The sequence below is a fragment of the Python bivittatus genome, unplaced genomic scaffold (assembly GCF_059951505.1).
Source record: "Python bivittatus isolate LINGU-HERP-01145 unplaced genomic scaffold, Pbiv_v1 ctg000680_np1212, whole genome shotgun sequence".
NCBI lineage: Eukaryota > Metazoa > Chordata > Lepidosauria > Squamata > Pythonidae > Python > Python bivittatus.
This window is the reverse complement of record NW_028277095.1, coordinates 822824-1310410: the sequence shown is the minus strand read 5'-3', so window position 1 is coordinate 1310410 and position 487587 is coordinate 822824. Positions and strand designations below refer to the sequence as shown.

At 39.1% G+C, this 487587-nt stretch overlaps 3 protein-coding genes, 1 long non-coding RNA gene and 1 pseudogene across 10 annotated transcripts; 4 read left to right on the top strand and 1 right to left on the bottom strand.

The window, feature by feature from the left end:
* The first annotated feature begins 2010 nt into the window (after window positions 1-2010).
* BNIP3L (BCL2 interacting protein 3 like) lies at window positions 2011-18538 on the top strand. Of its 3 annotated transcripts, none has more exons than XM_015887446.3 (6): window positions 2011-2276; window positions 7776-7992; window positions 10766-10838; window positions 11887-11990; window positions 13469-13618; window positions 15192-18538. In XM_015887446.3, exons 1-6 carry the CDS (start codon window positions 2192-2194, stop codon window positions 15238-15240), a joined length of 678 nt encoding a protein of 225 aa, XP_015742932.1. In that variant the 5' UTR covers window positions 2011-2191; the 3' UTR covers window positions 15241-18538. The 3 variants fall into 3 exon arrangements, with proteins under 3 accessions (XP_015742932.1, XP_007424606.2, XP_025020063.1); XM_007424544.4 differs by having other exon boundaries at window positions 2016-2276; window positions 7806-7992; XM_025164295.2 differs by lacking the exon at window positions 2011-2276 and adding an exon at window positions 2494-2627 and having other exon boundaries at window positions 7806-7992.
* On the top strand, window positions 15709-116351 carry DPYSL2 (dihydropyrimidinase like 2). 3 transcript variants are annotated; one of them, XM_088152140.1, is made up of 16 exons: window positions 15709-15848; window positions 19204-19256; window positions 38395-40493; window positions 73659-73747; window positions 74963-75147; window positions 91503-91667; window positions 92976-93037; window positions 94681-94761; window positions 95484-95552; window positions 98369-98489; window positions 102661-102817; window positions 103692-103833; window positions 104730-104900; window positions 107493-107672; window positions 110412-110577; window positions 112228-116351. In XM_088152140.1, exons 3-16 carry the CDS (start codon window positions 40164-40166, stop codon window positions 112317-112319), a joined length of 2010 nt encoding a protein of 669 aa, XP_088008266.1. In that variant the 5' UTR covers window positions 15709-15848; window positions 19204-19256; window positions 38395-40163; the 3' UTR covers window positions 112320-116351. The 3 variants fall into 3 exon arrangements, with proteins under 3 accessions (XP_088008266.1, XP_088008265.1, XP_007424605.1); XM_088152139.1 differs by having other exon boundaries at window positions 30649-40493; XM_007424543.3 differs by lacking the exons at window positions 15709-15848; window positions 19204-19256; window positions 38395-40493 and adding an exon at window positions 63759-64199.
* Window positions 98002-98204, top strand: LOC112540229 (U2 spliceosomal RNA; annotated as a pseudogene).
* Window positions 116352-118625: 2274 nt separating the features above from the next.
* LOC148214395 (uncharacterized) lies at window positions 118626-323061 on the top strand. Of its 3 annotated transcripts, XR_015798129.1 has the most exons (5): window positions 118626-119455; window positions 159587-159725; window positions 185737-185825; window positions 306015-306104; window positions 306635-306782. It is a non-coding gene; the product is annotated as an uncharacterized LOC148214395 (long non-coding RNA). The 3 variants fall into 3 exon arrangements; XR_015798131.1 differs by lacking the exons at window positions 306015-306104; window positions 306635-306782 and adding an exon at window positions 320718-323061; XR_015798130.1 differs by lacking the exons at window positions 306015-306104; window positions 306635-306782 and adding an exon at window positions 258001-258093.
* On the bottom strand, window positions 181130-218492 carry ADRA1A (adrenoceptor alpha 1A). The gene is made up of 4 exons (XM_007424541.3): window positions 218407-218492; window positions 218229-218312; window positions 213274-214983; window positions 181130-183360 (listed from the first exon to the last, which is right to left on the bottom strand). The coding sequence occupies exons 3-4, from the start codon at window positions 214160-214162 to the stop codon at window positions 182843-182845; spliced, it is 1407 nt and encodes a 468-aa protein (XP_007424603.1). The 5' UTR covers window positions 214163-214983; window positions 218229-218312; window positions 218407-218492; the 3' UTR covers window positions 181130-182842.
* Window positions 323062-487587: the final 164526 nt, after the last annotated feature.

Genomic DNA, 487587 nt, shown 5'->3' with positions numbered 1-487587 from the left:
AAAGCAACTGGGTTTCCAGGGACGTTCGTGGGCTAAGAATATGTGTGCGCCCATGTTCCCTCCCTACTTTAGCTTTATTTATTTTCAGGTGGCTGCCTCCATAGGAGAGCTGTACTACGCCTATTTTCCACTTTCTTATACAGGGTAGTGGAAGGGTGTATTCAGACAGACAGCTCCTACTCTTGCTGGTTAAAGGATACTGTATGTTGCTGCTCTGTCATTCCTCCCAAAGATCCCTAAATGAGGCAGGTCAATTGCACAATAAAATCCTTGGCTGGAAGCATCTGTATCCTGAGAAATATGCCCACAAAAATAACTGGTGAAAGTAAGTCAGTGTTGTCCAAACTTGGCCACTTTAAGATGAGTGGACTTCAACTCCCAGAATTCCCCAGCCAGCATGGCTGGCTGGGGAATTCTGGGAGTTGAAGTCCACTCATCTTAAAGTGGCCAAGTTTGGACAACACTGAAGTAAGTAGAGAAGCCAAGTTGTGGTTAGGCAGTGTTATATATACATTGAAACAGAAAGACTTGAATTACATTTGGAAAAACTGCAGAAGGTGGCAACCAAGCTGATCAAGGGAATTGAGTATCTTCTTTACAAGGAAAGGGTAAAAGCTTTGGGATTCTAGTTCAGAAGAACAGAAACTGAGGGGAGACATGTTCAAGGTGTGTAAAATCAGGAAAAGAGGGGGGTGTTCCCTCAAAATGTTAGGAATAGGGACTTCCAAGCTGGGAAGAGTTAGACGAAAGAGAAGGAAACACTTCACACAGCATGGAATTGCTTATCGAATTCTTTATCGTGAGGCATCATGATGTGGACCACTAACTTGGATAGCTTTCAAGGGAGAATCATGGAGGGCCGGTCTATCAAGGACCATTATTCTTGAAAATTCAGCTTTACCTCCAGGTTGTCTCCAGATGCCAATTGCAGAGGGGACAATGGAAGGACAGAGGAATACATTATCTCTATCTGGTTGTGAGAACCCCAGAGGCATATGTTTGGCAAGGAGAAACAAAATGCTAGACCAGTGTTTCTCAGCCTTGGTGGCGTTAAGATGTGGACTTCAACTCCCAGAGTTGTGCTAGACTACGATGGATCTTGGCTTGATCCCGTATGGCTATTCTTTCCAACTCTGATTTTATTTTGCATTTTAAACATGTAAGGTGCTGAATTATCCAGGTTACTGAAAGTGGTTTATGATCCAGATCTGGATGGGGAGGAGCTCTTAGCAGTAAACTGGCGGACACATGCAGTAACAGAAAGTACATTTGAAGCAGTTTCATCTGAACAGCTAAATTACCTTCAATAAACTTCAGGATAAGTTTAAGGTACTTTCCACTTTTTCCTCTCCCTCTGCTGTAAGATGATGGAGTATCCAGGGGTTAGTATTCATCGAGCATTTTTTAGACAAGTACCATAAAACCAGAGAAAAGGGAAAACATGTTTTTGGCATCACTTTTTATGTATCAGTTTCCCTCTTTGTTATTAACAAAGAGAGGAAAAAAAGCACTCTCCTGGGTCTCTGTCATTTTCTAGGCAACTTTATTTTTAGCGCTTGTAAAGAGTTTGTTACTGTTACCACATCGGGGATGTTTTCCAGCTTCCCTAGTTTGGTTCCAACCTTGGATTTCCTAGTGGTCCCCCAACCAAGCAGGAGCCGGGCGCCACCCTGCTTAGCGCTTCAGAGCAGCCAGAGTCGCTGAGGCGCTGCACCCCCTGATCTCAAGCTAGTCACGAGGAGGGAGAGGTGCATTTTTAGTTCTTGCGTTGATGCCCACCAAGCAAGCTACAACCCCCCGGCTCGGCGCGCGCGCGCAGCAAAGAAACCCGGCACCAGGCAGGACGACGGCGAGCGCAGGCTACGTGCGGGACTCGAGGGCGGGCATGCGCAGTCCCGCCTGGGGGACCGCCCCCTCTCTCCGGCTCCGAATGGCCTACGTGAGGAGCGTCAGGGAGGAAAGGCTCCAGCTGCGTGAGTGGGTGGGGCCTGTGCGCCGGCTAGAGCGTCAGGCTCCCTCTGCGCCTGCGCAGCGGCTCGGCGGAGGCGGGGTTGCTGGGGCTGGCGTTGGGGAGCGTCCAGATAGCCACTCGCGATCCCAGCGTTGCTGCCGCTGCTATCGGGAGCTGCCTCCTTTCCTCCACGCTGCCTCGGACGGACCAGCTCCGCGCTCGCCGTCGTCCCGCGCCGCCATGTCGTCCCCTCAGGACTTGTCTCATCACAACAATAACAACAACCTGCCGCCCGAGGGGACGCCCACCGAGCCAGGCCTCAACAGTGAGTGGGCTGAGGCGGGGCGGTGGCGGCGGCTCTCCCCTCCCCGGGAGAATTGGGGTCCCCTCAAGTGGCGGTTAGCTTCCCCCCTCCGGGCCCGTTGCTTGGCCGGGATTGGTTGGCCCCTAGCCGCACGAGAGCCTTGGGCCAATGGGAGGAAGGGTGGCAGGCCGGGCGGGGGGAGAGGGGAGCGAAGGGACACCTGAGCGAGCGGTGCAACTTTCTCAACCCGGAGTCTTCTGGAAGCGTTGGACTACAATCCCCATAAGGCCTCAGCGTCAGCATGGGGGTCGGTGGGGAAAGGAGGGCGACTGATCAGACTGATTGAGAGCCAGTTGCTTTGGGCGGCTCCAGGTGGGGTAGATTACGCCCCCTCCCCCCCGTTTGATCCGTACAACAACCCTGGGAGGTCGGGTGGGCTGAAAGAAGGTGATTGGCCTGGAGTATCGGGTGGCTTTTTAGTCAGCTGGGGATGTGAGTCTGGATCTCCTCTGCCTTTGCCTGTACCTTTCATTGCCCTGGTTCAAAAAGGGGAGGGAGGGCAGATGAAGAGGAAGGGGATAAGGGACCCTGTCCTTGGGAAGGAGTCCCACTGAAATGAGAAGAGTGGCTGAAAACGAATTTTCCCCAAGCTGGAGTCTTTAGCCTCTGGAAATTGGTAGGGATAACGCACCAGCCTTCATTTTCTGCCAACATTGCTTCCTTACGGCTTCTCACAGTGGCTGATACTTTTTAATAAAATAAAATAAAGTCTTTCTAGATTCAAAACTATGCGTTTTATGGACTTAGCTTTTAAAAAGTCGGTGACTCCTTTTATCCTCCCCGAAAGCTATTGGGTGATGTACTGCCCATTTTAAAATAATAACTCTGAAACTTTTTTAAAACTCTAGGTTAAGGGCATACAGGAACAGCTTTAAGTTTGCATTGTGTTCTGTTTTATTTGCTGTTCTTCCTTTTTGTTTGGAATGATTATGAATCCAGTTTTCTGACGTTTGTTATGTCATGGTATTTGTCTTTTAGTGGTGATGCTTGAAGAAACTTGTTTTTCCTCCTCTCTCCCCCCCCCCCCCCCAATTGCAATATGCCACAGGGAACTTTGTTATTGCACTGGATTAATGCTACTAATCAGGCTGAAAAGTGGCTGCCCTCATGGTAGATTGCTGCCAGGTTAAAAGGAGACAAACATGCATGATTGCTGTGGAACAGTCATCCAAAAGGAGAGTCATTCCTTTTAATAGTGGGAGGTTTATGGATAGAGTTGATGAGGTGATGGCATGTGACTGCCTCAGGGTATTATAAGGCAGAATGGAATGGAGCTTTGTAAAAGAAGTACAAATTGGTGATTTTTTTTTTTCCTGAATAGAAGGAACTGGGAGCTTGAATCCAATTTCTGTAACCTTTTAAATGGTTTGCTGAAGGAAACTTGTATGAACTTGCTTAAAATATATATAAATGGGCTCTAGTTGCTGGGGTTGCAAAAAGGGTTTCACAAACAGATGTGAGGAGTAAATACACCTATAGTAAGTTTTGGAATGAAAGAATTTTGAATGGATGTGTTTCAATAGAGTAACTTGTTTATTTATTTGCTAGTGTGTTTAGATAGAAAAGGAGGAGCTACAGCTGATGGCCTGGGAAGGAGTTAGAGTGTGTGAGAATGTGTTTATTTTAGCTGCCAAGTCCTGTGTGTATAGTATTATTTCCCTTGTATCCAGGTCAGTCAGCTCCTCTATTGTAAACTTTTGTTCAAGTTGTGGGGGAGTATCCAGATAGCTTCAATTTATAGTGTATAACTTCTGGATAACTGTAGGGTTGTTTTTTGTTGTTGTGGTATGAGTTTTTGGTCTTTAACCAGCATTATCTAGTTTATGGTCAGTGTTGTGTTAACACTGGTTAATGTTGTTCTTTCTGAGTTGGATTGTGTTTGTGGCCTCAGGCATTATGGTTTTTGTTAACTTGTTTTTAACCCTTACACATCATCCAGAGCCACGTTTGGGAAATGGGCAGCCTTATAAATTGTCTAAATAAATAAATAAATACTTTTTAGGAAAAACTCTTCCCTTTGGATTTTGTGGTGAAAGGGGGTGAATTAGTATAAGTAATACAACTGTATTTATTTATTGCATTTATTACATTTATATCCTGCCACAATCAGAAGTTACTCTCAGCTGCATTTTTAGGAAATACCTGAACTTGGTGTAAATATTTCTTGACTTGCATTGTTTTATAAAATTCCGTATAATTTTCTCAGTAACATATGCTAGAAAGTAAATATACATAGTTCAATAATTATTTGGGGGAAGTTGTTCCTCATTTTGCTGAGATAGCAATATGAATAAAAAATTTGCAAGAGAGAATAAAATTAAATATTGCATAGTACAGTTGAAGGGAAAAGGTTAAGAGACTGTTATCTTCCTGTGTTCTTTTTCTTCCTGTGTTAGTTCTTAGTCTGTTTAAAGAAAATGCAGTTCCCTACTGGTTCCAAAGGAAAGACACAGAAATTATTCATATACAGACAGCCTTCTTAGTGGAAACTCCCACTATGTGGAATAGCCTCCCCATGGGAGTATGGGTTGGCCCCGATTTTCCTGGCATTTTGCTCTCAGTTTACTTTATTCGTTTTTATCATGCATGTTGACTTTTTGAAGGTATTATTTTAATTGTGTGTACTTTGCTTTGTTTGCTTTGACCTTGTTGTATTCTGCCCAAAGTCTGATAGGAATGGGGCAGGTTACAAATATTGTTAAATAAATACAATATAGTACAGGACTCTAGGGTATACTTAAGTCATATGGTTAGAATATACACACACACACACACGCACACACATAAAGAGAGGGAATGTGTATATTTACAGAGAGGTAAACCACACTGAAATACCTCTGTTAATCCAGCAGGGTTTTACTACATTACCTCTTTGTTAGAGTTTTGTGCGTATGTAACCTCCAAATGTAGGAGCAAATAGCATCCACATGACAGTGAACCATATGGCTAAGTAGTTGTATAAATATCAGGAAGTAGTCATGAAATTACTCTGGAATTATTTGTACATATGATAAAATAGCTGTATATTCAAGAACAGGAGTGGGTAGAAGATACATTTGGATTTACATGAGGTTCTTTAGATAATTTGTAGAAGATAGGGGAAGATTTCTGACTGCCAGTTGTTTAGTAATGACAAATCATTTCTTTCTTGACCTAAATTAGATTGCTGAAATTAAGAAAACTAGAGGTGATAAAGAATGGATTTTTATGTTGAAGGATGTTTAGCTTTATTTAACTGGTTACACAACACAAATTTGGTGGATCAGAATTCTTTTAATTCCCAGTGTATATCTTTGGGGATTTTGCTGTAAGTTGTTAGTGTATTTTAAAACAAGTTGATTACCTCACCCAACAAAAAAAAAGAAGTCATTCCTCGGCAAAGGTATTCTGCAGTAAAATTAAGTGAAAAAGAAATGGGGACAAACAACTAAGTAGTATTGTTCTACAAATTTAGGATTTGAATGGCCAGCAATTGGAAGGATCCTTGATATATGGTATCATTCTCATACCAGAATCTCAGTTCTTTAAAAGTGTCATATGTGCAAATGAACGGTGATTTCACTATTAATACAAAATTATTTTTATAATCTGTTTTTCTGAGCACCAAGATTTAGAATGCTGAAGCAATATCTGACACTTCCATATGTTTAAGCCAAAAAGCTTATAGCATAATAGGTTTATTTTTATATTATGCAGTTTTTCTAGCAAGATTATCCAGATTGTGTCTTTATATTATTTATTATTTATTTATAATATATATTTATATTCTGCATTTGTTATCTGACAGTAAGACAGCCATATGCAAACTAATAAGGAGTTTATTATCTCCAAGTGAGTTGATTTTACGGTGGATTTACCATTTTATTTTGTTACATTTATAGTGTGGATTTTGTTTACAAATTCAAAACATCATACATAGCACTCCTTCCTATATATCCTTTCCTTCTCCTATTTTTCCCCACAACAACAACTCTATTAAGATAGGTTAGGCTGAGAGAGGGACTGGCCCAAAGTTGCTCAGTGAGCTTCCATGGTTGAGGGGGGATGAGAACCTGGGTCTGCCCCCTTAAGAACTCCACCACACTGGCTTTTGATTTCTCTGCATTACTAGGAACGGTTAAACCCCTGTTTTCAGCTAATTAGATCATATACACAACATGAGAATTCTGTCCAAAGCATGGATACACAAGTTTGCCATGACAGACTAATATTTGAAGGAGAGGGTCCTGGAATCCTCTCACCTGCTTTGATGGAATATATTCCTTTTCTTCTGCTGCTGTCTTGTTAGTGTTACTGTGCAGCTCTTAACATTTTTATTATGTGGTGATAATTTATTTTGGGCAAAGGCCACCAATTTAAAATATCCTACAAACATTAAATGTCCAGACACTGTGTTAAAAGGGATATTAACATAATGACGTAAAAGTAGTGGACAATGATTTTTTTCTAGCTGTTATGATCTGGATTACCTATTTTGTTGGTAACTCATTATTTCTTGCCATGCTCTACAGGCTGTTGTACAGGACACCGCTAAGAATACATCTGGCCAGGAAAGCTTGCTAAAGTCAATAGCTTTACTGTGTAGACCCTTAGATTGTTTGCAGTACATCAGAACATGCTTGACATTACCATTCCTGAGCCAAAAGGACAAATGTGTACTCATAGGGAGGCCTACAATATTAAATCTGCCTTCCGACAGAGCAAATGGAAGAACATTAAATCAAACCTAGTAGAAGATTGTGTAATATTTAGGTGATTCCAAAGTGAAAGGATGTTTGACTGGCTGTGAATGCTGCTTGAGTCTCAAATTCCAGAGCAAAGCTATTAGGAACTAAATTCAGTTGATTTTTGCCGTTCTTGGCCAGGTCTCATTGTTTAAGAAGAATCAAGACCCAACCTCTGGAGATAGGCTGTATGACTGCAGTTTAACTAATGGGGTGTGCTTCTAGCCTAAATGGAATTTGTCAGAGATTATTAAGGTTGTCAGGCCCATTGGATAAAAGTTAGGTTTTAACCAAAAATTAAAAATTGCTACCCAAGCATAACACTCTCTACCTTAAGTAGGTTAGCCTCCAGCTGAAAGACAGCATTTGGGGCACATTGAGATCTGAACCACTGCTCTCAAATTTGGACTGAACAGATTATGGAGTATAATGGTTGGGGTATGGACTTAACTGGGCTCCTTATAGAAGCTGAGCCTTAAGTAATGTGGTAGTAACAGACATGAAACAGTTCTAGTCACTTTACAGAACTAAAACACTTCCTTAATAATGTCTAGTTTCTTTAATATGTTGTCTTAAACTATTTCTAAATTACTAATCAGACAAGTAGAAAGTTGTTTGCAGGTAGACTTTGGGGTAAATTAAGCATTATTTGCTCTCTTTCCAGTTATCAAAATTTGGTATGACTGCATATTTCTACAAGTAACTGATAAATGCTCTGTTTGGATTTGGTTCACAGTTTCTGATGAGATATCTGACTGTTCAATAGGTTCCTGGGTAGAGCTGCAGATGAATGGGAATGGCAATGACAACGACAACAGCAATGTAAAAAATGGTGGTCTAGAACATGTTCCTTCTTCATCTTCCATCCACAATGGAGATATGGAGAAGATACTTCTCGATGCTCAGCATGAGTCTGGACAAAGCAGTTCAAGGGGTAGTTCTCATTGTGACAGGTAAGCATTTTTTTTACACTTTAAAAATACTTTGGAATGAGTTTTTTTTTGCAACTGTTACTGTCATTTCATTTCCTAGAATGCAGATTTAGCTGGACTTATGTCTCATATTAAGCCAGGGTCTTAATATATCGGTTGCTGTATAGATAATAGGTAAATTGTCTCATTGCTTTTTAAGGGCTTAAGCTTTTTTCAGTTTTATTAAAGCTTCTTATATTATGTGAGGGAGACCTAGAAGGAAATTCTGAAGGACTGGAAAAATCTTATGCAGTTCGGTGTCTGCCCTGTATATTCAGTTTAAAAAAAAAAAAACCTACTGCTTATTTTTGATGAGCCTTTTGCAGTAGATACTTGCTATTTATTTTTAGACAGGGCAGAAACCTATTTCTTTACTAAAAACAATTATGTGGGCAAGAATCCATAGTGGTGAATTCATTTTGCTATCTTTTATTATAGTGGCGATAACCTAAACAGGACACTAAAACTACAAAATTAAAAAGTCAGCCCTTCATCAGTACACTAGGTCTTTGATGTGTTATATTACATCTGTGCCCTAAAATTGTTTGCTTCTGTTAAAGATGATTGTCTTCATTGCTTGAAAGTTTGAAGCCTCTTTAAGTAAGACACTACCTGTGATCTTGTTTTCAATGTGTTTTGAAGCAAACATTCACCAGATCAGCTAAATTGCATCTATTAGAAATTCATGCTATGTCTTCATGTAATAATTTTATATAAGAAATTATCTACTTATTATTGCTAGTCCCAGAGGTAATAAAGACAATAAAAGCAACACTCTAGTTTTTCAAGTGTTATAAAAATATGCTTCCTTTTTCCAATAATCAGATTGTAGAAATAGAAGTATGTCCTGCAAGTGATTGTTCATCTCTTAATATTCCGTACATCTGGTGATTAATTCTCTTAATCAGATTAAAGATGTCTTAAACTACCAGTTTCAGTCTGTTGCTGGTATGTTGCTTACCGGGGAAGAGAGCTGGGTCAGGAGTTAGATACTGAATGATTTAGTGATGTGGAGGTGGGTGTGACTATATTTCCTCCCAGGAAGTAGCAGAGGAGGAGCTCAGCTCTTATAAAGAGGAATTCTTTATTAAAGGAAGCAGTAAGGGAAAGGCACTTAAGCAGAGACAAGAAAAGTTTTCCAGTCAACAAATGTGAAAGTTTATTATTAAATAGTCAGAATAAACAACCTGACGCTGATCAAGCCCTTACCAAAACAAAAAATAGATAGAAATTGAATCTCCCACCCAAAAAGGAATTGCTTCTTCATGCAGAGTAGACAGAAGAAAAAGACTCAAGAAATGTGAACACTAATTATTTTAAATAGAAGTCACATTTAATACCCAGCAGTTGCTAGAATTTTTTTTCATAGTGGCTTCTTAGCTTTTCTGCAATAAATTATTGATCAGAAATCCCTGAATTCTTGTGCGCCTGGTTAAGTCATTTCAAATCAACTTGGCAAGGACAGTCTAACAGCAAATGACTTTTTCTTTTTCTGCTGCTGTTATCAACTCTGAACATAAATGTTTAACTGCTTTTGCATTCCACTGAGGAAGCACCAGATAAAAATTGTTTGAATTGTAGTTTCTAATTTAGAGGAGTCCAGCATAGCTGCAGCCAACATGTTAGAATCTTTTTTTTTCAAACTGCAGATATATCAATATTGGTTTCTTCCTCAGTGGAATTTATAAGTAGTTTCACATGAATTTATTCAATTTAAGCCCTGTCTTTTTGCTCAGAAGAGAATTAAGGTTGCTCTTTGTTCATCAGGGTTCTCTTAACACCAGTTTCCCCCTGGATAGACAAGGACTGCCTATGAAGGAACAGGCCCATGATTTGGCAGTCCTTCTGGACTCATGATTCCTGCTCAAGAAGCAGGTAGAAGCTGTGGCAAAGATAACTTTTGCCCAGCTTCAGATGGGGCACTAATTGCAGTCTTAACTGCTGCAGGAGGACCTGGCTATAATAACTCTTGCTCTCATTACCACCTGGTTACATTAGCACAATGTATTTTGCAAGGGGATGACTTTAAAGACTACTTGGAAACTACAACTGGTCTAGAACGCAGCAGTCCACATGTTAACTGACACCCGTCACTGGGGGCATATAACACTATTCTCCAGGCCCTGCACTGGGTATAAGTTGGTTTTCAGGTACAATTTAAAGTGTTAGTTTTAACCTATGAAGTCTTTTATGGCTTGACACCAGGTACTTGCAGGACTGCCTGCTCCAACTTGAATCAATCCAACCTACTAGATCTTTAATGAGAAATTCCTTGTAGTCCCACACTTCTGACAGGTAAGGGCAGCCAAAGGTAGGAATAGTCTCCTAGTGGAGATCAGACTGGCCATTTCCTCGATAGCTTTCAGGAAGAAACTGCACTATTCTGCAGAGTGTTTAATGATGCTAGGTATTGTGCCATCTTTTTAATTTATATTGCATTGATTTTATTCCTGTTATTTTAAGGCATTGTTTCTGGCTGGGGAATTCTGGGAGTTGAAGTCCACACATCTTAAGGCTGCCAAGGTTGAGAAACACTGGTCTAAGGGTTTTATGATTTAGTGATTAAGTTGCTATTTTAAAATACTGTAGATATTTTGTTGTGTGCGCCATTGAGAATTGTCAGATTTTTGATAGGATATAAAAGCACTAAATAAATACATCTTTAGTAATAAGTACAAGTGGAAATTTAATAACAATGCTTAATAATCACTTTCTATAGAAATAATAACAGTGATGATATCTTTATTTTCCATAGTCCTTCTCCTCAAGAAGATGGACAAATAATGTTTGATGTGGAAATGCATACAAGTAAAGACAATAGTTCTCAGGTATTTTCCTCATATTTACCTACGGTTCTGTTTTAGAAGGATTAATATGGCACAATTTTAAAACTGTATTCTAGCAGTGAGTTGTTATTCACTGTCTGATCCTGAAAAACAATATAATCTCTTTTTTTGGGGGGGTCAGTGGGGAGGTACTCTTTTTATGTATTCAAAATTAAGTTTTTATGTTCTTAGAGATATTTTAACTTCCATTGTTATAAAATGGCAAGAAGTCTTTGATAACATAATAGTATACCTTTGTGCCTCCCAGAAAAGTTGTCTGTCAGCAGCTGCTCTTTTAAAACAGCTTCAACTATGTTTCAGTTCTTGTGGTAGGGTAACTGAAGTTTTGAACAAAAATATTACTTTTGTGGATTTTGTTGATAGAACATTAATTCTAATTAAGAATGTTGATCTCATCCATAAATATTTTAAGTCATATTTTTGGAAATTGTTCTGTAGTAAATTGCTAGAAACCTATACATGTATTTGTTTAATCTCATGGAGACTTAATCATTACAATGATACTTAACTGCTATCTAGGATTTCAGGATCTTCAGGGTGTTTATTCATTGTAAACTGATTCATATAAGTCTGAGCAATAAGAATATCATTAAACATAGGAAGAGAAGATGACCAGGCAAAGAGATGAATTATTTTTAGACAAATATATAACAAATAGGCTTCTGTTTGTTCAGTTCAGTATCTGTCAAGTAACTGACTTACTTTCCCAGCTGTGTTTTGAGTCCTTCCATAATTTCAGACCGATTTGATGGCTTATATTCTTTGTATTATGATAACTCTTTTTTAAAATAAAGGAATATGTTAGGTATAGCCATGTTGTGGGCTATGTAAGGAAGGCACAGTTTCTTATAAATAGCATAAAACTGGTTCAGATTAAATCTTTTAGTTGTCTTTCCTGCATTGAATTTTTATAAGACTATCAGAATTGCCAGCATGGTCTGCTTATCTCCTGATCAGTGCTCTGCAGTAAATAACAAGAGGAGCAATTGACCTGAAAGAGTTACAGAATTTATTCATTATGTATTTTCAGTCTGAAGAGGAAACAGTAGAAGGCGAAAAGGAAGTGGAAGTTTTGAAGAAAAGTGCTGACTGGGTGTCAGATTGGTCAAGTAGACCTGAAAACATTCCGCCCAAGTGAGTTGAAATCCTTTCTAATAAATGCACTTTCACTGAGAAGCAATTTTGATTGCAACATAATATGAAAACAATTACAAAAAGTATGCTGAAGAACTGTTTTCGTACTAGGAAAAACTAGATCAAATTCTGAGTTTGTAACGGTATAAATTTCTATCACAATTTCCTTCAACCCATCCTTATTAGAGTGCGCATATTGCAGAGTAGCTACTCATTGGAGTCAAAGAAAACCACATCTCTTTATGGAACTTCTAGGTAAGGAAGGAAGATAGAAATTAGGTTGAAAACTCTTTTTACTCTTTCCCTTGCTTTGCATCAGCCTCAGAGTCCGTTACGATATGCTTAAAATTGAAAATGTGTTTCCTTATCCCGCCATAATATTCCAGAAGTTTCTGCCAAATCATTTCAGGTTGGCCATAGTTTGCGCAAAAACAAACTTGTGCATGTTGACCCCTCTTTCCCCCTCTCCCCTCAGGACTTCCCAGAGCAGCATCTCCCACTAGCTTGCCTACCTACCCTCGCTGATGTCTCAGTGTGGCATATCCCGCTGACCTGCAAGAAGGTTTAGCTTTAGGTATGAACTACCCAAAGCCAGTGGTTTTGAAATGTTTTGCACATTTCTAGTCCCTTTCAACCGAGCTGCCAAATTTTAGCTAGGAAGTTCCCTACCATTCTGAGGCAAGAAATCCATGAAAACTGTCAGTCAAGCCCTACAGACATAACAGTTCTTTATCATCTCCACCTTAAAAACAGAAAAAAAAAATCTTCTCCCAATGTATGTGACATAATCTTTCCATAATTCTTCTCATTGCTTTGGCCCGAGGTTGAGTATAGCAGAGCCACCAAAAGTTGTCCACCGCTGCGTTTCAGAGAATTATCCATTAGTTTTGCTATGTTTTGTTGCCTTACTTGTTAACACAAGCAATGCTGTGTTTGGTTTCTAGAGATGATTGAAACTTAGCAGGGGCTCTTTTTGATATAAATTGCCTACCTTCATAAGAATGAAAGGGAGTGCTTTGTTCATCAGCAGCATGAGAAAGTAAGAGTTTCTGCTCCTGTGGACCTCTGCATCCTGAACTTATCACCTATTCACAATGGGAGCAAAATTGTTCCATGCTTGAAAATACCTCTGAAGAAGTAATTTAGCAAGACTTAGTAGTTTAACAGTGGCTCATTAATTTGAACTGTTAGCACTGATCTAATGTTTATTGGATGCCCAAGAATGCTGTGCTGTGATCCTTAAATGTGAGGAGACATTCATAATAAAGTTAAAAGTAAAGTCTGACATGTAATATTTCTGTTATGAAAATGAGGTGTTCTCCTGTTAAATTTCTTTCATCAGCTACTGTTCCATGTTTTCATACCTATTACAAGGGCTTTCCATTACAGTTCTTAAGTCTTGGTTTATTGTTGTTTTCAAGTACCCAGATTCAATATATTCTATACAAACCCATCCTCTTTTTTCCCCCCCATCCCAGGGAGTTTCATTTCAGACATCCTAAGCGAGCAGTGTCTTTAAGTATGAGAAAGAGTGGAGCCATGAAGAAAGGTGGCATTTTCTCAGCTGAATTTCTTAAGGTTTTCATTCCATCTCTGTTCATATCTCATGTTTTGGCTTTGGGACTAGGGTAAGTATGAATACATATTTTGAGGGATCAGAATGATGTGGAGTTATTTTCAACAGTTCTTGAAGCTTTGAGTTCTGGAATTGTTCCCAGCAATTCCTGTTCAAGAATAACACTAGTGGGAATTCCAGTGTTTTTGGAAAGGGATCAAAAGTAAATGTACACACCACTAGGAAAATGTTATATAGCACAGTTAGCACTGGACCGCTTAGAATGAGAGGGGCATTGTAAAATCAGCTGCAGAATGATGGGGAGAAAAGCCCTAAAATGTTTTCCCCATCATTCTAATGTACAGGGAAAATAAACCCCTGCTGTTGCTTTTTTGAAATAGTAACTGTAGCTTCTCCTGGGGTTCTTCGGATCTTTGCAAGCATGTACTTGTTCAGTAACAACTGATCTTGAGTAGGAAGTGCTCCTTTAGCAACGGAACGCAGAACTAAACTGCAAGAAAGGTTTGGTTAAAGGATGGATATACATTATAGATGTTACAACAGCTTTTCTTAATACCCAGTTTGAGTTATCTTGATCAAAAAACTGTTTTGGGACTTTCTGGCGGTAATGAATGGGGGATGCATTAGTAAAGATACATCAAGCTCTGCTTAGCTGCCACTTATAATATCTTACCTTGAGGTATTTTTTCCTTTGGGCTTTGATGAAGGGGCTAGCATAGGAATAAGTAGTAGCAATAGTTATAAATGTGTTTGTCACTTTGGTCAACTTGTATCCATCGCTGATAATCAACAAGCAGAATCCCTAAGCTCTGTTAAGGAACAGTTGTCAGTTTTCAGTATGTTTTAAAAATCTATAGATGTAATGTTCATGTTTCTTAATAATATTATTATGATTACTTTCCTTTAAAAGCCTAATGTGAATGGTCCCAGCAATGCCTTTATGTAGTTTTTTGGTCTTGGAAGGAAATTATAAGTGAGGAGTGGTGCTTGTGGGATCTACTTGGTTTTGTTTTGTTTTAACTGGAATTTTGAGATCTATGCAAAAAACATAAGAGTTAATGACTCTTTAGCTCTGGAATTAGTTTTGAATATCAAAACCAAGGAGCTCATAGTATTTCCATGCAAAAACCTACTCTTGATCTGTTACAGTAACAACAATCTGTCAATGGTTGTATGCTCTAGAGAATTGAACATATTTGGTATTTTCCATATTTAATATAAACAAGTAAGCAAACAAAATACTTCATGAATGCAAAAGAAAAATGTGCATAGTGCCATGTGCTTTTTCAGATACCAGGTACCTACTTCTAATTAAGGAATTGGGAGTAACAGCCTGCCCGCCTACTGAAAATAACACGGACATATAGTAGAGCCATCTCTACTTTTTTGCCTACTGCTTATGCAGATGCTAATGATAATTTTCTTCATGATCCACATGAGGCACACATCATGTTTGCATGTCCTCTTAAAGATCATATGGATGAGTGCCTGATACAATGTTTTGATTTTCTTTGATGGATGTTAGAAATGCAGCATAGATCAGAAGAATAAAGTAAGCTGAAAAGATCTTTGGGGCAGGGAACACATATAAGTACCAATGTACTTTGCTTTGCATTTCATTACAGTATCTACATTGGAAAGCGACTGACCACACCTTCAGCTAGCACTTACTGAAAGAAGCAGTGCACAAATCCTGGAAATCCTTGTGATGATCTGTGAAGGAATTAATGTCACACTAGTACCTTTGGAACTTGAGACAATTCTAAGCATGACCTTCCTCCCCTTCCCCAGCCTTCACCTTGTTTTTACATATCCAGGTTCCACTAACTCTTGGAATGCAGTATTGTGTTGGAACTCTGTGAAGGTGTTTCACTAGTTGTCTTTCCCCAGCCACCTTCCGTATCCTGCAGGACACATCAGAGTTGCCTAACAGAGTTTACAGTTGCCTATATGTCGCAAGGGCTTCGTTCAGTGCAAAACGCCACCAGCAAATTACAATTGTTATCAGTGATGCCTCTGCTGTTTCTTTACTACAATAGCAAATGATCTGCCCAGTGCTTAAATGAAACGTTCAGTATAACAACCCCCATATATAAAAGAGACTGAGAATTAACAGAAGCTGTTTATAAAACAAACTAAAAATAATTGGCAGGTTTGTTTTCTTTCTGCAATTTGTTTTGCAGTTGTCTTGAGTTAATATTTTTTTTAATTTTCAGGCGGCAAACACTTCACAGATATCAAAAAGAATTAGAATTTGATTCCTCAGCAAGTTTGAATACCAAGTAACTATCATTATCTTGTGTTTCCATGAAGTAGTGAGTTTATTTCTGATAGCAAACCTTGGCCAGCATCTAGATTTTTAAAAACTATTTCATTATTTGCATGTGAAGAAACCTCTAGTATTCTTTAGCATTTTATTTAATGGAAGTCTTCCTTTCAGAGTAGTTTGACTTGAAGTATTTTTAAGTGTTTAGACTCTATGTAAAAGGAGATACCTGTATTCTAAAGCCACTTGCAATTTACAAAGAGAATGGGTTGCTTTAATAGATGCTTGAGACATCCTACTTGGGAACAGTCTTGCAGTTCTGTTTTAAAAAAAGGGGGGGGGAAACCCACAACATTTTGAGCTGTCTTCTGTGGTCGAGTTCCATTTCTTCCATCTTCATGGTTGGAATTGCATCTCTCATTGCAATTTCTGAAATCCTAAGGATTTTGCTATCAAATCAAATCTTTATTACAGTCACAGACCAGCAAAAAGGATTTTGGTAATAACTTAGAAATCTCACTAAGGGGAATATTTTGCATTGTTTTTCTTCAGATACACTTTTTCCCAAACTGTGAAGCTCAATTCAAATTTTTAAAGTTTATATAGACCAATATTCCTAAATAAATGTATTTTAGATGTTTAAACCTAAAGTATGATTTTGAAAGTTCTTCAAATTGAGCTCTCCTCTGCATTTCATGGATGTGCCCCTGTAGTTTGTTGGTAGCAGTATAAAAATAGCTTGCTATTGCCTTCTTCCAGAATGTTTTTTGACTTCCCCATTTAGTCAACGGCTGTTTGTGGTCCCCCCCATCCAAGTACTAACCATGTCCAGCGCTTAGCGTTTGACCCCAGACTAGATTATCCAGGTGCTATTTTGTGTGTGTGTGTGTGTATGTATGTGTATGTGTATGTATATGTGTTTGTGGTACCCGCTGAGATATTTTCCTGCTCATGCATGTTAATCATAGCAGGAGGTAGCACCTGGCTGACTGGGCCTGGGCTTGGAAGGTAGGCAAGGTTGGGTCTGATGAGTATCTGGATGGGAAACCAGATTGGCTGGTCAGTACAAAGATTGCAGACTAGACTTAGGAGTCAATAAAAACTGGAAGAACCCACTACAGGTGAGTTCCATATTGTTGCCAAGAAAGCTACAGGGGCCTGTCCAGGAAGTCCATCAGCAAGCGAGCTTAATTTGAAGAAGGCTTCACATGCTACATATTGAGGTAAGCATGACTGATTTTAAAACTAGCAGAAATCAGTAGATTCTGCAATAGAATGTATTAGATTGACAATAAAGCATATATAAAATCTTAAGAGTTGACAGACCTCTGAAGACTTAATAGTGCAAGTAAGTTAGCTAGTACCTCTGAAATAAGTGAAATGTGTGAAGTGGAGAGGATTTTCATGATATCCATTCCTAAATATCTTTGTTTCAACCTTTGATTCTCTGTAACTTACTGGAGATCGATCTCTCTCTCTCTCTCTCTCTCTCTCTCTCTCTCTCCCTCTCTCCCTCTCTCCCTCTCTCCCTCTCCCTCTCTCCCTCTCTCCCTCCTTCCTTCCACCCAGTAAGTTACACATAGTCTTCATAACCTGTGAAGGTTGTTTTGCCCTTTCAGCTTATAATAATAGCACTTGTATTATGTGCAACGATGTATTTATTTCCTGTGTGGATATTGGAATAATTTTGAGGTGATTAAATAGAATGAGAGTTGTTTAAAACAACAATTAAAAACCAAGCATGAGTTGAGTTAGAAGTCCAACAGTACTTTTCAACACCAATTATTTTATTGCATTTTGTAATAGTTGGAACAAGACATTTGTATGACATTTGGACCATAGTTGTTAAAAGGCAAAGAAATCCTGTCCAAAGTACATTATAATTAATCTACAGAATGCTGTTTGATAAGTTAGAAAGCCTATATGCTTGTGAATCAACAATAATAATTTTCAGGCATTTATGAGATTAAAACTGATGGAAAAACATCTTTGGCATTTATGTACCTGATCACTGTTGAGCTTGTTGCCATGCAGTGGTCCAAAGCAGTATTTATTAATAACTGATTAAAAGCTTGAAATACCCTAACTTTTTATATTACAAAATGGACCAGATTGTTATAATTTGAAAGAGATATCAGATGTAAAGCTTTGTTAAGTTAAACATTGTTAAGTAGCTTTATACTTGTTTACAGTTTGAGGGGAAACACAAGCCTCATTTTTCAAATGATGAGTGAAAAACGGGGTGTGACATTTGTACATAGGATCAAGCAGAAATGCATAAGCTCGCACATTAAAAAATGCAGCAGGCTGAACTGCAACACTAAACAAAGCAAACAAATTCAACTATTCACTATTTTTAAAAAGTGAAAACAACTATGAGAGAAGTCACTTTTTTAAAAAACAATTAAAGACATATTGCTGAAATTATTGGAGTTAAATGAGCCAAAGTGATTATGCATTCTTCATCTTTAGTTAGCACTTTGTAACATGATAATATACAGTTTACAGTACATGTATAAAGTGTAGCTATAAAATTTTGTGCCATTAAAGCTGTCACAAAACTGAATTTTCTGCTGGTTGCTTCTTGTCGGTGTTTTACACAATATAGTTAGATGATTGATTTCTATTGCTGCCATGATACATTGACAGGTTTTCTTCATAAGGGCCATGCTTAGATGTACATACTAGGTTTTTTTTTTTTTTTTTATAACATCACTAACTCGTAACATTTTTGTAACAAATGTGTTACGAATGCAGTTGTAGATACATCATGCAAACTTGTAGAGACTCGAAATTGGTTGTTAAATGTCCTGTGCAAATACAAGTTTGTTGCTCCCTCAAGCTTATTCTATTGAGTTAAAGATTACACAAGCTGGTATTTTACCACCATCCATTTGGAACCTAATCATATTAGATGACCTGTCTTTGTATTGTATTTTATTCACTTGGCAAGGACACTGTCAAATCTCCAAACTACATGTGTAGTTTTAAGACTGTGTGTAGGCTGGGATTTGAAGACTGTTAGTTGTTTGAAGATCATTGTGTTCCCAATTTGACTTTTTCCTTGATTACCTAATCCCTACTTCATGTTGCAGACTGTAGTTGGGTTAGCTGTCAATTTTAAGGATGGTGTTAAGGGAGGCTCCTATTTGAAAAACATGCTCCCAATCTTCCCACTTCTATAACTAGAAAATCACTATCAAGAAGGTCCTTGGTTATAGGTGAATGGCATACCATCACGGGAGGAACTTTTAGAGAAAGGCTGTAGCAGAAGAACAAGAAGGGCAGATTTGGTTATAGGAATGCGTGTTCCTTCACATATAGGCTGGCCTCGGAAAGTGGGCACATATTCATAAGAGTTTCTCTTGCAGATTTTACTCTCCAGATGGGTTTATGGAGCCATAAGCTCTTTGGGGCTTTAAAGGTAAGAACCAACACCTATTATTGGAGCTAGAAGAGGCAGCTAATAAAATAATTGTAAAATTAATATGTCTGAAGTGGGATATATGCTTGGCCTTTAGTTTAACTAATGGAACCATATAGAAGCAAGATGCAGCCTGGAATGTAAAATGGGATAAGGGAGGAAGAATCTCAAACAATAGATCTCTGCATAGTGGAGTTACTGTTTTAAGGAATGGCTGTTCATTAATAATTAGGAACACTACTAGTAGAAAATGTTCTTCTACTTGATTTTGTTAGCATCCTTGGTGTGAATATTCTGTCAGTCTGGTGAATGATACCAACATATTATTCTGCTACAGAGTAAGATATTAAGGCTAGTTCTAACGAAGGAGTAGACTATAGAAGTCTCCCTTGAGATAGATATGCATCTTAATATTTGCAACGTAAGGTGGATGCAGGTATGTTTTGAAACTATCTCCAAAATCTGTTCTTCACTTCAGTGAACATCCTGTAGTACATAATTTTGAAGTTTGTATATGTCATCCTAGTTTTCTTCAGCTGTGATCAAATACAGAAGGATGGTTGTATGTGGCAGAATATAACCAGATTTGATTTTTATTTTTGTTTTTGCTTTATTTGTGGAACTGTGGTTAACAAATATTGTCAAGTAATTAAGTGACACAAATCCATGATAATTTTCACTAGCCATGCATTCCTTAGATGTATTTAAAGCCTTTGATTCTCTGGAACCACAATTTTTAAAAGAAGTATTAAAGTATTAAATTTAAATTTGAGGTTGGCTTTTGCAAGATGATTGATCACATTTATGGAGCAACTAAAGCTCAGATAAGTTTCAGTAGTTTTGACTTAGATTCTTTTATGACTTTAAGAAGTTCTAAGCAGGACTGTCCATTATCACCTCTATTATTCAACTGAAGAAGCGATAGCACTTGGATCCAGGTATCAGATTTATAGGATAAAACTGGGCAACAAAACGTCATTCAAACGTATTGGCAAATGATATGGTTCTGACTTGAATGCCTCCCATTCAGCTAACTATATCAAGAAGTTAGAGGAATTCACAGAGTTATCAGGACTATCAGTCAATTTCCACAAATCACATTTGATGCTTTTTTATGCCCACACCCCCAACATTCAAAAGGAAACTTCTATAGATTTGGAAAATCATTGCAAGGCTCAATTTTCTCTTTCAGTGCCTCCCAGTGGAAATTCCAAAATGGGCTTTAAGATTGTATTTATTTAAAAGATTTATATGGTTGCCCACCTTGTGGCACATAACTCTGAGTGACTAACAACAATGATAAAAACACAAAGAAAATGGTCAATCCATCCTCCTCCATCCATCCATCTATGCAAACCCTTGGCTCCAACTTTGCCATCCCAGTGCTGGGGGGAGGGCTAGATTTTTATGGCAAAAAACAAAAAGTTTGCTTTCATGCAAAAACTTAATAATACAGTAGTACAAATCTACAATATTCGATAATAATATTCCCATTTCTAGAGGTTTGATAATCAGAGTGCTTTCCTTTTCATCAATTATTTTGACAGCAGTTACTAAAGTCGAAGGGCAGTATACTAAACATGTATTTGTCAAATTTCATTAGTTTCCTTCTCTCTTTGCCGTTACCAATACTTAGAGACACCCTTGTTTCTGGCTTCACCTTTAAGGGGGATACAGACCTCTTCAAGAAATGTGCAAAATGTGGAGGCACAAAGGCACCATCTGTCTAATCATAATTTCTGTTGGCAGTTGCATTCAAAGATTGATGTTTCCCAACATCTAAACCTTAGATTCTAGGGAGTGAATTAACACACTATAATTGTTAACTCTGTGATAAGATTGACCAGACCCTTTTAAAAAATTTTCTTGAAGGTTATCTCATAAATAACTCCTAAAACTTGACCTTTTTTTTTTTAAATGACTAATTTGGATATTAACAAATAACATATCAACTATACTATACATTTCTGCTAATTAGGTATAGATTAATCCCTTATGTGAAAGGTCCATAATTCTTGATGTTTTGGTACATTGCAAATACTGGAAATATATCCAAGAAGAATGTAAGAATCCCTTACACACAAGTCAGGCCTGAAGTCACAGTGGATGTCAGTCCCAGAATGTCAAATACAGGACAGTGTTCCAACTCTTGAAGACTATAGTAACCAGCAAAAGCCATATACTTTGGTCCAGGATGCTCCAGAAGTTGGATGTTTCCAAGCCTTCTGAATGTGAAATGATTCCCATCAGTGTCGGCTGTGTCATTGTTACCCAAATGCCCCAAATAATACGTTCTTCAGACCTGAATTAAAGTGTAGCTGCCAAAATTTAAAAGCAGGCTTGTTTTAAAAATTCGACAAAGGCAGATGTAAGAACGAATCAACAAATGATGGAAGAAATATGAGTCAAACATACGAATAATGAAATAAATTAGGTACAGCAAACAAAAGAATAAATGAATTAAACTTCTGTTCCTTGCCCAGCTGTAATTGGGAAATGGGACAGACACTTTGGAATTGATTTGGTGTTTGTATAAATCGAACAGTGTAGATGGAAATTCCCCATTGGGGTAGAAGCATTTTGGGTGTGTGTGTAAATCTTGCTTTTCTTGTTAATGTGGATAAGATGAACAGGAAGCACTACTTTTAGCTGACATGATGCAAGAGCTAAAACATGCACTCAATGTGTCTTAAAGGCATTGGAGACGAGGGGGGCTGGATTAATCACCCAAGGAAGCAAGATGTCCCAGAGGCTGCCTGTGTGTTTGCTTGGATCCTTGAGCATAAAGAATTATTTGTATTCCGGCATGGAGTAGGAAACATGATTGTAGCAGAGCTGAGGAGGGAAATCCTTCCATGTAAAATCTCTCAGGATTTCCTGGCGTGAGGGTTTCTCTCATCAAGGAAACCTCCACAATTGGCTGGGATAATGGTGGCCTGATTGATGCACGCAGGCCTTACTTATTCTCCAGATATGTCAAAGCTGGGCTGTTCTTGGCTTCTCTTGAAAGAGACAGCTGAAAGGTAAATCAGTATGCTCGTGTCTGAGCTCCATGGAGACTACTGTGCTGAGACCAGGGACCACTTAAAGGTGTTGCCAAAGCCCAATAGGAGTAATATTCAGACTGAATTGTGATTATGCTGTGCCAGTTTCCTGGTCTGATTACCCAGCTGCTCTAGGAGGCTCTGGTCTGGACCAGGACTTTCAGTTCTTCAATAAAAAAAAATTGTACAATCCTATTGAACATCTGCCTTTGGATTTATTTCCTGCTTAGGACAGAACTCTGGCAAAATTTTTATAAAAAGTTATTAAATATACAATAGTTCTTCACAGTATTATTTGCATTCCGTCCTTTATTTAAGAGTGTTGGGTTGAGGATGAAGATGATGAATTCCTTTGTGGCTAGAATTGGCTCATAGGTTTATAATTCATATAGTCACCCACATGAATACTGGGCCCCTGAATTGGAAACAAGCTTTTTTGCCCCCTCCTTTCATCGCAAATGGAAGATTAGAAAGAAAAAGAGCAGTCTATCTCCATTAACTTTGTTCTCAGCAATTCTAAGGCAGCCTTTCTCTTTAAAGATCAGTGATTTGGTAAGAAACCCAGTCCTTTTTCCAAGTAATAGCAGTGGGTATGAATGAACGTATATATGTATATGTTAAGACTAAATCTTAATTCTAATTGGAATGAGGCTTATATTTGGGTTGTGTTAATCAGAAGTTAAGTACCTTGATGGAAGGGGAGTTTGCAGTAGCAGCAATGACCCTGAGACCAAATGCCAACAGGAGCGTGAACTCCTGGTAGTGTTACTTCTGCTGCTAAGATTGAAAGGGGAGGAGTGAAATTAATTCATTACAGGAGTGAGGACAGGTGTGGCTTGAGAAAACCCATCTAGGACAAGGAGCCCCAGAATCAAATCCAGAAGGTGGCAGTGGCAAACCAGTTCTGTCTAGTTGCCAAGAGATTACTTTGGGTATCAGATGATGGCACCTTCAGCTACTAATGAAGAATATTAGTCTTCATAAGCAGCTCTGGAGTTGATGAAGTGGTGAAAACAAAGCTGTATGGACATCTGTTCACTGATCCTGCTGGTCCTAAAAGAGGAGTCCCTTGTTTTATGAAGACACAGAGTTAGAACTTGGAATGTGAGAAGCGAACCCAAGAAAAGCTGAAATGGTAAAAATGGAAATTAAGTTACTAAATTGAATGTTTCAGGAATATGTCAATTTAGGAGAACCAGAACGGGCCACTTTAAATTACATTATATTCAGGCCATGAGCCCATGCAAAGAATAGAGTGGAATGGAATGGTGATGTTGCTAAGTATGTTCTTGGCTATCACCCAATACATGACAGAAAAATCAGGAGTCTGGTAGCATGTTTTCCAAATTTTATTAAAAGGCAGAAGAATTTGGGAATTGCAGCTCACTTCATCCAATACACAGAGGCTAAACTGATGTAGGATTTGAGGTGGGGGGGGGAGAAAAGGCAGAGGAGATAGATTGGTTATGCAGATGCAGCTTACATGTGACATAGATTACAAATGACAGGATCTGTGAGACAGACAATATCTGAGAATTATTGGCTATCCAGAGCATATCAGTGTTATGCTAGTCTGTACTATGCCACAAATATGATGATGGAAGACACTGAGGAATTCTGGGGCAAGGTGCATGAGTTGCTAAGTGCAACATCTAACACGAATAGTTGGAACACAAGTGTTGGAGAAATTGAGAATCTTGGAGCTACAGGAAGTTCTGGCAAATCTTTGGGCAAATGCAGTCCAAATGCATTTTGCAAAGAGAATTCTTTCTTCATTGCCAACACACACTCCAAACAACATAAAAACAGATTCTACAGCTAGACAACGTTGGAAGTAAATCTACTACACAATAGAAAACAGAAGATGAAGTGCAACATACTTACCCAGGATACTTCCAGGTGCAGACTGTGATCATCAATCATGAATAATTTGTGTCAACTATATGGGCTAAAGTTAAAAAATTAGAGTAGGTGTTCCACCAAGAGTTGACCTAGAAGACATACAGTCAGAATATGACATCAATATAGAGTTCACTGAGCTTATACAAAAGAGAACTTGAGTTGCTGTGGGAAGAGGTAAGAAACATTGTGAAACCATGTTTGATTTGAAAAAGCTATTATAAGACAGTATAGGCCAATTCAATGCAAACATTTAACTTAGGCTAGGGAGGAGATGTAGCTTATTGGCAGAGCACATATTTTATATGCAGAAGGTCACAAGTTGAATTTCTGGTGTCTCCAGGGAGGTCTGGAAAAAATTCTGCAATCCTGAAGAGCTGAATCTGAGATACTATCTCATAGATATGTGACCCGATGCTGTACGAGATAGATTCCTATTCCTCATATAGATTCCATCTGGTATGATTGTGTTTCTGATTGCTGGCTGGAGAATTCTGGGAGTTGAAGTCCACTCATCTTGAAGTGGCCAAGTTTGGACAACACTGCTCTATGTGTTCTGTTGGGGTTTTATTAAAGTAGAGGAAGGCAGAGAGGCTGCATGGCATGAGATAGAGAAAGGCAGGTGGTTTAAATAGACTCCTTGGCCCCCTTGTATCTAAATCAGAACAAAAAGTAAATATGCATGCAATTTTTGAAAAGTATATAGTTGCGTCAGCTTCTGTTCAATTAAGGATTCATTGAAACGTGATTTGACATCCATGGATGTTTAAACTTTTGAGTGCATCTGGGTCTCTCTGATGTAGTCAAAACAAGAAGACTCAAAGAAAAAAGCAAAATGCAGTATAATCAGGAATTGGATAAATGCTTACTGTCGTCGTGGGATATACTAATTATCCCAAATAATATAATTGGGATAACTAATTATTGGATAATTAATTGGGAAAATTAGTACATCTGAAAAGGAAAGGAAAGGATCGTGCAGGCCTCTAAAAGGGCTCAAATCTGTGCCTCGAATCGGTTCCTGAAAATTTCACCCTAATTATTTTCTTTGAAAGCAAATTCTACTTCAGCGAACTGAAAGCCAATAAGAGAGGAAAATGCAGCAGAAATGTTGGGCAGGGCATTGATTGTTCTGAGAGAGGCAGATGGAGCTCTACCTCCACTGAGGATTTCTATCTCAGTGACTGAATATTCAAATATCTGAACAAAATCAGGCTCTAAGGATGCAGCTGATGCATGGTTAGAGATTTCATATCTAAGAAAACCCCTCAGTTAGAAAAACATCATTCCAATATCTCTTAAAGCTATGGTACATTTCCTTTTGGCAGCTTCTCAAAATGGATGTCTCTCCCATAAGTACTGTAAAGGAGGAAGATTTTGGAAACAATAGATCACTGCAACGGCTCCTTCATTTACGTAAAGATGTCTATGGTGTTCTTAAGGGAGGGTAATTACTGGCAGAATGCGTTGACCTCCTATGGTGAACAATGAAAACAGTGGATAGGCCACACAGGGCTAATATTTAATGCAGGAGGGCAGCAAGCCAAAAATCTTAATGATGGTCCTTTGGGGCGCATTCTCTGAGATGAGAAAGCTGTGTAGCGGAATAATTCATGCTTCTATGGGGGGAGCATGGGGTTTCTAAAGTTCCACAGAGTATTTTAACATCCTCTCCCATGAATCAAGACTATAAAGAGAAGTTCCCACGCTCTTATTGCTGGGTGAGAAATTGAATAATAGCCCTGTGTGAAGCAACTCCGCTCCTTCTCAAGCTCTGGTTTCATTCTGGACGATTGCAGTGTCCAAATCAAGGCAGCATCTTAATTTGGAAAATTCAGACATTCTGCCTGAACTGAAATGCTTAATTTTAGGGCCACTTCTATCTTGAACAAAGGAGCCTCTGCATGTTCATCTATAGATCTAAGTAAGGCTCCCACTGTGATCTGGCATTTTGAAAAGGAGCACTGCTTTGATTCAGAGGGGTACTTATTCAGATTTTTGTTAAGTTGAGTCCCTTCCAAGCTCTAAACAGCCTTACTGAATAATAAAAATTGTGTCTGAGTGCACATGTTGGGCTATGTCACAGTGTAGCTTGGTTGTAGCTTCATGTGTTATGTACATCTAAACAGCGTGGTTTAAAACCATTGTTTATGATTTAATGCAGTGTGTGAATACAGCCAATGCTTGCTCATTCAAGAAATCATTATTGAATGGTTCTTCAAGAAGCCATTTTTAAAAACTATCATGGCTTAGTTCATCCTGATGATATGAAGATGTATTTCGGCAGTCGGTAAAGGATGAGGCTTTCAAAATGTCTTTCAACGGGGAAGAGAATTTCAGTATTTCCATTAAGGTTGTACAACATAGCAGCTTTGAGCTCCTTTTCAGGCACTCAGTGCCTTTTCCATGTTGGGTTCATATAATCAAAAATCCTTTCCCTTGGAGTTTTGATTGGCATCCTAACTTTTAGTTTTTGATTTTGTTGCTGTTTTTGTTTTACTTTACCGTTGTTTTTATAAAGTAAGTTATTATATGATGTTATTGTATCATTTTTTTTTTTAATGCTGTACCTCTTCCTGAAAGAAAGAGATGTGGCGGAGTCAAGACATAACTTTGTAATGTGGTAGGGGAGTGCGGGGGGGAGAGAAAAATTTAATTTCCAGAGGGTCAGAGAAGGAAAATCAACTAGATGAATGATGTTCTAACAACTTTAAATGCTGGTGACAGGGTTGACATCATCAGGCATTGTAGAGAGTAAAGAAGATGACCTTGACAGAGATATGCAGAAGCTGTTGCCTAAGCAAAAGGGGCTGAAATATTTTTTAAGTTTAGAACTTCCAGATAACATTTGGAGGGGCTCAAACCAACACCTCTCTAATTCACTGGAGGAGGAGGAGGAGGAGGAGGAGGAGGAGGAGGAGGAGGAGGAGGAACACAATCAGACATGCAAGATTCTGTTGTTATAGCCAATCGCAATAAAAGTAGTTTTAGCTGTCCTGTGGAGTTGGCTTCATGGTTTGGTCAACCAAGTGGGGCTGACAGGCATCTTCCAAGGATCACAACCCAGCCTGGGGGATGCACTGCCAAGCTGCAGAGGCTGCCTGATCCTGCTCTGTCATTTCCTTGCTGTCACTTTCTGTTCATATGCCCAGCTCCAAGTGAATGAACATTGATAGGAACAGCGAAAAGGAAAAGCTGTGGTTGCATCTTGGAGGGTGGTAGGGCAAATCAATCCCGGGGGGACAAGGAAAGCAAAAGGTCAGAAACAATAGCAAGGAGGTGAAGCTACACAGGCAGAAGTTCAAACAATTGTCGGCATTTCTCCCCGCCCCCACCAAAACCTAGAAGCTGTTAATGAGAAACTCTCCCTAACATCTTTTTAACAAGGCATCTCAGACAAAATCAATTCTGTTTTTTCTGTAAACCCCCCAGAGTCACTCAGCAGTGAGATGGGCAGTGACAAATTTGAAATGTAAATAAATAAAAAACAGAGCTTTTTCAAGATTAAATGCCAGAAATGTGAAGCTGCCCTTCGCATTTCTCACTGTAGCATAGAGATCAAGGTGTTGGATTTGTAGGAGGGAGATCCAGGTTCAAGTTCATCCTTAGACCTAGGAAGATCACTGATGGCTTTGGGTCAATCACTGTCTCCTAGCCCAAACTAGAGCTGGGGTGGTAATATAATACTTGATGTACTAACTTGAGTTCCTGGTGAAAAAGTAGGATATATCTAAGTCGAATGAATGAATGAATGAATGAATGAATGAATGAATGAAAGAAAGAAAGAAAGAAAGAAAGAAAGAAAGAAAGAAAGAAAAATCTATTTACCAGTTTAAAAAGTTCTGATTACTGCAAAGGATGCTGAAGTAGTTTAAGGAATCCTAAACATAAAGAAATATAAACATTGCAAGTCAGAATAAAAAGTCAGAATATGCAGTAAAGTTGCTTATTTTTGCCATCAGCATCATAAACCAGCCCAAAGGTCGTTCATAATGTACCTTCTTAGTATTAAGCAGTGATGGCTTCACTCTGTACCACATTATCAATCTTCTTTGCCTCCCTTTCATCCAGGGCTGCTTGGATAAAATCTGAAGGTAGACCAGGCATTACAAAATGCCATTAATTGCACATAACTCATTTCCAGAGTGGTGTGCATACTCCATACTGAATTATTCAGCATAAATCCTTAGACATTCTGGAAATGTGATTCTGATCGTAGAGCCAAGTGATTTTTGAAAAGCTGGGCTTTGGGTGGAAGATTTAGGGCTTTTTTTAGGTATTAGGGTTGCAGCTTAGTCATACAGCCTGTGTTTTTCCATGTAGAAGCTATGTTTGGCCTGTCCAGGTATAACGGAGAAGACACTGCTAGTCATATCAATCATACTAAGTTAGACAGTCCAATCGGCTAACTCACCATAAGGTCTAAACATTGGGAAAGATGGTATCTTAGTGCAGAGCATCTGCTTTGCGTGTTAGAAGACCCAGCTTTGGCCCTCAGCATCTTAAATAACACTTGGAAAATCTCTGTTTGAAAACTTGTACAGTGGTCACCCATCAGGTGCCCTCCAAAAATGCTGAACTTTAACTCCCCCCCTTTTTTTTTGTCGTTAGCCATGCCTGACGGGAAGTGAAATCCCAAAGGCACGGAAGTGCTGCGCTGTGCTGGTGTACAAACAGTCATGCGCTAGATGCCCCCAATTACTGGGTTCCATAATTCAACTTCATGTGTTTTGAAGTCCAAAATGCAGAATCTACCTTTTCAGAAAGGAATAGCTTTCTTCCTATGTTCAGGAGCATATTTCAGGCCAACTAAGCCATGCAGGGCCCATAAAACAGAGGTCTCCTTCCCACTAATAGAGGAGCTGTCTTGTCAATAACAGCCCAACTTGCTGCTGATGGTGTTATCCTATGTTCGCTCTGTTGTAGACCATCTTGCCTTGGGCCTTGGACATTTTGGTCAGGCTTCCTGAGGGGCCAAATTTGGAAAGCACTCATTTCTTCCCTCAGCTTTCTGTCTGGCACAGAAACCTTTCTTTACGATGGAGAAGAGGACAAAAGGAATTCTGATTTTGACAAGACCGCAAAGGCCCTGGTTTGATGACTGGTAACCAAGGCAACCGGGCTTTCCTTGAAATAATTGCTTACTGCACTGACAACTCCCACCTGCCCCCTCCATTTTGTGTAGAAAATGGACTTGCGTTTCATTAGAAGGGGCATTGTGAAAACACAAAACAAAGACAAGAAAAGGAGCTGGCAGTTTCACCACTGAACAAGGGCATCAGTCCGGCACTCTTAGCAAACTGTTGAACAAGACGTTAGAAATGGCTGCATCCATCTTACTCACCCTTGCAGATTCATTCAGATTCCCCGTTATCTCTGGGACTCAGCTAAAAAAGGGGTCGCCTTGCTTATTAGCTTGTGCTTGTCTAGTTAGGCAAATATTTGGGCAGATGGACCAGTTCTCTACTCCGTCTGCATGCCCCCTCCCCAGAGGAGCTCATGAAGATGATTAAAAAAATAAAATTGACGGAAGAAATGTTATGGTGCAGATCGCTTAAAATGAGCCTGGGATCTCTAAATTAGCTATGGTGTGTGCATTCATTTTATTCTGCAAAGGGTGCAGATATAAACACACCCCAATTTCAAGGCACGTCAACAGGTGCCACTGTGTTTCAATATATTTCTCGGAAAAATATTACTGGAAAGCCTTCTTGTAAAGAGGATACTCGAGGGAGGGTAGAGAGGGAGAAAGTTTGATGACACTCCTATGTTTAAAAATAAAATGATTATATCTTGCCTTTATTTTGTACAACCAAAGGCAATGTACATAATACATAATGGTTTCCCCACAACAACCCTGCGAGGTGGGTTGGGCTGAGAGAGAGACTGCCCCAAAGTCACCCAGCTGGCTTTCATGCCTATGAGAGGACTTGAACTCGCAATCCATCAGTTCCTAGTTCAGCACCTTATCATTACATCAAGCTGGCCATCATTCTTCGTCTTTCCTGCCACTTAGTGGTCACTTGGATTTTTGCATCCAAGGTAAGGTAGCCCTTTTTTTTTTTTTTTAAGTTCCTCTTAAATCAGTTTTAACTTATTGGTAATATAAGCCCACGGGAGGACTACTTTAAAGAATCTTGTGGAAAATAGCTATAAGGAAGAAAAATCATATTTTACATAGTTGGGGGTGGGGAGGTAGAAAGGTGAGAAGGGAGAATAAACTTTAAAAAGATGAAAACTCTTCAGATACTTAATGCATAATTACTCATCAAGGATTCTGGTTCTGGTTCCAGAGTATATTTTTTTCCTGACCCGTTTTAAAGATGGAGCTACCTACGACTGTCTAAGTGTTCCTTTCTCTCTCTTTATTTCTTTCAAGACCTTCAACTCAAAATGCAACCTTGTCTTCCTGAAATATCAAAATGCCTATGTCTTGTGATTTTTCTCAGCTCAGCTGTTTCAGTTGACCTGGAAAAGAGGAGGCCAGACCACTTGTGGACCTGAGTGAATAGTTACTGACCGGGAAATGGCTGGAGGTGATCCCTAAACCATGAGATTTCTCTGTAGATTCTGAGGACCCTCCAATGCAACTGTCAACGCCCAACCCTTCCTACTACACTGAGGTTTCAGAATAAATTTGAATGTGAATTATAAATAAGTTTAACATACATATGTGTGTGTGTGTGTGTGTGTGTGTGCATGTGTTAAACATATATAATTTACACACACACACACTAAAAAAAACCCTCCAAAATTCCAGTCCCACCTACATATCATCCAACCCATCCCTGGGCTAACTAATCCACCAGATCAGAATTTTCTTTCCCTTGATATTTTTTCAAAGAACATTGTTGAAATGAATAATTTAGTGCCCACCTTATTCATTTACTTATCACCGAACAGTAGTTGATCAAGCCTCCCCTTCAAACTACAGCAATATATCTAACTCTACAGATCTATACTTTTAGCATCTCATCCTAGTGTTGCACATCTGGATTTTTCCAGCAGGGCCCCAATTTAGAATTCTATTAAGAAAAGCCAAGACTCTTTTAACACATTCAGGCTGTAATTTTATGCCCACTCACTTGGAGGAAACCCAGTGTAACTCAACAGGAATTACTTCTGGGTAGATACAGAGATAAGATAAAGGTTCCTTTATTACTGCAAGCCCCTTGAGACTCCTCCTGGAGAAATTGCTATAGTAACTTCCTGAGCTCTTAGTTTCATGTGAATGGCAATGGTGTCTCTCTGCCCTGCAGAGGAACTATTCAATCCTTACTCCTTGAAACATGCTTAGTGGGTATTTCTCTTTTCAGTCACTGAGAGAACAATGCTTTGAGGAAAGGGGCTGTGCAGAAACTCCTGCTTTGAACTTGCTCAGGTTGCATGTCACAATTTGGAAAGAGAGGAGTGATTTGGAAAAGCTGCAGTCAACCAGCTACAAATATGAGTGATTCTTCATGAGTTTCTGTGGAGCTAAAGAAATTAGTTTCTTTGGGTTCATTTCCATGCTGATCTGAACTTGATATGATATAGAGTATTGGATCAACCATGAATGATAAAGGCTCCTATTTTCTCATCCCATTTTCTCCATGTAATTCCTGTTAAACAGAGAGAGAACTCTTGGCATAGTATCTGTATTAATCAGCGTGACAATTCAAGAAACAGTGCAATTGTTTTTCCAATGGCATTGATTACAAAAGATTGGGATCTTCCCAATCTCCAGAATTCATCAATGGCAAACTGCATTTGCATATGGCCAAAAAAGCTACATCAAAGTGTCCATGAAGAAGACTTGATCTGATAGTCAAAAAGGTAATGAGTATTATCTGCACCTTCTATATTTTTCCCCTCTGGTCTCATTCTTTATTATTCTTCCACAAGCTCTGTGTGTGTGTGTGCGCGCACGCCTATCTCAAGCTAATACTAGGGGTCATAATATTATCCTAAGAGGATTCTATGACATATTACATTTGTTAGTTTTAAGGTGCAGCAAGACTCTTTGTATTCTCCTGGACCTTGTTAAAATTCTATGTGCTAGTTAAGATGAGTGCCTAGGGCAAGGGGAGGCAAATGATGGAAAGTACATTGCAACACCATGATGCAATGTAAGAGTAGACCTTGCACTGTGATGTCATCATGGATGTTTCATCATTTTAATGGAATCTTAGTTTGCTGTGGACATCTCTGGTTGGAAACATGACCAATTCGAGGGATTAGCTTCTTTCCCAGAGACTGAGTCACTGTACCATTACATTTAGTATTGTTTGTTCCAGTTCATGCAGTTCAGTAGCAAAGATATTTCTCATTACCTTGCCTGTTAGCAAATTTGGGAACTTTCTTAAGCAGGGCTTGTGGTTGGTTTCTGCGTTTGTTAATGAGTACCAGGTACATAAAGACACCCTCCATGGAGTATTCAGCCTTCCATTTCACATATTGTTGTTGATGCAATAGATCCAGAGCTGTTTATCATGAAAGAGATGGTTGGGTGGGGAGAGAGAAGAACAAATGCAAACTTGGCTTTAAATCAGCAGATAAATGGCTTCTATCAAATAACTGAATTTGTGTTGGAAAAATGTTCCTTTTTTTCACTACCTGTTCATATTTGATCTGAAAAAGGAAGAAGGAGGAAGAATTGCTTTCAGGATTACTGTTCAAAGAATAGAATTCTGATGACCATTTCATGGGCTGAGTGTACTTGTTTAATGTATTTAATGTAATGTATTTAATGTAATGTGTTTAATGTACATGCACTTGTTTAATGATCAGGTATCCAAGGCTGTGCATGAATCTTGAACGTCTGTTGAATCAACATCGCATGTTCTGTTGAGCTGTCCATTGTCCCATTCTTGGCTCTCTGAATTAATATCCCTCCTCTTTGTAAATCACTCCAGCTGTTCTTTGACAGAAAATACATTTTCCCCAATTAACCAATACATTGTTAGGAACCTCAAAAAAAGTATTAAAGTATTGTTCAGTCATGATCATTGAAAGGAAATTCTGAGTCTAATTAAGTTCTCATAGTTTTTCCCCATGTTATAAAGCAGTTAGAGTAGCGGGCTGGCAGAGAGGGATGGAAAACTAGTGGAAAAGAAATAAAGTGGGGGATGCTGAACAAGAACATTTCTGGCTCACTAGCTCCCTGAACAAATTTATCCCAATCCAATATCTTATTTGTAAACTAAGAAAGAAAAGCATGCCATTACAAGCAACCAACAGAAGCAGTTTAATAGAAAGTCTTTGCCTGGCTCTGAATGGGCATCAAACTCAAATCAAACTGGCTCTATTCAACTTTCAAGGCTATAAATTGAGCCAGTCTGAGTCAGAAAGTTGATTCTGTTTGGAAAGAAAGGTGCTTTTGCACATGTATCAATTCAATCTGAATCATCAATCTGATTGAGGGAGTCGATTGGGGGTTGGGAAGAGCTGTCTTAGTCTGTGGCAACAAAACCAACAGAGTCTGGTAGCACCTTCAAGACTCACCAACTTTATTGGGGTATGAGATGTCTTGAGCAGCAAAATCGTATGCCCCAATAAAGTTGAGTTTTAAAAGTGCGATCAGACTTCATGCCTATTTTGGAATTCTAGTTCAACTGTTTTGAGATCAAATCTCTGAATCTATGTCAATGCTGCCTTATTGCATGAGGGAGTTGCTTTATGTACACTCATGAAAAACAGTAATCCGATTGGTCAAGCCAATCAATTAATTGATCTGCAGGAATGGGGAATTTCTCGTATTAGAGAATTCAGAAATTGCAGCTCCCATCAGCCTCAGCCGCAGGGTTGATTGTAATCCATCAGCTGGAAGGTGATTATTTCTATTTTTTCCCATTCCACAAAACTGACGGGAACTAAATAATTAACAGCAAGTTATAAAAACACCCATCAGTAATTGAAGCAAATTTTGTATTGAGCTATTCGCTATCAACACCTGCTAAAATAATTCAGGCTTATAAAGCATTTCAAAAATTCAGGCATATAAAGCATTTCAAAAATAGCTCACCCTCTTATCAGTCAGAGACAGTAGATAAAGGTAATGTTTCAAAACAGCTCCTTTCATAAACATAATTTAAATCAATAGAGTAGCACAATGATACAGAAGTAATGCTCTATGCATTTGCTCTGTTATGGAACGCTATCAGTTGAGCGTTGGAAAGTCTACAGTGGCACAGTGAAAGGTCATCCCTGGATAGCCAGAGAAGACTAGTTTGACCTGAGTATTAACCTGTATTTTGAGTGGCCCAGCTGGGGAGTTTCAACAAGCAATTTTACTAAAGGCTTTGGTTTCCCAATGCTTGGGCTGGCTGATGGGCTGCCAGGCCTGACATATAAAAGGAGGAAAAAGAAACAAGAAACTGGCAACCCTCAATCATTGAAAAGATGAGTTTCTCCCTGTCTCATCAAGTGGGATAATCTGGATTTGGAAGAGAGAAACAATACTGAGACTTGGCCCTGGTTTTTACCTGGACTGACTACCAAATCAGATGTGGCCTGGGAGATCCATGATCTCTTTAAAATAATTTCTAAGTTATCTCGATTGGAATATCAGGAAAAGAACTATCTAGGTTTTTTTCTGTTCTGGGTTTGAAGAGGAGGAAGAGGAGTATAAGGAGCTTTACATTCTTTCCTCAAGAGGTTTAGCAAATAGAAGAGTAGGATTTTGGGTAGGGTCTGAACTGCCATAGGCATGCAGTGACCAAAAGTCCATTGCAAAATCCAATAGAACAGTGAACTTGCTATCTGAGTGCTAAATCTTATACATGCCTTTCCCATATACAAGATGGAGGTTTTCACAGGTTTTTTTTTTTTTTAAAGTTCAGGCTTGAAACTTTAGAAATTTTTTGGAGGGGACCAGTGACTAAGAGAACATTCCACAAATGTAGAGAGTAAGGAAGATGACCTTGATGGAAACATGCAAGAACCATTACTTAGGTAAAAGGGGCTGAAACATTTTTTAAGTCCAAAACTATGAGATAACATTCGGAAGTGTCCCAGGCAGACATTTTCACTGACCTATAAGGAGAAGGAGGAGGTACAGCACAATCAGACTTGCACCATTTTGTTATTGTAGCCAATCTTAATAAATGTAGGTATAGCCTTCCTATGGAAGTGTTTCCTGGTCTGGTCTACCTAGTATGGCTGACACCAAATGGCCCAAAGCAATTTAGTAGGCTCAGTGGGTAATAATAAATACTGATTGTTGGGGAGAAAAGTGGAGGAAGATAAAATGGAAAAGAACATATAGAGAATAGAAAATACATAGTATTGCAGATTTCATTGGGTTCTGTTTGCCACCATGTTGATGAATACAGAGGAGTTCAACGATATAATTAAAAACTCTAGATACTGTGACCATCTCACCCCACTAATGTTGTTATAAGTAGATAAGTTGCTTGAGTAGATATGTTGGTTGTTTTCATCCATATCTACAGGATATGGTAAAAATGTCAAGATGGTGGCCAACACTGCAGTCAAAACTCCTAATTTATTTTGGCTGCTCTTGAAAAGCAGAGTTGAACCTTTCGAGTACTATGGAAGCCTACTAGGAAACCCAGGACTGTAAATTAAATAGAGATTAAAAAAAAAAAAAAACCTCCTTGAAACCACTTCCACATTGTTGCCAAGAAAACAACATGGATGTGTTACATATGAATTCACCTCCCTAGGAGATGAACTCAACTTGAATGAGACTTACATCACCATTATTTAACATTAATCCCCCTTTGACCACATTAGGCATGTACATACATAATAACACCAAACCTAGCTGCATCAGAAGAAGTGGCCAGGAGATCCTATAGTTTTATGGAGATGTGATTATACCATGAAATGTACAACACTCATATGTACACCTCTTGGTCACCTTAGCAATAAGGTAAGTGAAGAACTTCATGTCTCACCTGTGTTGATTTTGCCATCATCTTTTCCTTTAAATTTCTTTGCAGAAACATGATTAAAAGTTCAAAAAAGCAAAAAGCAAAACAACACCTTGGTAAAAAAGTAATGGTAATACAGATAACATAACTAAAGATGCAGTTCTAAAATTCTGTGTTTGGTATTTAGCACCAATAAAATTTTAAGGTTTGATAAAGTCCTTTAAACCCAAAGATGTGCTTTGGTGCAAGTTCTCCCATTTATATTTGGAATTTTGACCTAAAGGCTGATTGTGAGTTAAATCCTCATACAGCACAATTACATAAGTGCCTAGTCAGAAATAAGCCCATTGAATCCATGGGGACTTGCTCCCACATTGCAATATGAGAGTAAGTGCCATTAAATTCAATGACATATCTGAGGACCATCTGTTAAAGACACAGTAGTTGCACCAACTGTGCTACCTCACCAATGCTCATTTTGCAAGCCCCATCCCCATCCTTAACTGCTGCTCTTGGTGAGTACGATCATCTGAAGTTGTATTCCACTTTATTCCTCATAATATAGTTCAGAATATGAGACTGTAGACTAAATGGTGACTTGCCCTATAGTATGCATTACTTCGTTTAATTCAAAATATGATAAATCAGATTTGGTGGTCTTTTCAACACATTGGGTTAAGTAGGGCTTTGCTTCAAGTGAGGTGAAACTAAAGAAGATGGGATTCTGTGGTCCCACCAAGGATACTGATTTAGTCTCACCAGTACAGCCATCCAATGGACATGAATGATGACGCAGTTGGGTTGAATACCAGAAGGGGAAGAGGAGCCAAAGTATTTGGCTATGAGAGAGCTTTGTATAAATAAATAGAATAAAGATCTACTCAAGAGTTGTTTGATACTTCAGATGGCTTGCAGTCACAGCAGACTTAATGAGCACCAGCTGAATAATGGTGGAGTACCTATAGTCCATGGTATAAAGCTCTCTGTTTGAAAGTAGCTTGCTTCTTGAAGCCATATCAGTTGCTTGTGAGTCTGTGAGATTTACTGCCCTAGTGCTTTGAACTGTGAGTACTTGATAAACCTCTAGGTGTATTATTTCTTTATTTGAGTGCTGCCTTTCACTTTCATTTTTGCTGTCTTGAATTACAACTAGGATGGGCTGATTTTCTATTGACTTCTGGAGTAGTCCACTTATTACTCTTCTGTGTATCCTTTTGACAGAATATTTCCTTTTGGAATTAAACGTTTGATGGTATGACTACAATCTGCCTCTCCCAGTCTTTATGCTTGACCTTGTGTAGAATATCCTTGGCTTCTATCCCCAAATGGCATCATTTATTCTAGACAAGCTTTGTCTCTGGTGATCTATGAAAATTATTCTGTACATTGCAAAAAGTGTTATTTTCAACACTCTTCTCTTGAAATCTCCAGTGGTAGCTTCTACTGACTACTTATCCAGAATAGTGCTATTAATATTTATAAGCTTTCAATAATGCAGACATTTGTGTATCTGGTAGACCATATGCTGCCCTGGGTCTTCTCAAAACAGTTGAACCAACAGAGCTCTCCATTACACCAAGGTGTTATTTTTTAGGAAGGGTGAAAGAAGAGGGTAGGGTGAACAGCTCCCACCCCCACATGTAATCCTCTTCATTAATTACCACAGCACATGTATAGTCATCACCAGCTCAAAATATATTTTAAAAAATCACTTTCCTCTTAAAATATGAGAGGTTTTTTCCTCTCTCTCTGTCTTTGCAGTTATTTTGATTGAACCAGTGTGCCCTACAGGGATGGCAAGCATTTGGGGAATTTTTCTTTTAAGAGAAATGTGTTTCTAAACTTTACCATCCATGTTGTGGGTGATGGGACTGAGAAAGCAGTGGGGAGAGACAGACTGAAAATTTAAATTCACGAATCTAAAATAATGAATAATGCATAGCAATAAATGGCTCAGGGAAAACCATTTGGATAACACTGAATGTAGGTTAAAAGTAATAATATGCCTGAGCAGCATTCAGAATTACCTTATGAGAAGGGCGTGTCCAGAGCTTCAAGCCAATTTATCTTGGAGATTAAAAAAAAAAAAAAATCTACAGATCTATTTAAGTAAATATCCCATATTTATTGCAATCTGCCAAAGGTTCATTAATTGGGAATTTTATAAATGAAAGTTCTGAAGCTGCTTGTCCATAATAGAAAATGAATGGAGGTAAATCATTGTGAAATGACTTCTTTCTTTCTTCATGTGGAGAAAAAGGATGACCGTCTCTCTCTCTCTCTCTCTCTCAATGTGTGTGTGTGTGTGTATTTGTTAAGGCAACCATGGTCATAGCTAACTTCGTTTTAGGGCTCTCTTCCCAAAGAAGCGATTTTTCCCCTCCGCATGGTGCTGAAGGGACAGCGACGGCACGCAAATAGGAAGAGCCTTCTCCTTCCACGAGAGGATCGACTTGTCCACCACCATCTATGGTGCTTAGGCAAGGTTTGAATAGGGCTCCGTCCACAGATGAGGGCAGGGCAGGGAGGGGCCGTGTGATGCACCGTCCTTAATAGGGAAATGCAGCCCTGTTCTGCATAAAGAAGGATGGATCAAAATTCTTTTGTAGGACAATGGTTTTCTTTGATCGGTTCAAATGTCACAAACTTGTGTGCAAGCTTTTGGGTTCTGCAGAGCTCCTGAACTAGGAAGAAAAATGAAAGGGGAGGGGAAAGGCTGCAAAAAGTGGGGAGGGAGCGCACGATTTTGAAACCCTGGTGTTAGCCTTTAGTCCCAGTCTTAAAACAAAATTCAGTATTATAGAGCATGTGTTTTGCACACCGGCAATATTGCGTTGAGGGGTGGGGTGGGATGGAGAAGGATTTCAGGTAGCAATTGAATTGGAAAAGGCACATCACCAAGACTTTAAAGAGCTGCCTGGAAAAATAGATTTGTCTTCCTGGGCCTGGAGTTTTCAGGCATGTTTGATTGGTCATGTTAGGCACGTGGGAGAGTAGGAGTTGGTTCCAACCTATCTGAAGGGCACCAGGTTGGGGAACACTGGAGTGGACAATATACAAGATGGCCATAGGAACACATGCACATTCATGTACCCTCCCAGCAGCTGCTTTCTCTTTAGCATCCGCTCCACACAAACAAGACCCCGTTGGCTGCCTTGTCAAGGTCAAATTTTTGTGTTCTGAAAATTCTCCCTCCCTTCCCCACCCCCGGCAAGAAATTCTCTTCACTTGCTTTGTCAGAGGCGTCTCTTTCCATGGCCGCGAGCAGAGGGTGCGGGTGGGGGGAGCAGTACCTTAAGTCACTGCAGTAGCACCCCATCTTTTTGACTGGGCAATTCCACCCCACTCTTCCTCACCGATCCCTGCCCCTGAAGTGGGTCTCTCTTCCCACTCGTTCCCGGAAAAGGGTTGTCTGCAAAAAAAGAGCTGCTCTGGGCAGAGGGGCGTGGGATCCGAGGATTCCCACGCGCGGCTTGCCCATGAGTTGGGTGTGGCTGAATTAGGAAAGCCTTCTGCCTTCAAGGAACGAGGAGGGGGGATCAGCTTCTGCGACACCCCCACCCCACCCGCTCCTCTTCCCTACCACTTGTAGGAGCTGCAGTGCGCCGGGGCTTCCCCCTCCAAGCTGCTGGTCCAGTCCAATTCGCCCATTTCAATTGTCACCTCACTTCCGGATCAATCCTTAATTTCTGCTGCAGAGTGAGTGGGGCTTTCTCTCCCTTTCCCTTCCTCACCCTTCGCTCTTTTCCTGCCCACTCCCCCTCCCCTTCCTCCTCATCTGGCTGCTGGGAACTTGAACCCAGCCCTCCCGCCGGCTGCGCTGCACCGACCATCTTCGCCCGCCCCTCCACGCCTTTCCCAGCGATCACCTCCCAATTTCGCGTCTCCCAACGCCGGGCTCCCCTTCCAACCTCGCCTGCCTGGTATCTATGAGGGTGAGGAGGGGCAATACAAAAGGCTCGCTTCTGCCCACCCCCGCCTTTGCCAAGGGCCGGAGGCTTGGCCGCTAGCAGGTTGCCTTCTCCTCGCCTCCGGAGGATAACAGAGAGCCAGGCGAGGGCGAGGCGAGACGCGCCCCGGGGCGAGCCATGGCCGAGAAGAAGCAGGCGGCCAAGCCCGGTGGCGAGGAGGAGGAGGAGGTCCCAGCCTTCTTCAAAAACCTGGGCTCCGGCAGCCCCAAGCCCAGACAGAAATTCTGTGGCATGTTCTGCCCGGTGGAAGGCTCCTTGGAGAACAAGACCATCGACTTCGACTCCCTCGCCGGGGGACGTGGCTCTCCTTCGGGCAAGATCGTGGCCAAACAGCGGGACGTGGCTCACCTCGGACCAGAGGCTCCCTCCGTCTCCTCGTGGCAAGGCAGGAAGGTGGAGATCCGGAGAGCCAGCGGCAAGGAGGCTTTGCAGAACCTGAACGACAAGGTGAGTTGGAGGCCGGGAAGGCGGGGAGGGTGCTTCCCTTCCCCCCTCGCCCCCCCGCCCCCCCCGCCCAAATCCAAGGCTTGAGCGTTGCTGAGGCTGACCGAGCAGGTTTAAAAGGCGATCGCCGAGGCGGCGTCTTGGGGAGACAAGCGAGAAACAAGTAGACCCAGCGCCGCCCCCATTTCTTTCTCGCTAAGGGGCGATCGGAGCTCTGAGCTGCAAGCTGGGCTAGAAGAAAGCCCCACCCACCTGATGCAGGGTCCAAAGCTGTAGTAAGCGATTGCTAGACAAAGATGCTCAATGGTAAACAAACAAAAGAGAAAGAATGACATGATCAAATCAACCTATTGCTCACTTTGTTGAAGGTCCTTTGGACCTCTACCTTCTGAATAGTTTCAAGGAGGCCCTGGGACTCCTTTCCAGTATAAATCCCTTTAGAGGAGAACTGTAAGAAGTTCTGAACTGAATAAGGACTATGTTTCGTTGAATCATTGCCAACAAATAGGAGACACTCTTTCTTGTTGTTCATTTTGGCCAGTCTTCTTTGGGATAAGTTGTGCAGAAGATCATTCTAAGTTGAGGCCAATGCTGGTTTGTCTGACCACTTTTGTAGATCACTGAAGCCTGATCTGGTGCTCTGGAGATGCATAGACTAGGTCATATGATTCTCCAAGCTACATTTGTGTCTACATTCACTGAGAGTTAATGGGATTTGTAGTCCAAAACAGTGAGAGTGTCCAAGCTGAGAAAGGCCGGCCTAGATGCATGAATGAACCACGCAAATAGCAAAAACCTAGGCATACATTTTGTAAACTGGAGGTGAAATCTGCTTACATAAGAATGCCAACACCATTAAGAAATAAAATAGCCCAAATATTCTTCCACATGGGGGAAGAGATGCTGCCAGATGCCCCTGTGAAAAAGACCCCGCCTTTGAGCAAGCAAATAGCTTGGTCCAGAAACTCTGTGTATTGCAGTGGGGGTGGAACTGCAGCAAATCCTTAAAGAGAGATTTTTTATAGGAGATGACTTCATCTTGCATTCTGTATGTTGGAGGGAATGTTTCTTCAATATGCCAGTCCTTCCCTCAGCACTGGGCATCTTCATGTACAGTAGGTGTATTTTAAAGGTTCCCTTGAGATGGTTTCCCATTGCCTTCTTCAAGGTTCTTGTTGACTTCCCAGGCTAGTCTACAAGCCTGAGATTTCCTGATGGCTTCCTATCCAAGAACTAACAGATCCAAGTTCCCGCATTTGTTTGAGATCAGCCAAGGTTGCCTGGAGGCTGCCATCTGCTGCTGAAAACAAACAACAGAGCCAGGCTGGCTATATTCACATAGGCTCCATAATCCCCAGAATGTGTGAAATGGCTTTGTACTGGTCCAACTAAGTCACTATTGTCTAAATAGACTCACATCAAAATAGGTTTTCAGAGTTTCAAACAAGAGTCTTTCTCATCCCAATCTGGAAATGCCTTAATTAAGGACTTCTGATATATAAAGGATGAGCTTTGATTTTTTTTTCAATAAACACCCAGTTTCTCTTTGTGTATGTTTGTATACCATATGGTTCATCTTAAAACAAAAGATGCTAGATATAAATCCATTGACTTCTATGGAATTTTGAATCATGTTTTGTGATAGCTGAATGGCTGAATTAAAGAAACTATGGATGCTAAAGGTTTGCTAATTAGCAGTCCCAGAAATGAGATGAGTGGATAGAGATGTTCCGTCTTCTGAAGGTGAAGGATCCTGTGACAGCTTCACATGCAGAGTTTTCTATGTGCAATTCACAGAAACCATAGAAATTGACATAAAACTTTTTTTTCCCAGCAAACTTGGTATTTTTTCTGTGAAGTGTTTACGGTGCTGACCTATGAATGACGTAGCTTAGATGGCAACCTGCATTCATCCTATAATGACCAAGCAGTTCTACCTCCAGCTGGGGCAGGGAAGATTCTGGTGCCAGCCCTACCATTAGGCAGAGGGAAGTGATTATCTCAGAAAGCTGGTTCTGGTTGTCATGAAGGGGCAGTAGATTGTGAGTCATTTGCTTTATTATATATTTACTACCAGGAAAGAGAAGCTTGTGGAGTTTCTTATGCAAAATAACTTGGCCAGCTACAATTACTCTGCATGTGCTCTTCCATGTAGGACATCAATATTTTTCATAGTCTGGCCTTGAGGAAGTGGGAAAAAGAAGGTGCATGGAAAGACTTCTATAGCTTACTTGCCATGAGAACTCAAAGAATCCAGTAAAATTGGGACTGGATTGGGAAAACGGAACATACAGTTGAAATTGACAGACACAAGTTCCATCTACACATTCAGCTTGTTCGTGGTCAGATTTCATGTGGGTAATGCATACTGAAAGTGGGAAGATCTGATTGGGGAATTCAGTTGTAGGGCTACCAGATTTGGGCTGCAACTAAGTGTTTGTTGTCCATATCCCTTGCAGCTCTATTTGTGGTGGTCTGAAACACCCAGAAAATATTGCCCCTGTCCATTTTGCATTCTTGTCCCACCTCCTGTGATTCAGATTAGGCGAGGTCCTCAATTCCCAAGAAGTTGGCCACTGATGTTCAATGAGCTCAGGAATCCTCCTGTGTCAATGGTTCTCAGGAGTAATATAATTACAGGTTATGGTGATTAAAAACCTCCATTTTAGAGGTAAGATATTTCTGTGCTGCAGTTGCTGGGAGAGGCAGACTTTACCTGCCTCCATGTCTCTGCTGCATAGACCTCCTAGATACATCTGACGGGCAACCCTGGAAAAAGAGCGTTAGATCAGGTGGTATTTTTGGAGCAAGCTGTGCATGTTTTCCATATAATTCAGAGGAAGCCCTTTGGACCCTGTGTCAGCACAGCATCTCTCTGTTGTTCATTAAACCACCCTGGCTTTTTCCTGTCTTCTGTACAAGCTTGGGAAAAAGATATAGCTGCTTTAAGAGTTGCAGTGACTTTAACAAATCGATTCCTTAAAGCAGTGGTGTACAGTACACATTACTTTCTCAAGTATACATCTAAAGATGTAATGTACACATGAGAGTAAATAATCTAAATAGACTCTATTCGTGTAATTAGCAATTGTGTGAATTATTTTTTAAATATAAATAGCAAGTATGGTCTCCTAGCTCACATCCATGGAGACCTTTACCCTTTTCCCAACCTATTGCAGTACAAACCTGGATTAGATTTCTGACATAAATCAGAGCATTCCTTCCAGTGAAAAAAAAAAGAAGATGATGATGATGTATAGGCTCCTTGGACCTGATAGAAACTGTGGAGGATGGGTAATCAAAGGAGTGCACACCATGCTAATTACCCAAGAGCTGACACAAATTTGTGATTTGTTTCAAAACATTCATTTAATTTTGCAGATTGATTTGAAAGGGCCATCAAACCTTTGGATGGATTTGAGCACACCATTTTGATGAGGTCTCCAAACTGAAGCTTCCCACAGCCTTATTGATAACCTCCAAATGAATCTGCAATTTGTGTTGAGGAGTTTCATCTGCTGTTTACACTTAAAGTCAAAATAAACTAGGCACACAATTGCTTATTGCTTGGTGCTGTCAAATCTAACTTTGTCCTTGAAGCAAAAGTGTACGTAGAACAAGATGCACGTATGTACCTTTATCAGAGAGTTGCATAGCTACTGTCATGAGACTTTTTTGGGGGTAATAATTTTATTAAAAATTGCATTGTACAGATAAAACTAATACAAAGTATAAAAAAGAAAAAGAAAAAAAAATGAAAAAGAAAAAAAAGTAACTTCCCCCTTTGCCCCAGCATGAAAAAACAACTTTATCACCACATCTTAAAATACAACAATCTCTTCATCCATATGTCACCTCATTCTCTATAAACAAATCTTTAAAACCTCATCATCCATTTTAATCAGCAAAAGTCCATTAAGGGTTGCTAGAAATAACCTATCTATTATAAATCTGATCTAAGAAACCCACTTTAATTCTTTCCTTTTATGTTTATATCTCACTTTCTATCATTAAACAAATCCCCCCAAGCCTCATAATTCAAATCTAGTCAATAAAAATCCAATAAAAGTTACCAGAGATGACAACATTAACTATTTTAACCTTAATCAGATAAATTTAAAATACAACAAATAAACTCTTTCCCATATAACTCTTATCTAGAAACAAAATCTTAAAACATCATTATCCAATCCTGGTCAGAAAAAATCCATTAAAAATTTCTAGAAATAACAACCTATCTATTTTAACTTTGGTCAAATAAACCAACTTTATATTCCTTCCCTTTGCTCCAAACAATTTTAATCATTAGTCCCTTCAAGTAGTATCCAAACACTTGGTTTCTTTTCATTTTCTCTTTGACTCTTCTCACAAAATTGCTGATAACAGTAACAAATCCCTTTTGTAAATCCAATATAGAAAGGTTATCCAAGACACTCTTCTGGTCTATTATTTGTATGTCCTTTTTAGTTTTTAAAACATCAGCTGGTTTCATCTGCATATTCAATATTTCATCATTTTCCATATCCTTGTAGCCTGTCATTTTTAAGTCCACATTTAAATCAATTTCAGTCTTGTCCAGTAAAACTTGTACCTCTTCCGTAGCATCATTTAGTCTATCAATAATGGCAGAGATCTTTAAACTAACTTCTGAGTCCATTGTTCACAAATATCTCTCAGTGCATCCATTGTTAAAAGATTTTGCTCCATTCTGCATTATCAGATTGAGTTTAAATATTCTTCCCCTTTAATTATAACATTTATTTCCTTCTGGTGCCCTCTAGTGTCCAACCTTCAAAGTCCCATCTTATCATGTTGTTTTTCTTCTGAATGCAAAAACATGGATAGTTTCCCCATGGGAAGAATTCTTATATTTAATTTCAGAATGTTATTAAATCCATCTGGACCCTTAGTCCACTTATAACTTCCTAAAATCAACACTCTAATCTCCCTTTTGCTGTTACTCCAATATATATATATATATATATATATCCTTAAACTCATACTTAAACTTCTTTCATAAGGGATTGAAGGAAACTCACCCAGTGAATATCATGAAACTTGCCATTCCAGATGTTATCAATATTTAAAACGCAATAAAATTAATTCCAAAGTGATTAAGAAATGAGGATCAGCCAAACCTTATGTCCTTAGAGGTTATATTACGCCTATGAGCTTTGATGGGATCCCTGACTCCCAGCCGCTCAACTTACAAGCAGATCACAAAAACGTCAGTTCCTGCCACCCACTCACAAGGAGCTACTGTCAGGAATAAGTCTGGGCGATCTCACAATCTCTCCTTTATCTGGAGAGATTTTGCCAGCCCGGATCCCACATCTGGCTGTCAATTTCAGCCATAATGTCATCCCCACTTCTTCAAGGATGTCTTCAGTTCGCCATGACCTCATCGGAAGTTGCTACTGTCATGAGACTGAGAGACTCCCAATGTCAATCCCTGAAAGCCTGATGTCAGACAAATCAATTTACTGTATAGTTCCACTGAGTGGAATTATGCTAGCATAGCCTATGGGATGATCAGAATGGAACTTTAGAAAGCTGGTTTTTGCTGAGTTGGATCATTGGTTCCCTTTGGCTACTATTGTCACTGATTGGATGCACCTCCCTGGAATTTCTGGCAGCTAATCCCCCCCCCCCCAGGAGATTGAACCTGGGACCTTTTATAGAAAGAGAGCCTTCTCTGCCGTGGCCCCCACCCTATGGAATACTCTCCCCCCAGAGGTGAGGCAGGCCCCAACTCTCTTGTCCTTCTGGAAAGCAGTCAAGACCTGGCTCTGCCAACTGGCATGGGGTGAAAAAAGGGGCAACCAACCCTGGGGGTGAAGATGCTCCCATATCTTAACATCTTACTGACCATCAAAATCTTGGAAGATATTATTTGAGTATGTGTTTGGTTTTTATTCTATTTTTATTGTATTTTATATTATTTTTATTGTATTTTAATATTTATTCCTGTTTTATTGTGAACCACCCAGAGTCACTTTTTTGTGAGATGGGCAGTATCTAAATTTGAAATATAAATAAATAAACAAGCAAGCAAGCAATGGAGAAGCTCTATTAATGAGCCAAATCTCCTCCACAAAGATGAAAAAGATCTTAAAGGTTATGCTATTCTGCCATCTCATTCTTACAAACTGTGTGTGGGCAGGGAAATAGAGCCATCTGTTTCAGGGGCAGCTGTATCTGAGATGAGGCCATCACTAGCACTAGGGTTGAACTGATAAACTTGATCAAGCCAAGATGCAGGAATACCAACAGTGAGCATGTTCATCTCTACAACCTTTCTTGGATGACTGCATTTATCTAGTCACCAGCGTTGGTGATCCTGTCCCAGATAAAAGCTTCCATGTCAGACACAGCTCTTATCACTTGAGTGGTATTATGTCAACATTGAGGTTGTCGCTGTTTTCCTTCCTTCATGCTCTTGATTTCTGCTCTGACCAATTGGTACTTCCTCACACAGATGCTTCTAATTTCACTCCTACTCTATCCCCATATATATGTTTGTGATGTAAATGTTCTATAGTCATGGATTTGCTTCTGCCTCCCTTTCTAATGTTCGGCAGAGAACATTCATCATTTTTAGGTGGTGTATGCTGTTCTCCAAAACCTAAGATGTGAAAAAGATGTTGGAAATTATGCACACATACTTGAACTCTAAGATTCCCATGCTATCTGGCCAGAGGGTCATCATACTGGGAGGCTGTGTTAGTTGATGATGGTAAGAGTTGGTTCAATGTGTACAGAGGGCAAATGGGAGAGGAAGACTAGCCTAGATTAACCAGTAGTGAGTCTTTGGGATGGGATGAGCAACAAGGTAACTACAGCAATAATACGTTTGTGTCACTCAAAAAGTTTTACACTCTTCTTCATCATTAATCATTTTAAAATATGCTTTTAATGAAAAATGGAAAAGCTACTTTCTAGTCATTCTTGAATTATGTTGATTTGTACATGTCCATGTAGTTTTCTCAGCTGGGTTACAGAACTGGTCTGTCATCTTCTGAGATACACACACACACACCCACACCTCAGCATAACCAATAGCTTCTGAGAATCCCTGGAAATTTCCTAACCCAGTACCCACCAGCCCTGACCCTTCTTAGCTTCCAGATTCAAACAAGTTTAGTCAGGTGCTTAAACTAAATGAATGGGAAGCTGGTGCACTAGAAAATGAGGTGTCAGCCTCTAGCATTGCTGCTATTTTCAGGAGTGACTTTGGGGCTTCAGGAACCAATTAGTCCTAGAGGCATTCTTGGAAAATAGATGTAAGGGTTGATTCTTAGACTAGTAAGGAGTCAGATGACCACTCCTAACAACCCAATCTACAGTTACCCCCCATTTCTGGTATCCACATAAAGACCAGCCATTGCATTGTCTGGCTGTGTGAAAACCAGTCAAAAACTCCTTGCTCTAATATGCACACACATATTTGGCTTCTAAAGGGAAAATACTGTAGATCACTGGTTGGAATTCTTACAAGATTGCTACTCTCATCTTAATAAAGCTTGCTAATGACGATGCTAAGCTCCATGCTTGGGGAAAATACTTTCACTCACAGCCTGACACTCAACAGGGTGGGTCTGTTGAAGTCCAGTGCTTTGTTGAGAAGTATGGCCAATTTTCTGGGGGTGGTGGGGGAGGGAAGGCAAAGATAGACTGGGAATAGGGGTGGAGTGGGTGAGTTGGAGAGTAACCTAGCTAAATTGCTTTCTGTGACAGAGATGTATGACACGGAGAGCAATCACAATACGTTCCCCTTTTGGGTAATTTAAGGAATCTAAACTTATGACATCCATGAACACCTCACATTGGGGAATGCAAGTCTAGGATTTATATTTGAGAAGATGGCCCTGTAGTGGGTGGTTCCTCTAAACGTGCCATGCAACATAAATCATGAAGAAAAACACAGTGAATGAATTAGTCTGCCTGAGTCAAGTCCATCCTGTAACACAGGGGTAATGTTATAATTGCTTCCTTACTGTGATGGATCAGATTTAACTAAATCCATGTTGTTCTTGATAGTCTTCAAAGTGGTATGTGGTTTCCTTCTGAACCCTATTCTACTTCCTGAAACTGTAAATGACTTGACATGGAAGAACAGGAAAGTTTGAAAGCTGTTTTGCCTACAAATAGGTGAGACACAAGCAATTTATACTGCAGATTTAGTTTTGGCATAGCATTTTACAGCCTATCATTTTTGCAGAAATTTTATTTCAAATCTGGGTTCAAATGATTATTTATGCTGCAATAGATATTAGCTAAGGAACTTCAAGTATTTTGCACTTCTGGCAAAAGTGTAGCTACATTTGTTTGTAAGCCTTGCTCTGAGAGTTTCCTTCCATATAGAATTGCAGACGTCTGGTGCATTGAACTCAGTGGCCTATATAATTGCCACTGTTATTCAAATGTATAAAATTTACATGTGCCCTACAAAAATCTAAACAACAAAAATATCTATCTTGCCTCTATGCTTACAAAATGTGCCATAACTATGTGTTTCATTATTAAAGCAATCTCTGACTCTCCACATATTGTTAACTCTGACTTCCAGAATTCCTGTCCATTCTCTTGGTTGCAAGTTTGTGACCCTTACTTTAGAATCTGGATTTAGATTTACCTCTATTTAATTTAAACAAAGATGGGGGGGGGGCATTTTTTGTTTAAATATCAAGGTGGTGATTGCAACTGTGTGATTGAAGCTCCACCCCTTTTTATGTGTGTTGTGATGCATGTAAAAAAAGGGGAGGGGCTTCCATCATGCAGTTGCCATCACCATTTTTTTTTTTTTTAAACACCCCTGGCAGACACACCTAGATGGTAATATATATTACTTCCTTTACTTATTTAGAATGAGCTTATGGACCTTTCAGTGGCAGCATGCAGTTAGGTGATAACTACTTCAGAAACTTCAAAATGTGATATGTAGATCTTCTGCAGATGGGAACCCTTTTTTTATTATTCTGGATCTCTCCTTCAAAGTTCTACTTCTAGTTGACACAAGGCAGCTGGTGTTGCTGCTGGACTCAGTGGTTGGGTCCATACTTTGAGATAAGCCAGTTTTTAAACTATGGTTTATGAAATAAGTCATAAAAGGCTGGGTCCATGCAACATGTTTGGCCACAAATCAAGGTTTACAGATCATGATAGTTGGTTTTGGCTTTATTCAATATGTAATCCCAATCAATGGACATTATGATTTAATATGTCGCATGAATCACACTGGTATTCATTAGCAAGGTTTTGGACTTCCGGGGGAGGTATGGTGAACTGAAGATGTCTCCACGAAAGCGGAGCTGACGACCACAGCAAAGATCGAGGAACGAGTAAGTAGACTGGTTCCTCAGAACCTCTCTGGATAAGGAGAGGATGGGAGATCACCCACATCTGCTTCAGACAGCTGCTTCTCATGAGGAGACTGCAGGACAGCAGTTTTCTGCAGATCTGAGCACCAGAAAATGACAGGATCTGACATCTTGCTGGCAACTGTGGCAGAGCCTTTTAAAGGACACTGGGTTCACTAACCTTACTTTCTAATCAGTTTCAGAAATTGCCTGTTAACCATCTTAAAGCTATTAGAGACCTTTGGAATGAAAAATTTGAAAAGTCTTCATTGGGTGAACTCTGAACAAAAGAAAAATTAATTATAAGCTTAAGAACTTAAAGAATTTGAAATAAACAGCAAAAAGCTAAAAAAGTTTTGATTTAAGAAAGTTGTAAATGGATTAAGGGTCAAAATAAATTTGGAATATTGACTTTTATGATAAGATTTTGGAATTAACTATAAAAAATAAATAACTTATTGTGGGAAACAGACTTATTTTGGCTATCCTGGCTATTGTATGTCATAACGAAGATAAGTGATGATCTTAGAAACTGGACACTAGATGGGACTAAAGATTCTAAGCAGAAGAGAAAAAAAATAAAAAAAAATACAAGCCTGTTCTTGATGTCAGTTAATACTGGGACTTACAAAATGACACAAAATGTTAGGACATCGGAAACTTTAAAGGAGATCTCTGAAGAATGGAACCAGAAATTAGTAACTACAATATCAACAAAGTCGGTAACGATGTCCGCTTCTATAGATAGACTATGTCCAAAAGATGTTAATGAAGGAATGATAGATGTGGAATGAATTTTATCTGACAAGACAAAGTACTGAAAGTGGAACTACAAACAACCAGCCAACAGAATGATTTGGAAAGGGATGCTTTATTGGATATACAAAAGAAACTGGCTGAAGTTTTAAAAATTAAAAGGGAAGTACAAATGATAAAGCAAGAGAATGACCTGGAAAATGTTTTCTTATTGGATCTACAGAAGAGGCTTGTTAAAGCCTTGAAGAAATCTCTGCAATGAGATAAAGAAGAATTGAAGAGAAATCAAATCCCACAACAATATTTGATTGAATTAAAGATTAAGACTGTTAGAAGTAAAAGGAAGGAATATAAATTCGGTTTATTTCATCAAGTTAAAATAAGACATTTTTTGCAAGGTGCTGGCAATCTTTTAAGGACTTTTTGCTGACACCAGGATTGAAAAGTTGATGTTTTATGGATTTGTTTATAGACAAGGGACAGGATATGGGATGAAGAGATATCTGTTTGTAACCTTACACGGAGTGAAGACTTATTAAATTTGTTTGTACTTGTTATGATGAAGGTTGGAAGTCATCTTATATATTTCTTTTCATTTTCTTTATTATATTTTTTTTCTTTTTCTTTTTTCTTTCATTTTTTATTCTTTTTTTCTATTTTCTTTTCTTTTTCCAAGTTTAGTTTGTGTTAGTTTTCACTATTGTAATTAAAATCTTAATAAAAATTATATTCAGTATTCATTAGCAAGGTTTTATATTTTTTTTGGAAGATGGCAAATTAAAATTATGGGTTCTACAAAACACAATATAAAGAACAAATACTGCACTGAATTATGTACAACACTCAAATTTAATGTCCTAGAAATATTTAATATTTCTGTAAATATTTTGCAGTTTCAAAAATGCTTACTTAATGAATCCAGATTTAGTTGTCAGAATACCTCTTATCTCAACTATATCTCCTTTGAAGCACCACAAGCCTTATGTACACTAGTGTTCCTCAACCTTGGCAACTTTAAGATGTGTGGACTTCAACTCCCAGAACTCCTCAGCCATCTTTGCTAACTGGGGAGTTCTGGGAGTTGAAGTCCACACATCTTAAAGTCGCCAAGGTTGAGGAACACTGATGTACACAATGCTCAGTCTACCTCAGATGTCTCCTTTTTTAAAGTTCTTGCTGCAATAAAAAGCCTGATTCACATGTGGTATAATTTTAGATCCTTAGTGCTATGGTTATACACTTTCCCGTAAACAATTAATGGACATGTCTAATGTTTCTTTTCTGCCGTCCCCTTTCTTCACCATACCATGTTTTATATCTATGCCTACTTTTGGGGAATGTTAACTAAATAAAGTTTGCAGAAATGGAAATTTAGAGGGAAAACATTGTAAAAGGAAAAAAAAAATGAACATCTGTTGTCATGGATCTGCCTATAAAATGTTTAGAAATTGTGGAAAAAATGATGTAGTAGCATGTAGAATCAACCACAGAAGGTCCAGCATTCCCACTGAAGATGGCGAATTCAGGTCTGTTTGCTCTTGTTGCTTTGGGGGCACATGGGACCTGGCTTTCTGGATTTCAAACCAGAGGACCAGCTATGGTTTGTGCCAATCTTTATGCATGCATGTTTATATAGTAATGCTTCCCACATCAAGGGAAAACTTCCAAGTGTGAATAAGCTTTTTACAATAATGTATTGCTAGATTCACTGACCAATGGGTTACCTAGATTAGACCTCAGTAATGTTTGAGGGGATCTTCTCAGATCAAAATAATTACATTTCTGCTCATCTGGCTGGATCTTTCATAGTTCCAGCAACGACACACCTGTGGATCATTTGGCGGGGTAGGGTTAGGTCTTACAGATAATTTTTATGACAGTTCTGATCCTTTCTGGGAATTGTTTCCAAAAGATTAGGCAGGGGAGCTTTATTATGCATCTCTATTTTTCTTAATTTCTCGGCTTTGGCAAAGCAGTTGTTGTTCTGTAGTTGTGGGCTGGCCCAAATGGAGACTAAACAATTGAAGCTCAATCCAGACAAGATACATATGTATTTCTGGTCAGGAAATGAACAGACTCTGCTGTTTACTTTCAGTGCGTAGCCCTCTCTTTGAAGAACTGGCTTCATAAGTTGGAGTTACTTCTGGATTTGGTGATGCATCTTGATGGCCAGATAACTGTCATGGCCAAATTTCACCAGGTTTGACAGCAATGCCTACTTCTCAGAAGATCCAACCCAGCCATGGTGACACATGGTTTAGATCTACCTACACTGGATTGCTGCAAAGTCATGTATGTGGGCTACCTTTCCAGAGTCCCCAGAACTTTCAGTTGATTCAGAATAGCAGCAAAGATTCTACTGGGTTTTTGTCCCGGAAGATTTTGCAAAAGTTGCAGTGATAGCTAGTTTCTTTGTACAATTTCAAGTGTGGAAGATAATCTTTGATTATCTTTAATGCTGGAAAGGATTCAAGACAAGTGAGGGGCGATTTTCTTCCGTATCATGTGTCCTCCTTCCTAAGAATTACAAGGAAGATCCCAGAATGGGTGTCACTGGCAGCCAAGAAAGGATTGGAAACGGACTGGGAGGCACTGGTCAGCCATGCCTACTTTTGGGGACACCTTCTTTGACCTCTTACTGCAGTGTTGTCCAAACTTGGCCACTTTAAGATGAGTGGACTTCAACTCCCAGAATTCCCCAGCCAGCATGGCTGGCTGGGGAATTCTGGGATTGAAGTCCATTCATCTTAAAGTGGCCAAGTTTGGACAACACTGTCTTACTGCTTTCTCTGTGCACTTCAAGCCCCATTTCCCCCTGCACATTGTTGGAAAATGCTGTCAGGTATTTGCTCTGCCATCTTGTAATGTTTATGTTGCACTTCTGTATTTCCTGCTTGCCTGTCTTAATTGCCAATATTTTATTTGTTAAAATCATACACCTCCAATGCACTCAGATTTTTTAGTGTTATGCTAGCGCCCCCCCCCCAAAAAAAACATTGGTGTGTATATGTTACAGGACAAAAGGGAGTAGGCGGGGTGAGTATAAGACATAAACTATGCATTTAATATGCTTGCTGCCTTTGCATTTAATACTTTTCCTCTTCTGACACACTAAAAACAGTGATTCGGCTCTGAGGCCACACCCAAAGCTTTCCTGGCAGCTCAACATCTAAGTTGTGATTTAGTCCACGTCAGCTGCTTTGAGTGATGCCAACACTTTGAAAGGATAGGATAATAAATCACTGAATAAATAATTATATCTTTATCCACAATGCTTTGGGTGGAATCAACTGATAGACCTCTCCCAGTTCTTAAAAACGCACTTCCTTAAGTGCAGGCTGAAATCATGGGACATGTATGCATGTGCAAACCAAGATGGACTGATAAGGAATCCTCTCCACTCATCCCATTAGTTCTATTTTGCAGAATCATCTTCTCGATGTATTGCCTCTCCCCAGAATTTTCATCCTGGCCATGAACTATGAGGTAGGAATATGATACATGGATAGTTCTGGATATCTATTGCCTGTCTCCCATCCATATAGCATTGGAGAGATGGAAAAAATGAGATGAAATAGTGTTAGACAGGGTCAGCACCAGGAGAGGGGCGAGGAGAGATACCAAATGAGCAAGTGTATTTTTGGCAAATATATCTTGCTGCTCGTATTAGATTTCAAATTCACATTCTTGCTTTTATTCTAAGCTGATTGTCTCAATGGCTGAGACAATTTGAACTATGTGCTAACCGGGGTTGTTAAAAGGTTTAGCAGGTACATCAGCCCAACGGGCTAAGCGAGGCTAGGAGCATGTTAATCTTTGGATGTTCAGAGCTGAGTGTTCATTTAGGGTTCAACGTATGGTGCCAATTCAGAAAATGAGTTAATTCAGTCACCTAGCTAAAGCAGTTGCATGAACATGGCTATAAAGTTTCTCCTCTTTGTGCTGTTGCTGGTCTTAGAAAGCATGAAGCAATTCTTGTGGGGTGGGGATGATAACTTGATTATATATCTAGTGATAGGACTTGAATCAAATACAACTGAAAAAGAATAAAGATTATGAGGATGGAGAGTGAATAGTTGAATGACAGCATCAACAGTGTGTGGGGACAGTAGGAAAAAGATACAAATAATGCTGAAAATTTTAAAGATATTCTCAGTAAAGAAGCCAGAATCATGAGAGTGGGTGTTTATGATAAGAGTTTCTTTGAAATATTGTACACCAAGAGTAGGCCCGTAAGGAATTTTAAAAGCATGTTATAGATGAGTGCTCTCATAAAATGGCTGCCAGCCACAAACTGTCCATTTATTAGAAGGCAAACAGATTAAGTTTGTTTAAAATCAAATCAATCGTTATGACCATCATACCCCAACATAGGCTAATTTGTTTATTAAATGTGTATACCACCAAATAGATATAGACATAAAGCAATAAAATGTCTACCATAACTTTATAGAAGATGAAACATCCACATTAAATAAGAAATTGACTTCCACAATGACTTTCCAAACAATCACTGGTTGATCGGAATCCTGCAGCCATGCCTATATCATCTCAACCAAAATCACAAATCATAATGACCAATACACCTACATGGTAACCAACAGCATCCATGGTGTGTGTGTATGAGAGAGAGAGACAGAGACAGAGAGACACCGAGACCGAATGATCCAAGAAGCTTTGCAGGACAAACCCCATCCCTTTTTGATGCATGCCTCAAAGAGGGCAAATCTGCAGACACAGTGCAGCAATAAAAGTGGCAAAAGCTTGCAGATGCCACTGAAGATGCCCTTCAACTATCAAAGGCCTTCTTGAATAGCTTAGTCTTCACTCCTTTCTGGAAGTCCTATATTGCATTTTGTCCAAGAGAAGCTTGTTCCATAATGTTCATGGCCTCCTGGAGAAACATCATCTCCTAACTTTGGTGCTATTCCTCCCCAACCTCTTCAGCATTCACTCTCCCCTCTGCTCCCAAAGAAACTCTATTACCTGAGTTTGCCCTTTTCTTTTTCCTGGGCAAGTGGGCACTCTTCTAAGGAAAAGCTGCAACCATCCATTACAGACTCACCATATGAGGCCCACATGGGAGCCAGAAGCATTTTCTTGTAAATGAAGATGATGCTTTGAAACACGTCAGTGTCGTAGTTTTGTTTTTGTTTTAATAGTCAACTGGGGCAAGAAGTTGACGGTGGTTCTTCTGGGTGCAATTCAAGGTGCTGGGTATTGCTTATAAAGCCCTACATGGCATAGCACCAGGTTATTTGAGGGACTGCCATGGTTTCTACCCATTTGGTAAGAGCTGGAAGAGTTGGCACACTCCAGATCCCTTCCACTAATCAGTGTCATCTATTGGGACCCAGGAAGTGCACCTTGTCTGTCATGGCACCTGCCCTTTGGAATGAGATTCCCCCACCCAGAGATTCATTCAGCTCCCACCCTGATGGAACACCTTGGAAACCTGGTTCCCAGGACTCGCAGTAGGATGGAGTGGTCTTGGTTTTTTTATTTTTTATTTGGTAAATATAGTTGTAGTGTCCGAACTGATGTATATTTTATAATGTATTTGTATAGGGTAATTTTAAATTGTGAGAAGCCCAGAGTTGCTTTAGAGTCAGGCAGCATCTAAATTAATGAAATAAAGAAGTCAGGGAGGCACCAGGGATTTGTAGGCTTATTGGCATCAATAGGTATCACTAGTATATTATATACCATTCTGGGTAGGCTGACTCAAAAAATGGGGGACAACAGAATTAAAGCAGCACGATACTGAAAAAGACCTTGGTGATTATTTAGCCCACCTCTCTTGCTCAGTGGCCTATATAATAGCTATAGCATCACCAAGAGATGGCCATCTAGCTTGAAATGCCTCCCCTGAAGGAGCGTTGGTGGCCCCTTTTTGCTCCCAAACTTAGGTTTGGCAGTTTGTCCTAATATTTAGTTTAAATCTGTTTTCCTCACTATGGTTTCCAGATCTGGTCTCTTCTCTGGAATAACAGACCAAGTCAGCTCCTTACGATAAAGGTAGAAAAGATTTGCATCAGCTTTTCTGGAAGGAGAAACAAATCTTGGAGGGGACTTTTAGCAGTTTTTTTTTTTCCTAAGAGGGATGTCATGACTAAAGGGAAACATGAAGGTGGTTTAGAAAATTATGTGTGAGATGGAGAAGATGGGTTTTCTCACCCTCTTTCTTCCATAATTTTAGAGCATCTTTCCTAAACACTCTGGTCCCCAGTCTTGAGACTATGATTCCCATACTTTCCAGTCAGTTATGTGGCTCTTAATCTTAATAACAAATCAGGTTTGAAATAGGCAGCTTGGAGTCGTCTCAGCAAGGAGATTCTTAGTGAGAAACGTTGCTGAAGCTTTGCCCAGCAGTTCTTCCGACTGGAAGGATCAGAACTGGCTTCAGTCCATCAGCTGCCCGTGCACAGAACCCTCTTCCAGCTGTGGGAACTACTGGAAGCCTCAGAAGCAATGCAAGGGATGCAACACACCCATTTCACTTTGCGTTAAAAGCAGGAGGACCTGTGCGGCTTCGTGAAACAGCTTTGAAGAAGCTCTTCGCTCAAAGCTTTCGAGGGCTGCTGTCTGTGCTGCCAGAAGCCTGAATAATCAGCCCACAGTTTGCATGACGCAGTTTAATTCGTGAATGCCCAATTCCGAGTCATGCTCTGGTTGAGCTAAGACATTCTATGGTCAATCACGATGTCTGCTGCTTCATATTAACAAACTCACATCTTCATTTGCAGTCATTTTGAGAATACCTTGGTTCTGAGTGGTGGGGTGGGGGGAATAAGGAACCTTCCTTTTCTTATGGCTGCATTATTTTTGCCCTATCTTGTCTCTGTTGTGAATTTCTGCTGAACTGCATTGTCTAGAATGATGGGTGGGCCCAATGTTAGAAGCACTTTGTTTTCCTGACCTTTCCCTTTATCACATCACCAACCAGCAGAAAAGTGTTTGGCAATCTAGTCCCTAGAGCAGTGTTTCTCAAACTTGGTAACTTTTAAGACACATGGACTTCAACTCCCAGAATTCCACAGCCAGCATGTTGGCTGAGGAATTCTGGAAGTTGAAGTCCACATGTGTTAAGTTGCCAAGTTTGAGAAACTCTGCACTAGAGGCTGAACCTGGGTGGGTCTAACATTGTTGTACAATTTTCGGATTTTGCCATGGCTTCTTTAGGTCGCTACCTTTTGTCCTCCTCTTAAACCTCATTTGCATATCTTACAAGTTAAAACTTATGGAAGATGGCTTCCATATAAAGGTGTGCCTACACAATTGTTTAAATTAACTGAATAGCACCAAACACACCTTATTTTACACAGTATAATTAAAGGCATAAAATAAACCGGGGGAAAATAATGTCAGAAAGGACGGAGGAAGATCTTCCATCAGAGCGCTACATGGTAGAACTCATGAAATATATGTCAACATTTTTAGGCAATCAGATGTCCTATATCATGGTGAAAAATGACCGGCTGAAACTGACAAATGCAGGGAAACTGGCAATAATTAAGAAAAGTCCAGTCTACCTTTCTTATTTTTAGACTCCAGTAGAGACACCATTTTAGAATTGAGCAAATGTCAAAATTTACCCTTGAAAAAAATAGTGGAACTCTGCTTCTCTTTCGGAAATAGAGAGGTTATTTCAAAGATAAGGAGAAAGGAGGTCAGAAAACGAACCACTAATTAAGAAGACAAATGCTGGCAGAGGAAAGAAGCGTCTTGTGGCAGAAGCTGGGTAGCGACCAGAGGAAGAGGTGTGTCCATTAATCTTAACATGATCAAAACATACCTTTGATCACACCCAGAACAGGGAGCCCGATTTCATCTCAGAAAGAAATGGCAAAGTGTTAACAATTTCATAGCATGAACATGTGGTAGGGTATTATCAGATGAATTTGTGGGGTGAGTGGGTGGGTGGGGTGGGTGTTTTATTCTGGTACATGGACAAGGTGAGACCAATTCCATATGATCAAGGGATAAGACTGGGATGGCCAGGGCGGGGGGGGGGGGTAAGATGCTGCTATAAACTGCAACTAAGAGCAGGTCCTCTCTTCTAGGAGGCTATGGGGTGGTGGCAGTGGGAGAACTTGATATTTGAAGGTGTCTCTTCATTTCCAAAAGATCCTCTCCCCCGCCTTTCTTTGCTACTGGATTGGCTGCTCAACTTTCTTTTCCTCCTTCCTCTTGGAACTCAGGGCTGAGTTCTTGCACGCTCTGGGCACGATTCCTTTGTGTCCCGTTTGTCCCATCGGTACCTTCCTCCTCCTCACTTTGAGGCGCAGATCTCCTGTTGTTTTTAAAGAAAATCAACCCTCTGAATTTGAGGACCGATTCTCCCCCAACATTTTCAATAGGACTAAGAGGGTAAGCAGTATGCTAGTAAAAATTTGAGGTTTGGAGGTTTGAATGGGAAATATTACATGGCCCCAGAAGTGAAGACAATGTGCGCTTACTGCTTAGGCCTCAAAGCTGTCTTCGGTGGCAGACAATACAAGGTTTCTGGCTTGGTTAAGGCTGCAGTGCTATTCAGCAGTATGGAGATCCTCTTGTGGCAGCATCTGGAGGACTACTGATTTGTCTATTTAAGCAAGAGTTTAGTTCTACTGATCTCTAGGGCTTGGTTCACGTTAAAGCTATTCTATAATGTTGCAAAAGCCAGAGGAGTACTAGATGGTAGCAAAGAGTTAGAGTTTGGCTGTCAAGAGGTCGACTGGATCCTTGCAACCCAAATAGAACAGGCTTGGTTCGTGTATCACACTGACTCAGTTTAACTACTGTTTAGTGAATAAACCACCACTCCCTAGGTTCACAGGTAGTCCTTGTTTAGCAACTGCCCTGTTTAGCGACTGTTCGCAGTTATGATGGTGATGGAAAAGTAACTTCGTGACCAATCCTTGCATTTATGACCTTCGCAGATCTGTAAAGCAAAGGAAAGCTGAAGTTAGATTGTAAGCCCAGTCGCAGTTTCACTTAGTGACCGCTTCAATTAACAACTAAGTTGGTGGTCCCAATTGCAGTCGCGAAACAAGGTCTACCTGTGCCAACATACACTATGGCTTACAAATCATAATGGGTGGGTCACTCTAAGCCAAAACCCAGTCATGTTATGGCACAGCATGTTGCAGTTACCCAGCCAATGAGGATTATGTTTTGTACATGTACTAATGTATGCAGAATTGCAAGATCCAGGTTTTGGTGCATTCCCCACAGTAACTGCCCAGTCTCCTGCTGAATTCAGGGATCAAGGTTTTGAAAGTCAAATCAAGTCTTGATTTAAGTCAAATTTAAGTCGTCATATTTATATGGCCACCCCTCTCACAAACAAGTGACTCTGGGTGGCGTACAACGAAGCTAAAAACAATATTTACAAACTATTAAAAACGTTAAGACTATAAAAAGCACAAAGCTGAAAGAGAAAAAAATATTGGGCAAAGAGCAATATTTAGGTCCAGTTGTAACAGAATGCCCTGGTTCTCATATAATCCACAACACAGCAGATGCTCGTATGTTTTGTATTTATTGAAAGGAGGAGGATTCCCCCAAATGGATGCCTAGTGGTGACCGATCCCAGGAATTCATTAGTCCAGATGCTGACTGTCTGCCTGTCCCAGTGAAAAGGAAGATCAATAACCCCCCCACAGCTTGTCCTCTCCCCCAGTAGCTTTTCAGATCAGTAGGGCCTCAGCTTGGAATGACTGGAACTAAGGTTTACATCTGGAGAGCATCAGGCTGGCTGAGAGGGGGCAAACAAGTGGTTTGCAAATGTGAATATATCCGACTAGTTTTTGCACTCAGCTGCCTGGGCCAAGTGGTAAAGAATTAAGGCCACACATCTGGCAAAGCTATGGTTTACCAGGGCCTGCTGAATAAGCTACAATTAGCTGGGCTCCTAGCGCAGCACATTAAGCCTCAAATCCTGCTTCACAAGCCACCGTGGCTGGATTTGCACCACATGCTAAGCTAAAATGAAACACCCTGCAATGGGGCTTAGTATGGTATGTAAGCCAAGCCACTGTGCACTGGCCAGAAACAGATTATAAATTGCAAGACAGAGCTCAGGACTGGCTCTGTATTGGTGGCCTCCTCCTGCGGGAGGCTTTAATGGCCTCCAGAACATTTCCAAAAAATACTGGAGCATTGGATGTAGCAACTTATAAATGTAGTGTCTGGCTCCCAGCTCTGTGCCACTTCATGCAAGCGGAACAAGGCAAGTGTTTGCATTTTGTATATTCTTGCTCCGCTTTGTGGTGGTGTCTCAATTTCACTCTTTTGTACAGCTGTGCAGCGTTTCAGATTTAATCTCCAAAAGATGCTTTGGAGGCCTGGGAATGTAAGTGCATCATCTGCCTGTAACCCTCTGAAACAGCTGGGTCTCTCCGTGGGATGGCCAGTAGCTGCAGACAGTAGTTATACGATCCCAGGAAAAGCCGACGTTGCTTTAAGGTAGTGCTGACAGATGCAATGTTTGCATTCTGGAGGAATGTCCTCAGGGTGCGTGGTCAAAGAGTCAAGAGAGTGGCTGCAACAGTGCGATCAAAGCTCTGCTTCGATTTTACATGCATTCCAGGTGTGCCAAAGCACCTTCTGGAAACTGAATCCGAAACTTTGTTCTCTCTTGTGATCATGGACCTTTATTAGCAGAGATGGGAAAGCTACACCTGTGGGAAGAAGTTCTGCTCTACCTTGGAACAGGCCAATTAGCATGAACCAATGCCCAACGGAGACTTAATCTGGACAATCCAGTTGCACCATCTCAGATGGAAGCATCAAATGGGCCAACTCGATCCAGGTAGCATCAGAACTGGAAACCTGTTAATACCCAGAGCAAAGTGGGACACCTGATCTGTTCCGGCCCTTGGAAAGGGAGTGTCGCTTGGATACAAAGGTTTAATTGCAAGCAGCCCTTGGATCAAAGCCTCATGAAATCCAGGAATGTCTTCAACGCATGCGCAGCCCTAGCGCAAACACCGCTTTGATCCAAGGACTGCAAACGGCCCTTCGGTTGCGTTTCAGAGGGCTGTACGCTCCAGATGGATAAAGGCTAAAACTGTTTCATTAGTAAATGCACCTAACACAGTGTTGTCCAAACTTGGCCACTTTAAGATGAGTGGACTTCAACTCCCAGAATTGGAGGAATTCTGGGAGTTGAAGTCCACTCATCTTAAAGTGGCCAAGTTTGGACAACACTGACCTAACAGGATTGCTCCACACAGATTTAACTATGTTCTGCCTGTGGCTGCATTAAAAATTACAATTTGGTGCTAAGTTTTGGATTGCTGGCTGGGGAGATCTGGGAGTTGAAGTCCTATATCTTAAAGGTGCTAAGGTTGAGAAACACTGGTCTGGTAAATCATAAAGAGTTTTAGGTTTCAGTCCCTTGGAGGGACTGTTTGTGGGGCTGGAAGGTGGGAAAGGAACAATTTGACAAGCCTGGAAGAAATTCCAGCTGGTAATACCATGAATCAATAAAGGAGTGCAGAGATCATTGGAGTGCATGGCAGGAGGACCCCAAAATTTCACCTCAAGTTTTCATAGGTTATTAAGGTCCGCTCCAGAGTTCAGGTTTCCCAGTATTAACCTTGCCTGGTAGTTTAATATTTCCTGATAGCCAGAAAGAGCAAATGGGTTTGGGGATCTCTGGCCAGTTGCCTTGAGGATGGGCGCTGGGAGAGACCTTGGAACAAAACACAGAAATGCAGAGGACTGTAGAGGGAAAGATCTTACTGCACCATTCCTTGCAGATTTTTTTTTTTAAACCTACCTGCATTTCAACACTGGCTAATAAAGCACCCAAGAACTCACTAAGCACCTAATTAAAAAAAAAAAAACAATGGGCAAGCTAGTAACTTTTTCTGGATTTATTTGCACAATTCGTTGAAGTCCTCTGCAGCACGGCAGGGATTAAGGCTTAACTCCCCTGAGGTCCTTCCTCTAAAGATCGCTAATTCTTTTGTGTGCATGGACAGTACAGGTTGAACTGTTTTGTTAGTTAAAACCAATCTGGCTCGTTCACACGTGCAAACCCTTGCTTGATCGTCCAAGGGTGGCCAACCTGCACGTATGAACCCACCTGCCCAGCTGCGAATCCACCAGACTTGGTTTTAAGATGGCAACGCGTCCCCCGGGTTGGTTCTGCTTCGGATTGCTCTGTGCTGTCGACCGAGGCGTCCCCACCGATCCTGCCGCCTGGATTTACAATAACCCGTAATTTCGTTTCTATTTCAGCCGAGAGTCAAAAATATCAATCGGGAAAGGATCCGTATTTTTTTTTTTTTTTAAAGAGCGCAGAGGGAAGAGGGGTGGGCTTTAAAGAAGATGGAGAAATGCCAGGGGCAGACAAAAAAGGGGGGGGCGGCCACTGACTCCACGGAGCCCGACGCCTTTTATTCGCTGTTTTCCTGCCGCAAAACTCAAACAATACCTTTGCTGAGAACGGCTTTCGCTTCCTTGCAAAAGGATTGGGGCGGGGGGAGCGCGCCCAGCAAAGGCGAGGAAGACGCCGCCGCCCCCCCCCCCCGTTCTTTCTCCTGTCTGGCTGGCAAGAACAGGGCGTGGACAGCAGCTTCGCAGCCGCGCTGGCTCCTCTGCAAAGCTGCCCCGCGTCTCGTCTCGCCTCGCCTCGCCTCCAGCGCCCCAGTGCAACGCCCGCGGCTCGCAGCGCGGACCGCGACGGCTGCAGCCGGGGGCCTGGTTGTTCAAGGAAAAGGGGGCACACCAGGAGGGGGGAGGAATCGTCACCCCCGGCCCCCGCGGCCTTATTGCAGAGAGCCTCCGCGATGCCGCCCAGCCCAGCCCAGCCCAGCCCGCTCGCCCGCCCTGACCCTGCAGCGGCGGCCCGCAGCTCCAGCGCGCGCGCGGCGGGAGCCCGGTCAGTCCCCGGCCCGGCGCGCGGCCGCCCCGACCAAGCCCCCCCCCCGCGCCGCCCAGCCTGCAGCCCCGCGTTGCCACTGGCTGCTTCATTGCGCCACTTTACATGTTACCGCTCCGCGCGCTTCCCATTGGGCGGCCTCGGGGGTTCATTTGCATACCGCCGACGGCCGCAGCCAATCGGGTGCGGAGCGGCCTCGGCCCGGTCCGGACGGAGTCAAGGGCGTGGCGGGGCGCGCAGGCGCGGCAGGACCTTCCTTGTGCGGAGGCTTCGCTGTGCTGTCGAAAGCGGTTCTCCTGCGCTGCTCCCCCCCCTTCCGCCTCTCCTCTCCTCCAGCTTTAAGGCTGGGCTGGGCTTGGAGCGGCAGAGGGAAGAAAAGGCGACCGCGGCTTTCCTCTCCTCCTCGCGGGGCTCGCCGAGTTGCTCTGCACGCTCGCCCGCGGCTTGCACGGCCTTCCCCCCTCGCGCAGAAGCCAGGCTCCCTGCTCCCCCGCGGGTCTCGCGCGTGCAGAACGAGGGACGGACGGACGGACGGACGGCTGGGCTCGCGATCCCCCGTCTTTAGAGCGGCGATCGCCGGCTTCGAGTCCGCGGAGGGCAGAACCCCCGGCCGGCGCCTGATCCCCTTTGCTTGCGGCGGGAAAAGCCTGGCGTGGGAGCCGGTTCCTCGGGAGAGAAGCGATGTCTTACCAAGGGAAGAAGAACATTCCACGCATCACGGTGAGTGGCGAAGCGGAGCCGGAGCGCGGGTCTAGGGCGGTGCGGGCGGAGGGAGGGTGGGTCAAGCCCTTTGTGTGTGCATCCGCATGCACGGAGGGGTAAGAGGGAAGGGAAAGGAAAAAGAAAAAGAAAGCAAGCCCCTCCACGGTACCCTGGAGAGAAAGAAGCGCGCCAGACCTGCTCTTCGATGCGCCGCCAAGAGCAATAAAGATTTTTTGTCGTTTAACGCTGGCCGTGGGCAAGCCGGGATGGAACAATGGTTGCCTGGAAGTTGCATGGTGGTGCAGAAAGGAAGCCTGCCCCCCTCCTCGCTTCCCTCCTTGCTCCCCCCGCCTCCCCCTTTTCCTTCGGACGCCCGCTCTTTCGGGGCGCGCGAAGATGCTTCTGCCGGGCAGCCCGGTCTGGCCAGCGGCTGCTGCGGTCGCGGAATAAAGCGGGAGCTTGTCCCGCCGCCGCCGCCGCCGCCGCCGCCGCGCCGGAGCTTTTCTGAAAAAAAGCCAAGCCAAGCCAAGCCAAGCCAAGCAAAACACCCGCCAGTCCTGCTGCTTCTCCCCGTCGGAAGAAAGGATCATCAGGATTTATTTCTGCAAGCCCATCTCCCATAGGGAGGCGGTGGGTTGGGCGGGTGGATCTCCCACGGCCAGGGTGGGGATGGAGGGTTTGGTGGTTGTGGCAGGAGAACTCTGCGTGTGCGTGTGCATGCAGACAGACTGCAACACCAAATGGATGTAATCTGCTTTAAAGCACCCCCCACCCCCAGCTCAGGGAAGATGGGGGAGTGGTGTGCAGGTTCCTTTCCCCTCCCAACCCACCTTTTTTTCTGCCCCCCCCCCCCGCTTTACTCATACAAAGGAGGCAGTGCAAGCAAGACTTGGATGAGAAGCCTGGCTTTCTTCGTGAAACCCCCTTCCCCCCCATAATAATGGCGGTGGGTCTAGTGAAATGAGCCCCCGGGGGAACTGGGTGCATTCTTGCTTTCCTTCCCCAGCAAACAAACAGTTCTGGGGAAGGTGCCCCCTCCCCAGCTGGCTGTGCTTCCCTCCCGCTCCAGCCCTTTTTAGAGAAAATAGGGTGCCTTCCCCCCTTGCATTCTTCTTCCTCTCTGCGGGGAATCTTAAAGTGGGAGAGGAAATGGAACAGTTATATAAAAGTCGGGCGAATGCGAAGGGATGGGCTTGTCGAGCATAGATGCGGCTGGCTGCGAGCATCCACGAGGCTGTCTGTCTGTAGGGCGGTTGATTTATTTGAAATTGGTACTAATCGGATGCTTTTTCAATAGGGAGAGGCTTCATTTTTATTTGACAGCTAGGTGTCCTGGGGGCCCTCCCTTTCCAAGTGAGCTTCTGTCTTGAGCTTCAAAGCTGAGACTTGAACGTGATTTGGAAGAGTCTCTCTGGCTGGAGTCGCACGAGGGCTTTGTGGGTTTTTGAAATGCTGTTTTCGGAGATCTGTTTTTCATTGAATTGATATCCTTGCGGAGTATCCGGATCCTCCTCGTTTTCTGATCTCTTACCAGCGATAATGCATTGTAGGAGGAGAGCCATGTTGATCCGTGGTGCTACCAGACTCCTTTTATGATAAGGCAGGCCTTGGGCAACATGCTTCCTTTCCCTTTTGTTAAGGTGATGAAAACCTTACAGTGCAGGATTGATAATAGCAGTACTCAAAAGGAAAAGGGAAAATCCGTACAGTCTGGTTCCTTTTAGCATGGAAGCCTAGAAGAGCTCTGCAGGGTTAATGGTGTTACAACAATGGAAAAGGACTGAGCACGTGATTTTGCACCGGGGCTGGTTTCCCGCGAAGCAAATGCTTTTTTATCCAACAATTAACAGAAACAAAGCCTGGATCGGGGTGGAAATTAATTTTTTTTTTTTTTACTTTCCAACCCCAGAATTTATCTGCAACGTTAATGTGCAACACAGAACGAGGCTCGCTCTGCTGTTGTTAGTATGTCTTTATATACATTTTCTGAACTTTATATTTTTGGAACTTTATTGGTTTGAATCAGACTTGGCCTCTCTCTGTTCTTCTCTTCCCGACACAAAGTCGTGGTGCTTCTGGTTTTGGGTGTTTTATCTAAGTGTGGCTCAGTTAGAAGTTGTGAGCCATGGGTTGAAGACAATATCTAGTTGGTCTCCTTGGAACATGGCAAATTTCAGTAACCACGACCCTTAAGGGAGGAGTCCCTTAATACAGATTATGTCTTTATGTGTCAGAATGCAGAAATATCCTACTAAACTGGGTTTAGAGTTAAAGTAGAAGAACCTTGATGTTAAATATAATTGTTTTAATTTGGAGAAAAGACCTGAGACAAATGTAATGGGCTTTATTTGCAGAAGGTTTGATTTTTCAAGGGCTAAAGGTCTTCTCTTAGACGGTTCTTGCTATGGATGCCTTTGATCTAAATTTGCTGCAGGTCCAGGTTTCACTATTATACTAAACAGTGATTGATTTAGTGATAGTTCATTGAATAAGCTGCTGTTGGCTAAGTTTACATATTACATAAAGCCATAAACTATGTTTTACAAACCAAAGTAGCTGGGAATCGCACAACAAACTAACTCAAAGCTGGACTACTATATGTGAATCTGGTGTATGAATATGAGTCAGTAACTTTGTGTTTTAAAAAAATCAACTTCAGGTTAATTTGTTTTAGGATTAAAGCCATGAAAATTAGCTGTGGAATAGTCAAGTAAACAAGTCATATTCTGTGTGATAAGAATGTCAGAACTCAAGTCCGAAGTATCAGACTGTCACTGCAGGGCGCATAAACAGCCTGCGTTGATTTGGAGAAAAAGTTACTGTTATATTACTGAAAGAGCAACTTGCAGGTTATAGTAGTGGGCTGAGGAGGGAGCCATGGGGCTGAATCTCCTGAACCTTGGTCATCGACTTCTTGGATTCATCTGCAGGACCTCAGAGACCTGCTTTCTGTGCCACTTGGAGCATCTGTTCCACAGACTGATTATGCATTTCTGGAAGCCAAGTTAAGGAAGCTGTCATCAAACACCTGGTCCTAAACTCATATGATCTACAAATGTTGTTACCAAGTCACCACTAGAAAACATAACTGTTTATTTTGGAATGTAACCTTGGGGCACGAACCTCCATTCTGTAGTCCCTCAAGAAGTAATTGAATCTTCACAATATAATTCTACTATAAATATTTTGCGTATTGTCTTTTTGCTGCAAAGCAAGGTAGCCAACAGGTTAAAAAAAACTTGAAAGGTAAAAAATGATTAAAATCACAATTAAAATTCAGTTGAAATGAAAAGGCCTGGCTGAAGAAGATCTTTATCCTTCTTAGAAGTTGAGAAAGCTGCATTCCATCACTTGGAGCAACATAGGAGAAGGTTTTCTCCCATGTGCCTGGTAAGCAGGTCTCAGAAAATGAGGACTTCTTTAAGAGTATCTCCCCTTCCTGGAAAGGTTCATATTGAAAAAGGGGTCCTTCAGATATCCAAGCCCTAGTCTAGCACTTCTAAGCAATCTGAGGGCTGTGCCTCCTTTTTTTCTTGTAGAAAGATGGCTTGCAGTGGGAGGCTAGCATACTTGGAGTGCCTGGATTGGGTGTGTGGATTCAGTGTCCAGCTCCAGGGTGACGCCGTCCAAGAAGTAGTCCATTAAGAGTGATCCTTGGAAGGTTAGACCAGGCAATTGATTCTGGCTGGGTCACTATGGGTGGTACTGAGGACCAGGTTGAGGTTGCTGTGGGGGCCAATGCGGTGAGAGCACAAGCTGTCAAGTTGGAGTCCTGGGACCTGGATCCTGTGGAAAGCCTAGTCTAGAGCTAGCAACTTGGCAAAGCCAGACAGAGTGGGTGTGACCTTCCTCAATTTATTTGTGGCTCCACAGGGAGTTTTTACCCCCAGTTTGAGAACTCTTGCTTGACAACTCCTAATGTCCCAACTGAACATTTCTGATCCATCTATTAACCTGTCCTAAATTGTGGTCTAGAAGCTGCTAATCAGCCTAGGGACTGGATTTACTCTTCATCGAATCACAACATAATACTGTACTCCCATAGAGATAATCTATATTTTGTCTGTACTAGGGAAACGAAATTATCTTGGCAAGTTTTTAGGCGGATGTGGGGTCTGTGTAAGGTTGCAAGAAAAGTCTCGTATTTCTATAGGATTGGAGCCTAGTGTAGAACGTCCCCATAATCACTCATGGGATCGGGTAGAGGAGCTAGGAGATCCATTAAGATATCACTTCCTTCTGTCCTCTTTCCACAAACTTATTCCCCTCCTTCCTTGCTGCAGTTGAAACATTATGAAGCACTTCCAGATGTGAAGACATGATACCTAAAGTAGTTAAGAGAACTACATACTATCCAGGCTTTATTTTCCTATATGATTTCCAGAATTATTTACAATGATCAGATAATCCCTATGTGTGGGGATGTAAAGACAAGGATATAATTTGCCAAATACAGTCTAAGGAGAAGAATGAACTTCTAGGAGCATTGGGCACTGCTTTTCACCACAAACCTCTTTCGCTGATGGGCTTGTTTTTGCTTGCTGCCTTTTGATCCAGACATCGATCGATCTGTCTTCCACAAGATGTCAAAGCCCTTAAACTTTGTTAGATACCACCCATACTTTTATGAACAAATGTAAATTACACATAATACTTTAGATATCAAGGGACTTTTTACCTGTAATGAGTGCTAAAATGTTAGCGTATTTTTCAGCTTCTCCTAAAATTTCTTGAAAGATAATTTTTTTCCTGTTGCATCATAGTTCCTGAAGATATTACATCTCTAACTGTGATCATTATTATTTAATAAACACATGAACAAGAAAAGCGGGAAGTTCTTTGCTAGAGGTCTTCAGATAGAAGCTGGATAGTCATTTGCGCTACAGAGGTGCTGAGAAAGTAACCCCACACCACTGTGACATCCAGCCAAGGGAACTAGAAGCTGTGGCTGCTGACAGAACCTGTTGGCGAGCCCTGTGCTATGAAGCCTCCAGCAGCTTTGAAGCCAGGTACCACCAAAAACTGATAGAAAACTGAGTGGCGTCACAGAACAATGCCCACAGCTATTACAACAATGGACTTCCAGTGTCCCCATTGTGCTGGACTCTGCGCTTCCAGACTGGGACTGCAGAGCCACCTCCATGTCCATAGATGAACTGCACAACAGTGTGTCTTCTTTGAACCTGAAGGACTACCATATATGTAGTGAATCTTGGAGCAGGGTGGTTGGACTAAAGGATCTGCAAAGTCCTTTCCAACACCATGATTTTAATCCTGGGGTTAAGTTTGAAATAATTTAGCTCATGTATGAATTCATTATCTTATAGTATGAGCTTCTTTATCCCAGGCAAACAGGAAGCCAAAGAACATTCTCTAACAGGATCTCTGAAGCTTCTTCTCACAGATAGAAGTTACGTGTGTGTGTTTGTGTGTAAGAGAGTATATAGCTGTTCAACTAAATACAGGTAGTCCCTGGGTTAAGAATGCCTGGTTTATGGACGACCCGTAGTTAAGAAAGGAGCCTATTGAAGCAAAATTCAAGTTAAATACACAATGGTTTGAATTAATTATACAATACTGTAGGTCTTTTCTTGGGATTCAAATGAGAGGCTGTAACGTACAATAAAGAGCTCAAACAACCTCTGATTCCTTAATCACTTTTGGTGAGACTGTGAGGTTAAAGGAGCTTTTGTACATATCTTAACTAGGGGTAGGTGAATCTGCTATGCTTAATTTTGCCTAGGATCCCTATTTTGCAGCCTCTTGTCAGTTTGTGATTTCCTTTTTATAGGAAAATCTGCATGAGTATTAGTACACATTTTTTTGCATGTCCGGCTTCCTCACGCATATACTTTTTTTTTTTTCTGGATTTTCTTTGGTAACCTCAATTACATCACAAAATTTGGAAAAATGCACATAGAGACATCTGGCTATGGTCAGGTTCAAGAATATATTAAATTTTTCCTCTAACTCTGGTCTCAGCTTGTGTAAAGCTGGTTGGAGGCAAAAGGCAGATGGGGATGAACTTTTCCCATGTTTTTTCTGGGATGTGAGAAAGCAGAGAGATGAATTCAACCTGCTCTAAGATACAGTAGGTAATAAATAAGTAAGGGGGTTGGCATACAACAGTTGTATTTGTATGGCAGACTTTTTTGTGATAAACAAACTAACAATTGCCAGAGCTTCCAGTAGGTGAAGAAGAATTTGATGTGTATCCAGCAATCCTGAATCAATGCCAAAGATGGATAGACATTTTCTATCTTGCTCAGGACAATTGTGTCAATGTAGGAAGGATACCTCCAGATGTTGAAGTAGTTACTCAGCTTGCAGCATGGATCCAGTTAGAAATGAATCACTAAGGAAGGTCTTAAGGACAATGTCCATGTCTTCTTTTAGGAAGGAATTTGATCCTAAGGTTTTGGTTTAGGACAGACGTGTGCCCTGAAGATTAGCATCAGAGATTCTGCTTGCTTAGTTCATCACTTAGACTGATCAGGTTGACAGGTCTTAGAGACATGCCCTTTAAAGTAGTGCCCAGTCCTGGTTCCTTTTTAAAATACTCACATGTAGAGTTGACGGATTTATGCTGGGCAGGGTAATGTGTTAATTTTCCTTCTTGGGCTTTTGATATTTCAGTGTTTGTAGATTGTGTTTTTTGGGGGGGAGGCATTGATTTTATTTCTTACGTATTTGTAACGTGCCTGAAGACAGTGTTGTCCTGCATGGCAGCCTAAAAATAAACAAAAAGTGCAAGTGAAGCTTTCAGTGAATTCAGGATGGAAAGCAAGATGTGCAGATGTTAGCTTGTCTTTGAAAGCTTTAGTTGTTCCTTGCCCAATACAGGCACGATAATGCACTGATCGCATAATTTTGTATTCGAACACACTGAGTTGCCTTTGGCCAGAATTAACCCATAATATTTAGCATTTCCTTTCCTCTATCCAAATCATGAGGCAGATGTTCTGTTTCTTGAGATACGTACAGCTGCAGGTTCCAGAGTTTAAGCTAACATCTGCATGCAAATCATATGCTCTGCACAGGTAACTGACTGCACCCTTTCCATCTTTGTGGCTTCTGAGTCTTACATAGTATAGCAGCCTTCCCCAGCCTGGTGCTCTCCAGATCTTTTGGATCATAACTCCCAGATCTCCTTTCCAGCATGGTGGCTTGTAATTTTGAGGGTTGCTGGAAGACATCCAGAAGGCACCAGATTGGAGAAGTCAGCCTCCTTCTATAGCTAGAATTGGTTTACTTCTCACCTTTCAATTCTTTTCACTTACTGAAAACATTTGTGTTGTACCTGCAGCTCAGCAGATGTTTGGAGGGTGATATGCAAAGGGGTCAATACATCTTTAAATTGAATGCTCCAAAGCCGTGACATTAAAAATCAAATTAGATACGGTATAGTGAAGCCTCCATTTAATGGACCCACATTTCCGTTGTGACATCCCTTCAAATTACAGACGAGACTGTTACATCAAGAGGAGCATGGGTGAGAGAAAAAAGGGAATTATCTAATGGTGTCATTTTGCAAAAAGTGCAGATTGTGTCATTTGTGATTATTTACATCATTTGCATAATGATGTCATTACGCAAAACTTGGGCAACTTGTTACAAATAATGTAATTTGTAACTTAATGGACATTTGCAATTTGATGGAGGTAGGAGAGCAAGAGATCCCATCCCCCTCCCCCCGTTGATCTATTAAATTAAGGTTTTACTTCTGTTATCGTTTAAAGAAGAAATCAAGCCATTAAAATCTGGGGTTTGCTTTATCTTTTTTTAGGAGAATGTTTGGATTTACGACTCCGAGTAAGAAACAAACAGCAGCTGGGCTTTCTCTATTTCTAGAACTCAATAAACTAGGGTGATCAGTTTATATCAGTGCAGATTTATATCTGTGGATTTTAAAAAATCACTCCCATTCAGCTCGGAAGAAAATAAAGTTTCATTTTGTTTTCCAAAAGGAGAATCATGTTTGGAATTACAAGGGTTTTTAAAGGTTGGTGAAGAGCTGTGCTGCTTGCTAGAACGGTGTTTCTCAACCTCAGCGACTTTAAGATGTGTGGACTCCAACTCCCAGAATTCCCCAGCCAGCCATGCTGGCTGGGGAATTCTGGGAGTTGAAGTCCACACATCTTAAAGTCGCCGAGGTTGAGAAACACTGTGCTAGATAAAGGGGCTTGAAATGGGTGGAGTGGGTGTGCATTTCTTTGGGTTCCTATCTTTCATCATACAACCCACAATCCTTTCTCCAGTTGTCTGCAGCGTCCCAGGATGCCTGATCTGAAAAAAGCAGAAAAGGTGCACCAGGGGTCCATAACAAAAAAGCAAACAAGCCCAACTCAGCAAATAGGAGCAGTGCCACCTGCTTCATCTTAATAACAAATAAATCCAAAAGGGTCACCAACATTTTAAAGCATCCTTGAGAACGTCGAAAGCAGGAGTCTTCTTTGTTAGGGAAGAAAACTTGTGGGAGATTGGAGGATCGGCTTCAGCTCAAAGATTCATCCAAGCGCTAAGCTCTTCATAGTAACTATCGTGCTTCCAAAAAACCGCAACCCATTTATGGTCCACCTAAAACACTGAAGCTGATAAAGATGTGATTAGCCCATTTTCTTTTTCTTGTTAAATTGCCAAGCAGTAGAAACCCTTGCTGATGGACTGCATAATATCCAGATATCTTCAATGGATGTTGGTCAACCTTCTTTCTTGGTGCAGAAGGCTCAAACAGACAACCAGAACCTCAGCAAATCCCATCTTCATGTAATGTTTTAAATGGGAGTTTGCTAACTGCATTGCTACAGTTCCTGCAGATCATTTTCATCTGGGAGAAATGCAGTTGTTTAGATTTTTTTCCCTCCCCCCTCTCCAGTTTATCTAATGACCGTGAACAGATTTGTTTCCTCTGGAACATGCAGTAGCTTCATCAGGGGAGAACCAATCTGCTGGATTCAGACTTTGGTAAAATCCAGCTGAAAAGACTTGTTTGTAGTGCCAAATTCCATGGCAACAGACTTTTGGTTAGTTTCCTTGACAGCCGTTAACTTGAAAGAAGCAAGTGATGATTTTAACCTCTGTGGGTTAACTGTGGGTGATTTCAGGAAGTGAACTGACAGCAAAATTAAAAAGGAGGATTTCATAGGAGGACATTCTTCTCCCTTCTTTAAAACGGCGCAGTTGGTTTGCACTTGTGGGATCCTTGAAATATTTTTAACTGGTGGATGTAGTTTAATAAAGTAGGTCAACCAACTCTAATGTGGCTTCTTTTTTCTTGAAAGCGCATTAAGAGGTGGTTTGTTGAAAGGCATTTGTCTGTGATTCTGAAACATCATTTTGTTTTCCTGGCTGAAAGTAGCTGACTTATTTATGTGGAATGCCCTCTGAATAATCCAAAGATACTTTCGGTCTTGGTCTGGGTCTTAAATCTCACCCTAAATTTTTGTTGATGCATCGTTTGATGTCTTTGTGTTTCAGAGTGATCGCCTTTTGATCAAGGGGGGCAAAATAGTCAATGATGACCAGTCCTTCTATGCAGACATTTATATGGAAGATGGGTTGATAAAGTAAGTACACAATAATTTTGTTTCTGTTATGGGACTAACAGGGAAATAAAAAATGTCTTAACATAGGAAGATGCCAGGCTCCATGGAAACATTGAGATAAAGCAGATAATTGATGCTTAGGGATAGAAGAAGTAAAAAAAAAAAAAAGTTTTAAGATTGAGTCCTTGAAAGTCAGGATCATTAAATTCACAGTCTACTACAAAGAAAACACGCATTGAGTTGTAGCCCAGATTTATAAATATAGATTTAAGGTTGACCACAGAGATGGGTTATTGAGAACTTGGCGACAAAAGGAAGACTTTGGTGTTTTGGGACATGGGTACTGGCACATAATTTAGATCCTGGCATCTCTGCCTATTGGGTGGAAGTCTGTTATGAAGATATGAATTGTACAGAGCAGTTGCAGGATTTCTTGCCTGGCTCCTGTGCAGTTACTGAATTAGGGCTGTGTTTGTTATAATTCAAGAGTGCAAAAAATGCACTCCAGGGTCTGCATTTGTTCAAGGCATTTGTTGCAACTCTCATGAGAAGTAACAAAGCTACCTGGTGATCATTAGGAGTGGGAAAAAAAGAAAAGGCTGCAGACTGGACTAGAGCAAATCAAGTTTGGTCTTTTGACTTGGTGGCTCTGCACCTTTGCTCTAAATCTCTCCTTTAATATCTTTGAAGACTTTCCCTTCAGCTCCCTATAGCATCTCAACTTTACTGTCCTGGAGCCCATTCCATGAAAGGCATGATCAGTGAGGGGCTTCACATTTAGTACATCTGGATGGAGGTCAATTTGTTAGATGAAATTTATATACCAGGGGTGAACCTTTAGAGATGGGGAACCAGAGTACTTAAAATATCTACACGATCAGCACACTTAAATTTAACTTATAAAAAGATGAAGAGAATAAACTGTCTTTGCTTGGTTCTGAAAAGACAGCCAGCCAAGATGGTGCCAGGCATGTCTTTCCTGGAAGGGTATTCTAGAACATAAGAGAAACACCATTTTCCACACCATGAGCTTTCTAGTACTTTCAGTTGGGACTAGGAGCAAATTGGAAGGCAATGAAGATCATATCAAACTGTCATATGTTCATAATATCTCAATTCTCTCCATAGCCTTGCTGAAGTGTTTTGTCCTAAAGGTTGATGAAAATGTGTAAATCTGTGCTCCTCTGTGTGGTTATGACATTGATACAAGATTGCCTCTAAATCCTCTTATCTCAGACAAATAGGGGAGAACCTAATTGTGCCAGGAGGAGTAAAAACCATTGAGGCTCATGGACGGATGGTGATCCCTGGAGGAATTGATGTCCATTCTCGTTTCCAAATGCCTGACCAAGGAATGACCTCTTCTGATGACTTCTTCCAAGGAACAAAAGCAGCCCTGGCTGGGGGCACCACTATGATCAGTAAGATCTCTTTATCTAATTTAAACGTAATAGCTAAAAACATGGAGAGCAAAGGATGATGCTTGTAGTGTAAAGAATGGAAGGACAGGAAGGGAAGTGACCCCTGGAACTGATGCATCAGCCTAAAAATGCAATTACATAGTGAGAAAATTAGAGTCAGTGTTTAATTGTTCAGGATGCTTCTATTTTCCCTTTGGGGCACTGTTTTTTAAACTTTTTGCTCTTAGGACCCCTTCCCATTTTTAAAGTTATGAAGGACCCCAAAAGAGCTTTTGTTTGAATGGGTTATATTTATCTATATTTACCATATTAAAAATTAAAATTGATGCATTTGTAAAATACTTATTTATTGAGTCATGTAAAAATAATAATATTAAACCCATTAGCTATTAACATAAATAAAATAATTTCATGAAAAAAACCTACATTTTTAACAAAAAACAATAATGAGAAGAGTGATGTTGTTTTAAAGTTTTGCAAAAGTCTTCAATATCTGGCCAATAATTTTGATTTTGCAGACCTCTGAGAGGGTCTTAAGGGATGCCCTGCCCCTGATACCTAGACTGGTGTTTCTCAACCTTGGCAACGTTAAGATGTGTGGACTTCAACTCCCAGAATTCCCAGCCAGCCATGAGATTTCACAGAGCAGGCTGCCTGGGTTGCTAATTTCTGTGCAAAGTTAATGTAGAGTTGTCAGGGTTTTGAAAGGTAGAATTGCCAGTTGGTTCTCCTTTTCCCATTAAATTTCTTTGGTTCCTTGCACTTTGATAATAAGATGCAGTAAAGCAAACTGGGCAATCTCTATATTTTTGTTTCTATAGCTACTTCTGCAGTGTTTCTTTTTAGCTAATGTAATTTTATCGGCTGCTTCAAGGTTAAGATTCTACTGAAGTTGTTCCCTAGATGAAAGTGTTAATGCACCAAGCCTTGTAAAACAGCTTGGCAATTAGCCCTGGAGGAATTAGATGTGTTCACATTATGTCCAGATTTGTAACGTGTGTGTGTGTGTGTATGATATATATATATCCGCTGGCTGTGTTGATAGGTTGTATTATGTCTTCAGTTTGGAAAAAAATTGCTGGCTACTGGTGTGTGGGCTGGAATGTCTTTTTGTGGGGAATGGAATAAACAAAGATTAGAGTGTCTTCTCAAGCCAGATAAGACTTGTATTTTATTTGAAGGGATCTGAACTAGAGTCTTGACTTCATTTAGGTTGTAGGGTTTTATAGGCAATGCTGAATCCTAAAGATCTTAGCAAATGGTTTGCTAGCAAATCCATCGCTGGCCTGAGAAGAGCCCTTGCACAGATTGGAGAAGATGTCAAAATATGTTCCTCGGGCTGGAAAAAATTGGGTGTCATTGAGGTTTGTATTGATTTAAAAACCAACATGAGATTTGAATGTCAAAGCATTTGAAAAGGACTCTGCTGCTCACCTTTGAGAGATTGATTTTTTTTTTTTTTTTTAAAGAAAAACAAATCAGGGCTGGAAATGTCTTCACTTGTTTCAGTGGAGATGCTGACAAGCCCTCTACAGTCCTTGGATGGTTTCCTGCACCTTTTTTCTGGAGATTTTTATTTTTTAAAATTCTGATCTGAGGGGAGAGGATGGGGGAAGAGGTGAGCTGGATCTCATGTTAAACTAGATGGATGACCCCTGGGGTACAGAAGCTGAATTTGAGCTTCTGCTTCTCCCTTTGGTCACTGCAGTTCATTATATCAGTTGGACAGACACATGATCAGTATCAACTGTTTTTAGTTGTAAACCATACCCAACCCATACCCAGGTAATAGCAAATGATGGTCTATCAAATGCAGAAGCAAATTGTCCAAAAGTGTTCTGGGAGAGAGGGAGCCTGAGGCTAGCTTGGGCTTCTTTATGTGGACACATTATACTAAATGGCTTGTGTGTCTGTGTCAAAGGCTGCAAACAGGTTCCATAGCTTCATGGGCAACATATGAGCAATTTAACATATTGCAGTGCCAATGTTTGTTCAACCATTGGTTGACTAAACCATACTGGAATGAGTTTGTACAATATGCCAAACTACATACTATGATTTACATAACTGGATTTTTTCCGGCTTGCTAATTCTTACAATGGAGGCCTTTGTTGCAAATTCATGTTACCTCTATGAAAGATTGGTTTAGTATGTAAAGTAGAAAATTCACGGGGGTAGACCTAAGCAAGGTCTATATAGCACAGTAAGCCAAAATGTGGTTTCATATTGTTGTGAAATAATGACAAGGATATATCCATAAAGTTTCTATAAGTTGAATTTGATGAAAAGAGACTTTACTATTTTTTTTGAGTTGGGTGAATCCAGCCACAGCTTACTTGTCTTTTGTAAACCCAATCATACTTCATTCAACAAATCATGGTTGAACAGTATGGCATACCATGGTTTGAAGATAGCCCTAGAATTGGCAGAGCAGAGCAAAGTTGAGTGTTCCTTTGTAGGTATAAATTCTTGGGATATTACCATGGCAGGAAGAGTGTCTGTGTAAGGGGAATTTGATTTCCCTTAGTGGATGTTTTCTCATTCTTCTAGGCTAAATAAATTTGGGCAAAGGTTTGCACATCTGTCATTGCAGTCCTTGAAGCTAAATTGGTGCTAATCCTCCACAATGTTTCATCTTGGCTGTCTTACACTACTTCTGTTGCTGATCCTTCTGAGGAGTTATTGGTTCTCAGCCTTAACAGCTGGATTGGATTTTTCAAGAAATGTATGCCTTGTCATCCATCCTCCCCACTCCCAAAGTTCTAGTGCTGGAGAGTAGGTTAGCCCATGTGACTTTCTCATGGTACAGAAATCTCACATGTGGCATTCTGAGTCATGTATAACATCTACAAATAGCCTGGGGAAAAACAAGTGAATAAGGAACACATCAAAGTAGGAGAGAAGGATGCACCATATTTTTAAAAGAAATCACATATTCATAAAATCACATTTAGGTTTTCAGTGGGCTTCCAAAAGCAAGTTTGACTAGGCCCTGATTTTAGAAGGCCGTGCTTTATTCAGTTTTTAATTCCAAACTCTTAATTTCTAACAGGGCCAAAAAAGTTTGCTCAGCCAAGAACTGCTGTGTTGAAATGACATTATTGTCCACCTCCTTTTTTCCCTCGAAACAGAAACTTCTGCATGGTTGGCCTAGATATTTTTCTTCTCTTTCCTGCCTTCCACTTCCCAAATCTGAAAAAGAGGGATTTGGCATCTTTTTCAAGCAAATCAACCACTTTTAAGTACTGTTTGCAATAGTAGATTAATTTACCCAATTCTGTATAATAATCCAGATTATGCAAAGTTATTTCATTGTAGAGAGAGAACAGAAAAAAATGGAATGGCTTCAATACATAACATGGATAACAGGGGAATTTGGTTTGCAATGGGGCACGGCATGGCATTGCATGGTGTGCTTCAAATCACTTTTATTCCAGAACTGCAGGAAAGCAATTTACAAGAAAAGGAGTGATCTGAAGACAGTACTGTAAAACAGTGTGATTGATGATGACATGTTATGGAGACTTTCTGCAGAGTATTTCAGATGTTCATCCACTGATGTTTGGTGTCCTGGTTGGGATCACAGTGACATTAAGAGAAGGACTGACACTTGCTTTGTACTCTGCTAAGCCATGAACCATGCCTGGGTTCAACAAGACTCAATGGGATGTGTAAAGTTTTAACTGTTGTTCATTACCAGCTTACACGTCTGAACTGGAGGATGGTCTGCATCTTCAAAGAGGCTGTTGGAAGAATATGAAGAACAGGCTCACAATGCAAGTTCAAACCGAGTTTAACTCCAGAATCTTTTTTAATAAGAGGACTTAATGATGTATCCCATTGCTCATAGTTCTTTGCAGAATCATAAGGAATTGCTTTGTAAGAAGTCCCACTCTGGTTGGTTCACATATAATGATGAAGCCATGTTTTGTTGAAGAGGAGCCACAGCATCTGGGTTCCTGCAGTATGCTAACTGCAGACCAGACTGTACTGTGGCTTAATGAGATGTGAGCCCAACTTCTTAACCTGTTTATTTGAGTATACTTATAGACTGCCCTAATCTGAATGACTCTGGGCGGAATGCATGAGGAGTTGAAATAGTGACTGTCTCCATACATTAGAATGACCCATGCTTAATATAGTCATAAGCTCTCAAAGCACAAAAAAGAAACAGATGTGCTTCAGTAGTCCCCTAGGGCTGTGATTAAATGTTAGATTTTCTGTGTGCCGATTGCGTGCTGTACTGTTCCCTTGTAGAACATTTGGAGGAAGAGAAGGGTCGAAGTAACTTAGGAGGAGCATGGTACACACACACATACATCATAGACATGCACACCACCATATAGATTCCAAAATATAACTTGGAAACATAGAATTCAGTCTGGCGCAATATGAGAGCTTCAGGAATGTAATGATGCAATATATTTCCAAAGAAAATAAAGCAAAACACCTTTTGTTGCCTAGATACATTACGTGATCCTTTTGGGTTGCTGAGCACCCATGAAATAACTTTTCCTTCCAGCACTGCAAAATAGCTATTGAATGGTTGGACAACCTCTTTCTTAGAAATTCTCCATCCCTGGACACCGTGGTTGTCCGAGACCGTCTTTGACTTCTTTCTCTTGTTCAAGGGTTTATTATGACTTGGCGACACAGTTAAATCCGTCGCCAGTTTTTTATTTCTTTCTCCCAGGACTTCCTTTTGGTTTTCAAACGATACCTGTTTTAAAGAACTACGTTGATTTTTTTTTTCTTTTTTTATGGAGAATAACTGTTGACAGAAAAAATGCTGCTCAATCCCTTGATGGGTTCTTTTTGAAAAAAAGAAGTAAGAGCTTTCTACTTTTATCCAAGTCATCCCACAAGTTACAAAATCTAATTGGAAACATATAAAAATGAAGAATGTGAATGAATCTGTCTTTTCCCCCTCCATTTTTGGCTATTTTTATCATCTGGATGCTAGAAAGAGTAACTGATGGTTGGATATATATGTGTATTTTTGGATACATCTCCTATTTTTCAGTGCCTTTGGATCCAGGTTTAATTATGGGTTTTTTGGCGTTTTGAAATTGAGTGACCAAAGGATAGACATTTTGTGCCTCCCTAACCTTGCTTTCTCTGAATCTCGTCCAGTTCCTTTTAAAAAGGGAGAGATTGACGAATTGAATCCAGCAGACAGAAACAGCACGTAGCGTCATTTGTTGGGCTTCTTAGACCAGAGAGGTAAACAAACTACTGTATGGCAATATCTGCAGTTGATTTAACAACTGTAGTGTATGAGCTGCTGTTTTGTTTTTCTGATCTAAAGCTAGTGCCAATCCTTCTGCTTACTGTTTTTAATTCTCAGAGGATTAATAAAAATATTTGTGGGAGAGGGGACTTTGGTTGTGTTGACTTCTCCGTTGGGGCACATGCATTTTTGTCAGATTTCCCCCCAGCACAATGATAAATCTCTGCTGTCCAGACATTCAGCCCTGCGTGATGCAGCAGCAGAAGCCTCCTAGACGTGGCACAGCTAGATAGGTTGACTTTTGCAGACATACATGCTGAAGGCACGTATGCAGGTCTGCCTGCTGCAGTTCACAGCATTCAAGACCTCCCTCCCTCCCTCCCTCCCTCCCTCCCTTCCTCAGTCAGTACATATATGTATATATATATATATATATGTATGTATGTATGTATGTATGTAAAGTTTTATATATAGAGACATATGTAAATGTATATATGTATGTATGTAAAATTTTATATGTATATATATCTAAATATGTATGTAAAGTTTTATATATAGACATATGTAAAGATATATATATATGTATGTATGTATGTAGTTTTATATGTATATATATCTAAATATGTATGTAAAGTTTTATATATATGTGTGTGTGTGTGTGTACGTGTATATGTGTATATATATGCGTGCGTGTATGTGTGTGTGTGTGTGTGTGTGTATGTGTATGTGTGTGTGTGTGTGTGTATATATATATATATATATATATATATATATATGTATACACCATCAGTTACCCTTTCTAACATTCAGAAGATAAAAATAGCCAAAAATGGAGGGGGGAAAGGCAGATTCATTCTCATTCTTCATTTTTATATGTTTCCAATTATTTGTAACTTGTGGGATTAATATTATGACTTTATCTAGCCCTGGATATCCTCCCTGTGATCTGCAGTCTCTTAGAATCATCACATTTCTGATCTAAAGGTTGCCTCATTCTTGCGTGTACTCACAATAGCATGTGAGATTTCAGACATTTTGAATGTTTTTGACTTATTATTAATTTAATAATATATAGTATATAACATTATCTAGCCCTGGATATCCTCCCCATGGTCTGCAGTCTCTTATAGTCACCACATTTCTGATCTCTCTAAAGGCTGCATCATTCTTGCATGTACTCACAAAAGCATGTGAGATTTCAGACATTTTGAATGTTTTTTAACTTACTAGTTCAAATCAGTGTTTCTCAACCTTGGCCACTTTAAGATTAAAGTCCCAGAATTCCCCAGCCAGCATGGTTGGCTGGAGAATTCTGGGAGTTGAAGTCCACCCATCTTAAAGTGGCCAAGGTTGAGAAACACTGATTTGAATCATGCAAGAGGTTGCTCAAGGCTTTCAGGGATACAACATATTACTTAGCAATAATACAGTGGGACAAAAAAGTATTTAGTCAGCCACCAATTGTGCAAGTTCTCCCACTTAAAAAGAGAGACCTGTAATTTTCATCATAGGTATACCTCAACGATGAGAGACAAAATGAGGAAAAAAATCCAGAAAATCACATTATCTGATTTTTAAAGAATTTATTTGCAAATCATGGTGGAAAATAAGTATTTGGTCACCTACAAACAAGCACGATATCTGGCTCTCACAGATCTGTAACTACTTCTTTAAGAGTCTCCTCTGTCCTCCACTGGTTACCTGTAGTAATGGCACCTGTTTGACCTTGTTATCAGTATAAAAGACACCTGTCCACAACCTCAAATAGTTACACTCCAAACTCAACTATGGCCAAGACCAAAGAGCGGTTGAAGGACACCAGAAACAAAATTGTAGACCTGCACCAGGCTGGGAAGACTGAATCTGCAATAGGCAAGCAGCTTGGTGTGAAGAAATCAACTGTGGGAGCAATAATTAGAAAATGGAAGACATACAAGACCATTGATAATCTCCCTCGATCTGGGGCTCCATGCAAGATCTCACCCTGTGGGGTCAAAATGATCACAAGAATGGTGAGCAAAAATCCCAGAACCACACGGGGGGACCTAGTGAATGACCTGCAGAGAGCTGGGACCAAAGTAACAAAGGCTACCATCAGTAACACACTATGCTGCCAGGGACTCAAATCCTGCAGTGCCAGATGTGTCCCCCTGCTTAAGCCAGTAGATGTCTGGGCCTGTCTGAAGTTTGCTAGAGAGCATTTGGATGATCCAGAAGAGGATTGGGAGAATGTCATATGGTCAGATGAAACCAAAGTAGAATGTTTTGGTCTAAACTCAACTTGTCGTGTTTGGAGGAGAGAGGATGCTGAGTTGCATCCAAAGAACACCATACCTACTGTGAAGCATGGGGGTGGAAACATCATGCTTTGGGGCTGTTTTTCTGCAAAGGGACCAGGACGACTGATCCTTGTAAAGGAAAGAATGAATGGGGCCATGTATTGTGAGATTTTGAGTGAACACCTCCTTCCATCAGCAAGGGCATTGAAGATGAAACATGGCTGGGTCTTTCAGCATGACAATGATCCCAAACACACCGCCCGGGCAACGAAGGAGTGGCTTCGTAAGAAGCATTTCAAGGTCCTGGAGTGGCCTAGCCAGTCTCCAGATCTCAACCCCATGGAAAACCTTTGGAGGGAGTTGAAAGTCCGTGTTGCCCAGCGACAGCCCCAAAACATCACTGCTCTAGAGGAGATCTGCATGGAGGAATGGGCCAAAATACCAGCAACAGTGTGTGAAAACCTTGTGAAGACTTACAGAAAACGTTTGACCTCTGTCATTGCCAACAGAGGATATATAACAAAGTATTGAGATGAACTTTTGATATTGAGCAAATACTTATTTTCCACCATGATTTGCAAATAAATTCTTTAAAAATCAGACAATGTGATTTTCTGGATTTTTCCCCCCATTTTGTCTCTCATAGTTGAGGTATACCTATGATGAAAATTACAGGCCTCTCTCATCTTTTTAAGTGGGAGAACTTGCACAATTGGTGGCTGACTAAATACTTTTTTGCTCCACTGTATGTAACCAGACAACAATGACCTGTTAACAAACCATTAGTTATGGTTTGTTAAAACCATAACTAATGGTTTTAACCATTAAAAAGTACAGGTTTAGCGTGATTTCTGAACCCAGACATTGCGTTCATATCTCAAGGAGGATCCAATTTTGCAGCCTGAAATTGCAAGTTGTGAAGAGATTTTCAGTGTTATACTATATTTATTCCCACAAAACCCATCCTAAATTGGGAAGAATGGCTTAGGGTTTTAAGTAGAACTCCCTGTTCTGCTTTAGAAAAAGCAGTGGTCAATCTTAATGAGGAAATAAGCAGACTGTGAAGAGAATCCATTGAGGAGCCCATCTCACAAAAACATAACTTCAAAATCCACATTCTTATCTTTTGAAAAATGCACCATTCTTTATTTCAGACAAAACCATATATGGGTGTGCATTTCACGTTAAAATCTCCCCCGCTCCCCCGCATCTCAGAATTTAAGCTAATCAAGAAAAGGAGCTTAATTTTCCTAGATTGCTACCCCTGTTAGCTTTTTTGAACTAGTTTTATTTTTTTCAAGTAGAGATTGCACGTAAACGTTTTCATAACTCAGCCTTCTTACTAGCAACGTAAGGCCTGCTTCAGATGTATCTAGATTAAGCTGAGTGTTACTACAGACACTTTCTTGGCTAGACAGTTCTCTTTTGCTCCTGGCTAAGAAAAGCTGATTCTCTCTTAGTTTCTCTGTTGACTCTGTTCTTGGCAGTTCTTCTCTCCTGCTAAAGGTCAGAAGAAGCAGTGAGGAAGGGAAGCAGTTGGACCCGTTGAGCATTATTAGAAAAAAGCCACCACGGGCATTGCTGGAGTGAATTGAGCTAAAATTCATTTTATTAATATATGTAAAATCATTCACATATTTATTATTAGTAGCAGGAGCTTTCTACTTGGGCAGTCACCAAGTATTTTGAATTGATCGTTGCTACTGTAACTTAGAGGCTTCTGTTTCTCAGAGGCTACAGGAAGTGTTGTCTTGCCTTCTACGCTGCACTAAACAAGTTTGGTAAAGTGTGGGATGGTTGAAAGCCCATTCCTAGGAATGTTGCATGTTGGATGCCAAGCACAGCAGTGTGTTGTTGGTCCCAAATGTGCCTGTAGTGGCACCAACTCCAAACTCATACGTTGGGAGGCAACCAGGCAGCTTGCACTTAAATTGGCTTTTAAAGGAAATGGTTGGGAGACAAACATCTCAGTGTCATCTGATGCTGGGATAGTAAATAATGTTAGGCTGAACCATGTTACATTAATGTTCAGACTCTTAAATCTTCTCTGGGGTGGGGTGAGGAGGTAACTGCTAAATATTTGAATTCATTTCTACCCTATAATTTATTATTTCATCATCTGTCTATGTAGCATCAGATGACTCTTCACGATGATCTCTTTGTTTCTCTGCATTGTGAATAAACAAGGTTTTGTTCTGCTTTTTGTTTTTCTAAATGTAGAAAACTTGGACAATCTCTACAGAAAGTTTTTACTTAAACTTAATGTCTACTGACGTTAATCACTTCCCCAGCTATCAGGGCTGACTGCTAATGGACGAAATGAAAAAAAATCCACAATGCTTTTAATGATCAACAAGAGTGTATGTGTGTGCTGGAATGTCTGCAGGAGTGTGTAGGTGTCACAAAAGTCCTGATGGCCAAGATGGTGTGATTGAACCCCCATCCCTTTCTTAGGTGACATTTTGGGGGTATGGTTGTGTATGGCATGTGTGTCAGTAAGGTTAGGAAGAGTCTCCTGTGTTAGAATTATAGAGTGGCTTCTCTAGGGGGCATAGGGAAAAATCCTGAGGCTGGTTGGAGTATGAGTGTTTGTCTCTGGGGAACATACCACAACGTTGTGTGGCCCATTTCATTATTTTTATCCTGCATTTCCATTTACTTAAAAGAAAATGCACACAAAAGCCTTTGGTACATAGGAGATTCAAAGGGCATGCTTGTTCTGCCCGTTAACATCAGCCATGTTATGCTTCTGTTCTCTGCATGGATTTTCCCATCTCCATATTATATCTACAGGGATTGTGGCTTTGCATTGGTGATCAAGTCTTCATGGATTATGTGGAGTCCCAAAGGGTTGGGGTTACAGTGAGACTGAAGAAGCCTTGTCTCATGAGAAGATTCTTGGGCTTTCCCTGATTGTTGAGTCCTCTTGCCCTTTCTTTTCCTGGAAATACAAATGAATGTGCGGGGCGGAATTCTGTGAACTATCTTGGGGGTGGGTTGGGTTTATTTTTTCAGGCATCTTCCGTCAGGCCAAGGTGTCAGGACCAAATTCTTATGTTCCTCAAAAGCTTGCACTCTTTTCTTTCCAAAAGATGTTGGTCCAGTGAAAGAATTCCCTTTATAATTTCTGAATTGGCAACACTCCTGTAAAAATAAATGCACTTCTATAGAAAGTCAGTATCTGTGGGTGTAGCAGGTAAACAAAACACATCTATTCTTAGGGATGCTGGATCTGGGCTGTAAAAAAATTGGATGATCATTGATAAGCAGCAAAGTGATACAAAATGTTCCTGCCAACTAAGGATATTAAATTTTTGTAGCCCAGATCTGAAAGCTGTATTCAGGAACAAATCAAGATGGCTATGATGACCACGTATGAGCAGTGCAGTTGAATTCCTTCTAATCTTTGAAAGATCGTTAGGCTTGTTTAATTGAGTGCTGAGTAATGGTTGCGCTCTTCGTTTTGGGTGGACGGTTGCAAAATGGAACAATAGTGGAGTTATGTAGATTTGACTGTGTTTTGGAAAGGGAAAATGGGTGCTTGAGACTGATACTTTGCTTTGTAACATGCTAGCTTTCCACTTCTAAAAACTGAAGTATGTTTTTGTTTTCATAAAAACTAAGTGGGAAGGGGAGCCTGCTGGACACTGCAAGAAACATCCTTGTACCCACTGTTGATTATGAATGCCAGACTCTTAATAGTTTGCCAACCACAATGGCTGAGTTTCACACAACATACGAAGCCTAAGACAGATAACTTCATTGGGAAACATGTGAACCAGGCCAGTAAACTGTATTCAGAAGTTTTACTCATAGATTCATCAGTGGGCCAGCAAAGCCAAATTTCTAGTCTGTCTCTCTGGGTCTTTAGCATAGGGCAAGTCAGCTTTTGCATGGGCCATTGAACCCATGAAGGCTTCTGCCTTATTTATAAGGGTGTATTGTTGAGAATGAATGGCTGACTAAACACACATAGTTTGTTGTCCCTACCAACTTTGGCAAGATGCTGGCCCTTCAATTCCTGATCATGAATTAGTTTGTTGATTCCCAACGTTGTTTAATAGCATCCTGGCATTCTTGTTGCTTCAAGTGATCCAGAACTAAATCTCTCATCCTTAAAAATCTTTTCAGATCGACTTTCATGTCTTGCTATGCGTTGATAACAAAAATCTTGATGGAGTGGGAGGGGGAAAACACTGGCTAATTGGGAGCCAACCTTTGGGCCAGTCCACGCATCTAGGCATTGTTTTATCAATGGTTGTGCCAGATGCATACAAGACTTGTAGCCTTGTAGCTTATTCAGTCATCCCCAACTTTGTGATCTCCAGATGTGCTGTTGGCACTGTACCTCTCAGGATTCCTTGTTTATATGGGCATGTTCTGGGATTTGTAGTCCATGCATGTCTAAGGATCTTGTATGAGATAAGTTGGAGATAGGTGGTATTGTTCGAATGAAGCTGCAGAGGTTTTTTTCCTCCCTGCATCTGTGATTGTCATTTAGATTTACCATGATTCTGACTGTCATGTGACTAATTTTGGTGCTTCTTAAATCCTTGTGGCTCTGCTGCTTCTGCATAATTATGCTTATTTTAATTAAGGAGCGCTTCCAGCCCTGTAAAACAAAAGCAGAATGTCAGTGTCTCTTTTAAAAAAATAAAGATAGTTGTTCCACAAAAATTTGCCCATTGCTGCCCTTTGCGTTAATGCTCCTGGTGGAATGCTGTTCTTAAATTTCATTTTCTTCCTATGCTGATGCTTCATGAAAGGTTTCTTTTACTTCAGCTCTTCTTCTGTGTGTGTGTGTGTGTGTGTGTGCTTCCAAGAAAGAAAATGAATGTGAATGCACAGTATTTTGTGGAGTTCATGGATATATTAATTGCACTGATCATCTCTAAGGTTGATTATTGTTTTTAAGCGAGCACATAATGTTTCAGGGTGGCTTCTTGCCAACTCTGCACATAAAAACACACAGATAAGCTAACAGTGGGTAGCCTTGTTGTCTCGTTTGCCTAGTGCCTGTTTTGGTTTGGGCTTTTTGAAAAAAACTTGAACGGGTGAATTTCTTCAAGCAAGAGCAAAAAGAAACAAAAAACCAATGCAAGAATTTATCTGTTTATGAGACCTTTAGTTTGTGCCTAACTCACACAGATACGACTCTGAATGGTGTGCATCAGTATAAAACAAAAATCCAAGTACAATTAGGAATAGCAACCATTAATAGATGATTGGGAAGAAGAGTGAATTTTGTATACGTTTGTCAGAGTTTGATCCTTTCATGATGCCTTTTGGGTTGGATTGCTTTGACTCTCTTTTTCAACAGTGGTTGGGAGACATTGCTATACTCATCCTAATTTCAGGATTATTATTCTTGTTTTTGACGGGCTTTTTATGAGCAGGAGACTAGTGAAATCTCAAAGCTACTTTGCTGTGAACTGAATCTAAATTAAGTCTATTCAAGTGATGGCCCAAGAGGGATTTTACAGGGCTGTATAAACTGTCCACATCCTAGCCTTGTGGATTGTTACAGTGGGAAAGAAACAGCAAAGCCAGATCATCAGGATCACATCCTGACATCTGGCAGGGAAGTGATAGTTGAATATTTATCCATTGTCTGTGTTTCCGGAGCTCCATTGGGATTAAGTTAATTGGTTGTTTATTTTATACTAGCAAGTTCTACTAAGAAATAGGACATTCATTGTATATGTATTATATAGGAGATGTTCATACAGAGCTTTGGGTAGGCAAAAGGTAATTCTTCTCTGCTGTTTCCTCCCTGGGCCACAGAAAGCATTTCCTATATATACCAAAGAGAAATGGCCATATCCTATGTCAGATCATTGGAGTATCTGTCTTAGTATTAGTTATTAGGGCTGGGTGATACTGATTTGAATATCTGATTTTAAAACTGTTTGATCATTTCTCTGAATCAACTCTTTGGATCAGGACATCAAATCAAGTTACATGCCTCCAAAATGCTTGGATGAGTTGAAAGTGTTTGATATGGGTGCAAAATCAATGCTGAACTTTGAATTGGTGTTCCAGATATTACACTACACCCACACCGACACACCACACTTGATTTTAGCCAAAAGCAGAGAAGGGGATTTTCCAGATAAATTTGAAACAGTTGACAAATTGACAAATCTGATTTTGGCTGATGAGCACATTCCTGTGAGTAACATCACTGCCAAGGCAGCAGTTTGAAGAAAGAGCTCTTTCTTCAGCCTTACCTGGAGAACCTGGAGATTGAACCCAAGACCTTTTGCAGCAGAAAGCATGCTCTGCCACTGAATTACTTCCCTCCACAAGGCAAGACTCCACTGGGTCTAGAGGGAGCAGTTGTGAACAGGTTGGGATCGTTGTAGAAAGCAGGATAGGAGGACCGTGTGAGAGATCTGCTAGGAACTAATATGTATACTCTGTGTTAAGAGGAATGCACAACAGTTCAAACTTCGATCTAACAGTCCTCTTTGTTGTATCCACCTAGAGCAGAAATGGATAACTTCCATCCCGTGGGTTTAATTCAGTCCAGCAGATTCCTACATACATCCAGGTCCAATTCAGGGTTTTGGTTATCACCTTTAAAGCCCTACATGACATGGGACCGGGTTACCTGAGGGACCGTCTCACCCCCATTATATCTACCTGTCCCACCTGGTCAGGCAGGGAGGGTATGCTGTGGATCCTGTCGATGAAAGAATGTCGACTGGCGGGGTCCAGAAAGAGAGCCTTCTCTGCTGTGGCCCCCGCCCTATGGAATACTCTTCCCCCAGAGGTGAGGCAGGCCCCAACTCTCTTGTCCTTCCAGAAAGCAGTCAAGACCTGGCTCTGCCAAAAGGGCAACCAACCCCGGGGGGGCTAGTACCCTGAAGTTGCTCCCATATGTTAACATCCTACTGACCATCAACAACTTGGAAGATATTATCTGTGTATGTGTTTGGTTTTTATTCTATTTTTATGTGTATTTTTTATTGTTTTTATTGTATTTTAATATTTATTGCTGTTTTATTGTGAACCACCCAGAGTCACTTTTTGTGAGATGGGTGGTATCTGAATTTGAAAAATAAACAAACAAATAAATAAATAAATACACAACCTGCTGCATCAGGCCATCTTGTCCAGGATTCTGTGTTGCACAGTGGCTATCCCAGTGCATCCTGAAAACTCAGAAGCATGGCTGGCAGGTTAATAGTCTTCTACATTACTCCTTCCTAAAAGCTGAAATTCAAAGCATGCTGCTTGTGAATCGAGGTAGTAAACGGCCATCAAGCCTACTCGCTATGGATTACCCAGTCCTCCATGAACTTGTCCAGTCTCCTTTTAAGACCAATAGAATGAATGATGGTGGTCATAATCACTTTGGAAATAAACTCCATAATTTATTGCATAAGGTAAAAACAAGTTCATCCTTGAGTCCTCTAGTGAGATCTCTCCCCTTCTCCAAGGACCATCTTCTACCACTGATGGTGAGAACCAACTCTTACAGGAAATTAACTTGCAGTGCCTGCAATAGTAATATAGGGTTGAGATTTTAGGAGGGAAGAGCTTCTCACCTTCAAATTGAAGAGCTGTAGAGCAATTAGTCCATCCCTGGAGCTGGATTGAGTTCCCACCCCTAGTCCTGATTTTAAATATGCCAGTTTGCTATTGTTGATGCTGCTGTGAAGCTACAAAAGACCTGCAGGGCTTTAATGTCTGCTTTTCTCATGGAATTTGATTTGTGTAGCACTTAAATGTGTTTTCCAAACAGTAAATTATTTTTCATCAATAGCTGGCATCTGGCTGATCAGATTTAATGCATGGTGCTGGTCTTGGCTTAATGCAGCCTTGAATGGTCAAAGGAGCTCAGTGTTGTGCCTGAGTCTTCTCCTTCTCTTCTTCTGAATGGGTCTCTTGCTCTTTCTAGTACTTATTGTTCTGATGTTTTGTTTATTTTTATGATCTTTTGAAGGGACAGCTGCTTTAAACATTATTAATAAGATTGAGAAACAGTTTTCTAAATTAAAAGCCATATGTTTAGCTTGGAAAAGAGAAGGCGGATGGTATGTTACAAAAACTTGGATTTCACATGGTCTTGGTAAGCAGGACAATTTCCAATGAGTTTAAGCTAAAGGTGGGTATATTTAAGGTAAATGTTTGTAGAAATGTCTTGATGGCCAGTGATAGGAATTAAATGGTATGGATGGCTTTCCCTCCTTGATAGCCATCTACTTTTCTCTGCAATTGGTACAGGCAGTCCTCAGCTTACAACAGCAATTGGGACTGGAATTGCTGTCATTGAGCAATGTGGTTATAAATCATGATATCACATGACCACATTGCTTAGCAACAGCAATAATGGCAGTCCCAGTTGCCATCGTTAAATGAGCACCTCACATCACCCCGACTTCCGACTTCCTACCAGTGTCCCCGTTGATTTTATTTGTGGGAAGCCAGCAGGCAATGTAAGAAATTGCAATCACGTGACTGCAGGGACACTGCAACGGCTGGAACAATGAGGACCCATCATAAGTACCGCTCATTCAGTGCTGTCGTAACTTTGAATGGTTGCTGAACAAATGGTCATAACCCAAGGACTCCCTCTACATGAAGCAGGATGTTGGCTTCTCTGTCTTCTGCAATCTGGTGCCCTGTCCTCTGAATGTGTTGGACTTCAGTTCCCAGAATCCTTGAACCATGGTGCCTGTTCTGTGTTGGTTGCAGAATTCTTGGAGTTTGTTCCCGACACATCTAGCAGGCAGGATTAGATGTTCTACAGTACTCACCTTCCACATTTAGAATCCTGTGACTCTAGACCTTGTGAGTGTGAGTTAACGGTTGGACATGTCTCACTTTTCTTTCTTCAGTTGATCACGTTGTTCCTGAGCCAGGCACCAGTTTGATCTCTGCATTCGATCAGTGGCGAGAATGGGCAGACAGCAAGTCCTGCTGTGATTACTCTTTGCATGTGGATATCACAGAGTGGCATAAAGGGGTTCAGGAGGAGATGGAGGCCTTGGTTAAGGATCATGGTAAGTCCTGAGAATTTTTGAGTACCTGTACAATAGTCATATTCTAAGCTAGTACCAAGCCAGCTGTGTCCTAATTTTGTTGTCTAAAAATGTACTTTCCAATTTCTCCTGGTAGGAGTATTCCCCCTTGCTCAAAACTGGATGAACAGACCTGCTGACCAATAAAGCAATAAAACATTGAAGAGCTTTCAGGCTGAATGGCCTCGGTTTTTTTTGTTCTGACCTTTCGCCAGCAGCTGTGGCTGGCATCTTCAGAGGCAGGGTGAGTTGCTTTGTGGTATACCTCTCGGCAGCTCACGGGCCGAGCACAGCTGCTGGCGAAAGGTCAGAACAAAAGAAAATGAGACCACGGCCATTCAGCCTGAAAGCTCATCACGACTTCTCTGATGCCAGCCGTGCAAACCTGCACCGGTAAATAAAGCAATAATTGAGATTATATCAAGCCTAAAGCTGATGATAGTAGTTAATGCTTCTTGCAACAAAACATTGCAGGGTGCAATTTATAAGAGCTCCAAATAATCTGTTCCACTCTCCCCCTACCTTTTTTTTTTTCACAAATCCCCCTGACACTTCCTGTGCCTTCTGAAAATGCTAGTCTCCCGTGCATTGCTGGGAAGGTAGCCTTTGAATTTTGTTCGAGTCTGTGTTTTTCCCTTGTATTTAAGCCTGAGGCTCTGTTGATCTCTCCCTTTTGACCATGGATGAAGGCTTTGGTTATGTGAGGACCAGCATGCAGATCATTTATCTTGCTGTCAGGAGTGGGATGTGGCAACAGCTGTTAGACTCTGCAGAATGTAGCTGTAGCAACTGCAAATGAGTCAGCAGTTGAATGTCATCTGAAAAGAATGGCTTTGCACTTTCTTTTCTTTGCTACTTCTGGTCTTGCTTTATAATTGTCACTGGTTTGGGGCAATTAGGACTCCCATCATGAGCTTTTGTTAGGGATCATGGGCAAAAAGTAAATCAGCTCCATCAGTTGATGACAACTTTATTAGGTGATGCCTACCTGTGAAAAACGATCTGATGGTTTCCTTCACGCCTTGGACACTGCTTTCTCTAGCATTCTGAACTGGTGCATATTAGAACTATTATGGGATAGGATTTGCCCAGACTGCAGCAACTGACTGGTGCTCTCCACACTTGTTGGAGGTCAGTTTGCACAAATCTACATCCAGTGGAAGTTGCATTTGAACATGACTGATGGGCATCAGGTCTAGGCAAGACATACACCCCAGCACTGCTATTCTTACACGTAGATTCCTCTGTATATGGAATGGTGATTCACTTCTCAGTCTCTCTTTCTAATAGGAGTCAATTCCTTCTTGGTGTATATGGCTTTCAAGGACCATTTTCAGCTAACAGATTCTCAGGTAAGGCAGCTGAGCGGCTTCTGAACATTGCACTTCCACCTTACCTGAAGGCTGGGCCTGGTCATATTGCACAGTATAACTGGCTCTGTGAGACCTGGATGAACAGGAATATCCTATTCCCAAATTAAGAAGTAGGCAAATTGGTTGGCTGCCTCTTGAACAAACTTGTGCCAAGGAATTTGGCAGATCCCTGCAGCTGAGTTGGAAGTTTCTTGAGTAGCAAGCACAACTTTTTGAGTTTTGCTAGTATGTGGAGTTTTTTAAGCCTTCCCAACCCCATTCCTTTTCCTTTTCTCCAGTATTGTCAATTGGATGATAAGTGGAACTCTGGCAGGAAAAAACACACAACAGTCTTTGCTCCTATCAGCCAGGATTAATGCATGCAACACATTTGGACAAAAGTTCTGGAAGTGATTTCTTCATCTGTCTACAAAATTGATTGAAAATCAATCAATCTCTCTCTCTCTCTCTCTCTCTCTCTCTCTCTCTCCTTCCTTCCTTCCTTCCTTCCCTCCCTCCCTCCCTCCCTCCCTCCCTCCCTCCTGTTTCTCTCCTTGTAAAGACAACAATTTATGTTTTTCCCCCTTTCTTCTCCTCCTAGAGTCATTAAGAGTTGGCCGGCATGCAAGTTTAATAATAAATAAACAAATAGCCTTCTAAAAACTTCCTCTGTTTTTTTTTCTCGCACATATATACATTCGCTCACTCTTTTATTCTAGATCAGCCTTCCCAACCCAGCCTGTTTCAGTTATGGATGGGAGTATATTTCCCAAAATTATGCTGGAATTGTAGGGATTGTGGTCAACCATTTGGGTGGATCTCAGTTTTCATGCAAATGCCCTTGCACTGCTTGAGGGCAACAGGAGGAGCACATTGTTTATGCATTACATCTTTGATCCATCCATTAACCAAAGTTTTCCAGATTGTTTTGCTTGCAGGCATGTGTATGAAACAGGATGACCTTTGGGTCACTTTAGCGGGGTTCATTTATGCTTTATTTAATTAGCTATTAGATTAGAGCCTTTGCTGTAGAATGCCATCAGATTTAGTTTCAAATCCTTCCTTGCTTTTGATACTTGATGGCCAGCCTTGGGAGGACCATTTCTTTCCAGCTTAACCTGCTATGTTCTTATCCAACAGTATTTTAAAGTGGAATAATGTCTTGCCAGTCCATGGAAGAACTGTGGAACAATTGAAAATATTCGTACTAGGCCCTGTCTTTATATAATTTTGATATTGTTCAAAACTGATTTGACCACTGCAGGATTGGTGAATGGGCTTGCAGAGCTCCAGTATAGGGTCTTTGATGCTGGTGCTGAAGAAGATCATCAACATGTAAATCATGGGGACTGATTTATATAAACAACAATAATTTAAGTAGTTTATAAGACACTTCCCAGCAATTTTCAGCTGATTGCAATGGGGAGAAAATAATGGAGAGCTAGACAGCATCTCATTTGTTTTAGTCATAAGGAATTTTTGCCCTAAGTCTGAAAATTCCTGGACGGTGTCCAAATAAACATAGAACTGAGCTCAGTGACTTTAAAGAGACTTTGAACTTTGAGTAGGAATATGAGCTTTTAAAGTAACATAAAATAGATTGGGAAGTAGCTCGGGAAAATGCGTGTTTTCTTTTTCTCCAGATTTATGAGGTCCTGAGTGTAATCCGTGACATTGGTGCAATAGCTCAAGTCCATGCTGAGAATGGTGACATCATTGCAGAGGTAACTCCTGTTTGTAGTGCTGTTAGTAGTGTTTCCAAATGGGCTTATTACACCTGTGATTCTGAATTTGGCCATACAATTTGCAACTTAAAAAAGGAGGTTAAAAAAGGTGTATTAGAAGGAGAAAATATGCCCAGAATGCATTTTATCAGAGAAACTTGCTTGCAGAAATGTGTATGTTGTGAGAATTACATTGAAAAATCCAGATAGTAGGGGAAATGTGCAGTTAAAAGTAAACTAATTTTAAACTAATATTACAATAAATTGCAAATTCAATGAGAAATGGCAGAGAACAAGACTAGACAAATGAGAAACTAAATGATACCAAACATGAGAGATCACACGTTACACGTTGTGTCCGCGTAATGCAAGGACACAAAAATTTGATGCTTGCACTTTTTAGTCCTGATAACTAGAGAACACCTAGTATAGGTTAAAACAGGGTTGATTGGGTAGTTTGTGATTCAGTGTATGGATCAGATCACACATTAAGCCATGTTATGGTTTACTTGTTTGAGGTAGAATGTTTCTTAGTACAGGAATTGTGTTCTGTCATCTAGGGTTTAAGATTTAGGATGTTATGTGAAGCCCACCTAGAAACTGGCCAGGCCGATAGAAGATCTTACTCTAGAGTGGAGCTAGAGGACTTAGTTCAGAATTGGAAGATCTGACGTTAGCTAGTAAAATATGTTTGATCTCTGCCCTTTCTCCTTATCCTTTAGGAGCAACAAAGGATCTTGGAACTGGGAATCACTGGCCCTGAAGGGCATGTGCTGAGCAGGCCTGAAGAAGTGAGTGCATTAAAATGTTTACCTTGTTCCTTGGTTTTGACTGCACTTCAGAGGACCAGCAACAGTGATGGAACACTGCATCCTAAAGTCAACTATTTGTATTATGTATTTAGTGGTCTGTAGGTAGAGAAGTGACTTGTACTTTACATGCAAAAGGTTTGTGGGTCCGTCTCTTGCATCTTCAAGCTTTTTTTTTTTTTTTAAATAGTACTGACAGGTAAATTACTTGCATTTTTTCCTACAGGGTCTCACTGAATGTGTTAAAAGAGAATTAACTTTAGAAACTCTTTCACCGTGGAATTCTTTCAAAAGTGAATGAGCAAAGTATTATTTCACTTATTTAGTGCTAGATATACTTTTTCACTGTACAAACCTTCCTCCAGCCATCTCCACCCTCTATAACTTCTCATTAAACCCCAAGGAAACCTGGCCCAGTCTGGCCCTTAAAAAGTGGTTGGATAGATTCCCTTCCCTTGGAGAAATACAGAGAAGTAAACCACCCAATTTCTTTGGTGATAGGTAAAGAATTTCAGAAGGTCATTTTATGTCCAAAAAGGAGGAGAAGGGGAAGAAAGCGCTGAAAGATTGTTGAATACCTCCTCTGAGTGTAGATGTTTCTAGTTTTAGTTCTCTGTATCTCCAGAATGATTGAGAAAGAATTTAATGTGAAACCTGGAAGAGTTGCTGCTGGGCGTTGCAGATAGTACTGACTAAGGACGTGTAAACCATTGTGTTCCAGAGGCAGAACATTCCAGTGAATTCCATTCTTCCCCTGGATCACACTGATCCAGCTGTTTAGGGAATGATCCAGCAGTTTATTAGAAGTAAATCCTCTGAAACAGAAAGTGCTCTGTGTGGGCTGAATGTGGTTAATTCGAGAATGTTCCATATCTGGAATAGAACATCTACATTTAGTACTGACCTAGGTAGGCTAAGAAGCTGATGACCTGGTGTAAGGTCGCTCCCTGTGGGTGTTCGTTTGAAGGATTTTCTAAAGGATGGAGCACCAACGGTGTCAGTGGTGGAAAGTGACACACCAGAGTCTTCTGCCAGGAGATGGAGGAAGGAAGCATTCCAGGATGTTGAATTTGAGTGGGTGAAAAGCAGTCCTGAAAACACTGGAGATCAAAAGCTTGCGTTGGAGGTCAGGGGAGGGAAAGGAGGAGGAAAGCAGACAGCCATGCTGAGAGGAAGAAAATAGGACTCCTCACACCCATATTTCCCCAAGAAATTGTTGCAGAGTTCCCATACTTACTTGCATTGCTCCCAAATCGACATCCTTGGCTTTGCATCACAAAAATTGAGACAGCCAGGGTGCTGTGGTGACCAGGTTGTCAGACTAGGACTTGCCAAAAGCTCACTAGATGACCATGGGTCCATCACGGCTCTTCGGTCCAAGCAATTTCATTGAGTTGTTTGGGGGATAAAAGTGGAAGAGGGAATCTTGAAGTAGCCACTTTTAATCCCAGAAAATTAGTTATTTGACTAAGGAACTGTCCTGGTACCAAGGGGGTTAACCTTTTTTTTTGGCAACGTTGGAGTTGTGATTAAGTTCATCCGGGCTGGGACTGCCACATGCATTACCCAGAAACTTGAAAAGTGACATTTTATAACCGTGTCTCCCCGCCCGCACGGAAAAGACTGCAGTGATATTTAATGTGGCTTTACCCATGGGGCTTGGGTTTTTTTCCCACAAATAGTAATTAGCATAAGGCTGCAGAAATTTTGTGATTTAAAAATAATAAAGTACGAGTAAAGGAGAACTCCAGAAAGTTACGCATGGGGCGGATAAGCAGACCAGAAGGAAATTTAAGAGTGGGAAATTTAGAACAGATGAAGCAATAATGAAAAAGCAGCCAGCTATGTATGGAACACACTGCCACAGGATGGGCCTTGACTTGGTTTGGAAAAGGGCTTAGAGAAATGCACTCATAAAGCTGTTAGTGGCTCCAAGTCCAAATTAGTAGACATCCCCACTAATTTGCCATACCCACTCATTTTTTAATGCCAGTCTCTGGTGAAGAATGAGAAAAGAGTATGGATTTTATGCTCTCAGAGATACCCCGTTGGTTCTTGTAAAATAGAGGATGCTGTTTGTCATGGCAACCTGGACACACCCATGTACATTTCTTGACAACAGTATGGAAACGGTTGACCAGTGCGGCCTTCCAGGTTTTTATTTTTTTAAGCCAGTCTAGCCAATAGCCTTGGGATCTTTTGGTAGCCTCCCCTCCAGAGGCTAAGCACATCCTCCTTTGCTTAGCAGCAAAAATTAGGATGCTGACCTGAAACCCTTTGTGGAAGTTTGACCAGCTAAAAAGAGAGGCTGAACTGTATGGGTTTTAGACTGTATTTATTTTAGAAATGCATAAGGCTGCTCCGTTCTACAATGACGCTTTGTATGCAGTTGCTCGCGCGCGAGCACACACACACACCCCAATTTATTCAAGCAGTGATCTCAGCCTCTTGGCTAAGACCAAGTGTAGTATCTGTTCTTACCAGTTTAATATGCAGTACCTTGTTTAATCCCAGAAGTGTCTGAGAATTGGGTGCAACTGGATTTTTCCTTTTCCCCTTATTCTTTGTAAATGTGTCCTCTTATAAATTTTAAGTGTATATGTATTTATTGTTTTAATATGTTGTAAGCCACCCATTGGGATGAGATGGGCGGGGACAAGTTTAATAATAAATAAATTAAAAAAAAATAAACTGCTTGCAGTTTTGCAAAAGTAAAGTCTCTGAAAGTTGGGGAACATCTGTAGATGTTATTGAGTTGGATCTCTGCTTCTTTCTCCTTCTCTCTTCCTGCCAAACAGGTGGAGGCCGAAGCTGTGAACCGGGCTATAACCATTGCTAACCAAACAAACTGCCCCTTATACATCACCAAAGTGATGAGCAAAAGTGCCGCTGAAGTGATTGCCATGGCCAGGAAGAAGGGTGAGCTCTGTTAATAGAAGCTTGACGGGGAACGAACGGCTAATTCTTCCACTCGTTTCATTGCAAGCGTCCTGGGTCTCCCTGGTGGGAAGTCTAGCTGGAGCTTAACTTTCAAAGCAGTTGAGTTTTTTGCAGGGAGCTTGTTCTACATGACAAGTGGCCTGTTAGGACGTGGGCCTTTTAAATCCATTTCCTCTCCGTATTCCACCAGCTGGCTCAGTAGCTTTGCTAATGCTAGTTTGCAAATAGGAAAGTGACCTCATTTTTTTTAGCCCCACTCGCTAACACTGCCGTTTTTTTAATATTCCCTCCACGGTCTCCACCCCGCCCTGCTAAGCAGGATTCCCTCCAACAACTTCTTCCGTCTTTTATTTACACAAAACATAAACCTGCTTTTCCATATGTGAGTGCAGCCAGCCAGACAAACAGGACTTGGATTTCTCTGTACCGGCTCCTCCCTGCAAATCCGGAAGTGGATTAAAGGTGGTGCTTCAAGATTAGTAGGGGGTTGAACCCCGATGAAATTGGGGTCATTTGGGAGTCCCAAACATTAAGTGGATAACAGGTGGCTTCATTTATATGTTCAGCTGCATACAGCTTGAAACTGGACCGAGCCCCATAATCTGAGCTAAGCCATTAGCCCCATAGATTAAGGTCTGGTAGTTGCTCTTTGCTTTTCTCAGAACTGCTTGTGGAGTGCTGAAAAGTGACCCCTATACCTGGCAGTTGGGAGTGCATCACTTGTGGGTGTCATAGCCCCTGGAGCACCCCTCATCCTGACGTGGGCAACCCCATTTTTTCTCTGAAGACAGTCTTCTGTGCTTTGAGATGGAGCCACTGAAGTAGGACAGTAATATAGTCCACTTTTGCTACTGCAATTTTGATTGTTGCCTGTTTCCTTGTAATACAGGTGAGAATGGGAGCAGGAGGGCCCTGGGACACAAAGTGGTCCCATTGCCATCCTTTACCTATCCCCCCCCCCCCAAAAAAAAAAAGAATATAACATTTCACAGTGTTGAAATTCTGGCTTGATCTGATGGCAAACATGGCTAGTCCATGACACAGATTTATCTAAAGGCAAATACGGTAGGGGATCAGAGGTAAGTGGGATTTAGGGAGCTGGAATGGGACAAGGAAGAAAATATTTTGTAAGAAGCTGATCTGGACAAAATCCACCCATTGTTGCATTTCTTCTCTGACTAGATGGGTGGGAGGCCCAAGATCTGCTTAGCCTTCTGCCTCTTGCTGCCAAAATGCATCTTTAAAGACGTGCAGATTCCAGGGGTGACAGCAAACTGTTATTGTCCCCAGTATGTAGTGGACTAAGAGCTGGCTTTTCTGAATAGCAAACACATTGGTAACGCAATCTTTGCCATTTTCATGCTTTACACTTTGAGGTATGTGTTTAAAAATAACCCTAAGGTGTGAAGCAGTCTTAAAACTAATACTCACTTCTGCTGCTCATCAGCTGGTTCCTTTATTACTCCCAAGCAAAAACCTTTTCCCAGAATTCCACCGTTCTTGAATTGCTGGTTGAATAGTATCAAGAACACCTGTGCCCTTTATTTTTGTCTTTTATTGTTTAAGCCTTATTCATTTTTATATAAAGCTTTGTTCCATGTGGTTGTCTTAGGATGAAGGGTTTTTCTTCTCCCCCTCCTTCCCTCCCTTTACGCAGGAAGAATTTGAAAGGAGCTCAGTGCAGTCTAAATAAACCCAGATTAATGAGATAACCTTTCCGTCTCTGGAGGTTTTACAGCGCTTATAAACATTTATCTGTGCTCGTCAGCTTAATGTGTGTTTCTGCAGAGCGCAATTACTGAATTATGGCATGCTGGGGCCCTCCTTTCTTTTAGTTTATCAGCAGCTGCTTTCCTCCACTGCATGAAGGGGAAAAAAAGCTTGCATAGTTAAATGGCTGGGAAGGGGGTTAAGAATCAAAAGATAACAATAGTAAGTGTGATCACTTACAAAAAGATTTCTTATTGCATCCAAACTGGGCTAAGGTCAATACTCAAACTGTGTTGGGACTGCCTGCCTGGAGTTGTTGAGCGTTGAGTGGCATACAGGTCTTCTCCTTCTCCTCCTTCTCCTTCTCCTTCTCCTTCTCCTTCTCCTTCTCCTTCTCCTTCTCCTTCTCCTTCTCCTTCTCCTTCTCCTTCTCCTTCTCCTTCTCCTTCTCCTTCTCCTTCTCCTTCTCCTTCTCCTTCTCCTCCTCCTCCTCCTCCTCCTCCTCCTCCTCCTCCTCCATCATCTTTTGACAATTATCTTGTCAAGAGAATATATGTAGCTCAGGGTTGAACTGTGAAGTCCTTGGTGCTCCCTGAGCTTGGCTGCTTGTAGAAGTTTCATCACCGACTAACATCAACAGTGTGAGTGAATGTGGGGTTTTCTCCCTGTTTATATACAGGGAGGCTAGCAAGGAATTACCAAGGAGAAAACCACACACCCCACCAACACTGGCAGGGCAAGCTACCGATGATGTTACCTAGTCGGGTAATGAAACGTCTGCAAGCAAACGGCCAAGCTCAGAGAGTATCAAGGGCTCCACAGATCTTGTTTTCCTCCGGTTGCATTAAGTTCGAGAAAAGTAGCCCTTGATGAATCTTGCCTTCAAAAGCAGCTGTCTTTCCTTGCACCTGTTTATTTATTTTCAAAAGCATCTGCCTTTGTTTTCACCCATTTATTTTCACTGAGCTTTGCAGTATGAAAAAAGGAGTCACAGTCAAGATCGCATAGCCAGTGTCTGATATGTCAGGAATGTCATGATGCCAAAATTCTGCAGATCTGCTGCATGTCTATTTCGAACTCTGCATGCTGAATTTTTGCTGTGGTGTCTTTTCTGTTTATCTGTGTCTTTCAGTAGTGACAGCATTCATTTTTAGTTGCATAATGATAACTGGTTAGTCATGGATACTGCATACGGAGTTAAGGGATTTGTAGATCCTGCTCCATAAAGCTATTTCTTGGGTTGCCACAGAAATGATTATTACTGCAACTATATTTTTAACTCATCTTCTGTTTAGGGAGGTTCCAGTGCATGTTGTATTCTCACGACCTGTGAGGTGGACTGGGCTAGAAAACGATAACCTTTCCAAGATCATTTAGTAGGCTTCTTGGTTAAGTGGACATTTGAACTCCAATCTCTCTTGAAACTCTTGTTGGGACTGACGGACGTTGCTTGCTAAAATATCTGCAGTGGCTCCTGTTGGGGAATGTTTGCTTGAGCCTTCAGATTTTGTCTCCTAGGCCTAAATCTCTTTCAAAGAAAATTGAAAAGAAAACCAGGAAGGAGGAAGGTGAACTGTTCAAACCTCTCTGTTTTCTTTCATGAAGTGGAGCCGAGAGTCAGTACTTCAGTGCATTGGGGGATCACACTGTCTGTGTCCCCCCTCAGTGGCATTCACAGAATTAGAGAATTAAAAAACAGTTGCTGAACTCTTAAAAAAAAATCAGGTTTACATCACCAAAATCTTATGAAGTTTAACCATCCAGTTTTCCTAACCATTCAATCAGTCAATCATTTATTTTCAGTTTCTGTACCATTTCAGAATGCTTCGTGCAGTGTTTCTCAACCTTGGCAACTTTAAGACCTGTGGACTTCAACTCCCAGAATTCCCCAGCCAATTCTAGGAGTTGAAATCCACAGGTCTTAAAGTTGCCAAGGTTGAGAAACACTGGCTTAGTGCATCATTGTCTCTCAATAAGCAGCCTTCTTATTGAGAATGAACTATGTATCTTCCCATGGATCTTTCATTCCATTTCTTCACTGGCACTAGAACAATGCAGAAAGTTCCCAGTTGTTTTCCTAAAATCTTTTCAGTGTTCTTAACTAGCAGTCCTGGGAAATTACCTTGGCTAGAGTCCTCCCAAGGGCTACATTAAACAATATCATGCTTGAGCGATGGAGTATCTGTGTTGAATTCCAGTTCAGCTTCCAATGTTTATTTGTTTGCCTGTGGATTTATTAACCAAGTATTATTGAATGCACTTCATATCGACTCCTGGTGGATAGCAAAGGCTGAGATCTAACATCCATTAAAATGATGGCCTCACCCTATAGGCTGGCCTTGTTCTGCTCTCCGATTCTTCTTTCGTAGTAGGCCAAGAGTAAAGTTGAGTTGTTTGAGTCTGACGGTAATTCTCCTGTTCATCCTATCCTGATTAACAGGCACTGTGGTGTATGGTGAGCCCATTGCAGCCAGCTTGGGCACCGATGGATCTCATTACTGGAGTAAAAACTGGGCCAAAGCAGCTGCTTTTGTCACTTCTCCACCACTGAGTCCTGACCCAACTACTCCGGACTTCCTCAATTCTCTGCTCTCTTGGTGAGTTGGGGGTGGTGGCAATCCTTATGTGAGCAGGCTCTGAATTTGACACAGAAAATTATGCCATAGCAGGAGAGAGAATTCTCCTGATCTGTGCAGACAGCTTGGATTTGCACCAAATCGACTATGCCTGTTCTGTGAAAAGGCTGTTTTCACACCTTCTCTTCCACTCTGGTTCATTGACACCCTCAGCAGTAGTTTGAGAACATGGACCACTTTTTACCAAGGGCAGGAAGTGTTGCCGGTCCTCTGATTTGGCTTTGCAGTTTTGTTAAAAGCCAGATCTAATCAGGCTATAGGTTGTGTGGCTTTATCTACTAGTTATTTAACATAGGAAGCCTGAGAAAAATAGTCTTTAAAAAAGCACACGTTACTGCCAAGAATAAAACAGATTTGGTTGAATGCGTCTTTCAGATAGTTTTTTCAGCCCTTATCAACTCTTTGCAACCAGACAAAACATTCAGGTGCAAAAACTTTAATATTTCCTAAAAATGATACAAAAGAAAACAGGTTAGGGATATTTGTTGCCCCACTTTCTCCTAGTTATTCATTTTTACTTTTTGTATTAACTCTTTCTACTTTTTCTTTATTAATTGGTCGAGTAGGGGCAGGTTATTATACAAATATATCCTCTTGGCACCACCTGTGATTAAACCTGGGAACCTTTGCAAAATGTGTACCTCAGAACTCCAGTCCTTGCCCCCAAATTAAGATTTAAGACTATAAATCACCATGAGAGGTGATTTATAGAGAGGAATAATCTGAAGACTGGCATAAGGTTTGCTTCATGCAGTAAGCAGTGATTAAGTGCAGTTTTGCTTTTGCTGTCATTCTGACTTTGTTAAACAGAGCAACTCTTGTCTTCTTCTTCCAGTGGAGATCTCCAGGTTACTGGCAGTGGCCACTGTACTTTCAATACTGCCCAGAAAGCTGTTGGGAAGGACAATTTTACTTTGATCCCACAAGGAACCAATGGAACTGAGGAAAGGATGTCCATCATCTGGGATAAAGCCGTGGTGAGTTTTTTGGGGGGGATTAAGTCTACCATTGCTAAATATGTCAACCATCTGTAACCAAATCCCTTGCAGGTCACAGGTTGGCAGAAACTTTCCAATGCCAACTTGGTATAGTTGCTGAACATTGATACAGGTGAGATGAAGCCATGGCATCTAGAGAATAAACTTGGGCATTCAGATCAGGCTCAGTATCAAAACATTTAGGGATTCTCCCTTGATAGGACAATGTCTTTTGAGATCATGTTGTACATTAGCATTCATCTACCTCTGTAGTTGTAACGGTCTGTGGGAAATGGCCATTGACTGATGTCAGACCTTCAAGGTAGACTAACAAGAAGCACAAACCATGAGTACTAACACTGTTGTAAGATTACAAATAACAGAATCTTGCAAGTCTGAAAGCATTTCCCTCCTCCTGTCCTTTTACTCTCTGGAAAACTAGGGAGAGTCCCTTCTGAAACACTTCCCACACTTTTCCTTCTGTGGGCTGAGATACCTTTCACATGACGGTGGTCTAGGCTGCGGCTCTTCCTCCTGTCTCCCAAGATCATTCCCACAGACCTTTATAGTAGTCCAGTCTTCCCAGTTTAGTAGCCTCTGTCTGCTTAGGCCCATTTTGTACCTGGGCAATAGAGTTCAAGTGCAAATAAAGTCAAAGAGTCAGGCATAGCCCAACAAGATAATTCTTCTTGCAGGCAAGTTGAAACCTTCCACATATATTGGATTATAGCTGCTGTAAAATCCACCAATATGGTCGTATGCAGGTGGCACGCAATGAGACTAAAAGAGTAGTGCGGGCAAGGATGAGCACAAGCCATTTCTTTGATGACCCCATTGGGTTTTTTTCTACTGCTGGCTTTATTTTTCCAGTGCTACCATTCTTTGCTTTGATTTAGGTTACTGGCAAAATGGATGAGAACCAGTTCGTTGCTGTAACTAGCACCACAGCAGCCAAGATCTTCAACCTGTATCCACGGAAGGGCCGCATTGCAGTGGGATCTGATGCTGACCTGGTGATCTGGGATCCCGACAGTGTCAAGACAATCTCAGCCAAGACACATAACATAGTAAGTTTGCAGATTAGGAACTAGGGCAGTGTAGCGGTGAAGGTATTGGGCTAGGAGTGGGGAAGCCTAGGAGTTGGCCCGCTGTTAGTCACAGAACTGCCTTGGTGCCATGCGGCCAGTTATTCTCTCTCAGCCCAACCTACCTTGGTGGTGGTTGTGGGCAAAGTTCTTTGGATGCCATCTCGTGTTGCTGAACGAAAGGTGAATACCCACTCCTCTGGTCCAGTCAAGATCACAACCGAAACGCTGCCTTATCTTGACAGATACTGAAACCCTGCCAGCCAGTTTGGCAAACATTTTTTGTAACATCAGTTAACCAGTGGGAAAAAAGCTACAGAAAAAAATGGCTGACAGATTATCAGCTATAGGTTGCTCTGGGGTGTTAAATGAATTCTGTACCAACTCTTCCATTTTTGGAGGATTGAAAATGTGGATTTTTTCCCCACATTTGGTAATCCCCAGTATAGGATGCACATGGAACCCTTCCTGAATGTCTGCAAGATTGCAGTAGTGAAACTCAGTAGGCTTAGAAGTGTATTAATGCATTTGAATGTACATACAGTTACTTTTAAATTGCGCATTCATCATTATTTATAGTTAATAAATCCAGAGGTGTCTTGGTATGCATAAATGTATTGTATTTATCAGTTTACTGGAATACTAATCAAATTAAAATGAATTTTGGAGATCTGGTTTATGATTCCACTGTATTATGTTTATTTCAACCCTCAGTAGAAGTGGAGCAGAGCATTCTCTGAGCATCTACAGTAGAAGTCTGAAAAGAAATGTTGGAGCTGACCTTTTAGACAATTTGATATGAGCATTTTCTGATCCTTTGGCCTTGGGAAAAAAAAACAAGGAAAAAGAACAAGCACTTTGTTGTCTTATTTACATCTCTAGCTCCTGGCAGAAAGCCCAGGGAATTTTTAGAAACCAAGTTTTCTGTGTGTTTTCCGCTCATGAATCTTCTTTCTTTTTATTACAAAGATGCAGTTATTTCCTCTGGGCAAGGATGGGGTGAAGGCAGTGTTGCCCATCTCTCTAAATCTCTCTTTTCCCAAGGAGATCCCATGATGCAGTTGGATACCTCTGTGTGATCAATGTATTGTTGCAAAACTTGAAAGAATGCAGAGTATATTGAAACTAAAAGGTGTATTCAGCGGTAGGGCTAAACAACAGGTGCTGGTTTTCAGGCTGGCTTCCAGAAATACCTTAGCCAACTTAGAAAGATGTTGTTGTTTTTTACTCATCCATGGCAGGCTTCTTCGTGGGGAAAAGGTTTTACTTACCATGACCAACTTTTGTTTGAAGTTTGCTTTGTAAAAAAATTGAGGTGTTTTGGAGATAGTGAGATATAATAAGTCTACCTTACCCAAACTTCCTTAGAAAGAAATCCAGTCAATCAGTCTTCTCCAAATGTCTTGCTGGCTGGAGACTTGGGGGTTGGCAAATGTAACTTACTCTGGAGAACACCAGCTGGAGTGGGGAAAGCTGCAGTGCAAGATGGAGAACTAGTTGGGTTCTCTGTGATGTGTCCCAACCTTTTTTGCAATGTGTAGGAGGCAAGTTTCAACAAGGAGAGTGCCTGAGGGAAGACTGCAGATGTATCGTGAATGATAAGCTGCTTCCCTTGCAGACTGAACTCTAAGCCCAGCCTGTCCTGGGGAGGAATTACTTCTGATTTTCTAATACAAACAGTATCTTATTTGAGTTCTGTTTCTGCCCGTCTGATAAGAGCTGGTAGGCTTGGCTTGCTCCAGGTCCTGTTGCTGAAGCAGGGTCATTTTGACCAATCTGGGAGGGGGGCCTTCCCCATGGCTGCACCTGCCCTGTGGAATAGCATGTCCCCTGAAGTCTGTGCAGCACTCTGTTCTGGTGCAGAGCTTTGAAGTCCTCGCTAGTTCAGCAGATCCTGGGCCAGGCTGCTTTGTGATTCCCCAATAGATGCCTTTTACGATTCTCTAGTTGGTTTTGCTTGCTGTTTATGACCTTCCCAGCTGGCTTCTGGCAAGCAAAATCAATGGGGAAGCACATGATTTGCTTAACGACTGCGTGATTCGCTTAATGACCATGTGATTTGCTTCACCACCACCACAAAAAATGTAAAATTGGGTATGGTTTCGTGATGCCTTGCTTAACGACTGCCCTGCTTAATGATGAATTTTCCAGTCCCAATTGTGGTCGGTAAGTGAGGATTACATGTAGAAACAGGTTGAGATAGGAAGCTTTGGTCCAAACAGCTTCCAGGAGTCAATCCTGACCCAGTGGTATTTAATTGAGTAGTATCCGGCACATAGTAAGTAATCATTGTATTTCATTCTTTATTCATTTGTCTTTTCCTGAAGTACTGCATCAGTCCAGCATGAACCAAGTTTAAAAACAAAATGTCATTAAGATACAATAAATACCAGCACTGCTAAAGTAGCAAAGCAAAGAACTTCTCTGGGCACAGGAAAGCTAGCAGTGTTCATGACAAACAATGCAGTTTCAGGTATGAAATACCAAGGTTGGATTACTTTGAGTAGTAGCTCCTCAATTTTCCTTAAGCCTGGATTCTGATAAACCATGGCCCTGTCTTCTTTTGTCTTCTAGAATGTGGAGTATAATATCTTTGAAGGTATGGAGTGTCGTGGGTCTCCCTTAGTGGTCATCAGCCAAGGAAAAATTGTGCTGGAGGATGGCAACCTCCATGTAACTGAGGGGTCCGGCCGATACGTTGCCAGGAAACCCTTCCCTGACTTCGTTTACAAGCGTATCAAAGCAAGAAGCAGGGTAAGTAGGTTGAGTCATCATCACCTTCCTGATCTGGTTTTGCCAACTGAGGGCTACCCAGTTAAAACAGGTCTGTTAAAAGGAAAAGCTAACAAAGTTTGGGTACACCTTGAAGATTAGCAGATTTGCTTTGTTGGAAACTTTCGTGGATCCTTTCGATCAGGTATTTGAAACTGTATGGGCATACAGAGAAGAATTATGCACTTGGACTGATCTCAAATCTCAAATCTGGAGTCTGGCTGAGATTCTTGGCAAAATATTTGTTAGTACCTCAAGATATGCAGCCTGCTTCTCTGTACCCATATAGTCATATTTATTGGGATAGAGGGGAGAAATTATTAAATCAGGAATAAACGTATTAATAATATTTAGGTAATTACATGTAAATGTACATTTATTTTAATTTATCTTCCTGGGTGTGCCTGCCTTTTTAAGCTAGTTTCCCCCCGCCCCTTTGGACTCCTAGCTTTTTCAGTGGGCAGGCTATTTCAGAGATCATGTTCTGCCCATGCTATGAAAATAGGTACACTTTCCCACTAAATTGCAACTGCTGATAAGGATGGTAATTTGGAAACAGGAGCAGGGGACCTTTGGGCGCTGATAAGCATGTTCGAAATTCTGAGAGCATGTTGTCTGTCCACACAATGGTTGCTTTGATGGGCATGGTCAGCCACAAAACACTCAGTTATCAGAAAATAAAATAGATTTCTCTTGCCATCTTGAATTGTTCAGGTTGCTGTCTGTTAGCTTAGACTGATCTCTTTGGAGACACTTGGACACTGGGTTGAAGCTACTCATCATTTTAGTTCCTAACAATACTCTCGGCCTAGGTATTTGGACTCCTGATTTACTGTCCTAATGAGGAAACCTCAAATGGAATGAATATTTTCCTCCCCCTTCAAATAAAATTATATTTTGTCAAGGGATAAAATGATGATTTGATCAGCCGTCCCTAATTTGCAATTCTGGTCAAATTACCGGAACTGACTTTTGCTAGAAGCATGTTCCTTTGTAAAGAAAGCACAGCCAGAAACAATTATCAACAGATGGAAAACCAAATCAAAATCAGGTATGGTGTCCTTCTATTGGAACCAGATCCTTCTGTAATTCTTAATGCCTATCCTGAAATCGTTGGCATGCCAACGTAGCTCAATGCGATAATCATTCTGGACTTGTTCTCTTTAAGAAATCTAGGAAGAGAATAATTTTGAAAGCCAAAATAGACCTCTTTCAGATACTGTTCTCTACTAGTTTAATTTCATGATTTAATTTGTGAATATAGCAGGGAAAATAATAGGCTTACTAACTGGGATGTGGGTTTACTAAGTGGGACATGACAGAGTGAAAACCTGGGATTGTGAGTTTAGTCCCATATAAAGAAGAAACCTTTTTTTTCCCCAACACACAGGGACTTAGGTTAGGATCAGTTTATATAGAAGAGATAGGTATACTTTCAGTCTAATTTCCAGCAACTTTCTAGATTATTTTTAAAAGTTTAATTTCATTTATTAAACTTGTATGTCGCCCAACTCCCAATGACTCTGGGCAGCTCACAACAATCAAAAGATGAAATTACAATAAAACCAATGAAAGATGGCAAGTGTGACAGACCAAATGGAATGAAGCAACGGGTCTCAGTCTCCCTTGCCAAAGGCTTGGATGAAGAGGCAGATCTTCACAACCCTTCTAAACCAGTGTTCCTCAACCTTGGCAACTTTAAGATGTGTGGACTTCAACTTCTAGAATGGCTGGGGAATTCTGGGCATTGAAGTCCACGCATTTTAAAGTTGCTAAGGTTGAGGAACACTGTTCTAAACAACAGCAGAGTGAGGGCCACCTGGATCTTGGGGGAAACCTTATTCCAGAGGTTCTCTACAAGTATTTCCAACTTCTGGCAAGGATCTTCCCATTTGGCAGCCCACCAAATGGAGAGAAAAGGAAGGATGGATAAAAAACAGGCAGCCCCAAGGCAATCCCACCTGTGGTTGCACACACGCCATTACTGAGAGCATCCCCCAATGATGCAGTTCTTGGTAGAAAAAAGTTTCTTCTGTCCTGTGATCCAGGACTGCAGTTAGCCTTCAGTGGATCCTTTGATGCTTCTGATTCGGAATCTGTCAGCAAATGTGCGTACTGCAAAGTCCCACATTGGCCCTGGTCCACACCCTACTAGAATACTTGGAGTTTCATGAAATTTCATCAGTGTGCAAGGCTGCCTCTCTGTTTTGCACAAATGCCAATGTTTTGCATGAGATCTTGTAAATTTTTGATGTTCTTCCACCATCTGTTGGTAGCCTCACAAGCACATGTGTTGAGGCAGCTTGGCATGGTCTGGTGAAGACCTTGCATTAACTATGTTAAGGAGATCATAACTGAAATACAGGTAGTCCCCAGTTTAAGAACGAGTTCCGTTCCCAAGGCCTGTCCTTAAGTCACATTTGTGTGTAAGATGGAACAGTATAATACTGTATAATTAACTCAAACCATTCTGTATTTAACTTGAATCATTGTGTATTTAACTTGAATTTTGCTACAATAGGCTCTGTTCTTAGCTACGGGTGGTCCTTAAACCGGATGTTCTTAACCCGGGGACTACCTGTTTTTTAAATCTTAGAGAAGGCAGGAGTGTGTATATCTTCCAAACAAAAGTAACTGGATTAATTGGCACTGTCTTGCCAGGCATTTCTCATTCTTTCCTTTCTTTTCTTCCCCTCTGCCTCGACATTGTCTTCTTCCAAGCTGGCTGAATTGAGAGGTGTCCCACGCGGTTTGTACGATGGCCCTGTTTGTGAAGTATCGGTGACACCAAAAACGGTCACGCCAGCTTCCTCGGCCAAGACTTCTCCAGCGAAACAGCAGGCTCCACCTGTGAGGAACTTGCACCAGTCTGGATTTAGCTTGTCGGGTACATACTTTTGTGAGGATAAACTATTTTAGTGGAATCTTGCCTTATTTGGCTAGCATTCTGGGAGGAAGGAGAGAGGGAAGGATGTAAGAGAGTTCTGCTTACTAGCTTAGAGGGTTCTGTTTGCCACTTGTGTTTCCGTGTTGTTGAAGAAAGTATTCCACTGTGTTAGTGTTACATTTCAGCTTTGCTTTCCAACCAGATGGAAAGACAAGGAAGGCTTATTCCCAGACCTGTGCTACATCCTCTCGCTACCCATCAAAAAGAGTTTGTTTGATTTTGTTGCACATTTCAGCAGAGCTTTGAAACAGGTGGTTGCCTAAACTGTTGGGTAGGGGTTGGCCCATTAGAGAGACTAATTCAAAAATCTAGCGGGATCATAACCCCTTGCTTAATTTAAACCAATAAATCTTCAGTTCCTCTAGTAAGAGGGACAGACTAGGGCAACCTGACCTCAGGGTGGACAGAATTCCGTAGCTAATGATGGAAAGGTCCCACCAGTACCAAATTAACTGATGGAAGTTGGACTAGATGATTTAATTTTACTGTCAGAAAAAAGTGAACATGGTAGTGCTGCTTGAAATATTCAGGCTCTTTATGAATGATGCTAAGGGACATACCTCACTGATAGAGCACCAGTTTTAAATCCAAAAGGTCTCAGTTACCCTGGTATCTCCTGTTTGTCCCTACCAGGGTTTCAGTCAATGACGGCATTGCTGAAATAGATGGGCCAGTGGAATTACTTGGCATAAGATTATTTTCCTCTTAGTCATGCTCATATAACCAAGTAAAGCTGCATTCTTACTTAGCTGGTTTATCACCCCGGGACACCTTTTGGGTTGGTGGGATGGAGATCTCAGTGAGACATCTCAGCATCTTCCAATTGCAGTTTCCAGAATTCCTGATTGAAATGATCATAGTTCATAGTAATGGAATGACATTGGGCTTATATTGTTTAGTTCTCTCTTAAGTTAATTAAAAAAGAAGAAGAAAGATGTTCCTAAGGGCATTTTTGTTTTCTCCTGCATATCAAGGTGTGCCTCTTCAAAGATGGCACAGATCTTTTCCTTTGGAAGTAGAGTTTCATTTATATGCAGATTGGTGTACATTTTATTAAATCATCTAGTCCAGCAGAGTTCAAGCCCTGTGTTACTGTATTAAAGACCAAAAATATAAGAACACAGAATTGATAAAATTACCAAAAATGAGCCACAGTAAAGAAAAAATTAGTACTGAGCAGTCTTCTCAATACAGATTCTATGGCCAGAGTAATAATCTTCAACGACGTTTAATGAGATTACATCACCCTCCTCTCTGATAGTAGATACTGAAGACAGAATGAGTCGAAATGCCAGAATGAGTCTATTAAGGGGGATATATGTTATACTTGGGTCTTTTAAAAAATGCAAGATAAGAAGAAATGAATTAGGGTTCATATGGGATTTTCCATTTCACCCTTCCAATACAAAGCAAGTCAAGATGAATTTACGATATTGATTGATCAGATTCACCAGATTGCAATCAGCCAAATGGAAACACTTTAGATTTAGTTTGGAATCACCATTCAGTGACTCATTTTATGTATGTGTACATGTTCAGTTTCTCACTATGCTTCTCTCTCTCTCTCTCCCCCTCCCCTCCAACTCCTAGGTGCACAAATCGATGATAATATCCCACGGCGTACTACGCAGCGTATAGTTGCACCACCTGGTGGCCGCGCCAACATCACCAGCTTGGGTTAAAAACAACATGGGGGGAGAAAAAGTCCACTTAGCAGATGGTGGGAGAGGGTGGGGCACTTGAAAAGACCTTTTTTTTAAAATAATTCTTTTAGAGCCTGTGATGGTTACTGCGGGCAAGCAGTGGATAAGGCCTAATTGAGGCCATAGTCTCCCCCCCCCTTCCTTTTATTGTTAATGATTTCCCACCCCATCTCTTCACAAAACCTGCTCACTTCTCCCTTCCTCCACATTTGGGAACAGACACCCCCCCCACTTTTCCATTTTTGAAAGAGATAAACATTGACGTGTAGAACTTGTAGTTGACGTGACCATGAACATCATCGTTTCTTTGCTTTGCCTCTTTTTTTTTTTTTTTAATCTTTTAAAGGAAGGATAAAGTGAATTTCCTGTGAGCTGCCTCTTTTTTTCCTCATCTATTAAGGTTTGTTTTTTGCTTTCGTGAAAGAGAAATAAAGGGTCTAAACTGGACTTTTCCAAAACTGGACTTACCAATCATGCGACTTAGAACATGGGAGTAATTATCCAAGACCAAACCCATTTATGGCCTTCTTTCCCTTTAGAGGAAGGAAGATTTTGTGCTGCTGAGTCGAGGGGTAATTGGGAAGTGGAGAATGTATCCCATCTTATTTTGATATTTAATATTCTTATCCCACTCTTGCAGCAATTGAAGGATTCTTCATTTTCTTCTAAATATATATATATGTATGTATATGCATATGATTGTGGACTTGTTCCTGCACGTTGCATTGTTTGAGATGCCTTATTTTAGGATGGAGAGAATCTTTCCTTTTTCCTGTTCTCTTGAGTTTTTTTCCTGTTCTCTTGAGTTTTAGGGTCCCCATAGCTTCACCATATTCTGGTCATTTCTTGCATCAACTCAGCCTTGATTTTTGGCATCCAAATGATAACCTTTCAGAGGTTCTCCAATATGTTCTTCTGAGTTTTGGAATCTAAACCATACCTTCTAAAAGAGATCCTCCATTGTACTATCCCTAAAGTTACCTGATTCTATATAGAGTGGCTTGTTGTTTGAACTGTTCCACCTCTATTCATTGCCAATAGGTTCTTAGGAAATTCAAGCCACAGACTCTTTGTTTGAGGGGTTGAGCGCTCAGAGCAAGGGACCTGGCCAGGGAGCATCTTGTAAATTACTTCCTGCATTTAAAAAAAAAAAATTGCGTGGCTTTTAGAGAAATTAAAAAAAAATCAGTTGCATTAGAAAAAGAGGGCATCAGTCCATTCTTACCACTGTTCCAAAATAAGAGGGCCAGCTGCATAACTTAAAATCACCATGACTTGCTTCTTACATTCCAACAACACATGAGCTCTTTCATAGCTGGGAATCTGAATGCCCTATCTTCCTCCTTCAGCTCAATCTTCATCTTTCTGTACCATTATATAGTGTAGTCTTGGAGAGCCGGTCCTTGGCTGAGTGAAAACTGAGATATAGGAGAGACATGTAGGACTGATTCCCAGAATTCTTTGATGCAAGAAAAAGAGAATGGATGGAAACTTGTGGCAAATAGAAGTCCTTTTAGTTCTTTGGTCACATTATATCTGGATTAGCCTTGGAGTTGAGGTTGGGCAATCTCTTCTGTACAACAGCTGTTTTGGGCTTGGAATTGAAGGTTTTGGGTTGAAGTCATTGCCTGAATCAAACCTTGCACCTTTTGGGTGTTTTGGTCCATGCATGGAATTAAATAGGGCTGTTCTGATCTGTGTACAGAACAAATGGTAGTTGTTTTGATCTGGATGCAAGTGGTTTGGGTGGCCTGGGGAAAAAGCCAAGGACTTTGCCTGCTTAGGGTAGGAAGGGAAGACACTAAGGATAATGAGGGAGCTGATGGGATGTGTCTTGCTAGGACATGGGTGGCAGCTGAGGAGAGCGAGAGAAGTCTCTGGAAATGCTATGGGGTGGGCTAGTGGAATATGCTACTTGGAGCTGCTGAGGGGAGGAGGAGAGAGAATAGGTAACATTCATCAACTTTACCCTACTTGTCCATCCAGTGTTTGCTTGGCCAAAACTCATAATAGCTAAAGCGTCTGGCTTTAGGTTTTCCTGACCTGAAATAGTTCAGCAGAACATGGAGACCTCTTAATTAATATTTATTAGCTAACTTGGTCCAATGAAGTAGGTGATCCTCTTAGCTCACTCCCATCCCATGATAGAATCTTAATGTGTATAACTTAAGAGATTCATCTATCTCAAATGTAGCCCACACAAGAATTGGCTTAATTCACAGATCCTAGATGATCAGAGCATATAGAAATGTGACAACTTCCATTAAACCTACTAAGAGGTTAACTTGCAAAGTCTCTATAATCTCCCTTTTCTTTCCCATCCGTGTTGTGTTGGTTTAGTCAGTATTTTGCCACTTCCTTCCTTTATTGTTTACTGCTTCCTTTTTTTAATACCAGTCTTCACATACATGTATTTGATTAATCTGTGCCTTTACTTACCTTGGATGCAAGTCTTGGATAGGTGACCTTGGAAGGGTTTTATAGCTTCATTCTTAAATCAGATTGACTGTGCTAAAGCAAGATTTAAGTATCTACTTTCCATAAACTAGACCAGATGCCCCGTGAAAAATAGGATTGCATTCAAGGCCAGAGGTTCTAAGGACTTTACACAGCACAATGACATATTAAGATTCCCAAATTACTAATACATGAATAAGTCATGAATGTTTATTCCTCTCTTTCCTCTAACTTAAGGTCAGAAGTGATGCAGTCCAACATGCCATTGCTTCTGTCACTTCTTCCATCCATAAACCAAGCATAGCGTGGTATTACTTCCCCAAGTTCTCCAGAGTTGATATCTACAGGTTATAGTCAACTTTACTGGTCCCTCCTGGATCCTTGGAGTGTCCATACCTTTTCAGCTTGCCCTGTACAGGGCCTACCTTTCACCTCTACACCACAGCATTTACTGGAACTTGTGTGAAGCCTACATATGTTTGTAGATTTCCTTTTAACCAGTGTTCTTGATAGCCATGGAGCAATGGGTGACATGCATAATCCAATGTGTTCCTCCTTCCATGGATTTGGCCACGTGAAGGTATTCCTTAGGACACGTCCTGTCTTTGGTCTAAATTCTCCAGTGCTCAGACCGGAGTGTAAAAAACCCTGCCAATTGGATGCTGAAACGTGTGGCATGAATGGTGTGAAATTTGAAAGTAACTCGCCCTTTTTCTTTTTTTTCCACCTTCATGCTGGTAAGGGCAATTCATTCCAGACCCTTTCAAATGGGTTTCTTAATTTTTATTTACTTAAGAGATTGCACTTTTATTAAGAAAATATTTAGTAAGTGTAATATATATATTTTCAGCTATTTTTAATGTTATTTTTTCCATTTGTGCTTTAATAATGAATTTAAGTTTTTTTTTTTTTAAATGGGAGGACAATTCTTTTGTAAAAAAACAAAAAAACAAAAACCCAAGCAACCGTATTTGTTTCAGTTGTGCGAAATACATGCAGCTCTTTGCTATTCACTTGAGTCTTCCTTCCCCTCCCCCCCCGCCCCATGTTCATAATTGTTGTTTTGCATTGTGCTTTGAGGTGGGGAATAGAAAAAGTTTCGAAAAAAAATTGCAGGCTATGTAAGCATGTTGTTTCCTGTGGGAGCTTGCTCGCTCTGTGTGTCTGTTTTTAATGACTGTCCTATGTAAATGCATAAAAAAATGACACTGAACATGGAATTAATTTACCGCAGTGACTTGATGCTCTAAAGGAAAAGGAAAATCATCATTAAAAATAATTAAACTCTGTAGAATTTAATACTAGCTGGATTTTACCCCTTGGATTTGTGCTTGTGAACATGAGTGAAGGAGCTGTAAGTGCTAAGATGATCATGTGTGTAGAAAAAAAAAACAAAAAAACCCCCAAAAAACAACCCCCCCCCCAACCCTGATATTTGACCATTCTCTTGATGGTGCAAATAATGGCATAAAACAAGTCGTGTGTTTTTCCTTTCTTAAAAATTCTGTGTTACATTACCATGGGAATTCCTTAATAAAGATAAAATGTTGTTGTTTCAGTTGCTGAGCTGGGGTGTCCAAGAGGTTGATGTTATGTGTGAGTCTGCTGTGTTTGTCCAAGCCAAGATTGCGGTCTGAGCCAACCTTCCACAACCTGGGGACTTCCAAAGGCCTGGACTTCAACATCTGTAATCCCTAGCCAGTTGTGGAAGGAAAGGCCAGTGTCACTATGTCTCAATGAACTTCGAGTTTTTTCTCCCTGTCCAGCTGAAAAGGTATACTTGGAAACTTTTGTTGTGCTGAAGCTGAACTACAACAAGAAGAACCGAGCTTCAAATTATAGGTAGTGTTGCTGACTTTAAAACTAAGGATCCAAATGATAATGCCAAACCATAGTTAATAAAATGTGGAAGCTTCCAAAACATGCAGATTTGCAACATCTGTTTAGTGTCAACTGTGGAGCACTGGATATTGAACTGTAGTGACAAGGCCAAATTGGGCGTGTGTTTTTTTTTTTTAAATGTGCAAAGCATCACACTGAGACACCAAGCATGCACAACTTCATGCATTTATTTTGTGTAATTTATGCTCAAAGCTCCCTTACACCATTGTTCCACTTAATTAAAAATGCAATCCTTGAGTGGTGCCTACTCAAAGTAATTTCAGCTGAGTGAAGTGAAATTTCCACCGAGGTAGGACTGCACTCTGGAACATAGGTTTGCATGTTATGCTAAACTATAAAGTAGTTTGATCTTGGCTTACAGTGTTAACTTAGCCATTGTGTATAAATTGGTTTATGACTTAACATTTCAATTTTCCAGTATTTGAAATGATTCAAGATAATTTTCATTCCGTTTTTGTCTTTTTTTATAGTAATTTTATTAAAGACTAAATTACAACAGTAAAAACTAATACAAACTTTAAAAAAAGAATAAAAAATGGAAGGTGCAGAAAAGAAAGAATAAAAGAAAAATAGAAAAGAAAGAAAAAATAATATAGTAAAGAAAAAAGAAATACATAAAGAAGTGACTTTCCCCCTTCATTACAACAAGTATAAACAATTTTAGTAACTTACCACCTTGTCTTAAAATACAGCAAATCATCTTTTTTCCATATCCCATCTCTTATCTATAAACAAATCCATAAAGCCGCATCATTTCAGTCCTGATGTCAGCAAAAGTCCATTAGGGATTACCAGAGATAACAACATACTTATTTTAACCTTGATCAAATAAATCAACTTCATATTCCTTCCTTTTACTTCTAACAACCTTGATCTTTAGTCCCTTCAAATAATGTCCTAGAACTTGGTTTCTTTTCATTTTTTCTTTGTCCCTTCTCACAAAATTCTTGAAAATTTTAACAATTTGTAAATCCAATATAGGAAAATTATCCAGCTCACTCTCGGTTTGTTATTTTTATATCCCATTTAATTATTAAGATATCAGCTGGTTTCTTTTGTATGTCCAGTGTAACCCTTTTCCCATGTCATTCTTGTAGCTTGTCATTTTTAAATCCACTTTCAAATCAGTCTCAATTTTGTCAGGTAAAACTTGTTCCTGTTCCATAACATCTTCTAAACACAGTCTATCTATAGAGGCAGACTCTCTTAAAATTAACTTCTGGGTCCATTGTTAAAAAATATCCTTCAGTATGTCCAGTGTTAAAATACTTTGCTTCATTCTGTAATTGTAAGTTGCGTTTGATGGTTATTCCCTCATCTCCCGGAGTTCTAAACCTGGCGGAGTCTGCTGTCTTGTCTTCTTGTGAGAAGCTGCTGTCTGGAGCACTTGTGGGTAATCTCAAGTCCTCTCCTTGTCTGGAGAGGAATTATTGAAGAGCCGGTCTTCTCTTCATTCCACCATCGTCATGGGCTCCTCTCTTTGCACGGCCATCTTCAGTCTGCTTTTTTTCCCCGGAAGTCCAATAATTTTCATTCCATTTTCATTCAAAGTAATAAACCTGGCCCATTAACCATAATCACAAAAGTTGTTTCCAGATTCTTAGGGTTTCTCACATCTTTCATTGAGACCCCCCCCAAAAGCCAAGACTAGATAATAGGGTGCATTAAGAAGAAAACGGGTTGTCAAAGGTTCAACAATCGTAATGAAAACAAACTGCTCCAGAATAAAAGTGAAAATTCGTTCACTGTGACTTAACCCGTGCAGCTTTAGCTATCTAATTTTGATTGACATAACTATGCCTGATGAGCTTGTTTGTTCAGCATGTTTTCTGGATTGTCTACTAGGAGTTACTGAATGAAGAATTGTTTAGTCCAATGCAGGTGCATTAACTAGAACAGAAGTAGTAAGTTTTCTTTGAGTTTCCCTTTACTAACACCATAATACCTTTCATTATTGGATTTGATGCAGTCTGCCTTCCTGTGACTGGGATGAGTGAGTTGAAATGATAAATCATTTGCAATCATCTTTGGAGACATTCTGGGTCTCCAAAAATGGCATAGGATACCTTTCTGGACAACAATCAAATCAGACCAGGGCTTTGTGTAATTACCACTTTCACTTTATGAAATTTTATAACAAATAGGTGAATCCTAAGATGGAATTTTAATTTCCAGGATCTCCTTCCAAGTTCTACTCCTAGGTTCATAAACTTTACAAAGGCCCTTTTTAGTTTTATTTGTGAACCAGGCAACAAAAGCTTATTCAGCCAGTCATTTCCACTTCTCAGACCTACTGCTGAGATTTATTCAGTAGCCTCTTCATAGGACCAGATCTGTCCCGATGCTATATGCCTGGCTTCAAAGAAACATACCGTATTTTTCCGACTATAAGACGATATTTTTTTCTAAAATCCTTACCCTAAAAATTGAAGGGCGTCTTATTCAAGGAAGTCAGCCGAGGAGAGAACCGGGCAGTTGCAAAACTGCCCATACTTTGTTTCTGCAAAGAGGCTTCCTCCTATTGCTAGCCTCCAATCACGAATGAAATAGCTTGTCTCCCAAACAGACTTCCTCCAATCACGAGCCTTATGTAACTGATGTCAGCTGATGCTGAACAAACCAATTAGAGGAAGGCTGTTTGCAGAGACAAGCTATAGGCAGTTTCACTCGTGATTGAATGTAATCAGTTATGCAAAAGAGCCTGGAAATAGAGCTGCAGAGAGACGGTCTGGACCTCCTCCCACTGAGTGTATCAGGTAAATTTTAACTAATTACTAAATAAAAATGTGTTCTGTACTATCTTTAAAATACTGATTTTTTAATTTTGGGCTGAAAAATTTTGGGCTTGTACATGGGGGCGCCTTATTGACGGAAAAATATGGTACTCTGCCCACTCCAAATGGAAGAAAGTAGCATCCATGTTACAAGTTATAATTGATCTACAGGTAGTCCCTGGGTTAAGAATGCCCGGTTTAAGGACAACCCATAGTTATGAACAGAGCCTATTGTAGCAAAATTCGAGTTACATACAAGTTTGACTTAAGGATAGACCTTGGGAACAGAACTCATTCTTAAACTCTATTAAACTGAAGTGTAGCCAGTTCGGGACAAAAAGACCCTCTTCACAAATTAGGCAGGGAACTAAGATAAATGAACTCAGGGTCACAAGATGGGGTGGTCATCAACAGATCAGGACTGCATGTATCCAGGCAGGGCAAGGCTGTTCACCAGTTCTCAACAGCTCTATCCAGCTTCAGCTTCTTCAGTACCACACACCGAAGAGCAGCTATTATGAATGGGTGATGGCCTTGTTGATTTCTTGATTGTCCATGTAGAGAGATGATGATGATGATGATGATTAATTTGACTTGTCCCCGCCCATCTCCCCACAACGGGGGATTCTGGGCGGCTTACAACAAACTAAAATTGGCAATACATAATTAAAACATCATAAAACCAAAGTTACAAAGAGAAAGAGATGCTCAACAGGAAGAACTTGAGCCTGATCTAGCAGGGTGATTTTTAAAAACTTTGGTTCTGTCAGAACTGGTCTGAAAGATACACATGATGTGAGACCTATGCATGGTTGCTCAGAAAGAAATTCTATTATATTCAATGGATCTTGGGTAAATGTGCAAGGAATAGTAATTGGTCTGCAGTTCTATATGTACCTGGCTCGAGTAAGATGCTCAACCGGGCCTGATTAGTGCCTAGCGGTGCATTCCTAAAGTATGTTAAACTTGTTAACATACTTTAGTGTTACTCTTGGCTAGACTTTGGTTGCTTACCATGTTTTACAAGACTAGCCTGTTTTGATAATTTGTGGTTGAATGAATTATGTTAATTCAGGAACTGAGTCAAGTATGTTCTGAGCTGTCCATCTTTTATTGGAGGAGCCTCAGGTGGGTATTTGGCATATTCAGGGAGAGCTAAAAATGGGGAGGAAAAGTAAGGGCAGCATATGCAGAGCATTTCTAACTTCACATTTTTGCATTTAAAGCAGCTGTTCCAACCTCTGCAAAAGGTATTTCAATGCTGTTCTCACCATTCTGAGTTTCAAACATTCCAGTTTTGGCTATCCAACTTGACTGTTCATTTGGAACACTTCCCAGAAAGGTTGGAATAGCATCAAGCCATTTCTTCTAGCATTGGAACAACCAACTTGAAAGCTGAAACAATTATTTTGAGCTTGACTTGGAGTGCTCAAATCAATTCAAATTTGCAAAATCTGCTCTCAGGTGTCCCTTCTGATTCTTCCAAAGGGGTTTTGAGCAGGAGTGCTGCTACTTGGGAACAAAACGTCAAGATGCGCTCATCAGATCTCTCCACTAAATGATGTCCTAAGGACTGAGAAATTGGGAATGATGGCTGGCTGTTGGAGGCTTACATATTCCCTATTCTATCTCCATCCACCCAATATAGGAGGAAGGCGTGTGCCCGCAGAGGAATACTGAAGATACTTTGCCAGCATAGCCTTCGTGATATATGCAATAGGATTGAAAAATATATCAAGTAATTTCATTGAGTAGATTTTTTCACAGGTTATTTTGTAACTCTACAGCTAAAATTGTAGAATTCTCAACTGTTGAATTGTGAATTACCCAGCTTTTGATCACATGCCACTCATTTGGTCACTGGTCACATCTGTTTGCTTTTTCTCTCTCTACATCTGATCCTCTTTTGCTGAGAATTTTACTTCTAATTAACATTCATTAAATAAACCATGGGAGGGGGAAAAAACCTGACATTTGACAACACTAGATGGCAGCAAAGCTCACACAAAAACAACTGGCAAATAAGGATATACTGTAATTTTGTTCGTAAAACCACTTTTTGATCCTCAGCAGGATCTCGAAAAATACAGTGATAATTGAGTCTGTGACCAGTAATAAAATTTAAGTACAAGGATTATAGCATTTTACACATCTGTTAAAAACAGAGCCATAAAAACATTCCAAGTACAGAGCATTTTACTTTCAGATTTTTTTTTTTAAATCTATTGATAGAAATTTCTAATATACTCACACACATCTGCAATTACTAATTAACTGATGGAACCTAATATGCAGTAATGGCTGATATCAAAGATGGCTTTAAAATTTAGGAAGAATATTGTATATTCTTTTACAAGAGATGGAAGCCACCAAATTTTATCTCCTGATCAGGATTCTATTATAAAACATGCTTTATTATACAATTATTACATACAAAACATAGTGAAGCTCACATTATTAAGGGTGAATGATATGGCACTTGTGTCACTTCTAAGTTTCTCCATCTAAATTTCTTGGTAAAAACTTTTATTAAGGTATATAAAAAACATAGTTAAAATACAAATCGGAAAGTATAGCAAAGAAAGAAAATAGAACTAAAAGAAAAAGACAAAATAGAACAGATAGAAAAATGAAATGGAAAGTGACTTCTGACTATCTCCAATACAGATACAAATACAAATTTAAAAAAAGGTTAATCTCTTACCACTAATTAATCCAAATTCACATTATTTCTATCAGCACAAACCATCTAATCATTAAACCCCACAATCAAAGCTTCATTTTTTTCCCACCCAAGCACGTAATCTAAGAAGGGTTGCCACGAGGAGACAAATTTTGAGACAGTATTGTCTTTTATTAACGCTGTTAACTTTGCCATTTGAACCAAGTCTGTTAATTTAATAATCCATTCTTCCACTCTAGGTATTTGTGAATCCTTTCTTCCTCTAAATTTCTAAAGGTTCTTTTTCTATCTTAATTTCCCATTGTCTTCTGCAGGAGAGTTCAGTTTTTAACCTTGAAATTCTCTGCATGTCAGTTGTCTAAACACTAAGATCTTCCCTTCTCCTGATACTCTTGATGAATTCTTTTTTTAACACTTTATTTTTATTGTTTTACAGCTTAGCTCTGACACTCATTAATTCTCTCTCTCCCCTCCATTCTCCCTGGAGTCACTTACTTTGCTTCGCTCAGCTTCAAGAATCTGGACCTGAAGCTGGATGCTCTCAGTAGAACAGGAGACAGTAGCTTGTCTTCTGTTGATGCCAGACTATTCCTCCATCTAACCCAGTTTTTCTCAACCTTGGGAACTTTAAGACATGTGGACTTCAACTTCCAGAATTCTCCAGCCAGACATGCTGGCTGAGGAATTCTGGGAGTTGAAGTTCACACGTTTTAAAGTCCCCAAGATTGAGGAACACTGCTCTAACCCCAACCCTTCTCTCAACAGCCTCTGTGGGGATCTTCTCTTCCTGCCTGTCTGGCACCTTCTCCTGGTCCTCATAGATTCTACTTAGCTGCTTTCCCTCTTTTATTTTCTGTAGCTTCATCTCCAGTTTTTACTCTGCATAACAAAGTGGTTATGGAAATGACAAGATTGTTCTCCCTTTCCAATCCTCTTCTTTCCCTGGCCAGCTTTGCCTGGAACCTCTGAGGCTTTTGGTCTGTGGGATTGTTGACTGTAGCTTCTTCTCCCCTCATTTTACCTACACACATCCACCCTTTGGAAGGCAATCTCCCTTCCACAAGTCACCTCTGTCCTCTTTTTCCTTGGGAGGACTTCTGAGGCCAAAGTTGCCTGTTTTCTATGGGCCTTGTGACTTTTCTTTTTCCTCTCTAGCCATTGCTAGCTTACCATTTTAATGTTCTCACCTCCCCTTTTCCAGAATGGTGCTTGTTTCCATGACAAACTCTCCTGGTGGAAGATGCTCCCAGGTGACCTTGGTGAGAACCTGGAAGAGACTGCCCTCCATAAATATATTTTTAGCTTCTATTACTACTATTGATCAAATATATATTCTGCCTTTCTTCCGGGTGCAAAACGTGGCAAACATGGAGATGTCTCTTCATTTTGCCATCATATGAACCTTGTGAAGTAGATTGAGCCAAGTGTGTAGCTCACTCAAAGTGATCTGTTGAGTTTCATGGTCATATGGGGAGTTGAACTTGGGGCTTTCTCCAGTCCTGTCCAACACTTCAGCTACTACCCTACAGTGTCCCTAGTCAAATGGCTGATGCTCATGGTGGCTATATGTCAAGCTTAGAGACAATGTGCTTCTGAAGACTCCTACTGGTGGCCTTCACAGAGTCATCTAATTGGCCACTGTGAAAGTGGAGCAAAGCACTCTTTTTCAAGTCAAGGAGCATATTCAGCTTTTGTGTGGGCTGCATTTTGAAAGCCAACAAAGCCAGAGCAAAGAAAAGTAAGGTGAGGCCAGGGCAAAACTAAAATTGATTTGATTCCATTTAAAGAAAATAGAGTTAGTATAATTAGATACGTGAAGCAACCACATCTCCCATCTATCACATTACAAATTACAATTCAGTTACAACTTCCAAGGTGGTTCTGGGGGTCATCCAAGTTTTGGGGATCACTTGTATCAATTGATCCATTGGTTGTGCAAGTGGAGTTGAGAGAGATCAAGTTTGAAGATCTCCCCACAGCCTCTACAATTTCTTGGCCACCCAAAAGCTTGAGGCTGTAGAAAGAGACAAGTGCCCTTTAACTTCAGTCTCAATAGTGATGGGGGGGGGGGGGCTAAAGAATCACCTGATCCTTCTATGCTATTAAGGCTTTCTTTGATCACAAACAGATGTGGAATAGTAGCTTTTCTATTAATAGTTAAGTTAGCCTTCAAACTGCATTGAGCTCTCCTGGGCATGTTTATGTGTCTTCATTTTTTTGTGAGTAATCCACACTTTACTGGCTTCTTCAGGTTCTTCACTCTGGGCAGGACATTTACCTGGTGTTACCCAGAAAGTTTTTTTTCACATGGCAAGTGGTTGGATTGCTTTTAATAAATATCCCCTGTGCTGCCTGTAAGGCACTCAGGACAACTCACATTCAAAAATAAAATATAATTAATTGAAAACCAGTAGAAGTTGCTAAAATGAACATTAATCCAATTCAACCCTGACTGAACAGGAAAATCTCTTGTTTCCTGAAAGTAGAACCAAGTGTAATTGATGTATTTTGTAAGGTCTGTCTGATAGCAATCAGTCACGTTTCACTTGATGGGAAAGTTATTGTTTGTTTCATTGTTCTACTGGTTCAACACATAGCGGCAGTGGTGAACCTTCAGCTGTCTTTGTCTGTGTACTTCCCCAGAAGTTTCCACCCTCCCCCAGCTTTCTCCATGATATGGGACTACTGTACTTAGAATAAGCAAGATAGAGTGGGAGAAGCACCACCCAAGGGATGTGGACAATCGGAAAGGCAGATTGGTTTGGGCATATTTGCTAAGCTGGAGATGGCTTTCTAGGAGCAAAAAAGTTGAGAGAAGCTTGGCTGGTTGTTGCTGGACTGGTGGTGGAAGTTACAAGAAGGGGAAGGAAAAATGGCTTTTTGAAGGAAAGGAGGAAGGCTCAGTGAAAGAAGAAAAGGAGGTTCTTGGATGGAAGAGATGGGAAACCAGGGCCCCAGGATGGAGAGGAAAGGTGGCTGAAGATAGCGTGGTCCAAGCCTTGGTAAGAAGACCTGAATTAGCCTCATGAAAGTGACAAAATGGATTAAACAAGCAGCAGGAGACACTTTCCAGGCTTAGGAAGTGCAGAGAGAAGACCCACTTTGGAATGCAACATGCAGAGAAAATTAGAAAGTTGACACTCTGAGAAAGGTGAAGGTTGTGTGTCATTTGCTGAGATTCATAATGAAAAAGAAAAAGGTAACTATGAGAGTTCTGTTAGATGTCTCTGAAGCTCATATAAAATTGTCCTTGGAGGAAGACAAGGCAATCACAAATAAAGGGTGGTTGGATTGGAGAAATGGAGAGTGGGCTCCCTCCATTACTGAGCAATTTACTATTAAGGGTTGTAGATAAGCAGGTCTCTAGGAGGCAAACTGCTTACACTTCCACCCTTAACGTCCAGCCCCTCCATCATGACACTAAATTCAATGCCCATGTGAGCAGAAGCTAGTAAGGCTTCACACAGGATTGTGATCAGAAGATGGTGCAAGGTGCCCTCCACATCCAAGGCTGAGAAATGAGCAGACTGTGGCCACTTAAAGGCAGGAGAAATAGATGTAATAATAAAACTGCAGGGCTGTTGTAAATAGAGATCTTGATTGCTGAGTTTTGCAATAGTTTCCTTTGTTATTAGGCTTCCGATACCTGCAATAAAAACAGCTTAACTGTCCAGCCATTTCATTGACTGTTAGCTCCTGAGCTTCTAGAGTCAAAGATTTATTGCTAGGCCCTGGTGAAGCTCTGACAACCAGTATGTTTTTTTTTTGTTTGTTGTAAGAGGGAGAAAGATGAAAATAGGAGCTTCTCCAATTTTGGGGAAGGAGCTAAGGAAGGAAATAGAGATATTGGATTAGGAGGGGGAGACTTTGCTTTTAGTATAGCCTCAGCCCCAGAAGCTGGTTCTGGATCAGTCTCAGCCCAACTTACTCTATAGGGTTGTTGTGGGGAAAACAAGAGGAGAGAGCGCTTTGGAATGAGAGGCAGGAGCTAATAAATAAAATTGCCCTGCTGAAAACCATTTGTCCCCAGATTTCAATGGTGCAAGCTTAGAGTCTTAAGGCCTGCAACTGGGGTACTGGGGAATGATCTGTAACATCTGGGCTATAAGTCATCTCTCCCCATTTATCACAGAATAACTGGACCAGAAACCACCACTTCCTTAGAAACATTGGACAGATGTATGCTTAATTGATTGATTTTGTGGCGGCTTCAACCAGTTTCCACCAGCACCTCTCCCTTAGGTCCTTCAGCTTCACGTAGCTCATTAGATTTGTTACCTGTAAGAATGTAGATTGGATGTGGGGCTGTGTCTCCAACCAAATGATTCATTTAGCTTGATGCAAATAACTCATTTAGCTACTCTCTAAAAATCATTATTCTTCTCAGTTGGTCTATTCCCATTCCGTGATTTGGAACAACTCAACAGATTTTTTTTTTTTTTTGGACCAGCATTCCTACCTTGAGTAAATGTATTTTTGTCATTACCATCTTTCCTTATGAAAGCAATGGCTCTTCTCACTTCTGTTTTGGGCTAACCTGTGCATGTAATGTCTTATAAATGCTGTTGTGCTTCTGTCAGGCTATTTTTATATTGTTAGGAGCATATGTCGCCTTCCGTTCTGCAAGGAAGACATAGGATTTCTTGACTTTTACTGGGATAAGAAGTGGCCAGTGAAACATGAAATTGGGACAGCTTGTAAAAAGTCCACTAAAAAAACCCACACACACAACTGAGTTTTTTTTTCCACCTCAGGTCAACAACTAAAATAGAGAAGAATTCCTATTGATTCCTTCAAACACTCTATGTTCTCTGTCACCCTCCAGCAACAACAGAAGAAGGGAAGAGTAAACCAAACAAAGCATAATATAATCCCACAATTGTTTCAATATTTGGGATTTATTTAAAAGATTTATATGGGCACACAACTCCAGGTTCCAACCTTACTTTCCCAGTGCCTGGGGGAAAAGCCAGCTCTTCACAGCTTTCTGGAAGGTTAAGAGGGTGGGGGCCTGATGGCTCTCAAAGGGGAGGGTCTTCCATATATTTCCCAATGTATAATCTCATCAGCAAGGTCAATGGGAAAAAGTTGAATGTCCATAGCTGCACTGTTGCCTCTGGCTGTTGTAGAAACTAGACTTAAAAATACTGTGTGCTCAGGTTCTATGACCTGGTTGGTGTAATGCCAACCATCATGTGATTATTTGATTTTGGCTTTGGGTCTTTTGTGGTTTGTAAACTATGGTTTATAGTTTAGCAAGATCTTGAAAATCCAGCCCACACATGTGTATTTGTCTGTATAAATTAGCTCTCCCAATCCACCCAACAAGACTCATTTGGAATAAACCCTTTGAATGAGGCAACATCTGTTTTGGATCAGCCCATTTGTAGTAAAATGCCAAATGTTCTCAGTAATTGATGGTAAATATAAATGTATTTAAGAAATGTATACATCCCACAGCAGTTGGACTCTAGACAGTGTACATGAATTTATTATTTTATTTAAAAGATATGGTCATAGATGGAAAAAAAGGCAAACATCTAAAAAAGGAATACAGAATACAAACACCTGATTAACCAAAAAAACCTAACTGTCTTTGCTATGCACAAAATGTGACCACCATGAACACCATTCTGGAGACTTCCTTGTTCTGATTGTTTAGAAGATAGTGCCTACTCGCCATTGTCAGATTGATCTGGGTGGTTTATAATGAGAGGAGATTAACTCTACCCTCCGAGGGTGGTAGATAGGACATTTCAGAAGTCCATGCACAACTGTCTCAATTTCAGAATCTGAACAGATATATTTGGAAGGTCTTTGGAAGGAATGCAATTGAATCTTCCCAATGACGCCACTGATGAGGAGAACATCCAAACCTGCCAGTAGGAATAGCCTCTGATGTGATGGGACAAGTAGACGATAAAACATTTGAGGATGGTGTGTGAGTTCATTTTGTCAGAGATGTAAAATATTAGTACTGTCTGTATATTGAAGTCAAAAGTTCTCTGTTTGAAGATCTCCCCAGGCTTTGTCCAGGCTTAGCGTAGATATGAAATACGTAATAAAAAGAGAATACAATAATAACGACTATACAAAACAATAGATCAACATTTTATTACAATCTTTGACCAACATTAGATAGAAATAGCACAACCAGAGAGGAGGAGAAGAAGGTTTAGAATAGAATATAAAAAAACTTGGTTTAATAGAAAGTCTTCATATAAAAAAAAAGAAACTCTATAACTATCAACAGCTGTACAACAACAAAAAGAATGTTTTAACAGCAGCTAAACAAATGGAGTTGAGTTTAATATCTCTATCCCAACAGGGAGATTATCTGATAGTGCTCTGCAAATCTTCCATGTGCTGCACAAAATTTTGCAATGCTATATGTTATAGAGCAGTTGCTGTCAGAAAGTACGAAAAACAAGTATAATTGGGTTGAGGCATTTTCATCAAAACTGGGAGAATAAAAGCACGGCGAATATTTCTATAGAACTGCTAGAGTGGAAGCATATTTCCAGTTGCCTCAATCCGTCTACCACAAGTGCTCCAAGAGGGGAGTTTTGTTATATCTTCTCTTTAATAGAACCCACAGCAAACAAGAGGAAAGCTTATTCTCTGGGCAGGGAGTATTGGATTTCTAAAGTACATAGGAGGCATTAATCTATATGTTATCCTTCTGGATAAGGGAAGATTAGGGTGCCTGCTTATTCTACATTCATAGTATAGACATATATTACAGTCATTCAGTGAACTGCCATGGCTGAAGACTTCACCACCACCCCACATTGGTTCTCAACACACTTATGTAGAGGTATGGTGACCCTGTTTCCTTGGAAAAAATAAGAGACAAACCTGGAAAGGGGGCAAATCTGAAAGAGGTTCTTAAGGATGAAAACAGTTGTGTATAACTTTGCTTTACAAAGTGAAAGGGGTTCTTTAGGATAAAAACAACTTTGCTTTACAAAGGAGAATTCAAGAGCGAAACAAAGAAAAACTTTACAGAAATGCATATTCTAATAAAAATATCCCCAAAGCAAACAGTATATGTAAATGTATTTAAAAAAGACAAGTCAGTTTCCATATTTTCCACATGAATGTGAAAGCCTGTGCCTTAAGTGGTACCGTTTGTATGGTAAACGTTATAGGGCCAAAAGAAAGGATCAAAGTGAGTTTTTTGAAAAATAAATACATTTAAAGGACAGCTTTCTGAAATAAAGGACATGGTATATGCAAGTCAAAGAACCTGCTGGACCCTCTAAGCCAGTGTTTCTCAACCTCAGCAACTTGTAGATGTTGTAGGAGTCTTCAACTCCCAGAATTCCCCAGCCAGCATTCAGGGCAAAGAGAGAGACCCTCCCACCACCAGTGCTGCAATAAGACACAAGGAGCAATTGGTCAATCCAACAGCAGCTGATTTCTATAGAAATGAGATGGGGTATATGCGTCTGTGCATGAGCACACCTACACACTGTAGAGGAAACATTTCGGAAGACTTTTTGTATCGAGACAGGACTGGTGTGTCACAATTATCTTTCATACTCCTGGGTCTTTAGGCCCTTATAGATATTAAGCTGTATTAAGAGTTAAAATTTTTAGAACACAAGGTTATTTTCCAGTTATTCTGCACCAGTTACCAGATAAGGATGTATCAACCTTGGAATGTAAGGAGGATACCAGGCACGATGGGGTTGGCTGCTGTCCACTCGTTTCAGGTTTAGCTTATCAAGGGGAGGAATTTGGAAAATCATCAGATATGGAACACCAGGTGCAATTAATCAGGATGCTGCCATCCTTGGTGGCACATATCACTCCTCTCAGCTAAGCATAAAAAGCTTCAACGTTTTGATCTGGAGAGCTTCAATGCAGACCTGGTCTGCAGTGGTGCTGCATACTGGCTGTGTTGGGGTATCATCGTTATCGTCCTGGGGCTCCCCGTAACAGATAGACAAATTGCTTGTTTGGTAATGTATGCCTGCTTTCTTAATAAAGATCATTTAACTTCTTCACTTCCCTTGTGGTTTTTCATTGCTTCTGAATCTTCTAAAAAGAACCCTTGCCTTTGGCAAGACACACACCCACACCATCTTGTCCTTCTTTTTAACCCTCAAACTGTTTTATGCCATTGCAAATTGTAGAGGAGGACAGAGATGGCCTTGGGGAAAATATGTGATAACTGTTGGTGAAAGAAGAAGATGATTCTCTTATGACACCTTACTGATAGAGTTGTAGTATTTCTAGTGATGTCTGTTTCCTGCCCTTGAAGGATTGACCCAATACACTTTTTAAAAAGAGTTATGCCAATTTGGTATTAGGGTTCTTCTTGCCAGTGAAGTACAAGCGGTTGTGCTCAGAAGGCTGTGTGTATTGCCTAAATGAGTTACAATAACAAGAAATTTCAGATCAGAGAAGCTACAGAACAGTAGGCTTTAGAGCAGTGTTCAACCTCAGTAACTTTAAGACGTGTGAACTTCAACTCCCAGAATTCCCCCAGCCAGCATGAATTCTAGGAGTTGAAGTCCACACATCTTAAAGTTGCTGAGGTTGAGAAACACTGCTTTAGAGACAACACACACACGCTTTACTTGACCAGGTTTACTGAACTCAACAGAATGACCCCTCCCTGAAGGAAAAAAGAATTGCCCCCCAAGGGGTACCTTAGTAGTTGAAAGCAATGAAACTGGCAATAAATGAAAATAACATTAATTCCATAAATAAACAACGATTAATAGAAGCTCATGGATTTTAAAGCAAGGGTGCAGTAGAAGGTTCACTCACAAGAGGGCTCCAGAGCACACAGATTTACAAGTACTGGGCTGAGATTCAAAAGGATAGATCTGTTGCCTTGTTAAGCAAAGACTGGATGAAACTGGAGAACTTGGGTTAGGTATTTATACATGTTTAAGTGTAACTGTTACCACAAATAAAGGAGGTTAGAGCAGAGGGGGCTATTTGCCTGTTCTGAACAGCTCTTCCAGCTGCTTTCCTGTGCATGAGACTTCAGTTGAACCTTGTCTAGCATGGTAGCCTTCTGATATTTTGGAGGACTATTGTAGTTTTTGATCTTTGGCCGATCCATCAGTTTTATTGTTGTCTGTTTCTTATTTTTCCAGTTATGTTTGAAAAACATCCATTTCAGATGGAGAGTATTTTCAGAGAAATTTTGCCAGCAATAGCCATTCCTTTAAACCATTTTTGGCAAGTTAACATTTTGTGCCATTCTGTGATGAGAGGACTATGTTACAAAATTTAGGAGTGCTGATTTCTAAGAATGAACATTTCTGGTTTAAGCATTGGTTCAAAAGTATCAAATTAGGTAAACGTGAAGCAAGTTAACTTCTTCCTGAAGTGGGGATGGATGTGCAAACTTCAGTTCCTCTAGATTTTTTGCTCCAGCCACAGACGAATCTGCCATATTTGGACCACAAAAATCCAGATGACTGCTAGATGGCAAAATTGTGATACAGAAAACTCTAATTTGGTAGTCAACTAGATTTTTCTAGCTTGAATATGGTAGGCCTACCTAGAGGAAAAATTCAAACTAAAATCATCTGAGTGAGTTACATAGAGAGCTGTCTTAGATAGTTGGAGAAGTAATATATCATATAGCCATTAGCCTGTATCACCTGATTCTTGTTAGCAATCTATCATACCAACATTTCATCAGCCATATTGACTTTTGGTCTGTTTCTGAGTTCAGTTCAATGTTGTGTTTAATCTTTAAAATTCTTTTTCTTTGGGACTACCTATAAATCACTTCTGCCTCTCTGAATATTACATTCCCAAAGGAATCAGAGTTTCTTTGGGCTATGTTGCAATCTGAAGGATCTTCTCTGTGGAAAGTAGTTGTGGACTTGCCTGAGGATGGTAATGATAATGGCTGATTTTTATTGTTGTTGTTGTTGTTTAGTCGTTAAGTCGTGTCCGACTCTTCGTGACCCCATGAACCATATTGCGCCAGGCCTTCCTGTCCTTCACTGCCTCCCTGAGTTTGCTCAGTTTCATGCTCATTGCTTCAGTGATGCTATCTAACCATCTCATCCTCTGCCGTCCTCTTCTCCTTTTGCCTTCAATCTTTCCCAGCATCAGGGTCTTCTCCAAAGAGATCTCTCTTCGCATTAGGTGACCAAAGTATCTGAGCTTGAGCTTCATTATCAGTCCTTCCAATGAACAATCAGGGTTAATTTCCTTTAAGATTGACTGGTTTGACCTCCTAGCAGTCCAGGGGACTCTCAAGAGTCTTCTCCAGCACCACAGTTCAAAGGCATCAATTCTTCGGCGCTCGGCCTTTTTTATGGTCCAGCTCTCACAGCCATACATTAGTAGACTTCTGAACATTTTTGTGTGCTGTTTTAAATACAGGTAGTCCCCAGTTTAAGAACAAGTTCCGTTCCCAAGGTCTGTCCATAAGTCGAATTTGTATGTAAGCTGGAACAGTATTATTGTATAATACTGTACAAGTAGTATTGTGTAATTAACTCAAACCACTGTGTATTTAACTCAAACCACTGTGTATTTAATTCGAATCATGGTGTATTTAACTCGAATTTTGTTACAATAGGCTCCTTTCTTAACTATGGGTTGTCTGTAACCCAGGCGTTGTTAACCTGGGGACTACCTGTAAAATGGTAAGTGCAGGAGTGGGGGTGAACCTGTAAGGTGAAAGGTTTGAGATCTCAAGCCTGGTCTCCCAGAAGCTCTCTGGTCTACACACCTAGTTCTGACTCCGTCCTTGATGTAAGGTTTGATCATTTTTGCTGCTATCATATATTTCCTGAGGAGTTGTGACCTGATGTCTTCTACCCAATTCTGGCATGTGTGAGAGAGACAACTTATATATCCTGTGTAACTTTCTGGGAAATTAAAAGGGGGGGCAGTGATAAAAATTAAAAATTTCTAAAGTGCCTCCTCCTGATCCTGTAGCACTGAGATGTGTGGCTAGGGAAATTGCCTGCCCCCTTCGCTTTTGTGGGTAGACCCATCTCAGAAGAGATAAATAAAATCAAAGCTTATTTTTTAATATAAAAAAGTAAGGAAAAGAAAGAATGTAAAAATCCCTTTTTTGGCTTTAGGTAGTCACAAGCAAAACAGAGGCAAAGGAGATAAAAATACGGAGCTATTAAAATCACAGACCATGACTTATCCCATAGAAAAATATGAAGGAAAACTTACGGTGTGAGGCAGATCACAAGATGATATCTTTAATTCATAAGCAACTCCACTGTAAAGAGCTTCCAAGTTGCATTAAAACACACAGTACTGAGCTTGTATAGAGAACATAAACACCAGAGACAAAATATTAGACCTTAAAAAGAATCAAAATAACAATAAGCTCTGGTTAAGCATTTTTATCTATCCTTTTAATGATAGCCATTTTCCTGAAACAGATCTCCCACCGTTTCCATTCTTTATGGATCTCTCCTCTAGATCCCTGAAGATTCCAGTCAATTAATTCTGAGGCTGCTGGGAAATACTTCCCAACTTCTTCTTCTTCTTTTTTTTAAAGGACAATCTCTTTTTCTCTGTAGCAGAAATGGATGGGGTTGAGGGAGCATTAATCTCCATGCATGTGAGTTCTAAAGCCAGTTTCAGCCTGAGATAGAGGGATATGTATTGAAACTCAGATGTTACCTGCAGTTAGTGAATGTGGGGTGGGGGCTTACCTTTTAATTAGAGTAAGCCTGGGGATTTTATTGAAAGATTGAGTATCAAATCCTCCAATCATAGAACAATTATTTTTCTGTTTGAGGAGAAAGGAGACAGAGGAAAGGCTGTTGGTTACCTACTTCTATATCACATGCCAACCTTGTTTAACCAAGCAGCACCAGCCATGGAAGAACTGCAACTCCCAGAAATCAGAGCATTCCTTTTGGCCTTTCAAGGAATTCTGGGAGTTGTCCCAGAATCCAGATAGCACCAGGTTAGGAAGGCTGCATAGAAGCATGTGCTGCAGGTAGAATGATGGGGGGTGACTATTATTCTCTTGCAAAATGAATTTGGTTTGAAAGATGGATTGTTTAATGTCAAAAAGATGGTTGACTAGCATTTTGGATAATTCCTGTGGCACGTTTATGGGCAGATTTATTTACAGAGATCTAAGTGGAGCTGGTCTTCTGTGGGTCCTGAAATCACTGGGTAATTGAGCTGTTTGGGAAGGAGAGCGCTTTCTTGATTAATGGGGCAGAGAGTTAAAGATGTCAGCCAATCCTCCTAGAATGGCTCTTATGCTTTTGTTTGTCATAACTTATATCTTCTGTACCACATCACTTTGATGAGAAACTCCTTGTCACAGTAACTCAAGTGTGCCTCAATGAAAAATGGGAAATTTTTCATCTACCTGCTTTCACAGCTGGAGATACACCTTCTCCTGCTTTCTATTTTGCATATTCAAATTCTATGCAGGCTATGCAAATAAGGATTGCTGGAAATATTTAAAATAATACAGATAGTAGAAGAAGGCTGCAGGAAGACTTGATCATTCTTAGTATAATTGGCCTACTGTAATTAAAGAGACTTAAAACTAGCTCATCTTTTTGCTAGCTATTGCCATATTAAGAATTATAATCATTTTAATATTATAATTAAGTCTTTCATAATTACAAATTTCAGTGGGACTTGCTCGCATATAATCTACAAAAGCCCAAAGCATATACAACACTCACTCTTCCCAGGTGGAAAATTTGGGCAAAATGTAGTTCTTTTTTTACTTTCTTAACTCGGGAGAGTTGGAAGTATTTTTAGATGAGGTCAGGAAAGGCTTCCATAGTTGCAAAGCTGGTGACTTTTTGGATTTTGCATCCATTCATCTGAAACTGGAAACAGAGTGCTTTTTTTTTTTTTTTTGTAATGCTGAGGGTTATGGGTTGTCTGTAAGCTTTGCTCCTGTCTCTCCATGCTGCTTACTCCCTGGTACAAACAGTGCCACAAATATTTCCCTGTTACCCAGCCTTTGGATAATGTGGGAATGAGGTCTTTGTGTATATGGTGATTGGACATCCAAACCTGCTTGTATAGAGCTATGGAGGAATGTTCTCCCTTAGCAAATGATGTTGCTATAGATTGCAAGTTATTCTGGAGTAAGAAAACAACACTCAGAAAGTCTAAGTTTGATTTAAAAAGTAGTACAGTGGTACCTCGGGTCACGAATGCTTCTGTTCATGAACAATTCGGTTCACGAACAGCATCGTTCGCAAAATTTTGCTTCCGTTCGCGAACTCCGCATCAGGTGACGAACAGGATCCGTGGCCATTTTCCCTGCTGTGACACATGGTCGTGGCTTCCTGTATGGAGGAGGACTTTCCCTCCAAACAATAACCACCTCCCCACCCGCCTTCCTGTCCTCCACGCCAGAAGTCGCGTCGAGCAAGGTTAGCGTTCTCTCTCTTCGTACTGTACTTTGTGTCATATTTTTGTGGTTTTAAAAAAAATACATATGGTTCAGAATGGATTAACCGTAATTACATTGAACCTTATGGGAAAATTTGATTCGGTTTGCGACCAATTCAGTTCGCGACCAGAGTCGCGGAACGAATTAAGTTCGTGAACCGAGGTACCACTGTATTTATATACTATGCAGGCTGCTATTTCTGTCTCTTTCTGATTCTAACTGAACCAATTTCTTTGCAGCTTCTGGATTAGAGAATTGTGTCAGGGAAAAAACCTCGTTAAACACGGGAGACAGACACACCAGAACATAGGCCACTTCAAAGTTCTAAAAGCTTTATTAAATGTGAGTTCAATAAGCAATAAACATACAGTAAATTCAATCAATAGCATACAAGGTACTTACTTAGATTCACATTGCAATGAGGTCCAGCACGGGCAAGCGGTCAGGTAGACAGCTTAGCCAGTGTGGCCCTGACCCCCTCCCAGCAATCCTTTTTATTCCTCAAAACCACAAACCACAATCACAGGTCATGCTACCATCCTTTGGTGCTACTTTTAACACACTTCCCTGTTCCATTTCTCTGGTCACACTCTTTCTATCAGGACTTTACTTTGTCCATCTATTTTCTGGCTTCCTGTCCATGACTGCAAACTTTAGTTCCCATAGCAATGTTATTTATTGCTCTGTCATTTTATTTATTTATTTTATTTATTGCTCTTTTTCCCCCTCACAATTGCTTTGCACCGGAATCCAGGACCAACTCCAAAAAGACCTGCATGAAGGGGGAAAAAAATCCTTTTTCTCTAGCAACTACTTGTGCTTGGTTGAACAGCTTGTACTGTTTGACTACTTGAGAAGGTAGTTGTGGAAAATCATTACCTTTACTATAGCAGAGATAGAGCATGGTCTAGACAGTGTACAATATTGTCACCAGTTATGGTGCTGAGACGTTGAGCTAGAACTGGGCTAAGTCTCTGTAATAAACAAAAACAAATTCCAAAATCCGTAGGCTGATCTGCATGACCAGTTTGATTCAGTATGAATACAGACCACTACCATTTCCTCTCCCCAGCCCATGGGGAAGGCAGTCTTTGAGTTATTTCCTAACTTGGGTTGACTCCTGTCTGGTTCGCTCGCTCCATGTCAGTTCATCTCAAGCAAACATCCCTATCTCATTGTGTTACAAGTTCAGTGATAGGACAGTGAAATAATACACCCTCCTCCTTTTCTCCCTCTTCTCCCCTCCTCTCTTCTCCTTCTCCTCCTTCCTTCCTAATCCAAGAGGTTGAAGAAGATCGGGGACCATGATAAATGTGGTCTGGACAGAACATCAGGCCATTATTGTAGTCAAAGCAGCAAAAAGGGTTGAAATCTGGGAAGGGATCTTTGAGGCTGGTTTTATTTCCACTGTATTTATGCATGAGCACCAAGTAGCTCAAATGTTTTTCATCCACCAACTTGATTCAGTATTCTAGGAAATATTCAGAAAGTGTAAATTTATTTCTATATAACAACCTCTGTAAATGAGTCAGTTCCTCCTGAGTTTCTTTATTCCAATTCAGCACCGAGAGAATCATTACCTTCTCACATCTCAGCAGACTCAGGCTGATTTATCCTCTCTTCATTAGAATGACTGTAGAAGCTAGCTTTAAGCATCTTCATGCTCTTTGAAATTTTAGGCAAAACTTTTTCAGATTTCTCAGAGATCAGAGGAATTGTTTTGGCTGATTTGAATTCAGTTGCTTATACTTCTATCTCACTGGAGAAGAAGAAATAAAAAACCCATAATGCTTAGCAGCCAGATCATGTTCAAAAACCAACAGATAACACTTGTTTCAAGATACTAATATTATATTTGTTTGCCAATGAAGATTTAAGTGAGAATTTCCAAAGATGGAGGGAGAATTGGGATTGTGGGTCAGGCAGCCACTGTAATAAACTAGAACTGTGGTTTTCTATAATGCAGCTGTCCACCTCTCTGAAGCTTCCTGGTCAGCCAACACTTCCCGGTCTCAAAAAGTCCTAGGAAGTCAGTTTCTTCGTGATGTCTCTCCTTGAGATTTAATGGCAGCATGGCAAACTGGATAGGAGCTGCAGGCCACAAGAGAGATGCTTGTCCAGTAAAACTTTACTGTGATCTAAGTTCAGTAAAAGAAAACATATCCACATTACTCTATATAACATGCATTTAATTGTGCTTTAAGAGGTATATATTCCTGTTACCGCCATTGCCTTGCAGAAGCTTTCATGCAGAACTTTAATTCAACTTTGGTTCTCTTTGAGCTTCCTCAGGTTTGCTGACGTTTCCTTCTTTGAAGACCAATTCAAAATGAGTATCTTTTCTTTCAAATGTTTTCAAAGGTAGAAAAAATGTTGGGTTGAATAGCGTGCTGAAGTTCTAGGTCTACAATCCTAGGTGAAGGTTTACTCAACCAAGCATGGAAATCCTAACAAGCTAATCAGAGTTGGAAGGAGCCTTTTAGATCAACTTCAAACTTCAGCTAAAACATTTGTGATAGGTTGTTATCCAGCCTCTGCTTGAAATTATCCAGTAAATATGAATTTATCACTTCCCTTGATATTTGGTTCCACTGTCTAACTTCTTGCCATCAGGACTTTTCACTAACATTCTGGGTTCTACACTTTGGACATGGATTTTATTTTAGGGGTAAGTGTCAAGTCCACGATGTCCAACTCTCAGTTCTGAAGCATTCTCACACAACCAGGCTTGGGTCAGATAAATACTTCTTTATTAAGAGGTACATGTAGCTTGTAAACAGAACATTGCTAAAACTAACGCCTTGGGTAAACCTCCCTCTATTTATCCCCCCTCCCCTTATTGCCTGGCGTCGTGATTCCTCTTCACCTGTTGTTGACCTCTCTCCTTCCTCCCCGAGCTTCTTCCTGGTTCTTTGGGCCCCAGCTGCCTGGCCGGCAATCAAGCCAGTCTAAATTGCCCATATGTGGTTAAGCTGCTTCCCAACTCCCCTTACAACCATTAACAGCCATCCCCCCCTCCTTATTTACAAGTGGCAGAAACAAATCAATCCAACTCCCAACGAATGCAATACAGTGGAAAACAACAACAGTTGGGTGATGCAGGTTCTGACAGTAAGGTTTTTAGCTTGTCCCTAAAAAGGTAGGCAATAAATAAATAAATACATATCTTTCATTTGCATCTTCATTCATGGAACTGGGCTGGGAAAGCAGGGGGCAGAAACCGAGAAGCCAATCAGGAGAAGAGAACCTGAATGTAATAGGACTAGTTTATTGCATTTTGAAGGAACACTTGTTCTCTTCTCAACTGTGGTTTTATAACACCTTTAGGTCCAGATCCTAAAATTATGTAGGTACATCACTCTGGGCAATATTTCCTTCAGTGAGCTTAGAAATCGGTTATCTTCAGCCAACAATATCAGTCTTCAGAGACTGTTAGTCTGGCTTAGTAGGAGAGTTTCACATGTTCCACCGAAGGCTTGCTTTACAAAATTGAATAATGTTAACAGGGTAGTTTAAAAGGCTCATGTTCTAGAAACAGGTTAATTATCCAATTATCTGCTTTATTCCAGGCTTCTCCAGCTGGATGCCTTTTAAATATGTTGGCCTTTGTTATTTTATCATTTCCTTTCCCTCCACTGTGAGAATTGGATTTTTGAAGGGGATCCAATAACTCTTCTTCAGGGGCAGCCAGTTGGATTTCTTGAACTTTCAGCAAAGTTTATTATTTACTGATAGTAATGCATTTTTAATGTTTCTCCTGGTTTGAAAAAGCTCCCAGAATGTCAAATGTCACAACGGTTGGAACCAGCTGATTAGAATGCAGAAGGATGGAGATCTTTTCAAGAAGTAACTCGTACCATAGCGTTAGTTTTATGAATGAGGAATAGATAGATGAAACAAATACATTAGATACTGTTGCACGGCCTTGCAATAGAGTAGCTCATTTATATCAGTCTGTTCCACTGATCATAAGCTGATTTGATCAAATATGGAAATAGCAGAACAAAACAGGAGCTGTGAGCTGGAAATAGATCAATAATTTAGTGATGATCAGGTTTAACCAGTCAATTTTTTCTTTTATGAATGGATTTCTCTGCTACTCTCCAACATCAGTTTCCAGAACAGCTTGCAGATATACACTGCGTATAGATACTACAATGCAAAAAAAAAAGGAAAAAAAATCCAAAACAACAATAAAAGAAAAATTAAACGCATGTTTTTATTCCATTTAATTCAACCAATTTATTGTACTCACATCTGAATCAAATGCACATGGAAAAAGTCTGGGAAATTTCATTTTCCTTGGTTTTTTTTCTTCTTTTTTAAGTGTGGTGAGGTTTTTGGGTTTTGCTTTAAATTTAAAATCTTTTTCAATCTACTTTAGAGCTCACCCTATGGACGTTGTAAAATTCGAAATCATACTGAATGGAAAATAGATTACTGGTTTTTGGCATTGGTGGCCAGTTCAGCAACTCAGCTGAAGAAAGTTACAGGAGTTTATAATCTTGGATTAAATTGCCCATTTCCACGATGAATTTTGCTTTCATTTTTTCCTCCTCTACGAGGTTATATCTTGCAATAAGTACAACTCACCAGTAGAGAGCACACCGATTCATTCTTCGGACGTCACCTTGACCATTATAGCTTTCTGCCCATTCTTCTTACAAGATGCGGTCTCATTGACCACACTCGGCTTATTCGTACAGTTCTTTAATGCAAAAACTTGCACAAAAAACTCTGCTCTGCTGCGTGTAAATTTAGAACTTAGGTTTTTCTTCTTTGTAAACAGAAAGGATTTGAAATGTATACAAAGAAAGCTTAGCTGCACCATGTCTCTTGATTTTTTTAAAGTGCTTGTCAGATGAAATGTTTGGAACACAACTTTTTTTTTTTTTTGCTAAGGTCAAGCCATAAGAAATTACTGCCATAACCTACAACTGATTTTTGAGTTTGTTTAAATAGCGGATATGAAAAAGTCTGCTCCATTTTTTCTTTTTCTTTTTGGTTCTCCTTTGTAGTAAAGGGTCTAGTTCAAAGTGGAACGGAATCAGAGGACCCTGTAGCTAATGGGTCATCTGGCAACACAGTTTGTGGTTGAGTTGTTTTGACCACTGGAAACTTCAGTAAGCTAAGGAAATATGGTGCCTCTGTGATTGCCTTAAATGCTATATCAGAGATGTAGATAAATTGAGGACTGAATGCTGGGTGAAAGTTCCAAAGACTAAAAGCTCTTAAAGTAAACCATATATGTATTTCTTATATTTTTGGGAAGATGGGGGTATTAATGCAAGGTTGGTTTGCTTTAAAAGAACAGCCCAGGGATCCTTCCAAACTGGACATTAACTGTGCAATGACTCCAAGTTATTGAATTTTATGGGTGTGTATCTAGATGGGATCATTTTCAAATCATTGTTTACTGCCATCACCTTTTCCTCCTGCCCATGCCACCTCCATCAAACTGGAAAAGGTGATAGAGAATGCCCAATATTTTGTGATTGCCTGTGTTCAGAATTCTCCATCCAAGACCCATGGAGAAAACGTCAACAGAAAGCCACTGACAAGCTATTAGACAAGCCTTGCTGCTTAAGATATATGGAGAGGGTCATGAGAAAAGAAACCCAAAAGAGATGCATGATTTGGAATTTTGCAAAGGAGAAGTGATGAGAATTCCATTATGGCGGTTTTTTTCTCCTTGGTCAGGCATTTTATTTTGAATGTTCTTGGCTTCTAAAGCTCTGAAAGGTCTGTTTTTGTTTTCAACTCTGTTCCTGAATGCTCAAGGGATTGGGGAAAATAAATTTCATCAGGTTCTCTACATCTTTGGTGAATCCACTGTTTGCTTTCAGCTCCCCACCTCTCGGTCTACATCTTTGGTGAATCCACTGTTTGCTTTCAGCTCCCCACCTCTCGGTCTACAAGGGCCTCTGTCACAAATACTGGTGTGGCTGCATTCCATATTAGCAAGTTCCTAGTATGGTCAGAAGATTAATTCTGGATCAATCTCTTGAATTTACTGCTGTTTTTAAAAGTCATTTAAACTTGGCCCAAAGTGGTGCTTACAAGATTTATTTTGCTAGAGGTAAATACCCCTTCTGTCTCTCTCTCCCCCTCTCATTGCTGTTGCCTTCCTTCTGCTGAGTGGGGTCTGCATTCCACTTTTTCATTCCAGTTTATGAAAAAACGACTAAGTTTAAAACTGGAATTAAAGCATGGCCTGTTGATTACAGAATTCAGTTTATCTGCCTGTTCCTCTCCCTTTGTGTCAAGGATGGGCAACATCTGGCTCCAGATTTGAATTTTAGCTCATAATCCTGGCTATTCCACCCACCCACCCACCCCTCCATTATACCATAAAAACTTCAGGGGCAACCTTACCATTAGTTGGAGTAATGCACCAACTCTGGCAGCTGATTTTGGGAATTACAAAAAACAGCAAAATGTTAGTTGCTTAAAAACAACCTTTATTTGTAAATTTTTGGAAAAAAATGTTTAGAAGACTGTGGATAGAAACTGACCAGGTCTGATTGCCAGGAGCATATGTCTCCTGTTGCAACAACTTCATTGGATACTAATTAAAGGCAACTTCAAAGAGTTGGATGTAACCTACAACTTGTGACCACACTAATTGAAAGAGCGTATTTTCCATTTGAGCTGTGTAGTATTTTACAGTACTTTGGAAACATTCTTCTCTTGCTCCCACCACTGTCTCTGGATTATATGAAGTGCTTCATATAAGGTCAGATCACTGTTCCATCTAGCCAATATTGCTGTCCTTGATAGCTAATTATTCCTCAGAGTTCAAGAGAGGAGATCTTCCAGCTGTATCTGGAGATGTCAGGGATTGAACTAGGCATGTGTTCTAGTTTTCCTAAACATTTCTTGGGAATGTTTAGGAAGAAACTGAAGAAAGATCCTACTCAGTGGCTTCTCTGGGGAACCCCCTGCCCCAGGATGTTTCAGAAGGAGCCATTGGAGAGCAGTTGAACATCCAAATTCAAAATGGAAGGTTGCAGGGAACTCTCACATTCCATCTGAAAACTAAGTTGTGGGAAGGAACTCTTCCTCCCACCATTCAGTCTTCCTCCTCCTGCCATGTGGTCTTCCCACCGTAATCAAAGCAAAAGGTGGGAAACTACAATTAGAATGGGCCCAATACAGAGATTAAAATGCAGCGAGAGACACCAATTTAATAACCTGCCTTCTTGGGTGAAGTTTAACCGGAGGACTCTTTGATCAGATAAGAAAAGATCCTTTCCCCGAAGAGTTTACCATTTCAATCAACAAATGCTGAACAAACAGAAAACCACAACTCAGCAGGGTGCCTGATGCCAGAACTCTCCCTCTCAGAATACCGGCTAGGTGCACTTTCTGGGAATTCCTAAAGGGGGCGCTTTCAAGGAACAATAGCAGGCTTTCCTTACATAAAGGGCTTACACACTGTGGCCGCCCTGACAGCTGACTCTGTGCCTTGCGCTCTTGGAAACAAATTTCACCTCCGATTCAAGCAACTGCCTGTGCATTTTATTCCCAGCTTGGAAACAAACCTGGTAGGATTTCTTTCTAACAAAATGAACAACCAACAATGGCTTGAACTTCAACAAAGGGTTGCGGGGAGGGGTTGCCCCCCCAATTTTATTTCTTTGTTTACACTCTTGCCCAATGAGAGTTGCTTTTGTTTTTTTGACCTGAGTCAGTTTAAAAAAGGTATTGCTTTAGTTATTGCAGATTTTTGAACTGTTCTACAGAGGAGGTATTTATCAGAGGCACTGTAGTTCTCCAAAGAATAGTAACTGAAGCGTATTTGTTTGTCATGTATAGTTCAATGCAACCCTATTTTTAAACACTGAAATGCCACTCAAAGGGTATTTTAACAGAGCCCTGAAGCTCCTTACTTCATCCTGAGTAATAGGTTTGTTTTGTTTTCCCTAGAAATACTTGGGTATGTATGAGAAGTGTGCAGTTCCCATATACTGTATGCTCTTTAAATAACCTCCCTGGGCTAAAAGGAATTTTATGTATCCTAAGTATTTAGCTTCAGAAGAAGTAAGTCTTAAACAGATGAGATGAAGGAGCAAGCATTAATCTGCACATACACAGTATTTGCAATTTTTGAACCTGTTTAGAGCGTTTTTGAGCAAAAAGTACTTTGCACAGGGACAAAGAGGTGTCTTTCGGAGAGCCAGTTTGGTGTAGCAGTTAAGGCACTGGGCTAGACACTGGGAGATCATGAGTTCCAGTCTTGCCTTCGGCTTGAAGCTAGCTGGTTGACTTTGGGCCAGTCTCTTTCTTTCAGCCCTAGGAAGAAGGCAATGGCAAACCACTTCTGAAATATGTTGCCAAGATAGGTAGGTAGGTAGATTAGATAGATAGATAGATAGATAGATAGATAGATAGATAGATAGATAGATAGATAGATAGATAATATTTGATAGATGATAGATGATATTTATTTTGGTCAATGACCAGATAAAACTGAACATATATTTAGGTTACTAAATACAGCAAAGAAAAAGAAAAACAAACAAGCAAACAAACAAAAGTGAAACAAATCACCCACATAACCATCAGAATTTGGAAAGGTGTATATTTGTATGAATGTACTCTGAGTTCTAATAGTCCAAAGTATTAAAGTAATTATTCAATGAAGTATTAGAGTAATGGGAGCCAGTCTTTCAATCCTACATAACAGAAAATAAGTGAGTCAGGTATGAGGATGTCAGTCATGCGCGATAGTCAGTTGGTGCGCATTCGCAGCAGCCATCTAGAACTTCGTGATGGGTATAACACTTTTCTTGTCTGATAAGAGGAAACTGACATGACGTTCCTCAGGATCATTTGGTGCACGTAGCAAGAACGTTGCCAAGAAAAGTACATGGACATGTCCAGGCAGTTGACAGGCGTGGAGACTGACTGGAAGGCAATAAATAAATAATAATAAAAAAAACCCTTAGCACATTTTTTCTTTTAGTGTGCTACTACTTTTTGGAGACTTACTATGAAAAAATGTGAATGTAAACATGGGAACTTCACTGGCCACCAAAATAACATTTAAAAGCTGTATTTTGCCTAAGGAGGACCCTACTTTGCTTACCTGGTGCACTGATGCTAATGCTCTTTTGCTTAAGCCGAAACAAGTATATCTGATCACTTGCTAAGTGTGATTTATTCCCAGACCTAAGTGGGCTATCATGCATGGCTGGTATGTTGGGTTTGGTTTGGTGGGTCTGATGTTGATTTTGACTGGAGCACTCAAGAGTCATTGGTGACGACATTGATGCTTGGAAAAACCAAAGGCAATAAAAATGGAGACTGACAGAAGAAAAGGTAGGTAGATACTTCAGTGATGACACAAGAAGGAGCTTAAAAAAACTCAAAGAACAAGTAACTAAAACAATCTTGGCAAAATGATGTCCATTGGGTCATGAAGAGAGAAGTGACTGAAGAACAAAAGTCAGTCTGTGGCTACAAGGTTAATTTTAAATAATCCATGCTATCTGCCTGTTTCAACAGCCTACTTCATAAGGAGAAAAGGCAGAAGATGAGGGTCAAGAAATGAAAGCAGTATGAAGCTCTGGGCTCATCCACAAATTGCTTCAGCCCCACTCATCAATCACTATTGAGGAAGTTAACAGTCCTTAGAAAAGAAATATTTGTCATCTCTGATTTAGAAGAAGGGTGGGGATCTCCAAAATCTTTGCAAAAGTTGCTCCCCACTACCACTGTAGCCATATTCTAGATCAGAATTTTTCAGTCTTGGAAACTTTAAGATATGTGTGGACTTCATCTCTGAGAATTCCCCAGCCCGCATGCTTGAAATCCATGCATCTTAAAGTTGCCAACCTGGAAAAACATCTAGATTAATGCTTCTATTTATTGGGTCTTGCTCTGCCTCTTGCTACAGAAATGAAGCAAACAAAATTCTTTTTGTTTGTTATTCTTTGATGATTAAAAACAAATAATAATAAATGTTAGCACAACTCAGTCAGATTTATTAACTCCTTTACGGTAGTTTATGAAAAGCATCATTCTGTTTACTTTAAGACCAAGAGTAGTTCACAATTGAAAGGGTGCCCAGTCAGGCTTCCTAATGCAGCAAAAAACATTACTAGTATTCACTTTGATTCCATCATCTGTTTAACAGGATGACCAGATGATCATAATTTCCTATTAGCAGCCTACATTAGCTGAGATTCTACATCAATGATCTTTTCTAAGAGCCCCATGTTATGTTTTCCCCACTCTCGGTATGTGGCAATTTGGCCCATGGAGCTGAGCTGAGAACTTGTTTATTCCTACGAAGGTTTGAAATAAATTCCCTAATGGTTTTTGGAGCATATTTTGAACTTACTGTTGTGTGTCTATGTGGCGTGTGCAATGCTGTGTGCATGAGTCACTCCTGGGAAGATCTGACACAGCATCCAAAGATGGGCCAGATACATCTCTATTTTTCATCTCGCTTGTTTCTGCTTAATTTCTCTGGTCTAATCTGGAGTCATGTTTTGCAAAAAAAAAAAAAAGTTATTCAATATTGGATGTAAAAAACCTTTATCTTTTGTCTTATGCGATTAATTACCTCAGCCCTATATACTTATAGGATTGCTTTCCCTAGCTTGATTCAACCAGTCCTGAGAAGTAGTACTAAGAGTCAGCACCCTACATGAAATGAAGTAGGGGACCAGACATGCTCTCCTCCATGCCTGTCCCCTCTCCTTAGCATGCTCCTTAATGAGAATCAGTTTGGTCTAATGTTTAAGGCACCGGCCTAGAATCCAGGAGACCATGAGTTCTAGTCCCACCTTAGGCATGAAAGCTGGCTGGGTGACTTTGGGCCAGTCCCTCTCTCTCAGCCCAACTCACCTCACAGGGTTGTTGTGGGGAAAATGGGAGGAGGAAGGAGTACTAGGTTTGTTCGCCACCTTGAGTTATTTATAAAATATAATAAAGGTGGGATTAATAAATCTAAAAAAAAGTGCATGGAGCATCCAACCATATGTCTTTTCAGAAGGCTGTGAAGACCACCCTATTCCAACAAGCTTTAAGCAAATAAGGGTGTGACTCTGGGTTGTCTTTATAATGGGATTCATTTTTAATTAGATTTGATTTACATGTTTTTAGTGGATTCTTGATAGTTTATGTGGGGATCGTTTTATCATACTGTATATGGTTTTATATTATAAATGGTTTGAATTTTGGAAGTGGAGGGGATATGGACTACTGTGTAAAGACGGATAATGTAAAATAAAGCAGTTTGTATATTAGTATATCTAACTTCATTAAGAGGATGCCTCCTAGCTGATGAGCTCATTTAATTCAGTCCACTTGACACAATCCAGTGGCTCTAAAATATATGTTAAAAAAAAAACCCTTCAAATTAAAGAGAAGAACATTAGAAGATAATATTAGTGCCTCTCCCAGTTTGGAAGTGAAGTCTGATGTCTAATGTTAAGGAATGGGAACTCCTATTTTGAGACAAGCTGATTGGCTGTTTGCCTAGACTATGGGTTTGATTTAGAAATAAGGAAAACTCCAGATGCTGCAGCGGTTCATCCTGTTACCCCCTAGCCTGGCATTTATCCATATAATGCTTAGTCTGTCTTCTCTAGCCTATGAACGTTCTTGCTCCCAGAATATGGTTTGTTAGGCTTGAAGAGTCACAAGACTCTTGGAGAGGATTTCTTGCCTTGCAGAAAGCTGAACAGTCCAGAGCAGCTGAACGTGGCAATCTGGCATTTTTTGGATCTTCCTTGTGTTCTCTGGAAATGCTGTTTTACATGTTATTTTCTTTGTGGCCCGTTGTATTAAAGAAAAGACACGTTATAATTTGTAGGAAGAAAAAAAAAAAAAAAAGGCCAAGCCAGGCCAGATAGATGCCTACATTTTAATCAAAAATAGATAATTTGCTACTCATGATGAATACAGTTCTCCAGGGGCTTGGTGGTACTGATGGAAGGAGGAGGGAAAAAAAACACTTTCTGTTTCAAAAAGTCCTATCTAGATTGGTATGAATGGAAAATTGTATAGCTTAAGAAATTAAATCAGATATGGCTGCCATCCAGGGAATAATTTGGATAGTCTTCTTATGTTAATCTATGTTGCATTTTAAATCACGTCATTTGTATTAGGTTGACTCCGACTTGCCATTTACTAAAGGACAGCTTTCATTTAAATTCAGGTCAGCTGGTCTGTAGCTGTATCAAAAAGTATTCATAACTCTAAGCATGAAAGTAATTATCCATTGACCTCAGTGCCTGGAAGATCATTGGAAATGATCCTCTGCTATTTAATATATGAAAGCCATCTTGGAAGAGAGCGTTGGTTTAGGGATGGGGCAGTTTTAAATAAATGCCATTTGCGACATGGGATTAGCAGTTAGAGTCCTCAAAGCTACAGCTAAGCTAAGAAGAAAGAGAAAGGTCAAGTCCTGGGCATGTATGAGAGCAGCAATATCTTTTATGAACTTTCCCATATTCTGTAACCTGTATTGTAACTTTTTATTTTGGAGATGTATTGTTTATTAGTGAACCATGGCCGATCTTGAGGAGGTTAAGCAGGGTTGGAGGTGGTCAGGACTTAATGGGAGACCAACTGGAAATCACCAGATTGTAGGCTAGACTGGGAAGTTGAGAAACCATCCTGCAGCGGTGAAGATTGTTGCCATCGAAACTATGTAGGCGTGTGATTTAATCACCAGGAATCCACCTGGACAAGAGGAAGACTTTATTATTTCAGTTTTAAATTCTCCAAAAGTTAGCAAAAACAGGAAAGAAAAGAATCATAAAGGCAGCAGATTAGATAACAGGAAACTGAAAAATAAACAGCGTTAGCCAATTATTGATTTTTATTTAATCCATTTATTGATTGTCTCAAAGGCAAACACAACTGTAGGTGGCACGGAAAATAACAATTAAAACAACAATAAAATTTATCTATCCATCCATCCATCCGTCCATCCGTCCCCTCTGACGAGGAACAAACAGTACCCGATATTTAAATATTTAAATTATCTTGACCCCATTCTTTGGTCACAAATAAATAAATACCTAAAAATCTCCCAAGCTGCTTACAGATTAATTGAAAATAAAGCATTTGTAAACTTCAGGCTTCAGATATAAAAAACGTGGTCCCCCAGGGAAAAAGGATTAAGGACAGGGAGAAAAAAAAAAAGAAAGCTTGCCTCACCAGAGAAGTAAATTAAGGAGTGCTAAGTTATCCTCGGATAACTTAGGTGTGAATATTCTGAATGCGGATAAAAGGGAGAGATTAATTGAGCGCTGGCTGCTGAGTCAAGTGTACCTTGTCCTCTTTCGGAAGGGACACTTGGCTTTCTCAGACTGTCTTTCAGCCCCGTTTCCTACGTCAACAACAAGAATAGCTGAGCTGGTCAGGCAGTTGCTGATGGATGGCAAACTTGTGCTGCATTGCAACAATATGACTCCAAGTTTGTAGCGTGGCAGCGTTGATTCAGATAAGACAGCAGCATTGATTTTTATCCAGGCTGGCAACGATCTTTTAAACAATTGACTCGGACTAAGACGATATTAGGAACTTAAATGTCATTCGATTTTCTGCTATTCAAAGCAGATTCTAGGAAAATGCTGTATCCACGGAATACACCAATCAGTAGTATTTGCACTTGTTCTAATGTCAGTGTGACTGTGGTCGTGTTTTCACAGTGTAGATTTTCCGGCAGATTTTTTTTTTTTTAATCCATAGAAAAAGGTAATTGCATCGCTACACATGGAAAGGGTCATCTCTGATACTTGCAATAGCCCATGAACGAAACCCCGGTTTGAGGATCGGCCAAAAAACTAATAGGACTTGCTTGCTTGAGCCAATCTGGGCCAGTCCATTTAATCAGGAAAACTAGAGGGTAAGGAAATTTAGGGGGAACCTGCCTCACAGCCCCCATCTCCAAGTTATGGTCCTGCCATAAACTATTGAAAAGTACCAATCTCCCTGCCAGATACATCAATGCCCCTACTGCAAGCTTCTTTAAAACCCAGATTGCTTTAATGTAAGTCCTTTTTGAAAATCAAAATCCTAATACTGCTGTTTGTACACAACTTTCAATAGTATACTTTCTTTTCACGCCTGTCTTTGTTCATTTCTGATCGTGGAAAGATGAATACTAGCTACTTGCGCTGACTTAGGAAAGAGGCATTTCCACTGACATTTTTGGCTTCAGAGAATTCAAAAAGTGTGTGGAGGTGATGCAGGGATATCACTGGTGGGACCACAGCCTATATTTTAGCTACTTCTTACTGATTTTTGGGTGGGGGTGGGGGGTGCTTGGTGGTAAGCTTACTGCAATTACTTCCCAGACCCTCAACACACCAACTACGCATATTTCCTAGTTAAAGTGCAAAACATAAAAAGGAATCACATCACTGAAAATGGCCAATTGGTAGCAAATCGTTTTTTGGCCACAAAAATGGGCCTGAATTGCTCACTGCTGTCCTGGCTTAAGGCTGTAGGGTGGAAAGCAAATTATTTATTCACTGATAGAGGAGTATAGAAAGGTGACTAATAGATTTCATGTACGTCAAAGGAATGACATGGTTGTATCTTCCTTGGTATGCAAATTAATTGCTCATGAGCATTGCTTCCTGAAAACTGAGGAGGCCAAAATAGCTTTGTGATTCAAACATTGCTCCTGAATCTATTTATATTTTGCTATGCGGTTTCGTTAACTGCCTTTAGTGCCTGCTAGAGCAGAAAGTTATACATCGAAGAAATAATGATGAAATTAATAAATAAAAAGGCTGAGAAATGTAACTTGGAGGGAGAGCCCATGTGTGGAAACAGATGTTCCCAGGTTCAGTTCTCTGTATCTTTAGGTGATCTTGCCTGAGGTCCTGGAGGGTTATTACCAAATTCTCAGCCTCCTTTGGGATGAAGAAAATTTCAAGCTATTCCTTTTCCATCAAAATGAAAATGCAGAAGAAATGCTTGAGGTGAAACAGAAGAGTAAGAAGCTTGGTGAATTTTGCATTTCTCTTGGGGTAAATGTTGAACAATATGGATATAGTGAAATACAACACTGTTTAATACAGCAGATTTCCATTCTTCAATCACAGGGAAGTATCAGGATTTAGAATGTGATTCTTATGAGGCTTTGGAATCCAATTAATGCTCCCTAGGGCATCCATAACAATACATTTTCAAGAGATTTATAGCTAAGTATTCCCTTGATAGTGTCTGAAGGCATACTATAAATGAAAGAACATATGTTTAAGCATTACGCTTCCTTTTAAGTGCATGAATTCTGAGTTGTATGTCAGGTAAATATGCTGTGTCATACTCTCAGGTAGTAAACTGTGAGTTGCAAAATTGTAGAAAAATTATAAAGTAGCACTACTAATAAAATGTCCCTGGCAAAGGCCCCTTTTTTGCATCTTTTTTTTTTTTTTGCATACTCTCCCCCCAGAGGTGAGGTGGGCCCCTACCCTCCCAATTTTTTGGACGGAATTGAAGACTTGGTTCTGCCAACTTGCCTGGGGTGAAGAAAGATACAATTGACTCTGGGGATGGGTGGCACCTTGACGATGCTCCCGGAGTTTATTAACACCTAACTAACATCTGCCTCTTGGAAGTATTATAAAGGAAGTGTTTTTTTAACATATTTTAATTAATTAATATTTATCCATTTTAATCAATATTTATTCGATTTTTACTGTAAACCGCCCGGAGTCACCCCACAATGAGATGGGCGGTGACAAATTTGAAGTATAAATAAATATAAATAAATAAAAATCTTGAAGTAATGTTATACGCTATGCCATCATTTCTTGGGTTCTTTTTAGCTGGCACATTTGGGGCTTTCATAAGCTTCCCATGAAGTTTATGAGCTGTTAAGTAACTGTTCTGATTGCTTCCCCACTATTCATGCATATATTGTTTCTTCAGATAGTTTATGAGATCTTCATTGGCTTCTTTGCTTTCTCGATTATCCGCCTAATAAAATTCTTTGCGATGAGCTTGGCACATAGCAGGACAATGTGAAGAGGGAGCTATTTATTTATTTATTTATTTATTTATTTATTTATTTATATTTCAAATTTAGATACCACCCATCTCACAAAAAGTGACTCTGGGCGGTTCACAATAAAACAGCAATAAATATTAAAATACAATAAAATAATATAAAATACAATAAAATTAGAATAAAAACCAAACACATACACGAATCATATCTTCCAAGATGTTGATGGTCAGTAAAATGTTAACATATGGGAGCATCTTCAAGGTGCTAGCCCCCCCCAGGGTTAATTGCCCCCTTTTTTCACCCCATGCCAGTTATCCTTTCCCTTGTCCAGTGATAGCAGGACTAGACAACTAGGTGCCCTCTAAATATTTTGGATTTCAAACATCAGCTCCAGCTGGGATAGCCAACGGTAAGGGATTATGGGAGATGCAGTCCCATCTGGAGAGAACCCCTTCCCTGAATAACAGCATAGGGATTGAGGAAGACGGTCAAGTCATTGCTGCTGAACAGAAGGATATTGACTTGAGCCAAAGGCATATATCATATAGAAGTAGATCTTATTCCACTTCCATCTTCTTTATCTGGACTTTTGTAGAAAAAGGAGATTTCAGGTCCTTGCAGGTAAAATCCAAAGTGTAAAATGTGTTCTTGATTTGTTTGTGTGCTTCATGCTGGCTTCTTTTCTAAGAGTACCAATTATTTTCATTTCATTTCTACCTTTGCATTTGCTCTAGCTGAATGTTCTCTTGTTTCCATATGTATTTCATTTTTGTATCAATTACAGCAGAGACCCAGCAGATTTTTTCGGATGCCTGTAATGGCACCTAAATGCTTAGCTAGCCCTAATAAAGCCACAGAGCAGGGAAGTTTCAGACAGGCCTGACAAAAGAGGTTCTCTCTGCTTTATGATTTGAGTTAAATAGTATCCATCTATCCATTTTAGTAATGTTTTTGGTTGCACTACTATGTAATTTCAAAAGAGGGCTACCTATTCCAGTCACTGCATTTGAAGCTTAAATAAGCAAATCAATCAGTGAAATGGAAGTTGCAAAGAATGCCAATACTGAGAAGAGCTACAGAAATTATGAAGAAGCACCTTATGCTCAGCAGGCGGGAAAATCTATCATGATTTTGAAAATTGCTCTAGAAATGTCAAACGCCTGCCAGGCATAAATCGCTTTTATGAAGTCCCAAAGGTTTCAGCAAAAAAGCCAAACAGGTGACCAAAAAACGCACACACATATGGAGAATTGGAAAGTTGTCTTATGTATACCCAAAGGGAAGACAACCCTGAATTCCATATGATCTCCCACCCATCCAGTACAAAGAGTAGGAAGTAAAAAAGTTATAAACACAGACACATTTTGTATAATGCCCACATTTCTCACTTCGTCAACCTAGAGTTGCCATCTCCAGCTGAAATCACTCCTGGACATTTCCTCCCCTAATACAGGTGTGCAAGTGACACAGGTGTGAATAAGTGTGTGTATACAGTATGCATTTATACCAAGTCATACAAGAAGCAGGTTTTGGATGCCCCCCTCCAAGATTGCTGTCAGGCCTAGCCCAAGGAACTCCAAGAGACAATGCAAAATCAGTTCAGCTATGTTTATTAGCTACAACCTTTAGCAAGAATCTTCCTAGACTGAAACCCCAGGTCCCAAGTCAGCCAGCTATAACAGTGTGAATTCCTCAGGGAGGTGCCAGTCTCATCCTCTTGTAGTTCCCGCGCTCCTGCGGCAAGCTAAGAAAATGCTTATCTCCCTGAGCCTGGCCTTCATAATTCCATTCTATCACATCCCTGGCCCCTGGTATGAGGTCCTGCCTAAGATCTATGTGGGTCCCTCCCTGATAGCATTCTGGAAAGCCTTAAAGACCTGGCTGTTGTCCCAGGCCTTGGGCCAAGGTGGTTGAGGCCCCTGTTGGATCGGTGTGGGTGAGTGTTGAGGTTGGATTCACCATCTTGCTCTCCATTTTTTCCACCTATTTTTTAAAAATCTATATTGTGTTTTTTACTTTGTCTTGTTTTTATTGTGAGCCGGGCAGTGCCTAAATTGAATAAAATAAAATATATAAATTTAGGAGGAGAGCTGTGTTAGTCATAGCCAAAATCAGAAGTCTGACAGCACATTTCAGAATAACAAATGTTATTAAAAGACATTAGCTTTCATGTGCTACAGCCATAACCAGATTCTTCCTACTTTCCTTATCTTTCAATTACATGCCCTTACTCACTAATTTTAAAGTCCCAAATTCTGTAAAGTTGGGGGAATAATTCCTTCACTATTTTGGAAAGATTTAATCATCCTACCTTTTAATTTGACCTACTGTGACTAGTAGATCTACTCTTTCATTGACATATTTAAGAGAAATTTCTCTTAAGCCAAAGGGGATTATGCTGGATTTCCTTAACAATTTTCCATTTCCATACAACTTACTTTAATAGCACTATGATAACTTTCCAGCAGCATTAACACATCATAGGCGTCATTAGACGTAGGCATCATTTAGGACTATGTCCAGAGTTTGTTTGTTTGCTTATCACATTTGAATAGCTGCCCATCTCACATTCTAGGTGGTGTACATAATATATTGCCTTCAATAAACTTGGCTCCATGATGGATTGCTCTAGAGGTCCTCTAACCTGGACTGGTTGGTGATGACTACATTTCTACAGCCCCATTTTAAATTATAAGAAGCAAGAAAAAAAAATCTTTATTTGACAGCCACTTTGTTCTTCTTACAATTAACTGCCCCAACTATTTGTCTGATGCATTATAGAAACAACTGGAATGGCAATGGCTGATCAACCTGTAGCCAAAAAATCCTCGTCTCCCAGAACAAAACAGCGGAAGATTCAGTAGAAACCTGATGATGCTGGATGGATCTGTTGACAAGTTTCTTAATACAGTCTTACATTACACAAAGCTTTGATTCCTATTTCTGTTTTTATTCTAGTGTGCAATTATTGGTCTGAAAGTTGTTTTGTGCTGTTGGCAAAAAAAAAAAAAAAAAAAGGAAAGAAACAATCAGCATGGAGATCTAAACAAAAAGATATTGCAAAATGAAAAAGCTCTGTAAACTTGTTCAACCATGGAAAAGAATCTATATTCTTTCACGTCACGTTCCTGAATTTCTGCACAGATGCTATATACAATATCTGACGTTCTTCTCCTGAATTCATTGTATATGTTTCTTTCTTCTTTAGTAGCTTTTATTACCTTGAGACTATGCAGTGTGGTCCTGGGATTAAATATTATTGCTTTTATTACTGAGTGTAAATCAGGAATAAATATCCTTAAAATAGTTCAGTGAAATCGGACCAATATGATAATTAAGTATGACTGCTAAATGAATATATATTCAAAACTGTGAGTTCTAGTCCTGCCTTAGGCATGAAAATAACTGGCTGGGTGACTTTGGGCCAGTCCCTCTCTCTTGGCCCAACTCACCTCACAGGGTTGTTGTTGTAGGGAAAATAGGAGGAGGAAGGAGTATTGGGTATGTTTGCTGACTTCTTTATATATTAAAAAAATGCGGGATAAAAAATCTAAAAAAAATGCATGAAATTTCCCATATACTCCCACTTCACAGAGAGTAGAAGCTAATATGGCTTGAGTATATGGAAACTGGCTTGAATCATCCATGCCAATATATTTGAATCTGCAGCTGAGTAAACCTTTTCCCACATGAATCTGCACACAGATCATTGTTGGGTTGCATTATATGTTATACTACTAAAAGAACTTGATGAGAAGATGGCAGTGAATTCTCTTTATCTAAAGATGAAGATATATCTACCCTTAATGGGTTTAAATAGGGGAAAAATGTATAATTATAGAATTGAAGGTTTTGGTTGAGTTCCTTATTTATTTTAAGACCGTTTGTTGTTGAGTTTGATGATAATTCAATTGGCTTGTTCTGTTCCATAATCAGCTTCACAGGGGGAAATTTATAGCTAAAAATACCATTAAAAATAATTAAGTAACATGAAATAAATGCTGTTTGATCCTTTATACTTTCAAAGGCGTTACATCTTTACAAAATGAGAAATAATATTGGGAAGACTAGAGGTGGTGGTCACAGAGATTCGAAAGAGTTGACTTGTTCTATTTCTCTAGAAGACACAGAAAACGAACCTTTTGACTCACATCGTGCTAAATTCAAGAAATGGGGACCTATCTTCTGCCTCTCACACATATCCTATAAGGAGGATAAAAAGAGACAGAACCACTATTCTCTCCACTAATCTGGTGGCTTTGGCTCTTACAGGAGGGAAAAGATAGTATTTCAAAATACTGAAATAAGTCACATTTTAAGTGCCCGTTTCACTTAATGCATGCTGTTCAAAGTGACTGAAATCAGGAGCAACGTGGTACATTTGTAAAAATGGGTGGGGCTAAGTTTGTATAGTTGTGGCTCCCATCTTGCTTTTTTGTGCATATATATTGTGTCACGGCCTTACAGTGCTGAGGGAGGAATGGAGCAGAGCATTGGATTGTAGAGTTAATTCTAAGTCCATTGAAGGTTGGGCTGTGCTAAAATCTATTTTCTGGAACAGGACTTCAGGCATATTTTAAAGGGAGAAATATCCAGCAATCAATGACATATTGATGAATTCTGACCTAGTCTCATAATTAGTATAGGGACGTTGCTGACCTGTTGTTCACACTGAATTCTCTTCCTTGTTTTACGGCCTTTAACTGCCCAACGGCCAACTGCCATCACCCAACTGATAGGGTGCCAGTTCTTTCTGCTTTGGCAAGCCAGCCTACTTGTGTTGTTTATTTGGTTTTCAAGAGTGTTCCTCATAATCCTGGTGGCTAGCCCATATTTCTAAAATTGTTCTTTTTTGCAATCACGTTGTTGCTGTGTGTTTTTCCCCTTTAACTGAGTAGTGGAAAAGAGGGGAAGGAAGTAAAACAAGCTGAACAAAATAGTTGAATTCTGAACCCTGGCTTTGTATGTGTTATGATGAAACTTATAGTTTTGTGCTATCATTTTCGGTGCAACACAGTAGCACTAGGTAGCTGGTTTGGAGCCAAAATGTCCAATCTAGAGACTCTGAGAATCTGGGCTGGGGAAAGCTGCTACCAGAAGTCCTACATTATCATAATTATTTGGCCATACAAGTTGAGAGTAACCTTTTAATGAGTTTATCTTCCTTACCTTTATCCCTGTGCCTTAATTAATTAATTAATTAATTAATTAATTGTCTGGGCCAGAAGTCAAATACCTTTTTGTCTCCCCACTTTGAATTTATAACCCAAACTTGAGAGACAATATGGAAAGGTATGCCCATTTTATTGTCATATGTGACTGTCATTAACCCAGAAACAAAATCCTTAGCATTCTCTAACAGGAATATGATGATGATGATGATAATGATGATTTATATTCCATTCCATTTCTTTCCTTTCCTCACTCAAAGTTTTAGTGCAATTTCTATAAGTGAGAAGGTATATCGATATAGTTTTAATAAAATAATAAATAATAGGATTGTGTACTCTGCCAGTTTCATCAGCATATAGGTTTGCCGGGTTTATGACAACCGCTGCTTTGCCTTTTCCCTGATAATCATGCTTCCTATCTGGTAAATGGTAAATGTAGCAGTGCCCTAACCATTACACTGTTTGGTATAGTGGTTAGGGCATCAGGCTAAAACCCCGGAAATCTGAGTTCTAGTTCTGCCTTAAGCGTGAAAGTCAACCGATGACCTTTTCATAGCCCTAGAAAGAAGGCAGTGGCAAACCACTTCCAAAAACAATGTCAAGAAAATGGCAGGGACATGTCCAGGCAGTCATCAAGGGTAACATACAACAAAGAAATGCTGTTACTTTGGATTCAAAGGGTTGCTTGAGTTATCATTCCCCACTTATCTGTAGAATATTGCACAGAACTGCTCTATACGTGGTACTTCTCTGAAGATGCTCTCTGTATTTCCAAGTCTGTCTTAAGTCTGTATAAAGAAGACTTCATGTGGATGGAGGCTGCCTGATGACCCAAAATCCTTCAAGATGATAAGTATTACTGCTGATCCCAGTTCAAGGGTGCCTGACTTTTGAATCTCAGCTCCACTGAATTGTTCCTTTGAATTGCTTCCTTTCAGAGAAACTCTGAATAAAAGGAGAAATGGATCCCCATTGGCAGCTTGCCTTTTAAGAGGAATTTATCGCATGCTGTGGAGTAAACAATTCATGCAATTTATTTAGCGAAATAGCTTTGTTAATGCTTCCCAAGGCACTTTAAATGATAGGAAGAAGAATGGCAAATGCTTGGCACTTATGATAAAGCAGAGGCCCATTTCGTTACCCATCTTAGAAATCAAGATCAACTAGAAATATTAGCAGAAAAGTAATCCTCCAAAAGAAAGACAAAATTTGGTTTGGGCTGAATTCAAGGTATTCACTTCTCTGTGATTTGTCTATTGAACTAGGCAAACTGATGCTGTGTTTGTTTCAGGAGACTGAAGCAGATCAAATGGGCTCTTATGTAATGTGCAAATGTGAAGAGTTCCAGTAGAAGAGAATATATGTAGCTCAGAGTTGAACTGTGGAGTCCTTGACTCAGAGTCCTCTCTGAGCTTGGTTGTTTGATTGCAATTGTTTCCTTACCTGACTAGGTAACATCATCAGTGCAAGTGGGTGGGGGGTTTGCTACCTGTTTATATACAGTAGTTTGCCCTGCCAGTGTTGGTGAGGTAGTGGTTTTCTCCTTGGTAGTTCCTTGATTAGGGTGTTGTTTTCTGTTTGATTATTTGCCTGCTTGATTGGTTGTCTTCTTGGTAGTTCGTTAATTATTGTTTATTTCCTTGATTGGTTGTCTGGTGTTAATCCCTGCTTATCAGGGTGTAGGCTGCTGAAGAGGATATGTTCTGGTCTTTTAGTTTCCTTCTTAGCTTTTATATTGTCTCTTTTGAATTGTGTCAATGTGGTTTATCTCTATTGATGGCTGATTGTCTGAATGCCAAGCTTCCAGGAAATCCCTAGCGTTTTTGGATTTAGCTTGGTCTAGGATGCTCACAGTTTCCCAGTTGAAACTATGGTTGAGTCTGTCCATGTTGTGAGATTAAGGAGTCTTCCCTGTGTCTTCTGACTGCTGGTTGATGTTCATGGATGTGCTCTGCTAGTCTTCTGCCTGCCTGTCCAACACAGTGGTTGTTACAGTCCTTACACTATAAGTTGTAGATGACTGGTTACCCCTCCCTGCCGCCCTTGGGCTACTGGGTCTTTTGGTTTACTTAAGATGTTTTGGAGAGCTTTAGTTGATTTGTGTGCTACAGTGATGCTGTGTGGTTGTAACAGTCTGTTGGTTGTTTCTGAAATGTTTCTGATGTATGGCAGTGTGATCCTTTTCATAGCTTGTGTTGGCTGTGCTGTAGTGGGTTGAGTGGTTAGCCACTTTTTGTTAAAGTTGCTTGGGTATCTGTTTTTGTTGGAAGATGTTGTATAGGCAGTCTGTTCCTTTTTCTGGTGTACTTGTGCTCTCCTTGTGGGAGGTTGTGTTGTTACTTTGGTAATGGAGTACTTGGTTAGTGTGGGATGTTTTTTGATAGACTTGTGTTTCTAATTTGCCATTGTTTCTTCTGCTGATAAGGATATCCAGGAAGGGTAGTGTGTTGTTATTTTCTTCTTCCCTTGTGAATTTTATTCCTTTGAAGATGCTGTTGATTCATATGTCTTCTCTAGTTGTTCCTTTTTTATTATGATGGTGTCATCTACATACTGGATCCATACTTTTGGTTGTGTGTGTGGGAGTGCTATAGTTTCTAGACGCTGCATTACAGTCTCTGCTATGAGTCCTCAGAGTGGTGATCCCATAGGTGTTCCTCTGATTTGTTGGTATATTTAACAACTATATAAACTGAAAGTAGGTAGTGAAGCAGAGGTTGATGAGATCCATGATTCTGGGTATTTCGATCTTACTGTGTTTGGTTAGGTTGGGTGTGTTGTGTAGCACAGCTGCCATGGATTCTTTCGCTAGCTGTGGGTCTATGGATGTAAAGCGTGCTGTGGCATTGAATGAAACCATAATTTCATCTTCATCTATTTTTAGGTCTTTGATTTTCTGGAGGCACTGTATTGAGAAGTTCAAAAGAGAACCATTCAAAAGAGACAACAAAAAAGCTAAGAAGGAAACAAAAAGACCAGAACACATCCTGTCCAGCAGCCTACACCCACATAAGCAAGAAAAGGTGGGTCTGCCTTTTCTATATAGTGATTGAGGGGGACGATACTTCCCCCATCTTTTCTGGCAGATATATTTACAAGGCTAACCATGCAAACATTAAATTAGTTAAATGCAGTTAATATGGTCACTCCTCTGGAACTTAGTCTTTTCCCCTTCCCTTCAGTTGCAGTGACATGAGGGTTTCCATTTTTGGAATGACACTGAGGACCACACAGATGCAACACTGTCAGGGGTATAGTGAATCTGGGACCTCAGTTTGCCTATATCTGATGTAATCCACTTGATTAATGTACTCACCTGCACTGTTCTGAATGTAAGAGAACTGCTGTGATGAAGAACAAGCTTTTACAGACAAGGACTGTATACTTGTACACAAACTGAAGAAGCTGGAAACAACTGAGAACATGTATGGGTCACAGTAGTTCATATCTATCTAGAGAAAACACATTGCAACCCAAGTCTTTTAAGGAGGGAGCTATTGCTCTATAACCTTATCTCAACTGATTCCATAGCTACCCTTGTGTCAATGAATGCAATGAGCCAGTTACAGCACAGTTCCCACTGCGTATAAAAATATCTCTAATCCCTTTGATTTGGCAGAAGATCTAAATATTGCAAAATCCCATTCCACCAAATTATTTGTGCCTGTTTTTATGCATATTATTCACTTAATTTCGGTGGTGAAGGTCAGTTCAGTGTGCATAATGTAACGGCAATAAAATGAAATGTGGAAGCATTCAGTTTTCTTCTTGAAGAACAACAACAACAGTTTTAAATAAGGGTGGCCAAATTCCCACAGGGTCAAATTTTGATTGACTCCAGAGAAACATGATCAGGAAGATCCAAAAATAGGGCCAAGAAAAGTGGGCTTTGCAGATGTTATTGTATATCTACACACCCAAAGATTTCTCCAGATAGTTGGGAGGAAGAATCATATCATTCAGTTTAGATATCTTATTTGTGAGTTTCAGGAATGGGGTGGAAATAAAAGAGTTTTTTTCCCCTCCTTTAAAGCACTCATTTTACCTCTTTGCCATCATCCAGATCTCAAAAAATTGGCCTATGCTGTACAAAGTTTAAAGCATTAATTTTGCCTCTTAGCTCAACCTTCATGAGCCACTCTAAAAAGAAGCCTCATAAATTTTGCCTTGTCCATTCCAGCAATGCCACAACATTACTGGCCACATTGCCCTCCACCCCATGGCCATTGGAGCCAATTTATTTTCTAAAAAAATGGAGCTCCAAATAAAGTGCCAACCCTCCGCTATTCCTGGAGCTGAGGTACTTGAGTATTTACAGCTGAGCTATAATCCAGTGGTAAAGTCCCAGGTTCATTTCTTACCAACTGCAGATAGTGCTTGAAGAACGTCTTCCTGAACTCCTGGAGAACATGACAACATTGGGTTAAAGGAACCAATAATCTACCTTTTGTCTAATCCAACTTCCTAAATTCCCTTCTTGACTAAATTATTAGAGATTTAAGTAGGGGTATCTGCAGAGTGTGGTAAAAAAAAAGTCAAGATGGTGTCCATGATGGTATTTTTCTTGTGCATTGCACACACAATTATACCCTTTGATTGCACTGTCATGGCTGCCATTTTGATTTTTTGACCACACTTGAGGACACCCCTGGGTTTAAAGGGGTTATTTCCATTGTAGACTACATGGGTGTTGATCAGACAACCCTGCCTGACATGACTTTACTTTTTAAAGTTTTTTTAAATGGAAGAAAAATAATTAAATGAGACATTAACATTGCTGCAAAGTAAGGAGCCAGTCTCTAGTATCAACTTCATATCCAAAAACATTTATAGGATTTCTTGGAAAATACAAACAGTGGGAAAATTGGGGCTTTGCTAAGAAATAAACTCACTTACCAAGTGGTAGAAGGGAAAGAGAAGGTAAGCTGAAGTGATAGAGAACATCCTTGAGGGTTAAAGGAAATGGCTGTGAGGAAGCTGTTTGCTTTCTGGGTGTTTTGGGACTAGCCATGCCCATCATGGCAGCCATTTTACAGGAGTGACCACAACCTGCCCTCAGAATTTCAAGTGTGGTACTGGTCCCCACCAGACTTGTTAAGTCTTGTTCTACACCCTTCATTTCACAACTTTTGTTAGGGATGAACAAATATTTTCTTTCTAATTTCTCCCATATTCCATAAAATTATTTACCACCACCACTCCTGGCTTATCCTGTGGATTGTGATCAAAACTTGAAGGAAACTTCAAATTCCTTGGAAGTTGAATTTGATATAGAATAGCTTCTTCAAAGAAAAACCATTTGCTTATATAGGCTAAGTTTAACTCAGAGTGGCAGGCTGGGAAGAAAAATGCTAACCATGAGTTTGACAGAAATCAAGCAACATTCCTCTGTTCCAGGGTTCCTAAACTCTGAGTGTACCTTCATTTGCGTTCATTTTGGGATTTTTAGGAAGGAGTGTACATTAAGGTTACACTAAAGAGAGGTGTTATGGCAAAAAGTTTAGGAACCCCTGCTCTATTCCTTTTCCCTGGCACCTGATAGTACTATGTCGGTATCCACAGAGCGTGGGGAAAAAAGTCAAAATGGTGGCCACATTGGTATGAATGAAGCTCCACCTGTTTTTTATGTGTTTCATCTCAATCATACTCTTGGGGCTGCCATCTTGAATATTTTTTATCATATTCTCCAGACCCTCTTGACCAGCTCAATAGAAAAGGAAAGAGTAATAGACTCTCAGAGTCATAAAATCATTGTATGATTTTATGAGCTGGCGTGACCTTCAGAGAGTGACAGTGGGAAGTTTCTGCATAGATATTCCAGGCTTTGGGAGTCTAATGTTGCTTATGTAACTTTTATTTCCCAAAATGCTAAAGATGCTTGGCAGAAAGATATTTCATATTTTAGAAGGAAAAATGTGTGATCTTAAGTTATGGGTTCATAAATTTCGGTCAAAGTTGGTATATTAATTGGTAAGCAAACGAGGTAGAAAATACAAAAATAGCACATGGGTGCATGTTATCTCAGCTCTCTGAAAAGGAGAATTCAGTTTCTTTCTTAACCATCGTTTTATGAGCCCTGAGGTAAAAATATATCAGTGATGTGTGACTGTGTGAATATAAGATCACGTTACATCAACCACATTTCACTGGTTACATTTTCGTTTTACGAAAATGAAATAGAATTTTTGACTCAAAGAATGGTTTAAGAAAAAGTACTGTTTATTTTAGACCATAAGAGACTGGTTTCAAGGGAATATATATATGTGTGCGTGTGTGTGTGTGTGTATTGAAATTGAAGGAGCTTTACAAACAGATGAGCTAATGGCTGAACTAAAACAGAGACATTCATGGGGTTTCTTTAAATACAGAACACTCCCTCACATAACCCTTCCTAATTCCTTTATTTTGCTTTCAATTAACACCTTGGCATTCTGTGTCTTAAACTGCTCTCAGCTAAAGACTTGAGTGACAGATTCATGCAGCTAGATAGTACAATTAACTTGCAGAGTTAAAGATTCTTAGCTTCTAATAGGGGCTTTTATTTTTTTCTGACAGCCCATAATTACCTATATTGTACTAGTTTGGAATATCTGCGTAGCTCTCATCTGGGTGCTGTTGAGGTTTCAAACCCTCTCCTGCTCCCTCACCCACCCACATGCCAGATCTTTTTTTTTTTTCTCTAGGAACAAATAACCTGGTAATATAATCAACAACATGGAAGCTTCATTAACAGCAAATAAAGTTAATATAAAGGTTAAACAACCTTTCCTTTGAATCCCCCCTTCCTTTCTTATACTTAATGTCTTCTTTCAAAAAAAAAAAAATGGCTGGATTCTTTCTAAACTTCAGGGGATTTTCAGGCAATTGTGAACCTGTTCAGAAAGGATATTACAATATCTATTTTTTTTTTACTATTGTAATCAAAATTCTTAATAAAAATGACATTCAAAAAAAGAAAAAGGAGAAAGTCATTCTGACTCAAAATGGACAGCTTTAAACCATTTTTATTTACAGTTAGATTTCTCTGAAATTCCTATGGTTTCACAGGATTGGGCATATCAGGGTCAAAGTCCCTTAGTGATAAAAATGAAGTGCCCTGAATCACAGCCAGCAGCGACATCTAAGAAACCACCAAAATAATTATGGATGCATTGAATAGTTTTCCAAAAACACATTTCTGTAGTTTATTAGTCAGATCATTGGCATTCCATATGTAAAATCTTTTGCTCCAAGTAATGACCAACTTGATTCAGTTCAAGAAATGTCAGATACAGCAAACTGTTAAAAATGGTGACCAAGAGAAAATGCAGCAACACTTACATATCATGCACTCAGACATTCCTTCTTTAGGTGCAACCGTTTGAAATAGGAGTTGCACAAACAGGTTTTTGGTGTTGATTTGTTTTAGGACTCTAAGGCTGGATCTAGAAAATACCTAGGATTCCCAAACCACCACGGTATTGCTTCATGAATATAGAGTGGAAGAATTATTGAGAAGAAAAGGCTTTTTCTACCTTCTCACCACAATGTTTCCTATGTCATTTTTTAAATAATTCCCTTGAGATGTTTAAACCTACCTTGGATGAGGATTGAATAGAAAGGAAGAATTGAAGGAAGGAAGTGAACAGGATGGGATGAAAAACAAGAATGTACAGATCAGAGAGTTGCTACTCCATCAGGTTAACGTTTAGACTTTGAAAGAAATAATGAGATGTTTGCTAGCTGGTTTAGGGGCAAAGGGAGAATTTATTTCTCTTTGAGAATGAATGAGATAACCAGAGGTCACCTGTCCTTCTTTCTTTTTCACTATTTTCAAATATGATTTTTTTTTTCTGGGAAAGATTAAAAACTACCTGCTGTTTAATTCACAGCCAAGTTAAAGCCTACCAGTTCTTGAGCCAGCAGAAAACTATATTGGCAAACAAATTGAAAAAAGCTAAGGAAAAAAAAATGTACTAGTGAAATTAAAAACAGCAATGGCCAAACTGTGACCAAAACCAAAGGTAAAAGTGAACAATATAATTTTTTTCAAGAATCATATTCTTCAAATAATCCATCACCAATACGAATTAATAAATTTTTAAATAGATTGACATTCCCAGAATTGGCTCCAGAAGATGTCTAATTTATGGAATCTCCTTTTTCTATTTCAGAAAACTTTGAAGTTTTCAAGAACTATTCAGAATGGAAAATCTCCTGGCCCTGATGGATTGTCAGGGGAATTTTATAAGGAATTTAAAGAGGTTTTAATCCCTGAATTTTTATTTTTATGCAATATTTTGCACCAAGGGGACCCTTTACCAGACTCTTGGAAACAGTCTAAGATAACTTTGATCCTTAAATTGGGTAAACATTCCCAGGATTTGGCATCTTATAGTCCCATTTCATTTCTCAATACAGACTATAAACTGTACACTAGACTGTTAGCTAATCGACTAAAAGTGATTATAGGTAAAATTATACATATGGATCAATCAGGCTTTATTCCAAATTGAAATATATCTACCCCATCAGAAAATTATTAAATATTATACAATTTAGTAAAATTAATACATTTCCCCTAACCATTTGTTCTTTAGATATATTTAAAGTTTTTGATTGGAAATACAATTTTTAAAACAAATATTAATTGAATTTAAATTTGGGCTGGTTTTTGTAAGATGAACATATTTATGGACCAACTATAGCCCAGATAAGACTGAACAGTTATGATTCAAATCCCATCATGATTTTAAGAGGTACCAAACAGGGTTGCCTTTTATCACCTTGACTATTCAACCTAGCCATGGAAATGTTGGCAATAGCACTTAGATCCAATAATCAGATTTGTGGGTTGAAAATGGGAGATGAGACGTATTTTTTAAATCTATTTGCAGATGATCTTGACTCTCTCCAATGCTTCTTATTCAGCTAGCTATATGAAGATCCAATTAGAGGAAGTTGCAGAGGTGTCAGGTCTGTCAGTTAATTTTCACAAATCACATCTGATGCTTTTTCATATTCCCCCAAAAACTCAAAAGGAAATTTCCACAGTTTTAGGGATCCCCATCATGTATAAACCTTTAAAATATTTAGGTATTGCTATTACTAAAATATTAATAAAATCTTTACCTATAACTATAAACTGACATGGAAGAAATTAAATAAGGAAATGGAAAACTGGGCTTCAAAATATTTTAATATTTTAGGGCGAATTGCAGCAGTAAACATGAAAATTCTTGCACGGCTTAACTTGTTATTTCAATGCCTCCCAGTGGTAATTCCAGAACAGGCTTTAAGACATTGGCTAAATAAATAAATAAATAAATGAATAAATAGAAAGCTTCTGTTTTCATGCAAAAAAAAATTGAGAGTAAATAAAAGGATTTTATATAGACTTCAGAAACAGGGAGGCTGGGGCATATTCAATTTGTTAATATATTATCAAGCAGCACAGTTACGGCATATGATCCCATTTATTATGGAAGACTCTTCTGAACAAGGGATTCAAACTGAAATTATGTTAGAGTCAAATAAGTTTATAAGTCAGTGTTCTTTTTTCACCCAAAATATTTTTCTAGAATAAAACAGATTGAAAATGTTTTTACTAAAACAGTGCTTCAAATTTGGAAGAATAAATACACAGTTTTGATAAAGAGTATTTCTCCTTTAGCTCCTTTGATAACATATTTCAGTCGGGATAACTTACAGTTTGGCTAAAATGAAATCTTTGAGAGCGTATAATCTTGACAGATTAAAGATTTTTATAGTAATAGTGAACCTCTCAATAAAGATCAGATAGAGCAACGAATAGGTGATAAGCTACCATAGCTTTTTTGGTATCAACTCAAATCTCTTTTGGGCAATAGAAATATTAGAGCTTTAGCAATGTAGCCTTATACTAATTTTGAGAATTTAATACTTCATTATTTAGAACAACCAAAAGACAATCTAAAAAATTTATAGGTTATTACTGCAATCAGAAATAAGATAGCCACCACAGGAATCTTGGGATACTGATCTTGGTATTTCCATACAGGAGACAAATTCTCAGCAGTCATGGAAACCAGCTGGATTCACTTCAGCTTCAGTGCAAGAATTGCAATGGAAGATTATACAACGTTGGCACTCGACTCCTGTTAGATTGTCTAGACAGTGTTGTCCAAACTTGGCCACTTTAAGATGAGTGGACTTCAACTCCCAGAATTCCCCAGCCAGCCATGCTGGCTGGGGAATTCTGGGAGTTGAAGTCCACTCATCTTAAAGTGGCCAAGTTTGGACAACACTGGTCTAGATGATCCAGATCTCCTAGCTGAGGAGACCTCATAGACCTGGCAGGTACAGAGTAAGAATCTAGTCTGACAGAATTATTTTCTTGCTCAAAGACAGTGCTTAAGGACTGGAGAGGAGGAAGCATGCCCACCCCTGCCTAGAATGGTCAATAGGTGCTGGGCTGATCCAACCTGTCCCTAGGGGTCACCCGATTGTACCACTGAGAGAATGGTTGGTGAAGCAAATGTGTCAAATTGCACTTGCAGCAAAACTGCTATGGCTTGTTACCTGCTTAAAAGGGGCATGTGCTATGTTGATTCCAGTACAGTGAAGGCTCTGCTTGCACTGTCTCAACTATGGGTTGGGGATGAGATGAATGCAATGTCAAGAGGTTGCTATGGTATGCTTGTGCTGTTTTTAGGTGCAGTGGGAGAACACCCTTCATTTGTGCCAATGCCCATCCTAACATGGATTTGCCGGGAGTGAAATTCCAAAATTTGCCCCCAACAAGATCGATCCTGTAACTCGTTTACTTCTGTAGTTGTGAGAGATTGTACAGAAGGAATGGAAAAAATAGTAGGTGAGTCAGTTGACAGCTTACCTTGTCAATGACAACTCAACCCAGATAGAGAGAAGTCTGGGAAAAAGCATTTCAAAGTATTCAAAATGCCTTAATGAATCCTATGTAGTTACCGTTTCTTTGGCCTTGCCCTTTTTTTTTTTTTTTGGTCTGCGCTCAGTCATTGCTGACCCTGCAGTGACTGCTTGGACGAGTCCTTGCAGTTTTCAAGGCAACTGTTTTTTTCGGAAGTGGTTTGCCAGAGCCTCCTTCCTAGGGCAGAGCCCAGCTGGCGAGCGCAGGAGGCGGGGTTTCCGTTGCTTCGTGCCCTTTTCGGGCGCGCGCGGTTTTTTTGCGCTTACCGGCAACTGCTCCCAACTCCTTTTTGCAAGGCGCCACCAGCATTTTTCCTCCCACCGGAGTGAGAATACCCATTTATCTACTCACGTAAGTTTTCGAACTGTTGGGTTGACAGGAACTGGGGAGGAAACAGGAGCTCACCCTGTTTAACGCGAAGGCTGGACTCGAACCGCTGAAGCGTCGACCATTTCTGGCCGGCAACTTTCTAAGATCCCTGCCTAGTCCAATGCTTTTTCCTTGCAAATATCCTTGGCCTATACGCATACTGGCAACAAATAGAGACTTATATTGAGCCTTGATCCAGTTTCATCTATTTCCATGGGAACCTCACTGCTTCCCATGGATGTGCCTCATCCTCAAGCAAATTAATACTTATGCCGATGAAACATTTTTTTCTAAACTATAGACTCTACATTTATATTCTGCAAGAAGAGTTTGCACCTTGATTTTCAGAGCAAGGAAATCACATGTTTTGGCAACAGGGCAAAGCATGGAAAGAATGAATGTCTGCTTGTATTCAATTTTTAACAAACTCATCGTATGCAAGGCCATAGGCTTAATGACTTGGGATGAAAACCAGAGACACGCTCAGCAATTGTGATCTCTTGAAATCAGCTGAGTTAGTCCCAGAAAAGCAAAGACTTGCTGGTTGGATTTGTGAACATAACACAGATGGCTCCTTGGCAAAAAATTAATGGCTGTATCTAAATCTAACACTGGATCAATAGCAGAACATTTTGACATTCAGCTCAAGATGCCACGGCTATGGAAAATTCTGTGCCAAATGGACAAGTCTGTCTGCATTTGCAGTCAGAAAACCTGGCTTCCTTTGCTCCGGCATTTAACAGATAAAAATATGGATATTCCTGTTAGATATATACAAGAACACAGGAAAAAGAAAAAGAAATAGTTACCCGAACGAAACATGTTTCTTCTCAGATCAAGTATTAGCTGAAAGCAAGCTTTTCCCTCTGCCATTATGACACACAGTGAAACCTTTTCTTCTGTCCTCTGGTTTAATAGCTCCACCATAGCCTGTTCTATGCTGCATTAATAGGAAGTTAGCTCTTTTCTTTAACTCAAGAGAGAGAGAGGCTTTTAAAAACCCAGAAAATATTCAGAACTATAATTAGCAGCTGAGTGAAATTACCCTCATCAGCATGTAAAACGATTGTCTTATTTTCACATCAATTTAGACCCAACTGAGTTAAATGGACCAACGTTGTAACTCAAGATAAGAGAGCATCCTATAAGAATCTGGGAAAGGAAAATGCCAGCTCTCTCACCTGGTTTTAGACTCCAGGTAGCAGAGGGTGGAGGAAGGAAGTAGGGAGTGTTCCCTGTAGACATCTTCCTGATTATGTCAGATTGGAAGTAGCATTGATCTTCTTGTTTATAATGAACTATAAATTTAGTCACTGATTGTACTGTAAAGTGCCACCAAAAAAGATGATTGTGCACCTCGGACATTTTATAGCACTGTCCGTTCTTCAGCAATGCCTCTTTCTCCTTTTCCAACACAAAGCATTTGCAATGTAGCCTTGCAGGTAATTCCTTCCTTCCAACTTCTAATGTCTTAGGAAGTACTGCAGTGATTTAATTACATTTGGAAATCTATGGGCATAGTTGTCCCAATGAAGACAAAACTATTCAGCCAAAGTCTAGGACTTCGCCTCTGTGTTCTTTTGCTAATAAGATACTTAAGATGCTTGTGCTGAGAGGGGAGATCCATTTATTTAATGTGTCTGGGGTAGAGGAGGAAGGGGGTGTATATGTATGTATGTATGCTTAGCCATATACACACTATAAATCCACCCACCCACCCATCAAATCTATCCATTCATCCACCCAATGGAAAATGGTTTTGATTGCTTCAAAAAGGTACTTTGCATCTGAAAGGCAACATGATGCATCTCATTGATGCAAAGACGTGACATGACTTGGCTTAACAAGGTATTTTCCATTACTTCACAGCCTTGACCAGTACCTGCAAAGGCCTCTTGCAGCCTTTATCAGTGCTGGGTGATGCAAACAGAACACATAGAATGAAGCAACATAGCCACTTAACTTTGCTGGCCAATGTGAAGTGCTGCCCTGATGATCTGTGTATCTCCAAAATCCAGTACTTAATTTTAATTGGGACTACAGTGGAAGAGAAAGATCAGAACTCTGGCCTGGTGTAGTGGAATTGCCCATCAATAGTTTGGCCCCAGTTTAAGGAATCTGAGTTTTCTGAATTTCTGAATCTGCAAGATAGGCACATCTGCTTGACTGTTTTAATTGGTCCCTCTAATCTCTACTTTGCGCCATTTTTTCTTTGTATGTTTTTCTCACATATTTTGAGGAAAAAAATGCATTCAGAAATGTATATGGTTGGGAATAACTGCTTAAGAATATGTGCTGAAACAGACTTTCGTGAAAAGCATTTTTACACATATCCCCGCCTAAAATTATGCAAAACTACCGTGGAACCAACTTAGGAGCAAAGATAAAAATTAGCAGGAGCCTCCAACAGATAGATTTGTCTTGCTAGGTTTAGACCAGCTTGTTTTGCTTCTGAAAAGGGTAGTTACAAATTACTAATTTTCCTGTTGATGCCGCACCCAGCTTGGAGTTGTAGTATTTACTGGAAATGCAAGGAAATATTTTTGGGCCTATATTACACCTGAGATGGGCTGCTTCAGGTATACCATAATACTGTAGTTTGACACCTTAAGCACCCTTGAATGGGTCTGCTCCCAAACCATTATTTTTTCTTCTCTTTCCGGCTTAAAACAAAACAAACACTTTGCCTTTTCAGTCATTATGGAAAATTGCATTTCTGCCAAGATGGGTTGGAAATAACACACAGATTCCAGTTTTTGGTTCTGGTTTGTCTGTATAAGCTATTCTTTGATGAGCAAACCATAGCTTACACAAACCAAGAAGAGGGCATTTGAGCCACCCAGAGTCACCCTTTGGGGGAGATGGATGGCATATAAATTTAATAAATAAATAAATTTGCATCTCATGGTAAGAGAAGAGGAGAGTAGGAAGGTAGGAGAGACTGAACCTAGGGATCCATCTCTTAGTACATCTAGTGGACAGATAGAAAATATAGGTCATATTGGACAAAGATAGCATGTGGCTTAAGCGACTGAAATTCCTTGTTTAAGGCAGAATGAAGAACTGTTTTCAGCCCAAGCCCGAGCCTTGGAGTAGATGTCAGAAACCACAATACAAACATTCCAGAAAGTAAGTTAGGATGGGACAGGACAGGACAAAGATGAATCTATGGTTGATTGACTCTTCAACTGAAATTAAATTGAATACAGTTGAGAAGATTATTTCTCCCATACTTCATCATTAATGAATTTTATCACATTGCAACTTATAATGAGGTGGTACTATTTGTAAGGACTCCAGGCAATCTTCAAGTCTTTCAGAAGACTCACTTGCAACAATATCCCTGAAAAAAAATCTTGTGCTTTTAGTATTTCTGATAATGGTTCAGTAGGATTTATAAGCAATGCTCTGCAAATTAGAGATGACCTTCCTTAAGGTTAGATTGTTAAGTCAATCCAATTTGTAAAGAGTGTTTATCCTAAAGATACTCAGCTCACAAAACTTAGTGCTTGGAGAGTATGAAAGGGTAGGATTATTCTTCTGTTTATTTGCTAAAACTGCTGATTGGGTCATGAAAGGTTATCAGAAATCACAAATGGAAGCCATGTTGTCCTGCTCTGAGAACCTCTTGTTGGTTCTTATGAAAACATTTGGACAGGAAATAGAGATGAACAATGTTCCTTTTGGCTCTAATGCAAAGATTACAGACACAGATTCTTAATATAGCTTCTTGGGGGAATGGTATGTGATCCCATTTTTTTAAAAAAACTTGTTCAAGTATAAATTTAGGAGGAATAAAAGAACTTTGGGGTGCACAGAGAACAGTACACTGGAGAAATTCCTTGTATTTGATATATTACCTATGGCATGGCAGGGATTTTTCTAAAATCATCCTTGTACTTTTCTGCAGAATGTTACAGAGCCTGAAAAGATTATAACATTTGGGGTATTTTGGGTGGTAGAAGAAATTTCAAGAGTGGGCAATGCACCATATTCATCTATATCCCACCCAGCTGATTATAATAATTGTCATTAATTTTTTCTTCTTCTTTCTCCTTTTTCCTTCCTTGTGACAAAATTAGGGAGAGGTATTATGATTAGTCAAAAGTGACATAGTGAATTTCATGACTGAGTGATTAGTCCAACTCTCTAAGTGGGATAGGAGCAGGTCAAGAAAAGTCAGGATGGTAACTATGACTATGTGATTGAAGCTGTGCCCTTTGTTACATTGATGGTCATTTCTATCATGATTTTTTTGACACTACTCTGAACACTCTGAACTGGGTTTGCATAAATTGTCTCATATTAGGGTTCTGAAAATCTTTGCTACCTGAATTCAAATTTGACAGTTCTTCAATAATTTAATGTACTAAATTGATTCATTTCAGGAAATCAAACCAATCTGAAACAGATCTAATCATATATACCTCACTCAATCCCCAAACCAGCCCCCCAGGTCAGTTTCCAAAGTGGTTGCAAAATTGAAATTTATACAATACTTATGATAACATAAGTCTTTAATTAAATTGAATGTATGTTTAATTAAAATTCAAATTAATTTAAATGTTTCATCTTGGGACACTTCTTTTGGGGAATGTGCCTTTTGAAGGACAAATATTACCCTTATCCCATAAATAGTTTGCATGTCCTCATTATAGATTCATGTGAGAGTTTTTAAGCCTTCCATGTCTCCAACTAATGTCATGCAGCAAAATTCTCTTGCATTTTTTAATCCAGTCTCATTCAATCTGCAAAAGAGAATTTGCTTTTGAAATTTCTTTCAAAATAGAAGAGAAATTCTCACAGCAGGAATGTGGGATTCTTGCACCCATTTATGTAGCCCTTTTAATTGTACAGTCTTTTTGACTTCCTGTGCTTCCATTAAGTCCCAAAGAAAACTTCATGGGAGAATTCCTCTCAGAGCGTTTTCCAGGCTGGAAAAATGTGGGTAGGCCAGAGGTACAGAGAGATGGAAAGATTTAGAACAAGAAACCACAATCCCATTTCCAACAATAAAGTCAATTCAAAAACTCCATCCCCCCAAAAGTTGAAATTAGTTCTGAAGCACCCTGAAAATAAGATAGAAAAAGGAAGCCTTTTTTTGTAATGGAAGAATACTTCTGAGAAATTGGAGGCAGATTTTAGCACATTCATTGACATGCTTCCTGAAAGGAATGAACTATAAGATCATGAAATTTGTTGTATCAATTTGTAATGTTTCTTTTTCTTACTGGGTTACCTAGGAATGTATTTCTCTCGTCCTCCATTTTAGCTTCTTGGTCACCATCATCTGCTCGATGGTTCCTGATAATTGGGAAAATAAAGATTTCCTTGAGTTGAACTCAACTCCTGATGACTAAGTAGACACATTTATGTAGTTTTCTTGGCAGCAGCATGGAAGGGGCTTGACATTGCCTTCTCCTGGGATCTCTGGTTATAGTAAATAATTACCACCACCCCCATCTTACATTTGATAAATTGAAACTGTACAAAGCTGTTTCTTATTCTCCAATCAGATAGTAAAATTAAAGAACAGGAGCTGGCTCTTTAATTTTATAGACATCACAGCAACTTGGACTTTTTTTCTTTCCCTCACACAGTCCCTGAAATAGCTCTTTGTAAACATTGATCCAGATGTCTATCAACTTGATTAGCATATTTTGTCCACTGCACACAGCCAAGGTCAAAGCAATTTATAGGCTGTTCCGCCTACATGGAGTATGAAACAAGGAATACATTTTGTAGGTATGAATGTAAATGGTTGATTGCCAAGGTTTGCCACTAGATGCCTCCTGATGGACTAAGTTGAGGACAGATCCTCCTGAAGAAAATCAATCTGTGTCATTGCTAAGGGTTGACATTAACTTGCGGGCACATAATCATTAATCAAGGTAGCTTGAGAAGCAGATGTCTCTATGTGGTTTGCTTAACTAGCTGTAAGGATTCTTTTCTTCCTAAAAGAATATTGTCATCTTTTTCTTTACTTTGCTTGATAGTGGCTCCAGGATTCTGAGACAGAAGGAAAAAACCACCTACCTAAACTTGGAAACTTGAAGCCTTCTGCATGCAAAGCATGTCTTTTACACTGATCTATCATCAGATACCTATCTTTTTGCAGAGAGTTAATTTAACAGCTTGATCATAGCCACACATTTTTCTGGGAACATGGAGGAATAGCTATTGCTACCCAAAGTGAACCTAAACATCAAGCAACTATTGAGATCTTTGGGCATCAACTATATCCTTGCCTCCTCTGATTTGCCAGCATTTATCCTATGCTTCCTGCAGAAATTCATCTTAGGGGTGCACTGGTCTTTAAGTGATGTGCTTGGCTACAATCTGAAAATTGGGTAGTGTAGGCTAAAAAAGTAATTTTGATTTCATTTAATGTAAATGATAAGCTAATTAAAATTGAGTCAGATTAATTCAATTCAGGTAAGATAGTGAACTCCTACTGGTGGTGGCATCTAGCCAAGCATGGCTGATCTTGAAATAGCTAATTAGGACCATATCTGGTGAAACCCGGATAAGAGACTGGATAAGGGTGTTCCTGGATTGAGAAAAAAAAAAAATAACACTGGGAGAAGGCAACAGCAAATCTCCTCCATAGGGCTGCCAAGAAAACTATACAAACACATCCATGTAATCGCCACGAGGTGAACTTGAGGGAGTCTGGACCGTAAGACGATAACTTCTCATATACTTTATAACTGTATTCATCTCACATTACAGCTGAGCTGCAGATGGAGAGTCTCTGAGTCCCTTAGCTGAAGATATAGGTATCAAATCTTAGAGCTTGTCCACTGAACAGAGTAGCCAGACTGACTGTTACAAGCTCTTGGATGCATCTGCAACTTTTTAGCTGTCACAACAAAGCTGCAATCTCAGCTTCTTAAGCTGATCTTCTCTCCCAGAAAACTGCTCTCTGCTACTCAGATTTATTTTTAATTCAGAGTCTCCATGCTTCAACTGGAGATTTTTTGCCTATTACATTATGCTATGATGATATTATATAATTGATTTAGGAACCTATGTTTTAATCACTCAGAAATGCTTTTTGCAGACAATGCTGCATTAGGAGCTGGGCCTGTTTTCCCCATCCACAATCTTAGCAGCTTCTTTGAATTTTTGGCACTGAACTTACGTGGACAATGCAATTTCACAGGTATATAGTTTATGTGGGATCATGAACGCGTATTACTTTTATGAGTATATGAGTGTTGTTCAAACAGATTAATATGCTGAGATCAAGGGTGGCGCCTTGGATTTATGCCCAGTGTTCTTCTCAGAATTCATCTGATCACTGAAAATAGTCTCCAAATGAACTGGTAGGTGCCGTTCCACAATGCCTTGGATTATATGGATTAAATAATGATTTCCAACTTGGAAAAGCCTTTGATTGCAAATCTCTTTTTGTGAGGCTGTTTGGCAGCCTGAGCATCAGCAAAAATGTTCTTCCCACACCAGAACCTCAAATTAATCTGACCTTGAATTTCACACTCCGACAATAGTGCAGGCAAGACTTTTTCTATTTTTAGCCCATTCAAACATACTGTCATGTCTTTGATAACATTTTACTTTAGGGAAAAGATCTTCAGTTTAAGATTAACTTCTGATGTGCTGAACTGTGTGATGGAGTCTTGATAGGGTTCAATTTTTTTTTTTTTAAACTACTTGCTCTCTTATTCTCTATAGGTCAGTGTTGTCCAAACTTGGCCACTTTAAGATTTCTGGGAGTTGAAGTCCACTCATCTTAAAGTGGCCAAGTTTGGACAACACTGCTATAGGTGATAGGATAGGCACAATAGAAAAAAAACAACAGGATATAGGACATCTAAAGCAGTTCAAGTGACCTTCAGTTATGTTTTGAATATATCATACTAGATAGCACCACCTAGTCAACTGGTGCTGGTTTACAAAAAACTGGTTAGTGCTTAGATGGGGCACTGCTTGGAAAACTAGGGTAGGCTAGACTGAGCAATGGGGGGGGGGTGAGGGTTCCTGGAAGAAGGCAATGGAAACCTACTTGCCAAGGGGAGGAAACATGGACATGCAGTCACCAGGAGCTGAGCTTCTTAAGCAAGTCTTTACTATTATTAATAGTTATTCCACATTGCCTGTCTCTGTGTGTGTGTTTGAATATGACAACCTGGCCCCTGCAGCAGTGTTGAACTTCATCTTCCATTGTCCTCCACCATTAAGGGCAATGGCAAGGAACTGTGAGAGTCCAAATATCTCCAGAGGATCAGATGGCCTATTCATGTTGTGCATACACAGACGCACACCCCCTGGCTCCTGTGTTTAATAGAATAATGATAGGGAACTGTATTGAGAGTTCCCTTGGGATGACATGTCTGGAGGCTGCATATTTTTATTCAGCTAGACTGAACCAAGCCACGGGAGGGTGCAAAGTCAAAGCAGGACCATCTATTTCCTCTTTCTTTATGTGCTGCCCCCTTTTCCAGCGCTGGCCCTACTATTAGGTAGAATGAAATAAACCCCCTTGGGTAACAGTTCATAACAAGCAGCAAATGGGAGTCACCAAGTACCGACCTTCACTCAGACTAGTCACTAGACTAGTGGTTGTCTGCTAAATAATTTGCTGCTCCAGTAGCTGCCTTCTGTGCATTGTCCTAAATGATCCTTCAATAAATACTCTAGAAAGATGTTGGGGTATTGCCTTCTCAGGCAACTGCTTTGATCTCAGAATGCAGTACTCTAATTCCCAGCTCCATGTCGTTCTGGATGTAGCTTGAAAGAACTTGAAAAGAAACCAGTTCATGCTTTATTTCTGCTTTTAGAAAAATCCATTACAGGAGAAGTGAGTTCTAGTTGTGAAAGGCAATTTTGATTCCATCTCGTCCCCCTCCCCCCATAGTTTTATTTCTGCAGGTTTGTTTAATTTATTGCAATATATAATCATGAGGCCCTTGGACCATTGGAAATGGGTATTCCATTATGGGTAGTCGACCTCGAACATCACTACCTTTCAGTCCCTAATTACAAACAGTTTGTGTAAGGTCAACCAAGATCAGCGTGATAGTGTTTCTGAACACTAAAAATATTGCAGAGATGCTAAATAAAGCCAGAGGACTGCAAGAGATTCCATGGTATAAAAATAAATAAGCTAAATTATACATGGGAAAGGCATAGGAAATGGACTTATACTGGGTTAGGCCACCGGACTGTTTAGTCCAGCACCGTCTATGCTGACAGGCAGCAGTTTTTCGGGATTTCTGGTAGAAAAGTTTCTAGCCTAATCTGGAGATGCCAAAGGTAGAATTTGAGCCCTTTTTCATGCAAAATTTGCGTTTTGATACTAAGCTAGTAGCCATTTTTATATTTACTACAGTTATGCTGTCATAAAAGGTCTACCTAAGTAAATTATTTCCTTCTTTTCTCATTTGAAGATTCCCAGAATTTTGAGATTTTTGGTAGGTGATTTCCTTCCATGCTATAACATTGTAGATGGGGAACATGTGTCCCTCCAGATGTAGCTGAGCTACAGCTAACAGTAATCCTCAACCATGGTCACAAGGAGTTGTCATTCAGTAACATCTGAAGACTATGGGTTTTTCACCTGTTTTAACCTGTCATGAACTAAGGGGATCATATGTGTTAGTTTTACCATATCTGTGCTGCAAGAATCTGGATGACCACTAGACAGCTATAAGGAGAGATGAAAAATCACACTGGGCCATCATCATCTGGATTTTTTTAGCACAGATGTGGTAGCCAGATGTATCTTCTCACAGTCCTCTGGATAGTTGATCTTCAGATCCCATTGAACCCTATCAGAATGACTAATGGTAAAGAATTATTAGAAGATATCTAGTAAACACAATAATTTATATTCCATCTTCATCAGATGATGGAAAGAGTAACTGTATACTGCATCAAATTACTGGTTCATCTAGCATAGCATTAGCTCCACCAGCAGCAGTGGCCCAGGCTTTCTTTCCAATCTTACATGGAAATGCTGAGAATTAAACCAAGGAATTTCTCCACGAAAAATATACTGTACCATTACATCACAGTTCCTTCAAAATAAATAGTTCTTAGTCAAGCACTGAAGTTTCTCACAGTTTTTTTTACTGTACCCACAACATAATAACTTCCATCATGAAAATGCCAGCCAGGAAAAAATACAAACGTTCAACCTCTATTGCAGTATTTTGAGTAGAGATCCATTTCTATTTTCAATGCACTGTTACATACACAGCCACAGGACATTCTAAAAACAAGAATAGTAGACTCTGGTTCCCAATTCAGGTTCTGGAGAGAAATTAGCATTTGGATTATCTGTGCTACTAAATGTTTGCAAGCAGAGGTAAGGTGATCAGGCCATACCTACTGTCTTATAAGATGCAGAAGCATTTCCACCCCACTTTCTGACAAATTAGCACTGCAGGCAGGCAAGAAAGATGTGCAAGAAGATTTTATACCAAATCCTTTCAGCATGAAAATAGTAGCACCAGATGATTTTGTAATGACCTGAGTGGAAAAAAATAAAACGGAAAATCTAGGATCCAGAAGAAAGCAGCAGCTTTTAACCCATGTTCTGAGTATTTTTTGCTTGCTTTGCAGGACATCAATATAAACAGAAGAACTATTAAAGGAAAAAAATGGGGAAAAAAGGAATGTATCATTCCATGCGGAAACATCCCATGTGAACATTACCACTCAGTCAATTCCAGTTTGGTCCTGGGAAATTTCTACAATAGCTACTTCCTGAGAGCTACTTAGGATATGATCTCTCCCCTTTTTATTTGATACTACTGGTTGACAGAATGTCTCCTTTTTTAAATTGTACTATGCATCCCATCTCTTCTAGAGAATTTGTGCATATGCTGGAGCAGAACTGGAGCATGGGGCCGTAACAGAAAGGGTCATAGGACAACTCCTATTATACTTGTGAAAAGTTTGGGTAACTCCATTTAACCCCTTTGAGGCTATAGCAATAGAAAATTGCTGAGAAATGAGAATGCTCTTTGATTTCCCAGGCTCTTTGACTGACATTGACCAATAATAAATTGATGTGACCAAAAAAAAAATAATGATTTGGCAACCCCGAATAATAGGCCTTTAAATGGACACAACAGCCTTAATTCTGCATGTACACCGATAATATACACAGGACCATTTATATATGCACTATTTTTGCTTGAATAATTCTGGCAGTTGAATAAACACGTGAATGATTTCAATTAAAAAGAGTTGGCTGGATTCAGATTAATTTAGATTGCAATCCCCAATCCTGTGTCACTTGTGACACCGTCCTAAAGTTCTAGGAATTCAGAAATATCCCCTTCTGAGATTAGAAAAGGGGCTCTAACTTTGGAAAGAGAAATCCAACATTCGATTTCCTACTAGCTTTTGAGGTCAGCTCATCTCTGACATCAGGATACTTGGATCTTTGGAAGCTCCAAAGCAGAGGAAATGTTGGGCAAAAGGAAATGAAATTAACCAAAGGATCTCAAGGTTTTCTTCATCTTCCCCAGGATTCCATACATGGGAAATGTTTAGATTAGCTCCAGAGCTGGTGTAAATTAATTACTTCCCATTGTTTGCAGTGGGGAGAAAATAGATGTGTGGCTTGTTTAAACCTAATGGGAAAGGGACAGAAAAACCCACATATCTATCTGTCCTCACTTCTGCCCTGCTGCTCCATTATTGGCAAAGCATAAATTCAGGGCTTCCAACAATGGAAAAATTATGTATATATTATTCCTTTAGACTGCTGGTCAGAACTGCTATGTTAGTCTTGCTTTCTTCCCATCAAACCCTGTGGCACTCAAATTAGTAATGGTTAAAATAAATCCCCTTATTTTTTATGAATTTGTGTGATTAGGCCCCTACATTGCCCTAAACCATGGTTGGGGTTGCACAACACATTAAGCCGAAGCCAAGATACCACATCATGGCTTAATATAGTATCTGCATATAGTCTGTCACTAAATTTGCCTAGATCCAATCCACTCTATTTAAGATTTCTAATGGCTTCATTACCTGCTGGCTCATCAGTAGATTTTCCAGGGAGACAAAGTGTGAAAAATAAATACACGGACCTGTCAAGAGTTCCACATAAACTGAGGATTTTTCATTAATCCCAGTGTTTAGGAATAGTCTGTACAACTCTTTATGAATGAGGATACTTTCCCAATGCTGAAACAAATAGAAGACAGTTGAGTTTTATTGTACTGAGCTTAGTTCATACATTGACTTTCAGAACTTTGCATTGGTGTGATTTCCCATTTGTATAGAACTATAAACAAAATTCAAATAATCTGGATTAATGAGAAAGTACTGTGTTTCATTTTTTAAAATACACTCATGAGGGAAACGTCTCATTGACATAAGTAACTGACAGATGAATGATTTTGTCCAATTTGTAGGGGATTGATTTACGGTTTGGTGATCTCAAGGAAAGCAGTTTAATTTAACCAAAGTCAATTGAAAGAAAGCTCTGTGGCCTAACTACGCTACCAATTTTTAAAAAAATGAATAGCAATCCTCTTTTCCCAAAGATACCCTATTGAGTCTAAGGTGGAGAAAGACAATTTTGAACACTCATAGAATTATAATTCTCAGCATTCTTGGTGGGAAGTCATAAATTAAATTGGCATCAAGTCAATAAAACCCAGTAGAGTAGCTGCACCTGGTGGGAAAAGACAGTCATACTTCAGATTTTAAAAAGTAAGTAAAAGCCTCAAAAGCTTATGCAATGATCCAAGTATTTGTCTTTAAGATGCCACAAAATTCTTAGTTGCTATACTTTTTAAAAAAATCAACCTGTTAATAAATATCAGCTTGATTTAGGCTGATTTTACAGACAATGAAAATGACCATGTTTCCGTAGAAATGTTCTGAGCACCTGATTGTCAATCTGTTGGGGAAATTCACTGTTGCCTGAGTCACAGAAACCTGAAGATCTGCTCTGCTTGATAGCTTCTGAAAATGGTGAGGGTAACCTGTTAGTAGGGGTCTGTAAGATTTCCGGTGCAAGGCACCGGTCCTTCTGTGCCCTAGTGCAGGGTTGTTCAACCTCAGCAACTTCAAGATGGGTGGACTTCAACTCCCAGAATTCCCCAGCCAGCATGGGGAATGGGGAATTCTGGAAGTTGAAGTCCACCCATCTTAAAGTTCCTGAGGTTGAGCAACCCTGCCCTAGTGGTAAGCATTTCAAATGAAGAGTTATATATTTCAGGAAGGGGGAGTTAAATCATTTGAATTATGTGAGGGCAGAGAGCAGCAGGGATATAGCCCATCAAGGGCAACAGTGTCCCATTTTTAGCAAGATGCATGATTGTGTATAATGTTCTACAGAGTCCATGGGGAGTTACATGCTATCCTTATCCTTCTCTATAAACCTGATTTTCCTGCAAGACAGCTGCCCAGATCTCAGAACTACACCGAGATGTCTTTGTTTCTTAGTTCTTCTTTCATTGTAAGGAACCAGTTCTTAAAAATGCATAGAGGGCTGGGTTGGAGACTGACTGTATGGCACCAGAAAGTGGAAAGTGGCTTTTCTTGATGATATCTGTATGACTTTTATAACAACAACAGCTGGGCTGATTGTGAGATTTGCTGCCTGTATGACATTTCCACATGCAGCCATGACAGTTCCACTGTCTTAATCTAGAGCAGTGTTCCTCAAACTTGTCAACTTTAAGATGGGTGGACCAACTGGGAATTGAAGTCCACCCATCTTAAAGTTGACAAGGTTGAGGAACACTGATCTAGAGAGCGGTGGCATTCACATCACTACATAATGGTTATACAAGAGATGCCAATTCACTACAGAGATGGTATTTCTGCTTTTTCTTCTCTGACAAGAGCTTGAGATTCAAAATGATTTGTGATAAGCTCTAGAACAGAGAATAAGCTCTAGAACAGAAGCCCTGGGGTTTCCTACTGCCTGGATGTCCCCCCCCCGCTTTTCTTTTCAGCCCTTGGAATCTGATCATACTTGCCAAAAATTGGTGGCATGCTTTCTGGACATTTTGGGATGGAAACAAACACGCACACAGTTAATCCATAAAAGGCTTAATTTATAAAATAAAAATCTCCCAACTCCTCTGGATACAAAACAAGAAAAATAAAAAAATTCTGGCTCTGCCTTCTTGCATCATCGTCCACCCACAGTGCCTCTCATCCCCCCATAAGACATTGTGTGCCCCTGGATCTCAAAGGTTTGCTCACCCCACCCCACCCCAACAGACTGGAGTTGTGGCTTAGATGTGAGCCTCCTATTGTATTCGTTGAGTCTTTATGGTACTCACAATTTCACAGGACCACAACGATTCCGTTAATAAAAAGATGAGAGTCAAGTTTAAAACCTTCATGCCCTATCCCGCCCCCCTCCCAAATTTCTCCATTAGCTTACACTGCAGCCTTGTTGAATTTATCTTCACAATGCAGAGTTATCCTGCAGTAAAAAGCTGACGGCTAAAAAAAAGTACTTGCAATGAAAGCTGGAACATATATTAACGGTCTCTATTGTAGGATATATTACAAGGATGTTTTTACTCCACTGATCGTTACGAAATGAAGGGCTAGATAATTTGAATTGAAATAACATGATACAACAAAACCTTTAAAAGAGTAAGAAATCAAATCAGAATAACGTGAAGGAGTCCAGCCCCACATGGACCCCATTTCTACTTCCCACAGAATCCAACGGGACAACAATCCCCTTGGATGGAAATCTTCCCATGGTTTCTATTTCTACAGAGGCTCACCTGCTTTGCCCTTCTGCCTTGACCCATTAAAAACCCGGACCTTTTGTGATCAAACTGCCAGCACAGAAAACTGTGAAAACACGCTGGAAAACGGGAGCACTCCCATCAGAATGAAGAAAGGTCTTTAAACCTCCTCTCCATTTTCATTGATGGAGACAGTATGTATTTTAATAGTGGGTACTTGGTGGTCCTTTGGCTTTTTCCCTAATGCGTTTGCACAGCAGCACTCTCTCAGGAACCCTTTGCTCTTCACTTTGGCTGTAGAACAGCTGGACCTCTCTTTCAGAGCACTGCTCTTGGTCGACATGCTTTGCACGGCTGAAAAAAGTTTCCATTCACACACACCATCCGATTTGGAAATCCTATAGAAGTTTTCTCCAGAACCAACAGGTATACGGACAATATCTTTTGGAGCTTCAGCAACGTGGTTGCTTGGGTGACTGAGGGTGAAGCTAAGGGAATATTTGTTGGATGAATACCTCCTTGGGAGACACTGGGCTCTTAGAACATTTTGGAATGCTTTTTTAAACTCTTGACTCGAACAAGGATAAATGATAGGGTTGATGCAGCTGTTGAGATATCCAAGCCAAAAAGCAATTTTAAAAATGGTGTCTGAGGCCTTGCTGTCAGGAAAGAACGAACCTGAAATGGAAACAAAGCAAAAAGAATTTTAATGGATTTATAAAAACACAACTTCAGAGGGTCAATGGGTAAGGAATCAGAGGAACTGAAGGTGGTGGTGGTGGGGAGGATTTCGAAGTTTATTTTTTTGTATAATTTCATTAAAGATGTTTTTAAAAAGAAGATAAAAATTAATACAAATGAATATAAAGTGAGGAAATAGAAAAGAAATCAAAGAGAAAGCTAAAAGTGGAAGAAAGGAAAAAAGTACAAGAAAAATAGAAAGAAAAGATACAAAGAAGTAGCCTCCAATGGATTTCAAAGTTTCTAAATAAGCCATCATCTCATAATTCAATTAATCCCAGGGCAAAAAATGTATTTCAGAACCTAATGTAAAAAAAAAAAAAATCAGCTAAATGTATCTGTGTTTTCAGTCCCTATTTATTTTGTCGGGAGAGGTTGAAACAGTTAAATCCATAAGACACTGAAATGCTTAAGTCTGCCTGAATCTTTTAAAATTCTTTTTATTTATTTAGAAGCATTACCAATTAACCATGTAGTGGCCTGAATATAGAAGCAACATACATATAACCTTATCCAATGAGATCATCTAGGAACCGGGAACTAGATATGGACAATAATGATGCCTTTCTTGTGCATAATTAAGCTTAAACCAGGTGAAGTAAAAAGCCATCTTCTGTGTTGTAACTTTGCCAACTTTGGCTGTAGAACCTCCGGACCTCTCTATGTCTGAATTGAACGCTACAAGTATTACAAAGTGAACAGTCATTCTACTTCTGTTAGCCAAAGCACTAAGATGCTAAGCAGAACTACTTGGAAGTAAGCCCTTGGATCTATGGGAATAATTTCTGAGCAAACCTCCACAGTATTGCATTGTAGAGACAACCCCTATTGCAAGGGATCGCTTTCCCTTTAAAATCTACCCAGTGCGACCCTCCCTGTGCAATGAGTCAACACCCCTATCAGCAGGATGTCCAAGAGATCTGAGAGGAGAGAGTGAATACAAGTTCAGAAGAAGCTGAATTGGCTAGAAGTAATTTTATGCCAAGTCCATGGTACATGACCTGCTTATCAGCTCCTACCCATCACGGGCAGGTGGTGCTTCTGAGCCCCTGCCCACTGCATGAATCATGTGCAACATCTGGTCTATGAGATTGGGGTGACAGTGATGGTGGATCAGGCTCTGCAGGTGATCCATTTGGTTGCTGGTGGGAGGGAGAGCATGAAGCAATATGGCACTATCAACCTGGCTTATGTTGGGACACCAGTGGGAGGGGAAACATAGCCACCAATCCCCACATCTTAACTTGTCCTGCAGTAAATGGTTAGTACCATCTAGAACTTTGTTACTGAAGCTATTAAGGTGAAGCACATATTTCAGAAATGCCTCACAGACTGGAGGAAAACATGTTAAAATGGCCTTCTAGATCATTCAGACTACAGTAAATGTGGACTTAAAAAACATTTACCAAACGTAATATACAAGCACAGCAATATACTTGCAGAGCACAGCAATAGTGGCCAGATAGATACAGTACTGTAAGTATTTTGCTCAGCCCTGAGTTTTACTGGCTCTTTGTATCTCAAATGCACAGGGCTGATATTGAAATCAATAGCTGAATTATTGTATCTTTTATTAGTTTAAAGCTAGATCAAAAAGTGAGATGGGGAAAACAGAATTGCTAGGTTCTAGATAGGTCAGATGGTCTGAACTTGTTAAAGGGAGAGCATCTTCAGGACTCGGAAACGAGATAATAGCTATTTACAGCTGTTTCTGCAAGAGAAGTGGCTAATGCTTATAATTAATTTAATTAAATACAAAGTTAAGAGGCATTTTGTAGTGTGGCCTTTAAAAGGTTTTGGTTTCAGTGCAGGTTAATTGACTATGCAGTTTGAGCATCAACGGTAAAATTCAGTATGATGGTGTTCCCAAAGCCTCTTTGCTTCAAGTTTAAATCAGCATATATGACACTTTACAGGGCAGCTAATGGAATTCAGTAATCATTCCTAATTTCAGTCCCTTTTCCTTTTTAAAAGACTGTAAGGAACATCCGTGTAGTTACTCAAACCCATTTTCATCTTCCAGTTCTGTGCTGTACAAAGTGGGCTTCCTAATCAGTTTCTTTCTATGAAACTCACGGAAATTCGTTGCTGGTAAATTGCTAAGATAATAGAAAAATGATAAATTAATTTAATCTAGGACTTAAACTGCTGAATTGCTTTCCTTTATTAAACAAGCCAACAGGTAATATTTCAACTAGAACTTGGGCAGTGACAGTGGGATTTAGGGAGCTGGTGTTCAGCAACATCTGGAGAAGCTCAGGTGGCTGAATTAGGGATTTAAAGAGTAAAATTACCATTCTTAATTGTGTCCAGAAACAGATGGGAAACCGATGAAGATATTTTGGAGAACTCATCCCCTACTGTGTTGAAGTCATCAACTGGATGTTATATTTTGTATCAGAGTAAGTTTTCATTTTTTTTCAAATCCCACAAATTATGTTATGTATGTCTCCAAGGTATTCTTATCCAGCTTTATGCAAAAGCCTTCAGGCAACCTCTTTAATAACTCAATTAAATAAGACTAGAACAGAAAAATACAACTAAAAAAAATAGTGGAATCATAACTGGGATGATTCCCAGTAATCCATTAATGGTTTAATGATATGCTTAAACAGGTCAGTCAAAGACCTAGTGGGTGCATTTGGGCAACATATTGGCTTCATTTTAACCTTGATAAGTTTTTTGTGGCTTAGTATGGTGTGTGAACCCAAACTGTTTGGTTAATTTATGATTTAATGTTGTTTGTAAAGTCAGAAAAGTGTGTTAATTCAGTAACCAAGTTAAGTGTGTTGCATTAACCCACCAATTGCACAAAACATGGTTTATGCATGAGGAGGACTAATTCCAAAGCAGACAAACCATATTATAGTTTTACATGAGGCTGTGTTCTCAGTGGCATATGAGCTTTAAAGGACTATTATAAGTGGTGTGTGTGGGCATATGAGAGAGAGAGGAACTGAAAATTCAGAAACCAGATATGAAATGTTAGAAACTAGAAATGCTATAGAAGATAGTTTTATACTGAACCAGCATTTTGCATGAACTAATTCATCAAGGTCAACACCAAGATATTAGGGAAATGTGCAATCTGGAAACTTTTTAGCTATTGATGCTAAGAGCAAAACTGGGGTCTTCACCTAAGCAAAGTATGGTCTTCTCCATGCTGGATTTATCCTCCCCCGCACCTTCAAAATGCTGTTATATTATCCTAGTTTCTGCCTGAGTTGGCAATGAACGCTCATGGGAAGCTTCTAACTTCGGCACTGAATGAAGTCGAAGGCATTCTCTTGTTGGGGTAATTATAATGGGGAAAGCAAAATGGCACAGAGCCAAGGGAGTCTTTCAAGTTCTCAAGCAGTGGGTGGGATAGGAAAGATAGCTAGAGGTAAAGTAACTTCAGTGAGAAAAATGGTTGCAGCTTGTTCTTGATGCAGAATTAGCAAAGCTGCCATCCCCTCCCTTAATAACATTCTACCAGCCTGCAAGTAAAGACTAAGCTGACAGATGTATCAAACATTTTGATTACACCTTTGAAAAATAGGGAGAGCACTTTGGATGATTTGCATCTTCTAAAACAAGATTAATCATAGCATTCTCCAAATTGGGATCTTTCATATGCTATAGACTAAAACTCTCACCATCCTTGAATGTCTTCCAGGAGGCAGAGGCAAGTAATGACATACAGTATGTGTGCTAATAATGTCACACCTATCCATGACTTACATACCTGTGTCAAATATGAAGTATGTGCATAATTATGGTGTTTGCATTATGATGTCAACATACATGTGTGCCATTTGGACATCATTATGGCTTGTTCCAGATGTCATTGTCGCCATCATCAGCAAGAGATGGTGGTTATTGTATCCTGGAGGACATTACATCAAGGAAAGATGGCGTTTGCTTACAGATAAAGCAGGCAGGATATATGGACTTCTTAGTGTTTTCCTATTTCAGATGATCAGCTGTTTAATTATTATAACTGGATTATATTTGGGAAGCATCATCTAATCAATATTTCCCTTTTTAAAAATCTGTTTAGTTGCTACCCCAGTTATACTTTGTACAATCCCTCTGTTTCTGTCTTGGCTTTTCCTGTCACATTTTGATCAATTTGCCAGATGGTTCCTCTTATTCAGGAGTATCTCTTAGTCCTGTGTGAATCAGACCAAAAAATCTGATTTGAATCAATTCAGAAGACTAACCCAGTTTCATCTGGACATTCCAATTGGGTAGATTTCCAAATCAATTTGGAAACAGATGGTTCTGTACACATACAGTCCCATCCAAATTGTCCAATTCAATGTAAAAGGATCTGATTCAACATTTGAATCAACTTCATTTTCAGATTAAATCTCTGAATTGAATATTTATAAAACTGTAGTGTATCTTCAACAGGAATTACTTAATATAATTATTCATGGAATTAATCTGTAATCCTTGGGGCACAGCTATGTGCCATATTATTTATCCATTTTTTTTCAGCACTGTGTACTCTGACTACCAGACATTTTACAAAGAAGTCTAGGCCTGCTATTTAGGCAGAATATTTTGCATGCAGAAGTGTAGGAGGTAAAATGTTCTTCAGCTCAGATAGCATGAGCTAGCCCTGTTTTCAAGGACTCAGGCAAAGCTTTTGTCATATCACCTGCACTGAAGATACCAGCAGGTGAACCTAGGATTTAAAAAATGCAAGCATGCAGTCTAGCACTTCCTGATTGAATGGATACTAATACTGATAATCAGAAACCTTAATTATCATATTGTTCAATAAGAAATGAACTTCTCCTGAACAGCCAATAAGCAGTTGAAGGTCCAGAAAAATCCATGCATTTTCCATTCTTCGTATCAACCCCCACTTTCAAAAAGTTGTTGGGAAGTTATCCATGACACTTGTTTGTGTCTGCTGTGCTGCTTCCCTTTTTAATATTGATACTTAAAAAAAAAAAGTGGGAGAAACCTGCATATTGCAAACTGAACCACTAGCCTCCAATGTTGTCTTCCCTTAAAAAAAAAAAAGTTAGATGCCACATGGGGGCATCCTTAGAAAAAAATAAAAACCACGGGTGGGTACCTGCTGGCTTGTTTGGCTAGGCTAACCTGCCTAAGAAAAAAATATAAAGTAAAGTTGGAGAGTTAAAGAACTTTGGAAGGAGGGGATGGGCTAGAGAAAGTGATTGGGAGGAATCTCAACCGGTTGTCTTCTGAAAAATGGATGATTTATGACCAGCAATGCTTACCACAGGAGCTATTTTGTCAATCAGTAAGTTTTTCTCCTAGGGGCCAATTTTTGACACACCTCTGATATGCTCAAAAAGGCTTGACACTCCCCCCACCCCAATAGTTAAATCAATGTTCTTATTTTAAGCAGAAACCTACAGATTAGAATATAAAGTTTTCCATGGACAGATAAGGCTCCAAACTACAGATGGTGTTCTATGAAAAGAAATGAATAGCTCCTCACACATGGAAAGCAAGAAGATAGTTTCACTCAATAACAAATGTCTCGATGGATTACTTAAAAAGAACAACAGAACATCCAAGACAGAAATACATACTGCTTTTCTATGGACAGAGATATTTTTGTTTTTCCTAGGGGGAACATTTTAGTATGGTAATTGCCTCTGCCCCCACAATCTGCGGTTTAGGAATAAGATAATCCTGGGAAAGTTTATCATTTGATTTTTGTGGATTGTGTAATCTGGCCCTTGAATCTTGGGCATTTGTAAAATCAGAGAGGGCGGGGGGTGATTAACTAGTTCTCTCCTTCAAAGTTGAGAAAATTCTTGGTCAGAAAAGGAAGATGAATGTGAATTTTAAAAACACAACTATAAAATGACATAAATCATTTGGGGCATATCCTAATGGGTTTCCTATGAGTTGGCAGAATCTGCTTTGAGGAAACTCAATATTGTTTTCATTTTCCCTGTTGGTGGGTCAACAGATGGCCCTGACTTCTTTAATAAAATGACACCTTGCCAGATATTTGGTCTTCCAGGAACTAAGGACCTTTATCCCTATTATAATGAGTGAATATGTAGGCATTCTGACCTCTGAAAAATTATACTCTTCAAACAGTTGGATTAGGCCCAGGGGATCAGTTGGAGATCAGGTGTCAACTTCAAAGCTTGTAGTCAGTCATTAAAAAGACAATGCTTCCTGACTTCACAAAGCAGAATGAGGTTCACTTGTAATAACCTTTCCTTATGCCTACCAGATATATTGGGTTCCCACAATCTCTGAATAAGCATTCTCATTGGCCAAGATCATAAGTAATTATGGCAGTTAAATTTAACATATGTGAAATGCATTATGTTGGAGAAAGATGTATAATGATGTTTGGTGACACTCTGTTCCATTATGTCCAAGGCTTCATTTTCCATTTCATAGTTTCCAGTTAGAACTCTGGGATAAACCAATCTTCCCCAGCAAATTTATTAAGTAATGGCTGGGGAAGTAAGTAAGTAAGTAATCTTTATTGTCATTGTACTACTTGTACAACGAAATTAAATGCCACCCCAGTGCAGCTTTAAAAATATAAAAACCATAGAACACATTACACACATAACACACATAACACACAACCTTCACATTCCATATTGCACAACCCCTGAGTCTGTCCAGATTTCAAACTATCTCTTTAGCATTCCTACTTGTAGAGAGCCATGGAGATGACCTTGGAGAAATGATGGAGAAATGGTTACAAAACAGAAGCATGCTTTAAGGACAGGAAGCAGAGAAAGTACCAGAAATAAGCTCAAATTGGCTCCACCCTAATACCCTGGCGTACTGTATAAGAGGGAGGGAAGGGAAGACACAGCCAGGCTTTCAGGTTTCTGTTACTATAGCCTTTATCAATTAAATTCAATCAAATTGTGTAATTGTTCCAATTGCTTAATTCAAACTGAATTTGAAAAAAAAATTCAAATTGTTCCAATCAAACTGTGTAATCTGTTTCCCCACCTGACCTATCTTGAAGGGCTGATATTACCCATGGCCCATGCTGGTGAAGGTCGTTAGCTAGGTAGTCAGTTCAGCATCATTTGGAAGGCCGTCGGTTTCCCCCTTCCTTGTTATACCTTTCAACAAGTGACCATTTTTGTTTAGTTATAAAACAGCTGGAGTAATTTTCATGTTATCTTGTTTTCTAAGTGAAAAAAAGAAAGCATCTGTCAACACCTCTCTTTATGTTGAAATATATTCACTAAACTGACTTAAGCAAGAAATCCTATGGGAAAGAAGACTTGGGCAAGGATTCAGCTGTAAACACCCCCTTCTTGTTTTCTTGCGATGTTGTAATCTAGTAAGGAGAGAGATGGATGATATAAATGGTGTCCAAAGATTTTAATATCCCAGTGAATTCTGGGGGCAGCTGTTTGGTCTATAAAAACTCAGCCTCACCCTAAGCCTATCCTTTTGCTGATAATTTATCTTTGGTACTCAGGGTAGCTGACTTTGAATATTTGCCTATTATATAGATGTTGTCATTTTTTTATGTATTACAGGGATCCATTGTGCTAACATGGGAAATACAGTTACTGTACTGGGTTTCAAGTGGTGATGTCGAATTTATTTCAGCCGTTTTATTACAGCTTTGTTATCATCATACGTGATAAGACTTTTTCTCCTAGGATTGTTATCACATATTGGCAAACTTGTCAATTTTACTTTGGTTGGTGGTGGTGGTTGTTGTTGACTGCATATTTGTTTGCTCTAATTTCTCATCAATTTATAAAGCCCAGATGAAAGTTTGTGCAGATTCTTGAATGCGCTTCCCTAGAGTGCATTCTATATACTTTTGCTAACATGCACTTTTTCCTAATATACTGTATTTTGGTTGCATACTTTGCCTTCGAATCTCACATTATTCAACGTTTCAGTGGGGTGATTTTACACAAATTGATATGTTGAATCACCCCATTGAAGCAGAGAAGCCAAGCAGTTTGATAGCTTTGTCTACTGGATTGGAGCAGCTCTGTTGCTTCAGTTTGTCACTTCACTGGTTTTTCAGTGGTTTTCCACGCGTGCGCATGGCCAACTGAGGCAGATCAGCCTGGCTTAACATTTTATGTATTTATTTACTGGGTGTATGGGTCATTGCAGTCACTAACAACACTGAGGGGTCTACATCTTGATATCTGTAAATCAAGTTAAAAACATAAATGTATATCAACATAATATACCAAATGAGAAAATCCACTACCAGAGTGAACAACATTGGAAGACCCCAAAGCTGGTTTTAATAACCAGGATTAAACAGGCTTTCTGAAAACTAGTAGGGTAGAAGCCATGTCAATTTCTGGAGGAATGCTGTTCCATAGGAGGAGGACAGTGATGAAAAAGGACAGTCCTAGTCTTTGAGTGAGAGGACACAAAAGTTGCACAGTTTACAGATCTTATTGGATGGGCTGATACTACTTGACGTAGAAGGTCTCAGGATCACAAAGTCATTTTTCCCCTCATATTTTGCTGTGAGCACCAAGACAGTTCATTTCAGTTGCTCACAGTGAAGCACCCTTGCTACTAAAGACCTACTTGGGGGGCGTGTTTTTCCTGAATACATTTTTGTGTCTATTTTTTATCTGGCTCATGGACAAAATCTCAAAAAATGTAGGTTCCACTTTGTCAGTAAGCTCAGAAAGAGCAGAACTTAAGTAAAGCTGTATATAAATTCACACAGAACAAATTTCTCACCCATTTTATCTCTAATAAGCAGTATATATGTATATGTTTGCCTGAGTCCATTAAAAAGATTAAACCTGCCCAGTTTGGTATGTTCAACAATGTTAACCAACTAGGTACTTTAAGGTAGATAAAGTGTGTTTATCAATTAGTGCACCAAGCTTCAAACAACCTCCGTCCTAGGTAGTGGGTGTCCTTTATTTAAATAGCTCCATTCATGCCAGCTTCTCTTATGAGAATGGCCCAATGGTCCTGCCATGGCTTGCGGATTGCTTCATGGTGCCAACTTGGAACTGGGCCTTCTCTGTCTCTATTAGTCTTCCCTTGGAAGTGGTTTGGACACTGATGGGGCCTTGATTAGGTGCTTTCTAAAAAAACAACAACCCCCCCCCCAATTTTTATGTTGACCTTCTACAGCTTCTAACAGCTGCTGGTTAGGTTCAAACACTTGCTTCATTTGCTTATGGAATGGACCCCTTTTCTGGATTTGTCCAATACATTGAATCATAAGCTAACTAGATGGACTGACTTTATGTAGTGCAGTATGTTAAGTTGCAAAAATAACATAACATAATGTAAATTGAGATTAAAACCAGCCAGGATTAGCTTGTGGTTGAATGCAGCTCTAAACATTTAAGTAGGTTTTATTGGAGGATTCTAGGGGAAGGGCCTGGCGTTGTCAAGAAAGGGGAGGGCAATAATTTCTCACTGTTTTTTGTCTGGGGGAGGCTTTTATGGGGGAAAAAGAGGTATGCTGATCCACAAAGAGCCTTAGTACATCCATTCCCCACTTTTTAGCAATGGAAAGGGAAGATTGTTCCACTAGTGATGTTTCCATCAAATTTTTAATGTCATAATAGGTATCCTTTGTGAGCTACAAATTGGGGTGGGAAGGTCATGTGGACAATGGATCATGGAAAATCTGCCACTTCTCTAAAATCTGTAATCTGAGGGAGAAGGAGATGTGTTTTATCTTCTCACTCAACAGTTGCTAGTCTCCCAGTTCTTGCTTTTGTATTTTCTGGGTTCAAGCAAGAAGACTCAACAGTTTGATACTTTGGGACTGGGGTGGAAAGAGGGGCACAGACCACTGATGAAGAACATAGAGATCTTGCAGACAGTGTTGCAGATAACATATGTTCTATTTTTCTTAGAACATATATAAACAAATTTGGTTCAACCTCTAGTCTTTCTGGTGTGTTGAGGAACTGACAGGAGATATCAAAACAGGACAAAAGGTTATCTCTCACTTTATGTAAATAATACACATTTATGCCAGTCCATGATGTCTGTATATCAATATTTTTTTAATTAAAAACAGCTGTGGATATATTTATATGTGCAGTCTCTGTAGATCTCCCCCCTCCCGCCTCAAATCTCTTTATACATTCAGAAGATTTATCATGTAAGAGTATTCATTTTACAAGCTGTTAATTTCAGTGTAATAGTTAAAGAAAGTTACCATATTTTGGCTTGGTATTATGCAAAAATCCATTTCTGTAGAACTACATGGAATTGTCACTTTTAGAAGGCAGGTTAGTCAAGGCTCAGCTGTTCACTCTAGAACTATGTAGAAATGATGTTCTTCTGTAGTATTAAAAAATGTTCCATGTGGATAATAAACTATAACCCAGTTAGTAGAAAAAATGTTTTTGTCATTTAGAGCAAACTTTACACACACACACACACGCACGCACACACACATGCGCACGCGCACGCGCGCACACACACACACAGGATTTTGTACTCATATTCTCTCTACTCCCTTTTCTTTCACTTCCTTGTTTTCTGATTCTACTTAGCTGTGTGATCCAAATGATCTGGACAATGATCTTCATAAACTATTATTTGCTACAAACCAGAACTACATAGCCAGCTCTCATGGAGCACAGTGGCCACCACATCTTTAGGCCACCATCTCTTCCTTGAAATAGAAATTAAAACCCCCCAGAAGTCTCATAATCTTATGGATCACAAACAGTAAATTAACAGTTCTTAAGTTCACAATGAAAGCCAGTTTGCTGTAGTGGTTAAAGCACCAAGCTAGAAACTGGGAGACCATGAGTTCTAGTCCTGCCTTGTGCATGAAGTCAGCTGGGTGACCTCGGGCCAGTCACTCTCTCCCAGCCCTAGGAAGGAGGCAATGGCAAACCACTTCTGAAAAACCTTGCCAAGAAAATTGCAGGAACTTGTGCAGGCAGCCGCCAGGCGTCAACACCGACTTGAAGGCAGGAAAAAAAAAAGTTCAAGATATTGCAAAATCTAATAAGGAGAAATTGCTTCCTAAAAAGTGGTGTCCATCATAGTTTCCATCACTTGTTTTTAGGGATGTGGAAATGTTTTGAATTTGTGGCTACAGTATTATCTTATTGCTTATATGCTTTTGACTTTTGCTGTTACATTATTTAAAAACCAGTGTCCACCATCAACGAAACAGTTATCTATTTAATATGGCTTCTTTTCACCATGCCCGAAGCTTACAGACTAAAGATTTCAAAGTAGGTTGGTCAATTTTTTTTGGCCACTGGACATTGCATTTGTGGCTAAGCCCAGATAGATTTACCTATTACTGTATTTGCTTTCTCTTCTTTATCTGTGTGAGGGAAATGCTCGATAATATGATTTGTTCTTCATGAGCTGAATTCTCCAAGGAAAAAAAATTTTTTTTTCTTGTTATGAGATCATGAAACTAGGATTTCTCAATGGATAGTTGCCCAAAAGATTTAGGCTAACTACTTGAAAACAATAGCTCATGATTGTTAGGGAATTGTCCCACTTTGAATTATGGGATTTTGTATTCCTCTCTTGTTGGTCACATGGAGTGTGTTATTATAGTTTGATCTGAGTAATTTCAGTTTAAGGCCTGTGATTCTGAATACTGTATTTAAATTACTGATTACTGGTGAAATTAGCTATGTTGAATTGACCACATTTATGGGGGAAAAAAATTAGAAGTAAGCAAAAGTGTTGTGCTCATTGGCACTATGGTAATTCTGAACTCCATTATGCCTTAGTCCTACATGTATACACGTGTTGCAGAAATTCAGATCAATATATATCATTCTCTGCATCAATAATCCATTAAATTTAGTCAGTTCAATGGGGTTACTTTCATTGTTATTTTTTACTGTACACAAGGTTTTGATGGTTGTTATTGGGTAACTGTACAATTCTCTGTTTCTTTCTCTCTCTTTCTTCATGATAGAACTTCACTAGAATTACAGAGTTTCTCACCTCAAGAAAGACTTTGTCTTTAATCATGACCACAGTAGAACAGCAGCAATGCAAATCCTGCTGATTACAATAGCTCTATCTGAAATATGACTAAAACTGGATCCAAGCCAACAAAAATAATAATGGCTAAAGGTGATGTATCAATCATGTGTAGGGTTTGTGTTTGGTGTGTGGAAGATTAAGATAACCAGAAGGGTGATGTTAAAGAAAAAACAATAGAAGATGATGGACAGCTAGATTGGGCCAGTACTAAAAAGCATCTTTTAACACATCAGGGTTAATTCTCTGTAGCAACAAAGTACACTTAATATAGATTAAGTACACTTAATATAGACTTAATTGAGTTCAGATGGTTTGTATCCTTATAAGCATTGTTTGAAAACAAAATTTGTTGAGCAATGTTTTCGCCCTGGCTTTCCTTCTTCAACTGTCTTACACTGGAGATAAACACGAGAAAACTCAGGAAATGATTTATTAAACCATACAGAGTTAGGGGTGGGGGAAATTTTCCCCAGTAATTCAACTTTGCTGCGACTTCTGGCAAAGCTTAAGTGGAATCCTGAGATAATGCCAAGTTTGTTAAAAATAGTAATGGCACATCTCCCACTCTTGGGGTGCAATAGTGGAAGTAAGTTTAAAATGCTTGCATACTGGTATAAGCTCTTGGGTTGTTCACTGAGTGTTGACTTTTCCAATTCTGTAGGTGCACACTTTCAGTGGAAAAAAAAGAAGTAGTGAACATGTAAAGAATTCTACCTCCCATTTGTAATCTGGCTTTTCCCATTCTTTTTTTAATTGTCTGTCTGTCTGTCTGTCTGTCTGTCTGTCTGTCTGTCTGTCTGTCTGTCTGTCTATCTATCTATCTATCTATCTATCTATCTATCTATCTATCTATCTATCTATTTATCTATCTATGAATGAGATGTACCAGGGCCTGAAGGAGCAACTGGAGAGGATGTGGAAAGTAAAGGCCAAAGCGATCCCAGTGGTGGTAGGAGCACTCGGGGCTGTGACTCCTAAGCTGAGTCCAACAGATCCCAGGAACAACCTCAGAGCTCTCTGTCCAGAAAAGTGCAGTGCTAGGAACAGCTAAGATACTGCACAGGACCCTCAAACTCCCAGGCCTCTGGTAGAGGACCTGAGATTGAGGAAAACACATACCATGCATAGGGGTGAGAGGGGATTTTTATCTCAACTATCTAGAGCAGTGGGGAATTCTATAAAATATACCAAAAGTGCTATGGTTTTCTGCATTCTGATTCCAGATTTTGTCACTGGTTTGAATGTGTTAATAAATCACCATCAATTATTCACAGCAAATGAATTTTTTACATTAATCAACATTAGCTTATACCTACCATAAGTTGTTTTCCAAGTTGATAATTTAGATCCAAAGTGCTCCTCCTCCTCCTACAACTTCTACTAACTTAAACCATGTCCAGTGATGAAGGATGCCATGAGTTGTAGTTTAACAATATCTTGACCATCACGAGTTCCTAACTGCTTTTTAATATATTTAACTCAAGGCCTATTTCCTACAAGTAGCAAACCCATACTTATCCTGGAGAAGAGCATTTATATGTGTAAAAAGAATGTTGACTTTTGCCTCCTCTTCAGAGACAAGAGAAATGGTAATAGAGCCTCCAAACCATGGAGAAGCAAAATCTGGGCAGGGTTGATAATAGAATGAAAAAGGGGATGGGAAAATGGTACATTTCTAAGGATAATTAGGTCTTTAGCATGTATTCTGTATTTCATGCACATCCTGGTTACTAGATCCATTTTCTAGGTTTGCACAATACACTGAACCTGAAAGTCACCAAAATGGATAGCTTCATACCAACACACTCAATATGAACACTAATCAAGCTTGACCTATTGCATGAATACATCTATCAGGTTGAGAGTGTGGGTGAAGTCAACCAATATATATTTCTAAATATATCTGCTGCCCCATATCAGAACGCCTAAATTTTCTTGTCTCAGATGTGCCATTCTGAACATAATGTCTGGTGTTCAATATGTATTTTAAACTTTTTTGGGGGGGGGGTCTGTTGTAAGTTTCCAAAAGCTAAAGTTAGTAAGGAGCTAAATTCCTTCATATATATCAGTCCATTTTATACTGAGATCTCCCAAGATCTTACTCCTCAAGCATCTTTTTTCTTCTGACCACATGCTTCTGCCTCCCTGTAGGAAAATATCCTCAAGAGGCAGGAGAATTTCTTTTTTTCTAATGTGCTCAGGACTAATTTGCTGCTTCCGATATTTCTTTTATCCCAATTTACCAGGCATATAGCTTATAATATTGACCAGAAATATAGCTCCTCCTCATTAAAGATTGTAATGAGATAGCATATATCACCATACTGGAGGCAACAACTAATTCAGGGGCTTTAAAGCATATCATGTCTCATATAACTTTGCCATGTCCTACAACAGGTGGAAATAGGTAGAAAATTCACAAGAACAGCTGAGAAATGGTGTCCCCTGGCCACCGGAGATGACTGTCTCATTTTGCCTAATGGTGGGGTTGGGAATTCTAATCAAGGATCTATGTATCAATCTTTATAAGGTATCTTTGCTGAAAAGCAAGCATCAGTCATTGATCTCACTAGCTTATTCCTGCAGTTGACAAATGATTAGTAAAATTACTGTATGTGTTGCATCTAACCCTTAAATTTTAGGAAAAGTCATCAGCGCAATTCAATAGACTTTTGTTCAAAATGAAATCAGCCAGGGTGTGCACGCTTACTTGTTACTGGCATACCCTGATTGTCACAGTTTATTTTAGGGATTCAGTATTGGCTTGAAGCTGTCTTCTTTCTAAGGGGTGGGAAAGATTCCTCTCTCCCCATTCTCCTCCAACTCAGTTAAAGGCTTTTGTTTTTGTGTGTATGGATTTTCCTGCTCTATATTGATGGCTGTAACATTTTCATCTGCTTCCTGCTGATTAAGAGCCAATTTGGGGGCAGAGGCATCTCTTGATTGTGCTTGATTTGGTTTCTGTCTCTTCATTTGTGCAAATCTGTATTTTGGACTATATTTCTCCAAATGGATTGGCAGTTTTGCCTAATGACTACTTTTTTTTTTTTTTTGCAAATAATTTTCCCCAATGCAGTAATTTTTGTACATTATTTTCATGAAAATGGGAATTTCTGAACAGAGATTTCCCTTATAAAAATGTGACAACCTACATTGAGGAATAGTGAATATTAGATAAAAATGGAACATAAAGATTTTATCCATCATCTCTGGGGGTGGTGGCTGTTTTGTCATTGTGTTAACCCCTTTCTCCTTGGCCAATGACGTAGATCCCCTTTACTTCCTTTCTTCTAACACTATAATTTTGATGAGACGGAGGGAATGAGAAGACCACAGAGTTATTAATGCATTTTTGTAATCTCATAGGTTTTGTCCTTCCTTCATGATGTGTTTTAATGTGTATTTAAATACAGGACTCCCCGATCATTTGTTACTTGCTTAATGAATTGCTATTAGCATTTCTTGCTTTTGATCCTGATTTTGTTGACTGCTGCTATTATGATGGCTATTAACTACTTGGAAGATCCTTCAGTGAAAGGAAAAGCAGGAGAGAGAGTGGTAAATTGAGGTGGGGAAAACTGCACTTGAATTAATGTACTTAATTTTATAGTTTTGAACCAACCTACATGGAAATGTAGCACTGCTTTGAAGTTTGCACATCAGTGAATTTTGCAATGAAGTCCATGTATATCTGTATGAAATGTCTGTATAAAATGTGCACATTCATTACAGTAATATTTAAAGTGCTTTGGGAAAATTATTTGCAAAAACAATGTACGTTGGGTAAAATTGCAAGTATTTGAGGATGTATATTTGGAGAAATGTGCATATCAATATATATATATACATTATAGAGTGAATAGTCTTCTCCAGCATCAGTGGGGGGCCCATCACAAAAGGCAAGGTGGCAATTGCATCGGTGCAATTTAATCCCTGTCCTTTTTATATTCAACACATTTTAAAAGGGGTGGGCTTTGATCATGCAGTTGTGATCACTATCTTGACTTTTTTGACCCCCACTGGTCACCCCAATTCCTAGAATGGGGGAAAAGAGTCCATGGTGTGCAGGCTACCTGTGGTCCTTAGTCCCCAGAACATCTTGAGATTCAGCAGCAAGATTTTTTTCAGGAGGGTCATATTTGCTATTTTTAACCAAAACAAGGATGGGAATGGATGCCACTCTGATGCAAAACGCATCACTTTCCATCTTTTATTCCCTAACATAAAACAGGGCTGAAAATGTTCAGCCTCATTCAGCTTGTTGATATCTTTATGTCATAAGACTTAAAAGAATCTTTATTGCTCCCCTAGGAGCAATTATAATAATAATCAAGTACATTCTTGGATGCAGGAAAGCTGGCTACCTTGAATCAGAGGGTCAGAGAGATATTTATCATTACATGCTTTTTGATCCATTTTATCTGGAAAACACAGATTTGATCCCAAATCCTTCTGCATACAAAATATATTTCTTTCTTACAACAGAACTGATTATTTCAGTTAATGTTTTGCTTTGGGCACATTGCAATCCCATTTTTCATGCTAATTTATTAGTGTAAAAAGCTGAGATGCAAACATACCTTTTTTTTTCTGTATGCACAGGGCCTCTGCCACTCCTATCTTAATGCCACATGTGCTTCAATAAGCCAGGAACCCTTCAATTAACTATCATTCCCAATTTGGTCTGAAATGGAATACAGGCAGTCCTCGGTTAATGACAGTAATTTCCATCACTAAGCGATGCTGTCATAAAGCATGATGACTTGTGACCACATTGCTTAGCAACAGCAGTGCTGGCACTCCCCATTGCTGTTGTTAAGTGAGGATTGCAGGTCACTAAGCGAGTCCCAGGTGGCTCACAAGCAGGCCAGCAGGAAGGTAAGGCACGGTGCGCAGTGTGAGCATGGCGGGGCTGGGGGTGGCTGCTGCTGGGTGGGGGAGGGTGTGAGCAACTTACTGGAGCAACTTGTGACCTTCCCTGCTGGCTTCCCCATTGACTGCTTGTGGGGAGCCAGCACGGAAGGTTGCAAATGGCAATCTTGTGACTGGGGAACACCGCAACCATTGTAAGTGCAAACCAGTTGCCAAATGCCTAGATTGTGATCATGTGACCAGTGCTGTGATGGCCAAAACTGCAAGGACTGGTCATAAATCTCCTTTTTCAGCACTGTCATAACTTCGAACAAATGGTCGTAAGCAAGGACTCCCTGTAAGCTTTGGCTATGTTGATGAGGAGCTAGGAGGAGCCGTACTTCAAGTTGGGAAATATCTTAAATTTGGTAGCATGATTGTTTGAATCTGTTCTTTAACGCCACCCCACCCATTTATCTGTTTGCTGTTGCAATGATCTGTGAAGTATCAGCTCTTCAAAAGCCCGAATAATGGCATTTTCTAAACAAAGAAAATTATATATGACAGAAAAACATGGAAGTCTCATTTACCAAAAGAAGTGCAATTCTTATCATCTTGTTTTCAAACAATGTTCTTATAGACCATTCTGAAATTGTTTGAGCTTGTGAGGCTCAAATGAAAACTTGGTTGAAAATTTGTTGCTCTTTCTCTTTAAAAAGAAAAAAAAAGATTGAGATGAATACAGTGTCAGCCTAACAAGTAACTGTATTACTGAGATATCCCAAAGTTCAATGGTCAGGCCAGTCCAGTATGGACATTGCAAGTCATCCCATCTCCAGACAACCAATTTTAGCACTAACACAATTGATTCCCATGCCTATTTGAAATCTGAGAATCAGGCAACATATCTGGAAGTAAAATAATGATGTTGTGCCAAGACCTTCTATGGGTTGCTGTAAGTGGTTGCCACTGAATGCCAAGTTAAAAGAACCTTGTCTGAACTGTATACGTTGATTTAACTTCATGCACAATTAGTCTGTCCTGTTGCTTTATCTTTTGGCTGCTTCCACAGTGCGCCATACAAGAAAAATGAAAACTAGCCAACTCTAACTGCTCTGTGATGGAGATAAAAGGGATATATGAGAGAGAGAGAGAGCCTCTCCATGGATATTTTGGAGGATTCCTGCTTGGATTTGGAATCTCCAAAATCTCTTTAAAAGCCTTTCCCCACCCCTGAGCTGGAATACTCGCTGCCTATCTGTGTATCAGCAAAAAACTGTACTGGCTTGAAATTTACTGTCCTTGTGGACAATGCTTATCCTTCCTACCTCGGTTTTAAGTGACTGGAGTCCTCTGATTTCCCTCCAAGGTAATAGGTAAGAAAGCCTAGAGGCTTTAACACTGGTACACTCACCCATGGATTTTGGACAAGATAAAGGCAATGTCATGGATCAAAGGTGGAAAAAGATATGTAGCCAGGATATGCTTGTGCCATGATTAGGTACCAGTAGGGAAAGGTGTTAAGTCAAGTTTGGGTAGAGATTCCAGATTCATCCAAAACCGTGGTTATAACCTTAGCTGGAATCCATCGGATTAGTTGAATTAGGTTGTCATAACTTTTTCTCACATGTTTAACAGCTCACAAGGGAAGCTGGTAAGGACATAAATGGTGCCTTGCTGGATTGGACCCCTGGCCCATCTAGTCCAGCAGTCTGTTCTCACTGTAGCCAATTAACTGCACAAGGAAGCCCACTAGTTTCCCAGCAAATGGCCTTCAGAGGCAGTCCCACTGCCATCAAGGCTAACAGCCATTGATCCCCATGACTTGATCCAACCCTCTTTTGAAGCCAGCAAAGTTGGTGGCCAACACCACATTTCCTAGTAGCAAATTCCAAAGCTGAATTATGTGCTGTGTAATCAGGTTGTACAACTTGATCCTCTCCATGCTGGGAAAAGTTGGGCGGGGGGGGAGAGAAAAAAATATTGGGCTAGTGAAGATAGGTGAGGTCATTTGATTTGGAATTGGTAAGAGCTTAATAGTATTTATAATTCTTTTTCATGAGCAAGGTGAGATTTAACAACTTGAGGAATGCAATGGCTTGGCTGGAAATCTGGAAAAAAAATGCTGCAGAATCTTGTGTATTCTGTCTGTCTTCTCTGCTGATTTGGGTATTGTAGTCAAAATGGCATGACTGAAAGGAAGTAGCAGCAGCTTTGGAAGGCAATGGAGGCTGTTTGTACCATACTACTACTACTGCTACTACTATTTAATAATAGAATAAGCAAACCACAATGGTAACAAAGAATAATGAAGGCCTGTTGGGGAAAAAAGTGGTAAAGTGGGAGTGAAGATAGAGAGTGGATTGGCACATCCTGAAAAAGATCATCTGTGGGTGGCTGGCAAGATCAATGAATGGAAGCATTCTGGCTGCAAGGTTATATTGCAGTCCTCCTTTCAGAGAAATGAAGGCAAATCACATATTTATTAATATTTGCAATAGTATGGAGAGTTTCGTCTCACAGTCATTTTGTATCCTTTCATTTCTGATGCAAGCTGTTCAGCGTAGTTCTTGCCGTTTTCCCCACCCTTTAGCTACGTTCAACGGCTGCATCACTACACTTCTTTTCCTAAATCGTCTCTTAGCTCACTGCTTGCTAAAAATTGCTTGCCCTAATACAGTTTAGACAAATGATGCAATTAGTGGAACCAGCAAGATGTTCATAGTTTAAAATGAACAATTGCACAGTCGTATTCACAAAGCTGGCGAGCTCCTTAGCAGTTGTCTTATACCCTTTCACGAACCAATTGCCGTAATAGATTCCTGGCTTCTTAAAATAGTATTGTTTATGTGGTAGCTATAGCAAGAAATGGGAACTTCCATGTGTGAATCAAACATCATAGATAGAACATTCAGATCATGTGGCAACACTTCCAATTAGTCTGGAGTCTTATAAGTCTCCCTAGAGAACAAGATCTGCATGATAAGATATTCTCTTGATTCCACATGGTTACCAGAGGTCAATGTGGTGTGAACATGAAGGTGGACCTTCTCAGTGGCTACTCACAGGATTTGGAACTTTCTGTCATGGAAGATCAAGTAGTCTCCCTTTTACTCTTCTACCAACAGGTAAAAACACTTTTCTACACAGGGATTTGGTTAACAAATATATAGGCATGTTGAAGTTCTTTTCTATCAGTCTTCCTGACTTCCTGCATCTCAGTTCAGTCCAGGGGGGACTCATCTGTGAAGCTTTCTCAGATCAGGGAGAGGGCAATTGGCAAAAAAAAAAAAAAAAGTATAAAAGCAAACAGAACTGAACAAAACCACAGCACAGCATTCTCCACTACCCTGCAAGCAAGCTCAGAACAACAGCAAAATGGTATCTTAAAGCATCCAGAGTTGGAAGAATAGAAACCACTTTCTCTGGAGAAGAAAACTTACAGGAAATTGGAATGGATTTTGTGGAATATTTGCATTCATACTTATGCTGAATGCAATAGATAGATACAATACTATAGATACAATGCATCTATATGCATTGATGGAAGGGGATCAGGTGGGTAATAGGCCAGTGGGTCCATCTAGTTTTCCATTAAATTACAGCATCATTGGGGAGAAAAATATATCACTAGTGTAGATATTGTACACTAGTGTAGTACTAGTGATGTCCACTGAGGGTGAAGAAAGTCAAGATGGTGGCTGCAACTATGCAATCAAAGCCCCACTCCTTGGCATGTGTATAGACAAAAAGTCAGGGGTGTCAACATACAATTATAACTGCCATCTTTTTGACACCCCTCTCCCCACCTGTGGTTGCCCTGGTAAACCCATTATTATGATAAACTAAAACAGCCTTCTCCAACTTGGGCTTCCTCCAGAGGTGTAGAATCTGGAGCTACCAAAATTCAAAACATCTGGAGGGTGTCCAAATTAGCAGCTTTTAATTCAATCTTCTCCAAATGGCTAGTTTTTCCATACCTACTTTCCATACCTACTAAGAGAAACTTCTCTCTCTCTCTCTCTGCATTATATATAGCTTTATCAATTATGAGAGGATCTGAAAGAAAAAGGTACATAGTAGGCAATGCACATGTTTGCATACTGAATTTAATTTTTTAAAGTCTCAACCTTATGAAGAGTCACAAATGTTTTGGCACTTTCTTCTTTCAAGCTGTGGAAAATAAGGCAACTAAATCAAAATGTTCCCATAACAGCCTTCCCCAACCTGTACGAATGTATTGTGGTTCAGCACATCTGGATGACCAGATTAGAGAAGTCTGTTTGACAAGACAGGACAGGACTGGCTGAACTAGAAGGTTATTATGCTGTCCTAAAATTGCTCACTCACATCATTATAATGTTATCCCTTCTTCCATACTGTCCCTGCCCTCTATGGTCCACCATATCTAACAATAATCAAGATGCTGATGGCATTCATGTTTATGGTGTATCCAAAGTTGGCAAGAAGAAGCAAAAAGAAAGAATGCAGTTGAATGATCACTACACCTATCAGGAGCATTTAGACATGATACACCAATTGGAATATGTGATTTTCTGTCTAGAATAGCAAATAGTCCTTTTTTCTGGTCTGGAGGTTAAAAAGACTCAGAAAACACAAGTTGGATGCAATGGATCTCAAAAACAAAACAAAACCTAAATAAAATGACTGTGAATCTCTGAGATTTATGTTATTGCATTCCTCCCCTTTCCCCCACAAACTACTTTGGGTTTTTCTATAAGAACGATGGATTCAGTTTGCTCCCAAAGCAAGATATCTTCACTGTCGTGGGGCAGCTCCTCTATTTTTATTTCATTTCAATTTACTTTTGCAAATGAACCTTGTCATAAATCTTCATGAAAATGGATGGAAGAATGATTAGAATCCAGATGTCGGCAGAAGTAGAGAATTCCAGAGACAGCATCTTGAGAGGCATGATGAAGCTACATACCAACATCTGCCTGTCATGACTTCCTCCCATGAAATCTTGGGAAACTTGGCAGAAAAATCCTAAGTAAGATGGAGGGAACAGAACTGTCAACTTCTTAAGCCCTGGTCTAGATAGAAGATGTGGGATGGCAAGGTCTTTAGAAGCACTGGGTGATGCTGGCAAAGACAAAGGCGGATGAGGTTTCTAGGCTTTTTAAAGGATAAGATATTTGTACTTTGGAATCTCTCCCCTTCCTGTTGAATCCTGCGGAAGAGCATAATTATTAGGGGAGTATAAACTAGCCAGCTTCCTATATGAATTTGTGATTTTATCTGTAGAGCCAATTCACTTTGAATCTGGATTGATTCAAAGAGTCAAGCTGCTTCAAATTTACAGTTTGTGCCATTAAATCAAAAAGAGTTGAAGACTTTATTTATTTATTTATTTTTTATTACAAAAGGGAAAAAACATAACTGTGCTTTAACATAAAAGTGAAAAAGTTCAACAAAAAAAAGTTAATATATCATTATAATGATATAAAAAGGATTTGAAGACTTGATAAAAGCATGGAGGCTTATATGCTCAGTAGTCCATCAGATCTCTGAACTGATTCAAAGGCATCTGATTCAATACAGCATGCCAGATGGCTTTGATGGTGGAATATTTTAAATTGATTCTTTGCATAGAATAAATAAACCTGATAGAATTGATCCAGAACCCTCACTGGAGAATGAAAGGAGTTCAAGTCTGTCTTCAACTAAGGAAGCTTAGTGGGTGATGTGGGACCAGTCATTCAATCTCAGCCCAATCTATCCTATAGGATGGTGTTTTGGGAAAAAAAATGGGAGGAGGAAGTACTATGTATGGTGCCTTGAGGTGGGATATAAATGTACACAGAGGTAAGTCATCTTTTCAACATGAATAATCAGTCCCAAGTTTCATATCAATGGAATAGATAGATCTGTCCTTAGTTTTAAGGAAGACCGCCCTCCTAGGTTGCTATGTAACCAATAGCAATAATCCTAATAAAAAATCCATTCTGCCACCATATAATGGACTCTTCCAAATTCCATATGAATCACTTCAGAAGATGCCAGCACAGGCATATCCGCAGTGACAGTCACTGGCTTCATAATGGTGGGTGTGACTAGGTGATCAAAACTCTGCCCTTTTTAATGTGCATCATACACATTGCATGCATGTAAAAAAGTATGGGGCTTTGATTGCCTGGCTGAGCCTGCCATTTTGAAGTCAGTGATGGTGGTCGTGGATGTCCCTGTGCCGGTATGTACATGATCTGGTCAATGTTAAACAAGCTTCAATCAGATTGTAAAATGCTATCAAACTATTTAAAATATCCACCTCACTGTGAACTTATGGTCAAAGACATTTCATTTTCCTTACTGTAGTACTGTTCAAACTGTTATCTTGCAGTTCTCATCCATGAATTGAGTTCGGTAACTTATAGAGGGTTGGGACTGTCACTGTCCTGTAATGGCTAAATTGTTAGACCAGGCTGGAGGACATTCAGGGTCAAGTCTAACCTCAGGTGGCTCTGAGCCAATGACTATTCCTCAGTTTAGTCTTCCCTAAAATACTGCTAGGTGAAGAGAAAAAGGAAGCAATCCTGTGTATATCATCTTCAGGTCCTGAAGAAAAGTTAGGATGAAAACTAGTAAATATGAATAAATAAATAGATGAACACACAAATTAATATTCCCATTTTTAAAGGTGAGAGAATAGTCTGAGGCCCCCACAGATGGAGGACATTCCATCCAAAATATGATTTACTGGGTGAAATGATAAAATGGATCACTTTCTCTCATTCAACGTGGTGAAACTAATGAATTCAGATTGAATGCAAGAGTTATTTCAGAAATTTGGATTTTATCATATAGCTGTGTTTATTGAGCTATTGGACACAATGCAGCGTAGACAGGAAAGTACATTTGACATGGTAGGCAGAGAGAAGAAAGTGTCTCTGTGGGAGAATCTGTGTATGTTGGTGTCTTCATTTGAATTATCTACTCCTAAATTTATCAGAGCTTTAACAATCAGCTTAATGCCTTATTATTTAATAAATAAGGCTGTAATGCTGGGAAAGGTGGAAGGAAAGAGAAGATGAGGATGATCAGCAGCAAGGTGGATAAACTTAGTTACAATGGTGCTTGGATGCATCATTGGAAGACCTAAAAGACTAGGTTAGGGACAGATTGCCATGGAGAACATCTATGTGATTGCTAAGAGTCGACAATGACTTGATAGCACATAATCAATATTTGTAGCCCACCTTTCCTCCAAGGTTAGGGTTAGGGCTCTTCTCATCACCTTATCACTCCAGTTTATCATCATAACAACCTGTGAGATCAGTTTGGCTGAGAATCCTTCACTCTAACCACTGGGCAAAGCTGATTTTCCATTGCTTGCATTTCTATCCTCCTTTTCTGCCCCTCCCCTTATGCCTCCTTTCCATTCATAACTCAGAAGGCAATTTGCATCCCGATGACCCGAGAAGTTAAAAAAAAAAAAAGAATATGCTAATTATTCATTTGCAGAAGCCAAAACAAATACAGTAGGAGCAAAAGAATCGAGTCATCCATGTATTTAACTTTGGCCTACATTAGCCTTCTTAAATAGAAAGTAGCATTTTGAATTAACACCTACAGTACTAAGAAGCCAGGAAGGAACAGATGTGTGAGTATAGGACATTTCTGGGTTAAAAAGTTAAAAAAGTTCTAGTTCCTAATGTTGGTCCTAATAATGTTGAGAGATCCTGATCTGCTGAGACAGTTAAAACAAGAAGGGAGACAAATAGGGTCCATCCTATTATGATATACCATGAAAAATCTGAGCCTCCAGAATTGTGCATTGTCCCCAGGGTGAATGTTGGAAACAGCTTTCCTAGCCTTTTCAAAATTGGTCACTGAATTTTTTTTTTTTTTTTACATAACTGAGTAGGGAAAATGATTTAATACATGGGGACTGATCATATTCCCTGTATTTATTTACTAATTTATTTTAAAAGTAAATACAATTCAGCCCTGTAGTGGATGAGATCACATAAGATGCTTAAACTGGCTACTGAATTAACCAATTTTTGGAATCATACAATACTCTGAATCATAAGCAGTTTGTGCCACATGCTAAGCCACAAAAACATTAACCAAGATTAAGCAAGTTTAGCATTTTGTGTAAATGGCAACTGATAGATCTGTCACTGACCTGGGTAAGTCTTGGCTCTACCACTTCCTGCCCCAACCCTTTCACATTTTGGAAGGGGGTTCCTGGCGTGCTACTCCAAAGCTGATGTGGCTCTCAGCTCAAAAATAAAAAAATCCTGCATATCGCTGTAGAGAGATCTTAGAAAATCAGTCAGTTTATTCCAAAATAGGGCATTGGAGGAATGCAGTTTAGTTTTATCCCTCTTGTAAATATCTCTGAACTTTACTTAATGAGAAACCTATGGGATCTCCTTAAGGGAATCATGTCATTAGTTCGTGTCTCAAATCAACATGAACCAGCGGTGGTTTCTAATGAGAGACTGCCTTCTAATAGTCTACTGCCTTTGTAGAACTGTTACATATGATCATCTTTAATATGCAAGGACCAGACTTGTGAAGACAAACAATGTGATTCTAAAGTAATGCAGATTATGCAAAGATACAGATACATTCTGTAGGCAAGTATCCTTATAAGGGCTCCTAGATATGAGGGTTTAAGTTTTAAGATGAGAAGCATTTCTCTTAAGAACTTGTATAGCAAGAGTTTTTACTCAGGTCCCTATTAACAGAGGGTGAAGGGGAACACTATGTCTCTAATCCTTTTTGAGTATGTTTATGATTTCTTGGCAACCAGCATTCCAATATTATGACAGCTAGGGCATGTAGAATTAGACTTGTGAAGACTTCCTTTTGTTGAAGCTTAGCCATGTTACCCTCAGGATATCTGCCAGACCCCACTGATTGCTCTAAAGGGAGAGTGAAATTTGATTATGGCTCTTGGACTCAGCGGTTTAAATAGAGTCTCTTTGGAAGCTTCCTAGAATTTGAAAGAAAAATGAAAATTGAAGGCTAGTTTTCATACCAAAAGAAGAGAGAGCCCCACGTCAAGGTTAAGTTATGGAAATCCCTGGATATCCTTATGGTTATCTTCTACTTATCTGCATCAACCACCCTAGTTAGTTGTCTGACTGGAAAGAAAGTACATAGAAACATCTCTAACGTAAGCACCATTGAAGTGAACTCCATGCCTGGACAAAGTGGTGGTTTTCAACATAATCTGTTTAATAAACAACTATTGGGTAGGTTCACACAACATGTTGTGCCAAATTCAAAACCACAACATGAAAGCAAATTTAGTCAATGCCTTGAAGACTTAAGTCAAATAGAAAAATCATCAGTAAAAGGATTAACAGTGGGCTCCTATCAATTTTATAACTATAAATAATGCAATTACATTTTAGGAGTAAATGTACATGGGTGCTACTAAAGCAGAAATTGTAAATTTACTAGCAAGGACATCTTACTGAACATAAACAGGGTGTCCTTTTAAATAAATTTAAATAGAGCTGCTTTAAAGAACAATCTGTCCATGTTAGTATACTTTTTTAGAGTAACAGGTTCACTGGCAGTATTTTCTTCATTGTTAACTTTAATTATTATTTGCCTTTAATGATGAAAAAGCAATCACTTTAAAAGAAAACAAATGAAACCCAGCTCACAATTGTTACTAAGGTACATATCAACCATAACATTTATTTGTGCCAGCTGTTCACACAATCCCAAATTGTGGTTATTAAGATGCTACTCTTTGGATTTAATAATTCCACTATTTGATGATTTTAAGGAAGATTTTAAGATAAGTTAATGGATTTTGTAGGAAGAGAAAAATGCAATAATGTTCCTTTGTTGAACTGAATTACAGGCTTTTCAAAGGTGTTAAAATGAAACACTGACATAAAAGCTACTGGTGAACTGATAACCTACAGAAAGGAATTCCCTGAGGATGCTGTACAAGTGAATATTAATTAAAACAAAGAATGATCTTGAGAATCCATCCTGTCCTTTGAAAAGAATGAATGAATAAATGTAATTACAAATTGAAGGACATACCTGAAGTTAAATAATATCTTAATTACTAACCTAGTGCACTTTACTGAACACAAGTCCTTGAAATCAAATGAAAGTTAGAAATGATAATCTAGCATTTTTTACCAAAGCTTGCTTTTTCCAAATTGAGTTTGCTATTTGAGAAGTAATGAAACAATAAAATAATATGGATTACAAAACATATTGTTCATAATGAATGGAATCCTGCCATTCCAACCAACCCTTTCTTCTAAAAGTATTTTCCTCATTCATTACTGTCCACTCTCTCAGTATTTCAACCCCAAACTAGGTAAGATGTATTTAGTAAAGTTAAGCAAAAGTGAGTCGATTAACCTCTTTTTTAAATTAATTGAGTCAGGCTGCTTCTGACTAACTTTGTTAAATCACTCTTGGCATTTGCACTGCCCAGAATAAGATGCCAGCATTTCAAAACTGTTTAATCCATCCACCCTTTCCGGGCATGCTTGACCACACCTCAGGATTTAACATGCTGGCAATTTGAAAGCTCTAACGAGTTTCAACTAGAACTAATTTAATATCCGGGATTTGTAAAGGATTCTTCATTCAAAGTATTTCCAAAATAGGAAGAAGAATTGTACGTAGTTCTTGGCCAAACTTTTGGTTTGTAGAAATCTGTATTTTATAGGTCTGAGTTATAATTGATGTACCAGAAATTGTTTAAAAGAGGGAGAAAGTAGTTCACAGAGTTTTGCTTAGGAAAAATTAAAACATGACTAATAATTATGTGAATCAGAAAGATTTGATATGACTTGTTCAACACACTTATTTTGCCTCCAGGATATAAAGCATTGTTAGGGTTGTCCATCCTAGTTGTGTGTGTGTGATTTGTTGAATTCATAAAGCTGCTTCCATCCACTTCAGGCTGCAGCATCCTTGAGAAACATCACTATTCATATTTCTTATGAAATGCAGACACTATATGTCTGTCAACACAAAGTTTCATAATTCCAAGTGGCACTTCATGAAGGAAGAACTTCAAATAATCACAAAGAGTAAAGCATCACTAACCCATACAGCCTACCAAATGACATGGTCACAGTCTCTTGCTTTTATAGTGAAATTTGTTCCCAAAAGTGACTTGGGTGTTATTGGAACTGATTTTCATACCAATTTAAAAAAACTGATCTAGTGAAGATTACAAAGAAATGGGGTATTTTTTTTTTTAAAAAAAAAAGCAGAAAATCTGGCCATAGAGGTAGGCTTCAATATATAAATTACCTCTTCTGTATCTATGAATTATAATAAAGATTCCACTTATTCAGAAATTATAAGCCCTAATCAATAGATCTATGAGTTGAGAAGCAATCTGCACCTCTGTCACTTTGCTGCGGGAGACTCACATGGCTAATTGTTATTCTCCATGGTTGTTGTTATTGTTCTGCTCTCTCTCATCCCCATAAGCTTTGATAATAATCAAGCAGTTGAAGACTAACTGGCCCCAAACCACCAATTTTTAGAATGATGCTCCTTTTACTTGAATCCAATGTGATGCGTTCTCAGTAGAATCCATTCCTACATTTAGCTTTTTTCCTCAACTGCTTAGCAATTAAGTCAGCAAACATGCACTTGTGAATGTACCCTAAACTAAGCTGTACCCAACCAGTATGATTGTCATCCAAATGACTAAATTATGGAAGAGGGAACACACACGAGTTGTTTGAGGGAGACCAAGCAGGACACATCAAACCTACCATTTCCAGCATTAAAAAAAATAAATAAAAATCAACAATCCTCCTAAGCTGGGAATAACATCTATTAAAGCAGGTCTCCAATTGTTTCCAGATGAATCTTTTGTCGTGCAATTGCCCACCTTTTTTTATGAGACGCACACATTATGATCTTTCACTGGTAGCTCTCTCATGTTTTTTTATCACTCTTTTTCCTTAAAACCCAAAATCCATAAAGGGGGGAATAATTTAAATGCCTGCCTTTAGCTAGTCTTGCATTGGATTGGATTGTCTGTGACCTTTTCCCCAATGGTCTCCAGCAACAAGTGCTAAAATAGTTTTGATAACCTTTGATAAATAGGTTTAATAAATTTGATAGAAGGATAAACTTTTGAAAATTACAGAAATGATAACCTCCTACAAATGACAGTAAGACAGCTTCACTGAAATCCAAAGGTCTATCTTGAGAGTAAATGTACTGAGGATTAGTTCTTTGTGTGTTTATTAAATATAACCCTGGACTTTGTGAAACATTAACTCCAAACAGATGTGGAGATAGTTGTGTATATCAGTGTTTGAAGATAAATCTGGATGTTTGGGTGATTTGCAGGAGACGGGAAGTCAAAAACTCTTGCCACTTACTTAACCATCAAAACAGCTGATTTGTTCTTCCCTGCCTATAAAGTGAGTTGCTGAAAAAAATGTTTGAGGAGAAGCAAGGGGAGGATTTTTGGGTGAAAGGTACTGTGAGCTTGGCTCTGGGGCTGATCACAAATTCCTACCCTGATTATGTCCTCAGATGCATTCTGTTTATTAATTAAGACCATATATCCACACAAGCTCTGGATGATTGGCCTCAATATTCTAGTTTAAAAAAAGTAGATGCCACAAAGCCGAAGATTTGGCAGAATGATGACCCGTGAGCCACATTCGTTTGATCATCTCTCTTTCTCATTATGCTTCAAAAGGGGGCTGATATCTGATTTTCCTTTCAAAAAAATACCAAGGTGAGTGCAGCAGAACTATCCTCTGCCCCCTTCTTAGGACCAGTGCCCCAAATCTCTTCTTCTTTTAGCCAGTCCCAGTAATCAGCTAGCTGCTGAAATCAGTATCTCTATATCCTCAACAGAACAGGAATAGGAGTACAAAAATGGCATCACTCTTACTTCATAAATTACTCAATCACGATATATTACTCAGACATTCCTTATTTACATCAGATGAAGAACTCATCCAGAATCTCAGATATTCAGAGAAGTACCCAGATCACATAACCCCACATTCTCATTGGCCAGTGTATTTACGTTTTACTTACCAATTGGCATGATTAAAAAGAAAGGAAGCCAACAGAGGATGAAACATCCCACAACGATTCCCAAGCTCTTAGCTGCTTTCTTCTCCCGAGAGAACTTTAGAAGCCTCACAGAGAAATTGGATTTGTGCTTAGTGCTAGGAGTAGCTCTCGCAGCTTCAGTGTTGTTCTTATGGTGAATGCGGAGAGTCACTTCTTCTGAATGGGACTTCTCAGTCTTCAGGCCACATGACAATCCTTTGCTTTCCCTTTTGGCTACCACATACACCCGGCAATACATCACCAGTATGATGATCAGGGGGAGATAGAAGGACCCAAGGGCAGAAAACAATACATAACTTGGGTCAGTGTTGATCTTACAGATATTTTCATCTTCTGGATCTGGCTGTCTCCAGCCAAAGAGGGGACCTATGGATATCATGAGCGATAATGCCCACACACACAGCAGAGCCAAGAGACCTCTCTTTTCTGTCACTATGGCTGGATATCTCAGTGGGTAACTCACTCCAATATATCGGTCTATAGAGATGACACAAAGGCTCATGATGGAAGCTGTGCAGCATAGAACATCAACAGCTGCCCAGATGTTGCAGAAGATCCTCCCAAAAACCCAGTAGCCCAGGATCTCAAAAATAGCAGAAAAGGGGAGGACAATAGAAGTCAAGAGGAGATCGGCCACAGCCAAGTTGATAATGTAATAATGGGTTACACTTTGCAGATGTTTGTGACATGCTACTGAAAGGATAACCACAATGTTGCCCAGGACGCCAAAAACAATCAGCCCTCCAAAGATGACTCCTAATAATATGGCCTTGGAAATATTTACTTGCTCCACAGTCTGGGTGCAATTTAAGCAGTCAGGGGCAGAGATGTTCTCAGAGGTCAGTCCCATTATCAAAACTGGTTAATGTTCATCCAGTGTGTTTGTGATTCTCTCTGCCCTTTCTTTGAAAGAGCCAAGAGCAAATATTTGATAATGTTGGGAGAAGCTTTATTTCCACATTGTAGATAGAAACTAATTGGAAATACTAGTCTTGCTTTATAAATGCAGAGGAGGGAGCAAAACACTAGACTAAGGAACATATTCAAAAATCCACATTTCTTCTTTCATGTTTGCTCCAGGTAAAAACATAGGCATTTCTTGTTCTCATAAATGATGCCAAAGCAATTCTAAAGCCTCTCTTTAGGACAGTCTTTTGAAGTTTACCATACCTTGCTGGATGTTTGATGATGAAACCATATTAAACAGTGAGCTAAAGACCTTTTTCTTAATTTCTGTTTAGTTTTTAAGATCATAGCCATGGAGCCACAAGATGCTTTTTGCTACTAAGCAAGGAAAATTGGATTTGTAGAAGGGTCATCAAATTCCAAACTCTGTTTCTTTAAGAATTCTTACTGGAAAGATGTAGCACAAATAAGAGCAGTATATTCTTTGCTCTTACTCACTTGTGTCTCCTTCATATATGACTTTGAAAATCTTCCCAGGTGAAAGAAAAGTTCTGTCTGTCACTCTGGCTGACTCTTCTCAACATCTAGTCTTTTCATCCATGACTAGCATTATGATCTTGAGTTGCTGAAGAAGCTGTAAGAACTGTAGAATTGTGACACCTTGATCCAGCGTATGATCCTTTTAACAAACGTTGGTTATAGACCCGCCAGGAACTCTGAGGAGGTCACGATCTGTGCTCTTTTGCTAGATAGATGGGCTGTCTCCTAAAGAAGTCAAAAGGAGAAAAAAAGGTCAAAAACCAGGCTTTTTGTTGGCAAATATCCTGATGACAACAATTTTCCAAAATTAGGAATCAAATTTTACTGAGTTTTCATTGTCACCTACCGACTGCTGTTTACTGGAATGTTGCTTGCTCATTGGGTGATGCTTCTCAACCCCGTGTAAACCAGATTGCTTCTTACTGTTTTTCATCAGATCATACCTCTGAACCTTGGGCAGTAACAATTTTGCTCCCTGACAAATTGATCATTGAATACCTTGCAGCAGCCCCAGGGAAAAAAAAAAAAAGACAATATTGTGCCTTTTTGAACAAGCGGGTGTATGCATGCTTTCTTTCTGTTCCATCTGTTGCAAGCAAAACTGTCTGCGGCTTTATGCCAAGAAGAAATTGTGGACATTTTCATGCTAGGCTCACAGTAGTTTGCAACATACAGAACTGATATTGCAGTGATTCCTCTTCCACTTCCTCCTCTGCATTACGAATGAGCCTTATTTTAACTTAAAGGGTAACTGAGAAAGCTCCGATTGTGATTTAAGATGCACAGCTGAGGATATGATGCTTACGATGCAGGGAATTCTCCTTACAGACTAGTTTTTATTTGGCCTGATCAAGACAGCTTGATTGGTGTCATGGAATGTTCTGTTTGCGATACCTGAATTTAGCTCTGAACTCAGTAAAAAAATACCTTCAGCATAAATGAACCTTACCTCTATAGTAATACACACGCAGGAGATCCCAGGGCCAATTCCTGGGGATCTCTAATTAAAAGGAACAAGTAACAGATGACCATAAAGATCAACTCCCTGTCTAAGACTTCAGAAAGTGGCTGTGAGTTAGAAGAAACAATATTGGACTGGATGGACAAATGGTCTGATCTGGCAAAATAAAGCTTGTCATGTTCCAAGATTAGAAAGCTGGGCATTCAAAGATCTGGCCGTAGGCTTACCACCCATCTTTCAAGAAATTAAAGTCATGAATATGAGAAATTGTTTTGAGCAAATGCATGTTTTCAAACAAGTGATCGCACGTCATTCCCAGCGTCCCCGCGCAGTAACCCTCAATGGGAAATGTGTTCTTGATGAAATCAGTGCGTGCATTTCTCTCTACAGAGGATGGACCGGTATTTCCACAGACTCAGTTTTGGATGCTCCAAATAAGCAAGCAAAGGAGCTGGTTGCATAATTCACTCATTTAGTTCCCACAGATTTTAAATGTCTTCCAAGGCATTCTAAGCCCGAGCACTCATCCCATTCTGTAACCAGAAATGTCCTTCCCAGTTTCTCAGAGTTTTTCCTAGCCTCAGTTTCTTTATCCCAGGGTTCAGTTAATCCTCCTCTAGGATTCCAGACATTGTTGGAGTCCAACTTCCATTAGTGCTAGTCAGAATGGTTAGAGGTGTTGGGAATTACAGTACAACAGCACCTGGAAGTCACTCAGTTTGTTCTCCATCTTTTATTTTAAGTGTGGGCAAATGGGTGAAAAGGACATACTTGTTATTCATTATTAGATTAAATTTATTATATTATAGATTATTTTATTATTCTTTGGCAGTTGAGTGTTTCTGGAGTCTGACAATGATGCCATCAGAGACACCGGGACCAACATTTTCAAGCTCTGGTTTTTGGGTTGTGATTTTGAGGGGTTAATTCTTAATATTAATAGACGTATTAAGCCTCTTATGGTTTTCTTTTCATTTCACAGAAAAAAAGTCAGTAAGAAATCATACCAATGTAGCTGGGTGGTTTCCTGCCAAATTTCAGTGCAGTTATCTGGGGAAATTCCAGGGACTAGAAAAAGTTTAGGGTCCACTGATAGACAAGAAGTTGGCAATCCAAATTTATTAGGCAGAAAACAAAGATGGTTGAAAATGCAAAGAAGGCTAAATAAGGTTGCTCTAGCAAAACAAAACAAAAGTTATAGGAATATCCCAGACCGTTGGTCTATTAACATGACATTGGCAAAGGGTCTTTCCAGCTACATCTGGAGAGTCCAAGAACTGCACCAAGGATTTTAAACATGTGCCGTGTTCCTGAGCTACGATTTCCCCAAAGGGCTGTTCCCAGTTAAGAATAGCAAAGATAGTAACATCATAAAACAGGAACTCTTTCCTATAGGATTAATAATGGCAGAAAAAGAAGAAATCAGACATTAGTCTGACCATATCTCCCATAAGTAGAATATGAACACACACACACACACACACACACACACACTAATCCATGAGATGCTGCTGTAGAAGTGATATTTTAAACTCTTAGATTCTGTTCCTTTAGGGTTCAGGGGTTTCTCTCCTGCGACAGGGGTCAAATTAAACAGCAAAGCTCAGAACATTGTGTTACTGCCAATTGCTTATGGTTTTGAAGGGTCATTGCTCTTATCTCTTTGGATACAAATGGGTTTTGCATACAAATGGTATAGAGTGCAGATCTGTTGGACGCCTTGCATTTTCTGGCCTTTTGGACCCACTATTTACAACTGTTATCTATGTGTGCATGTTTGTGTGTGGAAGGTTGGTCAACTAAGGACGACAATCCATGCATCGGATGAAGTAAACTCCATGCATTAAAAAAGCAAAACACCCTCTTAGTCTTTAATAGGACCCATATTTCCTGGAGGTAGAAACTCTGCTGGATTTCTCCATGATAATAGGGTAACAATTTTAGATTTTAACTGCAAATTAAAAAAAAAAAACTTTGTCCAGTTATTTTTCTTTTTTTTAAAAAGAACGAAAGGTATTCATTCCTTAAAAAGCTGACTTATATTGCAGTGGTGAAAATAGGTGAAAATTCAGACATACCTTTAGTGGGAGAACATTTCATAGCCAATGGGAAATTGAAGCAATAAATGTGGCTCCACCATCACCAAAAATAGGGCTGGGGGGAATGCAAGCCAGTATAAAATACTAGGAAATGAGGGATATTAATAAGCAGACATACAAATATAAACATTACAACCCATTTCTAGGTAGTTTTTCTTCATTCTTTCTTCTCTGCTGTTTGTTGTAAACCCCGGGGAATTAATTAAATATGAGAAATCCATAAAATATATGATGGAGACATATCCCAAGCAGGGAAAGAAATCTTACCAACATTACTCAGAGGGAAGGAAGGAAGGAAGGAAGGAAGGAAGGAAGGAAGGAAGGAAGGAAGGAAGGAAGGAAGGAAGGTTATATTGTCACCAGATAAGGACTTCTTTCAAACAGATATCCCAAGATCTCCCTTCACTTACCTCCTTCAAGCTGAAAGCCTCCTGTTGCAGGCGGGTTGAAAGAGGACGAATCACAGGCAGTCATCTGAATAGCACAGTGGGACACTGCTTGCAAATAACAATAATAATGAAATAAATAAATCAAAAATAAATCAGCATCCTCCTCCCCTCCCCCCCCCGTAGTATTTTGATGACTCACAATTACATTAATTCCCTCTTTCCCAGTGGCTAAGAGAGGCTGGGTGCCGGCTTCGTGACACCACCCCCTTCCTGGGTGAATAACGCTCCGCTGCTTTACTGTCAAGGAGAAGCAGTAACTTTACTGTGCGGTGTGAGCTGATGCAGGCAGCACTAGAGTCCCTGTTGTGATTTACCGTAATCTCTTGCTGGTTACCGTATTTCAGCACAAGAAAGGGCACTTCTGACAGTTGTCAACATTTTCTTCTGTTGACTCCTCTCTCTCTCTCTCTCTCTCTCTCTCTCTCTCTCTCTCTCTGTCCCTCCCTCCCTCTATCTCTGTGTATGTAAGTCTGACTGTCAGATGTGAGCAAATGCTGGTTGCTCAATCTGCTTTTAAGAAGGGAAAAAAAGAGAATGAAGTGGCAAAAGAATACTACACCAAGCTGGTGAGGAGCTAGTTAGCATTTACCCATCATATATTCACCAGATATTCATGCTAGAATGTCTGGATGTTTGCACATTCTGAATTACAAATAAATGCACTTAAGAGTGTGGGGAAGAAAGGAGTAACAAGATCTTGAAGGAAAGCATGTATATTTGGTGTGTGCATGTATGTATGTATGTATGTATGTATGTGTGTGTGTGTGTGTGTGTATATATATATATATATATATATATATATATATATATATTGAATGTCAACCTTCATTTACTTTGATAGCGAGATTCACACCAAGAGGCAACCCAATTGTTCTTGTTGAAACTAAGAGGCAACAACATGCTTTAATCTGGCAAAGCACCAAGGTTGTGTGGAACCTTCTCCCAATCTTCTACCTATCCGAAACTTCTGTCCAAGCCTTTGCCCAGACTGAGGTCTCCTTGGGCTTACAGGAAGGCATGCCAGAGAAGGTAGAGGTATGTTCTCTGGAATAGCTTGCCAAAGTTTGGGGTAAGCCAGGTTGGAGGAGGTGAGTGATACCCTCTTCCCTCCATGGAGCATGCCAAAGCATTTGATGAGTGACCAGCACCTTCTCCAGAGAGAAGCAAAGCAGAGCACCACGGTCACTTCAGTTTGCTTTTGGATGAGCAGGACAACATTATTAATGGGACAGTTTTGAGGGAGAGCTTTATCTGAACCTTATCAGAGTGACACACCCCTTTGAAAATGTGTACAGTCCTACTAACGTGCATCTCTCTCTGCAGCCAAATCTTTAGTTTTTTTGATCAGACATTTATTTTGAAAAAAGGGAGTTTGTATGGCTTCCTTCAGTGTGATTGTTACTGTTCTGATTAGATGGTGCTGTAGTGGGATAATTTAAAAAGATACATATGCTGTCTTTCAAACACTTTTGGAGCAGCATGCACCGAAGATCACAAGACATTTGAATTTGGCACTGAAAAAAATCTGAAACTGATAGGGTTACCGTGCAATGTATGGTATCTAAGTGCCCCTCTCCTACAATGTTGGACACCTATGGAGCCCTTGAATAGGGAAAGCATTCAGCTTCCTTCCCAGATCACTTCTTCTGCAAAATTCCTTTTCCCCAGTGTGTAGAAATAAAAACTCCATGAAAAACCCTTTCCTTCTCTGTTTGGTGGTTTTATGATTTATTAAACAAATTTATAGGGCCACCCATATAACTCTAGGTGGCCAATGGAGATAAAAACAGAATATAGTTATTCAAATCAATTAAGCCCTCCCCCAAACCCCAAGTTGAAGCCTCTATAAAAATCTCATTATCAATATATGGCCCATACCACATCAGACCTCCATTAACATTTGGGCCCCAAGGCCTGCTGGAAAAAACCAGGTCCTTGGGGCCATCCATATCACTAGGATAGTGTTGTCCAAACTTGGCCACTTTAAGATGAGTGGACTTCAACTCCCAGAATTCCCCAGCCAGCCATGCTGGCTGGGGAATTCTGGGAGTTGAAGTCCACTCATCTTAAAGTGGCCAAGTTTGGACAACACTGCACTAGGGGGAGGTAGTTCCATAAAGTAGATACTATGACAAAGGATACAGATACACTTCCTAGGACCCATCAGATGACATTTCTTCACTGAAAATACACTAAATACAGAGTCTAAAATTATGTAACTGGCCACTGTAGGCAAAATGCATTCAGTAAGTGTATCAATGCATCCCAGGAAAGAATATACATTATATAAATATTTATTTATATAAGACAACAGTTTTTAAACATTTTGACATTTAAAGAAATATTCTTGCTTTGAATCATTTTTTTTTTTGGTTTAAAACCAGTTTAGTGGCAGCTGGTGTTCCCCAAAAGTGGGAGTGCTCCCTGTATCTTCCATCTGATTCTGTCAATTATGCCCACTCAACATTTCCTCTGGTGGCCTAAAAAAAAAAGAAAAGAAGAAAAGGGGGAAAACAAAAAAGTCTGATACAAATACAGATATTCTCCCATTTGAATGACTGTGATTCTGAGTGTGGCAGAATGCTTAAAGAGGATTAAAGATAAAGCAGTCATTATAGATTTCAAGGAGGTTTTTTTTAAAGAAAACTATAAGTTAAGTCCATTTATATAGTTCTAATGCTTATAAAACTTACCATTAACCTGTATTCATTTGCCCTCCAAAGGAATTCCTACTGCGTTCAAGGGGGCTTATTCCTCATGTAGCACTGAAGCCATAGATACGGTGGGTGGGGGGAACCAGGAATGAAAAAGCGCCATTAGCCCCCCTTTGGAGTCCTCCCTAACCTCTAGGGATGGTACAGCCAAAACATGGGCCTTTCCTTTTATTTTGAAGTGCTGGAGGAAGCTTAGGGGCAGAAGCTTAAATCAGCATTTCACCTCTTAAAAAGTCTGAACTCAACACAACATTGGAATCATAAACTCCACCCACTTTTGGAGTGTAGCTCTTGGTTCTTTGTGCAAATCCTAGTGTGGCCCTCAAGCCACAAGAACATGGGGTCCCCTGTGCTAAGGCATACAAAAATGATTTACACATGCTTATGAGAATTGTGCATGTAGAACTCATTTTTTTATTCCCAAGACACAATACTGGAATCTCTCCACTAGTGATCTCATGTAGTAAAGGAACTTGGATAGGGGTGTGGCACAAAATATTGCATGGATCAGGTTTCTGGGCACCAGTGGGAAGGTTGGAAATTTCTTCCCCATCTATCTATCTATCTATCTATCTATCTATCTATCTATCTATCTATCTATCTATCAATTTAATTTATAAAGCCACCCATCTTGCACAAAGTGATTCTGGGCAGTATACCACAATAAAATAAAACAACAAATATATACAAAAAAATATTAACAAATATAAAATAGTCATTTGAAAAATACAATCCATCAGATACAGGGGAGACTAAATTAATGAAAGAGCCATCTAAGAATATCCCTGGTCCCCTAGAGGTGCTATGGAGAAAGCCAACCTAAGGAGTTAGCCTTTTGGGTTTCCCCTAAATATTCTAATTTTCAATGATCTGTTAAATATTTTACTTTATGAGTTATACTGTGCTGATCATTGTCATTAATATTTATATGCCAACTGGATTTTTTTTTTAACAATAACCTGCAAGTTTTTAAAATAATGTAAGATATTCAGTTACGTCAAACCAACTAATGAAATATAAGTATGATCAATCAATCAATAAAAATAAAAATACTGAAAATTGTTATCTAAGTAATTTAATTTTATGCTTGTAAATTCTCTGTTGATTTGCTTGGTGTTTTTTCTTTTTTTCTTTTTTCCTCTGTTTTTTCCCCTCCTTTCTGAAAAAGTTGAATAAAAATGGCAATAACTATAGCAGCAGGAGCAGTAGGAAAGCAAGAAGATGAAGAAAAAATAATAATTTTGGAATGCAGGTTGCTTAGAGCATAAGATTACCTGTGCTTAGTTACTGTTAGAGTTTTTTAAAAAAATTTGGTACAGAGCACAGGCACAAAGACTGTATTTATTCTTCCTACACAAAGCTGTTTCGTTGTACAAAATTAAACTCCTATCTTATTCTACTATCTTCCTATTCTACAAGTTTACAACTGTTCTATTTTTATCCTTATTTAATCTATAAATTTCTATCTTGATATTTCTATGCTCCTATTCCTTAGGGTAGCACTCTGTTTTCTTAACTCTTTCTTCTTTAAATTTTTCCTTTTCCCCCAGGTCTTCAGCTCTTGTAGCCAATCTCAGTCCATCTGCATGTGAAAACCCTTTTTGCTCCTTTATTGACTTACCATAGGCTTTTCTCTCTCCCCAGCACTCACAGTCCTGTTTCTGAAGCTGGTTTGTGAAGCTCCACACCCGAGTTGCTGCATGCAGTCGGCTTGATTTCGTTTCCCGCATCTCTGCTGTCCTCTTTTCCTAGACACATCCACACCCATGCTCGTTTTCGGTTTCTTTTTTATAAAGCAAACTCTCCAGTGAAGGAGCGAGTGGGGCTATTTTAACCCCCTTTGCCAGGTAGCACCAAAACTCTGAATTCCAGGAAGAAAAAAATGCCTGCTTGCTCCAGGGGGTGAGTTCACTCTTCCACAGTTACCATGCCAGAGACGGGTACTGGATTTGTCTTTAAGATGTTTTGTTTCCTCTATTAAAAACAAGTTTTGGAGACTTGTAGTTGATTGCCTTCTCATACCTTGTCTCCCCTCAAGCAGTTTATTCTTTCTCCTCCTTTTCCTCCCAATATACAGGGAACTTGGCTTTAAATAAAAAAAAGGTCAGCTGAAATGAAATCTGAATGGGCTGTTGGTGCTCATAAATGTTAAGAAAGCATTCCAGAATGGTTTGGAGAGAAGCAGTTATGCGCATCCTCCCCCATCTTGCTCCATGCATCAGATGGCATTGTCTTGGAAGAGTACTGAATTTAGCCGGAAAACGGCCTATATCAGAAAAGCTGGAGTGAAACAGTTTAATAAATGGATTATCTGGGGAACCAGCCTGATGAATTGGGGACAGCCTGTGCTGCCAAAAATGCCTTCACAAATTTCAAGGGACATGGGTCATTAATAAAAGAGAAGCTAAAACACAGATAACCAAACTTCTTTGCTCTCGGAAGCCATCGTTCTCCTTCTCCTTCTCCTTCTCCTCCTTCTCCTTCTCCTTCTCCTTCTCCTTCTCCTTCTCCTTCTCCTTCTCCTTCTCCTTCTCCTTCTCCTTCTCCTTCTCCTTCTCCTTCTCCTTCTCCTTCTCCTTCTCCTTCTCCTTCTCCTTCCCCTTCCCCTTCCCCTTCCCCTTCCCCTTCTTGGGGTATAGGTGATGTGGAGACATTATTGAAGGAAGCAGGGTAAAGTCATACCAACTCAGAATGTAAGAGTGGGAAGGGATCTTGGAGATATGTAGTCCAACCTTCCGCCCAGGGCAGGAATCTGGGCTTCTCATTTTCTTCTTGGTGATTTGGGTTTTATAAAAAGGGAAACAGGTATACTAATCAGAACTTAACACTAAATCATGTTTAACCAGATCAGTTGAAGACTTAGTGGCTTAGTTAGATCGTCTCCCCTTCTTCTGGTCATTTAATGTGCTTAATTTATCTCATTTGGTCACCTCTGGCCGTTGAATCAACCATCCATGTTCTTTTCCACTGACCTTTTTATTCATTATAGCACAATGACTGTGACCGCTCCTTTCTTGCCAGTGTGTTTTCTAAATCTAGAAGATAATGACCTTGTTTTCTGCCTTTCAGCTGATAATTCAATGATGGTATCTAGGAGCATCACAAACTTTTGTGCAACTGCTACTTCAATTTGTCTAAGGTTCCTATAATTCACTGTGTAGTACAACTTCTCATACTTGAAATACTGGGTAGAATTATAACTATTTTCATGCATAGCTTCATGCATCCATCCATCCATCCATTCATTTTTAAGGGTTATTGCTCAACCATCTTAATGGTTTAGCCATATTAAACATCATTGTAATGTATCAGTATCTCAGCATTCAGGACAATACAATACAATCTTGGATTGTATTTATTTAATAGTTCAGTAATATTCTAATTTTAGCTTTTCTAAGTTTCTTCAATTTTCTCCTGCATCCTAACTTTCTACCCTTATAGTCTTTATTCTGTATTTTGCCTAATTAAAAAAAAAAACAAAACTTTTTTTCCTCCATGCTCTGTAATTCTTGTCATGGAAGTGGATTTAATCTTGGTCACTGACTTAAATAAAAGAATCCTCCTCCTCCTCCTCCTCCTCCTCCTCCTCCTCCTCCTCCTCCTCCTCCTCCTCCTCCTCCTCCTCCTCCTCCTCATCTCATTTGGTTAGTTTGTAATTCAGTGCTTCATGCAAACTCAGAAAATTCAGCACCTGCATTAAGTAGGTTGCACGCACCCAACCAATTTGCTCCTTTCTGCAAAAAGATTGGAAAAATCTTAGTGCACATTTTTTGGCAAGGTAATCTGAGGATTCGAGTGCATATATCTGGTCATGGGCTGTGGGCTGCTGTTTATGCCTACATGGAAGTTGCCTCTCCCTTCAGTCAATTTTTGATTGCATGAGAAGGAGGTAAAGATGAACCATGTTAGTGATTATACTGAGGCAGACGATAGGGTGATTTGAGCAGAAAACAAAAAGTTCACTCATTCTCAGTGCAGTACAACAGCCAGGACAAAATAAACGGAGTGCTAGATAAACAAGGAAGTTAGTCTGATAGCACTAGCTATACATTGCAACCACAAATACAGCTGAATGTGGGAATGTGGATTCTTTTCCTCCATTCCACTTCAGCACAGCAGGCACAGCAGTGGGTTTGTAAGAAGTAACCCCTAGACAGATCTTTGTGTGGAACGTGTTCTAGGCAGATACCTTGAAATAATTCTTCTTATGCTAGAAGTACATATTCTGCCACTTGGTATGGCTGGAAGGTTGGTGGCCTTGTCATCGCTAAGGGATCCATATGTAGGGGCTTGTGTGTGGGTATAGCAGCTAATCCTGTGGCTTTCATTGCTGGGACCCCATGTGCATCTGACTCCATTCAAAATGCCGGTTTGGGCCTATGAAGCCCTATGTAGCTCAGAACCCCTGCAGACCTAGAATTGTGTCTCCTGCCCAGATTTAGATCTTCCAGGTGTCCATCCCCACAGCAGTGTCAAAAAAATCAAGACAGCAGTTGCAGCAGCATGATTGAAGCCCCACCACTTTTGCACAATGCCTCCACCAAGATTAGGATTGATAATGAAGCTCAAGCTCAGATACTTTGCTCACCTAATGCAAAGAGAGGACTCTTTGGAAAAGACCCTGATGCTGGGAAAGACTGAAGGCAAAAGGAGAAGAGGATGGCAGAGGATGAGATGGTTAGATAGCATCACATGGTTAGATAGCATATTAAAAAGCAGAGACATCACCTTGCCGACAAAGATCTGCATAGTCAAAGCTATGGTTTTCCCAGTAGTAATGTATGGCTGTGAGAGCTGGACCATAAAGAAGGCTGAGCGCTGAAGAATTGATGCCTTTGAACTGTGGTGCTGGAGAAGACTCTTAAGAGTCCCCTGGACTGCTAGGAGGTCAAACCAGCCAATCTTAAAGGAAATCAACCCTGATTGTTCATTGGAAGGATTGATAATGAAGCTCAAGCTCAGATACTTTGGTCACCTAATGCGAAGAGAGGACTCTTTGGAAAAGACCCTGATGCTGGGAAAGATTGAAGGCAAAAGGAGAAGAAGACGGCAGAGGATGAGATGGTTAGATAGCATCACTGAAGCAATGAGCATGAAACTGAGCAAACTCAGGGAGGCAGTGAAGGACAGGAAGGCCTGGCGCAATATGGTTCATGGGGTCACGAAGAGTTGGACACGACTTAACGACTTAACGACTGAACAACAACAACCATCAAGATTGCATGCATGTGCAAAGGGGCGTAGCTGCAGCCATGTTGCTGCAATTGATATTTTTGACCACTCCTTGCAGATACCAATCCCAAGAAGGATGTAGGGAGTCCCTGTCCTCCACAAGGTGAAACTAAGGGTCCTGGGGGCATTCCTGTTTAGTGGTGGCCCACTTCCATCCTCTCAAAAGTCAGTTAAGGTCATCTTGTTCCAATGACTTTGTGGAAATGGACTGCCTTTATGAGCTGACATTTTTAAGGTTACGTTTTAGGGTTCTTTTATGGGGCTTGATTGGTGATGGGCTTTTATTTGTTTTTGTTCTCTGTCTTGCAAACTGCCCAATGTCTCTGGAGAAGGCGGTAGATAAATCTGCATTAAAATAAACAATTATTTGAACTGGATGCACCGCAGGAATACATGACTCAGAATGGAGCTCGTGATCTGCATTTTCCATTTTCAACTGCATCAGTGCCATTTTCTGTATGCCTCAGGGAAGGAGGTGTGTAGACGCAGCTGCAGATGATGTTTTGTTTTACAAAAGTGTGACATCCTTGCCTTCTAAAGGCAGTCCAAGTTTGCAGTGTGGAATCTTAGCTCTGCCAGCTCATTACTCTGTGACTCGGGAGCGGTCCCTTTTGCCCACCCATGTTCAACCACATATAAAATGAAGGTAAATTCGGAGTGATGCCAAATGGCAAACTGTATGAGGAACAGTGAAGGGAAGATGGGAAGGAATTATGATTAGTGTTTCAGCTGCGCATTGCTTTCCATCTGCAAACCCACCTCACAATTTAAATGTGACCAGGCAGATCTGGAGAGAGGGAGAGAGAGAGAATCAGTATTCCATTGATCAGCCTTCTAAATTACTAGATTTCTTTCCCTGAATTCACTTTTTGAAGTAATTGTAGGAACTGCAATATAATGTTATGTTGAAAATCACATTTATCAGTAAGATGGTAGGGGGAAGGAGAAAAAAAAAAGCAAAGGCAATAGATTAATGAGATATTATTTTATATAATCAGTTGCTGGAGTACTGAATGTAGTCTTCACTGTCTGGAACATTTATAATGTACCTTACTTTTAATTTGCTCAAGAATTGAGCTTCATGCCAAGAAAGCCAAGAACATGGATAAAGGATGGCTGGATGTTGGGTTGGATCCAAGCTAAGTTAATTAAACTTACTCACTTACTCCCACTGAAATCATTTTGTCAAGTTAGCCAAGATTTAAATCTTAGTGATTTTAATGGCAACTAATTTCAGCTAACTTAGTCCAAATCTAATTTACTATCATCTTACATATTGCATGCAATGTTAGCATGTTTGAAGTAACATGATAAGTAAGTCAGTAAGTAGAGTCAGAAGTAACTCTATCAGCCATACCATTTCTTTTCATGAATACATTTAATAATGAATACAGGCAAAAATAACATTGATATTTTAAGCCCTAAATAGCTGAGGTCCAATGCACCCAAGAAACCACCTGCATCTCTTCTCTTCTCTTCTCTTCTCTTCTCTTCTCTTCTCTTCTCTTCTCTTCTCTTCTCTTCTCTTCTCTTCTCTTCTCTTCTCTTCTCTTCTCTTCTCTTCTCTTCTCTCTTCTCTTCTCTTCTCTTCTCTCTTCTCTTCTCTTCTCTTCTCTTCTCTTCTCTTCTCTTCATGCAATTTTTCTACTTTCAGAATCCTGATGGACTCCAGTGTATAGCTGTTTTACAGATATTAACAATACATAAAACAATAATAAATAATGCAAATTACCTGAATTTACTAAAAGTGATGTAACTAATATCAACTCCAAAGGTAGTTCCCAAAGTTTTTACTAGTCTCTGGAAGGTTCCATTATTATCCTGCTCCAGACAGGGACTTGGGCTGAATCTTTTGAGGGTCAGGCAGGCAGCCTGTCTTGTTCCTGGCTTGTACATTTCATGAAGAAGAAGAAGAAGAAGAAGAAGAAGAAGAAGAAGAAGAAGAAGAAGAAGAAGAAGAAGAAGAAGAAGAAGAAGAAGAAGAAGAAAAGTTTGAAGCCATACATCTATTCCTCACAGTTTATGGTCTCTCTCTGGTGGGGAGATAGGTGTCAAACTTCATATATTTCTCTGCTTTATTGGATTTATGGGCCCCAGCATCCCTATGAGGACAGATTCAGATTCTTTTCTTTCTTCTAGACTGTACCACAGGGAGGGGACCAGAGATGGTGAGGCTGGTCACAAGTGAGGAGCTTGTTTCAGGAGCTGCTAGCTGGTTGTCATCTTTGCTCCTCCACCTGGAAGGCTATGAAAGTATATGTCATCTCTACTTCTAAGAAAACAAGAGGGGTATTCTTAACTTTTCCCCAAGGATGTTTTCCAACAGAGAAACAGTCCTGGGGACAGCAGAGTTTTGAGAAGTTTGGCTTGAGTCCTTTGGCCAATTCAAGGCAGGTAAGGCAAGGGAGAGGGAAGAATCTCAAAATGTTCCCTCCATCATATTTAACTGAATGTATTCATTGCTGATCCCAGGACTGACTTCAGTGAAAGAGACAAATATAAGATTTTTCTTTTGTTCATTTTTCATTTTCCATGAAAGATGGTTGAAATACTTCAGCAGAGTCTCTCCTGAATACTGAAGATGGCGTAACAAAATCCAGAGAAACAAAGATGAGGAGAGAAGGTTTTTATTTGCTTTTCAAGAAATGTTTTGCACAATAATTTCCCAGGAGGGTCAAAAGCCCAGCCAATATTTTTTCTTTCTTTCTTTCAAAAGAAGTGTAAAAAGTAGTGATGTACCAAGTTATAGATGGAGGGGTGATATTGGAGTTTTATGACCTTAATACTCAGTTCATACAAAATGTTCTATCTGATCTAATAGGAAGCTCTTGAGAGAATAATTTGCAATTGCTGACAGAATTGCTATTTCACAACCTCTGGAGTATATTGAGACTGACATCTGTCAGAACTCCATTAGAATTTCTATTGTTGTTAAAAATGTTACCATTAGCAACCTGTATAATAGTTCCAAACAGGGATAAGCTAACCTTTCTCTTTTTCAGATGTTTAGTCTATTATGAAATTTTCCTGCATTTTCCCCACTAATTGTAATTCAATTTTTTTAAAAATTTCATTTTAAAAATGTGCATGCCTTCTTTCAAAACTGAATTTTCCCAGAGCTGCTTACAATGTATCTGCAATTTAAATTTGGTTTAGAAATTCGTTCAAAGGGGAAGATCATTTGGGAGAGGTTCTCATGGATAGAATGCAAGAACATTTGTAACTTCTTTAGTTATGAGGTGTGTGAATGCCCATACAATCCTTTCCCTGGGCATCTGCAACCTTCCAGGCTTCCCACTTTTCCATTAAATCTGAAGGGAAGACTTCAGAGGAAATTCTTCCCAAGGATCTTTGTTGGCTATGGTGCCAGTGTCAACATTAAGATTCTTACCTTTGACAAAAGGTTGGAGAATTTCTTCTTCCCTGTAAGAAATAGAGAGACTGCCCATGATTTTTCTGCTCGTAAATTTGATGAAGGATTTTGAAAGACCATTTGCGTTGAGCTGTAGTTATTGCTCTTTCTTCTTGCTCCGTTCACTCGGCTCGCACAGAAAAGGCAGTCCAACAACCAGCTAACTAGTTGGAAGAGCAGGAAGGTCAGAAATAGTGAGAAGATTCCCTCTTTTGTCTTAACAAGCACCTTATAGTCCTGACCCTCCTCCATAGGTCACAGACTACAGCTGCACACATCCTGTTTTCCATTTTTTTTTTTTTTTTTTGCACAGGTTAAAGGACAAAATGGGTGCCTTCAGGGGTTCAGCTGCTCATTTTGCCTTTTAAATTCCCCCAAATTTAAATATATTTCCCTATATACAAATGGCTTATGGCCTTGCCCACTTTGGGACTGTTGCCATAGAATGCGGCCAATTTGTTACAAGGGGCTGCCCAGTTGTGGACAGCTGGGGTGGGGAGGAAAGTGAGGAGAGATTTTACTTAGCGGTCCAGAAAACAAAGGTACTCTCTTTCTCTTGCTGTCTTTTTTTTGCTCTTTGTCTGGAACCAAGTTAGAACCAAAAGAGACAAGAGTGATTAATGTTGCCAGGTAATAATGCACAAGCTCACTTTTTCCTCCTTAAGGGTTCTTCTACTTGGCATCCTTACATGAGACTGAGGTCCTGCCCTGCTGCTGCCTCCCTTACTTTCTTCGCTCCCATGACTAGGCTGCCATAGGTAGATTCTTTCTCGATGTATCTCTTTGTGGTGACTCTTGATGGTCACACTAAATTTGATCCAATTATTTAGGGGGGGGGGACGTGGACCTCTGATCATTCCATTAAATTGTACAAAGCCCCCCTCGGCACACTCCTGAGTGTGACCTTGACTCAAGGCACAAAGCCTGAAAAGCTGAAAGAAGTTGCCCAACTGGAAATGTGAGCTGTGCCCATACATGGCCTTTCTCCTCCTTCTCCTTCTCCTTCTCCTTCTCCTTCTCCTTCTCCTTCTCCTTCTCCTTCTCCTTCTCCTGCTCCTGCTCCTGCTCCTGCTCCTGCTCTCTTTCCTCCATTTTTAATCACCTGTTCTCCAATCTGATGCTTCCTAGTATGTTGGGACTAAAATTTCCAATAGCCACATGGCTAGGATTTGAAGGAGAATTGGTTTATTGGCTTAGAGGAGGATGAGCAACCCATGGGCTACCTATGGCCACATTTTGCAGCCCTCAGGTTATCACTGGATCATACTGTTGGTCCTCCCCCTACCTTTTTTCCCCTTGGACATTGTCTACTCTGATCTTACTTAAAACGTAGCATGCAGAAGTAACTATATTGTTATAGTTACTTTCATGTCTTCTCCCGAATATAACTGGACAGCATTTGTTAGGATGAGACCTGATTTTGCTAAATTGTAATTCCCATCACCTCTGCCCACTGGCTGGGTTTTCTTGAGCAGATGGGAATTTGAATCAAACACCATCAAGATGGCTGCAGGTTCCTGCTGGAGGTACTTAATTCTGACTGCAAGGCTTTGAGTGTTGGCTTCTAAAATGCTGAGATGATGACCTTATCTGAGCAAGGGGTAATCTTGGGAATCTCCTGGACCACAATGTTTTGAGAATACCTTTAGTTGAAGGATACAGATGTTGCATCACAGATGAAGCACTTCTTGTTTTTATTTTTTTGATTACTGATAGGATTCATCACACACCAGGCAGGTTCTCTATTCTCATCTATCTTGGTCAAAAAGTGAATATGTAGTCAGACTTCCTCCACAAGTTTCTTTTCTGCTTGATGCAGCTGGGGGTAGGACAAATTATGGAGGATCCCCACAGAGAGAACTCCACAGGGTGGTTCTCATTGTAGATTGTGTAGGAGGAAAGCCATGTTGGTCTGTGGTAGCAAAAAAATCAGCTCACAAAAGCTTATGCCCTTTAATAAAATGTGCTAGTTGGAAAAGGTGCTACCAGACTCCTGATTTCTTGCTCCAAGGGATGGGAGTTGATTATATCTGCTTGCACAGCAGGGTTAGTTGACTGTGGTGGAAAACATGGCCACAGTTGGCCAAGATTTATGCTTTGCTGATCTGTCTTGAAATAGGGTTGCTGATCTTTTTTTTGAAAAAGGTGTGTGTGTGAATACTATCTGGCTGAAAAGATCTGCTAAGGGCCCTTAGGAAACACCAGACAAACAATCAAGCAGAAAACAATACCCTAATCAAGGAACTATCAAAGAAAAAATCACACCCCCACCAACACTAGCTGAGCATATAAACAGGGAGCAAACCCCACACTCATTAGCACTGATGACATTACCTAGGTGGGTAATGAAACGTCTGCAAGCAAACAACCAAGCTCAGAGAGCACCAAGGTTCAACCCTGAGCTACATATTGTACATTCTCTTCTATTGGATGAATGGCATCATCAACATTTAATTGACAAACATGACAGTATATGTGATTAAACAAAGTTTAATCAAAGTGACTTAATAGTAAGTTAAGTCTCCTTTGACTTCAGCTTGACTCCAGATGTCTTCAGGGACACCTTCACATAGTTTTCTTGGCAACAATATGCAAGTGGTTTGCTTTTACCTTTCCCCAGGCTGCTTATTTTAACTTTGTCTTACATGCCTTGGATTATCTGGTGGTCTCCCATCTGACCATTAACCATTTCAGAATCAGCGAACTTCAGCCAGCTACTGCCTTCTAGGAAATTAAGGCATGGGAGGAATTGAGGAATGATACTTTGAAGACACAGGAATATGATAGACTTTGCAGACAGGTGTGAATCCTCATAACTATATGAGAATGTTGGGGGACAGTGAATGAGAATGAGGTTTTTTTTAATATATATTTTTATAATTTATATAAAAAAATACATGTCTGTCAAATCTGTAGAAATTTAGGATTGTCCAATGAAACAGCTTTGATTTAGTTAGAAGCTACCTTGAATACGAAAGAGAATATTTGGAGGTATATGTTAGTCATGCTGCTAGTTCTCTTGAATAAAATGAGATTTGCATCTGAATGAAAATGCTCCTCTTACACCTCCACTATTTACAGGTAACGCTGCCCACTACTGAATAATGTATGCATGATTGTGACAAAAGTCTGTCTTCAAGTAGCATTTGCCTTTTCCAGGACCTTGATATTTAGCTTCTAAACTCTGCAAAAGAAGTAATTATCCATAGTACATCATGAATCAAGTTTTTAAATGGATCCCCAACACTACCCTAAATAGAGATGAATCAGAATATTTTATGAGCATACTGGAAACAAATAGCGTAGGTTAAGACAATAAAGACAATTATGGGCTCTGGGTGAATGTTTTTAAATTTATTTCCATGCTGAAGGACAACTTTGGTGAATTGACTATTATAGTTGAGACCGTATCTATTCTAACTTTGCATAGAAAAGCTTAGATGTTCAAATTAGTTTGGGGGGCTTTGGACTATAATTCATGAATGTTATCTTCAGGAATGTTGGGGGGCAAAACAGTCAAAATGGCAGCCATACTCTCGTGATCAAACTCTGCTCCTTTTTTACATGCATCACGATGAACGTATAAAAAAGGGGGGGGCATGGCTATGATTTCCTAGTTGTAGCCACCATCTTGCAAACACCCCTGTTTAACTTGAAAGACTACCCCACTAATCACAATGCTTGTTAAGATTACATAGGATGCTCATAATCCGGAAGCCTTTCCCAAATCTGTAATTCTGCAAAGAATTTTTTGTGCATGTACCTAGGTAAGAGGAACTTTGAATAAGGGAAGCAGGACTAAACAAAAGCTTTGCATGGAAGCTACAAGAAAAACTACTTTTAAGTGAGGGGACAGTTGAGAATGGGGCAAATATTTTGCTCTTCTAGAGTAGTGGCAGAAGACATTGCCTTCACTCGCAGGTGGCTTATTAAGGTTACATCGTGAGATATGAATACCAGGTCCATATACTGAGGAAGCAATTGAATTAAAACAGGTAAATATGGCAAAGGGGCTGAAAATCAGGCAATGAACTCTCCTCAAAGAAGAGCAAAGTCAAGGAGACTTGTGAAAATGTCAAAGTAATTCACACACCCATCAAAAACCCTCCCCTCAACTCATCAGCATGTATATATTTGGCACAGTCTTATTTAACATCTGAAATCAGCAATGCTGTTTTGATAACAAAGTCCAGTCATATTCCCAGACTCTGTTTTCAGAGAGTGAAAGATAGGAAGCAATTATTCCCTACCCTTTTGAATTAAAGTTTCTTTAATAATTCTTGTGAGCTAGTAAGGCTTGTCTAGAGGTTCACATAACATTGTTATTCATTTCTAAGCCTCCCGTGTCTTCTCAGCAATTCTCACACAATCTTTATTAACTAGGAAGGACATTTTCTTTAAAAGTAGAAGAGAAACAAAATGTCCACAATTTTTGTTTTTTAAAGAGGAGTTAGTTTTATATGAGCAATAGTTGTCTGTGTGTGTGTGTGTGTGTGTGTGTGTGTGAGAGAGAGAGAGAGAGAGAGAGAGAGAGAGAGAGAGAGCCATATCCATCCATACCATGCCCCGCTAGTGACCATCTAGTTCTCTGGGTCCTGCGTTTGATCTGTTCAATGCTATCTTTTGGTGCCATTTCAATAACTTGCTTAAAAATATTCTATGAATTCTGTATATTCTATAAATAAAGGTTAGGAGATGTGAAAAATAATAATTTTTAAAAAATTACCGAGATTGCTAAATAAAATAGAGGGATAGAAAATTGGCATACTGTTTAGATTCAAGTCAATTGGTTTTCATGCTTAGCTTCAGTGGACTGATCAGAAGAAGGGAAAACGGGACTTTTTTCAAATAGAGGAGGGAAAAAGACGAAAGGAAGGAAGGAAGGAAGGAAGGAAGGAAGGAAGGAAGGAAGGAAGGAAGGAAGGAAGGAAGGAAGGAGGAAAATGTGGAGCCCACCAATTCAAATGGAGATACTGTTCTTGCGGTTCCTTCTTTCACCTCTCTATACATTTGAGCAGAGATATTGAATGTTGAATTTGCTGGCTGCATGCAAACTAAGAACATGTTGCCTGTGCTTCCTTTCAGCAGCATCAGAGGAATGACAAAAGAGCATATAGAATGAATCATTGGTGTCTTCCTCTAAGCTCAGCTGGCAGGTGTCTGTGGGCCATCCTGGTCCTCAACAATGTAACTAGTTCCATAACTGCACTAGGGATGTTCAAGGGGTCTTTTTTTTTTTTTTTCTAGGAAAACATAGTTGATTTATTTTTTGCAAAAGTCAATGCTTTCAGCTTGAGGTTAATACTTATCCTTTAGTGTTGCTATGGCAGCAAAGTTTATTGTTCTTTACTTGCAACTTCACAACTTTGCCATCCAGTATTTCTGCCATCCAGATATAAGTATCATCTTGCCATTCCTTTAACTGTTCAACTCCCAGTAGAGTCTGGGTAGTCATTTTGGACTGGCCATTTTCTTTTCTAAATTGTTTCTTTCCTAAATCAGATCTCACTGTTCATGTAAAAAGTTCATTTTAACCTCTTTCCAAATCTCTGTGTCAGCAACATTATTCCATATAACATTTTAGAAGAGGAACAAGAAAAAGCTGTCTAAGTCTGGGCAATTTATTGGAGTTGGACAAGAGATACCGTTTTCCATTACTTACTGACCATATATTTTGTTTAAATCTTTCTAAAGCGGCAAAGTCTACAAGATCTGTGGTCCACTCCTTGAAATGCCTGTGAAGAAAGCAATCTCCTGTGTTGGCATGAAAGAGATAAACTTGTGTCAATCAAGCCTTCTTAAGGAAGGTATTCAATAGATGTCATGCTACAATTAACAATGTCCTTACTTTTGTGACCATTTTTTGTGATCAGTTCATTTTGTGATCAGTCCATTCAGTAGGAATACAGGGAAAAGACCTCAGATAGAAACCTAAGATAAGATAAGATAAGATAGAAACCTAAGATAAGATAAGATAAATGTTCCTTGAGATACTCTGGTCCCAGCTTACATTATTATTTATTGCATTTATATAGCCGCCCATCTCACGTAAACTGACATATATGAAGCAAGCATGCATAACCTGTGGCTTTCTAAATGTTGGTGAATGATACCTCCCATTATTAGTCATGCTGAATGGGGGCTCCTGGCTATTGCACTACAACAAATGTAATCCCATCTCTGATTTAGGACTTTTGAAGGGCATCATTGAATAGGGGCTGGAAATGGAATGGAATCCATAAAGGCATAGGGGTTAAACTTTTAAACTCCAACTTATGGTTGGTTGCACAGTCAGCCAGATTTTTAGACTGAATTTGACATTTTTATCCACCTATCAAGTCCTTCCCAAGTATCTGGGATAGGCAGATGTTGTTGTTTGATGGTGTTAAAGGTATTGGTGCAGAATATAAGCTATTATTATTAGTATTATTATTCTGAAGAATGCTCTGCTAATGCTGGTAATTTAGGGTCAATTCAACTTTATCTCAAAGTCTAAGAATTCCCCTTGTGGTTCTGAGTGAATCTGTTTTTTGTTTCCTTTCTTTCTTTTTTCTTTTTTTGCAAACTGAAAGTTAAAAATTCCATTTTTTTTCAACTGTTTTGACAATTCTATTGTTATAGTTCATAATGCTTCAAAAATTATATGGGAAAATTTGCAAGTTAATTCCATGATCTCTGCATTTTAATTGTTAAGTCAACCCCTGATATTTCACAATACTTCCAGATGATGACAATGGTTCCTTCCCCTTCCCCCTCTATAACTGTTTCCAAGACTGCTTTTGTCTTTGGCCATTAGGCCAACCATAAGTCTCTGTCTATGTTGAATCCCTTGTGAAAATTAGAGAAGTAGGATGAAGAAATGGGATTTATCGTAGTAGTCCATATTTATGGAACAGTTTGTTGCCCGTGGTTTGGATAACCCCTCTTCTTGCCTTTAAGAAGGCAGAGAAGATCATACTTATTTTGGTCTTATCTTTAGGACATACTGTTTAAACTGGACTTTTTGTTGTACTTTTGATTCCTTTAATCTGTTTTTTTTTTAGTTTTTTATGATGCTATAAGTTGTCTTGAATCATTATGTTTGACGGGGAGGTTTTAGATAGTGTTTGGAAGGATCTTAGGCATAGATTTCACACCAATGTATTGCCCATCTCAATCTGCCATTTGAAACATCTACATTATTGTGCCTATTAAGAGGATAAGCCCTGATCATTTGGTTGGTTGGCCATACTTAAGTTATTTTTATCTACAGCTGAAATGTTAGAGTTTTTGGTTCATCCATTAACTCACCTGGGGATTCATGTCAGCTCCTTTCTGCTTGTTGGAATAATGTTACCATTACAGCATTGTAGTAAGAGTTCCTCAAAGATGATTCAGGTGAGGAATATAAACCATTGGAATACACTATAGAAAACAAATCTGTCCAGTTCCAAACTGAAAAATCAAATATCACGTGTGCACGTGCATGACGGAATTGCCATAATGTCCTCTCTTCTATCCATCATTCTAACATAATAATAGTTTTCGGAAAAATATGGATGGTTAAGGGATATTATGGCATTTCAGCCAAGCAGAGTCGTGGCGTCTGTGTTTAAATGGGACATTTGATTCAACAGAAAGAGGATGAATGAATCATTGGCTTTTTTTTCACAAATGGCGCTTTGCAAAAGATCCTTTTGATTTAATGACAGCAGGGGACAGAAATGGCAAAACTACTTTTCCTCTTTCTTCACTGTCAAAATTTAAATCAGCCAGTAGATCGATGGGGTTGCATTTTGGCATAGGTGATGCTAAATTATTCTGTGGAATTACAGTTCACTCTTTTTTACTTCAACAAGGGGATTGCCCTGTACATCAACCCTGTCAATACAATTATCTATTATTTATTCCCTAACCTGGAAGCAGCTTATAGTTCAATAGAAACAAGACAGACTTTAAACTTCAGACATTCAGTTGAAAAATATGCAGCATGAAAGGAAAATTAAGGAAAATTTAAAAAAAACATGAAGAGGGGAAATTTAACCACCTAGATTACAAACTTAAACAAGCTTTGTCATTTCTCAGTGATCTATAAAAATTAGTGCTGTTTAATTAAATAAATTCTCTCCTTCTCCTTCTCCTTCTCCTTCTCCTTCTCCTTCTCCTTCTCCTTCTCCTTCTCCTTCTCCTTCTCCTTCTCCTTCTCCTTCTCCTTCTCCACTTGAATAATTAAGCAACTATCTGCCATTGTAATCCCTAGTCAGGTTGCTGAAGAACCATATTTTCCAAAGAAAATGAGAAAAAGCTCAGTTTCAAATGTCCATGGAATGATATTACTTTAACCTTTTTGTTTACCAAAGGAAACCTTTTTTTCTGAAAAAACAAGTCAATTTTTTTTTTTTTAAGAAGTTTGGATTGAAAGCAATATAACACCTGCTTACTACTATTGTTAAAAAAAAAAGCATGTGTGTTAAAACAGAAAACTATGTCATCATGACACAAATAAGAACAGAAGCGACCTGGATTTAATTAGTGGCCTGTCAAATCCACCATTCTGTTTCACACCACGGTCAAGCAGATAGTCAATCAAGAAGTGCCTTCAAGTCAGTTTTTGACTCCTGGTGACTGCCTGCACAAGTTCCTGCAGTTTTCTTGGTAAGGTTTTTTGGAAGTGGTTTCCCATGGCCCATATACTGTCCATCATTCCAATGTTAATATACAGCCATCAAGGCAAACAGCCACTGATTGGCTGGTTCTCTGTAATGTTCAAAGTCCTCTTTTCAAAGCAGATAAAGTGGTGACAATTACCCCCTCTGATGACTGTGAATTTCATCACCTGAAGGTTAGAGAAAGAAATATTTTAATTTTAACAGTGATCAACATTGTAGGGGAGGGGGAAACAGTAACTCAGTATAGAGCAGTGTTTCTCACCCTTGGCAAGTTGAAGATGTGTGGACTTCAACTCCCAGAATTCCCCAGCCAGCAGGAATTCTGGGAGTTGAAGTCCACACATCTTCAACTTGCCAAGGTTGAGAAACACTGGTATAGGGACATGTTTGTGTAGTTTTCTAGGCCATAAGACCAAAGTGGCTGGCTAATGTTTTCTCTTTTTTTCATTTCCCGGGTCTAGCCTACAACACTGGGGTTTCCTGGTTTTGCAGACTTAGGTGTTGGTAAAGTAACATCATTGCCAAGTCTTGGAGTACTATTTTACCAAAGGGGGAGTTATATGAAAACATGTGAATTAAAAAAAAATGCAGACCATGCATAGTTATTGATTTCACACTTTGAAAGGGAGTATTTAACTTGAACACTGACTACAAAATGGACATATTAGGAAATGTTGCATATGCATTTACACATATTGGGGGAGATAGAGTACATAGAACAATAGATGCACATTTTTTTCTGGTTAATTTCATGGATGGATGGAATAGATTTATGACTGAATATGTGCAAAACTGACACAGACCGGATTTTTATAACTTGGGCTGTGCTGTGTTCTTAGAGCCATGCTGTTCTCTATTGATTGCATTTTTTTTTTTTTGTCTGCGCTCAGTCGTTACCGGCTCTGCAGTGACTGCTTGGACGAGTCCTTGCAGTTTTCAAGGCAACTGTTCTTCGGAAGTGGTTTGCCAGAGCCTCCTTCCTAGGGCAGAGCCCAGCTGGCGAGCGCAGGAGGCGGGGTTTCCATTGCTTCGGGCCCTTTTCAGGTGCGCACGGTTTTTCGCGCTTACCAGCAACTGCTCCCGACTCCTTTTTGCAAGGCGCCGCCAGCATTTTTCCTCCCACCGGAGTGAGAGTACCCATTTATCTACTCACGTGAGTTTTTGACCTGTTGGGTTGACAGGAACTGGGGAGGAAACAGGAGCTCACCCTGTTTAACGCGAAGGCTGGACTCGAACCGCTGAAGCGTCGACCATTTCTGGCCAGCAACTTTCAGCGTCATTAAGCTGCTGCGCCACCGTGTCCCCCTACTGATTGCATAGGACCAATGAAAAGCATTGGCCCAAATCCAGCAAAGGTGAAACTAATGCCATACTGGGGCCTGCCTTGAATTTCTCAACCTTTTCCCCCCTGTGAAAGAGGCATCTGTTTTTCTCTTTATTTTCAGGCTGCTTGAGATTTTCTGTTGAATTTCCCTTGGTGGTATTTTTGAGCTTCCTTTATCACCAAAAAGTGGTGGAGGATGTTAGTGGTGGACTTTTCTGTTTTACATCTTTCCATCATTCTGAAGCTTGTCACTCTTTACAGACTAAAAATTCCCATAAGAGAAGTTCATTCATGATACCAGTGTTTGGATTTTGTTGAAGTGGGGGGACCCAAATCAGGGGAAAAAAGAATAAAGACTTTTTAAAAAGACTGGAAGGCTTATATACTTTTGCTGAAAGTAGAAAAGACTGAACTGATGATCTATGGATTTGGGGATAAGAAGGAAAAGAGGGAAGAGAAAGAGTAAAATGGCAATTACTTGATGAAAGAAGGTTGAAAGTTATAATTCAATGTCTTTCTTTCTTTCTTTCTTTCTTTCTTTCTTTCTTTCTTTCTTTCTTTCTTTCTTTCTTTCCTTCCTTCCTTCCTTCCTTCCTTCCTTCCTTCCTTCCTTCCTTCCTTCCTTCCTTCCTTCCTTCCTTTCTTTCTTTCTTTCTTTCTTTCTTTCTTTCTTTCTTTCTTTCTTTCTTTCTTTCTTTCTTTCCTTTTTTCTTATTTTCTATATTTTTTTCTTATTTTTCTTTTAACTCTTTAGACTTTTATTCTATTGAAAAATTCTATATATATTAAGAAGTGCGGGGATCGAAGGAGGCTGCAACCTTCAGTCATCTCATAACTGAATAAATGCAAGACCACCACACTCCACCCAAGATAATTTCACAGTTTCTCTTCTCCTTTGAATGAAAATTTAAAAGAAAATACTCTTTCCTGAAACTGATTCAGATTTTGTTTTTTGATTTTTTTAAATGCTAGGTGAAACATGTGGCTTATAGTCATTTTTGTTTCTAATATAATATGCAAACACACACAAGTGCTTTAATCTTCTACTGATGTTCTGTAACTGATTTTGCTTAGAGAAACACCATTTTTGTTTATCTCATGATCACAGTCTTTTGGCTATCACACATGAATTTTTCCTGGTCCTTACAGCCAAGTATTGCAACATCCTCATGAAGATCTGAGCTTTGTAGTGACTTGTTGCTCTGTCTCTTCTTCTCCTCTCTTCTCCTCTGTTTATTTGTTTGGCTGATTTCTTTTTCTAATTGTTCCTGGACCATCCTTTCTCTTCTTTAATCATTGTACATTATTATTTCATGAAAAGCACAACCACAAAAACAGCCTTTCCCATCTGAGCAGCTTTCAAATACCCCTCTTAAAATGCCAGCAGGGAGAGGAAATGCTCATTAAATTTACAACGGCCACATTCTTTTTTTTTTACTTATTAAGAGCTTCAGTATTACAGTATGAGGTATTTTTTCGGTTGCATTTCAGAGAATTTCCCCCAAGAGTCTTACGAAGTAGAAATACTTTCTCCATTAAATCACACAAGTAACTGCACTTTTGGGTTTGCAAGGAAAATGGCCCTAATCCAGATGAGAGGGAAGAAATCATTAACTTCCTCAACATTTTTTTCTGACCCCTGCCACCTGCTTCCTTACCAGCATAGCCATCTTTTAGAACACTCCCTTAAGTCTGCTATCTTACCTCAGGGTAAGTCCCACTGGATGTCATGAGTCTTACTTATGAATAAAGATGCATGAGAGAAGAAATTATGGAAATGAAGAGGTATGAATGTTCACAGTCTTTCCACTTCACGTTGATATGCTTGCATTAATCATTCTTAGCTCTTTATTTAGCACATTAAGAATGGTTTTATGTACTAATTTACAGCAGGAAAAAAATAAGAATCGGCAGTGGGAGGGTTTATTCCCATCATTCTTCTATGATCAATATTTCTGTTGAACATGCCCCAGCTGATCAGATCTCTCCTGCTTGAGGTTGCTCAGGTTTAAACATGATGAATTGTACATTAGAATAAGAAAGAATTGTGCTACCTCAAACAGTGCATCAAATAAAAGAAAAAAGTATTAACCTTTCTTTTTTAAAAATCTTATGCACTGTCAGTTTAAAAATATCACCCTGAAACATAAAAGAGATTTATCATGTGAGATATATATATATATATATATATATATATATATATATATATATATTCAAATTAAACAATAAAAGAAGCTAGATGGATATATTGGTACCCCTCATGAAACTGCATTTGGGTAAATGTGATTGCAGTGCTCTGTGAAATAAGGTCTAGCTAATGGAATTTTAGGAATGGAAAGAGATAGCGTTGAGGAATCAGTCTTGACATTTTTCAGCTATGTGTTCTGAAAAACTCCAGAATTTTGTTTTTGAGGGAGAACCCCAAAAATATTTTATTTTGGGGAGAACTGACCCCCCAAGCTATTCTCCTTCCAAGAATGCTCATCTATTTTTTTCAGACTTGATTTTAAACTGTTGTGGAAGTTTCCCAGAAGAACCTTGCAACCACAGTTGCTAGCTATAAAACTGTCATATCTGGATCCCTGTGTGCATTCTTGAAACATATTTTTAGCATTATCATTTCTATTTAAAATCCTCTGAAAATAAATGTGAATGGACAGGAGACTGAAAAATGAATTTCACCAGAAATACATTGACTTGGGAGTCATATATACTTCCTCTGAGGAAGGGCTACAGGTCAGTTACAGAGCACATGTTTGCTATGACAAAGGTCTGGGTTCAATGCCTAGCATTACCAGATAGGCTCCAAGGATCACTGAATTCCTCAACAGCTGCTGTTAGTCAGTGTAGAAAATTGCCCAACAGATGGCCTGTAAGTGCTAGAAAACACGCAGAACGTTATGAGTTTAGAGTAGTTCCCGAAGAAGGAAAGACTGGCACACTTGTGGACCTTTAAAAGCTTTTAGCAGAGTCAGGTAAGAGGAGGCATGATAGAGATTTAAAGCATTCTGCATGGAGTACAACATATACAGAGATAAGTTTCGTCTAATATTTTTTTCAATGTTAGAACTCAGGCTGATCCATAGAAACAAAAAATAGGAAAAATGAAAGGAAGGAGTATTCATTTTTACATAATACATAATTAAAATAATGGCATTTGCTATGTTGGAATTGTTGATGATCACCAGTGTATTTAAAAGGGGGTTAGACAAACTCATAGAAAATTGGGCTATCAGTGACTATAATCTTAAACACAGACAGCATATACCTGCTGCTAGGAAGTGATCATGGATCACCATCATGTTTAAGATTGTCTCAGATGCATCTGGTTGGCCACTGTGTGATGCTGAATGTTAGCTTAGATGACATTCTGACATGATCTAGTGGTGCTTTTATGACTAATTCAGTTTGTATGCTCATTTTATCTGGAATAACCTTCTTAACCTAGTTGACACTGATTTTGCTTCCCATAATTCCCAACCATCCACCAGGAGGTTTATAAGAACTTGCAGGTAGAAGATGTTCATAGGAAACTTCAAAGATTTGCAAGTCCCCATTTGCAAATGATATCCTATGACTGAAAGATCAGTTGTGATTATTCACTGAACCAGTGTGTTCAAGTATGACAAGTTCTTCATAGAACAGATTTGTGGGAGTTGGAAGGAAACCTGAAAGTCTTCAGTCTTCTTGGAGCCTCTAGAATTAAACACACAAGATAATTAGCCAAGTGTTTGCTATGTCACGCAACTGAACCCTATGTTCAGTACAAACAAGTTTGTTTTCCTAATGTAATAGGTACAGAAATAGATACATCAGTCATTAAACTATTCTAGGTTCAGGCCAAATCCCTTTCACTGTTTCCTCTATATCAAACTACATCTCCCAGGGACCAGTGGTTTCTCTTTCTCTGTTGTTTCCAGAGATGGCTACATGTAAGAATATCATCAGTGGAAAGGAATGATCATGGAACCCAGATGGTAGAGATTGGGGTTGGTGTAGAGAACCAAAAATGGATGAACCCTTTCAGACACAATGCTCAATTATGGCATTGTTTCAGTGAAAATAAATCAGCCATTAGCATTGTAATCCCAGCTAAAATTATTATAAGTTGCTTTACTTTAACTAAGTTTCAAGCTTCAGCCTTGCTTATGAAAATGCAGTTTCAGAGCCACTAAATCAGGAACAGAAATGTTTGGGTGGTTGATCACAGGGATTGCCATAATGACCTCCTGATAATAAATGGGTGGTTTGGAGGTGTCTCTCCCCCCCCCCCCCCAGTGAGGGTTTTAAAAACATTTACTTCTAGTAAATCCACCTGAGGAGTTCTATGTAGCTTTTCTTTGGATAAAAAACAGTGAGAAATTGCACTTTGATAAATTGGCAGTTTGCCAGTCCAGTTTGCTGGATAATATGGAATGGGAGGGCCAAATGCCACAAATTTCCCTCCCTTGTCTTAGATCCTGCATTTTAATTTCCATGTGATGGAAAGACTGCAGTGCTCTTCACTGCACAGCAGTTTCTATGTTTCTCCCGGATCTTGTTGTTTCTAGTGCTTGCTCCAAGAACCTGGAGCTACTTAACAGGAGGAATAGGGTAATGTAATGATTGGAATGGGAGAGCTTTTGATGTATCTGTTATTCTGGCCAAGCACAAGACAGTTTTCACTTCCTGTATAATGTGTGTATTCTCTCCCAGCTTTTCCCAATGAAGGCATGAGGGGAGAAGTGGAAAAAAAGAAAAAAGAAACATACTTGAAGATTTAAGAGCAAGGATCATTTTGTGTCCTCCACTCACTCTTGTACATGTTGCTGAAAGCTCCTCATTTATTCTGCCCCCCCCCAGTTGTCTCTGATGTATGGAAAAGTAGAAGGAGGAAGAACCTCCTTTCAAACTAAGCAGTTGCCTTTCCTTATAATATTTTTTAAGACAGCTGAGCCTTGAAAATTGTCCATAGGTACACCAAACACTGATAAAATATTGAGGCCCACAGATCAGTGATCTCTACATTATACATATAAATAAGTAGTTTAATTTGAAATGTTAGGTGATACCTTGGTAAAAGTTTTTCCCTTGTGCCATTGCTCTGTTAAACACTACATGACTTGATATGTGCTGGACAGTGGCTTCTTCCTTTGAAAAGGTTATTTTACTGGGCAGTGTTATTGTTTATTATTTTTCTGTTGCTATCCAAACGCACAGTTGATCTTGCTGTTCATCACCGAAGACAAATTCCTTGTATATATTTTATATTTGGTCATTAAAGTATTTTGTATTTTGTATTTGTAACAGACTATTTAAGCTTGATGAAAAATGGTGCATATCATGAAGGGAGAAAGGCCGTTCACTTAATTTTGGCTTCCTTTGTAACTATAGATTGTTTTACATTGGAAAGACCAAAAGCTTGTTTAGAAGATATAAGGACTCATTTATTTTATCTAAAAGCAAAGTGGCTGATTTATTTCTAGTGAAGGTTGTTGACGGAACTGTTAACGCGCCCACAAATTCCTTCTTAAAGAAAATCCTAGGGTGAAAACTGCTGTCAGGCCTGCCTAGAAACACCACATGAAGAAAATGTACTATCTCAAAAAGATCAAACACTGGACTAGTTGCTGAAAACAAAGAAAAAAAAAATCCAGTGATTGAAATTCTGCATGACTTGCTTTCAGCTAATTACATTTTAACCTGGCAGTATCTATGGACCTGTATTCTATTTCCAGCAATCAAACCCATCTGGAGTATGGCTAGGATTTGGCTCAGAGGCATAGCTATCAATCCAGTCCATAGCCAAGTCCTGAGAAGAGACTAAAGAAAATCAGATTCAACTTGATTTGTAAACAAAAATCACCAAGCTCCCTGCTTTTTGCTATAACACCAATTTTCAGCAGGCAAACTGGTAATTGAAAAGATAAAAGACTTGGCTAAGAAACCAAGTTCAAAGCCGAAGTGGGATCTGAGTTTCAAATGCCAAATCATATATCTGTTCCCAATCTGGCAGAATAAAAGCTATTTCGAAGAATCAGTTAATCGCTAGGAGGATCTCTACTCACTATTAGCACATAATATTCACCAACTTGAAAAATAATTGAGATTAGAACTGGGTATGAATGACCTTTCAAACGGCTTCATCTGATTTGTGGGCAGCCAATTTTTTAGGAGGAGGAACTATGGGAAGATTTAATTGAAGTGGGGGAAGTCAGAGAAGCAGCAGATCACAGGAGAGAGACTTGTACAGTGTAAGTCAGACCATCTGAACATGCACACAAGTCATTTTATAACTAAGTGATTTCAAGAATACCACAGTTTGCTGGAATTTACTTCTGATTTAAAAGAAAAAAAAAGCTATTTTTTCTATCAATTTGAATAAATATATTTTGGATACAACGTGCAAAGATCCAGTTCCCTGGAGAAAGCCATGAAGCTAGGAAAGATGGAAGGAAAGAGAAGAAGACAATCAGCAGCAAGGTGGATGGATTTAATTACTGTGCTTATGGATGCACCTGAAGGGCTAGGTTGGGAACAGATCATCTTGGAGACAGTCTAACTTTTAAAGTTAACCCCAACTTGATGGCAAACAACCAGCAAAGAAGTATAATGTCCATTGGGTCACAAAATCATTCCTTTTCTGGCTACTGAATTAAAGTGCTATCTGCCCATCACCAAGTTGACAGAAAAATGAAAATTAAAATGTAATTTCTAGGGTACTTTTAAATGGTTGCTCCAGTACTTCAACTTTCTGTTAGCAGCAGGATGAGATGGTTATCTCTGGATTATTCTGGACTAAAATGAACCCTTGGTAATTCACTACTAACGAATAATAGTGTATGCACAACATACTAACCCCAATGAACTAGTTAAACATTTGCAAACAAAGCCTCTAAATCAGTGTTTCTCAACCTTGGCAACTTTAAGATGAGTGGACTTCAACTCCCAGAATTCCCCAGCCAGCCATGCTGGCTGGGGAATTCTGGGAGTTGAAGTCCACTCATCTTAAAGTTGCCAAGGTTGAGAAACACTGCTCTAAATCACACCACTGAGTCAATTACATTACTGTTCCAAGGCAGATTATAGAGGTTTGGTTTCCTTAAGCATAAAACCCAGTAAGTGAAAGCATTCAATAATCCAAGCTGTGATTTTCAGGGAAGAAACCATAAAGTCTATTGCTAAGCCATAGCCCTTCATAAAATGTAGCCCTGGTTTGTCCAACAGTAAGAAAGGGACCAAAGATTTGAATTTAACCAAGAGAGTAATTGTGGTTTGGATTTTGACTGAAGAAGAGATTTGCTGCCTACGTCCTGGATCCAAGTTGATGCATTACATTGCTTGTTGTTTTGTGTATTTTCAACTATAAGGCCATGTGCTGAGTTTTAATGTTAATTAAGTTTAAATCATTCAGTCACATTCAGAGAATGTTATCTATATTTGGAATCAGGATACAAAGCATCCTTCTAATTCTTGTGTGTTGTGTATGTATCAAATCCCTTGGATATTATGAAATTGAAGTGCATGACCATTTAAGACTATTTCACATAAACAAATGTTTCCTCCTTGGAATATTTCTCAGTAGTATGAGAAGAGACCATAGTTGAGTGACAAAGCTCATATTTGTAGGCTTCAGGTTCCACTTAAATAATGGCCATTTTCCATTGGCTTTCCACTTAATAGGAAATATTTCTGATCATGCAGTGATGGCCCCCATCCTATGGAATACTCTCCCCCCAGAGGTGAGGCAGGCCCCAACTCTCTTGTCCTTCCGGAAAGCAGTCAAGACCTGGCTCTGCCAACTGGCATGGGGCAAAAAAAAAGGGCAACCAACTCTTGCGGGGGGCTAGCACCTTGAAGACGCTCCTATATGTTAACATCTTACTGACCATCAACATCTTGGAAGATATTATTTGTGTATGTTTGGTTTTTATTCTATTTTTATTGTATTTTATATTGTTTTTATTGTATTTTAATATTTATTGCTATTCTGTTGTGAACTGCCCAGAGTCACTTTTTGTGAGATGGGTGGTATCTGAATTTGAAATACGAATGAATGAATGAATGAATGAATGAATGAATGAATGGGTACTAGATGAACCAATGATCTTCAGTGATATAGCAGCATATATCCAACAGATACTAGGAACAGATCTATATGAAATGTTTAACTTGAAGACTTGATCTTCCATATACAAAAGCCACCAAGCAGTAGCAATGGGACAATTTCAGGAGAACCTTTTTGTTCTGATTTATTTTCATAGAGTTGAAACTGTTTCCATAGAACCCTAAGTCACACTGTGGTTCAGGCTATTGTGTTTATTCTATATTTTCAATGCCAGTCTTAGTTGTCATCTTTCCCATCCTTTATCTCTTTCTCCATATTGAGGACACTTGAGGGCACTGAGTGAAAAAGTGATCAGAAATATGCTTTATTATTATTGTATTAACTTACTGTTTTACTCTGAATTTTCTAAAGTATTTTAAATAATTGTTCGGAATGGTTTCTAATAATTAAATAGTACATGACAGATTGTTCTGTTGTTCTTGCTATGCTAAAATTTTTGAGAATCAGAAAGAAACTTCTTAGTATCTTTCTTCTTTTTTGCCCTTGCTGTCAGTGACTTAATTTCCCTATTAGTTCTACAGGCATTGAAAACCAAAGTAATTTTATACAGCATAACACAGGACTTTCTTTGGAAGCAATCACTGAAAACTTATGAACTGATGTGGATATTATAATTGTTAAGTGCTGATTAGAACTTGAGGAAATCTAGATTTAGCTAGTCTTATTTAAACAATGTGGAATAACTGCTATTACAATATATGGAATAATAGTTATTTAGAAGAACTGGGTCTTGAACTCCATACAGAGGATATAAAATGCAAATATAATAAATACACTCTGTCACTAAGCATATCAATCTACTACATGGGTAGATGAAACCTCAGTTTTCTCTCTGAAATGGGATATGTTTATGAAGAAATAACATTCATGAAGAAATCTTGGTGGAGGGAGAATATATCCTGTTTCTTGAGGGTCACGATAGCTTTTATGACCTTTCTGTAAAGTTTGATATATTTATGGCCTGGAAGGCACACTTTAAATCAATGTCATATCTCTTTTCAGTACAAATGGGTCTGACCCTTGTACTGAAGAACATGACATCCAAGATCACTGTATTTTGTCTAGCTAAATCTTCTTCCTAGAGCTACAGTACTTTGCCTGAGTTTTCCAGGGAAACTTTCAGCTATATCTGTTGTCCTTGCAGTCTAAGACACAATTTTATTTAACTTTCCATTAATTCTTTTTTCTAACCTCCCACTGCTTTGTTAAAAAAAAAAAAAACTAGCCCATTTTAGCTAATGAAGACGTGGAAGAAGAATAATGAGAGCCATATAATAATTTATTTTCTGTCAAACCAGCCGATAAAGGCATCCTGATGTGATTTTCTTAGTTGGCTTCTTTATAAAACCAAAGAGGGGAGAAAAATGGAGAAACAATGCCTTTTTTTTTTTGCCTGCAACAGCATTCAAGAAAAACTTTAATGGCTATGCTATAACATTTCATTTTATTATATACATTTAAAAATTATTTAATATTAAATAATTTAATATTTCCAAGACATTAAATTCCTTGGTTCAACTGTCTTCAAAGATCTGAAGGATGATTATGGAGTATTGTCTTTTGTGCTAGACAATAGATCTAGAAGAAGGAAACAGCTTCTCTTAACTCAGAGGTCATTTAGCAGACTTCCACATTCCAAAAGTGGTTAGGCTATGATGCATTTTTGGTGCAGATTAAGTGTTCTTTAGGCCTTAAGCCACTACAAAGCTTAAAGTACTAATTTTGTTCATTAAAGCTTACCCTCTCCCCCCCCTCCCTAGGCCACTTTTTAAAATCCCAATCCATTCAGGGGGAATTGGTTAGCCATATAGCTACAGTCATTGCACTCCTGGTCTAGAACCAGTGGGTGGAACTATCAGGTAAGGAGATGTTAACCTCCTTAGGAGAAATTTCCAAACTTCCTTGTAAAATAGATTTTTTTTAAATATACAGAGAAAAATGGGACATTCGCATACATCTCTTGACCTCCTTGTAACTAACTGGGCAGGTTCACGAAACACATTTAACCCTAAACCTAGCTTAACGAAACAATAGTTGTACTCATATAGCATGTTACTCTTTGCTCAAACAAATAAATTGTGTTATAGCTTAACATGCTGGCATGGTTCAGAGAAAACACTAAGACAGTTGTTGGGTTTGTACAATATACTGATGAACTACCCAGTCCTGTTTCAGCCCAGCTCAACCATTAAATACTAAGAAATAAACTTTGAAAATTCTCATTAGTTAAAACATCAGGTACCTTCATGGAATGCCAATTCCAATCAGTATTGGTCTGTCCAATTAGATCTACCAAGGAGAAACTGCTTAAATCCCACAATTTGGAACATCCTTTTGATGGAGATAAGAGTGACTCCCTCTTATTGATCTTTCAGAAGAAGACCAAACTGTTTTGGTGCGCTTCCCCCCAATGTGTCTGTGGCCATCTTTATTTTTATCGATCTTATCTGTAGTTTACATGGCGTGCTTTTTCTTTTTGTATTGTTTTAGTGGTTGTTCTATTCTTAGTGTGGATGTTTTAACTTCTATTTGTTCTATGTGAACCTCCAAGAATCTTTATTGACTACAGCGGCACAGGAATATGTTCAATAAATAAACAAATAAGTGAGCAGTGATAGAAGAAAACTGCAGGAGAATTCTTCTGCCTGACCCCAATTAAAGACAACAAGATCCTTGAAGTGGTTTGGCACTGCCTTCTTTCAGAATGTTTTTCTCAGTTCCCAGCCCAACCTACAGCTCTGGAATGTCCTGATGTTATCCCCTGCCTGGACCTGCTGAACCTACAGACATGGTAGATTTCCATACTGTAGCCTGTTCATAACATTTTACTTTTGAATGCAGACCGAATAATACAAATGGAAAAAGAAATAGTCTTCCTTCTCTCCACTGTGGTACTGGTGCTTGGCTATATTGGAAAGGCAGGTTACCACTATGTTATTGGTACTCTTAGAGGGACTAAACCTGAATGTTTTGAAGGTATCATGATAACCATCATGCTGGTTCCTGAAGCTTGAACTGAAGCTGTCCCTAAATTTTATGTGGGTGAGAGACCAAAGTGGGATCATGTGTGCATAGTCTTGACTTTTGCAATAAAAACAAAAAAATAGGTCTATAACAAACAAAGAGATCTTTGGTAGAGGATTCGGTGTGCAAGAGAAACCACAAGGATTATGATTTAAACAAGCTGGGAATTGCTATCAAGCTTTTGGAGATGCCTGTCTAAAATGTCAATGCCTGCAAACGTTGCTGTTATTGCATCTATAACATAGTTCTGTCCATATTTACTCAGCTCTCCCATGTTCCAAAGTTTTAAATTTGATATGAACATCTATACGTCTGCAGCTGTAACTTGAAGTTGCTCTCCAGATTTGAATCTAGAGTGTGTACATTCACTTTGGCTATGAAACCTTATCTTCTAGAGAGTAAAATATCCTACCAGGGATCCAGTTTATGCAGTCATTTTGCCCAGCTCTCATTTTCTGTATATCCTAATGTGCTTTTCATAGGGACAAGTACACTATCCAGCAGATTTGTAAGCTAATTCCAAGCAGATGGCCCTGATTGTTAGTTCTCCCTGTTTGTGCCAACTCCTCCATGCTCCTTGCCATTAAAAAGCTAGACATGCTGGAAAATATCCCCCTTTTCTACCCAAAGCCATCCAAAGTGCTCTTGTTTGGCACACATCCTCAAGGATCCCTGCAGCTTAAAAAGATGCTTTGTAACAACTGGGTCCCATCATCGCTGCTTCATAAGCAGGGCCAGATGAAGGTGGGCGAATTAAAGGTGGCTTTCACCGCTCCCTTTGCAGACTCCTTTTCAGGTTACTTTTCATGTTTGTTTGTTTTGAATTCTGCTTATGTACATACCAGTTTGTTGAAAATGAGCAAATATCCAGGAGAGGACATAACTCCCTCCCCAAGCTGTTTGCAGTAACTCATCCCTTTTCTCACCCATGGACTGCTCTTCTGAACCAGCCTCAAAATGCAGTCTTTTCATTCTGGGCTGGATATATTCCAAATATCCAACCCTTTTCTCTTTAGCAAAAAAGTGTAATAAGGAAGTAGTAGCCATCAGCCAGCAATGGCTGTTAATACCCCTTTAAAAACACGATCTACCTTTCAGAACAGTTAGAAGAACTTTTTAAAGGAACCCTCAGTTGGCTCCTTTAATGGCTATCCATTTCTGCCTCCCTGTTTAGATTCTGGGCTAGAGAAACTTAGCAATTCACTTGACACAACACAAGAGTATTGTGTTGTACTTCCCTTTGTCATCTTTGTCTTACTTGGAGATGTAAGCAATGGAGAATGACAATATATTGGCAAGGGAATCTTTTTAAAATATAAACCTGCTTAAGTCAATTATTACTGATTTCTTGCGATAGATAGATGGTCAGATTTAGACTGGGAAGAGATAGTTATCTGCTGAGTCCCCTTGTCTCTTTTAAAACCACGAAAAAGCTTTTTTCTCCCCAGAACAATCCCACTGCTGCAAGCTGAAATCCTTCTGTGGGTGGGGAAGGAGGAAGCATTCAAGAGTCTGTTTTTAAAAGTTGCTTTGGCAACTGAGCTGGACTACCGCTGTTTCTGTATTGGAGTTTTAATTTCACTTTTAATTATGTTTTTCATGAATTCGGTTTTTATTATTTTAGCTCTGTTGTTAGCTGCTGGGAGAACAGTTCTTTGGCAAATGGGAAGGCTGGAGAGATAAAAAATAATATTACAATTATAACAACATCTCTTGTGATTTCAGCTCGTAAATAGCCAAAGGGAATGTATATGTTATTTACAAGTAGCATTGAACTGACATTCCTCTTTCTGTTCTTTCATTTCTATCTGGGTGCTCTCTGTGTTCCATTCTCCTTAAATGTTGGATTTCCAGATGTGAAGTTAGCCCTTTGTTTTTAGCTCAGAAGCACCCTGTTTTTCTGCCATACATCACTGATGTATGTTGATAACACCCTATGTGGGAAGTAAACTTAATGTGACTCTGTGTAGAACTGATCAATATTCTATTTGGCAATTCTTTAGTTCATTGTTCTAGTAACACCAATATTCATTGGCTGTGTTCGTGTAAAAGGCTTAGCCAGGTCTGGTCAGGACTTAGCACATGTATGCACATGACAATACTGAGTTTGGGTAGAATTAATGTTTGTTAGGTTTTCTGTGGCCTACGGTGCACTCTGAACCAAGCCTGTTTCCTTATTATGTGGTTCAAGGGATTGTTTGAATCCAAAATGGACAACATTCAGCAAACAGGTTAAATGTGTAATGAGAAAGTAGTTGTAGATAAAATAACACTCCCCAAAGACCTTTCACCATTTCTTATAGGTTTGTCCTTACATATTTAGTGTGGATGTAAGAGATAGACAGGGAAAGCAAACAAGAGAGGAATTAAAAATGTGATGGAAGGACGAAGCTGTTTCCTATTTAAATAAGCGGATTTAAATAGATTGTGATGCATTCTAATGTAAACACATCAAAACTGAGAGAGAAATTCAAACTTAGGGCCAGCCATATCTTCAAGAAGAGGCAGTAGATTTTGTGTTTTGTGAAATAGCAATCTTCTTAGATATGGAATTTACTGTTATTATAATAAATAATTATTTTACCGTGTGTGAAAAGGGATGGTTCTTACAGGATGTTCTGCCTTAGACACTGAAATAACTTGACTCAGGAATAGGATACAATATTTTGTAACATATTTATATAATTTTAATATGACCTTTCCTCTTCAAAGAGTCTAAAGCAGCGTACAGAACAATAAATATACTGTATGAGGGCGCAGCAACTGAAACAATAAAACTGAAGAAATATAAATTCATCTAAATATACTGATAACAGCATACTGTTTAAAGGAGGATTTTACTTCAGAGGCATCCCGCTAAACTAAGAAGTTTTAAATCTCTTGTTTAAAATTGGAAAACTTGGGGACCAATCACATGTCCCCAATTTCTGGGAGAGAATTCTGTAATAAGAGTGCTGTGGCTGAAGAGGTCCTACCTTGAATCACTAAAGTATGTGACCAGAAGCAAGCTATCTCGGGCCAATCTCAGTTGCATAACTGATCCTGAGGGAGACTTTTCTTTGGCATATTTTGGGAGTATCTTGCATCGCTTCATTTTAACTTTCTTTTAGCTTGCATTGACTCTACAATGTTTTGGGTACTCATTCAAGACAGCTTAATTGCTTCCCAAATGAAGAAGAGCATCATATTTTTATGGCAGGTGAAAAAAGGCTGTATTTAGCATACTACAAAACTTCCAATCCACTATTAGCATATGGCAGGACAGATGTTACATGTTCTGTGGATATTATCATGATTTTGCATTGCACATAATATAATATTGTAATGTGTAGGACAATATGATGACAGACTAAAGAGGTTTCCATTGATAAGGTGCTTAATAGGCTTTAACAGAATAGCAACATGGTTTTCTTACGCCCTGATAAAGACCAGTTATGCATATTGTATTGGAAAATCCTGGATTTCAGTCACATCAACAATCGAAGCGCTGCTCAAGAGTAGACAGGGTTGACCATCCTGTATTTATTTACTTACTTTCACCAACCTTTTTCTGTTCAGTGCAGTTGGTATGAAGAATAACCTTGTTCTTTACAACATAGAAATGGTGTGGCAGTCATATTTTTGGAAAGCATTCAGCCAAATAGTAGAGTTTTATTTTTAAAGTGAAAAACTGAATTCTCAGACAATCATATATAGCAGTTTCTAATTAATCTTGCCTTGCATCCTGAGAATTTGTTTCTCCCTCCCACACTTTTATTTGAAAAAGAAGTTTCAAGACAGAGTTGTATAAGGAATTTTGTGGAACCATGATATGATATGTCTAATGGTAAGATTATGGCATTTTTCATTCTAGCAATTTACATTGCCATATAGGATGACCCAGTCATTGCTATGGTGATATAAAGTCTCTTTTTTTATTTTGATTACTATACTGTCACATATGAGCCTTTCCTCACTTGCAGCACAGATTGTGTCATAAATGTGTTCTGGGAACTTTTTTTCTCTGTGTCCCCAAAACACTGCCTTTATCTGAAGCTGATCTGAGGCAGCCTTAAGTCATCCTTAGTTGTAGTAGTATTAAAGTAGTATTTTCCCTTTTATCCTGGTACAATTTTGCCATGGAGACTATCTCTTCCTTTTCATTGATCATTCATTTAGTAGTGCAGTCAGTGACCAATCAGGGAAATGGAATCAGCCCAGCTCCTCTTGGTCCCTTTAGGTTAAGTGCCATCCTCCAGAGGTGTTTTGAATTGGGCAAGGAGAGAGTCTGGTTCTTTCAAACTGGCTCCCCCCTTCCTCCATATTTGCCAAGCTTCTGCACTGATCTCTGGTTTGGAGACTTGAATTAGCCCTGAGCAGCATCTACAGTTCCACCATAGTGGAATGGTGCACACTGAAGTCATATCTCTCTTTATGCTACTTTATGATACACAATTCTCCCCGCATCCATCCAATATTGTTTGGGATGCTTCTGAAAATTGGGTTCAGTGTACTTCTGGAACATTTACAAACAACTGATAGGTGTGGGGAGAACTGTGCAAAGACAAACCAAGAAATAATTAATCTGGCAGAAAACCAAAGCAGGCTTTGGTAGGCAGTTAAAACTTGCTTTTCTGGCCAACTGTCAAAACTGTGGCCTCTCCAACCCAACCTAACCCTCAGCCACCCAAATTAAGGAGAATGACTGGTAAATATTTTCTTGTCAGATGCTAATTTTTGGTGGGAAACAAGCTAGGGGAATTCAATGATCCCTATTCTTAATGTACAAGGATTGCACACTGAATAAGGACAATATCATTTGTCAACCTCATGTTTATGGCAGGATAGAGATTCCCAGTGGGGAAAGCAGATTTAATGCTGTGGCTTTTGGAGCCCCAACAGTACTGTCCATACATAGATGGAGGTGATTAGGGTAAACACTTAGAAGTAGAAAATTCCCTAAATGAATGTAAAAACTGAGAGTGTTTACTCACAATGGTATACTATTGTGGTGGCAGGAAGTTACAAGTATTTGTTAGAACCCTCTTGATGACAGAGGGCCAGAGTTAATATTTTTAAAAGAAAACTGGGGACACACAGAGTGAAGCCATGGTGCAAAGAAGGCAGGGCCATGCCGTTACATAGCAGGACTGGGATTTTTTTTTTTGGATTAGTCTATTTTTTTTCCCTTAACCTACTTGAAACCTATTTTGGAGCTTCCACTACATTTTACTGTGTTTATACTTCATCATTTAAGACACTGAAACCTTGCTACTAATTTTTAGCAAATGTAGCTGGAATGGAATCTGAGGGCTGCAAAACAGAATTTGAAGAACTTAGATGGGCCAGTCCTAGTTTAGATCTATCCCTTTTGCATACCTGCAAGGCTCATAGGCCCCTTCATGGATCACTGCCTTGTCGTGGCAAAGGGGCTTGCGTAACTCAGTGAAGCCATGAGCTATACCGTGCAGGGCCACCCAAGACGGACAGGTCATGACAGAGAGTTCTGACAAAATGTGGTCCACTGGAGAAGGAAATGGCAACCCACTCCAGTATCATTGGAAGGATCGATAATGAAGCTCAAGCTCAGATACTTTGGTCACCTAATGCGAAGAGAGATCTCTTTGGAAAAGACCCTGATGCTGGGAAAGATTGAAGGCAAAAGGAGAAGAGGACGGCAGAGGATGACATGGTTAGATAGCATCACTGAAGCAATGAGCATGAAACTGAGTCAACTCAGGGAGGCAGTGAAGGACAGGAAGGCCTGGTGCGATATGGTTCATGGGGTCATGAAGAGTCGGACACGACTTAACGACTAAACAACAACAAGGCTCATAGGATTGTTTTGTGCACTGAAGTACATTTCCCACAGCCTAACTGAATGCCCCTCTTGCTTAGTCAGTCTCTGCTATGTCCTATATGCTAAGTAGAAGATGGAGAAAAATCTGGGTGACAGAAGATGACACTTCCTTGCTGTTCCATTCACAAATTAATAAAAGTAAATATTGCCACTGCCTAATGCTACTAAGAAGGAAAGTCCCTTTTGTTGTTGTTGTTCAGTCGTTAATCGTGTCTGACTCTTCGTGACCCCATGAACCATATTGTGCCAGGCCTTCCTGTCCTTCACTGCCTCCCTGAGTTTGCTCAGTTTCATGCTCATCGCTTCAGTGATGCTATCTAACCATCTCATCCTCTGCCATCCTCTTCTCCTTTTGCCTTCAATCTTTCCCAGCATCAGGGTCTTCTCCAAAGAGTCCGCTCTTCGCATTAGGTGACCAAAGTATCTGAGTTTGAGCTTCATTATCAATCCTTCCAATGAGCAATCAGGGTTGATTTCCTTTAAGATTGACTGGTTTGACCTCCTAGCAGTCCAGGGGACTCTTAAGAGTCTTCTCCAGCACCACAGTCCCTTACACTAGCTTAAAATTGTCCATCTCATCTCAAGATATGATTAAGAAGCATAAAATCATGAATGTTCCATGGGGGGGGGGGGAAAAGATAGATAGATAGATATGATAGATAGATACGTGTGCACACACACACACACACATTGATTGATTTGCCTTTTAATGATAGAATTGGGGTTAAGCTTATGGAAAGCAAACCCACAATAAAATTCTTTCACCCGCAAAACCCTTAGGTTAGGAAATTAACTGTCTAAGATGGGATGGTGATACCACGGTTGGAGACATACATGGAATGTTAATGAACGTGTATGCCTATCTACAAGAGGTTAATGAACATCAGCTACTGAGATAAGAATGGTTGACCTTGTGGTATGTTTATTTTAAGGATGCTCTTGAACATATTACTGATTATTAAACTGACTTGCTTGGTTGTTAAAAAGAGCATGCTAAGATTTTCATGCTTCATTGACAACTGATGTCTTTTAAATGTGGTCAGTTCCAGATATATACATATAGACACACACACACCTGTTACAGTGGTGTGTTTAGGATAATTAGGTTTGAATGCTTTAGCTGGCATACCCTGTATTTTGTGGAAAAGAGTTTTTTTACCACATGGTTCTCACACAACATCCATTGAATATACATCTGGCATGTTACTGCTTTTGTCGTTCTCATTTTTTATCTTGTTCTAACTTGCACCAGCTGCAAATAGCATTTTTGTTCAAAAATCTGAGTTCTAATCTGTGAATGATGACCTCAGCCTGGTACTGTGAATGCTGAAACTGGAGGGAAAAAATCCACCATGTATTCAGGGAATACACTGAATACCATCCTCATCGAGCAGCTGCCCCTTGCAAACTTGTTTTCTGGGTTTTTTTTTCAGCTTTGCTGGTTGGCCTCCTTCCTTCCTGAGATTGTGAAGCATCTGGAACAAATCAACATTTCAGAAACTGTCATCCAACAAAAGGAAATTATTGTAAGTGTCAGGGGGCTGTATGATTCAGAGAAGTAGTGATGGGGTACAAGATTTCCCACAAATGGTTACACTCTGGTGAACTTCATTTCTATTAAGAACTTTTTTCCCCCCAAAAGTGGACTGAAGTTGTGCTTTGAAGCAAAAAACAGCTGGGGTGGTTTCAGTACTTCTACCCAACATTTGATATTCCATTAATATTTTATGGATAATGCTTTGCGCATACTTTTCTAGAAATGAGTTTTGCTGTACACTGAGATTTACTTCCAAATAATCAGTGTAAGACTAGTTTTTCCTCTAATTACATTGTGCTTATTTTAGAAGATCACCAAAGATTTTTAAAGTGTACATCTAGTTAGGCAAAGTATGAGATTTTTTTTTCTTTACTTCCCTAGCGTTGTGGGAGACAATTGTCTGAGAGACCATAACTAGGATGATGATAAAATGACTCATACTGTGGGACTCCACATGAGTTTTTTTTTTCTCTCCTCAGAATTGGTGTCATCTTTATGGAAGGATGTGGGAATATTTCTTTGGGGAAGAGGACAAATTGTTTATGAAGAAGATCGTGTATACATGGCGATTGAAAGCTCTCCTGAAAAAAGAAAGTCTTCACTGACTTTCAGAACATTATTAGTGAGGAAAGTAAGGCTTGTTCCACACTCAAGGGATCAGAATATGGTGCTAGTTTTGTGTGTTCCCATGATACTTATGATTGTCCTGGAAAGCTAAAATGGTTGATTCTACAAGTTAATCAACTCAGCTCATGCAGACATGGTGACCAATTTGTTTTCTAATTTCCCTCTGTTGCTGTAAAAAATTAATGAGGTGAGATTAAAAGTGAGGATGAGTTGGGGCATTTTACCTTCCATTTTTGGTGCTATTCTGTTGGCTGGATGGAATAATGGCTGGACAGCAGGAAGATAGAAGGGTGGGGACTGTTGTGAGAGCTGTGAATGGTACAAAAATCATTATCTCTGTGTCTGTATGAAGCTGGCAGTCATTTGGAAGGGAACTTAGACTCATTCCATTTGTGAATACATCAGTTATTCTGTGGTTGGGAGAACTTTTTTGATGAACCCTGTGAAGCTGTTTTATAGGGAAGAAGGAATACAAGTAGTGTGGTAAGCTGTGACAGATTTTGGTGGCCTGCCTGCCTGCCTGCCTGCCTGCCTTCCTTCCTTCCTTCCTTCCTTCCTTCCTTCCTTCCTTCCTTCCTTCCTTCCTTCCTTCCCCCCCCCCCTTCCAAAATGTATATAGCCACATCTCAGCCTTGTGATTCTAGGAATCTCACAATACAAAAAACATAGGATATCATAAAAATAACATCACAGTGTAGTCAAGCCCTCTAAAAAACCTCTCATAAACAAAACCCCATACATATTAGGCTCCACTAACAGCCTGGCCCCAACCCTTGAGGGAAAACTCAGGTTTTCAAATCATTCCAAAAGCTAACAATGACAGAGCCCTACAGATCTCGGGGAAGGGTGGGCGGTGGGGATGCTGTTCCATTGGGCAAGCACTGCAACAGAGAAGGCATGTTTCCTGGGTCCCACTAGATAGCAATGTTTCACAGAAGGGACCTAGAGAACACACACCCTGAAGTTTTTCTGAAGAACCATCTTGCCCTGTGGGGAAAAAGGTGTGCAAACATTCTGTTGAGCTGTTATCATCCTGCTTCTAATAGTGGCCTCTCCCTCTCAAACAACTAGAGGAAAAGAAATAAATCAAGCTTGTTCTTAAGGATAGATGGTAGGTGGTGCCAGGTGCAAGTTAAAAAAAAAAATCAGGAGCCACATGGCATAGTTACACAGAAAGCGACTGAGAAAGAGGAGATTTTTAATATTAAAACATTGCTAGGGGGTGGGGTGTAATAGAAATTCTGCCACGGGCACCTTGTATGCCAGTAGTGGCCCTGATGAGAGCAATGAAAAGAGCACTGGCCCCAAAAACATTCTGACTTGAGAACTAACCTAGTGCAAATCTGAGTACAATCTGGCCAGAATGTACCCATTTTCATCCATCCGTCCCCTTCCTAGTGTCTTTTAGATAGGGGGTCTGGGAAAAGTCCATCTACTCATTGATTTTTATAAATCTGGGACTCTTTTAGCTGAAGAATAGGGCAAAATACAGATTCCTGGTTGGCAAATTGTCAATGGTGCAATTAAATGCACTGTCAGATTTGTCATCATTGAAATTTCTCCTCAGTGTTTAATTCACCTGGCCTTATTCCCAAAATGGAGCCAACACATTAGCTGCTTTCTGTTGTTTTATTTGGCTGTTTTTCAGTTTCATGCAGCTGCTGCCTAGGTGAATTTCAAAGATGTTTCATCCTACCTCATTGTTTTAATGAGGAGTCTAGGGGTAAATTTGGGATCCACGTGCAACATATTGTCCTGCAATATTATACTATAATTCCTTACCTTGTGGTCACAGTAGGGTTCCTGACACACACACCCTCCCAGAGAAGAAATAAGATGCCACTTTGCTATGTTCTTTTGTGACCCATACTAGCAAGTTATGGGAAAACCATGGAAAGGTTTGGTGACATCCCTGTGGTTAAGATAAACTGGTTATCTTAAAGTGTATCTTAATAAATGTATCTTGAATTCAGAAAGGATTCTTATACATTACAGAGAGCCATATGCTCTAATAATATGGTGGTGATTTGTTGGCCTAGAGGACAACTAATGAAAGGAGGTGAAAGTTACAGTGAAAAAAATAAATTAGAATTCATGATTGAAACTCTCCTAGTTACTTGGAATTCCCAAATAGTGACAGTCAAGGAAAAGCAACAGAATCAGGACCCTCTTTCCCTTGTTCTTATGGATAAGGATGAGTCTCTGATTCAATAGAAGGTAGGCTTTGCATAATATCCCTGTCTCAATTCCAAGGAACTCCAAGAGTTGGAAAAATTCCTCCTTGAGATCATGCTGAGCCAGAGCCAGGTCAGATTTAATTTACTGGGCTAGATTGGCTAATTATCTGATTTGGTATAAATTCCAAGCCATTCATGAGATGTCCACATTAAATCCATTCTGCTCCTTTTCATATTAATCTGCACAAAAGAGACTATTCTAGATGGATTCTTGGTCCAAATATATTTTATCCATATATATACCTAGAGAGAATGGACCTCTGGTTAATGGACTTCAGATGCAATAGACCAAATTTGAGTCCTGGCATCTCCTTGCAATGGTGGAGAAATCAGTTCAATGGAGTTTTTACAGTACTAATGTTTCTGGAAAGGTGTTGTAGAATGGGTGTGCTGGTAGGAAGACTTGGGGCAGCATCAAGATTAAGTGGATGGGCAGGCCAGCGTTGGAAAGATTGGGGGCCTGGTGAAGAAGAAAAGGGGCAGGTTGAACCCCTTGGGGACAGTGAATTTCTAGCACAGGGCTAGGAGGTGACAAAGAAGGTAGGTAAGTGTTCTTGGCTAGGAGTGGCTGCAAGGAAGTGGGCCTCTGGGAACATATGATTCCCAGTGTAATGTGTGAGAGATATTAACAGGACCAGATGGGAGGTATAGTGCTGAACCCTGGTGGCTTGGAAAAATCATGCACACTTTTGTGCATAAATGTTATGGCAGATGGGCTGTTTATACATGTGCCTTTTAAACCTTTTGGATTTAACAGATCTTCAGTAATGATGGACATGTCTTCTTACATCAAGTTTTATGTTTGTATTCATACACCCCTATATCGGTATCAGCTGCATTGTAAAAATCAGGATTGTAGGAAAGACAAAGGGTAACTTTTCTGATCCATACACTTATCCTACAAAGATGGATACAGTGAGCTTAACTCAGAAATCACAGCCTGAATTTCTAAAATGTCCATAGTAATGTACAGAACCAGTGGGGAGTATCTGAAACCTCTTAGTGATGTATCAAAAGAAAGGAAGGAGTTTTCTTGTGACATGACTGTATGTCTATCCCTCTACCCATTCATCTAGCTTTTTCAGCCTGCAGGTATGCCTTGTATCTGGTAGACTTATAAAGATGGTGTGATAGCTAAAGCCTTGTGAAATCTTACTGGAAAGACATAGCAAGTGATAGTAAATGCAGTTTTCTGCTGAGTAGTAAATTATAGCCCATATATTTGTCCTCCTTATTCTCACATGGGTTTAATGTGAGACTGTGATGGGAGTTGTAATTTGCAGCCAAGAAAGAAATTATAGCAATGCTTTCTTTTTGGTTTTGGTAAAAAAAAATGGTGGCATCTTTTTTTCCCCCAATATATAATCATTGGGGGTTTAGAAATGCAGCTGAACATTGCTTTTCCTCCCCTTTGCAATACTGAAATACTCAAAAGTACAATGCAAAACTGTAGGTTGGTGGGACTTCTGCCCGGCTCTTTCTACCCTATGTTAAAATGATTGCACCACAAGAGGGAGAGACAAGATATTGTTTAAAGCTAACAAATGATAAAATTAGCTTAAATCTCAAGCTTTCCTCATTTCCTGCTATGCTGTGTTCTTTTAGTCTTGGTCACTCAATGTTATGCATCAATGGAAATGCATTATGATTCTCTACAAAGTTCTTCCTTGAATTCTGACATATTGCCAGTGGTGAAAGTTCACATCCTGGTCTGAAATGTCCACTCAAGGACAGATCCCACAGCTCAAATACCTACTCTTTATTTTCCCATGTCCTTTCTAAAGGAAAATACTACCATAGAATTTCAAATCACAACAAAGTTTCTTCCCCTAATCATTTTCCTGTGTGATACATGCTCTGTCTCCTTGCAACCCAGTTTCTAACTTTAGTGCTGAATGCAGGAAGAACTATATAACAGCCAGTGTCCCTTTCCTTAATCTATCTTAGCCATAGGAGGCAACCCATGACTCACAAGAAGCCCCCAAGTGCCCCTTTTGGGGGGGCAGTTTCTGGAGTACAGGTTTGTGCCACAAAAGTTCAGTAGCACACCACCAAGTAACAATCGTGCACTTTCTGTCCATGTTTGGGTGGGAATCAAGTCAAATAATTATGTTAAATATTTAAAGAGCTTAATATGATGGTCAACATTTAAGCAATGTATAGTGGTTAAAGTATTCATGGAGTTATTTTCTCATTCAATTCAATTTGTTGTGGGGAAAAAGTGAGAAGAGGGATATTCTATCTATGGGATGAATGGGTTATTTATTTAATGAAAGGATATTAAAAACATCCTCAAATCCCAGAAAATTTGGGGGACGGAAGTTCTAGTTTCCCTTGGCATGATATGGTCATGTTATTCCTATGTGCCTTGAGGCTTTCAGCCCTCATTTTTCTTTAAAGGTGGGGCAAAAAAGCTCCCCCCCCCCCCAATCTATTCCTGTTTATTCAGGATACAATATTGTGTATTGGCCTCATGCAGATAGAATGGATGGCTTTAACAGAGACTAAATCTGGTAAGAAAGTATTTTGTAGCTGTAGTGCAAGTTCCTTGTAATCCTGGTTCTGTTTCAGTCGTCTAAAATTATTTCCCACATTCCCCCCCAAAACACGATTTCTGTCACCTGGAATTCTCCATCCTCAACACTGTTGAAAATGCAACAATCCATTGGCTCTAATTACAGCTTTAAGCTTCCTGATCTTGTTTGCTCTTTGTGATTCAAAGTTAGAATAAGAATCCCTTAATAGTTATCCTTACTCTAATTACACACTGTATACCTTTTTGATAAGGACGTTGGGCTGCCAGAAACCTTTGCCAAATTCCTGTAGAACATTTCTGCAAAAAAGGAGCAGAGGAAGCACAGCAAACTCACCGATTTAGCAATACGCTGAGCCGTTGAACAACTTGATACCAGCCATGCCCAACATCGCTAAAAGGTAAAATGAATAAAAAGGCCTAAACTGGACTTTTATATCATATGCCACAGATTGCTTTCCCAAGGTGTTGGATGGGTGAGCCCAGGAGGAAAACTAAGTTTTATTTCATTGCATTTGAATTTAATTAAAAATTAAATATCATTAACACAGGTCCTCTCCAGTCATTATCTCTTTCACACTAAAATTATGATTTTGAGGAAATTTATGGGGATCCCACCTGAGGCTCTCAGAGGCTATAGGGGTTCTGCACCTTCAACTGATGCACTTACAAGAGCATCCACACATAAAAATGGGGTCTTTGATTACATTATTATATGGTCATAGCTGCCATCTTGACTTTTTTGAAACACGTCTCCCCTCCCCATGGAAGCCCCTGCTTCTGCCTTATAATAAGGATGCAATCCTGTACATATTGAATCACTTCATTGTTTCCTTCCTTCTTATTCCTCTACTCCTGCATTTCCCTCCCTGCTTTTCCATCGTTACTAAGACCAATCTTTATTAAACAAAGCTGCACCTTGTTTAAAATTCTTCTGGTTGACACTCTGCAAGACTTTTGTTAAGTGCCTATATCTCAATAAGTACTGTGAATCGGCTTACCTAGCCCTGTTCCTGGTTGCTGTTAATAGCTCAGCTTCTTGACAGCTAAATTTCATCAGGATGTTCCCTCTCTCATTGTTTCTATGATTTCTTCCCCTTTGTTTGTATTGTCTTGTTGATTTAAAGTTTACCAATGTATAAGAAATATATAAAAAGCTGTAGGGAGGGAGGGTAAGCAAGGTAAAGAGAGAAGGGCTTGTGCTACGCTTCTCTCAATTCCAGAATTTAGAATAAAATCCCAGAATTTAAAACAAAATATTATTGCTTTTTGTCCTCTCTGAAATGCTGCAAATTTCCTTACCACCCCCAAACCCTTTGATACTGCCAAAAATTAAGCAAGAACTTGCTGGAATTAAGAAGGGTCATTTTCCAATATTTTCCAGGGAGGAGCAGGAAGCAAAAAACCCCCCAAAAAACAGCATGGGGAATGGGGAGGAATAAAAACAAGCCCCACATTCCACCCCTATCCCCACTTACATGGAACAGTAAAACATGGCACGCCTTTCCCACCTTCTTGGGCACTCAAGCAGACTCGGGTTCAAATTCAATTTTTAATTGCAATCGAAGATCAGTCGGTCAAAATGAAGTAGAATAAGACAAAACCCAAAAGGTAAAATGAATAAAGTAGAATCAACGACCTAAGTCCAAACTAACAGGTTTGTCACATTGGTATCAGTTGTTGCCAATTTTCACTGCAGCCACACAAAATTTGGATACAGTGTTGATGAAAGCATGATTGGAGTCTGAAAGAAGAGGAGTGTAATATATTTCTGCCCTTCCCTATGCAAGCCCCTGAAAACAGTGAAGCAGTACACATTAAATTGTCTCTATGTCCCCAGGTGTGTTCTGTTAATGGGGTTTTGCTGAGTCTGCCCTGTAATAAAGCCAATGGAAGCATGTTGAGCCTAACTGTAAAAAACTCCTTCCATAACCTTGGGAAGATTAATGTGTGTAAATAGTTTGCAGGTTGCCAGGTGTCTTTTGTCATCAGGGCTCTGCTAATCCAGGATATTTACTAATTTCAATCTGGTATTCCATATTATTCAACCTTTGAAGGACTATCTTTTTTGCCTGATCAAAACTGGATGATAGAAGTGAATCGATGCTGATCCTAGAGCATCTTGGTTTCCAATTTAGTGCTAATATCCATGGTGAGAGGTGGTCATCCTTTGGAATTGGAATTAGGCCATTAAGAAAGAATGTCATCTTCAACCAATAAGTTAAAGTAACTGCTACGCTCTTACTTCTATTTTGGCCATTCCAATCTTGAGCCTAAGTGCTCTGTTGGGGCACACCTGGGAGCCACCAGTATGGACCTTAGAAATACTGTTTCTAGGTTCGAGAATATTTTTCTTCATATACTGTAAAGCTCTGCCTGTGCACTATATAAAATTTGAGCAAGGGTTTTAGCCTCAAACATTTTACAGCTGCTGCTATTAATTCCCTTGATTTGATATAAAAGAACCTCCTAATAGCAATGGAGGATTTTGAAGCTATTTGGGCAATGTGTTCCTAGTGGGCTTTCCAAATTCCCTGGCCTTGGAAAACCACTCCCAAATATTTAAAGGAAAGGACCTGTTTGGTTTTATTTCCATTTATTATCCAAATGTACTGCTTTGGTTTTCTTGCAAATACAAGAACTACTGATTTTTGGTAATTTATAGTCAGTTTATTCACTTTATTGAATTGAATGATGGCTTTCAAGGCCCTTTTGAGTCCAATGGGAATGCATTAGATGACTGCTGCATTTTCTGCATAAAGGAGGAGAGGGATTCTGTATCCAGCAATTTTGGAGGCATAGAAGTTGAGATCATTTAGGCAATTAGGCAAAGAGCTGATGTTGTGGTTGAACAGGGCTGGAACTAATATACAGTCTTGCTATAAGGATCTAAAGAGCCTTCCATGTGGGTTACACCTCACTCTTGAGAGTGGTGGATTAAAAAAAGTGGGTGTTTGTATTTGTATTTTGAAGACTTTCCCATAGGATTCTTCATGAGATAGAGTCAACTGCAATCTTGAAGTTGAGAAAGAACACATGAAGATTTTAATTTGTGCAAATGCTTATATATAAGTTGATGGAATACCAGTATATGATCTATGGTGGAGTGTCCTCCTTGGAATCCAGCTTGTTCTAATTATACTTTCAGATCCCATTAATCTAGAAGCTTCTGGTTCAGGTTCTTAGAGCAGTATTTCTCAACCTTGGCAACTTGCAATTATTCCACTGGTCAATAACTAATATTACATGTGAGGTTATATAATCCCCCACCTCTTGATGGAAGGCAGTCTTGAGGCCTCTGGCATGAGGCCCAGACCAAAAAAAATCACAAAATTCCCCAGTATGAGAGCATATACTAAAAAAGAAAGGCATACCTGTGTATCTTCTGTAGGACATGAGTTTATAAGGACTGGGTTTACACTGTGACATCACTATGAGCACGCCATTTTCCCATCATTGTGGCTAGCTGCAGTCTCCCATGCCCTAAAGTCTTCCCCATCTTATCCAGACTCTCTTCCTCCAAACTGGCACCCCATATTTGAATATGGTGTGGCATCTCTCACTGTTGATGCTGGCTAGGAATTTTGAGATTTGAGTCCTCATAAACATAAGGATGCTAATGGTTCATTTAGACTCTTTTCTGTCCTTTAAATTCATATAGACATGGCAATTCTGTTTCATAGGAACTTTCTTTTGGAAGTGTGGAAGATGATGATCCAGGTGATAACTGTACATTCATTCGGAAAATAAATTTAAAACTAAATAAATGTTAATTATTATTGAATGAATTTGGACATTTAACATTTTGTCCAAAGTGTTTGAAATTCGGTAGGTCTGATGTTCATTAGAGGGGTGATGAAAGGCCAGAAATAATCATGGGATTTGATATAAAACATGATCATTACAAGCATGAGAATTATAGATAATATCATGAAAGAAATAAAACTCTTGAAGAATAGACATTTTCTACTCATTTGGTTAAAGAAATCTTAAGTTACAAAACTAGGAGATTCTCAAGTTTTAAACTGAAGCACTTTTTTTTCAGTAGCATCTGATTAGGATCCCATTCAGGGCAAATAACAAAAATACAATCATTTTATATTTTACAATTTTTTAAAAAAAATCAATTCATTAATGATTTGATAAATTTATTAATACCACCATATGTTTCATGGATGCCATATCACCAGCCTTCGGTGGCCAGTTTCATCATGGAACAGATCCTATTGTCAATAAATTTGTCCCAATGTCCGTTGAAATTTACTTTCTTGTAATCAAAGCCCATGGCTTGTTGTCACATTTTCTGAAACAATACTGAGAAATTCTGCCCTGTCACCTTCATGACATCCTTTCAGATACTTAAGGACAGTTATCATGCCTCCATAGTGTCTTATCTTCTCCATACCCAATGCCACTTCTCTTCCTCACAAGACAGCTGGTTTAAAAGCACCAAGTTCACTCAGTAACATTACGTGCAGCACCCAGGAGGAAATGCAAAATCTAATTGCAATAAATCAATAAATATCCAATTTATTTCCCTTCAGGCAGATATGGATAAGAAAGGGCTAATAGTTTACAACAAGCAAAGTAGCTTTGATACTACCAAGAAAACTCCTTGGAGTGCAAAAGTAGGAAGTGAAAGGACTGCTCAGAACCGAAAAACTGAAGTGATCCATATTTAAAACTTAAATATTGTCCTTCCGCACTTTTAGATGTTTATATTGAAAAGTTGGGATCTAATCTCTGGGCTAGCATATTAAAAAGCAGAGACGTCACCTTGCCAACAAAGATCCGCATAGTCAAAGCTATGGTTTTTCCAGTAGTAATGTATGGCTGTGAGAGCTGGACCATAAAGAAGGCTGAGCGCCGAAGAATTGATGCCTTTGAACTGTGGTGCTGGAGAAGACTCTTGAGAGTCCCCTGGACTGCTAGGAGGTCAAACCAGTCAATCTTAAAGGAAATCAACCCTGATTGCTCATTGGAAGGACTGATAATGAAGCTCAAGCTCAGATACTTTGGTCACCTAATGCGAAGAGAGGAGTCTTTGGAAAAGACCCTGATGCTGGGAAAGATTGAAGGCAAAAGGAGAAGGGGAAGGCAGAGGATGAGATGGTTAGATAGCATCACTGAAGCAATGAGCATGAAACTGAGCCAACTCAGGGAGACAGTGAAGGACAGGGAGGCCTGGCGCAATATGGTTCATGGGGTCACGAAGAGTCAGACACGACTTAACGACTGAACAACAACAACAACAAATCTCTGGGCTTTGATTTTTAAAAAATGGTTTGGAAGGGGAATGATATGAAAGTCAGAAACATCCACCTGGAAATTAATGTATGGAAGCAGCTCAAACGTGGAATAAAGCATTGCGTATATCTCTTTGAGCTCCCCATCTGATCTGCAGCAAAACCAGACACATAAACCGGCATTTCCTAATCCAGTCACCTTGTCCTGCTGTCGTGAACATCCTAAAAGTAACAGCAATGAGAAATAGTAACTGTTTTACTAGAGAATTTTAGTGTGTATAATTACGGTGCCAATGCCTTGAGAGATGAAGTAGATATGCCGAATGTAAGTAGAAAAACATTTCTCTGCTGGAATTCTCTTGGTCTGCTTTGCAGCAGCTGAACCCTTCACTCTCATGCCCTAAAGGGGAAGGGGGAAAAGAAAAAAAGGAATTTAAGCAGGGAATTAGAACACATTGCTTCCAATAATCAACTCCCTCACCCTTGTCACACTTCCCCAACCCTGATAATTGCAAAATTGCAGGGACAGTGATGAGTCCATTTACTTGGCACTGCTAATTTCTTAGGCTTTTTGAATGCGGGGAAACGATATATCCACAGGGCATGGACGGGATGGCAGCAGGAATCAATTTTGTGGCTCTGGATGCAAAGCACAATTGTTTCCAGTGACATTAATACTTCCTAAGAGCTGGGGCTGGCTTAACTGCTCAGTATTCTGATGTAGCCCTTTGCAAACAACGTGCTTGTCTTTGCATGTGAGATTGTTCATTGTGGCAGTGGAAGCATTCGTGCAGACTTAGGGCATATCCACGTCTACTGTTTCAACTGCTCCTGCCTGCTGACCTGACGCTCAGCCGTCTTTGGAAAATCTTGTCTGGACTGAAAAACATTGGTAGTATCTGACAAGATATTCCACCTGGGACTGCAGGCTGCTAGATTTTCCCATTGGATACTTCTTTTGCTCAATTTTTTTTTTTTATCCCAGGAAAGCGATTGCCAATCTTCCCATTCTGCAGGCATGTTTATCGTTCTATGTTTGTGGGTACATACATACACGCAGACCTAGACAAGGTTAAATTGAACTTATATGTACAAAGTAAAAGTATAGATGAAGCCACGATGAGCACCTTAAAAATGCTTTCTTACTGCCCTGTTTCTTTTTAATACCTTCTAGATATACTCTTTTTTTTTTTTTAATTTATATATCAATACTCAGAAAAACATCATGTCAACTGGTTCCCTTTTCAGGTACATAAATCATTCATCCTGTTTTAACAATAATAATAATAATAATATGTCAGAGTATTGCTCCTAATATTGATTTATCTCACATCATAACAGTTCATCTTTTACTTACAATATTTAAAGTGTCAAAGTAGTTCTTCGTATAAATCATTGACCAACTCATAACAATAATAATAAGATTAATATAGTCTAGTAATGCTTCTATAATTAATAATCCTACCAGCTCATCTATCAATATAGATCGTTTACCATCTTTTAACCACAATAATAATAATACTTAAGCTATCAGGATAGTTCATGTATTACTCATGTATAATAGTCATCTTCTAACTTCTACCTTCCACCTCTTTTATCAAGCCATTGATAAAATCTATCCCATAGATATACTTTTATTATGGATGCTAACACAATGGCTGTAACTCTTGCCCTGTAAGTAGAAATTACTGGCTTGAAAACTGGCAGAACTATATATTTTTAACTTTTTCTTTTCCTGAACTTCCTACTCTTCCCTGTGCTTTTCTTTTCTTAAAAAATAAACATCATTCCAGTGACACACCATTTTACGTTCCACCAGTGATCTGAGATAACTTCCTAGTTCCCCAATAGCCCATAGTGATACTGTAGGTGTTTTTGTCTCATATGAAGACCACTCACTTAACCATAAACAGGAGTCTCTAGGATCAAAGAACTGGTATACACTGCTAACAGAAGTGTAAAGATGGCACCTACTGATACTTAAAAAGCAAAGTTTAGGTACCCAAAGTGCAGTTTTATGGAGGGCAGTAAAATAGTTCTTCACTAGCAATTCTTAATTTCCTATGAAGAATTGCGTATTAGGCAACCCACATTTTGATATGTCTGCAGACTAATCTTATATGAATTATTACATTCTAATAATTCAAAACTACTGCTCATGTCCTGCTATACTGTACCCTCTATAAGGATTCAAGGACCCACCTTATAACTCCTTAACTGGTAAAACACCTGGGAAATTCTGATCTTTTTAATGTACAGTTTTTGTTATGAAATCAGTATGATTCTGTCTCCTTGAATATAGCTAGATTTTGTTATACTGCCTGTAAAATCCTCCTCCTCCTCCTCCTCCTCCTGCTCCTCCTCCTCCCCGCTAGAAAATGAACTCTTAAAAAGAGTTTTGAACAAATATGGTTTTGAACACCTGACAGTTTCTTTCTAAGTAGCACACCAATCCAGACTGGTAGTACTATGTGATGTGTGTGTTGCAGCTAAATCTTTCCTTGGGGCCACCTTCACTTTAAAAGCCTTAGGAAATAAGTCAAGTGAGTCTGCAGGTTTTGGCAAGAAAGTCACAGTGGTGTGATGGAGGTGCTCCTTGTTTTTTATCCGCTATGTACATCAAAAAGAAGAGAGGCTTTGATTGCACCATCTTAACTTCTTTTTAACCTGTGACACCCTTGGAATGGGTGGCATAGAAATGTTCCCTTATCTGTGTGGCTATTTAACACAGTCTTCAGTGCTAAATAACAGCTTTTGGCTTGTGGGGGGAACCTCAAAAGGGAAAAAAGTTAATCTTTCATGCTTTAGTGTTAATATACTGTAGAACATTCTACATCCAAGTTCAAAGGAGAAGTTAAAAATGAAACAAAACAACAACGATAGAGAAAGTGTAGGCTAAACAATAGTGTGGTCTGGTGCATTTGCCCTTGGTTGAACAACTGTTTGTAAATGGGTTGTAGGGATGCTTGTAAATGGCTCTGCATCATCCTGGAAGGCATTATCACATAGAGTCCCCTGTGAATTGGTATGTGGGAATGACCTTGGGAGACAGGAGGAAGAGCTGCAGACTAGGCAATGGTCAGATAAGAGGCAGCTGAGCCTGCACAAGGAATGGAGATGTGGCAAACATCTCCAAAGGGGCCCTCCCTAGTTTCTTGGGTTGTAAAGTCAAAGGGAGAGAGATGTACTTTCAGACTTGCAAGATTCTGTTAATGTAACCTTACAATAATGTTACAGCTAGTACTTCTGGGTGTACTTCTTGTTTGGACTACCCCACAAGGCTGATACCTGGGACTCCATTCTTGGATTATTACTATTGAACATCTTCATAAATGATCTAGAAAATACTGTAGAAAGGAAAGGTTGCTTATCAGATCTGCAGATGATCCCTAGCCATGGGGATCAACTAATAACTTACAGGTATGTACGTGTGGGTGTGTGTATGCACACACATGTACACATAATGGTCTTTGTTATAGTGCTTTTTTCTGGCTCTGCTTCTTTGAACAAAATACCTTTCCAACTCTATATGCCTCTCTACTTTGAGAGAGGAATTTCATCCTAAAATGGTTTTCCTTCCTTCCTTCCTTCCTTCCTTCCTTCCTTCCTTCCTTCCTTCCTTCCTTCCTTCCTTCCTTCCTTCCTTCCTTCCTTCCTTCCTTCCTTCCTTCTTTCCCAAGTGATACAATTATAATGTCATGTTGTGTTGTGTCTTGTCTTTTTTTTTTTTAACAACAATTGTACTGATATTTTTTGCATGCTCTTCTAAATTCTTTTAGTTGATAGAATAGCATAATCAATACTGTAACTCAGAAACCTAGTCACATATTGAGTTTTAATCTTATTTGAAAGTTATTTTTGACTAAAAACTGATAACTGTAATATAAATGTAATATAATGATGTAAATGGGAAAAAAAGCTTTACCATATCACACATGGACACAGAAAGAGAGATGTTGGCTTGGAAATACTCCCTCAAGTAATACAGAAGTAATTCAGTTGCTGATAAATGTTCAGCTTGACATTTAACTCTACCAAGGCTGAAATTTCATTCTATAGTTGGCATTTAAATCTCATTCTGTTTATATCATCAGTGTTTGGCTTCCACAAATTTATTTAATTTAAAGACCTAAACAATATTGTCTGTAGTAAGGATTTTAAAATGTTAATTCTGTATAGGGCAATTTGTTTATAAAGTAACAATAAACAGGTATATCTCTGTATATGCTCAGCAAGTTGTCTTTTGATTATACAAGTGTTTTAAAGCTATTAAGAAAAGATGCTGGATCAGAGCAAGCTGCAAAAGCTGCTTCTGCTCCATAAAATTTACAATTTTTGTGCAAAATCCTTGGCAATCACTATTAAAATCTAGCGACAGGAGACAAGATTTCACCTAGCTCAGGATCAGCTTGCAAATTTGAGTGGCCTGGGAATGAAATTCGATGTAAAACACACATTTTGTGTACAAAAGGTCTACAGTTTGATCTCCAGCATCTTCAGCTGGAGCTGGAACAATTTTAGATGGACTATAAGTTTGATTCAGTCTAAGACTGATATTCCTATGCTCTTTGCTGGGATGCAACAGTCCACCTTGGATCACATGTGTGGTCAGAAGCAAGCACCTTTGTGGACTGCATAGCAAGCTGAACAAATGGAGAAAAGACTAGGATTAAAAGGACATTGATTCAGAGAAACCATGGACTCCCACCACATGAAGAACTTACGGTGCAGCTCGCCTAGTTCTTATAACTTATCTGCAAAGTGGTTGCTGTCCAAGGGAGTAACCTGATCTTGTGACTCACTTAAGTTTTCCATGTAATATCATGTCCTCCTTGCCAGCTTGTCTGCTTCCCAGCTATTCTTAGGGCAGGAAAAATGATCCTGAAAACAGTGAAAAAGAAATTAAAGGCAGGCAAACAAATACTAAAGTTGGGTTCCCCAAAGTGGTCAATATTGACCCCCAAGGATTGATGGGACTATTTAAGGTGTTGTTGTTAGTTAAAGTATTATATGAAAATAATTTAATAAATATTAAGTGTTTGAGGTCAACGAAGAATCTGAAACTTCATGAAGGGGTCAATGAGCTGAAGAATTTGGGGACTTGTGCACTAAAGAAACCTCTGAAACCTCAAAAAATGGAAAATAGATTTTTGAAATCTGTTATTATTCTGCTTTTTAAATTAACGGAATTGTATTGGAATTTTGCAGGCCCCTGAATTATAGCAATCTCCCAATGCTTCTATGGGAAAATTAATTGAGGAAGAAAGCCTCACCCCTACCTGGAAATAAATCCATTTGACTTCAGTGAGTTAATGTTTCTTATCCTTTTTTTAAAGAATCACAAAGTTTCTTCCATGGTATAAAACAGATTCCAAATGGAATCTTTTTTTTTATTTTTTGGTCTGCGCTCAGTCATTACTGACCCTGCAGTGACTGCTTGGACGAGTCCTTGCAGTTTTCAAGGCAATTGTTTCGGAAGTGATTTGCCAGAGCCTCCTTCCTAGGGCAGAGCCCAGCTGGCGAGCGCAGGAGGCGGGGTTTCCGTTGCTTCGCGCCCTTTTCGGGCGCGCACGGTTTTTTCGCGCTTACCGGCAACTGCTCCCGACTCCTTTTGCAAGGCGCCGCCAGCATTTTTCCTCCCACCAGAGTGAGAGTACCCATTTATCTACTCACGTGAGTTTTCGACCTGTTGGGTTGACAGGAACCGGGGAGGAAACAGGAGCTCACCCTGTTTAACGCGAAGGCTGGACTCGAACCGCCAAAGCGTCGACCATTTCTGGCCGGCAACTTTCAGCGTCATTAAGCCGCTGCGCCACCACGTCCCCCTTAAATGGAATCTACAGGCAAATTAATAAAGCCTCTTCAGTTTACAAGTCCTAATACCTTCCTGAATAGATAACATTTGAAATTTCAATTCTAAAATTATTCACAGTGGAACTTACTTCTAATTTTAACATGTTTACGATTTCATGTTCAGTTAGTTTAGTACCTCACATGGGCAAACTCAATGCCTTGTCAAATCCCTACTTTGGCTCAGGAGGCACATTCAAAATAGAAGCTTGCTTGGCTTACAAACTAAATCTTTTCCTCTCACCACCTTCCTGTCCCCTTCCTCCTACACGCACTTTCTGGAACATCTATAAGTAATCTACTGATCTTTGCCTCTTCAGTACCTCCTCCTATATACTTTATCTTGGCACAAAGCACTCCCTCAAAGTGGCTTCAAGAAGTGACACTTCTAAGAGTGACACAAAGGAGTTGCATTAGTTCCCTTGGCCTAAATTCACATGCTTCTTGCGTTCCAATGGTCAGAAGAGGATTCTTTGCAGGTGCTGTGTCTGCATGGAAGTATCCTCTGAATTTTCCCTTCAGTTCCTGGACGTATCAGACAAAATCTTCTGCCTGCATAAACTCTTCTGGATTCTGCAAGCCCCAGAGGAGGCTACAAGGAGGGAAGCAGGGTGGCATCTTCATGTCAGTGAGACAAATCAAGATAGCTGGTGCTTATGTTTGGCCTCCAGTCTTGACTACTATAATGCATTCTTTACAGGACTGGCTTGAAAGACAGTTTGGAATCTCAGCTGGGACAAAATGCTGCTACCATACTCTTGTGAGAAGTTGGTTATTTGCACCATATTTATTTATTCATTAAATGTATGTGCTGCCCGTCTCCCTCATGTGATGAAGACACTGAATGGGCTATCAACTAATATCCAGCCCCAGTTCAAGGACTTGATTCTTAACTTTCAAGATTGGGGTCTAGCTGTTTTCTGAAAGCCTTCTACATAAGAAGGTGATTTCAGTGGAGTTCTACCCCACCCCAAGATTTTGGGGGCTACATGCAACCAATGGACTACCTGAAACAATGCTGTCTTTTCTACATTTCTAATTACTACCAAACAGGAAATTCCTTTTGCACAAGATCTACAATCATAGGAGGAGCATCCATGATTTTCAACAGATCTTGCTTATGTCCTTTCTTTGAACAATAACCACTGGTACAAACGCACACAACATTACACGTGCTGCTTTTTGGAATTAACAAAATTGCAGTGAATTGCTGCAGTGACTAAGAGATTATAAGGTCAAATGTATAAACATAATATATGGTGCTTTGACTAAAATACTCCCGCTGCCCTCCAGACATTTTATCTGATGTTTTTGCTAGTCTTGCTTCTTCAAGAGGGTGTTGGAAAATATTACTCAATCCAAAATTGTGGTTTTCTGAAAATACATTGGAGTATGTCTGGGATATTCTGAGACTTAAGAACACAAACACAACTGCTATCTGATTTTAAATGAAAAAGAGGGTACTGTATTAGTCCTCTGGGACATTAATAGATAAAACCCCATCTACAATTCCAAACACAAAAAAGTGATTTCATCTTTCTGTTCTTTATACCATGATTCCATATGATGATGAAGAAGATGATGATGCTCGTCAGTGGAATGGAAACTGAAAAAATAGCTCCAGCTCTCATAGTTTAGGACAGATTTAGGTAAGCCATGCACTTCCAAACATTTCTGAATTACAACTCTCAGGATCCCTCACCATTGGACATATTTGCTATGGTTTTTGGGAACTGAATTTCAAGAACTGGAGGGGTGTGTGTTGTGTGTGTGTGATTGATAAGAGCGTTCGGTGTGTGTGTGTATGTTTATATAGATAATTACCAACAATGTGATATAATTAAAGAGGATTTTTTTAAAAAAAAGTTGGCATAAAAATTTGCCTTAAGGTGCACATTTCCTCAGTCTTGTTAATTTTGTTAGCACTTTTCATAGAGTGAGAATTATTTTGCAAATATACTTTCCACTCACTTAACACACATTCCATGATTTTTGTGAATGTATACATTTTTGTAGACTCCTTCTTAATATCATTTTTATTATTCTTAGTGGTCACTACTGGCAAATTGAGAGACTGGTGCAATGACTTCTGATACGTCTACTTTCAAAGGCAAAGCATTTAATTGCGCTTCCCACCTATCCCTAATTCTGCAGAAAGGGTGTGTTTGCACAGATCAGAGTAATCCTGCTCCAAAGAGCATGTGGAAATCATTTTTGCCAAATGAATTGGGGTCAGTACTCTGTCTTTAGGGCATCATTTATGTGAAGCATTCCTTTGAAACCCTAGAAAAGGGCATGGCAAATCTGAATGGGAGAATCCATATAAAACCACTTTCTCTTCCCACTTTAAAATTCCTACTTGTAATAACAACATGCCAGAAGAGATGGGGGGAAAAAAGCTTTCTATTGCTTTGTTTTGATCTTCAAGTTTTGCTTGGTCATGTTATTTCTTTCAGTTCTGCAAAGTGTGATATCATTGTTGGGGCTCCAGAAACTCATGCTGGGGGGCTGAATGTTATCAAATAAAGAGCCATAAATGTGATACCCCTTTTCAGTAAAGAGGACAGATAACAGTTTTGAAATGTGGGATGTGCTACATAATTTAAGAAAGAATGCAGTGAATCCTGTATCAATCAAGATGCGTTTCCCATTCTCATGTTGAAATTGGTCCTCTGATTTCCCAGAGATCTTTCCTCAAAACATGCTTCTGTTCTGTGGACTTCAACTCCCAAAATTCCCCAACCAGAATCCACACATCTTAAAGTTGCTGAGGTGGAGAAACATCATTCTAGTGAATTCTAAGGGTACTTTCAATCTCTTCTAAACCTAGTTTATTGTTTCCAGGTGGCTGTAAAAAAACAAATCACATTTTTCTCCATTACTCTGCACTCTCATTGGCTGCCAGTAATCTCCCCCCCCCCCCCCGCCCCAAAGCAAGGTGTTCCCACTTGGTGTATTTTCTTGGGTCACTCACATTTCTTAAAAAAAAAAAGAATCAAAAATCTGCATTATGTTCATTAGAATTTCAACTCCCTCCCCCCACTTTGAAAAAAGGATTCCTGAAGTAACTTTGCTTTTATCAAATTGAATAAACATGGAATAAAGAAAATGAGGAATTTTGACACAACCCTAATTGAAAACAATGCCTTCGTTACCAGCTCTTCTACTTTGATTCATCCACACTAGTTTGTGTTCGCTGGGGAAGTTTCTCAGTTTCAGTTTCATTTAGATTTCTGAAACTAATTAGGCCACTAAAATTGCCTGTAGCATCTGATCGGATTATAGATCCTGCCTCACCCCTCACATATCCAATAGCTGATGCTTGCTTTTGCTGGTAGGAAAAGCTGACAAAGTCTATTCAGCTGGTGTGGGTGATTCTTCTGCCAGCTCAGTTAAATGAGATGGGCTCTTCGTGATCATCAGGGAAGCATGAAATTATTTTTTAATACAGCTTGCAGAGTGGCTGCGTGTGACTTTTCCTTTCTGGCTGAAATTTTGCCTTGTTTCTAGACTTTTTAGACATATTAGGAAATAGATACTTTTTGGCATGTTTAACAGACCATGATTAAAACCATGGTGTGGGGTGATACATAAAGAAACCAGAATTACCTTAAGTGTGATAGTCATAACAATGGCCCTGTGATCTTGAGAAATTAAGGGAGGCGATGTGTGAGCTGACTACAAGTCTTTATTGATACAATCAATGATCCATATTTATTTCATTAAAATAAAGTGAAATAGAATAGAATAAAGATAAAAATGGCACAAAGACAGAATAAATGAAATAAATGAAATAAATAAATAACTGATGGTGTGTTTTAACTGCAGCCACCCAGAATTTAGTGATGATGCAACTGTCAAAAGAAATATTACTTTGTTTGCATAAGTAAATCAAAACCATCTTTTTCACTAAAAAACAACCAAACCAACAATTAAGAAGAACCTCCAGGAAATTAGTAGAACATTTGACAAGAGACAGCTAGCTGTGGTCAACTTTTTTTTTTTTTTAATGCTTTGGAAAACGTAGCGAGATTTTTCTTGAACATGAAGAATTATGAAGAGTGGACAGAGAACAAGAATGCAGAGTCCTTGTAACTTGGATAATTTGGCTTCAGGCTTCGGCAAAGTTTGAAACTCCTCCAGCTACAGAATGTTAAATGGAAGAAGCTTTATTCCCACCCCACCCCCGACTTTCTCCTCCACTATACGAAGCGTTGCCCTAGGATAGATTAAGCTGTCTGCCCATGTTTATGTAAAACTGATTGCAAACCAATGGCTGAAGCCAATCAGGAGAAGACTTTTGAGCTTCCATCCTACAGTGTTTCACAATCACTAGCACAACATGGCCTATTAATAGAACTTCCCTCCCTTCCCAGCTCCCATGAAAAGAAGCTTGTTTGAATTCTTCAAGCTGTTTGATACGTATCTGCCCTATGAAGTGGGACCCCAATGAGATGTAAAGAGTCTTGGGAAGTTATAACGTGTATTCCAAGTACAGAGTTTCTCCAGCTCAATTTTTACTTTTCCTGCTTTATGACATTTCTACCATCCTCTTTTGGGGAGCTGTAACATACAATGTACTTCCTCCTTCATTTGGGTGGCAATGCCTGCTCACCCAGGAAGTTTCAATGGTTTAGAACGGGCTTGATTTTTGGTCTCCCCAACCATAACACCTTAACCACTATACTACTGACGGAATTTGAAGCAAAAGCAATACATTTCCTCAATGTTCTGGAGACAGAAAATTATGTGGGTGGGTTTTTGGTTTTTTTGGCCTAGTATTGTATTAGGATTGCTACTTGATATTAAAGTTGAATGAAACTCTTTTGCAGTAGCTATAAAATTAGCTAAAGATTCTGGAGTGACAATTTGGCTTTCAAAATCAGTTTTGGAATCTTCATTGGGAGAAGCAGAAACATATTCCAAATATATTATTTATACTCAAACTTTCCAAAATGCACACAGTGCTTCTTTCTACAAGGTAAGGTTGGCATGTACATCTTTCAGTGAGCAGAAAAAGCTCATTTCTTGTGAGGCAATTTCATTTAATAATATTTAGCAATCTAATGCTAGGACAAGTAGATTCCTATTTAAGCCTCTAAGCTGGGTGATTTCTAACTTCAAGTAAAGTCTCCTTCAGCTCAGTATTAATTCCTTCATGGACCTAGCCATTCTCATTTTTTCTTTGCAATAATCTAGAACTAGTTTGCTATTGCAGCTTTCTGCATTTTTTAAAAAACTTCCCACTCTAGCCTTCAGACTTTGCTTTTTCTGGTGATGTCCTGCACAACAACTAACCTGATCTGATCTTGATTTAGCCTTTTTGTGGTCAGCAAAAGTTAGCTAGGTACTGCCACTTAGTTTTGGCTATTTTTTTTTTAAGAATTAGTACTAAAAAGGGTATTTCTGCTGCTTTGAGAATGTTTCCTCAGTGTTTGAAAATTCACTATCAAGCTTTCCTGATGAGAAAGGTTTAAAATATGAGGGACTTTTGAACTTGGAAAGACAGGCAATTGGGAGGCATCTATAATCATGCATGGCATGGAGAAAGGAAACCAGAAGTTTTTCTCCCTCTCTCAAAATATGAAGTCCGGGAGTCATCAACTGAAGCTGGCTGGAAGGAGATTTAGAACAGACAAAAGAAAATATTTCTTTATCTGGCAGCGGAATTGGGTGTCTAATAAATTCAAACAAACAAACAAACAAATAAAGATGATGTGATGGCCACTAGCTTGGATGGCTTTAAAGGGGGGATTAGATAAATTCATGGAGGATGGGAATATTAAGGCTATTAGTCTTGAAACTCAATATTACATTTGCATTGAGGGGAACATGCCTCCAAATGCCAGTTGCTGGGAAAATGGGATGCGAGAGGGATGTGTCTCCATTTCCTTCTTATGAACATTTATGCATTTGTTCATATTTCAAATGTCTAGGCCACCCAGCTGTAAAACCTCTGGGTAACTTAACATAGAAAACAATCAAAAGGTTGCAATAGTGTCATCTGGAGGGAGCAGCAGCCAACTCTCTCCCTCATCCACAGACCAAAGGCTCCCTCACTGCCTAACTCAAGGTCTGGGGAAAAAGCCATGTTTTCAATGCTCTTTTAAAGGCCCATATGGTGAGGACCACATGAGTCTTCAGCGGATGTTCAGAGACATCCAGTTGATTGCTGCGAGAAACAAAATGCTGGGCTAAGATGGGCCTTGGCTTAATCAAGCAGGACTATTCTTATATTTTTATTAAGCTGAAAAATATTAGCCAAAAAAAAAAAAAAAGTACTCTAGTGGAATTTATACCACCACCTATATCACTATGGATCTCATGGAAAATGGACTTCTTGGAAATTGTGGTATTAACCAGTGCAATTGGCAGATTGAACCTCATGTATTTCTCTGCTGTTTACAGTGGTCTGTCTATACCCATAACTCCTGTTCAAAGCAATTTCCTTTCCAACATTAGGAGGACCATAGTTCTGGTGTTATCTAAACATGGTTTTAATTATATCCTTTCAACATAATTTTTTTTTTTTAAAAGAAGCTTGTTTTGATTTGAGAAATGCAAAAGAGTCAAACTGCACGCATGCAAGAAATAACTGGAATAATATATCTCTTGTCATGCTTGTTTTTAATGTTTGTAGAAAGCCACCTGGAACCGTAACTCAGAATATGACAGTGGAGCTAAAGAAGGAACTTTTTAACCCATTCCCTCTATTGTATGTTGAACTTTCCCACTGAAATCCCTTCTCCCAAAGATTCTAATTTTCCCTGAGGAACAGCAAAATAATAGCGATATGCTTTGCCATATGAGGCAAGTAGAAGCTCTGGGAATTTTTTTAATGGGGTAACAATGCAGATAAAAACAGGGCTGTGCTGCAAATGGGTTTTTCTTTTTTTAAGCCATTCCCCAAATAGATAAGGAAGAAACTGCTTTTGAAGGGAAAAAAATCAGTGAAATTCTCATGGGTAGGGCACTGAATTCTTGCATATGCCTTAGTTACAAGGTGATCAAGAAGTATTAGCGTGCCTTCTCCCGTGGTCTGTGACTTACCTGGATTCTGAGTCCTAAGTTAATGTTTAAGGGAATTTAAGGGAAATTCTACAGAATTGTTTCTGACCAGGAAATGGGAACAGCCAAGGGGGCTGCTGTTTTTGTTGTTACTGCTGTTGGCAACAGGGAAAGCAAACTGGGAAACTGAATATTGTTCTTTGCAAGATATTCAAGGGAAAGCTGGCATCTTGTTCTGTTTCTTTCTCCCTCTTTGTTCCTGGATGTAATGCCTTTTAAGGAAGGAATAATAGAATGTGATGATCCACAAAAGACAATACACTTGGTTTTATATATACCTGTTTGTACATCAAGACTATGAGCTAGAAGAGAATTTTGAAAAACGTTAGAGTACCAGGAAAGTGAATAAACACCAAGGGATCCTGAATCCAGTCCAAAGGAAGTTCATCTGTCATTAGCGCAGACCTCTGCTTGGCTTAAAAACCAATGTTAGATTCATATAAGCCACTATAAGCTTCCTGAAAGGATAACTGTGATAGAAGAATTATAAATAAATGAACAAACTCAAGGATTAATAACATCTTAACTAAATATCCTCAGTGGAGCTAAAATTAGATATCCACCACATCTACCTCTATTGTACCAACAAATATTATTTTCTTCGTTTAGGGAAGCTATGAAAACAGTTTTGTCTTGATCTGCGAGCAGAGATGCGGCATTACTGTTAGCAATCAATTTCTGACAGGGCTTATCTCTTGGATTATTGCAAATGCAGGACTTTTGCTTTCTCCTGAAGTATTTACTGAGATGAACAAGCACAAATCTGCTTAGGATGACGTTAAAGGCAAAACTGCGTAGAATGGGTACTTCATATGGGTTTCTTGGTGTTTTAATTTAAAGGAAAACACATTTTGCCTGGGAAGCTGAAAGCAAGAGAGTCTCTTCTTTTCTCTTTATCAGCTCAGATTCACCACTCTATCAGAGCTTTTTCCTTCATCCATGGGGGCAAAGTAATTGTGATTAATCTCACTTCATCTGAGGGCCATTTCCCACTCACGCTACTAAGCATCTTCCAGTGTGCTCTGAATGGGCAGAAGGCAGAAAATGTGATAGAAGGTCACATGGAAATAGGGGCAGAATTCAACCCCTCACTCCTGAATACATTCTTTCAACACTGGGAGATAGATTATGTTTGAAACCCCCTTACAAACTTTTTTTTTTTTTTTTAAGCAAAAGACACCTGTTGATTCACGGTCTATAAACCTACCTGAAACTTCAGTTGAAGTTTTTCTCTGCTATCCCATTTTTATGGTGTGTTCCTTTCATACTCTCTTTTTATTGTAACATTAAACTGAATCCTATTTTCAGTAAATCTTGCTGTAAGAAAGACAGGATGGTGATGAAGAGTTGAATCTGACATTTTGAAGTTTTGAAGTCTAAAAGGTACATTGGCATGGATAGGAATGTACCCATCTATAACTCCTTAAACCAAACATGTCTTCTCCTGGGATCATGCCATACATGCAGAGGACAGCCAGTTGATCCCAGGAAAAGGAGTTGTGTGCTCACTGCTGTTCATCCCAAAGCACCTTCTTGTGTACTCTGAAGCATCTCTTTGCCTTCAAATCTCTATAACCAGACCGCTCTAACAAGCACTTAGTTTTCTTGGCAACACCATAGAAGGGGTTAGTTATGGCCTTCTTGGGGATTTATTTATTTATTTTAATTTTCCTGTTACTTTCCTAGGTGGTCTCCCATCCAAGTAATAACTGGGTCTGACCTGCTTAGCTTCCAAGATGCTGCCAGTTGCTGAAAGGAATAAGAAAGGTGGGCTTTCAATGGGAGAACTATATGCTTGAGCTTCATGCAAAAACTAAATGGAGAAATGAGAGATAGATGGAAGTAGGATGCTAAAGCGTTTAGCCTTTGGGCTTGTTGTAGTTCCATAGACAAAAAGATAAAACCCATAATACTCCCTGACTCCTAGTCTTCTCTCTCTCCCTGCACTCACCTGTATTCTCTTCATGCTGTCCACTACATTTTTCTCTACTGCTTCTCTTCTTTTTCTTCCTTTTCTTGACCCTTCCCAGTACTCCCCAATCACCTTCCCCAACTCACATCTGATTCTTCTTCTGCCCTATCTTTAGCCAGAGCATGAAGTCGGCCCCCTCCCCAAACAAACAGAGGTTCTTTCCAAGTAAGGGTGCACCCAATTACAATACTGAACAGGGGGTGAAGAATACATATTATTGTTATATACTCCCTTAGTCCTCTATCTAGTGCACCTAATGGATCAACTCTCCTTGTAAAGGTTAGCCCTGTGCAATGATTTATAAGCTCCTGAGTGATGCGCACACTTAGATTTCATAGATACATGTTTGCAAAAGCCCAATGACGTCTTTTTGTGTTTCAAAAACCTTCTTCACAGGAGGCTGGGGGGGAAAAAATCTCCTGCCAAACTGGCAAACAATCACCAAAGCAAAACCTAGAGCAAATGTTTCTAAATGTTTGCATATAATCATGTACTTGTTCCGTGTTGACACCCAGAGTGGGAATAAAAAGAACTGCAGTGTAAGCATTTATCAGGAATCAGAAGGGCAGAGGACATGCCTCACTCTTCTGTGAGTTTGCAAATGTATAAGCACAAGGTACAAATGGCTGGACAATAGCACATGGAAAGGATGGTCCTGTGTTCCTTTCTGCTCCTCATATATGCAGATCAGGGGCAAGGCTGTATTTCTGTGGTTTCCCTCTTGCCAAAAGGGTATATCAGCCACTGCATGTAGTATCTGCTTGAAAGGGGATAGAAATGTGAGGGAAGAAAACAAAACCAGGGACATAATTTAGGAGAGTTGTGCTGAAATGTCTTAGTGAAACATTTTTACTTCGATTATGGGACTGGGGAATTTGCAAAAGGGGGACAAAACCCTTGCAATTTTATTTTGTGGGAGGAGAAGATGCTCCCTTGTAGTTGGGGTGACAACTTTACTTGCTAACAAGACGGTCTTTTTATCTTAAGCATGTCATAAGTAATAAAAACTAACAAATTTGATGCTGGACTAGGTAAACCTTGATTATGATGAAGAATATACCAGTTGTCCAATGTATCAAAGAAGCAAAGTCCTGATGAAAACCCCACTTTTGACTTTTTTCTGAAAATGAAGTGCATCTGGGCACACTTCCTACGGAGGAGGGCTTTCTTAATTGAGTTTATCCAAAGGAATGGTGAGAATGAAGGCAAAAGCCTTTTGCATATTGACACTGAAGTGCTGTGCAAAAGAAAGACTTTGCAGAGGCTGTGCTTATATAAGAACAATGTTTTCTTCCCTCTGCAAAAGAAGTTTCTGCTTTTTTTAAATGTTATTCTTAAATCTATGTCCAATCCTTGATATCCCATTTCCCAATTTGAAAAATCCTTGGAAGACTTTCCTTCTGATGTCTTCCTTCGGGATTTAATGGACATAATGTGTGGTAGAGAAAGACTGGGGACATACACCCATCTTTCAGCTACCTTCTGAACCCAAGAACTCTGTTCCCCACTGAGAACTTTGCTGAAATTTTCTTCTTCAGTAAAAAAGGTGACAAACTACAAGTCTTTGCTTTTCATCAGATTGAATGAGATTGGTAAAATCCTGCAGAATAGAATTTCACATATTAGAATAGTTTTTCCTTCATTTCTTACATAACTCACCAAACTTTTTTCTTCCAAACTTCAAACTGATGTATCTTTTTAGATCCTGCTTCCACCCTTAGCTGGGAGTGGGATCTGATCCAGTTGCAAAAAAAAAAAAAAATCAGGTTATGCAGGTGATAACTAAGGATGACACAATTCTGTGGGGCTTTTCTTTAGCCCTAAAAAATATGAGAGCATCTTGAATATATTTAAATGGATTTTTCAGATGGAAACCCTGCTTTCATCCAAAAAGACTTAGCACATTCATGAATGACCTATGCAGTGAAAGCAGGTTCACTAATCACAGTGATTTGACTGTGCTTTTTTCTTCTGTTTGCTAAATCTCTCACTTACATTAGAATCTGCAGCGTCCTGTATCCATAGATTCTAAGGGTTGTTTGAAAAGTTGGACTAAATATTAGCCAGCAGTCCCAGCACTATGTAAATATTGGATTGCATCTCAGTTTGAAGCCTTTGCAGGACACAAAGACATTACCACTAAGGAAAGCTACTCAGCCTGTAGCTCTCACACTTATTTTATATTGCTTCATTCGAATCTGATTCATCAGAGTTTATATATAAAGAGATGCTTTAACAAGGACTAATCTGTAACTGACCCTGGAGGAAAATATATCAGGATGCAAAAATTAAACAGAATCCTAAATCAGCGTTGGAGTGTTTATAATCTCCTTAGACATAGTGATTGGTGCCAGATAAGGAATCAGGAAATCTCTAGGAAGGGTTTCTTAATAATCCGGCCCCTAATCAACACTCCTTTCAAAAACCCATGAAAAGGAATGGTAGCTTTCTAGTCTTGTCATTGCAAATAATACTGAAAAATAAGGATACGATCTAAGTAGGAGAATATAAAGGGGTTGAACTATCCGTGGGGTGTAATTTAAATATGGGTATAAAGAAAACAATTGTAGAAGTTATGTTGGAATTTTTGACTCGATTCTCCTGGCCTGTTCAAGTTGGGATATCACATATGACAGGGATGGCCAGTGTTTTTCAGCTATACCATTTTTATATATGCATTGATGCATGAGAGCCACTGGAGGCATTTCCATGGATGCCGTATCATTACTAGTGGGGAACATTTTGGACTGTTTGTTAGGAGTTTTAAGGATGGAGCTGGGTGCATTTGCCCTTGAAGTGGTGTAAAATATTCATTTCCACCCTTATTTTACCAATATATCCCTAAACAAACCCTTAAACATTAAAATTATGCCATCAGAACATTGCCATTTTCGCATCAAATGTCACAAGCACAATTCCAGGAGGTGGAAAACTTTTGCATTTTTGTTTTAATCTTTTGAAAATAAATAATTAGGACCCAAATTTCAGTCGCATCATCTCTATGTTCTCTGAGCTTCTTGGTGGCCAACTTCCTCCAATGGTTCACCCGACTTGTGGCTTTCCAACCCAGCCTACAAAGACTCCAGCTGAGCCCTCCTGCCTTCCAGATCATAATAGGGTTTCCATTTCTAGTACTGGGTATATATGTGAAGATCAGGAATTTGAACATGTGTAAATGGGGATATGTGTTGTTTGAGCAGAGGAATATGGGTGTGAATCCATGTAGTCCTTCTATACAGTTTATCATGATTACCAGTGTGACTTACTTTATTTTATATTTTTTATGTTTTTATTTTATTTCTTTCCCCTCAGTTTTTACTGCTGTTAATATATATGGATATATATTTAATTATATTAAATTGTGTGTGTTTGTGTATATATAAATAAATAAAATGATTCCAGAACTCATTCCATTCTTCTTAGGAACTTGTTGTAGTTCCATGAAAGTTTATGCCATAATAAATGTATTTGTCTTTAAGATGTCAGAAAACTTTCTGCTGTTTTCTCCACAAATACTAAAAGAACTGTTGAACTGTGTTAAGAATTTTATTATCTCCTTCAATAATATTATTTAATTGTCTACATCCTTAAATAAGAATAGAACAGAGAACTTTGGTAGAAATGTTGCTAAATTCTTCTAGAATATGTTTTGGCCAAAGACTGGGCTTAGGAATAATTGCCAATAACAGAGAAGAAAAATTGTAATATTTTAAATATAATAAAAAATGTTAAAGTGACAGAATTAAGCTATGCAGTCCACTTTTAACGTGAAACTCACTGAAATGGTTTATTTTACAGTATATTTGAGATTATATGTTTTATAGTTTAACCTGGGTCATATATAATGGTATATATTATAGAGTTACATTGTTTCTTATATATTATTTATTGTTGTATACACTGTTTTATTCTGGGGTGTACACCATCCAGAGTTTGGTTTTAAGATGGACAGCTATATAAATGCTTTAAAACAAACAAATAATTTGATGATTATAGTTTACTGTAACCTTGATCTTTATTTATTAAAAATACATTTTAAAAGAGGAAGCGGAAGAGATGTCCAAATCATCCAACTCTTAATAGAAGACTTTAAGACATTTTCAATTTATTATATCAAATAAGGCATTCAGTTGTCAGTTCACTTACCTACATGACATTGATATGGATGTGCCCTTGAATTTAATGGGCCTTACTCAGATAAACAAGTATACGACTGTAACTTTAGGTTATTTATTCTAAAACAATTTAAAATACATTGGCAACTAGAGCTGGATGAAAATTCTGAATCCCTAAGCAGATTTCAGATATCCAAAATTTACCAAACTTTTAACCTTTGCATTAAAGACATGGGATGCTAGTTCAAGCCAATCGTTGTTTTGTTTTTGTTTGGCATCAATACTCACAACCAGTCATTTCTGTTTGATGTTACAGTGATGGGGATCACTCATAGATATCTCCTTATTTCGGAATGGTTTACAGTATGCTGTCCTTGTCAACAGAAATTTGTCTTGCCCAAGCTTTAAAATGTATCTCTCCCTCTTCAGGAAAATCCGCCAGGTCCTATATATCCACCAGCTAATTGAAAATTCTGGAACATCTGAATGTCAGGTCAAAGTGTTTTTTAAATTTTTGGGGGCCACTCTTCTTCATCCCAATACAAGTGTTAATGCATAATGCATCAGAAACATTCTGTATTCCAGCCTGAATCCTTCCTTTGCTGCATAAATGATGGATACTTTGATGTTACAAAGTGCTGGTGCTTAGTGTGAAATTGACTGGGAACCATGGTGATGCAAAATGACTGAAATGAATTTGATGTGCTTAGGTTTCCCATGCTGTGTGTGCGCGCGTGTGTGTTTTGATTGATTAAATAATATTGGCTTTAAGCAGTGAGATAGTTCAATCGTTATTTAAAGTTTTGCATTTTAGTTGTTCCAATATTTTGCTGAGATGCAGTCCAAGGAATATTAAACCCCTCTCAGTCATGCTAGAATGAAGGTATCATTTAACTATCCTCTAATTATTTTTAGAACCAAAGCAGGAACAGTGCCAGCCTTATTCTAGATTATGATTATGAACATGATTATTGAATTGAGCTTTTATTAAATCATACTGTATAGAAGAAGTAGTTCACCATTCTGTTTCGAAAAAGAGTCAAGTCAGATAAGTAAATCTCATCAAAACTATAAAGTTCAGTGTGGTCCAGTTTTAATGCCTATGTAGCTATTTCTAATGCATTGGCCTTAGAAATCTATGGAGCAATTCATGACTTCTCCTGAATGCAAATTACATCACTGTATTTTAGTAATTTTGATGCAAATGTTGTGAACATGATTTGTATCCATTTTTTTTTTTTTTATGGGAGTGGGGAGAGTTAAGTCTGGGAATGGATACATCTCAGAGGTAATTAAAATCTCCCACTTGGGTGGGGAGGGATTCAGCTGTCTTCAAAATGTCAGCCTCATCCTGTTGTATAATGTTATCATGGCCTCTTATGGTCCTTTCTTTTTTTTATAATATTTTTTATTAAATTGTTTTCTCAGTTTTCTCTGTTGTTGCTGTTATTAGTAGTATTAGCTAATTTTATAACCTACCTCCTCTAGGAGCTTAAGGTGGGTTACATGGAGTCTTCAATTTTTTTATCCCTACGACTGCTCTGTAAGGTAGGATGGGCTGCAAACGGAAGAGAGACTGGCCCTAAATCATTCAGTGAGTCCCCACGGCTGTTGCTGTAACTGAACCTGTGTTTCCTTGGATATCCATTAACAGCGTAACAACTATGCCACATTGGATCAGAGAAATGTATAAAGGGATGTGCCAGAATTAGACACATTGACCACAGCCATTTCGATATACTTATTTTAAGGTGGATACCTTCTTGTCCAGTGATGGCAAATCCTCCTTGAAGTCCTTCTCTCTGCTCATAGGTACCCAAGTACCTATGATTCCATTTCTGATTCAAAGCACGATTGTGTTTTGAACAGAGTTTGGGAACACAGAATTTGCTGTGCATTCTGATATTGCAAAAAATCAATCTTAGTTAAGCAGTCTTTTCTTGTCCACAATCAAGAAAATCAAGCACCATTATCTGAAACACTTTCTATTGAATATTGTTTAGCTCTAAGGTAACTTTGTTTTACTTAACTTTGTTGTAGCATAGCTTTATGATTCATTGCATCTAGTCCAGGAGATATAAATCATCCTTGGCAGTTATTTCACTAGGAATGAATAATAGTAATAAAAAAAAAAACCCTTTTCTCCATTTACTGTAATGAACATGAATGCTTGGAAGTGATTAAAACCAATGTAAGGAACAGCTGCTGTGGATAGATATTTAGATATAAATTCATTAAAATGTTGGTAAGAAATCACTGTCCCATTATTTGGGCTTATCCATGGCCTGAGTTCCATCAAGCCACCAAACAGGCCCGTTCCTAAATGGAAGTTCCATCTCTCTATATGAAGGAATACATGGCAATAAAATGAATTTTACGTCCCTTTATGCACAATAAAGAGGAACATCCGACAGCTGATTAATACAGCTGCTCCATTTATTTCAAGAATTTCATTCTGCATTTAATTTGCTCGCATAGCTTTCCCTAACCTGATGCCCTCCCAATGTGATGACAATTCCCAGAATCCCTTGCCTTTCACAGGAAAATCTGGAAATTGAAATCCCACTACATCTGACAGGCCGAAGCTGAGACAGGTTATAGCAGAATGTATTAGTTTTCCTCTGTTTCTTTTTCCTATAGAGAGATATACGTTAGAAATACTGTTCACTGTTCAAATTCACACTGAAAAGTGAATGTTTCCAACATGTATGAAACGACGTGTATCTTATCAGTGCATTTATTTATTTATTTTATTTTACTGGATTTCTCCGCCGCCCATCTCCCCCAAAATAGGGGACGCTGGGCGACTTACAAAAAACATTAAAACTATAAATACATCTAAAACACATAAGACATCCAAAATTTAAAACAATACTAAAGAAAGGAAGATCCAAGCAGATGGAAAATCAGGCTGGGGAGAGCTGGCCACTACGGGGCTAGCCATCCCCCTGCTTGAAGTATTCCCTCCCCACCCCAGGCCAAGTGGCAGAACCAGGTCTTCAAGGCCCTTCGGAAGGCCGGGAACGAAGGGGCCAATCGCACCTCCAGGGGCAGAATGTTCCAAAGAGCAGGGGCTACCGCAGAGAAGGCCCGCCTTCTGGACCCCACTAGATGGAATTCTTTTACTGAGGGGGTCCGAAGCATGCCCTCTCTGTGCGATCGGGTGGGATGGGTTGAAGACATGGGTCCTTAGGTAATTTGGACACCCACCAAGTGTTATTGCAAGGTGCGCAGAGCATGGGGTTCTGGGATTCTTTTCAATCCTATTTTTCAGAGTGGCCCTAGGAGGTGTCTGTATTTCTTGAGTGTGACAAAATAATGAGACACATCCCTCTCAGTATTTCTGCTCTCTCCTGGTGTTATGCCTATATGCGCTTGTGTGTGTGATGCACTAGGAAGCGTGGGGAAGGCTCTGAGTGTTGTGACTGGGAGGACACTAGAATGGAGCAGTTGGTAACATTCTGAGACTCTGCCTGATGCATTGGCGGAATTTTTCTGGATTGTTTTCCCTTGCATCTCCTAGCCTGATCTGGCTCATTTGCTAACTTGGTTTTTCTTTTACTGGGTTCTCCCCATACATTATTTGAATTAATTCTGTTCAGTTTTTAGAGAGTTATCACACTGATGACCAGAGTCCCAAACCCCTTAACATTTCTGTTGGATTGGAAATAATGAAAGTATAAAATTGTCTTTTGGCGATTTGATGGATTTGTCTAGGCAATTTTTCCAGGAGGAATATGGAAGTGGTTTTCCGTAGCCGCCTTCTGGGATCTTTTCCCCAACTTCCCAGTCTAATCTACAGCCCATCTAATTCATAGTGATGACACTACATCTTCTTTTAAGAGTGTCCTTTGTATGCTTAGTGAAACACTTAATTCAAGGGCTTATTTCAGTGTTGTCCAAACTTGGCCACTTTAAGATGAGTGGACTTCAACTCCCAGAATTCCCCAGCCAGCATGGCTGGCTGAGGAATTCTGGGAGTTGAAGTCCACTCATCTTAAAGTGGCCAAGTTTGGACAACACTGGATTAGTGCAACACTTAATTGTGTATCACTAATTGATTGCTCTAACCCATGTTTTCCAACCTTGGGAACCTCTAGATATGGATATTTCAACTTCCAGAATTCTTAGCACAGGCTGTGCAGTCTGTGAAATTCTGGGACTTGAAGTGTACACATCAGATGAGCTTTAAGCTGGAAGTGAAACACTAACCAACTGTGGTCATATGGATTGGCAGTGCCTCCCAGCTGGGATCTTTCCAAGCCTTTCTACTGGAGAACCCAGGAATTGGATTCGAGATCTGCAAAGCCAGGGCTCTGCCCCTAACAAGTGATAACAAAAGCTATCCAGTCAGTGAGATCCATTTTGGGATAGAAGCTGGTTAATGTTTGAAAGGGGGAGTGTATTGAATTAAAAATAAAAAGTGAAGTTATCTCCCTGAATGTTGGCTCTCAGGGGTATGAGCATGAGTCATACATCATAACAAGTGAGTGGAGTTAAAATAGAATCTACCACGGCTTTGATTCATTGGACACTGAGATGATAGAATGACGGGGTAAACAAACCAACTTCATCCAGCTAGAATGTGGGCCTTTTGCCAAGGTTCCTCCATCTGTCCAAAGGAGGTCCCTGATTGACAGTTTATCAGTCTGGCAAAGAACATTCACGAAGTGCCATTTTATCTCTTAGGTTTTCTAATCTCTCTTGTACAGCAGACAAAAGTCCTCCTTCCTTAGAATGGTTCTTACAAGGCATGACCATTACTTTTTCCCTGTTGAAGTAGCTTTTCAGATACAGTTGTGCCCAGAGTTGTTTTCCTTCTATAGGCGGTGGGTTGGCTGAACATTTCAAAGGATAACTCAGGCACTTAAGCATCTCATTCTTCAGAAGAAGACAAGATCCGATAACCACTTCAGCTGTCCAAAGATGGAATGCAGCCAGGTTGTCTCTTGGAAGAGAAAAATCAAATACAAAAGATCAGCTGAACTTTGGGTACAGCACAAAAAGAATATCCTTTCTGAGTAATCGGTATAAGAGACTTACCTGTTAATGTGAATGGCCCCACAGAGCTAAATAAATACATTAAAAAAAAAATCAGACTCTAACTGTACTACTTTTTTAAAGATTTAAATGCTACTTACTGCCCACCAGCTCTGAGCTTTAATAAAAATTTCCATAAAAACAACACCAAAGCCCAAGAGATATAAAATACAAAAGACAATATAGTGTTAAAAGGCCAGGATAAATACATACACAGTGACCCTTCTCCTCCAGTGTTGAATGCAGAGGTTTTGGTTCAACTCCACTGGTAGTGGTTTCACACACCAGCCTTGCCACAGAGAATGTCAAACCTACAAGAGTGATCATACTGTTGATTTTGTAGGACACACTCTCCTTAAAGTAGTTTTGATCCTAACCTGTTTCAACTGTTAAGGCATTTTGTAGGGATAAAAAATTAAATGTTGCATTATTCTACTTATAGCATTTCAGCATGGTCTGAATTGTCTGATAAGCTATTGTGGGAACTCAGCCATTGCCTTAGCAAGCTAAGTGAACACAACAATTGTGTTCTTGAGTTATGATCATCTGAGTATAAGGTTTAGACTATGGAGTGAACCAAGCTAAGTCTCTAAGGCTCCTATTTTCAGCTGAGAACTCCAGAAACAGATAGGGGAGAGTTAAAGTTTCCCTCCTGAACAACTAGATTTACAATTTTCCCTCCTTGTTGGGGGGAAAACTCCTTCCCTCTTGATTAACAAGAAAAAGAAAAGCCATTTATTGACATTATTGATTTTGTTTTTGTGGAATGGACAAGAATTTTGCAATTGAATTTGTTGGGGAAGGAAGCTCAACCATATGCTTGGGAATGTCTTGATCAGGACTGAGCTTCTCTGAACTTACAGTAAAGTTGAGCTTCCTTCTAAAAGGAGATCATGTAGTATGGCCCTTTGAGCAGTCCAGGGCACCCTTCAGACATGAGATCGCCTTTGTTTTTTAATTAGAAGTGAGAGATCTACCAAGTTAAAAAAAATGGTATACAAGTTAATTATAGAATTAAAGAATTCTAAGCCTGTTTGTGATTATACCCAGAAATAAAGAAGCAGAAATAAAGTGCTGGGATTAAGCTAGGACCAAAACTTGACTTAATGCAAAGGAGTTACTTAGCAGAAGCTTTGAGCATCATGGGTTAGATGTAAAACATTTCATTTTAGGAAATTAATCCCCGGTGATGGCCTTTTTTTGTGAAGAATTGTGTGGGAAAGATTTTTGAGAGCATTTTCAAACAAATATTTCCCCTACTTTATCCACTTCCTGTCACAAGATGGTCTGGGGATCATTACATCTGGAATTAGTTTGCTTCCCATGGTGTAATGATATGTGGGAAAGACCTTGGGAGACAGGACAAAGAGATGCTGCCTAGGGAATGGTCAGAGAAAAGAAGGCATAGCCCGCAGCTGCATAGTGAGTGGAGCAAGATGGTCAGAAGGGACCCTCCCTAACTTCTCAGGCTGTAAAGGAGACAGGTTGGGGGTGTGGGGTGTGGGGTGTGGTGTGGTGGGATGGAGAATTGCACTTTCAGACTTGCAAGGTTCTGTTAATGTAGCCTTACAATAAAGTAGAATTAGCTCATCTGGTTGTGTTTCCTGTTTGGCCTACCTGGGAAGGCTGACTCATGGTTAAGTTATAATATTACTTTTGTTTCAAATAGCAACAGTTTATCACAAAATGAGGCTATTCATTCTACAATTTCCTAACTTTTCTATTTTACTCTAGACTGACTTATGAAGGCTCATTGAGATATTTCATTCACTATACCCTATAATTAACTGAACCAAGGAAGTTCATCAATGACTATCAGAGAGAAAGAAGTGCTCTCTTTATTTTATTTATTTATTAGATTTATATCCTGTACTTCATTCAGCAGCAAAGAAAAGTAGATAACTTTCCTTCCTCCTCCTTTTCCCCACAATAACCACTCTGTGGGGTAGGTTCGGTTGAGAGAGAGTGGATGGCCCAAAGTCAGTGAAGGTGAACCTGATTCTCCCCACTCCTAGTCTAACTCCTTAAGCACTCTTTCATATAGGCTATCTTTAAGAATAATTGAGAATACAATGGTCTTGTGTTGAGGGACAAAATGGAGACTGAAACTAGAAGGAGATGACCCTATATGAAGGCACGATGGTAAGATGATTGCAGAATCAGCCCCAATTTCCTTGTAGCCCACTGTCTTCTACTGTGAGTACTTCCTTTGCTTTTACACAAATTCACTCATTTCTATTTCATAGAGCTATGTCTAAAACAGCTGAATGGCAAAACTACACACTTTTCAGAATTTTGCAAAGTGATTTGCATCTCAGAAAATATATAGAACAATACATTACAGTAAAACTATTTTTGAAAAGTGTCCGTATTAGGAAAGGTTCATACAAAAATATGTATATTAGGAGAAAGGTGCGCACACACACCTTTTTATACAAATACAAGTATAAATATTTTTTTACAAACTTACACTGAAGTCGAAATGGACCCCAGTCATTTACATTTGGGAGAATGGAAACAGAGTGAAATAAACAGAAGTTTCACAATCAGATCTAAATGCTTTTGTACATAAAGAAAACAGAGCTTGCATATTTGAGGCATGGGTTCACTTGTGGTACGTTCAAAGAAAGAGTAGGCTTCAGAGCGTGTTGGTTACAACTGTAATTTTATTTCACTGCATCAAAGTCTGCACCATGTTGCCCAATTTATTCAAATTCAGGAAGAGTCCTTTTACTTTTTAAGGAAATTATATGCTCTTATTTGCTTTCCAATTGTTTGCAGAATGACTCCAAATATCTCTAGAATGATATGCTTTTTGGAAAACCTCTCAGGAGTTGGCTTCCAGCACACTGGGGTTCTTACACACATTCTGGACAACATGGAGGCAGGCAAAGCCAAAATTATGTACACACAGAAAAACAAAGTACTTCATTTGGCAATACCCTGGTGAAACTGAAATAGAAATTTCCCCATAAATTCATGTGATGAACTCTACATTTGGAATTTCTTGTTCCAAACTGAAGAAGCATATCTTCTTTAAGTATTTAAATCTTTAAGTATTGCTCAGAAATACTTAGTTGATTGATAGTTAAAGTATTATATTCTGCAACCTGAAGAAAGGGAAGACATATACAAACAAATCAAATATGTGCATTCATTCCACGGTACCTGAATTGTTGATCTTAGGTCATGCATTCCTCTAACAAATTAAACACTAATACTAGAGATAACATATTTGTATTTAGTCATTATTGGTATGGCTTCCATTGCAATAAACATCAAGGTTGTTGATTCTGTCAAATGACTTTTAAAATGTAACTATGTTTTCTTCAGAGGCATTTGATTTATGAAGCTTATTCAGCTGATAAATGGAATTGTGTAATGTGGCTGTTAGCTATCTACTGTATATACTAAACTACTAGCGTTGTGGTTTGCAATTGAAATTATGGAAAAGTTTGATTGCTTCCTATTTTTATCCAGTGATTACGAATCAAAATATACACTGAAGTGCAATATTCCTACACATTCTTCCTGCTCTGGTTTTTGCAATGCATACAATTGTGTGGATAATGGAAAAAAATGTATATGAAATGTGTCCATCCCCTGTGTGTGAACTTTTAGAAATAATTCTCAAACTAACACAGAATGGGGCAAACTAAATTAATTGGAGAAATGAGAAATGGAGTGAGATAAAAAATGGATGCATTCATCCGTCCCAGTCTTGTTTCTTCCAGACAGTAAAGAATCCTCTGTCTTTGTATTAAAATTATCTCTTCTGGCTGACCATTGATAGTTTGGGACAGGAAGATCTGTAAAGGACTTCCTGTTTAGCAATGCTTGAGAAACAGTGGCCTTCATAGCTGAAAAAGGCTATGATAGTATTCACCTTGTAACTACTATGAAGACTAGAAACATGTTGGGTCATGGATACTTAGGAGTGCACATCTCTTTTCTTCTTTAAACTGGGATGTTCTTTTTCTTCTTCTCAAGAACTGTCATTCTTCAGAACTGTATTACCTTTTGGGCAATCTAAGACAGTGTTTTCCAACCAGAGTGTTTTTCAGATACATGTCAATGTTCATGAGACCACCACCAGGAGAACACTGAACAACAATGATGTGCATGGCAGGATTGCAAGGAGAAAGCTACTACTCTCCAAAAAGAACATTGCTGCCAGTCTACAGTTTGCAAAGACTGCTTAGATAAGTGAGAAGGCTATTGGAAAGATTTCTATGGATGGATGAGACCAAAATAAAACTTTTTGGCTTGAATGAAAAATTTTATGTTTATCATTGATGGAACTATGAATATTGAATTTTATTAGTAAAATATACAGGAAAGTGTCAGGGTATCTACCCATGAACTGAAGCTCAAGAGAAAGGGGGTCATGCAGCAAGAGAATGACCCAAAACACACAAAGAATAGTTAAAGCAGAAGAAAGTTAATGTTCTGGAATGGCCAAATCAAAGTCCTGACCTTAATCCTATAGAAATGTTTTGGAAGGACCTGAAGTTGACAGTTCATGTGAGGAAACTTACTAATATCCTTGAGTTGTTCTGTAAGGAGGAATGGGCTAAAATCCCCCCCCCCCCCCGCTGATGTGCAGGACTGATCAACAGTTATCAGAAATGTTTGGTTGCAATTATTGCTATCCAAGGGGGGCACCTCAGTGACTGAAAGCAAGGGTTTATTTTACTAATAAAATTCAATATTCATAGTTCCATCAATGATGGCAAGCCACCCTGGTCCAGAGGCAGCAAAGCAGGCCCAAACCATGATACTGCCACCACCATGTCATACAAATGAGATAAGGTTCTCATGCTAGAAAGCAGTGTTTGCCTTTCACAACAGTTATCAGAAATGTTTGGTTGCAGTTATTGCTGTCCAAGGGGGGCACCCCAGTTACTGAAAGCAAAGGTTCACATACTTTTGCCACACACAATTATGTAGCTTTCAATCATTTCCCCCAATAAATAAATAAGTATAATTGTGATGGAAGGCATGAGCAGGGAGGATTCTGGAATGGAGCTTCAAGGTTACAGGGAGGGGGGAGAGGCATTCCAAGGACAGCGTCTCCTCAACCCCCAGATGGACTGTGTGAACGTCAAGAGAAAGAGACTGGCCCCTCCCTAAGGTCATGATGGTTATAGTTGCTCTTGTTGAGGGATTAGAGTTAGTCTGGCGAGATTCTGTCTATTAGGTGCAAGCTAATAAAGAAGCTGAGCTGATTTCTGGACTGTCATGTGGTGATTCTTGGGCTGAACCTGACAATAATATTTTTTTTACTCACTTGCTTAATTGGGTTCTCTTTATCTAGATTTAGGACTTATGTAGGAAGCAGATCACGTTTTAGGTTACATTTATGGAGAAATATTAAACATTCAAAAGGATTCACAAACTTTTAAGCACCACTGTGTGTGTGTGTGTGTGTGTGTGTGTGAGTGTGATATTTTGGAAGGGTGATAGTGTTATTCCTTGGCAGCAAAGCAACAAGAAATCTTTAGGCACCGTAAGGATTTGGTTTATGGCATACATGTTTGTGGAGTATAATCTGAACTGTATCCATAAATCCTTATGTCATAATAAATATGCTACTTTTAAAGGCCTTGGGGGCTTTTTATTGATTTTTTTCAAATTTTTCTCCAAAGTAAAGACATTAATGGAACTAGAAAGAATTTGAAGGCACAACAAGAAGAATAGAAATACTAATATTAGTAATAGTAATAGTTTTGTAGCACAGTTCCACACCTGTCTAGTTCTGCTGATATTAAAACTACTGTCTTGTTATATATCCTTCAATCTAATTATAGCTTCTCAGGCAAGATTATGCTCGGAGAGGATCATACATACTCTGAAGCTAATTTCATATCTGACAGACAGCTTCCATATTGTTCAGCTGGTTTGAAATGGGGCTTAACTGCTAATTATTATTTATTGCATAACAGCAACTTTTGAACCACATGCCTCGTTGCAGTCTATAGTTGCAAAATGATTAGCATCCAGAACTATAGAGATCTATACTTATGGCTAGCTGATCAACACAATCAACTTCCCATCAGGGATTCTTAGTTTCCTGTTGCTAGCAGGAGATCACCAATCTAGTCCCAGTGCTCAGCTAAATAGCATTCCACTTTTCAGATTGGCTGAAGGGGCCCAGTCCGTGGTTTTCTGTTTCTAATGAAAACAAACCATCTGCAGAGAGTTTTGGGGGGAGGACATCTGATTGTTTTCATCTTCATCCCAGTAGCAAGCTTCAGAAGAATCAATGGAAAGAAGGAAGAGCAGACTTCCATCTTCCTCTTAGCTACCCTGCTCAGAGTTGATACTTCCTGCTGCAGGAAATCAATGATCTATGAGCAGAACCTAAAATAACCTGCCAGGAGTGGACGCTGTAGGTCCAGAGCCAATTCATACAGTATCATTCAACCCATGTATTAACCCATTATTAAGATAATCTGGGAAGGCCATCTTCATGGTTCCAATGGTGGACTTGGCTTCCTCCAGAGGGAAGTCCAGCTGGCCTCCATTTACCCTTATTTTAGAAAGTTGAAGTTACTTAGGCATTTAAGAAATAGCAACTTTATTTTAAGCATATAGGATAATACCACCCACAGTCATTGAAAAACTAAGTTGGGAGGCTTTATGAAAGTGAATTATAAATAAATAATACAGTGACAAACAAACCAATAAATAATTGCAGTTGGTTTATCAGTGGCCTGTTTCTTTTTTTCCACTGTTTCTTTTTTTTGGGGAGGGAGAGGGAGGATTCATGCTTTTGTGGGAGCTACTGAAATGAAAACACCAGAAGTGTCCTAGATAGCACATGGCATGAGGAGAAATGACTAAAAGAGCTTAAAAAGCATGTCAGTATAATTCATGATTGCGATGCATGGACAATTATGTCAAAAATAGGACCAGTAGGGGTAGAAATTCCTTAATATTAATCTGTAGTCTGATTTTAAATATTTGATTTATTACTTGTTAGTTAGGCCTGTATCTTGCCTTTCCTCTACGAGCACAAGGTGATGGATATTTCATTCCTTCCTCCTATTTTTTCCCCACCACAAAAGCTCTGTGCTCTAGTAGGAATTTGAGCCTCAGTCTCGCTGATCCTAGTCCAACACCTCAGTCATAATACTGTGCTGACTTCCTGTGGTATCTCCCATCCAAGAAAAGTGAGTTGTTCAAATGAAATTCCCATTCATTTCCCCCCATTTTCTTCCAGGTTTTACAAGGTTACTTACATCTTTTTTTCACTTCCTCTTTTTCACACACCTATTGCTAAAATTAACTACATAATCTATCCAAAATAAAGAATGGATCTGAATTTGAATATAAATTAACCTCTAAAAAAATCTACTCAGAATCCCTTGGATAGTTTGTGGCCATTCTTACTGCTTTCCGTTCTTGGGAAAAGCAGAGAAAAATGTAATCAATTATTTTTCAAAGGAGGATTAAATTTAAAATTTCTTCTAAGAGAAAACAGCAGGATAGAATTCCTTCCCTTGGATGTTTTCAGATCAGGAAGTGTGGTCAGCCAAGGATATTTTAAAGTGATAGAAATGTATAATTTGGGGGAGTGGGGTTGGGAGGGGAGGCATCCTCTACTGCCTTTCAACAATATAAGATTGACTCCTCCCCAAAAAACCAGAAATTTTTTTTTAAAGATAATCCAAATAATTCTAGGAGGAAGATAGGAAAATGGAGCTGGAGAAAAAAAAATCAGGAAACTGGAAGATTTGAACAGAATATTAACACTGAATCAGATCAATTAATAAAAAGTAAAGTCTCTTTCAAATCAGTATCAATTTCTGGTGATTTCACAGACATGTCTATATAGTTTTCTTGAGAACAATATGAAAGTATTTTATTATTGCTTTCCTCTGGGATATTTTTTTTTACTTCCCAATCTTGTCTGTAACTGGTATTTCTTAACTGTCTCTCATCCAATGATTCTGCTTAACTTTCTGAGATTAGCCAAGAACAGCTAGGAACTGCCACCAAAATGGGTAATCAAGTGATACAATCAAATGGGATTATTCATTCAGTTATTTTTGATTTAACTCACTATGCCACTGACTACCAACTTTTCTCAGCAGTTTATAATTAAAAATATAATTGACTGGTGGATAGAAACTTCTGAGGAATAATGTGATAGATGAGTATAATCTCTTCCAATCCTTGTGCTGAATTTCTTTCAGTTTCAATGGGATTATGTGAGTTTTTCATTGCTACTGTTTTTCTAGTCTTTCTCAGTTGTTCTTTTCCTACAGACTCTTAGAACATTAAAGTCAGTCACAGGTATTTGGGCTGTTCAACACTGAATCCTAAGATTTGCTAATAAAGCTTTAAATCCATGGATTTATTTCAGTGGTCCTAACATTTTAAGAAAGGCTAAAAGTTCAAATGCCATAAAGTTGTGTTATCTTGAATCCTCCTTAGGAAGGATTTGGGAGATCAGTGATGCAACACCATGAATGGTAGACAAAAATCCAGCATAAGAGATTACATTTTTTAAATATATGAAGATTAAATTGCAGCTACACCATCTGTACTAAGGGAGACAAAACGGTGAAAGTAAATGAGAGGATGGATAAATATTCAATCCAAATCTCAATTTGGATTGAGGCAAAAGAATTTAGCTTGTATGTACTTTGGAGGAGATAGTAGGGCTTTATTCAGTTTAATTTTGATAGAACAATTTATGTGTGCATGGGCTGATTAGTTTTTGCTACAACCTCAGGATTGAAAAGTGTTGAAGAACACAAATGCACAGTCCTTATAGATTTCTACCACTTAGTTATGACGGCAGTTCAGACAAAGAAGTTGAAGATTTTCAACACTGAATAACAAAGCTGAATATTTTTTGGATGTGTGTGTGTCAAGATTTTCAGAGGAAGATCCTTCCTTCCTTCCTTCCTTCCTTCCTTCCTTCCTTCCTTCCTTCCTTCCTTCCTTCCTTCCTTCCTTCCTTCCTTCCTTCCTTCCTTCCTTCCTTCCTCCCTCCCTCCCCTTCCCTTCCCTTCCCTTCCCTTCCCTTCCCTTCCCTTCCCTTCCCTTCCCTTCCCTTCCCTTCCCTTCCCTTCCCTTCCCTCCTTTCTTTCTTTCTTTCTTTCTTTCTTTCTTTCTTTCTTTCTTTCTTTCTTTCTTTCTTTCTTTCTTTCTTTCTTTTTCTTCCCTTTTTAGATATTTATCATCAATACCACTTCCTGATTTGGAAAAAAAACAAAAAACAGTCCTCCATCACAGGTATTCCATTATAATGTCTTTTCTTGGGATATGGTGGAAATGGAAGCCAGAGAATCAGCAGAACATCAGACAGGATTGTACAATTAAAGACAAGGTACTAGTAGATGTCTCCTTGGTCAGGTTCAGCCAAGCAAAACTCTTTGACTGTGAAAGCATGTTATTCATGGCTTGTGTTCTCAGAGCAATTACAATCACATTTTCTAGACACCAAAGAAGACACAGGTGTTTGCATGAGATTACTAAGACAGATGTGACATTTATGCTCCTGTTAAGATTCCCGCTGATGAAATACTGACATTTTGAAGCAAGATCTATAAGGCTTTAGGCCTCAGTGGCAGAAAGATTTCAAAAAACCAAAGTTTCTCGCTTTGTTTTTGTGATAATAGAAGCAGTAACTGAGAAATAGAAAGGCCAAATCATGCATACATACAACATGCATAATACATACAGTGATTTAGACTGGATCAGGACCAATCTGCTCATGTATATTTTCCCCAGTGACTAGATTTTATTAGACTATTGAGAGCTTACATCTTTCTTTGGGCAATAAACAATTATAAGCCTCTGATAAACATGTAACATCCTTTGGGCTGAACCATAGTCAGCTTTGGGTCTTTTGCTCACACCCAACAACTAGATCTGGGAATTGCAATTGCTAAACTTGATAGCTTGGGCAGATAAACTTGATAGCATGGGCACAATCAGAAAATTGATGAGATAGGCAGAAGTAGCCTAGAATATTCATTGCTTGACAGGGGAGAAAGGCCCACTTATCCTCCCTGAACCAGTAGTAGAATTGTCTCTATATGTTCTCGGATATCACTTAACCAATGTAGTCATCTCACCATGCATAACTTTAGAGTGATCTGTATAGAATAGTCTTGGGATGGGATGAAAGATGCTTTAGAAAGCAGTGCACCTTGGGTGCAATGAAGTGGTTGCTTCACATAATGAGTGAGAAGATCAGTAAGTACGGGCTTGGCTTCAACTGGCTTCTTTCTTGGTTCTCCACCTGAAACAACTCTTTATTGCCTCCAATTATAGGACAACTGTACAAGAAAACCTAAATGCACACACACAGTACATTGAGTTCTGGCCACATGCATTTTTAGCAGGCTTCTTCCAAACATGTACTCTGGTTTCTCTTCAGATCACATAAACATGTACTGAATCCGTGCAAACCTCAGAAGAAAGGCTAGAGATGACACGTTCATTATAATATGTGTATAGTTCTCCTAGTTGAGTTCATAAAATGATAAATAACTAATAATTTTAATCCAATTAGGAGTTAAGTCAGAGAATGACTTAATACAGAGTTTATTGCCTCTTACCTACATAGTCAGACATAAATAGTATTAAAGCTTTCTATAAAATTGCTTCTAAACCTCTTCTCTTCTTCTGTATGAACAACTTTATTGGAATGATCCATAATTGTCTGTGGTGGAAAAAAAATTGCAAATGAATCCTAAAATTTTCAAAAACCTGAGAGGGAGGGTGGGTTGGGGAAGTAAATAGACAGAATTATATATCTAACTTATTGTTCAGGTATGATATTATATAAGGAAAATGTCAGAGGAAAAAAGGGGGTAGAATCAAGTGATTTGAAAGGATATACTGAGACTTGCATTTTCCCAGGAAATACAAAAATGAGACCATTATTCTGAAATAGTGTTCCTATCTGAAAGCTGGGTGAAGAGAGTGGGGGGAGACTGACCCTCCAACTCACTATAGCAAACTAGGTCCATTATTTAAATTTCCCACAATCATAGTGGGAATTTAATTCATTAAAGTAATAATTCCCATTGAAATGTTCCTCTGAGGGCATTAGGAAAAATTAGCATGGAAGTTTACCAGGCTGGTTTCCCGAAAAGAAAACCCTGAAAAAGTCAAGCATGAACCCTGGCAGGCTCATCTGGAATCATGACCCCCCAGGAACAGCTTTGAGATGTCATTTTGGGTGCCAGGCCAATTTTTAGGAATGATGTGGTTCCCTTGCTGGACCAAACTGTTACATCTAGATAGATCAAGTGCTTTCCACCCCATCAAAAGAACACCAAACGATCTAATGACCCATTAAAGCAGGAGGAACGTCCCCAGAATTCAAATCCAGAGATCTATATAATGGCTTTTATTCCTACATAATGCAGTGGACAAGTGTTCCAGAGAGTGCATGGCGTTAATCTTGTCCTCAGGAAAGAAATTAAACTTGCTAAGTCATGCCTGAGTAATACATTTCCTGAGCTAAGCAGTTTATATCCGGAGAACTGAGCAATGACTATGCAAAATCTGGCATTCTCTAATAGAGCAATAAAGTAAAATTAAGGGAGACCCTCATCAAAGATGCCTTGAGATCACTGAGGAAGGGCAGAGTATAAATGCAATAAATAATAGTAATAATAACATTGTACTGAATTTTGTTAAGGAAGTTCTCATCACTTTCTTCCACTGGGAAAGACTTCTCTGTTTTTCTATCAAATTTTTCTTGATAGGATTTTTAAGCTGGGGGTGGGCAGAGAGAGCTACTGATCCCCCCCCCCTTGCATGTGTCTCCATTCTTTTGCAGTCTTGTGAAATTTTTCATATGGGGAAATGCAAGCATCTGGGGAGACTATAGAGCAATGGACTGAAGTGGTCCCTCACAGAGTTTTCTTTAGGGTTTAAAGAGGCCAGGATACCAGCAGGAAAATTATACCAAAAGACAGGACACATTCATTCAACCCTTGGTCACCTTAATATGTAAGGACATAAGCTGCAGCATTTGCCTCATGGGAGCATCATGTATGTATTGTCACTGCCCTTCCCTTGCCCCCTTCCAGCATCCACAGGGGGGTCAAAAAAAGCCAAGTTGTACGTTTTGTGGCACTGTGACTGAAGTCCTGCCTTTTTTGCATACTCATCCATTTGTATGCAAATACAAAGTGGCAAGACTTCAGTTGGGCTGTCCTGATTGCCATCTTGCCTTTTTTGACCCCCTCTCCACCATGGAACCCATGAACCTCATAGCAAGTGCAACAATACCACACTCAACCCAGGAGTGCAACACTACCACAAGTGCAACAATACCACACTCAATCCAGGAATATTTCTCTGTAATTGTCTAGTTCAGAAGAAGCAAGTTCAGAAACCCAACAATATTTCAATATTTCATTAATCTGAGAAAACGTGCAGGAGAATTTTTTTTCTGCCCAGCACTAAGACTGAAGCATGTGACTATTTGATCCTTATTACCCGATTCATATTTAATTCTGAGGCCTTTCTCTCACCCTAAAAAGAAAAATAATAGCATGAAGACGTGCTTTGCTTCCTTTTGCCTCTGCAAAGACGTTAGCTAAGCATCAGGCATGGTCATTTAAGATCTTATCATCTGCTTCCTCTTGAACTATGTCTCATTAATATAGCTTTGTGCAGCATTATTACCTGACAGATATGCATGCTTCTATAATACAGGTTCCAAGATTAAATTAAGACAAATGAAAATAGATAATCATTCCCAAGGACGGTTTAAAGAGGCATCATTTGGCCAAATGCCCACAAACAGCTTTGAAAGATGGATATGTATGTACAGCTTCCTTAATACAGTTCAAAAGTTGTCTGCTGTTTTACTTGTAAATACCTTGGACATTTGGGTGGGATCTGGAAGCAACTCCTTCTCCTTCTCCTTCTCCTTCTCCTTCTCCTTCTCCTTCTCCTTCTCCTTCTCCTTCTCCTTCTCCTTCTCCTTCTCCTTCTCCTTCTCCTTCTCCTTCTCCTAGAAATTCAGAAGCTTCCATAAGACTGATTAATATTTTCCATAACTACCATAACTAAAGGTATTGCTTAATGATTTCAGTTTTCTTGTATGTGGAATCCTTCATATCTTCATATCGTCAATCAAATTCAACTGTAGGATCACATTTTGTGTTAAACTATAAGGAAGCTAAACACATAATGACTTAATGCAACATGTGATGCTAACCAGGTCTCTGACTTCTAGGAAGATTTCTACAGCAGTCTTTTTCAGAGAAGAGCTCTCTAGAAGGATTTAACTACAACTCCAAATATTCAAGCCAGACCCATGTGAAAGGTATGTGGTTCAAGATGATTGTTCTAAAGAATGGAAATGTGGACTATCCAGCCAAGGAGAAATCAATGTCTTTACCCCTGATTGTGGATTGTTCTGTTTCATAAGCTAGTGGTCCAAATCTACTGTTCTAGATAAAGAAACTGGGAACAACTCAAGATACTCTCTGAAGCACACATTGTCTTAATTATTAAGTCCTTCAGCCTTGACTACTTTAGGAAACAGAAATAGCAACTCATTTACTATATAGAATGCTATTGCCCATAAATAAATATCTGCTTTTATTCAGCAAAAACCTCCATTCTAAGAGACAGGGCAGGTAAATGATGGCCAACATTGACCAGGAGACAATTCTATTTATTTCCCAGGCTAAAGAAAGCTCAGCTAACTTTTCTGTTTCTTTTCAGAATGGCTGAGAATGAAATTATCCATTTCCAGTCCACTGTAAATATGTGATTTACTTATAAGATTATCTATGTGCTGGAGTCTGACAAGTGAATTGATGCACGTATCTCCTCTGGTTTATCCCTCAGCATTCTTTTGTCAGCACTGAAGATCACCAACCTAGCTTATTTTGTTTAAAAAATAAGCACGCACTCATAGCACACAGGCTGTGCTCTTCTAAACTGGGCCAGGTCCACACATGAGAAAAGGCTCAGTCACTCTCCTAAGCTGAACAAAACCAGGCAAGTGTTGAGATTTATTTATTTTTTACAGTTTTTTTTTTGACCCCTCCTTCCACCTGAACTTTAAGTAGCTGGGTGGCATACACATTTTCCTCCTCCTCCTCCTCCTCCTCCTCCTCCTCCTCCTCCATCATATGAAAACTCTGGACAGTGTACAACAGAGTAAAAATCTAAAATACATTAAACGAAAGGCTCCCCCCAGGCCTCAAATCAATTAGCTAAAGTGAAAAGCTCAGGAGAATAAAGTTGTTTTGATCACTTTAAAAAAAACTAGGAGGAAGGAAGATGCATGAATCTCTGGGAGTAGAGGATTCTATAGCATGAGGGCTATGACAGAAATTTTGCTGCCTGGTTCATATTCACCTGACCTCATAAGGTGGAGGCTTTCAGCAGATCCTATGCGACAGACAAGGTGGTGACTTATGTGACCTGGTGCTATTCTGTAAAGACAGGTAGGTCATAACTAGCCCTTTGAATTGGACCTGGAAGCTACCAATTGCCAAAGCATCAAAGAAGTAATACATGAGTATTATTCTGTAAGGATTTTAAATTTCAGGGGAAACCGTTGACTGTAGAATGTAGAATTGATATTAGAGAAGAAATGATTAGTGCATTTAATACCTAGAATTAAATTGTTCTATAGAGGTTTTAATCTAACTGTTTTAAGCCTCAGATTTTAGAATATTATGCTTGATTTGTGGTCACTGACCATAAGTATCTGAGCTATCCAGATAGAGTTTCTATGCATCCTTAGGAAATAGATGCATCGATGTGTATCCTGAAGTCATCTTGGAATGTATCATGGGGGAAAAAAGGTGATCCATCTCTTTGGTAACAGGGTCCACCGAAGCATTCCAAAAGCTGCTTTGCCCAATTAAAATGTTGTAAACATAACCCTCGCAGACATATACACAAAGCTTAGGTAAGAAATGTTGAATTATCAGTGTCATTCTATAAGAATGGAGTAGGGAGCGAGAAGAAAGGGAGAAAATAGCAATTTCTATCCTGCATTGTCTTCTGCAGAATGGCCAGTTTTGGCTCTCTAGGAGGAAAATTCCAGATGCTGGAAGTAGGCATGTCGGTCTCAAAATAAGTTCAACCTGAATGCAAAAACGGAGGGCGGGGTGAGATTTGGGATGTAATTTTAAGCTTAGAACCAGTCATGGATTCTTTTTTGTGGAACAGACAATTTTGGCTCCCTGGGATGAAATTTCGTGATGCCAGTGGTAGGGGTGTGGTGGGGAGGGAAGGTCAAAAAAATTTCATTCTGAATCCAAAAAAGAAAAAGGGGGGGAGGGTCAAGATTAGATTTGGAATTTTATGCTTAGAATCTTTCCTTGATTCTATTTTGTGGAATGGCCGATTTTGATTTCCTGGCAGGAAATTACCTTATGCCAGTGTAGGTGTGCGAGGCAAGGGAGGTGAAAGAAAGTTCAACCCAAATGCAAAAATGAATCACAGGATGAGATTCGGGTTGAATTTTATCTTAAGAACTGGTCCCATTTTCTCTTTTGTGAAACGGCCAATTTTGGCTCCCTGGGAAGAAATTTCCTGGTGCCAGTGGTAGGCATGTGGGATGGGGGGTTCTAAAAAAATTCAACCTGAATTAAAAAACAGAGCTTGGGATGAGATTTGGGGTGGAATTTTGTGCTCAGAACCAGTTTAGGATACACTTTTGGGGAATGGCCAAATTTCGCTCCCTGAGAGGAAAATTTATGATGCCAGCAGTAGGCGCTCAGGTCAGAGGGCTAAAAACAAAACAAAATGAAACGAAACGAAAAAATGAAAAAATGAATTAAAAAATGGATGGCAGGAAGAGATTCAGGATGGAACTTTTTGCTTAGAACTGCTATTGGAAACACTTTTGCGGAACTGCTGATTTTGTCTCTCCAGGACGAAGATTCTTGATGCTGGCAGTAGGCATGCCGGCTGGGGGATTAAAGCGTCTTCAACCCAAACTGAAAAAAATTGGGTGGGATGAGATTCGTGAGGGAAAATTATGCTTAGGACTGCACTTGGATACAGTTTTGCAGAACAGCCAATTTTTGCTGCCCAGGAGGAATATTCTTGATTCTGGCAGTAGGAGTGCGTGTGAGAGGCTCAAAACAACTTCACCCGAATTCAGAAATGGAGGGCAGGATGAGATTCCAGGTGGAATTTTTTGCTTAGAACTGGTATTGGATACACTTTTTCGGGAACAGCTGATTTTCTTTCCTTGGGAAGAAATTTCCTGATGCTGGCGGTTGCGTCGTGAGGTGTGTGGGTCAAATAAAGTTCAACCCAAGTGCAATATTTGTAATCCAAAAATAGTTCAACCCAAATGTAAAAACAGTGGGCCGGGTGACATCTTTCCATTGCTCTGAAGTCTCTTGGGTTGCTTAACCTTCCCAGTCTAAACAACTGCTACAAGAATAATCCTGCTTTAGGCTTTAAAGGGAACTTGGAAAGCCAAAGAAGGGTCACTAATGTGGCAACTGCAAAGAAGTTTTAAGTCGTGCACTGCTCCCATGGAGATGTATATTTTAAAGAAAATCCAAACATGTCTTGGGATTCTGAGCAGCTGAAAAACTGTTTTTTGGATACCTTTTTTAAAGAAATCACACCTGCCTTAATTCTACCTTGAACTTCAGAATTTATGATTCCTTGTGAAGCAATTTAATATTCTGTGGAAAGGGGAAGGAAAGACTATACATGAAGATAACACTGTTTTGTTGTCATAAGTGTGGAAACCAGTGGACGCTAAAGGGTGGAAGTGAGGAGGATTTAGCACAAAAGAAAATGTCAATGAAACACCCCTTCTAAACTTTCTCACAGTGGGAACAATTTTAGAATCTGTGGTTTTGCCATAATTGTTGAATAAATCTCCTTAGTGTATGGTAAGTTCTGTTTGTTTAGATATACTGTAGATATTGTAGGGTTGGAAAAAGGGGGATGTTCCACATTTAGAAAGCAAATTAAATGTAAGTTGCTTGACAAGGGTGCTGCTCAGATTGTCAGGGGGTATATATGCAGAATGCAGAAGTGGTTTTAATTAAGCTTGACCAAAAGGGGGGAAAAGAAATGGCTGTCAGTTTGGCTGCTTACAATGCTTCCTTTCCTCAATCCTTACACCTTGGTTTGAGTCGGTCTATTTAAAATAGACCCTGCAAGAAAGCAGAACATATTTTAAAGTATTGTTTTAATGCTCAGGATGATCCTGGATCTTCAAGGAGAGAGGCATGTACCCCTTCTTTTTGAAGTGTAATGCAAAGCTGCATGAGAAATGGTGATGAATGGATTCTATGTGCTTGCATATGTTGACAACTGAGAGTCTGCATATGTTGACTGGCAACTGAGAGCCAGTTTGGTCTAGGGGTGAAAGCACCAGGCCAGAAAGCAGGAGATGGTGAGTTCTAGTCCCGCCTTAGTCACGAAAGCCAGCTGGGTGATTTTGGGCCAGTCACTTTCAGCCCAGCTCATCTCACAGGATTGTTGTTGCAAGGAAAATAGAAGGAGGAAGGAGTATTAGGTATGTTCGCTGCCTGGAGTTATTTATATAAAAAAAGTATATATATAAGAAAGGCAGGATAAAAAAAACCCCTAACAAATATGTTTCAATAAAAACCCTTTATGAATGTTTATGAAGCTTTGTAACAGTATTAGATCCATTTGGATTACCAGTGAGTAATCTCTGACTTTCCAAATGTTCTTGGCCTCCAACCTTCCTCAACTTAATTAGAATAGCTCTTTGTCAAGGACCAATAACTGACATCTTGAGAGCATAGGTTCCTCTTCCAGGTCCGGTTCTGCCATTACCTGGAATGAGGCAGTTGCTGTAAAGCCCCAAACAGGTGGGCAAGATCAAAGAAGCACAAATTATATCTTTCCAGCAAGATGTTTTAAATGTTAGAACTGGGAGTAAATACAGAATCTTGGAAAGTGCAGGTGGAATTTTACAACCCATATGTATTGGTGACTTCCTTGGAATGTTTTGAACCACTTCTGCTCAGGGTTCTTGCCACCTGGGCTGAATTGCCATTTATGGATGAACTAGCAATGGATTCTCCTCCTATTTCTTGATTCTTTTATGCCTAATGCTCCTTCTAGGACTCTCACTGTCTGCCCACAATCTCCCCCAGTTGCTTCAAGTGGCAGATGCTAAGTGGACCACAGGGAAAGATCAATCTAGCAGCAGCTTGTCCTTCACCTATAAAGTTTGCCTTTCCCTTCAAATCCAGCCTAGAGTGGTGACACACCAATGAAAAATGGCACTGACAGTCTCCATTTGATCTTAGCCAAAGGCCACTCCTCTTGGAAGTTGGAAGCACAGCTGGACATTATGACAGGGTCTCTGCTTCAGGTAGAAAAAACTTTTTCTTTCTTTCTTTCTTTCTTTCTTTCTTTCTTTCTTTCTTTCTTTCTTTCTTTCTTTCTTTCATCTACATTTACACATGTGAGACACCATTATAAATTAATGAGATCCAGACTTAATAATGACACAGTTATTAATACATTTAAGTGTCATTAATTTCAATAGGAGACAGCCAGTTTGGTGTAGTGGTGAAGGCATCCGACTAGAAACTGGGAGACTGTGAATTCTAGTCCCGCCTTAGGCATGAAAGCCAGCTGGGTGATCTTAGGCCAGTCCCTCTCCCTTAGCCCTAGGAAGGAGGCAATGGCAAACCACTTCTGAAATCTTGCCAAGAAAACTGCAGGGACTTGTCCAGGCAGTTGCCAGGAGTGAACACTGACTTGAAGGCACATGTGCGCGCACACACACACACGCACACAATTTCAGTGGGACCTTCCTAAGAATGAGTAAGTCTGGACCTCTCTCATTATGAAGATTGTCCCAGAATAGTACAGTAGAGTATCTGTTTTGCAAGTGTTTCCCAGGTTCAGTCTCAGTTAAGGCTAAAATAACTAATATTTGGAACCTGGGAGAGATACTGTTAGTTTGTGTCAAGAATTTTGGGCTAGCTGGACCAAAGATTTAATGTCAGTTTTTTAATAGTGTTTCCCAAGAAAATGTGATGGAATTACATCCTATGATGCCCAACTTAGCATTAATAGGAAAGCAATGCAAAAGAAAACATGGGGCTAGACTTGTGTCTCTTGTTTAGTTCAAGAAGGTCTGAACAGTTTAAAAGAAACATAGAGATGCTTGAGTTTCCATACAACATACCAGGAGATGTGTGGATTACAGTTTACAAGTTCACAGTGCCTTTATTTTAATGATATTTGTGTCAGAGGAGGTTTTTATCCTGGGGTGGCATTAGGACTTGGCAATTCTGAGCAACTGCTAAGACTCCATCTAGCATTTGCTGGATGCCTGAGCGTACCTGCTATTTTAATTTTCAATGTCACAAATACAAATTAACCTACAGACATTGTGGGAGATTAACCTAGTGGTTGTTTTTCAACTGCCTGGCACTGTCTAGAATGCTGTGCAAAGCTCTGCTTATGTTTCTTCTTCCCAAGATAAGGTAAGCTCTCCATACCCATCAATAAAGATTTTCCCAAGGGCATTTAAATTAAATTTAAATTCCCTTCAACCTGGGCTGACCATCTATTCATTATAGGATGTCCCGGTTAATGTGTTCTTCCACAGCAGTGTGGCTCATTCGTTTGTAATTGTTAAAGAGAAGGGAGACTCATCTTCCACAAAGAGTGAATTCTATTTGCATAATTTGTATATAAAAATATACTATATATATATAAAAAAGCTTTGCATATCACAAACAGTACATGCTGAGAAGGCAATTATAGGTTTTCTCCCAGAAAAAAAAAAAATGCCTTAACTGTAGGCAGATGGCTTGAAAGATAGAAATCTCAATGATTGTAAAATTTATTTATTTATTTAGGCAATAATGCTTCTCTTTTTAAAAATCTGTACACAATGACTGCAATATTTTACTCTTTGGAAACACTTCATCTTTCCTTTGCAAGCAGATCTTATTGGTAAGCCAGTATTTGCTTTTATTTACATCTGTGGGCAACTTCTCTTCTTTCTGCATTCTATGAAGAGGACTTAGATTTTCAGTCTAAACCTTATGGGAGAGCCAGTTTGGGGTAGTGGTTAAGGCATCAGACTAGAAACTGGGAGATGTGAGTTCTAGTCCTGCCTAGGCACAAATCCAGCTGGGTGACCTTGGGCCAGTCCCTCTCTCTCAGCCCTAGGAAGAAGGAAATGGTAAGCCCTTCTGAAAAACCTTGCCAAGAAAACTGCAGGTGCTTGTCCAGCCTGTCTCCAAGAATTGGACACAATTTAATGGATTAAAAAAAAAACATCTTAGGGAACATTCAGAATAGAAAGTGCATATTGCTAATGGTTGCATGAATTAAACTAATTCATCTAATTCACTAATTCATTAGACCTGTGTGTTTATATGGATATGGGGAAGTATTTCAAACTTCCACATGTTTTGCAAAAACTGAGGCTGAGGAATTCTACAAAAGAAAAAAAGAATGAATTTAGAGGGTGAGTCTAAAATAAAATATAAAAGCAGCACCAACATCTTGAACAATCTCAAATGCTGATGTTCATAGTGTAACAGCATTATGTCCTACATAGTGGCTGTTACAGTACTTACATTGTAAGTTGTAGATGACTCCTGCTTTTTCTTCTTGGGCTACTGGGTCTTTTGGTTTATTTAAGATGTTTTGGGGGGCTTTAGTTGGTTTGTGTGCTATGGTGATGTTGTGTGGCTGCAATAGTCTGTTGGTCTATCAAAAAACAACCCACACTAACCAAGTGCTCCACTACCAAAGTAACAACCCAGCCTCCCACAAGGGGAGCTGTGTAAGAACATTATTCAGACAAGTACAAACACACTGCAGCAACCCAGAACACCAGAAAAAGGAATCAGACCGCCTATATAACATCCTCCAACAAAATGGATACCCACACAACTTTCTCAAAAATGCCTGGCCACTCAACCCACTACAGCACAACCAACACAAACTATGAAAAGGATAACACTACCCATACATCAAAAACATCTCAGAAACAACCAACAGAGAGCACCAAATACTCCACAGTTCAACCCTGAGCTACATATATACTCTATAATAAATTGCTCTTATCACAGTTAACAGAATGGATATGGAACGGATACACTCAAACACATTTCCTTAATTTGCTTTACATGAAGGCAAATGTAAAATGATAGATTTCTAATTATCTTCATCAATAAATAATTTTATAATTAATAGCTTAATTCATTGTTCCTATCTATAGGTTATAACATTTTTTTCTGTTAAGTTGGTGTTTTGCTTTTTTTTTCAGGAAAAAAGCTTAATTGTAATAGCTATGGTAATGGATCTTTTTTTAAAAAAAACACAAAACTATATATATATTCTAAATAACTAGAGGAATACTTTCTTCTGTTTCTTTTAATTCTATGACATAAAATGGAAGAAGGGAGTAAAATGCTTCAATGATAAGGTTTATGTTATTATATTTACATGGCAAATGCACTTTCAGCATGTATTGACTAATCCCTTCTATTGAACATAAAATGTACAACCCCACAAACCCACATACTAATTAAAAACAGTCATCATTGCCCTCATAAACTAATTAGATCTCTCTGATGCTTTAGCTCCTTCCCCCTTCTGCCCCTCCCCCCACCCCAAGCTTGGCTCTAATTTTATTTTTGCCCGAGCTGAGCAAAATATTTTCCAAACCAAAGCAGGTCTGGGTGAGAGGTTTCACGCCTCCTTTTTGCTTGGCTCCCATGGATCTTCGTTATCTGCAAAAAAAGGCTTGGAAAGTGCATGGCTAGTGAAGAAGAACAAGGAGAGACCTCCAAGAGCAACAGAAATTGCAGATGCATGTCGTACAAGCAAAACTGTGGCTATGTGCTTGAAGGGAGCTGACCTCTACAGGGTAATTGCATTCAGAAAGAAATTCTGCTTCATCACATATCTGGTTTATATTTCTGACATATGGAAGTTTGGGTACACCTCTTGAAATGGATAAATTTATTTGTTCATTTATTTATTTGTTCATATTGTTGATTGCATTTATATTCCACCTGGATTCAACAGAAAATACTCCTGTGGTGTGAAACACAGAAACAAAGTAGGAACTTAATCAAGCCAAGAAAGGGATGGATAGCTACAAAGCAGTAAGTGTAACACTGGCCATTCATTTCCCAAAGGCCCTCCAGAACAATTCTATCTTTAATAGGTTTCAGAAGATGCCAATCTGATCTCGAGGAGCAGGGGGACTGTTCCTTAACACAGGAGCTGCTAGAGAGAAGCACAGCCTGTCAGCTCTGTCCCCCGACCTCTCCCCTATGTGGAGAACTATTAAAAGATGTCACTGGGACATCCACACTGGATAAGTTGGGTTAACTACCTCTATGCAGAGGAGGCAGCCTTGTAGGCCATACAAGGCTGCCTCCTCTGCATAGCCCAAGCACATAGCAGAAAGCGCTATATGGCTTGTGATGCCAAGCCATATAGCGCTTTGTCAGTCAAAACCAGGACTTTGAATTGCCCTTGGAAGCTTATTGGTAACCCACACAGTGACTGTAGAATAGATGTTATGTGACCATAGGGACTTTGATTTATTAATACATGGGCTGCTGCATTTTGTATCAGTTGCAGTTTCTATGTGGTCTTTAGATGCAGCCCATGTAGAATACATTGCAGTAGTCTAAACAGGCAATGATGAGAGCATGAGTTACCATGGAAAGGTTCCCCTGCTCTGGGAAGGGTTGGAACTAGTATAGCAGTCAGTGCTGGTTGAAAGTCCTCCTAGCCATGGCTTCCATCCCTCTATCAAGCAATAGCTATGACTTAGAAGGACCCCAAATCATGGACCTGCTCTGTTAGGGGGTGTGTGACCCTTTCAAGAAATCACCAGCTATGATAGAGATCCCTTCTACACAAACTGCAACTCCATCTTGCTTGAGTTCAATTTTAGCCTATTTCATCCGATCAGGATCTGAACAGCCTCCAGACACTGGTTCAAGATTTTGACTGCATCTCTAGCTCAGTCTGAGATAGACATGTATAGCTAGATAGACATGTATAGCATACTGATGGATCTCACCCCAAACTGGATAACCTCTCCCACAAGCTTCATTTAGATATTAAACAGGAGGAGTAAGAGAGTTGAACTCTGTGAGACCCCACAAATGAAGGCTCACAAGGCAGAGTCCTCCGACCCCACTGCCAATGACTGGTACTGTCTACTCAGGTAGGAGCAAAATCACTGCCTCTGACCCCCAACCCTTGTAGTGGGTCCAAGAGGATACCATGATTTATAGTATTAAAAGCCACTGAGAAGTTTAAAAGGACCAGGAAGGGTGCCCTTCCTCCATTCAGACCCTGATGGTGGTCAGGTACAAGAGCGACCAATGTCATTTCCATCCCATGACCAGGTTTGAATGTAGACTGAAATGGCCTGATAATTTGTTTCCAGGAGAGTGCTCTGGAGCTGACAACACACTTCTTTCTCAACAACTTTTGCAGGAAAAGAAAGATGGAAAGCTAGCCAATAGTTGTCTAGAAATGTTGGTTCTGGGGATAATCAACATTGATCCACCATAAACCAACATTTATGCACTATCACCACTTTCAGGCTGATAGGAATGTCCCCTCTCCCAAGGAAGTATTGACAATCCACTGGACCCAACTTAACATTTTCCCCCGGCTCCTTGAAGAAGCCATGAGGGACATGGTCCAAGCACTCAATTGACAGAAATCATTCTAGTGTAGAGAACACCTTCTCCTCTTCATCAGAATCTGCAGGTTAAAAAAAAAAAAAATCCCACAGATAATATTGCAAGATGTTGCTTCTGGCACCACATCAGATTCTATTCATAAAGCATCAACATTACAATGGATCTGAGTTACTTTATCAACAATAGAATGGGCTAACTAGCCGCAGTGTCCAGGCAGAAATTGATTGGTGCCCCGGGGATATACCCCTCTATTGCAATTATGACTACTGTTATCTAGTTTAAAACATTGATATTGTCTGTCAAATGCACCAATAGGTATAAAGAATATACAATATATGGTTAAATACAGTAAAATATAATAATATGAACAAGTCTAAATGGCAGTTATAAACACATATGATATAGCAATGGTATAACAGCTCAAGTAATGAGCTGTTAAATGCCACGATGATGAAAGAACATTTTCAGTATCTCAATTATAGCAAAGTCAGTATATGATTTTGTTTTAAGGGAAAAGACCATCGTTTCCCATTCCAGCTTGCTTTCACCCAAACACAGGGTAGCAAAGGTTTGGTGGCTGAGAGTCACATTTATTTATTTGTTTGTTTGAGAGAGCAAGATTCAAAGAGGACAGGACTTGGTCTCACACATGGGTGGAGCAAGGATTCCATCCCACCGCCTCAGGTTTTCTTTCCTAAGGTTAATATAGAGCTTACTGTACATTTTCATTGTATTTTGTACCTTAAATTGATCTCCGATTTTCAGCAAGCATGTTTGGTGGTAGCCCAGAGGATTGCAAAACTTGGCCCAGGTATTGTATATGATCCTGGGAGATCAAGTTCCTCTTCTTCACTATGGCTGTTGACCCACCAAAACTAATAACTCTCCAGCTACCAAAAAATGCCCCATCCCTCCCACAAAAGTACTACATGTACAAGGAGTGGAGCACCCAATGTAGACATCTGAGGAGAAAGGTCATACATGATACATGTTCATTAAAGATGCATCATATTGCACTCTTCTACAATATGGGATTCTGTAGACTTTAGCCCAGATCACTGGTGGTACTAAGCAAGCTGAAAAATGTTTTGTATGAGAAATATAATATTTGCTTATTTTTTCTAGCTCCGTTTAGCTTGGTTCTACATACTATCACCATAGAGTGGTTCTGGTAAGTGGTAAGGAACTCTAACTTGAAGAGGGAATAGAAAAAACCTTTTCTGAAGGAGAACTTCACTCTCAGAAATGTTGAGCAAAGCCATGCAGAAATTCAGAGCAAAAAGGCCATTTGCTAAGGTTACCTAGGAGTCAACGTTTCATACTTGGTGCTTTATATTTACTATTTATAAAAGTTGAAAGCCCTTTACTTTGTCCTTTAAATAAAAGTGGAAGATGATGCAGAGGTTGTTTTTCTCCCCAAATTCTTGAATGCTTGTTAATAAAGAGAAATATGAACTGCTGATCAGTGAAAATAAATTACTTAGAATTAAATTGATTTATAACCTATAAAAGCCAAGCATAGATGTAAGAGGTGTCTGGGAAGAGGTGGAGGAATTACAGCTTATGTTATTAAATTGGCATCCCTGATCTGCACTTTTGCCACTGGTGATGTTACACACATTAGCAAAAGGAGAAACAACAGCTGTCATTCATATTTGTCTGTGTCAGTAGCATGCCTGAATGGTGGGCTCTCATTTCTGATGCTTCCTTTCTTCTTCCTGGGATTTGTGGAGGGAATTAAAAGATTCTGCCACTGAAATGTATTTGTTTGTTGCTAGATTCCAGTAGTGCAATGAGGACTACAGGTTGCCAACTCCAATTGTATACTTTCTAACATTTGCCTCCAAGCGTAGACATCTGAGAGGAGCCACAAGGACATCACAGGTGTCATGCCACATTGGCTCAAATTACATAATTTGAGCAATGATGTCATGACATGCCTTGCCACACCTGTGGATATCCATGTCTCCAAGGTTTTTGACATGACAATGTTTAAAATGTTGTGGTCCCAGTGCAGTGCCTCTGATTCATAGGTTATGGTCCACTGAGCACAAGGGGGCAGTAGGGTATAGATAGAGGGTTAAGGATTTACTTCAGGTCCTCCCTTTGTCAGTTTGTCTGCTCTTAAGGGAGTGTTAAGCTCAGCTCACTTCCTTCTACCTGCCTTCCCAGGTGCACAAACACAGAGCACATCTCTTCCTTGTAGGATGTAGTTTTACAGATGCTAGCAAACAAATGAGTTTATTATGGTTTTAGAACAGTGTATAGACATAAGATGCAAGGCCTTGCCTATCCCTTCTAATTAGATACCTGGATTTGTCCAACCCTGTAATATAATTTGTGCAGCCAAGTAATCTTTCTGTTACAATTATAAAACCTGCTTGACTAATCCTTGCTTAGGTTAGATTCCTGCTGTTAGGAATCTTAGATAGAAGACTTCAATAATCCTTTTGTATGCAAACTATGTCCTGAACCACTGAAGAGTAACTTCAGTTCTTCTTCACTTCTTGGGTGAATAATCTGTATTAACAGCAGTCATCTTTGTCAGATGGAAACAGCAGAGAAGGTGGTGAAGGTCCATTACGAGGTTAGTGAAGATAGTTGGCTGGCTGTTGTGACAGCCAGAGAAGTATAACCTAATTGTTTTATTTGATGGCTAGATGAAGAAGATCAGCATTCCCCAATCTGGTACCCCCAGATATATTGGGACAGCAAACCCAAGAATTCCTAGCTAGCAAAGGCAAGCTGGCTAGGATTTTTGAATATTGCGAGTAAAACAAACATCAGGAGCATGTCAGGTTAGGAAAGAACTAAGAAAATGCTGTTTTTATGTGGCTTGTTTTATGCAAAAAGGATATTTTTAAGGTTCACAAAAAGTATCTGCGCAGACATGACCACTATGAACACTTGCAATTTCCTTTGCTGTACAACAGCAGAGAAAAGAATCTATAAACATCAGTTGGGACTGGAATTTTCCAGCATCTCCATATCTAATTAGGAAGTATCCATTTTAGGATGCGTCAGAAGAGAGCTTTCTATTTGTAGATCAATCTGTCTGATCTGAATTCTGAAAGTTCCAAATGTAGACCAGTGACAAGCATAAGATGTTGCACAGCATGGAAAAAGTAATATCACTGAAAGAAAAAAATGCTCTCCAAGTGTTCTGCCTCTTGAGCCAAGGAATTTCACTTAAAACCTCCCATCATCTAAATTGGTCATGCCATTTAGCAAATTGTATTGGGTTTGAAGGCATATATAAAGGTTTCTGCTCTTTCACTTTGCCATGAAAACCATTATTGCTATTATTTTTGTTAACATTGTTTGATTGTCGTGAGTCTAGTAAAATCAACAAGATGTCTTTCTGATCAATCAAAGGAAATGAGTCACAAACCTTGGAGGAGGATGAACTGAAAATAGCATCATTTTCTTTCTTCTACATACATTTTCCTAACAAGTTCCAGGAAGGAGACTCTTCAAAATCTTTTTGAACTCTGGCCCTGTGGTGGGATCATGGTAGCTGAAGGAGAAAAAACAATAACAAACCTAGGTGTTTGGTGGTACTGAAAACAATGGGATTAAGCTGTGCAAATCATGGCTTGGAGATGAGATGTGGACAGCATTATGGAGTTGTCAGGCTACTCAGTAAAGCAAAGCTTTAAAATGTTTGAGGCTTAGAGTGAAAATCGTTATGGGAAGCATGAGAGAGCTATAGAAAAATCAAGCACAGTATGACGGATGTACCCAGAGAGAATTTCTTCCAACTCTCATAAGATTAGAAATTGCAACCCCCCCCCCCCCGGAAACTTAATAAGGGGAAATTCAAGATTAGTGAAAGGAATTACTTCTTTACAGAAGGCATGGAATTCACTGCTAACCATCAGGTTCCAGGAAAAAAAATAAAGTAGGTTCAGCAAGTCTAGATTAAGTTCACCCTTCCCTAGATCTGCTGATCATGAAACCAACCCAGAGGGCGGCAACATGTGATGAACTCTCTGTCTTGTGAGGACAGAGCAGAACTTGATGTGGAAATTAAGTGCCATTTAAACAGATGGAGATGGGGATCACAAAGCTATCAAACTCATTATATGTAACTAGACAATTGCCCAGAATATCCAACAAAATCGTATTTGACTTTAGATTAATGCTGTTCTGAAATCTGCATTACAGTTTCTCAAGCACATTTTCCCCCATGTTTCTGTCTTATTTTTCAGGTACTTGAGATTTTTTTAAAAAAAAATCTCCCTTTTTTTCAGATGATCTTATTAATGGGGAGAGCTACTGTTGGTGTTGCTGTTCTCTGCTACACGTCTTTCCATCACTCTGAACCTCCCTGGCTGTCTCTCAATCTTGTAAAGTCCCACGAAACATCACACTTGGTGTCTTTCCTTGGGCTTTAATTAAGAAGCAGAAAGTCAAAGTGGGTATAGACCACAGAAGAGAAAATTGTACAATGAAAGATGTAAAATAAGATACATCCTTTGGCCACCTCATCACTAAATAAGCTCAAGAATACATTGCTCCATCAATGTTTCACAAAAAACAGTCTTCATTGAAATAAATTTTGAAACCAAATATTTTTCATCAACTGGCACAAGAAAATGCAGGAAATTTTGGTTTTGTACTACATTACTTTAAATAAATCTTTTCCAACTGGATAGGCAATAAAATGGCCAGTGTGATACAGTATAATTAAAGACAAAGCAAGGTGTAATAAGTTCAATAAAATAAAAGGAAAAGAAAAAAAACTTCACTGATTGAGTTTGAGCTGAAAGAGACTTATTAGAAAAGTGACAAATGATAGACAGTTCAATGACAACGTTGATCCAGTGTGCGAAAACCGTGACAGAAAAGCAAATTTCATTTTAGTACCAACCATAAAGGGATTAAAAAGAAAACTGCCATTATATAATGTTGCCTTTAATAAGCTACAATGCAACCATGCTTGGAATTTTGGGCACATTTTGGATCATTCTGTACTGTGTCAGATAAGAAACTTTTGATGAAAAAGTGAAGCAGAGGCGAACCAAGGTACTCAGGGACAGGATTAACTTCCTAATGAGGAAATGCTATTATGCTGGGATCTTTGTTTTAGTATGAGAGGGAAGAATGAGTGAGGATGGATGTGATAATGGTTTGTTTGAGTCAAATGTAAGCAGAAGCTGAGAGTAAGTTGGTGAGGAGGAAGTGGATAGTGAGAAAGTCTGACTTGCATAATATTAGAACCTAAGGCAATTTGGTAAAGCTGAGACATTGGAGAGCTTGTAAAGACAAAATATATGAGTACTTTTTCACATGACATACGGTTGGAACTATGGAAGCCATTGCTGTACGATGTCAGATGCTCTCCAGTATAGAAGCCTTTGGAAGGAACTAATCAAATTCTGCTCCCTGAGATAACATCTGCTGTCTGAGGTGGTTGTATCCCTTTGCCTAATATTAAGATCAGCGTTCATTATATGATTGATGATCTACACCAGTGTTGTATCGCCTTTTCCAGGCCAAGGGGTACCCTTGATTTTTGAAAGAGATGCTGGGAGAAAGTCATACCAGCACAAAATCTAAATCTGACTCTGTGTGTGTGTGTGTGTGTGTGTGTGTGTGTACACATGCACGAGCCTTTAAGTCAGTGTTGACTCCTGGCAACTGCCTGGACTAGTCCCTGCAGTTTTCTTGGCAAGATTTTCGGAAGTAGTTTGCCATTGCTTCCTTCCTAGGGCTGAGAGAGAAGGACTGGCCCAAGGGCACCCAGCTGGCTCTGTGCTTCATGCAGGACTACAGTAGATCTCACCATCTCCTGGGTTCTAGCCTGGTGTCTTAACCAAGTGGCTCTGAAATCTGGTTAGATTTAATTATTAATTTATCAGTTAGATACAATTAATGATGCTCTTCCCCATGAGTTTAAAATTTCCCTCCTATCATATATAAGACTCTTGTCTGCCAGCAATGATAGGGGCCACACTCAAAGCTTTTGGGGCTATTCATGCCCGTGGTATCACAGGCTTTCATCTATGCTGTTCATGTTGTCTGCATAAGGCTAATGTTCAGCAGGTTCATCTATCTGAGGATGCTAGCAATTGCATTAGTATATATACAATCAGCAACTCTATTCTGGCTTGGGGAGCAGGGAAGGTCCTGAGAGAGGTCACACAAGTTAGCTGTGTCTTGCCTTCCCTGCACACAAACCCAAATAATAGTTCTTCAGTGGACATGATTTATGACTAATGGAAGCATAAGATATAAATCATTTTAATGGGATTTCTTATGTTAAATCCTATTTGAGCTTTCCGGTTTGAAACACTCTCTTGGAGTCTGGCTCATGGCAACTGGATCAGGCAAGACGCTCAGACACTTCAAGTGGCAGTAATGGAAAACTACTAAGTTGCTTGCCCAGAACTCTTTGCAGTTTGCATATAAATGGGCTGCTTTACCATCTGTTAGTGATTTTTGAACATCCAAGGAAGGCTTTGAGTCATTTCATGTAAAATTTCTCAGCATCTCTGACTGTCTTCCAACTCCTTACCATTATTACATCTGCACCTCACGGACACATTCTGATTTGTATAGGACATGAAGAATTTTGTAAATAAAAATCAGATATCTGCATAATTGATCTTGAACTGTTTGGTATTTCCATTTGAAACATAGCATAGATTCCAAGTGAGAGTTGATGTTGCTTCATGTATTCATTTATGAGTATCATTGAGAGTAGAGGTGTGCGAAGCTTCATAGAAATGTTTCTCTTCAACAAAGCTTCAAGCCAAAAAGTCCCTCAAAGGCTACTTGCCAGACTATAGTTGTCTCATCACTTTGTACACCAAAGTGATATGACATAGTCACTTTGTTTCAATCTCCTTTGGAGCCCACCTCTTTCTCACCCTACAGGGCTTCTATAAGGAAAAGCAGAGAGAGGTTTTTTTTTTTTTTGGTAGCACTAGCTGAAAGGTCTCTCAGACTATTTTGTTCCAACATGGCTACAGGGAATCCCATGGTGTACATGGGAGAACAACCCAAAGTCCCATCAACCTAAGCATGGGAGGTAGCCATCCTGAAAAACCCTTGGTGTGCTTGAGATTGGGTGTCTCTATCCCAAATTGCAGGGAATCCAATAGCCGTCCATGGAGGTGGCCAGCCCAAAGTACTCTCAGCTCTAGTGAGGGGTCTACAAATCTGGAAATCTACACTAGCAAGGGCTGTCACTGATCCTGGTTGAGGTATCCAAAGCCAGTTGGGGGCAAAATGCTTGCTGGGGACAGCTTGCTCAAATCCCCCTTGGTGTTGAGCAGCTCTTCAGGCACATTGTGTTTGATGCCTCACACTGTCCTGCCTCAGAGTCCCAACAGCATCTCCAGGGGCTTGAGGGAACACCTCTGAAGCAACACAGTCTCAGAAGTGAGGGGGCCATTGAACTGGCTTTGAGGAGCTTCATTCAAAGCATCACTAAAGCAGAGCATTCCCTTAAAAGCACAGCCCTTAATTGCTATAATTTGGCCTCATAGTTAAAAAAAAAAATGAGTGAGTTTGCTGATAATTATGTTAGTGGAGGAAATATTGCGGAGTCCTCTGTGACTTTGTCAGTGAAGGTCTATATAAACTGATCACAACAACCAAATGGGAGATCTTCATGTTGAAGTAGGCCATCCTAAACAAGATTGCTGGGCAACATCCTGTTGACACTATAAGAAAGGAGATGTAAGAAGATTTCACAACTCTTACTGCCGTGGTATAGGCCTGAACATGGGTACCTGCCTCTGCTTGGTCAGTTTCACTTCTTGTCTTCCTCCACTGGTGCTTTGGGTGGTGTTTACAGCACTTCATTTCCTGAAAGGAAAAGGAAGGCATCAGTCAGGATTGGCCACCAGAAAGGAGCTGCTCAGAGGCAATGTTTTCCAATGCCTGGTGTACCTTCTGCTGCCAGTTGGTATCAGACAATGGACATAACTGCCCTCCAGAGAGTGGGAATCTCCCCATGTCACTGGAAGCCAATTGGATCTATTTGGCATCTGGGGTGGATCATCTGAATGGGTCCCACTACCTTCCAGAGATCACAGGTGGCCCTAAATCATAACTGGATCAAGGAATGCTCTGGCCATAGCAATAGGGTGATAGAACTCCCCTCCCTCTCCAGACCACCAACTAGCTGCTCAGAGATAATGACAAGATCCAAGCATGACTACCAGCATGGGTCTGGCCCATGTTTACTTGAGACAAGCCCATGATCCCCATGGAAGTCATGAACTCCCAGCTGCCCGTAGCCCCCCAGGTTGGCAGGCAGGAATTCTCCAGCACATATTCAGAAACCACCTCCAGCAGCTCACGGAGGGATCCTGCCAGACAGAAAGGTGGCCAGTACACCAGGAAGATCCCAATCTTGTCTCTACAGGACCTCATGTAAAGGTACTCACACCCATTATCTCACAAGCTGTATCCATGGTTACCAATCTCTAATGATCAAAACCACCCTTCCTCCCTGGCCCTGGTGTTGAGGTTGCTGAGGGACCTGAAACTCATTTGGGTAAATCTGTGACAAGGTGAGATTGTTGTCCTCACCCAACCAGGGTGTGGTAATACAAGCGAGGTCTGCTGCCTCATCTAACACCAAGTTATAGATGATGGCTGTCTTATTGTAGACAAAGCTGGCGTTAGCCACTACAGATGTTTACTCATATTGTATGAAAGACCAGGAAATGGAAGCTATGCTACCAACACTCCTTATGCTGAGCTCTGAATAATTCTTTCTCTCCGAGAAATTCAATAAAATGCCCACAAAGAAAATGGAGAAATTCAAGAGCTTTAGAACTATGCAAGTGTTGTTCATTCCAGGAAATGATCCACGAGCTCCCTCTGGTGCAAGATAAAGAGGTAGCATATAACAAAATCATGTTTATATTTCCTCAGGATCATTTCAGCCCATTAAATGTGATTTTTAGGTTCTGCAGGATAATGCTCTTGCACGCTTATTTTCCATTATTCTCCTGAGCTGATTCTGTAACGCTGACATTCATGTTAACATTTGTTTTCCCCCCTAGATCACTTATATTAATTAAACTCTACTTAAATAAAAATAAAGACACGGATTCTGATCTTAGGCATATGAACTAAAATATGAACTCAAGGGGAATTGAAATGAAGTTACTCCAGCAGGGGAGTGTCATATGTTTATAACTCTAACTCATCCTATTGAAGATTTCCCACTTACAGCACCAGAAGCCTAGCCATAATTTGTAACTTTTCCATTTAAAGAATAAAAGCAAATATATAGGGTGGAAACTGGCTGAAGGTGAAAAGGGAAATATCACAAAATCAACCTTCTGAGCACCACATTTAAATATTCTTTGTTACTTTTTCATGCATCAGTGGAGTAGTGGAGGCATCTGGATGGAGGATGAGAAAAACTAGGTTTACTGTATGTTGCTCATTTAAAAAAAACAAAATCTCCCTCCCTCTCTCCCCCCATCATCTCCATATATAAAGCAAGTAGAGTAAGAGTGGATTTGAAAATTTCATCAGAAGAATCCCTGATAGAAAATACTACGCATTGGTCAACATTTGGCTAGTGCTTGACCCTCACCCCCCTCTATCTCTAACATACACACTCACAAACGCACGGACACATGGGCTGGAATTGCACTTACATTTTTAAAAACATGATTGAGGAATCCACATTAGTTCACTGGTTAAAAGGACTAGAAGTTCTTCAGAGATTAGCAGCACACATCAGACTCTAAGCCATGTGAAGAAAGGTATTTTTGGTTTGTTTTTGACATTTACACCTGAGTAAGTTAGTGCAAATATTCAAAACTATGAATCTATTTGACTCATTTTGGGGTCCTGAAATGACTGGAATGAATGGACTGGTTTAATTTGTTGAATCCACTGAAACATATCCAACTGGGTTTGGATCAATATGGTTTTAATGGTCTGATTTAGCCCAAAGGAAATTAAGTCAGTTAGGAAAGTCAGTCCAAATCAATTCAGATCAATTTTCTAATTTGACTCAAGCATTCAAATCAAATCCATTCCGGATCATTTGAGTCATTTTACTAGTGTAAAACATTAAAATAAAAGTTGGCCATATATTGAAAGTGTGGTGTATTCTCTCACGTCTCAAAGTTTAGGCATTAACTAGCAATTTCCAGCTGCCTTCCTTAATCATTATCAGCAATATAAGACTTCTGCTTCAGCATAACATTTCCAGCTTCCTTTTCAATCTAATGAACTACAACTTAGTAGAAAAAATCCTGCCTGCAATAGATCTTATTCCGTAGAATATCTTTGCACAAAATCACTCAACAAACCTCATACATGCCATTCAAAAATAAAATGAAGATGGCACATTTGTTTGAAAATGTGTACTCTGTGTGTGTACGTGTATGAGACAGGGAATAATAGAACAAGAACTAAGGTGGCTTATGTTTTACTGTCCTGGGGTTTTATTAATGAGCAACATTTCATTAGAAGCTAATTGAAATCTCTAGGTGGTTATTATTACTTGGAAATAGAGATGTTAGATAAGAAGACAGAAAGCAGGTGAGCAGAAAGCATAATAACAGTAATTATTTCATTGGGGAAGGGAAAGAAAAACTCAGGAGGGAACCACACGTTATGTTAGTTTCAAGGCATAAAACCGAAATGCATTTAACTCCAGAACACTGCTGAATATTTGGACCAGCCTGACTGAAGCATTCACCCCTTCTTCGCTTAGAGGCCGATTACAACACATGTGGGAGAACTGAAGTAGGGCCAGGACCAACGACTGGCATCTCCAGGTGCTTGGTGAGGGCCACATTCCAACAGGGGCCCACTGCTAATCTATGAATGTGTCTGGTCCTCTATTTGTTTCTCTACTGTCATCCTTCTCTGCTCTGTTCCTGTCCTCAAGCATAAAGGCAGGGATGGAAATGAGGTGAAAAGAAAGATGAGAACTTTCTCAACTTGCCTCCTCCTTCCAGATGTCTGTAAGGATATGGAAAATGCAACTCCAGAAATGATATTTTATTTATTCACACGGCTTATAGTCTGATCCAATCAACTGCCTCTGAGCGGCGTACAATTCCCCAACTCGGTAATTTGGGTTAAGGAAAAAAAAAAATCAGTGGCACTAATACAAGGATTTTAAAAAGTGCATCTTTATTTCTTGCCAATATTTACTCAACTTTTAAAATATTAATTTGCTTATAATTTCAACTTTTATGGCTATCCACTGGTAGATGACTCAGGATGACTAATAAGAATTAAAACAGCATAACAGTTAAAACAAAAATTCAGTGGCCATACTGAAGGGAAAAACAGGCAGTTCTACAACATTCATCTTGACTAGTAGGTATCCCAAATGCTCTTAGCCCCACACCTGTGGAAAAAGCCAGGTCTTCAGTGCTTTCTTGAAGGCAGTCAAGGCCAGGATGTGAAGATCTCAGGGGGGAATGTTGTTCCAGAGGGTGGTGCAATGATAGAGAAGGCATGTTTCCTGGGTCCCATGTGATGACATTACCTAAGAGCTTTAACTCCAAGCAGGCCACCACTGTTGGAACTTATTTGATGAGCACAACCAATAGTTTCACAAATATCCAAGTCCTATACCATGCAAAGTTTTGTAGTTGGCACCCAGCAGCTTGAATTGCTCCTGGAAGCATATTGCCCACCAGTACAGATCCGCATAGTCAAAGCTATGGTTTTTCCAGTAGTAATGTATGGCTATGAGACCTGGACCATAAAGAAGGCTGAGCGCCGAAGAATTGATGCCTTTCGACTGTGGTGCTGGAGAAGACTCTTAAGAGTCCCCTGGACTGCTAGGAGGTCAAACCAGTCAATCTTAAAGGAAATCAACCCTGATTGCTCATTGGAAGGATTGATAATGAAGCTCAAGCTCAGATACTTTGGTCACCTAATGCGAAGAGAGGACTCTTTGGAAAAGACCCTGACGCTGGGAAAGATTGAAGGCCAAAGGAGAAGAAGACGGCAGAGGATGAGATGGTTAGATAGCATCACTGAAGCAATGAGCATGAAACTGAGCAAACTCAGGGAGGCAGTGAAGGACAGGAAGGCCTGGTGCGATATGGTTCATGGGGTCATGAAGAGTCGGACACAACTTAACAACTGAATAACAACAAACAAAAGCCATCACTACTTGTGTTGCCAGCTGTAGCTCCCAAGTGATCTTCAAGGGCAGCCCCACGTGGAGTGCATTACTGTAATCCAAACACAAGGTGGCTAAAGCATCAGTGGCCATGAGTAGGGCATCCTGATCCAGGAAAGGGCACAACTGAAATGGCAATCATTTTGTTTTGTTTGCATTCTGATCTGGACACACCCAATTCACACTTCCTGAAAACTCATCAGAACATAGCAAAACAGATTAGACCTTTTCCTGAATTTGGTGATGCACCCTATGACCCAAAGATATATGAAAAATAGGCCCCAAAATAAGGGGACATGTTTGCAAATAATACATAAGTTAGGAAAAGCATGTACAAAAATGTGTATATTGGAGAAATGAGCACATTAAACCACTATCTTAGAAAAATATGCTTGAAAGTATATACACAATATCCAAGCAGGCCAAGCCAATCAAAGCTTGTACCAACGAGGCAAGTGAGCCCAGTCAAGCTCATCTCTTCTCTTCAACACTCTTCACCTTCTTCAGTTCTGGATGATGATGGTGGGAAATAAGAGCCATGATGTAAAGGTCATTGGAGGAACTCCAGAAACATCACTGATATCCACTGGCCATTCTGAGGGGCAGAAATGGGGAGAGAGAACTCCCTGCAGACTTTTAAACTAGCCTCATTCGGAAGCTGGCTGAATACTGTCTAGAACCAAAGTAACTTAAGTGTTACTTTGCCAAAAAATTGATGTAAACCAGCAAAATGTTGGTGCCTCGGCCTGGGGCCCCAAGTGTGTGAAGGGACCCATCTCCTGGTTGTGTTAACAACTGATGGTTGTGATACTTTCCTTGGCGGCTATGTATTTTAATTTTTGTACTTCTTGTTGTACTTGTTTTTAGTTTTATTTTAATAGCATTCGCCACCCAGAGTCCCTTGTTTGAGACGGTTGGCTATACAAATTGAGTAAATATATAAATAAATAAATAGATATAAATAAATAGATATTACATCTATGCACCAGATGTTCCACAACAGATGTTTTCATAATGGGGTGTGATAAAGTCAGTTGCCTTAGGAGTATTTGGAAGTAATATCTCAAGCTCTAGCCTTCCCTTCTACACGTCCACAACTAGGGGAAATGCATTTCTTCTAGATAATTATGGGGAGAGAAATGGAGGGGGGAATCTCCCCTGCTTTGTCAGAAGCAACATGCTAATACAACAGATGTTGTATGGGATTTTCTCAGTCAGAAACTGCAGTTCTGTATAAGAGAGGAAGAAGCAGATTGATTGATTACTGTGGCAGAGCAGCACTGTTCTGTATGTATTAACTGGAGATCCAGTTTCTTTGAATTTGGTAAAACCTACCTCTGAATAAGTAGACTTATAGCACAACCCTGTATTGCCTGCTTAGAAATAATTCCTGTTCGAGTCAGTGGAATTTGCTCCCAGATATCTTTAGGATACAGCCACATGGGCTAACATAGAAACAATGACTGTCATCAAAATAGGAAAAAGAACTCATCACTTATGGCAGACTGAGATCAAGTTGGTCATTCTCTGCTACCAAAGTATTTCCTTCTTATGAGGAACTTCAACATCTGTTTCATTATTAAGTCAGACTTACTGTATACTGGGCACCCTTTCAGGTAGATATCTAAAGACAGAAAATTCTCTTCTAGAAACATAAAAGCTCCAAGGAAAAAATAAAATAATAATAAAATGGGGGGGAAATCTGAATGGCTCTGCTTTTCTCTAACTTCCTCCCTTATGATGATTTTATACCTCGGTTCTTTTTCAACAGCCTTCACATAAAGGATTGTCTTCTTTAAAAAAGGACACATGATCCCTGATCATTTTCCCCCTTGCGTTATCACTTACCCCGAACCTTTGTGTTAGGATACAGTTAAACATACTCAATAGGTGGGTCTTGTATTCCTACATCAGGACCAGGGGGCACAAATTTGTTTTTTGGCATCTCTGAATAACTGAAAAGATTTTTAAATTGCAGGTCTAATCAAAGCCTTGATAGATCCAACTCGGGCTGCATACAATGCAAAGAGTTATTGAATGATGTAACTAAGAAGGTTTCCTTTTCCCTTTTTAAAGTAAAGGTTATAACATTAGTATCCCATGACATCTACAAGCCTCTAGTACCCAAATGCGTAAGAAAAATGGTTCTTTTTAATTTTTGCTGTTGCATTATATTATTCAATAAAGATAAAATAAGTTGTGTTGGCTTTGTACACAAATTGTTAGTTCCCAGGCACAAGTGAAAATGTTACCGTGATTGTGATTAAGAGCAGTATTATTTGTTTAAATTTAGTGGCCACCAGGCTCCAGATGACTTTGGGCAGCTAACATGATAAGATAAAATTAGTAAAATACTTTATTTCATTTACTTTTGTTAATGCCAGGGCATCCAATGTTACTGAATTGTCTAACCTAACTAAAGACTAAGGTTTTTTTTCCCCTTTCACTTAAAGACAGAAAATTATTAAAATTAATAATTTAAAATTATTCTTAAACTACATTTTTTCTTAAAATCCATTCATCTTTTCCCTTATAACTTGACCCTTTAGATCCACTCTTATTCAACTTACCCCGTCTCGGACCCATGTAAGTTTATTTACCCTGTGCAACCCAATGGGATGTTGGAAATAAGTTATGAAAGGCGACTAGGAACCCTGTCTTTTCGTCTGTCTCCAAAAACAAATGGAATGGAACCAAATGTGGTATAGCAGGACAGGCCTGCAAGAGAAAATGGGCTGGATCTGGCAATAAGCTACAGAGGAAACAATTTCTACAGAGAAAAAAAAACCCCATGGATCCCTATGGGAGAAACAGCTGAGCAACCTCTTGGAACATTAATGACTGTTCCATTGTAAATCTTCCTCTGTTCTCCCTCCAGGTCACATGACCTAGTGGAACATATACAGCTTATCATGTGGTTCCCAGTGCACACGAACACACACAGGCTGAATATGGGACGGTAGCAGAAACACGCTCCCTCCCACTCAGTGCTGCATTATTCACTGCACACATGAAACTCCAGATGCCTCCTATGGCCACCACTGGTAAAGTGATTAGAAATAATTCAAGGAGCAAGGCTCTACTTGCTTCCCCTTCTTTGTTTTATGTGGAAATCACCCCCAGCAGCTGTAATTCTTGCTGAAGCCTGAATTCATCACTGAAGACTAATCATCTGTAAGGCCCTGGTTGCACACATGCTTACACAATCAGTTAAAGATATAGTGCCTGCATTCACAGAAGATGTTAAACTCGAGTGAATTTTTTGGCAGCAGGGCGGGGGGGTAGTTTGTTGTAGAAATGCAGTGATTCGGTTAGTTTATGGTAGAATCATATTATAAAAGCCCAGAAAATGAGTTAGTTCAGAAACCAAACAAAAAATGTTGTGTTAATACAGTCCTAGATTGCTCTAAGTACAGAAGATTCATTCAATAGAGGCAAATATGAACAGGGACTGTCAATCTAAGTCCATGTTAGCCATGCCAGTCATCACCTTCATTTCCAAGCTTCCTCTTGCTATTAACTTCCTGGATGTTTTAAGACATCTGTCTTTGCCTAGTCTGTATTGTTGCCCTCCTTCTCCTAAAAGCATTGTGTCCTAGAAGAATCCAAACTATTTTCTATTCCTGCTCCTTATCAGCAAAGCATAGCATGGAGACTTACTACAGACTTATTTAAGTGTCTATAGGGATGCAGGGATACATCAAGAGCCAGTGAGACATTATAGCTGAGAGGGGCTTTATCATAAGAACCGCAGAGAAAAATAGTTGTTTCAAGATAATTCTATGGCCATGATGTTCTACTCATGTGTGTTCATGAGAAGAGACTGTACTTAATGTAAAGAATACCCCAAATATCCCAGCTTTGGCTTCTCATATCTCTAGTTAAAGGGGCTTTTGAAGGATGTGGAAAATAGTGAAACAAGCAACAATTCCTAATGTATTGTTTCCATGGTAGAAACAAACCCAAATAAACTTCTACACCTGGTGTAGTGGATAAATATATCCTTAAATCTGATATCAGACTTCTGACATAAAGTGGTAAATCCCTCCCAAGAGAACCAACATCTCCTCCTCCTTTTTTCCTGCTTCACAAAGCATATTGTCACATATCACTACCATCGGCCATCATTTTATATGCTTGGTGTCACGGTTCTTGGCTCGATTGATTATAATGAATTTGCAGTCCCATCTCCCTTCAATGGGTTCATTTCTTAGAAATTCATCTTTCTAATTTCCTCCACTCTGAAGCACTGCTGAGTTATGAAGAATTTAAGTGTCCATCAATTAATGTCAAAACACAATGAAATACCTAACCAATTGTATTTGACATCCAGGAGAACACTGAATGAATTGCTTAATAGCCTGTGCTTCTCCTTTGAGGATCCCAGGAATGTATGGGGATGTAGATAGAAGTTCTATTCATGAAATATCCATTGACCATTTATGGTCTTTCTTGTTTCTCAAACCATATGGGAAAATATGATTTGTTTGGCTATTGACATTGAAGGGAACCAACTGGGAAGTTTTACAGGTTTAATATTAGTGGTTGCATAACCATTTACCCAGTAGTAAAGGGAAACCTTGGGGGGAGGGGGGGAATGGGATAAAATTGCACATGTTAATTTATATGTATAGACACAAATGTAAAAATAATGACTAGACATTTTAATAGAAATATGAGATATAAACATAGTGGGCAAGAAAGACATTGAGCAGTAAATCTTTGTATCTGCTCTCCAGGTATGAAACTCTGTGAATTTGCTATATTTTATCTTTAAACCAAATTCAAGTAGAGCTATAGCACAGCACTTAACTAGAGGGCTGTCTCATAAAAATGGCTCCCTATGGTAACCCAATATAGATTTTTTTTCCCCAAATGCAGGTCATTAACAGATAACCAATTGCTATTAGTGTTTCTTCCCCCAAAATACGCTCTGAACAGAGCTTTTATATATAAAGGCCACACAATGGCACGAACACTCCTGGTTTATAGTCACCATGGTTTGTCAAACAAGTCAAAATGATCTTGTTCAGGTACGAGGCTAAAATATATACACCATGTTTTGCAAATCAGAGTGGGGTTCATATACTGTATCATGCTAAGCCAAAAGTAAACAAGCCTCCACATGTTCAGGGTGATATGTGAATTTAGCCTTAAAGTGATGAACCCAACTGAATAGGATTGATCCATATCAAGCCAAGCCACCCACATTATGCCTCAGTGCAAAGCAAGAACCTTTGAAAGAAGAACATAGCAAATTTCAGGGGTCAGCCCACCACCTTTGTACTCCATGCTTTTGATATTTTTAAGTGGAGACCCTGAGGTTTCCAACCTGGAAAATGTACGTGTGCTTTATCACTCTACTCTTCAGGATTCATCCACTAGGTTTGACATACAAGATATTTCACTAGCTACATCATCAATCTCTGTGTTTCGGTGGTTTAATTTCTTTTGCTCTGTGATGCCTGTTGATTAGTTTGCAATAACACAGAAGAGAAACCATGTCAAAGTGAGGAATACTAAATATTGCTATTCATGTACAAATGCTAACGATCCCGAGTGAATTTTGTGAGTGTCCAAAAACAAGCCTCAGAAATACCCAAGAATGCCAATAATCATTTAAATCTGGATTTCAGAATGCAGGGAAATAAATGATATTTACTTAAACAAATGCATAATATTTATTTCCAAGCATACACAGACTGCATCTGAGATCATCAGTATTTTTTCAAGAACATGCCAACCATCAGCGTGGTTTGGATATTCACAGGAACAAATATGTCCTGATAGCCATAATGCTACACTTCAAAAAGATAACTTAAATGACCCAAACATCTGTCGGATCATTTAAAAATATTTTAATAGTAATAATATTTTCCCTTGGAATGCATGGATATGTATACTGTCATTTTTTTTACATCTCCACTAGATGGCACTTATACACCACGGCAGCTCAAGGAAGTGATCTCTGTGGTCAGCGTGGGACAGCAGCAGGACATAAATCTAACTGAAATGCTGCGGGAGTGTTGTAAGTTGATGAAGGAAAGAGAATGGAACTTGCCATTATTACAGTGTCTCTGGAACAACAAAAGAGAGAGGAAGAAAAAGAAGAAAAGGGTCCCATCGTGTAGGTATAGATCTCTGTGTGAGAGACAGAAAGATACTTCACTAGGCAAGCATTCATCTCTCTGGCTCAAAGAACCATGCCATAATGTCTTTCTGAATTTGCATGGGTTCAACAAGGGACAATCTGGGACAAAGCACGTCATGGAATAAAGGTCCAGAATGAGATTAAAAAACAAATAATGACCAAGGAAATGAAAGCATGCTTTATGAGAGTATGAATCAGGAGAGGACTTTTATAGAAACTGTGATTTTTCTATTCCTTACCACTTGGCCAAGGTAGGACTACCCATCAAAAGATTTCGACAGGCTTACCTGCTTCCAGTTATTGTAAGATACCTACTTGCTCTTGTGCTTTAGGTAGATGGCCAGGTAAGGCGTACATGTGCTAGCTGGTCACTGGAAGTGAGGAAAGTATCAATGGCAAGCTGTCCCTGAAAAGGTCTTGTAGATGATTCAGTTTTCCAAGAGTTCTTAGATAAAACATAGAAACCAAACTAGAACATCTGTGTCTTTTCTAAGGAAGGTCAAAGGAGAAGGACAAAGGATGGTAATAAAAATAACTCTCAGATATGCTAGGAAATCACTAATTGCTGACAAGAAATCTGGGAAACAAGTTTCCAGACATTATTTGACTCTATTGGGTCAAATAATTGAGTCTGGGATGTACGGAGGAAGGTATTTGCCAGGATGAGGAAGAATCTTCCAGTCTCAACATTTTAAATATGAAGAGTTTGATGCAAATGGAAGGAAGCATTTTGCTGCTGTCCTTCCATTGAGGATATGGAAAAGTGGTAAAATAAATGTGAATTACTGCTTTTTGTTGCTGTTGTTGTTAGTTACATATAACAAAACATATTCAAAACTGAAACAGATGGATCAGGTTGATCTGATTTGGAAGTAAATGCCATTTAACTCAAACATTATATGCCAAAACTATGTACTCATAGGTAAGCTTATCCCTGATTCATTCTAAGCAAGTTTAAACATAAACCAAAAATAAATTAGAAATAAATTATAGCTTATTTTCTGACAGAAACAGAGACTTAAACAGTAGTCTTCTCCATCAGCCCAACACTGTAGGAAAACACTGCATTGCATATCAACATATCCTTATGCTCCATGACCTTGGGTCATGGAATTCTCCACGTGACTACCGTAGCAGCAATACATCTTCAGCCTTCAAGCTGAACAATGAGATCTTAAGTGGATTGCGTTCATTAAAAAGCAAGCAGACCCCTTTGCATAAAGTAAGGCAAAATACACACATCAGTATTCCTGATTTCATGAACCTGTCTATTTATCTATTTTATTTGCTCAATTTACAGTATACCTCTCCTTAGTAAGTATTCAATAATTGGTTCAAGTGCAAAATGTTAAGACACACAATGGCTGAGTTACCTTGTTTTCCTTGTTCTTTGTCATCCCTATTTTCTTTTGTGTTGACATTTTTTTACACTGTAAGGCTGAGGACTGGAACTGCCTTCTTTTTATTACCTTGCAAGCCACTGTTGTGAATGTTCCTTCTTTGCCAATAGACAGGGACATTCACGGAGGCTCTGACATCTCTAAGAAATGCTCACAAGGGAGAGATTCTTTATCATGTCAGCACAGAATGAACCCTCTGTCTCTGCTGGAGATGGAAAGACTTTGCTTATTTTATTTTACTATTTTATTTTATTTAGAAAGCATAGTTGGACTAGGGAGTAGCCTGGGTAGAAAAGACAAATCATTAAGGTTTCTTGATAGTAGACCAGTATTATCTTGTCATCTGCCTAGAACATTGCATGCACTTTTGTAAATTAACCTGTTCAGACATACCTTTTATATGTTGAAAACTCACTATCATTTCTGCAAGCTGGTTCTCTAGGGGATATTGTTCAATACAAAATGGTACAATGTGCACATACTGTATGTAGACTACTATAAACAGTCTACATGGGACTATCCTACTTGGAAACCGCAACTAGTACCAAATGCAGCTGTCCACATATTAACCAGGAAAACCTGATACTGTCAAATAACACCAATATTGTAGGAACCACATTGTTTGACAGTTTGTTTTGGGTTCAGTTCAAGATGCTAATGATCACCTTTAAAGTCCTACATAGGTTGGAACCTGGCTATCTTTGAGACCACCTATGCCAGTGTTGTCCAAACTTGACCACTGGCTAGCTGGGGAATTCTGGGAGTTGAAGTCCACTCATCTTAAAGTGGCCAAGTTTGGACAACACTGACCTATGCCAAAGAAATATGCCCACCTAAAAGATGCCAGTGGACCGTGCTTGCTGTGAGTCTCCAGTCCTTGTGATAAGAGAAGACTCAGAGATGAGCATTTTCTGCAGAAGTTTCATTCTGTAGATTGCCCACCCACTGGAATGCCCACAGCACCTTCATTTCTAGGATTCAGTATTTTAGTTTTTAATTTTTTTTAAAAAAATGTGTGTTTGGAACCTGAGGTGACAATGGAAGATGTTTCTGAGGTGGGAAGTATCTGACTGCTTTGGTGTTACGACAATATTATGATTATGTTGAATGGATGCTTTGGTTATTATTATTGCTTGACATATTGAATATACATGATCCAATGAGTCAGATGATTGAAGTGATATAAAACTATTCCTAATAAATAAATAAGTACATAATTAGTTCAACAGATGGGGAGGGAACAACCTTTAATGAAAAGGCAGAAATTTTGTAGATGTTCCATGGGCCAAAATCTATGGCAGACAGACAGACAGACAGACAGATTTTATTTATTTATTTATTTATTTACTTACTTACTTACTTACTTATTTATTTATCAGATTTATATGCCACCCATCTCCCCCCGAGGGTGACTCTGAGATAGAGATAGATAGAGAAAATGGCTTTGTTGCTGCTTTTTACCTTTGTTTTCTCAATAAAATTTTGACCTGACACAGATTCTCTAGTGAGAATCAGCAAGATTGCTAGGTCTGGCTCAGATACAGTGAAATGTTTTTCCTTAATGCAATTTATTTGTACCGACCACTCCCCACATGTCAATTGTTGTAAAATGAAAGGGAATGGGAAAGGGAAGGGTACATTTCTAGATCAGCACTTCAGTGAAAAACAAACAAAATCCTTTATTCCCTGCAAAGAAAAACAGTTTTAATATCCCGATAAAAATGTTAATTTTAAAAGCCACTGGTCCATTTTAAGCAGGCCAGCACACAATATCTATACTTGTAGAAGGATGGTTCACAATAACATGTTTTCTTGATTAATGTCTCTGATATCTCTATGCTACAAAAATAATCCATTTGCTTCAGTGATCTGGTCCTGATGTCCTTTTTCATGGATTTTATTCTTGACTAACATCTGCACAAAAGGTGGCTCACCAAGTAAGCAGATAACCATTTGCCTTGATTCCACCCCATTTTACCATTTTGCCAATTCACTCCCAACTCAAAGTGAACACCTTTATTGGCTTTAAAAAGTCTCTGTTCAAGGTAGCAAGGAAAATACAATCTTATTTGAGAAAAGGCTACAACAGGCTACATTTGGCCTTTCAGTGGTGAGTTGTCAGCTCACTCCAAAAAGCTGGTGAGAACAAGAAAAAAATGTGAATGAATTTAAGTGCAAATGGAAATAAGGTAAGTTAATTAAAAGACAAATAATTACTTTGTCAAATTAAAGATTACATTCAGCAGCAACTTCTGAAGAGTTTGGGAAGCCCTTGTGAATAGCTCTTTACTGGGGCTAGTGCACATGTGAAAAAACATAAGTGAAATATAATAATGGCGTTTTCTCAGTTTGGAAGAGGAGAAGAAGACATATTGAGGAGAAGAGATGCTTTCATCATAATAGTTCATTCAAGGTTTTTTAACTTGGGACCCATAAAAATAAGCCCACACTCTATGCAAGACAGTCAACCTTGTAAGAAGGGACTGAAAATATGGTGGTTTGGAAGAGTTTGTGACACCATCAGCAAGCTGGATATAGCAGGCATCCATATTCCACTTGATTGGTTTCAAGTTGTGCTTTGCTGCTCAATCTGTGTAATCTTCTTTTCTTATTTCTGTGCTAAAACTCAGTCTTTGGTCAACCTTGACTGCTGATACGAAGGTATAATTTTGCAGCAGGTCTAGGAATTCATCTTTCAGAGGCTGTCAACTCAAATGCACAATGCCGAGGAAAAACTGCCTGAAGGCAATAGCTGTGTCTAAATTTTCCAGCTTCCTTATGTTTGAAAATGAATGGATTAGAACAGCAAACCAGGAATGAACCAGAAAAGGAAGAAAGAAAAATCCCCAAATGGGGGCACATAAAGTTTTCCTTTTCATCTCTCTCTCTCTCTCTCTCTCTCTCTCTCTCTCTCCCTCTCCCTCTCCCTCTCCCTCTCCCTCTCCCTCTCCCTCTCCCTCTCTATCTCTATCTCTATCTCCATCCATATACATTTCTATGTATCTACCTACCTACCTACTTACCTACCTATAGTGTTATGACTCTCCTTGAGAAATCTCTCTCCCTTTCCAAGATGCTGCAATCAGGTTATTAAATAGACTCTGATGTATCAATGGGGACTGTATTAAATTTTAACTGATGTGTATGCAAATGTACTGCAAGCCACATGCCTATAGCAGAGGAAGTCTCCCCACTTCAGAGATTACTGCCCACTTACTGTCATACAGCCCCAAACACTTTTACCTGGAATTAATGTGGTTGGCTAAATCAAACTCTCCAGGGCTGTTCTTGAACAAAAGAAAAATAACAGGTGAGCCAGCTTCTTAAAGAGTTACTTTGCATTCTGAGTCAGGCACAGAGATTGTTTCAGCAACATTATCACAGGACAACTATTCCTGGACTACACATTCTGGGCAATCACTAGATGGCAGCAGAGACTACTTAAAGCTCTATTCTAATCCAAACCCCAGTGGTCATCTAGATTTTTGCAGCCCATATATGATAGCCTTACTTATCTTCTCCTCCATGAGCTCACTGCCTGAATAGAAAAGGGAGTTGAATTTTACTGCTAGATTCATCCCTATGTTGCTACAGCCCCTGCCTTTTCAGTATATCTGAAGAGGGGTGTCTATCTGCATATAATTGTACAGATATGGGAGTAGCAAGCAATCATAAATCCCTATCATCCTTGGTGCTCATCGTCTGAGGAAAGTGAGAACATCACAAGTGAGGAATTACCAAAGTACCCACCACCACAATTCCATAAGGTCCTAAAACACGTAAAAGTTCAAACTCAGGTTCTTGGCAAAGCATCAAAGAGAAATCCAGATTCAAAACCCAGGGATCAGTGTACAAGAATCACAAGGTGTACATCAAAATCCAAGACCTGCACAGAAAAGTTAGTCCAAGACTGCTAAAAACAGAAGGTTTGTATAGTCCTGTTTGCAAAATCTCACCCAGGTTTCACTATTAATTTTATGAGTAAAGACTTGCTCTCAAGTAAACCTATTTTTCTTGGGGAGGTTTACTGTGTGCTCTAGGTGGTTAAATAGTCACCTCCACCTCTGAGTCAAAGCTAGCTACTGCATGCTCTGGTAAGGAACCCAGATGGAGATTGGGGGCAGGGAGTAGGCATTTTACTTAACATTCTCCTGTTGAGTTGACTCAACAGTTTGGTGAAGGTTTGAAATAGCTGAACAGGCATGGTAGCTATCAAGCCCAAATCTGAAATCTGTGATTTCAGCCAAATTTTCTTCCATAGCAAAAGAAGGTTCTGCTTTTCTACCTCACTTTCTGGTGCATTAGTGGCATCGTTGAGGATATTTTATTGTTGGGAAGTGGCCATGGGTACCACTAGACCTCTACAACCTGGTTGTCTCATTTCTTGACCTGAAAAACACGTGTGGGAGGAGTTCTCCCTTGAGGTCTTCCTGTGTGAGTTAACAGAAATGCAGGAAGCCAGAAAGGTGGTGCAGCACATACAAAGTGGCACATCAGCCATCCAGGAACATTTCGCCCAGAGATTATCCTTTGAAAAATGTTCAAAAAGCCACTTATTTTCAGTTAAACTGAATGACAAATGGTTAACACAATGCAGAATAATTTCAGCACAATGTGAAAGAGAGTTTTCTATGTAATGAATATGGTTACCTATGGATAGGCCACCTATTTCTGGATGGAAGAAATGACAGCTATATGGAAATTAGCCCAACCAGACTGCTTTGAAACGAAGAAGATCAAATATATGATCAAAGGTTCAAACAGCCTCTTAAAAAAATCTCAATATCCTTTGTAGTAGGTATAAAATTTTGCACTATAGGAGAGATTCCACCACCCTTCTTTTTCTCTTTCTCGTTCTGTCTGACATTAAGAATTAAAGGGGTGACTAAAAAAAAAGAAAAGAAAAGAATTCAAGGAGATGATAAAAATGGGAAAGAATTTTACTCATTTTATAAGACTGTGTAACATAGGAATTATTTTATAAATGATTTTATAATGAAGTCTCTATTTTTATAATTTTATTATGCTGAACTAATTAACAAAAGAAAACTATACCAACATACAGCACTATTAATAAAATAATGTCATCACCATCACCACACCATCATCATGAAAATGGCCTGGCAAATGGATATTTTCATGTTGCTCAAAGCCTTCTTTCTTGACTCTTCACTGAGTTGTGAATTAATTAATAATTATTTAACTAATTAATGATTTATTGTTTGGAAACAGCATTTAGGAATGCACGTTGGGTACAAATATCCCCAAATTCATGTCACAGCAATACTTTTATTAGATCAAGTCAACTATTCAGATTCAAACAGGTAACCTTTCAGTTACCTTCTCAAATCTTTTAATTAGGACGATTGCGGTTGGAGGAAGAGGAATGGGAAAAGATAAGCAATGGAAGACTTAAGAAACCTGCATGGTCACACACTTAAGGCCGAAGATTCCAGTCAAAACCTACAACAGGACTGTGGGAATGAAGATAAGATACAAAAAACCCCACAACTTTTGAAATGACACTGTCAACTGCTTCTCAGAATGATCTCTGATACAGGTTACCACATCCGTGGGTATACTTAGTCATACTTGGCAAGTTTTTCAGTCACCAAAAGAGAATTCCACAGTGTTATCTGATAGATATAAAGAAAAACGATGACGTAGAGCTCACAAGATTTCATCTCTCTTGCCCCTGTGTTTGAAAAGGCCCAAATTTCATATGATCATGCACAAGAATCCTAAAATCTCATTAGATTTTGCCATACTTGGTGGAAACCTCATTGTGTTTGCATGAGCTCGTGTAAGATTTTGATAGCTTTGCAAGATCTAATAATTTCCCCATTATTATTTTTAAAAAACAATTCATTTTCACTTAATTTTGAGTGTTCAAAGACTCCATTTAGAAGTATCGTGGATGTCCTAGTGCCCATAAGAGGTACAGTATTATTTAGATGAGATTATTCCCCAAATCAAGCTACATGATCAAGTACACTCTGCAAGATCATTAGAAGACAATAATAAGGCAAAACAGATAACAGACCAATACCAGATTTAACACTGTTTTAACAAGACAGATAGAAAGTTCCCTAAGATGAAAGATTAATTAGCATGAATGCGATATTAATGTTCCCTGTTCATACTTACTATTATAAGACGGATCTACTACTTCAGCTATTACTGATATTCCTGTTTCATTCACACACTTACAACCAAGATGGCTTTTAAGAAAAGGGGGAGGTGGGAAGTCCAGATGCTGTTTCACTATCTCTTTATTATCAGCTCCCAGATGTTTGTTGTTTAAATTGCCTCTTATAAGTTTTCACACATGGAACAAAATTCTGTTCTGTTCTTACTAGTTGCATACCTGAAAGGATGTCAGTCTATATCAGACCATTTGCAGTGAGTTGTGAAGATGATGATGATGATGCAAAATGCCACCATGTTGTGGGCAAATCTCTTGTGTCTTCTCATAGCACTCTAAGCAAGCTCTTTGTGTACATTCTCCAACCAGATCTGGTATTTGTTCCTTCTGTTGGCTAGCATCTGAAAATCATGATGTATATTTGCTTATTAGCTTTACACCCCATAAATTAGTCAGCATCTTTCCAGGAACTGGACATTTGCCTCAGTAGGATTTCCATGGTTCTCGACATTCCAGGTCTCAATTCTCATTGCCCTCTCTTCTTATCTATTATCTTTGTTTTTGGGTGATTTTAGCTTTTCCCAGCCTTTTTCTGACCTTGTTTCAGCCTGTTTCAAGCTTCCTACTCATTCTTCCATTCTATGCAATGCCAGAGTTAACTACAGTTAGCTATAATATAGATAAAAGATCTGTTTGCCTAGTTTGACCTAAATTTGCAACAATGACATGTTGCCAACATTTAGCAAGGTCCCACTGAAAACAATAGAACTGAAGTAGGTCATGGATGATTTAAGTTCCATTGTTTCCAACTCTTCTTTATCTGGAAATGAAAAGCTGTGCATTTAAGAGTAGACTGTCACAGAACGTAGGAATTAAAAGTTTCTTGAAGCTAAGGAGAAATTTATTCCTTTACCTTGTTTCTAGCAATGGTTGATCACTTACCCCTGGAAAATGGTTTCTTATTTCTGGCATTTTGAAATTATATATTGCCTCTATATGTGCAGTGAATATGTGTGTATGGATTCAACATTATATTACTGATAAATCTCAACTATCCATGAAATTATCTCCTTTTTTTTTAAAGCGAGAAATAGTAAATAACCTTTTTTAGCATGGAAGCAAAAACCCTAAACATAACTTCCTTATTCCAGGGTTGCTTATTTACTACATATATTTACCCCTAAGAAATTTAATGCCATCTAGATGAGGTCAGCATACATTGTTATCCTTCCAGCACAGCCCTATGAGATAAGTTGGTCTGAGACAACTGGCCAAAGTCTTTCAGGGAACCTGGTGGCCAACTGGCGACTTCAACTGAGATAGACAATCTTGTCCTCTGAAGAGGTTTTGGACTTCAGTTCCTATCAGAATGAAAAGGACAAAGATTGTAGGAACTGTGATCAAAAATACTTGAGGGAGACTCGAATGTCCATCTCTGCTTTTGGCCCAATAGTGTAGACCGAAACTTAACTAATGCTGTCATTAAGGACCTTAGAATCGATGCAAAAGGGGGGGGGGGAAGTTGAAGAAGCAGCCTACCTGGTTCACAGTTAATAACATTGGCATTTTCAAATGTGTATGAACGTCTAGATTAGGGTTTTCCTCCTGCATGATTAGTTTCTCAATAAATTGTGGCATGCCATCCAGTGACCTTATTAGCCAATTCAAATATGTATTTGAATATGCAGGGTTCAATTTGTTTGAGAATTAATTGGAGACTTTCATTTAGGATCAGACAAGACAAGATGGGGATCTGGGATTGGAGCTTCTATCTCTTTTAGTTTGTAAAAAGCAAACAAAAAAGGTGTGTTGTTTGAATTGCTGGAGAAGCAAGATGGACCTAACTTTTCATTCCTTCATTGTTTTTCTAGTGTTGCTGTTGTTTATAAATCTCTCCAGGATGACATGTGTTCCACTAAGGAAAATTGATTTGCATTAATATGCATTTTACAATGGAGAACCATGATTTTATTTTTACAATGAGAACCAAGAGAACCACTTCCCCTTTCAAGGGGGATGGATGGATGGATGGATGGATGGATGGATGGATGGATGGATGGATGGATGGATGGATAGATAGGACAGAGACAGACAGACAGACAGAAAAGTGGATTGATGGCTTTAGGAAGATTCTTCTTGTATTTTTAACTCTGTTAAACCTCTCTTAGGGTTTTCCATGCAGTACTTGTACCACCAATTTATAGCCATTATGCTGTCGAAATTTGGCAGCACAGTGAAGGAAGGTTTGAGGGTATAAAAAGTTTTCTAGAGGCTCTGCATGTAGTTGACCTCTGAATTAGATATCAGTTTAGGCAGACTTCAGCGTGCAAGATGCAAGGTCATCAAAATGGAACCATCCTCCCTGCAAAGCACATTGTAGGGATGCATATATGTGGATAAAGATGAACAGATAACAGATCTGAGGCAGGATTCAAGAAATTAGCAATTAACAATCTCTTGTATTTATGTTATTATTATTATGGTTGGTTGCACAGTCAGCCTGATGTTTAGACTGGATTTGGCAGTTTTATCCACCTATTGAATCTTTCCCAAGGACCTGGGTTGTTGTTGCTGTTGTTATTATTATTATTTAGCATATAACAACCACTGAAGTGGTACATAAATTGGGAGTTATTTATTGCATTCATCACCTTTATTTTCTGAGTGCTTAAGACAGCTTACTTTTATCTTCTGCACAACAGCAATCTTGTCATATAGGCTGAGCTGAGAGAGAGTGACAAGTCAGGTCTTTCAGGTTGGTGGTCAACAGGGGTCTTCCTGGTTCCAGTCTGAAAGCTTAATTACTATATGTAATACATTGGTTCTCACTGGACTTGAGCTTTGTGTGTGACTGCATGTATGAACTTTTCTGTGAGTATATGGCTATGTGTAAGAGAGAGAGAGAGAGAGAGAGAGAGAGAGAGAGAGAGAGAGAGAGAGAGAGAGAGAGAGAGATTAACCCTTCCTCATACACTATTTCCCCAAGGAATATCTTTCCTTCAAAAGGGCTATTTGTGCTGGGACTTGTATAACAAAAATGCTCCGTTGCACGTAAGAAGGAATTTTAATCTGTCTCAGAGGACCCCCAAACCTGGAAAAGTAAGGGGAAAAAAAAAAGAACCTCTAGAAGAAATAGAAAACATTAAAATTGATCATGGGAAATTTTGACAGCTTACCTCTGCAGCCATGGAATACTAACTGACTTCTGGGAGAACATGGAATAGAAAATTGAGTGTGAAGAAAAATAGAATAAACTGTGGAAAAGAGAACAGTATGGGTGGCTGGCTGGAATACAGGATCACTCTATGCTATGTTTTGTTGCAATTCCCATTAGTTGCTTATTAACTGAATATCTCACCTTTCTTCCATGGGTGGAATTTAAGGCCTTTCACAGTGTTCACACAGTTACCAGCCCAACCATGCATGGACTAACTCCAGCCTCAGATATCTTTGGTTTCTGTGAGTTTGTTAGATCATATATCTTCTTACCAGATTTTTACTACCTTGTATTACAACCTTTCCCCTTCTTGTTTTTGACTGTCATGTAAAATTACAGATAGCCTTGTCTTGCACTGCAGCCATCTGAAATTAGTTTTTTTTTTTTTTTAAAGAATCCATTGGGAAAAGAAAGTGAGATTTTCTTTTCTGGTGTCAGGATTAGCTGCCTTTTTATTGCATACATACACCCCCCTCTTTGTTGTTGTTGCTGCTGCTATGTGTGGGTAATCTACAATTAGATTCACAGTCTAAGACTGGTGGAAATGTAAGAATTCAAAACCTAACCAGGGACCTAAGAATCATTAAGGTAGAGTATGAGAATATAGGCAGTTCCAAGCAGGAAGGGTTTTTTTTATTGTTGTTACTGATAGCCAGCAAGTCTGTATCAACTCCTGGTGACTACATAGATAGATTTTTCTCCATCACGATCTGTTCCTAACCTGGTCCTTCAGGTCTTCCAACAGTGCACTCATTGCCACAATTTGTTTATTATTAAAATTACACTGCTCCCTTTCTGTTTATATGAGCACTCAAAGCAGCTCATAGCAATAAACAAAATGCAAACTATAAAACTCAACAATGAAATCAATACAGTTAAAATCACTACCACTGAAACTGAATTTTTAAGGACAGATATGGGAAGCCTCTGCAAGACAAACTGTGATGGAATGGAATTATGAAGGCCAGGCTCAGGGAGATAAACATTTTCTTAGCTCCCCAGAAGAGCATGGGAGGAACAAGAGGATGAGACTGGCGCCTCCCTGAGGAATTCACACTGTTGTGGCTGGCTGACTTTGGGAGCTGGGGTTTCAGTCTGGGAAGATTGATGTCAGGCCTAGCCCAAGGAACTCCAAGAGACAATGCCAATTCAGTCCAGCTATGTTTATTAGCTACAACCTCTAGCAAGAATCTTCCCAGACTGAAACCCCAGTTCCCAAAGTCCTCCAGCCACAACAGTGTGAATTCCTCAGGGAGGTGCCAGTCTCATCCTCTTGTTCCTCACACGTGGTTCTGGGGAGCTAAGAAAATGTTTATCTCCCTGAGCCTGGCCTTCATAATTCCATTCCATCACACAAACACTCCCATTTACTCTTCCATGGTCCCAAATCTACAGATTAATTAGCATGTTTTGTTCTACGTTACAGTGAGATTACTTGTTATAACCATGGATTATGCAATCCCAAAACAGCCTGTATTATTAATTGTACACATTAATTGTGTATTATTCATCTTACCCATATATACAAATAAGCGGAATTTTAATAGCTTTAATCTAGGAAATGCTGTACAACAAAAAACAGAAGCTTTTTTTATTTTATTCCAATTTTATTTTGTTAAGACATTTTATACATACATTCTGGCTATAATATTTTATTTAAAGCCAGGGTTGGCAGCCTGTTCCCTACAGTTACATATATCCCAGTCCCATTTGAGGTCAGGAAGAGTATCTTATAGGCATCAATCAGAGTTTGAGTTTGATTTTAATTCTGTCCTTTGTGTTCTTTTCAAGTTCTTGTTACTTTGAATTGCATGTGACATTTTTTGTATGTGATTTTCAACTGCTGGTGGTTCTTTTTTTTTTTTTTTTCTAATTTAAATGTGTCTATGAGTGAGTAAGAGGGAGAGAGAGGAAGATGGGGGAGAGACAGTGGGAAAACACAGTTTTACTCCCCAGGAAATGAAACTTCCTTTCCATATTGTCAAAGGAAAGGCCACTATCAATATACTTCCTCCTGATTTTTTTTAAAGCAGTGGAAGAACGAGGGAGAAAGCGTGAGAAACACAGCCCTTATCATTCAATATCAATTGTCTCCAATGCAGACTTTCTCTCTGTGTGCATCTCAGTTCATTTTAGATCTCACTGCTTTCCTTATTGACTTGGCTATTTGCCTTTTGTTTTCCTTCCACCTGGCATAGCCTGTTGTCTCCCTCTTTACTGGAAGTCCAGCATACTTTGTTGCAATGCCAGCAACTGAAATGCAAGACATTTCACTTGTGATTTTTTTTTTTTTAGGACAGGCTTCATACCAGAGATTGTTAAGGTTGGGCACTTACTGAGAACTCAACCAGAACAATCAATTTGTATTGCCAAATGATGAACCTCTTTTTCCTGTGTTCCTTGCTATGGCTGTCTCTTTAGCCAAAGTATCCAAATGAATGAGGTGTGTCATGGTGAAAGAGTTGGATAACCATCCAGGTTTGAGTAGTCTTTCAGCTATGGAAGCTCACTGAAGGTTGGACTTCAGGGCTATTTATAACCACTGAATTTATCCAACTCACAGATCTTTGAAAACAATTCATCTTGACTACTGGACAAATCTTGACATAATAATCACACTCCTGGGACTGAATTAAAACAAAAACAAGAGACTAACAACACTGTTCCACAGTGTTAAAAGTTCCAAAATGTTAAAAGAAAGATTTTAAAAGTGTGTCACCAATTTCAACCATATAATGAGGAAAGATCTCCTGGAGCTACAAAGAAGCAGGACAAAAGTTGTAGGCAGGCCTCAGTCTACTGGTTTCTGTTATGTCTTGAGTAAACATGGATGAATTTTGGGAGACAGCTTTTAGGTAGACATAAATGCCTCTGGAATAACTATGTCCAGATGCTTCTCATGGTACCTGACAAAGTCGATAAATAGAGAATTGGCATGCTCATCTCCTAAGTGGCTGTCTCCCCTATGTCCCATAGACATTCTTAGAAAATAAAAAGGATGTGTGGCCACAACACATGGCTTCATCTGGGTAATTTATTTATGCATTTAAAGGATTTAAATACCACAAGACGTGGTGCTGGTTGCCAGCTTGGCTGGCTTCAAAAAAGGGTTGGACCAATTCATGGAAGACATGGAGATTAATAGCTACTAGCCTTGATGGCAGTGGGACTGCCTCTGAAGGCCATCGGCTGGGAGTCTGGTGGACTTCCCTGTGCAGTTGGTTGGCCACTGTGAGACAGACTACTGGACTAGATGGGCCAGGGGTCTGATCAAGTAGAGCACTGCTTATGTTCTTATATGTTATGATTTCTATGGCTACCCAATTCACAAAAATGCAATTCTAACAATAAAAACAGAATTACACAATAGAGAGATGATCAAAAATCACATCAGCAAGATGCACAGTTGGGGCACACCAACATATATTGCCCTTTACAGGGCAAGCTCATTTGACAACCTGGCCCCAATGCCTGAGGGAGCAGCTAGGCCTTCAAAGACTTTCTAAAGACTGACAGAGTTAGGGCCAGGGGAGATCATTCCAGAGGACAGGTACCATAATGGAGAAGGTTCCTTTCTATCTAGGGTATCCACTCCCCTGGAACAGAACAAAGATATCCTGGGATTCAGAGAGACTCTGGAAATCAAAATGTTGGAGTGGAATCTCATCAGTTTGCTTTCTGTGAAAATAATGTTTTGTAGGACTTCCAGATCTGAGCTGCAAATATCAAGATGGCCACTAGAATGACAGCAAAGAGATACTGAAACTGTCATTCTTTCCTGCTCTCACAGCATACTTTCAAAATGCCCAAAGCAGCCCTAGATCAAAAAGACCACCATCATCAATTTTGTAGCTCAAATAAGTGACAGGGCCAAGTTCATGAATCTTCAGAATTCAATCATTTGTGCACTGCCTCCTTCCAGATTTTATCAATGAGCAGCCATAACGTGATTTGATAGAATGATATCCTTCCCATATCTTGCCTTATTCAATTGTCCTAGGACTTTTCTCTCTCTGATTCTAAGAGCAGCAGCCAGCCACTCTGTGTCACATAACAGCAAAAAGGATCCCTTTCTTTAACCTATGTCAACCTCCTTCTTTTTAGGGATATTTGAGAAATTCAATATTTCAACAAGCTTTTATGAAATGACCTGCTTCTCACCTCCCAGACTAATGGGCAGATTGCAACTTAGCTAGCCTTCATATTTCACACTTCTCTGAAGGTTACAATGCAGCTCCTGGCGACTGAAAGACATATATTCACACAAGCACATATTTAAATAAGCATTAGAAAACGTTGTTTAATATGCATAAGGATGACTTTTCCTTTAAAAAAAAGTCCTGCATTTCAATAAGGAAAAGGAACAGGATATTATTATAGGTAAAACCATGAGGACACTGGATGCATCCAGTAAGGGCAGGCAACCTTTTCGGACTGAAACACAAATGGCATTTTAGGAGCGCAGTCACAAAAGGGTTGTCATGGGAGACTTGCACTGAAGGATCACGCTGGGGACAGATTGTTCAGGAGAAAGTCTATATGGTCACTAAGAGTCAGCACTGACTTGATGGCACATAATCAATCAAATACGAATGCTGTGGATGTTCAAACTTTTTCAAGCTACAAAATTTTTTAGTTAAAAAAAGAATTCCCAGAACCTTGGAACAAGAGCCATGTAGTGGTAGAAAAATGGCAAAAAACAAAACTGGTGCTTGTTGCAATTTGTTTATGCAAATACATATATTACAATTATTTTATTTTATTTTTCCCCCTACTTAATCTCTTTTGAAACCTCATCAAGTTCTCATGGCATGAAATCCAATTTGGGAAAAACCTGTTGTAGACTATAGTTTCTTCTTCCTACTTTGCACATCATTTCTAATGGTTTCAGTGGAACCATCTAACCAATCTGGGCTGATCTTGAATAAAACAAGCACCAATAGAACTGGTTGCCACTCAGTTGGGAAACCACTGGGACTTAAATTCTAGAAAAATTCTAAATTCTTTTTTTTTTGGGGGGGAGGGGGAATAAACAACAAAAGGGTGATTAGACTGTCATTTTTTGAAAGTTATAAACTAAGGGTCCAGATGGATTTCCTGTGGAAAATGCCTGTTGTTTAGAATTTGGGAGAAAAAAAAAAGGATGGGACTTTGATGTTTGGACACTAGAGAGAGCCAGAAGGAACTAAAGATTACAGTTAAAGGAGAACACTTAAATTCGACTTGCTAACACAGAATGGAGCAAAATACTTTAACACTGGATATATTGAAGGATATTTGTGAACAACGGACTCAGGAGTTAATTTTAAGAATGTCTGCCATAAAACACATCTTATAAATTATAAGCACTGGGTTCACGCAAGGTATTAAAAACCAGCAAGCCATGTAATGGCTTAGATGTGCAGTAGGAACCCAGTCAATGGATGGGCTTATATATTGCCTCAACTCACAGCTTGTCACAGGCCGTACTGAGCCACAAATTGATTTACAAACTATGATAACTGGGTTTTCATGTCACAGTAAGCCAAGCAAAGAAAGCCACCTAGCTACTCTTTCTGCTTGTAGTGGGAGAATAGAAAAAGGGCCCTCAACCCTTTCAATATCACATGGTGCAACTACATAGACCAGCGTTTCTCATCCTCAGCAAGTTTAAGATGTGTAGACTTCATGCTGGTTGGGAAACTCTGGGAGCTGGAATCCACACATCTTAAAGCTGCTGAGGTTGAGAAACACTGACATAAGCAGCAGAACAGCACAATCTCATTCCAAGTACACAGTCGGGTTCCTCAGCAAGATTAGGATCACAGGGGTCCTTCTTAGTTCTGGGATGAGAGGAAACCCTGGCACAGGTAGCTGTGTTGATGATGAGCCCTAATACTGTCCGACCTTGAAGACTGAGTTTGAAAAAAAGCTGCCTTTTGCTGGTGTTTATTTATTACATTTATTTATTCATCAAATTTATATGGCTGCCCAGCTCACAAAAAGTGACTCTTGATGGCTTACAAGAAGATTATAAAAGAGTTAATATATAAAAACAGTTATTATTACACATTTTGAAAAACACAAGCCTAAGAGAGAACAGCAGATGTTTCTAACAAGGGAGTCACCTTAGTATCTCACTGGTCCCCTGGGGCCCTCAGCCTGATGGCATAACCAGGTTCTGAGGGACTTCCGGAAAATCAACATGGATGGAGTCAGCCTCACTGCTACACCATATGTTACCACAGCTAACAGACAAATCCTGCACTACCTATTTACCCCTGTATCTTACAACTGTATTAACTAAAATTTCTGGAAAACGAAGGGCAATAAAGTAACACAACTTCTTTGAACAACTCTGAAAGTTTATTTACTCTTTTTAAAAACCAAGCTTTTCTAAAGAGGCATCAAACTCAGTGTCACAAAATGGGAATGTAATCACTCTCGACTTTCCTAAGAACCGCAGCCTAAGACAGTTCCTAAAACAGCTTTTAGAAAGCATGGGAAGACGTAATCCATTAAATGGTTCATTACATCAGCTCTCAATGACAGAAAGGAGCAAAGGATCAGAAATGATTAATTAAAAAAAAGAGAGAAACAAACCTGCACTGCAGCACAGGAGGTTAAAAGCAAAATTAAAACAATGGCGTTAAAAGGAATGTTGAGGTCATGCGTCTTTATTTTGGTGCAACACTGCCAAATTTGACACACTCAATCACAGCCCCTCCTGATGGGACACCTTGGATATTAGCCTGAATATAAAAAAGGATAAAAACCCTGTGTTCCAGCTGAACCTCTTTCTGCCTTCCTCTCTGTCTCTTTTTAATGGAAAGAAGGCAGCTAGCTCAAATAAACACAAGATTGCAGGCAAAGCTAAGACCCACCGTGGCTGTTTTTCTAGAGATGGTCAATCTGGCTTGTCAGTTCCCATTACAATGGAAGGGTCTTGACTCCGAGTCATCAAGAAAATAACATCTAGCTTTCTGAGATGCAGAGAGTGTGTGTTTTGATTAGACTGTCCATATGTTCAGTTGGAGCACTAAAAGGCACACTGACACATTTGTCTGCTGGTGGAAGGTAGTGAGGTGCTGGGCCAGAAGGGTTTGTACTGCAATTTCAGCCCTCTCTGACCCCTCTCTCAGGAATGAGACAGATGCTGGTTCTTTGCTCAACTTTCGTGTGACATGGAAGATAAACTGCAATGATGTGTCCTGTGGAGATATAGACCTGTGGAGACCTATGCTCCATCTCATTAGTAAACAAGCCCATTTGCAGTGGGTAGATGAGATGTGGGGAGTGAAAACCCAGCCAAGCAACATCCTGTGTCTGTTAAAGCCAAGCTCCTCATGGGGGACAATAAGCAAATACTGGCCAAGACAGAAAACAAAAAACACACAAGCGTTATTACAAATATGCTAAAGTCATAATTTCTGTAAATTTTCTCTCAGATGAAATTGTTTCAGAATACAAAGGAACTTGTTCTTATTCAGCGCTGGCAAGCATTTAGCTTTCAGACAATACATTTTCACTGCTAGGCGTACTTGACAAAATAGAGGAGAAGAAAGAAAATCAAGAATTTTAGAAATGTTTAATGAGATTTTATCCAGAGAGATCTTTATTGTAGTCTTGGTAAGTGGAAGTCCTACAGACATGTGTTTAAACCTTAGCTGTTCTCTTTGATGTTTATTGTAGCCTTATAATGCTTGATCATTTATATCATTATATCATTTATATCTAGGTCTATGGTCCAGCAATATTATTAAGCAAGCCAGCTAGTGCTTCAGCAGGAGATACTAGTTTACGAGGAGAAGCTGTGTAGTATTGTGGAGGACCAGGGCTGACCATAGATAATCCATTTTCTGAGATGAAGAAGAAGAAGAAGAAGAAGAAGAAGAAGAAGAAGAAGAAGAAGAAGAAGAAGAAGAAGAAGAAGAAGAAGAAGAAGAAGAAGAAGAAGAAGAAGAAGAAGAAGAGGGTACCTCATCCAGCTGGGCAGATTTTTGAATCTTCAGCTCTGTAAAGGGACATAACCTCCAGTACATGTGAAGACAGTGTTTTATAGCTCTTTGAGATGTTGTACAGTGAAGAGGCAATGCAATTCGCTTTGCAAGGCAATTTGTGTCACTTCACAGTCTCCTCATAATATCCTTCAGCACTTGTTAAAGCCAGAGGAAGCTTCTGAACATACACTGTACCTGCACAGAAGCTATTTCCAGAAATTACAAGTGCTGAAGGAGCAAGGGAAGCAAGAGAAAAGAACAACATGACTGCTTTTCTTCATGAGGGAAGCAAGGGAACAATGTTGCTTAGGGAACATTGATGCAGGCATGATGCTGAACATCTGGACAGGCTTAGTGGTTTGGATTATTGGGTACAGGACACATAGCATGGCACAGAACTCCATACTTATCTGCTGTCCTCAGCATCTGCCTCCTGAGGTGACCATTTCACTTTGTTCACTCCATTCCTATGGAGGACAGAGTTGCATGCATTTATTTTATTTTTATTTTATATTTCAAATTTGGACACCACCCATCTCACGAGGAAGTGACTCTGGGTGGTTTACAATAAAAACAACAAATAATGTATTATATGGCCAGTCCTGTGCCCCCTAAATTAGCCTTTGTTTCCATGTTAATATCAGTCTAGGTGACTTCAGTTACAGGTGACTTCTGTACATGTATAAAATGGATATCCCTACTTCTCAGGCCACAAAAGATCTTGGGACATCCCCTATCATTTGAAGTAAACTTTCCCATTTGCAGGATTGTACATCATGTAGCATCTCATGGTGTGAGAACAAATTACAAGAATTGTTAATCTCAGCATGAAATGTTCAAAACTCATTTACCAAGACCTGGGGATTTCTAATCATGGAAACAGGAATGAGCTGAAAGAGAGGATTACTGGACCTCAGGTTTTCCATGATACTTCAACATTCAAGAGGAAAAAGTTAAAGCGATGCCAAGATAATTTGAGTAAAACAGCTCTTTATCAGTAAACCACTAATTTCCTTACTTGATATATTTCTATTTCCTGCTCAGAGACTTCAAACAATATTTACATAGTTCTTTCTGTGACCCTTATTTACTAAGGCATGTAATGTGCCAGATAATTATGTTATTTATATTTGACCATCAAAAGATTTTTTAAAAAGCAACCCAAAACATTTGATTTGATGAGAACTCCACCACTGCGTTGGCTTGGCCCCGGAATATCTATCACTGTCAGCTTATTTTAGAGACATAAGGAGGAAAGGAACAATTTGTGATTTAGGAATATCATTTCTAGAAAGAGTGAACTCCCCTGCTATTGCCTTAAAATAAAAACAAAAAATAATACATTCATTCATTTAGGACCTCATGTTCCTCTTCACAATGTGTCTGCAGTAAGTTTCATTCCATACACCCACCCACCCAGGCCAGAAGCCATTTTACCAATTAATATTTACAAATTAATTTCTCGCAGTCAAAGAATGTGAATTGATTGTGTATAAGCAGAACAGTGGTATAAATATGTGTGTGTGTGTTTGTTTTGTGTGTGTGTGTGGCAGGCATCCGTCCAATTGCAGGTAACGAGCATACACAGATTGGGGACAAAATCTGTCATGCTGATGCTGTAATTTCCATCCCTATGTGCAGACACTGAATGCATAGGAACATTATAGGGGAATATTTGTGGGGTCCTCTTGCCAGTGGAATGGTCTATAGGCCAGTGTTACTTTTTAATTTCTGCATTTTGACAGAGGTGTCCAAATTATTATGTAGGATGGATTACACAACAGGAAAAAAAAAAATCCCAACAGCTTTATGTGCACAAGTTTTGCAATTTATGCAGAATGTAAGGATATGTTGTATCTCCAACCTGGCAACGTCTATAAAGGCAAATGATGGAAGTATTCAATTCAGATGCATCAAAAATAATGTTGTCCAACCCTCAATTGATGCATGGAATTTGCTTCTATAGCTCTGTTGATCTGTGGTCACCCTGACTCTACTTCAAAGGCTCTTGTGAAGAATGGTCTGTTGCATTTTAAGGAAGTATGTTCTTCTACACTTTGTATATCCAGTGAATTTTCCATAGCATTTAATCTAAAACTTTTTAAATAATTTGAGCCTGTTTATTTGTGATATACAGTCTACAATATCAGAGAGAAAAACAAATCTTTATTACGGTCTTGGGCCAGCATAAGGTTGTGCAAAATTTATTGGGGTGGCTACAACAGTGTAGAACAAATTCATCCCTTTCTTGCTGTGAAGAAGATCACTGTTCTGCTTTCAGTTTGTTCTTCTGAACGTATATTTAACCTTACTGTGAATATAAAACATACATAAAACTCAGAATTGCCTAGTTCTTGAATGTTTCACTCAGGTTCCCACAACTTCATCATAATCTTTTCATCCCTTAGATCAGGGTAGATTAAGTACAAACATTGTTTCTGTTCTTCTTCTTCTTTTACCCACCTCTACATCTGTTTGATTTACATCTGAAGAATAAACTGCTCCATTCATGACACTAGAACTATAAAGTAGAGTATTATCTTCACAACCTGCATTTCCTATCATGATCACCTTGCCAGGTATATCAAAGGAATGGGGAATAATGAAAAAGAGAAAAGAGGTACATGGGAATGTTCTCAGAGATACTTCCAGCTTTTGAGAACAGTGATTTAATTGGTCCTGGTCATCAGTAAAACTGTGTAAGCCTAACTGGAAGTAGTTTGCAAGATAAAAGAAAGAAAACAAGATTTGTCTTAATAAGATTGTTGACTTATTGTCTTCTAACTGGAATGGTGGAAAATTGGCTTTAAAATCATAAAAGAGAATTAAAACACACCAAAATGTTACAATGGCATAGAAATACATATGGAAACTGATGGAAAATATATGGGAAAATTCCCTAAACGGCATATAAAAGCAGTCTTGCAACCAAGGAGTACAATGTGTTACCAGCACTTTCCAAGAATTTCATAGTTGATGCTGTCCAGATATGACAACTTTATGGACAGCCAATTCATAGAGAATTAGACACACAAAAATTAGAAGCCTTGATTGCTGTTTTCTGTTTGCACTTATAGATGGTGTGGCTAGGCAGCATAAGCAAAGGTATCAGGCTGAAAACCAATATATTTGGAAGACACCAGTTTGGGAAAAGTCTCTTATATTATATATAGAAGTGCGGGAGCCTATGGATAGTACTGCAATATATATTGTACTTCTGTCCTTGCAGACCTCCATCTGGGTCTAGAAGCATCAGCCATTGGTCTCATGCACTATGACTTCTACAATCCTTGTATAAAAGTAGCCATGATAGGCAGTTGTGGAGTGCATTGGAATATGGGTCATATGAAATGGCCCCCCAAAAATGAACATGTTAATTTTACTGTTAAATCAACCGTGAATCCTTCATCTAGGCAGGTCATGATTTGGTGCTCAAGCCATTAGATAATGAATATCCATTAGCATCACTGTAAACATCTAAAAGTGTTAAATGAACATAGAGTTAAGGATGAAACAATGAATCAAACAACGTGGATGTTTTGTTTTTGCTTTAAATGGCTAACCAGCTGTAACTGCAGCAACCCATAATGATACAAAAGGACGTCGGACATGCAATGACATCATCACCCAACCTCTACATTACATACCTGTATCCTGACATCATATATAAGTGTGCCATTTATGCAATAACATCATTAAAGACAACTTATCAATTGCCCCCCTTCTCTCCTCCCTATCCCCCATGTAAATACTAACAAAATAAAAACTTTCTGCTCCCAAGTGAGCAAAAGTCAGAAAGGTTAATCAATGAATGATGTGAATACAAGGATAAATCTGGTAATTAAGTACTTTGTTTTCCAAAAGTAACATATTTTCTCCTTGTGCCTTTGATTATAGGTGATTCTGTGTTCTTAGCTGTTACTGTCTTGAAGAACTACTTGAAGGAAGTTGTTGTGTTCAGCAATTGATTTCTGTTTTCAGTCTGGCCTAATTTTGCAGACATTGGTTGATATATAATGAGGTTATAGTGATGCTTACAGAGAAGACTGATCCTTTCAGAAAGTAAAGATAAATTAGCTAAACATCAAAACAGCAATGCCCTATAAAAGTTAAAAAAAACAAACAGAAACAAAAACAAAAACTGGATTAAGGAAAGAAAGAAGGGAAGAAATAACAAAGGCCTGTTCCAGCTTCTGGGATCTGTTCCCACAACACTCTTAACTGCATCAGTGAGGGACAAGGTGTTTTGGGAACACCAAAAAGGGGCTAATTGACCTAATCAATAGCCCCAGGATGCAAAATTATTAAATTAAATTAAATTAAATTAAATTAAATTAAATTAAATTAAATTAAATTAAATTAAATTAAATTAAATTAAATTAAATTAAATTAAATTTGTAGCACCTGCCCTTTGGAACAAGGTTCCCCCTGAGAACTAGATGCCCCCCCATCCTGCTGTTGTTCAGAAGAGCCATGAAGGTCTGGCTCTTCACCCAGGCCTTTGGCCAGGGAGAGGGAGAACCCTCATTTTGTCACGCTTACCATCTTCTATCTTTAACCTTTATGTTTTATTGATTGTATTGTAATTTGTTTGTTTGTTGTGAGCTGCCCAGATTCAGGCAGCATACAAGTTTAATGTATCATCATCATCATCATCATCATCATCATCATCATCATCATCATCATCCCTAAATAGATTCAACCATGGCCATTGCTATGCCAACTCTATCTAGTCAATCATGTAGTGGGGAACTCATTCAAATGACCCATTTTGCATCTCTAGGTCTCTTAGGAAAACAAGTTGAAGAAAAAATGTGGTGAAAACACAAGGGTCTCAATTACAGAACTCACTGTTAAGGCTTGGTAAAACAGAACAGTTTACCAACATTGACTAGCTGTGATGCCAAAGCTTAACCACTATTGCTACCTGACAAATAATAAAAAAAAAGCTAAGTGATTCTCATGGAAGCTAACTAGTACCTTGTAGCATAGGGACTCACAGTATATTAGGCACTTCCTGGAGAACATGGGTCAGGAAGCCTGCATTCCCAAAATTGTGATTTTTGACCCAGTTGGTGTGATTGTGTACTGTAAGTATCATCAGTAAGCAGATTTGACTGGGCTGGTGGCTGATTAGGTTGAATTTGTCCTGAGGAACTAGGTTGAAATGTAAATGTGGCAAATGACTTCCAGGAAGAGATCTCTTTGGAAGCATTTTTGTAAGCAGGAGTTCATGCAGGTCTACTGTATATGGGCTGCAAAAATATGGATGACCACTATGGCTGCCCAGAGATATAGACAATTCTGTTTGCTTCTATGTAGTGATCACCTACATAGGATTTTTTATAGCCCATATATGATAGCCCTAGCTAAAGATGTACAGTATAAGAAGGCCAAGAAATTAATAGCCTGTTGAGTAATCAAGAATAACGTTTAATTAAAATATATTTCTGTCTTATCAATCCTTGGAGTGGGGGTGGAATCAGAATACAAGCATTACCAGGATCACTGATAAAATGAAACTTAAGAGGATGAGAGTGATTTGGCTGCTCCATGCCCTTATCTGCATGCATCTTTCTTCAAGATAAAAGCTCTCATTTCAAGATGTGTACCGCAACATCAGATACACAATGAGCAGATTCCATCACTCAAGATAATTTCCACTAGTCTCCACCTTCATTGGGTTTGCTTGCCTTTATGGGAGATATTAATCATTTCCGTTACTATGAGGGATATATATATATATAAGAGAAGAACATCCAAAGTATCACCAAATTCAGTTTGAGGAAACTGAAGTGCCTCTCTCTCATCACAATGATCTTCAACTATTTGATCTTTCTTTGCATTGGCACTTATGTCAGCTGCTTGCCAATACAGACACTGAGGAATGCTCTTTTTGAAGCTGACCGTTATGTGAGCTCCAGCTTGGATCAGGTATGTAAACGGACAGTGGAGAAAATCTGTCTATATGTGCCTAACTCTCTTCTGTTGCAAATATTCTCTATTTGAGGAGAACTTGAAGGAAAAGTCCAAATTGTAGCTTGATATTAAAGTGAAATCTTTGAATTTTCTGGATGAACAATTGACACAATTTCAGGGGTGGGGCATGGCAAGTTATACAAAGAAAGAAATCAATGCAATCTTGTATTATTTGGATCAACTTTCAAAATGTTCAGCCACACCATGAAGGTAGAACATTAAGGATGGGCAACCTTTTGTTCTGCTGTTCATGACTTCAAGTATAATCACTTGGGGGACTACCTAATGGGCAGGGCTGAAGTAAAAAGTGAGGAGGACCAAAGCTCAGGGAGGATAGGGATCCACATTTTCTCTTTTCTCTTTTTTGAAAGCCTCAGGTTGTATAGAAAAGGCCAACCATTCTTAGCAGGGTTGGACTGCTGTCTTGCAGACAGGCTTTGAAATTAAGCCAAATGCTGTGTAAAAGAAGCCCAAGGCCTTCATGTGGCTTGAGAGCAAGGACTGTCCACCTGGGCATTAGAGTATCAATTTTAAAATGTTCAGTGATACTTTAACACACAGGAAGAAGTATCTGAAAAAAAATTCAGGGAAATCCCTCGGATTTCTGAATAGCTTTGTTGGGCAAATGTTAGGAGGTAGCAATGAACTGTTGAAGGAGAAAGTTATGTTACACACAGCCTACTCTGCAGTCCCCTAAATCAAATTGCTGCCTGTAATATACAGGGGAGGATCATATTTCTTCACCGGTATTAGCTAGAAGGTAATGCCATCTTGTTCTTTGTCTCAGATAGCAAAACCTTTTGGCCAGCCCTGAAGCTGGACTTCACTGGCCATAACCTACCTGATAAAAAGGCTCCTTTAAATATTAGCAAGTAAAATAATGATTTGATAAACCCGCTCAAATTTGGGGTTCTGATATACTCAGAAGAAAGCATGCATGTATGAGAGTTTCTAATGAATCTTTGCTTTTACTGCTGATACCTAACCATGATCTGTCATTTGTTATTTTCAGATGGAAAACGATGTCCAAAACCCATTGGTAGATATTCCAGAAACATTAACGGTAAGCAATGAAAGGGAGCCAACCAGAAAAATGGGGTGAAGCAGTTCCAAACACAACATTGACTATTTGGGGAGGGAGGTTGTGCTATGCAAAGCATTTCCAGCCTCACTGTTTGCAAGGGGAGCGTGGACACCTTGGATGTTCTTCCAGGTATCTCTGCAGGGGTGTGCATGCACAATCCCTTTGCTTCACAGCTCTTATTGTAACTTCAGTGGCAATACCCCACAAGAGGAACATTGAGCTGGCATTAGGAGAGACTGAAAGAAGAAATGTGCATTATGAAAAGGTGACCATTTAGGAGAAAGGCTTAAAAACACAGCTCTGACCTAAAACATAACAGTTTTCCTTTAAAATATAAATGTTACTCAACCAAAGCTGTGTTGATGATAAATGCATTTTCTTAACATCCCCTGCCAACTATTCTCATTCAGCATGATAGAATAGATATTGCTTTCGTTTTTTAGAAGAACGTGATGGTGAATATTCTCATTTCTCATAGATGGGAAACAGAGTCCCTGGACTTATCTTACTTATGATTTAGTGAAGAGTGCATGTGAGCTCTTCTTATACAAAAATCTCCATCCATCTGCAGCCTCCCTAGCCCCCCATTTTTCACTTCAATCCCATATTGTGGAGCTCCTTCCGTGGGATGGGAGGGTGGACAACGAGAAGGGCAAGATAAAAAAAGAGTGAAAGAAAGAGTGACAGCCACTTCAAAACAAATAACCCTCCATATCCCTCAACTTTCTAAAGACAACTTCATTTTATTTTTATTTCTATTGGTGCTACTTGTAGATTTTCAAGTCCAACATTCATCTGGACATTCTAGAAGTAAATTACTCTTCAAGGTCAATGCAAGATTTAGTTTAAAGCAACTGTAAGGCATATTATTGAAATAATATGATCAATGAGGGATTCACATGGGCAGTATCAGAATTTAATTAGTGAACTGCACTTGAGAGACTACCCTTGGTAATGACTATCTAATCCAACTATTGGAAATGTATAAGCCCGAAGCAGAAATGAATGTCTAGGATTACAATGGAATAATGTTGTGTTTAATGTTGTTATAGACTATCTTATTTAGCAATTGCATCATATTTTCAGTGACTCATGTAACATATGCAGGTGCTTTGTACCTATGTCAGAATCATACCCGTTCTAAGGATGTCCTAGATGGTGCTTGTATAAATCCCTAATGTAAATCATAGCAAGATTGTGGACTTTTTCTGTTACTCCTTAAAAATATAGGGCTTAATAATTCTATTTAGTTACGACTACTCAGCAACGTGGAGAAGAGGGTGGGCGGTGGAGGGGGGGGGGAAGAGAAGTGATTTTACCTTTTGGTGACAGAGTTTTCAAGAGCTCAATTGTTCTTTATGCAAAGTAAAGACGGAAACAAAGACTTTATTGTCAAATGATCCCTCCGAGGGTGAATAAATGAATTCCCATCAGCCTTTGGAATCTAATATTTTAACACATCATGTATCATGATAAGCCACAGTCCTCCATAAATGGAAGCATTAAGTATGATTTTCATTTGATCAGCCCTCATTCCTGAAGGATCCTATTGCAGCATTTAGAAAGAAATTATCATTTCAAACTCGTGACGCAACCATGAAAAATTGAAAAACCACTTTATGGGCCACTTGCGAACATGCCTTAACATTAACATGAAAACATGCATAAGGAGATGCTCATCCATTTCTACTCCAAATCTAAGTCTCCAAGGTCATTCTCTAAGCCGTTCTCTCACTTAGTAACATATAACATCTTCATAGCATCAACCAGGTATTGTTGAACCCCTCTAAAGCCACAATAGCAGGATGACTGTAGAAGATATTATAAGTTGCTGGTGGGGAAATGACCCTAACCCTTTAAGTTCTGCCTGGAAACAGCTTATAAAGGTTTCCCCTCTTTTAGGAGGGTATGGTAGAGTCCTCATTGTCTATCATGTGTACTCTAAATCCAAATTGCTCTAAATTATTCTAAATCCAAACACACTAAATTGGGAAGCTTTGGATGGTGCTTAAAACATTCTTGTAAAAGTATTTGTTGGAAGGAATGAGTAAGTGAAACATATGGAATACAGGCAATGAGGTTTTTTTAATGTAATCTTGGATGATTTTAAAAATCTGTCATCTGTGTCTGTTGGAAAGTGAGGCCAGTAATTTGCGATGTGCACAATAAGAATTACAGGTACTTTAAAAGGAGATCAGATCATAGAGAGACAGACAGACAAATACTTATTCTGTATGGTAATGCAAAGGAGTACAACTTTTTGAGCTTCTCAAAAATTTGCCACTAAATCCTTAATGTGTCAGAAGAGAAAACAGTAAATACATGCTCATATTTTTTATATTCCCCTTCATGGATCACTGCCTTGTCGTGGCGAAGGGGCTTGCGTAACTCAGTGAAGCCATGAGCTATACCGTGCAGGGCCACCCAAGACGGACAGGTCATGACAGAGAGTTCTGACAAAATGTGGTCCACTGGAGAAGGAAATGGCAACCCACTCCAGTATCCTTGCCAAGAAAACCCCATGGACAATGTTAAAAGGCTAAAAGATATGATGCCGGAAGATGAGCCCCTCAGGTCGGAAGGTGTCCAATATGCTACTGGGGAAGAGCGGAGGGCATTTCCAAGTAGCTCCAGAAAGAGTGAAGCGGCTGGGCCAAAGCCGAAAGGACGTTCAGCTGTGGATGTATCTGGAAGCGAAAAGAAGGTCCGATGCTGTAAAGAACAATATTGTATAGGTACCTGGAATGTAAGATCTATGAACCAAGGCAAGCTGGATGTGGTCAAACATGAGATGACAAGATTGAACGTCGACATCTTGGGAATCAGCGAACTGAAATGGACGGGAATGGGTGAATTTAATTCGGGTGACCATTATATCTACTACTGTGGGCAAGAAACCCTTAGAAGAAATGGAGTTGCACTCATAGTCAATAAGAGAGTGGGAAAGGCAGTAATGGGGTACAACCTCAAAAACGACAGAATGATCTCAGTGCGTATCCAAGGCAAACCATTCAATATCACAGTCATCCAAGTCTATGCCCCAACCACTGATGCTGAAGAAGCTGAAGTTGACCGCTTCTATGAAGACCTACAACACCTTCTAGAACTAGCACCAAAAAAGATGTCCTTTTCATCATAGGGGATTGGAATGCTAAAGTAGGAAGTCAAGGAGTAATCGGAATAACAGGCAAATTTGGCCTTGGAGTACAAAATGAAGCAGGGCAAAGGCTAATAGAGTTCTGTCAAGAGAACAAGCTAGTCATAGCAAACACTCTTTTCCAACAACACAAGAGACGACTCTACACATGGACATCACCAGATGGTCAATACCGAAACCAGATTGATTATATAGTTTGCAGCCAAAGATGGAGAAGCTCTATACAGACAGCAAAAACAAGACCAGGAGCTGACTGTGGCTCAGATCATGAGCTTCTTACTGCAAAATTTAGGCTTAAATTGAAGAATGTAGGGAAAACCACTAGACCACTCAGGTATGACTTAGATCATATTCCTTGTGAGTACACAGTGAAGGTGATGAATAGATTTAGAGGATTAGATTTGGTAGACAGAGTGCCTGAAGAACTATGGACGGAGGTCCGTAACATTGTACAGGGAGGCAGCAACTAAAACCATCCCAAAGAAAAAGAAATGCAAGAAAGCAAAATGGCTGTCTGATGAGGCTTTACAAATAGCTGTGGAAAGAAGGAATGCGAAAAGCAAGGGTGAAAGGGAAAGATATAAGCAACTGAATGCAGATTTCCAGAGAATAGCAAGGAGAGATAAGAAGGCCTTCTTAAATGAACAATGCAAAGAAATTGAGGAAAACAATAGAATGGGGAAGACTAGAGATCTCTTCAAGAAAATTGGAGATATGAAAGGAACGTTTAGTGCAAAGATGGGCATGATAAAGGACAAAAAAGGCAGGGACCTAACAGAAGCAGAAGAGATTAAGAAGAGGTGGCAAGAATACACAGAAGAACTATACAAGAAAGATCTTAATGTCCCTGATGTCCACGCTGGTGTGATCACTGACCTTGAGCCAGACATCCTAGAGAGTGAAGTCAAGTGGGCCTTAGGAAGCATTGCTAACAACAAAGCTAGTGGAGATGACAGGATTCCAGCTGAGTTATTTAAAATACTAAAAGATGATGGTGTTAAAGTGCTGCACTCAATATGCCAGCAAGTTTGGAAAACGCAACAGTGGCCACGGGATTGGAAAAGGTCAGTTTACGTTCCCAATTCCAAAGAAGGGCAACGCCAAAGAATGCTCAAACTATCGCACAATTGCACTCATTTCACATGCTAGCAAGGTTATGCTCAAAATCCTACAAGCTAGGCTTCAGCAATATATGAACCGAGAACTACCGGATGTACAAGCTGGGTTTCGAAGAGGCAGAGGAACTAGAGATCAAATCGCCAACATTCGCTGGATCATGGAGAAAGCACGAGAGTTCCAGAAAAATATCTACTTCTGCTTCATTGACTATGCAAAAGCCTTTGATTGTGTGGATCACAACAAACTGTGGCAAATTCTTAAAGAGATGGGAATACCAGACCACCTTACCTGTCTCCTGAGAAATCTGTATGCGGGCCAAGAAGCAACAGTTAGAACCGGTCATGGAACAACCGATTGGTTCAAAATAGGGAAAGGTGTACGACAAGGCTGTATACTGTCACCCTGCTTATTTAACCTATATGCAGAGTACATCATGAGAAATGCCAGGCTGGAAGAATCACAAGCCGGAATTAAGATTGCAGGGAGAATCATCAACAACCTCAGATATGCAGACGATACCACCCTAATGGCAGAAAGTGAAGAAGAACTAAAGAGCCTCTTGATGAGGGTGAAAGAGGAGAGTGCAAAAGCTGGCTTGAAACTCAACATTAAAAAAACTAAGATCATGGCATCTGGACCCATCAATTCCTGGCAGATAGAAGGGGTAGAAATGGAAGCAGTAACAGACTTCATTTATTTGGGCTCCAAGATCACCGCAGACGGAGACTGCAGCCATGAAATTAAAAGACGCTTGCTCCTTGGGAGGAAAGCTATGGCAAGCCTAGATAGCATATTAAAAAGCAGAGACGTCACCTTGCCGACAAAGATCCGCATAGTCAAAGCTATGGTTTTTCCAGTAGTAATGTATGGCTGTGAGAGCTGGACCATAAAAAAGGCCGAGCGCCGAAGAATTGATGCCTTTGAACTGTGGTGCTGGAGAAGACTCTTAAGAGTTCCCTGGACTGCTAGGAGGTCAAACCAGTCAATCTTAAAGGAAATCAACCCTGATTGCTCATTGGAAGGATCGATAATGAAGCTCAAGCTCAGATATTTTGGCCACCTAATGCGAAGAGAGATCTCTTTGGAGAAGACCCTGATGCTGGGAAAGATTGAAGGCAAAAGGAGAAGAGGACGGCAGAGGATGAGATGGTTAGATAGCATCACTGAAGCAATGAGCATGAAACTGAGCAAACTCAGGGAGGCAGTGAAGGACAGGAAGGCCTGGCGCAATATGGTTCATGGGGTCACGAAGAGTCGGACACGACTTAACGACTAAACAACAACATTTTTTATATTTGAATTGCATCCAATTTAGCTTTAGTTCTGGCTTTGCCCACTTTTAGAACATCCCCTAAACATGTTTGTGATGGGGGGAGTGCAGCTAGAATAAAACTCTGTGTGTGCTTTGATTGCAACATCACTCCAGAATCCCTTATCTGGATAGCAGTAGCATATTTACAAATGTGTTGTGACCTTGAATTCATTCTCTCATTTCAGGATGACTGTCTAAAATATAATCTGGAGATTTTTGTCAACTCATTGAAACAAATGAATCAATTCATTCCAAATCACAAATACGCAGTTATTATTATGCGTCTTAATGAGGTGTGGCATAAGCAGGAAAAAGTAAGCAACAATTTTCCAATTTGTTTTTAAGTGACAATCTAAAATGTTTTAACAATGATAGAGCTGTTGTCAATTTTTGCCTTAGTAGCAGAGATGAGTAAATCATGGTAGATCATGGCAGAAATCCAGAATTGCTCATATGTTCCACTGATATTCTGTTAACTTGTGTGAAAGCATTGTGATATCCTGGGGAGTTTAATCATCAAGAATCTGTATAATTGCAGTGATCCAAAATATACTTTACCCACTTTCTTGTAATGCAACAAGGAAGGAAAATCAGAAATGAACCATTATAATTTATTCCTTCATTCATTAAACCTATTTCCTACCCTTAGGTTTAGATCAGGTTAGACTAGAATGCACCTTTCTGAGAATGTACTTTTTGGCCTATGGTATATGGTTAGTGGTAAAGAAATAATATCTGCATCTCTTCACGAAAAGATGAAGGAGAGAGAAATAAAGAAATATTAGTTAACTTTGACTGGTAGCAATTATAGTGGGATGTCAAAGCACTGAAAACATGCATTTTAAATGTGTGATTTCCTTATCAGTGGAAGTTAATTACCACATCTAAATGAACTGATTGTATAGATTGCGTTCAAGGAAAGCAATGCCTGCAATACTCTTACAACGATGGTAACAGCCTATGAGTTCAGACTAAGCCAAAATGGTGTTTGGTTGGTCTGTAGTTCAGCCTCTTGGAGAAATCCACCCATTGTCTCAGCAGGTTGTGTGAGTTAGGCCCTCACTTATGTTATGACAGGTTTATTTATTTGTGACTAGAGCAACTGTGTTTTGTCAGCTTGTGTATTTGTTTGTTTAAAGGTATATAATTACAAGTGAGTGTAATTATATACCTTTAAACGTGTGCATGCGTGTCTTCAGTGTGCATGTCTTAATTTCTTGATAATGCTGATCCAAGGTATAGCAGGAGTTATACAATTTGATTAGATCATATAAGGCTAGATTATATATTAAAGAGGTAGATTATATCAGAGGATCCATATCCTGTTCAATTAAGAAACTTTAGGTGTCAAACTTCGTATTTCCTCATCTGGTAAGTGGCATCCTTAAAGGTCTTTAAATTGTTTGATGTTCCACTACAAACGTCCTCTTTTTTTTAATTAACAGAAGGGTCAGAATTGTACAACCTTTCAAGGAGGACCCAAGAAGCTTTTAGAAACCCTCAAACGCCAACTGGAAGAATGGTATGACAACTTGGGCATGAGGAAGGCAATGTAAGGACTTTGTTCTTGTCTCCTGAAAGCTTCCTTTGGGGAAGAAGAATCCCAAAAAGAAACTTTGCATCTTAGTTTATGTCACTCCCACTTGGATGAAGAAGCCATGGTGCTCCTTAATGCTCATCAGTGATGTTACCCAACGGAAACATAATCTGAGTGTATTTATTAACTGATCAATCTGCGAATTTATCTTATTTATTTATTTATTTATTTAATTTATTTTTATTTCAAATTTTTCCCTGCCCATCTCACTACAGAGCAACTCTGGGTGGTTTACCGTAAAAACAGAATAAATATTAATTAAAATAAATAAATAAATATTAATCAATTAATATTTGATTAATAGTTTGTTAAAATATACAACAAACTTCCTATATATATATATATATATATATTCCTTTATTTATTTACTTATTTATTTATTTGTCCCATGTCTGCTATTTATAATGATCTACTATTGTTGATTTTTATTTTTCACGCTGCAAACTTTGTTAGGGAATCGTCCCTTTTTCTGTGTTTGTGTAGTAAGCTAAGCCTTAAACTAACCAATTGGGCTAAATTTATGCCACACAAACACATACCCACACAGTTAAGCTGAACTCTAATAAAACTTAGCATGTTATAGAAATGGAGCTGGAAAGTTTTTAAAGAATCTGTTTAGGGGTGGTATGCAAAATCAGGCACATCCTTTCCTAAAGGATGTGTCCTTTCCTAACCTTGGTGATGCCAAAGTGATGACACCTCTGTTAAGCTCTGCCCTACCATTAAGATATCACATGCAACATCGTAAGAAGCAGAATGTGATTATGATGTTGTAATACGCATTTTATCACTTGCCCCTTTTCTCTTTCTCCCACTGCACTCCTGTGGATGCCTCAGAGCCACATAAACTGGGCACGTGGCTATGTGTGTTTATTGGGAAGCTAATCCCACTGAAGAAATTCCTACTTATTGGTTTGGTTCAGATAAACCAAATCCAATGGGAATAATAATATATTGCCGGGGAGGGGGGCAGGGGGAGGAAGGAAGGAAGAGCTAACACAATCTATACTTGTTAATATTAGTACAGAATGCTTATTCCTTTCTTATGGGTTCCATCAAGAAGTTTGGGTCATCTGAAAAGGCTGATCCCTATATTATACAATTCCACAATGGGAGGAATTGAGCCTCCCCCTTGAACAGGATCTTGGGGCTACATTCCAAAATATGGGTGAGGCTAGGACAAACATACAATTTAATTAATTTCTATTCAAATTACATTAAACGAACTGAATTGAGTTAATAAGATTATTACTATGTATTTCATACTTTCTTCCTGATATCTCAGTAAAAATTACAATTGTATGTAAGGATGCTTTTTATAATGACTCTGAAGTCTTCAACCAAATTCTGGAGAGGCCCCTTGTGGCTCTAAATCTTATTTCTCTAACTCTGTTGTATAAAATCAGGCTGCACATTGTGAAATTTTGTTCAAATGGAACCATTTGTTCTTCAGAAGCATTTATGTATTTTATACTTTTTAAATATTAGATAGCATAATTGAAATAATGGGTGGTTCACTTATTTTCCTAATCTATTCTTATGTCATTTAATTTTCATTTTTGAAACTTTGTAATTTTGGAGCTGCTGAAAGAATACAGAAGATATTTATGCAAGGTATTACTTGCATTCATATTATTCCACTGGAGTAAAGACACATAAATATATTTTTTAATTTTAAAAGTAGCTCATGTTGAGATTTGAACATTAACATTTCAATGTCTATATATGAATGAAAAAGAAATATTATTATTAAGTTATATATTTTATTTATATAGTATAATTTATATTGCATCCAAGGATTTTTTTATACTAGGAGGTATATAATGTTACATACAAATAATGAATTATCAAGGATTTATAGACCACTAATGATATGCATATGGTATAGCTGAATAAATTATTCTGAATAAATTTTCTGTTCAGTCTTCATTGTGAAATAGTGGGATTATGCAAATTAACCAGGATTATGCACAATTCATTTCAAGAAGTCAGTTTGATTTGATTCAGATTTCCAGTTCAACAGCAGTATTTAATAAGGTTCACTTTAACCCTGGGATAAAAGGAATCATACTGAATCAATTTGATTACAGTATTCAATAAAAAGCAAATGCAGGCGTCCACTGAATCTTCAAATTGATTCAAAAGCACCCGATGTCATTCAATCCTCTGAACTGATTCAGCGATGTGCTTTGAAACTTTGTTTCAAAGGGGTGATCCAATTGAGCCACCTTTGACTTAGATCAGTGTTCCTCAACCTTGGCCGCTTGAAGATGTGTAGACTTCAACTCCCAGAATTCCCCAGACAGCCATGTTGGCTGGGGAATTCTGGGAGTTGAAGTCCACACATCTTAAAGTGGCCAAGTTTGAAAAATGCTGATTTAGATGAATGGTTCTCACAGCTTGATGAGATATATAATTAATGATTATTAACATACCTGCTATTCAAAATATAACTGTTCTCCTCTTTTATAAACTTGCCTCTTTCACTAATAAAAATAGCAACTTGAAAATCCACAATCGACCATCAGGTAAGATTTTATGGGACCACCCAAAATTACCCTAATTTGTAAGTCCTACAAAACAAAACAAAACAAAACAAAACAAGGAATGGAGGAGAGAACTTGAAGAATTAAGCCACAAGGTTTGCAATGTTAAATCAGTCTTAGTAATGAGATTGCAAATGTCCAGTATTGAATTATTGAATTCCAGATAGCATAATGCTATCATAACGCTTCTTACTATCCAAGTTCTAAAAAATATAGAAAAGACAAGAAATTATATATATATATATATACACACACATACACACACACATACACACACACACACATATATATATATATATATATATATATATATATATATACACATAGTGGCACCTCGGTTTATGAACTTAATTCGTTCCGTGACTCTGGTCGCACCCCGAATTCGTTGCAACCCGAAGCAAATTTCCCCATAAGGTTCAATGTAATTACCGTTAATCCGTTCTGGCGTGGAGGACAGGGAGGTGGCTATTGCTTGAAGGGAGAGTCCCCCTCCCTACGACCGGGAAAATGGGGTGGGAAAATGGCCACGGACCACGTGTCAGGGGCGGAAAAATGGCCGCGGACCATGTGTCAGGGGCGGAAAAATAGCCGCGGACCATGTGTCAGGGGCGGAAAAATGGCCGCGGACTGTGTCACGGGAGGGAAAATGGCCGCGGATCCGGTTCGTAACCCAAGGCGGAGTTCGCAAACCGAGGTACGTTTTTGCAGCCGGAGCTGGTCGTAACCCAAAAAGTTCGTTAACAGAGGCGTTCGTAACCCGAGGTACCACTGTATGTATGTATGTATGTATGTGTGTATATATATATATATATATATATATATATAATTTCTTGTCTTTTCTATATTTTTTAGAACTTGGAGTTCTAAATAGATATAGATATAGATATAGATATAGATATAGATATAGATATAGATATAGATATAGATATAGATATAGATATAGATATAGATATAGATAATATATAGATATAGATACAGATATACTGTAGATGATATATAATTTTAGTTAGGACTAATTATCTTTCTTTTTTTTACCCAAACACCCCCATGCTGCACCCCCAGTTCTGCAGTAGTTTCATCCTTATCTGGTGCCTCTGCGGCTTTTATGTTATATGATGGCCATGATGGATGTTTTTTGGCTAGCATAACACTGATAACAAAAGAAACAATTTCCCCATCCTGGCTTGTACTGCCATATTTTTGTTTTAAGTCCAATCCTGAAACATCTGGCAGATAGTTAAAATGATTTTGTGATTATCTTCCAAGAGAAGAAAATGTATGTGTGTGTGTGTATGTGTGTATAAAAGAAAGTTAGGGTAAGGTAATCTATAGGATCACTGAGACATATATTTCATCCAATATTTTTATCAACCTGAACATTTTTTTAAAAAAAGCCCTGCATGAAAATTAGCATCATTGTGATTATTTTCCCCCAAACACACATTCTGATTGTCCAGATTCTAGCTGCTCTCAGCCAGTTGTGGTTGAGTCATCCAACCATTCTTCATGACTTAACAGAGATCAGTACCCAGGACTATTGATCAGTAATGGCTACTTGGAGACAGCCAGTTTAGTATAGTGGTTAAAAGCACTGGGCTAGAAATTGAGAGAACATGAGTTTTAGTCCTGTCTTAGACATGAAGACAGATGGTGACTTTGGGCCAGCTGTTGTGTCTCAGCCCCAGGAGGAAGAAGGCAACAGCAAACTACTTCTGAAAATGGTGCCAAGAAAATGGCAGGGATTTGTCCAAGCAGTTGCCAGGATCAAGACTGACTTGAAGCCCCCCCCCCTCCGCCCCCCAAACACATACACTGGCTGCTTTGAACTGGTCTTTTTTGATAGAATCTGATCTGGGACCTCTATTTAAAAAGGAAACAAGATCTCTGTCTATCTCTGCTTAAGGAATTTATGATTTTTAAAGTCTCCAGCAGACACATTTCACTAGTTATGTGGTCCACAAATGTGACATAACCCCCCCGCCCCCCAAAAAACAGCAAGAAAATAGCTAAATTACTTTTCGGGTAGACAAATGTCACTCTGAGAACCCGATTCTCTTTTGTTTTGTGAAGAATATGATGAAAAGGATACCCAAAATGCAGCTCCACTGCTCTTCTCAAAGGTGGGAAGGTATTCAAACAGAAGAGGATCTTGAAGAATGCTTCTAGTTTAGTAAAATCTGGAACTGATTGTGAACCAATGAATTTTATCTGATGCTTTGTTCCTTGTGTGTATTTATAATTACTAATGCTATCACATGTTTTCTACCACTATGTGGTTTTTACCACATTTACTCTGCCTCTTTCCTGTCACATCACAAACTAAGGCTGTCATCATGGTTAAAGGAACTTAATCACCTTTTTTTTTTAACCTATAACCACAGATTCTTTTCTTCACTCCCTTTTTCTTCACTCCCTATTATTGTGTATTGTGTTTTATTGTGTTTACCAAGTCAGGAATTTAATTTTGTCATCAAAACACATGGAATTGTTTAGTTAGATCCAGAAGACGCTTTTAAAAAGAACTTGGTCTTGAATTGGAGTGAATCCCAATTCACTGAGATTCCAGGGGGTTTAAGAGTGAGAGAATAAGAGTGGAGAGAAATTCTGAATAAGAGTGGAGAGAAATTAAGCTTGATGAAACTGATAACTTCCACCTCAGTCTAAGAAAGAACCTTTTGGCGCAGCAATTCTAGTTTTTCAGCTGTAAGCTGATAATATTGGTACCCCGCTTGATAAATGAAGAAATTGATCAACTAACTAGGGTTGTTTATACATACAGTATGTGTGTTTTCCTTTTTGACTGGAACCATATCCATTTTTAAGATGATGGGAAAAGGTTCGTTTTAGTGCTGTGCCAAAAAGTGATTCTGCATTTTTTCAACCCTCTTTCTGTAGTGTTTTTTTTTTTAATAGCATCATTTTTTAAAAGGAAAACAATATGTAAGCCACATCCTTAGGGAAGGGGTACAGCAACGCTTTATGGTTATAGTGATAAGATAGCTGTAAGGCTTATAACAATTCTGGAAGGGAAAATGTAAACAAGACTTCTAGGACTGTTGATATAATTGTTTATCAGCATTTTTTTTTTCAAATAAAAGGGCAAGAAAGAAGATTTTTGAGCAACATAGACAAGAGGTTTGGTGCGTTGGTTTGCCCCATTTTATTTTTTCACCATAATGATGGTTATTTTGATGTTACATTATATCAATAATACTGCTTTTCTTCTTGCAGCGTGCTTAATATAATACAATCATTCTAAACCAGTGTTGTCCAAACTTGGCCACTTTAAGATGAGTGGACTTCAACTCCCAGAATTCCCCAGCCAGCATGGCTGGCTGGGGAATTCTGGGAGTTGAAGTCCAGTCATCTTAAAGTGGCCACGTTTGGACAACACTGTTCTAAACAAATAGCTCAAAGGCATGTATGGAAGTAGTCATGGTAGAGAATATGTAAAGCTCAGGGTCAGAGTGTTGAACTATAGAAATATTCTGAGCTTGGTATGTTCATGTGCACTCTGGTAAAATTTTCACTGCTGTGATCTTGGAGAAATGAGGCTGACGGCTAGTTGTGGATTATACAGTTGCCTCTCTTACTAGTTTTGTATGTGACTGGGTGCACTGAATGTTGCTTTTTCTATGGGACTGATGCTTGTCTGGTTCTTATTATGCTGATATATGGAACAACTTCTGGCTTAACTGGGTGTTGATGAATAGTTCTTTGATACAGGAGGATGTTGCTGTGATCTCCACTTTTCTCACCTGTTTGTCCTTTGGCTATTTCTTTTGAGTGATCCATGGGTGGAGTCTAAATTCATGGATCTGCTGATTGCTAATGTCAGTGCAACCCATGTACAAGTTTCTGCTTGTGGGGAAAATAGGAGGAAGGAACATGAAGTACACCACCACCTTGTGTTGTACAAAATAAAGCTAAGTAAACAAAGAAATAAATACATTCCTAGCACTCTTTAGGTTATTTATTTGTTTAATCAATTTAGGGGCCACCCAATATCCAACAACTCTGGCTGGCTACAATTAAAAGAGTAAGAAGAATGCGACAAATGAAAAAGAATTTATGAGTGATCGGAAGACATATAAACAAACAAAGAAACAAAAAATTGTAGATGTTGCAGGAGGAAAGCCACAGTAGTCTACCAGACTCCTTCTGAGCCAGTGTCTCCAACTGAAAGTTTTTCCTTTCGACCCCTTTTGTATCAGAGAAATGACCAAATGCATGCTGATAAAGAAAAGCCATTAGTACGTGTGTGCCAAAAAGGAAGGAACAGAGAGAAGATTTGAATTGCATGGTGTTGTACACTCAGAATAAGTCTTCCCGCTTCCCTCTTTAGCCATTCTAGAGAAGTATCTGTTAATTTTAACTGATAGTAATTAAATTTTGATGCTAATTCAGTGAAATGTCTTTTCTGTGAGTGATTTCCTTATCAGCGAGAGTCAGCTTCCACTTTAAAATGAATTTCTGCTTCGGGAGATCATATTCGGTATTACTGTATACAGTATATTATTGCATAGTGATATAAGTCAGCATATACTTGACTACAAACAAGTATATTTTAAAATCCATACGTCCTTGTGTTCAGTGACAAGATGCATCATGCTGATCTATTAATAATACACTTATTAATTTATATGACTTGTAACAGCTTTCCCAAAACTTTGTTGTTCAACGTTATTGAACAAGATATATTTTACTGCTTTAAATTTGACAAACATTGCAGGAATAAAGCTGTATTAGTTTATGGTAGCCAAGAATCAGGAGGAATCTAGTAACACCTTTTCAGTCTAACAAATTCTATTAAAAGGCATAAACTTTCACGAACTACAGCTAACTTCCTCAGATGCACAGACTCAGAAAAAGGAGAAGGTAATATCAGAGCATTTTAATCTCCTAGGACATTCCATTACAGATTTCAAACTAAAGTGTTTTGGACTGGGAAAAAAAAAAATTTCCAGCACAGTTGAGCAAAGATTTCTGAAGGTACATGCATCGAATGGTTTGGGGACATGTCAGAAGGTCTAAACAAACACATCTTTTTAACACATTACAATTGCTAGTTGGTAAGGTACTTATCTGGCTCACATGTAAACTGCATCTGAATAATAACCTTGCTTACTCTCCTTCCCTACCCTCATCCCAACTGAAATGTTAGATCGAATTACCCACTCCATACATCTGAAGAAATGAGCTTCAATTCACAAAAGCTTTTTAATAACATTGGTTAATCCAAAAGATGCTACCAGATTCCTTCAAATCTGGCCAAAAAAAAAAAAAACAACCCAAATGTTCAGAGGCCCCAAATAAGTCATCTTTTCTTTTCTTTTCTTTTCTTTTCTTTTCTTTTCTTTTCTTTTCTTTTCTTTTCTTTTCTTTTCTTTTCTTTTCTTTTCTTTTCTTTTCTTTTCTTTTCTTTTCTTCTTTGGGGTGTGTGCATTTTTTAAAATTTACCCAGCATCATATATTTGTATATTTCTTTAGTAGACTAACATTACAATCTTATAAATAGCAGCGAAGCAATAAATGCCACTGAGTTCAATGAAATATATTTCAAGCATGTGAACAGAATATTGTGGCCTACTTGGGTATACTAAAAAGCTCCCTTGAATATATTGTTTTCACACACTCAGAAATTGGGGGAAAAGCCTTATTCTAAGGCAAAGCTGTCATATATTTGGAAGAAAGGCTGCATATTTATCTACAGCACTCAATATATGAAGTATTGAACATACATCCATGTAAACCCCAAGGATTTTTTAAATTTAATGTGCTAGATTTATTGCTCCAGCTAAATGTTTGATTTCATCATTTCAATTGATCTGTTTGTTACACTCTCAGATCCATCCGTGTTTCTGTAATAAAAGACACAAGGAGTACAAAAAGAAAATCCAGAAATATTTTTTAAAAACATTAAAATAATGCAGTAATAAATATTTCAGATAACCTAGGGTATCACTTACTTTCTTATAGATTGCTTACAGGAGCTTTCATGGCCAAAACCAGACTCTTAGCTGTTGCAATTTCCTATAAGATGGGTTACAAATCTTGCCTGCTCCTCTCTATAAAAGTCACAGAAGAAAAAGACATGAATTAATGATCTGACTTTTCCAGCTTCACGTGGCTATGACTGCCCTGCTTGCGGTATATCTCCAAAATAGCCCTGCAGGGAGCAGGACCTGCCATCTAACTCTGCTAAAGAGTATCTTACATTTGGGAATGGTTGGATTGGATCACTGGGGATCACTTTATTTGTGGAAGATTCCATGTGTTGATTGGAATACACAGAACATCTAGATCAGGTCAAAGGCTTCAGTCTGCTAAAGTGCGTCATCAGTTATTTATGGAACATCAATAAATCCAATATGTTTGCTGTTTAGAATCTCTATCTGTATCTATCTATCTATCTATCTATCTATCTATCTATCTATCTATCTATCTATCTATCAAGCACCTCTTGGATTCAACATAGATAAATTCTGCATAAATAAAATACATAAAGTCCATGCATAAAAGCCTATCATCCATATCTATCTATCTATCTATCTATCTATCTATCTATCTATCTATCTATCTATCTATCTATCTATCTATCTTCCATCCCCCAAATTAATAACCATTAAGCAACCAATCAAAAAGCAATAAAATAGGTGGTGACATCTATAAAAGGCTTTCTTAAACAGTTTGGTTTTTCAATAATTACTTCTGTGTTTGTGTTTGTGTATGGGTAGACACACACACAAAGAGTTTGGTCTAGTATAGATAAGGAGCTAACCTAGGGAGCAGGGAAACCTGAGACCTTTGAGATTTTCTTTCACCCTTTGTGGAAGAAGGGAATGACTAACCACTTCTGAAAATGTTGCCAAGAAAATTTCAGGACTTGTTTGACTTGAAGGAGATGATAGATAGATAGATAGATAGATAGATAGATAGATAGATAGATAGATAGATAGATAGATAGATAGATATTAAATTTATATAGCTGCCTATCTCAAACTAGTGACTCTGGGTGGATAACAATAAAAACAGCCAGCAATACAAAAAATTAAATATAAATATAAATGCAGCCAAGAGATCTTAAAAAACCATCGGTATCAGCACAACCATGAAACGGGGCCCTTTGCACGCTCAGGGCCCCAGGCCTGGGCATAAAGCCAGGTCTTCAAGTCCTTCAAAAAAGTTAAAAGGGTTGGGGCCATCCCAAGTCAGTCCACTGTATAATGAAAACCTCTTCACATTATTCATGGAATTATATGGATATGGATCATCCCCATGAAGAATTATTTTTACTTATCCTTGAGAAAAAAAGGTTTCTGAAAATGGTAAAAATACCATTATAGAAATACAGTGCTGCTAACTTTGTAAAAGAACTGAGGTTGCCTATGCCCTGAATATCTAGAAAAGGAAAAGCTTTCTTGGGTGAATCATTTTATGAGATCAGGAAAAAGAACCCTCGCCTTCTTTGGTGTCAAAGGAAATACTTAGTTAAAGAACAAGGGTGATGAGTTAAACAGATGTACAGTCTGTCTTGGCAGTTTCAAACCTATTATGAGTTTGAATTTATTTTTTAATTTAAGATTGTAAAACCTCAAGGGATTTTTACCTTCTTCTTTGGGTCTTTTTTCTAAAGTCTAAATGTGCAGATGCTGTTTTTAAAAGAATCTCAGTAGGATGCCTGCAGATGGATGAAGGTTATAAAATCTACCATTTATATCACAAAGTTTCACCAGCATTTAAATGTCACTTGCTCTTTCATAACTTAGATGAAGCTGGGCCTAAAATTTGTATTAACTCTGGGCAGAGAACATTCCCAGCATCTTCCCCCCTTAGGTTTCATCCATTTTATGAAATGAATGAATAGTTTCATCCATTTTATGAAAAGGAGTTTGTTTTTGAATTTGCGCTCAAAGGATGGAGTGCAATGTTTCTGCAAGTGTTTAGTGGTGAGGTTATCATGGGGTAAGTATGAACACACAGATTTCATTGTACAATCCTTTTTTCAGTGGGCTGCAGCCTCCTTGGCTTCCACACTTCCATTCAGTCATGAAGGAAGTACTTTGTCGATACTTCTTTTTCCAGTACTAGTATACCAATCACAGAAAAAGGAATCCCCAGATACCAATTCTTAATGTTATCTGCATTTTATTCATTCCTTCTTTCATAGCTTCATAGAATGGTGGTTAGATTACCGTTATGGAATAGGGAAGCTGACAACACAAGCTTCTCTTATGGACTGGTGATTCTGTTTCCTTTAGTTTTGTCAAAAGTTGTGGTTACTAACAGCCTCACTTCATCTTCTTGCAACCTCCTTCTAGGCATGGTGCAAAGTTGACCCTAGGTAAGTTGTGAGTTGCAGTCTTGCTTGCTTGCACTTGGCAAAACTTCTTTGTAATACTTTTCCTTACTCAGCCAACTATTGGCCACTGTAAAAACTTTACAGTAAACAAAATAATAAATAGTTACTGCCACTTCTCCATCAAAAAATGCTAAACTCTTATTTGGAAGGCAGAGCTATAAACAACAGGAAACAATTCCCCTGCTGCATTGGAGTAGGAATATATTCTGAATTTCCTGATTAGTGTTTTCACTGATTAGGTGGCAGATAGGACTCTGATTAAAGTGCTCTTGGCTATTTCAGAGTGTCACATAAATATACATGAGTGCATTAGGTGGGAAAAATAGTAAACATGCAACAAAAATCAGATCAAAAGCAAAAATAGCTGGGGTGGTCATTATTTTTAAATTCAAAATTCACATTAAGCTAACACTAGCTAACAGTCACAAAATGTGCATCCCTTCAAAAACTCTGGTTGAGAAAAGGGGCAGAAGAGACAGATCGTGCTATAGGAGTTAACCTCTTGATCTAAAAAAGCATGCAAGTAATAAAGCTGAAATTAAATTTTACAACAATTTCACAGATTTTCAGATTTGATTTTGTAGTCAAAATCTGTTAGAAATGTTTGTCAGTAGAAGGTCAAGATTGAAAGGCAATACAGTATCAACAATCAACCTTTTTTTTCATTTGGGGAGATTTTTTGCAAATTCAAATGGATTTTTCCTGACTGAGTGAACTCATACCGTTAATGCAAGACTTAACCTTGCATGTCGTTTATCTGTTATATACAACCAACTGCTACCAGTATTATCCAGAGTTGATTGCTGCAGGTCACAGACTTCCAGCTACTGACTGCATTTGCACAATATCGAGATGCTAAATCCTGGCCCTAAATAACATATCCATGCAATGTTTGTCATCAATGTTGTGACATAATTTGCTATTCATTTCAGTTCTATAACTTCCCATGCACTTCCAAAACTGCCTTGGCTATAAGATGAAGTTATATTGGAAAAATATATTGGGAAGCGCACAGAATGGGCAACAGTAGTCTATTTTCCTCCAATCACACATCCCATACTCACAGTTGCCTTGAGTATTGCAAGATGTCATGATCTATAATGTTGGTCTTCCACATTTTCAAATGATGTGTTAGTAAGATCCAGGTGCTACTATGAGTTTGGGAGTTTAAAAAGCAAAAAGCCATTCCAACTGAGCAGTCAAACAATACTTCGACCATCTTGAAGAATTTAAGCAATAATCTTGTTTGAAAACTTTGGGGAAATTTCTCCTTTGACTGTGATCTTCACAGGTTTGTTTTTCTCCTCCCACATTCACCCAGACTGAGAACTTAAACCCAAACCAACTTCTATTGGCCTAAAGTTGCCCACAAGAGAAGCTAACAATAAACTGCTGTTGAATCTATATATATCTCCATTTATATTTCTTCCATTGTGCAAGCTCTGGTTATATTTCAGGTAGCTTGTATGTAAATGAACAGGAAATGAATACTCTGCTAAACCACTTTTTCTCACATACTTTTAGACAGAAGAGAGCATATTATTTTGAAGTTCACTTGATTTCAAGACAAAGATAGGGGAAAAAAGATTCACCTGTGGTGTTGATAACATTCCAGTCTTTGCATAGTTCCTTTTTCTTCTTGCTTCAATACTCAGAGTCTCTGTGGATTGTCATCCCAAATCATTCATTCAGGACAAGTTTCTGGTTACCTCTCTGTGATCCACATTTTTGTCAAGGATTAATTTTTATCCCATATTTCTCCTTAGATGCTGCACATTTCTGTCAAGATAAAACAAGAACCACTTTAAACCTAGGTCCTGCTGGATTTAATTTGATACATGGCAGGTTAAAAATAAAATAAAGCTTTTGGCATAACAGAAGGGAAACATTGTGCTAAGTGCTTAGGTCTCAGTTGGATGACAGCTTGCTGAATAGGGATGAAAAGTCAAGCCTCTAGCTTCGATTTCTGGAGTTTGAAATCAAAAATTTGAATATTTGAATAAATGAACAAATGATTGAATGCATCTCTAGCTGTTCAAAAGCCAAGAAAGTTTAAGAAACGGTTTAAAAAATAAATTGTAAGTATTGTGATCCTGGATGAGACCAATATATAAATTGGAGTAGACCCAAAAGGTACAGATGGCCAGGACAAGTTAATAGATGGCCAGGACAAGCTCATAGTTAACAACCTATTTGGGTTGTTTGGGTCTACTAAAACCGAAATTTTAATATAATTTGATCTAATTAATTAAATGTAGTTAATACATTTTCTCTTCATGTATTTTGTAATTTCTGATGTACGCTTCATAAAAAGTTACAAATTAGTGGCAAGTTTTGGAGCAGCTTTAAGGGTTGAACTGAGAGCATTTTGGGGTATCCTGTGGTGTAAATAAACAGCAACACTAACAATGGTCACCCAGTTGAACGTTAGCCACTGGCTTAAGCATCTCTACAATGGTATTTGGCACAAAGGACTAGTTTTCCAGAGAAGTTTTTATTATTAAATTAAATTAAATTAAATTAAATTAAATTAAATTAAAATAAATTAAATTTGGGGGAGTAGAAAATATGTTTGCTTTGCTTCTTGCTGGCTACTGTGGTACAGTGATTTCTGATATAATCCAGAAGAGGATTCTTTTGTTCCTAAATTCTATAGATAAGGAATGGGATCTGGCCTGCAGATTTAGTCTCTCCTAGTGAGTTGCACAATGCCATTGGGGAAAGGAATAACACTTGCCCTCCCTGGACTCAAAGCCATTATGCAGGAAAAATAGATTTTACTAGTTGCCACCTTTAGGGTGTCATTCACCCTGCACTTTCCCCCCAGTGCTGGGAAAACTGGAAAATGTGGTTTCAAATACTGCCTACTGGAAAGCATCACCATGGACCAAATGGATTGATGGTTCTCTATTCCTATTGTACTAATGTTCTACGGAGAAGAAAAAAAAATACTGTTTTCTTGCATAAAAACAAATCAAAGCAGCCCTGCTGATAGCATGTCCTAGTTTCTTTTAGAAAAAGTAATGAGTAGCATGAAACAAAGGTCTTTATAGCTTTCTCCTATTGTCATGGAACTGATGAGCTATCATCTACGCATCATCAGACTAACTCAATTGCTGGGGTGCTTTCTCATGCTTTACTCTTAGTTTAAGCTATAGGTTTGTACCAATGTTGCTGGTTATAGGGTCATGGCGGGGGATAAGGAAGTGAGTTGCATCTGTTATCTGTGACTCTATGAAGTCTGATACTGGGGAATGATTTTTTTAATCATTCTCAGCTGGTAGACTATTAGAGAAGGACTTTGCTTTACAACCCCTTCATAATCAGTGAAACCAACAGTGGTTTTATTGGAATTAGCTACAGAACATAAATAAACAGTACATTGACAGGTATTGTACAAATATCCAGATTCTGGAACATCACATGGACAGGAAGATCATATCCTTCTCTACTTCTGAAACAATAGGCCATTGGCAAATAATAATAATTACATTTACATTAAACCTCTCTGACTGGCAAATGTATCTGGACATGAGGATGTTCATGAGGCAGTTTTTAGTGGCAATACCTAGATATTGGTCAGATATCCAGGGACTATGATATGGCTTGATTTTTTTTTATGGCGCAGGAAATACTTCCAGGTCAATGGCTGATAGATACTTGAGAAATGCATAGCAAAGACTTTAGGGGTGGTTTTTTTTTTTTTGCCTTGAAAGTGATAAGTGAATGGTAATATCAAGGTTGTAAAGTGCAAAACGACAGAGTCATGCCACCATTAGAACTTGATTTGTGTTTGATAAGCTGTTCAAAAACAAAAGGGACCTTCATTTGCAGCCGCTTGAGCTATACTGTGTAAACAAAGCTTTGACTTTGAAATAATCCTTCACTTTCTCTCTCCCTCTTTATATTAAGTGAAGAAAGTTTCTGAGCATCTAAAATCAAATCAAGCCAAACTTTGCTTTGCTGTCCAATATTATAGTTGAAACTTGTCTAATCTGAAACCGGGTAGAGAGCCAGAAACTGTAATGCAACAAATAGACGTAGCCAAGAAGATAAAGAAGGGCAGAACTGCAGAAGAGAACAGCAAAAATATTAAAGCTTATGCACATTCAACTGTCCAGTAGTAATGTTTGGCTGGATATTGAGAGAGAGTGAAAAGAAGATAGATGCCTTTGAATTATACTTTGGAGACAGCTATTAAGGTATCATGGACTGCAAAACAAACCAATGAATTTGCCCTAGATCACATAAAGGCCAACTGCTCCCTTAAGGCAAGCAGAAACTTATGCACTTTGGTCCTATGATAAAAACAGAGTAGAGAAAACAGCTATCTTGCCTTGACTGAGGAAGGGGGAAGAAGGGGAAGACAACAAATAAGTAAATCAAAGCAAAGGCCCTCTGTTAAAAAGGGCAAAAAGGAACAGGACCCTGGAGAGCTCCAGCTAAGTTCTATTAGCTAAAGTTGAGGCTTGCTAAGAAAATATTAAGAAGCTCTCCCAGGAAAATAAGTAAAGGCACCTTAAGCTTTATGAAGGTTACCATGGTCTGTAATGTTCTGGAAGGACAAGTACAGAATTAAAGGATCCTTTAACGAGAGAGAGAGAGAGGAAGAGAAAGAGACAGAGAGCGCGAGACAGCAATAGTCTAGTGTGCATTTTGCTGAGATATATTTGACAGGCTTTGGGGCATTAAAGCTATTTTTTGCAAAGTAAAACAAATATATCTATTGGGAGCAAAGGTTAGCTCATATCCCCATATAAATGGAAGGAGAAAACAAAGTAGCTGTCTGAAGAAGTGTTACTGTACAAAACAAACAGGTAAATGGACTGGTAAAACCTAGTTAGGGAAACCAAGTCTGAGAGAGAGATGGAAGATTCATCTTTTGATGTATGATCAGCTGCTGACATCCTACCACAGGCCACACAGAGGGACAATGATGCTGCTTTAATCTGAACTGGGGAGCACAATGAAATATATGCCTCAACTGAATTGTGGTCTAGATTTTGCAGTTCTGTATTCCTAGAATTAGAAGAGCTCTGGAGGGGACTTTGGGGCTCATAAGGGGCCTTGTTAAATTGGGAGGGATTATCAGAATCCTTGTTTTGAAAAAAGAATGAGGAGACTATATCATCATATTTATTTCGGTCATTGACCAATAAAAATAGATACAATAAAACAGACAACAATATTACCCCTTTCATCAATAACTACTAGCAACCATTTGTGGGCGAAGCTTACACATTATGTAACAAAATTTTGCAACTTTTAAAGAAATAGATCTGTCTTGATTATTTAACAAATAATGCAAGTAAAAATTATCGGAATGCCCGGGGAATTTAAATAAAAGAGGGGTAATCAGCTGAAAGCAAATGTCCCTATAATACTGTCAATACAAAAGAACATGGACTGTGGTTTCAATGGCACCTGTACCACAGGGCCAGTATCAAATATCAGAAGGGATTTTCCTGTATTTTCCTTCTAAAACAGCTGTAGGGAGAGCGTTAAATCGAGCTACGGATAAAGCTCTCCTGAATTTTGGGACTGTAATATGATACAAGTATGAGACTGGTTTGCTCACTAGAATTTGGTTATTTGCAATTATATTGTGGGTAAAAACAGCAGTTTCTGCTTGGCCTTCTGTATCTAAGATCCTTTGCCTTAGTAGTGACCTGGCTCGGTCAAACTCTAGGAGACTATATAGAAAGGAGTGCTAAGGAAGTGTCTTCTCACAATGGCCTGGTTGTACCTGCAGGGGTGAAGGAACCAAGGGAAGCCAAGGACTGTGACCCAGTCTTGCATAAGAGATTCTGGGTGGGAGACCACTTGAGGAAAAACAGAGAGGAGATAGCCTTATACATTATTACTTGATGATTTTAACCACTCTTCTCTTTCTCAACTAACTTGGTTCCAGACAAACAGCAGGAAAAAATAAGGTGATTGAGACAGGATACCTTTGCTTTTCTTGTTCCCCTTCTGTCTAACTCTAACCCCTTGTTAACAAACTGGCAGTACAACCCTTTCCTAGATTGGCTTCCAGGTCATAATTTGACAAAGTGAGATGTGCTTGCAGAGGGTCCCAATGAAAAAGAAGCCAAACCAAAGAGGCAGCTGGAACAGCTGCATTTCACAGCTGCTCCAGCCTTATGTCACTTTGTCCAGAGGGCAGAACGAAGGGTTAATTAGAATAAATCTTTCCTTCTGGATCAAGAATAACCCTGTTTACAATGAGTACATTTACCAATCCTCTCAAACCTAGGTTAAAGCTTTTCAACTTAATCATGGTTTGACCTAGTCCAGGTCTGGATGTTGTATTGAATTTGTTTAAAAGAACCCACACAGCCTCCGAATCATGTCCAGCCCTCCAGGATCCCACTGGTGAACCTCAAATATCTTGAGATCACCATGAAATTTCACAGTAAAATGAAGCATTTAAGAGGCATACATGTTAAAGGTGGTAATGGGAAGAGGGAGGCTCATGTAAAGCATTCTAATTTCCAATGTGACCCCCAAGTCAGTGGCCTAAAATTGTATTGTTATGTATTTCCATGGTTCAGCAATTTTGTGTATAGATTAGAGGAGCATAGCTTTAAATCATTTGGGGATGATTATGGGTTTTAAGAGTGAAAACAGGAGCCGTTTGCTTTCCAGCAATCTCCCCTCTCCCATTTCTGCCCTTAACTCCCCATAACAATCTAATAAGTTCCAAAAATGTTCACAACATTTCAGTGATATTATACCCACTCTGGTAGATAATCTATTTTAGTACACCATGCAAATATGAACCCTACTTCCTTGCATAAGATACGGGAAATTAGATCTGACTAATTATGTCTAAATTCCACTGAAAACAGTGGGGCTTATATAAGTTATGACTCATTAATTTCATCAAGTCATGGCTTAATTTCATTAAGTCATGGCTAAAATCTTAAATCATGGCTAAAACCTAATCCCACTATACTCAGATGATACCACAGAATTCAATTAAAATTCAAATTGAATTTATTCCGGATAAATGATCTCTGAAAAAGGCAGATTCAGTTGTGGTATCTTGCAGATATCTGACAAGGTAATATGTTTCTTCTTTAGCATATTTTCTATTTTCATTCATCTGAGAGGTTCATAAACCAATTCATTTTGAAGTATTGCCAATATTTTGTGCCATAGATCTAGTATCAACATTCATAGGGTTATATTTAGCCTGAGGATTATAATCTTTTTACCTTCTAATGAACATGAATCTTTGGTGAGAATCATGCTGCAGTTCGCTCATCAGACCAAAATGTCAGATTTCAACCTAGCTGAAAAGAAAAGAAAAGAAAATTTATACAAGGTGAAGAAGAAAGAAATTCCACCTGGTTCCCAAATGAGGATGCAGAATGGTGGTAAAAGAGAGATTGGATGTTTCGATTATTAGACTGCACAAAGATTGCATTCATTTGCAATTTGATTTCTGTTACTGACAAGGCGGTTGAGGAAAACACACAGGCACACACAAGAGCAGAGCTGTCTGAGGCATAATATTAATAGAGACTAATTAGGAGAAGATTAGCATTGGAAAAAGAAAAGCATCTTAATTCGTCTTCCGTGTGCCTGCCAATGCATCTCTTGATGCTGATTATTATTTTCAAGGGGTTGATGTTTACAGAGGTTTGATTAGAACGAGAAATGCATATTAAGATGGAGCACACAGGTGCTAATTCTCAAAGCACTAACCACAAACTACTCCCCAAGGACACAACATCATTTCAAAGGGTAGACTACTTTGAAAGTCTCTGGTACATTTTGCACATGGATCTCCTTCTTCGTTGTCAAAGTGACAGATGTAAATGACACGCTATTTGTGACTAAAAGCACATGGTCTCTTCACTGGGCACATCTGTCCAAGAGTTTTGTGATGCTGTATATACATCTCTTGCCACAAACCTGGAAAGGAGCCAGGATGGGTTGTGAAAATCTGTGTTCTGATATCATAGTTTGTGAGGACTCTAAGGAGAAGAACACATCTTTTACATGTCAGAGTTCCAAGATTCAATTTTTCATCTCTCTATAGATAAAGTTGGAAAAGTGTTCATTTTAAAACAGTTGCAGTTAGTAATTGCTGCTTCCCCCAACCTGATGTTCTTGTGATATTGTGGCATATATATATATATATATATATATATATATATATATATATATGCCACAACTCGCAGAATTCCCAACAGCAAACCCAACTGAGGAAGACTGTGTGTACAGTACCAAAGTAAAATAGCCAGTTCTTTGTCTCCATGTACATTGGTTTTCAATAAGCATCTATCTATTTATCTATTTATCTGTTTATCTGTTTATCTGTTTATCTATTTATCTATTTATCTATTTATCTATTTATCTATTTATCTATTTATCTATCTATCTATCTATCTATCTATCTATCTATCTATCTAATTTATATGGCTGCTCATCTCACAAAAAGTGACTCTTGGTGGCATACAACACTTAAACTGTATATTTTGATATACGGACACTGGCATTAAAACTTAACCTGGTATCACTTCTGTCTAATCTTATGCATTATTGGGAGCTCATTTCAGATCAATGCATGAGGAGTTAGAAACTGGATTTTACTAAGTAACTCAGCCAACCTGGTGGAACTATTGATGTCAGGAGGGAATGTCAGACATCAGCTTAGCCCTTCCCATGGATGGTGCCCAGTTGTAGAAGACATGATGGGGATGGGGCTTTGAAAAAGGAAAGAGAGTTTTGGTAGGCCCCTGCAACACATGACTGGCCAAAGTGCTAAAACCTAACTAATGAAGTAGGAATTAGCCCCCAAAGGGCACATGTTTGCAAACTTTTCATAAAAGGTGAAGTTCCTTCGCAGCCAGCATAGGCAGTTCTAATTAAAAACCTTGACATCTCTTTTTTAATGATTGCACGCTAAGAAAAAAAATAAAGAACCTTCTTTAGCAGGCACAAAGCTCATGTCTCTGCTATTAATTCTGTTTGATATTTTCATTGTTAAATAAAGAACCATAGCAATAAGGAAAACACTTTGAACAGAAATGAAACAGATTGGTTCTTCAGTTGCACAGTGGGATGGAAAATTTCCTGTTCTCAATTTAGCCCATGAAATGTTTTCTCCACAAGAGAAAGCATACTGCAGTATGATCTATGTCCAGACTGCAATCAGCAATTATATTTCCCCTTCTCCTTTTAATGAATATAGAGAAACAACTCGCAACGCTAAAATAGTAATCTGATTTAAACATGGATCAACATATTTGAGTTTACGGACATTTGCAACGTTTAGTTTTTGTTTCATTTTTTTTTAAAGAAATAAAATAGGAAAACAACTGTAAGGTTAAAACAAACAAGGATGGCAATCCTGAAGATTTAAAGGATGACATTTTTAATGCACACATGTAAGAAAACTTTTTAAGTTCAATGGGGCTTTTAGGGTTATGATGTGAGCCTGGGTGAATTACACAAAAACAGGGAATGGCTTACTACCAAAAAAAATAAATAAAAAAATAGGCACTGAGAGAAAAAAAACACCTTTACTGAGGACTTTCCATGGTATAATGGTTGTAGCAGAACTGAAGACATCCAACCCGCCTTCAGCTATGGAACTATCTGATTTGGGGCCAGTCATTGTGCCTTAGCTGAGAATACTTTCAGGAAAATTTCATGGAAAAAATAATGCAGGAGGAAGTATTATGTGTATTGCTTTGAGGTCCTGGGGAGAAGGGAAATATCAGTCTCATGATTAAATAAATAAATCTAACCTAGAGAATTTAAGAAACAATAAAGTCCCAGTGGGTCCAGGCATCAGACTTCTACTTGCAGATCTGAAACAGGACACATCTTAGGCTTTTCCTCCCCCCCTTCCAGTCAATCCCTTGAAACTATTAAAAATATTGGAAGATTTCAAAACCAGGTATAGGAAAAATGGAGGGCAAAACTCTCCTTTGGAAGCATTTCTATTAGAAGAAGAAATATTTACTGGGGCCACTGGCCAGTAGTATAAGAACATAAACATAGAAATAGATTGCAATCATTCCAGCAATTCCAGGAAATTTAGTAGCCTGTCTTCATATGTATCTATTGCTCAGCTAATAAAATCATATTTTGTTGTTCCTTACTTGCTGTTTGACAAAAGTAGTAATATTTAATGCTACTGTATCATTCATATCTGATAAAGGAGAGTTTACATAAAATTTATATGACTTTTGTGGGTAATCCTTTAGGACTGTTAAATAATGAGAGGGGGTGCCTTTACATAAATTGCTTTATAGCAACAATATATGGGCAGCATTTATTATAAAAAATATGTCCTTCAACTAGGGCTGGGTAAATCTGTCGGTTTTATTTTGTTCCCTCTTTTTTTTTTTTTTAGTTTGAAGTTCTATTTCTGTTTTGGAAGATATTGGCAACTAAGAAATCAGGCAGAGCAATATTTTTTCCTGGTGTCAACCCTAAAAATTTGGGTAATCTGTATCTTCCCCTTCAGAACTCATTTCTTTTGTCTAGCACTGTTTTTTTGTTTAATTTACATATTTCACAAAACCTTTTTATGTAGTCACCTTGGCTGCTTCTGCTCTCTGCTGTTTCTCCTCTTCATAGAGACTGTGTGCCATTAATAAACTACCATATTTTAAGTGGCTCTTAAAGCAGAGAGGTATTAAGCTCCCTTCACTGGATTTCCAAGCAGAACCACATAGATCTTTCATTTGAATTCCTGATCTGAGCAGAGGTTTGGATTTGATGGTCTAGCTGGCTCTTTCCAACTGTATTGAGTTGAGTCAGGTTGAGTTGATGAAATCATTGCAATGTCAGCATCACTGATAACATCAACATCCCTTTCTCCCATTGGTTCCAGTTGTGAAGGGCTGAGATCCTCCTCCTCCTCCTCCTCCTCCTCCTCCTCCTCCTCCTCCTCCTCCTCCTCCTCCTCCTCCTCCAAAATAGATTATGTTTTCCTATCTATACTTATGAGGAAAGCTAAAGAAGAGCAAGAGAAAAAGGCAAGTCTGCCTTTAGTCTGTAGAATTGCACCTGACAAGAAGGGATGAAGGTGTTTTGGACTTCTGCACAAGAGTACAGGTTGAATGGTGTCTCTCAGACATGATGCTATATAACAGGTTTTTCTGGAAAGCTTTCTTTATATTTCTAGCCTCTTTATCCCCCCCCCCCCCCAACAATCTTTTCCTGTTCAACACCCAATTCTTTATCCTTTGATGGATTCCACAAAAACCTTCAAGGATATAAAAGGAAGACAAAAGGACATTTTGCTTCAGAGACCATCCTTCTTCTTTTGTTAGATCATAAAAGCACATTATCTTTTTTTTTAAAAAAAAAAAACCTATCCAACTGAGCCTGTGTATTCTACACCAGCAATTCCAAGAGCTTTGTAAGAGATATATTTGACATTTTATTCATATGTCAGTGTTTTTTTTTTAATAGTATCGTACAAAGGGTTGTGGGTTTTTTGTTTTTGTTTTTTGAGCTTTCACACAGTATATAATCAGAACCTTCTAAGAGTCAAAATGTGAAGCCTTTCTAAGTTTTCCAAAATATAACCAATAGCAAAACTAAAACAATAGAAACAAAATATTTGCTTACCTTTAAACCCTGCACTTTACTGACTCTGTGTGTGTGTGTGTGTGTGTGTATAAATATATCTACCTATATCTATAGCTATAGCTATAGCTATAGCTATCTATCTATATCTTTATTTTTTAGATTTACATTTACTAAGGATGGACATAAAACTATCTTGGACAAGAACACAAACACACACCAAAAGGAAAAAGAAGAAAGAAAGAAAGAAAGAAAGAAAGAAAGAAAGAAAGAAAGAAAGAAAGAAAGAAAGAAAGAAAGAAGAGAAAAGCCATGCTATCTGAATCAATTTTAGGTCATATAAAGCTATTTAACATTTGAAAAATAATAAGGGCAAGTTTCCACCTCACACTTACACTCATAATGGCATAGGATACAAGGAAATGGAATAAGGAAGGATGAGGAAAGCATGTGCTTTTTCTGGAATTTTTCTGAATTCCAATTGTCACATAGCTTTTCCCTCTCAATTCTGATTTTCACACAGTTTTTCCCTTGCTTGCGCTGGCATGTTATCTGTCAGCCTACCTTTCTTTTCTTTCCTCCATCCATGCCTATTGTTTTGCTTTTTTGGCTTTCTCTTTATGAGTTCAAACTTAATTTATACCTGCCCACCATCCTTCAATTTCACTGCCTGCTGTATGAAAGCAAGAAACAGGGGTGTTTAAAAAGGCCCTTAATGGAATTTCAGGTTGTTTCATTATTGTTGGTCGCACCGTCAGCCAGATGTTTAGACTAGATTTGGCATTTTTATCCACCTGTTGAGTCCTTCCTGAGGACCTGGGATAGGCAGATGTTGTTTGATGGGGTTAAAGGTATCGTTGCAGGATGTAAGCTGTTCCAAGTAAAGCTGCCTTTTGCTATTGACTGATGGTGATTTTGGTGTTCCAGTGGTGCTCCAGATGTTTTGGGATTGCACCCAAGGCACCGATTACTATTGGTACTATCTTTGCTTTCTTTTGCCACAGTCATTCTATTTGTATTTGCAGGTCTTTATATTTTGTGATTTTCTCCAGTTCTTTCTCTTCTATTCTGCTGTCTCCAAGTATTGCAATGTCCACTATCCAGACTTTTTTGCCCTTCTTATTAACAATGGTTAAGTCTGGGGTGTTATGTGGCAGGTGCTTGTCTGTTTGAATTCCAAAGTCCCAGAGCACTTTAGCTTCTTCATTTTCTATTACATTGTCTTTTTTGTAGTCCCACCAGTTCTTGCTTCCAGGCAAACGGTATTTCTTTCAGATATTCCAATTGCACCGTTGTTTCTACTTTGTCATGTTGTTGTTTGTAGTCAGTCTGTGCAATCTTCTTGCAGCAGCTTACAAGGTGGCCCATTGTTTCTTCAGTTGCTTTGCAGAAGCGGCACTATTATTATTAATTATTATTATCATTATTATTCAGTTACAACTGTTCTCATAATATTTTTATTCCTTCTGGTTTGATGGTCTTATTGCAAACTTTGTTGAGGCCACACAAAAAGTCAATTGATCAATTAAAATAGTCTGGTTCTTTCTTTTTCCACTTAGGCCAAGGTGGTTCCTCAGAAATTATTTTAGCATAGTTGGGACAGAGGCTTGAATGGTGATAACTGATCAGACACTTAGACCTTCTCTTTTGGCTGCAAAGACTACACTCTTCCACTGGGCTGCAGATCTTCCCCATGGAATTTTTTTTTTCCTAGAGAGGAAATGTCGTTTCAAGATTAAACTCGTGCCCTAGGAGCAGGGAGACCCATGTGCAAATCCACCTAACCCAGAGAAGTTTTCTGAGTACAGTGGTACCTCGGGTTACGAATTTAATTCGTTCTGTGACTCTGGTCACAGCCCAAATTGGTCGCAACCCGAAGCAAATTTCCCCATAAGGTTCAGTGTAATTACCGTTAATCAGTTCTGGCGTGGAGGACAGGGAGGCGGCTATTGCTTGGAGGGAGAGTCCCCCTCCCTACGACCACATGTCAGGGGCGGAAAATGGCCGCGGACCACGTGTCAGGGGCAGAAAAATGGCTGCGGACCACGTGTCAGGGGCAGAAAAATGGCCGTGGACCACGTGTCAGGGGTGGAAAATGGCCGCGGACCATGTTACGGGAGGGAAAATGGCCGCGAATCCGGTTCGTAACCCGAGGCGGAGTTCGCAAACCGAGGTAAATTTTTGCGGCCGGAGCTGGTCGTAACCTGAAAAGTTCGTTAACAGAGGCGTTTGTAATCCGAGGTACCACTGTATCTTTGAGCCTTTCACTGTCACTCAACTCAGCTTACCTCCACCAGGGCTGATCTGGGTGATAATGTTACATATGCCATCCTGAGCTTTTGGACAAAAGGTAGGAGAGAAATCTGATAGATAAACAGAGGTAAGCTTCTGGTGAAATGCATTCCTTCAGGGCATTAGATACAGCACCACCTCAAAACATTTATTCCTCAGCATTATCTGAAATTATCTTTGGTAATAATCAAGCACCGCATCTGTGTTATCCATATAAGATTTGATAAACGAGGTCACCTTTCTGTGAACCACATTTCCAGTGGCTCAGTTGAACGAGGAATATGGCTCACTTGACTTATTTGCTTCTGCTTCTAGTTCTGACACTGTATATTTAGACACAGGCTACACTTAACTCACACACTAGCTTTAAGTACAGGTGCAACAGGTGGAAATAGCAGTTTTCTACTGCAGGAATATAAAGCCTTTCAGTTGGTGCTTTATATGATTCACGCATGAGGGAGGAAAAAAATGCAAATTCCAAATTGGTTTTAATGGCATTGGATACAGCTATTGGTATCCAATATGCTGCCCATACAAGATTAATTTTAGTTCCTTTAGAACAGGGTGTTCAACTTAAGGATCCAAGACGCAGAACCTTGACCTACCCAGACCCCAAAGCTTGTAAAGAATTGCCATTTTTCTTGGGTTATTATTATTAATGCTGTATTGAAATCTGCTTTGCAACTTTCAAAAGTTGTCCTCCCCTGTAAAACAGGCTTTGATTTTTCTACCTTATTCTCAAGGTTCTTGAATATTTCTTTCCAATTTTCATTAGGGCTGTTTTTGAACTGACTTCTCTTCAATCAAAGAGAATGAGATACGGTAGGGAATGAATGGAAAATGTGGGAGAAAATATATTATGTGCATCTAAATGATTGGACCTCATCTTAGATATATTTACATTGCATTCAAAGCCTCATGCTGAAGCCCTTCTCAGTCCTAGAAACAAAGGGACATGGATAGTTGGGCTAAATTGTAGAAGAATGTGCAATTTTGATTCCAGTTTGAAATTTGGGTTCCCTCTATGATTCTTCTCAGAATAACATACCTTTGCTGATATGTATCCTACATGTTTGCCCAAAAATAAGTTCCATTGTGTAAGATAAATTATAGTTTAATTATTTTAAAAAAACCTGGAAGACTTTATTTTGAATAATAAAAACATAATTACATATAAATGCAATTTGCTTGCTTTTAATTTTTAAATGAATTAATGCCACCAAGAAGAAACATTCTGAATGAACAGCCAGTTCATTTTCAACATTACGCAGCATCACATATAAATCTCTCATAGCTCTATATTTTTAATAGCAATTAATACATGTTTTAATCAATAAACCAGCTAAAAAGATCAGTAAATAGTGGTTTCTTATGGCTTACTTTACTTGTGAAGAAATGTATAGATGCAGAAAATGGATTCTAAGCCTTCTTCAAGGATCCAAAAAAATCTAACCATGCAGAGCAAATAAGGAGTGTTCTACCCTTCTGTGACTTTCTCATATCGGAAAGTTGGAGATGAAATTTCAACTGCATGTTCTGGAAAGTTTTGCTGATGGTGTGAAGAATGGGAACTGGTGTAAGAGCTATTTGCACAAGATCAAAAGCAAACAGGCCAGAAACAGATTATCCCATTATAATAACAAAATACAAATCCCGCCCCCCGCTCCCCCCAGTTAGAAGAAGGAAACTTCCAGTCTATTGCACCATGCAGGCAGGAAAAAGAGCACAAAGGATGATCCTGGAATTTAGTATAAAGAAGCTTAGATTTTGTACTTGGCAGTTCTTGAAATTCTTTCATAATGGCTTTCTCAATTATTGCAATAAACTTTCTTAAGAGAGATCTGTGTCCTTGAATCCAGTTCTAGTATGAGTGAAGAGAAGCCAGACAACTGAATGCAGTTGAGTAGAAGTAATTGTTTTCTTATAGAACTCTAGCCAGTAATTTGTAGTTGGTTGTTGTAGTCCAGATTTCAGGGTTCTTAGGACAATATTCACCATGGGTCAGATGAAATGAAGCAGTTATAAATGACCAAAAGTTCAGGGCATGTGGTTCTGAAGTCATAGCAGAAGATTCGCAATGCATTGGACAAGACCTTCAACTATTTCCATTATGGAAGATGTAACGTTCAGTTCTTCCCACAATGTGATTTCTCTGCAACCTTGATTCCTGGCATGCTGAGAACTACACTTAAAAAGTTAATGAGACCAGAACCCTAGTTGAAGGGGACAGGGAAGGTAAGAGTTTTAAGGGGTGAAGGATCCCCTTAAAGCTCCTTAAAGGCAGTATTTTGCCACCTTAAATTGTTCTTAAGATTCACTGTTTCTCTTCCCCATGAAAAAAAGGACTAAACCTTGAGGGCCTGCTCATTCTAGGGGGACCATAAAAGGGGTGGTGGAGAGCTGATTCTTTTTTTTCTAAAGTTTGGTAGTTGCAAACTTAACATTCAGGGATGGGGATGAACTGTCTGCAGAAACTATTGAAAGCCTCCCTGGAAAAAAGAAAATGAAGAGAAACCCATTATGAAGTCCCAATTAATCTCAACAATCTCTGCTATTGATTTCCCTTTGCTTTTATCAATTTGAACTCCTTGTTTGAGAATAACTCATTGCAGGTAATAGACTGAAATAGCGAAGTCCTACAAGGTTATAATTGACATTATTTCCTAAAACATGTCCATCAGAAGTTATTGGCCTAATAATGATTTTCCAGATACCATAGATAATCTGGTGGTGTTCAGCACAGTCCAGGAGAAGGTAGGGGAGGGAGTCAAATCTAAGATGTTGAGTTCTGAATCCAAAACTCTCCTGTTTCAAAAACCATCCTTTGCCTGGGTTTAGGGCAGGGTTCTCCAAAGTGGTCAACATTGACCACTAAGGATTGATGGGACTCTCCATCCATGAAGAGTTTGGGGATCCCTGCGTTAGACAATCTAATCTTCACCTTCACTGTGATAGCAAAGGCACATCATTCTTTCAGACCAAATGAGTCCAGGAGTTCCATTAGGACCTGGGAGCTACCCTTCAAAACCAGGCAGGGCCAGTAGAGTTGGTGGGGCAACTCAATGAGATTTAATTTAAATTCACTGGAAATTAAATGAATTAAACATAGTTAAAATGAATGTTTCCTGAGCATTTCATTTCATGCAGCCCAGTGCCCTTAAACTGTGCCCCTCCATTCCATAATGCAGGGGTAATCATGCTTCTCTGTATTGCTTCCCTCCCAGACAAAGGTAATTTTTTATTTGCTATTCAGATACATATAACAATGCCTCCAGTTTCTCTCTTTTCCCCTAAATTAGGAGATGCTATGTTGCTGGCTTGTATTTTGTGCTGAAGTAAAAAGGTAACAACACCCTCAAATCAAGCTCAGCTCCTGGAAGTGTAGCCATTCAGTCTGGCGTTCTTTCTGTAACATTTCAGAAAAGGCTTGTCTCTGCCTTGTTCCAAGTTTTTTTTTTTTTTACTCCACAATCTAGAAATTCCCAGGGAAATGCTAGCTACCGTTGATCCTGCCTAGCTTCTGGGATCAAATAAGGTTAGTTAGCCACTGAGTAAGTGAGCTATATATAATTCAGTTAATTAGTGATAACTATCATTATAAATCTCTCCTCTGGACCATGAATTATGTTCAGCAGAAGGACACATTTTACAAAGGTGTCAATTCATACTTGATGTAACTATACAAAAGTTTTTATATAGTTCTTGCTTGGGTCAGCAACAAACCTGCTGTAGATCTTACTGAACATCCTGTGATTTTATAGAACTTTATAGAATTCACTATTCCATCATAAGCAGTAACTGTGTGAAGCTCTTATGACTAGCCAAGTTCAACCAACAGAAAGCAAAAATTAGGAAGTTGCTCCTTAATTTCCCCTCTTACCCTGAAGGAATTTTCCACCAATTTAGCTTATTGTAGCTTTTTTTCCTGGCCAAGTGGCCACATTGCCAAGCAAAGCATGGAGCTACAGCTAGCGCCTCTGTTATTTTCTCAAATCCCTATGGTGCTCAGGGACATTCTTGAAATTAAAAATTATAATGAAGACTGATACTTTGCTTTGCAGTATTTCATATTTCATGCCTTTTAATCAAAAGTATCCCCCCCCCCAAAAAAAGATAAGTAAATCAGGAAGCCTGGGAAGCACCATGGAGGTGTCAGGAGGGAACAAGTGTACCCATGGTCTACCCTGTTACAGGTGAAAGTGCTATCAGTATTCAAAAGCACTATATATTTTTGAGAATTTTCTCAGAGTATGACAATATACAAAACCTGTAAATACACACACACACGCACACACACACACCTGATCATTGTTAAATACATTCATATGAATGGTCAAGGACATCGCCAAGTAATGGAACACAAGTTTGCCTGATGAAGATCTAAGGTTCAGTGTCTGAATTCTAGAATTTTAAGAAGTTCCAGGCAGATACATTTCTCTCTCTCTTTCTGATTCTCTATTAGTTATCATTCAGTTGATGAAAAATCTTCTGCTTCTGAAATCTCTTTTGAAAAAGAAGATGATTTTAGCGACATTCTCATAGTTTGATGCCCTTGCATTTATTTAGATATGAGGAAGACATGCATGGGGGTGGTGGAATATGTGACTCTTATCCTGCCTTTCACTGGGCATTCAGTGCTCTTGTTATCTGAAGGCTTCCTGGCTTCTGAGTCTCAAGGGAAAACAACTTCTGTGCCAAGAAGATATGGCCAAAATCAATGAAAAATTCATTTGGTTTCCTGAAGCTGAAAAGATGGAATGTACAATGGGATTGTTCAGTGCTGGATTAACCTTGATAGGGGATTGATTTGCAGTTGGTTCCATTGATTCCGATTTTCTATCAGGCATCTTCAGTCGGGACAGTACAACTGAAGTAGCCTTTAGATGGATTGGATATTACAACAGGGAATATACTAAATAATTAATTATGAAAGAAAGACCTCCAACAAGCACCACTGTCCCAGGTAGTGGAATGTCAGGAACATTTCTACCACACCAAAAGTGTTGAAAGAATTGGGAATTTTTGCTGGAATTTGCCAATCCCAGTTCAGTAATGACAAGAAGCCCTCTTGCAAATCCCATCCAAATTTTATTTCCCCCAGTTCTTAAATTTGTATGCTTTTTGGCCTTTAACATCTCCTCCATAAAGTGCTCTGGCCCAAGAGAAAGAGTTGTTTGGTAAGCCTGAATGGCATTTAATCATTTTCCCCTTTCCATTCCAGAGAGGTACATGGATTTAATGAATAAAATCTCATTTTCAGCGTTCAATCTATTTTTCAGAATATTGAACAGAGCACTTGGAATTTATTACATGGGTTTAAAACAGTGTTTCTGCAAACCCACCCCCATTTCTATATTCACAGGAACCAAGGCTGCCAATTTCAAATTAGCTACAAATTCAGACTGTTTGCATTAGGTGAAGCAGGTGGTCAGGCCTATAATTAATCCATATACTTTTCTCCCACTGGAAAAGGGCCAGCCATTTGAGAGAAACGTTGAACAGAGTTATGCTGGCAACTGTCAAACAGCAGAACTAGGGAATGCTTAAATTTCAGCAGCCTCTCCATGAGATTTTCAATGTCATCTGGCCAAAGGTGAAAATCCAGACTTTATTGTTACTAAAAAGCAGCAAAACTAGGATACTGGTAAAACTTTTTGTCATTTGGAACCAGTCTACATAAAAAACAACCGACATCGGTGTTCATGGGCACCGATGTTCCTACAAAATCTCCTTCAGTGCCCGTCATATTTCTTTTGCCACTTGACTTCTTAAAAGAATGGGATGTTATTATGCAACAAAGCAGTTAGTTAGTTTCCAACTCTATTTATAAGAATGTTCCAGACCATTTATTTTAGGAAAATAAAATTTAGAAGTTTAGAAAATAAAAAATGGAGTGTGGCCACTGCAAATGGAGCCCTATGCTCAGAATCTGCCTTTCTACCCCCTCTTCTTACACAAAGGAAGCTGAGATGGTACAAAAAAAAATTCCTGAAGGAGAATTAGAGGAAGTGGGTTGGAGATATCTCATAAATTTATTGGTCATGCTCACCTTAGCAAGCTTTTGAGGCAGCTAAATTATGACACCACCTACAACAAGTTTGCAACTTTCATCATCCTTCACTATTAAGCATGCTGGCTAAAGATTAGTTGGATGCAGAGTTGGTTGAACAATCATGTCAACTGAGTGTACTTCAGTGGTTCTGCATCAAGCTAGAAGGAAACATGAAGTGATGTACCCAGGGCTCCATTTGAGGTCCTGTACTGTTCAATGTATTATAAATGACTTGGATGAAGGATTATAAATTATGATCGCCAGATCTGCTGGTGACAGAATGATAGACAGGATAGCAAACAACCTATAGGGCAGTGTCAGTGGGCAGAAATCAACCAGATGAATGTCAACAGACACAGATACAAAATCCTGTGTTTGAATAGAAAAAATCAAAGAGATTGGTAAAGAATGGGAGAGGGAGGAACACCATATTGGCAGCAACATATGTTGTATATATGTGGTATCCCTATATTTATATATATTTCACAATATATGTGAAAAGTAACTGAGTGTCTTGATGAATCACAAGCTGAACACGAGCTAACCCTTTAACAGTGCACTCTGATCTGCATTGATCCGGTCACACCAGGGCACTGCCAAACAGAAACATGTCCAGAGGAGAGTAACCAAGAATTTAAACTATCTAAAGGGGGGAGGGGGAGTTATAAGGAATGGTTAGAGACACTGAGTATGTTTATCCTACAGAACAGAAGACTATGGAGAACATCTGAAAGGATGTCACCTAAATGACTGTGAAAAATTGCTCAGAGTTGTTCCAAATGACAATGGGTTTAAAAGATAAGGATGTAGATGCTGGTTGGATATCAGGACAAATGTCTTCAACAATCCAATAGGTTGACTCAGGAGGTGCTTGACTCTTGAGTAAGCTGAGGCTGGATGACCTTTGATGTTGTAGTAATGGATTCCTGCACTGGGGAGAAGATTGAATGACATCAACTCCAAGGTCCCTCTCCTCCCCTTCATTCTATGGTTCTATCAAGGAATAAGCGCATCAAACATTAAGCATCCCCATCTAATAAGGGAGAGTCTCATGCAAAGAAAACATGTTTTGCATCTGTAATGAATATGAATCCACATATAAATACAGAATTCAAATTTGCAGCCTGAATTCAGATACAAGGTCCTTTCTAACCCTTACAATTCTATGATTCTTTGAAGTTGGTGTTCAACAATATCTGAAGGCCAAATATTCCCCACCCATCCTATGACATGGCATCTGAAATCCAGGCAACCTTCAGCAGCAGCTTTCCTTTCAAAATTTTATCCTTAAGGGATTATGCCCACTGGTTTATTATCGATCTTTCAGAACATTCCGGTACATTCTAAGTTTTGTTGCTGGACACATATTTTGTGCAAAGGCCCCACTAATATAACTGGGTGACCTACTGTGTTATTTTACATTTAGCTTACATTTTCACATTGCAGGTGAAACTTCCTAACCATTTGGCAAACGTGTCTATTGTTTATCTCTTCTTCAAGGAATCATTGATGAAACTTCAAGGAATTCCCCAAAGGTTCAAAACTGCTGATCTACAGCAGAGTTTGATCGGCTCAGGTATTGGAATGCTACTGTTCCCACAAAGCAACCAGCCAAACAACTTGTATTTTGTTACTATGTTATTTTCTATAATCCGAAGCTTCAGGAAAGCTCTCCTTTGCTTTTTCATTATACCAAACTTGTTGATCTAATCATAGTCTTATTTACACTGTTCAAATTTCAAATGGAAATGTTCAAACTGTTCAGATGGAAATCCAAGCCATCTCTGTGTTGCATGCAAATATTGTCATAGTGGAAATTTGAGAATTCATCCAACATGCACACTCACACCAAAATGCAAATGTGAAAAACCCTATTAATTTTAGTTTTGGAATGAAGCTACTATCATTAACTCCCTCTCTGAAAACTTAGGAAGTGAAAAGACTTTCTTGTTAGCTTTATACTAAACACAGAGATAATTAATGATGGGGTTGGCAGAGTGAAAGAAAAGAGCTATACTCTGATTCACTTCCTTCTTTTTCTCTGTTCTTCTGCAATGTTTGCCTTTGCAACTAATTTAGGTCTTTGATATCACACTGTCATTGTTTTTTAATTTATTTATTTACAAAGGTAGCTTGGGCAGAGGGCAAATGAGAAGAGATAATGAATTAATGATGGATGGAAATGTGTCACTGATTACCTTGGTGATATGAAATGCTTTTGTTGAAATACTGTGAGCTATCAATTGAAGTGTAATAAGGTATGCATTGACAGGGCACCCAGCAGTGATTTAAAGGCCATTTAGTGAATGACAAGGCATGAATGCATAATTTGTATTTCGTCTTCCTTTGGCAGATCAGTTAGTTCAATACTATACAATTGTAACGTTTCAGATTTCATAATTCTGCCTCTTTCACTTTAGGTGGAAAAACAGATTTTTCCCTTCAGTTGAATTGGCTGGAATAGTATTCTCCACCATTTTTAACTTCAGACTTTTTAAAAATTTAGATATTTCATTGCAATTACAAAAGTTTTAGCAACACCAAAAACGACTATGAAAAACACAAACATAGCTACAGGATTCAACTCTCCATCACTAGGATGGACAAAATTGCAAATACCCTGAAGTCTGCAAGATAGGAACTACTTTTTTCCTGTTTAAACACAGCATTTGCATCTCCTCTTTCCTCTGAATCTTTCTTGAGGATGAAAGGATTCATTGAGGGATGACTTCCAATGCTAACACATACTCCAGTGAGATGGCTCTTGTTAGTTATGCCACCCTCCGAACTATAGACGATACCAGAATATTAAGACCTATCAGGGACATAAGAATGTGGAACCTGCATTACGCTGATCCAGTAAATCATTGTTGACTCATTTGGTCCAATATTGTCAGAACACTTATTGGCAGTGGCTCCACAGGATTCAAGAACAATTTTTCTGGCCCTGAATCAGAGACCTTCTGCATGGAAAGCAGGAATTCAACCACAGATTTATGGCTCCTCCAAATAGATTGGGTAACAGCATAGAACCACAGGAAGTCTTCCTCCCTTTTTATAATAAACTATACAAAGCATGATTTATTGTTTGTGTGGTTAATCTGGATTAGAAGAACACCAAAATCTCATTAGAGGTTGGCATTCTTGTTGAGGTCTTTTCGCCTGGTGAGACTTTCCACAAAGTGATCTTACTAAGTATACGAAATAATTATTTTAGTTTATTTTGGTGATGGCCACAAAAGCCTCTTAGAGGTGCTTTTGTTCCCAAGGATATTGCATTGGTCCCTCTCACTGACTAGATATGTAAGTGAGAGGGACTTACTAATTTCTAGTACGTTGACCGAGAGACCTGAGATACAGCTACCAAATTAGAGCTGCCGAAGTTCCAGATGTTCAGAATTATACTTCTCTATGTCTCTGTGCCTTACTTAGCCTTATCTGAGTCATGACTGTGTGGTGACATTGTTCCAACATCTAACAACAGCAGATGTTATCCATTATGGGTTGCAGGAATGGTAGCATCCAAAATCAACAATCTAGCTATCTTCCTGGTGAATGGATCCTATGGGAAATTATTTGGGAGGAAAGGAAAAAAAAAACAAAAAACTCCTCTTCCTTTCAGATGGCACCAGAGAAGAATTTTAAAGATAAATAGAAGGAAAGGAAAGGGTAACTTTCCACCTGCTATGGGTCAATGATCAAGACTGAAATCTCATTCTTTTTCACAATCCACAAAGAGATTTTCTTCTATACAAAATCATATCTTTTAAAAGCTTTTGAAATAATGCCTATAATAATAGATGAATATTTCTTCGATGAAGCTTCTTTTACATTCATGTCTTAGAAACTTGTTAGAAGAATGTGCCTGAAATTTACCTCTGAAAAACAGATTTGCATTGGATGCTTGATATATCTCCACTGTTGAGCAAACGAGGTAAGTGGAAGAAACCCTGGATGATTTTATCATGCAGAAGGAACAGTTCTGTCAGGAGAAGAGATAATGATCTGGGGGTCAGGCAAAGAAGCTTGCTTTTCAGCTGAAATAAGGGTGGTCGTGCTTTCTTGGTTTGCCCTTATAGAGGGAATGAGTAAATAGTTCCCCACCAATACCATCAGCTATAACTCATTTGTTAGGCACGAGATCAAGGATCCCTGAGGATGACCTCAGTATCTAAATAGATCGATTGTGAGTTCAACCATTCAGCACTTTAAAATTTTACATATAACGGAATGAAAGACAGTAAGTTGGGATAACATGATTGAATTATCCAGTCCCTGTTAATAACCTTGTAGCCTATTCTTGGCTAAACTATTGCTTCTGAACTGTTTTATCATTTCAAAGGTGATGCTTGTCTCCATCATATCTTCAATTTAGGAACCATATTTGTGAGCATATTGTTGGAAATATCTTCACTTAATGGCGTACCTACGCTGATGTATGTTATGCACTTACAGCCCCACATCCCATTAAGTGAATAGGTTGCTGACAGTGTGATCACAATAAAATTAATTATCCAGAAAAGGATGGAAAATTCTACTTTTGTCTCATTTTTCATAAATGACATTACTTAATGAAGTGGATAAGTGATTAATTAGGAAAAAATATTTTTATAGGAACTAACCTTTGGGAGAAAAAAAAATTACATTCACTTGATGTCATGATTCACTTCATTGACAATCTTTCTTTTGTACATGTGGGAGAAAAATTGAAAGGTTATCTGAGTAAATATAGACAGCAATTCTCAATACATTTCTTTGGGAGAAAGCCCATTGCAGCCAAACTCCAAACAAATGTATCTGAAATGTGTCAGCCTAATTTTTGGCATTCTTTGCTTTTTCTCTAATTTGCTTTTTTGGAATATCTTATAACATCATCCCTCTTCTATTTCACTGTATATTCTTTCAGTGTGTTGCCTTTAAGCTTGCAAGTTATGAGCTACTACAGTGTTGTCCAAACTTGGCCACTTTAAGATGAGTGGACTTCAACTCCCAGAATTCCCCAGCCAGCCAACACTGAGCTAGTACCACAAACTCTGCATGTCCCAGTGTTAAGTCTTTCCTGTGTTAAGATAAAAGTGAACGAACCTCTCAAACTTTCTTCCCCAATTCATTTAGAAGTCCCTGAATTAAATTTCAAACAAATGGCATGTTTTTTTTTTAACTGAGAATTCTTTAGCCACTTCAGATACCATTAAAAAAAGAAATTAAAAAAGAGAGTCTAAACAGACTTTAGTCCTTACATATGCTCTTCATATACTTCAATTAAACAGCCAGAGAAGATGCTTTGATAAATCAGGAAATGGAAACAGAGAAGCTACAGAGAGATGTGTAACAGTGAGAAGAACAAAACAATTCTCTGTCACTTTGCACTATTACAGGAGTTCTGAAAAGTACACATATACTCAAGTAGGCTAATAAAAGAAGCTTCTTTTGCAAAAATGTTATTTCAAGAAATTGGAGGACAGATTTTGGCACCGTGTTAATTGTGAGTCAGGCTATACTGAGAGTTAGAGCAATTAACTTGTAACATATTCATTTTAAAACTAGATTCTTACTTTAGAGGTACATCAGAATGGGGAGGAGCAGAAAAAAAAGTTGTATTTCCAAGCAGAGTTCAAATCCCTTAAATAATCTCTAGTGGGATCCCCTGAAAAATAAACTGTAGGGATCAGCATTTCCATTGATTTATATTGCTGCTCGGATATGCAAAGGTATCTTTAAAAAACCTGATTATTTAATATAGGATTACTTTATAGCCTCTCTTTTCCCATATATGAATTCCACAGCAATTTTGGATTGTTGGAGCTGCTCCTGATCCTGACTGCAGATAACTACAGGATAAATACATTGGGGTGGTGGAGGTGGTGTTAGTATTTCCTGAGCATGCCTTATCTTGGAGAACACATATCCCATAATGCACCAGGATAGCACAAGGTGGGCAATCTATGAGGCTGTTTTTTCATTCATGGAGGAAAATTCAAATTGAGCAATGTCTTGATTGGATCAACTGAGGTTTTAAAAAAAATTGTTTGTAAAGTGTGTAAAAATAACTTGCATCCCATGTGTCAACATCAGACAAGGAGTTTAAATATTAAAGGAAAAATTGGACAGGGAAGAAAATTGTGGCTGGGGTTTAACCCAAACCTGGACCAAGATCTAATACTAACTGAAATGTGACAACAATCTTCAGCCATGTCAGCTGGATCCTAGACACCAGTGAAAGGCTTGGTGGGAACAAAAGCAACTTGCAAATAATTACTGGTGCCCTATTTGTAGAAATAGAAAATTTAGCTGTTAGTTTGTTTCCAGCCTTAGTAAGAATGACAGGTGGAAAATATATCGCTGAGGATGTCTTTTATTAGGAGGGAGATAATTTAAAATACTTTGTAAAGTGCAAGATTTTTTAAATTTAAATTGAAAGTAAAGATAAAACAAAGCTCATTTGATTAACAAATAGTGGACTGTATTTTCAGAAAATAGTGTTGTAGGAAGAACAGGTAGCTTTGGATATAACCCTCTGACCTTCAAAAACATGGGGCTTTATTTATTTATTAAAAAAAAAAAGCTAGTGAGCTTCCACTCCAGAGTCAGTCCTGATATTTCTCTCCTCCACTAGATCTTCTCTGGTCTTGTTTCTCTGACCCAGATTACCAGGATCTGATCCTTCCTTCCTTCCTTCCTTCCTTCCTTCCTTCCTTCCTTCCTTCCTTCCTTCCTTCCTTCCTTCCTTCCTTCCTTCCTTCCTTCCTTCCTTCCTTCCTTCCTTCCTTTTGTGATGTAATAGGACTTAGATAGTATTTATCATTCCGTTTTTTCCCTCTTGGCCACATTATATAACCATAACTGCTCAGACTTTATTTACTGATTTACTTAAATGACTTTTTACTGCAAATCTTGTAGGCTTTTTTGATTTGAAATGCATATTTGTTTTACATCCCTACCTCTTGCTGTCTCCCTCCCTCTCTCTTATTAATGTATATAAATGTGTAGTTGGGGGATGAAAGAAAAATGTTGTTTCTCATTTCCCGTAACTTCCTTATGTGTATATTTTGAGATCAACTCAAGCAAACTGCAGGAGCAAAATATTGTCCTGTCAATTAACATGCTTACCTTTCTTTACGTGCCACAGCTTTTTAGCAAAAATATTGGTTATTTACTTTCACAGAAACACAGATCTGTTACAAACAGCTTCCTTAGCCTTGGGATAAAAGTGACAATGTTGCCATTTGTCACACCACTGCATACAGCGGTGGGGGGGGGGGGGGGAGAATCCACAATTATTAAATATCAGATCTCATTCTATTTGATAAAAAAAAGAAATGCACCTTAACCAGGCTTGCAAAAGTGAAGAAAATGTCTGGGAAATTCTCATAGATGGCATTTGGTATTTTTGTGTTTCTTTGATGGCAAGGTGGCCAAGGATTGTGTGTGAATGTCCATCATTCACTCTAGAACACTCTTTCTAGAAGTTTGCAGCCTCTCTAGCTTCTTCCAATGGAATTCCAATGAAAAACATTAGGAATGACCTTTTTCTATGGGAAATGTAGCCAATCTGCCTATGTCACAGCAAACAAGACTTTCAGAAGAACAATCCTCCATGATCACCAAGCAAGTAAGATCAAAAACATCCCCAACACAACCCTTTTCTCCAATGTTAAGGAGCTGGAAAAGTGACATTATTACAGATATTAAGGATTGGATTTTGGATATGTAAATTATCTATTTTTGAAAAGGCAGTTTTCCCCCACTAATCAGAAAATGAAGCAATGCATTTTTCTTTAGCACAGAGTTCATTTTATTCTACAACAATATAGTAGTAGCATCATGTTACTTTTTTCTCTTTGATAATTATAAGGTTTTTTTCTGTAAATCAATGATTTTTATACAACATCTAATGTATGATACCTAAGTAATATATTTAGATGCAATAGCGTTTTTTGTTTCTTTCGTATCTTTTGTTCTATTTAGTTTTTCTATTGTTTATTGCTTGTTTTAATGTATTTCATTGTTTACTTTTGGTAATCTTGTAATCTTGTTACAAAATAAAATGGTGGAAAGGAGAAAAAGAAAAACACGAGCCTCTTTTAAGCAGAAGAAAACTTCTGAAAAATTACATCTGCATTTCACTCAGCTGTGTGTGTGTGAATAGTGTGGAATAATTCACATGTATTTCTCTCTTTTGGGGGGAGAAGTGATAGTGAATGAACAAGGGCTCAGTCCAACCTCTGCCTCTTAAAACATCCACCTTTTACGTTTTTAAAACAACTCACACATCCAGAGATGCAGAGGGAAATAAATGGCTTTTAATTTGTTCCTACTTATATGAACAAAGGTGATGAATAGGATGAAGCAAGAAAGTTGTTGGTTTGTTGGACCATGGAGAAAATATTTCTATTGGCTATAGTTGCAGTTTGCAGAGCTGATGATATTTCCTCTCCATCCTTTAGCGTAACAGTTCAGCATGTAGGTTAAACAGTAAAGCATTAAAAAAAAACCTGGTTCAAACTGGGTTTCAAGGAGAAAAACTACACATTCAGGAACTGATAAGATCCCCATGTTCCTCTGGTATCTGTAGTAAAAGTTTCTTTGGCGTTCATTGGCTGCATCTGTATGCTGCTCAGTATACGTATGTGTTTTAGCTGTGAGCACATCCAATATTAAAAGACTCCATAGCTATAAGATTTCACTTCACTCCTGCAGTGCTGCCCAGTGAACACTGTTTGAAAAAAAAAAAAAGTCGTTTTGACCCTCTCCAATATGATGGTGTTTCTTGGTGAGGGTTCTTCTACAGGACCTTAATCCTTTCGCTCCCCAGGAGACCATCCACTGATTTCATATGGGAACTGTCCTTCAGGATATTAACAATGTCTTAAAGAAGTGGCTTCCAGGATTTTGGCCTTGGTTTTCCCAGATAGAAAAGTAAAGGATGAGCAATGTCTAAGATGCATCATTTCAAGGGGAGGGACCTCTGGAAAGAGAGAGGGATGTCTTTTAGGACCCTATGGTCCAGATGGAAATTCTAAGAAGGTGGCCATCCCTCATCTATCACAAATAAACTCACACAACAGATTCACCTTGGCCTGATCAGAGTAAAACTGCTGCCATAAAGGGGGAGACAAAATGTAGAAAGGCCATTTTAAATGTGACATTCTCCAAAATGAAATGTGTTGTCAAATGTATCTGAAGATTGGTTGCAGGTAATTAAAGCTGTCTCATGAGCATACCGGCAAAAACATCATCCCAACGCATATTGACACTTGATATTTGTTATTATACACTTGCAATATGTAAAGCTTAAACCTAAAATAATAATGCGTGAAAGGACCAATTCGTACAAATTAATGTGCAGCTTACTGGAAAGATTATATTTATGTCACATAGAAAACAAAATTATTTTCTATAATTGGAAAACTGGTTCTTATGAGATGGAAAAATATATGCCTCCTTCACTTATATTATCTTAGTGTTGTTTGTCTCATTAAAGATATAAAATATTTTTTATCATATTAAAAACATAAAACATTTACATTACCTATAAGAAGTATGATTCTCAGAAGCAATCTTCTTAGGGTGCAATAGGGATAATCTCAGCCTAGTGGCACTCCAGATACCATAAAATAAACTAATATTTAATTAAAAAGTTGCACTGTTTCTTCCCAATCTAAAGAATATGCATGAGCACCTACAGGTCTTGGATTCCATCTGCATATTCAATGTTCTGTTGCCTTGCAGATTCACAACCAATGCTATATATTTCTCATCATTCTGAACAGGGTTCGATGCTCCCAGTGATAAGTAATCATGAGGCATCTTTACTGATTATCCTCCACTCATATAGGCCTCTTAAAGCAAATATTTAGCTATTTATTGATCTTTTAAGTTGCCCTGAGAATATTGCTATTGGGGGCACCTATCTACCTCCCTACTTACCAACTTAAAATAATAATTAAAAATAATTATAATATTTATCATTATTATAATAATTATAATAATTAAAAATAATTATTCCAAAGACCAAATAATCTCCACACTGGATAGCCATAACATGGCAGTATTTTGTAGAACTGCTTATAAAAACATGTCCCTTTCCTCCTCTTCCTCTGGATCATGGGGCACATTTTAAAAAAAACAAACCAACATTCCTGAATGCCTTAAGGAATATATATTTTACCTGAGGAGCAATAGGAAGATTGTACATCCTAGCCTGTGACAAGAGTGCCAATGACAAGAGATATGGAAGAAATGGTGCCTTGCTCAAACAAAGAGACATGAAGCTGGATAAGCAATAGAGGGAGAAATGAAAGAGCTGGAAGTTAATCTTAACATGGAATTGCCTAGAGTGGTTCAATGGGGGAATAGACCCCTTTTCTTCAAGCCCTAGTAACTGGCTTCTTTTTAACTCTGCTTAGTTGTAGCTGAGATCTTGCCCTGGTTTGATTTTTGCACTGCCCCCTCTCCCTTTGACATTGAAAGCATTGCATGCAACCCTTCTCTCCTCATACTAAAAAGGAGAGTTAGCTTTATCAAAGATAATAATGAAACCAAATGGTCACTGTTATCCTTCCTTCCTCAACTTCCAATACTCAGGAGGTCTACCATATCTGAGCTACAGAAATCTGTCTTGCCCTTCTTTTCTTCTTTGAGGAAGTTCCTTGTTTGTTATGTTTTCCCTTCCTAGTCTAGGCTACATCTCTAGTACTTCCTTGAAGATCTTCCATCCAAGTAGGCATCAGGCTCTCCCTGCTTAGCTTCCTAGCAAGTCTGTGAGATGCTCCCACTTTCCATCCCATTCTAAAAGTATAAAACTTATTTGGGTGTGGATCATTATTTAAGCAAAAGATACCATTCATGAACCAGTGGGCAACATCAGCTTATAGGAGTGAAAAACACCTGAAGAAATAGAAACTTTAGAAGTTCCACCCCACTGAAAATAGACTAGACCAGTGTTTCTCAGTCTTGGTAGCTTGAAGATGTGTGGACTTCAACTCCCAAAATTCCCCAGCCAGCCATTGAGAAACAGTAGGGCAGACTCAGAAAATGCCAGATGCTGCTTCCTGGACAGGAAATCAAAACTGAAAACTGAGACAAGGGGAAGAAATGAAATGGAAGAGAGATCCAAAGAGAACATGGAAGGAATCCCTCACTACCATATATTTTGGCAAGTTCCACCAATATTTGCAAATACAAATCAGGCAGATAAATCATATCAGACCTTTTTTGAAAGGTTACGTGGGAGAGCAGGATTCTACATATTGATTCTGACTACCAGTGAAGGTTTCTTTGCTAGTGTCATCCCTTATTTTGCCCAAATTAATGGAAGGATTGAAAAAGGAAGTCTCTAGGCACATGGAAAACTGTCACGTCAGCCATTTGCTCCTATTTTCCAGATTCACCCTGACCGCTATTAATATTGTTGTAAGCTATTACTTAATTGCTGTGGAGTGTCTGTTTTTACTCTGCTGTAATCCAGTATTCCACTGTCAAAAAGCCATAATGGGAGTTTAGATCAATATGACAGAAAACGTTGCCCTATCCTATGTTGTCATCAGATGGCTTTAGTATGACGTCCTCTGAGGATGTACAGATCACCTGGGGTAAAATCCTTTACCCTGCAATAAATTATTTTTTCCATTTGTGTCTATTTATGCAGGGTGCTGCATGTACCTATTTCTTTGAGATCTCCCAGCATACAAGTCTTCTCACAAATGAAAGCTGTGATTGAATATGAAGGTGTTCCTTAGCAAATAGATAGTGGTTTATGAGAACAGAAGATAATGGACAAGAGATAATGGGTCCACATATGAAACTTGCATATTGTTCACAGAACATAAAGTGATATATTTGGACACAGGCAAATAGCTTCTTGGTTCCACAATTTTGTGTTTTTATGGTTTACTGACAATCCTCTAAGTGAGTTGCATATCCCTGCATATCCATTTTGCTAGGTACTGGACATTAATTTTTATTTCAGTTATTCAGATTTTTTTTCCCTAGTCATTGACAAAATTGTAGGCTGAAATTAGTAGATGTGAACCCAGCTACATCAAAATGGTAAAGAGAATGTTCTTTTATTCAGTCCATTGACTTCACTATTTCTGTATCATTGGCAAGTGCCCAATGATGTCAACTCTCCATGCCAATCCTGATATTTGCATAAATAAAGATTGGGTCCCTCAACTCACCTGATCTATGTTCCTTGTGTGATCTATATGTAAAGAAGAGAAACAGAAATGTGCTCCATGTTTTGCCTCTTTCTCATCACCCTCTACATCTGGCGTAATTGCCCTTAGAGGAAGGTTTCTTCTGTCTTCTGAGGTTCTCTCCAATGTTTTAGAACCTTGGAAAATGACAGAAATGGAACGACTGAAGAGAGATACGTTTGGACTAATATTCAAAAGTTCATAGGGCAATGCTGAATGCATAAGGGGTGGTGGTGCTCCACATAGTTGAAGATCTGTTTCTCAAGCCTTCAGGGACATCTATAGGAATGGAAAGTTTTCTAAAGCAGATGCACGTACAGTAACCTTTTGTCTCCTGCGGTGGTGAAGTCAGTACGGCCAATCTCTCTATCCTTGAGGGGCCATTCTGCCACCCCAGCTTAATTTGTCTTTTCACTGAATAGGTGGTTGAATGTCTAAACAAAATGAGTGCCAGCTTTGCCTCTTGTTCCTCTTTGGCTTGCCAAAAGGTTTTTGCCCATTGGTGACTTGGGAGCACCAACTGATTACGGCCATTTCTTTTGGTTGTCTTGCACTTTTTTCCCCCCAAATGGTTAGGGTTAGGCTTACCGATGGATGGTTTGCAGTTATTTCTGCTGATTTTGTGCCCATGCTATACATTGCCCGTTGTAGTGGTCAAGGCACCCGGCTAGAAATGGGGAGACTGTGAATTCTAGTCCCATCTTAGACACAAAGCCAGCTGGGTGACCTTGGGCCAGTCACACTTTCTCAGCTGTAGGAAGAAGACAATGACAAACTACTTCCAAAGAAGACTGCAGGGATTTATCCAGTCGGTTGCCAGGAGTCAACATTGACTTGAAGGTACCAAAAAACAAAAACAAAAAACCCAACCACCACAACATATAGACACACATATACACACCCTCAACTGATACAGGAAGTTTTCTAAGTACTATTTATGTCCACATCAATGCTCCCAGATGCCAAGTTACCTCCCCTCAGCTCAAAGCATCAATCATCTTTACTCTGAGATGTCACTCATGTTATAAATTTGGGCAAAGCAACTCCATTTTAACCTTTCCTGGTACCAGTGATGCTTAAACTAATCACCACTTGGGAACAGAAGAATGGGGTCTGCAGCTAGGTACATGCTAAGGTCATGCCCTGTTCCATGGAATTGGGAAGTCATTCATCAAGATCAGATCAGACAGGAACTAGAAAACAGCAACCAGAGATAAGAACTTTAGCAGCTAGTTGTCATGCAGTGAGTCCTACTTGACCCAACAGCCTAGCAGGTTAATGAAAGGCTGAAGTGATGTGAAAAAGACACTGCTGGTAGAAGAGGAAAACAACAAACTATACGGGTCCCTTCACCTATGTTATGTAGTTGCCTTCCTGAACTCAACTAACTCAGCTGTGGGCAGGAGGTATGTAAGTGAGTAGGAGTGAATGTGTTTGATTTTTCCCAAAAACAGTGAAATCAATAAAGCTTTATTGTTGCTGAATCCCAGTGTTTTGTTGTTACCTCTCTGGAGGCTGGCGGCCACCTCCCTCATATCAGCAAGGTGCAAAGCTTCAATGCAATTGTCAAGGACAGCAAGGGCTGTCTCCTTGAAGCTAAATTCCCATGTAACAACCCACTGGTTGTGTTTACAGGAGATGCTTATGCTTGTTGATTAAATTAATCTATTTCCTAGGCTCACATAACATCAGGAATCATGTGCTAACCAAATGGTTGAGCACACTAAGCCATGCATGCTGGCCCTTACAGGTATGCAAACACAGTTAAGCAGACAAACTAGGTTAAAGCTAAACAAGCTTAACATAGTGAGCCAATGCAGAGGTTAGATCCTAACTGGCAAGCTGTGTCATTCACATCCCAGCCACAAAGGTTGTGAATATGGCCAGATACTTCCTAGTCCTGTCATATCACAAAGCAAGAGTTGTGTCCTCATTTACTCTTTTCTTCTTTCACTGGAAGCAGACCTGGCTGAATGATGAAAATGGCCCATTTGATCTTCCTTTATGTCACATTCCAACAAATTTGTTTGCTGCTGAAGCCAGTTATTAGCCAATTCGTATTTCTATGGGAATTCTTCTCCCCCTTCCACTTCCACCATCTCAGATATAGCCAGTTTCAAATTATCCAAGGCTGTGCTGCAAATTCAGTGCTATGCACCTGAGACATTATTTACAATCTAGAATTTAATAAGAATGGATTTCATGCAGAGATTTGTGTTTATTCTGATTAAAGAAAAGAATAAAAGGTCTCCAGCTCACTTCGTCGAGCACTCCTTTATTTATGCACATATTACATTTAATTAAATATAGTAAAGAATATGACATTCACATATTTGTTTGCCCTTAATTATATTCAGAGGGACGCCCATCATTTTTGATTATTGGTGCCAGAAGAATCCTGAAGACACGTAAGTGGAAAGTCCCAAGGAAATTGATAGAGCCTCATTTCCAGGTAGGATTAGACTATACGTAAGGTTTTGTGTTTCTGCTTTTCTGCTCTTGTGTTCCTAGAGTTTAGCTATTTATGTAAAGTGTGTGGTGCGAGAATGTGTAATCTGGATGACCAGCAGATGGCAGGGAAGAGATATAGAAAACTCTGACTTCTTGGTACCATCTAATGATTGCCTGGACTTTAGCAGCTCAGATCTAGTACCCTAGAATACTGGTAGTCCTCGGTTAACAATAGCAATTGGAAATGGAATTGCTGTCCCTAAGCAATGCGGTCATAAAGCGCAAGATCAAATGACCATACTGCTTAGCGATGACAATTCCAGTAGGTCATTAAGTGAGGACATCTGTGGTCACCATTTGTCACCTCCTGTCAGCTTCCCCATTGACTTTGCTTGTGGGAAAGAAGCTGGCAAAGAAGGTTGCAAATGGCAGTCATGTGACTGCAGAGATGCTGCGACAGCCGGAACTCTGAGGACTGGTTCTAAGTTCCCCTCATTCAGTGCCATCATAATTTCAAATGGTTGCTGAACAAGTGGCTGTTAAACAAGGACCACCTCTAAATTCAAGGAACTAATTGTTGCAGTGAAGTAGCCCAGTTGCAGGTTCTAGTCTGCCAGCAAACAGATAAACCCTATTCCAGGATACACCACTACATTTCCCTTCCCTTGTCCTCAGACACATTTATTGCCCCCACATTCAGTCTTTGTTTCACTGTTTTGGCTCCCACTTCCTTCATCTGTACTTTGAGAAAAGGTTTGCATTCCCCAAACCTGCTGGTACTCATTTCTCCCTCCCATGCTTGGCTAGCAAAAGGTTACTGAGAAAATTATTTCCCTATTACTATACAAATCTGCAAAGATTTTATGGAACAATACAAAACTGGAAGCTGATAGATGAGGATGAGAGAGAGAGAGAGAGAGAGAGAGAGAGAGAGATGGAAAGGAGTGCTTTTTTCTTTTATGATAACATGTCTATTCAATACCACATATAAAGCAGGTACAAATATATAATATACCTCTGTACAGAGCGGAGTGGGAAGCCTATGTATATATTGCCAAACTACAACTATCCTGGCAAGGGATGGTGTGAGTATCTTTGGCATTCCAAACACTGGGTTCCAGAACGTCCCACAGCTCATATCGGACAAACCATACAAAAGCTGAAGTTACTCATTCCCACCCAACAGGGAAAAAAAGAAAACCAAAATCATGATAGATATGCAGAGTATGGAGAGGAAGAATTTTAAGATTGTCTTTTAAGATTTGAAATTGGCTTAATTATTCTCAAATAAGCATATGGTGATCCTTTACCTATATTGAGACTTCTCTGGTGGAAGTCAATCTGCAACAGAATCAAGGGTGAGCAATAGCCTATTCTTATTGTCACACAAAGTTTTTCCAGGAAATTCTTTTAACTCTGGGTCTCGTATGGTTGGTCTGGCTTTGAATTAGTGTCGTTCCCCCCCTTTTTTTTAAAATCTGATCTGCAAGCCAATTATACTCCATCCTGTCCCCCAGTAGACAGAACAGGATATAGAACAGGTTTAGCTGTCGCTTATTAACCACAGGTCTTACAGCTACAGGTACTGGGAATTTAAGAGGGGGAGGAAAAACTTCATTACTACTCAGAAGGTGGGAAAACCGGGCAGGAAAATTCTGAGGGTGATTTTCTTAGTTGCAATATCAGGCTTAACTGAGTTAAAAATGGAAACAGGGCCCCCATCAGCAATATACAGAGGGGGAGAAAGAGAAAGACAAAGGACTGCTGAGATGTCAGCAACACTTTGCCTTCCAGCAATAGCTGGCTTACATTGTACTTTTTTGGGGGGGTTAAAAAAGTTGAAATTTAAAAAAAAAACAGACTCTTCCACCACATCAGGAATCCGAATGTACAGCATTTCCAGTGATGTGTACAAGTTTATGTGAATAGAGCCCTATTTATATCTTCCAGTGAGCTTTCAAAGGCTTGGAAGAAGTCAGTAGGAGATAAGATTCCAGTCCCCCACCCCTTGCATTCAGTCCCAAACTACCTGCTATTTTAATTACATAGACGACAGCTGACTCACTTGTGCTTAATTATTCTCAAATAAGTATATGGTGATCCTTTACCTATACTGAGACTATAATGGGTGACTTAAACCTTTCATCGTTGAAATGCTTCCCGCATAGAATAGAAGAAAGGTACGCAGGCAGGAACTCTACTGGCATCAGCTGAAATTGGCAGAGGGAATGTAGACCCTCCTCGCCAATATCCAAAAGACCCAGCTCAGACTGGCTTCCTAGTCTTGAAAATAAATAAAAATGAGAGAATTGGCTGCACACAGTTAAATCAGTATAACATGTAGCTCAACCTACAGTGAAGATGAGCATACGTTTGATGAAAGCAGCGTTAACACTCATGCACAGGTACACACACAGAGACAGACGTGTGTTAGCTTGGAGCACATTCTTTCTAAAAAGAGAAATTATAAACACTTCTATACTTTGCCAGTTATTCTTTTCCTGTCATCATGCTTTGCCGAAGTAGGTATGAACTGCTGAAGGGCCTGCTTTCTTTTTCATTCAAGAAAATGACTAGGGAGTATGAAAATCAGACCCAGCAGAAGCAGGCCTTTTGCTTCTCCCTAACAAAGGACATATTTTTCAAGGAAACTAGAAGACCCCCCTCCCACTTCCAAATAAGTTTGAGTGTTCCTAAATAAACCTGAGCTATGTCAGAAAACCCATAGTGTTCTGCCTTAAATCTTGCTCTTTGACATTGGATTAAGCAGGAAAAGAGTTACGTCTCTCAAAACCATATAAATGCATTTCCCATGCTGCAGAAACAGAATGACAAATAGCTTCTGATATAAGAAAAAAAAGGGGGTAGGGGGCTAGATCTGAGGTCTGTGAATACATGTGTGCACAGATCTGCTATGAAAATTCTCTGGCATTCCACTGGGGAAAAATGAATGAATAAATGCATGCTGAATTATATGATTATGAAAAATTATAAAAAACCTTGTTTATAATACCACAAATGTGGAACGTAGCCAAGGGTCATATGCTAAACTCTTGTCTAATCAGAGAACAATTATATACGTATGTGGTCCCCTTAATTGTCCCTAAATTCATTTGCTTCACTTGAGTAATTCAATATAATTTCAATTGTAAGTTTTTTTTAAGTTGTCATTGATGTCTGTCTAAAAAGTGACTACAAATGTAATGAATAAATGTTATAAAGGTTTCGCCATTTTTTCAATGATTGTCATGGATTTTGATGAAAGCAAAATGTCCCCCCGCCCACAAGGCGAACATGTGTCTGTGTGTCTGTGTGTCTATTATTCTGCAACCTCCCTATGCATGTATGTGTATACAGCATGTATACTGTATGTGTTTGTGTGTATACATACAGGCTGCAGAGTAATAGATAAACTGGGGGGGGGCATGACATGCTGGCCATTGCACAACAGTAAAAGCCAAAATATCACTGAAATAAACTTTAAAACTGCCTAAAATTAAGATAGAAAATGGAAGTCTACTGTGCAAAGGAGGAAAGCATTAGGGAAAATGGAGATTTTGGCACAACTGTTTTGAAAATCATACTGTCTGTTAACTAAATAACTAAAGTTTTTCTAGCAAATCATTAAGAATGCAGTCAATGTAGCTGACTGAATTTTCATGATTCCTGATTCTATCAGCCAGTCCCAGTTAGGAATCTTACATTCTATTTCAGACTGATTGTAGTTCAAATCTACAATGATAAATTACCAGAGGATCCATATGTGCTCTTAGCTATTTCTATTGAAATAGACCACAACAAATGGTTGTAGAAGCAGTCCAAGCAAAGGTATCTTTCAAGAAGAGTACAAACTTCTCCAAATTATATCACCCAGGCCATTGCTGTACTCAGGTACCAATTCACAATACTGTACATCTCTTGGTTTAGAGAAAAGGGAAAAGTAAAGCTGGGTTCTGCACTTCTGATTCACCAAGTAACAGTCTTATGGTAGGATGAAAGTGTAAATATACTGTCCCAAAATATCTATATCTGTAGACTAGTAGAATGTCAATGCTAACATGGGCTTTAGAACTTTGAGCTATGCAACCTATGTCATTAGAATTAAGGAAGGTGAACCATTGGGATGACTTGGGAATTCTGAGTCACCAGAAGCTTCACAAAGTCTTAAAGAAACAGCTTCAGTGACCAGGTGGGTCTGCATGGTGGTACTCTAGTGATAGAACTCCTTTTAAACTTTAGAAAGACCCTTGTTCACGAATTTAATAACTCCATTCTTGACCTGATGGCAAGCATTGTATGTTTTGCTTCATAAGACTTCTGACAACTCTTTATTTCTTGTATCTCATCCTTTATGTCAGTGTTGTCCAAACTTGGTCACTTTAAGATGAGTGGACTCATGGCTGGCTGGGGAATTCTGGGAGTTGAAGTCCACTCATCTTAAAGTGGCCAAGTTTGGACAACACTGCTTTATGTAGTCTGGATTTCTACCAGCAGGTTTGCATCTTCTTGGAAATGAACTATGATGATTTTCTCTATTGCAGCAAGCCACTCTCGAAACCCTTTCCTTTCCAATTCACCATCATTGTGCTCTTCCAAATAATATTTGGCAGGTGCTAGGCAAACCAAGCAGAAAGGTAATAGCCCAAGGTGAAGCATTTTCTTGTAAGAGTGATCTTTCACAAAGAATATATTCACAGCTTCTTGGTGGTGTGACATTTCTGACTTTCATTCTCCTGTTGCTACATTCATGGTTCTATACTTTTCAAACAGTATTTTGAAACCACCATTTACTCTGCTGGATACATCCAACCCATACTAGCTGAATACTTACATTACAAATATGAGTTGGAATGAATTAAAAACTTAGAGCTCAGAATACAGATCTGTTAAGAATCCTCTGGGACCAAATGCTACTCAGGACTTTCTACAGAGTATTACGTGCTTAGTAGGATTAGGTTTTATTCTCCTGGGAGAAAAGGATATTACACAAAAACACAGTCTTGCTTCATTAATACATTTTAACACATCCAACTAATGTGTTAGTTAATTTTCTATATTTGGTATTGCTGTGCATCATGATTAAATATATAAATGTCTTCTGAATTCTAAACCTAAAGTCTCTCCCTTCAGGGACTGATTTTTTAAAAAAATATTTAATTAAAAGTAGGATAGAGAGTGAGAGTCTTTCTTTGTTTTTGATTTGCTCGTGAAGATAGAATACTAACTGAACAACCAATTTTGGTTTGTTCAGACTGAAAAAGAGAAGCCTTGAGCATTATTTGTACAGTTTTGCCTGTGTTGAAAGTGATCATCTTTAGCATTATTCCATCTGGCACTAAATGGAAACATCCAAGTGATTAGTATGTCAAACAGGACAGTGGCCTTGTAAACAACATGATGGACCAAACCCCCATCATAACATGTTCTTGTTATCTGACTGGCATGGTCGACAAACATTATTATTTTTACTGATTTGGCAATATGAATTTGACATGTCTCATCTTTAACAGATATCCTTCTCCCAATGTCTTCTTCTAACAAAAGCTCCAAGGATGGCTACACAAAAGAAGAACTTCTCTGTTGTGCATCCCACTTATGGTATGGTCTCCATGGTGGCATCTATATTGCCTTCTTTCCATGACAAAGCAGACTCTTTCTTCTCACTGACCTTTAGCAGTTTTGCAATATTAATTCTTGAATTATTGGATTCAGTTGATATTTATACTTCAAAAAATTCCTTGGTTTATATCAATGTTCTATCTCTATAGGATTTGCCAAGTTGCATTAACTGGCATTTGTGTTTGCTGGTTTGTGTTGTTTTTCACCTGCTGGAAAATGAACAGATGTCCAACACCAATAACAAGTTCACACACAAACACTCAAACACATACATACATGCATACTTCTATTTACTTTTTGTCTCTCTGAGAACATATTTGAATACACGACAGTCTAACCTCCTCCCCTTTGCCATCTGTTATGTGATTAATTGAATAAATAGTAATGCAGTATCAAAAGCGGAAGTGGGAGAAGGATGGTGAGGGATGGTATGGGATCGCTTTGGAGAAAAAATAAAAGCTAACTGATTCAACCATTTTATTTTAACTTAAAGAGGATGCTGTCATGGTGATGGTAAAATGTTTAGTATGCAGAATACCCACAGAAGCTGCAATACCTAAAAATTTTGGTTGATATGGTGGGGCGGGGGAAGGGAGGCAGAGTTGGATCTGGTTAATACAGTGGTACCTCGGTTCACGAACTTAATTCGTTCCGCGACTCTGGTCGCGAACCGAATTGGTCACCAACCGAATCAAATTTTCCCATAAGGTTCAATGTAAATACGGTTAATCCGTTCTGACCCCTACGAGTGTGGTCGCCAACCGATTTTGGTCGCGACCCGAATCAAATTTTCCCATAAGGTTCAATGTAAATATGGTTAATCCGTTCTGAACCATATGTATTTTTTTTTAAACCACAAAAATATGAAGCAAAGTACAGTACAGTACAGTATGAAGAGAGAGAACACTAACCTTGCTTGAGGCGACTTCTGGCGTGGAGGACAGGAAGGTGGGTGGGGAGGCGGTTATTGTTTGGAGGGAGAGTCCCCCTCCCTACAGGAAGCCACGACCATGTGTCAGAGCAGGGAAGATGGCCACGGGTCATGTTCATCACCCGATGTGAAGTTCGTGAACAGAAGCAAAATTTTGCGAACGGTGCTGTTCATGAACCGAATTGTTCGTGAACAGAAGCGTTCGTGAACCTAGGTATGACTGTATTTGAATAGGAGGCTGCTAGGAAATTTCAGGACTGTAGATTGGACTGTGATGTCAGAAACTATCTTGAAGGAAGGCAGTGCTAAACCATATTCTTGCTAAGAAAAGTCCATATTCATACAGATAATAGGAGTCAGGGTTAATTTGAGAGAATCTTCACCTTTACCTTCATTCAGCACAGATTGTAAAATGGAAATTGGGAACTATAAAAAGTGGACATGGTCCTTGCTCAAAAGTTGAACTCCCATCTCTCTCCTAGTCATAAAATTAGCAGACTGTTCATGCAACATTAAAGTTAAATAATTAATTAGTAATAGACATTGCAATATACTTCATGAAAAGCATTGGCTTGATATCTATAGGTAGAAATTGAACAATTCCATTTGCCATGATAAATTCTTTCCCAAATCTATTATCAGATGTCAGGCAGCCAGGTGACTTTTAAAATATTTTAGTGTTCATGATTACTTTGCTGTTGTTATTAACTTTACCTTCTCCACGTGGCATTCTCTCATTTTTTTTGGTATAGAAGTAGTCTAATAAATGATTATGCTGTTTCTTCTGTTCTTTTTTAAACTCAAGGACTCTATTCCCCACTTTCTTTCTCCATTCAAAAATAAGAAAGCAGAATAGATTTGGAACTGTTCTGTTTTTAAATGACAAATTAAAATACCTTTTTCAGGAGGAGGAGGAGGAGGAGGAGGAGGAAGAAACAAATAGAGGAAAGGGACAGAAGTAAAAGGAGAAGAAGGAAATGGAGAAGAATGTATGGGGAAAACTGCTTGCATAAATGCATACATACAGTCGTGTGAAAAAGAAAGTACACCCTCTTTGAGTCCTATGGTTTTACGTATCAGGACATAATAAAAATCATCTGGTCCTTAGCAGTTCTCAAAAGTAGGTAAATACAACCTCAGATGAACATGACATATTACACCATGTCATCATTTATTTTACAAAAAGAAAGCCGAAATGGAGAAGCCATGTGTGAAAAACTAAGTACACCTTATGATTCAATAGCTTGTAGAACCACCTTTAGTAGCAATAACCTGAAGTAATCATTTTCTGTATGATTTTATCAGTCTCTCACGTCATTGTGGAGGAATTTTGGCCCACTCTTCTTTACAACATTGCTTCAGTTCATTGAGGCTTGTGGGCACAGCTTTCTTGAGGTTCCACCACAGCATTTCAATCAGGTTGAGGTCTGGACTCTGACTGGGCCATTGAAATACCTTGATTCTTTTCTTTTTCAGCCATTTTGCTGTAGATTTGGTGGTGTGCTTGGGATCATTGTCCCAAGTAAGGTAAGTACACCCCAAGTAACGGTGTACTTAGTTTTTCACACATGGCTTCTCCATTTTTCACTTGACTGTACATATATATTTAAGTATATAAGTAATACATTACAAAGCATGTAACTTGAAGCAGATATCATAACAGCATTTTAATAGGATCATCTCAAAGGGTAAGCTTCTTCCATCAGACATGACCAATTCAAGATATTGAGTGAGTAATTGGCACTTCAAAAACTCTCCAATCCAGTCTTCTTAAACCTGGGGTTTTCCAGAAGGGTTGGATTGCCATGGTCACCCCATTCTGCCTGGAGGAATTATAACTGAGATACATCACTTCTGAAAGTACCTGGTTAGGAATGCTGCTTTAATTATTTCAGAGCAGAGGAGTTAGAAAAAACAAAAACCTTCAAAATTGGAGATTACTTGTATAGTTCTTACTCCACAGAGTTTTAAATATCTTAGTTGTTGAAAGTCAGATCAGGAAAAGAACTATCCAACAGCATGTGTGCCTTGCTGAATATGGATGTATTTATACCATCACAGAAATCCTTTTCAAGTAAGCCATGATCTTTATCATTTGTGTCAATCAGTTTAGTCAGAGCAGACATGGCATTTGAATGTGACCTCACCACATTTTTCCCTCAAATATTTTTCACCCATAGCTAAGCTCTGAACTTTTCCAGCAAAAGTCACCTGCAGAAAAGCACTGGTTGGTTAGTGCTCAAAATGGCAATCAGCGTTCCTCCCCTTCCCAAAATCTCAGTGGGACTGCAGCTACCTAAACTAAAACAGCATCTAGATGAATGAAGTACATGTGTTGCATTAAACATTGTTAATACTATGCTTTTCATGTCTCATCTGATTGTTATGAACTCCACTGTTTTTCAGATCTTTCCTGAGATGGACTGATTGGGCAATCAGTAGTGCATGCTGTGGTCATGTTAGACTCTGTTAGACTCTGGAAACCTATATTGGGTAACGTCTCCTTCAAGTCAAGCTTCAGTTCTAGTGATCTCACAGATACAACCATGTAGTTTTCTCAGTAACAATATGCAAGTGGTTTGCCATTGCTTTCTTCCAGGATTTCTTTTAACTCCTCGCTACATTTTTAAAAAACTTATATTTGATGTTATTTTGATTTCTACAGCCACTCTCTCGTATGTGACTCTGGCTGACTTGCAAGAGTTAAAAACAATTAACAGGAAGCAACTCAAATCCAATAATGGATTCATACACTGTCCTAACCCAGAGACAGATCTTCAAGAGTCTAAGGACAACAATTTTGGGGCTGTATAGATCTTTGGGAGAATGTTGTTCTAGAGGGCAGATGCAATGACAGAGAAGACATATAGCCTTCAGCACTTGGATTTCCTAATTTTCTTTTACTCCTGAGCCCAGAAAGGTCAGCCAGATGCTACCACCTCCTGAGAGACTATGCAGGCAGGTCTATGCAGGCAGAGACTATGCAGGGAAGGAGTGAATGTTCATTCGAGCATTTCTTCTCCTATGTTATTAAATGCTGATCTATGAGCAAAATAAACATTATACATAGATCCATTTTTGAGGTCCTTCAAAGTCAATCACCCTGGAAATGGTAATGTATGGAGATACTTTGATATTATATTTTAGATGACTGGTTTTAAATGTCTGGTCTTTTCAAATACTAAACATCCTTTGGATGGGGCTGTCTCCATTAGGGACATGGGGCAATTCCATCTTCTCCAAAAGCCTTATCTATAAGCCTGTTCTTGAAGAAAATAAGGACATTTTAGTCAATATGAAATGTAGCAGCTAACTGGTATACAATAGCAACATCATATGATTAGGGTAATCAAATCTGGGTTGCAAAAACCTAGACTACTACTGGGTAAAGCAAGAGAATACAGAAAACTCAATATAGTGGTCAGCTGGACTTTTGCAGATAAGAAACAGCAATCCTTATATCATCCCAATACTAATAATACTAACTTGCTTTTCAGTGCAATTCAAGAACCTGGCTTAGCACTTAAAAGCCTAAATGGTTCATTCTGCTATGAGAATATCTGGATCACTGAGAGCTGCCCTGAGAAAATATCACAGCAATCTTTACTCTTTCAGATTTTCAAATTGGATTTTGATGATTTTTGATGACTTTTTTTTTAAAGTTGGATATGTTGTAATAGTTGAGTTTGATGTTTGCATACATGATCATTTTTTATCTGATTGGAACATTCAACATTACTACAGATAAATGAAGAGCAATTCCCATATTTTTTCCAGTCATGACAGCTGACTCCTTTAAGTTCATCTCTCTTTCTTAATATTTAATTTAATTTGTTATTATGTCCCTTCCTAAATCATAGAAAAGTTCATTTAAAATTACCTATTTGAACTTCCTAAATCCATTGTCACTTCTTTTCAACACTGAAGATGAGCTTTTCATGAGACTTTAGCCAAGGGTATTGAGAGTCTGATGTTATTAAATTTGCTGTAATAGTGAGAACATTAGCAGAAGCCAAGTTTATGTCCTGTTAATTGTCTATTACTATTTTAAAGAGACAGAGGGAGGGAGGGTGGGGGAGGAAGAGAGAGAGAGGGAGGAATCAAAGTGAGCTTCCTTGCAATCATTGTTTTAATTGTGGATTTAATTCCTTCTGTACTTTTACAGCTACTTAAATTTCCACATCATTTGCAGTTGAGAAGATCCTTAGTGACTGTGTAATATATTTGAAGTGGGCGGGGGGGAGATCCCTTTATCTTTTTATTATGCCTCACTAAGGGTGAACTTGCACATGAAAGAAATCCTACATGAGGTGGGGAAAACATATAATAAATTAAACATGATAACTGATCACCAGAGTGCCACAGTGGTGTAGTAAATAGCATGCTTGTTTGGTTTGGAAGAGCTGGGTTTAAATCACCATTCAACTACAATATTCCCTGGGTGATCTTGGGCTCAGTACCTTCTCTCACCCCAGCCCACCTCACAGGCTGGAAGTGGGGAAACATAGGAGGAGGAAATGCTATGTACAACATCCTAAACTCTTGAGTGAAAGATAAAATATATATCAAATAAATGGGGAGGTAACAGGGATAAAAGTTACCCATTTTGAATTCCTTAGAAAAGGAGGGAAATACATAAAATATTTTCACCTTGCCTTCCATTAAAAAGATTCTGAGACATGTCTGTGCCATGACTGACAAGGTAGACCTTGGTTACATATACATGATTTTAAAATATGCAATAAAAAAGGAAAGAAACATAAGGAAGAAGAGAAAAAGTCTAAAGTAATATTCTCATTAAGTGAGCAGTTTTTTGCAATGATAGGCTTGAATGAAACAGGTGAAGGAGAAGTGAAAGGACTGATCAAGAAAAAGTAGCCATGAGCCAATATTGCAGTTCATCCTGTCTTGAAAAGAAAGGTAGTTTTCTTCCACAGAAATGCATTTAGTTCTTAAGATCAGAAGAATTTACTCCAATATTAAGGTCCTCACCATCATGGAAAAAGTGGCCCATGTGACATGCTGAGCTCTGTGCTCTTAACTTCCTAACCAGCATGCATCCAAATTAGGACAGGGATGATGAAACTTCTTTCTAAATAGAATTGGTAAATTACAGGAGCTGGGGTGAAAACAGAGTTGGATTCACACTGAAGAGACTGAATAGTGCAGTGGCTAAGGTGCCAGGTTTAAATCTGGAAGGTCAAAGTTCAAATTCCTACTCAACCGTGGAGCTCAGCAGATGACTTAGAATTAGTCACGCTCTCTGTGCCCACCCTACCTTACAGGTTGTTCTTGTGAGAATAAAATTAGGGGTGGCACCATTGGTTCTCAAAGAAAAGGCAAGATATAAATGAAAGGCATTTTGAAGACCTCTTAATGGTATAGTAACCATGTGGACCTGAATTTGGCTCAGTTGTACATTCTTCATATAAAACATACTTCAGTGGCATACCCTTTGATTTCGCTAACTTTTTGTCCTTCTAATAAAATGAATTAAAGTGATCATGAATTAATTACATCTTTGTTTCACAGCCACCTAGAAACCTAGCACCAACCATTGCTGAAACATTTGTTCTAAAACCAGTTATTTCTCAAGGTAACTAGTTTCTGGTACAGTTTCTACTTCGGAGGGTTGCAGCTTGTGTGTTTACCTTCAATTCAGAATTCAACTTCCTGCATGAATGTTGGCCATTATATTTATTTTTGCAGGGCACTTTCCCTAGCATAAAACATTCTTGTCAGTTGTTCTATCAGCGCACAGATTTTTATGTGCGCTCCTTGTTCCCGTATATACTTTTTTTTTTTAAAAAAATGGAGAATTGCATAAAAGCATTGAAAAGGATAACTTTTTGAAATATATCTGTGCTTTCACTTCGTGCATTTGTTCCTACATAGGAAATTAGATAAATTTGCATTACAAAGGTCATGGCATTGCACTGAAAGCCAAACAAATTTCTCAGTCTTTAATGTTTACCGCGTTTCTTTTCTGAATACTAAATATGATAGAATCTGTCGCTCTGCCTGCCCCAGGTAAACAAATGTTTTTACAGACCCCACTTGGAAGCTAAAAGCTGCCTTGTCCCACGACAAAAGGCAGATCATTGGTCCATCTAGTTCAATATTGTTTATATTAGTCAACATCACAAAGCATACAAAAGATAGTTTAATTAACTAGGTTTTCTGAATAAATCCAACTGTCTAGGGTCACACAGCACAATCAGGTACACTACTGGGGTTCGCAAAAGCAAACAACTTCTTGGTCTAGGATGTTGCGCAAACGTGCTTATCAACGCCAATAGAAGAGAATATAAGTAGCTCCAGGTTGAACTGTGGAGTCTTTCATCCCTGCTCATGTTTTCTGGTATTTTCGTTTCCTTCTTAGCTTTTTTATTGTCTCCTTTAAATGATGTATAAATATGGTTTATCTCTATGGGTCTACTGATGGCTGATTTGTCTGAATGCCAAGCTTCCAGGAATTCCCTAACAGGATAAGCAGGGATTAACACCAGACAAACAATATAGCAGAAAACAATACCCTAATAAAGGAACCACCAAGGAGAAAACCACCCCTCCACCAACACTGGCAGGGTAAGTTACTGTATATAAACAGGTCCACCCTCAGCTTTGGAAACTCCTGGAGTGACTTTGGGCCAGTCACACTAATCCAACTTATCTCTCAGGGTTCTTTCTATGGGGAAAAATGATAAAGAATTAACCATGATGAAGTCCTGGAAGAAAGGCAGGATATCTTACAAAAATATAAATAACAAATAATTCTGTAGTAACAATAGAAACTGGATGTTCTTATCATCTCTTTCTTTGTAATTTGCTTTATCTGGGGTTGCATGTGAAAGCAATTCAGAACTTGCAACTGGTACATGTTGCGTGCTGACAGGTTGTTCCTGAAGGTCGGGATACTCCTTTCATATTCTCATTTGGAAAAATGTTAAGAGGGTTCACTTGCAAAGCTCCTTCATGGCAAGGAGTACCACATGACTGGAAGCATCTGCACTGACATAGGGTTGGTTTCCTGGGGTTGAGATGATGTTCTATGTTTGAGGATATTTTAATTGCATTTGCAGCGCTGCTAAATGTAAGTCATCTAAAATCTAAGATGTATTTGATAGTAGCCAAGTCTCTGAGATAGATAGATAGATAGATAGATAGATAGATAGATAGATAGATAGATAGATAGATAGATAGATAATAGATAAATTAGTTTGCCATTGAGCTATGATTGAGCTCTATTGATCTATTAATCTATGAGTGCTCCTGCACTCAATAGAGAAATACAAGTGCAAAATTGGGCATAGCTATTCTAAATGCCTATTAACACAAATGAAGCAAACTCTAACTCAGTACTCATGGCTTAATTCTGCAAGGTAACTGCTCAGCTAAAAATTAAGAGAAAATATCCTCCTTTATTGGCTTAGCTAAAGGGGACATCAAAAATTAAATGAACTGAGGTAAGAGTTGTGGAAGATTCAAGAAATAAAATTATAATTGAGGCAAGGAGGAATTAAGCATTTACATAGTTATGCCTTTAGAAAAAGTAAGAGTCAACATCAGGTCCTCAGATGGTCTCTTCTCCACAAACTGACCAAACTTTGGATTTGTTTAGTACAATTGATATGCTATATGCCTTCAAGCTAGAAATGCATATTGGACTCAGGAAAACACCAGAATCTGCCTGATCTGGACAGATTCAGGATAAAAGCCAACTACCTCTCCTGAGAGCTTGCTAAGATTTTCTGAAGCACATCTGGATCCTCCTGGAGCTTCTGGGACAAACAGGATGGGTGCAGAGACCCAAAAAGATCCTGGCAGAGAAAGAACATTATAGTATTCCTCTAATAGCTTTCCATAAATAGCTATTGGCAGGATGTGAAGAGAAAAAGACCATGTGGTTTGGCTATTGACTTTTTTGGCAACCAAGCAGGGGTATACTTTTCTCTGAATTTTCCCTTCTGCTGGCAACTTAACAGGAGGGACAGTCTTGCTAAGCTGGAAATATCTGCCTGAGTTAGCAAAATCAGAGTAAGGACAGCAGTAAATCAAAACAGAGGTGTCAGCTGGGGAGGGGGGAACCACAGGAGGGAAGGAGAAAAGCAGCTTGGCATCATCTTGGTGCGGCTTTTATCCAGAAAGCAGTACTGGTGAAGGGGGCACTTACATTAGGAACTATCGCAAGCCAGCCTGCGCAAAGAAGCAAAAGAGGAGCAACAACTCCCCAAAGATCTCATAAGCATCATAAAATATATGCAGCCTTCCTGCTCCTATTTTGAGCAGATTTTAATTGGGGAACACAGTTTTTCCCTTTTCAGAAAGGATGTCAGGGTATATTATTTTAACATGGTTGCTTGAACTGTTGTTTTTATGAGTACTGATATACACTTTTTATACATGTTTTCTTGAGTTACATTTGCTTAGTTCCATTTGTAGCCTGGCTTTCCTCCAGAAGCTCATTGTTGTGCATGTAAGACTCTTTTCTCCAATTCCCCCCCGCCATTTCCCCCCATTCCAATAGCCGTATGAAATAACGTATGGGCTGAGATCATACATGGGCTGATTTTCCCTTAATCCTTACCAGAGTAGAATACTTATTATCAGAGCTGAGAGAACAAAGGGACAAATAAGAAATCTCAGTATATTCTGCTGTCCAGAAGCATGTGTGAAATGGCATAAGGAGACAGTTGGCATTAGCAAGGCTTCTTTGTCAAAGGGTACAACTAACACAATAATTTGTGAGGCCTGTTCACAGCTTGCTGGCTATTACTTGAAGTCACAAATCACAATAACTGTTCAACTGAAATTGCAAAAGAGAAATCAGAAATGCTCCTAAAGCCAATGAGCCATTAAATAGTTGACAGTAATCTGCTTGGGAGTTTAGAATTGTTAATTAGCCCCAAAATACAAATGGTGCTGATTGCCATAGGCTCTCATGGGCCAGCTTCCATGGTAATACAAACGAGCACATTTCGTTCATTATAAGTCTAAAGTTAGAACCCACACCCTGAATGCAGGCTACCATGTAGAATTCCCCAAGTTTTAATATGAGCCTACTAAAAAGCCCACAGGATGGCTTGGAATATTCTGCTGTGGTCTTTTCTCATCAGTAAAGCAAGTGTAAAACATGTATCTCTCTGCCTGCTGGAGGTTTCACAAAGCTTCATTAATTAATATTTGCAAATTATTTTAGTGTGTTTGAATGAAACAAAAAATGACAGCTAGCACTCTTGTTAATAATATCCCAGAGGAGATTATGTCAGGGAAACACCGGTGTGAATGTTACACAAACATTCAGGTTACTTTCTGATCTGATGTTTTTCCTGCCAAGCAGGGAATTCTCCTGCATTTTTCCCCCTACTAACTGTTCCCATTTAATTTAATGAAACATAATTGGTTTTAGATACTACTTCCAAAAAGAAGAAATTTGGATACAATTCTCATGAGTACAATGCGGTGAGGTAGCCTAGAATTGTGTATGTAAGTTTTGTCTTTCATTGTACAATGATTTGTTGAGAAGCCTACATTTCCCCAGGGTTCTCTATGCTTTTATTAAACCCTGAGGGAAGGCATAGTGGGAGAACTTCTTCTATTGGTCTTTTTTTCTTTTTCCTTTAGTAGTGTTGCCATTGTAACTGCAAAGGGGGTGCTCTGCCCCTGAGAAATGATTGGAGCATTTCTCTTTTCCTGGAGGAGTTCTGAGAAATTGTCCCTGCAAATTGGGTGGATAATTCTGAAAGGCCATCTGTGCCAAGCTCTACTACTGAGTGTGTGATTGCTATCCTACCTACTCCCAGAAGCTTCTGACAGAGCCATTGTATACTTAGGGAGTGCTGACACATTTAGCACACCCTTAGCTTCACACAGGCAGGGTGGAAGTCAGGATGGAGGACAAAACATTCATGTCTCTCCAGCTTTCTTGCAAGCTTCCTTTTGATTAACGTTATTATATTTTTACTATAATAGTGTTGGTAATAATAGCATTAAATTTGATTAGCATTAAATTTAAAAACATCATTAACATTAACACGATTGTTATCTGTACTGGTGATGTTAATAATAATTAATATGAATAACATTATTATTAATAGTCTGAAAGAACTCAGGATCTTCAGCCAAAGAAAGAAAGTCTTAGGAGAGACATAACAGGTCGGTTCAGGTTCACAAAGGGAAGCTACAAGGAAGATGGTCATGAACTATTTTCTGTGGCTACAGAAATGAGGACCAGACATAATGAATGTAACTTGTATCTACCTAGATTTCGTTTATATGTAAGGAGAAACTTCCTAATGGTAAGATATGTGCAATAGTGGAACAGTCTACCTACAGAAAATGTGTGTTTTCCATCTCTGGAGGCTTTTAAGCAGTGATTGACAACCACATCTCCTGGATGGTTCAGTTGGTCCTCCTACATATTCCAGAGAGTTGGACTAGATAGTCCTCATAATCACTTCCAATTCTACAGTTCTATGATTAATATAAATATTGCAACCGCAACTGGAATGTAATGAATAGAATTAAGTTTTGAGTACTTCTTGAACTGGACTAGATTTCTGCTATCATTTAGGGGCAAGGTAAAAGCCTGGGTACTACTGAATATTCTGGCTGAATTCTCACCATGGCTGTCCTTGAGGACCTACTGACATCTGAATTTTTGACTGTGGGAAAACTAGCTGATGGAGAAGTATTCCAATATCTGTTCCTCTTCACTCTGAGTTTGGAATGTCTCATCTCAGGGAAATAGATACATGTCCTATGACTCCAAGGATACTTTCCCAAAGGTTATTGGATTATAGGTTTTGTGAAACCTTATTATATAGGAAATATTTATGCTTTCTTAACATAAAGGTTGACTATGAGTTTTAGTAGGAGATGTGCAATCCACAAGAGATTAAGAACAGAAACCTCTTATTGAGTCCCTATTCAGATTCTTAACTGGGGGAAGGGGGAAATCCAGAAATTTCCCAAACTTTAGAATTTACCCTCTTCACTTGCTTGACATAGATATGGTATGGCAGTGTTCATGTGATCCAGGAAAGATGAAGTGAAGTACATCTTCAAATGACCCATCATTAATTTGTAGAATTTGCTAGGAGCAGACAGGGTGATGCCCTCTTACTTAGATCCCTTTAAAACGGAATTAAATAAATTCAGATAGGAATAATCTATCAATGGCTTGTGGTCATGATGGCTATGTTGGGAATTCAATGCTTTCAAATTCTGAATGGATTTACTCTTCCTAGACTAATGTGCTGACTGGAACTTATTTCTCCATTGGCTTATACATTTCCCAAATTTGAGATAAAATGTCTTTAGAATTATTTTAGTACAGATTTATATGAAAATGTTCACACAATTTTTACATATCTAATCAATGCAGAAATGGAACAGTACAGACATATGGGTCAACATATGTGAGAGTCAAACAGACTGGAAATTAATAGCAGTGCTGAAGCCTATCTTTCAATCTCCTATGTTTTTCTCCTACGACTGAGGCTTCTGTTTTATTTTTCGCTTTTCCTCGGGGAGTCCCAAATTTATTTATCTGCATTTGAGCATACTTTATTTGTGTGATACTTCTTTTGAGTTTTCTGATTTGAGAAAGCCATATGGAGGAGAATCGAAAGCTATCAGATCTGAGCATCTAACTCAGTGGATTTCTAATGGTTGTTTTAAAGTTTCTGAAAAATTGTATGTTGAGTATGATGCAGCTTAGAATATGCACCTGGCAAAGTATACAATTGAAATGTGTACTAATGAAATAATATGGCCTGGATGCTCTGAGATACCTACGATTTTAGGTTCCTTAAAAGATGTACCTCTTTGAACAGAAACCAACAATTATATTTTATAAGGTATTAAAAAAAGAAAATGAAAGTTAGTTACAGGTAGTCCTCTTTTAGCAACCACAATTGGGACCGGCAACTCAGTTGCAAAGCAAAGTGCTTGTTAAGTGAAACCACAACTGTGCTTAAGATCTTAGTTCATCTTTCCTTTGCTTTACAGATCTGCAAAGGTCGTAAATGTGAAGATTGGTCATAAAGTTACTTTTTCATCGCCATTGTAACTGCGAATGATCACTGTATGAGGCAGTTGCTAAACAAGGACTACCTGTATATACTGTATATCTGAATTGTGGAATGAAGAATTGAAATATCCAATAGTTCTATTGAAAAGTGGCAGTGACCATCTCTGAGGGGCATCAGATGGCATTCCATTTCATAGTCTGGGACACTGATTAAAAGATAATAAAACATTCACAGGTAACTTTGGCTACCTAGTAAAAACTACAACATGTGAAAATGAAAAAACATGTTATGACATCATAGCTCGCAACCTTACTTTTCATACGTACATCCCAATGTTGGGTACATGGATATAGGTCATGTGGTTTGTATTGCAATGCATGTTTTATCCTTTTCCCTTTCTTGGTTCCCAGTGCATGGCTCAAGCATAACCCCAAAATATATCACTTCCTCCCCCAAAATGTGCAAACCATAGATACCTATGTTTTTGCCCTTTGTAGGTAGAATAAATGGCAGAGTCCTGCAGTTGATATATAACAATGTCACAAATATGGTCTTCCTTGAGAAGGGGAAGGGGGAGAAGAAAGTAATGTCTTTATCACCAAACTGAACACAAAGGATAGAAATGCATGTCTTAATTCACAAGACACTTTAAAAAGGAGTGGGCAGATCAGGAAAATCAGATTCAAATTTGCAATCTTAGTTGACTTTGAAGTCCAAGTCTAATTTATAATTTGAATAATCAAATTGAGTAGATTCAAAGTTTCAGTTGGATAAAGATGTGTCCAGATATGGACAAAAGTCAATGGAATCTTAAAATCATTTCAAAGGAGCTTGATTCAATTCAGTTATGAGAGACAGTTCTCACAAGGTCAGAAGCAAACAGATTTGTCTGTTACCACAGTATGGGAAAGTAGAGATTGTCCTTTCCAGTCACCTTAAATCTAGTGTACTGAATGAGTGGGAGAAAGAGACAGCAGAACTTTAAACTTTGTGTTTGCTATAAAAGAGCTTGAATTTAACACATAGCAGCCATTGGAATTCTTTTACAATAAACCTGCTTATTAAAGATTTGCATCCTTGAATGCAAATGCCTGCTTGCATCTGCCTCCAGTTCTAGAGTTCTCGATGCCTGACATCAATGTCTTGAATGGATTTGAATCAAAGCTTCCCATAGCTCTTTTTTCCCTTCTCTACTGTCTGATCACTTCATGTACCAGCTGCTAGAATTCAATCATACAAAAGGGCAATTTTCTTCATGCTCTGCCATGAACTTTCCCAAACCATCTGATTGTCTGCTGGATTTCTTCTTCCATGTGCTATAGGTGTATATACCAGAAAAATTCATCTCATTTTATTATAGCTTATCACAGAAATACTAGCAATCTGCACTGTTTTATATGACAAGTTAATTTATCATCTTGCTAAGTTGGGGATGCATGACGTAGGGTTACAATTCTTATTCAATGCATGATATTGATTCTCCTTATTCTGTTGCTTGGAATCTTCCCCCCACCTAAAAAACAAACAAATGAACAACAAAACAAAACACAATTCATGGAGAATGAATTTCTTGAATGAAGTTAAAATCTCCCTCAAGTCAAGGACATGATGAATTCACTGACAAGTAATTTTCCTGGAAGAAATCTGGAAGGGGTTTGCCGTTGTTTTATTCCAGGGTATTTTTCAACTTCTTAGCTTAGACTACAGGGCTGGGACTCCCTACATTCTTCTATCCAAGTTGTAAGAGGTCTCATCTTGCTTGAGTTTTTAAGATCAGCCATGGTTGGTTATGTGCTGCCATCTGGTATAAACCCGTTACCATTAGGGTTTTCTTTTTTTTAATAACTGTGGCTAAACTGAAATTCTCAAGTGAAATTTTGAATGATCAGATTGGATTGGGAACATGGAACATGGCAGGAAAGATTGAACTCTTTGTTCCCATGCTGACACTTTAGTCTAAGCTGACCCTCCAGAAGATTGAGATATATGTGCAAGACATGGGCCCAGTCCCTGGAGATTTAAAAAAAAAAAAAAGCCTTCAGATTATACAATTTAATGTGACAGAAGCAGCTGATTATCAAGAACACAAAGTGTTATCATATTAACGGTGTTTAATTTAATTATATTAAATTGAAATTAGATCAGATTTAGTTTTGTCTTGTCTCTGTACAATCTCTTGGCACATGGTTCCCCCAGGATGCAATTTAAAGGTCACATTACACAATTGGTTCATCCTAGATCACTCTAGCTAGAAAAGTCCTCACTTAGCATTAGTGGCGATACTCAGTGAACCTTTTACATATGTGTCTGCATGGAGGTGATAAGGGGGTGGCAGCTAAATCTCTGCAGGAACTGAAGATGTACAGTCTTGGACTATAAATCAATAAAGCAAGATATACAGGATGGTGTGGTGGTGGGGGATCTGTCTTTACTTGGAGGGGCACATTTATTGACATATTGCTTGTCATTGGGGGCATGGCAGTGTGGCAGTGAATGGAGGAGACAGGGCCAATACGTTCAGCCTTTTAGGACTGAACATCTCCATTTTGGGATGGGAAGGAAGGAAGGAAGGAAGGAAGGAAGGAAGGAAGGAAGGAAGGAAGGAAGGAAGGACAGACCACTTTGCTACTGACTTTTGGTGTCATGATCTTAGGGTGCTCTGCATCTAGCTTGTCCACTCATGGTGAATAGTAATTGCTTTGATGGAAAGGGGAAGCTTTCCTGAAAAGCAATGCTGGAGTTGCAGTAGGTGGGAATAGTCTGCAACATGATTAGAGCTTGTCTTACCTGGACTGGGCACTGTATGGGCTGGCTCAGGCCTGTTGCTATCTGCTGGGCAGAAGGGACTCTTTATAAGCTCAAATTCATGGAACAACTTCAAGAAACTTTGGAAAGTACAATTAAGGATTATATACTACAGGTTTAGTGATACCAAAGCTAATGATTTCAGCTTTCTGCTTTGAAATGCTTCTCATAGCAAAACATCCCTTATTTTCAAAGGCTGTTTTTCCTCTAAAGACTTCTGATTTCCAAAGGACTAATACTAGGGTTATGCAAATATTTCCTTATTTAGGTTCTATCCTGCTTTTCATGCAGGAGTTCAAGGCAGCATACATTGCATAGATCCAATATATAGAACATATATCCTATATTCAATGATTAGATTAAAAGATTTGTGTCTAGCAGATTTGATGAAATGTAGGAATTGATCTGCCTTTCCAAACTGAATCAGGAAATCAGTTTAAGTCTCTGAACTGAAAGAGATAACCTTGAAATCTATGCAGGCGATTTGGAATCTTCTGCACATGGCCAGAAATGGCTTTTCCTGAATCACCTCAGAGATCTGAATCAAACTGACCTGATTCAACAATCAGTCTGATTATTCAGATCAAGTCTGATTGATTTCCAAATTGAAATAAAATTGGATTGAATTTTCCAAATCAAAGTGATTTGAATTGTCTGTAATCTGATTTACACTGGCCCTGATTTTATTCTGCTTATTTTCAAAAGTTCCATGGCAAAGTCCTTTTAGCCTCTTGAGAATAGTTATGGGGCTTATATTACTGCTCCTTATCAGGGAACACAGCCAAGAAAAGATACATAGCACCATTTTTATGCTGGTCTTTGACTGTAATAAAGATTTGATTTGATTTGATAACACCACTGTTTCTTTGGGGAGCTATTTTGTTTCAGGGATAAAGAGAACTCCAAACAAGGAAAAGCCTACGGGGGTTGTAGATACCCAGATTAGAGTTGATTCCCATATGTATTCACCTTTACCCCTTAAAAAAAGCAGAAGATAAGCAATTATATTTTTCAACATGATCTAATCCAATTTGGGCTGAATTTCCAGAGTTGCAAAAATTCTTCCAGCTCCTTCTATACTCTCTTTCTCTTTCATTGTGATTGTGTGTGTTTGTGTGTGTGTGTGTGTGCATGTGTATGAGTGAGTGTGCGTGCCTGTGCATGAGAGAGAAACAAAGAGAGAGAGAGAAACTAATTCAGAAAAAGCATGGAATCTTATAATAATTTCACTCTAATAAAAGTCTGTCCAACCCAGAATCCCAATGCCTGATATGAAAAATTCAGCAAGAGAGAATTAACACCTTAAGCATGTCCTCAAACAAAGCAACTATTCCCTCAATGAAAAGCCCTCTGCAGATACCCTCAACTCAGGTCTCAGTGTGAATGCAGCAACCATACACTTCTCTAACCCTGAGTAACAGGCTGCTTCCTTCCACTGTGGCTGGTGTTGACTTCAGAAACATTTCCCTGCTCACCCCTGCCAACCTAAACATTGGATAATTTAGCTGCCAGACACCATAAGCAGGAGAAAGGATTCCAGACAAAGCAAGGCCGAAAAGAGGTGGGAGTGAGCCAGTCAGGGGAAGAAAAACAACAACCAAGACATCTTAGCACCTCTGTGATATTTGCCAAGCCACAGAAATAGTCTTATTACTTGGATGTCGAGTCATGTTATCCGTCTAACAGTGAATGTGCTTGAGGTCGACAGAACAGATAAAAAAAGGAAACGAGGGAGAATTCAGCATAAGCAGCCACTGCGCACCAACTGTTACTAAACTGATAGTCAGCGATAAAAGCCTGTGGAAGAGAAATAGAAACCATGATGGAACATTGAATTAAATGAAGTATGAAGTAAACTGTAGATCCCCTGGCATGAAGACACAAATAAACCCTGATTGAAGGAAAGGATTAGAAAGGAGGAAAAAACAGCTTTAGGTTCACTGTAGCTAAGGTGCTGTACACGAGATTAACCTCATGAGTCTTTGCATTTATAATTGTCAAGGGGTGGCAGGTCACCTGAGGAAAATAAAGCAGATATTGGGCACAAGGTAAGTGTTGGTTCAGCTTGAATTTAGCTTCATTTGGGATGGAAATCCCTTCAGATCATCTCCGGTTGAAGTTGTAATGTTTTTGGGTAGGTTTATCCAGCACTTTTTTTGGGATGAGTTCAGTTTTTGCTCCCAAAGGAAAGAAATCCCTCTATTCACAGCCGATTGGCCAGGCCAGGCCAAGCCAATCAAATTAATGGGTTACAGAATAAACTCCTAAATGCTATAAAGCAAATGGAAGTAGCAATAACCAGAATATTCAACAGTACAAGGGTAACTGGCAGTGTATTTCTGCCACAGTCACTGGAGAAATTGACCTTAGTCCTTCATAGCCTTGGAGTGAATTTTTAATGTGCAAACTTACTTATATCCCTGTAAAAAAGCTCTATTCCAGTGTGGGCCATATTGAGAGAACAGCCTTAAATCCTTTTCTACAGGACTGGTGGGGAGATCTGTTCTAGCTTTCTCAGGCAATTAAGGATGTGTGTACACGTGCACATAAGTCTGTGCATGCATATTTTGAATTCTTTCTTCAGACACACAACTATTTGGGAAAGTTTCATCTCTAAAAAGTATTCTGTAAAGGTTATATATTGTTGGGTAGCAAAATTAAAAGGTAAAGGTTCAGGTGATAATCAATGAGATAATGAACATCTAAACTGTGAAAATAAGCTGTTTCCATATCACTAAACATCTTATATCCACACATACTGTACATCACAAATGATTGTAATATGGAAGTCATGTATGTATCACGCTTTCAACATTTCTGCTTCTACGGAAGTTAATATGCATAGAATTGGCAACTCCCTTTGGTTGCTGCCCAAGTGATATTGGGGAAGAGATTATCTCCATGGCTCATTATTAAAAATCTAGTTTAATAATTCTGAATAGGCACTAGACTTTTATTCTGTCTTTATGAGATGGAAGACTTTAGCCCGTTTCTGGACCATTTTTTACTTGAGGTCAGTCAAGTAAAGGTGAAGGCAAAGTCTCCTTTCAGTTACTCTTCATTCCTGGAGACTTCATGGAGACATCCATATTGTTCTCTTGAAAACAATACTTATTTATTTATATTTCAAATTTGTCACCGTCCTTCTCACTGTGGGGTGACTCTGGGCGGTTTACAGTAAAAATAGAATAAATATTGATTAAAATAGGTAATATTAATTAATTAACTAATTAATTGATTAATTAAAATGTGTTAAAACACACTTCCTTTATAACTCTTCCAAGAGGCAGATGTTAATTAGGTGTTAATAAACTCAGGGAGCATCATCAAGGTGCCAGCCATCCCCGGACTCGATTGTATCTTTCCTCACCCCAGGCAAGGAAAGATACAATATGTAGTTTGCTGCTACTTCCTTCTGTGATATCTTTTTGGCTTCCCAATTTAGACTACTGCACTGGTATTTCTTGGTGATCTTTCATCCAGCCACCAACCAGTTACGTTTTTGACATCAGCCAAGTGCTCATTTTAAGTTGTTCTCACAATTAAAACCATTAAGTATTCATAATAGCCACATATACTTTGAGGAAGCAAATGCCCATCTCTTTCCAATATATCATTTATTCCAATCAAAAACTGCCCCTTCAAGCAAGAAATGTGTATAATTAAATGGCATTAATACTTCAAACACTGATTGTTATAATCTCAAGAGCTATCCATTTTTTTTTAATGAAAAGTTTGTACCAATTCAAAATAAAAATGTCAGTAAATGTAGAACTCAGCATTTGAGCTTCCTAAAATATTTTGGAAATCATCAGCCTAGAATGGAGAACCACATATTTATGTAACTGTTCTTTGGGGTGAACCACTGAGATTACACATCAGATAGTGATGTGGACAGTGATGTTTTCCTGACTTTAAGAGCAGCTCAAATCACCCAGACTGGTCATTGATTTCCCTTGACCAGAGTAGAATATTTCAGGAGTTGCTGAACTTTGTAGTTAGCTGCTCTGTGTTATGAGACATAAACTGCAGATCAGAATTTCTAGATTACCTTCAAACCCTAGACTAATTCAATTCACCCAACTGACTTTCGGAACAGAAAAGTGTTTTAGAGAACTTCCTGTGCCACTTGAACTTATTTAGACAAGTTTTCCTGATCTTGTTAAGTCCAGAGTGCTGGCTGACTCTTCTACTTTACCTCCTTTTTTTCTTTGGTCATTACTTCTGGCTTGTCCACTTGCTTCCAGTTCTAGACTTAGATCAGACATCTGCTCATGGCCCATCTCACTCTTAATTTAAATCACAACTCAGCCCCAGAATCTTACTCAATCACTACTTTTCAATCTACTCTCTCATGTGGATGTTTGAAAAAGACAGGGAATAAATATAAACAGCCTGGAGCCTTTTAGAAGAAGAATTGGATAAAAATATTAAAAAATTGAGAGTGGCTCACTTACTGCTGGATGAAGCTAATTCTGTCTCTAGAAGTTCTGTCTATCCTATAAGCACTATAAGAAAAGGAAAAGATAGATTTTTACCATTGTTGTATAAAAACCAGAATAGATGGAGAAGTTCTATATTAATATGGTTATGCTCTGACTGGCAACCTAAATAGGATCTGCCTCAGAATGAGATACACAATTTAGCCCCATCTCTCTTCAGAGACATCAGCATGACTTGTTTTTCTGGGCTTTAAAGCAGGATAGACAGTTTATGGAAGACATATATATGCTTCACTGCCAAGGAATAATGCTTGATTGTAAAAGTTTAAAGTTCATCAGATTGAAAGAAACTAAAGAGAAATAAAATGTTGTTGATTCCCAAATGACGAAGGAAATAACCAGGAGCATGCAGATATCTAATAAATAAAGGCATATTGTTTCCCCAGATTTATTTAAATGTCAGAAACATTGCCATAGGATGAGGTGATATCTCAATATATCCATCACCCCCTATTGAAATGTACAAAAGTCTAATAGAAATATAAATCCAAATATATAATGTATTCTGAAAATGATTAATTTTAAAAGCTATATATATATATATATATATATATATATATATATATATATATATATTTGTCTGCGCTCAGTCATTGCTGACCCTGCAGTGACTGCTTGGACGAGTCCTTGCAGTTTTCAAGGCAATTGTTTCGGAAGTGGTTTGCCAGAGCCTCCTTCCTAGGGCAGAGCCCAGCTGGCGAGCGCAGGAGGCGGGGTTTCCGTTGCTTTGCGCCCTTTTCGGGTGCGCGCAGTTTTTCGCGCTTACTGGCAACTGCTCCCAATTCCTTTTTGCAAGGCGCCGCCAGCATTTTTCCTCCCACCGGAGTGAGAGTACCCATTTGTCTACTCACGTAAGTTTTCAACCTGTTGGGTTGACAGGAACCGGGGAGGAAACAGGAGCTCACCCTGTTTAACGCAAAGGCTGGACTTGAACCGCTGAAGCGTAGACCATTTCTGGCCGGCAACTTTCAGCGTCATTAAGCCGCTGCGCCACCGCATCCCTCATATATATATATATATATTTGGGATTAATTTGAATTGAATTGAATATATATATATTCAAATTAATCCTTCAGATTTCACATTTGTCCAAATATATATATATATTTCAGCTGAGAATGGTATCACAGAATTTGGACAAATGTGAAATCTGAAGGATAGCTATGTTCCTATACTCCCATTAATCCACAAGGGAGGAACTCATTAGTTTACACCAAAATTTGCAAAGCCAGCATCCTCAAGAATCTTTATTATACAAGAATTTTGGTCCAGATTCTAATCTATAGGAGTTTTAAATGGGAACCTAATGGCCTATGGCAGATAGAGGCAAAATGATGTGGCCATGATTTCAAAACACCCAGTTACAAGACAGCCACACTCAGAATACTTCTTATGACCCTACAGCTTATTTCATCTTTGATACCTTTTCTGGACCAGTGGCCATATTTTCAAACAACTACTACTTTTCTGTTCTAACAATAGCTATGGGGCTATTTTGGTGCCCTATGTAGAGAGTTAGGAATATGACTTTGATGGAAATATGCAAGAACTGTTACCTAGGCAAAAGGGGCAGAAACATTTTTTTAAGTCCTGATCAATAAGAAGACATTTAGAAGCAGGTCAGGCAGATGTCTCCTCATATACTGGAGTATAAGAAAGGGGAGGAGGCACAGTACAAGCAGACTTGTAAGATTCTCTTACTGTAGCCAACCTCAAAAAAAGTAGTTTTAGCCTTCCCGTGGAGGTGATTTCCTAATCTGGTCTACCTAATGGGACTGTCACCCAGAAACGTTGTTAGAAATGAAGGTGATCCTAGAAACTGAAACACAATTAAACTATTAACTTGTGAATTAAATGAATTTCTCTCTGAACACTATTCTAAAATAATTCACTATTTGAACATATAAATTAGAGTGATCCCCAGGTGAGGACACTTGCTATTGTCAGTATCTGACAATAATAATATGAAAAATGTCTGCTCATTTCCTCAACATTTTTTGTCCTTGCCATATGCCTAGATTGATTTAGAGTGAGGAAGCGAATCTTTGGATCATAAGGTAAATTCAGCCTGGAAAACATTCAGATCTGTGCTGCAAAAGCCATGCTTTTTTTCCTCAGTGAAGTTTGTCACCCCAAGTCCTTTATTCAGAAGACAGGCAGACTTAGTGTCTTTAATTCTACTCCATTCGGTGTCACTAAATTTGACTTTGCAAGAGCCTAGTAATGTAACCAGTTAGGATAATCATAATATGGCAGGGAAGTGGGCATGAGGAAGATAGATATAGATAACTGGTAATCACCTGGAAGATCTAAGAAGATGAAAAGAGATTTTGTTTATTTAAAGAATGGCTGCCCAGCTCGAACAGTGCAACTCTGAGCATCTTACAACAAAAAACGAACCAAGATAAAAACAAGCAATCAATAATAGGCGACCTGCGGTACAACATACATAACAGAAGTTTAACTAAATTCAAGAAGGAATTGCTTCTTCGCATATGATACATTACACAGCAAGCCAGGTTTAGACATTTGGAATATGGTTTTTCAGAAAAAAAAGTTGAGAGGTTAATTAAAAATATCAGATGAAGCTATTTAAATAATTGTAAGCAACACTCTCCAATATTTCAACAAAATAAAGTAGATACTAAAGAAGGGATTAGTGTCTAGGGACTATAGAAGGGAAAGGAAAACTGAGCTATTGAAAATGTCTCCTTTAACTTTTTTTAATGTTGTATTTTTTATTCTGTTTTGGTATTTCACTTTGCTGTATCTATACTAATTTTTCCTGTCAGCTTGCAGAATGTAAAGTGACATGATCATAATAAAGTTTCATATTCAAATCACCATCCTCATCCTGGCTCACATTCATAGGTCCCTTCCAGTGGGAACTCTATTCTTCTGAGCCCAAACACCCAGGGGAATTGACAAGTTTTTAAAGCCTTCATGAAGGCGAACAGGGTTAGGGCTAACCAAATATTGGCAGGAAAGGAAATCACTCCAAAGGCAGGCACCACTATGGAAAATGATGTTGTGATAACTCAAATTATAAGAACTGGGGAAGAGAAGTTAATTTACTTTGGTCTAAATGGAGCATGCACACCAAATCCTAGATGGGGTTTAAGAGGACATCTTCTCATAACAAAACCATGCCCATAAATAGATTTGAGTGTGCTCTGTGTGCCCAGGGCCTGGGGGGCTCATCTTCATGCTTGCATGCACATGTAGAAGAGCATAGAGATGACTCTGAGGAAAATATCATCATGTCAGCCCTTCGAGGCCAGGTGAAGAAACAGACACTGTAAGAAATATTAGAAATCTACTTTATTGATGTAAGCTATAATAATATAATCTTGAAAGCCTGACAGTGTTTCCCCTTCTCTCCCTCATATATCAAAGAGAGTCAAGGCAAGACAATTTTAAGTTTCATTCTCACACTTCTTATTTTCCTGGACTGAGCTCATGTTTTGCTGATGGTCTCCACATATCTTCTCCAAGGTCATCTCTGTGTTCCCCTACAGCAAGCGACCGACCGCTGCCAAACTGATGTCCTTAGCTGTAAATTAAAGATGGACAAACTGAGCCCCCAACTCCCCCCCTTCTGTGGTGACCTTTGGTGTCTACAACCACAATTGCTATACATCGTCAGCACATTTTCCCACTCAAGGGATGCAGGCAACGCATAAAAATGTAGAGTGAGCCATAAAATAGAATGATTATAGTTTAAAATACAAAGAAGACTTTCACAAAAATCTGGGATGGGGGAAAAGATAGAAAATATTTCCTCAATATATTTTGTACTGCTGTCCTACTCATTATGGCCCTCTGGCTCCCCCAAAATGTATAGGATGACAGTAATTCACCCAATACATTGGGTGTCCTTCCATTATTTTAGGGTGAGAGATAACTTGGTACGATGACAAAATTAATAGTTCTGTGTCTGTGGGTTTGCTTTTAATCCCATAACACATGGCCACATTCTGTTGTGTAGCATTTACAGAGTACAGGAAAAAAATGTCTTTAAAAGCATTTATTCTGGATGGCAGGATGTCTTAAGCTGTTATATTCCTTGATTCTGCTGTAAACTTTATGTGGGAAAAATGGAAAGGCATTAAAAGGTACGCATAATAATTGACCATTTGGCCCCAGTTCAGAGCACCATGCTGAAAATGTGGTGCCCTTCCACATCTTAGAGGTCAAAATTAGGCTTCTTGTAAAACAGCAGTTTCACAACAGGAACGCATAAGGCTGCAAAGCTGAGCCAAGATTCACCTGCTCATTGCAAGGTTGATTAAAGAAACTGCCACAAATGTGAGTGTGCAGACCACACAGAACCTTATAGCTCAGAACAACACAAGCAATATTTTCCCCTCTCATGAGAACAGGGTTCTTTCTTGGTCTTACTGTCCAGCTTACCAAGTGTATATCAATTTTGATTTCTCTCTCATGCTCACAGTTAAAATGTTTTGCTAAGATATGAGGGGTGAGGAAAAATATAATTAACCCTTTGCAAGCAGCTTCGTCTCCCCCCCCCCTTAAAATAACAGAATATAAGAATTGTACAAATTCAAAAGAAGCCAAAACATTTCATCATCCTGAAGACATGAGCAGCTAATTTGTCATCTATTTTGTAGTCTTACTGGATAGGTAACATCACGGGAGGGAGGGAGGGAGATGTCTGATGCTCCCTACCAGCTTCCCACAAGCAAAGTCAATGGGGAAGCTGTCAGCAAATCATAAGTCGCTCACACTCCCACTGCTCTTTTTGCCCTTGGTCATCCTGTTTCTCTGTTTAGGTAAGGAAATATCTCTGAAACAATAACCCAAAAGGTCATGGATTGTCTAGTAGTCTCTAATGGGCTGAGTCATAGACCCCACAAGGAACCACTTCTTTTTTAGGAGGGGAAAAAATATTCCAGAGCAGTACATTAAAGGGCATTCCATAGCATAGCATAGTAATAACTTCTTGTGGAAAGTATTTCTTCAATGTGTCTTTTTCTTTGCACGGGAAATTCGTGTCTACTAATATTGAGTTCACTAGATGTAGCACTAAAATCACTTGAATTTTAAGGACAAGTCAGTATGCTATTTCTTAACAGCTTATTAAATGGGAAAAAAAGGCTTAACTTTAAGCTCACATATTTAGATGAGATTCTTATAGGAAGAAAAAAGGGTTCTTAGTATGGGAATTCATAGCACTCCTCATCAAAAGGCACTCTACATTTCTTTATTTTTGGAAAGAAAATAAGGCAGAAGAATTGACAGAAAAAGCCAAATACGTCCCAAATTCCCTGTAAAACCTGTGAATGGGGTAGAGTGATTGCACTATTAAGAGTTCACCCAGCAGGATATTCTCTCTCCATGACTAGATCATTTCTTCTAGGGTCAGAACTTTGACTCACATGCTGAAACTTTGGAACCCCTAGACAGTTTGAAGATACGTTTTCAGGTTGGCTGTTTGTGATTCTTGATATAGCCTGACAATTAATGATCTTTCATTTCAGAGGCTGTGCCTTGACTGATGTATTGTCTGTTTAGATAATTCAGAGATTTTCAAGCTGATCTTCTATCAGCAGAGATTTAATACTGAATACTACATGGAAATCCAGCAAATATTAGGCACTAAAGGCCAGAAAAAAAGAATTAAAATTAAAGCAGCAACAATACTTCCCAAAAATATTGTGTGGTCAGGTGATAATTCTAATAATTATCAGGTTCATTTCTAATAAGAAATGAACCTGAACAGAAGAGCTAGGCACTCACGACAAAAACTCTGATGTAATTCCAGGTGTTTCAAAACTATGCAGAAAACGGAAACTCGGGTGGTACAGCTATATTTATTGAAATCCTCTCATCATTTTTATTTTTTAAGAGGTCATCCTACTTGTAGCAGAGGTAACACTAAGACAGATTAAGTTCCCACATCACAATGTGGGTTAACGAGGGCTAGAGGCAATTCACCATTTCTGTTGTGAGAATTAGCATTTCTAGCTACTTGCCTTAATCTATTTAATAATTGGCATAATAACCTTTATTTCATTATGCATACAAACTGTCAGCATGTTTGAATATATATCAAGTATTGGAATGTATCTGATCTATTTCAGACGACCCAGTAATATTCCATTTATATGGGATTTAGAGTTCAGGACCTAGCTAGTATGAACTATTCTCTACCGCTCACCCAATCAAATGTTTGGCTATAAAACTACCCAGTTAGAAATATATGGGAGTTTTGCTCTTGATACAAGTAAAACCAGAGCTGAATTTAAGTGAATGCACATGAATAAACACAAATAAAAGAACTTTGGCCTATTAGATAATGGAAATGTGATGTAGCAACTTCAATACAGCTCTTTCTTGGAGCTTGTATTGTGCTTCTCTGAACAGATAGTAGTTCCAATGTATAGTCAGACTTACTGTATTTTTAATAAACTTGGCTAAAGTTATAGTGCACTGAAAAATGTTCCAGTTCTATTTACTGACCAACCAATTTCTGTGGTTCTAAGTTCTCTTATAGAGAAGTAGATTGAGATGGGCAGGATATCGCTCGAGCAAAATCGTCTCTCTATTTCTGATAGAGGATATTAACTTTACCTTCTAAATAGACGTTCTGGTGGTAGATGTCATTGGGCTGATTCTTACTTGAAACTCCTTTGCCTGACAACCTGGATATTTACTTATGTGTATATCCTCTACATTTATATCTATTCCTTCCCCCCCCCCCCGCCATTTTCTGCTCAATAATCTGTGACAATTCTGTCACAGAACAATAATTAGAAATAAAGGAATTTACCTAACCAGAAGATAGGTGTGTGTATCCATCCAGTGGAGTATTTTCCACTCTAAGTAACAGCTATGTTACACATTTTCCCTTAATTTATGTGACCCTTAACATAAGTGGTCAAATAATCTCTTTTTCAAAATTGAAATAATCCTCTTTTTATTATTTGACTGGGCAATATCCTTGATGCAAACTTTTCAAATGCCAGTTCCTCCTCCCCAGGTCGGCAACCTTTGCAAATGTAAGAATCACTCTTTGTATACAACTTTCCTTAGCCTTTCACTGCAGATGTGTTTTTAAGGGATTTTTGATCAAGAGTGATAGTTGATTTAGCATGCACCCCCCACTAGAAAGACTGCTAACGTTAATCTTCCTTCAGAATTACTAACAGAATACCTCGATATTTCTATGATGATATGGGTAGCTATCAGAACATCAGTTTGAATGAACAGCACAGCATGGACTTGAGATAGCAGTTCCATGCCATATGGTTACAGTCAGCATTTAAAGGACATGTACAAGGAAGAAAAAGCAGTCACTGCTATAGAATCTGTTAATTCTCCTTATTAAACAATGAGAGAAGGCGAGAATATTGCTAACCTCCCATTCCATGCACCTGTGCACCTAGGAAATGGCTCCATATGCTTAATCAAAAAGAAATCCAATTACTTTAATTTACTTAATCTGAAACTAAGAGAATAAACTATATGTTTAATTATAAACTTTCCACCTTAGACAGCTATAACTAATGAGTCAAGAAATTGTGCAATATGCTTTGAGCAATTCAACATTACTCCAGAGGTACATATATGCCTCTAGTGGCTGAGAGCCAGTCACTTCTTATAGTGTTAAGAACCGAAATACCTACCTGAAGCATTAATCATGACTTTCTTCGGCACAGAGGGATGTTTACTTATGTAGAGCAGGTACTGTATATACAGGATTATACACATGGCATGATTTTAATAATGATTTCATTTTAATAAATGTTATGCCTGCAGCAGGCAAGATGTATAACTGTGGGTTTTCCTAATCTCTCTCTCTGTCTCTCTCTGTAACTTTCACAAAGGCTTGCAAAAGGCTGTGACGTTGTTCGTCAAATGGGACTAAAGAAGTTATGGGTTGGCAAGTTGCCCTTTCTTTCTCTTGCAGAATCAAACTCAACTTCAACTTTGAAAAGAGTGTTTGTATTCACATACCATGGTAATTTGTAATATGTATGGTGTAATGTGAATTATTATTATTGTTGTTATTTATTAATTTGATTTGTACAGCCACCCATCTCATCTAAGTGATGCTGGGCGGCTCACCACAGGTTATTAATTGTGACTTATTCAAGATATCATGGCCATGCTGTTCCAAAAGGCAGGCTTCCTTGGTGCCACAAGATGACAACATTTAATAGAGAGGACCTGAAGCACACCCACTCTGCCCTAACATCCCAGGCAGGCAAAAACGATTGAGATAAGTGGTCCCTCAGATAATAGGCCCTATGCCATGAAGGCCTTTGTGGGTAACAATCAGTACCTTGAATTGTACCTGGAAGCCAACTGGCAGCCAATGCAGATGTAGAGCTGGATATCATCAGCATACTGATGATCTGAAACCCTGAATTGATGCATGACCTCATCCAATATTTCATGTAGATGTAAACAGGAGGCAGAGAGCTTCAAGCCTTTAGGCATCCCACAGGTGAGGGGCCACGGGTGCAATATCTCCCTTCTCATCAACACCAACTAGAAACAATCATTGAGGAAGGAGGTGAAGCACTGTAACACAGTGCATCCCACTCCCAACCCTTGCAGCTAGTCCAGAAGGATACCATGGTCAATGGTATCAAAAGCCACCGAGAGATGAAGGAACACAAGGATGGACACATCAGCCTCACCCCGGCTCCACCAAAGGTCATTGACCAGCGTGTCAAATGCTTTTTCCTACTATATCCTGATCTGAAATCCAACTGAAACAGGTCCATAATCTTTTTCTTTTTCCTGTTGTGTTTAATTTAATAAATAAAAGCAAAGCAAACAGACAAACAAAAGAACAGCCACATTTACCAGGTCTGGGCACAAAAATCTAGAGGACCATTATATAGCAGCAATGAGATAGAAATAACTTTGATCAAAACAAACAAAAAATTAGAAAACATATATAACCTGAATATTTCTATAAAGAAGATGATACTACAGTACATGACCTCAGTTTCAGTTTTCCCCTCACCACATGCACAGAGATGCTGTTCTTCAGGAATGTTGGAAAAGAGCAGAAAGGAGGACATTATACTTGGACAATGTAAAAGCTCTTCTGGTATTTGTGGGGGAGTTGGGCGGTGATATAAATTTGATATATGAAGATAAATAAAATACATTTGTGGATGTGATATTAAAGAAATAATGGACAGGTATGTTATTTTCTGATCTTTATTTTCTAGTCTCACTGGAATACGGTGGAATGTGGTTGTAATCATTTTGGAGGTCAATATCTCTGGCACGTTGTTTAACAAATCATTTGGCTTGTTCAAAACCCATTGAGATCAGTTCAATAAGTGAAAGTTCACAATGCAACTAAGTGATTTCCACCAAGAAGACTAGAGTTTATCTTGGAGAATCAAAGCAGCCAAATTACTTGGGTTGAAAAATTAATTTAAGTCATTAGCTCATACACGCTTGAGTTTTAGTTGTTCCCTTTCTAGCTGCAACCTGAAGGACTGAATTTGGAACACATCACAGAACCAGAAATGCTGATTAAGCAACCTCTAGCTACTCTATGTCCTTATAGGCACATATTTGAAAGCCATAAGATATCTAATGTTGTGGCTTTGTGACTTTTACCACCTTACTTTTGATATAAGAATTAAATAGTAAATAGGCTCTTACTTTGGCCTCAAACACTTTTAGTTCACCTGGAATATAATTACCTCCTTTTGTATAGGCGGATAAAAAAACTTAAGATGGAATACTGTATACATTCCTTTTAGCTTCCTTTTAAAATACTGAATTTAGGCCCTGAAACTGCCTTTAGCATGGAAAACACTTCTGAGATATTCAAAGGTCTTAAACCTCTTCAATGACATTCCCATTAATTTGCCATCTGTGTTTCTATCTAGGGGGAATTGTTGGAAAAGATTATAATTTTGTTTAGGATTCTTAAGAACTAGGCCATTATCTGTGCAGTAGGAGGCAGTTACTTTCCTTAATCCAACAGGTAAAGTTGAGATAATGGCTACACTATCTGCATATAAAAGTAATGGTCTACCAGTCAGGCTTGGCGGGCAATGTTGTGGCTTTGTGACTTTTACCACCTTACCTTTGATATAAGAATTAAATAGTAAAGAGGCTAAAATAAAACCTTGTTGAACCTCCCCCCCCCCCCCGAAATAGGTACCACAGGAGAAAAGTAACGTTGTTTGTCAAGCCTTATTTGGATATAGGTACTATTGTATAACATTTAGTAGCACCAGCAGGTCCTGTTAAGGGATGATGTCTCCAATGTGTTCCACAATTGTTCTCTAGAAACAGAGTCAATAGCTGTTTTGGAGTCATGCCACATACAGGCCTCCTCTGGGGACTGATGAGTATTTTTCAGTAAGACATTGTAAAACCAAGCACTAATATCTCTATCCTAAATTCAGCAAGTACACATTCCTGTTCCCTCTAGTTCACTAATTTCAAAAATAAGTATCCAGCAGAGCTTACTAGTAACACTATCAACTAATTAGACAATAAATAGAGGGGTCAGGCCTGTCTTCTTTCATAAGTATAGGGAAAAATATCAGATATTTTCAGTGTGCGGTTTATGGCTTTGAACAAAACTGCTTAATGTGTGCCCACCAGTCAATATTTCATTTTAACAGCTCAGATGGAGTATTGTCCTCTCCTGCAGCTTTCCTATTTTTCAGCTGTAATCTTAGTTTAATAATTTCAGTTGGGTTAACAGGGGGCCAATATGGAAAGTCCTCCTGGGCTTCTCTGAGAGTTCTAGACCTGCAACTTTCTGATGTACTGTATAACTAGACTGATAATGAATTTCCCATGAAATGGCAGAGAGGGAGATTTCTGATTTTGATCCAGCATCTCTCATGTGCTCAGATATGTACTCAATATTGTTCATGTATGAATGTCACCCACAATGAAAGAAGATTCAGGATTTGGGAGGTTTTACCTAGCCAGGTAATGAAACGTTTGCAAGAAAACAACCAAGCTCAGAGAACCCCAAGGACCCCACAGACTGTAACAAAGGTGGTAGCCCAACAGTTTCAGGGCCTTATGACATTTCTGGAGGAGGAGAAGAATGATCACAGAGGTCCTGGCATCACTTTTTAGTACCACTGTTTACATTCTGCTTCTCTTCACATACACACCTTCCAAATCTCATCCATGTTTCATCAGGGCAATTGGTTAAGTACAAGATTTATGCAAGTTTGCCTTTATAATATTTATAGCACCACTTCTTCTAGTCTGCACGCTCCTATTGAATTTTTAATCCAAAGGTGATATGGGGAAATATCCTTATTGAATTCTTGGCTGGGAGATATTCATCAAAGAGGAGGAGGAAGAGAAGAAAGAGTAAAACTTCCTGCTTTTCTTGATTGCCACCAAAAGTTATAGCTGCAGACATTATTTCTCAATTCTTCTTTCTCTGCACTTCATGGTGAGCCAAGTCATTCAACCTCAAATTTATCTATGGATTGTCCTGTGAGAATGAATCTTTCCTTTGAAATATCTGCAAGATAACACACTATATTCCTCAAGTGCATCATGCATTATTCCTCAATTCATGACAAAGCTACTAAAAACTTCTTTTCTTGTTTCCTCACCCCCATATACCCTAGATGTGTTTTACATTGTTAGTGCTAGCAATCATACTGGGTATTCTCTCCAGAGCACTTAAAGTATACATCCAGCACTGAGAAGCATTTTCTACCTAGCCATTTCTTGTCTCTGGCTTCATGCCAGACTCTCAGTTTCCAACACATTAAGAGGCTCTTTTTTGTGTCAATATAGCTTATGTCAGTTCTTTTGACTTTCATTTACTATTTCTGACATTTTTGGAACTCTGGGCATTGTGGGGTTGCTGTCTTTCCTGTAGTTAGTTTTCAGGCAATTGGGAAAGGTAGCAATATTTTCCTAAATAAGCACTAATTCAGCATGCCTACATCAAGAATTTTTCACTGGGGACATGGCTCATGAATAGAAGAAAAGCTCTTTAGTTTCACTGCTTTTATTTGGGATGCTTTTATATTTTTGGTATTAGTATAAAAGACTTTGTGTGGTTTAGTAGCTAGACCCCAGGAAAACCCAAATCCTTCCTTCTCCATGAAGCTGGCTGAGTGATCTTGTGCCAGACCCAGACTCTCCATCTAAGCTATATCTCATCCTCCCGGGAATGCAACTAAGACAAACTGAACAGGATTTCTTTTCCAAGAGTGTTAATACAGAAAAAAATATGGATAAATAGTATCCTGCCTTCTTTTTCTCCAAAGCCGTTTTGGATATACAGTGTCTATGTGCCTAGGAACATGGAGCATCAATAATGTCTTTAGTAAAATGCAAACATGAACATGGATCTTAAATACAATGCATCAAGGGGTGTAGAAGTTAAGATGTTAGGATGGTGTGGAGATCCATGTTCAAGTCCCCATTCATCCATGGAAACTCACCAGTTGACTCTCTTAGCTCAGCTTACCTTTTTCAAATAAAATGAGAAAAAGCGATCATGTATGTTGCCTTGAAATCTCAAAAGAACAGTAAATACAAATGCAAAAATAAATAAAAACCTAGTTAGACATTTAGCAATTTTCTGTCTATCCTCTAACAGTACAGTTGTAAGGATCATGCCTAGCCTTGGCTTAATATTTAACATGTCCCAATATCCCATTCAAACAATCCAGTGGAGCAAACGGGATCACCCTGCTTTGTTCTTGGGGGGGGGCGGGGGGGACAACTCAGTGGAGGCTGAGCACATTTTCCACAGCTTTGTGATCTGTACCCTGCAGTAGTGCTGCCTGGAATAAAGGAGACATGAACAGCCCATCATCTACCCCTTCAAAATAGTTCCCACATCTCTCCACAATTTGCCATCAGGTTGTAGTCTTGAATGTGAAAAAAGGACAAGAGTGTCAAAGATGAAAGCAGGAATCTTATTAAGAAAATTTAATTAATCAAAATGGTGGTCTAGTTTCCATTTCAGTTATGTTTATTTTATGTACTTTCCCTACCCACGTTGTTGTTTTGGCTTCATCCACTTTTGGGAGTGTGATGATGAGATTAGATAGATAAATAGATAGATAGATAGATAGATAGATAGATAGATAGATAGATAGATAGATAGATAGATAGAACACCAACTACACATAACCACTCTACAGTCAACCTGTAAAGGTTGCTTAATGAACTGAAACATTTTACAGTATTAAAATAAAAATCATCAACTCTTATATACATACAGTACTATAAAATTAGATAAAACTGCCAAGTTCCAAAGTTTGTTTTCTAGTAACACAAGTTCTAAAACAACATTTGGCAACTTTTAAAGTGACATCATCATTAAAATCTATGAGGGGAAATTATATATATAAAAAATCTAATCTACCAGGAAACTTATTTGGAAGTGCAGTTATATAAAGGTGATGGATATCATTATAAAATTGGTGGTATAACAGCACATTTCTCACACTTTCAAATGATTCTGAAGGCCAGGGGCAACACAGCTCTGCAGAGGCATCTATGAGGGCAGGTGTCAAAAATGCAAGAAGACATCAATGACCAATCAAAGCCCTGTGCCTTTTTTTTAATGTGACACATAAAAAAGTGTAGGGCTTCAATCATATGTCATAGCTGCCATCTTGACTTTTCACCATTCCTGACATTGTCTTTGCTGTTCTGAAAGGGGGGGGAAAGTCCATAACTTCCTTCCAGTGCATCTGGAATAAAGAGAGTGAGTCATAACTGATCTGAAATTCTTAGATGATATATATGTAATTCAGAGTTGGTTTGGAGTTGGTTGGTTTCTAAAATGGATGAAACAAGTAAACGAACAAATAAATAATAATACATGTAATTACTTGGACAATCCTACAAGCAATCTTTCACAGACTTACAGTAAAACAGCACAATGTTGATCAAAGCTTTGAAGATCTACAAGGTTATCACAGACTGCATTCACTATCAGACCACATCCTATTTCAAACCATTGTGAATCAATGAATAGAAAGATTCCTGCTGAATTAGATGAAAAACCCATCTATTCTGATTAATTTGCTTCCAACAACAACTAACAAGCTATTTCTGGGGAGCTCCCGAGCAGGTGGTTATGTGGACACAACCTTCTGATGCTGTTCCTCTAAGTAGAAACACTGCAGAAAATTGAGTTTTGAGTTTCTGATCCTGAAAATATCTGCAAATTGAAATATTGGCCTGCTTTGGAATTGTATGTTTTTTTTCAAATATTCGAGAGAAGATATATTTTTTTCCCCATTTTAGCTTATATTTGGAATAGCTAGAACAGGGAGAGTCAGTGCAATGTTTAGATACCAGTGTATCCAGAAGTATCTCCCTTTGGGCCTACCTGACTATATTTTACTGTTCAATAAAGTCTTAATTAAAAAAAGGAAAGAAGAAGGGAAGAAAAATGGCATTGCTGCACAGCAAAGCTTCTACTGTTACCTTTATTTGCAAGAATGCCCTGTAGCCTATATGGGGAAATAAAAATGGTGTCCAATGCGAGTAGTTCAAAAATGGCAGAGGGGAGAGTTTAAAAGGAACTCTTAGATCAATTGTAAAAGAGAATTATGTGTAGATAATTGCTGCTAAGCAAACAAAGAAACAAACAAAAACAGGTATAGATGGGACAGAACAGTTTTGTTTTTGTGCCTTCAAGTCAGGGTTGACTCCTGGCCACTGCCTGGACGAGTCCCTGCAAGATTTTTTCTTGGCAAGATTTTCTGAAGTGGTTGGCCTTAGCCTTCTTATTTCTATGGCTGAGAGAGAGGGACTGGCCCAAAGTCACTCAGCTGGCTTCATGCCTAAGGTGGGACTAGAACTCATGGTCTCCTGGTTTCTAGCTTGGTACCTTAACTACTAGACCAAACTGGTTCTCAGATGTTGTCTTGGTTATATGCAAAACTGCCACAATCTGTGTGACTTCTCCATTCATTCTTACTTCCCAGTAACTTTCCTTAAATGGCAAGAAAAATCCTCAATGAATTTGTATGACTTCTTTTTTTTTTTTTAAGCCAGTTATCACAGTTCTTTTTCTCTGCATCATTTATGACTGCCTCTTGACCAGTTTTAAGCATGCACGGTACTCTTCTATGTTCCTAAGAGGTATCAGGGACAAAGCCACAAATCTGTTCCTGGATTTTACTTTGCCCTTTCATCCTGAAGGTAAGAGTGGGACAATAACCAAGATGGTTTTGCATGGCCCAATTTGATTTGTTAAAATTAGATAATTGCAAGCATTCATCCTTCTATAAAGAGATTTAAGAAAGATTCCTCCATAACTATGCCATTGAAATATAATTTGTTCTATTATTGCATTCAAATATATGATTATATCTTTGTTCCTCTGGACGAGAGAGACATGAATATGTTTTTTGTCTGCCTTACGCCGTTCACAATTGCTGAAATTACTATGTGTTTCAGATAAGGTGGGGCTGAAGAGAATGAATGCTGCTATATGGTGGCTGATGATTTATTTGTGCTTTCCTCATGATTAAAAATGCTACAGCCATATGGGCAGATGGAAAATAGGAAGGAAAAAGATGGGACCTGAATTGCAGAACATATAATTTGCAGTGTAAAAATTTACAGGTGCAATCCCTGGCATTTTCAGCTAGGTTGGGGGGGAAAAAAACCCTTCTGTCCCAAACCTTGGAAAGATGCTTCTTCTTGGTTAGGGTTACCAGATATCTGAATAGGCAAAGGAGACCATTGGAAAGGAGGACAGATGGGGGGTGGGGGGGAGGAGGACACACTGTTTAACTTTTTAGCATCCATGACAAAAATTACAGTGAATAATTGCAAAAAAAAAAAAAGAGAGAGAGAGAGAGAGAGAGAAAAGTACTTAGCCCTTACCTATATAGGAAATTACTTTTTCCAGCATCAGAAAGACTTGCCTACCACAGCTAATGTTTATTAAAAGACTGCCCAGGCCTGTGCTGAATGCTGTAATGCTCAGAATACTGAACAGCTCTTAGGATAAAGGAACCGAAATGAGGAAAGGAAGTGTATCCTGAATGCCTAAACCTCGGATTTAATGTGCCAGTCAATAAAACCTTTATCCAATTTGAGTTTATGAAGACCTGCTCTTTCTACTCATCCTACTCTGGCCAAACAATACCCAGAAGATAGAAGAACTCTTGGTTTTTAGGCCCTGCTTGCCTCCATGATGGTGCTTGATCATCTGTCTTCTGGACCGTGGATTCTGTGGATTTAGTCTGTGGCAGTTTCTCAAGATCCATTCTGAACCCCAAGCCTGCTTACATTAATCCATCTTCCTCAAATGGCCTTTAATACATTTTTTCAAGGATAGCGATCTCTTGTTGGTGACAGAACAAGCCTGTTGTTGAAAAAGTCAGATGAAGGATTTCTGGCCAGATATCTTCCTTGGGATTTAACTGAATGGGGGAAGTTGCAGACTGAGATAGCCAGGAGATTTACACATACATTATATTTAAATAAGACCAGAACTTGTAAAAAGGAAGGTTTTTTTTTTTTTGCTTGTAACTTTGTTCATTTCCCCTTTTGAATGTTAAGAAACTACTTAGGACTTGATCTGACAGGAAGTAACAAAAATGTACTGAAAAAAAATGAACACATCATGAAAGAAATAAAACAAGATATCAAAAGATGGAAAAAGTAACACTCTCTGGGCTGTGACTTATTGCAACAATAAAAATGAATATACTACCTAAAATGAACTTTTTATATCAAATGGAACCAACTGCAATTTTAGATAAATGTTTGCAAGACTGGCAAAGAACAATTAACAGATTCATATGGAGGAAGAAAAAGCCAAGAGTGAGATTCAGAAGAAAGAGACAGACTTGCTTTTCCTAATCTGAAATTATAGTCTGAAGCAAATTGTCAATTATAGAAGGAGCTGGCTTAGCTAATGGACTCCATAGGTATTTATGGTATAAAGCAGAGTTTCTTAACCTTGGCAACTTTAAGATGTGTGGACTACAACTCCCAGAATTCCCCACCCAGCCATTCAAAGAAAAGTACAAATTCTAAAGTAGCAGTTAGTGGGAACAATGGAAGTGAAGGAGAAAATGTACTATCAAAACATCCCCCCCCCCTTATGATGTTTTCATGTTTTTTTCTTTTTTTTTTAAACTTTGCTTTTAACATTTCAGTCTTTCATATCTATATTCTTTATTTTTTATCCTCCGCATGAAGAATATAAAGTAACGATAAGCTTATAATAACGTTTTTCTTCAACAACAACAACAAAATCAGGCCTGAGTCAGATAATTTGGGTCTATCAACTGATGACCATTAAGATGTCACTTGCAATACTTACTTTTGGTCATCTGCAAAGGTGGTGCCCTGGTATAAAAGAAGGAATATCAGCTCTTACCACCACAACATATTGTTGCAGCTTGGAGTATAAAAACTCTGATTCTTCTCTGATGCTATATATCCAAAGCCTTTCCACTAATGCTAAAATTGTAGGTTATTTAACAAGATGAGCATGGTTGCTTTTTTAAAAAAACATATGAGCTTTCTCTCCTTCGTACCCTTTTCATTCTGCTTGCATTCATTTAACCTGGCCCCAAGAGATTAATTTCCTTTTCATTATCATTGTAGCAGTGACCTGCAATAAATGCTGAGTTACAGCTTGATTTATCAGGAGCTGCCATGGCTATTTACCATATTGAGCAATAATCTTCTTTCCTCAGCAGAGAGAGAGAGAGAGAGAGAGAGAGAAAATGAGCTACCTTGAGATTTTTGCAGTAAATCTCAAAAGATAAGAGTGTCTGTTCACAAAAAGGGGTACACAATTTCTGTCCACTCAAGTGTTGCACCAGCTTTTACTCTGTTTGTCGGGGGTCATGCAAAACCAGATAACCAGGTAGACCTGATTTTCTTTCTTTCTTTCTTTCTTTCTTTCTTTCTTTCTTTCTTTCTTTCTTTCTTTCTTTCTTTCCCTCTTTCTTTCCCTCTTTCTTTCCTTTATTTATTTTTAATGCACTAAATAATCCTCATAAGAATACAAGCGAACCGAATCTTGACATTAGGAGAATAATGTTCTGAACCATCAGAATCCCAGTGTGATGGAATGTATCTATGAAGAGGAGGGTGATGTGGTGGATGGCAACAGAGAGCAAGGCTATCAAGAAGGAGGAGGTGCATTCCAGGAAGGGAAAGGGGACAAGAGACAACACAGTCCACAGGGGGACCGTGGGAAGCATAAGAAGTTCAGGATAGCCACTCCCTAGAATCTCCCAGGGTATACCCACTAGTTGCAGTAGTATAGCTTTAGTCTGGCAAGATTCTGTCTATAAGGTGTAAGCAAATAAAGGAACTTAACTCAACTGGACTGTTTCACCCTTGTTCTTGGGCTGGGCCTGACACCCAGGGACAGCTGATACTTTACCAGTGGCCAATTCATTTGCGAAAATAAGTACCTGCATAATCAACAATACCTATCTTGCTAGGCAGAGCTGCTTGCCTGTATTTAATTAGAACCTTTTCTTTATACATCTCCAACCACAGTATGTCCAAAGCTAACTAAGTCTTCAAATGGTTTTTATATTCTCTACGCTGCCTATATTTGCCTTGTGCAATAATATTCATGGTATATTGCCATACATTGTAATGAAACTTTTACAACCTTTCTGCAACAGCTGTAATTTTTAATGACTTTTCCCAGAATAATGATAGTGTAACATGTACTGCTGAAATAGGCCTGAATAAAAAGTTCTTTATGTTCACCTAGAACGAAGCTGCTGTTATCAGCTAGGCGAGCCTGTAGATTCTACAGGGCTGACTGGACACAGAGAAGGAAGACATTTTCGAAGAACAAATATTCAAAATTGCTATGATGATGGTACCTAATTGCAAAGACAGATACACAGTGTAATAAGGTAGGTGGAAGTGGTTTAAAAAGAACGCCCTATTTACCTTTCCAACAAACAATGAATGTGGAAGAACTTTGATTGTGTTCATGCTTCAATGCAAAACATCCACTTCCTGCTTCTAAAATTGTAGATACATTGGAATACAGTTTTAGGCCACAATTTGTGCTTGAATTTGCATTCTACTTTGTAATTAAAAAAGCATATAATAATCATACTGTAGGAGGAAAAACGTGCACACAATGAATGTATTAGGGAAATGGGCACACAAAATGCATTGCATTAGTGAAAATTGCTTACAAAAGTGCCTAAAATGCATCCATTGTGAAAAAGTGTGCACCTGTATTAAGCATCCATATGCAATCCATTAGAGTTGAGACATGAATGCACTTATAAGCTTTTGTAGACCATTCCTTCTAAATATGTTACAGTCTACTGGATTTGCACAGGAGTCTGGCCCTTTATAATTGAGCCAATTCCATGAAAAGAAAAGCTCAGTCAGTACTCATTCAGTTTGCTGAAATATAATCTGCTTTTGAGATCCCTTTCAAAGGAGAAGAAGCTTGTCAAACTCTCATTGGTGGAAAGTAGTGTTTTTCATTGTATAATCATCTCTAAATCTGTCTGCTTCCTTTGACTCAATTGAATCTTAAAGAAAGTTGTCACGGTGGAACTCCTCCCACTGGGCTTTTTCAGGTAGGGAAAATGTGGAGACTCTGATAAGATCCAGGGATAAAAAGCACCAATTCTTTCCAGCTGCCAGAGTGTTCTTTTCTACTTCCAACAAGAGAAATTCAAAAGAAAATTTCAAGCACCTGGAAGATAAATAGAAAAACAGGAGTTCACAGGAGAAGAAAATTTCCAGATAAATTTCAGCATGGAATTGATTTTCATCCATATCTACCATGGGTTAAACTCAGTTACACAGCTAGAACTGTGAAGCTGCAGCAGAAGAATTGGCTCAGAAAGGACTTCCCGCTAACTGGGAATGGGGAAACCAGGTGTCAGCACCCCACCAAATAGCATAATAGCTGGAGCACTTAGTGTTAGGTTCACTCAGACTGTGACCCTAGGGTGTCCATTGGCACTGATTACATTTTCTCATTGCTGGAAAGCAGATTGCATGTAATTTTACAATTTTCCCCAAAACATTTTTTTTTCAAATGTCAAGGCTTGGACTTAATTCTGTCTTCTCCAGTTTAAAAAACAATTGCTTACAGATAGTCCTCATTTAGTGACCACAATTGGGAACAGCAACTTGGTCGTTAAGTGAAGTGGTCGCTAAGTGAAATTGCAGCTGTGCTTATGATCTCACTTCAGCTTTCCTTTGCTTTACAGACCTGCAAAGGTTGTAAATGTGAGCACTGGTTGTAAAGTTATTTTTTTCATCACTGTGGTAACTGCAAACAGTCACTAAACAAGGCAGTCGCTAAATGAGGACTACCTGTAGTAGCATCCTTGGCAACATAAGGAACTTATATCAATCTCTGTTGTAGTTTTGAAATGTTTTAAACCATTTCCAGAAGAGTAGCCATCTTCATACAGCAAATTAATGAAAGCATATCCTGGCTCCTAAAAGATTTATTATTGTGGAAGTTTTCCTGCTTAAAATGACATCTGTTTTTCCTTGAAAAAGAAGTTTGTGGATTTCGTTGCACACATGCATAGGTAGACAGATACCGTCAAGCACAAATTGTGTGGGTAGCACAGAAGTAAAAGGGCAAGAGTTAGAGGCCAATCCTTTATTTATTTTAGCAATAAATAGATGTGAAAAACATGTTTGGAAAGGTGGACTTACTCTGCTGGTGAAGAATGCTCCCTGAAAACAGTTTCCATCTTCCCAACTGAAAACAGTTTCCCATACTTCTGGTTGATGAGATATGTCCTGTTTAATTTTACTGAGAGGCTCCAAATCACCAAGGTTGCTGTCAGATATATGCTGACAAAGTGAGCATCCATCTTAACCCATGACCAGGATAAACAGGAAAATATGGCTGGATTCCCAGAAGACACTAAACTAGGCTAAAATTAAGTTAGGTGTTCAAAGGTCAGCTTGTTGTAGGAACCAGATCATCATTTAAAGTGTGTCTATCTGTGTGTATGCACACAGAAACAAACACATACATCAACAACAATAACAACAACTGTGTTTTGTTATTTTAGGCTAAGGGTTTAGTATGTTGTATGAATCTATCATTTTACTGTGAACACCATTGGATCACCAATGTCTAAGAGCAGGAAGGCATAGAAAAATAGCTACAAACGTTACTTAAATTCTCTGAGATATTCAGATCCTGAAGAGGCTTAGCCACCATTGTGTGCAGTGATGGAAACTGTATTTCCTAGAAGATAAATTATTATAGCTCCATCTTTTATAACTTGGAAATAAGAAAATAATCATAGGGTTTCATGGGATTTCTGTTTGTGATTAGTAATCATGGAGATGAATAGAATAGCAGACCATAAAAGGGGACATAACGGAATGACAACTATTGCAGATCCCCATATACCCTGATATGTTACTAGAATTGTGAATATCTAGATGAGCGATGAAGGTCTATATTCATGTCACACTAGAACAACAAACGGAACCAAACCGATGGAAAGAAAAAGACAACTTTAAAAGAATGTGAGCGATGCAAATAAATAAATAAATAAATGCAAAGCATATTAAGTTTGAGATTCCCAACACTATTCAGCACTTTCAAATTCATGACAGCTCTCCTCTCTACATCCAACGAAGCCTGATCACGGACTGCATACACTGCTACCCATATATGATTCCATGTGGAAGCTTAGTGCAAAGGTGACCACACAGAAGCATAAAAAATCACTACACATGGGGTCCCACCATGTGAATGAACAATATTGATAGACCATACGAAAGAAGGCTAACAGCTACACCTATTCCTATTCCATCACCAGTGGAGCTACATCAGGTGCTAACTTTTGCTTGACCGCTGTCCACTAGAGTTTCAGAATAAACTTTTTTTATGCAAAATACAATCCAGGCACATTCAGGAGTAGCAGGGCCACCAACAGAAAATGGAATTCACTCTTATTCTCCCTTTGTGGCAGGAAATATTTATGCACAACTGTATTTCTTTGAGAAAACTGCATAAAATGGTATGTATTTGAGACAGGTAAAAAAGATGCAGTAGATTTCTTTTATTACCACCGTAGTTTGCATATATATTGCAAAGGCAACTGATGCTGCTTTAGATTTGCAAAAGGGGGAGGGGAGGAGATATCTTTCTTGAAAATCTAAATATCGAACAATTTAGCAGCCCACTATTTATTACTATGATTCAGGATTTTCCTCTACATGGTCACTAAGAGTTGACATAGGTTTAGTGGCACACAAACAATCAATTTATTTTTCTTATCTTTTATCTATCTGTGGTTCAGTGCAACAGCACCTAGTAAAATGAAATCACCTTCAGTTTATGAACTAGAAAGTCTTTTTCTGATAAAGGCAGTGAACAGATATCAACTGTGCCACTTCAGACATTAAGAAGCTGGGGACTTTAAAAGCTGCTGTAATACCTAATAAGGGAAAGATTGCTTTTAACAATTCATATAAACAGGATGGGAAGAACTTGAGATTTATAATATTTGCAAAAGAGCAACAAATCTCATAGATTTGTCCATCTCTACTAGAAGACAAGGCTGATCAATCGTCAGGAGTTCCTCTGTGGTTTAGATTCTCATCGACAATCAGAGAATATTTTCAGGCCCTCTCATTTAAAGGAAGTAGGGTGTTTCGTTTATATTTGTCTTAACTTTTATTTCCAAGCCTGACTCAGGGGAACATTAATGTAAGATCTCCCTGGTCCATTCTACCATCTCATTCTGCCACAGATTTGGGCAGAAGCTTGAGATAATATATATTAAATGCCACCACCATTTTAAAGAGACAGTGACCTACGTTTTCCTGCAATAGTAAACTTTATTTGTCCTTGCACAGAAAAGTATATTTTGCATCTGGGAAGGTTATTAGATGACAATAATCAGCAAATAAGTGCCTTAGCATTCTGCCTGAAAGTCACTGATGCCAAACGCATAATAGTCCATTACAGCTTTATTTGTATTTGCATATTTTGTAGACCATTTTCAGAAGCCCCAGATATTGTTCACTTGCGATATCTGTGGCACATCAACTTGGAAAATGATTTGGGGAGGAAATTGGGTTTCTCCGCTCTGTTAGGATTAAAGTCAGAAAAACAATGTTCCTCCTGGTTATAGTGAAATGTACAAATTGAAGCCTCAGTCATAGACTACTCTCTAAATACATATTTAAAAGGGTAGAAGGGAGTCATATTAAATAACAGGAGTTAGAATTAAGTTTCCATCCTAGGGTATAATTCTTGCACAGGAACACTGGTGTGGTTGCCAGGAATAATATTTTGTGTTTTTAGAGTATAGGATTTAAACAATATATTAATCTCTGCGGGAAATGTAAGAGCCAATTTATCTTCATTGTGGTTCTGGAAAAGTAAGTTTCTATTCTCTGTATTAGTACTTTGGCCTCCATTAGGTCCTTCAGTTTTTAATTGCATGACATCCATCCTACTGTATATGCCCCAAAGACTCATATTTGCTATACAGCCACTGAATGACAATAGATCTACAGAAAGGAGGACTGACTCCAAGAGCTGGAGTAGGAAAACAGAACAAACAACGAGCAAAGAAACAAAAAGATTGAGACTAAAAATCATTGTGATCTTTGGTTATTCCAAACTTCTCTGTGCCAGCAGGATTACATCATAAATAATCAAATATCTTTATTTTCAAGGAAGCACTGATCAATCCTTTGGACTATATAAAGTGGCTCATGAATTGCATATAATGTCTCAGGACATATATCTTTCTAATTTATCACAGTGAAGGGAACTGATTGGGATAGGAGATGGATGCAAGAGAGAAAGGCAGATTGACTTTTCCCCCTGGATCCTGATCATGGAAACTCCTGTTGGCCTTGGGAACTGTATCTTTCTATCCATGGCAGATAGCAGTTGATGCATCCCACCAAAGTGGTTATCTTAATACATGAAGGTCAATCATACATTTTATAGCTTGAACTGATTCACACAACACGTTAAGCCATGCTGTGGTTTAACTTAGCATAGCATCTGAATTCAGAAAATTTACTTAAGAAGGAGTGCCTTAGCCACAATTTATACCCATGGCTTGTTTAATAGTTGCATGGAAAACAACATGGCCCATTCCCCCCACCCCATGGAATGGGCTAATCCAAGCATTCTGAAGATGGTTCGCTTGAAAGACTGATTCCAGGGCTGGGATGCACTTTCTCTCAAGTGACAATCCTCCTTTTCTGAACGGAAGGGTGCTGGAGCTAGAACTTGTCAGGGTATATGGTTTTAGTACTTGCGAACCCACTTGGGTTTCTTTTCAAGGGGTACTGTATTTTCTATTCCAAGCATGCCTTCCTTGCCCTCTTGCCACTGGTTAATTAGGCAGATGGGAGTCTTGGCAATGTCCTTCTCCTGTGTTCATTTTCCCCAGCAGTCCAGAACATGTTGAAGGAGGTAATTCATTTGAGCACCTGTAATTTGTGTTTGTTATAGCCAAGGCAAAGGACTCGCTTTAATATACTGCTAATAAGAAAGCTTTAATTACAAAGCTCTACAGAACACTTTGCCAATAATTTAGGCAGCTTCAGAATGGAGATATTCAGCAGATAATGGTAATTTATCTGCTGACCTTATATTGCTTCGGTAGATCTTATGTCCTTATTACTTGTCATATCTGCACCATCTAATCTGCTAAACACTGGTTTCAAAGCTGAAGAGAAGTGAATTGGGCCACAAGGTTGGAAACCCATATACTAACTGGCTTGCTAATGGCTGCATTCATATGAGGTGTTTAACTGGATTACTGAAATAACCTATATTCCAACTGTTCACAATACCCTGAACTTTAATATATCCAAATGGGATGGATATGCACAACATACCAACTACAGGAAAACTCCTAGCCGAATGTAATACTAAGGAAGCTTAGCATAGTTGCTAATGCATCAGCTAAGTCTTCATCAGACTTGGTAAGGTATGAGGTGAAATCACAGCATATATATATATATATATATATATATATATATATACACATACATACACATACATACATACACACACACACACACACACACACACACATATATATATATACACACACACACACATATATATACACACACACACACACACATATATATATATATATACACATACATACACACACACACACACATACATATATATATACACACACACATACACACACATACATACACATACACACATACATATATATATATACATACACACACACCCACATACACACTCATGCATGGACACAGAGAGAGAGAGAGAGAGAGAGAGATTCTTGCAACTCACCATTAAAGACACTGTGAAAATCTGCAGTTTGCGCTGTCTGGTAATCTTCAATGGTTTCTCTAAATCATGTAAATCAGGTCTAGGCTTTCAGGTTGTGAAAAATATAGATTTGCACCCTTTCATTTATCATCTTTTCACATTTTGTGTGCAAATAATATATTAATGGATGTGTGAAGCCTTCACTGCTTAAGGATGACTGTTTGACTATTATGTATCCATGTCCATATCTGTATCTATTTCTTATATGTGTATGTATGTGTTTGTGTGGGTATGTGTGTATCCCTCTATTAATAGTTTTTAAAGTGTCCTTGCCTCCTTCCTAGGGCTAAGAGAAAGTGACTGGCCCAAGGTCACCCACCTGGCTTTGTGGCTAAGGGGGGATTAGAACTCACCATCTCTCGGTTTCCAGCCTGGTGCCTTAATCACAATACCAAACTAATACATATACATTATAATATTATTACTTTTTCTTTATATATATATAGAGAGAGGACTGGATACGATACAAGTTCAAGAGTGGAACTACCATCAGCCACCTTATCTACATGGATGACCTCAAGCTGTACACTAAGAGTGAACGAGACATTGACTTGCTGATCCACCTGACACGGATCTACAGTAAGGACATTGGGATGTCATTTGGACTGGAGAAGTGTGGCCAGATGGTAGTAAAGAGAGGGAAGGTAGTTAAAACTAATGGGGTGGAACTACTAGCGGCCACATAGCACACATAGAGACCAGCTACAAGTACCTTGGTATCCCAGAGTCACATGGGAACCACGATGAGGAGCCAAGGAAGACAGCAACATCCAAGTACCACCAAAGGATAAGACAGGTCCTGAAAAGCCAGCTCAATGGGAAGAACAAGATCCACGTCATCAACACATACGCCCTGCCAGTCGTGAGATACTCTGCCGGTATAGTGAGATGGCCAAAGGAGGACATGGAGGCTGCCAATATGAAGACCTGGAAGCTCCTCCCAATGTATGGAGGTTTCCGCCCCAAGTCCAATACCTGGAGATGGTACACCAGCTGGAAAGAGGGTGGGCTGAATATTGAACTGGATGGATATTTAGATCTGATGTAGCAGGGCTTTTCTTCAGTTCTTATGTTGACTGGGCTACTAGCCTGAAGTATAGTGACTTTTGAAAATATAGATTGGCATTTTCTGGAGGACTACTTCCATAATCCCTACTCATTGGTTATGGTGGATTAGGTTTATTTGAGCAATCCAATGCTTCAACTCTTGAGGCACTCTTGCTAGAATTTTGCTAAATGCATTTTATTAGTCTAATATTTAGAGAGTACAGTCCAGAACCTCTTGCCAGCACAGCCAACATGTTTTTTCAGATTTTTTATCCTAACATATCTGAAGCAAGAGCCTAGTAAGTATTAGACTATGACACCTTATAACTATTTTTCAGCTTTTTCAAAGCTCAATGTGAATTTAGAACAAATTAATAATCATTATGAGCATGGTTGTTTAAAACATTTAAAACAAAGATTAAAATCAGCTCTGTAAATAAAAACTCTGTCAGATGATTTGTATTGGCAGTTCAATGCTTGACTAAATATGGTTTGGGAAGTCCATTTTTCATTTCTATCATGGATTGTCATTTAGTTGATCCAAACATCAATAGAATGGAAATTAGTGCCTTTTCTTTTTATTATTTTGAAGACACAATGATTCTTCACACATTGTAGATCAGTTACTTGTTTCATCTGCATATATTGCAGCATTTTGAACCTAGCTTGATAATATTTTTAAAGGAAAAAACAGATAATTACTGCTATCGCTTTATGAACACAAAAAGTTGTTTCATGATGAGTCCACATCTTTGGTCCTTCTAAACCAGTTTAGCCTATAGTGAGTGGTAAGAACTTCTCAAGACTTAGAAAAAAAAAAAGTATTTCTTACTTGATTACCCTAAATATTCCAGATTACATATTGTTTAAATGAAATGGGAACCTTCTATACACACAAAGCAAGTTATTGGCCTAGTTCACATAGCATACTTAACTTGGTTAACCCTGGAGTGATAGGAGGATAGTTTGAACCCAAACCAGTTTTTAAGCAATTGGGAATACTGTCCTTTCCCACCCACTCTATGGGTAAGGCCTGTTTGTCCTTGAAGGAAAGGAGACAGAGCTGTAAGATACCTGAACTCAAGACATTCAACTACAGAACTCATTTCCTAGATCAGGCAGCCTTTGGATATGCCTCTCATGCCTCCTAAACCCTGATTGGTTGCCATGCCCAAGCCATGCCCACTGCTGCTTGGCTGACCAATGGGGAAGAGGCCATAGATGTCTTTAGCTGTTCTTTCCTGCTTATAGGATACCGGGGAGGACTGGAGAAATGGATGGGATTTCTTTATTCTTCAGAATGGTGACCCTTGCCTTGATTAGTGTAACTGCAGACTGCCAATGGAGCTATGACTGGGTTAGTAGCTGATAGGACTCTGAACTGTGGCAAATAGACCATTGTGTCAGTTATAAAAAAGCCCTTCTCTTAAACCACTTCAGATTGAAAGTTGGAGTGTTACTATTATGACCTATTTGTTTCTGTGGGGGAGGACTGTAGATACAACAAAGTAGCAAGCCAGGGGTATAGCTAACTCTGAAAATGTACAATAAATCTTATAAGGGTTGTTAGTGCCCAGCAGCATTATAAACACCACTGGTCAACAGATTAGGACTTAGTTCCCCCCACCCAAAAAAAAAATCACAGTTAAGTACTAGCCCTGGATAATCTCTTTGAAACTCATGCAATCCTCAGACTGTCCTTTTTCCAGTAAAAAAAAATACTATAATACAAAACAGCAAGATAGCATTCCCTTCCTTGTTGGCTGATTTACAAAATGGTTGCATAAACATGCACACCCAGCTCCTGAAGTTTTAGATCCCAGCTGCTGATTTATCAAAACTGTCGAGGACATTTAAGCACTTGGCTTTGATTTAGAAATCATTACCGCAAATGTCGTACTTATCTTGAATATTCAGTCCTGCCACTCTTTGGTGCAAGCTAAATTTACAGAAGGCTGTCTGCATTTGCATCAGGTGCAATGTATTTGCAAGTCATCTAACTTGCAGAACATGACTGTTTGACTTCCCTTACCCATCAAACACCCCCAAAACTGTCTGAAAAGTATCTGGAATCCAAACAATATAGGTACCAAGGGATGATATGACCCCATCCGTGTATTAACAGGGCTCCACCAAAGGAAGACCACCAAGATGTCCAAGACCCAAAAGAGATTTACAGTCTGGCAAACTGGAAGAGGATGGTAGGGATCTTCCATGTCTGCACTTTTGTCAAGAAAATATGAACCCATATTGTCACCATGGCTGTGAGAGCTGGACCATAAAGAAGGCTGAGCGCCGAAGAATTGATGCCTTTGAACTGTGGTGCTGGAGAAGACTCTTAAGAGTCCCCTGGACTGCTAGGAGGTCAAACCAGTCAATCTTAAAGGAAATCAACCCTGATTGCTCATTGGAAGGATTGATAATGAAGCTCAAGCTCAGATACTTTAGTCACCTAATGCGAAGAGAGGATCTTTGGAAAAGACCCTGATGCTGGGAAAGATTGAAGGCAAAAGGAGAAGAGGACAGCAGAGGATGAGATGGTTAGATAGCATCACTGAAGCAATGAGCATGAAACTGAGCCAACTCAGGGAGGCAGTGAAGGACAGGAAGGCCTGGCACGATATGGTTCATGGGGTCACGAAGAGTCAGACATGACTTAACGACTGAACAACAACAACAATATTGTCACCAGCTTGACTTAAAGGGGTTTTTAATTTTTTTGGTGGACTACAATCTTTCAGCTGCTAGTGTAATAACAAAACTAATAGTGTGTTGAAGTCTATCTTCCAATTTCCCCAGTGGTTTCTTCTTTTTCTTTCTCTGATGTGTTTTAGATTTTGTTGAGTTCTACAAAAGGGAGGAAAGCCCTATTGTGATCATTTTTCTTTGTTACACATTCTTCAGCAGTCTCCCTGGCTTTCTTGCATTTTGAGATTAGATGAAGATTTCCTTTCAGATTTAACTGAAAACTGGGGAGCCAAGGAGAATTCTGAAGAGGTGGCTGGACAATAAAAAGCAAAATACTGTATCTCCACACACATATTGCATCCGTTTTAATTTTGCAAGAATACTCTAACAATCCCACCTGAATTTGAGTAAGGTTTTCTTTGAAAAAACAAAATAAAAGCCTGTTCTTCATAATTCATATAGGATAAAAATGACTGAAGAGGCAGACATACAGAAGATTCAGTTACCCTCCTTTTCCATTTCTGACAAAACAATTCATGCAAAAATGGTATATAAGTTCATTTTATTACCTTTAATGGGTTAGAAACATATGACTCTCCAGGAGCAGGGATGTCAACATTGTCAAAATGGCAGGCATGACCAGGTGATCAAAATCCTACCTCTTTTACACCCATGTGGTGCACATTAAAAATGAATGGGGCTTTGATCACCCAGTTATACCCACCATTTTGACTTTGTTGACTGCCCTAGTTGTATAACTACCACTCCCATCAGCATGGCCAGAAGGAAGGAATTCTGGAAATTATAGTTTGGGAAAATGTAGAGGACTACAGTTCCCCACTTCTCATTTCTGATTATAAGCCATTGCTCTTCATTTATCACACAATCTCTAAAATGCAGATAAGGTCTGTAAAATCTGAGACAGATGAAGAGTTGATTTTTTAAGCACTTGAAAAGTGTGTAGGCCTCATGTCCTTCATCAAGGTACTAGAACAGGGGTGGGCAAACTGCCACCCTTTTGTGGCCCTATTTGCTGAAAACTGACAGCATAATTTCCTGCCATTTTGAAGTGGCAAATGTATGAAAACTGAGCATATCATGGTTTAAAAAGACTAAGACCATGACTAAGACTAATAAACAAAGAAAATCCCCAACCCCAACATATAATATATGGCTTTTTCAGCAGTCCCTGAGACAGGGTGATTTGCTTCCAATACTGAATTTGATTTTGGCTGATTTATGTTTTAAAGGTAACATTCTTTTCTGTGTTGTCTTCCTTGATGTGGGCTTTTAATATTTTTATCACTATTATTCCAACATGTTTTAGTTTATATCTATTATACTATTGTACACTGTCTAGAGTTGTGATGGCAATTCAAATGGCCTTTAAGTTGATAATTTCATTTATTTATTTATTAAACCAATTTATATAGCCACCCATCTCACCACAGGGGACTCTGGGCGGTGTAAAAACAAAGCTAAAAACAGTCAATAAATACATTAAAAATACTTTAAAAATTTAAAAAATAGAGAATAAAAGGATGTTAAAAATAAAGGAGCCACCCCCAGGCCTGCAGGCATAACCAAATCTTAAGGGACCTCCAGAAGCTCACCAATGACAAGGCCAACCTCATCTCAGAGAAGAGAAGATTCCACAGCACAGGTGCCACAGCAGAAAAGTCCTGCTGCTTAAGGCCCATGAAATGTAGCTCCTTAGGTGACAAAACCCATATCATCATAATCATCATCCCTGAACTCAGCCCTACCAATGTGTGCAATGGGGCCACAATGACATTGTAGCTCATACTCCCTACCCCTACAATTAAGCATGGTCCTTGCCCAGCTTTGTTCGTGAAAAAGCAGTAGTTATGTTTTACCTACATTCCTCTTAGTGTGGCTGAGGACATGAAGAAAGATTCTAATGACAGTCATAGAACTTTTGCATACAGAAATACCATATTATCTTTCACTTCAGATAGGAAAATGTCCAAAGTCAGCTCTTCCCCTGAATGGTTCCCCTCCTGTAAAGCTCTCTGTTTCCACAGCAGTTCCACATGCCAGCAAACACCAACAGAGCTGCACTTTGGGTTAATTTTAACCTCCTGTCAAAATCAGATGTGCAGGGCAAATTCCTTAGCTTGTTAAAGGGAGATGGGTGAACTTTCTTGAACTGCACAAGCTACATCATCAATAAACTTGTGGAGTATGGTTCATCCCATTAGCCATGTTTTGTGTTTTGATTCTTTATTTGGAAGATTACAGACTTGGTCCAAAAGTTTATAGACAGATGGTAGAAAATCCATACTAAATCAGGTTTTCATTCCTTAGACTTATGCTTGGGAGTAAATGCCATACCAACACAAACATGCGTGTGTGTGTGTGCGCGCGCGCGCAAGTACGTGCTTAATAAGGAATTAAAGAAGAGGAAAAATCATTTATAGTTATTTATAGCTGATGGGGATAATGTGTATCATGAGCCCAGCGTATTTCAGGCTGATTAAGTTTTTTATTAGTACCTCATGTACGGTATGATTGCTGACAGCCATGTATTCAGAAGATTATTATGATTAACCTGAATCAAATCACAACCAGAATTGAATTAGCCTTTCTCTGCCTCCTTTTCGATGGTTCAGCCAGAGCAGTGAGGAATCAAATCTACTGGTGGTTATAGAATGGTCTGCTGTCTTAGTGAGGAAGGGGAAATCAAAGAGAAATAACTCTTTCAAAACATCGCATTTGTGCAAGGGACCAGCATGAAGTAGGGCATGTCTGCCCATCCAAGGAAAGGGCAATCAGTTCTTGATTCTCAGTCATAAATATTTAAGAAAAGCAGGCAATATCTAGTCTAAAATCATGTTTCTCGCCATGATCATCCAGATGCCTACAAAAGGGTTTGTGAGGACAGATGTAACATCCTAGTTTTCTTCCAAACTGGGGGGACAGTTAAGTGGCATGCAAGAATATATACTTCAAAAGTAGTGAGTAGGGCTAGGTCAGAAAATAAACTTGATTGTATCTCATTCACATTTAATTAAAATATAATATGGTCGATGTGACTTCTCTCCAGTTTCTCCTTCTGTCATATAAAAATTTGTGGTTTTGTTTTATTTTGCAAGTCTCTATCTGTATCCAGAGCTTTTGGAGGCAACATATGGCCTTCAGCTTAGGTTGTACATCTCTGATGTAGGAAGACGGCACATGGTTTTTTGGAAGTATAGTGGTAGGGAGAGATTCTGCGTCTCTGGAATCAAGTAAAAGATTAGTTCCCTGTTTTTCTCATCTATATAAGAGACTTGGACCCCAGGGCATAATCCCCAAAATGCATTCACATAAAATGTAAGAAAAATCATATCTCTGAAGCAAGTAGCCCAGAAGGTTGACATGTACATAACTCTGCTTTTGTAATGCAACCATCAAGAAATAGTCACATTTGTTGCCTGCAAAGGAAAGACTATTATTACCAGGCCATTCCCAAATTCAATTGATCACTGTTTCCAAAATCCATCTCAAAGGCACAACCATGACAGCTACAATTAAAAGATGGCTAATTAAAACTCATTATGAAATGGTTAATTAATTTTTATCATCTTTCAGTGATGCCTTCAGCCTCTTGGAAGGGGGAAAGAAAGCAACTTGCAGCTGCTGGGAAAAGAAATCTTTCTGTTACAGATTATTTAGCAAATTCATGGCTGAGATGAGAACCATAGGCTATGTCCGAGAGCAGTCTTCATCACTGTTTTATATATAGTGAGTTTAGAAATACAGTCAAAGGGGTTCCCAGATGATGAACAGGGACCAGCGGTACACTGTAACCAAGTGGGATGTCATCCAAAGCACCATTAAGGAGGAGTTTCCTTGATTGTATTTGCAAGAACCCTGCCCACCATATCCACTTGCCAAAGTCAGTTTTTTGTGAGAGAAAGATGATCATCAGCACGTTTTTCCTGTGATACTTTATTGTGCCATGGATCTCCCGGGAGCAAAAAACTTAAAATCAGTCCCCGCACTAACTATGGCAGAATTTGCATCCCAAAGAGTTCTACAAGTTCTGTTTCCAAAGAAAAATCCAGCAAAAATCCAACAAAATCAGCAAACGCAAAGGAAGGCAAGCACTGCTGCAAAATGAGAAGTCTCAAGGCCAAATGGAATTTCAGCCAGCTCATCTCAGTGTCATTAAATCACTTGAGAAAAAGAACTGACATTTTTTGGAATCAGCATCTGTTTTTTTGCAGCCCATCAAAAAGGTGCCAGATGTTGTTTCTGCAGTAATAGCTCCTTCAGCCTAGCATTTGCATCCTGCAGTTTACAACTCTGCACCAGGAGCAGCATATTCTAACTTCTGCAAAAAAAGGAGCTCAAAATGTGAGCAGATCATCGCTGCACCACCACTACTACTCCTTCTCCTTCTCCTCCCCCCCCCCCCCCAGAATGGCAAAAAGTCCAGGTGGGGAGGAAAAATGTCATTACAGCATAATCTGAGGTAGTAACCTCATGCTTCATATATGCAGTGGCAGCAAAGCTGACTTCTTCTACTTGGCCTTAGAGATGGAAGGATGGAGGAAAACAACATGGAAAAATGTGGAAGAAGGAGATGCATTTCAGTTCCATGGAAACATCACACTATTGTTGTTCCCTTGAAAAATAAGTGAGAGAAAGGGTGGAAAGGGAACTTTCATGGATAGATGGCTGTAAAAGAAATCCATCACAGAATTTTATGGGAGTGGATTTGCAAGATTTGTCAACAGAGGTTCCACCACAGTGGAAAATCTGCTAGCATCCATCTTTCTCTGATAAAAAAGTTTCAAAAATATTTTTTTCCTGAAACATCTGACCAAAAAACTGTTCTCAGATTGCTTTAAAAAGTATGTTTATATATTTGTATGCTTTAAAAAGCATATATTAGGGAAAGTTACGTTCAACTAAGCAAGCATATATTGGAGCAATTCTAAAAACCTACACTGAAAAGACTTAAATTAAAAATCCATCAGGGAAGATTGGGTTAAAATATGTTGAAGATATTTATGTTAACAAATAGTTTTTTCTGCTGAAGGGCGATCCTTTTAAATGTTTATTTGTTTATTGAACTGTTCCAAACTGAGAGGGGAGGGTGTTATTCCATAATTTTTGCAAAGCAAAAATAAAGGGGGCAGGGAGAGAAGGAATCAGGAGGCCAACCAATTCCTTTCAAGTGAGATTTTATTACAAAAATACACCAAAAAATAAAGATTCCTCCTTGTTTCTTATTTCCAGCAATTATTTCTACTGTTGCTGTTTATACTCCTACCTTCACCTTCATTCAATTCTATTTCATTTGCAATAGTAGGGAATATACACTTTGTAGTTCAGGGTTGAACCAAGAACCCAACTTCATTTCTATTGACTCTAGATTCTACTACTCTTTTCTTAACCATTTTTCCTTTGAACCCCTTCTGGAGCTATATTTTCTAAGTTCTTAAATTTTCTTCTACCCTCCTTAAGGCAGAGTATCCTCAGTCACTGGTGGGAGCTCTGTTGATTGCTTATGGGATGGAGAATGGCATCAATCAATCAATCATTAATCAAGGCTGACTTAGTGCCCCTTTTTTCTTCTGATGGGCTTCTTGGTCACCAGTCCTTCAGAACATTGTGTTCAGCTACTTCTAGTCCCACTAGTCACCATTCTTCTTTTTCTTTTTGTTACCACTCTCTCCTTCCTTTTTTGGCTGGGCTGGCTCATCAGATAATGGAGAATCAGGTTCTGGGGAAGGAGAAATGCAGCCCTTTTTCTCACAGGCACCTTTGGGCCAAAAAAAAAAAACCCAGTAGTGCCACAAACTAGTTGTTTTTGCTGTCAAACTGGAGTAACTTGAGCTTTGGGTGCTCTGGGATTTGAAATATGGGGTTGGGGCACCTACTCATTCCTCTGTCCATGGAGCTATATAGGAGACCTCCATAAGTGAAGAAAAGTGGTGAAGAACAAGCCAATGCTGTTTCTTTAAATTAAGTTCGTTTGAAGTCAAGCCCTTTAAAAATAAAATGAAAACTGGTTAACTTTTACAGATGAGATTTACTGTATGCTGATCTACTGAACCTCAGAACTGATCTGGAAAAACTAGAAGAAGCAGGATTGCTAACTTAGCATCTCCATTCCATTCCAGATTGTACTGCAGGACTGATCATCTTCAGAAATGCCTGCTTGTGGAAGGACTTGATCTTGGATTCATAAACCAGGTTGTAGACTTGTAGTCTGCAGGATTCTGGCCTTGCATTTCCCCCATAGCATGAATGAGCCTTCCCTGTGAAACAACACCCTGCTGTAAAAGTAAAATCAGAATAGCTGTTAATTAACTAGGATTGCCAGCAGCTCTCACTGGGTGAAGAAGCTACACCACACGCTGCTGTGTTAAAAGTATCCTGGTGCTTGATGCATCACTGTCATCTTCTCTGCAATATTTCTGGAGGTAAAAGGAATGGAGGAAAGAACAATCTTCTGAAAATATACAGTCAAATGTCATCTTGTGAGATAAGTGGAGCTGCTTGAGGACATAATGATTGGCTCAAAACCAACAAAAAACAAATAATCAAAATAGAACAATACCTGTAATTTGGCAGAAAATATGCTTAGAAATGCTACTTCAAGAGCAATGAATTTGTCATAAGACAAGATACTTTAAATGCCATTGTTGTTTTTATCCTGGATCAGTCCAGTGTGGGATGAAGGCCTCTTCACTGAAGATTATAGACTGTAATCTATCATGCTGGTCGGTGCAAGTTGGTAGATAGATATTTTTCAACTTCAGAATCTGGGTCTGAGAGAGCAATTGGCCCAAATCATCCAGTTGGCTTCCATGTCTAAGGGAAGACTAAAACCTGAATATCGCTGCTCCTACTGCAACACTTAGCGCTATACTATACTGGCTCTTGGAAAGAGAGAGAGGGAGAGAGATGAAGTGCAGATTATATGCAATGGTGATACAGATTGGAAAAAATGATTATGCTAGAACTTTATATTAAACATCTCAAGTTCATAGATCAGTGGTTTTATGTATTTATTTAACTTATTTATATTCTGCATTTTCTTTAAGAATGCTAAAGATTCCCAACATTTTAAAAAGTAATATATAATAATAGTACGTAAGAATTGGTGAGAAATAATTTTTTACAATAAGGAATGCCAGTGAGTCCACCATGTCCATGGTCTCCCTAGACAATATCTGAGATTTGGTTGAAATCTTCTGAGATTACCCAGTTATATCAAACTCTGGCATTCTGATAGATTTAATTGACAACTTGGCAAGTTCTCTGCAAAATTTCAACCATGATTTTACATGTTCTTACCACATCCCATGTGATGTAGTAGTGATTTCAGGCAATTTTTAAAAATTGGGAGAGCGAGATGCTGGGGTTATTAAAAGAGTAACAAAGCCTTAAGCAAGAGTATTAACTTGAGTAGCCAAATATCAGCTGAAACAAAGTCACACCTTAAGTAAAAAATTTTTTTTCCTGCCTTCAATTTAGTCTTGACTCCTGGTGACTGCCTGGAGAAGCCCATTCAGTTTTCCTGGCAACATTTTTGGAATTGGTTCTCTCTAGAGCTGAGAAAGGGGGACTGGCCCATAGTCAGCCAGATGGCTTCATATCTAAGGCAGGACTAGAAATCACAATCTCCTAGTTTTAAGCCTGGTGCCTTAAACCACTATGCCAAACTGGTTCTCCTATGTAAGTGATAGAAGTTCATTAAATGATAGGGAAATATGTGAGCCCCCCTAAGAGAGCAATTTCAGTGTGACTATCAAGTTCTCACCCAAACTCACTCTTCAACAATTCACTGAACATACACAAAGAAGGATCTTTCTCCAGTCTTACAGGTTTGTTCCTTGAACTTTAAATATAGCACCCCAAACCTTCATTCAGGCTGAGGCCACACAACTTTTATTTATTTGTTGAATTTATCTCTGCCCATCTCCCCCTAATGGGGGACTCTGGGTGGCTCACAAAATCAATTAAAACAATAAATATATAAAACATAAAAACTATACAAAACATTACCAAACAAGAAAAAGTCCAAGAGGCTGATGGTTACCAGAGCTGCAGATGACAGGCCTCTAAGGGGCTAGCCATCCCCACACTTGGTGACTTCCCTCCCCACCCCAGGCCAAGTGGCAGAGCCAGGTCTTCAGATCTCTCTGGAAGGCCAGGAATGAAGGGGCCAATCTCACCTCCGGGGGCAAGATATTCCAAAGGGCGGGGGCTACAGCAGAGAAGACCTGCCTTCTGGACCCTGCTAATTGGAGCTGTTTTACCGAGGGGGTCCGAAACATGCCCTTCCTGTGTGATTGGGTGGGAAGAGATGAAGTCATGGGGAAGAGGCAGTCCCTCGGTAACCTGGCCCCATGCCATGTAGGGCTTTAAAGGTGATAACCAACACCTTGAATTGGACCCAGAAGCAAACATACCAGACCCAACCAAAAGAGGGTACTGAAATTTCTAGTTCAGAGCATTGCGGGAACCCAGATGTTGCCTTTGCATGTTGTATAAATTGGCAGTCAGATCAAACCAAATATGGATCCCTTTGGTTGCGTGTTGCTGGGATGAAACTGTTTTGCAAATGAGCTTTGAGAGAGTGTTTCATTTACACTTCCACTGAGGCAAAGTGCCCCTTTGAAGATGTGCATCGCCTTAGTTATGATGAATTGTGAACTTGCTTTCTTTCCAGCCTTGGGAGAAACACGGATGTTCCCCAAGGGGAATATATACCTGTCTACACCAAGGTCATTTTGACTGTGTGCTACTGGAAGCACAGGCAGCTTGCCAAGGATATGGAGTAGATGAATTGCTATTAAACATAGCAAATAGTTTTAATACCTTGCAGTAATAAAGCAACTCCCACTCCTATGCATGCATATACCGTGTAAAAGCCATTCTTTACATCAAAGCTCTTATTAATATTCTTTGCGCACACAACTCATCATGAATTTTGTGTGGGGTTAAATATATTTTCCAGGGTCTAACATTGCAAAGCTGAGGATTAAAAACAATAATTCTCAATGTGATTTATAAACTTTTAATGGAAAATCCCTGTGGGTTATGTATAAATCTTATTTATTGCTTTAAAAATATGTAATATGCTTATTATATAGTTTTAAAACAGCAACACTGGGAGGAGAGTCACTGTCAAAGTTAATCCATTTAGAAATAGGAAGCAACTCCTAGAAGTTTAGAAAGATAAATAATTTGATACTGTGGAGTGTATTGATGCTTTACTAAAAATTAAAAAAAAATGATTTAATGTATTCACCAGATTGGAGCATGGTAGTAATCAGGCTATCTGGAAGGCATTATTTAAAAAAAAGAAGCAGCAAACACACAATTGGGTGAAAAGGGGGAATAATTGTTCAAGGATAGAGCAAGTAGGAAAGCTTTCTCTGGGTTAAAGTTAGTTAAGCATAAGTAGCTTATTGGCATGCCATGGTGCCATGTAAAATGTTCTTGCTCAGGATTCTCAGCAGTTAGTCATATCCATTCCTAAATGTGCCATTACACCATATTTCCCCCATTGTTTTGTTCTGCCAATAGACAACTTTCTACCACCATACAACATCCACAGATCTCAATGGTGACTTTGGGTCTGAAGATGGTTTGCATACCTTCAGACCTTTGGACAAGAGAAACTTATCCTACCTGCCATCCCCACTGACAGTCATATTCTCTTACAAGAAATAATCCAGAGGCTGCATATCAGCAGAACCTGGTGTAAAAACTGGTGAGAGCACAAAGAAAGCCACCCTACCTTTCTTTAAGGTTATCTCTACCCAGATGCATAACCCCTTCATGCCATTCTCATATAGTATAAGAGCGAAACCATGAGGTTGTGGACTGGTCTTGCTCCAGCTGCATACCCACCATACTTAAGCTAAGTGGCACTGATCATTTTGAGTGAGCACCTTAACCTTTTCTTTTGCATGATCCAGTATGAGGTGATGCTGAGAGTAACTGAACTGGCTAAACTCAATTCAGCTTCTATTACTCTTGCTCATGTGTGCACATGCACACATTTGTGTAGAAAACCAGATCAAAGAGCCATGACCTTTTTTATCAGCAATCTGCTTTGGTGGGGTGATTTGGTCAAACAACTCTGTTATGTTGTATCACCCTACAAGAGTTCCACATAGCATGGCAGCAAGATCTGAAAGGGATTTTTATTTATTCAATTCAATAAAAACAGAGGTTCCCTTATGATCAGGAATCCTGGTTCATCCAGATATGCAACCATATGAATCAGACTACAAGTAGTCCTTGCTTAACAATGATTTGTTTGTTATAACCATTCAGAGTTATAACAGCACTGAAAATAGTGACTTACGACTGATCCTCACACTTACGACTGTCGTAGCATCCCTGTGGTCACATGATCAAAATTTGGGCACTTGGCAACCAGCTCACATTTATGACCACCACAGCACCCCGCGATCATACAATCACCATTTGCAGCCTTCCCTGCCAGCTTCCCACGAGCAAAGTTAATGGGGAAGCCAGCAGGAAGTTAGAAGTCATGGTCACATGAGACCCTTGCTTAATCACCACAAATGATTTGCTTAATGACTGCAACTGGGACTGCTGGAACTGCCATCATTAAGCAGCACAGTCATGTGATGTTTCAATAAATGACCACTTCGCTTAGCAACAGAGTCCCAATTAGGGTCATTAAGCAAGGACTACCTGTATTAATAGGGGTCTCAATGAAGAGTGATCTGATTTTATGGTTTTTTATGCTGAAGAAGCCACATTGGCTTGATCCACATTGCTTCCTAAGCAATCAACCATCATTTAGAAACCACAGTGGTTAAGGTCACATTTCACGCAGAATGGAAATGAAACAAACATCTATGGTTTAGTATGCTGAATAGACCCAGGTATCTAGGTTGTTACTCAGGGCTTCTGTATTTATAGGGACCTTGAGTCTTTGTCCTCCCATACCTTTGTCCTGAAAGTGAAGTCTTAGCTGCACCCACTGCTGAAAGACACTGAGAACAGTAAAGCAATCTACAGAGTTGAAATAGCTCATTCCTATCTTTAGTCAGGTCAGGCCATAAAGACAAGGCGAACTAATAAGTGGTACCAGACTAAGCCTTACTTCCTGTAAGTAATACTTGGAGCACTTGAACCAATGGAAAAGGGACCCATATTTCTTGACTAATGCTCTTTCTATGAACAGGTTTAAAAAAAAACTGGTGCCAAAATACTCAGCCCATCAGTGGTGAAAAATGGGCATAGCCACCACCCAATCAATCTCCCATTTTTATATACATATAAAAGTCACTATCCCCTTTTTTCTCATTCATTTTCCACCAGGTTCCATCTCTCTTTAAAAGACAAAATGTATATATTCCATGTTTTTTTAACCCAGCAAGGGGCATTGTCTCACAAATATCAGATGAAACTTCTGCCACTAAAAATGATGTTGGGCACAAACTTTACTTCTACTTCAGAATATATTATCAAATTAAATTGCACTATTTCATCAGCAGCAAATAAAAAAGTAATAGTTTCAATTTACTTCTTCCTCATGGGGAAAAAAACAACAACAGTTGCCTATCACTAAATAATATTTATATAGGAAGCAGACTTACTCACATCCCCAGCTTTCCTGCTCCCTTTAAATAGTCTTACGTCAAGCTGTAACACATTCAACTCTCAGGATTTGGAAATATCTAGTCCAGCTTTCTCTGTTGTTACAAAGCCTGCTTCACTTCACAGATAGAGAGGAGATGATAGAGAGATGAAAACATGTGTTTGCATTGGTGGACAATCTTTTGGTGGTCAAGGACTGTACTTAACATCTTTAGGGAGCAAAGTGAGGGGTGTCTCATCCAATGAGTCTGGCTTTGGGGAACATTTTGAAGGTTTTCTCTGTTTTTCTTTTAATCTTACTGTACAATATTTATGGGCGTTCCATCTCAAAATGTCAGGAAACTGAAGGTTTGAGCAATTTTGGCAATGAGGGGAATTTGAGAGCTAAAAATTGAGAGAGACAGGCAGACCTGGGGAACCACAAGGGTCCACCATAGTGCATTGTAATAAAACGGCTAGCATGCTGTGAAAAACATAACACTAGATTGAACAGGACACATTTCAGCCTAAAGTAGCTTAGAGTAGTTTACAAGAGAGAGGATGAAATCATCTCCCACACTTTTAAAGTAAGAAGTTAGAGAACTCACCTGGACATCCCTAGGTTCCTTTCTGGGTGCCATTTTTACATTTACTGAACTTTCTAGAATCATGCTGTCTCATGCTTTAATATCTGACTGCTTCTCAGAATACATTTTGTAGGAGGACAGCCATGTTAGTCTATGATAGGCCAAAATCAGGAGGAATCTGCTAGCACCTTTTAAAACTAACAAATGTTATTATAAGCCAACTTCTATGAGCTGCAACTCACCTCATCAGATGCATGGAGTGGCTTTACTGACACCCCATTGTATTTAAATCCTACATTAGTTAAGCCACTCCATGCATCTGATAAAGTGACATGCAGCTCATAAAAGTATATATGCCTTATAATAAAAATTGTCTTAAATAGTGCTACCAGACTGTTGGGCAATGTTCAGCTTCAGCATCTATAGTCTAGACAATATATTTCCTGATGTTTTGCCAGCAACCATGGCTAGCATCCTCAGACACACAGTTACCTGCTATACAGATCACAATCAACTGAGCAGGAACTGGCTGAGCTCATGTTTTTATAGCCAGGTGTCCTGACTTCTGATTGGTCTTTAGCCAAGCTGGTTTCTGATTGGTGCAGGTTGGTGCAGGCTGATCTCTGACTGGCTCTTTGTTTGTGACTGACTGGGTCCTCCTCCAGGCAAGTTTCTGATTTGCCCAAATCAAGACTCAGCTGCTCAGACTAAGCAACCAGAACCAATCAGGAATTAGCACTCCAAATATGATGGATCAGAAGCTGGCATGAACAAAGGACCAATCAGGAACCAATACCATCAAAATGGCCAGTCAGGATTGGGCACATAGAACTAATCAGAGACCACCCCTCACCAACCTGCACCAATTGGAAATGAGCTTAGCTAAACACTGACCAAAGTCAGGATACCTGGCTATAAAAACAGGAGCCCAGCCAGTTCCTGTTCAGTAGTAGATCATCTTGTTTCTGAAGGTGTCAGCCATAGTTGGCAGTGAAATGTCAAGAAATCTGTTGTCTAGACCATGGTCACTAAATCCTGAAACCCAACAGATACTGGCCATGAAAGCCTATACCAATATATTGCTACCAGACTCTTTCTGATTTTTAGAAATTAGAACTACTGTATATCTCTCTCTCTCTATTTCACTTATTTTCTACAAAATCTTCTCCAAAATAATTTTTTAGTTTTGGCACAATCCCCTATATCCCAAGCCACACTGTAATTCATAATAAGATCATGCATATTCAATGAAAAACCTATAATGCCATATTACTTCTCTGTTTACCTAAGCCTTCCATTCTCCCTTTTTGCTTTTCTGAATTTCATCTGAGATTTAAAACTTAGCGGATTCTGTTCTATAAGCCATATGGCAACAGTCTCAGTGGATTATTGGCTTGGAAGTCAGAACCAATTTGTTTTTTCCCCCCTGAACTGAGTGAGGAAACCTTCATGAAAACCATTGGGTGCAATTCTTGACTGGCTGAAGATCATTAAAGGTTTGTCAGCATTTGGTCATTATTCAAATGACAGGAGGAGAGGGATCCATCTGGCTCAATAAAACAATATTTTGGGGGGCTTGGCAATGCCCATTATGTAAATTGAAACTAAAGTTATGATGATATCTAGCTCCTAAAACACCACCACTTATGCATGGTTTGAAAATGTCACATGAAGATCAACTTTGATGGCCACTCTGCAAAAGTTTACTCAGTAGGGATGATCAGACCAATCTATTTTGCATGCTTTCACTCATAAATCTGATTTATTTTGTTTTCAAGTTAATTTACCATCTATATATTAGTGCTGACAGTGTGAGAGTCATGGGCACTAAAATATTCAGAGAAGCTTAGTAGACTTTCTGCCTCACCTTATGTTTTAAATAATTTTTTAATTTAAAAAGGAGGAAAAAACTAGTGAAGTTGTAAAGCAAAGAAGCAGCTTCTAGCACAGGGGGTATCCATGGAAGTGAGAGTGGTCAAAAGAGTCAAAATGGTATTTGCAACCATGCAACTGAAGTTCCACCCCTTTTGTATGCCTCTTGATTTTTCACACACATACTGTACAAAGCAGTAGGACTTTGACTGTGGTCTCAACCACTATCTTGACATTTTTGAGTAGTCTTCCTACCTGGATGCTGTTGTTCTAGCATGACTCATTGCAAGAACAGTTATGGGGTCCAATATCATAGATTTCATAGACATCCTAGAAAGCGAAGTCAAGTGGGCCTTAGGAAGCATTACTAACAACAAAGCTAGTGGAGATGACAGTATTCCAGCTGAGTTATTTAAAATACTAAAAGACGATGGTGTTAAAGTGCTGCACTCAATATGCCAGCAAGTTTGGAAAACGCAACAGTGGCCACGGGATTGGAAAAGGTCAGTTTACGTTCCAGTGCCAAAGAAGGGCAATGCCAAAGAATGCTCAAACTATCGCACAATTGCACTCATTTCACATGCTAGCAAGGTTATGCTCAAAATCCTACAAGCTAGGCTTCAGCAATACATGAACCAAGAACTACCGGATGTACAAGCTGGGTTTCGAAGAGGCAGAGGAACTAGAGATCAAATTGCCAACATTCACTGGATCATGGAGAAAGCACGAGAGTTCCAGAAAAACATCTACTTCTGCTTCATTGACTATGCAAAAGTCTTCGATTGTGTGGATCACAACAAACTGTGGCAAATTCTTAAAGAGATGGGGGTACCAGACCACCTTACCTGTCTCCTGAGAAATCTGTATGCGGGCCAAGAAGCAACAGTTAGAACCGGTCATGGAACAACCGATTGGTTCAAAATAGGGAAAGGAGTACGACAAGGCCGTATACTGTCACCCTGCTTATTTAACCTATATGCAGAGTACATCATGAGAAATGCCAGGCTGGAAGAATCACAAGCTGGAATTAAGATTGCAGGGAGAAACATCAACAACCTCAGATATGCAGACGATACCACCCTAATGGCAGAAAGTGAAGAAGAACTAAAGAGCCTCTTGATGCGGGTGAAAGAGGAGAGTGCGAAAGCTGGCTTGAAACTTAACATTAAAAAAAACTAAGATCATGGCATCTGGACCCATCAATTCCTGGCAAATAGGAGGGGTAGAAATGGAAGCAGTAACAGACTTCATTTATTTGGGTTCCAAGATCACCGCAGATGGAGACTGCAGCCATGAAATTAAAAGATGCTTGCTCCTTGGGAGGAAAGCTATGGCAAACCTAGATAGGATATTAAAAAGCAGAGACATCACCCTGACGACAAAGATCCGCATAGTCAAAGCTATGGTTTTCCCAGTAGTAATGTATGGGTGTGAGAGCTGGACCATAAAGAAGGCTGAGCACCGAAGAACTGATGCCTTTGAACTGTGGTGCTGGAGAAGACTCTTAAGAGTCCCCTGGACTGCTAGGAGGTCAAACCAGTCAATCTTAAAGGAAATCAACCCTGATTGCTCATTGGAAGGACTGATAATGAAGCTCAAGCTCAGATACTTTGGTCACCTAATGCGAAGAGAGGAGTCTTTGGAGAAGACCCTGATGCTGGAAAAGATTGAAGGCAAAAGGAGAAGAGGACGGCAGAGGATGAGGTGGTTAGATAGCATCACTGAAGCAATGAGCATGAAACTGAGCAAACTCAGGGAGGCAGTGAAGGACAGGAAGGCCTGGCGCAATATGGTTCATGGGGTCACGAAAAGTCAGACACGACTTAACGACTAAACAACAATCATAGATTTGCTTAGAAAATGGTTGGTTGCCCACTTACCCAGATTAAATAAGAGACCAAAAGGTATAATAAACAGTATTGGGGTTTTTACATTTTGGTTTCTGATTAATGGATCTTAAATGACATCCCATACCTACAAGAACAGTCATTTTGTGAACAAGCAACACAACATGCCTTTGGATTCGGAAACTGAAGAGTTTGAGTCTACTCTGAGCATAGAATAGATGCTCTCAGAATTCCAAATGTGATTTCCAGCCAAAAAGATGTGAATAATTCACCAAATAACATATTTTTAAATAGATTTTTCTCTCAGTATATCCATGTCCAAACACATTCTAAAATACTAAAATCCTTTTTAATATATTTTTGCAATACGGCAGATATATTCTTGTTTAGGCAGATCATTTTTTAAAAAATAAGAGCATATCCTCGTTTTAGCATCTGCCTGTCTTATTTTGAGTCAGAAACTGCATCACAAAACTCCGAGGAATGCAGAATCCAAAAATAAAAGCAAACTCATTCACATCTCCATCCAGGAACTACAAATCTAATTGGTTTGTTTTTAAATGAGCATCCAAACATATTTGACCTAATGCCCTGCAGAATAATTCTTCTCTCTTTTTTCCCCCCATACCAGTTTCAAAGGAAAAGAGAATTTAATTGAAATTGCCCTGAGTGGATCATGCTATTTATATACTCATTTGGTTACAAGTTGACCCCAGGTGACACATGAAGGCTTTATCTTTCATTTTGCAATGCTTACTCAAAAAGTCGGCTACCTTTCTGGTTCCTCACACTTTATTTAGTGCCAAGTGAAGACCTCATGGAATAAATCTTTCCACTGGACTTTTCTCAGATTGGGTACTGCGTGCAGACCATAAAGTGATGGAAAGACAAAAGAAAGCAACAGCTCAAAGTTGTTGTTGTTGTTGTTTTTATCACCGATGGGAAAGATGAGCAAAAGAGATATTGGAACAATCTGCTCATGCTTCTTTCAAAATGGAATAAAGCTTCTGAGACACTGCAAGACTGATTTCAACATAACGTTATCGTATTCATCCCATTGTATCAATAGAAGAGAATCTATGTAGCTCAGGTTGGACTGTGGAGTCCTTGGTGCTCTCTGAGCTTGGTTGTTTGCTTGCAGACATTTTGCTACCCAACTAGGTAACATCATCAGTGCACACTACACAACTAGGTAAGACATAGTGCACACAGATGATGTTACCTAGTTGAGTAATGAACCATCTGCAAACAAACAATCAAGCTCAGAGAGCACAAGAACTCCACATCCTGTAGTACTATCAGATGTTACATTCCATCTGTAAAGGTCACAGTATTCTTTACATTGCTTTCTTTGTCATTCCTAGGTAAAAACAAAACAAAAACAAAAGAACTTTGGGGTATATAATCATAACCTTGCCTAGTTTGGGGCTCTATTGCCTTCTTTTGGCTGAGAGTCCAGTGATCACTGTAGTAGTGCATTCCAATAAGGATATTTTGTTGCATCTATCTCTGGTCCCTTATTTAAACTGGGCATTTTCCCCACAACGATACCTATGGGAGCCCATTGGGGGGAGTGTCAAAAAGTCAAGGCAGTAGACCCAATCACTTGTCATCTTGACTTTTGACAGCCTCTGTCTCCAGTGAATCCCCCTCTTTATACTCTAACAGGCCTCCTGCTATGCCCCATTTTTGTACTTCAGACACCTCTGAAATTTCTGTCTTTGCATCATCTACCCATTTTTTCTCTCCCCAAAGTTACTGAAGGAGCTCATTGTCTATTTTAAAGAAGACACATGCTGGAAAGGTCATCTATTACCTATTTCTCCCTGAGAAATACTACTGCTTGGAGCAAATGGATTTGTATCTTCAGTTCTTTTCACACATTTTTTCTCCCCTCATTATTGTTTAACCCAAGCGTGTTCCTAATACTTATCTTCCAGACCTGAAACTTTTGTTCCTCTATGAAATAGCCTTGCCATTTTTTCCCCTATCACATTCCCAAGGGTTTTAGAATTTCTTTTTGTGTTGTGTTTTTGAATGTACAGTCTGTTTACGAGAATGAGATAATGAAGGGTGTTGGCATTGCCTCCTCATGCACAGAGTGCAGAAAGATCTTTTTATCATTCTGTAGAGTCCCTGGCTACCCACACCTCAAACATGATTTGGGGTGGGTGAGGAGGAAATCTTGATTTTAAAAGCTCCATGAGAGAATGTTTTGGTAGCCCCTTTTCAGATTTAATTTAAGCATGAGAAGCTTTAGATGGCCAGAGATGCACACTACCCAGCACAGATGATGTTACCTAGTTGAGTAATGAAACATCTGCAAGCAAACAACTAAGCTCAGAGAGCACCAAGAACTCCACATCTGTATACTGTATATAATGACCAGACCTTCTCATATACCCTTTAGCCATCTTGTAACTAGGCTAAGAAGAGTTCAACTGTCTTTTCCTCCCTCCCCAGGACATGTCTTCTTGAAAATCATCTGGGCCTAGGGGAGGCCAAGACTCTATTGGTTCATCTGAAAGTATAATATCCACATGGGGTGAGGAGTGTCCGTCGCACAGAATAATAATCTAACTTCAGCAATGCTGCAGATCCTTTAATAGTTAGTTTAAAAAAGCACATTAGACAAGTGCTTTTATTTCTTTCCCTGTATGCAGACAGTGCCTTAAGATCTCTGGTGTTATCAATGCTGCCAAGTCATTAAAAAAGCTTATTAATTTTTGTGCCTCTCCCTGTGTGCATGTAGGATATTTCAATATTAATAACATCCACATTGGCACGGTAGCCAATTGAAAGGAAAAAAATACGAAGAAGTAACTTCTGATCTTTTTCTATTTTTCTTTTCCCTTTTTTCCCTTTCTAGCCCTTTTAGCTTTCTCTTCGATTTCTTTCTTCTTTTCTTTTTCTCACTTTATATTAGTTGGTATTAGTTTTTATCTTTTTTCAAAAAATCATACGTATAATGTATATATATACAGTAGCCAATGGAAAGGGAGGTATCAGATAATCTCGCTGGGAGTGTGTTCATGTTGTGGTTTTACAATGTATATTTATGCATCTATAAAATGGTTTATTGTGCTATAAAGAATTCACTATAAGGCAGTGTCCACACTGTATAGTTACAATGTTCTAGCCTGAAGGGAGAAAACTTCATGACTAAACAGAGGGAGCATCCAAAATGTGTTCTTTCCTTCTGATGCAGTGGATTTCTCTTTCTCTTTTCAAAACCACCCTGGGGGTATCAATCTATTGCAATCAAAAAGGCAAATGGGCTATTTTTTCCCTGATTCTTCATACCCATCTCCACTCCACTGCCCTGCAATGTAATATCTGGATTGGAAACTTCTTGAAAATCCAGTGTCTATTTCTAAAATGAATAGACAGCAAATGGGCAGTGTTAAGCAACGTTCCATAAGTTAATAGGGGAAATACAGCATTTTATCCCACGTTACCATGCTTATACATGACCAGAGAGTTTTAATTTTAAGGGAAAGGGGGGGGGAAAAAAAGGAGGAGGAGGAGGATTTGGACATTCCTTTCAA

Coding starts and splice junctions, on each gene's coding strand:
- DPYSL2 (XM_088152140.1), top strand. CDS start 40,164: ATGGCCGAGAAGAAGCAGGCGGCCAAGCCCGGTGGCGAGGAGGAGGAG. Junction 75,148..91,502: donor TGGGGGCACCACTATGATCA/GTAAGATCTCTT, acceptor TTCTTTCTTCAG/TTGATCACGTTGTTCCTGAG. Junction 102,818..103,691: donor CTCAATTCTCTGCTCTCTTG/GTGAGTTGGGGG, acceptor TTCTTCTTCCAG/TGGAGATCTCCAGGTTACTG.
- BNIP3L (XM_015887446.3), top strand. CDS start 2,192: ATGTCGTCCCCTCAGGACTTGTCTCATCACAACAATAACAACAACCTG. Junction 2,277..7,775: donor CACCGAGCCAGGCCTCAACA/GTGAGTGGGCTG, acceptor TTTGGTTCACAG/TTTCTGATGAGATATCTGAC. Junction 7,993..10,765: donor GGTAGTTCTCATTGTGACAG/GTAAGCATTTTT, acceptor TATTTTCCATAG/TCCTTCTCCTCAAGAAGATG.
- ADRA1A (XM_007424541.3), bottom strand. CDS start 214,162: ATGGGACTGACCTCTGAGAACATCTCTGCCCCTGACTGCTTAAATTGC. Junction 183,361..213,273: donor CTTTTTAATCATGCCAATTG/GTAAGTAAAACG, acceptor TTTCCATTTCAG/GTTCGTTCTTTCCTGACAGC.